This window comes from Rhea pennata, chromosome 1, assembly GCF_028389875.1.
Source record: "Rhea pennata isolate bPtePen1 chromosome 1, bPtePen1.pri, whole genome shotgun sequence".
Taxonomy (NCBI): Eukaryota; Metazoa; Chordata; class Aves; order Rheiformes; family Rheidae; genus Rhea; species Rhea pennata.
The window spans coordinates 723,983-1,236,465 of NC_084663.1; the positions used below are offsets into that span (position 1 = coordinate 723,983).

Genomic DNA, 512,483 nt, shown 5'->3' on the forward strand with positions numbered 1-512,483 from the left:
GCAAAAAGCAGGGAGCAGAGCAGGGAGCAGAGCACGGAGCAGAGCGGGGAGCAGAGCAGGGAGCACAGGAAGGAGCAGAGCGGGGAGCAGAGCAGGGAGCAGAGCAGGGAGCACAGGAAGGAGCAGAGCGGGGAGCAGAGCACTGAGCAGAGCGGGGAGCACAGGAAGGAGCAGAGCGGGGAGCAGAGCACTGAGCAGAGCACGGAGCAGAGCGGGGAGCAGAGCAGGGAGCACAGGAAGGAGCAGAGCGGGGAGCAGAGCGGGGAGCAGAGCGGGGAGCACAGGAAGGAGCAGAGCGGGGAGCAGAGCAGGGAGCAGAGCACGGAGCAGAGCGGGGAGCAGAGCGGGGAGCACAGGAAGGAGCAGAGCGGGGAGCAGAGCGGGGAGCAGAGCGGGGAGCACAGGAAGGAGCAGAGCGGGGAGCAGAGCAGGGAGCAGAGCAGGGAGCACAGGAAGGAGCAGAGCGGGGAGCAGAGCGGGGAGCAGAGCGGGGAGCACAGGAAGGAGCAGAGCGGGGAGCAGAGCGGGGAGCAGAGCGGGGAGCAGAGCAGGGAGCAGAGCACGGAGCAGAGCGGGGAGCAGAGCGGGGAGCACAGGAAGGAGCAGAGCGGGGAGCAGAGCGGGGAGCAGAGCGGGGAGCACAGGAAGGAGCAGAGCGGGGAGCAGAGCAGGGAGCAGAGCAGGGAGCACAGGAAGGAGCAGAGCGGGGAGCAGAGCAGGGAGCAGAGCACGGAGCAGAGCAGGGAGCACAGGAGGGAGCAGAGCGGGGAGCAGAGTGGGAAGCAGAGCGGGGAGCAGAGCGGGGAGCACAGGAAGGAGCAGAGCGGGGAGCAGAGCAGGGAGCAGAGCAGGGAGCTAAGGAGCTCTAAGCTTTCCCATCTGCTCCTGCTGAGAGGTCTCGGCCGGTGCTGGGCTGTACCCGGGTGCTCCATGTCCCCCTCAGCCCAGCTGACGGTGAAGGACGGGAGCTGCGGGGCGGCGGGGACGGGCAGCGAGGCGGCAGGTCCCGCTGTGGGCCGCAGGCTCCCCCCGCGAGCCGAGAGGCTGTGGAGCCGTCCCTGCACGGGTGGCAGAGCCCCGGACGTGGCCGAGCCCCGGTGTGTGGCAGAGGACGCGTCCCCGAGCCGAGCCATTTCCGTGCCTCGGCCGGGAGCTGCGTGGCCCGGCGGCCGGAGGAGCTCTGGGACACCAGCACCAGTGAGCTGCAGGACCAGGAACGGTGCACGGGTGCCAGGCGAGACCTGCCCTACATTATGGGCCCCCAGGAGACCAGGCGACCCATGGCCCCTGCAGACCCCCATAGCCCCCGGGGACCCCCATAGCCCCAGCAGACCCCTATGGACCCAGCAGGCCCCTACTGCCCCAGCAGACTCCCATGGCCCCAGGGACTCCCCACTGCCCCAACAGACCCCCGTGGCTCCAGCAACCCCCTACAGCTTCAGCAGACTCCCATGGCCCCAATGGACCTAGAGGCCTCCCATGGCCTCTGTGGGCTCCCACTGCCGCAGTGGACCCACATAGCCCCAGAATACCCCCATTGCCCCAGCAGAACCCCACAGATCTCATGGGACCCCCATGGCTCCAGCAGACCCTCACTGCCCCATCAGTATCCCCATAGTCTCAGTGGGATCCCATAGCACACATGGGACCTCCATGTCCCAAGGGGCAAGAGCCCCTTTGGCCCTAGCAAAACCCTCCTGGCTCCAGCAGGATCTCCACAGCCCCAGCAGGATCCCATGGGACCCCCATGGACCCCACAGACCTCATAGCCCCAAGGGGACCCCCATGGCCCCAGCATACTCCGTGGGACCCAGAGGACCCACCGAGAGGGTCCTCACAATACGGTGACTATTAACAGTATGAGCATAGGATATAACATGAGTTGCAGCACACTGGTGGCTTTTGGTGACCATCCTTCAAAGATGTGGTACCAATGATGTTCAGTAAGACTGGTTTCTACTTTTGCTAATCAAATTAATTCATTCTTATCATACACCATTTTCACTTCTCTTTCTTCTAAACATTTTTCCGGTTTCCAACAGATGTTGAGTAACTGTGGTGTTTTGTCTGAGAAAGTTGTCTAGTTCATGGAAGGTTACTCCGAGTGTTGCTGATGTATTAAATGGAGCAAAAAAGACATCTTTTGTTCAGCCATGTGAGCACTCAAACACTAAGTCTGCTCAGTTATTTGGTCAAAAACAAGTCACATTACAACAGCAAATGTTGCCAGGTCCAATATTAACATCATCTTCAAGGGGAATAGCATTGAGGGTGGATACACACACACATCCAAAACTGTTGTCCCGTACTCGTGTCTCACGCCCAGAGACACGTTGCCAGACGCAGGAACCAGAGCAGTGTTTCATCCTGCATAATTCTGGAGCTCTCGGTGTGGATGGGCAGGTCCATCCTCCACTGGAGAGCCAGTAGATGCAATGTCGAGTAATTTCGTAAGTGTCATTAGTATTACAATGCAAACGATCTCCTGCTGCCACAGGTACCCTAGCCATGGATGGCACCAGCTGGTACAGCATATGAGTCCACGTAGACACAAGTGGCTCCTTGCTCCAGAACTATTTCCACTGCCAGATTAAAAAAAAATATTAAAAGTAATATTAAAAAGGGGGGGGGGCATGAAAACTATAGTCAAATATTATCTGTGTTCAGGGCTTTTCTCCTCCCACATTCACAATAGTCAAAGCACCTGTTCTGAACAACAGTACTGCAGAGGAAGCCGAAGGCCTTGCAGCAACGCACGCTTTCAGGACCACTTTTTTATTACTGTGTTTCCTGAAAAGACAGTAGGGAATGAAAACTTGCAGGTTCCTGAACTATTTTAATACAACATTTCCTGAAACAAACAGGAATTTCCTGAAAAACAAACAGGAATTTAAAACTTGGTTGAAGGTGGGGGAAAAAAATAGTCCATCCTTCCTAGCAACACAATAGTTAAAGCAGAAAGAAGTGTTGGTAACTGATTTCTTATACTGCAAGACTTTAGAAGGGAGGTAATGAATCTGAAGCCCTTTGCATGCATTTAGCGAAGCTGTTGGCATAAGAGCTCTGAATCATTCAGTATTCCCCACATACGAGTCAATGTGTATTAACCACAACCAAATTCTGAGAATCATAGAATCACAGGATCAGTAAGGTTGGAAGGGACCTCTGGAGATCATCCAGTCCAACCTCCCTGCTCAGCAGGGTCACCTAGAGCATGGTAGACAGGGTTGCATCCAGGTGGGCCTTGAAGATCTCCAGAGAAGGAGACTCCACAACCTCCCTGGACAACCTGGTCCAGTGCTCCGTCACTCTCTCAGTGGAGAAATTCCCCCTCACCTTCAGGTGGAACTTCCTCTGCTTCCACTTCTGCCCATTGCCTCTTGTCCTGTCACATGGGAAAAGCTTAAGTCAAAAGGAAACCTAAAGAATGTTTAATCCTTCCAATTCTTCCGTACCAAGGAAGGGAACCTTAGCCTGTCAGTGGATAATTTTTGGAGCGATTGCTCACTCAGGAGCTGTATTTGCTACCTTCACGAACAGCAGAAGTCGCCATCAGTCCTTCCCAGCCTCTTCCAACCAACTGAAAGCAGCTTTGAGAATCCTATATGCACGCCGCAGACATCTTCGGAAGAGGGACGATACTGCTGTAAAAATGGATCTTTTCAAACTGAAGCCGTTACGTGTTTGGTCGGAACTGTACATGAAGCGGACCAGGAGCTCAGATTGTGGCGTTTCAGCATTGCATGCAAGAAGTCTGTAAGTGGCAGCACCGCTGCATGCAAGGCATTTTTGGGATGACACTGTCATGGCTCATTGCCTTCAGCATTTCATTAGGTTCAGCTACATCAGCAGCCACCTCTTACGTTTTCACATTGCTTATTGAAAGGCCGTGGCTGCTGGGGTGGATGCAGACACCCGCAGAGCTTCTGAAGTTCACTAGATGGCAACATTTCAAAAAAAATCATTCAATGCTTCTTGCCCAGACGCTGCACTACCATACCAGGCTAACGATGTTTTGCCAAAAAAAATCTCTAGTCGAAACCCTTCTTCTTCTGTCCACTGTCTCATAATAAATGTGGACAAACTCTCCAGCAGCTGTACAAGCTTGCTCCCCAGAGGTCTGATGCCCAGGGAAGCAGCCATGCAAGCGAGCGGCAGCAGGGCCCCTCCGGAGCACCGAGGTGGGCAGCAGGCGGGGGTGACCGCACTACCCCACACCCCTCTGACGGTTGCACTTTGTCCCGACCGTGACGCCAGCTCCTGTCACAGTCCAGCACTCTCTGACCCGGTTCTCTTAGATAGTCCTCACATGGAGGGTTAATGTTTAATATTAAAGCTTACTTTGAAGATATGTGATGTAACACAGGATCTTTGATTTAGCAGAGCAGTACAGCAATATACTGAAGTCACAACACAAGTGCAAGTCACACTTAGCAAACCACAGCAATTGCACTCTGCAGTTCCACCTCAATACCAGCGTGGTTTCCATTACCGGGCTCTATAATATGCTCACCGGTACAGTCGCGGCGTGTCCCAGTACCGCAAGCCTGGACAGGGGCATCATAGAATCACAAAATGGTTGAGGCTGGAAGGGACCTCTGGAGATCATCTAGTCCAACCTCCCTGCTCAGCAGGGTCACCTAGAGCATGGTAGAGAGGGTTGCATCCAGGTGGGCCTTGAAGATCTCCAGAGAAGGAGACTCCACAACCTCTCTAGACAACTTGTTCCCATGCTCCGTCACTCTCACAGTGAAGAAATTGCTCCTCACGTTCAGGTGGAACTTCCTGTGCTTCAGTTTCTGCCCATTGCCTCTTGTCCTGTCACATGGGCAACTGGAAAGAGTTTGTCCCCGTCCCCTTGACTCCCTCCCTTCAGGTACTTGTACACATTGATCAGATCCCCCCTCAGTCTTCTCTTCCCCAGGCTGAAGAGGCCCAGCTCTCGCAGCCGTTCCCCACAGGGCAGATGCTCCAGCCCTCTGATCATCTTTGTAGCCCTACGTTGGTCTCTCTCCAGTAGCTCCATGTCTCTCTTGGACTGGGGAGCCCAGAACTGGACACAGGACTCGAGATGAGTCCTCCTCAGGGCTGAGCAGAGGGGCAGGATCACCTCCCTCGACCTGCTGGCAACACTCTTCCTAATGCACCCCAGGACACCATTGGCCTTCTTGGCCACAAGGGCACATTGCTGGCTCATGGTCCCCCAGGACTCCCAAGACCTTCTCTGCAGAACTACTCTCCAGAACGTCAGCCCCCAGCTTGTACTGGTACCTTGGGTTATTTTTCCCTAGGTGCAGGACTCTGCACTTGCCCTTGTTGAACCTCAGGAGGTTCCTCTCTGCCCAACTCTCCAGACTGTACAGGTCTCTCTGAATGGCAGCACAGCCCTCAGGTGTGTCAGCCACTCACTCCTCCCAGCTTCGTATCGTCAACGAACTTGCAGAGGATGCACTCTGTCCCCCCACCCAGGTAGTTGATAAAGAAGCTGAATAAGATTGGACCCAGTACCAGCCCCTGGGGGACACCACTAGTTACAGGCCTCCAGCTAGACTCTGCACCACTGATCACAACCCTCCGATCTCTGCCTTTCAGCCAGTTCTCAATCCACCTCACTGTCCACTCATCTAACCTGCACTTCCTGAGCTAACCTATGGGAGATGTGTTGAAAACCTTCCTGAAGTCAAGGGGGACAACATCCACTTCTCTCCCCTCCTCTACTCAGCCAGTCATAGAAGGCTATCAGATTAGTTAAGTATGATTTCCCCTTGCTGAATCTACACTGGCTACTCCTGATCACCTTCTTTTTTCCTCCACATGCTTAGAGATGACATCCAGAATGAGCTGTTGCATCACTTTCCAGGGATGGAGGTGAGGTTGACTGGCCTATAGTTGCCTGGGTCCTCCTTCTTGCACTTCTTGAAGACTGAAGTGACATTGGCTTTCCTCCAGGCCTCAGGCACCTCTCCTGTTCTCCATGACCTTTCAAAGGTGATGGAGAGCAGCTTGGCGATAACATCCACCAGCTCCCTCAGCCTTTGTGGGTGCACCCCATCAGGGCCCATGGATAAATGGGTGTCAAGTTTGCCTAAATGGTCTTTAACCTGATCTTCCTCGACCAAGGGAAAGTCTTCCTTTCTCCAGACTTTCTCTTTTTTCTCCTGGCTCTGGGATTCCTGAAGGCTGCCCTTAGCAGTGCAGACTGAAGCAAAGGCAGCATTCAGTAATTCTGCCTTCTCTGTATCCTTCATCACAAGGGCACCCACTCTATTCAGCAAGGAGCTGTAACAGCCCTGCGACCACACACGAATCTCTAATTCTTCCTGTTTACTCCCCATGCTGCATGCACTGGTGTACAGGCATTTCGGAGAGGTAATCAAGCATGCATGTTTCCCAGGAGGGGTGCAGGAGGACCTTCTATAGTCATGCCCCACATGCACTTCTTGGCTACATGCACCCACTGGAGGCATCCCAACTTGAGCTACTTTTTGTTGGCTACCCTGTCTCTATAACTCCCCCCTTCTCTCATCCTTCCTCTTTACCAGGCTGGCCAATCTGTTGGCAGAGACAAGCGTGCCCTCCTTAGTGAGGTGGATCCCATCTCTCCCCATCAGTTGTCCATCTTCAAACAGGGTCCCATGGTCATAGAAACCAAAACCTTGCTGCTGACATCAGTGGTGCAGCCAGTTGTTAATTTGGAAAATCCATCCACTCCTCCTCCCATCCTCCCCCCTCACTGGCAGGACTGAGGAGAAAACGACCTGGGCTCCCAAACCCTTGACCACAATCCCCAGAGCTCAGTTTGATGGTTTCTAATTTGTACTTTGTATCATTAGCACCCACACGGAAGAGCAGCAGAGGGTAATAGTCTGACATGCAGACAAGCCTTGGTAGTATTACCATGACATCTTTTATTCGAGCCCCTGGCAGGCAGCAAACCTCTCTAGACAAGAGGTCAGGTTGGCAGATAGGTGCCGTCGTCCCCTGCAGCATGGAGTCACCCACAACAATCACTCACTGCTTCTTTCAGGTGTTCCCACAAGGCACAGGGTCTGTTGGCCCAGTTGCTTTCCTCGAAGCTATGTCCAGCTCCTCCTCAGCCTGGGGGGCACAATACCTGTTCCTCAACTGCAAGCCTTCAGGAGGAGTAAGAGCCTTTCTCCTCCCACCGGAAGCGGCCAGTTTCCAGCCTTCTTCTACAGTGTTGTGATGTACTGTTTCATTTGGCACAGAGCCCTCCACCAACTCCTCTGCTCTGGGGCACTGGGACTCCTGGAGCAGTACGGTCTCGGGGAACACCCTGTCCATCTCCTGCCCATTTTCACAGATGCCACACAGCCTACTGACTTCCTCCCATAACTCCTTTACGTGATGACACAACTCATCAACAGCAGCACACCTGCTGCAGGACTCAGCCCAGGCCCCACAGAGAGGCCCCGAGCACTCCTGTACAGCTGCATCTGCTGTCAGAGGGTCTGTCTGGGTTGAAGCTTCTGACACACCTGATGCAGTGACTCCAACAGCTACAGGCAAATGTGCTTTGTGGAGTGTCATGACCATGTCTGAGGAAGTGCACACTAGTAAGATTGGAAACTGAAGTTGCCTTCTTGCATCCAGCTGTGCAAACTGCTACACAAACTCCTGCTTCTGGTCACTGTTCACTGTGCTCTAGGCCTGGCTCTCATACAGGCCTGTCCCTAGTACTGACTCACAGGGTGCTTGACCCACTCTAATCAAGGGCCAACTGGATCAAAGGCCTCAACTCCCTCTACTCAGGGGCAACCAAGAGGGCTCATTAGGAGCAGCTACACCTGGTTACACCTAGCTTCTCCCAGGCGAAGTTAAGGCCTCCTGCGGTTGTCTTTGCCCAGCTCCCCTTTCCTGTTAGCAGCAACCACCCTCTAGTTCCATGGAGGGGTCCCATGGCACTGCATCCCCACGCATGGCTAGGGGTGTCCTACCACTGCATCCCTGCACATGGCTGCAGAGTGTCCCGGCATTGCGTCCCTGCACATGGCTGGGAGCATCCCACCACTGTGTCCCTGCACATGGCTGGGAGCGTCCCAGCACTGCATCCCTGCACATGGCTGCAGAGTGTCCTGGCATTGCGTCCCTGCACATGGCTGGGAGCATCCCACCACTGCGTCCCTGCACATGGCTGGGAGCGTCCCAGCACTGCATCCCTGCACATGGCTGCAGAGTGTCCCACCACTGCGTCCCTGCACATGGCTGGGAGCGTCCCACCACTGTGTCCCTGCACATGGCTGGGAGCGTCCCAGCACTGCATCCCTGCACACGGCTGGGAGCATCCCACCACTGCGTCCCTGCACATGGCTGGGAGCGTCCCACCACTGCATCCCTGCACACGGCTGGGCGCATCCCACCACTGCGTCCCTGCACATGGCTGGGAGCGTCCCACCACTGCATCCCTGCACACGGCTGGGCGCGTCCCACCACTGCGTCCCTGTATGAGGCTGTGAGCGCCCCAGAGTGCAAGAGCCCTGCCTGGGTTGGAAAGGTTGACAAGGGTTCTGGGTCCCTGCACAGAGGTTGCTCAGGGGGTCCCAGCCAGCAGGGTGCCCCCAGGGGATCACAGCGGGGTCAGGCAGGCAAGGCCCAGCCCTGGGGCCACCATCACCCTGCCCCAAGCCGGGACTGCAAGCCTGGGCTGGAAAGTGCAGCCAGTTTGTTGTCCTTGGTGTCATAGTAACTGACTGGTGAAGGAAGGAGGACAGCTCTCCCGCCGGGCCGGGAAACCTCCCCTAACCCTGGCAGATCCGGTAAGACGCCGTCCTCAGCCCAGCCTGTCTGGGGTCTTTGTCCTTGCGTGCTGGGGGCTGCATCCTGGGGGTGCTGGGGACTTCATCCGAGGAATGTTGAGAGCTGCAGTCCTTTGACTGCCAGAGTTTTCACCCATCAGATGCTGTGGCCTCCTTCCCCAGGGTGTTGGGGCTTCTTCCCTGGGGTTCCAGGGGCTGAATCCATTGGATTCCAGAGGCAGCATCCCTTGGGTGTGGGGGATCTAGTCCAAGAGATGCAGTGGGCTCCGTCCCTAGGGTGCTGAGGGCCACATTCCTGGGATGCTGGGGGTCACATCCCTGGGAAACTGAGGGCCGCATCCCTTGGATGCTGAGGGCCACGTCCCCAGGATGCTGAGGGCCATATCCCTGGGACACTGAGGCCACTTCCCCGGGACACTGAGGGCTGCATCCCTGGGATTCTTGAGGTTTCACCCTTGGGATCCAGAGGACTTTGTCCCCAGGGTGTTGGGGGCTTTGTCCATGGGATGCCAAGGGCTGCATCCCTTGGGTGCGGGGGGCTTAATCCAAGCGATGCTGGGAGCTGCATCCCCGGGGAGTGGGTCCTTCCTCCCCGGGCACGGGGGCTCCGTCCCTGGAGTGCCGGGGGCTGAATTCCTGGGATGCTGGGGGCCGCATGCCCAGGGAGCAGGTCCTTCCTCCCCGGGGCGCGGGGTCTCCGGGCCTCCGTGCCGTCCCGGCGCCGCGCGCCCGCTCCCGCCCCATTGTGACAGCGGCCGAGCGGTGCCGAGCGGTGCCGCGCGCGGCCGCCCCGGGACCCAGATCGCCGGAGCTGCCGGAGCCGCCGCCGCCGAGCCGCCCGGCCGAGGCAGAGCCGCCGGCACCCCGGCCGCGAGCCCCGTCCCGCGCAGCCGAGCGCTCCCGCTCCAGTGCCGCGCTCGGAGGCAGCCCGGCCCCGCTCTCCGCCCGCAGCTCCTGCCCGGAGGTGCTCGCCCGGCATGTCGGCTGAGGCCTGGGTGGGGACCTGGAGGCCCCACCGGCCCCGGGGGCCCATCGCCGCCCTCTACACCAGCCCTGGGCCCAAGTACCAGCTCCCCACCAACGTAGGTGAGCGTGGCATGGTGCTGCCAGCAGCGCGAGGCTGGAGCTGAGGAGCTGCCAGGGCAGCGGGACAGAGCTGGTGGGATGAAGCCATCAGGGTGGTGGGATGGAGCTGTGGGGCCCAGGATGCAGCCATGGGGTGGTGGGATGGAGCTGTAGGGTGGTGAGATGGAGCTGTAGGGTGGTAGAATGGAACTGTGAGGTGGTGAGATGGAGCCATGGGGTGGTGGGATGGAGCCATGGGGTGGTGGGATGGAGCTGTAGGGTGGTAGGATGGAACTGTGTGGTGGTGAGATGGAGCTATAGGGTGGCAAGATGGAGCTGTAGGGTGATGAGAGAGAGGTGTGGGGTGGTGGGATGGAGCTGTAGGGTGGTAGGATGGAACTGTGGGGTGGTGGGATGGAGCCGTGGGGTGGTGGGATGGAGCCATAGGGTGGTGGGATGGAACCATGGGGTGGTGAGATGGAGCTGTAGGGTGGTGGGATGGAGCTGTAGGGTGGTGAGAGAGAGGTGTGCGGTGGTGGGATGGAGCTGTAGGGTGGTGGGATGGAACTGTGGGGTGGTGGGGTGGAGCCATGGGGTGGTGGGATGGAACCATGGGGTGGTGAGATGGAGCTGTGGGCTGCTGGGATGGAGCCATTGCTCTGCGGGTCACGGGATGGAGCAGTGGCGGGGGGGACGGAGCCGTGGGGTGGTGGGATGGAGCTGCGGGGTGGCGGGACGGAGCCGTGGGGTGGTGGGACAGAGCTGCGGGGTCCCGCAGGCTACCGGCTGCACGACCCGAGCCGCCGGCGGGCGCCCGCCTACAGCCTGGGGGTACGCGCGGGGCGGCCGGCGGCCGGCTGCTCGCCGGGGCCGGCGCACCTGGTGCCGGCGGGCTGCACGGCGCGCGGCCGCAGCGCCGGGCCCGCCTGCTCCGTCCTGGGCCGCCCGCGCGACCCGCCGCCCTTCCGCACCCCGGCGCCAGGTGAGCCCCGCGGGCGGGGGGCGGCCCCACGGCGGCGGCGGGGGGGGCCCCGCGGCCGCCCCCCGCCCCCCGGCCCGCTCCCACCGGCCGCCCCCCGCCGCAGGCCGCTACCGCCCGGAGATGGCGGCGAGGTGGACGCTGCCCTCGGCCCCCGCCTGCTCCCTGGGCTCCCGCACCAGGGGCTTCGCCGGCGACCAGACGCCCGGTAGGGCTGCGGGGAGGGGGGAGGCCGGGCCGGGGGGCCGGGCCAGGGGGCGGCCGCGCCCCGCTGAGCCCCCCCGCGCCCCCCAGGCCCCGCCGCCTACGGGCTGCCCCCCATGCTGGGCCCCCGCGTGGTGGGCAAGGCCTCGGCGCCCAACTTCTCCATGCTGGGCCGCAGCGCCGCCGGCAGCTTCTACGCCGACCTCAGCAAGGTGAGCGCCGCGGGCGCCCGTGGGGTGGGCGGGGGCGCCCACGGAGGTGGCCATGGGGCGGCGGGGGATGCCCACGGAGGTGGCCATGGGGCGGGGGGGGATGCCCATGGAGGTGGCCATGGGGTGGTGGGGGATGCCCACGGAGGTGGTCATGGGGTGGCGGAGGATGCCCATGGAGGTGGCCATGGGGCAGGCGGGGATGCCCACGGAGGTGGCCATGGGGCGGCGGGGGATGCTCACAGAGGTGGCCATGGGGCGGGCGGGGATGCCCATGGAGGTGGCCATGGGGTGGTGGGGGATGCTCACGGAGGTGGCCATGGGGCGGGCGGGGATGCCCATGGAGGTGGTCATGGGGTGGCGGAGGATGCCCATGGAGGTGGCCATGGGGTGGTGGGGGATGCTCATGGAGGTGGCCTTGGGGCGGTCAGGGGGAAGCCATGGAGCAGCTATGGGGTAGCCATGGGACAACCAGGGGCTGGCCATGGGGAGGCCATGGGGTGCCATGAAGGGGCCATGGAGTAGCCATGGGGCAACCAGGAGACAGGCATGGGGTGGCCATGGGGCAGCTGTAGGAGGGCCATGGGGCAGCTATAAGGCAGCTGATGGGTGCCATGGGGCAGCCGAGGGGGGCAGCCATGAGGCAACCATGGGGCAGCTGGTGAGTGCCGTTGGGCAGCCAGGGGGCAGCTAAGGGGTGGCTATAGGGCAGCTGGCGGGTGGCCATGGAGCAGCCATGGGGTGGCCATGGGGCAGCTTGGTGCGGGGCAGCAGGGAATGGCCATGGGGTGGCCACTGGGCAGCCAGGGGATAGCCGGGGGGTGGCGGGGGGGTCGCCATAGAGAAGCCATGGGGCAGCTGGGGGGCAGCCACGCGGAGGCCAGGGGGCACCCGCGGGGCGGCGGCTCCTCACCGCGGCGCCCGCAGACGCCGGGACCCTGCAGCTACCGGGTGGTGGAGGCGGACGTGTACAAGCGGCGGGCGCCGCGGTTCAGCATGCTGGCGCGCAACGCGCCCCCGGGCGACGGCACGCGCGAGCCCGGCCCCGGCGCCTACAGCCCGCGGTGGCCGGGGCGGCCGCGCGGCGTCACCTTCGGCGTCCGCCACTCCGACTACCTGGCGCCGCTGCTCGCCGAGCCGCCGGAGTAGGGGCCGCCGCCGCGCAACACGACGCTTCGAAGCAGCACGACTCCGAGCGCTGTGCGCCGCGGTGCGCCGGGCGGGAGCGCGGCGGGGGCGCCCGCCGTGCCGCGCGGAGCGGGGGCCGTGGGGCGCACCCCCGCACGTCCCCGTGCGCCGGGAGCGGGGGCCGTGGGGCGCACCCCCGCACGTGCCCGTGCGCCGGGAGCGGGGGCCGTGGGGCGCATCCCCGCACGTCCCCGTGCGCCGGGAGCGGGGGCCGTGGGGCGCACCCCAGCACGTCCCCGTGCGCCGGGAGCGGGGGCCGTGGGGCGCATCCCCGCACGTCCCCGTGCGCGCGGAGCGGGGGCCGTGGGGCGCATCCCCGCACGTCCCCGTGCGCCGGGAGGGGGGGCCGTGGGGCGCATCCCCGCACGTCCCCGTGCATCGGGAGCGGCGGCCGTGGGGCGCATCCCCACATCCCGCTGCACCGGGAGCGGTGGCCATGGGGCGCATCCCTGCACGTTCCCCTGCACCGGGAGGGGGGGCCGTGGGGCGCATCCCCGCACGTCCCCGTGCGCCGGGAGGGGGGGCCATGGGGCGCACCCCCGCACGTGCCCGTGCGCCGGGAGGGGGGGCCGTGGGGCGCACCCCCGCACGTGCCCGTGCGCCGGGAGGGGGGGCCGTGGGGCGCATCCCCGCACGTCCCCGTGCACCGGGAGCGGGGGCCGTGGGGCGCATCCCCACACGTGCCCGTGCGCCGGGAGGGGGGGCCGTGGGGCACATCCCCGCACATTCCCCTGCACCGGGAGCGGCGGCTGTGGGGCGCATCCCCACACGTCCCCGTGCGCCGGGAGGGGGGGCCGTGGGGCGCATCCTCGCACATTCCCCTGCACCGGGAGCGGCGGCCGTGGGGCGCACCCCCGCACGTCCCCGTGCATCGGGAGCAGGGGCCGTGGGGCGCACCCCCGCACGTCCCCGTGCGCCGGGAGGGGGGGCCGTGGGGCGCACCCCCGCACGTCCCCGTGCATCGGGAGCGGCGGCCGTGGGGCGCACCCCCGCACGTCCCCGTGCGCCGGGAGCAGCAGCCGTGGGGCGCATCCCCACACGTCCCCGTGCGCGCGGAGCGGGGGCCGTGGGGCGCATCCCCGCACGTCCCCGTGCGCGCGGAGGGGGGGGCCGTGGGGCACATCCCCACACGTCCCCGTGCATCGGGAGCGGGGGCCGTGGGGCGCATCCCCGCACGTCCCCGTGCGCCAAGAGGGGGGGCCGTGGGGCACATCCCCGCACATTCCCCTGCACCGGGAGCGGTGGCCATGGGGCACATCCCCACACGTCCCCGTGCATCGGGAGCGGCGGCCGTGGGGCGCATCCCCACATCCCGCTGCACCGGGAGCGGTGGCCATGGGGCACATCCCCCCACATCCCGCTGCACCGGGAGCGGTGGCCATGGGGCGCATCCCCACACGTGCCCGTGCACCGGGAGCGGTGGCCGTGGGGCGTCCCCACATGTCCCCGCACTGGGAGCGGTGGCCCTAGAGCGTCCCCGCACGTCCCTGCATGGGGAGCGGCGGCCGTGGGGCGCACCCCCGCACGCCCCAGGAGCCGCCAGGGAGCCCTCGGCCGGCGGCACCGAGGTCACCAGCCAGGGCAGACGGGCCGAGCGGGGCGGCGGGGCGGGCGCTGGGCACTGGCCGTGGAGGCTGCTCCCCGCCGCGGGGCAGAGTCCGGCCGCCGGCGCCGCCTCCGGGACGGTGCCCGGCGCGAGTGCGGCTGCGGCGGGGCCATGGCCGAGGGCTCCATCCCGGCGCTGATCCGGAAGAAGCGGGACGGCGAGCGGCTGCAGGACGAGGAGATCGAGAGCTTCGTGCGGGGCGTCACCGCCGGCACCGTGCAGGAGGGCCAGATCGGTGCGGGGGGGACGCGGCGTGGGGGGCCGCGGCCGGGACCCGGTGGCACCACAGGGATGTGGGGCACAGCGGGGACCCGGTGGCACCACAGGGATGTGGGGCATGGCGGAGGCAGGGATGTGGGGCACGCGGGGACGTGGCGGGGACGTGGCACGGCAGGACACGGTGGGGCAGGGCTGAGGGACAGGCAAGGGGACGTGCAAGGGGACATGGGGGGCTGGGGCCCGGCCTGGGGGCACAGCTGAGGACTGCGCAGGGGCCGGGGGGGGGCAGAGCCGGGGGTCGGGCTGGCTCGACGTGGGGGTCACAGCCGGGGGTGCAGCGAGAGGGCCCTGCCGGACCCCCAGGCCGGCTGTCCCAGGGCTGCCGGACCGGGGGGCTGCAGGGGGCGCTGTGGGGCATTGGGGCCCCTGCCATGGGGCGTGAGGTGATGGGGACCCCGCCATGGGTTGCAGGGCGATGGGGACCGCTCTGTGGGGCGCGTGGCAATGCGGCCCGCGCTGCGGAGCGCAGGGCGACGGGGACCCTGCGGTGGGGCACGGGGTGATGGGGATCCTGCTGCGGAGCGCGGGGTGCTGGGCGCCTCGCCGTGGGGCGACGGGGACCCCACTGCAGGGCGCACGGTGACGGGCACCCTGCCATGGGGCACGGGGCGCAGGCGGCGCGCCGTGGGGCACGCGGCGGGGCGGGCCCCGCGGCGGGTGCCCCACGGCGCGCGGCCCGCAGGCGCCATGCTGATGGCCATCCGGCTGCGGGGCATGGACGCGGCGGAGACGCTGGCGCTGGCGCGGGCCATGGCGGCCTCGGGGCGGGCGCTGGCGTGGCCGGAGGGCTGGCGCGGGCGCCTCGTGGACAAGCACTCCACGGGCGGCGTGGGCGACAAGGTCAGCCTGGCGCTGGCCCCCGCGCTGGCCGCCTGCGGCTGCAAGGTGGGCGCGACCCCGACGTCCCCGCGCGTCCTGACAGCGCGTGCCCTCCCAGCGGGTCCCCAGGGTCCGGGCGGTCCCCGTGGATTCCGGCAGTCCCGACGGGTCCCAATGGATCCTGTGCGTCCCAGCAGGTCCCAGCGGGTCCCCATGGTCCAGGTGGTCCCTGTGGATCCCAGCAAACCTGGCACGTCCCAATGGATCCTGTGGGTCCCAGCAGGTCCCCAAGGTCCAGGTGGTCCCCATAGATCCTGGCAAACCTGGCAGGTCCCGGTAGATCTTTTGGGTCCCAGCAGGTCCCAGGGGGTCCCTGTGGTCCAGGTGGTCCCAGTGGATCCTGGCAGATCCCAGTGGACCCAGCAGATCCCAGTGGTCCCGGTGGTCCCTGTGGATCCCATCAAGTCGACAGATCCAGCGGATCCCAGAGGGTCCCAGCAAGTCACAGTGGGTCCCAAAGCTCCAGGTGGTCCCAATGGACCCTGGTACATCTCAGCAGACCCAGCGGGTCCCAGCAGTCCCAGAGGATCTCAGCAGATCCAGCAGATTCCAATGGATCTGGTGGGTCCCAGTGGATCCTGGCAGTCCTGTCAGATCCAGCTGGTCCCTCGAGATCCCAGTGGATCCAGTGGGTCTCAGCAGTCCCAGTAGATCCCAGCAGTCCTAGCAGTGTGCCCCAGCACTCCCCAGCGGATCCAGTGGATCGCAGCAGATCCCAGAGGATCCAGCGGGTGCCGCCGACAGCCCCGGCAGCCCGCAGTGCTCTGCCGCAGGTGCCCATGATCAGCGGGCGCGGGCTGGGCCACACGGGCGGCACGTTGGACAAGCTGGAGGCCATCCCGGGCTTCAGCGCCGCCCAGAGCCCCGAGCAGGTGAGCGCGGCGCCCGCCGGCCCGGCCCGGCCCGGCCCGGCACGGCTCGGCTCGGCACGGCCCGGCTCGGCTCGGCACGCGGCGCCCGCCCAATAGCTCGCCCCGCTGCAGATGCGCCGCATCCTGGAGCAAGCGGGCTGCTGCATCGTGGGGCAGAGCGAGGAGCTGGCGCCCGCCGACCGGGTGCTCTACGCCCTGCGGGACGTCACCGCCACCGTGGACAGCCAACCGCTCGTCACGGGTGCGGGGCCGGGCCGGGCCGGGCCGGGCCGCGGGCGCCCGCAGCGCCCCGGCGAGCCCCAGCCCTGCCCGTGCCGCAGCCTCCATCCTGAGCAAGAAGGCGGCGGAGAAGGTCTCGGCGCTGGTGGTGGACGTCAAGTTCGGGAGCGCCGCGCTGTTCCCCACGCTGGAGAGCGCGCGGCAGCTGGCGCAGAGCCTGGTGAGCGGGGCGGGCGCGGGGCCGGGGCCGCGCGTGGCGCCGGGGCCGCGCGTGGGGCCGGGGCCGCGCGCTGCCCGCCCCGCCGTGCCCGCAGGTGGCCGTGGGCGGCCGGCTGGGCATCCGCACGGCGGCCGCGCTGAGCCGCATGGACGCGCCGCTCGGCCGCTGCGTGGGCAGCTCGCTGGAGGTGCTCGAGGCGCTGCAGTGCCTGGAGGGCCGCGGCCCCGCCGACCTGCGCGAGCTCGTCACCGCCCTGGGTCCGCACGGCCCCGCCGCGGCCCCTCCCAGCCCCACGCGCAGCCACGCGCCCCCTCCCAGCCCCGTATGCGGCCGTGGGTCCCCGGCCAGCCCCAGCCCCGTATCGGCCACGATTCCCTCCCAGCCCCATACACGGCCATGGGTCCCCACCCCAGCCCCAGCCGTGGGTCCCCTGCCAGCCCCATACACAGCCATGGGTCCCCTGCCAGCCCCAGATGCGGCCGTGGGTCCCCTGCCAGCCCCATACACAGCCACGGGTCCCCATCCCAGCCCCAGATGCAGCCGTGGGTCCCCTGCCAGCCCCATACACAGCCACGGGTCCCCATCCCAGCCCTAGATGCAGCCGTGGGTCCCTTGCCAGCCCCATACATGGCCATGGGTCCCTTCCCAGCCCCAGATGCGGCCGTGGGTCCCCTGCCAGCCCCATACACAGCCACGGGTCCCCATCCCAGCCCCAGATGCAGCCATGGGTCCCCTGCCAGCCCCATACACAGCCACGGGTCCCCATCCCAGCCCCAGATGCGGCCATGGGTCCCCTGCCAGCCCCATACACAGCCACGGGTCCCCATCCCAGCCCCAGATGCAGCCATGGGTCCCCTGCCAGCCCCATACACAGCCACGGGTCCCCATCCCAGCCCCATACACAGCCATGGGTCCCCTGCCAGCCCCATACATGGCCACGGGTCCCTTCCCAGCCCCAGATGCAGCCATGGGTCCATGCCAGCCCCAGCCCCATACGCAGCTGTGGGTCCCCTGCCAGCTCCAGCTCCAGCCCCAGATGTGGCCGTCGGTTCCCTCCCAGCCCCATACACAGCTGTGGGCCCCCTGCCCACCCCAGACGCTCTCATGGGTCCCCTGCCAGCCCCATACACGGCCACGGGTCCCCATCCCAACCCCAGATGCGGCCGTGGGTCCCCTGCCAGCCCCATACACAGCCATGGGTCCCTGTCCCAGCCCCAGCTGTGGCCGTGGACCCCCTCCCCGCCCCAGCCCCATACGTGGCCATGGGTCCCCAGCCCAGCCCCAGCCCCAGCTGCGGCCGCGGACCCCCTCCCCTCCCCAGCCCCATACGTGGCCATGGGTCCCCAGCCCAGCCCCAGCCCCAGCTGCGGCCGCGGACCCCCTCCCCTCCCCGCCCCAGCCCCAGCCCCACGCGCGGCCGCGGCGCCCCGCCAGCCCCCGCCGCGGGATCGGGCGCGCAGGGCCCGACGGGCGCCCGCAGGCGGGCTGCTGCTGTGGCAGTGCGGGGCGGCGCCGTCGGCGGCGCGGGGCGCGGGGCGCCTGGCGCGGGCGCTGGACGACGGCTCGGCCCTGCGCGCCTTCGAGGCCATGCTGGGGGCGCAGGGGGTGCCCCCCGCCTCCGCCCGCCTCCTCTGCGCCGGCTCCGCCGCCCAGCGCCGCCGCCTCCTCGGCCAGGCCGCCACGCGCCAGGACCTGCCCGCGCCCCGCGCAGGTCAGCCGGGCCGGACCCGGCCCACGTCCCCGGCCCGCGGCCCACATCCGTCCCTGCCCCCCCGTCCCACGTCCCACGGCCCGCGCCCGTCCCTGCCCCCCTGTCCCACCTCCGGACCCCGTCCCGTGTCCCGCGGCCGTCCCTGCCCCCCCCGTCCCACGTCCCGCGCCCGTCCCTGCCCCCCCGTCCCTCCTCCGGACCCCGTCCCGCACCCGTCCCTGCCCCCCGTCCCACCTCCGGACCCCGTCCCGCGTCCTGCACCCGTCCCTGCCCCCCCGTCTCTCCTCCGGACCCCGTCCCGCGTCCCGCACCCGTCCCTGCCCCCCCGTCCCACCTCCAGACCCCGTCCCGCACCCGTCCCTGCCCCCCCGGCCCTCCTCCGGACCCCGTCCCGCGTCCCGCGCCCGTCCCTGCCCCCCCGTCCCTCCTCCGGACCCCGTCCCGCGTCCCGCACCCGTCCCTGCCCGCCCGTCCCTCCTCCGGACCCCGTCCCACGTCCCGCACCCGTCTCTGCCCCCCCCCGTCCCTCCTCCGGACCCCGTCCCACGTCCCGCACCCGTCTCTGCCCGCCCCGTCCCTCCTCCGGACCCCGTCCCACGTCCGTCCCTGCCCCCCCGTCCCACCTCCGGACCCCGTCCCGCGTCCCGCACCCATCTCTGCCCCCCGTCCCACCTCCGGACCCCGTCCTGCGTCCCGCGCCCGTCCCTGCCCCCCTGTCCCTCCTCCGGACCCCGTCCCGTGTCCCGCGCCCGTCCCTGCCCGCCCCGTCCCACCTCCGGACCCCGTCCCACATCCCGCACCCGTCCCTGCCCCCCCGTCCCTCCTCCGGACCCCGTCCCACGTCCCACACCCGTCCCTGCCCCCCGTCCCACCTCCGGACCACGTCCCGCGGCCCGCGCCCGTCCCTGCCCCCCCGTCCCACCTCTGGACCCCGTCCCGCGTCCCGCACCCGTCCCTGCCCCCCGTCTCTCCTCCGGACCCCGTCCCGCGTCCCGCGCCCGTCCCTGCCCGCCCCGTCCCTCCTCCGGACCCCGTCCCGCGTCCCGCACCCATCTCTGCCCCCCCCGTCCCTCCTCCGGACCCCGTCCCGCATCTGGACCCCACCCCACGTCCCACATCTGTCCCTGCCTGCCCCGGCCCTGCTCGCCCGATCCCACCTACAGACCCCACCCGGCTTACGGACCTTGTCCCGCATCCAGATCCTGTCCCGCACCCAGACCCCATCCCACCTCCCAACCCCACCCCACATCCAGACCCCATCCCTGCCCACCCTACCCCACCTACAGACCCCGTCCCACATCCGGCATCCAGACCCCATTCCTGCCCACCCGGACCCTCCTACAGACTCTGCCCCACATCCAGACCCCATCCCACGTCCCGACCCTGTCCCAAGTCCGCGTGCTCGGGTCCCCACCCCAAACACCCCCATGTCCATGTCCTCCCCCCACGCGTGGGGCTGCCCCATCCCCACATGCCCCAGGCCCTGCACTGCCCCTGCCCCACATACACCCCACATACCCCGCCCCGTGCCCAGGGCTGCCCCACACCCGTGTGTCCCAGGCCGTGTGCTCTCAGCCCCGTGCCCGTCCCAGGGCCGGCGGTTGCCCGTTCCCCAGCACCCCGGGGTCCCTCCCCGCCCCATCCCCCCCCGCGCCAGCCCCCCGCGCCAGCCCCCGTGCAAGCGGCAGCGCGCCCCGGGCAGGCACAGTGCAGCAGGTGGAAGCGCTGCCACTGGCCCGGGTGCTGCACGAGCTGGGTGCCGGGCGGACCCGGGTGGGCGACACCATCAACCCCCGTGTGGGCGCCGAGCTGCTGGTGTCTGTGGGGCAGCGTCTGCAGCCAGGTCAGGGGCCTGGCGGAGGGCAGGGGCCAGGTCGGGCTGTCGGGATGCTGTGGGGCCCAGGTGCGGTGCTGGGTGGAGGCCATGGGGGGGCACTGAAGCCCAGCTTGGGGGCTGTCACGGCCCACGCAGGGGGCTGCGAGGGGGGCAAGGGGGGCCGTCAGGGGCTGTGGGACTCAGGCAGGGAGCTGTCAGGTGCCGTCGGGTGCTGCAGGGCCCCGGTGGGGGCCGTGGGGAGGCTGCTGGGTGCCATGGGGTCCACGTAGGGGGCTGTGGCGGGGCTGTGGCAAGCCATGGGGGCTGGGCGGGGGGCTGGGCAGGGGGCTGTGGGGTGCCATGGGGCCTGGGTCAGGGCCGTGGAACCCAGATGGGGGCCACGGGCAGCCCTGGGGCCCCGGTGGGGGCCTGGCCGGACGCCGTGGGGGGCTGTGGGACCTGGGTGGGGGCGTGCGGTGCCGCGGGGCTGCGGCATCAGCCCCGGCCGCCGCAGGCCAGCCCTGGCTGCGGGTGCACCACGATGGCGCGGAGCTGGGCGCCGCGCAGCGCCAGGCCCTGCAGGCCGCCCTGGCGCTCTGCGAGGACGAGCCCTTCGAGCCGGGCCCCCGCGTCGCCGAGCTCGTCCTGCCGCGCTGAGGCGCCCGGCCCGGCCCGGCCCGGCCCGGCCCGGCGGCGGCAGCGGCGGGGCCGCCCCGGGCCTGGCAATAAACCCGCCGCCACCCGCCAGCGCCGCCATCTCGCCTCCTCCGCGGGGTCGCGTCGGGTCGCGACCTCCCGCCGCCGGGGTCGGGGTCGGGGTCGGGGGTCGGGGTCGGGTCGGCGCCCCCCGGCGGCGGCGTTGGGATGCTCCGGGGCGTTGCAGTGCGCATGCGCGAGGCGCCGCCCGCGGGACGGGCGCAGTGCGCAAGCGCGGGAGCGCGGCCGCCGCTGCGGGCGGGGCAGTGCGCGTGCGCGGAGCCGCCGCCGGTGGGGGGGGTGCAAGGCGCATGCGCCTGCCTCGCCGCCGCCGCCGCCGCCGCGCGTGCGCAGAGCGCGCCCCGCCCCCGCGGGGCACTTCCGGGTCGCGGTGCGCGCGGAGCCGCGGCGCGGGGAGCCGCGGCCGGACGTGGGGCGAAGGTCAGCGGGGTCAGAGGGCAGCGGCGGGGCGGGGGGTGAAGGTCGCCACAGGCGCAGGGGCGACGCGAGGGGGTCAGAGGGCACCAGGAGCTACACGGCCGGAGGTCAAAGGGCGCCTGGAGGGGCAGGAGCGAGGGTCAAGGGGCACCAAGCAGGGCGGGGGGCGAAGGGCAGCGGGGTGGGGTCGGACAGGGGTCAAGGGGCGTCGGGAGTTGAGGGCCGGGGTTCAAGGGACAAGGGTCGAGGGGTGAGGGTCGAGGGGGCAGAGGTCAAGGAGCATCAGGAGATGAGAGGATGGGAGCTGAGGGGGCAGGGGTCAAGGGTCACCAGGGGGCGAGGGAGCAGGGGCTGGGGGTGCGGAGGGGGCAGAGAGCAGGGGACACCGGGGTCGAGGTGTCGGGGGTCAAGGGTGACCAGGGGGTGAGGGAGCAGGGGCTGGGGGTGCGGAGGGGGCAGAGAGCAGGGGACACCGGGGTCGAGGTGTCGGGGGTCAAGGGTCACCAGGGGGTGAGGGAGCAGGGGCTGGGGGTGCGGAGGGGGCAGAGAGCAGGGGACACCGGGGTCGAGGTGTCGGGGGTCAAGGGTCACCAGGGGGTGAAGGAGCAGGGGCTGGGGGTGCGGAGGGGGCAGAGAGCAGGGGACACCGGGGTCGAGGTGTCGGGGGTCAAGGGTCACCAGGGGGCGAGGGAGCAGGGGCTGGGGGTGCCGCGGGGGGCAGAGAGCAGGGGACACCGGGGTCGAGGTGTCGGGGGTCAAGGGTGACCAGGGGGTGAGGGAGCAGGGGCTGGGGGTGCCGCGGGGGCAGAGAGCAGGGGACACCGGGGTCGAGGTGTCGGGGGTCGAGGGGCACCAGGGGGCGAGGGAGCAGGGGCTGGGGGTGCCGCGGGGGGCAGAGAGCAGGGGACACCGGGGTCGAGGTGTCGGGGGTCGCGGGGCGGCAGCGGTCGAGGGGCCGGGGCCGGCAGGGCCGCGGGGCGGCCGCGTCGCGCCGTGCCGCAGCCGTCGCCTCTCCGCAGCCTGGCCATGGCCCGGGCCCTGCTGTGCGGGCGCTGCCTGCTGCCTCGCAGCCCCGGCCGGGGGCTCTGGGGCGCCCCGGGGCTGCCACCGGGGCCGCCGCGCCGCGGGGCCGCCCCGCGGGGCCTGTCCGGCGCCGCCGGCGCGGGGCGGCTGCCGCTGGGGCGGCGGCTGCTGGTGGCGGCGGGCGTCGGGGGCGCGGCGCTGGCCGGCTGGCTCTACCTGCGCGCCCAGAAGGAGCAGCAACGGAAGCTGCGGCGGCTGCGGGAGCTGAAGAAGCTGTCGATCGGGCAGGGCGACTTCCAGCTGCTGGACCACACGGGGCGGCCCCGCACCAAGGCCGACTTCCTGGGGCAGTGGGTGCTGCTCTACTTCGGCTTCACCCACTGCCCCGACATCTGCCCCGACGAGCTGGAGAAGCTGAGCCGCGTGGTGGAGCTGTTGGACCAGGACCCGGCCCTGCCCCGCGTCCAGCCCCTCTTCGTCACCGTGGACCCCGAACGGGACGACGTGGCGGCGGTGGCCCGCTACGTGCGGGACTTCCACCCGCGGCTGCTGGGGCTGACGGGCAGCCCCGAGCAGGTGCGGGAGGCAGGCAAGGCCTACCGCGTCTACTACAGCGCCGGCCCCAAGGACGAGGACGACGACTACATCGTGGACCACACCGTCATCATCTACCTGCTCAGCCCCGACGGGCTCTTCATGGACTACTACAACCGCAGCAAGACGGACACCAAGATTGCCCAGAGCGTCCGGCGCCACATGGAGACCTACGAGTCCCTCTTCAGCTGAACGCCGGCTGGCGCGAGGGCAATAAAGGTTCCTGCTGGGCAGTCCTGGCGCCCCTGTGTCCTGCGGGCCGCGATGGGGGCAGCCGGCCCGGGCCAGGTCCAGCGTGGGGCAGCAGGGAGCATCCCTGGGGCAGACTGGAGCTCCCGGCCCTGCTGGGGAAGGAGGGTGGCTGCCCAGCCCCAGGGAAAGGCGCTTTTCCCCCGGGACAGGGCTCCGTGTGGGGACGACTCGTTCAGGCTCCTGCCCGCAGCAGGCTGGGGTGCTTGGAGGGTGCCGGGCGCTGTAACGTTGCGCTGCCCCAGGGACACGGGCGCAGCTCGGGGAGAGGCAGGGATCGTGCCCGCGTACTCAGCTCCGCCGGGAGTAAACCCTCGCTGCAGCCCTCCCGTCCCCGTGACACAAGCAGCTGTACCAAAAGTCACTGGGGTTTTATTGCTGCAGCCGCGCACGGGGCCGAGGGCCGGAGCGAGGGGGGCTGTACAGAACGGGGCGTATGTACAGGGCGAGGCGGGCCGGGCCAGCGCGCTCACTCGGCCACGGAGGGGGCCTTGTAGGTGTGGAACCGCTCGTGCGCGCGCTCCTGCGTGAGGAGCCGGAGCCGCGCGGTGTCCACCGCCTCCTCCAGGCCCGGCTGCTGGGAGATCTCCACCGTGTAGTCGTTGGCCTGGGGGCAGGGAGCAGCGGGTAAGGGTGGGCTGCGCGGGGGCCGCCAGCCCTCGCCGGGGCAGGGCAGGGCTCGGGCGCCCGCCGCCCCCTCTGCACTCACCAGCTGCAGCGAGGCCAGCATGTACCGGCACACCTCGAAGTCGGGCTTGCCGGCCACCAGGCTGGCGAAGGAGCGCCACTCGCCCACGCCGCTGAAGCAGGACACCAGCTGGTCCCCGTAGCGGTGGATATCGAAGGTGGCTCGCTCCTCCTGCGAGGAAGAGTGGGGTCAGGCAGGGCCTCGGGCTTCCCGCGCGCGTCCCGGGTCAGGGAGCGTCCCAGGGCGCGGGAGCGCGGCGGGAGCGCGGCACCCCTGCGGCCGCCGCGCGCGAGGGCACCGGCACGAGCGCAGCACCAGGGCGCAGACGCTGCAGCCCCGTGGCCCGGCCCAGCGGGGTGCAGGGCCCAGTGCTCCCCGCAGTTTCGGTCCCTGTGGGCTCAAGCCCATCTGTCCCCCTGCCCCGCGGCAGCCGCCTGCGCAGAGGACAGGGGAGGCCACGACGTACCTGCTCCTGCAGCAGCGGCCCCATCTTCTCCTCCCACTCCCGGACGTGCCGGGACAGCACCGTCTCCTGCGCGTACTTCTGGGAGTTGGCGATGAACAGCTCCTGCGGGTGGGGAGGGCCACAGGGAACAAGAGCCACCAGCACTCGCAGCGCGCTCGGCTCCCGAGTCCGGCACGCGCGGCCCCGCCAAGCCCCCTCCCCAGAGCGGCACTTCCCAGCCCGAGCACTGCGCCAGCGGCCGCGGCGGCGGCTCCCCGAGCGGGCACGCTGCCGCCCTCCCGCCCCGGCCGGGGGCAGGCCCCGCCGAGGCGCCGGCCCGTGCCGCTGCAGAATGCCCGTGCCAGAGCGAGCTGCGGCATGGCTACGTACCACGTTCCTCCTCACCAGCTCCTCGTAGCTCGGCGAGTCCAAGTCGCAGGGGCCTGCAAGAGGGCAAAGTGTCACCAGGAGTCACCGCGCAGCCTGCCCCATCCCACCCAGCCACTCCAAGGGGGGAAAGGGGGATGCTCCCGCAGGGGTGCTTGTGCCCCGGGCTGGACACCGCTCCGGCAGGGACACAGGGGCCGTCCCGCGGGGCAGGACATGCTGGGGGGCTCACAGCACCCATCAGTTGCTCAGGACGCACCACAGCCTTCGGTTCACACCGTGTCCTGGCTGCGGCACCGAGGCTGCACGGCTTGAGCTGTGAGAAGAGGGCTTGTCCCACGTCCCCCATGAGCACCTTACCCACGGCTCCTTCAACCAGCTCCTCTGGGGCCTCGAGCTGGATATCTTCGTGCTCCCCAAAGTCACCTGCCAAGACGAAGAGACCCTGCTCAGGACCCCCAAAACGCTCCCAGGTTCGCCCCACACCAGCTGGCTCCGGCACAGCCCCAGCTGCGAGCCAGGCAGCACAGTGCACAGGTTCCTGCTGCTGCTCCAGGTCTGGCCCCATCTCAAGAGTCAGCAGTCACAAGGGGTCTGGCAGCCGCAAGCGCTGGGGCAGCAGGGCAGGACAGAGGGCCAGGCCTGCCGGGAAACAGGACAGGAGGGGACCCCTGCAGCTCGCTGGCAAGGATCTGGCCCAGCCGAGTCGATGAGTGCAAATGGCCCAACAGTGCTCACAGATCGACCTCCTCCAGCGGAGCCAGAAGCCACTTCGTGGAGCAGGCGTCACCCGCCCAGGGACGGCAGGGCTGCGAGAAGGGCCCGAAGGCCGGACAGGGTGAGGTGCTGGCCTCGCCCCGCAGTTTCCGGAAATACCTGCTCCTTCATCACAGCTGTCCCCACGTTCCTCTTCCAGCACATTCAGCTCCTCCTCAGCCCCCGCTGCCAGCTTGTGCTGTGCTAGCAGCGGCTCCTGGAAGAAGAGCGTCCCTGAGCACCCCAGCCATCCGCCCCCGTCACCAGGGCTCGCAGCGCGGCTCCCCGCGAGAGGCCTCGCTGGGTTTGCAGCACAACAGTTCCTGGGGAGCAGTGCTGGTGGGGGCAGTGCTGGGGCAGGAGCCCCCCGCTCCTCGGGTGCCCTGTCTGCCCCTGCGCGCAGGCGGGCAGAACTCCAGCTCGGCTAAGCACGCCCATGGCCAGACGAGCTCCCCCCTCGCATCCGCCTCCCCACCGTGCCCCGGCACCGCCGCGTCCTCACCATTCTCTGCTGCAGCTTCCTCTGCGCAGCAAACCGCTCCTTCAGCTGCTTCCAGTACAGCACCTCCAGATCTGCACAGACGCGGGGTTTGCACAGGCCACGCAAGCGCTTCACTGCTTCCCCACACCCCTTCACAAGGTATTGCCTTGCTGTGAGGTTTTCTCCTCCAAATCTGGCAACCCACAGTGAAGTTTCCCACCCTGACTCTCTGAGATTGTCAGTGTGCCTCCCTGGGTTCCCTTCTCACGGCTTTGGTGCTACAGGCCTCTGTGGACCCCTGCCCTTCCTTCTGCGTCACATCACCGCTGTAGAGACAAGCCAGGAGTTCCCCAGCTTCACCCTGTCTTTAAGTACAGGACAGGTTTTGGAGTGAAAACAAGCAAGGCTTAATTTAGTAAGATTTACAGTCTTCTTTTTAAAAGACAAATAGCTGCAAAATTAGCAACCACAGGTTAGGAGAATTAGAACATAAAATGTCATCCTCATCCATCTAGAACAGCAGCATTCTTGGCTAGTGGTTTCTATGCTCTCTGCCTTACTCTCCCCTGGCACAGCCTTGCCGCAGAGGATCTGGGTTTTGCACCCTGTAGGGTGTCCCCTTCCCTCCTGGTCTCCATTTCCCAGTGACACCAACTAAGCTTCCTCCTTCCGTTCAGTGCACCAGGAGGGTGCACAGTACAAGGCACAGGATCAGACACTTTTGCCTTCGCCCAGATACCCATTTCACACTCTCACGGGGGAGGCAATGACAGCCACAGTTTGGAAGGAGAGGGATGAAATGAAATTCTGTTTCTCAGACGCACACCACTACATCCTGCTCACCAGCAAATGTTGGTCCTCTCCTCATGGTTCTTCTGCCATCAGCTACGTTGTTATCTAGGAAAATTAGAGATAACTGCAGTCAGACAGAATCGAAGGTGCCAACCCGATGGCTGCATCTACGAGCTCCTCACTACTGCTTTACAGACAGACACACACATTTTGGCAGCACAGAGATCAGGGCTCAGGCTTGCTCTGGCAATGAGCTTGGCAATGCTGAGCAAACTGCAGGCTCCTGTGTCTTTCCATCTGCACAACAGCAGTAACGGCCTGGCCTCCCTGTGAAGCCCAGCAGGGAGACCACGGAAACATGAGGCTGTGAGCTGCACAAAGGCGAGGGGAGCAGACAGGCACTGTCACCAGTGGGCATCAACCACTTCTGTTACTATAATGCCTGCATAGCATGCAACAGTCCTAAAGAGACTGACAAAGCCACCTCCTTCTCCCCCCAAAAGTTTTCTGTCCATGCCCAAGACAGAAGCCAGTAACTGTTACTAGCAGTGGCCAGGAGCCTAACAGAGCTTGCTTCTGCTGAGAAAAGCACAGCCTCACATTTGGAAAGGGAGCAAGGGACCATAGGATCCTCAGAGAGCCAATGGATCAAGGAGGCCACCTCTGCAATTTGAGAGTGCAGAGCTCCACAGACCTTTCACATTTTCAGTGGAGAAAAGACGCTCAGCTCTCTGCAGTTCTGAGCTTCCCCTCAGAAGGGGACTGATCTTTTCTAGAAGAATAGTTCTTCTAGGCATTGCAAAAGTGCCCAGACCCAAGCCAGGAAGACACAAGCACAACACAGCTGCTGCTATGTGTCTGACAGTAAGAAAGGACATTCAGAACCATGTTCATTTTCCAAAAGCTTCTGTGTCACCAGTTTGAGGAGGAACTCAGAAACATCAGTGTCAGAGGTGCAAAGTCCTATGCTAGAGCCTGCAAGTCAAAACTACAGGTGGGGAGAGGTGACCTGCACATCTTGTGTGCTGGGGCTGACTCAGACAAGAAGATAGCAGTTTAAAAACGTTTGTGCCTGTTAAAATTGCTAAAGATCAGTCAAGTAAGCTCTGCACAACCCAGAGCACCCTAAACCAGCTGCTCAGACCCCTCCTTTTTCCCCTCCAGAAATCTGTCACAGTACAACAAGCAGTACAAAAACCACATTGATTTATATTTAGGCTGCTAAATATTCTCTCAGCTTCCGTTTTAAACATGTTTTGTTATCACAGTAAGTTGGTAGTGGATTTTCCCTGGATTTTCAAAACCTCAGTAACACCCTGGTGACATGCAGAGCTCTGGCCAGGTTATTCTCTTTCAGGTTATTTGCCCCTTTCTCTTAGAAGCAAATACCTTGACTAATGCTAAGTCACAAGCCTGGGTGTAGAGATCTTGAGCTAAGGAAGGTAATTCATACTCCACTCAGCGAATGGGAGAGAACACTCACATCATACGTGTCCTTGAAGGACTCCAGCAAGACCTGAGACCTTGCATCAGAGCAGACACCAGTTGCTGGTGGTAGACTGGGTGTCAGGGTCTAAGGTGAATGCTGAAAAGGGTTCAGCAGGCTCAGAGCAAACATATCGCAGGGTTTGGGCAAGAGCATTTTCTGGCAGAGAAAGATCCTGGGAGAAAACTAGCTGCAGGGTGGCAAAAGCTAAGGCCACTATACTCACAGGTTACAGAGAACCATTTCATGAAGTCCTGAAGCTTTCGTGGTCCTTTCCTTTTCCGCTTGCTACCAGCCACTTCGTCCAGGCCACGTGGCACGACAAAGGGCCTTCCTGAAGCCAGAGAAGGGAGAGATGAGCAGCCCTGAAGGGCTGGGGCTACGCCAGGTCCCAGGAAAGCAGCGCTGGGTGCAGTAGGGTGCTGGGTGCTGCAGGGTGTGGGGAGAATCCCAGGCCTCTGCTCAGACATGAGCAGCTTCAAGGCACAGCGCAGCCATCCCTGAGGGTCCAGAGCGGGGCGATGAGCACAGGCTCTCCCTGCCTCTCCCCAGCCCCTTCTCTGCCAATTACAGGGCTGGGAAAGACTCACTCTGGCTCTGGGGACACTGATGACAAGCTGCTGGGAAACATGGACGAACCCCCCCCCATGTTTCCCCCCCACCTGCCACCCCCCACCCACTGCTCACCCTTCAGCAGAGGGATGTGGGAAGAGCTGTGCTCAGGGGACCAAGGTGGGAAGAACAGAGAAGCTGAACCACGTGGAAGGATCAGCGAAGCACAGCCCCCGGGCTCTGCAACCTGGGCTGTACCTGGTCCCTCTTCTCCTATCCTCTCAGCACTACCACTCCCAGGGGCAGAGGGAAAACAGGGTGGTTACAGGAAGTGCTATGTGCCAGGACAGGGAGACATCTGTGAGTTTTTCAGTCCCAAAACAGGGACTTCCTCTGTCCATCACTGCCCTTCACCAAAGCCTTGTGGCCCCTTACAGCTATATGTCTTCAAGCTGAGCCAAGCCCTCACCATGCAAGCACAGACTAAAGCCCAGGAAGCAGCCACTCTTCCCCAACCCCACCTCAAATACCTTTCTTAAATGGCTTGTCTTCAGAATCACCAAATGGGTCAAGGCTTTGCCAGGGATCCAGCATTTCCTGGTGGAGGAAGGAAACACAGATGAGCACTGTGCCTGGGCAAGCTCCCACCCACCCTGCTCCAGCTGATGATCTCTGCAGCACCCCTGGGTGGGCGCGCAGAAGCAGCTATGTGGCTCAGCAGATCACTCCACGATCTGCACCAGCACAGTGGGGAGGGCAGGGCAATCCTGCAGCAGCTTCCCACAGCATCTGGGTCTTGCTCATGTCCACACAGACTCAGAGGGGTTCCTCCTACCTTAATGTGGGCTTTGGGGTCCTCAGCAGCGGCTCGGTCCCGCAGCACGTACCCTTTTGCCTGGGGTGCACTCTAGCAGGCACAGAACAAGACAGTTAGTTTCCTGCAGCATCTGCCAAGAGCCCAAACAGCAAAGCACAGGGCAGCAAGGCTTTGGTGGCGTGGGGAGCACGGCAGCTGCACTGCCTCCACCGAGCCCCTGCCCAGCCCTACCCTCTGCGGCTCAATGTGTTCGTCAACGGCTGGAGTCATTTCCACGTTGTCCTCTGGGGCCACAGGCAAGTCATCGTCACAGTTGTTGTCATCATCTGGTCCTGCAGCACCTGGCAGGAGAACTAACTGATCGACAGCCATAAAGGCCTCTGGGATCTCCCTCTGGGATCTCCCTCTTCCACCCCATAAGCCAGCCCCACAAGGCACACGCGCGGGAAGGGCGAATGGCCGGATCTCCCTCCAGCCCCTCCGACCAAGTATATCTCACCTCCGTCTTCAGAGAAGTTCAGCACCGGGATGGGTGCCCCACAAGTGCTGAGACGCGTGGGCTCCTTCCCATCACCGAGAGCACCTACCAAAATCAGAGAGACGAGATGCTGCCAACATCCCCAGCCAGGCCCTCACTATTTTCTGCTCACAGGAGTCTCATCTGCCAGCACCAACATGCAACAGCCACCGTTCACAACTGCACCTTCCCACCAAGCCCACAAAGGCTGACTGCCACAGGCAGCCTCCAGTGCACACACAAACCGCAGAAGGGGCGGCTGCAAGCATCAGCCCAGGCACTGCAACAAGGACTGCTCGGCTGCTCTTCCAGGCAGTGCCCTGTCTCGCCCAGTGTCTCGTCTCCCCCATGCCCATGATCTCCTGGTGAGGACTTCCTGCTGTTCTGGCAGCCAGTGCATTTTTGCTGAAGGCAGAGCAGCAGAGGGAGGGCAGAGACATGCCCCTCCTTCACAAGGAGCTCGGCTGTTTCAGAGGTAGGGCCTCCCTCGAAGCAGAAGGCTAGCAAAGCATCCCATTGGTGCCGCAGGCCACTCAGTGTTACTGCCTTTTGGCTGATCCTCAGACCAGCCCTGGCAGCTCCACAGAGCTCACCCCAACTCCATACCTACTGCTCTGTCGGGATTCCCTTCGTGGCGCCTTTCCTGCAAGAAGCACGTGGGAGAAAGGCCTGCCAGCTCCAGCATGAAGGCTCCAGTGGCATGAGGGGTGCATGTGTTCATCCGGAAATCCTTCCTGCTGGCTAAGATCTCCCCCTTCCGGCTAGGAGCAAAGAATCCGTTAGGGGATCCCCCCTCCGACAAGGATCTGCCCTGTCTTGCTGGGAACCCAGGTTCACGGGCAACTGGCCTGCCTCAGGAGCATGCAGGTTTTGCCTGCGAATAGAAGAGGGGCTGCCCGCAAAAGTTGGGAGGAAGTTTGAGAGAGGAATATGGGAGCCCAGCTGAAGTGTCCCCAAAACCAAAGGGCCCTTCCTGCTCCAGCATCAACCACAGCACTCCTGCCAGCTTTTCTCGCGCTTGTCTGGCACAGAGAAGTCCAGACCAGATTTCCCTTCGCAGCCTCTGGGCTCCTCCCTCCCCCTGGGGTTACTCCCCTGCCCTGCCTTCACTAACTGCAGTTCCCCGGAAGAATCACATGTATCCCAGCTCTCTGGAGCTGTTGGGATTATTCTTCCTTCGTGCTTTAGAGTTTGAGTTAGGAAAGTGCTACTTCCTCTGTTATGGCACAGGGAAAGTCAGACCTTACTCTGACAGCATGCAAAATGCAGTGGCCCAGCTAACCCTGGAGGGCTGCCGGAGGGGCACCGTGGGGCTGGCTTTCACCTGAACAGAGGGTTGTTTCTCTTCTCAGCCTCTTCTGGAGGAACCAAAGCCATCGGCGTCAAGGGAACAATGTCCACAGTCTGCAAAGACAAGACAGCAGAATTGCAGCTGCTATGGCACAAGGCAGGAGGAGGAGCTGCGGCTGCTCCAGGAACAGGCACCCAGGACACTTCTCTGCTGTGTTCCACTTCCTAGGGCTCAGGAAGGGCGACAGCTGGGAGGGCTCTGCTGCTGGCCAGCTGACGCCAGGAAGCAACCTCCACTCGTCCTCTGCGAGTCACTAGCACTGCTCCTTGCAAAGCTTTGCTGGGATGGCAGCTGGCCCCAGGCACCTTTTGGATTCAGCAGAATGCTGAGGAAACGTGATAGAGAGGAGGGGCCAGAAGAGGACAAGAACTTCTCTTACATTGGGCTGATAATCCTTCCTCATGTCCACGCTCGCCTGGCTGGTGTCTCTGATGTCATCCAGGGAAAGGAACTGCTGAGAGAGATCCACACCAGTGAACACCCTGGTAGGTAGGGCTTGGTCTGCTGGGCTGCACTGTCACTCAAGGACCCCAAGACCCTAACAGGGATGGGGTGGGCACAGGGCATTCACACGGCTGCCACTACACAAGCGAAACCTTCAGAGCTACAGCTAATGGAGCTGTACCTTTTGCACTTCTGTACTTGGACAGCAACTAGGTCAGCGTGCACAGGACTCTCAGAAGACAGTACCAGACAGGCAAGAAACTGCCACAGGGGAGGAAAGGGGGCAACGGACAAACCAGTGTGCCCAGCACCATGGAGAGGGCCCACTCCCAGCTCTCTGCTTGGTCCAAGCCAGTGAGCCGCCCGCAAACCCAAAGGATGGAAAGTTGAAGGACAGAAGCCGTGAGATACAGCCTGAACTACGGATTAAGAGACAGAAGGTTAAGCCACAGGCTTGATGGAGCTCCCCAGTTGCTGAACTGGGACCGCCACCACCCAGGAACAAGGGAAAAGGGGCTAACTCCCTTCCAGGAGGGCTGCCACATGGCAAATCACCTCTTTTGTAGGCCAGCACAAGAGCTGCGTGAGAGAAGTTCTTAAGTGCTCTGGCCAAGTCTGGTGGCAGAAGGGGGTGATGTGGGGCTAAATGCCCTCTGCAAGGGAACAGTGGCAGAACAAACACAGCAGATGGTGCCCATAGCGCTGGTCAAAAAGGGGGGATATGCTGTGGGCATCTGACCTCAGCCGCCTACAGCCTGCTTCCAACTTTCACAGCCCAACAGCTGGAAGCAGCTCTGCCTGTGCGCAGAAGCCACTGAGCGCTCCCGGGATGAGGCACAGAGGGCCCATACTCCGCAACGACCGTCTCACCTCTTCTTCCTCAGTCCCAAAGCTTGCATCAGCATCTTTGCCATCCTCCCCTACAGAGCTGGGCTGCTTTTCCCGTCTGAGTCAGGGAGCAAAAATACAAGTGGTCACCAGTCAGGATCTGTCCAGGGCACTGGCCTGACACCAACAAAAGCCACAGAAAAAGCAATGGCAAGTTTCTTCCAACACAACTGTGGGCCATACAGCAACTGATGCAAGAATCTCTCAGCAGAGGCATCCCAAAGCACTACAGCAGATAGTACTGAGAGATTAGAGCATAACTATTTGCTGTTCTGTAGTGACACAATCAGTCCATCCTCCTCATGAAAGGTAGTTAACGTGCCAAGGAAAAAGGTGCAGGTGGCTGGGAAGGAATTAGATTGTGACGGAAGAGGGAATCCAGCCTGCCCAACAAATCCCGTCTTTAATAAACAAGTCCTACCAATTCTAGCTCAGAAGCTCAGTTACCAAGACAAGAAAAAATAATTTACTTCAAGGCAATCACAAGGCATGGGAAGTAATTGTTTGCTACATTTAGAAACCTCTGTCGCAGCTTCATCTTGCTCCAGCCCAAGCAGAGCCTCTTCCTGGTCTTGTGACCTGGCCTTCCCCAACAAGCTATTTGCAAGATTTCTTGTAAGTGGGACTTATGGCTGGGCAAAGGAGAAGAAGGATGGTTCATTCAGGAAACTTGTTTGCATGGCTTGAGCCAAGTACCTATTTGAAGCCATGTGCATCCTGAAAACCTCACCTTTTCTGCAAATATCAGTTTGAGTGCAAACATAACTGCCAGTTTTAAAATGATCTCTCATTAATGGAGAGCCTGTTAAAAACATGGGCCAAGTTGACAAAAGACAAGTTACATGAGAGAGTTTGAAAACTGCAACTAGAACAGTAGTGCCTCAGTTCAGCAGCGAGCAGAAAATCAGTCACAAGCTTCTTTGCCACTGTGGTTGATCTGTGTCAGATTGGGATTTGCTGTGTGGGATGCTGGGGCGCTGTCCTTTCCTTACATAACAACAAAGCAACACAACAACAAAAGAAGATGATGCCACTGGTAAAGCTCTGGGGGAAGAGAATCATCTCAAGCTAAAGCCCTGGACTGAAATTAAGTCCTACCAGGGGCCTTTCATGCTACCAAAAAGAGCCCTTCAGCTTCAAGGATCTTTTTATAGGGCTGAAGACCATCACTGTAGCAGGTTTGTTTGTTTGTTTCTGCTTTAGAGGTGATTGCCTGCAGGAGGAGTGCTCACTAATAGCAGAAGCAAGGTTCAGAGCTGGAGCAGAGTCGGGGACTCGGTCTCCACAGGGTCTCTCTGGAGATGGTGGCAAGTCACAGCCTCACCCATAAAACAGCCAGCAGTCAGGACAGGGGCCACCAAACCGCAGCAGGAAAGACAGCAGGGAAAAGATAAAGGCCTTACCATGACAAAGAGATCAAGAGCAGACAGGGAGAAGACTTAAGTGTGCACAGCCAAACCAGTGAAGTCGTGCTGGAAGATCACCCCTTAACAAGGGATGTCTCTCCAAAAAAATGGCTATCTTTACTTACTTTTTGTTGGAAATGAAGTCAAGTGCCTGGTAAACTAGAGAATAGAGATATTCCACCTACAAAATAAAGCCCAGATTCTTAGAGAAAAATAGTTCGCAGAAAGACTACTGCAACACATGCCACAATAAACCACAGCCCTCTTCTTACCTCCACCGCAGATAGCTAAAATTCAGTTACTTGATAATCCCATTATTCTCATTACTATTCACGCCATTTTGAGTCTAGGTTTGGGGAAGCAGTTATTTTTGTTTTCCACTCTCCAGAGAAAAAAGTGCTCAACAGCAAAATTCTTGTTTTTTCCAGACTCTTCTGGGCTGCCAATTCCCACATATATAGAAGGGGTGAATTTGGGAATTACAGATTTACACCCTTTCAGATTGGTGACTCATTTTTATGTTTCTTTCAAAATCAAGGGCAACTTCCCAAAGCAGGCTCTGTACAAGCTTCAACCTCAAAAACAACAGCTGAAGGATCACTGAGTAGACAAAGGGGAAGGTCTAAGACCAAGACAGGGCAGATACTCCCAGGTTTCTCACCTTCTTACTGTAAATGCAGGCAGAGCCCTGGATTAACAGAGCTGCTTCTATGAAATTCATAGTGGTTTTGCCGCCATCAAAGGAAATACAGATTTGGTCCAGCTGCAAAACACACAGAAGGAGGAGAACAAAACGCTGACTTGCAGACTGGTTTAGAGGATAGCACAGCAAGAGGAAAAAGTTAAGAGAGAAAAATCATGGCAATATGCCTAATATAGCATTTGAAGGACCAAATGTAGTAAGTAAATGAGCAGAGAGAGAATATGTTCTTCTGCCCCCACTAGCCTGAGGGGAGCTTTTCTATCAGTGATCTTATTTCTCCAGACAAGGCTTTGCTGTGAGGAGCATGGTCCTGGTGCCCCAGGAAAACAGGGGGCACTCAAAGAGGTGGCTGCAAACGCCGTTGGGTGGTGTCCTCGACCTTCAGCCCATCACAAGCCCAGATCAGGGACAACGCGGCTGTGCCGCCCTGCGGGCTGAGGCAGGTGAGGGCTTCAGTGTCGGCACCGCAGCCACGGGTCTGCTGGGGAGGGGAGGACGGACGGACACTCCAGCTGCGCGGGCTTTGCTGCACAAGCCTCTCCACCCCAGAGAGCCTCCCTTACCTCCTCCAGGTACTCGCCGAGCTGGGCAGCCACGTCCACCTCCCAGTTCTTGGTGAGGTCACGGATGGGCTGCAGAAGGTGCAGGAAGCGCGACTCCACGTCCTCCATGGCCACAGATCCCTGGGAAGGCAGAGGTTACAGCCCACTCGGCGGGTGCGCAGACCCACGGGATCACTGAATAACCCGCTTCTGGACGAATGCTCTTCGTAATTCCCAAGACGACGTTTGACGGGTCACTGTTCACTTAGGGCCAGGCTGTTACAAGAACATGAAGTCAACTGATTGTCTTTCAACTTCAGTAGAAATAAATGTTGTAAGTAAACATATCCCACAAAAGCCAGAATAAAACCAGACTAGCACATAAGAACCCTGAAACAGGAAACGAATGTTTTCTTTTATCTCACTGAACACCTATAGGTGAGCCTGAACACAACATCAGCTAGAAAGGCAAACGTAACTTCCAAGCCATTCTCGGACAAACATCCTCAGCAAACACTATTATCCGCAGAGTTTGTCCAGAGCTGCACCCAGGAGGTGCTCGCTGAGCTCACAGACTCCCTGCACAGGACAGCGGGAGAGACAGCGGGAGGACAGCGGGAGATCCCTGACCGGTTTCTGCCCACCCTGATGCCCAAGTGGAACTTCACACACAGGAGCAGCTGCTCCAAAGGCAGCGGAAGCATTCCTGGGAGCAGTGATTCGTGTGCCAAAGAACCAGCTCCTACAAACTTTTACAGCCCAAACGCAGCAATCCACAGCTAAGGGCAGGCTGCAGCACCTCTCTGGGCCCTCCAGCAGGCCTTGTGTGAGGCGGTGCACGCAAACCCCCCGCGGCTGGGTCCGACCAAGCAGCATCGTCAGGAAACGCGTTCCTTCCAGAGGAACATCCCAGACCTCCGCTCCCGCGTCCACAAGAGCGGACGTAAACTGTACTCCCCAGGTACGACCGCCAGCAACGCACGGGTGACCCCCGCAGCGGCACAGAGAACGGGACCACTCAACGTTTCCTCTTCCGCCGCAGCTAGGCCAAGGAAACGCAGCTGTGAACAGGGCAGTGACAAGCTGTGGGCGCAGGGCCGGGGAGACAGGCCCCCCGCCCCGACACCCCCTGACCCCAGCCCCGAGCCCCCCGTGACCTTGGCCTCAGGGACACTGCTCATGGCCCCCATGACCCCGACCCCCGTGGCCCCGACCCCCGTGGCCCCGACCCCACGACCCCCAGTCTCAGGGATGCCGTTCGTGGCCCCTGTGACCCCTGACCCCAAGACGCCCCTCACGGCCACCCGTGACCCTGACTCCTGACCCCGGGGGGCTGCTGATGCCCCTGTGACCCTCGACCACCCTCACCCGGGGGGGGGGTCCCGGGCAGCACCACCCTCACCTTGGTAGGGGGGGTCCCGGGCAGTACCACCCTCACCCGGGGGGGGGTCCCGGGCAGCCCCACCCTCACCTTGGAGGGGTCCCGGGCAGTACCACTTTCACCCGGGGGGGGTCCCGGGCAGTATCACCTTCACCTTGAGGGGGTCCCGGGCAGCCGCACACTCACCTTGGTGGGGGGGTCCCGGGCAGTACCACTTTCACCCGGGGGGGGTCCCGGGCAGCCCCACCCTCACCTTGGTGGGGGGGGTGTCCTGGGCAGCCGCACACTCACCTTGGGGGGGGTCCTGGGCAGTACCACCTTCACCTTGGTGGGGGGGGGGTTGTCCCGGGCAGCCGCACACTCACCCGGGGGGTCCCGGCCGGCCCCGCGCTCCCCCGGCGGCCGCTCCCCTCAGCGCCGCTCGGCCCCGCTCCCCGCCGCCATTTCGCGCTTCCCGCGCGCAGTGACGCCGCGCGCGCTGACGTCAGCACGCTCGCGCCGTGGCGGCGGGCGCGGACGTGTCGGTGCCGCCGCGCCATGGGGGAGCCGCCGCGGCGGCCCCGGCAGCTCTTCCTGGCCGGGCTGGCCGCCGTCTACCTCGCCGCCTTCGCCTCGCTCTACGTGCAGATCCCCGGTACGGCCGTTGGGGGCCGGGGGGGGCCCGGGCCCGGTGCCGGGCGGGGGCCGGGGGGGGGGGCGGCTCGGCCCGGGCCCGGTACCGCGCGGGGGCCGGGGGGGGGGGGTTCGGCCCGGGCCCGGTACCGCGCGGGGGCCGGGGGTGGGGGGCTCGGCCCGGGCCCGGTACCGCGCGGGGGCCGGGGGGGGGGGGGGGGCTCGGCCCGGGCCCGGTACCGCGCGGGGGCCGGGGGTGGGGGGCTCGGCCCGGGCCCGGTACCGCGCGGGGGCCGGGGGGGGGGGGGGTTCGGCCCGGGCCCGGTACCGCGCGGGGGCCGGGGGGGGGGGGGGCTCGGCCCGGGCCCGGTGCCGCGCGGGGGCCGGGGGGGGGGGCTCGGCCCGGGCCCGGTGCCGCGCGGGGGCCGGGGGGGGGGGGGCTCGGCCCGGGCCCGGTGCCGCGCGGGGGCCGGGGGGGGGGGGGGGGGCTCGGCCCGGGCCCGGTGCCGCGCGGGGGGGGGGGGGTCTCGGCCCGGGCCCGGTACCGCGCGGGGGCCGGGGGGGGGGGGGAGGCTCGGCCCGGGCCCGGTGCCGCGCGGGGGCCGGGGGGGGGGGGAGGCTCGGCCCGGGCCCGGTACCGCGCGGGGGCCGGGGGGGGGGGGAGGCTCGGCCCGGGCCCGGTGCCGCGCGGGGGCCGGGGGGGGGGGGGGGGGGGGCTCGGCCCGGGCCCGGTGCCGCGCGGGGGCCGGGGGGGGGGCTCAGCCCGAGCCCTGCGGCCCCTGCCCGGCCGCCCGGGCTCTCCGTGCGCGCGGGGCCCCGGGGCTCCTCCGCAGCCCCGTTCCCTGCTCTCCTGCCGGCGGGCGCGTTCTCCGCTGCCGCGAGAGCCGCGTCGAGGCCGCTCAGCCCGGGCTGGGCAGGCGGGAGCGGCTGGGGCGCTCGCGGGTGCCCCGCTCCCGCCCGCGGGTCTGCGCCGCCGCGCGGCTCCCTGCCCGCTGCAGCGGCCCCGCGGCCCTCGTCCCGCTTCCTGCCGAGCTCCGCGCGGGCCTTCCCCGCTGCCGGTGCCCCCCGCTCGGGGAGGGGGTGGCGGCAGCCGCCCTGGGCAAAGGGCAGCGCGGCGGGAGCAGGCCCCGTTCGCGCCAGGCCCGGAGACCCTCCGAGGGAGGCAGGCGTGCCCCCGGGGCGCCTCCGCGGGAGCCCCCGCCCGCCGGCGCGGTCGCGCTCGGGTGCCCCGTTCCGCCGGGCGCCGAGGGGAGAGCTGTGGGCAGCAGGCAGCATAGCTCGAGGCAGCCTGAGAGCTTGCTGCGCGCAGGGGCCGAGTCCCGGGGGACGGCGCGGTGCCTCTGAGGAGGTGCAGGAGGGATCCGGTGGGGCTGACGCTCCCTGGAGGGGCCGTGTGCCCTCGCAGGGAGCCGTGACCTCGCTGTGACCGTCCTTCCCTGCCCTCCCCAGGGCTGTACGGGAGAGATGGCATCCTGCCGGCTCGCAAGGTGCTGCACATCACTGGGAAGGGGCTCTGGGAGCAGCTTCGCGACTTCCCTACGCTGCTGTGGCTCAGCCCGAGCCTGGGCCTGGACACAGAGCTGGGCATGGAGCTGCTCTGCCTTGCCGGCGTGCTGGCCTCCTTCGGCGCCATGGTGTTTGAGCCCCTACGGGACAGCCTCGTCTTTGCCCTGCTCTGGGTGCTCTATCTCTCCGTCTATCAGGTACGGGCGCGGTGCAAGTGCAGCGTGCTGGGGACGGGCAGCTTTCTCGCGTTAGCTCTTGCTATGAGCTCCTGACCGCATTTGACTCCCCTTGCCCATGTGCTCTCAAGACTGGGCACGGTGCTGGTTTCTCCCCAGCCCTCAGGCCCTTGCCGGGAGATATGCCTCCATCTCAGACCTTCCCTGGGGTTAGGGCCTGGAGCCAATTCCTGCGACACTGTGACTTGGCAGGACAGCTCAGTCCTCTGGTTGTTTGTGGCCTCACAAGGCAGTCCCTGAGCTTAGGCTGAGCAAGGCTACTGGAGCACCTGGGCCCTTTCCCACTCTTGTGGCAGATTTCACAGCAGCTCAGTGCCACCAGCTGCAAACCCTTCCTCCCTGCAAGCCGTTTGCATTCGCTGCCAGGGCCTGGCTGCCCTGTGCTGAGGAGCTTGAGTGAGTCAGAGAGGCAGGAGGCTGCTGGGGGAGGAGGGTTTCAGTTCCTTCTGAAACCAGGGGAAATAAAAGAGAAAACCAGCTGTGCTTGGAAATCCCTCCTGGGTCAGGCAGCTGTGTTAACCCCAGGAGTGCTGCACAGCAGCAGCTCTCCCAAGGTCCTGCCTGGCAACGCAGCAGGAAAGCAGCCCGGGACAGTGGCTGCAGCTCTTGCTGGTCTTCTGCTTGCTGGGGCTTGGGAACGGTCTCTGTCATAGCCGTGACAGCTGCAGGGAATGGGGCTGGGAAGCAAAGCGGCTGGGCTGAGAGAGGTGGGTTTCTCCCGTGGTCAGGGGCTTCTCTGGAGCGAGCTGCTACTGCAGTGCTGTTACCCTCCCCTGCCCCGTCCCCTCTGCCCAAGCCTCCCTGGCATGGGGCGCCCATGCCCGCAGAGAGCTGATGTGAGCGGTTCCCCATGCTCCCCTCGTGCAGGCAGCCCCACTGCCCTGGCCTGGCCCCTCTGTGTCAGGCCCACGGTGGGGGGCAGGGTGGGAGCCGGGCTCTGGCTATGACTCACTGCTGTCCATCCGCAGAGCCCGGAAGCCCTGGGTAATGGGCGGCCCTGGGGGCTCCTGTCTGCAGGGGCTCCCGTCTCCCCAGTGCTACTCTGCTGGGGCAGGGAGTCCTGCTGGTGTGACCAGGGCCACCCCAAGGGTGCTGCGCTGCTCTGTGCTCGCAGCATTGCCTCCTCCCAGCTCTGGATGTGCCAGGCCCTAACAATTCCCTTTTAAGGTGATGCTGGAGAAGAAAGTTTCTTTTCCTGCCTGGAGCTCCAAGCCTCCCTCTGCTCTGAGAGGCCCTGATCCGTGCCTGTGGTGTTCTGCACTGGGTGTGAGCAGGGTTTGCAGCCTGGTTTGCTGTCAAGTGCTGCTCTGCCAGTGCTTCGCTCTAGGCCTGACTGAAGTGTTGGGGACGGGAGGTGCAGAGCCCCGGGGTTGGGAGCACCCGTGCAGCAAGCCAGTGTGGAATAGGGCTCCTCTGCGACCCTACCAGTCCTGACCTGCTGCCCAGGGCTCCCCAGGCAGCCCCCCATCCTTCTTCCCTCCCGCTTGCCAGGAGATTGCTGGGTGCTGACAAAGTGATATCTCCATGCCTGGAGCACAGCTCCACGCACTGGAACTGAGCCTGTCTCGGTCTGTGGTTCCTGGCACTGGTGCCTTGCTAGCACGTGTCACCTGGGAGCATCCTCCTCTTTCCTCTGCCTTGGGCGGCGGCAGCCTCCTTGGTGTCCTGGTACAGCAACTCTCAGCAGCGTGTTGAGGCCACAGCTCTGCTTGTTGAGTTTGGCTCGTGGCCAGTCATGGGAAAGGAGCTGGCATCGCTGCCAAGAAAGCATTCGGGAGAAAGTCACAGCTGCCCATCGGCTTTCCTAACTCCCTCTCCATGGGGTAGGAGTTGGAAAGGGTCCAGAACAAAAGCGTGTGAGTGTCTCCGCTGCATGGAGCCTCCCAGCCCTGCTAATCCACTCCATGTTCCGTCTCCCCACAGGTGGGACAGGTGTTCCTGTACTTCCAGTGGTAAGTGAGCCTCCAGCGTGGCATTCCCAACAAGCCTGCTCCTCCGGAGCCGAGCATCAGTCCTGGATGGGGCATGGCTGCTTTGGGTGTGTGGCAGGAGGGAACAGCCTGCGTGTCATGGTTCAGAGCGGGGCTTGTTCCATGCTGGGTTGGCAAAACCATCTTACCCCTATTGCGTTGCTGCAGCTGTGCCTGTGCCCCATGAACACGAGGTCTGCGCAAGCCCCAGGTCCTGAGGGGGCTGGGGAGGGCAGGCAGGAGGGCCGTGTCCTGTCGGGGCGCTGGCGTGACCTGGGTTGCTGTCCTGGGGAAGGAGGTAGCAGATTAGCCAGCTTGTTGCCACCCCGTGGCAGCCCCTGGGGTCTTAGTCGCAGCGCAGCCCTGGCGGGGGCTCACTGGCCCCAGGGTGTGGGTGGGGGCTGCAGCAGTGAGGGGCCGCCTGGTGTTCCCGCAGGGACAGCCTCCTGCTGGAAGCGGGTTTCCTGGCCGTGCTCGTGGCCCCCCTGCACCTGCTGAAGTGGCGCTCAACGGCCTGGCGCGCTCACGACAGTGTCACCTTCTGGCTGGTGCGCTGGCTGCTCTTCCGCCTCATGTTCGCCTCCGGCGTCGTGAAGCTCACCAGCCGCTGCCCCACGTGGTGGGGGCTCACAGGTGAGGAGCACGGCGGGCTCAGCGCAGCTGCGGACCCTGGGACGCCCCGCCGCGTGTTTCAGGGCGCTCCAGCAAGGCAGAGGGGGGCAGAGGTATTGGCCCAAATGTCAAGCTATGCTTCCTCTGCCCTGTAAGCAGCTGTGGGGTTTGGCTCTCCAGGCAGTGCCGATGACTGCCCCCATCCTACCCTCAGGGCTGCTCTGGACAGCCGCTACAAGCCCCAGCTCCTCTGCTTGGCACACGCAGCACAGGTCTGTGGGGGGGATCTGCCTGCTCCAAGCTGTGTGCCTGCTGCTGGCCTTCCTACGTGCCTCTTCGCACCCCTGACTGTCCCCTTCCCCCCCCAGCTCTCACCTACCACTACGAGACCCAGTGCATCCCCATGCCAGTCGCCTGGTTTGCCCACCAGCTCCCTGTGTGGGTCCAGAAGTTCAGCGTGGTGGCCACCTACATCATCGAGATTGCCATCCCGCTGCTGTTCTTTGCACCTATCCGCCGCCTCCGGCTCTTTGCCTTCTACAGCCAGGTGTGTGGGCAGAGCTGCTCCTTCTGGCCATGCTAGCAAAAGGATGGTCTGGTTTTCGTCCAGTCCCTGCTGCAGGGAAATGCTATGGGGTACCCCACTGCCCTCCCTGGAGGAAGGGGGAGGCAGCTGGGCGGGCATCTTGCTGTATGGTGCCTTGCAGGCCGGGCCCCTCCTGGGTGTTTCCAGCTGTAGGAGCCCAGCACTGGGATGGCTGTGTTGCTGCTGGTGTCTGGGTCTTCCCTAGGTTACTCACACCCCTGGGTGCCTGAAGGCCTCTGCTCCCAGGTCAGGGCAGTGAGCTCTATGCTGTGACCCCCCAGCCCTGTGTTTGTTCTTTCCCAGGTTCTGCTGCAGGTGCTTATCATCCTCACGGGTAACTACAACTTCTTCAATGCACTCACCATTGTCCTGGCCTTCTCCCTGCTGGACGAGGAGCATGTGGGGCGCTGGCTGGGGCGCAGTAAGAGGAGACACGCCAGCAGTGAGTCCCTGGGCCTCTCGGCTCGCACTCCGTCCAGGGAGGTGGGATCTCCTCTCCGCCATGCATGGGATGGGGCAGACAGGCTGCTGTCACTGATGACAAACACTGTCAGAGACCGAGTGAGGGGTGTTGTTCTGACTGTGTCTGTGTGGGCTCCTTGCAGCTGCCTGTGATTAGGTGTTGTAAGAGCCAGCATAGCCACCTCGTGCAGTCCTGGGGCTGGGGTTTGTGCCCACGGGGCGCTTGAGCTGGGGAAGCCATGAGGCAGTACATTGGCCCCTGGTGATGGGATGTGCTCAGAGCTCTGCCTGGTCGCCTTTGCCATGTGTGGGCACTTGTAGTGAGGTTGTGCATCTCCTTACAGCAGTGGGTCAAGCTCTAAGGCCCTCATAAGCTCCTGGTATTCACTTCACCCCTCTCTGCCCTGTAGCCTGGCCTCCTGGCCTGCGGTCATTCCTTGGCATGCTGCTGGAGCTGACTGTGTACAGCTTACTGATCTACTGGAGCGTTCACTACTTTGGCCTGGAGATCAACTGGGAGAAGAAGCTGCTGGACTCCAAAGTAGGTATGTCACAGCCATGTCTTGGGGTGGGGTGGGGGCCCTGGCAGCCGTCACCCTGCCCTGGCAGCCAAGATGACCTCTAGCAGAAATCACCTTGGCAAAGGAGTTGCCAGTCTGTTGTCTCGTGGCCCTGCAGCAGTGCCTGGCCAGGCCGTGCTCGTTAGCACAGCCATGCACCTTGCAGTGCCACTTGGTGCCTGCATCCCCCACCATGGTTTTGGTGCAGGAATGGGTCCTCTCTCCTCTCCGGGAGCTCTCTGACCACCGTGGGTTTTACTCTCCGCTCTAGCCTTCACGTACCACGAGTTCACTAAGTGGCTGCAGGCAGTGACTCTGCCCCTAGTGGGGCTGGGCTTCCTCTCACTGTCCTGGGAGATCCTGTCTGCCATGTACAGGTGAGCAACCGCGCCAGCAACAGAGAGGGGTGCTGGGTCTCGTACCGGGCAGTTCTGCTGTGTCTGGAGGGGAGCAGGAGTGGGGCAGCCAGCCCCTGCATGGCTGGGGTGGCCTGACGCCGCTTCGGGTGCCGTCCCTGAGGGTGTGATCGGAGCTGGGGTGCACAGCATGCCTGGAGGGACGCTGGGACCTCGCTGGCGCGGTGGGTGCTGCCACAGGACACTTGGCACCAGGTGAATGTGGAGGGCTGGGTCCTGGTGCTCTGTGAGAGTGGGAGCCTCTCGTGAGGGGGCTGCTGGATGAGCTGGGGAGAGTTTTCCCTTGCAGAGTTGGAGTAGGGCTGAGCTCTCTGCAACGTGAGCAACCCTGAACTGTGGCTCGCAGCGGGAGCCCTGGGCTCGCTGGGAATACTGGGATGGGGCTGGGATGTACTGTCCCTCCGCCCTAGAGGTTGCCTCAGGTCTCGTTCCCACAGTGTGGCAGCCAGCTGAGACCTCCACGCAAACACAGAGTTAGGGGTTGTGCAGCCCTGAAGCAATGTGTGCTGACCTGTTTCCTTACTCACAGGTGTGTCTGTGTTCGTGGCTTCTTCTGGAAGCTCTGGGCCACGCTGCAGTGGGCTGTCTTTGCCACAGCAACCATGGGGATGTTCGCTATCAGCTTGGTGAGTGGTGGGAAACGTCTGGAGCAGGGAGGGCAGGGACAACAGCGCAGGGCCGGGGCAGGTGGGGCAGCAGCGTCAGGCCTCCTTGCTTGGCCCAGTGCTAGGGAGGCTGGAGAGATGGCAAAGGCTGTGGGGAGAGCACTGGGCTGTCTGGCCAGGCCGTATGGTGGGACAGCGGTGGCAGTCTGTGAGCTGTAAGTGTTCCTGCGGTCCCCATTCCCTCACCACCTCTGGACACGAGGCAGTGCCCTAACCAAGCCAGGCCACGGGGCCAGGGTGGTTTTGTGCACGAGAGGCAGGGCAGTGGGAGCTGAGCTGTGCGCGCCGACGAGGTGTCCCAGCCTGCCAGGACAGTCGGCTGCAACGGCAGGTCGTGTAGCCTGTCCGAGCCTCACCACGGTGTGTCGCTGCTGGGCCGTGGAGCAGCCCTCCCCTCCGCTCCTGGAGCATGCGCTTGCCTTAGGGTGTCAGAAGTGGGAGACACAGACTGGCTCCCTCCAGCCCTGCCGGGTCTCTCAGATCCCTGCTCGACTCCCTTCTCCATCCGTAGTGATGCAGCCACCCGCTCTCTGCTGCTCCCCAGGTGCCCTTCACCTACATAGACTATGAGTCGAATGGCAAGCTGTGGCCTGGCATCCACCAGATGTTCAACGCAGTCGAGCGCTTCCAGGTGGTGAACTCCTACGGGCTCTTCCGCAGGATGACGGGCGTCGGGGGGCGGCCCGAAGTGGTGCTGGAGGGCAGCTACGACAAGCGGATATGGACGGTGAGCCACCGTTTTCACGCTGAAAGGGAGAGGAGCTGGACTGTGGGCAGTCGTGTGGGGTGCCTGCAGATAGCCGATGGTAGGAGCAGAGAAATCGACTTCAACAGAGCCGAACAGCCTTGTTGTACTGGCTTGGTCTCCACTGGGGCATGTGGCCATCATCCATAGGGTGAGATCCTTCCTCTGGGAAGAGATAGTATCTCTGGAGACGAGGGAGATAGGTCTGGGGAGATGGCCATTCTGCTCCCTCCGAGATCTTGAAGGTAAAGAAGATCCAGACCCAGGAGTGCCTGTCCCTGCTGCTGGAGGCCCCATCTCACTCTACTCCCTGCCCTTCAGGAGATCGAGTTCATGTACAAGCCGGGGAACCTCAGCACAGCTCCCCCCGTGGTTGCCCCGCACCAGCCCCGTCTCGACTGGCAGATGTGGTTCGCGGCCCTGGCGCACCACAGCAGCAGCCCCTGGTTCACCAGCTTCGTCTACCGCCTGCTGCAGGGCAGGAAGGAAGGTGAGTGGGGCTGGGGGCTGCCGGGCAGGTAATGCTGGGAGCTTTCCCAGGCCTGGCACCCTGTCATATGGCAGGGCAGGAGCAGAGGCAGCCATGAGCCTCGGACCAAGCAGTTCTGCTGCACTGGGAACCTCCGTCCTGCTTGGAAGGGGCAGCCTGGGGTGAGCAAGGGTTTGGTGACCCCCTAGGAGCAGGCTGGGCTCTGTTCACCCTGACCGGGGGGCTATCACTGGCCAGTTGCAGTGGGTTTGCCGGCTCCCTTGATGCCTTTCCTTGGGATGTAGGGGCTGCAGGCTCCAGCCCAGCTGCGGGTTGGGGTGTCTCCCTGCGGCAGGGAGTGCAGGGTGGCATCCTGGAGCCCTAACACTGTGTGTCTCCGATAGTGATCCGCCTGGTGCAAGCTGACGAGTCGAAGTACCCGTTCAGCTCGCAGCCGCCTGTCTACATCCGCGCCCAGCTCTACAAGTACTGGTTCACAGACAGCGCGGAGGCAAGGTGAGCAGGGCCAGGACCTGGGACGCGTGGCTCCGTGCCTTGCACCATGCTGCAGCCCGGTGCTGAGAGGAGTTTCATTCCTCTGGTATCTGAAGCTGATGTGACAACGCACCACCGCTCGGGTAGTGCAGTCACTGGCACTGACTGTGCTTAGACAGCTGGAATGTGACACCTGGATTTGGGGGCTGCTTTTCACCTAGCTAATGAGCTCATTAATTCACAGCATGCACCTGCAGATGGGCAGTAGCTCATCAGGCAGCGTGCCCCGAGCCCTCTGCTTTGGGGAGGGTGAACCAGTGCTGCCTGGGCTGCAGCAGGCCTGGAGGGAGGCCGGACACCTGGACTGGCCCTGTGGGCAGAGCTGCCCTGTTCCTGTGTGGGGTGGGAGGGCAGAGCATGTGCAGGGAGGAGGACTCGGGTCTGTGTCTGGGACTCTGCACTGAGGTTGTCTGCCCTGCAGGGAGGGGGCCGCACCATGGTGGCGGCGACAGCACGTGCAGGAGTTCTTCCCCACCGTGTCCCTGGGTGACCCCACGCTGGAGAACCTGCTGAACCAGCACGGGCTGAAGGTAGGGGCCTCGCGCCGTGCCGCGCGTTGCGAGGCTGCCGTGAACGCGCGGTGCCGCGCTCCGAGCCGCGGGTGCGGGGAGCCCTGACTGTGCTCCTGCCCCCACAGGACAAGACGCCTCTGAAGCGCCCCACGGACGCCTTCCTGCCTTGGCTCCTGCAGTCCGTCCGTGAGCACAGCCGGCCCTACTCCGGCCCCACTGTGCTCTGGTCCCTGTACCTCATCGCAGCTACCATTTGCCTCTTGCGGGCTCTGGGCCACCGGCCCCGGGGGGGCGCACCCCCGGGCCGCCACAAAGGCCCCAAGCGGGGGGACCCTGCGGACCGAGGGGGCAGCGAGAAGAACGGGCAGGTGAAGAAGAAGGAAGCCAAAGAGGCAGAAGAGAAAGCCGAGGGCCGTGCCCGGGGGGGTGGCGAGAGCCATGCCGATGGCCTCCGCGGCAAGAAGAAGAAGTAATGCCTGGAGCCCCCGGCCCAGGACCTGTCTTCCAAGCACTGACTGCCATCACTGGCTCTGGGCCCTGCTGCCTCCTCTCTCCCCGGCTGGCTCTTCTCAGCACTGTGCTCGCAGGGCAGCCGGATCCCATCTCTGCCGCAGCCTGCGTCCCTGGGGCAGAGCTCCCTGCCCTCCTGCGTGCTGGCGGGGACGCAGCAGACTGACCCCTGCCGCAGCGGTGACGCTGCCCGCCCCGGGTGAGTTTGCTGTTCTCTCCCCTGCCGGTGCCTTCGTCCACAACATGGTCATTGCTCACGGGTGGCAGTTGCCCTGGGCTGCCTGCTCCAGCCTTGTGGCCGGGCAGGAGAAGGGGGCAGGCTCCATCACAGCCTTGCAGCACGTGGAGAGCGGAGGCTGAGCATCCTTTCCCCTGTGCGTGGGGCTGGAGCTGTGCCTCTGCCTCCCTGCACCTTGCTCGGTCCTGCGGTGGGCTGTGCCGTAGCGCAAGGGGCAGCGAGCGCAGCAGGGCTCTCCTCTTGCGCAGAAGCGGCTTTGGGGAGGCCGCAGCACCACAGCACAAGGTCTCCTGGCTCTACTGCGCACGAGTTCCCCCAGCCCCCTCTGCTGCCTTAGCTGCCCCTGCCTGGCTGCTTCCCGGCCCAGTCCTTGGGGCGGCTCAGAGCTGCTGCCTGTGCCCGTGGCTGCAAGCCATCTCTGCCCACCTCCCCCGGCAGGAGGGCTCTGGCTGTAACGTGCTTCCCATCAGCTCATCAGTGAGCACAAAGGTTTCCTATAATTTTCTAAATAAAGCCTTTGACATTCCAGCCCCAGACCTTTCTCTGGGGCCGTAGAGGCCAGGGTGTTGCACAGGGATCTCTTCCTGCCCCACGGCTGGCTCTGGTACTGGCACACCACATCTCCAGGCTTACAGCTCTCATCCTTTCTGCTCCAGGGATGGCCCAGAGGAGAAGGGGGGAAAGGCCGGCAGTGCCTTTGCAGAGCAGAGGGGGAGCTGGGGGGGGGTCTAGGGGCTGCCCCCAGCGCCCTGGGCCACGCAGTGCGACTTGGGGCGGCTGCGTGTGACAAACAGGTTTATTCGATAGCCCTGGCGCCCCGCTGGGCTGTGGGTGCTCTCGGGGGCCGGGGCCGCGTGTGGGGTGAGCGGGACGGGCGGCAGTGCTGGGCCCTGGCGGGGGCTGCGCAGGGCTCACCAGCACAGCTGCCCGGGGCAGTACTTGTCGATGAGCGCCTGGTAGTAGCTCCGGAGGTGCTGCACGTCGGGCAGCTCTTCCTGCTTGGTGTAGAGGTCGAACTTGCTGTGGGAGTGAGGGTGGGGTTAGTGCTGGGGGCCTCTGCCCTCCCTGGGGCCCTGGCACCCCCGGCAGGGCAGCCCCTGGCCCCAGCCCCCCTGGCTCCATGCACCCCGCCTCCCTGTCGCCTGGCTTGGGTGAGCCTGGGGCCCCTCGCCGCGGTGGCAGAGGAAGACCCTCACGCGCTGCCCCTGCCCGGCGGGCGCACGCACTTGAGCTCCCTGACCCACGGCAGCAGGCGGAGATCCTCGTCGTTGCAGAGGTGCATGTAGTCACCGTGCGTGTGCCAGGGGTAGAAGGAGTGGAAGCGAATCATGTAGAAAGCCTGGAGGGGGGCAAGGCTGTGCCAGCGCAGCCGGGGTGCTCCCGGGCTCCGCAGCCGGACAAGCCAGGGAACGGGGGGAAACAGCCTCCTTGCCCGAGAGCAGGGGCCAGCCCAGCCCCCTTGCCCCGGGTGCAGGCTCAGCGCTGGGTGGTGTGGGGCCCGGCGTCTGCCCCGCGCCCCCCAGCCCCGCTTACCTCCTTGGGCAGGGAGAAGTTGTTGAATTTCATGACTTTGTACATGTACTCTGGGGAGAGAGCGTGGGCGTTAGCCGCGTGGGCACGGCAGCGAGCCGCCGCACACGCACGGCTGTGTTTGGGGGCAGCTCCGTTCAGGACACCCGGAGCTGCTGCAGCAGCAGATGCGTCGGGGCTGGAAGCGCGGAGACTCCAGGGGAAAGTCCGCTCGTGCCGCATCCGAGGCCCCAGTAACGGGGCCGGCAGCGCTAAGGCTGCTGGCACCGCGGGAAAGCACCCGCTGGTGCCCGTTGCCCTGCGGACCCTGGAGCGCTTCCAGCGCGTGCCGGGAAGCGCTGCAGGGCGCGCGTGCGGCTGCAGCCCGCGGCTCCCGGGGGAGAGCCCTCGCCCAGGGGCTGCCGGACCGTCGGAGCCGAGTCCCACGGGTGCCCAACGGGCGGGCGGGCTGCTGAGCACTGCTGCGGCGTCCCCTTCCTGCGCAGGGTCGCCGCGAACAGGCAGCGCCGCCCGCGCCGCGCAGACGGCTTCCGGGCCCCGGCGCCCAGCGCGGCGGGAGCCGCGGCTCGGGGCGGCCCGGGTCCCTTACCGTCGTGGCCCCAGGACATGAGCACCTTCTCCAGGCCGCAGCGAGGCTGGTACATGCCGAACTCGGTGCTGGGGGAAGGAGCCGGTCAGGGGTTGGGGCTGGGCCCCGACCCATGGCCCCAGGGAGCCCGGATGCTGGGCCGGGGCTCACCTGTACAGGGGGTCCCTGGTGTCGGGGTTGGCGTGGAAGGTGGAGTCCCTGAAGACCACGGAGGGCTGCACCTTGCAGCCCACGGGGAAGGTGTCCCCCACGACGGCCCACTGCAGAGGGGTGCGACAGCGTCCCGCGGGGCGGCCGGCGCCGGGGGCCGGTGCCAGGGGAGGTGCCGGCTGCCCGCGGAGCCCTCAGCAGGCGCTGCCTCCCCGCCGCTCACCTGCGGCTCGCCGAAGAGCGCCAGGACCTTCCCCAGGTCGTGCAGCAGCCCCACGAGGTGGAACCAGTCTGGGGGCGAGCGGAGAGCGCGTGGGACGGCGGGCACGCGGGCACGGCCCCGGCGGCCCGGGCGCTGCCCTACCTCTGTCCGGGTGCGCCCGGCGGATGCCCTCGGCCGTCTGGTACGCGTGGAAGGAGTTGGGGAAGTCCACGTCGGGGTCGGACTCGTCCACCAGGTTGTCCAGCAGGTCCAAGGCCTCCATGATGCTCATTTTGCGGAGGGAGCAGGGCCCGTACTCGGCGTGCTGCGGAGGCGGCGGCAGGGCGGTCGGCGGGGCGAGCGCCCGCGGGGGCCCCGGCCCCCTGCCCCGGCAGCGCCCTGGCCGTGTCCCGGCGCCGCGGCGGGACAGGTACCTTCTGCCGGACGAAGTCGACGGTCTGGTGCGTGTGCATCAGCAGGTAGGTGCCGTAGACCCGGTCCAGCAGCTGCCCCTGCTGCAGCACAGCGGAGGCTGCGGGAGACGCCAGAGCGCGGCCGGACCCCCAGGGGTCCCGGCCCCGTGCAGCCGGACCCCCAAGTGTGCCCGGCCCTGTGCGGCTGGACCCTCAGGTGTCCCGGCCCCGTGCAGCCGGACCCCCAAGTGTGCACAGCCCGTGCAGCCGGACCCCCAGGTGTCCCGGCCCCGTGCAGCCGGACCCCCAAGTGTGCACAGCCCGTGCAGCCGGACCCCCAGGTGTCCCGGCCCCGTGCAGCCGGACCCCCAAGTGTGCACAGCCCGTGCGGCCGGACCCCCAGGTGTGCCCACCCCGTGCAGCTGGACCCCCAGATGTGCCCAGCCCCATGCGGTCGGACCCCCAGGTGTCCCAGCCCCATGCAGCCGGACCCCCAGATGTGCCCAGCCCCATGCGGCCAGACCCCCAGGTGTCCCAGCCCCGTGCAGCCGGACCCCCAAGTGTGCCCGGCCCGTGCAGCTGGACCCCCAGATGTGCCCAGCCCCATGCAGCCAGACCCCCAGGTGTGCCCACCCCGTGTGGCTGGACCCCCAGATGTGCCCAGCCCCATGCAGCCAGACCCCCAGGTGTCCCAGCCCCGTGCGGCCGGACCCCCAGGTGTGCCCAGCCCGTGCAGCCGGACCCCCAGGTGTCCCAGCCCCGTGCAGCCGGACCCCCAGGTGTGCCCACCCCGTGCGGCCGGACCCCCCAGCACGCCCGTCCCCGTGCAGCCCGGTCGGAGCAGCCTCAGCGGCGGTCGTGGTCTCACCGTATAGTTCCGGTACCCGGACGCGGCCCCCGGCTCCGGCCGCCGCGCCCCATGGCAGTCGGCTCCCTGCGGCAAGAGCGGCGAGGCCGGATCAGTGGGGCTGGGCGCACTGCGCTGCCGTCCTCGCAGCCCGGCCCAGGGCCGCTTCCAGCGCTCGGCAAGCGAGGAGCCAACTGCCCGGCCGGCGCTGAGCGGGGCTGAGCGGTGCTGAGCAGCGCTGAGCGGGGCTGAGCGGGGCTGAGCGGGGCTGGGGCAGCGGCTGCTCCGCGGTTCCTGCCCCAAAGCAGGTGGAAACGGAGCGCGGGGAGGGACCGGGCGCGGGAGGAGACGGGCCGCGGGACGGGGCATCGCTGTGGGGTCCCCGTGGGGCCGGGCGGCCCGCGGCCCATGGGGCTGTGTGCCCCCTGGGGCTGGGGGTCCCGTGGGGCTGGGTCCCTCTCACCAGGGGTCACATGGCCCGAGCCGGGGGGCAGAGAGGTGGTGATGCTCAGGGCCTGTGCCCCACGGCGCAGGGCGATGCTCGGGGCTGAGCCCCATGGTGTGGTGCAATGCTCAGGGGCCTGGGCCCCACGGTGTGGGGCAATGCTCAGGAGCTTGAGTCCCACAGTGCGGGGAAACGCTTGGGGGCCTCTGCCCCATGGCATGGGGGGATGCTCAGGGCTGAGCCCCACGGTGCAGTGCAATGCTTGGGGCCGAGCCCCACAGCACGGGGCAAAGCTTGGGGCCAAGCCCCACAGCATGGGGTGATGCACATAGGTCCACAGTGTGGGGAGGCGAGCACGATGGCGGGTGCACTCAGGTGCCAGGGGCTGAGCCCTGGTGCTGGATGGGGGGGAGCTGGGCTGTGGGTCCCACCATGGGGCTGGCCCAGCTGTGGAGCAAGTGGTGCAGGTCTCACCATGGGGCACAGGCTGTGGGTCAGAGGGTGGCAGTATGGGTCCCGCGTGGGGCAGGGGGGTTGGGTCCTGCGTGGGGTGAGCAGTGTGGGTCCTGCCATGGGGCAGGGGGTTCAGGTCCTGCATGGGGTGGGCAGTGCAGGTCCCATGTGGGGCGAGGGATTAGGGTGCCGTGTAGGGTGGCAGTGTGGATCCTGCCGTGGGGCAGGGGGTTCAGGTCCCACATGAGGTGGGCAGTGTGGGTCCTGCCGTGGGGGGGGGAGGGTTAAGGTCCAGCATTGGGCAGGAGGGGTGGGTCCTACATGGGGCAGGGGGTGTGGGTCCTGCATGGGGTGAATAGTGTGGGTCTTGCCGTGGGGCGGGGGGGGGGTGGGTCCTGCGTGGGGTGGGTAATGTTGGTCCCCTGTGGGACGGGGGGGGGTTCAGGTGTTGTGTGGGTGTGGGGCGGCAGTGTGGGTCCCGCATGGGGCCAGTCCCGCATGGGGTGGGGGGTTCGGGTGCCATGTGGGGCGGGCAGTGTGGGTCCTGCCAAGGGGCAGGGGGTTCAGGTCCTGCATGGGGTGGACAGTGCAGGTCCCATGTGGGGCGGGGGATTCAGGTGCCGTGTGGGGTGGGCAGTTTGGGTCCTGCATGGGGCAGGGGGTTCAGGTCCCACATGAGGTGGGCGGTGTGGGTCCTGCCGTGGGGGGGGAGGGTTAAGGTCCAGCATTGGGCAGGGGGGTTGGGTCCTACATGGGGTGAACAGTGTGGGTCCTGCATGGGGCAGGGGGTTCAGGTCCCGTGTGGGGTGGGCAGTGTGGGTCCTGCATGGGGTGGGGGGTTCAGGTGCCATGTGGGGCGGCAGTGTGGGTCCCATGTGGGGCGGGGGGTTCGGGTGCCGTGTGGGTGTGGGGCATCAGGGTGGGTCCCGCGTGGGGCCGGTCCCACGTGGGGTGGGAGTTCGGGTGCCATATGGGTGTGGGGTGGCAGTGTGGATCCCACATGGGGCGGGGGGTTCGGGTGCCGTGTGGGGCAGGCAGTGTGGATCCCGCATGGGGCAGGGGGTTCAGGTCCCGTGTGGGGTGGCAGTGTGGGTCCCGCATGGGGCGGGGGATTCGGGTGCCGTGTGGGGCGGGCAGTGTGGGTCCCGTGTGGGGCGGGGGGTTCAGGTCCCGCGTGGGGCGGGCAGTGTGGGTCCCGCGTGGGGCGGGGGGGTTCGGGTGCCATGTGGGGTGGTCCCGTGTGGGGCGGGGGGTTCAGATCCCGCGTGGGGCGGCAGTGTGGGTCCCGTGTGGGGCAGGGAGTCGTGTCCCGCATGGGGCGGGGGGTCAGGTCCCGTGTGGGGCGGCAGTGTGGGTCCCGCGTGGGGCGAGGGGGTTCGGGTGCCATGTGGGGTGGTCCCGAGTGGGGCGGGGGGTTCAGGTCCCGCGTGGGGCGGCAGTGTGGGTCCCGTGTGGGGCGGGGGGTTCAGGTCCCGCGTGGGGCGGCAGTGTGGGTCCCGTGTGGGGCAGGGAGTCGTGTCCCGCATGGGGGGGGGGGATCAGGTCCCGCGTGGGGCAGCAGTGTGGGTCCCGTGTGGGGCAGGGAGTCGTGTCCCGCGTGGGGCGGGGGTTTGGGTGCCGCGTGGGGCGGCAGTGTGGGTCCCGTGTGGGGCAGGGGGTCGGGTCCTGCGTGGGGCGGGGGTTCGGGTGCCGCGTGGGGCGGGGGTTCGGGTGCCGCGTGGGGCGGCAGTGTGGGTCCCGTGTGGGGCAGGGAGTCGTGTCCCGCGTGGGGTGGGGGTTCGGGTGCCGCGTGGGGCGGCAGTGTGGGTCCCGTGTGGGGCAGGGGGTCGTGTCCCGCGTGGGGCGGCAGTGTGGGTCCCGTGTGGGGCAGGGGGTCGGGTCCCGCGTGGGGCGCCCTACTCACCGTGCGGCGGCTGCTCATGGCGGCGCGGGGGGCGCCGGGACCCCCGGCTTTATGCGGCCGCGGTTGCGCAAGGGCCGAGCCCGGGGGCCGCTCCGCCGCGCGGCGGCCGCGGTTAATGTTTGAGCGGCGCCGCCCGCCGCTGGAGCACGCGCCGCTCCGGCACCCGCTCCGGCACCCGCTCCGGCACCCGCTCCGGCACCCGCTCCGGCACCAGCAACTGCACCTGCTCCGGCGCCCCCTCCGGCACCCGCTCCAGCTCCAGCACCAGCACCAGCTCCGGCACCCGCTCCAGCTCCAGCACCTGCTCTGGCACCCGCTCTGGCACCAGCACCGGCTCCGGCACCAGCAACTGCAATGGCACCCGCTCCGGCACCCGCTCCGGCACCAGCAACTGCAACGGCACCAGCACCCGCTCCGGCACCCGCTCTGGCGCCGGCACCCGCTCCAGCACCAGCAACTGCAACGGCACCGGCACCCACTCCGGCACCCGCTCCAGCACCTGCGCCTGCGCTGGCACCTGCATCGGTGCTGCCGCCGGCACCACCAGCCCCTCCAGCAGCTGCAGCGTCGCCCGCAGCCGTGGCCGGCACCGATGGCCGTGGCCAGCGCTGGTAGCCCGTTGCCAGCCCTGCTGGCCGTGGCCGCCCCGGGGCAGCCCGGGGCCGGTGCCGCGTGCAGGGCTCCGGAGCTCCCGCCGCCGGCCGGTGCCCGGCGTTCGGCCCCACCGCAGCGAGCAGCAGCCGGTGCAGGGACAGGTGCCGGGGCCGGAGCCGCGGCGGGGCGCGAGCCGCGCTGCCGGCCGTGCCGTGCCCCGAGCTCCGAGCCACGGCACGCCGCGCTCTGCAGGCCTGAGGCCGCAGGGACGGGCAGCGCAGGGCTGCAGGCCGGCGCACTCCCCCGTGCCTGCACCGAGCCGGAGGCCCGGCCGGGCGCCAAGGCCGCTGCCTCCCGTGCCGGCGTTCCCGTGCCCGCGGCGCCCGGACCAGCCCGGGCTGAGCAAAGCCGAGCCAAACTGAGCTGGGCCAGGCCGAGCCAGACTGAGCTGAGCCAAACTTAACCAGCCCAGGTTGAGCTGAGCCAAGCCAGGCCGAGACGAGCCAAGCCAGGCTGGGCTGAACCAAGTCGAGCCAAGCTGGGCTGAGCCAGGCTGAACTGAACCAAGCCAGGCCAGGCTGGGCTGAGCCAGGCTGAGCTGAGCCGAGCCAGGCTCCGGCCGCCCGGGCTCCCCGCCGCAAGCAGCAAATCAGAGAGACGAACCGGCCCCGAGCTCGTCCCGGGCGCGACGCAGCCCCGGGAAGCCGAACGCCCCCGCGCCACGCCACCGCCCGCGCGGAGAAACCGCTACGCAGCTTTCCAGGGAAACAGGGACCCCCGACACCCAACGCAGCATCTCCACTCGCACTTTATTCTGCGCAGAATCCGAACCTTTAACTTAAACTCGGAGGGAAAGGGCTGGTGTTGGTGCGGCGCTGCCCCGGCGCGGGGCAGGGCGGCCGCCTGCACCGCTGCCGGGACTGCGCTGCTCGGCCCCGCGCGAGCGGCGCCCCGGGCCGGGTGCCGGCACCGCGGAGCCTCCGCGCCGGGGCCCCCGGCCAGGCCGCACCCGAGCTGGGGGGAGAAGGGGCCCCGGGGAGGGAGCAGCCGCTCCGGGAGGGACCCGGGTGCCTGCAAGGCTGGAGCGCGGGCTGAGGGCGCTCCGGGCGGGACGGGGCTGCTCCGGGCAGGGTGGTGGGTGCCCGCCGGCGGTGCCCCCAGGAGAGGAGGGGGGTGCCCGCGGCAGAGCTGTGGCTGGTCCCCACTGCGTGGCTCCAGCTGCAGCGAGCAGCACTCGGCTGCCGGCGCTTTGCCACGGAGAACAGCAGCAGCGGCCCGGGGGCTCGCCCAGCCTGCCTGCGCTGGGGCCGGGAGCGGGGGTGGGAGCCGGCTTCGGTGCCACCCCCATGCTCAGTGCTGGCTCTCGGTCCCCTGGCACCCACCGAGCCCCGGGGGCCACGGCGTGGGGGGGGCAGGGAAGGAGCAGGGCTGCCCCCAGTGCTGCACTGGGGCACACAGCAGTGGGCACCGCGGGGTGCCGGGGGTCTGGAGGGGCTCAGGAAGGGGGCAAGGTGACCGGGAGCAGTGCACGGTGCTCCAGTCCTGCCTGGCACACGGGTGCTGCAGCCATGCCCAGCTTGCAGGGTGCTGCACTCGTGCCTGGTTCACGGGGTGGTGCGGCACCCGCGCCCAGCTCCCGGTGCTGCATCCCCGCCCGGCTCCCGGTGCCGCCGCCAGGGCCGGTGCTGCGGGCGGCGGCAGAGCGGTGCCGGGACACCTTGGAGCGGCGGCGGGCGAGGAAGCTGCCGAGTCAGAGCCGAGGGGGGCCGCGGGCCCGGCGCTGCCGCCGGCAGCCGGCGCCCCTTGGACCCGGGGCCGAGCGGGGCAGGCCGGGCTGCCGCCACGGGCCGCTGGCTGCCGCTGGCCCGTGCCCCAGTTGCGGCGGGAGTGGGGCTCGCCGGGGCGGGCGGGGGCTCAGCCGTAGCTGTGGGGGCTGTTGGGGTTCATGGGGGACGAGTCCTGGCGGCCGGCGCGGCCCACGAGCTGCCACAGGCGGTGGCCGAGGTTCTGCACCTGGCAGGTGCCCAGCGCGCAGCCCACGCGCAGCAGCTGCCCCTGCTGCAGGCGGCCGCGCAGGTGCCGCCGCCGCCGCGGGGGCTGCGCGCCCGGCCGGGGGGCGAGCCGCGGGCTGTGCCGGGGGGCGAGCCGGGGGATAATCCGTGGGACGAGCCGTGGAACGTGCCACGGGACGAGCCGTGGGTCAAGCCGTGGACCGAGCCGTGGACCGTGCCGTGGGACGAGCCGTGGGACGAGCCGTGGCCGGTGCTGCGGTGGGAGCCGCGGGGCGAGCTGCGGGCGCCGCGGGCCGCCGGCGGGCCGGGGCGCCGCACGGGCCCCCAGGAGCAGGGCGGCCGGCGGGCGCTGGTGGGGCGCTGCCGGGGGGCTGCGGTCCGGGGGCTCCCTGCAAGAGAGCAGCGGGGGCTCAGAGCGCGTCCCGAAGGGCGGCAGGAGGCAGCGGGCGGCGCGGGGCTGCCGCAGGGGCAGCGGCAGGAGCAGCGGCGGCGGCAGCGGCTGGCCAGGGAGAGCTGCTACCTGCAGCTGCACACGTACTGCGGCTGCCGCCGCGGGCGGGCGAGCCGGAGGGGCCGGCGGGCGGCGCCGGGCAGCCCCGACGCGAGCGCCCGTGCCGCAGCCCCGCGGCGCGCAGGGCCCGCTCCGCGCGCGCACGGCGCACGGAGGAACCAGCGCTCTGTGCCCCCCGCGCGCATGTCCCGGCACGCGCGCATGACGCACGTCCTCACCCCCACGCACAGGTGCGCACACGTCCCAGCCGGCACGTACGCACACGCACCCCCACGCACAAGTGCACACGTGGCCCGCTGTGCATGCATGTAGGCACGCGCTCCGCCACCCCCACGCACACGCGGTGCGCACACACAGACACACACACACACACAGGCACTCTGTCATCCCCACACATGCAGTGCACAGATGTCCCGGTGTGCACCACACACACACACACACACACACACACACACAGGCGCTCCATCACCCCTCCGCACACGCAGTGCACACACGTCCTGGCATGCACAAATGCACACACATGCACTAGGCAGCCCCTGACATGCACAAGCACCCGACATACACGTCTCCCTGTGCATGCATGTACACATGCATTCTGCCACTCCTGTGCACACATCCCAGTGTGCACAGGCGCACACACACACACTGTGCAACCCCTGACATGCACAAGCACACACGTGTCCCGTTGTGCATGCATGTGCACATGCACTCTATCCCCCCCACACAGTGCACACACATCCCAGCACACACACACACGCACGCTACATCAGCCCTGCGCACATGCAGTGTGCGCACATCCCAGTGTGCACACATGCTCTGTCACGCTCACATGCTCGGGTCACAGTGTGCACACGCAGCCATGCACTGCCCCGTTGCTTGCTGCAGCCACCCGCCGGCCTCTCCCTCCCGCCCGGGGACGAAGGCTCCCAGCCGGAGCCGGGCCGGCGCAGGAAGCCGGATGGGCGCCGGACGGCTCATCCCAGCCAGGGTCGAGGCCGGACACGGCTTGGCCCTGAGCCCCAGGAACAGGAATGGAGGCCAAATTCCTCCGGCCCTGCCGGCGCAGGACGCCTCCGCGGGGCAAGGTCTCTGCACTCGCCGGCCCCTTCCCGGGACTTGTTTACCGGAGGCAGCTGGTGCCCGGAAGCACCGGGAGCCAGAGGCTTCCCGGCCCAGGGGCCGCCGCGCCGGGACTTTCCCAGCGAGCGCTTTTGCCGGCAGCTCCCGTGCAGCCCGCACCTGCCAGCACCGCGGCTGCCTCCCGCCACCGCTGCCAGATTCCCACGGACCCTCCCGGCTGCGGCAGTCCCGTCCTCCGGCCTGGCCTGGCGTCTTCTTCACCCATCCGGCCCACGCGACACTCACGGCACTCGGGCACCCAGCTGAGCTCTCGGCTGCAATGCTGGTGCCACAGCTGTGCCGAGCTCCTGGCCCCGTGGCCCAAGCTCCCGGCCGTGATACTGGCACTCGTGCCTATGGCCCCAGGCGGCCCCCAGCCCGTCCCAGGCCCCATCCCGCCCTGGCACACACACGGACACTCGGTCCAGGCCTTGGACACGCACACACGCCCTGTCCCATCAGTGCACACGTGCAGATCCGCTCCAGTGCCTGCACACCCTCACTGCTGCATGCACACCCCTTCCAGTGCTTGCACGCACGTGCACACACGCTCTGGCCAGCCCTTGCGCTGCAACGCGCAGCGCACACAGGTACGGCGCCGGTTCTCGCGCTCTCCGGAAGCTGCTCACTAAACCCGCTGTCCCTGGCACTTTCCGTCTCAGGCTGCAGGCTGCCGGATGCAGTAATTAGTTCGTTAGCCCTCGCCACAGCCTGGCCCTCAGCCACGCGCCAGTAGCCTGTTTCCCGCCGGGGCCGGCTGCAGCGCGGGAGCCCCGGCAGCGCAGCTCCTCCCGCCTCGCTCGCGCGCCGACTTCCCTCCGGTGAGACCGGAGAGGCGGCCGACCCCGCGGCGCTCAGGGACACGCCACCAGCGGAACATGGGGCTGCGGTGGGACACGGCGCCTCAAGGTGATCTCCGACCCGGCTGCATGGAGGCCGGGCACGGCCCCAGCGTGGGGAGTGACTCGCAGGGCGAGCGGCCAAGGCCGGAGGGACAGACGGACACCAACAGGCACGCAGACGCGGCCCCTTTGGGAGCGAGGCCAGGCGTGGAGCCACGCTCTGCTGGGCCGGGGCTGCAGGGCCCTGCCGGAGCCACTTGCACCCGGCCCCACTGGAGAAGGGCAGCGGGGCTCTGCCCCACGCAGGAGACTGGAGGGGTCCCGCACAGAGGGCGCGGGGCCGGGTCCTCCCGGGACGCAGCGTGCTGCCGGGCTGGGGCACGGAGCTGTGTCCCACGCCCGGGGGGTGCCGGGCGCTGCCCACGCGGGGGGCTCAGGTCGCTCCCCACGGGGGGGTGCCGGGCGCTGCCCCGCCGGGGCGGACGTGCCGCGCTGCAGGCAGGGTGCGGGCTCACCTGCGCTTGGGCGAGCGCCCCGCGGGCAGGGGCTGGCAGCCGGGCAGCTCCAGCAGACACAGCACCAAGCTGATGCAACCAAGTGCAAGCGGCGCTGGGGCTCTCATGACGGCACCGGGGCCGGGGCCGGGGCTGCAGGAGAGGAGAAAGGCTCAGGGCTCGGCTCGGCTCGGCTCGGCTCGGCTCGGCGGGGAGGGCGCTGCACCGAGCGGCTCCCCGGGACCCTTCGCCGGAGCCGACCCGCTCCGCCTGCCCCTCCCGGCTGCTCCCGACCCTCTCTGGCTGCCTCCACCTCCCCCCCCCGAGCTGCCTCCGCCCCCCTCCCCGGCTGCCCGGTGTCCCACCCCCCGTGCTTCCCCCTCCTGGCTGCCCCTGGCCCCCCTGGCCGCCCCCGTCTGCCCCCGCCCCCCCCCCTCCACATGCTTCCCTCTCCTGGCTGCCCCTGCACCCCCCTGTGCTGCTCCCGTCCCCCTCGGGCTGCCCCGGCCCGGCCCGGCCCGGCCCGGCCCGGCGCCGCTCCTGCCCCCGCTGCCCCGGGCGCTCCCCGCCGCCCCAGCGCTCTTCCGCGCCGACGAGCTGCCCCGCTCGCGGCTCCCTGCTCCGCCCGCGCCGCCCGCCTGCGCCGGCGCTCCCGGGAGTCCCGGGTCCGCACCGCTCCGGCCCGGCTGCCCCGAGTGTCCCGCGCCCAGGTGTCCCCAGTGTCCCGAGCGTCCCGGCCCCTCACCGCTCCGGCCCGGCCCAGGCGTCCCAGTCCCGCGTGTCCCGACCCCGCACCGCCCCAGGTGTCTCGGCTGCCCCGACCCCGGCTCTCCCAAGGGTCCCGGCCCCGGGTGTCCCGGCTGCCCCGGCCCCGCACCGCCCCGGGTGTCCCGGCCCCGAGTGTCCCGGCCCCGCCCCGCCCAGGGTGATCCAGGTGTCCCGGCCCCGGGTGTCCCAGCCCGGAGTGTCCCGGCCCCGCACAGTCCCGGGTGTCTCGGCTGCCCCGGCCCCGGGTGTCCCGGCTGCCCCGGCCCCGCACCGCCCCGGGTGTCTCGGCCCCGAGTGTCCCAGCCCCGCACCGCCCCGCGTGTCCCGGGTGTCCCGACACTCCCGGGCTGTACCTGGGCCGGGCCGGGCCGAGGCGCCGCTCGCCGCCTCTCGGGGCCGCCGCGCTCGGGCTGCGGCTCGGGCTCGGGCGCGGGCTCCGGCTCGGTGCCCGCGCGGCTCGGCGCTGCCGGGGGCTCCGGGAGCTGCGGCCGCTCCGCTCCGCTCGGGCTCGGTACCGGCTGCGGCGGCGCTCGGCTCCTCCGGAGCTGAGGCTGGAGCCAGGCTGGACCGGGCCGGGTGCTCGCTCGAAGCTGCCGCTCCCCGCCCCGGCCCAGGTTAAATATCGCTGGGCTCGGCGCGGCGCGGCGCGGCCCGGCGAGGAGGAGCCGAGCGGCCGCGGGAGGAGCCACGGGCGCGGGGCAGCCCGGCCCCGCTCCCCGGGTGCCCCGGCACCTCCGCGCCCGCAGCCCCCCGCGCCCCTGCATCCGCAGCCCCCGGGTGCCCCAGATCCCTGCATCCGCAGTTCCCAGATTCCCCGGATCCCCGGTCCCCAGATCCCCTGATACTCCTGGATCTGCAGCCCCCGGATGCCCTGGCTCCCTGGACCCGCAGCTCCCAGATCCCCTGGATCCCCAGTCCCCGGGTCCCCCTGCACCTCTGGGTCCACAGCCCCCAGATCCCCCTGCACTTCTGCTTCTGCAGTCCCTGGATCCCGCAGATCCCCATAGATCCCCAGCCCCCAGATCCCTCTGTATTCCTGAATCTGCAGCCTCTGGATCCCCCACACCTCCAGATCAGCAGCCCCCAGATCCCCAGTCTCTGGATCCTGTGGATCCCCTGGACTCCCAGTCCCTGGATCCTCTGGCACCCCTGAATCCCCAGCTCCTGGATCCCCAGTCCTCAAGTTGCCCAGCACTCCCAGATCCCCAGCTCCTGGACCCCGCCCCAGCCCTGCGTCCTGGCTGGTCCCCACATACCACCTCCAAGATCCCGCTCTGCGCTGGCCCCAGAGGGGTCGGATGGGGCTGGGGACCCCATTCCTGGGGCCGGGCTGGGGCTGGGGCAGAGCCCCCGGGGGCCTGGGAGGGGGCTGGGCTGGGGGACCCGGTCCCCTTTCCCCACCTCCCATGCCTGGCTCCCGCGCCGGAGCCACAACAGCCCGCGCCGGGTTCGCCAAGCCTCGGGGCCGCGTGGGGCCGTGCCGAGGTGCACCGGGAGCTGCTCTGTGCTGCCGGCACCCGGGGCGACCTGGCCCCAGGGGCTGCCAGCGGCTCCGGCACCTGGAGAGCCCACTCTCCGCTCCCACCTCCGGGGAGAAAACGTGGGCAGCCCTCGGCCGCGGGGCGCCCCGGCCAGCCGACCGCCCTCCCTCCCGCTGGGGCCGCCGGGGCCGTGCCGCTCGTGGGGCCGCTTCCCGGCGCGTCGCCCTTCCGAAGTCCGCGGCCTGACGCGTTCGTGTGCCGAGTGCAGAAATCCCACCAAATGGCAGCAGCGGGCGCTCTCAGGAGTGGGCACTCCCGGCAGTGCACACTCCCAGTGGTGTGCGCTCCCAACATCGCATGACATTGCTACCGGTGATGCACACTCCCAGCAGTCTGCACTCCCAGCAGTCTGCGCTCCTGGCAGTGTACCCTCCCAGCAGTGCACACTCCCAGCAGTGCACACTCCCGGCAGTGTGCGCTCCCACAGGGAACACTCCCAGTGGCGCACACTCCCGGCAGTGCACACTCCTGGCAGTGCACACTCCCGATGGTGCACACTCCCAGTGGTGCATTCTCCCAGTGGTGCACGCTTGCAGTGGTGCATGCTCCCGGCAGTGCACACTCCCGGCAGTGCACACTCCTGGCAGTGAATGCTCTCAGCAGTGCACACTCCCGGTGGTGCACACTCCCAGCAGTGCACACTTCCAGCAGTGCACACTCCCAGTGGTGCACACTTCCAGCAGTGCACACTCCCGGCAGTGCACACTCCCCGCAGCGTGCGCTCCCGGCCCAGCTGCCCACCACTCGGGGCAGCTCGCAGGCTGCCGCCTGCGTCCCATTCCACGGGGGCAGCTGTGACTCGCTCCCAGGTTGGCGGGGCGCTGAGCCGGAGCCCCCGGGGCCGGTGCTGGGGGGAGGCTGGGCTCGGGCACCGGGCTCTGCCCGCGGGGCGGGTGACAGGAGGGTGAATGCGGCGCCTAAGGCTGCAGGACCAAGGGCCCGGTGTCGCCCGGGACCCGCAGCGCTGCCGCCGGCCCGCGCCTTCCCCCGCCAGGGCCTCCGCCCGCCGCGGCGCCGGGGCCTCCGCATGCTCCAAATCGCTCAGATTCTTCTGCATTATCGGGACACAAAGGCTTCAAACGCTCGGCCGGGGGCTTCCGTGCAGCGGGATTTGCAGCAGCACCTGATGGCGAGCCGGTGGGGAGCGGGCGGCGGGGAGCCCCGCGCACGCCGCGGGGGGGGGGTCTGGGGCACCTTCCGCATCGCCTCCCCGGCGGGACCGTGCGTGGCCTGCCAGCTCCCTCCGCTTGCCGGTTGCTGGATCATCCCGGAGACAAAAACACGAAAAGCACGAAAACAACGTTAGGAAACTGCAGCACGTGACGGGGCGGCCCAAACACCCTGCACGGGGCGCGCGGCAGCACTCCCGTCCCTGCGGGCACCCACCGCCCTTCCCGTGCTCCCACGCTCCCGTCCCCGCGGGCACCCACCGCCCTTCCCGTGCTCCCATGCTCCCGTCCCCACGGGCACCCACCGCCCTTCCCGTGCTCCCGTCCCCACGGGCACCCACCGCCCTTCCCGTGCTCCCATGCTCCCGTCCCCACGGGCACCCACCGCCCTTCCCGTGCTCCCGTCCCCACGGGCACCCACCGCCCTTCCCGTGCTCCCGTCCTCACGGGCACCCACCGCCCTTCCCGTGCTCCCACACTCCCGTCCCCGTGCGCACCCACCGCCCTTCACGTGCTCCCATCCCCGAAGGCACCCACCACCCTGCCCGCGCTCCCGTCCCCGCGGGCACCCACTGCCCTTCCCGCGCTCCCGTCCCTGATGGGCACATGCTGCTGCTCCCACACTCCCGTCTCCGTGGGGCGCACGCTGCCGCTCCCAAGACAGACTTGGTGCTCAGGGAGGTGCCACAGCCCTGGCTGTGCCCCATGTCCTGGCTGCGCCCCACATCCCGGCTGTGCCCCACATCCCAGTTCTGCCCCACATCCCAGCTGTGCCCCACATCCCAGCTGTGCCCCGCATCCCAGCTCTGCCCCACATCCCAGTTTGCCCCACACCCTGGCTGTGCCCCACGTCCCGGCTGTGCCCACGTGGCGGGGCCGAGGGGAGCTGTGCCAGGGCTGGCTGGGAAGCGAGGGCCTGTGGAGGCATCTGCCGGGAACAGCTTCCCAGCTGACCTGGAAATTCCCAGTTCACTGGAAACTTGGGGGAATTCTCCTGGAAAAATCTGCCGTGTGGGAAACCGCCGAGCGGACTGCTCCGAGCAGGGACGCGGGGCCGGGCCGGGGGGCAGCGCGCGGTGCCGAGCGGAGCTCCGCGGTGCGGGGAGCCGCGGAGGGCCCGGGCGAGCCGGCAGGGCCGGGAGCAGCGCGGGCGGCAGAGCTGCCCCCGCGCCGGCGCCTTGCCCCGGGAAAGGGCGATCTGCTGCGGCAGCGCGGCTGCTGCGGCGCCGAGCGATACCTCGGCCGGGGCCGGCCAAAGCCCGTCTCGGGCTCCCGCCGAGGGGAGCCGGCGGGGAGGCGCTGCCCGAGGGTGTCGGCATCACGGCACCCTCCGGATGGGCGAGAGCACCCTCTGGATGGGCGACAGCACCCTCCGGCCGGGCGAGCGTGGGAAGCGCCCCGAGGCTGGCCGCAGTGGGGACACCGGCCCCAGGGGAGCAGTGAGATGGGTGAGACCTTGCGAGGACACAAAACACCTCCGTGTCGCAGGCCAGGGGCCAAGCGGCCGAGTGGCGTCCGTGGAGCCCGAGGGGGACGGGGGAGCGCGGGGTGCCGGGCCAGCGGGGGCTGCGGCGCTCGGCTCCCGGCCGCCGTCCCAGGCTGCGGCCGCGCCGAGCCCGCCGGAGCCACCCGGCTGCTGCAGGTCGGCAGCCAAGCGGTGCCGGCAGGACCGGAGCAGCTGGAGGAGCTGCGCGGCAGCGGCTGCCCAGCGCCCACCACGCGCCCGCCGTGACGGCGCAGCGGGCGCCACAGGGCAGGTGTGCCGCCGCGCAGGGAGCTGCGCAACCGTGCAGCCCTGCTGCTGTGCAGGGGAGCAGCCCTGCGGCTGCGCAACCGTGCAGCCCTGCCGCCGTGCAGCCCTGCCGCCGTGCAGCCACGCAGCCCTGCCGCTGTGCAGGGGAGCAGCCCTGCGGCTGTGCAACCGTGCAGCCCTGCCGCCGTGCAGCCCTGCCGCCGTGCAGCCACGCAGCCCTGCCGATGTGCAGCCCTGCCGCCATGCAGCTGTGCAGCCCTGCTGCCATGCAGCCCTGCCACCGTGCAGCTGTGCCGCTGTGCAGCCCTGCCGCCGTGCAGCTGTGCAGCTGTGCAGCCCTGCCGCCGTGCAGCCACGCAGCCCTGCTGCTGTGCAGCCCTGCGGCTGTGCAAACGTGCAGCCCTGCCGCTGTGCAGCCCTGCCGCCATGCAGCTGTGCAGCCCTGCTGCCGTGCAGCCCTGCCGCCGTGCAGCTGTGCTGCCGTGCAGCCCTGCCGCCGCACAGCCCTGCCACGGTGCAGCTGTGCAGACCTGCTGCCGTGCAGCTCTGCCGCCGTGCAGCTGTGCAGCCCTGCTGCTGTGCAGCCCTGCTGCCGCACAGCTGTGCAGCCCTGCTGCCACACAGCCGTGCAGCCCTGCCGCCGTGCATCTGTGCAGCCCGCACAGACGTGTAGCCCTGCATCCACACTTCTGCACAGCTGTGCAGATGGGCAGCCTTGCAGCAGTGGAGCCATGCACTCGCAGAGCTGTGCAGCCACACATCTGCGCAGCCCGACCTCCCCGGGAGAGCAGGGCGGCAGCCAGACCCCGCAGGGAGCAGCAGAGGGGGGGGCAAGGCGCTGCCCCCCACCCTGGTGCTGCCCCCCGCCCCAGCTCAGCAGATGCTACCGAGCAGAGGTGGGGCTGCGTCCCACTCCCCGCTGCTGCAGCTCCTGAGGGAGACCATACACCAGGGGGGCTCTGCACACCCTGGAGGGACCACGCATGGCGGGGGGGGGGGGCACGTACCGGGGGGCTGCGTACACCTTTAGGGCCATGCATGGCAGGGGGGCCTGCACAGGGGAGGCTCTGCACACCCAGGGCACCGTACACAGCGCGAGGGGCACGGACCGCGCGCGGTGGGGGCTGTGCACACGCTGGGGGCCGTGCACGGCGGGGGAGACGATACGCAAGCGGGGCGGGGCGGGGGGGCGTCCACGCACACGGGGGGGCGCTGTGCACACCGGGGCCCTGTGCTCAGGAGCCGTGCGCGGCGGAAGGGGAGAGCCGGCGGTGCCGGGTGGCAGTGCACGTCGGGGGGAGCCGTGGTGCACACCGAGGGGTGGGGGCCATGAGCCCCAGGAGGGACCCTGCACCCCGGGGGGGGGGGGGCGTGCACCCCGCGGAGCACCCTGCAGCCCGGGGAGTCCGTGCTCCCCAAGGTGGGGGCCGTGCACCCCGCGGAGCACCCTGCACCCCGAGGTGGGGGCCGTGCTCCCCGGGGGGTCCGTGCACCCCAGGGATGGCGGCCATGCTCCCCGCGGAGTCCCCTGCACCCCGGGGTGGGGCCCGTGCACCCCACAGGGTTCATGCACCCCAGTGGCGGCTCTGCGCCCCAGAGTCCCCTGCTCCCCACGGAGCCCCTGCACGTCGGGGGGGAGGTCGTGCACCCCGCGGAGCCCATTGCACCCCGAGGGGTCCGTGCACCCCGCGCAGTCCCCGCGTGGCCCCCTGCACCCCGGGGGGGTCCGTGATCCCCGTGCGCCCCCCTGCACGCCGGGGGATCTGTGCACCCTGTGTGGCCCCCTTTACCCCGCGCAGCCCCCCGCACTCCGGGGGTCCGTGCTCCCCACGTGGCCCCCGCCCCCGTGCGCCCCCCTGCACCCCGGAGGGGTCTGTGCACCCCGCGTGGCCCTCTGCACTCCAGGGGGTCCGTGCTCCCCGCGCCCCCCTGCACCTCGGGGGTCCGTGCTCCCCGCGCCCCCCCGTCCCCCGGGGGAGTCCGTGCTCCCCGCGCCCCCTCGTCCCCCGGGGGGGTCCGTGCTCCCCGCGCAGCCCCCCGCCCCCCGGGAGGGTCCGTGCTCCCCGCGGCCCCCCTGCTCCCCGGGGTCCGTGCTCCCCGCGCGCCCCCGCGCCCCCCACGCGCGACAGCTCCGCGCCCGCCGCGCGGCACCGCGCGCCCCCGCGGCCCCGGGGAGGGCGCGCTGACCCCGCCCCCCGCCCCGCCCCCTCCCGGCGCGCCCAATGGGGCGGCGGCGGCGGCGGCGGCGGCGCAGGCGCAGTGCGGGCGCGGCCGGGCCGCGCTGCGCTGCGCGAGGGGGCCAAGATGGCGGCGGGCGGCGCGGCGCGGCGCCGGGCGGGGAGCGGCGCGGGGCTATGAGCGCGGCGGGAGCGGCGGCGCGCGCGGCCTCGCCATGGCCCGCCTCGCCGACTACTTCGTCCTCGTGGGCTACGAGATGGACAAGCGCGGTGAGGGCGCGCGGGGCCGCGCCGGGGCGGGCGGGCGCCCCGCTGTCACCGGCGGCGGGGGGGGAGGGGCGGCGCGGCCGGTGCGGCCGTTGCGGCCGTTGGCGCGGGGGGAGGGTCCGCGCGCGGCGCGCCGCGGCCGGGCCTCGCCGCCGCCGCCGCCGCCGTGGGGAGGAGCGGCCGCTTTCCGCCCGCCGGCCGCGGGGGCCGCGGGGGCCGCGGGGGCCGCGGGGCCGGCGGGGCCGCGGCGCTGACGCCGAGCGCGGCCCGGCGGGCGGGGGACCCGCTGCGGCTGGAGGCCGCTTTCCGCCGTCGCTGCCGAGCTGGCGTCGCCCTCGGAAATGCGCCTCAGAACCTTTCAGCAGGTCTGGTCTGAAGAACTGTCCCCCCTTTTCCTCAGCCTGCATCCTTCTTTTGAGTTTGTTTTTTTTTTCCTGTGATGCTTTCACCTGACCTCTTGCATTTTGTTGTTCCTGGTGGAAATGATCGTTATCAGCCTTATAAACGAGGTTGAGTCTGTACAAAATCCGGGATGTTTTTACAGAATGTGTGTTGAGAGCATCTGTTCTAAACGCGAGGTGCTCACGGAGCGGGGGACTGTAGGCTGAAGGGGCTGAAGGTGCCTGCTCAGACCTGGTAGAGGGAATCCCTTTTCAGGGAAACCGTGATCCTGATTGCTGCGGGAAGTTGTTGAGGCTGAGAGCTTAGGTGAAGTTCTGAGCAGCTGCATCATTCACTGAGTACAAGGATTTGTAAAGTTCAGTGCTGACATACCTCAGGATTTCAACACCAATCATGGTCTTGTATTTCTTTTGTTCCAGAGCAAGCTGATCACTCTTTATGTGAAAAGTGGGAGTGTTTGGGTAGTATAGAGTGATACTACATTGTGCGATAGAGCCGAACTTTACAAAAGTGCGGTTTCAGGAAAGCAGTTCCAGAGTTTGGTCTGGAGAACAAAAAGCTCAATTAAGAATCTCAGTGCATCCTTGTGAGTTGTGTCTCATCACATGGAGTGAGGTTTTTATTATTATTTTATCAGCTGTATTCCTCTGGTATTACAGCATGCTGTAGAATGAGATAGTGGCTTTGTTCTCATGTGGGAGAAGGAACTCCTTTACCCAGAGTGTCCTCATGCCGTCTCCAGGTTGGATGCGTATGCCTTTGAGATCCATCAGATGATGATCAGCCCAGGCCTGCATTACCTGAGAACAGATGCTGCAGTTTCTTTAGAAATTAACAGGAATCTGGGAAGATGGTTTGCAGCAGGACCACCTTTGACTCATTTCTGAGTGTTGTCTCTTGGGCCTCTAAGCATTTTGCTCTGCATCTTTTGCACAGCTCAGCCTCCCTCATGGAATTATAGTTGCTATTCATATATGCAGCATAAAACTGACGATGGTTTCTGGAAGTTAATAACTGATCAGATATGATGGCTTACAGAACAGATGAATGTTTTAATCATGTGTTCTTTGCCTTAAGTTTTGAAAAGCTTGGGTTTCAGAAGGGAAAAATGGATTTGTAAATGCCATGCACCTTTGTATTCACTTAAAAAAGATCAGATTATATAATATAGGACACAGAACTGTCCTGAACTCATTTGTATTTGAGCTAGTACAGATCTTGGTAAAACATCCAGCCTTGGCTTCAAAATCATTAGGGGTTTTTGATATTATAAAAGAGCACCACCAGCTGAGGAACTTGTCTCAGAAGTTAATTATCTCCCCATCAGCGATGTGACTGGAAGTTGCAGGAAACTTCCTAAACTGTTCAGATGAGCAGAACTGTTAGTGAAGTGAGGCTTGAGGCCTGCAAGATCTGAGGTTTGATGCTTGCTTCCCTACCTTGTTGCTGCCACTGCTTCCATTGGCCAAATGCTGGAATTTTCAGCTCGATATTTTAGCACTGCAGTCGGGGACTTGGAGTCCTCAGGGGTCACTTTGCAACCAAGGCTTTGTGGCTGAGGATGACTGTCTGTGATAATACATGACTGTAATCTACTCCATTTTATATAGGTCAGAAGTGCTTTTTGCCTGTGGCTGCTGGTAATTTCTTAGCATCACTCAGTCAGATAGAATTCAGCACCTCCTGTCATGGACTGTCTTGGTGGTGCTCTAGCATCAGTCATGTGCCTTAAGCATGACAGAGCAACCAGACCCAAAGGAGATAGTGTCCAAGATAGCCTGAGAAGCTTCCACTGAAGAACTTGTATTTTCTTGTTGTTCAGATCACTGAGAAAAAGATGACCTCAAAAGTGAAGTATTCAAGAATCAAGGCAGTTGCATATCCTCAGCCAAAGAACAAGAATGAAACTTGCCTGGGAGCTTGCAGATGGCTGTTCTGGCCAGTGACGTCTAAAGCAAAAAGCTTTTGCATTCCAGTTTGCAAGCATCTAAGTGCTTTCCCAACTATATGATGATTAGTTTGAGATGTTCAGAAGCAATGCTTGTGCTTAAACAAATTGCTAAGCTCTCATGAGAACCCGAGAGGATCAATATGCTAATGTCATGAAGATTGGTTGATTTCTTTGGGACAGATTACTTGATTTTAGGGGGGTCAATCTGGCAACATTTATTCCTCACTTACTATTCTGTTTTCTTGTCCCTCCTCTCTAAAGGGAGCTTAGATAATGTTTGAAGGAAGGGCATGCTTCTCTCATCTGTGAATGACTAATTGCCTTACTGGTTGGGTTAGTCTTGACAGAGCTATAACTAGTGTGACAAGCTGCTTCTGTGGCCAGTGCAGGCACCTCCCTGCCAACTATAAACAAAACGGAGTGTATAGTGCTGCTAGGAGGAAGCTATCACTTATCGCAGAAAGGCCTTTGAGGATCTGAGCTATGAAAAAAATGGATGGGACTTCTCAAGCAGGGAGGGAAGGGGCTCTGTTCTGCATCGATTCCAGACCTGTATGCTTAACAGAGATAGAAGAGACGTGTTTGCATGCATGCAGTGAAGTGTTGTGGTTTCTGAGAAGCTCATATACTAATAGGATTATTGGTCAGCCAGGGACAGATTTGTGGTTGGGGACAGTGAAAGCAGAAGGTGTGTTAGGATGGTGGAACTTGAGGGTAGCTCTGTATGATTTCTGAAGGTGTTAAGGTAGCTCAGTACAGTCAGTTTTATGGGAACAAAAATGAAAGCTTGAGAAAGCAGCTCAGAATCCTTGAGAAAGGCAGGAAACAGGGCAGACCCAGCGTGGGCCTAGAGATGCTGCATCAGTGGAGTCTGGCATGTTCAGAATGTTTGTTTAGGTTTACAGTCAGCATCTATTCCTGGTGGAGAACGTTATCTTTCTGCAGAGGCCTGGTCTTCCACTTGACATACAATCTTGTGATGCAAATCATGACGACTTTCAAAAAGACTGAGTCTAATGACATTCTTCTCAGCTGGAAGCGTGAGTGAAATGATTATTAACTATTTCAAGAAACATATCTGAATGCGAAACTAACTTTTCCTTGGTATAGTGTGAGATCCTCGAGTTGGACAATGTGATTATGAACTAGGCCAGCAGGCAAAGATTCAACTGCTTTTCCTCTAGCTCAGTGAAGTCTCTAATTTTGCAAGCCACACGCTAATGTGCTGAGCCGTAGGATTTCTGCCTCTTTGTCAGGCAGGGATTGTGTTCAGTGAAGCAGAATACTGAAGCATTACAATAAACTGAATTGTCTCACCAGAAGCTGTGGCTGCCTGATGCTGACTTCCAAATGCTCCAATCAGTTGTGACTGCAGGCCACTGCCACTCTGTGAGCTGAGCCAGTTTTCAGTACCTCTGCATCTGCATGTTTGATCTGCTTTAGAGTTTTGTATCAGAGGAAACTGTTTGTATGCTTCAGAGACTCCAGATAAATGTATCTGAGCTAATATGCCCCAGCAGAAGGAAAAAAGTCTTTACACATGTGAACGTTTATCATATTGTGTCATGATGGTTCACATTATTCTCTGTAAATGGATGTTTTTAAATCTCTTGGCTCTTACAGTTCTGTTGTTGCTGACAAATGGCTGCATAGCAAAGCCAGGACTTCTGGCTGCTTTTTACCTTCTGGAACAAGGAGATTTTTCTCTGTGTATCTGTAGCGGCCTTTTTGAGAGTCCACAGCTTTGAAAGAATAACTCAGTTTCAAAATGTGCTTAATGTAGATGAAGGGCCAGTCTTAATTTTGCTGTATGGGGCACTGCGTGAGGTATGGCCCCTTCTCTGTGGGAGCTCATGATTTAGAAAACACATTTCAGAATAAATCTTTAAGATCCCACTGCAGTTTCCTTCTGTGTCCCAATTTGCAATTGCCCTTCTAAACCTCCTGCCCTAACACACCTTGTATGTAGTATTTTTCATCAGAGTATTCTGTGCCTTGTTTTTTTGGTGACCTCTTTATCTGTTGGAGTGGGAAGGCAAAATTCAGATTCCGGGGCTTGACGCTGGAGGAAAAAAAATCTTCATTTAAAGGGCTAGTTATAAAACAGAATTGGTAATTTGCATGTATCCATTCTTACCTATCCTAATACTTTTCCAGAACAGTTTTTCAGGTTTTTGCTTAAGCCTCTTGAATTATATTCTTGTTTACTTTTTCACCTAAAATATTTTAATTCACATTCACAAAAGTCATTGCAGAGTAAATCGGTAGGCAGTCTGTGTAAGGAAGATTTGTGATTAGATTAATTATATAGGGGCATTAGGGCTCTGATGGATGGAAACTCTCCTGCCACAGCTATTGTAGACTGATCCAAAAGGTCGGACTGCTGTTGCCATCAAAGGAATGAAAAGTTTGGGAAGGATACAGTGTTTCTGCGTGGGATGAGGGTGGTAGATGGCTGCTATGGAGGATAAGACTGTGTGGTCACTTGAAGACCTCGGTTGGGCTACTAAACTCTTTTTATTTCCTTGCGGTAATCCAGACTGTTAGGTCCTGCTGGATTTAGATTACTCTTACTATACTTAAGTTTTGTTCTTTCAGAATATCTTGCTGCTCCTGCAATTGGGCCTTGTTCAAATTTGGATACGTAATTTTCACTTTTGAGCTTCTGTGGGAGTTATGGGCGGGTGTTGAGAGAAAAACTTCCTCAGTGTTTGTGGCTGTCCTCTTTCTGTGAAACCTTTAAAGCAGCTTCTAGTGATGCAAGAGGTTAAAGTAGATAGCAATACAATTCTGCATTCCTCTGAGAGATGTGCACAGCACTCCTCTCTATCTTTCAAGCTTTCACTGTGTACCCAATGCAAGGAGTAAAGAGCTATGGCTAACATCAGTGCCAGAAAAACTGAAGTAAACCTATACGGGAGCAGGAAGCTCTCACAGCTTTTCTCTTTTGCTGTCTCACCAGAAGACTGTTTTAAGTAGAATTTCAGCTTGTCAGTCTGCTGGTTTCATTTCTGCTGCTGGATGTCCATGTAGCTCTTGCTGGTGGGAGGAATTTGTAACTGGCAACAAAAATATGCTTCATTCTGCTGTACAGGAGCCTGGCCAAGGTGACTCACAGGTTTGACTCAGAGACTGGGTTACTATAATGCACATCTCAAGTTGAAACCTTGTACGTTGAAATAGCTCCAGTTGGTGCTAATGGCAGGCTTTCGTAGCCATATAAATTTTTAGAGAGGAGACTTCAGAAAGAGCATGTAATCCATGTACATGCCACAAGCAAGGCTGCATATCACATTTCTGGTTATGTGTCTGCTTGAAGCAAGAGAATATAATAGTGATTAGTGCAGGTACCTGGTGTAAGTGGAGAGTCATCCTGCTCCTGTTAGCAGTTAATGTTCATGCAGTAGTATCCCAAGTGCAACTCTTACAATCCCTGATGCTGTGTTAGTGGTTGTCTTGCTCTCTTTCATGAAACTTTTGTACAGGAAGAGAGCTCTTTATCTTGCGGATCAAAAACCATTGAGTCAGACACCTGAACGTGATTATTTGCTCCCCTAATCTGCATCAGATTAGGTCTTCTTTCAGGTCTGATGCATAGGATGGAGGATTTAATCCAGGAGTGCCCTGCCTTCAACAGGTCTCAGCACTTCTAGTGTCCCTGAAGTGTTTTAGATCAGAAGTGACAAATTCTTTGGTCTGCAAAAGACTCATGAGAGGGCAGGCTCTCAAAGCCACCTCTTGTGAAGTATGGACTCTGCTGCCCTTTCCTTTTATTGAAAGTCCATCCATCTTGTTAAGTCAGCAGGAAATGCACTGATAGTGCATAGGCGTGAACTGAAAATGAGGCAGCAGTGTATCTTCAGCTGATATCATTGGCATATGAGTGTATACGTGTGTACTCCTGAGTGTTTTTTCATATAGCTTCTGAAATCTTGTGCTTCACAAGATCCAGCAGCCCCCACAGTTAGCCTGCAGCGTTAGCTGTTGGATGTGCCTCTAACTTGCTGGCTAGTGTTAGGCATTGCTCTCTGATGCTTCTTTTGCTTGGTCAGCAGACTGCTATAGGAACTATAAGGTCTCTGTTCTCTCCAAGCCACCACTTCTCTATATCTAATACCTTTTTTTGTGGTTGTTTCCTGTCACCGTTGTAATTTAAGTCAGTTAAAGCAGACATGAAACCTCTTGCAGATTCCTGGCATAACCCTATTAGCTTTGTCTTTGTGCGGTTGGTAGGTTCCATTCCTCCAACAGACATTTTGAGTGGGATGTTGCTTTGAAATAGTCTAAATATGGCACAACAAGCACGTCAGTGTAAAACTTTCCACAGCCTGACCTCCAAAAGTTTTAAACCTACAATATTGTTTAAGACTGGAAAATTCTCTCTAACTCCTGTCTTGGGTAATCCCCCTTTTTCATGGGGGAAATAAATGTATTTTATACCATTGTGGTGAGAGTAGTTTTGGCACTGGAATAATACCTTTGCAGGATAACTTTGCATGAAATCTTTAATACTCTAATCTACTCCTTTCTCCTCTTTTGTGAGGAGAATTTCCCATGGATTGCTAGATTTCATTGCCAGAAACTTGTGTTGTCATGACAGTGACTAAGAGAATAGCTGGTATTCCTATGGTTGTATTCCATACCGTTTCAGAAAAGTGGATGAACATTGGGAGGAAGTATCAATTTAAAACATGTGTTGTAAACAAAATTCTTTAACTGTTACTAATATTTTGTTTACTGCCAATGAGAATTTTGCAAATTTCATTTTTTTCATTTCTGTTACTTTAGTTTGTATTTTTGAGCTTGAGCAGTGAAGCTGAAGACTTTGTTTCCAGTAAATTTTGTTTTCCAGATTCTAGTGCTGCAATGCTACTGTCTGAAATTTTATAGAAGTTAAACAGAAAAAAAACAATAAAGGCTTGGACTACACTTTAAATGAGTTTTTGAGTTTTCCAAGCTGTTCAGTTCTGTGCCTTCATGGGAATTTCAGCTTAAACACACTGTGTGTTTAAAAACTAGTTTACCATAAAACTCTTTGCTGTTTGGATAGCCGGATATGCATGTGGCGTATCAGAGTGCTCATGGCATACGATTGTGCTATATTGGAAGAGCAATAGAGTAGGACTGTTGTGATTTAAGAATTTCTTCATTTCTTCACATTTCATTGTAAATGTGGCATGAGGTGCTCTGGAGCAAGAAATCTTCTCTTTGGTATTTTTTTTTCCTCTGTCTAGGATATGTTTGACCACTAAATAATCTTGTTATGATGAAACTAGGTATTTGAGAGCTTGGAAGGTCCTTGGGACGGAGATCATGGTACTTCTAAGAACGCATCTTTTCAATATCGAAAGCATGTTAGTCCCTTCCAGTTTTGCAACTGGAAAAACTGAGGCACAGGGGCTTTGTAAAGTGGCAGCACTTGAAATTGAGTCCCTGGATTTCAGCCATGTGTTTGGATCTCTTATCCCCATGACAAAATAGGGAAAGGCAGAGAGATCTATAATGCAAAATCCATACTAGTAAGATGGGGCAGACTGTGGAGGTTGGGTGGTGTCTGGATGAGCAATATGAGAGTGCAGTTCATCTCTAAGGAGCAAAGCCTTGTATCTTGCACTGTTTCAAATCATTTTTTTTTGTTTATGGTGTGGCTCAAAAGTGGCCACGTGTCAGTTTGCAGGGAACAGCCTGCATACTTGGCAGCTGCTCATGCCTCATAACTGAGATTTGGATAGTGTTGTACATTATTTGTCTTTTGCTGAATACTGTTAGATCAAAATGGTGTAGCAGGGAATTTGGGGAGGGGAAAAAACTGCTCTATCTCTTTACTCATTAGATATATTTTTGTATTGTGGGTAGCTGTAGGAAGTAGAGTAGAATGCTAGTCGAGCTGCTTACCTCTTCTGTTCGTCATCTTCCTCTCCAAACCAGAGAGCTCCAAAATCTGCTGATTGCCCAGATAAGCATGGTTTGCAGTCTGACTGAGTCACACCCTTTCCAAAGATGAACCACTTTGGCTTTCAAACAGAGAGAGGATGACCAGTGCCCTTATGGTGATGCCATTCACCCTGCTCCGCACTTTGACAGCTTCTAATTTGAGGGATTTTTAACGATGATGTAGCACTGGGTTTCAGGTTTCCAGCCAGGAGGGGAGTGTCTTGTGCAGCGCCTGGAATGAATCTAAGTTGCTCTGGTTGTGTACACTGGCTCTGTGGGGTAGAGTCAGCCTTCCTTTTTACAGCGCTGATCATCTTGTCAGTGTTCAAATAAACTCTACTCCAAGAATGTGACAGCATTTCTTGTACCCGTTGCTCTTTTAGAGTGGAAGAAGGCTTCTGACATTGTTCTAGAGGCTTTACCTAATATTTCTTGATTGGTTTCATTTTGAATATCTGCTGTCAGAGTCTGAATGTTTTGAAAACTTAGTTGTGTATCTGTTAATTGAAATCTGGAAAAGCTTGTAGCAAATTTTATATAAGACTTTGTGTCAGGCAGTTTTTGAAGTGACTTGTAATTGGAAAACTTGCAGTCATTTTACAGGGTGCTGTGTTAGGGCCAGGTGCCTATTTAATAGAGCGTTTTTCTGGTATCTGTAGCACCCTGGCAGTTGTTGCAGCATAAATGTACTCATGTTAAAATCAGTAATATATACTACTTTAGAACAGCTGTGTGTCCCAGCTCAGTGTACGACATGACTGCTATAATGGGTGCTGATAATTCCAGTCTGCATCTATCAGATGCATCTATCTGCATCTATGCAGATAGAAACAACCATTTCTAAGGTGGGTTTGGAACCTGGAAAAACGCAGCCGTATGAAATACTTGCGTTCTCTTCCTGCTGCCAAAAAATGCACCTGCCGCATCCTGTGGCTCCCCCACTGTGGAGGCGCCCGTGCTGTATGCCCCTCCGGCGCATTGGTGTGATTGCTTCTGACAGGCTGCAGCAGTAGGAGGGTGGGAGGGTAGGTCAGTGCAGCTGTGTGCCATTTCTGCTGGGTGCGGGAGCAGAGAGTGGGGATATTATCTTTCCACTCTTCTTCAAACACAACATCTCTGTTTAGCGCTGAATAGAGTGAAGCAGGGAGGACAATTGTTTGCTTCAGTTTCTTCTGGAGTCGTGGTTATGGTGGCAGCAGGGGTATTAGCAAGGGATGCGTCATGAGTTTTATTTAGAAATGAGTAGAAGAGTGGTTCTCATAGATTCACATCACTAGAGCTATGTGGGATAAATATAATATACAGAGAGAATGTTTTGACGGCACTTTGGACTTTTTCAGTAGTTGGACTGGTATAGAAGGGATTCCTTTCTTAAAACAAACAAACAAACAAACAACCCCCCCCACACAAATGCTTAGAAACTGGCAGAGAAAAGCTCTGGATGAGATAGAAGTGAACTTAGCAGACCTCTTTAGGGAGGAGGTTGGACAATATGCATGGTTAAGTATGGTGTAGCAAAGATAGACTGTTCCAATTTACCTTCCTAAAAATAAGAATGGGGCCTGTGACAAAAGGAAATACTGATTTATACAATAATTATCTGCAGGAGTGTCTTCTGTGAGTTTTTTATGAGATGAGGAACTTAAATGCTGCATCTGTTCAAGTGTTAAGATATTTTATGTTGGCAAGAACACCTGCAATGATATTAGGATAATTTAAGAAAGAAAATGCTGCTTCACTGCATATACCAGCTGTTAGCTGATAGATACACCTTAAGAAGAGACTAAGCAGAGAATTTCAGTTAAAATACATACTTCATGTACACATACTTCATCAATGTTAGAGATTAAACTTGGGCATCTAGCCTTAACATGATAGTTCCTGTTCATTAGATCTATTTGAAATGTTAAATTGGATAAGGAAAACTTGGCCTTGTTTCTTGAGAAAAACTACAGTGTGGTTGACAATAAGATTAAAATTAAGATTAGTGAACTGCATGGGATATGTTAACTGGGAGTCAATGGAGTATGCTTCTGATTTTTTTGTGGGCCTATGCAGTATTTTTTTTCCCCTATAAGGGAAGGAGTGATCATGCCCCACACTGTTTGAGGAGTGATTTAAATTCTTAAATAATAGGCAAAACTCATAGCAGATATGTACTAAGCATTAATGTTGTAGTAAAACAGTGGGCTGTTTGCAAATCTAGGGGCTAGGAAGAATGTATCCATCCAGAAAAATGCAGTCTCATTAACAAGGGATACTGCTACCCCATTACGCTTGAAAAAATAATGGTAGTTGGAATGCTTATGTTTTTGTGAGTCGAAAGTTGAAGGACTGCAAACAACTAGTAATGCAAAACTGCACTGAGGAGTGTTGTGTAGTAAGACACAACTGTAGTAAGTTTTGGAATAAATTTTAATTATAGCGTTCTCTAATGAGCTGAGAGAGCATAAACTGTATGTTGTTAATGTTTGCAGTTGATACTAAATTAAGAGAAAGGAATTACCACTATCTTAAAGTACAAAAATAATTTGGAGATCTGCTCAGCTCATGCTGTGACTCTTTCTAGAACAAAATTGAGTTCCCTGTAAGAATACACAGGGGATTTTTGGAGGGAGTAGTGCAGAGCCCAGCTATCCAGTGGGTGACAGCCGCCTGGGAAGTGTCAGTGTTTGGAGCGAGCGAATGGGCATAGCATGCACTCGAGTCAGGTTTCCTTACTGTGCGACTAAGAGGCCATGGCAGTGCTGAGTTGTGCAAACAGACAGTGTTGAACCTGCAGACAAGACTGCTGCATTCTCTGTGAAGTGGCTGTACCTGGCATATCGCATTCAATTCAGGGCCTTCATTTCTTGATGGGTGTTCAGCTCAGTCGGTCCTGTGTGCTTGATCATAGGAAGGCATGATGTGTAAGAAAAGGTTAAAATACAGATAAGCCAGCTAAGCAGTAAGAAGACATACATCTGCCAATACCTGAATAATCTAAATGCCATGCAATTTGATGTAGCCTAGCGTGTTTAACAAAATGGTGGGTTCAAATTCAGAGATTGTCTGACGTGCAGAGGCAGATCTCTATAGCATGTTCATGCTATTGGCATCTTAGACTTCTTTCTTAGGCATGTTTGCTTTGCCAAAGGAGATTGGTTAGAGAAGAACTACTTCAGTAGGCTTCTTCTGTCTCTGACATCTGTAATACTGTTATATCGACCTTGCATTTATTTTATTGTCAAGAAAAGTGTTAACACTGTTGGAGCTGTTAGTCTGGAGGCAAAGCAGAAATGCTGAGCATGATTGCAAAGCAGCTTGTGCCTGCTGTAACGTGGTTCCATTGTAGGGCATAAGGTGTATCTGAGGCTCTTGGCCTTTGTCTTTTGGGGCCATGCACTGTCCGTGTGAGAGCCACCAAAATATTATTCTAGTGCAGTTTGAGCCCGAGATAATGGCTTGGTCCACAAGAAAGGCAGGCAGTTTTTATTTTGTTGCTTCACTGTGCCTGCTTCTCTTTGGGTTCAGCAAACAACCAAATGACAGATACAGTCCTGTCCCAGAGTTTGTGCTGCTGTCAGCATAGATCTTAAGAACTTGGCTTTGAAGTGTCTCCAACCTTGCTTCCTTATCCGTGTCCTTTCTCTGCCTGAGCCCCTTCCTCAGAGCGTATTATCTGTTTGAGTTGGGGCACATGTGTGGAGTGGGAGTCGGCTTCCTGTTGCTGATTGTTGGGGAAATAAATTGATTCAGCAAGACTCTTCTGAAATGTTGATGTTTAAATGGGTCAGATACTGAAACCTGATGTGCACATCACACTTACGGCTACATATCTGGATGAGGGAAGCCTGTACCTTTAAGTCACTGTTATTTGCATGGGTATTGAGATGGTGGGCAGAAAAGAAAGCTCAGAAATGTATGATTGACTAGGTCAGAAAAATGAAGATAGCCATGTGTTGCTTCAGTTGAAATTCCAGGCCAGCTGTGTGAGTCCTTATCATGTACCATTGCATCAGTGGATGTTTTACTACTGACTTAAGTAAAGCCAAGTAAAAGAAGTTTCTTGGAATGTATATCAGAAATGACACACTCATTTTGCAGACACTGCTTGTATCTTCCACTGAATTGTCTGAACTGTGCATTAAAATAACATTGGTTTTGAATCAGAGGAACACCTTTATTTGTGATAGTGTATTTAAAAATGAGATGGGAACAAAAAGTGATTCTGAGGCATTAGGGGTGATCTTTAATGTTTTCATTTTTTCAGTTCTAGGATAAATACTCTCTGATTTTGGTCACTGCATATGTTTTTAATTTTCTGGTCTGTTCTAGTAGTATTTTCCTTGACAGCTCAACGTGACAGATCATGTCTCTGTGAGTGTAAAAGTATTAAGTGCTTTCTGATGATTTTCTCAAAATTTTCTGTGAAGAGGTTGTGCTGAACAATGTGGCCATGTTTTCACAATGTAAAGAATGGCCAGTATTGCCACTAAACACAAGCATTGCCCTTGTACTCTGCTCTGTAGATAGTGTTGATATAGGTGTTTGCGCCGATACAGCTCTGGACAGCTTCTCACAGAAGGAAAAAAGTTAGGAAAAGGTGGAAAACTACATTGCAGATAAACACCTTATATCATGAAGCTGTGACCAATGTCTCCTAAACTGACTCCTTTTTTTTCTAGTGGCCCAATAGCATGCGTATACATTGTGTGTGTGTGTATTTTTCTAGTGGCCCAATAGCATGCGTATACATTGTGTGTGTGTGTATATACATACATACATATATATATATATATATACTTTTTTTGGTGGGGAATTTCTGCTGTGGAGTTAGTAAATAAACTTGCTGCATGTTCTTTTACCTTTGACTTCAGGCTCCCCGTGTTTCTTTTGACTACCTTCACTCTGGTCTGTGTTTTTACTTTTCTTTGCTCTCTGTACTGAGTTTTGTGACTATTTGGATGTTTCTTTGCTTGTTTCATCCCCCTACTGTTTTAACCCTACAATATTCCCCCTCCCCCTTTTTTTACACCATAATTACTTGCAATTGAGATCACTTTAACAGTCTTACTAATGTGGAGAATAGGTATATTAATTCTCCTCTCTTGACCTTAAGTTTTCTTGTCAACCTTCACTTTATAAAACTTCCATTTTTAAATGTTGCATCCTTTCTCAGAAAATTCTCTCCATTGAGCATGTCAAGATTATGCTATACTTCTTAAAAATACTCATTCACATACTCTAGGTTTGTCTTAGATTTTAGACTTGTGTCTTGTTAGAACTAACTATTCCAAAGAACAGCTCAAATTGCTTGCTGCTTGAACTGCTTTTTCCCAGACACTTCCCCCTATGACTTAGTATGATATTACATTCCAAGTGGCTTGCATTGTTCAAACATGTAAAAACTTAATCTCTACCTGCAGTGTCTCCCAGTTTAATGTGATATTTGATAGTAAAGAGCAAGAGAAATAAGTAAAATGTGATCTCTGAGAGTCCCTTAGTTAGCAGTGCGGCCAAGAACAACTACTGGGTTGCTTGGTTCTGGACTGGGTGCACTGTCCTCTTACAGAGGCAGCTCTATTTTAGTGGTGGGTGTTTCCAAGGCACCACTACTTAAGCTTATGTGATCCTTAGCAATAGTATTGCTAGCTTACAATACCAGTTCTGTTTGTATTTTCAAAGTAGTGTATTCTAGCACTATCAGAGAACTTTTTTCCTTCTGTCGCCTCTGCAGCTTATCTAGTAATGGCCATCTCCAGCCCTGGGCTACTCAAGAGGGGCTCTGTTGCTTCTGACTGGTGGCAGCTATTGGTTAAGGGTGATGAAGCATAGGTCCAAGTTTGCAGTCATTGGCAGCAGGAAATTCCTGACAGTTCTTTTCCTGGCTGTCCGTCCCTGCATTAGGGCTTGATTTCTGGAACACTTATTCAGTTGCTGTCTCTGAGGAATAACATTAGGGCAGACTTCAAGGCTATGGAGAGACTAGCCATTTGAAATAGACCTTCTGAGGCAAGATTATGGAGACAAATTTTCAAGAGGGCATTCAGTATCAGTATTATTAACAACATTGATGCTGCTTTCTCCCTTTTTCAGCAGAGTACAGAGCAATGACTTTGCTGGGTTTTTTATTTGCCTTCATAGATTGCAGCACTGGAGATAAGTGTGGAAAAGCTGGCAGACATACTGATTCCTCCAAGGCTTGAAGAGAGGAAAGGTGCACCAGATTACTTAGAGAGCAAATAAAAATAAATCCCAGAGAACTGACTTTTAGGCAAGAATGGACTGAATGTTGTAAAACTGCACTTCAAAACTATGCACCTATCATCATATTTGCTCAAAGATTCAATGAGGAGCTATAAGAGTAAGGATATTCAAATTATATAATCAATATAGAAGTTTAGCAGACCTCCCCAGGGTAACTGTCATAACCTTTCTTCATTATGGCCTTGGCCTTTCTAGAGAAAACTTTGCCGGAGAAAGTGACTGCTTTTTCATAAAGGCCCTTCATAAGCGGCAGGAATATGAGGGCAGAGTCTTGACCCTTTCTTCTGGACATCAAAAATTTCAGGTGGCATCAGGCCAACAAAAATAAATATGATCTATCATTTGACACTGTGTCAGAATGATAGACTGAATAGACAGCACTGCAGGTACCATTCCTCTAGAAACTCAAATACTGCAGGTTTCTTCTTGAGTAAAGTCATCATACAAGTGTTTCATGAAAGTGCAGGAGTTTGCTCCTCTGATTCAGCTGTTTAGAGAAACCTTTTCCCAGCTAAGGTTGCAGTAGGAAATGCTGTGGAAAGCTGAGGCTCTTCAGTCATAGAACAGCTGATGCACATGAAGTCCTGCCAAACAGTGAGAAAGGAGTAACAATCCTCTGTCAGACTGAAGCAGCTTGAACAGCAGTGTTAAGTAATAGCTAGGCCACATGTGGCAACAGTGATGCTTTCTGTTATTAGAACTGTCTGGAGTCCTCCAACCAGCTTTTTCTGGTATTAATCGTGAAAGGCACCTTTTTCTGTCACAGCTGGTGGTATGTAAACGGTTTGTGAGTATTTGTGAAGTGGAAGGTGAGAAGTAAACATCATAGGAATAAAACTCTGCAATGTGTGCAAAAGTAAAAATAAACATATTCTTTTTCTCATATCAATAGTATGATTTTTTTCTAAAGTGTTATGGAGCTGGACTTTTTGACCAGGGAGATGATTTTGGTTGTGTGCACCTAATTTGGGAGATAAAAGGTTATGTGTAGTCATGATCAAGTGAGAGTGCTGGGTGCTGCTGAGGGGAAAAAACCCTTGTGGAGTTAAATTAAAGAAAAAAAAAATCACAGCTTTTGTCCTAGTTCTGTCAGCCCATGAAGAGGAGACATATCCTTGACTTTAAAGGATAGATACAGAATTTAATGCTGTCTGACTTCCAGTTTCAGAATGGGAGTACTATGGACCTGAAGCATTTGCATTTCAAAAGCATTATCTTCAAAGCATTTCCAGTTTTTTCTCTTTGGACAATCTCTATATTTTGGAGATGGATAACAATAGTCTCAATATTCTTTCCCTTCACTGCCCTGCCCCCCATTTTCTTTATCCCTTAATCATACTTTCCCTTTTACAGGCTGTTATTATAGTACTAAGACAGCCAGGGAGACAGTTGCACTTTTTTAAAAGTATTTTGAGTTTATGAAACAGACTCAGGGAACTAGGAATTAGCCATAGTCTGAAGACCAGCACTGTCTCTACAGAATTTTGTTGCAGGAGATGAAAATAGCCACAATGAGAAAAGGAGTAATGCCACAGAAATGTGTTTGTGTCACACCTGGGGAACAGAGCTCATGCACTGGTCCAAGCAGTGTTATACTGTGTCTGATATGTCTGAGTTCATCTTAGGCACCTGTCTGCAAACATATTTTTTCAGCTGTTAGCCCAGTTCTTGATTGGGATTTACATATTTCTATTTGTATGATTGGAGAAGATGGATAATCCAGTTCTGTGAAAATACTCCTGATAGTTTAGGGAATATATACTAGAAAGAGTGTGGTGTCTACCACTTGAAACCTAATAAATGCTCACTTCAGTCAACTTGAGTTCTCGATGCACAGCTGTTTCTGTGGATGACAGATTTGTTCTGGTTGTACTCGCTAGTCTTCTTCACAGAGATTATCAGCATGTGGCAAAGCAGAGCACTGCTCACCAAGAGGGAAATGAAGAGTTGAGAAAGATGGCGTGTAAAACTAAGAGTTACTTCTAGAATGTCAACCCAGTATGTGGAATCCTGCTTAACTCTTCAGGCAGGACTGTGGCTGTGTTATTCCTTATCTTGTGATGATGACCAGTGTCGTTGTCATCCCCCTGTTTCCCAGAACAGTACAAAAGATAATAGCATCACTGAGTTCTTGAATAATTCTTCACCCATAAAAAGCACACAAAGCACATAAAAGGACATAAAAAGAACAAACAGTGTTTGTTCTTCTGAATTCCATTTTCTCCTGGATGTGGTCTCATAATTTGACACCAGTTCTCCATCTGAAACTAAGTAAGCTTAAACCAAATGCTTGGACAAATGTTGATTGCTTGCATGAACCCCCAAACAGTTCAATAATCATCTCAATCCTTGAGTGCTTGAGGAAGGCTTTATTTAGAAATATATACTCATCAAAAAATCACCTCTCTGATAAGTCTCCAGCATGCCCAAGGAAAAGGAAAGAAAGTTTTGTATAAATTCTGATATACCATTCATGGACTATAAAGCACTTAGTCTGACAAGACTGCTGAGCTTTGTTCTGTTCACCTTGATCTCCCCAAGTAGTGGCCATGGGTGCTGTCACATTAGAACTTCTGTTGACCACCTTGTCGGGTAAGACTTTGATACTTGGAGCCTTGTCAAGGAGATTGTGTTGTAGTTTGAGTTTAAAGGAGGAGTCCTCACAAAAGTTATGGTGCTGTGGTGGCAATGCCATTCTAAGCACGAAGAGAAGTAAAATTCTTTGCTTTCCTAGAAAAAAAAAAATTATGTTCCGGGACTACTGATCTCAACTGTTGAGAAAAATGAACTGTCCAGAGAAAAGGTAGAAACTGGCATCCAAATACATTGTTAATTTCTTGTTAGATGAGTGTTGCAGTGTGGTGGGAAGAGTGCTGTCTTTTTTTCTGAAAGTAATACTGTAATGAATATTTTTGAAATCTCTTGAAGACCAAAAATTCTTTTAACTTGCTAATTACAAATGTTTTTTAAAGTCATTTAAAAATGTAAAACTTATTTGAGAAATACCTCCTTAGGGAGTCAACACATTAAGGATGTTAAATTTAGCCACATTAAAATTTCAGAGGTGTAAATATGGGTTAAATATCTATATCTAGTCATATGTAGCTGGACAGAAATCCCAGATAAAGAAAAAGCCTTTGGATGTACATTAGAAAAAGGTAAATGACACATTTATAACTTTATTGTATGTGATAAACTGCCAAATTGCTTTGATACGTATAGCTGTAATTTATATTACTTGTCAGCAAAGTTATTTAAGAGGTGGGTTCTCCCAAATTGCAGATAGCACTGTGTGCTATCCAGCACTCTGTGCAACTTCTTCCCTTTAGGAAAGTAATAAAAGGACAAATATAAATTGCTTAAACAGTTTTAATCTTCTTTACAGTTTTAAATTGATATTGAAATAGGATATTCAAATGGCTTTCATTTCCTTGTGCAGCAGTTCATGTCTTGTACGTGAGTACCTTGCCAGCAGTGGAGCCTGTCTTGTAGGCTTTGTCAGAGCTAGGAGGTGAGAAATCAGCTGTGGATCCTCACTCAGGGAAGAGCACTTTTGGCATAATGAACTGAAAGGCCACTGGGTGAGACAGCAGTGTGCTCTCCAAGGCTATGGGCAGGAAATGCTTTGGATTTTGTTCCAAAAGGTCCTCATTGTTAGTGTTTCACCCTCAGCTGTGTATAAGGGTGGAGATAATACAGGGCCTTGACTTAAGGAAATTCTCCTCCACCAGTTAAATTTACAGGTGTTAGGATACTTCAAGAAAGGGTGGTTTGCCCTGCTCCGTTATAATGCTGAATTGTAATGGACTTTCGCTTTGAGTGAAAATGGACTGTTGTACTTCCTTTTTCACTTCTTCATTAGGGTTGAGCTGAGAGATGTGGATAATGTGTTGCTGATGGCCAGAACTGTAGGGAGACCCTTGGATGTGTTGGGCAAGCCTGTGTCTCCGTTTGCATTGCCCTGGTCTTGGCCTAATGACCTAGTGCATCAAGATCCAGGTAAGGGCGTATGGGGAGCAGTTACCAGCCCTGGGAAGGGCAGCTCCTTGTATTGCTGCTGCCAGATTTGGAGCGCAGAGGGGTAAGCAGTGCTCCTACTCGGCTTAGGTGCTTAAAGCAGGTGGATGAGTTGCATGGTTCTGTCAGGCTGGTGGAGAAACAGAGCACAATGATGGCAAGGCACCCAAAAACTGCAAGAGAATGATGGATAACAAGAAAAGGATAAATCTCACAAGATGGGAAAGGAGGGAAGTGTGTCCTGCTCTGCAGCAACCGAATAGAACCAAGAGCAGGGACGTGCAGTTTCTTTGGGGCAGCAGAGTCTGGCGAACTCACTGTTACTTCCCCAAGTGCAGTGCCTGGTCTGGAATGATAAAAGGAATCTGGAATGATGAAACATGTCTTATCTGCTCCTGCCAGCAGAGCAATATATACTATTAGGGTAAGGTCTGCAGGGCAAGATTTGTTTTGGGATTTGCAAATCTTCTTTCAGATGGGCAGACTACCAGGAGTTAATGTAAATCCTAAGATTTAACAGTATTTTCCAGCAGTAAAGCATAGTGCATTGCTCGACTGTTCCACTTGCCGGTTGAGACTAATGTGCTGTGTGGCTGTACTTACATCACAGGATGTGTGGAAGGGAGCATTAACATGTTCTGTGCCACAGCAACCATATGCTAGAAATGATCAGTCCAGCAACTGTCCTTAGTTGTAGAAACCTGACTCTCAGAGAGAAGGCAAGCTGGACTCCAAGAAGGCCCCACAGTCTGATCTGTAATTGTGCAGTCTCCTCCAGCCTTGACAGAGCAACTTCATTGAGAAGTCCAAAAAAGTCCTTTACAAACTAAGCTCCTGCTGTTAGCAGCTGTGAGCTAACAAAGCTCATTTTCAGAGCTGGTTGGCATGGCTGATGGCAGTTAAAATGGAGTTATCAGTATGAGTTCCTGTTTGGAAACACAGACCTAGTTTGAGGGTAAAGGATAAGTGGACAGAAACTAAATGTCTTGGCTGCACAGTGTGCTCCATCTGGCAATATGCTGATGGGCTCAAGAGACTTTTTAAGAGAACTGGTTCAAATCTCCCTAATCTCCGAAGGGCTTTTGAGTTGGTGTTGTGGAAATAACAGCCTAGGCAAATCATGTTCTTGCATTCTGTAGCAGAAAATGATATCTGTGCCTGTGTTGGCAAGTAACAGCTCAGTAGGAACAGCTTTGTAGAGTGACACAGTTAGAGCTGAGGATCTGATTCCACATCGTACTAGCTGTAGTCTGGATTTTTCAATTGAGCGATGCTTCATGATTGGACTGCGTTTTCCAGCTTCAGTTAATCCAAAAGGAGTCCAGTTCATGTATTGACACTGCTTAATGATGCAAAACAGACTGCAATAAATGTGGACAGTTAGGAGACTGGCTTCAGAAGTCATTCCTCATCCAAACCAATGTAGAAATGCCTAGGGCAAGTGGTTGCATCAGATCAAAGATTACTGTTTAGTCTTCACTGGGGGCTGCTTCAAAAAGCAGTGTGTTTTCTCTGTCAGTACCTTGGACTCTGCAGTAAATTGTTGTATTTATCGAGAACAATGTGTACATGCTAAATGAAGCACAGTTGCTTTCAAATTTCCAAAGGGCTCTGTGACGAAGCTGTCATGATCTTTGCTTCTGTAGATAGAAAGCAGTAGAGTTTTCAGTTTCCTCAGGATCTTATCAGCTGTCAGTCATGTCTCTGAAGATTTCATTCTTCTGTGGCTTTCTGCTTGTTCTGCTAACATACCCTGTAGTAATTTCTCTTGCTCCAGCAGTGTTTTCTTAAGAAAAGAATTACTTTCTAAACAGGATGGAATTAGCATCTCTCCTGAGAGAAGGTAATCAGCAAGTTGAATTATTGTTCAAAAAAAAAAGGAGGGGGGACGAAAATTTTATTCCTTTATTTCTCACTTTGATAAATGTCCATCTTCTCATAAAGTGTTTTGTTCCACCATGCTAATTAATGCATGCCAGCTTTTGAGTAGTAACATGGCCTTAATCCTGTAACCTATCGCCTGTAAAACAGGTGTCAATGCTTTTGTTGAACCACAGGTGTGAGTCTAGATTTGAAAACCCTTTGGACAAGTGACTGATCAGCCTCATCTGTTCTGCCATTTGTAATGAAGTATCAGGGAGCTCAATATTCAGAGAAACGAAAGGGGAGTGCTTCCAGCATGCTGGTCTGGGGCTGCCCATGAAATGGGCAACACAACAGAAGAACATGGACTCTACTCTGCCAGCTAAGCTCATGGGACACATTAACCTTGTATATTCTTTTTCCACTTGTCTCTCTATATTGCTAAGTAAAGTTATGTTTCTGGTATTGTTTGCTTTTGTCATTCAAAAAAAAAAAAAAAAAGCTTTTGTGGGTTGAACAGGACTGAGCAGGAAGCTGGGGTTTTTTTAAGTAGCGTGCAGTCTTTCAGTTGTCTTCCCTTATATAGACACAGTCTTTTTATTTACCTGCTTGGTGTGAACATCATAGCAATATATGAGGAATTTGCTCTAAGCCTGTGAGAAGGGCATATGAAAGGGCAGTTCTGGTACTGTGTGGACAAACCAAAAGGAACTCGCCTCAGTCTGCTTGCTCTTTGTGTTCTTTTTCTTTTTTTTCTGTGTACTATTGATGAGGGGAATGTAGTTTTATTTATGTTACCAGTTTCTGAACCCCAAGGGGCAAGGCTGCTGTAGCTCAGTGTCCAACCCATAGTGAAGCTGAGCGTGTATTCGCAGTAGGCACACTCACACGTATACAACACACGTGCATGCACGTGGCCGGCCACCCAGCTCAGCACAGACAGCACCAGTGGCCTTTTCCTCTTCTCCTTTCTGGCTGATGTCACCTGGGCCCCGTTGGGCTGATGGTCTCCTGGGGGGTTGGGCCAGGGATGCAGTTGCTGGGGCCTCTGTGCTCCTTGTGTAGGTGGAGATGAGCCTCTCCGGGGCTGGGCATAGCTGCAACAGGGCGATATGCAGGTCCCCTCCCTGCCCACGTTCTCCGTGCTCCTGTGTGTGTGTGTGTGTGGAGACTTGCCACATAACCTAACCGTTTACATGCTTTTAATGATCAGTGAGTTGTATGACTCCACCTTTGAGAGAGGATTTGGCATTTAGTACTTTATGTTTCTCCAGGCCTTTTATTCATGGGTCACAAGACAGGTTACAAATGCTAAGTCTCCCACGTGTCCAGAGAAATCTGCATCCTCTTGCATGTTGCCTCAGATTCAACAAAGGTCCAGGGCCTTACATGCACCAAATGCAATATAGGGGAAAATAGAGCTAAGTGCAGTAAACTTGCAGCTGAACTCTGACACTTTTATATGATGCATTCGTGTGATAACCTGAAATAAGCTTTCTAGAACCTGAAATAAGCTTTTTCTAAGACCTGGGTAAGAAAAAACTTCCATAAAGGACAATCTGTATCACTTTTGCCTAAAGGCACAGGAGAATATAGCTATCTAATTTCTCTGCTTGTTATCTTCTTCTTTTTCTTCTGTTGTGCTGGCAGGGGAGATTAGATAATGCTCTATTTTACATGAGGTGACAGAGTATCCCAGATTCCCTGCGTAGGATTCCTCCGTGTTTTGACTTACATTTGTGAGCTCTGGGGGCCTGGCAGTATCTTAGAAATAAGGAAACCGTTGGTGCTTCTTTGGAATAATCAGCCTGTAAGTCAGACCTTGCCTGTATAAGGGCAATCCTAAATCTTTAACCTAGTTCTTTTACTAGTGCTAGATGGCCATACTTAGCTGCTGGAAGAGATGAAATGAATGCATTTGCACTGCCTCGGAGCCGCGTTCAGGAGCTCTGGAGGGTTCCGGTCGCCCGCGGTGCAGAAGACTGTCCTATTGTGTGCAGGGGATGAATGCTCCAAGTAGAAAGCACCCAAAGAGACTGGATGAAAAGCTGTTGCACTTGAATCAACTTATTGTTGAGAAGTGGCTTTGACCTGAACGGCTGCATGTCCCTTATCTCGGGGGAGCAGTGGTGGGCAGCAGCCGCATAGCTACTCCTTGCTCTAACAGACAGCAGTTTCTTTTCTTTTTGGGGAGAACTATCTTTGTGGTGGCTTTGTGCGGCAAGGTTTTTATTTCACTTGCTACACGGATGCACACGCCTTTGCCCGTCTGTTTGCTGAAGGGTTTTCAGCACGATGCTCAGTGCGTCTCCCTCTTCACGGCTGGCAGGAGTCTCTGGCGGGAGCTGCAGGTGCTGGGGCAGCAGGCGTGCAGCCTGGCAGCTAGGCCAGTTGCAGAAGCTGCTGCTCGCACGGCCTGCAGCTTGCCTGCCTCTGCTGCCACACGAAGCGCAGGCACCGAGTGCCTGCCACTACTACAACCTCCTGCAGCAGAAGTGCTGCCAAGGCTGGGTCACTGACTCACCCGAGGCTGTGCCTCTGCGGAGAGCCGAGAGCTCTCCCAGGGTGCTTAGAGCTCGTTCCCTCCTCCCGCGGATTCAGCCCATCTGCGTGCTGCAGCTTTCATGAGGACAAAGCAGTCTAAGCCCCTCATCTATTTCAAATCAATTCCTTTAGCTTATGAGGTTGGGGAAAATTCATGTTCTAGGAGGCTGCAGCTTTTGGAGGGCCGTACGGTTAGAGCTGTTGCTTCTTTAGCTTGGGAAGAACTGGCGCTCTGTGCGAGAGGTAAATGTTGCTATTGACAGGAGACGGGAGCTGGGCAGCACATGGACAAGGCGGCCCGTCGCCCTGACTGCAGCAGCTGTGCTGCCTTCTGCAGTCTGCGTTCCAGCTTCGTGTCCCATGCTGAAATTCAGGGGCTGGTTCCTCTGCAAGAGAAATCACTTAGCAAACAGCATCCAGGATAAATGAAGGTGGATCTCCTGGTCTCATGAAGCTACTGTTTTCTTCTGCTGCTTGGCTTTTGTGAGGTGGATATAAGAGTTTGTGGCCCAGTGTATAGTGCTTGCATCCATTTCACAGTGTTCCTTTATGAAGGATTAACTGTAGGACTATAGGGTGGCTAGTTGTTTTGCATGCATGCTGCTTTTTTTCAGTATTAATATTTTACTCTTATTTTCTTTTCCCTTTGTGGTATTAAGAACAAAAATTATTTTTCCACTTACAGTGTTCTTTTTGTTTAGCCCAGAGGAGTCAATCTGGTTGCTTTTGACTTGGTTTTCTCAGCTCCCACATTATTGTAACATACTCAATGCTGAGATTATTTAATTGAAAACTGAAATGGAGTGGCAGACTGGCTTTTTCCGGACTGGTGTCCAACGTGAGTCTGTGTAACGCATTAAGTCTTTATTTTATATGCAGTGTTGAGCAATAGGCAGTGTGAATTAATATGGAGGTGTTTTTCAAATGCTGAGAATAAAATACTGGTTGTGCTGCAAGGAAGCAGTATCATGCCTCGGTTCATCCTGTTCATTATGAGTTTGTGGCTGCTAGCTGAGGATGAAAGGAAAGTCCAAAATGTATGTGAATAACTCTGGGCCTGTTTGGTTGACTGTGTCTGCATCACTCAGTAGCGTGTGGGTCACAGACCGCTTTCGGGCTGGACAGTTATGCATCTGAGGAAGGCTCTGGGGGATGTCTTTGATTCTGTGGAATTGAATCCCCCATGTTGGGATCAAAGCCCAGACTCTGCCTGGAACAAGTGTTAACAGCCACAGCCAGTATCATGTCCTGGCAATGGCGTGGGGCCAGGGAGGAGCAGGGCAGTGCAGATGCAGTCAGAGCTGTGCAGTCAGACCTGAATTCTCTGACTGAGCATTTCAGATGCTGCCCTGGAAAGAAGGTTCCCAGGGTATGGGGAGAGATCTGCTTGTTGCAGCTCACATCACTGCGAAAACTCAGATTGCTTCAATTACCTGCTCTTGCATCTTCTGCTTGCCATCCTGGTTTTGGGGAAGTACTGGGAGCCTCTGCCAGCACACTGATAGTAGTTATGTGGCTTGCTTCCCTGGAGAGCATACTGTTCTTTCTGTCAGTGGCTGGGGCAAGAGAGTTTTCTATTGCGATCCTCCATTTCTTTTTCAGTTAAATCGTTTGCAACTTGATTATTTTATTTGGCTTTGCTGTTTTGTCTCAGCCCAGTAGGGCTTTGGGGTTAGTGGAATTTTCCAAATGCCGGGGTGGCTCAAAGCGTACTTCCTCTGAACCGGATTCCATCTTGCAATGATGGGGTCGACGCCGAGCAACTCTCAAATCGAGATTGTCATTCTACAACACCTCTGAAAACAAAAATTGAACTCCTAACCTTGTCATTGGGCCTAATCTCTGGCAAAAGGAGGATGAAGATGGGGCTTGGTAGGAGGGGGGAGGGTAGGAAGATTGCTGAGTTGTCTTGGATCACTTCCCAGAAATGCTTGTTGGAAAATGTGGACTCCCTCCCTGGGTCCAGTGGGAGAGATAGGAGAACTTGTAGGGTTGTGCTAACTCATGCTGCAGCTTTGCCTGGATGGGTCTAATCACTGCCGTGGTTTGTTGGGCTGCCTGTAGTGTTTGAGTAATGTCCACATGCGGACAGCAAACTTTGTAGGCTCTTGGATGAACAGCACATGCAGCCCTCAGCCCAAAGTGCTTAATCTAAGTAAGTAAATATAATTAAAGAGAGGGTTATGAGATAGATGAAGTGAATTCTGTCCCATATCACTCCTTGGTGATTTATTAGTCTGTTAACTTATGCTAGGTGCCAAAAAAGAGTTAAGCTGCAGGGATCTAGTGAAGTCATACGACCCCCTGGAGCTAGGTGAGCTTGTCATGCTCCTCAAGTCAGTGGGGAGAAGGATGTGGATTCTAACTGATGGTTAACTGGAGAGATTTGGCAGCTACGGGATACATTAATCTTTCCTGGTCCAAATGGCACTACGTTTTAACCTGTTAGAGAGAGCTGTGCTTCCTGATGATCCAGAAGTTCCTCACGAAAGAGTTTGGACTGTGGTGTCAGTAGTGTCCCTGTGGGGGGCTGGACCCTAACTTCTCCTAAGGTTTTGTTTCTGAAACAGAAGCCTGATTTTGTGTTGGGAGGTAAGCTGCTGGTTGACTTTCCTTGACTAGTAACACTGAAAAAATGTTGAAGATTAAAGGAATTGCCTAGACTATCTCAGTTTTTCTTTATCTATTTCATCTCCTTAAGCTAACCTGGACTTTTTCTCAGTTAGATGCTGGGAAGGAGACTTGTGGAATGCACTCGCTGGCAGATGCAGGGCCTATTGCAGGTAATGTGAGAGTCGGAAAGCTTAGAGGCCAGAGGAGCTTGGTGTGGCCCCATCTGCATGGCCACAGTGTTCACAGTTTCTACCTCCCTCCTTTTCTGTCATGTGAGTCACTGGGCTGCCTGCACTTAGGAGACAGTGCAGATCAGAGCTCAACACGAGCTGGGTACAGAGCGCTGTCAGCTGATGAAGAAGAGGTGGATTTTGAGTAGTCCTGCTGAAGCAATCAGATTAACATGGGGACTGATAGCTGTTACAAAATATGGCAAAATCTTAATCTTGGAGTGAAGATGGTCTTTTTTCTCACGCTGGTACATACGTTGCAGTCATTATTTCTATCTTTAAATATGTAGCTCTATAAGTTCCTATTATCTTGTAAAAACAACAACAAAACAACAAAAAAAACCCCTTCAGACTTGTCAGAGGAAAAGACTGAAATCTACTTGAGAAATGGATATAGCCTTATGTTAGGGAAGGTATTCCCCTGTTGTGGTGGTGACACAGTAAAGTCCTGAGACTTCAGCAGGGGATGGAGTATGAAGTGGTGATGGGTTAGGTGCTATTTGTTTCAAGAATTGCTTTAGCAGTTTTTCCTCCTTGTGAAGTTCCTCTACTTCATCTGTTATTTTAGACAGTATCAGTTTTTATTCTGGCCTCATTTTCTCTCTTCCCCACATGGTGACTTCGTTTACTGACGTATCCTCTATAATGAAAAACTTAGCCCCTTCAGGGGGGACAGTTTCCATATAGATGGGGCAAAGTGTTTGCGTGTGAACTTTGATTCTGTCATGAGCTACATCCCTCTCTCATTTCTTTATTGGAATCATCTTAGGGACATTTTTTTTCAAGTCTCGTGGGATAAATTGTGAAATCTGATTTAGGGGAGCAAATTTGGCAAGAAAGTTACATAACTCCTTAATTGTCCAGTGTATTGCAGACTGCCCTCGGAGTCAGCTGAATGTGTTTGACATTATTTGTTTTTTTTGCATTAAGTTGTCTTGTTTCAAGCAAAATTTTGTATTGTGAAGCTAAACTGTGTGCATAAATGAGAATTTTCCACTACTCTGGCAGGAGGGACATGTCTTTTGTGTGGATTGAAAGGAGAATTAGGGGAGCAGCAGTGTTTGCTTTTTTTTACGCATTAGGTCTACTGCAGTCTGGTCACACGTTGACTGCTGCAGTAGGCAGGCTGGCTGCAAGATTTCTCATCTTCCAGCTCTGTGGGCCCACACACCTCAGCTACACGGATCAGATTAAACCAAGCTTCTGTCTGTGCAGTATAAGTTTAACTTGTTGGTGGAAGTCTGTTGTTTATGCTGTGATAAAGCTTAGGGAAGGGTGCGTGTTTTGGAGGCTTTTTCCTTTAAAATATTGCTGACCGAGTCTCTGCAATCTTTCGCTTTGGAATCAAAATACAAGTTGTCTGGAAGGCAAATATGTGGACCACAATTTGGGTTGTCTGCTGAGAGGAAAGAATAGTGAAATACAACAACTTAGTGCTTCTTTTTGTCATTGTATTTACTGTGCAGACTCATGGCCACCCTAAGAATCTAAATAAAGGGTAATCCCCTTTCCAGGAGGGGAGGCTCAGATGTGTTATCCTGCCTAAGGACAGTCATTGGATGTTGTGCGTTTATGGTTTCTCTCTGTCCAGCTCGTTTATCACAGCAAGGAGCTGAAGCAGCATGAGTATACAAACTTGTGTTGTAAGGAGTTTATAGCTTGGCCCTGGTGCTTTAGCAACCAGTCAGATATTGGTATGGTTTGCAAGATGGTGTTTCATTGCAGCTGTTCATGTACTCTAAGGTACATCATGCAAATAGAATAATGGTGGGAAGTTTGAAATGCAGAGATCGGCCAGCCACTTGGCTCAAGCTGAAGTGTTGCAGCAGGTTGCAGCAGCCTCCAGCAGCTGTGGCAATGTGGCTGGTGTCAGCATTTTACATGATGCCTGTGAATCAGGGCATCCTTTGGACTCCTTGGAAGCTGCTAGCATGAATCTTGAGCACAGTTGGGCAGCCCTGATGATGTAGCATAGCCATTTTTGTTGATAGGGCACTACTAAAAATGGACATTACTGAAACCAGTACCAAGTATTGGTATCTCCCTTCACCCATCTGGGCCATAAGAGTTATAGCAGTGACCTAAAGCCATTGACAGCTCATATAATTGGCATTATGGTATTTGTAGGAGGGACATTGCCAAGTAGTTCAGGCTTGTGTATGAAATTATAGCAAAACTCACGTAACTATAAAATTTAATCATTCGTGTGAATATAGGCATTACATTGTTGAGTCAGATGCTCTGACTGCTTTTCTTCCTTTTTTTTAAAAAAAAATTCAATTTGGGAAGACTAGAAAGACCTAGATAGTCTTTTACAGACAAGCTAAGAAGGCCATAGCTAAAAGCTGATAATATTAATGTAGTTGTTGCTACTCAAGACAGGATAGTAATTTCATGTCCTCAAGTGTTCACAGAAAAAGTACTTTCTAGAGCCTGGATGGAAGGGGAGTATAGCAGATACTACTCGCTTTTTTTTTCACATTTAGTTGTCCTCATGAAAATCTGTGTTTTGGACTTAGTGAAAACAAGCGGATGAAAAACAGTTTTGTGATACGCTTGACAAGGGAAAGCCCAGAGGCAGAGGTGCCCTGCACATGGTATTGGTGGTGTGTAGCAGAGCAGCAGTGGTGGTAAGGACTGGTGCTATGACGGAGGCTGTTGGCCTTAAAGTGAGGGTGTCTGGGGCCTGGGTCTAAAGTGAAAACAGTGATTCAGAAAATGTCTTGTGTAGTCTTCATGGTCACAGCACCTTCTGGCTGTTTTCTATTCTCTGGCTGAAATAACCTTTAGAGCCGTTAAGGCTTCAGTGCTGGCATTAACAATACTTTCATTATAACTAAGAAGCAGGTTACTATAGAGGCTGTAGTAGTTTTTTTTTTCTCTAAAGGGGGTCTTTGCACTTCATTTTTATTCAGATTAGTCTCTGCTGCAAGACACAATAAAATTAATTAGGTCCAAATGAAGTGTATGCCTTACTTTCATCTGGAGCAGCACACATGTTTACCTTCTGGAGAGCAATTTGTACACAGTGCAGACTTAGCAATACAAGGTGAAATACTGCAGGAAAAAAGGATTGAAATAGTAATAAATAGATCTTTGAGATGTTTGGCCTCTGCTGTCAGAGTAAGATTTTCTTGCTTAATTTTTCTGCCAGAACAGAGCAAAATGAACAATTGCCATTTTAAGTTTGAGCAGTTATCACAAGGCTGAAAAATCCACTTTCTGTGACTGTAGGTAGAGATTAGACTCTTCATAGTGCAAATGTATTACTGAAGTGCATTAATAGCTTTCTATCTGTTGAAATTTCTCCTTGATGCTTTTTACAGGAACCTGAATGAACCAGTGAGTTCTTCATCTCAGCAAGAGCAGTCATATGTTAGAGCAGTATTTTATTTCCCTGTTCTTTAAGTTTTGTCATACTTAGCAAATGCAGTTCTTGGCCCTGAGTAAGGGGTGCAGCGGTTCATGGTCATCCTTACATACTGTGTTGAGATTGAGCCAGGTTCTCCTGCCTTAAGAGATGTTGCTGCGTTTTCTGAACTTCCCTAGAACGCGGTGTCTGACAAAGTGGTATGGGCTGTCGCTTCCCATCCTCTTCCAAGTGCTGCTCCGGCCTTCTGTTGCGTAGCTAGCTGTGTCGAGGTATGAAATGGTCGGAGATAAACCCTTCCAACCTTTGTGTGTGTGGAGGGGTACAGAGCTGTGTGGCAGGAGCTCTTGATACTGATTTGACTGCTGGGATTTCTTTTGGAAGAGGCCCAGTTACCCTATTGCAGTCAGTGTTGCTGTTCAGTAGAAGACCCAAGGATGGGGACATGCCCCACCCTATGGGTAATTTGGGCTGGTTTACAAAGCACTACATTGTCTCTTGGCATCAGTTTGACCTTGTTCTTACTAAGGGGCTTTGATATCCCCTCTCTTGATGATGTTTGACTCTGCAGTCATCTCTCCAAACTTCCAGTTGTGATTTCAGCTGCTCAGCAGGCAGTTTTTAATCTGTTAAGACTTTTCTTACTCCTGTTAGGTTTTGCTCTCTTTCCTTGCTTTCAGAATGAATTTCGCGCTTTTTTTGATTATTTCATTTGTATTCTTTCAAATGATGAGGAATTTTTGGCTTGTGGTTAAGGGGGGAGTTCCACAAGCCACAGGGAAACTCTTATAGTGTTTTTCTCTTTCTCCAGGATCTGCTTTTAGGGATTGTAAACCTGGAGGGAGGAGCACAGTTTTGCAAGCCTGGGCAGAGAGAGCAGCAGCCAAACCTAGAATGACATTCTCTGCCTGCCTAGTGCTTCTGGTTTGTTCGTTTTTGCAGGGGGAGGAGAATTTTGTTACCAGCTCACAAGAATTAGACTTCATTTAGCTTCCTTGTTTTTTCAGTCAGATAGTACGTGTCCTACGCTGAGTTGACTGATGTGCTTCAAATTGCCTAAAAGTTTCTCCCTCGGGGCTGCAATTGGTCAGTCTCCATGTCTGTTCAGTCGGCCAAGTACTGTGATGCCAGTGTGCTGTCAAGCACAGAATAGGCCTTTTGATTTCCCCAAGCTGGAAAGCAGTCACCATCTACAGAATTGCTGCTCTGTGGTTAGGGTAAAGTTGAAAAGTGCTGTATGCACTGCTATATTCAAGGAGACTGTCCAAAAATGCTGATTGCTGATTCTGAAGGAGTTGGAACTGAATGGCATTAGCTGCTCTGCTTGGCATCCTGATGTTTGCTGATGTTGGGAACAATTCCTAGGTGCTTGCATTCTTAGGCGTAGGTGCTTGCAGGATGTAGTCTGTGCTTATTATTCAGTGTGGTGCTACTTGTCCTTCCTGCTAAACTCCAGTGACATGAGGAGTCATCTCTGCCTCTTAAAGGCTTTCTAGATTATCTGTTTTGAGTTTAGGATGAGGTTGTTTATGTAACACTGCACTGAGTTTAGGAGGACCCAAGATGAGTCCTACCTGTATATTGCTGGTATCCATAGGAAGCCAGCAGAAGAGCTGCCAGAGACATTTTAATCCAGCTAATCTCTGTGCAGGGATTCTGTGCTGGCTGGCACCTAAGATGCTTTTGATTCAGTCACTTAGTTTGGAGTGACAGTCTCAGTATTTACAGGAGCTTGTCTGCTAATTACAAAGGGATTAAAGGAGGAGAGCAGCTTGCTGGCCTTGCCCCTGCTCCTGAGGTGCAAGGCACAGAGGTCTGAGACTGTGGTTCAGGGTTTGTGCTTTCTCATTGCTCAGCTGTTCTGTCTCGATTCTGGATGGGATGTGTTTAGGGTGGAAGGAAACAGCACTTTATGCAAGAGAAGAGTTAACTTTTCCAGAAATGACACAACTGGCTGTGGGATTAAATTTGTCAGACAAACCCCAGTGCGCAGACTCAGTTTGATTTGGCCAACTCCTAGGTTCTGGGAGGCACCGTGTCCCTCTTTGCTGTGTGGGATAAGCAGTGGTTTGAGTGATTTTTGCCTTTCCCTTAGCCTTAGCCTGCTTATCCATGCAGGCACCCCTTCTCCACTGTCCTGAGACATCTGAGAAGAGCTCTCCTCTGTGTGTGCGTTGGCGTCATTCATCTCAGGAGACTAAAAGGGCCAAACTGTTTTTCCTGGGCCACTTTGAATAGAGCCATGTGCTCTCACTGACCACTGTTACTGCCTCTGCTAAGCTGCATTTCACTGCAGAGTGCCTAGAGATGTGCTTTGTGCTCTGGGTACATCACGTAGCTGTTAGCCATGCAAAGGAGAGTTGTCAACAGGCTCTGCAGCATTTGCTGAACTATGCATGAATTGGGGTAGTTATAACCCATACCATGTATAGTCTGCTGCTTTGGAGGATTTCACCTGCTTCAGAAAACTTGTCCCAATTCGCTGAGGAACTGTCAGTGTGGAGCTCCACAGAAAGAAGCTGAAGGGCCCAAGAGCGAATGTTAGTTCTCTGTTGTAGAGAAATTTGTAATGGATGGTGTTTTCAGTTCGCGTTAGCCTCGGCCCCTTCCTCCTCTGGCGGTGGGTAGCTAGGCTGCCTGGCTCGTTGTAAGAGGCTCCTGCGGGAACCGCTCTGCTTCAGTTCTCTGTAAACACTGCTTGGCCCCGGCTTGCCCCTTCCCTGTGCAAGTCACTTAAGGAGTTACCCATCTGAGACAGGTGCTTTCCTGGGCCAGCTGGGTTCGAGAGGGGCCGGCCGCTATGCAGAACCAGAACCAGGAGATGAGCCTGCCTCCCTGCGCAGCCCCGGGCGAGCTGCCTCGCCTCTGCCTGGCTTCCTGTCCTTGTTTGTGCAGCCTCTTCTCCCACGCCACCCCAGCCAGAGCAAAGGGCCCCTTGGGTAAGGGTTTGCCTCGCATGTAAATTCTGTGGCTGGTAGCTCCGGAGGGGAGCTTTGAAGCGGACCGTTGTGTTGCTGTGGGTCTGTGTTGAAGTAACAGATCTAAATGATTCCTTGGTTTTCCAGCACTGCGGACAGTAAGGAAGTTATGTTTTCTTTCTTTGTGATATTCTGATGATGGTCAGTTTTTACAACTTGTTGGCATTTCCCAGCAGGTTCAGCGCTCTCTGTAGAAAGGGGTGGGAGGAGTAGGGAAGAATGAAACATGATCGTCACTGTCAGGTTGGAGGAGGGTAACTGGACAAATGTGAAATAAATTGTAGCTTAAGAAAGACTGCAGTCTCTGGTTGCTCTCCTTTGGACCTGCTGGAGTTCGGCAGTGGCAAGTAAGACTTGTTCTTCTCACAAGTGGTGCTGTGGAAAGTGTTTTCCCTGCCCTTTTTTCAGGGAGGCTCGTGGGCATCTGGCACTTCTGAGCTTCCTTGTCAGCACTAGGCCTGAGAACTGATTTTGCAGAGTTTGTCTTCACTGGCTGAGTCCTGTGATTTGAAACACAAGTCCTGCTAGCACATGGACATCTTTTCAACTGGTCTGTCCACATTGCAACAGGGAACCCTGTTAGCTTTCCGGAAGGCGGCTGATTGAAGCATGGTACTGCACAAATACTGTGAGCTTTCAAACATCAGAGCAGCCACAACCATAACAGCCCCTGCAGGAGTCCACAAGCAAGTGCTGCTTTATGAGAGTTTTTGACTGCATAAGATGCTGCTTACCTGTAAGCATACATGAAGGCCTTTGTTAGTAGAAGACTATACCTGGCTCGTACAGAGCTGATTGTTTTTGTTTGAGACTTTATCTTCCTACCACATGGCTGAGGTTTTTTTTGCACTACAGTAAGCTGGGCTTTTTCAGGGAATCAGAAAGCCTGTGGAGTGATTCCTGTGAGACCTTCTTGCACAACTGCATCAAAGGGCACTGAGCCAAATAGTCTCTCTGAAAGAGCCTTTCTGATTACCCCATGGCGTTCTGACTTTCTAGTGGCAATTTATGCAGCGTGTGGAGGCCTTTCAGTGTGGTTGATGTGTTCTGGGATGTGTTGTGCCAGAAAAGTATGCACACTAATAGTAATGCTTTCTAGAAAGATTAGTAACATCTTTATAAATGATGTTTCCTCCCATTTCAACACTTAATGCAAGTCACTTCTTAGTACCAGTGCTATTGACTCTAGCTTAGGCACCTGTGAAGGCAGACTTTGATTCTAGTCTTTGTCCTGTATTCTGTCGCTCATAGCACTTTTTTTTTCCTTTTGAACATCCCATATTCCCCAATCTGACAGGCAGCTCCGATTCCATTGTTTCTTCTTGCAGCCACCTCCTGCACAAAGTAGCACAGAACAAAAACTCCTTCTGCAGTTGTGAGAGATGTTGATCCTGGCAAATTCTGTGGATGTAAATGATCTCTCAGGAGGGTCAAGACACTCAGCTAGTGCTTAGATCATTCCTCTTTTTTCCTGGTATGCTTAGAAAGGGCGGGACTTGGGGTATTTAGCTGTAAGCCAATGAAGAACAATCTTATTTTTTTTTCTTTTTTTTTTCCCTCCTGTCCTTGTCTGTTTTACAGTATTGCCCAGTGAAGTGGATGGCATATTGGATGGAGGAGAGGTGCTGGCATTTAGTTATTTTGTCCTGAAATTTAAAGGTAGTTTCATTCTCTGGTGTGCACTGTGACTCTATCTTGTTCCTAACACTCTTTTACTTGTATTTGCTAGATGGAATTCCCATGTATCTATCACTAGAATTTCTAAACACTTTCAGGAGCAGGAAATATAGAAGCAATGACTGGAGAATAAAATGGCGATTTGTGGTTTACAGTGGTTGCTACTTTGCAATATGCCCCACTTCCTTATCTCTGAAATGGATAAAATAGACCTAGCTACTGCGTGGCAATTTGAGATTGGTTTGCAATGGGCTGCTCAGGCAAAGGGAAGTTTAATAAATGCAGAATGTTGTTTTGCCTCACATGGCCTGTTTTGCTGCTTCCCTTTCCACGTATGGTGCACTTGGCCTTCTTTTCCTGGGGCTCAGTTCTGTCCAGTTCCTGTTTGAGCTGTGACTGCAGCTGGACTCCCTGTACATCAGTGTGTTTTAAAAATACACCTTGATCTCTGCCAACTTAGCCCTTTTTTTCCCCCTTCGGTCATGACTTTTTGGCTTTCTGTGTCCCTTTTCACTCTGCCCTACTGCTACAATCTGGGAAAACTGCTGTGATTTTTGCCCATCTGCTGATATGAAGCCAATTAAATTTGAACTGGGATTTTCCATGCCCTCATATCTATTTTCAAAGCTCTTTACTGGGCTATCAGGATTGCAAAGAGGTTATTCTCTTCAAGGTGAAAACTCCTATACATTTTGTATTTTTAATATAATTTTCTAAGTTATCAGTCTATGTAGTTCTTAATAAACTTCGTATGTTACTGAAATGAGTGCCTCTTTCTAGTATGATAATGAGATTAAAAGGAAGTTAAACATAAAACATAACCCCCCCACCCAAAAAAAAGCTCTGAACTGACTAGAGAAGGGATTGAAATGTTTCTGATTGAGAAAGGTAGTAATTAATGAATAGCTTTGGTAGACAATGATGCTTACTTGAAGATTTTGGAATTAAATCTCGCAAGGGATATCAGCGAAAATGAGAAGGGCTTTTTCAAATACGTGAGTAGCAAAAGGAAGACTAGTGAAAATGTGAGCCTGCTGCTGAATAGAGTGGGTGCCCTGGTGACAAAGGATACAGAGAAGACAGAATTACTGAATGCTGCCTTTGCTTCAGTCTTCACTGCTAAGGGCAGCCTTCAGGAATCCCAGAGCCTTGAGAAAAGAGAGAAAGTTTGGAGAAAGGAAGACTTTCCTTTGGTTGAGGAGGACTGGGTTAGAGATTATTTAGGCGAACTTGACACCCGTTTATCCATGGGCTCTGATGGGATGCACCCACAAGGGCTGAGGGAGCTGGCAGGTGTTATCGCCAGTCTGCTCTCCATCATCTTTGAAAGGTCATGGAGAACAGGAAAGGTGCCTGAGGCCTGGAGGAAAGCCAATGTCACTCCAGTCTTCCAAAAGGGCAAGAAGGAGGACCCAGGCGACTATAGGTGAGGCAGGGGGGGTTGGACTAGATGATCTCCAGGGGTCCCTTCCAAACTCAACCATTCTGTGATTCTGTCAGATAACCATAGGTTGAGGTATAAAGATGTGGCAATAAGTTTTCTACAATCCAGAGACTTCTGATCAATGGATTCCTGCAGGTTTATAGGTATCTGGCAAGCTAAGTTTACTTTTCAGCCTTTAGTGCTAAATTGAATCCTCCCCCCCCCCCCCTTTTGAGATTGACATCTGAAAAGTATAAAGTGTCTAAGGAGTGCTGCAGATCAGTGATCTATGTAGATCTATGTAGATCTATACTTCATCACTAATTCTGTGTGTTTCTAAGTAACATAGTTCAAGAGACTGTTAGGAAACCAGTGATGGAATGGAATAAAGCAACAAAAACAGGTTCTTCTTAAAATGCAAGTAGCATGAAGAATTAGTTAATGGAATGAAAGAAGCTGTGCTTATCTCAGAGTTCAGCGAAGTGAATATCCATGAGCGTGCATGATCTTAAATGAGACTTACTTTTAACATCTAAAACATAGCACAAATTAAATGTTTCAGTGGTGTAAAAGCCAAACTGATACAAGCCCACATTCTATTGCTCATCACTTGTGGACTTTCCTTATGGTCTTGCTATAATGAGGAAAGGCTCGTTTCCACTAATTATCCGGGAAGGTAAGAACCTGCGATTTGTCTCCTTTTGTAAGCTCTACGTGTGTGGGGGAGTTCAGATCTTTGATCAGGGGAGAGTCTTGTCTTCTACAGGTACCCTGTTCCCTGAAGACTGAGGACAGCGTGTGCGGTGTCCTAACTAGGTGAGAAATGGAACCAGGAAGGACCTTTCTGCCGGACACGAGTCTGTGCCCATCCCCTCCTGATCGTAATGGTGTATGTGGTAGGTTATCCCTTTCTGAGCAGGGATAGCTGAGGGGTAGGGTAGTGGAAATGACATCCATTTCAAACGTCTGCCTTTGCCTGGCGTGGACTTATTGATTGTTCGCTGCATTTACAGTATAGGCTGGGGGAATGTGGTGACGAGACTGTGCAGCTCAAGCAGGACGTGATCCTAGGATAAGGCTGTTACGTACGAAGAATTTACATTGCTGTTTGCTGTGTCTCCTTGCCTGTAGGGGGTTGTCTTCATTCCAGCTACTCCCCAGTAGCATTATTTATTGAATCTACAGCAGCTAGAAGTCTAGCTAGTCTCAAATACTTCCTTATTCATATGAAATTGGAAGTTGTTAGCTGGAAATATAGGGAGCTGCTGTAGCAGCAGCCTAGTTTCCGTGCTGGTTTTCGTTAGGTTGCCTAGCGAGAGCCACGCGGAGCAGAGGCGGCAGGGCCCTGCCGCCAAGGGGGACTGCAGACCTCTGCTCGGCATGCTGTGATTTACGTGGTGTTCATCCGGTTTCTATGGCGGTTTGGCAGTGTGTGGTGGTTCAGAGATTCACGAATAATTTTGGATGAGGGCTATTTCAGGTTTAGAGTAAAAAAAGTAGACTGAACTAAAGTGAAGCAGAGGAGTGAGAGCATAGACGGCTTCACGCCAGTGTTTCCATAGGTGCTTAGGGATAGCTGAGTGTCGGAGTTTGGCTTTTGAAAGCACTGTGGGCTTGCGAGAGGAATATAGGGCTCAGCTGCCGTGCCCCCCTCCTTTCCGTCAGGCCGCCACTGAAGGTTGGATGGGGCTAGTTCACATGCCTTCCCAGCCAGGCTTTTGGGAAGCTGAAAGGCCAAACATAGCTTTTCCTTCCCAGAATTTTATGGGCCAAGAATGAGACTGAAAACTAGAGCCCTGCAAGAAGCTAGGGTCTGTATCTGGGAAAGAACGTACGGACTCTTTCTTCCAAATACCGGGAAATAAGAGGAGGAGGTGCCCAGCCTGGGGCCGGGCCCTGGCTGCCCGAGCGTGGTGTGGCGGGAGGGCGGACGTGTAAACCCCAGCTGAACACGGGGCTGGCCTCCGTGGTGCGGGGCATGGTTTCAGCTAAAGCATACGGCAGAGGTGTACAAATGTCTTCAGAAAGCAGCTGAAGGAGAAGCTTGAGCCTGCACGGAGTTGAGGCGACAGTTACCCAAGCTGGGACCACGCTATCATGCTAATACCTTCCTGTGAAGAGGACGGCGTGGCTGTGGTCGGGGCCAGTGGTGAGGCACTGCCGTATCTGAGCTTGACAGACTTCCCTAATCTCTGCTCAGTGGCAGCGTGGCAGTTGTCCTCCTCCACATGGCTGAATTCCTGCCCGTGGAAACTGGCTGTGTTGTCTCAGGATGATTCAGCAGCGCTGACTGACTGCGGTGCTCGTGTGGCTGAAGCTCTTCCCGTCCTGCCGGCTGTGATCTCAGCGCTGTTGCTGATTCCCAGGGCCTCCCGAGGAGCCCTCAGCTGCCATCCTGGCCAGCTCGGTTCCAGCACTGCGCTGACTTTTGTTTGGCAGCTGGCAATGGGCAGGCATTACGCGGCTGTTCGCTCTGGTCTGAGCCCCTCTCCCTTAGTGCCTCATGAGCAGCGCTGCCGGTGCTTGCCCTGCAGCCCTCCTGCTGCCCCGCGTGCCGAGGCCGCGGCGGAGCAGCGCTGCCGGTGCTTGCCCTGCAGCCCTGCTGCTGCCCCGCGTGCCGAGGCCGCGGCGGAGCAGCGCTGCCGGTGCTTGCCCTGCAGCCCTGCTGCTGCCCCGCGTGCCGAGGCCATGGCGGAGCAGCGCTGCCGGTGCTTGCCCTGCAGCCCTGCTGCTGCCCCGCGTGCCGAGGCCGCGGCGGAGCAGCGCTGCCGGTGCTTGCCCTGCAGCCCTCCTGCTGCCCCGCGTGCCGAGGCCGCGGCGGAGCAGCGCTGCCGGTGCTTGCCCTGCAGCCCTCCTGCTGCCCCGCGTGCCGAGGCCGCGGCGGAGCAGCGCTGCCGGTGCTTGCCCTGCAGCCCTCCTGCTGCCCCGCGTGCCGAGGCCGCGGCGGAGCAGCGCTGCCGGTGCTTGCCCTGCAGCCCTCCTGCTGCCCCGCGTGCCGAGGCCGCGGCGGAGCAGCGCTGCCGGTGCTTGCCCTGCAGCCCTGCTGCTGCCCCGCGTGCCGAGGCCGCGGCGGAGCAGCGCTGCCGGTGCTTGCCCTGCAGCCCTGCTGCTGCCCCGCGTGCCGAGGCCGCGGCGGGGCAGCGCTGCCGGTGCTTGCCCTGCAGCCCTGCTGCTGCCCCGCGTGCCGAGGCCGCGGCGGGGCAGCGCTGCCGGTGCTTGCCCTGCAGCCCTGCTGCTGCCCCGCGTGCCGAGGCCGCGGCGGGGCAGCGCTGCCGGTGCTTGCCCTGCAGCCCTGCTGCTGCCCCGCGTGCCGAGGCCGCGGCGGGGCAGCGCTGCCGGTGCTTGCCCTGCAGCCCTGCTGCTGCCCCGCGTGCCGAGGCCGCGGCGGAGCTGCGCTGCCGGTGCTTGCCCTGCAGCCCTGCTGCTGCCCCGCGTGCCGAGGCCGCGGCGGAGCTGCGCTGCCGGTGCTTGCCCTGCAGCCCTGCTGCTGCCCCGCGTGCCGAGGCCGCGGCGGGGCAGCGCTGCCGGTGCTTGCCCTGCAGCCCTGCTGCTGCCCCGCGTGCCGAGGCCGCGGCGGGGCAGCGCTGCCGGTGCTTGCCCTGCAGCCCTGCTGCTGCCCCGCGTGCCGAGGCCGCGGCGGGGCAGCGCTGCCGGTGCTTGCCCTGCAGCCCTGCTGCTGCCCCGCGTGCCGAGGCCGCGGCGGGGCAGCGCTGCCGGTGCTTGCCCTGCAGCCCTGCTGCTGCCCCGCGTGCCGAGGCCGCGGCGGGGCAGCGCTGCCGGTGCTTGCCCTGCAGCCCTCCTGCTGCCCCGCGTGCCGAGGCCATGGCGGGGCAGCGCTGCCGGTGCTTGCCCTGCAGCCCTCCTGCTGCCCCGCGTGCCGAGGCCGCGGCGGAGCTGCGCTGCCGGTGCTTGCCCTGCAGCCCTGCTGCTGCCCCGCGTGCCGAGGCCGCGGCGGAGCAGCGCTGCCGGTGCTTGCCCTGCAGCCCTCCTGCTGCCCCGCGTGCCGAGGCCATGGCGGAGCAGCGCTGCCGGTGCTTGCCCTGCAGCCCTGCTGCTGCCCCGCGTGCCGAGGCCGCGGCGGAGCTGCGCTGCCGGTGCTTGCCCTGCAGCCCTGCTGCTGCCCCGCGTGCCGAGGCCGCGGCGGAGCAGCGCTGCCGGTGCTTGCCCTGCAGCCCTCCTGCTGCCCCGCGTGCCGAGGCCGTGGCGGAGCAGCGCTGCCGGTGCTTGCCCTGCAGCCCTGCTGCTGCCCCGCGTGCCGAGGCCGCGGCGGAGCAGCGCTGCCGGTGCTTGCCCTGCAGCCCTCCTGCTGCCCCGCGTGCCGAGGCCGCGGCGGGGCAGCGCTGCCGGTGCTTGCCCTGCAGCCCTCCTGCTGCCCCGCGTGCCGAGGCCGCGGCGGGGCAGCGCTGCCGGTGCTTGCCCTGCAGCCTCCTGCTGCCCCGCGTGCCGAGGCCGCGGCGGAGCTGCGCTGCCGGTGCTTGCCCTGCAGCCCTCCTGCTGCCCCGCGTGCCGAGGCCGCGGCGGAGCAGCGCTGCCGGTGCTTGCCCTGCAGCCCTCCTGCTGCCCCGCGTGCCGAGGCCGCGGCGGAGCAGCGCTGCCGGTGCTTGCCCTGCAGCCCTCCTGCTGCCCCGCGTGCCGAGGCCATGGCGGGGCAGCGCTGCCGGTGCTTGCCCTGCAGCCCTGCTGCTGCCCCGCGTGCCGAGGCCATGGCGGAGCAGCGCTGCCGGTGCTTGCCCTGCAGCCCTGCTGCTGCCCCGCGTGCCGAGGCCGCGGCGGAGCTGCGCTGCCGGTGCTTGCCCTGCAGCCTCCTGCTGCCCCGCGTGCCGAGGCCGCGGCGGAGCTGCGCTGCCGGTGCTTGCCCTGCAGCCCTCCTGCTGCCCCGCGTGCCGAGGCCGCGGCGGGGCAGCGCTGCCGGTGCTTGCCCTGCAGCCCTCCTGCTGCCCCGCGTGCCGAGGCCGCGGCAGAGCTGCGCTGCCGGTGCTTGCCCTGCAGCCCTCCTGCTGCCCCGCGTGCCGAGGCCGCGGCAGAGCTGCGCTGCCGGTGCTTGCCCTGCAGCCCTCCTGCTGCCCCGCGTGCCGAGGCCGCGGCAGAGCTGCGCTGCCGGTGCTTGCCCTGCAGCCCTCCTGCTGCCCCGCGTGCCGAGGCTGCGGCAGAGCTGCGCTGCCGGTGCTTGCCCTGCAGCCCTCCTGCTGCCCCGCGTGCCGAGGCTGCGGCAGAGCTGCGCTGCCGGTGCTTGCCCTGCAGCCCTCCTGCTGCCCCGCGTGCCGAGGCCGCGGCAGAGCAGCGCTGCCGGTGCTTGCCCTGCAGCCCTGCTGCTGCCCCGCGTGCCGAGGCCGCGGCGGAGCAGCGCTGCCGGTGCTTGCCCTGCAGCCCTCCTGCTGCCCCGCGTGCCGAGGCCGCGGCGGAGCAGCGCTGCCGGTGCTTGCCCTGCAGCCCTCCTGCTGCCCCGCGTGCCAAGGCCGCGGTAGAGCTGCGCTGCCGGTGCTTGCCCTGCAGCCCTCCTGCTGCCCTGCATGCCACGGCTGCGGGCCGCCATCTCTTCCCTGGAGGACTGAAGCCTACTCCCTCTGTGTAGAGGTAGTCAGAAGTCCCCTCCTGCTGGCTCTTCCCTGCAAGTGAGATGGCAGCTCCGTTGGCCGGGCCGTTGTTTCTTGCACACAGCCTTCCTGTGGGACGGACGCTGGTGGAGGGAGGCTTAGGCCGGACGGCTAGCTGGAGCTGTATGTGTTGGAGCTGCTGGTGGCTGCTCCCCTGGCATCGGGATAGCCTCACTTCTGGCAGTGGCAGTTCAGCTCCCCAGGCTGCTGTGGCACGGGAAGGGCAGGCAGGAGCCCATCCCCTGCTGGCTGGCTTCCTTCCTCAGCACGCTCTGATGTGCCATCTGTCCTGCTGGCTTTTGTCATTCTGGGTGTCCTTCCTGGGAATGGTGATCTGCTGTTCTGGAGGAGGATGGCCAGGATGGTAATACCTGTCACCCATATTTGAGAGAGAGTCAGTCTTTGTAGAACAGATATCTGGCACTGCAGGGGAGAGGAGAATGAATGGAGGCTGCCTCCCTGCAGTGCTCCAAGATGTGGGTTTGCAGCACTGCTGGCAGCTGGAACGTGCTGCTATGGCATAGATAGTTGTTTGCAATCAGAGAGTAGTTTAGGTTGGAAGAGATGTCTGGAGATCTTTTGGTGCTCCCCTCCACTCACAGCAGGGCCAGCTTCACTGTTTGAGCCAACAGCTGTCTGAGATCTCTCTGGTACCTGTACTCTCATCTGAGAGATTTATCTTTTCCAGCTTTGAGGGAGTGCTAAGTTTAGTTGAATTTCACACATGGAAGAGGTGTGGGAAATGATCTACTTTGTGAGCAGGAATAGGAGGCAGTCTCATAGAGCATCTTACTTGTAATTGTTGTGTTCCCTTGTTCCCCTTTAGCTCCCCTTGGTGTATTTCTAGTAGCTTCCTTCTCTCTTGAGCATATGTATAAAATATTTACAGTGTGAATAAATCTGTCTTTATTTCCCCTGGGTTGTGATGCTCTCTAGTGAGGAATCTGTACTGTCAGTGCTGAGCAGGGTGTGCTCTTTGTGCCTGCAGCAGTTTTGGTGGAGAGGAAGGCTAAGCTGCGTTGGGATGACTGTTGTGCTGACGACTCCTTTTTCACCATTACTGCATGTGCTGCCTACTGTTTTTTGTGGTACGGATGTGAAGAGCAGGAGGAAGATTTTGGGGGCCTGGTTGGCTGAGGATGGTTTATGTTCGAATTGGTAATGCATCTTTATTTGCTGCCTGTCTGGGAGAACATGCTTGTACGATACAGCTAAGGTTCAGCAGAGAGAGGGTGGAAAGTAATGAAGCCTAGTCTGGGGCAAGCAGATGTGAACTGCAGAGCCAATTATGGGAAAATTGCAAAGTTCTGAAACTTATTTTCATCCCAATTTGAATAGGAAACCTGTAATGTCTGAGGTTTAGTGGTGTTAATAAACGTATAAGTAGGAAATGCCTAAAAGAGCTTTGAATTGCACTGAAGCAAGTGGACATTGCTCAGTTGAAACTTTTTATTTGCTCAGACATTCAATTACATCTGCCAGAGCTGTGCTTTGAGGCCCCGGGAGCTGCGTTCCGGGTGAGGCTGAGCACCTGGGGAGGCGGCAGGTTCTGCGATACACCACAAAGCTTAGTTTGGAGGGGATGTTCGAGTGCATTACAGGTTATGCATAGTGGCTGCACTGTTTTTGAGGAGCGTGCACTGTTTTCTCTAATTTGCCTTGAGGCCATATCATGCAGGAGGCTGGTGCACTCAAAGGCACTTAACAGAAAACCAACCATCTCTGTTTATCAGCCTGCACTATGTCAGCAAGGCTGTAAAGTCCTAAAGCTTAAGACTGAAAATGACCATGGGTAGAAGAGGCAGGAGCGTGTCTGAGCAGCTGGATTTTGGGTTTGCCTTAGCAGCCGTGTCCTTGTCTGCATGACTGGAGCTTGTTTTTGGAGGAATCACTGTCTGCTCGCAGGTGGAGGAAGTCTCGGTAGTCCTCCGTTGCTGTCGCTCGTGCTGTCTGGCTTGTGTTGCGTAGCGAGGAGGGGAGAGTTAGTGTAGCAGGTGCTGTTTTTAGGCCTTGGGTAAGTGTTGGTGGCATGGCTCTGTAATTATCGGCACAGGATGCCTTTGGGAGGTGGCTAATAGCTCCCCTGGGAAGTAACTGGAATTTGGCATCAGGCAAAAATAGAATAGGTTCCTCCCCAAAATGCTTTTAGTAACTCTCCTCCATGCCCTGTCCCAAGTGTCTGTGGAGCCATGCGTGGGCTGCACTGTTTGGTTTGCACTCGGTGTTTACTCGTGTGGGACGGATGAGGATTACTGTGGTGTCGCCTGGAAAGGACAGCTTGGTGGCTGCGTCGGACATGCTGGGTGAGAGCTTTGGCCCTGCCTCCACTGTACGCCCGAGTGGCAGAGAGGAAAAGAAGCCGTAACAGGGGCACGGAAGACCAGCTCTGAGACTCTGCATCCAGTCATAGTTGCTTTTTAGCACAAAACTCCTAAGGACTGCTGGTTACCATGCTCTAAAAATGAGTTTAGCAGGAACATGTCCTTTGGGATGGACAAGGAGCTACTTTCTGATTTCTGTAGGCCACAAGATAAAGGCTTCTTGCCACTTTGAGCTTGTAGCTGAAAGAGAATGTCTTGGATGAGCAAACTGGGCATAGTTCTGCTAGTTTTTAATCTGGAAGGATGTCACGGCACCATGCCTTTCTGTTCTGTCACAAGCCTCTACTGCTTAGTGTGGAAAGTTTGGGCTTCCTAAACAGCCTCATTCCTCCAAATTTCCTCTTCTCCTGTCAGATTGCAGTGATGTGAATTCGCTGTAAGACCTGTCCTGCACTCATATCTTGCTCAACAAGGCCTTATTTCTCTTTCTGAACGTGTTAGTTTGGGGCTGATTACTCACCCGTTCTGTGCCGTGGTGTGAGCCTGTCCTCTTGCTGAACGTGGAGACTTGGCTGCAGCCTGCAGGGCTGTGTCTGGCTGTTCAGTTCTGGCTGAGCTCTAGAGGCTCCATCCAAACAAATAATCTGTTTCTCAAAAAGACTTTGGTTAATTGCCTTAGGATCTGCTACCATTGCAGAGCATGGAGTTTTATAACATGTGTCTGCATAAACATGAAATTAGGTTGTTGCCGTGCAGTTTGCCCTCTCGTGATGGCCCAGTGTAGCCTTGAGTGTACGTGTGCTCAGGAGCTGTGCCTATGCTCGCCCTAGCAGTCTAAAAAACTTCTCTTTGCTTGTTCTGTGTTGGAAAACAGATATTCATGTATTGAACCTGTTTCACATAAGTAACCCTACATCTGCTGGGCTTTGCATTCGTTTCAATACTGGACACAGTAGTCTGTCTAACCTAATCTTTTATTTCCTGTTTTGACTCTCACCCTGCTCCTCCATTGCAGCTCACTGCCAACAGTTTCCGTGATAAAGGCATGTGGGCGCAATTACTGATGTGCACTGTGCAAGGGTGCGCTCGGAAGCAACAAGCAGCACCTGTGGGTGGTTAGCCGATGCACAAGCTGGAAGGGCAGAAAATGGGGTGCACAGAATATCCTGTCCCCCCGCCTTAGCATCAGCTGCAGCTCCACTGAATTCATCTAGCTGCTTTGCCTGCAGCTCAAAATTGAACATTGCGCAGCACCTCTGCGGCAATGAGGGGGAGCAGGATAAAAAAGATAGTTAAGGTAATGTTTGCATGTGCTGCAGCTTCCATTTTCTGAGTATCTGCTGCTCTACACTCAGTGACCTGAAAGGGTGAGAGAGAGTGTGAGGGTAAACTTAATTCTGTGTTAACGATATTTGTTAGTGAATTTCTTAATGATTTCTCCTTACAGTGATTATAGTTCTTGAGCAGACTTAGGGTCCAGCTCCTGCTGCACCAGGTAAGACCTAAGTTTCCTGTGAGGCTGAGTGGTCCTTTCCTTCCAGGCATGTGTTGTGGTGGGGCTGTGCTTTAAAATGTATCGTGCAGGGTTTGAAAGGAACAGGGATAAATCAAGTCTAGATTCAACAAATGTGAACTATTGTGCACTGAAAATACTTACTGCAGTAGCTTGGAGAAGACAAATTTGTCCCTTCCAACCGCCTCTCCAACCCATCTCCCTCCACATATGTTTTTCTGAATAGTTCTGGCTGAACCTGTAATCTACTTCTAGTACTTTCTTGCACTCTTTTTCCTGATCTGAAACCGTTCTCCGAGTTTAGTTATTGTAATGCAAAGCTGCAGTACACTAGGATTGTTGGGCTCGGCCTGTGGGAGGCAGCTCTTTGGAGGCCTGCATCCGAAACATGTCCGTTTCCACGGTAATGGTGAAAATGGTCCCTCTAGCTACTCAGTGCTGCTCAGCAATGATGTCCAGTAACTGATGGTCCCAAAGCTTTACAAGCATTAATATGCTCTGCATTCAGTCTGTTTATGGCATCTTTAATGCACTGTTAGAAAACAGTTAGAGCCTGTTGTAGTAGCCTAGATTAGGCAGACATGCTTCCCACAGGTTTGGTGGGGTGGGTTTTTTGGGGGGATCTTTTGGGGATTTTGTTTTTTGTTTTTGTTTTTTTGAAATAGCAGATGGACAGCCCCAAGTCAGATCACTCTTACCTGTCTGCTTTGAGCAGCACCAGAACGAAGGCAGCCTCCGTGCAGCCCAGCAGTGGGAGCATCAGCTGCGGTGCAGCACTAGCCCTTTTAACCTCGCGGAAGATTAAAGTTTTCCTGGTGTATCTCCCTCCAGGAGGCATGTAGCCGTGAGGGCTGCCTGCAGTGCCCCTACATGTGCTTGCTGAGCAGCTGCTCTTTAGTCAAGACATGACTGTTGCTGTGAAGCACTCCGAAAAGCTAGACTCCTTCTGCCAGGATGTTTCTTGGAGGAATCAGTAGTTGAGAGAAACTTCAAGTGCCTGATGTCAGTTTTGGGACATTCGGAATCACTGATCTTTGTTCTGAACAAATGAATCTCAAGTTGTAAAATGTTTTAGGTAGAGTTGTCTCTTAATTTGGAATATTTTGTTTACACTAGGGACCACTGTTTCCGTGCAGCACCTCAGTAAGGTGGCAGGAATTGGAAAGTGTCAGAGTAGAGCAGTCGGTCTCCTGAAGTAGTCACCTTTTCCGAGAAGACTGAGGCAGCTGCTAAGAGAGAGGAGTCTTCCACAGATTTTAGCTGCTGGTATAATTCTGATCCTTGGCTGCTGCTCTCAGCCTTTCCACAGGGAAGGAAAAGAAAAAACCAAGACTGTCAGGATTTGAGGATTTTGTGTTGGGGCAGCACTGGGATACAGTAATTTTGTCTCTTGCTTTTTGGAGAACTACGATCTCCAGTAACTTTTGCTGAAGCAGTGGCTTTCAAGCTGTGGTTTGTGGAAGTCTGAGAGTTCAATTTAAATTCTAAGTAGCCTGCAAAATATAAGATGGGCAAACCTATTTTCAGTAAACATAGCTTCACTGTAGAAGAGCCTCTACATTCACTGGAAAATATTTTAGGAGTATGCAAATCGCAACATTTTAAAAGCCAGTGCACTATCAGACAGCTGGCAATGTTTGCTGAGAACTGAATTCCCCTTCCATTAGCATGTGCTGCAGTGGTCTTTCTGTGTCAGCCTGCGGAGCTTTGAGGGAAAATCGGACGAGGATGCTCATCTCATGCAAACTCCAGGAGGATCTTGCAGTGTTTTCAGGATGGGGAATTTGTGTTTGGTCACTCCATGCCTCGTATGTCTCTAAGTATGAGGCAGTCATTTCTTCACTTTAAGTGAAGTGCATAGGTAGAACAGTGAGGACATATTATTTGGAGTAAATTCTTCCTTCAAGAGAAAATAACAGAGTTTGTGTCACTTCTTCCTGTTCTTGGGATTAGATGGAAAATGCTGCTGTTAGCAGGTTCCATAGCACTGTATCATTCCTGATTGGAGAGTCCAAATTCACCTTCCGTTTAGGGGAAACATCCTCTGGACATACATCATCTTATCTTCATTATCCAAATGGTTGACACCATTCAGATTGCAGCTCTTAATCACATATAAGCGTTACAAAATCAAGCATTTCTTCGACTGTAGTGACTTGGGATGGAGTTTTTGTGAAGGACTCTTACAAAGGGATTTCTGAAGCTAGACCTGCACTGGAATGATTTCATGTTCTCTTCTCAGCAACTTGAGATCAATCAAGGTACGTTGGGTGTGGTGGTGGTTTGTGTGGTGTGTGTAGGGTTTTTACTTATTTTTTTGTTTTCTCTCTGTGTTTGGAAGCTTTAACTGATTATGTTGTTAAGCCTGAGGTATTTGTTAAGGACTTCCTGTTACGTACTTTCAGGGAGCATTTCCAGAAATGGATATAGGTAACAAGTGGTAGGCAGCTGTGAAATGCTTATCTCTCTCTCTTTGCCAGTAACCCTAGGGGCCCTGAACAGCACTCTCTGGGACAAGCTCTCGGAAACAGACGGATATTTTTTTTAATTACTTCCTCTTATGCCTCAGTGTTTCTAAAGATAAATACAACTCTCCTCTTGGCATACGCTCAAGGAACAGCAAAGCTTTACAAAGGAGTAAATCTTTACAAAGGCATAGAGCTTCTTATCAGCGTGTGCCATGGCCTTGTCTCCAAATCTGCGGTTTGTTTCTCAAACTGTTGTAAGATCGTCTTCTCCAACTCCCTGCTTGTGCAAAGTTATTTCATGCTGTATGGAAGGACTTTCTGAGGTGCCTTAGGTAAACCAGTCGTTTCATGACTGATCCCTAACTAGGGAATCTTTCTTAACCCTTCAAGCTCTTGACACATACACAAGAGTAAGGACAGCTAATTGTTATCATAAAAACATCGTGCTTGGACAAGAACAGTGGCTTCCATCTCTTGCTTATCTTTGGAGGTTTTAGTGACCCTTTCTAAATGGAGCTGAGGTGATGAGAGAAGGACTCAGCATTGCCTGGGTACAGGCCAGCCCCAAATGTGGCAGCTTTGCTTGAGGCAGCTGTTCTAGTCCTGCAGCATTTTCCAACTGTGACTCTTGCCGTTTAGAAGCGAAGAGGGCATTCATTTAAAAAGAGTGTATGGGTGCTAGCTGGAATGACTTACTGGAATTTACCAGAGTGTCCGAGCTTGAATTTTGTAGATCCAAGCTTTGCTGCGTTGTCAGTTCCATACAATGCAGTGCTGCCCAAAGGTGGTTTCACAGGGTATCCTAGCAGTAGATGAGGTCTCCTTAGCAGCTACCTTCTGACCTGGTTCCCCAGGCAAATAAGTGGAAATTCACAGAACTGTGCGCCTTAGCTTGTCAAGCTGCAGGAGACCTGGTGCCACATATCCATGGGGCTAGAAGGAGATAGGACGTCTCATGACACTTCTAGGCCTTAATTTGAGAGAGAGTAAAAACAGGTTTGAGTAAGGTAATGACAGCTTTGGGGTGAGAAATGGGGCCCAGAGGAGGAATGGTGTGAAAATAGACTTATGAAAAGGTTTGTAAGGGAGAACAGCACTGTCCAGTTCTTTGGAGGTTTTTAATTTTAGCTCGTCTATAAAAATCTCATTACTAAGCAGCTCTTTAATTTGACATGCTCATTCAAAAGTACTTCTAAGAGTCATGGCTTTTGAATGAAAGTGCTGTAATCTGGAAAAATGTTAATTGGTCCGTACTAGTGTGTACAGGCATACAGAATGAATGTTTCCACTGACGTATTGCAAAAGGGGTCTCATCTGGAAGTGGAGTTTGTCACCCAAGGTTAGAATATTCTCTCTGCATCTGGGAGATGTTTTGTAGTTGTAAGAAAATTGCCCAGCAGTAACATGCTCATATTTTGGCTGGAGTGGCATGTATACAATTCACTTCATCAGTAGCATTTTGTCTCATCCTAAACTATTTTTCCTTCTAATTATTGTCTTCACGAAGAGTTGCCTTCCTCAAACATCGCTAAGGCAATTTTTAAATACAGAACTCATTTATTTATTTATTTTTCCTTAGTTCCTATTTTTTTGTGTGTGTATCTGGGACAGAAATGAGTATTCCAGGTGTAACTGTTCCTTTGTAGAGGACTCTGCTATAAACACCTTCAGAAGCACCTTTGTAAGAGCGGAAAGTCACTTGTCATCCTGCTGTTGTCTGCTGCAGATTTGCTATCAGGCTGCACATTTTGCATCTGTTAATTCAAACCTGCCTTGAATTTGTGGTTGTGTGCAAGGAGTAGTTGGCTCCTGTTGGTGCACATGCATCTGACTTTCTTGCTATTTGGTAAAGGATCAGACTTCATCTTTTCCTGAGTTTCTTGCCCTGTGAAATTGTACTAAACCCTGAAACCAAGGAGAAAGTGCAGATTATTTATTAATGTATTAGCCCCTGTACAAATACAAAGACGGTATCTACCACTTTATACAAGGCAGCAAAGTAGTTTCCCGGATCCCAAGGGAGTTTTGTGCTTTTGAGCTCCCACACGAAGGGAAGGAGTGAGCCTTGCTGCTACTAGCTGTAGTCAGTAGTGTTAAATTGGAGTCAAAGCAAGGACAGGAATGGGAGAGTTCTCCTTCCTTTCTGGGCTGATGTTCCTTATGGCTGAGAAGTTCAGCAGGGGGTGCAATAACTGGGACAGGTCTGCTTGGCTGATTTGTGAAGCAGGTGACCTCTTTTCAGGAGTAGAAATGGGGCATCCGGGAGTGACAGACCTAGAGCTCCCGGTGATGGCAGAGAGGAGCAGTTCCAGCCCCAGCAGCCGTGCACACAGCCCTTTTGTTTTCTCCATAGAAAAGTCATTCTTCTTGCTCATTTCATAAATATGTAATGAGGGAACAGTGCTGTTATTGTCTCCCAAACAGACAGTTGTCATGTTGTTCTGAGGCTGCTGTGCTCTCCAGTGGCGGTGTGTCCATGGGGCTGGAAAGGGACTGTGGTGCTCGTGGCCTGCCATGTTCCTGGCGTCATGGAAGCTGCAGCGGTAAGAGCAGGGCAGGCTCTTGCTAAGCCCTGCTGAGGATTGCGCTGTGCAGAACAAGAGTATTAGGATTCTCAGAGACGCTAGGACATTTGCTGAAGGCCAAGAGGAGTGATAGTCCAGCTGGTTTTGTGATGTTAGAGGATCTAGTATCTTGAAGAGTCCTAGATGAATAGCCATCTGGTCAGGTCTACATAGTTGTTTGCCCTGATCACATTGCAGTAGCTCTCTCTGGACACCGTGCCTTGTATCTCACTCCTGGTTTCTAAAAACTGTTTTTGATCCTCTAAGAGAGAACAAGTTTAAGATTCTTCATCTCCCTTAAGAAGGGCTGAATATACAGACTTAATTGAGGGGTACCAAAGGGGTGAAGGAGTGTTATTGATTCCAGGGAGAGAGCCTGTCTCAGTTTTCAGGTAATGATAACCTATGTGTAGGAGCTACAGAACTAGTTGGTTTGATAACTAGTTTCTGAATGAAGTGTGCTGACTGTGCTGAAGCAGGGAGTTACGTTCCATTCCTGATCTGTATGACATCAGAGCTCATTATATAGTCCAAAAGTAGCAAACACTTCAAGGGCTTGAAGTTCAGAGAAGCTTTACATCTGAAAGGCAGTGCTATACTGCTGCAGATTCTGTTCAGGTTTGCTACCCTCCTCCCGGACCAAAGTGGGGCCTGCTATCTATCTCTATTACAAACAGCATAGAGCGAAAGCCATTGATTTAGATGCCCCTAAAATAAGTGTGAGCAAGGGAGCAAGTGGTGAGGCAGCTTTACCCCTATTATATGCTAGACCAATGCCTGGTGCAAAACCACTTCCACTAAGCAAGGATTATTTCCAGTCCACTGAATTCCCTTTTATTGTGCTACACTCCAGCATATGGTGCACCAAAATGAGGGGAGGAAATTATCTGAAGGTGGCTGTCACAGATATATGTGTCAGCGTGGATCTTGCTGCCTGTATTCTGCTGTTTCCACAGTCTGAATCAGCTGGCCTGTCTCAAGAGAAGGATGAGCCTGGGATCATTCAGATCTGGGATCTCTGAGATTTTGCAGGCTGAGTCTGAAGCTGGTCTCAAAAAATGTCTTGTCTGTGGCCTTGCTACCACAAGTCTCTGTGATTGCCTCTGAGGACTTTCCCTGGTTATCAAGAGATATCGATAATAAAATAAACTGATAGGTCAAATACTGAGGAAATAGTAGGAATTTGGTCAGAATTTGAAGTAGAAGGACTAAATCTTTGACTTCACAATCCCAACTTGTGAATAATTCAAATTTATTTCAGTTTCAAGGTTGAGGAAGGCTCACTAGACTAAATCCTGAATCTCTGATTTCCTCTTTATTCTCTTTACACTGTTTTATAAATCCCCCAAAGCTTCTCCCTACTCTCCTGGAAGGAGGAGTTGATATTCCTGGACTAGAATATCCCCACTCTTCAGCTCCTGTATATGTTCCCAGTAAACAGCAGTATTAAATAATGTTAAATGTTTGAGGAGCTGCTAAGATGATGAAGGAACTGGAGCATGTCATGTGAGGAGAGGCTGAGAGAGCTGGGACTGTTGAGCCTGGAGAAGAGAAGGCTCAGAGGGGATCTTATCAATGTGTGTAAATATCTAAAGAAAGGGTATAGAGAGGATGGGGCCAGACTATTTTCGGTGGTGCCCAGCGATAGAATGAGAGGCAGTGGGTACAAACTGAAACACAAGAGTCAAAAACTTGCCGGGACGGGGTCCTGGGCAATCTGCTCGAGGTGACTCTGAGCAGGGGTGTTGGACTAGATGATCTCTAAAGGTCCCTTCTAACTTCAACCATTCTATAATTCTGAAATGGTCCTTCCTCTCTCTTCAGGTCAGCATTCTAAATCCTTTCCTCTCTTAAGAAACTTTGAGGGACTGAGTCAATGGGATGAACGTAAAAGCCTAGCCAATAAGATCATGTAACTAGGGAAGATCTCAAGAGTGTTCTCTTCTACTGAAAGAAAGAAAGAAAGACAAGGGGTTTTGTCTGGAGCGTTTCTCTGAAGCTGTTCCTCCAAAGTGAGACGTGAATGGGCAAAGTAGGGGGAATAGATCAGTCATCGTTCTTAAAATGTTTATATCTGAAACTGAAGCACTGTGTGTCGATGTTAAAGTGAAAGAGAATATTGTATTTCCTGGCTGAAGTGCTTGAAGTGAGAATTGTGTAGTTTCCAGATGGTTCTGTGGACTTGCTTGGGGTTTAGGTAGATGTCAGTCACTGTGATGCATCTCCTTTGCCTGTTTATATCTCTGGCAAGTACAGAATCCTGCTAAGATGTCCTCCAGAGGCTGTTGTGGCTGCAGCTTGTATCTTCTCTGTGCCTGCTTGGGAGATCTGGAAGCTACTGTCTGAAATTGTCCCCCCCTCCTTTATTTATTTTTTTTAATTAACTGTTGAATTATATTTTTGCCTAAATAGTGGATTTCATCATATGGAGGAAGAAAAGCAGAGATCTGGAGAAAAGAGAGAGCTCCTTGTTATGCTTAGAAGAAATAGAATAGCTTTTTGATTGCAGTTTGATCAGTTTTGTGGTCTTTGGATGCAGGGTATCATCAAGGGGCTGGGGCTAAGCTCTTTTCAGTTGTCCCATGCAAAAGGACTAGGCAATGAGCACAAACTGAACCACAGGAAGTTCCACCTGAATATGAGGAGGAATTTCTTCCCTGTGAGAGTGACAGAGCACAGGAACAGGTTGCCCAGAGAGGTTGTGGAGTCTCTTTCTCTGGAGATCTTCAAGGGCCGCCTGGATGCAACCCTGTCTACCATGCTCTAGGTGACCCTGCTTAAGCAGGGGGGTTGGACTTAGATGACCTCCAGAAGTTCCTTCCAACCTCAACCATTCTGTGATTCTGTAGTATTGGGGGCCCCTGAAGTGCAGCTTGCAGGTCTCATGTGAGCAATGCATGCTGCTGTACATCTGACAAGTCAGGCCATGGTTTGTGCAATGCTCCATCTGAAGGCAAGCTGTCTGCCTGCTGGAGTCTGAAGTGCAGCCTTCAGCAGAGCAGTTCAGCATGTCACGGGGTAGCCATGGATGCCTGTCAAAGCTTTATAGAGATTGCAGCCTTGGCCTGTTCTCTCTCACCCTCTTGGCAAATCTTTCGTGCTTGCCTAGCTAACAGGAATTGGGGGGGGGGGGCTTCCTGTCTTTGCTTTCTTGTCAAGGGAGTCATGCAGCCAGGTGCTGAAGTCTCATCTGGCTTTCATTCAGCTTTGATCAGCTGCAACAGGGATGTGTTCCCTGTAACCCTGGAAAGCTGCAGAGAGGAGTGTAGGGCCTGCCAGAACCTCCTGGACTTCACTCTGCATGTCATGTCATTCCTGCCCCTATCTCATGACACTTTGTCACAGCAGCTGAGTGTGTTGGGTTGTTTTTATTCCAGTCATCCTGAATAGTCAGATGTTAGTATTAAATATAGTGTACATGTTTTACATGAGAATCTCCCACACGGGACTTCTCTAAAGAGAGTGCTCTATTTACTTCAAAGCACTGTGGAATGCCCTGGTTTTTATTGGCAAATACTTGACAGCTGTGCTCCTGCCTCCTTGTGCTAAGAACCACAACCTTGCTTTGCAGGTAGATCTGGACACTGCAAAGAGATACGCTGGCACATCAGTCAAACAGTAACATTAGATAATGCAGTAGCTTGTACTTTTTGTGGTGTAATTGCTCAACCACTGTTTCACGTCACTCCATCCTGCAAGAGTTCTGTGCCTCTTTGCTCAGTCCAAGAGCACTATTAGCAGCCAGATATGTAGTGCAAGGTTTGTGCCTGGCTTGCCTGCAAAATAGCGCATCTGTAGGCATAGTCTGTGTATGTTGCATTGGTAACCACAGTTCTTAACAGTAAATGCTTTTAGTGGAACCTTTAGGTCCCCTTGCAGGTTGAATCTGATGGCTTGGATGTGCTTTGTGGGTTAATAGCGTTCTGCAAGGAGACACCTGAGGTTGATGCTCTTGTAGCATAAAGGACTTTATGATACTTTAAAGTAGCAAAACCTTTTAACGTTATTTCAGCTTTGAGGTACTGAGCAGCTCTTGGAATCCTCTGCTAACACCACGTCAAAGCGATAATCAAATTCCTGATGAACTACCTCTACTGTCAGAATGTTCCATTGTTTGCAGTATTACACCCTGCCCTTTCTTGGCAGGTCTAAACATTCATCTTGCCTTCTTGTTGGAGGAAAGGAATGAAAGAAGACTGAAGCCAGTCTTGTTGGTGTTGATGATTTGCATGAGCTTTGCATTCCCCTGTATTATGTAATACCAAATTTTTGAGGTTCATCTTTTGGAAATCGTGTCTGAGCTTATAGAAGGACTGATTTCTGAGACCAACTTTACAGGCTATGTAGTACTGGTTGCTATAATACCCTCCAGTGCTTTCAATAATCTTAGTTCTTGAGAAAAGACTTAAAGTGCAGGTATTGGAAAAGAATTTAGTTCCAATCAAGATCTTGTGCCTAAAAAGTGCATGACAGTTCACTTCTTTTACCTTCTGTGCTCTGTCATTGCGGCAGACTTCTTCACAGAAAGGTTCCAATTGCAAAAGTCACTGGAAGAGCCATTGTAGGATGATTGCATGGTCAGCTCTCCTGTAGGCCAGACCTTTCTGCTTCCCCTAGAGAGGGAGCCTTTTTGCCTGTGGAGCAGACTACCTCTTCTGCAGTAGGAGGCTGGAGCTGTGATACCTTTAGGCCAGCTGCTGTGGAGCAGCAGTGCGAACTGGTAGCTGTTTTCCAACAAACTATTTTGAGAGACTGGGTTAGTTTGGAATGGCTGATAGATATCTGCAGGGGACTTGAAGCATTTTGAAAGTGTGGTTTGAGGTCCCAGAGGATGGAGTTCTGGTTTAGTCTTTCTCCAGTGTTTTCACTGTGGGTTTCTCTTGTCAGGAGACATATGGCGTCAGGAGACATATAGAGTAAATGGAGTAAGCAGTGGGGAGTTTTCCACTTGGCAATAACTGCAGACAGCCTGAGATCATAGAATCATAGAATCAGTAAGGTTGGAAGGGGCCTCTGGAGATCATCTAGTCCAACCTCCCTGCTTAAGCAGGGTCACCTAGAGCATGTTAGACAGGGTTGCATCCAGGTGGTCTTTGAATGTCTCCAGAGAAGGAGACTCCACAACCAGATCCATCCATTCCGGGAGGAGAGGGTCCCATTGTGCGACTTTTCGCTGCGGTCTGCTTATCTAAGAGTTAAGGTCCTCTTGTCATGGTTTTTCAGCTGAGTATTTAACTTTTTGCTCGTTTGGAATTTTCTATTTATGATAGCATCTCATAAAGTTCCAAATATAGCATAACATTAATTTAGACTATAGCAGGCTGCCCCCAAGAACAGTGACCAGGTGTCACCTTCAGTCTTAATGGCCTTTTTACAACCTTATGGTGGGAGAATGCAGGAAGGAAGAAGCAAAGCAGCTGCTCTAATGCAAGCGTTCACACGCACACACGTGCTTTCTTAGACACATAGATTGGAAACAGCAAAAGAATCAGTGGGCCTGGTCCAGCTCAGCTTGGCAGGAAAGAACATGCTTATAGAACAGGCTGATACATACAGAAAAGCTGTTTAAATGCTGTGCGGTGAATGATGAGAAGTAGGAAGGCAAGGATCAGACTTCTCCAGAAGAAACTGGGGAAAGTGCCTAATAGCTTGGCAGGACAGAACGCACAAGTGAGGCTGACTTACTAATGATAGTAGTTGAAATCAGGATATGTTTAGTTCACATATTCCTCAGTAAAGTGGCAGTAATTGTGTTTGAGAAAACCCAATTCCTCTTCCAATTATACCTCCTCTTGCCCTAAAAAAGACTAGGCTTCAGAAATGTCTTGCACTGGAGTCATCTTTTCATTTGCGTAAAGGTTGAACTAGTATCTGTTTCCATTTTGACCAGTGAAGTGCAAGTGGAAAAGATTTGCATTTCAGTATGAAGTTGCTGATGGGAAAATGTATGAAATACTGTTAGCAAGGGGTGTATGTGTATGTAAATCTGAGAGGACTTGCTAAAGGCAGATGATTAGAGAGATATATTTTGACTGCTTTATGATGTGTTTGTCTGAAAGGATCTTTCTTTGTCTATAAAGCTTGAGTCAAGTCATTTGAGCTTTGAGAAGGCAGATCTTACTCGATGCATTTGGCCATGAGTATCTTGAAGTAGCTGTTACTGTTGATGGTAGCATATGAGACACATCTGAAGAGGAACTAGTGTCTAAGGATGGGGGAGAGGCCAAAGAGCGGGAGATTTGGTTAACATGACACAAGACACTATTTTCTTCATAACTTGGCACTGACCTTTCCATTTTGGTCCTCGGACTATAAGTGGCATCTCTTCTGATTCCTTGTTCTTCTAAATTCAGCTGTGGCTGGGTGGTGGTAAATGGAGTCGTGGAAACAGGTCTAGGTGCTTAAAATAGTCCTTCAGTGGTGCACGCCTTCTGTAGTGAGACTCCTCCTGTTACATGGCCCGACACTGGGCTCAGGTCAGAAAGTCCCTGTGACCAAAATCAGGCTGTGCAGGAGGGAGAGACAGAGGCCATTGCGTTCCTGATGGCAGCAGATGCTGTTTGAAAGGACAGCAGAGGAGGAAGTGTTGAAGCTGGGGGGAACCAGAGTGAGGGAGGGAGGTGTTGAGGGGTTGGGCGAAGGCTTCCTCTTCAAACATTTGCAGTGCAGGAGGTGGAAGTACTGAGGTGTAGTGGATACTTCAGTCCACTCAGCCGACCTCCAGGAGGACTGGGATAGTCCCACTCTGCAGATATTCCCTAGTTTCATGCCAATGCCTAACCTCTGGTAGGAAGAAAATGCTTCTCAGGTGTTCCAATTCACAGACTCTGGGTTAATCCACTAGAAAGATTTTGCTGTAAACGTCTTAATGGCTGAAAGAATAAGGCAGCAAATTTTACAAATCCAATGTAGAATCAGTTCATCGATCTTGCAGAATTTACTATACAGACATAGCAATAGTTGTGTGTCCTGGCCATGGTTTTGCAGTTGCTTCAAGCAGTCCTAAGAGCCCGTAGCCATCAGAAGAGCTGGCCCACTCCCTGTTGTGCTGGTTTCAGTGCTTGCGTGGTGAGCTAGAGCAGGGAATGATCTGGCTGAATGGTTGTGCTGCTGGTGGTTGTTGTTCTTTTGTTTTATCAGGGTTAGTTTTCAGCTGGTGCGAAGGTGTGGGTGGGAGAGCTCATTTCAGCAGTAGTGGACACTTCAATTGATGTAAAACCCTGAGGAAACTGCAAGGTTCAGAGGAACCAGAAAATAAAACTGACCAGCAAAGTGCTGAGTTGTAGATAATGAGCAGTGAATTACAGTTCAAAATCTGTTTTATATAATCTTATGCTAAAGACAGAGGAAAGGAAACCTTAATATTAACTTAAAGCAGAAGTGTGGCAGGTCTCTGCTTGCCTATTTGTTTGTCTTTAGATAATGAGTCTGAATTATTCAACAGCCAGGACATGTGAGATCTGGTACCTGATCTCTACATTTTTTACTGGATTGGTTCATTTTTAGTGAACACTGAAGTATTAGTTTGCTGGTTTTGGTTTGGGAGTCATCACCTTGAAACATAACTTCAAGTGTAGGTCTACAGTTTTCTTTTTTGTCACCTGATTAAAATTGCCTCTTTTTTTGCTGTGATAACATAGGGATAATGCTGTCTTACAGCTGTGCTTGTGGAAGGGATTGTTGCCTGTGTCCATGCAGAGGGTTGTTGTAGTGCTGTAGTTTCCCATGTCGCTGCTTTCTGCCTGGCTGTACTGGGAGGCTGAAGTGACCACCAAAACATGCTGCCTATATTCTAATGTTCCCCTCTTGTTTCTGCAGGGAGTGGAGATGGACAGGGACAGATACTGCAGCGTTTCCCTGAGAAGGACTGGGAGGACAACCCTTTCCCTCAAGGCATTGAACTAGTGAGTATGTTGTCTTTTGGGCCTGGGACCCCAGTGAAGCGTAACCTGTGTGCAGAGCAGGCTGTAACCACAGGGGCAGTGTGCCATGGTACTGTGTGTGCATTTCTTGGCCAGGAGCTCCAGGTCCAACCAAGGGAATCCAGAACAGAGTGGTTCCCTCCTGTCCCCTTTACACAGGTGCACCTCCTTCAGCGTGTTGAGTTCCATCTTGGCAGTTGCAAAGCATTCCAGGAGTTGTCACTGCTGTGGGCTCTGTGTGTGGTTTTGGCTCTCTTCCTGGTTGTTTTGTTCCCCCTCCCTTCTCCTGGATTAACTGCCCTGGGTGCTGGAACACTTCCTAGAGCAGCCACATGGATGTAGTGTCTATATAAATAGCCTTGTCACTAATAGCAGGGCTCTTCCATTGTCAGACCTTTCTCAAACACTCAGCCAAGCAAACCGCTCCCTTCTTTGGATTGGTAATATCAGCTGTGGCTCACCCTCCTGCAGGCCTGGGTGTGTTCTGTTTGCATCTGCTCTGCGAGAAGGATTATTGGGCCTTGGATCCCTTCCCCAGCCCTCTGGACACATTTGCCTGCTGTTGTGCAGTCCTTTGAGGTTGTGATCATTGCTGGGTCATACCCATAAAATGACACACCCAATCTAATTTGGCACTGTGTGGGTTCTTCACAAACCAGCTTTTAACTAATCAAGGATAATATGATTGTTCTTAGGAGTTTCTAAATTTGAGTAGAGGTTCTTTTAAAATCTTCCCTTGCTACATAGGTGGTGCTGTTCATGACTGAAGGAAAGGAGCTTGTACCCTGCTGCCAGTGAGAGCAAATAGATTGGGGGTTAGTGGTCCATACCCTTCTTCACAGACAAACTGTGGTCCCTTTTTAAATTGCCTTCCTCCTCCCCTCTGCAATTTTCCCTGTTTCTAACCAAAGTATAACATAGTATGGAATCTGAAGACAAGTGAGGCTTTAAAAGTTCTTTTGCTGCCTTATAAGTCTCATAGTGCTAGCATTATTCCAACACCTGTGGTCAACCCTTCTTCCCCAAGGCCTCTCTGACATTGCAATTACCTGTGGCCTGCTGATTGTCTTCAGCCAGCTCAGCTGCTGAAGGCTTGCTTCCTTTTCACATCCAGGTGCACCCTGTTGTGCTTTTCAGCCTCTCCATGGCAAATCCCGCTGCTACTTTGGGGCAATGCACCACAGATGCCTGAGGGGCTGTGGGCAACTGTGCAGTGATTCCTGTCAGCTTTGCATCCCTCATCGTCTCCTCCTGGAGAGGAGAAGTTGTAGAGTTGAGGAAAGGCACTTCGAGCCCTTTCTGCTGCCTTTTAGGTGTTGCAAAGCAATTGCAGCTCCCTGTTCTAACAGGGCCCCAACCTGAGTCATCCATGTTCCGGACTTGCCTAAGAGCATTTATTTATCTATGACAAGAGAACTTGTTTTAGTCTAGATAGTCCCAGGTACCTGATGTAGAAATGGACAATCCACTTGGTTATCTTTCCAGTTCTGTGCATTTCCTCAGCGCATCACTGAAATGAAGCCTCACTGGGCCTTGACCATGAGAGCTCATTTCCTTAAGAATAAAGCAGAAGTATCACAGAGATTCAGGACAGTGTACATTAGGAGCTCTGGCTTTGCGTTGTCCATTTGCAGTGCTTTGGGTAAACTGGTAGCTGGTGGCCCAGCTAACATCTCATTTCTTGGTCCTGGCAAGTTCCTGCTGCAGAGCAGCAGCAGTAGAACTCCAAATCCTGCATGTGCTCGCAGTCACATGGTGAAGAGCTGATCAGACTGGAGGAGAGGTGATGGGATTGAGTGTGTTTGTTGAGCTGTTGGGAGAGGGCACCAGTGACTAGAAAGGCAGATTTGGAAGGGAACTTTTGGGTCTCAACCTTCTGCTGTCCAAGGCACGTTGTTCAGGAGTGACCTTCTTAGGTGACAGTTTAATCTCTCCCCTCTTTGCTATTTGTAGTCCTTGTTTTCTGGAATTCTGGTCTGCAACAATTTCCAGTTGCCTGTCTGGGCTGAGTTCTGCCCTCAGCTGCCTTTGCCATTTCTTGGCCTTGTCCAGAGATGGCTGTCATCTCCGTCTTGCGGTGCGAGCTGGAGAACTTTCAGATTGGTTATGGCTGTGCTTAAAGCAAACCAAGATGCCATGACACCCTTCCAAAGCTGTGTGACATACTTAGCAGAAAGCCATGTCCCCTCCCTATGCCCTGCTGATACCGTCAAAGGAAGGCTTACCAGACATACCCTTGGTCAGGATCAACCAGCTTGTGGAGTGAAGCATGTCAGGGCTGGATACACCTTGTGATCCCCATGTTTGGCCCTCTTGCCTTATCGCAGATGCTTTGCTATTTTCAGTTACCTTAATAGCTGTTAAGCTGTGCTACATACCTACCACAAATGTGGTAAGTTCATCAGGCTCAGCCATGATGTTTAACTCTTCCTGCTATCACATGCTCACTGCAATCTCAGTGTAATTTTGGTCTCTTATGTGCTATGTATTTTGTCTGATGCAAAAATGTATATTATTTTTCTGGTTAGTGTTTCCTTGTTGTCTGTAGGGGACTCGGGAACTGTTCCAAAAACAGGAAAGCTTTTTTCCCAAGGGTCAGACTGTCCAGCCAAAAAATCTGTGGAATTTAAACAATTGAATTCTAGTCCCATTGGGAAGCAGTGTGGTGGCTCTAAGGCTTTCCACAAGTTGACAGGAGGCATTTTGAGTGAACAGCACAAAGGGTTGAAAAGAAAAGGAACTTTCAAAAATTAGAAGGACTTCTACCCTGAGAGATTTTTCAGTGCTTTATATTACAGTGTAATCTCTTCTGTGTTGCTTTTTAACAGCTGTTTCTGGAAGAATGTGTTTTTCTGGTTTGTAGAAATTTCTAGCTTCCGCTCTTGCTCACAGTCTGACAGAAAGAATTTCCGACTAGAAATATCTCATTTCTTGAATGGAAGTCTGCTCTAGAGTCATAGGATGTAAACACTTTTTCTTCCTCTGCAGCATCCCTTTTCTCCAAATGGCAGAGGGTGAGGACAGTTGTCCACTCCCACTGCTGCAGCCAAGCCTGTCGTAGACTGCGTTTGCAGCCCTTGCTAGCCTGATGCAGGCAAACTCAGGGTGCAGGATCTCCAGCTCCTAGGGCTAGCATGAGAACCTGTGTAGTATTGCAAACTAAATCACTGCTGCGAGCCCTGCTTCCAGATGTAACTAATAGCTGTTGCTTCAAAGAGTTACAGAATTTCAGTGCCTCTGGTGTGACTGAGTTACATGCGTGTTTTGGGAATGGAGATTCCTTCAAAATCTAGTGGTTGTAAGTCTGTATTGCAGTATGTTATACTTGCTAGTTTCTTTGGCTGTAGCGTGTATTAGTACAATTCCTCCTCTCCATTTAAAATCTATGCCATTCATCTTCATATCCTCTGTAGCAGAAAACCCACAGATTTGCTTAAAGCAGCACAGTGTTTCTCATGTCTTAATTTCACTCAAGGTTTGTCATGTATTGTAGATTGTGTCGTCATGCCTAGTGGGCACAGGTAAGTCTCCATAAACTTTTGGTCTCTGCCAGCATGCACTGGCACCTGAGCCAATCTATGCCATTTTCTATTGGTTTCTGTGCACTGAAGACCATTAACGTTTCTGAAGCTCTCCAAGATAAAACAGTGAAATCCTTTTGTTTTCTAATCACAGCATGCTTGTCTACATGCTTGCAGCTTTCGGTCTCCTTGCTTGCTTAAAGGTGCAACAGATTTGTACAAGATTTGTTCCCTGATTACTGGAGGAACTTGAGCAGAGGTCCATATAGGAGGATGTTCCAATTAGTCTTGGCTCTGGCAGGGAGTGCTTGATGTGGTGGATTTTAGAGGCCTGAGCTAGAGATCTTAGACTTCAAAGGGACTGTAGTGGACTCTATTGCTCGCAGAAAAACTTTATCACTTTGCTTTTGTAAAGTAATTGTAGCTGAGCTGAGCTTCATCTAATACTCTAATCTGGACCAGTAAATCTTCGGTTCATCTCTGGTGCTGAGAGATTCAGGTTGGCTGCCTACAGCGAAGTTTGAGTGTTGGCACAAGCTCACAGAGCCAGCTGTTGTTTCAGCAACACTCAATAGAGAAAAGAGCTGCTGTCACACTTCTGTGTAAGGTTTGGTAAGAAATGGAGCAGACTGCTTCTTATCTAACAGGAAATTTGTGAGTGGTGGCTCCATGTGTCCTCCCAGGCTCAGCACAAGAATGCTGCAGGATTTTGGAGACCCTACCCTTTCCTAACATTCGGTGGATTAAAATAATCAATAGAATGTTTTGGGTCATCATAGGCAGGATGCCCTGAAATTGATTCCTGCAATCTTGGGAAAGATCCATAACAAATGTGACTGATGAAGACTAAAAGATGGTAAAGCAGTGCTAATCAGTGCAGTGTTGTGGAAAACAAGTCTTGCCAGACAGGCATACACACATTGTCATGAGAGGATGGTTTTGTTGCTAAAACTGATTCCTGCTGCTCCAGGCAGTGTCTGCATAGGCTAGTATTCTGCTCTGGCTTCCTCTGCTATTTTTCTAAATAAAAGAGGGGCTGTTGCACCAGAGAGGGTTAGATGCTGCCCAGCTTGGGTATCCAAGAATGTCTGTAGGGAGAGGCAGTAAGTCCATTAAGGTCAGTCACTTCCATTACCACCACCTTCTTCTGGTTTTCGAAAACTCGCTCTTCACATGCATCTGGCACTGTTGAGTTGGATTGCAAGCGGAGCTGACTCTACTGAAGTGCTTGCTATGCAAAGTAGCTCTAGCACATCTAAAGAACTGAGTGGAGCCCCAGAAGTGTGTAATGTTACTGTATGGTTGTCACTGTGTTAACACAGGTTTTGTGTTCATATAGCGCTGAAGGGCAGAATGTTGGAAATGCTGTGTCTGGCTAAATGAATACAGGGTCAGCATTATTCCAGCGTAGATCCAAATTTGGACAAGGCATGGAGTGAACAGCTTGTCTCTTGCATGTGGCAATCCAGAAATCTTGAATTTTACTTGGTGGAGGTCTGTAGTTTTCTCTCCTTTTAATTGTGGCACTTTCAGGGTTGCAGAGCTCCACATTGCCACCACTCAGTCGTGGTCAGGCTGATTCTGGGAGATGCTGTTGTTCTAACCTTCAAATAAGCTCTCACCATTTTTCATGCAGAGTGTTAATTGGTATGTTTGTCCTTTCTAAAGGATCTGGCTTGGAATGAGGCAACAGTTATGGAAGTTAAGCATCTACATGCCTGCTACTTTAAGACTGCATGGCTGCTTTATGTTGATTTCTGTTGGACTAATTAGTTGAGGAATATTGAGTGCACTTGAACTGGGCTGCAAGAGACTCTGGGGCATGGTTGCATACCCCAGTGGCATGACCTGATACAAGGTATAGTCTGCTACTGTTTGAAGTGACTTGTGCTGTCAGAAGGTGCTAGTTTTAGGAAGCTGGCTTCTTATCCTGCTGTTTCCTAGCATTCTTAGGAAGAGCTCCCAAAACAGTTGTTGCTTGGAGTCCAGGTGGGTTCAGGGATCTTGTGCATCTCCCATGGCGGGACTGAGTTGTGGGCTCCTGTGGCCCTTGCTGAGTTTGTGCTTCTGGGGAAGAAGATGGCCAAGCCATAGCTTGGCCTGAGCAGAACTGTAACCTTAAGAGCTGCAGGTGTGTGCATGGGCTCGTGCCCTGCACGCTGTTGTTTCTCTAAGCCTATTTAACAACTGTGCATTCTATGTTATAGAAGTCACCTTTGGAAGGAGGCAGAGGTTCCCTAGCACAGAAGGCAGGTGCAGGGGCGGCAGGCAGCATTACCCCTGGGAATGGAGCAGAGCCCGTGCCTCTCAGGGGGCGAGGATGTGCTCAGAGTTTCCGGCCAGTGGGGTTTCTTTGGCCACTAGATGAGCGCATTTGACACCTGGCATCAGGAAAAGAGCTGGCTTATTCTGCCTCTGCAGAGAAGGGCTTAAACCACTGCAGTTGTCTAGTGTATCCTAGCCTAGTGGGATGCTGTAATGGGGGAAGCACTGAGCGCGACCCGAAAGCAAACTCCTCAAGGGTAGGTAGCCGTGGTATGTTTTGGTCTTGTTGTTTTGGTAGCGTCCAGGAAATGCTTGCTTAGAGCCATGAGCTACAGTGGAAGGTTCATTGTCGAGCCCAATAAGGAATGGCATTCTGCTGGGAGAATGACGCTGTGTACTTAACCCGATAACTGGTGAGCCGTATCTTCCCTGTGCATGCTGATAGGGAAGCTAGGTAAGAGGAAGGTCGCTTTGGAAATGACAGCAGGAAGGAGAGGCTGTAGCATGTAGGTTTATGGGGACGTGGCAGAATCTGGAAAGCAGCCGTGTGAGTCTTTTTTCCTCACCTCCTTATTGCTGTGATATTTGGGCAGCTAGAAAAAACAGAGCTCTTGTACTGGGACTGATTCCTGACTATTACAGTCATGACTACCCTAAAATTACATAAGAAAGGAGAGGGGGATGTATAGCACATAGCACAATGTGTATATATGCTTAGAGACTGACAGGATAGGGCCTGCAGTCTAGCCCTGGTACTCTCTTACTTCTGGCCTCTGTTTTGCTAAAGTTACCATGACTTCAGAATTCATCAGACCAAGGCCCCAGAAGGGTGCTTCTGAGCCACCCTGTTCCATGCTGAGGAACACAGTTTTAATAAGGGCCCTGAAATATTGGTAATTTTCCATAGGATTTAGTAGCCTATGTAGGCTCTCCTATGAGGAGAGCAAGCAGAGAAAAATCCCTTGACATCTGAAGCCCCAGGGGGAGTTCTAAGACTGCTGTCTGGAATTACCCTCTGGGTCTTTAAGGGTGTTTGGAAAGTCCCCCGAAACCAATAAAACTGTGTGTTCAGAGCCTGCTCTGAAGTGAGGTGTTCATGCGGTGCAGGGTGTGTGTTTTCCAGCAGACTGCTGCCCCTGGGGGAGCTTACCTCTGTGCCTAGCAGCTTCCAGACAGGAGAGGCCTGGGAGAGAATTGCCTTTTCTTTCAGCTGTTTGTGCCTGCGTGCAGCTGCCCAGCACCTTGAATAGGTTGCATAGACCTTGTAGGGAAGAGGGAGTCTGCTTCTGTTTGCCCAGGCTGGTTCAGTTAAGGGCAGGCTTCATTGCCTCCAAGAAATAGCCGCACCCCCTGGATCTTGTGCTGCTTCCAAGCCACAGAGCAGCTCTTCGAGGCCCTTGTGGCCAGTTGAGCACTTGCAGTTCTCTGAAGACAAGTGCAGGGATGCAGAATGGTAGCAGGTGCTTCTGCTCAGCCAGGGCGTCCCATCTTCCTTCCTCTGGTTCGGGCTTCTCCAAAGAGTACCTGCTCTCCCTAGCAAGAGGAGGTGAAGCTGCTTGTTCAGGATCCTTTTACAGTGGCAGAAGGGAAATTCTGGCCAGTACTTCCTCCTAGACCGTGGCTGCTGTGGGTGCCGCAGTGTATGCAGGTGAAGATTGCAGAGCTGTATTTCCCTGTGCATCCTGTAATCATTAGGGTGGTGGTGATGTGTTATGACACCGAGCTCCTTGCCCTCATGAATCAGCAGGCTGGTGGTTTATTTGTACATTCGCAAGCCCATCAGAGTTCTTGGCACTTGCCACCTAACTGATAAGGGGGAACTGGGGAACGGGGAATGAAGGGGAGAGACAGGGGGCAGTTAGCAGCTCCTTTGACCACCTCCATCTGACCACAGTCCCTGTTGTCTCTTGCAGTTCTGCCAGCCCAGTGGTTGGCAGCTCTTCACAGAAAGGAATCCCCCCACCTTCTTTGTCGCTGTGCTGACTGACATCAACTCAGAACGGCATTACTGTGCCTGCTTCACTTTCTGGGAGGCCGTCGAGAGCACACAGGTATTGTAGGCTGCCAGATGTAGTGGGGAGTGTCTGTGAAAAGCATATGGGAGAAGGATAGTCAGCAAAACTCATTAAAAAGCATCCGGTTACCTTCTGCTTTGGCCAATTGTTCCTGGTTTCTCCTTATTGGAGGAATCCCAGGCCCTAATGTCAGTCAGAAGTTTGGGAGGAGGGAAAAGTGTATCGTTTTGCTAACCTTGATTTGTGGCTGGACTGTGTCCCTCCCTAGCCTCAGAGTCACTCGAGGAATGGTGAAGGGGAGGAGGAAGAAGAAGAGTCATCATCTCCTATTCAACCCGCACAGCTCTTTGCTCCCAAAAGCTTGGTGCTGGTGTCACGCCTGGACCATGCTGAGGTGTTCCGGGTAAGTCTGAAATGCGCTACTGCTTTGGGAAAAGGGAGGAAGAGAGCCTGTACTTGGGGGAGATAGAGGAGAGTTCCATGAGTGAATACCTTTGGTTCTGGGAACAACCAGGAGCCAGTTATTCCACTTCCAGGAATATGAACTATAAGAGCACACTGACAGCAGCACCTTGTGGGAAAACAGGTCTGTCTCTAGCCTGGTCTTTGTGTTCCAGGCCAGCAGCTGAGGGCTGCATGAGTTGGTATCAACAACTGCACACTAAACATGAACCATCTGGCTGCAGAACGGCAAGCCTAGGACTGACCCACGCCAGGCAGCTGGTGGCCTTGACCTGATTTTGTTCGTACAAAAACTATGAAGAACAGCCTGTTCTTTATCTTTGACATCTTTATATTCTTCAAACTTGCTCCATTATGTGTCTGTAAAAGGTTTGGGAAGGCACAGGCTGCAAGCTGGCTTATTTACAAAACTATGCGTATTGTGTCAGTAGCTCTCCAGCTGGAGCAGGTGTGCGGGCATGGTCCTCAAGCCTGAGGGGACTAGCTGCATTATTGGTGTTCTTGGTTTGAGCTCTTGGTCCTAATGCAGAGTCCATCTGGCATTTACAATGAATCCACAGCCAGGTTGCCCCATGACCCAGATACTGGGCTTGATGGAGACTATTAGCTTCCTACAGGCTACGCTGTGTCGTTCTTTTTTCCCTCCCACTACCAGGATATCGCTTCTGTGTAATTGCCGCAATGTTGACCCTCTTGCGTAGAGACCTACTCTGATTGGGAGCACATGTTATTTTGTCAGTGTTCAGTTGCAGCCCACTCAAGACACTAGTAAATGGCAGGAGGAAAAAAAAACCTCTCCATTCTCTTGCCTAGAGCTGCTTCAGAAAAAAACTTCTGGCTTCAGTGTCATGTGTTGGTCAGCAATGTATTGTTCTGTTCTAACGTAAGCCAAGGAAGTATAAAATTAGAGAGACCCTAACTGAAAAATCTATGAGGCCTTAGGCTAGGCTATCTGTCTTTTCCAACAGCACTGGGACTTGCAGACATTTCAGGGAATTGCAGTGTTTCTACGCTGTTCTCATTAACACATTCTTGGACTCCCCGCTCCTGATGCGATATGTTTAGAAATGTATTGCTTACCTGGGGTAGATGCTTGAGCTCTCTCTTAATGTCTGTAACTCTTGTCCAACCTGAAAATGGAAGACTTACGAACACTGGAAGCAAAGAGTTGTGTTCATACCCTGTAAGGGAAGACCTTAAGTATTTTACTGGGAAAGTTGAGCACAAATCAAGCCCATTTTGACTGATAGGATGAATCAGGTAATTTAAAAACAGCAACCTCTTTACAGCAAGCCAGAGCAACAAGACCAGGATAGAAAGGAGTGTAAGAATGGAAATGAGTCCGGATCATCAAGTCCGTTTCCCTTGTTGCAAACAGTTGCATCATACAGTCTTAAGTGGGGCGAGATTTGCCATATCTTGCCTTCTGTGGTGCTGAAATTCTCTAAAGTGTGGGTTCTCTGGAGCTGTACCTTTTCTGGAGTCTGAGGGGAGGCCAGGCTACAGTGACTACCACTGTCCTGCTGGGCAAAACCATGTGACACTTGGGTATGTCTTTGGATTGAAAGTGGATTTGCTAACATGTTGTAAAAGAAAGACATTTCCTGCAAGGGTTTTCCCGCTGGAGACTTCATTGAAATGGTTCCCAGCATCTTTCAGCCTTTGTGTACCTGACCGCTCTTTTTCATTGGCCGTTTTTGTTAGGAGGCTGAGTAATGTTTGTGTTGCTCATTTGGCTGCATGATTTCATGGCTCAGCTGCTTGAGTTATTCAGCTGAGTGATTTTTTGGGGAGCAGATTAGTGATAAGAGTACTAGACTTGTGTTGGTTTGGGTCTTGCATTATTCCCTCCTTTAGCTGTGATCAGAAGATAAGAAATTACAGTAGGAAGCTTTAAGAAGATCTCTGACTTAAGCAGCTGTGGAAGTTGGATTGTTTATTCCATAGCAATGGGTGTGTCACACCTTTGAACTGCTTGAGGAAAGCAGAAACACCCCTGTTTTCAGGTTCAGATTGCGGCAAGAGATAGGATATTTGTTGCTCAAATTGCGGCAAAAGGGTAGTGGGTGAAAATTCTGCCTCATGGTCTGGAGTGCAGCCTGTTACTTCCCCAGCACAATCCTCATGTTTTATTTCTTTCTCTTTCCTGATTAGGTCTGTATATAGCCCTAGACCTAGGCCTGTTCATCCTCTTGGTCAGCTTGATGCTAGACTGAGAGAATGCCTTTTATTCAAGATGAGATCAGGCTGTACATATGTTAGACCAAGAATATTCACCCCTGGCAACCAGATGTTAGGCTATATATGTCATACATCCTTCTGAAGCTGGAACAGTCTTCAATGCTCAAGAAAGAGAGGCAAGCTACACCAGATCTTCCGTTTGGGACCTGGCTAGAGTTCACCTTTCCTCAAGCCATGATCTCTGCTTCCCTTGTTGAGTGCCTAGACAAAGCAGCATGTGTTCATGGACATGCAGCAGCGGGAGCTTGCTTTTTTCTTGGTTATTCCAGCATACAGTAGCCTGCTTGGCTTGTTTTCTCCAAAGGCTCACTACCTGTGTTGTTTCTATTGTTCACTGGCAGGGGGAGAGGGTTTAGAAAAGATGAAAGGTGCTTTGAATGCAAATTCCTCATTCACTCTGTATTGTAGTGGCTTTTTCACATCCCAGCAAAGGACAGCACCTCCCCATGTTTTTACACTTAAATTTAATTTCTTCTTTGTTGGCCTGATGTTGCCTTCCGAATACACCAGGAGGGCAGACAGCAAGAAGAGCAGGGTATGGCCAGGGTGTCTCAAAAAGCTTTCAAAGTAGAACTGGGACTCCTCCTCATCCATTGTTCAGAGTTTTCAGTGAGACTTGATGTAAATCTGCAGGCGCTGGGAGTACTTACGGGATGCTGGAGAAGTCTAGCTGTGTTCAGTTACCTCTACCAATGGAGCTTTTGAAATCTTTCCAGTTTGTTCATGCTGAGTGTCAGCCTGTTGGATATTGTGCTAGTCTGGATACGTCTGGGAATGTCTCGGGTGATGTCAGTGTTAGGATGGGAAAGTGATGGTGGCTGGTAGCAAATGGAACAAATGCTAAGTATCCTGTCACTGTTGAGAAACTGATTGTGAAAAGTTCAGGAGGGAAAACCTGAAGCACTGCACCCAAGAACTGACTGTCACGGGATGTGTTTCTGTTTGGAGAGAAACACTTACGGCCCCACCATGCAACTGTTTCATATTGACGGGCCTTTCCAGCTGCTCCTACACATATCTGCTTCTTGCTGTGATGCTCAACTGTGCTCTGCTTGCCTCTCCAGAACAGCCTTGGTTTGATTTACACCATTTATGTGGATGGACTGAGTGTGTCCCTGGAGAATGTCATTGGGAATCTCCTGACGTGCACCATCCCCATCACAGGGGGAGCTCAGGTGGGTAGCCTGCCCAGTTCCTCTCTTATCTCTCCTTGCTTCTGCTTCAAACAAGACTTAAGCAGCTCCAACAAACCTGAGTGTGTCAAAGCAGAGTGTTCCTTTCAACTTTATTCTAGTTCTGTGCTGGGATGAACTGAGTAAGGCTGATTTGGCTTGTGGGCAGAATCTGGCTCAGAGCAGTGGCTACTGAGGAGCTGCTGCAGTGCACTGCTACTGGCAAGTGCTTGACTAGTGCAGGCAGTGCCTTCCCGAATACCTAAAAGTAGGAACAGCAAACCTGTGTGATCTGGAGCGGCTCAGCTCTTGGATCAGCTGAGAAGATATTGCTGTTTCGCTTAACTACAACTTGCCTTGATGAGGCAGCCTTCTTTTGTCTCCCTTCAGGAGGGAGTACTGGGTGGCTTGGCCACCAGCTGGCTTGTGTATTCACAGATGTATCTGTGAAAACAATTGCCATGGTCTCTGGACATTCCTGCATCATGGAGGTCTTACTCCTCCATTCAGGCCTATCTAATTGCATGGAGAGCTACTCCAGAGCCAAGTGGTCACAGGCCATCTGTGAGAGCTGGGACAAGTCAGCTCTAAGGAGATAGGCCAGGTAAGGCTAATGTTTGCTAGATGAGCAGCCTGGAATGCTCTACTCAAATCACTGCCTTGTGCATGTGCGTGGCCAACATCTCTGATTGCTGGGCAGGGTTTGAGGAGTAACAGCCTTGCTTGTGCGCAGAACTGAGACCATAAAAAAAACCCCTCCTGTTTTTATCCTGAGTCATGTGTTCCTTGTAGCACTCCTCCTCCTGCTCTAGGAAGGTCAGCTGGGCTGCAGTCCCACTTATGTGAGCAGCAGATGGGTAAAGAGGGACTAGTTGAAGCGGGCTTGGAGATGACAGAAGTGGAAAGAGCTCAGCTGGACCCTTTGGCAGGAAGTATTCAGAGATGGTTTAATCACTGGAGCTCTTATGCCATTCTAACACCTGGAAAATAACTGTTGATAGGGCACTTGTCTCTTGCAGTGGTTTCACTGTGAGCTGAGCTCTGGTTCCCTCAGCTCAAAATACTGCCTAATTTTTTCACACCCAAGCTACACCCAGTGAAAAAGCTTTGCAAGGCTGTGGGCAGCACTATGGTTTCTTGGTACCCAGATACTGAGAAGGATTCTTCTGCCACTGAGGTTCTTAGCACCAAGGGGAAGGCTGCTGTCCTGACCATGTGTATCAGGGCAAGCTGCTTGAAGAAGTGCTTTCTGTGCAGCAGAAATGATACCCCTCAAGCAGGCTTCATGGTCGCTGTAAGTTTGGCACTTCCTTTAATTATGCAAGTCCTGGGAGGGTCCAGCAGTGGGCCTTATTTGCAGGAGAGTGTGTTACACCAGTCAGATGAGTCTTTCAGAGAAGAAAGCAAGATACTATTCAAACCCATGAAGCTGTGACAGTATGCCACGCATCCTAGGTTTGCTCTGACTGAAGGGAGAGGAACAGCTCTCTTGCAGGATCTGCCTAGTTCTGTCTGACTCCATCTGGTCCTTCCTAGGTGGAGCAGCAGTAAACAGCAGTAAAGAAGAGGAGAGGCTGTTCAAACCAGGGAGACTTTTCAAGCTGCTCTGGCTCAGTGACCATTTTTTTGGCATAATCTTTTGTTCTCTCCCAGTTCTTGCAGGATCTGTGCTATGGGAACAAGTAGTATGTTATGGAAAGGACAATTTGTTGGTGGCACTTCCCTTCCTTTGCTTTACCTGTTCTCCTGCTGTGTCCGAAAGCTCTTTTTCAGTGTAGAAATTATTGCTTTTGCTTGTCTATTTGCATCTCTCCTCCTCTGAGAGTGCTGGTCTCTGCTTGTTGTTGGTTTGTGTGTGTGTGTGTATGTTTTTCCCTATTGTCTAGCTGTGTTTGTGTGTTTCTAACTGATTGTGCTATCTCTGTCTGTCTCTATCTCAGCCTGACACGGACGACGAAGCAGTGGTACGCACACCTTTTCTTTCATTGGGTCTCTCTCCTCATTAGTAGCCCCTTTCTTTTGAGAAGGCTCAAGGGTTGCACATGCTGCAGCACCTGCAGCTAGCAGAGCAATGTCATTTCCTCACCCCGGGAATGGGAGGCCACTCAGATGGCCACTGGTCACCTGAGTTAAAGCACCCTTGGGTTTGTGTGTGTGGCTTTGTGTGTTGCATTGCTGTGAACAGGGAACATACATATGGGCTGTGGGAGGGAAAGGGGGCAAGAGGGGAAGACGCTCCTGCCCTGCAGCAAATTGGCCATGCTCCATTTGCTTCAGTGTATGTTCTCCAGAGGACTGTGAAAAAGCAGTCTGCTGGCATTCTCAAAGATCAGGCTGGGGATGTTTTCTTCTTTTCTGATCAGAAGAAGACTTGTAGAGGTAGAGTTCTAGATTGTTGCACTAGCATGAGATGGAGCTTTCCTTGCCTTCAGGAGGCTGAGCAAAGAGGTGGATTGCCTGGCAAAACCTTCTATTCCAATGGAGTGTTTTCCGCAGAGAAGTGTAGAGAGACAAGAATAGGGTCAGTAATCTGAGACTGCCCAGGCCTCTACAACAGACAGAGGAGGAGGACATGAGGCTTTAGAATGAGTTTAGGGTTTTTTCTTAAAAAAAAAAAAAAATGGGGAGAAGGAAATAAGGCTGTGCCCAGTCTGTCTAGCCTCAGCCAGGAGCCAGATGGCATCTCTTCACACTGTACTAGGATAAGGCACTGTCTAACCTGAGACGCTGCAGAGTGTTAATGGCAAAACTGGTGCTGCTCCATTTACCTGGCTCTACTAGCTGTATATGGCACAGGCAAACGGTTCCTCTCTGGTTTTGAGGTCCTAGAGAGTCCTCGTGTGCTATATTACAGTACAAGTAATATACTCACTATTTTCTGTGTTCTTTCTGCCAGTCACCAAGGGGTTGCTCATGCTGCTTGGGAGTACTTTGTTTCAGCAGAATTAATTCCTTCCCTTAGTCTGAACTCCGCACGTGACCCCAAGTCAAGCATGTGATGTGTGTCAGCTTGTTTGCAGGGCACTCTTCCCTCTTCCTGGAGCAATCTTGCTCCAGCCATGTCACTGTGAGACAGTGTGTCATGGTAGGCTGCCTCCTTCCATAGGAGGATTGTGCTGAGGTCATGGTATATTCCTGGTCCTCTGCACCAGAGAGGATTCTGGCTGCTCCTGGCTTGTAGAGGTAGCAGGGGAGTTGCCTCGCTCTCGGTGCTTGCACCCACCCGTTGTTTGGGTGGAATCCCAATGATCGTGTCTGTGTCTTGTCTCTTGCAGAGGACAATCTCTCTAGGAGCAGGGGACAGGCAGGTGATCCAGACACCCATCAATGACTCGCTTCCTGTCAGCAGCTGCAGCGTGGCCCTGCTCTTCCGGCAGCTTGGTGAGACTTTTTCCTCCCATCTCCTTCTCATCAGGTCAAGTGCTAAAACCAGCAGGCCAACTTCTGGGCTAGTGTTTCCTGCGCATAGTTTCCCACCATGCTCCTGAGCTTGGTTTGTCAGTTTAGGGCTTTGTTCCAGCTGCAACCACATGAGACTGAACCTCTCCCCTGGCCTTGCTTTGCCTTCCCTTTCCCAGGAAGGCAGGGGAGACTGACTGGCAGCTCTCCTGTGGCTCCAGAGTAGAGGTGTGGCTAGGTCTTGTGAGAAACAGCTGAGGTGCCTGACAGGCAAGAATGAGCGTGGGGAGGTGTGTTGCAGTTGTCTTCATGCCTTCTGATTAAAGGATATTTGCAGCTTAAGCAAAGCTCTTGAATCTCTCTTTAGAAAGAGAGGCTTCTGTGGGGGAGCAAGTTCTTGGACAACCCAGAAGTTGCTCTCTGGCAAGATACTGAACTCCTTTATTATACAGAATGTGGAGACGGAAAGTCAAAGAGGACTGGGGTTGTTGCTGGAGTCGGATCCAATCATGGGTGGGATTTGGGCAGATCTCTGGTTGGGTGCATGACAGGAACTCTCTTTTTTGAGTGCTCTTCTCTGCCCTTTCTCTCCAGGGATCACCAATGTGCTGTATCTCTTCTGTGCAGCACTTACTGAACACAAGATCCTGTTTCTCTCCAGCAGTTACCAGAGGCTCACTGATGCCTGCCGAGCTCTACTTGCACTTATGTTCCCCCTCAAGTACAGGTGAGGGAACATCACCATTCCCTCAACCCCTTGGATAGCAAACAGCAAAGCTAGGGGTCAGCTAGGGATGCAACTACAAGTCAAGCTTGTGTTGTTTGTTTTGCCTCTTCCTTGCTTCATGCCTTTATGTACTAGCTAGTATGTCTGATAACTACATTTTGGGCACAGCCAGTAAAGGGACAGGTAAGGGAAAGGTGATATTATGGCACCTTGAAGGACACTTTCTCTTGCTGTGCTGAAAGCTCCTTTCCTGAAGCCCTTTGGCTTGTGCAGCAGTGAAATTCTGGAATATATTCACAGCAGCAAAGGAGTATTGAACCTTCCTCTCTTTGCCTCCTTCTTTTCTGAGGTAAAATCTGGGCTCTAGCAATGGGAAGCAGGGCATGAGGCATTATTGGCAGTGTCTTTTTTAGCTCGAGTTGCTACTGGCATGAATTATTCCCAGCTGTTGCAACTCTTTAGGGAGGGAGGGAGGCTGCCATGTCAGGCTGGTGGGGTCTGGTCTTGCAGATCGCTCCATCATGTATATGAAAGAGGCCAGAAATGCTTAGGTCTTCAGAATCTGTCCCCTTTCCCTTCTTTCTCCTCCCCATTGCAGCCTGAGCAGAACACAGAGCCTCAGTACACAGCTTCTGCTGGAAGTCTTCAGTCCCAGCCTCAGGCATGAAGTCTTACTGAATAGGTTACTGGAAACTTGGAGGCTTCCAGAAACCACTGTTGCAAATTCTCTTCTCCCTCAAAAGAGGCCCATGCATACAGGGCTTTTGTTAATGGGTCAGTGGTGGTGGCCAAGCCACCACAGTGACTCCTTCAGGATGACTGGCAGCCTGCTCACCCTGTCCTGTAGGAGATGTTGATACTGTTGACCAGTGGGGCCCAGACAGGGATGGAGGGCTCCAGCATGTATACTGGCCACTACTGGAACTATTTGCACGTCTCCCAAGTAGGACAGTTGAGATGGACATGCTATTGTTGCTGTCAGCTCCTGTCACGCTGGTTCCACACTGGTTCCTCAGGCTGCAGAAAGGCTATTTGTATTCCAAAGAAAGCTTTCTTTTGAAATTAAACTGCTGGAAATCTTTCTGTTGATCAGACTTGCAGTGTAACTCCAGGGCCAGAGAATGATCATAGTTGGTGACTGCAGGTACCCAGAAACCTTGCATGGCTGTGAGATGCATATTGGTTTGAGGGCTGATAGTGACAGCTTGAAAGCCTGCTCTCTTGAGAACATAGTCATCCCCGACCTTCGCCCTTCAGATGAGGGATCGTCAGCTGACCCTTGGAAGGAGCGAAGGCTGGGTTTCAGGGCTGACTTGTTTGCCGTTCCTTCTCCTCCTACCATTTAAAGCTAGTTCTGGAACAATGACTGGTGCTTCTTCCAGCAGAGAGAGCACATTGCATGTTGAGCAGGCTTTGTGGTAGGCTCCATTCAGCAGGAAAGGTTGGGTATAGGAAAGAGCAGCTGGGTAGACCGGGACTCAATTGGCTGCAGTGATGCTATTCTTTGGTTGCAGTTTCACGTACGTGCCCATCTTGCCTGCACAGCTCCTTGAGGTACTGAGCACGCCAACACCCTTCATTATCGGAGTCCACTCCATCTTCCAGTCAGAGACCCAGGAACTGGTGAGGCTCTGTGTACTCCTGTCCTGTGTGCTAGGAGGAAGAATGGTCCAGAGGATGAAGCAGGGGTCATATGCCAACAGTCTCAGAATAGAAATTTACCCCTAAAAAAGGCCTGGGGCACTAAGCTAAACACACCCAGTTTGCACACGGTGTGCTTGTTCAGGCCAGCCACCTCAGGCTACAATCCAGACATGCCACACAAACCAAGCAACGTTGGCTAGGGCTGTGCTTTGTCAAGTTTTAGGTCTACAGTATCTACATAGGAGTGTCTGGGGTTAACCAAGTATTTGATTTTGAAACTCAGCTAGTGATGTTGGTCCAGGAGGCTATGTTTTTGCTTGAATATTAAAACTTCAGTTTAGAAATGGAACTAAATCAAAGCATGATGAGTCTGTTCTAAACTAAAGCAAGCTAATGTGCAGCCTTCTGCCCAAATTGAAAAATGAAATTTTGATTAAGCAGAGTGGTTTAAGTTTTTGGTCTGGCATTGATGTTTGAATTTTCTCCATGAGATTTCTCTCTCAATCTGATGAAGTGCTGTGTGTACTTCTCACCTGAGAGACAAATCTTATTCCAAAAAATTACAATAGGTCTGATGGCCTTCTCCATCTGGATAAACCTGAGAGCATCACTCTTCTGCCAGATTTTCCTTCCCTCTGCTCTCCTTTCAGTCTGATGTACTGGCTTGCCTCTGGATTACTCTGTGGCATTGTAGTGGGCTCTTATACAAGTTGCTGCCTTCACTGCAGATTGATGGATTCTTTCTTTAACTTGTGTATTAACAAATGTTTGGATATGGTAGCAGTCAATAAGAGAAAATAACTATCAAAGACTAGAGAGACTAGAGTGCTCTGAGCTAACAGAAGATGGAGAAGAGCTCCAAATTTGGAGATACTGCTCTCCAAATCTTCCTCTTCTAAATTGGGCTTATCCCTCTTCCTAGTTCTCAGTTGCCCAACCAGGAGATGGTAGGGAGAGTGTTTCAGAAATCCTGGCCTTTTCTCATGCCTGTCCTGCCATTTTCAGCTGGATGTTGTTATCGCAGACCTGGATGGTGGGACAGTGAATGTCCCTGAGTGTGTACATATCTCCCTACTCCCTGAACCTCTGCTCCAACAGACTCGGGAAGCCCTCTCCATGGTAAGTGCTGCAGCTTTTCCCCACATCTGCAGGGTGTGAACACCTCAGGAACTGACCCATGTTTCAGAGGCTAGCTGTGAATAGGACAGCTTGACAGTCACAGTGGAGTCTGGGACTCCCTTAGAGAGCAAAGGTCCATGTCTCAGCATCCTGACTATATCACATGAGACCATGCATGACCCTGATGGCCTTTGGCACACAACAGTGCTAGGGACGAGTGCCACTTCTGCCAAAGGTTTCTGGGAATCAGGTGGCTAGCTCCCAGTCTATGGACAGGAAGCAGCTGCAGCCCTGAAGCTGCTTTTCCGGCTGCTAGTATATTCCCAGAGACTGCTAGCTGTGTGAGTGCATGCCTGGGATGGTAAAACTGAACAAATTGCTCTATGGCTTAGAGAGCTTTTTCCCCATGACTATTGCAAATTGGTGTGTGTTCGAGAGGTGTGGGGGATTCCTGTCACACTTGTGCCCCCTGGGGTCACTACCTTGCTGTGCTTTTGAATACTGAGCTCTTAGCTCTTGCATATGACATATGTTTCCCCAGCTGTGATAGAATGGCATGCAGATAGGGAGATCTTCACTTTCAAGTTGCCCTGCAGCTCACCAAGCTGTTCTTTCTGGGGCTCTCTGTGACACTAGGATTCATGGAGTGAAGTCAAGCCTTAATGATTCCCTTGTATGGCAGAGAGTGTTTTAGGAGCATGGTATCTGGTCTAGCTCAATCCTCTAGGTTTTGTTTCTAAGCCTCTCAGACCTTATCTGTGGGCCTTGTATTTTTGGAGAATGATTCTTCACTTTTTCCTCCTGTGAACATAGAGATTCCCCTGGGCCAAGGTCTGAGCACGCTTTGTGCCTTGTTTGTGCAGGTGTTGGACCCAGAGTTGGAGGTGGCAGATCTCGCATTCCCCCCTTCGACAGTTTCTGCCTCCTCTCTCAAAATGCAGGTGAGTGGAAGCAGGAAAAGGAAGGCAAATAGGAGCATGCTTCTAAGGGAGGGACTGGGGGAACGTCCCCTAAGAGGGCTGCCATTTCTGCTGGACACCCTGTTCTTTGGGCATGGAGTAAACAACCAAGATTTCAGGCTTTTCTCCATCTCAAGTATTTCTGATTCTCCAAGGTTAAGAGGTACAGCACATTACTCCCAAGACAATGAGGCCACAGCTCCATTTATATTCTGACCTGGAAGCCACCATTGCCATTCCGATAATAGGTCTTTGGACAGGGGGTTGCCTGTTCTACTTCTGTGCTGGAACAGGAACTGGAAGTTGATACCTGCCTTTTGGGCCCTTCCGCAAAACTCATGACAGCTCTGGGCCCTGAAAATACCTTTCTCCTCTGTGTGCTGTGTAAGAGAGGCTGTGAAGAGAAAATAGCACAGTGATTCCAGTCTACCATATCCTTTTTCCTCTGCAATCTCTCTGCTGGGTTTTTTGCCCTATTCAGCAGCTGCTGCCACTCTTGTGTGTAATCATGCTGTCCTTCCCTGTTTGCAGGATAAGGAGATCCGAGCTGTCTTCCTCCGCTTGTTTGCACAGCTTCTTCAGGGATATCGTTGGTGTCTGCACATCATCCGCATCCATCCTGAGCCAGTCATCCGATTCCATAAGGTAAGGTTCCTGACACACAGGCATATGTGTGTGTATAGGCTGGCAGGCACTTCTGGACATTCCAGGTCAGCTAGTCTGATTCTGATACTGATACATGCTTGGAGAGGCAGAACATTTAGGGAAAAAAAGAACTGCTGCTAGGAGCAGTGTGATGGAGAAGTAAAAGAAACTTCTGTGGCTTGGCCAACACAGGAGGGCAGGGAAGGTGTTTCCACAGTGACTCTGTTTCTTCTGCTTGTAGGGCCTCATGTCCGTGAAACAGAATTCTTTTCTCAAATTGTTTTATGTGTCTGTGGAATAATCTTTTTCCAATTAGATTAAGTTAAAGCTGGAATGAGGTATGGAATGAGGTAATCTGTGAAAAAGTTTGCATAAATACAGCTGTGTCCAGAAATAAAGTTCTGTGCTGCCAGCAGGAGACCTCTCCTGCGTCACTCCTAGGTTCACCTGCCTCCCTTGTTTGTCTTTGACTGTCCTGAGGGCTTTATTTTCCTGTTTAATGCTAGTTTGCAGTCAGGTGCACTATATTATACATGCCTAATGTCATGTAGCTTTCTTGGTCTAGTGGAAGGTATCCCTCACATAATGGCCTGGAGCTGCGTATTTTCTTAAGCTCTAGAAAGAAGCAGCAGAGTGGTCTGCCTTCACAGGAGCCCCTGGAGCGTTAGCCACACCAGAATGGCTGGCAAGTTCAGGGGCAGGGAGAGGACTATGAAGCCTTGAAATGTTTGGGACTCCATGGAGGAAACCTGAAGCAGGAGAAGATGACAGATGAGGAGAGGGGCTGGAGTGTTACGGCTTAACATGGCCATGTAACAGAGCCCGCAAAACAGCAGTCCTCTCCTTCCTGCTGCAGTCATATCCTCTATATTGCACATTCAAAGTCAGTGAGGACAGGGAGTCTGGAAGTCTTAATGCTCCCTCAAAGATGATCCGAGGGCTGGAGCACCTGCCCTGTGAGGAACGGCTGCGAGAGCTGGGCCTCTTCAGCCTGGGGAAGAGCAGACTGAGGGGGGATCTGATCAATGTGTACAAGTACCTGAAGGAAGGGTGTCATGGGGACGGGGACGAACTCTTTCCAGTTGCCCATGTGACAGGACAAGAGGCAGTGGGCAGAAACTGAAGCACAGGAAGTTCCGCCTGAACATGAGGGGGAATTTCTTCCCTGTGAGAGTGACGGAGCACTGGACCAGGTTGCCCAGAGAGGTTGTGGAGTCTCCTTCTGTGGAGATCTTCAAGACCTGCCTGGATGCAACCCTGTCTAACATGCTCTAGGTGACCCTGCTGAGCAGTGGGGGTTGGACTAGATGATCTCCAGAGGTCCCTTCCAACCTTACTGATTCTATGATTCTGTGGGAGCGTGTGATGGCATCTCTCCCATCCCCCATACCCTCCCTAGTCCACAGGAAACTCAAGGGAGCAAAAGCCTTGTACCTGCAGAAGTATGCCAGAGGAGTGCGTGTGAACATGCATGCACTCTGCACTTTCTGAACATGTGCATCATCAGCTCTGTGGTCCATAGAATGTACACTGTTTTCTGTTTGACATTTAAAATTAGCATTATGTTCATAAAGGCTTTGAACTTTTTTATGCTCGATAAAGGTTATTCCTGATGGAGGTTCAGTAGTTCTGTAAAATTATAGACATTCAGTAAACATAAGAACCCTTTCATAAAATCACTATAAAAAGTATAAAGCATAACAAACTTCTGTTTCATAAAACTCAAGTGCACCGCAGCTGTATGCAGTATGAAATAGTCATTTAATTTCAGAATTTCAGTCATTCAGCTGCTTTCATCACAGCAACATCTTTAGGACATCTATGATCTCATGTTTCTAAAGGGTTGCCCAAATAGCAAAATGGTATTTTTCCAGTTGCTTGTAGCATGCTACATATCTCTGCTCCCTACCTCTCCCCTGCTAATAATATGCTTTCTCTTGATCGCTTATGTGCAGAGGCCACAAATGGTACTGTGCAGAGAGTTACGCACCTTCATATTCTTTTCAGCCTTTAAATGTACCCTATATTGTCACTTGGCAGTTATGCATTAAGTAGCTGATTAGCTCCTCTTCTCCTTGAAATGCCTAAAGAAGAGCTTAATAAACAAGGGAAATGGTAGATGAACTGGACTTTCTTGATTGACTGTGGAAATCAAAGCCCAGGTGGAGTTATTAGGGAAGCTTTGCTTTTGGTGTAGCCCCTTTATCTAAAGATTATGTGTTCCTAAAGACTCTGCTACCATGGAGCATGTGCCACTAGTGCTGCTTGTCAAATTTGGGGAGGCTTCCCTGGTGATCTACCAGGCCTCAGAGCACTATGAAGTAATGCCCCTTTCCCTGAAATGACACAGGGGAGCAGATAGGCATGTGGTTCCCTTCAGAATCACAGCTGTGCATATGTCAATAGATTAGCGAGATTGGTACCCTTTTGTTGGCAGCATGCTCCTTTGCCACAGCAGAATTACAGCCTCAGAACTCAGCGGTCCTTGTTCTCTTGCAGTGACTGTGGCTTCAGCACTAAACTCTTCATCTCCTAGCTTTTTCTTCTGCAAAGGGGAACATCCAGCTCCTCCATACAACTATGAAGAGGGAGAGCATAGCTGGCATAGCAGTCCAGAAGTTGATTTGTGTGGCGTCACCTGGGACTCTATGGATAAGCAGTCTGCCTCAGCATCCTAGTACTTTTTCACGCCTGTAGTGTGTGATGTAGTGTGCAGCAAGCAGACGAAGGAATTTCAGAAGAGCATGCTATCCTTCACCAGCTCCTTGTGAAAGCATGTGATGTGTAGTAGTTGGCAGTGTTCCTGTGGGATGAGTTCTCACACTTGTGTATTAAGAAGGAAGTCCTAAAGGCTGTCTGTAGACAAAAGAAACCTGTTGCTTCAGGCTCTCATTGTGACCAGTGGTGGGAGTCTCCTCCAAAGATATATTTGGAACAAGAGCTTGGGTGAACAAGCATTGTTCTGGATGAGCCTCTCAACAGAGGTGCTAGAAGAAGCCTGCAGCAGTCCTGTCTCATACTTCCCATGGAGTGCACGAGGGGGCTAATGCTGCATAGCTAGTGCACTTTGTTTGCCACACAGCTTATCACAGAGGTTACTGCAAATCTGGATGTCTCATTGCAATAGGCAAGGGCAACGGAGGTTTCTATACAAATCCACATGGGGATAGTGAAGGAGACTGCTTTGTTCCACTGCCATACTGGCTCCTGTCCTCTTCCTTCATTGCGGTGATAGTACATTACCCATGCTACTACATCAGCTGGGACAACTGTTGCCTGGACAGTCATCCTGCTGATAGTGCACACTCTTCTCTATTCCAGGCAGCCTTCCTTGGGCAGAGGGGGCTAACAGAGGATGACTTCCTCACCAAGGTGCTGGAAGGCATGGCATTCGCTGGCTTTGTGACTGAGAGGGGTGCGCCATATCGCTCTATTGACCTATTTGATGAGGTAAGAGGCAGTTTGGGAGCAGCTCCTCCCTTCCCTGACTGCTAGTGCAGCACATCTTTGCCTGGCTGACCCAACCTTTGGCAGCCTGACAGCCCACTGTAAATAACCATGGCTGTGGGATGTATTCCTGTCAACCCTTGCTTTCCCCTCCAAGGGGCTGAGGCAGGGAACAACCTCAACACCCTGGCTGTGATGTTGCATCTGGGCTGGGAGCATCTGGGGACAGAACTGGAGTATTGTTTGGGCTCAGAGTGTGGGCAGTATGGCCAGATGATGCCCAGCAGCAGCAGTCAGATACTCCTCTCACTTGTCCCTTTTTCTTTCAGCTTGTTGCTTATGAAGTAAAGCGAATGCATGCAGAAGAGGGGAACAAGCAGAAAATACTGCGGCACATCAAGGAATTGGCAGAGAAACTTTATAAAAATGTGAGTCCTGAAGGCTGGAGCGCAGGTGGGAGGACCTGGTCTGATGGAGATACGGTGCAGGGAGAACCCTGGGGTCAGGGACCAGATCTGTCTGTCTTCCCTTCATTTCTGTTACAGTAAGCAATTGTTGGAACAACCACTCGTGGTGCTTCAGCCTGGCCCACCTTGCACTCTTAGATGTGGCAGGGGTAACTGCTGATGGACCTAAAAGTGTCTGGTCTGGTGTGAACCTCTCCCACATACCCCAAAGTAGGATTCCTAGTTTTCAGATGGTCTGAGCATCCCATAATTCTTTTCCTTTGTTCTGGAGAACCTGGTCAGCCATTGTGTTTGTCATCTGGTGGAGGACAACCAGCTAAGATCTTTTGAAAGTGGAGTACCAAGCTTTTTATGGCCTATTGAGCACTTAGCCATCTTAGGCCTGAGCTCCTAAATGATGTTTTGCTCACTGCTGTGTTCATCACTAAAGTGTGCTGTTCTTGCAGCTGCTGAGAGTAAAGCAGGATGAGACTGTTAACCCTGCAGTACTGAAAGCAGACTGTGTGGCTTTGGGGGGTTGGTAGCAGACCTGCTGGGGAGGGTGTTTGCTACTGAAGGAGGCCCTACGAGAGAACATGGGACTTCTACTTGTCTGAAAAGGAACTGTCTGCTTTTGCTTTGCCAGGAGAATCCATACCCTGCTGTGGCAATGCACAAGGTGCAGAAACCCACGGAAGGCTGTCATCTGCGTCTCCACCAGAAGCCCTTTCCACGTTTAGATGAGGGGACAGTCCAATGGATCATAGACCAGGCTACTGCCAAGCTGCAGACGGCTCCTCCTGCTGTGAAGGCAGAGAAGAAGTGCATGGTGCCATCGGGACCTCCCATTGGTATGTGTGCACAGAGAGCCTTTCCTTGTGGTGAGAAGTCCAGCTCAGAGGGAGCTTTACATTGCATTGCCAGCTGTAGGGTTGCTGGCTCCGTTCTACACTATGACATGTCTGAGGCCCTATATGAGCAAAATGCAAGTAGAATTGCTGTTTTTGAAAAGAAGCAGTGCTGTGCTCTTTAACTTCTTCCAGCATGGGCTTTTAGAGCCAAGAGCCCTGCCATACAGAGCAGGGGAAGGAGCTCCTGTCTCTTCCCCACTGCATGTGAAATCCCTGCTCTGATCGAAGTAACAGGCAATTCTCTCCCCAGCTGCCATCCTGGAGCGTAATGGCAATGCCTTGGCCAACAGTGCCCGTCGCCTGGAGGTCGTCAGGAACTGCATCTCCTATGTCTTTGAGAACAAGATGTTAGAAGCCAAAAAGGTGAGGGGGGCGTGTCTCGAGCTGTTGATTATGGGGAGAAGGATGGGGGGGGTGTTGCTCTGCCTCTCCTCTGTGATGGGCTGGAGAGAACATTTCCTGCCCCTGTTCAGGTCTCTGCTAACCAACAGTGTTCTTGCAAGTTCATGTGTTCTCCTCTCAGCATTGTTGCTCCTTGTTGCTCCTAGAGCTTGGCTGATTACTCTATTGAGCCAATTCAGTGCTATTTCTGTATCTCCCAGTTACCTGTAGGGACTGTGCTCTGGGTGTAACCAGGTTGGAGACGACCCCAGCATTGCTGAACAGGGAGATCCCAGTGGCTGTGCTTGAACTGACCAGACATTGTGGGATTTTGGTCTGGTTTGCATCTGTGTCTGACTTCAAACGAGCTGTATGCAGACAACCAGCACAGCCAGAACCTGAACTGCTCCTTGTTGTGGGCTGCTCTTGAGTTCACACTTGGTCCCATCTCTCTACTCCATTACTCCCTTTTTCTTCTCTGCAGTTATTCCCTGCTGTGCTGCGCGCTATGAAGGGCCGAGCAGCCAGGCACTGCCTGACCCAGGAGCTGAACCTACATGTGCAGCAGAATCGGGCAGTGCTAGACCACCAGCAGTTTGATTTCGTAATCCGCATGATGAACTGCTGTTTACAGGTAGGAGAGGGCCGGGGAGAGCGTTTCTCTTTGGGGACGGCTTGTGGGGACAGATGGACTGAGGATCTCTGAGGTGCCAGGGAAACTTGTCTGGTCAGAGGAGAATAACTGTTTCCACACAGCTGCTCCCATCTGTATGGTGGGGTTTTGAGGGACATAGTGTGGAAGGAAAATACAGCTCTGCTCCTGTGAGGGCCATACTGCAAGTGGAGAGCAGCATGTTGGAAAGCCACGAGGCAGGAAAGGAGTAAATCTGGGGATCTTGTGATAAATCCTCTTGCAAGCTCTGCTCTTCTCCCCAGGACTGCACTGCCATGGATGAACATGGGATTGCAGCAGCTCTCTTGCCACTGGTCACTGCTTTCTGCCGAGTGAGTATCTACAGCATCTTGATCCCTTGTGTAGCCCATGTGTGTTGTACAGATCTGGTGGGGGAGGGGGCTGCAAGCAGCTCTCCTGTGAAGGGCAGCTTTGGGAAGCCACTTTCTGCCTAGGAAGAAGTTGAAAGAGTGGTTGGTCTTTTGTAGGCAGAGAAACTCAGCTATGTGGCCACTTGGACTCGGAACTCCTTGTAAGCCACAGACACTGGCAGGTTTGAAGGATTGAGAGCCAGTGCTGCAGCCAGCATAAGGGCAGATTGTCCCCTTGGTGGCTGTCTGAGTACAAGGTCTTGTCCAGTAGCTTGTAACCACTCGCAAGCTTGACATGGCTAGCTGTGCCAGTCCTTGAGCCCAAGGTTTTCCAAGATGGCTGGAACACCTATAGAGGAAGGGTCTTCAGGAAGTGAGGATGCTCTGAAGTGCCAGCCTTGATTTATCAGTCAATCTAGGCTGAGAAAAGATTCTGTCCCCCAAAAGCATCTGTAACATGAGACCCTCTTGGACTCTGGGTAGGTGGTGGGCAAATGCTTAGGGGAGGTCTGGTACGAATGTCTCCCCCATGTGCCCAAGGGTGTGTTGCTTTTCCTAGCAACAAGCTAGAGGAAGGATAACCTGGAGAGGAGAAGATAGCACAAAGTGTTTGCGTGAAACTCTCTTCCACTTCTGCTTCTTCAGAAATTGAGCCCAGGCATCACACAGTTTGCCTACAGCTGTGTGCAGGAGCATGTGGTGTGGACCAACATCCAATTCTGGGAGGCCATGTTCTACTGTGATGTGCAAAACCACATCCGAGCCCTGTACCTGGACAACAATGAGGAGAACCACACAGATGAGGTGAGGAAATGGTAAATGTTTGTCAGTGCCCATGGAACGCAGGTGCTCAGAAGCAGCGCTCTCCTTGTTCCACATGCTGGTAAGGATGCTGGAACCAGCCTTGAGGCAATTTTGTATTGGTTTGGGGAGCTTTCTGTAGGCACAGTGGGGCGAAGGCTGACAGGTCTTCTGTTCATGTGGAAGATTGACATGTCCTTCCAACTCCATCAGGAGAGCAAGGCGGAACCGCAGGAATTGAAGTCAGCCCTGGAGATAGCATCAGAACAGCTGAGGCTCTGGCCCACCATGAGCCGAGAGAAACAACAGGAGCTGATCCAAAAGGAGGAGAGCACTGTTTTCAGCCAGGCCATCCACTATGCCAACCGCATGAGCTACTTGCTGTTGCCTCTTGACACCAGCAAGAATCGCCTGCTACGCAGCTCGGGGCTGGGGGATGTGGAGAGCGTCAGTAACAGCTTTGTCACCAACAGGTAGGCTGGATTAGAAACCTTGGGCAACGGGCTGTGCTGCAAGGAGACCTGGGGCAAACTGAGTTGAGGATAAGAGCTCCTTGGTGCAGTACCTGGGGCATCTGGATCATTCAGGTGCAAGTCAAGAGTGGTGCAGGTTGCAATGCCCAACCTGCATTGGCATGGTACCAAGAGTGGAAGCTCTTTTGGACTCCTTGTGGCATGGGGTAGGGGCCTCCTGCTATGGTGGTGGACAGAGGTATTCTGAGTTAACTTCTCCCCTCCTGCATGGCAGCATTGCTGGCAGCGTGGCTGAGAGCTATGACACAGAAAGTGGGTTTGAGGATGCTGAGAGCTCAGATGTGGCCAACTACGTGGTGCGATTCATCAACCGCTTTGTGGACAAAGTCTGCACAGAGAGTGGAGTCACCAATGAGCACCTCAAGGGGCTGCACGTCATGATCCCTGGTAATATTCTTTGCAGCAGTGCTGGGGAGTGGGCAGCCTTGTGGCCTCACTGAGGATCCTTCCAGGTCAACTCAGGGGTCTGCTTGAGAGAAAATTCCGAAATAAGCAAATGGGAAGGCCAGGAAAGGGGCAACCAGTGCAACAAGTGCGTGGGTGGTGTGTAGGACACGACTTGGCTTGTAGTCTCTTAACTTCATGTTTATTCCCAGACATTGTGCAGATGCACATAGAGACACTGGATGCTGTGCACCGGGAGAGCAAGAGGCTTCCTCCTATCCAGAAGGTATGGACCTGGCCTGCTACAGTGTGAGGGGAAATGACTCTGTTCCTGTGTGGGGCTATTAGCATTCCTTCCATAGTCTTCATGCACCTAAACTCCTTATTGTATATCCTGTAGCCAAAGCTGCTGCGCCCCAACCTGCTGGTGGGTGAGGAGTGTGTAATGGAGGGGCTTCGTGTGTACCTTATGCCTGATGGCCGGGAGGAAGCTGCTGGAGGGAATATTGGTGGTCCACCTCTTCTCCCTGCAGAAGGAGCCATCTTCCTCACCACTTACCGCATCATCTTCAAAGGCACTCCCACAGACCCTCTGGGTAAGGATCTTCTGTGTGTCACATCCTCTGTGGTCATGGGTTGGCCGTGCCTGGGGTAGAGGTGGCCAGGAGGTCTGAAACAGTGGCTGTTGTGGCAGGAGTTGCCGGTAAAGGCCTCTACCAATCTGTCTTGGGCAAGTGATCAACCAGTGCTAGGCCTTGCTGGGGACTGCTGGAGAGGCCAAAAGCTTGTTGTTTGCTCCCAGGATTACACAGGAAGTGTTTGCTCTTGGTTACCACCTTTGGTAGATAATGAATACTCAAGTGCTTACCTTAGGCAGCATCTACTGCAACTCCCCATGGCTTGGCTCTAGTATCTCTAACCTGCTTCTGGTTTTCTCATCCCATGGGGCTCTCTGTGATGATAGCAGATGGTCCAGGACAGTCTGGCCATGTGCTGGGCTGAGAAAGTAGGCTGTGGCTAACCTGTTCCCATTTTTGTGCCCAGTGGGGGAGCAGGTGGTGATCCGATCCTTTCCCATTGCCTCGTTAACCAAAGAGAAGAAGATCAATATCCAGGCCCAGGTGGATCAGTTCATCCAGGAAGGTTTGCAGCTGCGCTCGTGCACATTCCAGGTAAGATAGTGTGGGGCTGTGGGCTTCATCTTTGGAGCTGTACTCCCTTGACCAAGGAACATATTGGTGATGGGACCCAGTGGGGCTGTAGCTATTGCTGGCACCGTGCCTTGGGACTAGTCATTCACTAAGCAGGATCATGTGGCTTTGGAGCTACTTTTTGCCTGAGGGGACCAGACAACCTGTGTAGCAGGTGACAGTGCATCTGAGGCTATGGAGCTTGAGGCCCCCTTGCAGGGGAAGGAATAGGCTGTGGTCCCAACCTGTGACCAGCTGCAGTCATGTTTTGCACAGGAGCTGCATCTTGCTCTTTAGCTGAGGGCTGCTTTCTGACTGCCTCAGTGGCTGCCAGAGTCCTGAGAAGGTGTGTGACCTCATCCCCACACATGGCCCTAGGAGGTGGTTCTGCAAAACACTGTAGCAGGTTTTAAAAGGAGAGAAATATAGTAGGGGCAAGATATAAAAATGTGAGTAGTTCTTCAGCATTTTACATCTTGGAGAGATTATGGATACAGTAGAGTGATGCTGGGAGGGAAGCACATTGTAAAATGTGCTGTCTGCTCCTTCCTGTGTGTCTTGTGAGCTCTGGGCTGCAGTAACTGGGCACTGGGAATATCACAGGAGCAGCAGTGCAGAGCAGTCTCCAGGAAGAAGGTATATGGGACAGAGTAACCCTCCGTGCTAGTGGAGGGCAGACTGCCCACTCCTAGCCCACCTTGGCCTGTTGCAGTCCCTGCTCTTGACCAGGATCTGAGCTCTACCCTGTAATGTGGGAAGAGCTAGTGGAAGCTGCTGTCCTTAGTTTCCTGGCCCAGCAGTGTTGAGCACACTGCAATAGTCCCTTGAGCCTGCTCTCTGCTGTCCCTGCAGTTGCTGAAGATTGCCTTTGATGAGGAGGTGGCTTCAGAGAGTGCTGAGGTCTTCAGGAAGCACCTGCACAAACTGCGCTACCCCCAGCATGTACGTGGTACCTTTGCCTTCACCGTGGGCCAGTCACCCAAGCAAGCCATGCAGCCCAAGGCCAAGGAGAAGAATCCCTCACTCAGGTACCTGTGCAGTGGAGTGACTGCCAATGAGGGAGAACAGCATTGGGGATGTGCTTGACCCATTTGGAAACTGTAGGGTCTTTTCCTCCTCCAGTCCACTCAGCAGAGATTAGCTGAGCTGGAGTCACTTGAGAAAATTCAGAGCACAAACTCCTCAGCTGAAGTTGAGACCCTGAGAATGCCTTGCTCAGACTTCTCCTTGCACAGAGTCTCTACTCATTGTCTTTGGGGTTTTACAAGGTACGAGGAGGGGAACACGTTGCATGTTTTGCAACAGCCTCCTAGGCCGAAGCAGAGGACTGGTCAAACCTGCGAAGAAGCACAGCATTTGCTTTTGGTGGTATTCCCTGCCCAGTTGTCCAAGGTGAAGTAGTGCAAACCCTGAGGATGCATCTCTCTAGGGAGAGGTTCCAGTGGGCATGAGAGTGTCCTCTCTGCTTTGCTGGAGGATGGGGAGCACTGTGGGGCAGTGAAAGAGCTCTGTGCGTGGTGTTGACCTGAGTCCAGACTTTGCTCCTGTGCTTGGTGGCTAGGTTAGCAAATGCTGTAGCTGCTGGGATCTGGTTGCTGCTGCATTTGTGCTTGGTGTGCTGTGGAGTCTAAGCCTCTCTCCTGTGTGTTTGTGACTCAGCTCCCAGCAGGTGACCGATATGTTCCAGGGCCTGACAGTGGGGGTCATATCCCTTGGGCACCTTGGCCATTCAACCACGTAAGATGCCTTCACCCTGGGCGGGAGCTTGCAAGGTGGCATTGGCTCAGGCTGTAGCCTTCACTGCTCCCAAGATTTCTTCTCTCCTGCTCTGCATGCTGCCTGGGCTTTGGGCTTGTCACTTCAGGAATTCCCTTTTCCAGGCTACCAATCTGGAGTTTAGGTTTAGAGAGCACTCTCTCACCATTGCAGAACTGCAGCCTCAGGATGCAGGCTGTCCCTCCTGTTGCTCCATGGCAGTGTGGTGGATCCTGAGGGAGCTGTGCTTGTACCCACTGAGCTCTCTTAGGTCTGGGCACAGTCTCAGAAGTCTTGTTTGTCAACTTGTGAGATTTGCTTTATCACCAGCCCACAATTCTACTCCCACTCTCTTCCACAGTGTCTGAAAATCACCTTTCTCTGGTTAGAAAACACTACAGTTCCCATCTTCCATCTGTGATCGTTGTTCTCAGGACAGCATTATCCCTCAGTCCCAAGTCTTTCCATTCCTTGATAAATTTAGGGAGCAGCTTGATCCCCTCATGAATTTCTTTGCAAAGTAAAACAAGCCACCTTCTAGTGTTGTCCTGGTCCCAGTCCTGATAAGGTGATGCATTAGAAATCTCTGTGCTGGCTCAGCTGTTATTCTAGGTTGAATGTGGCCCATTTTCTGGCTGATGCATTTCCCATGTGTCCTTTATTTGTTCTTCTTTGAGCTCGTGGTCTCCCTGAGCTGATGGTCGTGTAATCCTGCATGTGTGCAGACAGTTCTTGCCCTCAGGCTGAGGCTTTCTAGAGCTCAGTCATAAGGAGCTTATTCTGACTACACAGACTAATTCTCTCCCAGTTTTGGAAGGTTTCTCCTTCCTGCTTTCTCTGGACTGCCCTTGACAGGTAGAGAGGTTGCTCTGGAGGAACTGGCACAGAGTAGCTATGCTCAGCTGCTCTCTCACTGTCCCTTTTGTTGCCTCACACAGCTCCCCTTCAGCAAACTGCCTTTTCTCTGTCAAGGGAAAAGCAGCTCTGTATCTAGACTGGGCTAGCGGTGTCCCTGCACAGCCTTTTGTGGATCACCTCACCTCTGCTCCTCACATATGTAATGAGTTGGAGCCCACCTTCTCTTAGGACATGCAAGATAAATGTGTTTGAGAGCTCCAGGATGGAGGTGGTGACGTTTGGGAGAGTCTGGAACAAGGCTCACTTCATATTGGATCTGCATGACTGGGAGGTTGGAGCACAAGTCTGCTCAGCACTGGCTTCCCTTTCCAATCTCTCCCTGTGGAGCCCTAGATCCCCTGCTTAGAGGAATGTGGACTCTTTTTAGGCCTTGTCTCTGGTTTGATGCTGAATTGCTATGGTTGCAGAGCAATTCTACAGCCAAAAAAAACAGCCCACAGCTGGGGCTGAGGTCCCTTGAGGCAGTCCATATAGCTGGGGAGCTAGTAGGTAACATTGACCTTCTGTGGTGGTAGAGTTACTCTTGACTGTGCACCTGTTGAATGGTGTAAGGGTGCTAGTGGTAAGGTGGGATGCTCCTGTTTCTGCTTTGCTCTCGGTGTAACTATGAGTGCTGGTGTTTCTCTAACCCTTTGGAGCCTGCTCTAGAGGCCAAGCTGGACTGTGGCCGTGCACGTGGGTGCCAGCTGGCCACAATCCACTCTCCTCTTGTTCCAGGACACTCTCCAAAAACCTGGTAAAAAACGCCAAGAAAACAATTGGACGCCAGCATATCACACGAAAGAAATACACGCCACCCGCTTGGGAGCATCGGAGCAGCCAGCAGTTCTCAGAGGACAACGAGGATGAGATCTCAGGTTTGGAGCACCTTAAGTAGGGAAAGGAGGCTGTGGAGAGCAGATTGTCTGCTGGAGTGGGGGCATCTTCTAGTTGCAGGAGAGCGAGTGATCTCTCTCGACTGTCACTGTACAAGGGAAGCGGTGTGGGAGTTTCCCTGGAAGCAGAAGATGGCCACTCTAGTCACTTCTCATAATTCTCACCAATCTGCCAGCTCTCATCTACTTGTAGTGGCCACTCAGCAAGTCTGCTGCAGCTTTTTGGCTAAAGAGCCAGATCAGAGTGTTTTAGCCTAGAAAGGGAGCACAGAGGCACGTGACCTGTAGAGGGCTCCACAGCTCTGAGGAGGGATCAAGCCCAGCTCTATGCACTGTTCTGGTCTGTTTTTAAACTGCCACTGAGGAGGATTATGTGAAATGCTGGGTTGGTTGTTTGTTGCTTGCTAGTGTCACAGATTGAGTAATTTAAGAGTAACGAAGAACTGGAAGGGACAGCTACTCTTCAGTATTGAAAAGTGCAACCTTGCTAGGCTGGAAGGCCTTTCAGATGAGCTGTGGTAAATTTGATTTAGGTTTTCAGTGGGGAATAGTGACTGAGATGAGCTGCCCCTTCCTTCCCTGAATGGTGCTGGTCTGTCAGATAGAAAATGATTGATTTCAAATCCTTCTTTCTCTTCACTGAGATACTTTGAATTCTGCTCCTTTTCCCTGACTTGATTGCTGCTCTTTTCAGCTTGAAGTCCTCTACAAATATTATAAGCCTCTACTGTAGCCATCATTCAAGTTATTAGCAAAAACACTGACTATATTCAAACTCGTAACAGATACATTTGAAATCCTTTTGTTCTCAAGTTCTGATAGCAAAGCACTGGGAAAGCTACTTGTACAGTAGTCATTAATGGTTTGCATTTTTCCCAGAGTGATTTTTCCTAGATGGAGATATCATAAATTGAAAGTCTAGCTGGAGCTGAGGTCTTGCCTGTATTCCTTCCCTCATCCAAGAGGCTGATCTCCTCACTGAAAGAGCAGATGAGCTCATTTTCACAGAGCTGGATCTGGACAAATTGTTTTGTACTGTTCCTCATCTCTTAATGTTATCAAGCAATGTGAAAGCACTAAAGTAATCTGTTCCAGGATCTAACTTCACTACACAGAGGGCTGACTTTTCTTGGCCTTTTTAACCTGGCAAGTAGAGGTTCTTGCTCCAAAGTCCAATGTCCAGCCCTTTGATTAGGGTAGCTGAACTCACCCTTTTCAGGTGAAAGTGGTGGGAGGGAACTCTTACCCTGTCCCGTCTCTGCTGGGTTAGATGGATGACTTCAGCCATGGCTTTCTCCTCCAGCTGCAAGCAGGACAGTCCTGAGCTGAGGGCTGACCTGGAGTTGCCTTTTTATTTGCAGTGTCTGAAGAAATGGACAGAAGCACTTTGACCCCCACCACCACCATCAGACCTTCAGACAAGATGACTATCAATCACCTGGTGGAGCGAGCCTGCTGCCGTGACTACCAGAGGATGGGGCTAGGCACCCTCAGCAGCAGCCTCACCCGTTCCAAAAATGAGCCATTTCGCATCTCCACAGTGAACCGCATGTATGCTATTTGTCGAAGGTGAGTTTGAACTGGGTAGAGGTGGGGACAGGAGGAGAATGGCAGGGGCCACTGCTGAGGCAGAGGCCTGGAGCTTTGTAAGAGGGCAGTCAGGATCTTCCCTAATGAGAAGAGCTTGTGGGAGTTGTAGATGGGACATGTGCTGCACCCTACTGGACTCTGTAGAGCCTCTGCTCTCTCCTGCAGTTATCCCGGGCTGCTCATTGTGCCCCAGAGCATCCAGGACAACACAATCCAGCGGATCTCCCGTTGCTATCGCCAGAACCGCTTCCCTGTGGTGTGCTGGCGAAACTCCCGCACCAAGGCGGTGCTGCTGCGCTCAGGCGGGCTGCACGGCAAGGGTGTTGTGGGCCTCTTCAAGTCTCAGAATGCCCCCACTGCAGGTGCCTGCCCTCTTCACCCTCTAGCAGCGCCAGTGCAGGGAGTGTGGTGTATACCCCTCCCCTGGGCTTCATGCCCATGACAGAGCAGTGATGCTCTTGGCTCTCCTCGTAGGCCCCTCACAGACGGACTCCACCAGCTTGGAGCAGGAAAAGTACCTGCAGGCCGTGATCAACTCCATGCCTCACTATGCAGATGCCAGCGGGCGCAACACGCTTAGTGGCTTCACCTCTGCACACATGAGCAGCTCAGGTGAGAGGAGTTCTTTCATCAAGCAGCAGCACAGTGGAGAGGGGATGCAGAAGGGTTGCCCTTAGTCATGTTCAGAGGGCCCCAGTCATGGATCTGTCTTGCTGTCCTTCCCAGAGCCTGGGCAGCTACGTGAGCTACTGTCTCTGGTCTGCCACATCAGAGCCTACCTAAAAGGCTTACCAGAGATCCCAGCTCAGACCAGGCCTCTGTAGCAGCTGGTAGGGACAAGTCTTGGGAAACCCAGTGGCCCTGGACATCATCTGTGAGCATTGGGAGCTCCTGACTGTGCTCGGATTCGGACACTTGCTGAGAACCTGGTGGGGTTGGGCTGGGAGGGGACAGACCCTATTAGCTGAAATCTCGGCACTATTTGCACCCAAGCACAGCAGGCAGCAGTGTTTGGGGTCTGTCACGGGAAGCCTAGGTAAGTCTCTTGCTTCTCTTGCTCTTCCAAGCAACCTGCCCTTCCCTGCCAGGGCAGAGCTGTCCTTGGCGCTACAATGCCATGCTCCATTGTCATTCATGGTCTGTCCCAGCCATTCCACCACGAGCGCAGTCTGTTATTGCTGCAGAGGCATCCAGGGGTCAAAGGATCTCAGGAGAGCCCAACTAGGGACTTCTTGCCACTTGGAGAGGAGAGCATTTGCTGCAGGCCCCTCTGAGGCCTGCTCTCCGGAGTGAAGGGACTTTATTGTAGCTGTTGCTTGGAGCTGTTGCTGAAGGAGTCAGACAATCTGGCGGGAGGGAGACAAGATGCTGTGGTGAGGAGTCTGGAGCAGCACTGCAGAGGTTGATGGAGTTGCCTGGCTCCTGCAGCAACTGGATGATCCCTTCATGGTTCAGAGCACCTGGGGCAGGACCAAGGGGCAGAGCTGTGGTGCTCACTGATGCTGTAGGGTTGACCCCCTGCTTGCACTGCTGCACCAGTTGCCTTTATGCTGTAGTTCAAGCCTGGAGGGCATTTCTTGCACGATGACCTTCTGATTCCAGCCCTGGGGTCTCCTGCTTGCTGTTGCTTTCCTTTTCGGGCCTCTTTCCTTCCCTTCCCTTCCCTTCCTCAAGCAGTTGCAGGGAGGCAAGGAGGGAAGGCCCTCCTGGAGCAGCACAGCAAGGCCAAAAGCTGGTGTTTTGTTGGTGCTACAGATTTCTCCGACAAGAGGCAGCCTAAGCTGGGATCGCTCATGAAGCAGGTGATGGGAGGGAAGGACGATGGGCCCGGTACTATTAGCCGTGGAGGTGAGGACGTGCGAGTGAACACTGCCTTGTGGGGGGCCTTGCGAAGGCCCCCAGGTCATGGCAGCTGTTGTAGAGTAGATGCTTCCCCTTTGCTTCCTCAGGGCTCCCTGACATGGGACAGCTGCAGGGGAGGGGAGGGAGGGAGGGAGGGGCCTGCTGCAGCATCCTGAGGCAGCCGTCCAGAGCCACATCATTCATCTCATTCATTGCTCCAGTTGCTCTATCCCAGTCCCAGGGTGCCTCTTCTCACCCACACCCTCAGTCTGTGTCTGCCCCAGTGAGAGCACTGGTCCATCTCATCCTGCTGCCCTCGCTGAGATTGCTTTCATCCTGTGCTCTCAGGGCTAGGTCACAGAGCTAGGGTCATCACTCTCTCCACCCCCAAGTGCGTGTCGGCGAAGGGCCGTGAGACACCCCGAGGTACTGTACTGCCGTCCACCTAACCACCTCCCGGGTGCTAACCTAATCGACTGACCTCCCCACACACGCACTCCAAACCCTTCACGTGACTAATGCCCCAGTAACACCCCACAATCAGCCTGCTAACTTCTCCACTCAGCTCCACTTAGCATGTCACTGACTGGCTTGGTCCAGCTCGCAGTGCCAGCGGTAAGTACTAGGCCTGGCCTGAGCTGATCCTGGAATGTCCTCTCAGGTTTGCTTTAGGCTCCTGGCACGTCTGCTGGTGCTTGGGTGGTGGTGGCTGAGGAGAGGGTCAAGCTTGCAGGGAAGGGGGCCAGTCCTGGCAGCGTGGCTGTGGATCTGGGGCTGGAGCGCGGTGCGACTGTAGAGGTGTTGGGGCAGCATGTGGAGCTGCTGCTGGCTCAGCGCTCTGAGGCTAAGCCAGCCCCAGGCAGGCAGGGCGGGGCGGGGAACTGGTCTCTGTATCCGCCAGGTTGGAGATCGTAGAGCACCTAGCAAAAAAAAAAAAAAAAAGAGAGCAAAAGCAAACCTGACTCCCAGCATCTTCCCAGCATGTGCTCCAAGAGGTGTTGGTCTGCAGGGTAGGAGCAGCTCAGCCATTGCTTCCTGTGGAAGAGCTGCTTGTCCCCCAGGCCAGGCCCGTCTGGGTCAACACAAACGCCAGTGCAGGCTGCGAGCGAGCCCAGGGACCGTGAGACTGACTGAACCCTGTCTTGCAGGCAAGTGGGGCAGCATCCGAGCCAGCGGGCGTATGAGCAGCTATGGCCTGAACGTGGAGATCGGATCGCGCCTGGCTGGAAAAGATCTTCTCAGTGCCCACCACAATGGTGCCCCCTCTGAGGCCAGTTTCTTGCGCCAGCACCGTGCCTCTCTCTATATCATCGGGGACAAGTCACAGCTGAAGGTAACAGCAAAACCTAGCAGCAGTCTCTTTGGCAGCCTTAGGATTGGATGCATCCTCGGTGGGTCTCTCCATTTGCCTGCTGCAGCCCCAGGCTCCTTCACTGTGGGCCTGCCAGGGCTGGTTTACGTTCAAGACTGGGTTTAGCTTTCTGTGCACGGGAGCTGCTCCCCACAGACCGGGTGACATCTGCCAAGTACCATGCTGGGGTGAGCAGTGCAGCAGCTTGAGGGCATGTAGAGGCAGTGGACAGGAGGCATCATGCAAAGGGAGCAGCAGGCCTGCTCAGGATGTCTCCGTGGAACAGTGCTGATTATCTCCCTTTCCAGGGAGTGAAACCAGACCCACTGCAGCACTGGGAGGTGGTGCCCATCGAAGTGTTCGACGTGCGGCAGGTGAAGGCCAGCTTCAAGAAGCTGATGAAGGCCTGTGTGCCTGGCTGTCCCTCCACTGACCCCAGTGTCGCTTATTTGAGATCATTGGAGGAGTCCGAGTGGCTGTCCCAGGTCAGTTGTTGCTCGAAACCTGGAGGGGCCTTGATCTATCCCCGTGGTAGGAGTCTTTGCTATGGGCTGATGTTCAGGGGCATTTGCTGTGTTACCTCCTAGCGAACCAAAGGCTGAGAATGGGGTCTGGGTGCTCTCTTCAGAGTGTCATCCTGGCGCGGAGTGGGGGACACTCTAGGCGAGCAAGGCTGGTACAAGAGGAACAAGAGTGAAGCAACTTGAAGTACATACTGTCTGGTTGCTCTCAACGTGAGAGCTGGAAGCGTCTGGAGGAGCTGCCAACTGGAGAAGCTGGGCAGGACCTGCAGAATGGCAGAACATGGTCCCTTTATGAAGAGGCTGGGGAAAGGCAGTGCCTGCAGTAATCAGGGTGGGACTAGGTCACCTGGGTGGCTCCTTCTCTGTAGGACTGGATTTGGTTGTTGAGCCGCTCTGGGACTTGACCATCTGGCAGCCAGGGGGGAATAAAGGGCCTATAGCTGTGCTCAGGGTATGGTGGGTCCTGTCCTACTGGCTTTGTTGGAGCGAGAGGGTGCTGCACAGATTGCCGGAGTCATGTACCCAAGCTCCACAAGCCTTATGCTCTGCTTTGTTCAGCTCACTGGTTTCCAGGAAAAGAGGTTGCTTTGCCCTGCATCCAATGGATGAGTTTCCTGCGCCCTAGTAACTCTTGGCCCTTATGTTGGCAGATTCATAAAATCCTGCAGATTTCAGTCCTGGTGGTGGAGCTGCTGGACACAGGCTCCTCTGTGCTAGTCAGCCTGGAGGATGGCTGGGATATCACAACACAGGTAGGAGCCCTGCAGCCACTGCATGCCACCATGGCTGTGGCCATCATCCCATGAGCATCTTGAGCTCTCCTGTCCCTGCAGGTGGTCTCTTTGGTGCAGCTGCTGTCAGATCCCTACTACCGGACGATGGAGGGTTTCCGCCTCCTTGTGGAGAAGGAGTGGCTGTCCTTTGGACACCGCTTCAGTCACCGTGGGGCCCAGACCTTGGCTGGCCAGAGCAGTGGTTTTGCACCTATCTTCCTGCAGTTCCTGGACTGTGTTCATCAGGTGAGCTCCAAACACACAGGCTGTTGATTCTGCAGCAGAGCAGACAACTGGCCTTGGCATCAAGCACAGAACAGACCACTACCCTTGGCCCCAAGTGCCCAAGGCAGGTTGATTTCTTGTTGAGTGGGGAGGTGAGTCCAGAACCTGCCCATGGTTTGTGCAGGAACTGCCCAATTTAGGTGGGCACCAGTGGCTGACAGGAGGTCTCACCTGTGCTGCCTCTTGTAGATCCATCTGCAGTTCCCCATGGAGTTTGAGTTCAGCCAGTACTATCTGAAGTTCCTCAGCTACCACTACATCTCAAATCGTTTCCGAACATTCCTGCTGGATTCTGACTATGAGCGCATTGAGCTGGGTAAGGGATGTGTGCAGGGTCTGCAGCGAATGGCAGCCTGGTGCCTTGCCCCGAACATAATTCCCCTTCTCTGTTCTCTTCTCCACAGGCCTCCTTTATGAGGAGAAAGGTGAGCGGAAGAGCCAGCAGGTCTACAAGTCTATTTGGGATTACATTGACCGACTGAACAAGAAAGCTCCTATCTTTTTCAACTACATGTACGCCCCTGAGGATGGGGAGGTAAGACCTCTGAGCCTGTGCTGGATTGTCCTGCGCCCAGCCCAGCCCAGCTGACAGACCTGCTGTGGTCACTGGGCTCAGACAGGGCTTTCCATGGGCTCGCCAAGGCCTCCTAAGCCATGTGGAGGAGAACAAGCAGCCACTTGTCAGCTGTACCATTGTGTTCATCCGGTTAAGCTCTCTTGCCTGGCTGCTGTTTTGGGGCTATGAGGAGGGGGTCTGCCACCCATGGCCCCTGTGGAGGTATCAGGTGCATGTAGGTGATGCTGCAGAAACTGCTTGTGAGCACAGAGAGGGGAACTCTTGAGCCAGAGTTGTCAGCATCACACTGTAGGTCCTTTACCACCACAAGCTAGTAATTACCTTTGTTTGAGAGAGAAATCAGCGTTGTGGCTTCTCGCCTAGAGCCTCAGTGGGTCAGCAGCACAGGGAGTCACTTCCTGTATGTACAGATGAGGCTCGGTGGTGGCTGAGCTGCTCAGAGCCTTCATTTGGTCTGGGCCCTCCTTGGCCTGAGCTGGGAACTGCTCTGGCTTTCTCTGGCCCAGCATTGCCATCTTTTGACCAGCTTGCAGCTTTCCAGCCTGAACTCACTCTTGTTACTGGCCAGAAAAAAAAAGTATTGCATTTGTGTGAAGGGATTGATTTCTGATCTGGACAGAGAAGACCAGTACATCGCCTGGGTCGTGTGTGTTCCTTCAGTGATTGCCCCTGCAGCACACCCAGGCCTGCCTGGATGCTGATGCCTTTCCTGAGCATGGCACTTGTTCTTCCCTAGGTGCTAAGGCCATACAGTAACATTTCCAACCTGAAGGTGTGGGACTACTATACAGAGGAGACGCTTTCTGAGGGCCCCTCCTATGACTGGGAGCTGGTGCAAGGGCAGCCAGACCACATGGAAGAGGCGGATCGGCAGGACACCAGTGCCCCACAAACAAAGCGCAAGATCATCTGGCCGTGCTATGACAACCGCAGCCGGCTCGAGCCTGATGCCATCTCAAAACTGCTGGAGGTAGGTGCTGCTGGCAGTGGCAATCTACCCATTGGTTCTGGGTTTGTCCCTGGCCTGGACTCCGTGTGGTGTTCCCGTGGGTTGGACATTGCCCTGTGTCCATGATGCTGTGTTGGACAGTTAGACAGGGTTGCAGTTGGGTTGAGCTTCCTGGAACAGGGACAGCAGGGTCCTTCCCTTTCTTGGACTGATGCCTGATTCCCTCCTGCAGGAGCTGCACAACCTGGAGATGGAGCTGGGACAGGTTCCAGAGCGCTGGAAGGACACGTGGGACAAGGTCAAAGCTTCCCAGCGCACAGAGGCCCGGCAGGAGGGCAGCCGGGTAGGTTGGAGCTATATGATGAGTGCCAGGACCTGGAGACCCAAGGGTGGAGTTGGCTTTGCCTGGAGCTGCCCCATGTGAAGCCGATATTTGCTCTTGCAGTTTGGCCTCCGCCTGTGGGGGCAATGGAGGGGTGCTGGTGCTTAGCTGCCAGGTTTGGTGTGTCTTTTGGAGCAGAGTGCAGGGTCTGCCCAGCACTTCACACTGTGCCTTGTGCTCCCTGCAGACCCCGAGCTCCCTGCTGATGTCATCTGGCCTTTCCCACCACCGGCGCTCGCTGGGCGTTTACCTGCAGGAGAGCGGCGTGGGCTCCACGCTCAACCTCAGTCTCGACAGTGACACCAGCAGCACCTCTACCCCATCCAGTGGGAAGCAAGGGGGCCGCAAGAGCACCAGCACGCTCTACAGCCAGTTCCAGATGTCGGAGAGCGAGAACAGGCAGGCGGGCGGATCAGGGCACTGGTGGCTGCCGGTGGGGAGTCTGGAACACACTGGGGAGGGGGCTCCCTTCCCGAGGATGGGAGGTGGTATGCGGGTTCTGCAGAGCGCAGACCCCGATCACATCTCATCTCCAGTGGTGCTATGGAGCCACAAACTGAGCCATAGTTAGCACCCATCTCCTTTCTGCCTGCGTGCTGCAGAGAGATGCTAACGCACTGCCTGGCCCCTGCAGGTCCTATGAGGGGTCGCTGTACAAGAAAGGAGCCTTCATGAAGCCGTGGAAACCTCGCTGGTTTGTGCTGGATAAAACCAAACATCAGGTACTGAGAGGCAGGGCATGGCAAGGGGCTGCTGAACCTGGTGTCTTTCCACCCCTCCCATGAACTCTGACCAGTGTGCGGGACCTTTTCTTGCAGCTGCGGTACTACGACAGCCGAATGGACACGGAGTGCAAGGGGGTCATTGACCTGGCCGAGGTGGAGTCCATCACACCAGGAACCCCCACGATGGGGGCCCCCAAGACAGTGGATGAGAAAGCCTTCTTCGATGTGAGTGTGGCTGCTGCTGCAGGCACTGAGGCTGCACCATGCGCCTTAGGAAAAGGAGCTCAGCACCCTTTGGGGTGGCAGTGCTGGCTTGCAGTGTACGGCTGCCCTGCACATGGGGGCCACGGTGCTGCTGGCTCGCCTGGTGCCCTGCTTACGTCCTCTCTCCTCCACTGCAGCTGAAGACGACAAAACGAGTTTACAACTTCTGCGCCCAGGATGTGCAGCTAGCCCAGCAGTGGATTGACCGCATCCAGAGCTGCTTGTCGGACGCGTGAGACTGGCTCAGAGGAGCCTCTCTTCCAGGCACAGAGTCTCCCGGGCCCCAGCACATGAAGCAGAGGCAGTGTCCAGGCTTGGCATCTGAGCTGGGGCTGCGATTTGACTGAAGAGGAGGAGATGGGCTTCCTTCCCATCTGCCATGGGTGTGCTGTACTGGAAAGCCCATGGCCACCTGCACTCTCACAGGCAGTAGTGAGGGGGTGGAGGTAGGGGACAGGATCAGTCTGTTTCACTGTGGTAGGAACTGTCTAGTGGAGGATTTATTTGCATTGAAGCAGGCTGGGGTACAGGCGGGAGCCTGTCCTGCTCGGTTCATCAGCCCCAATAGGCCTGTCTGAGCCCTGTAATTACTGTGTGTCCTCTGTGCACCTTCTGCCCCAGGCAGCCTCGCTCCAGCTCTCTGCTGCAGCAGTTTTGTTGGGTGGCTGGGAGAGGGTGCACCTCACCTCCGCCATCGCCCCTGTGCTGCTGGAGAAAGCAGGAGCTGCCTGATTCCCTTGTCCTCCCCACAGAGCTTGCATGTCTGTCAGCATTCGCGGGGGGAGCCAAGCCTGCTCTCTCCTGACCTAGTGCCACTGCCCCACAGCAGCATGCCCGGGCTTAGCTCCTCTCTTGCTAGAGCCGAGGATCTGCAGCCCGGGGTGCAGGAGTTTGCTGAGGTACTGGGACCATCCTGCCCCGGCCAGCATCCTCCTGGCAGCAGTGGGCAGATCTTCCCGGCCCTTGAGCCTCAGCTGCCCAGCCTTGCGTGGGGACAGAGGAGTGAAGTTGCTGTCTGCCCGGAGCTGGAGTGTGGGAATGTTCGATGTTGTAGCTGGAGATGCTGGGCTCTTCCTGGATGTCTCTGCCGGGAGGCATCTGGACGTGGTCCCTCTGCTCCCAGGAGCCCAGGGCTGCTCGGCTGCAGCAGCCGGGCTCTGGCCTCTGCCTCCGCAGTCAGGCTCGCTGTTAGAGGGGGCCGTACCGCCCGCGGGAGGTGCCACATGCCGCAGCCGCGCTGTCCCGACGTGGGCTGGGGAGCTCCCCTCTGCCCCGCTCGCGCAGCGGAGGAGCAGCCTGGCCCTGCAGGACCGGGGACCCTGCTCCGCTGCGCCGGGGGCCTCTTCGAGCAGAGCCCCTGCAGGCAGTGACGCTGGGTGGTGACGCCGGGGCAGGACGCGGCCATGCACAGAGCCGTGCGGTGTCTTTGCGCAGGTCTCTGAGTTCTCCTGCAGGAAGGAGGCGGCGGCGCAGCAGAGGGCCCAGTGCGGCGCTGCCGCTTCTCCCCCCGCCCCGCCTCAGGGCTTCCCCGCTCCCCGAGCCGCCCCATCCCTCCTGCTTGTGCTCAGGCCGGGCTCCTGCCCGCGCACCGTTGGGCTGAGCCTGTTTGCACGGGGGGGTTTTTGGCAAGAGGCCTCAGCAACGCCATGGAGCTAGTGGAGGGCTGCACTTCGCACCTCCCCGCTGCTGCCACCTGCTTATTGCTGTAACGGTGTCAGTGCAAAGGGGGAATCTTGGTACAGAAATGAATCCTGCAGCACCTCATCCCCGGCACTGGTTTGACCGTGGGTGGGTTTGACCCAAGGCGTGCTGCGGATCGCGTGCTGAGAGGTCTTACCTTAACCGCGGCCAGGCGCCGTGAGGTCCCTCAGGACAGGCTGCCGCCCGCCCCGGACGGTAAGTGGCCTCCAGAGCCCTGGGCAGCCTGGCGGCGCGGGGGGGCGTCCAGCTCCCTGCCCCTGCACCCGGGCTGCGCTGGGGCCTGGCCCCCCCCCCCCACCCTCCCCGCAAGCCTGGCCAGCCATTCTCCCCATCTTGTTTTTAAAAAGTACAATGTTTTATTTCGGTGCAGAGATCTTTGTACAGTCTTAATCCCCAGATTCCTCTCTTTCTTTGGTTTACTGTATAATAATGGCTGTGGCAGGTAGCTGGTGTAACATGGAGGTTTTTTTGTAACTTACCTGAGCAGTTGTAGATTATTGAAGTTTCTGTACATTGTGTCAAACATACAGAGTCCTTGTATTGTATTGTGCCTAGAGGAAAAAGGTTATTCTATAAAGAGGAAAAACTAACTGAATTTAATAAAAAAATTAATATCACTTGTGCTCTCCTGCACCTCACTGTGCTGCTGGCCAGCGCACCCCAAGCTGCAGGCTCTGCCCTGGCCCCAGGGACCACCCTGGGCCCTGCTCCAGGGGAAGGAGCCTGTGGGGAGCCCAACATGCCTGGGAGCTGAGCGTGGGCACCGCCAGGCCTGGCTCTTCCTGCAGCAGCCAGCTGAGGCTGTGGAGCGTTTCGTTTAACACTCCCCCCCCCCCCCGGATGACAGAGCAGAGACTGGATCCTGCCTCTTCCAGCTGAGCTGCTGTTGACCCCAACTGCCTGTGAAGAGCAGCCCATGCAGCACAGCAGGTGCCTCTGGCATTAATGTGCAGCGCACGCAGCTCTCCTTGGAGCCCTTCCTGCAGCAACGCTGCCGCGACTCTGGGCGGAGGCGCTTGGCGGCATTAAAGGGGTGCTGGGCAAGGAGAAAAATGCAACAACCATTGTACTGCTCTGAGCCCCAACACCCAACACGCTGGGATTTCATTCTTACAAGGCATTTAACCCCCCCCCCCCCCCCCCGGCAGATGCAAATTTCAAACTATTAAAAGCCTCTCTAACATTTTCAGATGACCTGGTGCTGATGTAGAAGGATTTGTCACCATGAATGGAGACGTCTGCGTGCTGCCCGGTTTGTTTCAGCCTGGGGCACGTGCACCCGCGCGAGTGCCAGCGGGGCTCCTCGGAGCACGGGCAGGTCAAGCTGCGGCACGCGTTTCGTGCTCATGTGCTGCTCGGGCTCCCCGAGCAGCTCCTCACTGTAATGAGTTGCTAGTACTTGCTGAAAACTGCCTCAGTCTGCAGCAACTGCTGTAAACATTAAGGGGGAGCTGGCAGAAACACAAACACAGGCGCGTGGGGTGGCAACGCAGAGCTGGGCTTGGGGCACAAGCCGGGGGGGGGGGGGGGTGGGGGGGGGGAAGGGGACGGCCCCCCCCCCCCCTCCCGCTCTGGCACCGCCTTGGACTGAGCACCCAGGGCATCCCCAGGCTCTGGGGCCAGCGCCTGTACCCAGCTGTCTCACATGGCTCCTGGGGGCTCTTGAAAAACCCCAGGAGGTGTCGCACCACCGCCTGAATCACAGAGCCACAAAACAGCAGGAGGGGTGGGGAGCAGCTCAGAATCTTTGAAGAGGTTAGAATCATTTGGCAGTTGTTAAAGCCCCCCCCCCCCCCCCCCATTTTTTTTTTTTTTTTTTTTTTTTTTTTAAGGCCAAGTATGCTGGGCTCAGCCCCTGCCCCACTCCCTCCTGCCCAGCTCTTGCCTCCCTGCAGCGCCGCGGTGCTGGGCCAGGGCGATGTGGCGGCGGCTGCTCACCCGCGGGGCTTGTGCACACGGCCAAGGCAGCCCGCAGGCAGTGACCAAGCCAGGGCCGCTGAACGCGCTCTCTGGGGCAGCAGGGAGAAGCGCACGTGCCCGTGCGGCTGTTCAGGCAGGCAGGTATCCGACACAGCCCATCCTCCTTCGGGATGTTTTCGTCCAGAATCGGAAACCCTGCCAAGCCGCTACTCGTGACAGGGACCAGCTCCCCGAGGGGGCCGGTGCCTCTGCAAGCGCAAAGCCAAGCTCGTCGGAGGGCGGCACTGCTGCTTTGCCAAGCCTCCGCTCAGACAGGCTCTGTGACAGCGATACATGATTTTTAAAACCAGCTCCACAAGCCTCCACCCCGTCTCTGACGAGCTGCAGCAGCAACACAGCGCCTGGGACCGGCCACGCAGGCCCACGGCCCTGCACAGGGCCCTGGCGCAGCTGGCGCAGGAGAACCCGAGTCTCAGTCAGCTCCGGAAACCGCGGAGCGAAGTGCAGCGCTGCACAGTACAAAGCCAACATCCCCCTGCGGTTTGCTCGCCGGGTCTCTGCAGTCCCGGCGCGGTTTGCCTGCCTGGCTGCCCCTGCCCTGCAGCACGGAGAGCCCGGAACCTTTGGGCCGCGGGTCCCGCCGCCGCCGGCAGCGCTGCGGCCTCCTCCGTCCCGGTGCCGCAGGGCCCCGGCCGCCGCTCGTCGCCCGCCCGCGCCGGGCACAGGGTACAGCGTGGCAGAGGCTCCGCTGCTCCTGCACGATACAGAAACCCACCACTGCCACATCCATTTTGAGCTTTTATTGATAGTTGGAATTTACAGCCTAAAACTGACAACATAGAGAGATGCAGACTTTTTTTTTTTTCCACTTTTTCTTTTTCTTTTTTACAAAAAACAAAAACCAAAATAACCAAAAGCCACCAGCATCAGTTTTACAATATAAAAGTTTTGACAGTAGAGAGACTAAAGTACATCTGGAATTACTCAGAAAAATAAACAGGGAAAAAGGCAGTAATTTAAAATTTGTCCCTCATATATACACATAGATACACAGACATTGCTTACAAAGACCCGGTTTCAACATTTAAGGGCAGTAGGCATCATGAGAAAAAAGGCTCCCCTACATCATTGCACTAAATTAATTAACCCAATTCAGCACCCCCCCCCCCCCCGCCTTGCCACCCCTCTTCCCAATTTAGAGGAAAGGCCACTTGAAGCTAAGACTGAATTTCAGGACCCCCCGGACTTGCGTTTCCCCCCGGGGATCCTGCAGGATCACTCACTGGGAGACCCTCCGCGCACCAGCCACCCTCTCATCACTGACCCCACCAGCCTGGCAGCTAGAATAGTCCCGCACACCTTCCTTGCAGGCAACTGTTTCTTATTGCTATACAGAGTGCATCTTACACACCTGCCACCATTTGATTTATTTATTTTATTTATTTTTAAAGCACAGATTCTGCCCATACCTCTGGCTCTCTAGCCAGGCCACCTGGGTGCCTGCAAATAAAACCTGCCATCAAGCCTTCCCTTAGGAAGGCACAACAGCTGGAATTTCCAAAAGTGCTCAACAGGTTATCAGGCAGATTTTCAGGAAAAATTCAGCTGCCACCAGACACCAAAATAAATTGACTGGCTTTTCAGAATAGCAGAGAACTGTGAGCGCAGCGTGAGTCTGAAAATCGGGGCCCACTTTTGGGTACTGAGCGCTGTAGAAACGCGCGTACCCCAAAGGCCGCAGCCAGGCTGCCCCCACGGCTGCAGCGCGATCCTCCCGGCTTGACCGGGACTCGGCGGCTCGCGGACGCCCAGGGACCGGGAGGGTCTCGCCTCCCGGGCCGCCAGGCCGGGAGCGCAGCACTGCGGAGGCTGGTGCAAGGGCTGAGGCGCCGCCGGCTCCGCGGCAGCGGGGCCGGGCGCTGCCCGCAGCCGTGCCCGCGCTCCCGCGCCAGCCCGCCTGCGGCTGCTTCTCCCCGGGAGACGCTGCTAGGAAACTGCCAAATCAGAGGATTCGACCAGCATTTCTGCAGCCATCAGAACATTCCAGTTCTCTCAGAGTTAATTAATTCATTAAAAAATGTTTTAATTTTAGTTTAAAGGAGCATTTCAGGTCCTTTAGCATAAGGTGGCAGCTGGCCTTGCTGGGCAGACAGCCCTCCAGTAAGTGACGGGTGCTAACGGGCCGCAGCCAGGCGTTTCCAGCTCGCTCTCGTCTAGCCTGCAGCCTAGTCCCAAAGGGGAGAGCAGCTGATGGAGGTTACGAGAAAGCCCCACAGCAGCAACTCCAGAAGCTTCATGCAGCAGCATGTTAACCCAAATACGGTGGCAAAGAATATTTAATATTCCAATTGTTTTAAATACGCTAAGTGCAAACTAACTGGTTAAACCAGGACGTCCTTCTGAATTAGTAAAATCAGAGTGTGAAAAGGAAGTTTCTCTGTTTGTCTGAGCAGATACACCCTATAATAAAAAATATCATTAGAAGCATGGATATTTTAACCTGCAATAATACACATTATCCACTCCATATATAAATATATATGTATATATATATACATATATATACATACACACACATACATACATATATATATATGATGACCATCTTGAGCACTGCCAGATTGATCTAGTGCCAATATTTGGGCTGTGTTAAAGAAAAGGTTTACAAAATATCAGATCAAGAAAAAGGTTTCTACAAAACTACATTTCAACTGAAGCTGCTCATCTAAGGTCAAACACTGTCGAAACCCAGTTTGGATACAAAAGGCAAGCACAGACAAGGAACAAAAATGAAAAATCAAGGACCTTATTTTCCACCAGTCCTTTTGAGAAAAATGCCAAAATGAAAAAAAAAAAAAAAAAAAAAAAATTGAACACTTTTTTCCTTTCCTTTTTTCAGTCTGAAAACATTTCTTCAACATGGCTTACCCAACCACAGAAAATGGCAATAAGGTATTTATACTGTAGCAAAATAGTATTTTATCTATAACCTAGAGAAGCAGAACAACCTGAGCCCTGCGGCAGTGGGTTGCAGCTGGATCCTGCCTTCTCAGGAACTTCCTCATGCACCCAGTACCTTTACTTCTTTCATTTGTACCAAGGACTACGTTGCTTTAGAAGGTGCACACTTAGTCATTAAGAAATTTTATGCAAACCCAGCAGCTCTGCGAAAAACAGGTTTGAGGGAGTTTACATTAGCAACCGAACGCACCAAGCTCTGGAGGGAAGGGAAACCCTCAGCCCCGCGACCGCCACGGCTCACATTAAACTGCGCTTTGCATCGGACACAGCTTTCTGCAAGCAGAGTTTTTGCAGAGGAGAACTTACAAAAGCACATGAAAAAGATTTCAGACACAGCAAGCAAAAGGAAGTATTTTTCTCTCTCCTAATCTGCACTTTAATTACTAAGAAAACCAGCAAGAGGAATGATTTTCTCCCTTACAATCACAGCAGCGGTTTCCTGCACGCTCAGCCCTGCCCGAGCCCGGCAAACGGCCGCCGAGCGGGGCGGCGGGGGCTGCTCGAGCCGCCGCGAGCCGTCGCGAGCCGTCGCGAGCCGCCGCGAGCCCGTCCGCTGCGGCCGGCCAGCGCAGCCCCTGCTGCCGCTCGCAGGGCCGCGCCGCGGCCGCGCCGGCGACCCACAGCCAACGCCGCGCCCCAAGCAGCTCAGAACAAAACCCGTGCAACACAACAGCTTAGTTAAACACGTATTTTTCTCTCTCTTAGCACACCTGTTAGTTATCGTGCTAGTACAGGTTTAGAAACTCTGATTTACGGAGAACCCAGTTCAGAAACGGATTCGTATTTCCTGCCGCGCAGATCCAGACTGCACAACTGGCTTTGCAACAACTCCAACGGCCAGAGCAAAGTCTCATTTCCATCCATAGCAGCTGGACACAGGATGCCTCAATGTTTCCATTACTTAGAGCTACACTGATATCTGACTGCTATTAAGTGTATGAATAATTATAAAATGAAAAAGCTTGAAAGCAGCTTCTCAAGTGTTTCTCAATGCTTCACAGAAGGTTTGATTTTCATTAAGAAAAGCAAAATTCAGATGAGGAGTATTTATATTTGATAAGGGGAAAATATTTACATGCCACACCAACAAATTAGTTTTTTAATTTAAATTATATATTAAATAATAATTAAATATTTAAATATTAGTTATATTTAAACACAAAATTATGTATAATCAATTTCTTATTTTTTAAGCATAGTTTATTTTTAACACTTGGAGGGCAAATTTAATGTACATTTTCTATTTGTGTATCAATAAAACATTCTGAATAGATGGTTAGTAGGATGTAGGTTAAATTTATCTTTACTACTCCTTTTTTAAACATTCTGTTGCACTAGCCTCCACCACATTATTTCTATTATCCTTTAAGGAAAGGAGCCAGTTCTCTTTGCATATTTAAAGGCAGTCCACGGTCTTTTTGCATGGACATCATCTTGTGATTCACAAATTGCTTCCTCCATCGCACCCTGACTCCGCAGAAAAACCCACCGCAAGCAGCAAAGGGGCCCGGCCGGGCGCCCGGGGCCCCGCGCTGCCGCAAGGCTCCCCGCGGGGCCCGGCGGCACCGCCGCTGCGGAGCTGGGGGGCATGGAAGGAAGAGCACGAGGAACAGAAACACCTCTGGCTGGAGTCTGCACGGACGTAAGGCACTCGGAACGACGACGGAGTATTTTAAAATCACTGCTGTGGCATGGGGTCCCGCGGGGCACCACACTCTTCTTCCCCCCCTCCAGGGCAACCGGAGACGACAAACGACTTGCTTCCAAAGCCGGAATGAGAAGAAATTACTCCTTCGGAACTAAAATAAAGGCACTGGTGTTTTTATATCTGGAGTTTTTATTGCTGATATTTTTTTTTGCCCTAATCAGACAGCTTATTCCTTAAAGGGCATTAAAGTCATCGACTGGAATGCGCACAGGACAAACCCCGCACTGGAGGGAAGGGGGGCCACGGCGCCCCAGGGGAGCGGGACCGGCCCTTGTAAACAGGCAGGACACAAACCCTGTCGCCATCCAGACGTGCCAAAACCCAGCGCGAGATTTCAGTCAGAGCAACCGCTGCGACCGGCGCGCACGGGCCCGCGCACGGGCCCGCCGCCGCGTCTCCTCCCGCGGCCGCCCGTCCCCAGCCCAGCGCCCCCAGCCCAGCGCCGTGCAGCGGGAGGTGGCGCAGGGAAGCACGGCCTGCTGGATGTGTGCATAAAAGGTAACGCACTGAAGTGTTAGAAATGAGGCAAACTTAAGTTAAAAAGAAGTCTCTATCCCAGCTAGGACTCGGTAAGCGTCTTAGTGAACACAAATGCCTTTCCCTGCTAAAAAGCCCCTGACAGGTATGGGGCTTTTTCTTTTTCCTTCTTTCTTTCGAGGGAGAAGAGTTGTTCAGTGGTTTAAAGGGAAACAGTGCGAATGATGGAGTGCAAAAAATGGAAATTAATTACAAATTAATTATAAAACTTGATATATATCATATCCTGACAAGTTTATGAAAGGAAAAAAGGACACTTTCCCAATACTTTGAACTCCCCCACCTTGGCTCTGGCCAACTTGTTTTAAGGAAAAGGAGAAAAACTTCTGTTCAAAGTCCCAGGCAAAAAGAAAACGCTGCTTTGAAAATGACTGCAAAGATATTCTTTACAAAGGTAATGTTTCTATTTCAAATCATCTATAGTAGGAACTTAACACTTAGCTATTATAATGTACAATGTTATTTACTAAATACTTCCTTTTTTCAGCTTCTGATGTTTTAACATGCATATTCATGTGATACATATGTTACAGCCAAAAATTTACATAAATTTATAATATGAGGTAATTAATGGTTTTATGTTATTTGTTTCTGAAAGAGTAAGAATGCAGAATTTTAAATTACACATATGACCAATGCATTTTAAGGCAAGTTTAGTGCCCTTTGTTATTCTAACTGATACTGCCATGTTTCAGACAAATGACAAACCTCCTAAAAAGGATTTGTCCCTGGTTCATAAGGTGCCACTGAAAACAAAGGCCGTTTTGCATGTTTGCTTATTAAATGGTTTCAATAGATCAAATTGGAAACGTGATATGTACAGAAAGTCAGGACAGAGAAAATACGTTGCTGTGTGCGAGAGAAACTGATGTAATTTAACCTCAGGTAAGAAAAAAAAGTGGTGATTTTCTACATTAAAGTCATTTTTTTCAGATTGTCTTGAGAAGTCAGTCATGGTTTTGTGTTTGAGCCTTAGTCTGAAAAATGAGACGAGCAGTAAGAGAGTTAAATTACAGTGCAAAGTCACTGCCACGCCGTGCCAGTTGTCGAATGCCACGGGTGCCAGCTCAGGGCCTCTAGCAACACAGAAGCACAGCCTTCCCTTTGAATAACCTCAACTGCAAGTAGGTACCACAGACAGCTTTTCCATTCACACTTTGTAAATGAAAGCACGTAGGGATGCAGTGTCCACTGAGTCCTACTTACATGTATCCTAGTAAGTATTCAACCAGGGACACAGCAAGCACTTATTCGGAGCACGTGCACCATGCGCCTCGTCCACCAAGCCGCGCGGGACTGTCAGCCTCTCGCGTTTGCTGGCTCGGATGCTACAGTTAACATTTTGGCAAAGTATTCTGGTGGGCTTACCAATTAGTGAGAAATATTTCCAAGTTGCATACAATGCGTAGTTTTCAATCAATATTTGATGTGCCTAGAGCTAGCTACGTTGCAAGTTTAGTTCCACTTTTAGTTCCATTAATAGAGACATTTTTGCGTTATCTAGCAACAGTGTGTTTTACTGCAAAAAATGTGATTACTGAAAATCTAACAATGGGAAATTCTTTACAGCATTCTTAGAATTTCTAGAAAATTTTGAAAAACTAGTTATGAGCATCAAAATTATATAGTAAAAGATTTTTAACAGTTTATATCTGCCCAAGCAATTTGATAAAATAAAAAACAGATGGGGAAAAACCTGTCTTTTATAAAAGCCCCAACATTTCAGGGAGAGAAAAAGAATCTTCTCTCCTGATCAGCATCAAATATAAAAATACATTTTACATAGAAGCATATTTTACTAACATTTTTATACTTACGTTGTGAAGGGTGACAGGTAAAACAGTCACTAGGAAATAGAGTTAATTTTTGTACAAAAATTAATAGGGAGGTCAGACTGGTCACCACAATGCCCTTCTAGGAATGAGGTAAGTGAGTTTTAGATGATATAAGCTAGCATATTGAGCCAAACTGTTTATTTTCTGCAAATCTGTCAGAAAGTTTACGTGTAATTGTAACGTACATAGAAAACGCCTGATTAAGTTTACCAAAACTTTGTATCAGCTAGCATTTTCTCAGTAGCTACTACTGAGGGAAACCATTATCTAATGAAAATCACTTTCTCACTGAAAACACTTTCTCCCCTCTAAAGATGGAAATGTCAGCCATTATGGAATCAGCAAGAATTGCAGCAAACTCATTTTCCAAAGAATCTTAAATTTTCACTGAACTGAATTTTAAAAATGGTCTAATACATGGTGTACTTCTAAAGTGTTCATTATCTTTAAGTGCTATAAAAAAATGATGCATAATTCTGTAAATAAGCTAAGGCACTGACTGTAATTGGACTAAAAATGCATGGTTCCCCTCACCAGAGGGACTTTCTTTTTGCAAGTTGTCATGCAAAGGTAATAGTATTATGTCAAACTTCATCCTGAATTATTTTAAGATTTAGTAATTGTGGAAATAATGTACTTAAGAGCTCACAATGGCCAGCTGGTACATCCCGGTTTTGACTCAATGAACACCAACCCTATTCTTCAAAAAATTATATATAATACTGTATGGCTGCTCCTAAAATTCAGTGAGCTACAAGTACATTTGGGTTGTTTTAGAGCTTGTAATTCTTTTTCCTTCAAAAAAATTTCTTGTTTTGAAGGAGAAATTAACAGTGTAAATATTTGTAATCTATAAAATAAAAACTGTGCCAAGATGACACATTTATTAAGAAAAGGGAAAAAACACACACAAGTCAGTCTTAGCCTACCTCAAAAAGGTTATACTGACCATTTACAAAACACAGCGCTTTCTCTTCTTCTGTCATGTGTTAGCAGCAAGGTATTCTGCTCAACTAAAGATAATTGTGTCTATTCTAGCTCCAGTTTCTGAATGCATGGGCTCTGAAGGAGTCTGATCTGAAAAAGAAAAGGTACAGATCACACTTGCAAAGGGCCACAAGCATAAATTTAACCTCAGTAAAGAAAAAAAATCCTGTTGCAACCTGATTAGTTGGTTATTGAGTCAAACAGAGAACATTTACAAATAATTGTCTAAGCCCTAGATTTTCTAAAGATATATATTGCTGCACTCAACATCAATACACTTGATAGCCTCCAAAGCCCAAGTTTTAGTTTAATAAGTCATCTGAGAGCCTTCAGCTCTTCACTGCTACGTTGCCCTTGAAAATGAATCTAAACCCTTCCAAGTCTAGCTTCAACCATATCACCCAACCATACTCTGGATTAGATAGTGGTATGAGCAATAAGGCTTAAATAAATCCTTATACATACCGATTAAGGAAACCATGCAAGTTAGGACAAGACCAGAAGAGAAAGGAGTAACAGAGTATTCAGAAAGAAGCCAGGAACTAACAACAAGGTGAAATGTATTCTACAATAAATATTAACAACTTTTCTAAAAACATTCTGAAGGGTGCAGCATCGTTAACTCACAGTTACAAGGCTACTGTGAACTTTGTGTACAGTACTGAATTTAACTTGACCTGGCTTAAGCCAATTAACAGTACACCCTTGAACAACATGACTTCACAAAGATGCACACATGCCTGAGTACACATCTCCATTTTCCTCTCTCCTTCCCTATGTAACACGCATTTTTTAAAAAAAACCTAAAGGCTGCATGCAGTCTGAACAGAAAGCTGTAAAGTTTTCTCCATAAAAGTGAATACTTTTCAACTGCGTGGTTTTTTTTTTTAATGGCCTGTGATACCCAAACCAGAGAAAAACTCCATTACACCACAAGCCCACAAGTACACTTCTGACTCATGAACCTGCACACACAGCAGCTCTCAAGGTCTCCCCTATTGAGTGCTCTCCCATATTAACATTAAGAGACAGGGTTGAGGTTGAGAAATTGAATGTTACTTCATAGAAAACCATGTAAGATGTTTTACTTTAAAGCTGGGACTGGCAAAGAAAAAAAAAAAAAAGTGCATTATGCTTGCCTTGCGAGAGCTTGTAACCAGAGATATAGGTGCTTTCAAAACAACAAAATAAGTAGCAGAATAGGATTTCACAGAGAACTGATGCTGGGTTTTTTTTTTTTTTTTAAAAAAAAAAAAGGTATTGTAAACACCTTATAGACACATTTTGTCTATTTTTTCTGATTGCAACAAAACCTGCTGTAACAGCTAATCAGTTGTTTATAATTTTAAAATATGTTTCAGAGTGAGATCATTGCTTTGGGAAGAGCAAGAACAGAAGAAAACCTATTATTTAAACAACTACCAATTGCAAGATGAGCTGCTATATGGTATCAAAAAAGTCAAATATTATGCTGCAAAACATCAAATTATCTTGTTTATCAAGACTAATTGTTTTTCATCTGGCAGGCAGGATGCTGGACTCTTCTCCCTTTTTAGTCTCCTGGGACATCAAATTGCATGGTCAGGACCAGAGTACTTGCAAGAAGCTGCGGCACCTTTTCCACGGCAACTGGCAAATCACTTTGGTCTTCCACAACTTCTGCAGAAATAAGGGAGTGTCTACTATACAATTGTTCTCCCCACTAGATAAACTGGGTATCTAAAGAAAATGAGGCTCTTTCAGTTTTGATTATCATTGCAATAAGACAGTGCTTAGTACCACAGAAGGTGAAGACTAAAAAACCTTTCTACTAAATACTGACTAAAATACTACTGAAGAGAGTTAAGAATGTCAGAAAAAATGTGCAATCACAGAGGGAAAAAAACTAAAAAAGCCCTGGCACAGGACTGTAGACCCCCAAACTGTATTTCAGGTATAGTTCTAACTGGACAGGAGAAAAATCAAGGTGCCTCTGGTTAGAAGGATTAAGCTGAGAGTGAAACACCACGGTGTAAACCTTCCATAACAGGCAGCAAGGTCTCCTGCTATGTCTAGGCTACGTCACTGATAAATAATGATTTAAATTACAGTTCACTGGCTACTTTTTTGAACAAGGATTTTGTGATATCAGTAGATGACAATGAAACCATTTAAATTTCTTTTCTTTTCGGTATGTATTTAGGAATTCCCCTTAACTTTCATCCACCTGTGCAATGCAGCTGTATCCAAAACCTTCCCACTAGCAAGCTGGGACACCTGAGTCTTTTTGACAAGGTATTGAGCAGAACACTGTTTTTCTTTTTCTTTTTTTCTTTTTTTTTTAATTTGTGCACCAACTGGTCTTTCATTCTGTTAGCCAGCTTAAGTGCTGTAAAAAGTAATAAGGGTGAAAAAACCCTGGGACACTAAAGAAATTTTTTCTTTGCTGGGTTTGCTGAGGACATATTACCGAGATGAATAATCAAGGCTTTATCGGTTTGAACTGTTATAACTCTATTAAGACATTTTGCTAAAAGACTGGTGAAATTGTTGAATAAACTACCTTCACTTGATCACTCTCCTTCAAGGACCATCTCACTTAAACTTTTGAGTTGGTTCACATATTCCTGCATGGACACAATTTTAGAGAGGACCACACCTCTTTGACAGCAAAGGAATTCAAACCCAAGAACTGGCTGAAAACAATCAACTGACTTAATCATGACAGGACTCCAAAAGAGCTGTATTATACCATCGAAAAGAACATATTTTTTTCCACAATCTGAACAGCTAGAGAGAAATGTGTTACAATTTAAGTATTATTTAGTGTCAGCTGATCTGATCACTTTTTAACTGCAAAGTGTGCAGAAAATTCCTCTTCCTCTCCCAGCAGGGGAGCACACAGGCAGTGCTCTACAGCAGCAGCAATGCCAGGAACAGCAACGCGGATCACTGAACAAGCCACCAACCCCTTGTAATCCAATCATGTCAATGCCTAGCTGGGTAAAATCACTGAACTAGGATGTTCTAGAAGAAACATTTACCCTGTAGGCTATGCTATGTTGGTTTTGGTCTTGTACAACAAACGACTTGCTACTGTTCATGTACTTGTACACATATAAAAATCAAGTTGACTGTGCTCTGAGTCTCTGCTTCACCAGATTGCTTACAATACCCAACTGTGTGTGTATAAATATATACAGAATAATACATATTGCAAATATATATCTATATACACACTCATCAGTGTACACAGAACTAACATTATTTATACTATGTAGATATGGACAGATTCAAAATACTGCATATAAATGAGGAAAGATAGGGCTGAATATAACTTCTGTCTAGTCTTCATTGCTTTCTGACCAACTATCCTAACAAGTCTATGATTTTTTAAAGGATACCGGTGGGTCAAGTAAATCCATCTTTGGTAGATAATATGTCTGCTCTAACCTTGAGCAACAGTCCTTACCTAGAGCACAATTCTGATTCAGTGAGAAGACAGCACACTTCTGTTGCCCAAAAAAACCTTCCAGCAGTCAAACTGTGTCATGATTTGCCACTGTGAGCAACAGACCCGAAAAGACACAACTCTGAGACTGGACATGACTTACAGAAAGGGTTCACTCAACTGTTCAATCAACTCATTCAACATTTAAAACAACTATCTTAAGGTCAGCTGAAAGCAGAATAGCAGTCAGAAGCCCAACTGCCATGCAGAGCTCTTGACAGTAGCCTAAAATGGCCAGGAAGAAAGTTCAGACAGAAACGAGGACTGAAAGAGAACTGCAGGCCACAGACTAGAGACAGTGGGTCCATAAAATCTATACATATCCATTGTGACAGCAGAGAGAAGGGGAGTTCAAATGTGCAAACAAGAAGAATTTTACGAACAATTTGCCTGTAAAATCATTTGAGCTAAGCAAGGAAACCATCACCTGACTCTAGGTCTGTTCTGAACTGCAAACTCCCAAGTTACAGGGATGAGAAACCTTCTAGGTCAGTTTGCTGGCTGGTGTGAAGAACAATGCAACGGGGCCATGAGATATAATTTGGAGCTTAAATCCCAAATGTGGAGGAATCATTCACTGATACAAAAGCAAGAAAGCTTGTGCATATCTGTGAATCTATTTAACTGCTGATAAGACATCTTACCACAGAAGTAACTGGACACAAGCAATTAAACTCATGAACTTCAGATAACGAGCCTCTCAGTAACTACACTATGCTTTTAGATCTGCTTACTGGATATGTTTCAAATTTATTATTAAAGCTTTCATTTAGATTTATAGACTCAAAGCCAAAAGCTAACAAACAAGTTTAGAATTTTCAACAAAAGGCATATATAGACATGTCCTTGCATATCTCTCTGAAATGTTCTATGATGTTATTGCTGCCAGCTGTTCCATACTACTTCTCAGGTGGAGGTTACTGGCCTGAAAACCAAGACATCATGAACAGATCACATGGATATAACTAATCAGCATTCTTGCAACATCAGTCAGCACGACCTGAAGCACAGCTCAAAGTGACTTAAGCTAACACAGATGTCTCTTAAACCATTGCAAGCAGATCTAAAAAAAGGACCTTTAAGATGTAATCTAATGCAAAGATCATTTACCTGTTTACCAAGGTTGCTCAAAATGTATCAAGAAAACAGAAAGATCAAACTCTGCCCGTTATGGACATTTTCCCTTAATCTCTCAATCCTAAATAGACTATACTTATTCATAATTGTAGCATGATGGAACTTGCAAGCATTACAGGCAAGAACTGTGAATGAGAATAGACTGGAAAAGAACTATTGTCATCATCTGCTATTTAATGGGACAGAAGCCCAAACATGGTCTTCAATCAACTGCTGGAATCAAGTGCATTGATACTGTATTTGATGAATGATTTTTCAGTTTTCATAGTATCACTTGTGGGCATTTGCAGAACACCCTGAAAAGAACCTGATTTTCAGAAAATATCTAGCACCAATTATCTGAAAGTTAAGACTTAAATGCGTCTCCAATTAGGAACTCAAGACTACTAATCCTTTCTGAAAATCTTGGCTAAGAGTGGGACTGACCTCTAAATAGCAGGCAGTGGGACTGACCTCTAAATAGCAGGCAGAGTGAGATTTTCCTTCCAGCACAATGTAACTTTAAATTATTTATTTTAAATTACAAAGAGGGAGTGAGAAGACTTCCAGAACAACAGTGCTACGCCATGAAAGCACCAGCTTACCAAGTAATTGCAGCTGAGAGAAATCACAGCTATGTCAGCAGCATACAAGTGTCCCACAACCCTAGCACACAAACTTCCAAGATGCACACAGTGATCTCATCCTACTTTCTGCACTGTAATCTCCATATCTGACATTCTAACAAAGGAAATCCTCTGTTTTCCCCAAGATCAAAAACGAAAATATTTTGTCTTTGAGCATATAATGATAGCTTTGTGCTGTGGGTACGACACCGTCGGATACTGATCCAGCAGAACGGACTGACTCTAACAGTGAAAACATTTCGTTCATCTCACTCCCTCACACACACCCCCTCTCAACACAGTTAAGAAAATTTCATATACACTACATACATATCACAGTTAAAAATTACGTATTTTTTTTAAGTGACTGAAGTCTGGCTGGGATGCCTTTGCTCATAACAACAGATCTGTGTGAGGTACTTTTTCATACTCACAGGGTAAAGTCCCTCATTACGCACAAGTGAGAATATACTTGAAAATAAGCTATTTGGCTACCTATGTGTCAAGCTTCATGCTTTTATTCCAAAGTGAATGATTTTCCAGCTTAGATTTTGGACTAATAAAATAAGCGGTATTAACATTTGACAGGTGGATTTCAGCATACAGCTTACACACAAAAGCAGGCCCAGCTCTGTATCTAGACTACAGGGTTATAGAATGAGCACTGTTCATGGCGATCTGCTGTTACCAGTCTGAGCCTGGTTCTGCAAGTGGCCCAACATCTACACCCGTATGACCTATGTGCACAAGTCCAGTCTGGGAACAAGCTCATTGCAGAGGCCAGCACAGATCAGTGCAGACCTGTGTCTGAAACTGATACAGTCTTTACAGGAGTAGGTCCTTCAGCCTATGCAGAAGATCCTGTGTTCCAGGGTCAAGTACACACCTTTAACTGACCTTGCTCCCAGGCAGTTTGAAGCGCAGTCCATTTCTCCATACTGTTTTCTACTATCCCATGGGAGCAGTTAAGTCCCCACCCAAAATCTCTCCATGATCGACTACCTGTGGAGTAACAGCAGGAGTCCTGTGCTGGGGCCATTTCATTCTCCAATGTTGTCACTAGGTACAAAGTGCAAAAGTGTTGCTGTTCCTGCATCCATTAAAAATTTTAAAAACAGAACAAAAAACAAACAGAAACAGATTTCCATACTAATCTGAAAATACATTAGTCAGCAAACACCTGATAACCTGTTTGTGCCATATCTGCTCTTGTTCCTGCATGGCAGCAGTCCAGTGGATCATTATCCTCTTAGCTGGCAAACAACATGCTACCTTCTTTGCATACTCTCCAGCCAACAGAGGACGACATCCGGGAAGTTGAATTTTGATGGCTCGGACAGAAGAGACCAATTGCTAAACCACTCAAGATCCTGCAGTGAATTGCCATGTCTCCAGAGGAGACAGCGCTGAGCAACTCACTGGAACGCAGAGACTTCCCATTTCTTGAGAGAGTTCAGCTTTACAGTAAGTTAACTATCTGGCCTCTGGCTTGGGACAATGTCAATGACTCCCCTCCCACCCCACAGAAACATAAAATAAAATCCCTCCCTGCTCCATCCCATTTAAAGTGTTTGCATCTTTTCCTCCTATGAAATGTTTCTGATAAGGCTTTATTGCTATACAAAAGCGGTGCAAATGCTGCCCAAAGACAGCTCCATCAGGAACTTTGGTCACACGACTGCGGGACGTTTTGTGCACTGTCCAAGTCCCAGCGTTAGACCTGCTACCTTTCTGAAGAGAAGCTGAATACTGTGTGCAATAACACTAAGAAAATAGGACTGAACCCCAAATACAAAACAAAAACAAGGGAAAGAGGGAAGGGGACAAAGAACTAAAATTAGGCAGAAGGCTTGCTTGGGAAGAATCCCATCATTCCTGTGATGACTAACTGATCAATGCTACATTTAGACAATGCAAGTGTCTTTCAGAACAGATTGTTGGTGTTGAAACTGCATGTCTGGTCCTGAATGCCAGCTCTCTCATCAATGCAGCATTTATTAAAAAATAAAATTAAAATGAAAAAAAAAAAACTGACAAATTGCATCACCAGGTAGCAGCCTGGCCTGGATCACACACGTCCCATTGCATTTGTTTCATCAAGCAGGGCCATTTAATGTGGCTTCAGCACAGGGCAAAACTTCTTCTTTCCTACAGACAAACCAAAAGAGTAATATTAGAGAAATACAACTACTAGACCATGCTCACTCCTAAAGCTTACTTTCATCCTGGCAGTAACGCTGGAAACTCTCCTTTTCAGTATCTGAGCCAACCTTCCTATACTTTTGTTTCTTCTACCCACTAGAGCATTATTAGCTTTCTAGTCTGGACCTCTTCGAAATCCGTTACAAAATATTACATTTAGAAACCAAAATGGACATTTAGAATCAACTTTAACCACTGATTACACAACATTAATTAACTCATTGAATAAGAAATTTGAAACATAAGCATCAGGGTTCTGAGTATACAAACAAGCTCTAATTGACCTGACCAGCCTCACTGGGGCCTCCATCAACCATTAGCCTGGGATCTGCATTTAAGCTCAGGCCATTGGGCATGATCTTTGCCTGAGTTATGTCACATGTATGCCGTGCCTAGCTGTGGACCTTCCTGAGACACAGACTCCGATATCTGACTTGTCTGAGGACAAGGATGTGTCTGGCAATCACTGGCTGAGGTCCTGTGGTACTGTGCCCCTTGTCCGTGGGGTGATTGCTTCTACCTGCCATGCTGTACTCCTCAGCTCCCAGTTCACCATCCTTTGCCTATAGCTGTGCTCAGGGGCCTTGACAGTACCTGCAGTGTAGCAGCAGAGAACAGTTACCCAAAGGGATTATCAGCTTGCTGCCAGACGTGTTGAAACTAGCCCTAGAATTTGTGCGATACCAGTTGTAAGCTGTGGACTCAAATGCTACATAGCAGCTGTACAGATGAGCTATAAGAAGTAATATACCTGACACCCAGATCATATTTTACTGAAGTAGACCTTGACGGATCGAATTTTCATGAAGTTCTAAGCACTAGTTATAGATTTTTTTTTCTCACTAGAAGTATATAAATGAAGAAATTTCTCTAGGATGGCCCAGTTGTCTAGCTTCAGCTAAGCACCATCATTTGAGATTCAGTCTAACAGTGGGCTTGTTCCAAGAGGATTCAGTGAGGGAAGAGGCCACAAGGCTGTGGAGATGACAGCACTAAATATGCAGAACAATCAGTCTGCATATTTAAAATGTGCCTAGCAGTCACATTTATAAAAACTGTAAGTGTCATTTCTCCAAATTTCCTCTCATAGTATTTTCACTGTTAATATCTGTAAGTTCATTTGAGCAACAAAACTCATGCTATCTGAATTTTTGACTTCTTTCTGCTGCAGAACAAAGGCCATTATTTTAATGATAAAACAGGTGATTTTATAGAACTTCCTATAAACCAAGCAATGAGTCAGCAATGTGTTCTTGTAGCCAGGAAGGCCAATGGTCTCCTGGGGTGCATTAGGAAGAGCACTGCCAGCAGGTGAGTGGAAGTGATTCTGCCGCTCTACTCAGCCCTGGGGAGACCACATCTAGAGTACTGTTTCCAATTCTGGGCTCCCCAGGACAAGAGAGACATGGAGCTACTGCAGAGAGTCCAGCGTAGGGCTACAAGGATGATCAGAGGGCTGGAGCACCTGCCCTATGAGGAACGGCTGCGAGAGCTGGGCCTCTTCAGCCTGGGGAAGAGAAGACTGAGGAGGGATCTGATCAATGTGTACAAGTATCTGAAGGGAGGGTGTCAAGGGGACGGGGACAAACTCTTTTCAGTGGTGCCAAGCAACAGGACAAGAGGCAACAGGCACAAACTGAAACACAGGAAGTTCCACCTGAATATAAGGAAGAACTTCTTTCCTGTGAGAGTGACAGAGCACTTGAACAGGTCGCCCAGAGAGGCTGTGGAGCCTCCTTCTCTGGAGATATTCAAACCCCATCTGGACATGATCCTGTCTAACATGCACTAGGTGATCCTGCTTGAGCAGGGGGGGGTGGACTAGATGATCTCCAGAGATCCCTTCCAACTTCAACCATTCTGTGATTCTAAACTCAAAAATACGTGTAACATACTGTTGTAATGTAATAGTTCTACACTATCCTCAGTCTAACACACTCCAAGACACTCAAGATGTATTAATCATATAGCAGTTGATCATACGCTACTGCCAGAATAACCACATTCAGTGACATAGTAAAAATCAGTTTTCTGACACAGGGTGGTAAGAAACGTTTCAGCTGCTCACCTGTCTTTTGTTGCCATTTCTGCACCAGCTGTGACAACAGCTGCGGTGTTTGGGTGTTCCTCAGAGTGCTGGGCGGCATTCAGTGGTTTGGATGCTTTTGTCGTTCCGATGTCAGTGATGGTCAGCTTATCAATAACCATGCAGTCTGCATCGCTGTGCGGGAAGAATTCAAGTTCAAGTTAAATGACAATGAATGAGAGTTAAATTCCAATGGAGAAAAAAAACATTCCTCCTCCTCACCTAACACACGCCACAAAATTCCCATAAAGAAATAAGAACTAAAAATAAACTGTAATTTAAAAGCATTATATGCATTCTGGAGGCTACATTTTCTAAAAATCAGCAAGACACCAGAAATGCACAAGAACAGTAATTCCTTAAGAAAGGCATTTTCATTTCCTGCAGCAAAATCAGGCCTATGAATTCTCAGGTACCATCATTGCCTGAAAACAAGACATTTTAATGCTCTCTGCAACTAACTCTGTTGGTGCATTGTCCTGTGAGTGAACACACAGAAAACAAACTGTGAGCCTGCTGGATTAACAGTAGAAAGGATGCAACATTAAGTACATTCAGTGAAGATTTTACAAGTTTAGAGGGTGTAGAAAATCAAGTCGCAAACAGGAGAAATAAACTAGAAACACACTACTTACCTGTAACAGTAACTGGACACTACCAGTACCGTTACAGCTCATCATTCCTGGAATTGTCCTCCCTTACCCAAGAAAGTCTAGAACATTTTCAAGCCCATAGTTCTTTAAACTGTTCATTCTAGTAAAGCGTATTTCTGATCTAGCACAGGTACCTATGCTGCTATAAAACCACAGATTTTTCCCAAGTAACTGATACTTCTGCATCCACTTAGAAAAGAATTAAAATTTAAGTACAGAACCTAAAAACTCTGAGGAAGAAAGAAGTTAACTGGATGTTCACAAATGGTATCTTCTGAAGCCAAATAGCGCTAAAACCAACTTGCTTTCAGTAACATACAACATGACAGATCCACTTGCTTGTGGGACTACATTTCTAATGATGCATCCCTAAAACAAAACAAATGATGAAATCGTGAAAAAAAAAATGTCAGCAAAAAACCTCCAAATCTTCTACATGCATATTTAAAAACCCCATGTTTCTGTGTGAAGTGACTACTGGGAACACTATTTTTTTTGGCCTTCTATATACAGTAAAATAAAATAATGCTAAATGCAAAGAAAATTTATTTGAAATACCCTGAAGATGCACATGTTTAGGATCAACATAATTAAACCATGGATATCCTAGAGTGAGTAGTTCTGCAACACAAAAACAAGGTTTATAAGATGATGAATGCTCTGACTACCAGGGTCCAACTGCATTGTGTATTTATCTGTTTTTTAAATCTCGTATCTATTTCTCTACACACACATGTGTATGTCTGTATTCACTCTAGGGTTTAGATGCTTACTGCTAGAGGTGAGTCCTGCTTAACACAGGACAGCCCGTCATATGATTTTCATACTGTTTACTTCTAGTAGGTTATTACCTACAGGATATAGATAGACAGTATACAGCCATACTTCTTTCTGTGAATAACGACATGTCAAAGAAGGTAGAGCGAAAACAAGAACATGAATTATTTTCCTAACAGTTTTAACCCAGTTTCAAGAATGATTTCTTATCCACCTGGCAGAGAGAATGTTTACAAAAATGGAAGGAAAGCTCACTAGATGGCTGAGCTGCAATTCCGTCAGTAACTTAAAGAGGAGTTTATAACGTATACACACATACATATAATGTATACAATGTATACATATAACCAGAGTCTGATAATTAATATGTGACAAATACTTTAAAAGTATATAAATGTCCTTTAGAGAAACTGTAGGGGATAGATAAGACAACAGAGAATCAAACTGACTCTGTCATTTAAGTTGCCATAAATATCATAAGAAAATGACCTCCCACACAAGAAACTTGAGCTCCTGAGGTTTAAATGGGTCAAAGATAAACTTAAATTCAATCACTCAAATTTCCCTGACACAAGGATTCCAGTATTACGAAGTCCTAGGGGAACTCAATCACTAAGGGAGCACAGAAATTTATCTGTCTTGTGCTGGACACACAAATCTCTGCAGAAGAATACTTAAAAGCCAAACTAACAAGTTAAAAAATAAACTAGCATGTGATGTGGAACACAGAATACTATGATCCAGGTTAGAGGGCACCTAACAGTTATCTAATCAATTCTAGAATAAACACTAGTGTATGTACACATTTTGTACTAGCGTATTCCTCTGGTGAGCTCTCCCTTAGCAGCTAGGTGTCCTTTAAACTCCCGTGCGGCATAGCCCTGCTGCCAGCACAAGCCATCGAACGGCCCGTTCCTCACCCCGCCGGGCTACAGGCCATGGCACATCCCGACAGAGCTGAGGAGGGGGGCGGCGCAGACTGCACGCAACCTGCGAAAGAACAGAACTCTTCTCGCATGAGGTTGGTTAGGACTTGTCAAAGAAGAAACCTTATTAGCCACCCAGCCTATATCTACCGTAGCCTCTTCTAGTTTGCTGTTACAAGCCCCGCACACAGACCTCTAACAGTTCCCATCCCAGAGAGAATTAGTGTGGCTCTAATCCAAGCCCACTTGTAAAAAAAATCTACCAGTAGGCTTAAGTCAGAATTGTCTTTTTTTTTTTTTTTTTCTTTTTCCCCCCCAATACTGTAGCCAAACTGTGCAACTTAATGACCAGCTTTGTAAATACTGCTCTCTGGAAGTCACTTACAACAGGGAGTGCTCTCTTTCTCCAAACATCGCACCCTCAGTGCGCAAGCTGAACATACCAGCTTGTCAGCCTTATCTGAAAACAAGACTAGAAGGTATCACCGGCATTTTTAGGTCCTGTCATATGTGTCACTAGAATCTCAGAACACATAAAATAAAAGTCTATGTAAGTCAGTCAGTCTACATAAAAAAAACTGAAAGAAGTATCCTCTCAACTGCTGGTTTCTGGACTGCCATGGCACAGGGCCGGGTGGTGTTCCCCTTCACTTGGAGGTTGTGCGGGCATCTGGCTTAGCAGAGCTGATCAAGTTCCCCTCCCAATAGGCATGACCCAGCGGAACTCAAAACGCCCTGAAGAGGACGGTGTCCACGTAAACGCAACAAGGTTTTCTGAATGAGTGGGAGCTTCAAGATAACCTTGGGTTCTAGAGACCGAAGAAACTTTGTGGCAGCAATGGGCTATTGCTTAGTCTCTTGCAAAGTGAACAAAGCAGGCGATTAATCGGTTGGGAGTCTCAGCGAGGAGTAAGTATCTAGGTGCTCTTGCAGACACTGGCAAGAAACACTTCCTGCTGGAGCCAACTTTAGAATATGATATTTGGCAAGTTTCTGCCTCACTCACTTGAAGGTGGATGAACTAAGGAATACCATCAAATGGCACAATTCACAAATTGTTTTGAAGCAGATCAGGGAATAGTAGAGTGTGAAAGTGAAATAATTAAGTTTATTGTTTACTCTTCCTGGTTATCTGATGTCTTACATATCTTAAACATTATTCTGGTTTATCTTTTTCAGGCAGTAAGCTCATGAGGCAGGTACAATCAAGTCTCCTCCAGGTTATGTGTACTGCCAAGCACTCAATTTCACTTAGAATAATTACATAACAAATTACAATAATGATCTTAATCAACAGAAGTATTTATAGCATAGCTTCTTCAAAACCTGTTATTTTATGTTGAAGGTTGTATTCATACATCAGACAAGGAACGCTACAGAAACACTACTGGTCAAAGTTGCTAGTGTCTGTGCAAACTGTACACATACACATACAGTCCTTCACCACTGGGAAAAGTGAACAGGTTTACCATTTTCTGCAACAATCAAAAGACAAGCTAGTTGAGGAAAGCCGTAACAATATTTTATTTGTTGTATTTCAAGAAGCCCTTAAGAGCCCTCTCCCAAATGCACACAGATTACTTTACATGAGAGATGAGAAAATGAACTTTGGCTTCTAGCTGCCTTTTAGAGACTTCTTCTGTTAGAAGATGCTAAGGACGATCCCATACAGGATGTATCACTTTCTTATCTGCCCTCATATGAATTCTTCTCAGACATTTGCTTTTCACATGCTACTGAAAACCTGTAGCTCTCTCAACTACTGAGTTTCAACTATGCAAATTTGTTTCTTAGAGGAAAATCTGCCACAAAGATTGCATGCAATATAATACCTGCAATATCAGAAATATTATATATCCTATTCCAGACCTCAGGTACTATAAAACAGTTATTCATTTTTTTGCTATAATGCAAAAATCCCACAAATACAAAGCCTCCTCAAACTAGTAATACAACTATTTTTCTTGAAGAGGAGTTTCTTTCTTGAAAAACAGGATTAAATGAAGACGTTCACACTTTCTAACTACGGCAGTTCTCATAAAACTATTCTGTATCAAAATTGATACACAGTTAAAATAAAGTCATATGCTGCTCCATTTACAAAGATGAAAACTTTAGGTGCTTGCTTAATATTTGAAAACACTTCAGTTCTTTATAGCAATTTCCTACAGCTTTATGGAGAAAATACTTTATATTGCAACTTTTATTCAACACCTCTCTCCTGCCTAGTTTCACCACACAAAATTATTTACAAGACTCATGACTACACCGCTCCTGCAACACACACATCCTCTCTCGCCCTGTCTTTCCATTGATCTGCTTATGGAGAGCCTCTTGGATCTTGCAAGGCAAATTAAACTATTACTGTTTTGATAGGTGTTTCAAATATGCCAGCCTGACTCTGAGCTGTACTACTAGACAGGGATCCACCTGCTTTAGCATCTAATGCAGCTTTTCACAATATGCATTAAGTGCAATCAATTAAGTGCAATATTGTTCTACATCTCATTGTTAAAAGAGCTGTAAGGAATTCGGGCTGTAGTCATGAATGATCCAAGAGCTTTAAGTATTTCAGGAAAGAATGGATTTGATTCTAAAAAAAACAGCCTTAGAGTTCAATTCTACCCACCTCTGAAGCTCACTATTGTGGCTCCTGGGATACACTAGATATCCTCTAGTCTCTTTGGTAAACAATTAATAAGTATCACAGACATTAAAACACTGTAAAGACACGCTAGGAAAAACAGTAGTACTATAAACAAAGAAGCAAGACTTGTATAAAAAGCATACCTAAACACAAGTCTCATGCTAAGCCCATAAGCAAGTCCTTAAAAAACAGACTCTGCAACAATCAACCAAAAGACAGAAAGTAAGAGATGCAATGGCAGCCATGCTAAATATATACTCCTTAATAGACTATTAAAATATTTGTTGGCTAATTATTAGACAAAATCATACAACATGGAAGATCTGACTTCCCAATTACATGCAATCTTACATTATAAGCACCAACACATGTACCAGCATAAAAGATCCAATCTATGTCAATTATTGCACTAAATGTTCATCTTCAGTTGGAAAAAAATAGACTTTTACAGTGAAATGGGGCCTCTATTTAGTCACTTTGCTTTTACTTTTCTTTCTCAATAAAAGTATGCTGATATATAGCTAATTTTTACAAAAATGCTGGAGTCATGCTCCATGCCTCATTTTCCACAGCATGCTTATTTTTCCCTAATAATCTATTTAAAACATTCAGCAACTCTTCCCAATTAGTCTGCAAAACAAGGCACAAGCAAGACAACCGTCTTTGTGCTGATCTTTCATGCTCTTCATGTACAATAGCAAGTTCATAAGTCATGCAAGATGAACAGTCAGCAGGCAGAAAACAGAACTGAAGGAGAAGACAGAAAAGAAAAATGTGTCCCAAAACGGGAGAGCTCGAAACATCCACTGTGACAACGTAACTCCATTCAGTTTGGGAAACTGGAGGATTATTTTCTCTACTGCATGTAAGCGGATGCTGCACTAAAATTCCTTGCTCAATAACAGCAAAAGCAAATTAATTGCTTGGTTGTTCTGTGCAAGGGCTGTGCCTGACACAGACCTTTCTGGATCCTTCATGCAGTGGAGAGAATTCCAGCTCTCACCTTGGAGTCCATGCCTAAAGCAATGGAAAGAACCATTGTCAGCTGTTATTTCAGAGCTATTTCAGCAGAAGGAATTTCAGGTTTTCACTGCTTTTAGAATGAAAGCTAAATATTTTCATCCAAGAACTGTATGCAATCAAAAACAAAAGAGGAGACTTCTAAGGTGATTTCAGAGAAACACAATACTTCCAAATACAGAAATCACTAGTTTTGTCTCATTTGCATTTCAGTTCTTAGCAAATCACTACAGCACTTACAATGCTTACTTCCAAAGCTCAGTAATGTACAAATTGAGATTTGGTATTAAATAGACACAAAAGAAATGCATTTTTTTAAAAAATAGATAGCAAGCACTATTGTTCAGATGGAATTCCAGCCTCCATTCTAAACTTTCTTTTTTCTGTTGCTTATCAAAATATTCATTTTCATGTTTGGTATCTGGTCAAGACTACTCAGGAAAGGAGGCAATAGAGTGAAGCTGACAGTAAATATATTCAACAAATTTCAAAAAAAATAGATTAAAAACAAAAAGCATCAGTAGTTCAGGAAAAGGTAATAAAAGGAGAAAGAAATTAAAAGTTATAAACATCCCAAATCCCTATCACCATGAACAGCAAAAGCTGACTCCTTTTTCTTTAAGCAGCTCATCTTTAAAAGAGCTGCTTAGAAACTTCATTTGAACAGCTCAGCAGTGAAACACTTCAGACTGCTTTTGAAAATAAGGAAGAAGAAATGCAAAAGCTTAGATTAATATTGTACAATTAAAAATTAGGCGCACAGACATGGAAATGGCAAGTCATTTCCCACCAAAAGTACCTATCACATTGCATCCACTTAGCATTCATTATTCTGCTTTCCACATTAAATGCAAATCTTATTACTGTTTATGCTGTTGCCCATATATCAATAAACATAAGAACTGTGAAACATGTCCAAACTAAAACTGCTGAAGGAACCTTCACATTTCACCTCCCTAGTTCATGGATTAATTCTACAACTTTAGCAAAGCCTTCCAGACATTTTTAAGATCTTTACAGAGTTGCTTGCTTTGAATTCAACCTGCCATTATTTCAAATACTGGTATTCTGAATACTCCTGCTTGATCACTGACTAACAGCTTGAGTATTACTGAACTTTTCTAGAACAAAGTACAGCCAAATGGCAAGTAGTTTGAGGTAAATGCCACATAGACTCGATTAATTATGAAAGAGATAAGAAACTTTCAAGTTTGTTAAATGACATTGTCACTTAGTAAAACAGTAAGTAAAATAAGCACATGTTGTAATTAAAAGTATTTTAAAATACGATGCAGCTTACAACTTTGAAAATCTCCAGTCTCTAGAGAATGGAGATACATGCTGAGCCACATTTCCTGAATCTCCTGCCCAGAGAGGTCAGGTAACTTTCTGTTCATCAAGCAGCCATACATGTGTTCCGTAACGTACTCTTCTTCAAATGAAACAGTTAAGAGACGTGTTTATTTCAGTGCATTTATTTCTCTTTTTGTCTCTGGTCTGATAGGAAAATTACAGCAGATTCTTGCTAGTTTGCACAGTGACTGGGAAACATCGCTTAAATAGATGAATTTTAGAAAATAACTAGTAAAGAACCACAATTTAAAATTTTTCAGCAAAATGAAAAAAAGCATTTGACTTGGATAGTGTATCTAGTATTGTATTATAGCTAACACTATAAAAGTAAAATGTTGAGTATTGTTATTATAAGAGGGTCTCAAGAGGCTTTACTTTACCACTTAGTAAGAACAGACAGAAATTCTAATACTGGGTGCATTAGCAAACTGCAGATCACAAGGCTTTGCTATAGTCATTTTGAACAGAACATGAATTTTCCTCTCAAAATAAAACAAATTCCTATTTGCAGAAAGAGCTCAGAAACAGGTAGAATGGCAGAAGCTCAAGGACACATGACATATGAATCTATTAAACAACATATTTGTTTTTAACGCTTCATTAACACGTGTTGCCTGTACACATTCTTTTCACAAAGGACTATACACAACCTCAAGTGCAATTTTTAAAACTATTATTTCTAGGATCTGTTTTAACTGACTGTGAAAATGTGAGCTTTCCCAGTCCAACAGCTCTGTGTCCAACCCAGGATTAAGTAACTAAGGGGAGAAACTGCTTGTCAGGTGGATGTTTGGAACCCTGAAAAAGTCTCCATTATACATACCCTCTGACTGCAGGTCTAAATATTCTGAGCAATACCCACAGCAAGAGAGAAAGGCAGCAAGAGAAGCAGAAATAGAAAGAAAGCAAAGAAAGGAAGAAAAAGAAAACAGTAAAGATTGCTGCAAACATAGACAAAAGAATCATCTTTGCAATCTCATTCTGAAATCGAGATCCCTCTAGTAAAAATATAAAGGAACATATCAAAGGCTATTTCAAAGAGTACAATTGCTGGACACTGGATTTTGGACCTGAAGGACATCTGAGGTAGACATCAAAAATAAAAAACAGTTATTAAGAGCTCAATTCAGACTTGCTCAACCAAACCTACCTTTGGTTTACTTCCTCCTCTTCTATTTTACTTAGTTACGTAATCCAACTTGGTTTTTGAGCCACTGCTTTTTAACTCCCAGTAGCTATCTGCTGGAGTATTTTGGCATGCCAAGCAGCTCATGTTGACTATCCCAAAAAAGTCGCATAACCACATTATAAAACATAAATATCTGTTCCTGAGTTAGATGCATAAAATACAGGCACTCCCAACTAGCAAAATCACAGACCAAATACTTGTAAGGAATATGAGGAAAGATCCAAACACCCTGATTTTGTGTAAAATTTATGGACATTCCAAAATGAACTAGAAGCTTACTGTTTTCAAAAGCAACAGTAGCTCTCAAATGATAAGAGTATGATAGATTAGATATCTGCAATTCTAACCAAATTGCCTGATAACCAAAGGTTAACAAATCTCAGAATTTACCGTATGTTATTCTGGTATTTTGCATCTTTTATAATTTGTTGTGTATAATGTTATACTTTGAGTATACAGAAAAATGATAGTATTAGTCATTTAAATCCTCCTCTTGCAGGACTGCACCCTGATTCCACATCAGACTTTGTATTACCCATCATTTGAGGCTTTGCATGAATTTTGTATGGGATTTAACACTGCATCCCTGCCATGAGTCTAACCTGAGTTGCAGCTAGACAGTCAGATGTGTGATCCTTTTGTGACATGGGGTAGTGGCTAAAATGAACCACACATTTTTCTTATATTAAATCTACTGTAAGTATTTTATCATAACGTGACAAGAAAAGCTAAAAGACATCCTTGCATAGAACACTTTGAGCCATAGTGGAAAAAACAGAAAAAGGAACACATTAATCCCTAGTGACACAGTACTCTAAAAACCAGGATAGAGCTCTACCCCACCCCAAGGTGATTCCTTTCGCACCTGGTGAAAACAGCCTTCTCATTTTTTGCATCCATAGTCAGCTTGATGGTCTCCTGGCCTGAGCCTGTACTGATGGTTTCCGTGACAATATCAGCTTTATCGTCCTCTTCATCACTGTCTGAACCTCCAGACGAGCTACTGTCTGAAGCCACTAGCGGTGCTTTCCTTGTAACACAGACATTCCAAACACAGGGTGAGGCAGCACTGACTGAAAAAAATAAAGAATTCACATTGCAAAATGAACAAAAACATGGGAACAACTCTTCAGGTACAACCTCAAGTAAGTACAATGGTATCAAATGGAATGCTTACAATTACAGCAAATTTCGACATGATGGTTTTTGTGCATATCTCACAACTAAGACAGAATGCTGTATTTTTTTTAAATAAGCAAACAAAAGGAAAAAAAAAAAAAGAGTTCTCTGTCAGGAAAGTCCCAACATGTCATATTTGTGTTCAAGACAAACACTAGAGCACACTATTCCCTTCACTCCTTGCAAAGCTCACAAAAGGTGACTACTCTGAAGGGAGGATTAAGGTAGTCCATGATATCTCTGTTGACTACAACTGCTCTGAGAACTTGTTATGGTAAAACTTGAGTAGCTATTCTTTTTAAACCCTTTGTTGTTTTCATTCCATATGCATGCCTGTCAAGAGCTTTCCTTTCAGGAAAGCAGAAAAGAAGTGTTGCAGTCTTAGAGCCTTTTCTTGAAGTCCTTTCTTCACAATTTTGATAGGTGCTCAGGAAACTTAATTCAACATATAGTGCTTGACTGACAGGCAGATATAAATAATGTGCATCAATAAAGTAGTCATCACACGCTCTTTGAGCTCTGCTGAACTGAATCTTGGAATTTAGTTGAGAGAGTATACTAGAAAATGAATGCAACAGAGAAATGTAGCGCACTGTCCATTTCAGTATTTTTTTTTAATTTTTCTTCTCCTTGCACAGAAAATAAGAAGGAAATAAATCAAACTGAAGTTATCCATCTGGCTAGGCACAATTACCAATAGGATAACTTATCATATCCTTTTAATTTTTGGTAAGAGATTTTATAATCAAGCACATGGCTAAAAGTAGCACTTTCACGTAGTTTACAAATGAATTGTTTCTGTCATATCAACACTTACAAGAATAAATTTAATACTTTTATTGTGGAACAGGATTATCCCCCCAAAACCTTCAGGATTTCTGAGTATTATTTTAATGGAGTGAACTCTGTACAGAAGGGATCCTTTAAGTAAGGTAAGGCAGGCAGCACTGGAAGGAAGTTCTCCCCTGTAGACTTGGTATGCTATGCAATACTTCAAACAGCTTAAATTATATATCTGTTTTGTCTCGTAACATTCTTACTTACAGCTCTTGTCCTGACTCTGTTTTGGGTTTCCATCTGAATCACTGCTTTCTGTGTCCACAGGAGAACTGCATCGCGGACCCGACTCAGAGCTATAGTAGAGTAGGAAAAAAAGAGGGAAAAAAGCCTTGAGAATGAAGTGCAGATACCTTGGTTGTTACTAATTTTTTACACAAATATCTTTACATTATTTGAAATTATTTGTTTACTTATTCTATAGTCACAGTCTAGCAGCAGTGGCAATACATACCATATTGCTGTACATGAATATTAATGTCAGTGAATAGAAGGACAGGAAGACAAAGGCAAGTAGGAAGCCCTGATATAGAATACTCAGATCATATTACAAAATAAAAGAGACAGCAAGGGAAAGGGAAAGAGAAGAAGATAAGATTACAATCAATGAGCTCCATCAAACCATATTTCAAATATTCTTTCATGCAAAAGTTATAAAAAAATAATTGAATTTATGCCATTTTTACCAACAAAAAGGTTGGAAGTCTGTGAATTTTGCCCATCCTTTCTCCTCAGGCATGGTGTTCTCTGGGGCTGCTGAATCCCACACACTTGATCCAACATCCATGGCAACACAGGGTGCTGGGGGCTTTGAGTTCACTGGCTCAAACACAGCTGTCCATCCAGATCCTGAAGACACAGAAAAGCAGACTGGAATTCCTATGAGTCTTCAGAATCTTTGGCTTTCTCAAAAATTTCCCAAAGTGCTCCCAGAGATGAAAAAAGACCAAAAAGAAAAAAGAAAGACCCCCCCCAAAAAAGACTGGGACTGGCACCTCTTTGATATCTATAGGAAGCTGCCTGTCTCAGATTACAATCAACCTGAAAATCCCTTTTTTGACAAGTATTGTTATCCACAAAAGAGAAGCACTGATTAAGAAAAATGTCCTTATGAATTTCATTGAGCCAGTTGTTTTCAACTGAACTCTGTTTAAACACATTATTTTCTTGCCAGAAGTTAAGAGATGCAGTTTTCAACTGTTTCAGACATTAATTGTTTAACCTTGGCAATTACTGGTAGAGAAATTACAGGTAGAGAATTGATACACGGATTAAAATGTTTAAGATTACAGAAATAATCTAGAGCAAAATTTAGAATAGAACTTGGTTTCCAAGGTCCAGCCTATTGTTTATTTATTAGAACATACTTCTATTCCTACAGATCATATTTTTTTAAATAGTGTTTTTCATGACCGTTCCTCAAGAAAGATAATTTACTTGCATTGCATAGGTCTGTTGTGTAAACTGATTTGCATGCAACAAAATTCAGAGTGGAGAGCCAACAAATCCAGACTCATTCAAAAATTGAACCAAAATTTGAGCCAAAATCTCTAAAGAGTAATTACACCAATGCACAGTATCTACAGATTGTCATTTGTATTATATGTACTGGTTCTTCCTAGTAAGAACTGAAAATAATGACACTACTAAATGGCTGCAGAGAGCTGATTACAAAATAAATACACTTTATTTTCATAGTTACCACATAGGAACACCACATATATATATAAAAAAAACTTTTAAAACTGAAAATATTTGTACCAAAAGCAGGCATCATAGAAAAAAAGAGCTGTGGGAAAATATCACCTCTGTTTCACCTGACTGAATTTGTTCTGCTGACAGTGCTGCATGTCTCATGAACTTACACAGTATTACTTGCATCACTGCTCTGGGAAAAGCTTGTCTATCTGGTTTTCTTCTAGGCAGCACAAGAATGGATTTACAACATGCAAACTAAAAATTAGACAAGCAATAAGGCAGAATAATGAAGATATACAGGGTGTGGAGTTACTTGGCAAGGTATATAAGAAGTTAATGCTGTAATCCTCCACTACTGTTTTGTTTTTCAGTTTTTATACTAAAAGAGTTAATAGTATTACTTGTACTTGTGTGGTTGTCTTAGCATAACTGAAGCAACACATTCCTGTGCTGAAGAAGCCGGGCAGGGCTTAGTCTCACTAATATTTCAGAGACAAAAAATAAATACTGAAATTCATGTTCTCATCTGTACAGGTGGCTTTACAGAATAGCCATAGAAGCCAGGCAACTTGCAGATTGTCATTCTACAGCAAGGATTACAGATCTCGTTTGAAATGGGACAGGAAGGTAAAGCCTTTACCTTCAGAGGAGTCAGAGTCTTTCTGCTCAGAAGTATTGTTCCTGTTGGTGTTTGCTGAGGAAGGAGGCAATTGATGCTCTGTTTCCTCCTCTTCTTCTGAGTCCACACTACCGTCATGATCTCCATTCTCAAGATCACTTTTTGATGAACTCTCTGAGGTCTGAGATGCTCCAAACCTGAATTACAGAACTCAGAATTAGAAAGACCTCTTACAGCAGCTAATTTATCCCTCATCTGCTTCCCTCCTACCCCCAAAAGGGGAAAAGAAAGGAACATTCAGGATGTTTTCTTACAGCATATCTTTCAGTGCTTAGGTCACAGTTTAGCTGGATCAAGGTGACAAAGTGCTCCGTATTTTCCACTGAGGCTACTGCACAGTCAATTAATTTTCCATTATAAAGTTCTTCCTAATAGTCATAGTCCAATGATATTCATGAAAATTCATCCCACTAATTCTTTTCATATTCCCCTGCACAATTCTAAAGGATTTCGTTTTAAGAAACTTCCCATCAGCCACTATTTAGTTACTATACAAAAAAAAATTTTTTTTTATAAACCAAGTATTATTTGTAATAGTGTTACATGTTTCTAGTACTTTGTAAGAATCTAAAAAAACAATTTTTCCTTGCAGATCATACAGTTTAATTTAAATAAAAATTTCAATACTACCACCACACTAAAATACAAGGAACAAAAATAGACAGTGAAAGACAGTGAAATAAAAATGACAGTGAAAGAGAATATAACACCCACAAAAAATCAAATGTATATAGGTAGATGCAATTAGATATGACCTTATACATTCCACTTGTTACTGAAGAAAAACATGAATACAGTATACTTATTAAATTATCTGAGAGTACCTTACGTAAAGCAGGGCAGAAAGCAGATAGAACAACTAAATCAATACACATAGCCACACGAAAGATATAACATGCTGCAAATGCAATTTCTCGTATTATAATTTTCATAGAAAATTCCAAATAACTGATGACTGAAAAAATGATTTGCATTTAATCACCAAGTTTAGTTAAACTTATTATCTCCAAGTGAATTATGACTTAACTAGGCATACAATATTCCATCTTAGTAACAAGATATTTGTTTCTGATTCAATTTATGTCAACCTTATACACCAGAAAGGATACACCCAAGGCCCAATTCAATTAACATAGTTACATTTTATAGATTTTTATTAGGAAGTAAACTAGATGAGAGGAAATGTACTTAATCAAAGCAAGTATGGTAAACAAAATTTTTCGCCTTCACACATACCAAATGGAACCTGATTAAGACCTGTAATTGGTCATAAGTTTTCTACATTCAAAGGATGGACACGAGAGATGAAAGATTAGCATCTAATAGTCAATAAAGAAACAGGAAAACAATTTATTTTTAAGAAATTATAATATCTAAATTTTAAAGATTAATCTGTATGGCCAATTGCTTTTAAGTTCTCATTAAAGATCAAAAACCTAAAGTCTGCAAGTTGCCCTTTGTTTTAATTATATATATCATGAACGTTTATGGTTGCTTGTGCTGAAGTCTACACAATTTATTTTAATTGGAGGATACAGCTTCTTCCTTGCACTTGTAAGGGATGTAAACATCTTTTTTTTTTTTTTTTTTTTTTTTTTTTTTTAAGAGTAATTCAGTTCAAGTAGAAGTTGGGAACTAATCAACTGATGCTGAATCCCTTTTATAGAGTTTATTTCCCCAAAACTTACAAAATGCAGAGAAGCAATAGCAAGTTCCTAGGAACTTTGGTTGTCAAAAGACATCTGCAGAGATGTAATGGGAAATAAGTTCCAGTGCCATATTCAGGCCTGGAGGTTGATAAGAGCAGACAAAACAGTGGCAAACGAGATGAATACTACTGTGATATAAATGCTATGTATTAGGGAAAAAAAAAAAGAAAAAAAATCAGCTTAATAATATTAGGCAAATAGAATTTAAGCTCCTGACTATTTTTTTTTTTGCATTATGTATTCATATTTTAGATTTGCAATTATAGAAATAACTTTTTTTAATAGCTGACTATACTAAAAGGTTGAAAAATGCTAAATGATTCACAATGCCAGAGATGCACCATGGGAGATAAGGGAGATCATTAATTGTCAGGCAAAACACATCCTTTTTTTTGTTGGACTTTTTGGAAAAGACTCTTTATCTACTGTCCTCAGCCCTACAATCTTCTCAGTCTCCTCCTCTTCAAACATGAGGAAAGGAGTAAGTTCTAAGTTTATCAAATTAAACTTTTATTTTTTGATCTTTGAAAATATACTCAATAAACTGGTGCTTCCATCATTATTCCATTCTCTCAAACTAATTGTTTCACATTCAAGACAACCATCTTTTTTTGCAGAAGTGTGATATGTAAAACACTATTTTATGCAAGAAATAGGCTTCACACAACATAATTAAGATATAATTAAACAAATAATTAACTGAAATGTAGCTTCACAGCATTTGAAAAGAAAAATGAGTTTTTCTTTTCATCTTACCGTGTTCTTGATTTAACTTGAGTTGCATAGGTTATCTCCTTCTCTTCCCAGATATCTTCCTCCTCCTCATTATCATCGAATTGTTGGATCCGTTCATTGCAACAGGCTTCAAAGAGGGAAGCATTGGGCTAAAAGAGTATCAAAAAGAAATTAAGTTCCATTTGTTCTTTGAAGAAAGAGAAAAGAATTTCGTCGATGAGCAAGTTCATAATACAGCAGTTATACACAACTAATACCATGAAGGTGTTTGCATTTATTTCATTCTTCTTTCCAAGTTAAGTAACAAGTAGTGGTCAGATACGGAAGAGAAAAATAGCACAGAAAAATAAAAGGCTTAGTATGCTCAGAAGCAGCAAACCCACCACAGATCAAGAAAGAAATGCACCCCTATCTCAGCCTACACTGCTTCCAAAACAGCAGGTATTTCTGCACGTTGCTCCATAGTTGCTCTATTACATATATGTTTCTGCATCACTCAGGGTAGTAGGGATATAAAATCACTGGCAGTATGAGGGCTAGAAACAATTACTTTAAAAATATTCGCAGCTGGGAACTTTGAGAACACAGTGATGCCACACACGCAACCAGTCCCACCTGGGCTAACAGCCCACAACACAAGTTCTTTTGCTACTGCATTCTTCTCAACAGAATTACAAGGAGCTTCTAAGCAAAAATACTTGACGCATAACATACTTCCCTCATTTCTCTAAATTACAGTTTTTCAGACATTGGTAAAATGAGTTATCCCTGTAAATGCACTAATAATCTGCCTATCTGGGTGTTCCCAAATCTCTGAGTTAGAAGATTCAGAAAGTTCTGATTTCAAGATGATGCACAGGCCAAATCAACACCTGTCTTAGAATTTCAGTGGACACAAAAATTGTCTAATCAGGAAAAAAGCAAGTTAATATAAGTAAATAAATAGCTATTTGTGGCTGTAGACTTAGCTGGCTATTTCAAAAAAGAAAATTTTTTTGTATCTATAAAGCATTATCTAGAGCAGCCAGGAGGGAGAAGAAAAGCTTTTCATAGCACTGTTTAAGTGAAAAGGAAAGTATTTTAAGACTAAAGAAATCTAAGTCTCAGTACTGACTAAAACAACCTTCAGTCCAGAGATGAGTCTGGAATCACCTCATTTAAACCACTATCCCTCTTCCTCAGTAAGTAGTGACTTAAGTCAGTAAAATAGAAAGGACAAGACACCACATGACAATATACAGACCCATACGAAACCCAATACTCTGTTATTTGTATTTTTCCCTAGTCTGTGCATGACAAGATTATCAAAATGAAAATAAGAGCAACTGATTCACACTGCAGAGAGCTAGAGAAAGATTCCTCCAGTGTAGAGAGTACTACTTCTGAAGACTGTGACCAAAGCAATAAAATGTAGGGAGATTCTATTAGGGTATATTTAATGCTCTGAGTTCCTTAACTGGATTCAGGCATTAGGGCCTCTTTTCATTTGCTAAAATAATATTCCTTTTCTTTCAAAATGACTATAGCTGATTCAAGTATGAACTAACTTGCTAAAATCCATCCTATTAAATAAATATCCCCAAATACCCACTTACACTGTCATCATCTGCATCTATATTGAAGTTTATCTCTGCAATCCTGTCAAAAGGAGCACTGCAAAAAGAAGGGAAAGAAACTTCAGTGATGGCACGGAGTAGCAAACAGCACTTTTGCAGCCTCAATGCAAGACCAGAGGACAGCTAACCACAGAGACACTTTATATGACCACTCAACAGCTTCTATATTTGTTCCCTGAATATTTGCTGCTGTATTAAGTGCAATGTTTTCCTCTCCTTAGGATGAAAGAATGATTATTTCATATTTTTGAATATTTAAAAAGTACGTAGGATTTTCATTCCTACATTCAATATCTTGAGGAAACGTCTTTAGCCTTATCTTGTTGACAAGGTATTTTGACCCTTCAAGGCAACCACAGCCAATGACTGGTTGTTATTTTGCGATTCTTACGGTACTCATGCAATATATGGACTATCACCAAATTTTTCAGTAAGTATCTTCAGCTGAATCAAAGCTTACATAAAAAGAACAATTTGTAATTAATTAAAAATAAAGGGAGTTGCATCTGAAATTCCAGTCCTATGGTCAGCTAACAATTCCACTAAGTTCCTCAGAATGAGACAAGACACAGAAATCTTGCATAGTGAGCATGTATCCAGAAGGAACAGAAATCATCTGGTTTTTTACATAATCACAATATCCTTAGGAAATCTTAGTATGCATAGTAGCTCAACATCCCCTGATACTTTACTGACCTACCATAGTTGCAAAAATCATTAAATAACACAATTCCTCATTTGAATTTAAGATTTTCTGTTCTAACAACAGCAGAGGGTGCTGTAGGCCAAAAAATTTCAACTTACTAGTACCATTTGGGTCAATGCAGCATTTTTTCATAGTATCTAGATACTCCAGACTTTGGAAAGTATTATTTTCCTTTAAGAAGACTGTAGAGTTAGCAAAAAATACTATTATTCAAATCATCAGAACAATGAAGCATGGTTAATACTTCTTATAACATTCAAATTCATATCTTTCAGAGTTTTAATCAGCTGGAAAACAGATGACATAGCACCAGTCTTAAAATGTTCTACACTAGCATAGTTTTGTAATATATTCTTTGTTTCTAGTACAGAGAAGGATGGCACATCTCAGTTACAGATTTTGCTCAGTTTCATCTTCATTTTTAACATGCACAGTAACTACCTTCAGCAGATTCTTAAATAAGGTAACTCTTCTCATACCCCTCACATGCACACAAGTTCAATATCTGGTGCTGTCTCATAAGAATCTAAAATTCTTTTTTCTTTTTTTTTTCTTTTTTTTTTTTATGTTTGAACTAATTCATATTCAGTCAAACTCTCATGCTAGTCTGAAATGTACTGGCCTTATTTAAGTTCCTTACAATCACAACGTTCACAAAACAAAACAAATCAAAAACAGGAAAACTGGACTCCAAAATCTTCCTCCACATAAAAAAATCCATCTTCCAATTATTTGGCAAACACTCTAATGGAGTTCCTAAGACTCTAAGGATCTTAAGAATCAGAGCAATCAAACATGGAATGCCTTCAAGACAAGGTTACTTGGTTCATGCTTGAAAGCATCTCTGAAGCAGCCAAACTATTTCCAAATCGTCATTCATTTAACATACTTCAGAGAGTCCACTAATTGCTAAAATTATGCTCTGAGCAGAACCAGTAAAAGGACCTTCAATAAATAAAATGTGGACCATTTCTGGTGCACAACTAAAGAGTCAGAGCCATTTGGCATGCAGTTTTCTGGGCTAAAAGCTTCCTATCTTTATCAGAATTCCAGGACATGAGGATCCTGTAGCATTTGCACAGTGGACCCCAACATTTGCTGGCTTGTGAGAATCAGGCCTCAGGATGTAATGTACAGCAGGTATCATCACACCGACTCTCTCTGTCACCTTGGATGACAAATACTTCTTTTGACTGTGATAACTGCTGCCATGAGATGAAAGAGAACAGGTAAAATGGTAACCAGAAACAGACTGGGTAACATCCTGGAGCACCTTTATGACAGTAGAAGTCATACAAAATAGTTACAACTTCTGAACTATTACAGACAAGCAGAATATTTACAGAGTCCTAATCCTTTCCTTAGCTACAATTTTTGAGGTGAAAAGATGAGGTTTTAATGAGGTAACAGCAGTTCTTCTATAAAAGCAACACCACTTATGAACACTGAATTCAGCAAGCTACATAGCACTAAATCCACCTATATCTTCCTTCTTTCAACTATTACTTAGTCCTGCCGTATCTATATTTCCTTATTCATAAGAGAGAGAGGTTGAATTTTTCTGTGGACTTCATGAGAATACTATTCTCCACCTTCTACTCCTAATTTAAGTAAGGACTTAAACCCACTGAAGAGTAGCAGTATAATTGCCTCAAGTTAGCATCTCTAATGCTTTGCATTCTGTGCAATTAAATGTATTCTAGAATATAGATTTACATTTGTATTAAAAATGTTTCTTTTCAGAATGAAGAAGTATTTTTCCTTGATTCAACAACTGAAATAGGAGATCAGGTACGGAATCCTGTAAAAAGAATCAATGTGAAAAAAGGTCAGCTGCTTTCCAAGACATTTATCAGTCTTCTATATTTTTCAAGCTAAATAAGATGCACTGAGCTTCATTTTATGACCTGAACCAGAAGAAGAAAGATTAGCTGCAAACAGCCTTAAATGCTAAGTATATAGAGAGCTCTTAAAGCTCTATAAACTTACTTGATATTATCATCCTGGTCTGCAAACTCCTCATCATTAAAGCCAAATTGATCCACAAAGTTAGCTGTCATCTGCTGGATCTGGTACTCTGAGAAGGCCTGAATAATGGAATGCAAAAAGAGCTATCACAAAGATGTCCAAAGGTATCTAGTTAAGCTTTATTGAAAACAGGTATTCTAAGGAGGCATTAAAATCACAGAAAACTGAGAACTTTGAGAAATCATCTACATCTTCAAGGCAGGACACTCAGACTTCTACAAGACTGATTCCTCTGCTTCATTATTCTATTAAAACATCATTTTAGCTTTTTAATTTGTTTGTTTCTACACCTCTAATCACTCTCAATGCTATCCTCTAGCTTGCCTTTTGTTCATACAAATCACTTTTGAAGTTCACTGTCTACACGCATGCTCACCAAACAGAATAGAAGAATTACTCCATGTGTCTTTGAGTAAACACTCATACACATCACAATGTTTGATCTCCCACAACAGCTTGGGTCTACTGACTATTTTTCAGCTGGCACCCACCATTATTGCAAAGGCATTTTTTTGATCACCTTCTTGCCTACCCATCCATGCCTTATTCTCTATTTCTGAAGAAGATTGTTTCTGCCTCTAAGTAGAAAAATGCAAGACTTTACAGCAGGTTATGTTACGTACCTATGTGACCCCGTCTGAAAAGTTCTGTAGGCTCCTGTCAATATTTCTATTGATACTTGTTACAATAAAGGGCAAAACAGAAATTCCTCCTAGGGTCAATACATTTTCCTCTTATTTTTATGAGCTTTGAGCTTTCTACATATCAGCTGAAGAAAAGAAGAATCCTGAGACCTTAGCTACAGTCAAGTGAGCCTGTTTCTTCTTAAGTTGAGGCTTGCAAATAGGTTTCTTCCCTTATAAATGAACATATCTTTACTGCTAACATTTTAGTATGGCTCTTCAGGTTTTTAACAGAAGACTGCACAGCTCAAGAGGAAGCAGAATCCCTCTACCACCTCCAATTCTGCAGCAGGTAGGTGATGCATACTATCTTGTTGGCTGAGAAATACACTAACACACTGTAGCTGGTCTATGACGTCTGTACTACCCAACCCACCATCATGCAGAAAACCAGGACAAAAGAAAGAAATATGGAGTCTCTCATAGGAATGGAAGAAACACCATGTATTTGGGAGCTGGATACAGTCTAAGCAAAATTCCTTCTGAGACTAGACTAGAGTCTGCTATGTAAGTAGGTATACTAGAAAAAAACAAATCAGCCAAGCACGCTAACTAAGAGTAAAATTTAGGAAGCTGATCTGTACTAGGAAGAATTAATCAGAGAAGAATCAGAAAAGTAAGCTCCCCAGGAACAGTAAAGAACACATTGTTAGCTCACTTGTTGGAGAGAAAGTTCATTGGGAAAAGCACTCTCAATGTCTTCATCCTCACTGGAAGAGTGCAGATGGTGAGTGCTCACCTGGAAGTACAAAAAAGTAAGCATAAGGGAAAACTAAGAAAGCTCAAATACTTTCATTCCACACACACACCATGAAAGACCATACTCCCCAGAAGGCAGAAACTGTCCCAGTGAATAAACACAGTAACACAGATTAGAGTTTACCAAAACGTATCAGAACTGCTGCTGCTTCGAGAAACATTATGAAACATGTTCTTTACTAACACTCTGCCCTTGTAAGCCTATTGCATAAAACAAAGCAAAAGAAGAAAAAGACCATCAATACCACTATTTTCTATTAAAGAAAATTCAGAAGATAACAGGCCTGATCAGAAAAGTCTGAAAAACGCAAAATATCAGTATTCTCACCAAATCCACCGTATTTCTCCTGTTTGTTTCCGTCAGTGTCTCTTCTACAAAACTCTCCCATCTCCCCCTGCAATCTTCAGGTAGCTCTGTAACAGAAAGGTCCCCATCAAGATTATTACAACTCAGGAAGAAAGGATCAATGCCAGTCTAGGCAAGCATTTAGCCCCACTGTCACTCCTGTGTTGGGAACAGTATCTTCATCAAGGCATTGTTTTGAGGACTATCCAATCCTTAATAAATAGGGTTGAACTCCTTCTAGGTACACTTAACAGAAAATTAACAAAACATATTGAGCTTGCCTGAATATCTCAGCTGATTGCACTGGTTACTTGGAAGTCTCTGGGCAGGCACATATACCTGCATGAGCATGTGTTTTATCAGTGCTCTGCAAAGTGAATTACATTTTACTTATGACTTTCTAAAAATGGCAAATTCTGCAGAAAAAGGAAAATCTTTCACTAGGCAATGCAGTAAGATACTGTTCGTAACCATTTTGACTCACTTGTGCAATTTTACAGTAGGCTAAGATACAAAACTTCTACCACAACTTTCTGAAAATCAGCATACTGGTGACCTAAAAGTTCTACTTTTTTTTTTTTTTTTCTCCTTTCCTTTCATGGCGATATAATGGAGAGAAATAGCCATGGCTTGTGAAGCTTTCAGTCTTTACTAAAATATTTATTCCTTCTCAATTTGAATGCATATACAACAAGTACCAATCTACTATAGTACTATTTGATCTATTCACTAGGAACCAAAAAAGGAAACTGAGTCACATTTGTGGCCCTGTTTTACATCAATAGATGTCAACAGAAAATCTTATTCCTCTCACACAAAGCTTATGTGAGATAAAACAAGTTCTCAAAATAAAACGCAGTGAAGTCATGATGGACAAAGCCTGACAGTGTGAGTATCTCCAACACAGCAGAGATGTAGGCCCTCAGGAACATTTACTCTTGTGTTTCTCATCCTCTCATATAACTTCTTGTTGTCACACCTGTTTGAGCACCACTTATAAACACCACCCTAGAATGCTACAAATAAACACTACAGATGTGCGTAAAAATCCTGACATAAAAAAGTAATCTTTAGGACAAAAAGGATAAAATCAGTGTCTGTTTGCAAAAACAAAGTTCCGGCAACTTCAACAGGACTATATGTTAACAAAGATCAACAGAATGTGGTCAAAATAGGTCTTTAAGTTAAGGGAATTTACACTATTTAAGCAGTAATCATTTTTGTTATAAAAGGAAGCCTCATGAAATACAAGGCACTAAAAATATTCCTAAAAGGTCTGCAAAATTTGTTAATCAAGAAAAAAAAAATGGAATAGGAAAAGGAGCATATACCTTTAATAAATTCACTAATTTGAGTTTGCATGGGGCCCTTCTCCATGTTCTGTACTACAGCATTGGCTATCCGTGTAAGGTGGCCCATATTGCCTCGCCTCATTCCACCTTCTGCCCTGAAAACAGAAAACAATCAATAGCAATATAACTAGACACCATGAATCACAGAGAATCAGAGAGTCATAACCAATTTCACAGCCTAGAAATACTAACAGTTCCCTGCTGCTGCAACAGTGTTTGACATATGTAAGCAGGACTATAAACAAGGTTAAGAGAAAAATTTTACTCAGCCCTGGGGAGGCCTCATCTCGAGTAGTGTGTCCAGTCCTGGGCTCCCCAGTACAAGAGCGACATGGAGCTACTGGAGAGAGTCCAGTGTAGGGCTACAAAGATGATCCAAGGGCTGGAGCACCTGCCCTACGAGGAACGGCTGCGAGAGCTGGGCCTCTTCAGCCTGGGGAAGAGAAGACTGAGGGGGGATCTTATCAATGTATCTGAAGGGACCCCTGGAAGGGACAAACTCTTTTCAGTTGTCCCATGTGACAGGACAAGAGGCAATGGGCAGAAATTGAAGCACAGCAAGTTCCGCCTGAAGGTGAGGGGGAATTTCTTCCCTGTGAGAGTGACGGAGCACTGGACCAGGTTGTCCAGGGAGGTTGTGGAGTCTCCTTCTGTGGAGATCTTCAAGGGCCGCCTGGGTGCAACCCTCTCTACCATGCTCTAGGTGACCCTGCTGAGCAGGGAGGTTGGCCTAGATGATCTCCAGAGGTCCCTTCTAACCTTACTGATTCTATGATTCAATGAAAATATGTTGCAGCAGGAATCAGCAGGAATGCTCTCTATCCATGCAGGTAGAGCAGAGGATGCGTTTACCTGTAAGAAACGAACCCATCTGCATTTTTCCCTGTATTCAGACGGAAGAAACTGCTCATCCATTTCTGAATGCACTAGGCATTCTTTACAACTGCCTTAAATCTTAAGCTGATCAGGTACAATGCAAGATTAATATAGAAATAAATAATCCCATTATACTTTCCACTAAGGAAAACATACAACAATAAGAAGAATTTAAATCACTTCTGTTGAAAAAGCTTTAGAGTTTTACTTGCAACTGAAATATTTAGCAGGTGAATGAGAGAGGACAAGAGAGATTAATCTACAACCACTGGATTTTCCCCTTACAAGAAAACGTAAGAGGCCAAAACTACATTCAAGCAGTTGCTAAATCACTTTTCTTTGAATCTCCAGTTTGTCTCCTTCACTAGATGGCAAAGAAGCTATCTGAAAATCAGGGGACGAAGAGCCTGAGCTACTTCTGCTTTCCACAGTATGCAAACAAGAACTGATGAGGTTCGGGAATAAAAATATGAACTCTAACAGTAAGAAATTTTGCAGTAAGGTATTTAGACACAGCATTCCTGCTTTTAAACTGGCAGGTGCTGAAAGTAAGACTAGACAAAATTCACATATACAGTGCCATTAGTTATTGTGATATTATATACTTTAAAGTGTCCCAAATATTGAAGTTTAATTCAGAAATGATTATTTCTTTATGTAGCACAAGGAGTATTTAAGATTGACTCAACTACAAATGCAATTGTTGGGTCAGAATCAAAGCAAATGGAAAAAAAATTATCACCAATGAGATGACAAGAAGTTTCCACCTAATGTTACTAAGTCTCCAGCTGTAAAACAAAGTTTTCTTTTGCAGATACTAACAGAGCCAACATAAAATAGAGACTCACTTTTCCTTGTGGGTAGGGGAAGGCAGTAAATTTGAATACACCAGGGTTAATTTTCAGCTGGTATGCTGTGCTCATGTAAATTCTCCCCTATTGCTGCTCTGGGAATTTGTGTGTAATGCTATTACAAAGCAAGCAGGAGAGCAAATAATGTCAGCTCCTCCTAAAAACATGGAGTTACAGCTAAATGTTTAAGATTTTTATGACCTTCCCTTCAAAAGAGCAACAATCTTTTTCTGAATCTTTAAAAAGAGTAAGTTCATACTGAAATGATCTTGTGCTGTCCCCTAATAGTAGAGTAGATCATACGCAGGTGAGGAGACTAGATGGTTTGGGGCTATGGGGTGGACCTCCACCACTCCAAATGTTCCTGTACCAACAAGCAGAATACAAAACAAATGCAGACTGTAACTGTAAATAAAACTGTCCTTTAACAAGGACAGCACTTTAACTAGCAGCCCAAATCTGGGTTTTAAAACTATTCAAATATAATTAACACCTGTAAATGAGTTTCCAATGCTAAGCCACAGCCTTTTGCGTAAAGACTCATGATAGTTCTTTTATACTTCAAACTCAATAGGACAGCAAACACCCAAAATTAATTTCTATTTCAATACTTTCTTAATATTCTTTATCAACCATACCACAAATGGTGGTTACTACATTTACATGAATAAAGAGGCAAACAAAGATGTGCTATAGGTAGCTTTGTAAGCTACTGTTTACTGCAAACTCATACTGATGACCAAACTTTATTTATTTTAAATTCTAATTACATAGGCAGATCAAACGGACTGAAATAAAAAAATATGTTGGTTACTTAGAAGGTAAGCCCTAGTAGTTACAAAGTCCTTTACGAAAAATATACAGAACACCTAAAACCAAGAGAATTCAAAGCGAAAGTCCATGTCCTAACAGGAAACTTTATTTCCAGAATTCTCTCTGCTGCTTTTTTAAATTCACAAGCTCTTGAATCTTTTACCCTGGGGCTCCTACTGTTTCACTCCATCTCCTCATTTAGTGCATACCATAATCTTTATATAACCTCAAACTTCTTAAAGCACACCATCTGAGATACCTCTCTGTTCATTTAAAATACATATTTTTAGACATTAAAATTCTTCTCAATTTGGAAATTGGAGCTGCGTATGGCATAAAATATGTCTGAATTCTTGTTCCTATCTAATTAATGAGAGAAACTTTTACACAGAACTCTTAAATAGGAACCATAATGCTTCTTTGTTACCACAAAATTGTGCACAACTAAAGCTATCAGTAAAATTTGTTATCATCAGCCCAATGGACTGCAGGAGGTAAAATAAATAAATTAATTAATTAATGGCTTGACAGTAAGCCTAAAATAATTACAGTGGGATGATATAGCATTTTGGAGTTATAGAGAACTAGAAACAGTGATGAAGGATAAAAACATTTAGCTGGGTAAAGAAACAGGAGCCCAGATAATACTTTCACTCAAATCTGTTTTTTTTTTTTTAACGATTTAGTTCTTATTATAAGCATGGCATCTAAGTGTTTATAAAGTTAGAATATTAAATGAGCAATCTGAAGCACAAACATTTGCCAGACAGAATCTCCATATTGTTGCTCACTCTAGGGAGAAAATGATTGTGTATTTATGGAAAAAAGTAAAATGTTAATATGCTATGTAAATTTTTTTGAGAAAGCAAGAAATAAACTTATGCAGTTGAGCTGAGACATTATAAACATTACTTTTTTTCCATGCTTGGGAGTATTTTAATTATACATCAATTTGGTAAATTTGTTCTTTAACATACAAATAATCCAAATTTCTCATCGTTTAAGACACCACTAAAATGGAAATTATTCAAATAAATACAAGAATATTTCAAGGGAATATTCAAAATTTGCAGCCCCAGAACAACAGCATTCTGAACCTCAAATCCCTTACTGTATTTTGTCATTAGCTTCCCAGGCATCCAATATCCTTTGCACTAGGCAGCATTTCTGGAACAGCTAGAAAATAACAAGAGATAGAATATTTCAAAAGTTTGCCAAAGAAAGACTCATGCCATAGAAAGCCTGTTCTGAACTACAGTTACTTTTGTTCATTCCTTCACTCCTACTGAACAAAAACTTAAAAGTTCAGCATTCAAGTTTCCCTCTCAAAATTTTTCTCAGAGGATCCACAGAAAACAGCAACACTTTTAAATATCTTCTGTCTGCTTTTGGGGCTTCATACAACATTTTTTTCATTTTACAAACACTACAAAACTTTTCATTATGAGGTCCACAATGCAGGAACTAAAAGCTAGTTATCTAATCACAGTTATTGTGATTTTTCTTTTTTTTTTGTCCTAAGTCTATACGCATCTTTTTTAAAAAAAAGAATAAAAACAGATTCATAAGCTCATTAAATGAGATCCTGTGATGTGTTTCTTGGATGAACAAATCAAATATACAAAAGCAAATATATTTCCATCCAGAACTGGAAGAACTGAGTAATGCCTATAGATAGATAAATTCCATTTTTCTGAACATCTTGTCATATAATTTTCTTGTTAATGCAAATTCAGACTGAATCAATCCATCTAAAGTTCTCAGGTGACAAGACCAGACTTACATGAGTCACCATGATATTTTCAGTATTGTTTTTTTCTGGAGTATCCACGCTCTCTGTGGCCGCATTTCCATTCAGCACTTCTTCTTTGCCTTCTAGGTCATTAGTAGTAGTTTTTCCCTCTTGTACAGAGTGTGAGAGAATAGCTGCTATGGACAATTCCACTTGGAAATGCAAAAAGTTATTCCATGTATATTTAAAAAATAAGTCCTGGAACAAAATGAGAAACAAAAAAAATCCACTCTGTGACACATCTTCCCATTTTTAACAACCAGATGAAATAAAACCACAGCCCCATTAATCGATTAATGATGAACGAATGCACTAAGATAACTTCCCACTTATATGTCACAATATAAGTGCATGTCCTGTACTTGAACGTACTCAAGTTTTCTCAGCTCTGATGCATACTTTCCCATAAACTGAGCACATTGGTAATACTCTGATAGATAACTAGAGCTCACAGCATTGATACCTTCAACAAATATACTACCTATTCTGTGGCTGCATTAGTCATATGAAAAATATTAACTAAATTATTTGTAAGCACAAAAATAATAATTTGCTAGAAGACTATCCTGAGTACAGTAGCAGTTTTCAGGACATGTCCTTGTTCATGGTTTGAAAGATCTGCTCTCAGTATTAGAAGATCCGTCTCCACAACACATCTGAGCTTTCTCAATCACAAGACCACTTCGCATACACATTACTAAACTACCGTAACAATAACTTCGAAGCATGAGCTTCATTTCAACATACTAAGCAACTGAAATCGTACTACAAAAGCTATTTTTGAGAATGGATGTTCTTACTCTCAGCATTTTAGGGAAATAATTAGGTACTGGCACACATGAAACATACTCCTTTGCACTGAAAAGATCAAAGAAAAAGCAAAAAGATTTCAAGTTTAAAGGCATACCCTCTTTCACAGTATGTCATAGTATATTACTCACAAGTAATAAGTTCATGGTACTGAGTCTGCATAGTTCCTGATTAATACTGGGAGTGTTTGTGTGAAGCAGAGCAGCTATTAGTCGAGATCCATGAAGACGAGCATTCCCCAGTGGCTCCTCCAAGACACCAATTGTAGTTAGGATTGCTGTTTTCTACCAGAGAAACAGATATTGAGTGCCCCAACAAGGTCAATGTTTCCTTTAGTGTCTCTGGGCAATGACTTGACTAAACACAACTTGTTAACTTCCTCACATCAACTTTCTCTGCAGGAAACCTGAGTCCTCTCACTACAGGCGGAGATGTCTCATCAGCACTGCTACAATGGCCTGTACTTCCAAATTTTAAGTTTGAAGTCAAAATATCCATTACGCCTAACTGAAAGTTGCTCTCTCTTCCTTCCCCAACCATCTTTACACAAGCCACCAGCCACAGCATATCTCATTTTTCTCATATATGGTGTGCTTGCTCTCAATTCCTCCTGCTTGGTTCCCAAGCACTTGAATCACAAACTTCGAGCATGGCTTTTTTTTCAGGGATATAAGTTACAGCCTGCCTGTTCCAGCACGTAGTGCTTTCAGAAAACACCCAGGAAGCCTCCATATAAAGAAAAGGGAGCCCTGGAAGGCAGGTCAGCAGCCTTTTTGCTCCTAGAAAAGGCAGAAATGCTTTACCTTGGGAGGGCTGAGCAGCAGCTGGTGGAAATCCTTTAGCCTTGGTTCAATACCATATAAAATGCTGCTATTGACAGTGTAAGACCTTTCAAATCCCTGAGTGTATGAGTCCATCAGTCCTTCCACCCTGCAAAGAAGAAAAGCACAACAGCTAAGATTTGACAAAATCTTAAAATGGTTCCCAGTCACACTGTTTCTGTTGGTCTTTTTCTCTTGAAAAATAACTGTGAATATGAAAAATAATCATTTACAGCCACTAAGGATATTTACGTAAGTACTGTATTATTTACAAGATGATATTTACATCATCGAAACTATGAATGAGATAGAGTGGGAAGACAGAGAATAAACTGTTTGCACAGCTGACTGAAAACAGCAAAGACAAATTACTGAAGTTCCTCACGGTTTTTAAAGCTTCACAAATAACTGAGCAGCAAGTTGCATGCGCAAGTGTTAACTATAAACATTTGTTAAGAAAATAACCTTCCCTAAGTGTTCAGAAAGATGTACATGAAAGAAAAAAAAAAAAAAAAAAACAAGGGCAGATGTAGCTACGCTCAAGTCATACCTCCTTCCTTCTTACTGTAAGTAGTAAATTGAAACAATGGTTACTGTTCCCTTCCAACAGAGTCTTACACTGGAATTAAAAAAAAACACCACACAACATCCCCCCTCTCATTCTAGTAACATTCCAGAAAGCCAGAAACGGGCTAGATAGGCAAACTTAAGCCTTTTCCCCTCATAAATCTTCAGAGATCCTGGGGACAAGACACAGTAGAATTTAGTATCTCAACTTTTCAGTTTTAACTCTGTACATTATTTTCTGATTAGCAACTGGTTATGTGCCCAGTGCCACGTTCTGTCTTTTTCTTTCCAGTACCATTTCCTAATCTTCCACTGCCTTCTTCATTCTTCCTTTATTTTCTCCTTTTTTTTCCAGAAAGAGAGGGAGACTTTCAATGTCTCCCTTCCTCCCCACAATTCTCTTTTGCCTTTCCTCTGCTCTATCTCCAAAAAAGAGAAATAAAAAGGGGATATAGTTTAAAGAAATAAATTTTAAACTGTACAGCCATATATACATCATCAAACAGATTATGCATGCTACACTATTTTCTCTCAAATTCTGCATATACTTTGCTGACAAGACAAGAATTCCTACACATGTACAAGAGAACAAGAGGAGCACAACGAAGGGCCAAGCTGCTAATCGACTGTCCTGAAGTACAACCACTGCATCAAAAAATCAAAAAAAGCAAAACAAATTTTCTTGTACTTATTTCCAGACAGCACTTCAAACTAGAGTAAAAATCTTATTTTTTTGCACAAGTAAAATTAGATCTGAGTTCCTAGAATTCTTCTTGCTAGGGAAGAAAGTGCTAACTTACCCAGAGCGCCTTGTTTCCAGCAATGTTAAAAGAACTTGCGTTCCATTCACTATGCAATTTTCAGTCTGTTCTCCATCAAACATGTTCTTCAGGAGTTGCTCTACACATTCCTGCCTGTTGATCAATACAGACATACATTAATAGTATTAAAATTAGAAATATTTTGTAGTTGCTTTAGTCACAAAAAAATCATTTCTGGACTTTCTGAAAAAAGGGCTGCATTTTTTTCTCTGGAAAAAAGAATAAAGACATTCCTCTCGAAAAAGTCTTGTATGATAAGAACGGAGCTATGCTAGGTTTAAGAACTTGCTTACTCATCATACTAAGGCAATACTGGAGTATAAACACATAGATTCCAACCCAAAAAGTGATTCTCTCATATTAACAGTATATGCCTCTTGATTATAAATTGGAAGGCAACTGAAGTGTTAACTCAGTCCATTCATTTTTTAAAGACAATATGAAGCTATTAACTCATAGTCTAAAATTATCCATCAGAGTTCCAGAAAAAAAGTAACAAACGTAAGCTAAACCTTATCTTTGCCATCGGCTTTTTAAGACCCAGAATCTAGAAACAGAAGCCAACAAGTGTGAATTGTAAATAATATGCATGTGTTCCATAGTCTTGGAAAAGTTTTAATCAATTCAGTAGCTCTGTGAGGCCTTAACCAAGACAAGATGCCCTCCAAACACTGACAAATTTGGGGCAGCTGGCTGGATCATCAAGAGAAGTTTTGAAGACTGCTGGCGTCAGAGCAAATAATGATAATGGTCCTTTCTAGCATTAAAAACAGTTTTACACTCAGACCCTTAGAAGTTCTACATAAACAACACAAAGATAACTGCCTACTTTTTTCTGTGCAATCTGCTATGCAAAATGAGTAAAAGATACAAGCAATATGAGGTTTTGGCTGGCACTGCTACTTATCAACAGTTATTTGACTGCAGCAGTGCCTGCTTCCACCTCTATATTCAAATTCTTTTCCCATGTTGATTCTGCAGATGTAATTGAAAGTTCTCCAAAACCCAGTATACAATAAGTGCCTTTCTCACCTTGCAAAGACACATGTTCAACTAAAAAAGCAGTACTATTCAGTTCAGATAGACTAACTTTAACTATTTTCTAGTATTTGAAAAAAATCTCATTTACATTTGTATAAATAAAAATGAGATAAAATGTAAAAACACAGGAATAAAATAGGAGATTGAATCATTTTAATAAAGAACAACTAAATACATTCCATCAGCATAAGAGGTAGCATCGGGAAAATAAAAGAATAGTTACAGTAACTAACTAAACGCATTTTTGTTGCAGACAGTTAATCTGCAGAACAAATTGTTGCAGATGGCTTAGGCAAACTGAAAATCAAGATTTGATATTTACTCTGTAAGTCTGGTCATGGCTCCTTCCTGCAGGACTTAATGATTATTAATTTGCAATTCACAGAAAAAAAAACATCAGCTAAAGATCAAAAAAGTTTACTAATACTACACAGAAGAACTGAGTGAGAAAAGAAATGACATGTAACAGCTACAGATGATCAGCAGAAAGATAAATAGTACAAAAACACTTTTGTTCAAAACAGTTATTCTTATAAACAATGAAGTGATATAACACCTTTCAGAAATGCTTTTGGGAAGTGCAAAAATAAAATGTTTATTTATTCTATGGATGATGCAGGCAGTGTCTAAAAAAGTGAATACAAAGAATACAGTGGAAGTGGGGGAGGTTGGGAGGGGGACAGAAAGAGAAGAGGAAGGAAGAAGCTAAAGAGCATCCCAGTAAAGTGTGAGCCAAACTTCAAATTTCAGTTTTGTAAAGCTCTATCAAGGAAACTTAATTAATAACATCAGGGTCACAGAGGCTCTCATGAAAGACCACATGGGTATGAAAGAAAAACCCATGGTATGAAAAACATATGGGTATGAAAGACACATGGGTAGCAATCTTCTGCCTAAGCGTAGCAGGATTCTGACCCCTCTCTTAAACTACTAGAAAAGTCTTTGCAGGATGAGTTTGCCACGGCCTACCCCACCTCATACTATAGTGAACCACTACACTTGTTAAAGGGTCTGGACTTAGCAGGTGAGATAACCAAGCAGGAGGCTCATCTCCAAATCTTAAAAGGCTCAGATTTTACTTATGCCTGATGAAATGGTGAAGGTTCCCAGGATCAGGGATGCAATCTACACTAAAAACTCAGCGTTGCACTAAACTCTCAATAAGAAAATATTACAGTAGGCTACTGGGTAAAAGGTCAGATCTCTTTTATTTGTGCAGGAGCAGTTAGGGAAATGAAACATTTAAGAAAGAACATTTCCTTAAAAGGCGGAGGCTTGTATGTCAAGCATCTGGAAGATCCTGCACATATCTCCAAAGAATGAAGTTTTTCAGTTTGTGAGCAGCGCAACAGCACTATTTACATCCTGTTTTCACCTGTACACCCTGCTTCTGGCTGATTCCCAGAAGAGGAAGAGGGTGTCCCTAGTACTCATTACTCATGCTTATGAACTGACAGCTCGAAAATGGCAAAAAGTAACAGCAATGTCACACAAATTTAAAATGTTCTGTGTTAAAAACATTTTAAGCCCTATTTAGAGATTGTTATGCACAATTCAACATTCACTTCACCTACTGCAAATCTTTTCTCTTATTCCTTTTCTGTCAAAAGATTTCTTTATGCCTAAAAGAACATTTTTATTTTTAATCTCACATTGAATGTCCAGTCAATATTTTTAGGTTTGAGGCAAATAAATGAAGAGGAAACATGCTAAAGCAAGTAATTTAAAACTGAATTACAAAGAACAAAATAGTGCCAAGGGAATGGAGTAAACTTGAAAAATCAACATTTCTGGTGTGTATTGGGTGTCAGTGGGACAGAGACAAACTCTTTTCAGTTGTCCCATGTGACAGGACAAGAGGCAACGGGCAGAAATTGAACCACAGCAAGTTCCGCCTGAAGGTGAGGGGGAATTTCTTCCCTGTGAGAGTGACGGAGCACTGGACCAGGTTGCCCAGAGAGGCTGTGGAGTCTCCTTCTCTGGAGATCTTCAAGGCCTGCCTGGATGCAACCCTCTCTACCATGCTCTAGGTGACCCTGCTGAGCGGGGAGGTTGGACTAGATGATCTCCAGAGGTCCCTTCTAACCTTACTGATTCTATGATTCTATTCTAACTTTATTTGGGAAGTAAATTCTAACCCCAAAAAAGCATGAGAGTGCAATGTTCTTATCAACATATTCCTTCAAAAATATTGGAGAAGGTAGCTCTAGATTAAAAATAACTTAAAATGAAAGTAATTATTGAGCGTTTCACTGCAAGTTGTCTGAATGTACAAGAGCAAGTTCTGAAAAGAAGTACAGAGCAACAGTAGCTGGGATCACAAGCACAATGTTGTATCTTTTTTCAAGAGAACCCCTTCTATCAAATGTATTTTTAAAAATCCAAGTCCTATAAACGTTACTTTTGCAGACTCCACACTAGTACCACATTGTTACTAGATTAAATCTAGCAATATGCCCATCTCCTTTTCTAGTGGCTATCTCACAAAGTACAGCACCTATCAGACATACCAACATTAGAAGAGAAAGGTCTTCACTGTGTTTATAAAGCTCTGTATGCAGTTCCCAATACAATACACCAACAGTTTGTTTCTCTAGTTTGTGTCTTTAGAGAGCGATGAGCAAATAACAATGTTAGTAGCCAGTTTAGCAACAGTCCTAAGTACTGAAAAGTACTTACGATTCCAGTGCTGTGAGAAGTGGATCAGGCTCAGGTACCTCCTGGAGTTGATTGCTCTGGTCTCTGCTCAGTCTTATGATATCACACAGGGTCTGGGAAGCATTTGATTGCCTCTGTAAACAACAAAATAGAGTATATGTCAGTATTAACTTTTCAGCTGGCTCATCCCGGTTTTGAGAGAAAATGTAACAACTGGGAATGCAAGAAACTGAATAAATGAGCATTTTCAGTACAACTTCTACCATGCTCTAGATTATTCATCCTTATGCTTCTAGTAATTCACGTAAGCATAATAATTAATAGGTTTTTGCATCAAAGAGAAGGTCTTCCTGAACTTCTCAATTAAATACAGCTAAAGATTGCAGAGAGTATTTTCTTTTAACCATCTGACCAAGTGTGTTAACCTGTGAATTTAAAATACAAATATTTCATTCTTGTTTATCACTGCTCGGGAGGTTCCTTTCATGAATAAAAATAATCTGCTTGATAAAACTATTTAAAATTTAATTACAATGTATTAAAAAGCTTTAAAGTAGTATTTTGATAAATAAATTATCTCAGCCTAGCTATTAATCAAAAACTCTCTTTAGCTACTATATCTATAGGATCTAATGCTGTAATTCAGCATTTATCCGCAAGACAGCATTGCTAAAGACCCACAAATCAGCACGCCACTTCCCCTTTTTTTCTCTCAAAAGGACAATTTTTCCTGTGATAAGCCAAGGGAATCATATTATTAGCATTAAGCAAAGAATAATGTCTAATCAAGTTCACTTTGTTTTTAACAATCACAGGAATCTTTTGCTGTTAGCAATCACAGGAATCTTTTAATGAATGCCCCATCTTCATCTAAATCAAAGCAAGCTAGATATGGATATCAGTGCTTTTCCTCCTCTGTGTCAGGGATGGCAGTCGATACCAAAGTAGAGATGATAGTGCAGGAAACTGAATTCCAGAACCAGAGGTCCTGGCTTGGCTGTTTTATGACAATTATCAAAAGGGAAAAAAAAAAAAAAAAGGTAAAAAGAGAGCGCGCTTTTGTATGATTTGAGCATGTCTTTATCATAGGCTCAGAGAATCATATCTTGTAGATTTAACTGAACACTTAATCATTTATGGTCTGAGAAGAATTGAAAGTTACAGTGAACTGGTTAAATTATTAAGTTATTCAATAGTCTGTTTCAAATAGCATGTTCCTTTTTAAAATCAGCTAAATTACCACTGACTGTGATACCTCAACAAATTCATTCAACATCAAAATGAACTTAAGAAATTTGGCAGCAAAATGAGTCAAAAACAAATCAAAAATAAAACAATTTGGTACTACTAGGCTTATCAACCAAAGGACAAAGTGTCCATACAGATCATCCCTCATTACCACCTTCCATAAGTCACTTTGGTATTATTCATAGAGATGGAGACAGATTCTTCCGGACCTTACAAGAGCCACTGTCTACAAACAGAGAACTCAATTTTGTCATACTCACGTCCTCATCCTGGCTTGAATGGATCAGTTCCACAAGTCTCTGAATAATTTTTGCTTCGTTAAGCCACTGAAGGGAAAGGAAAAGAAAGAATAGTGCAAGAAAATCCTTGTTTGATATCACAGAATTCAAAACGAGGATCTCTGGGAAGCTTTACATGATTTAGGCTTTTCAAGAAGGGAAAGTCCTTTCCCTTCACTTCATAACCAAAGTCACAGGCAATATACAATTTCCCCTAGGCATAGAGACAAATGTATTTTAATTTGCATCAGTAAGTGTGCTATGCTCATGAACCTAAAGACTTAAACACCTTCAGAAAACACAGACTAGATAAGTTATGAATATTATCTACCTGAAACAGCATGAGCATAACTATCAACATAGACTCATAGAATCGGTAAGGCTGGAAGCGGCCTCTGGAGATCATCTAGCCCAGCCTCCCTGCTCAGCAGGGTCACCTAGAGCATGGTAGAGAGGGTTGCACCCAGGCGGCCCTTGAAGATCTCCACAGAAGGAGACTCCACAACCTCCCTGGGCAACCTGTGCCAGTGCTCCATCACTCTCACAGGGAAGAAATTCCCCCTCACCTTCAGGTGGAACTTGCTGTGCTTCAATTTCTGCCCACTGCCTCTTGTCCTGTCACATGGGACAACTGAAAAGAGGTCATCCCCAAATGGAGACCTGTGACTTAAAACAGGACAAAAATCCTGTTCACCAGGCATCACTACTTCTAGTGACTTTTGCCATCAACAACACTGCTGTTTTCCTACTAAGACTGAAATTTCTGACTGTCTCCCTTCTGGAGCTCCATATCATTGCAAAAATGCTAATATTGTCCAAAAATCTTTCCAGTATACAGTTTACAGTTGAGTAACCAAGTATTTCATTCAAGACCCTATTTTCAGAATTGACTTCTATAACCTCTTCTTCCTGATATCCAGTTTATCTGAAAGTTCAAAAGACTGAGCTTCTAAGGCAATCTTCCTGACCAGTCTCTCTACCAACCTGTCTCTTCAGGTTCTTCCATTGATTTCTAATTTTCTGGGATCAGAACTAAATTTCTGAATCTTCTTCTCAGGTCCATGCAAGTGCAGTTGATCCCTACTTGATCTATATTTTATCAGTCTTGCCACCTCCATTCCACTAAAAATGCAACAATCTATTGCTTATTTGTTTATTCATTCTACAAGAATCTGTTCTCATTTCACAGAATCACAGAATGGTTGAGGTTGGAAGGGATCTCTGAAGATCATCTAGTCCAACCTCCCTGCTCAAGCAGGGTCACCTAGAGCACGTTAGACAGGATCATGTCCAAACAGGTTTCGAGTATCTCCAGAGAAGGAGAGACTGCAACTTCTCTGGGCAATCTGTTCCAGTTCTCTGTCACTCTCACAGGAAAGAAGTTTTTCCTCGTATTCAGGTGGAACTTCACATGTTCAGTTTGTGCCTGCTGCCTCTTGTCGTTTTGCTGGACACCACTGAATACAGTCTGGCCACGTCCTCTTGACACTCTTCCTTCAGACATTTGTATATATTGATAAGATCCCCTCTCAGGCCTCTCCAAGTTAAACAGGCCCAGCTCTTGCAGCTTTCAACCATTCAGCCTTTCATTTCCACGTTTTGGGGTAAGGATTTGAAAGAAGGATCTGAGTAGTCTAAGATGCAGTCTTTTGATAGTAGATTTTAGTTGGCAATTTACCAAAACAGCTTCATCAAGATTAATTATATCATTTCTATGTTCTAAAGAACAGCTGCTGAAATCCATCACTTATGCCTACTGGCAGTCTCTGTAACAACAAAATTATCCATCTCTCCTTTCCCTTTGTGTATGTTGTATTTGTGTGTTTCATCTTTTTATAATCAGCTATACACCCCATGTTTGCACAGCACTATGACTACAAACCCAGATTTTGACTGCAATTCCTGGATATTCCACAGTATCAATACACTGAATAGTATCAATAACAAAAAATTATATCCATTTTTACCTGCAAGTTTCATTCTTCAAATAATAAGGCCCATAGATATGTTGCAGTGGGTACTTCAGCCTATTTGTTTTTTCAGGCAGAGCTCAACTTGTTAATCACCGTCAACAAATGAACATTTTATCTACAGAAGTTCCATCTACCCTTACAACTTCCACAATCCAGAACCAAACAACATATTGAGTTATATACTTCTGTATTAGATGCAGTTTCTTTCTACTGCAGAGTACAGTAAAGTAAATTCCAAACCTCCATTGTAGTTTCAACTTTATTCTGCTTCAACATTTTTTTTTCCACCCAGAGTGGTTGGATTTATGGGCCTTATTAATTAAAAATGTAAGTTAAATGGCAAGCAGGGCTAAGGAAGTTTTGTTCCTTGTGCCTAGACTGTCATAACAAGGTGTTCCATAGGAAAGTGGATGGCTGCAGAGAATGGGATTAAAGAGAAGAAGCATGATCATCCATATGAACACAGAAATTACTGTTCTTGGAAAGTGAGAGACACAGAAAATGTAACTTAGAAGTGAAAAAGCAACTGAAATAATCTGTTAAGATCAGCAGAGCAATACCAAAATGTACCGAATTAAGAGGCTAATGTCCAAGAGGTGGACTTTAACATTCACAAGAAAAGGAATAATCTTTAACTTACTCCTCAAAGAAAAGCTGTGACAATTGCAAGGCCCTACCTATCTGGACTGAAGTATAATACTGTTACCTCAGCATGTCCCTGAAGAGAAGATTCACATTTGAGGTACAGACTCCACTGACTATATGCAGTTCAGCAGGGTAAGTGACACATTTGCAAGGAACTGACAACTTGTGCCTATGTTCAACATGATTTATTCTGCAGAAAAAGAATGCAGCAAACAGGACCAGCAAGCAGAGGAGAGGAGGTGAGAAGACAATGTATTATCAGCATGGGATGAACAGAATGTTAGCAGTCTTTTTGCAAAGACCATAGAAATCCTCAGGGTTTCCTGGACCCATTTTCCATGGAAGAAGGGATAGCCAGAGACTATACAGGAATGAGAGGAGGATAGATATTCCCAAGTTAAGAGTGGCTGGAAACTGGCAACATGAGAAAAGTTCTTTCACCACTTGCAGATGTGTGCTTACAGAACATGTATAGTGGCATGGTGGTAACAGGTGAGGAGGAGTACGTTTCCCTCAATGGAGTTATCAGAGCTAGGAGCCTAACCCATGCATTAACACCAAGAGGAGGTGGCAGATGAGAGCGGCTGGAGACTCTCTTTTGCAGAGAATGGAAAAACTCATTCTCCAAACGGATTTTTTTAGAAGCATGCTGCTTACTAGGAGCTCAGATTCCCTGATGTGTGGTGAGACTGTCAAGGCTCATCCAGCCCTTGAACTATCACACCTTCCTGTTCATCCATGTGTGGACCAATACTACTGCCAAGGGAGACTTCAGGCATATCCAAAGTGACTACAGGACCCTGCAAACTAGGGTGAAGCTCAGCATGCTGCCTGTCACATCCTTTGCCAGTTTCAACTCTGGCTGAGTTTTCACTTTCCTAGTAACATCCTTGAATGCTTGGGGAATTTCTCATTATTACTCTTGAGTAGTCCCTCCCCACTTCCACATTCTCTGTACTTCCTTTTTGTGCTTGAGCTCAGACAGCCCTGTTTATCCATGCTGAGATTCTCCCATGCCTGCTTGACATTCTCTGCATCAGGATGGACCATTTTGCTTAAATATGCTTTAATTCTTACCTTCCTCTACGATCAGTAATTCTTCATTTTCACAGACTCTGCTACTAGGATCAAGGACTTTGGAGAACCAAGGGCAGACCTTACCAGTAGAAAGCCAAGACAATATCATGGACCAATACTGTTAAGTGTTTTCATTAAAGACCTGGCAAATAGGGAAAAAAGTACCCTTAGTAAGTCCAGGACAATACCAAATTGGATGGCAGAAGTTGATAGGCAGGAGGGCATTGGTGCCATCCAGAGGAATCTAGACAGGCTGGAGAAATGAGTTGAGAAAAACCTCAAGAAGTTCAACAAAGGCAAAATGTAAAGTCTTGGAACTTGGAATGGAATAACTCCATGCAGCAGGACAGGTTGGGAAGCAACTAGCGAGGAAGTAGCTTTGCAAACAAGACCCAAAGGGTCCTGGGGTCCATTCCACTAGGACTCAGCAGTTTGCCCTCGCAACAAAGATGACCAACCACATCCCAGACTGTGATAACACAAGTGCAGCCAGCTGAGTGAGGGAAGGGATGGCTATTTGGCACTGGTGAGACCTCTCTGGGTCCAGTTTGGGACTTACCAGTACAAGACAGACATTACAGTAATGGAGTGGATCCCATGGAGGCCACTAAGATGGTTAGGGGTTAGAGCACAGGACATAAAGGTACCCATCTTGCAGGGTTGGTATTTAAGAATGTATATTATATTAGGACTTCAACAAAACTTCTTTTTCTGAAACCTGCTGAAAATATACCTGATAAGGGTATAACACTGGTGAGTTATTCAGACACAGCAGAAGAAAGAAAGTTCATGGTTCATTATTTAAGATGATAGCCAAACGCAACTCTCAGCAATCAACAGACTAAGCTGTCTGATCTTTTGAGGATCACATCAACAGACAATTCACTGAAGTATTCATATTAAACGTTCCTCATCTGAAAAGAACTAATCTTGCACTAATTTTCTTATAAAAGAATGGTATCTGAAAATCTGTGATAGCGTAATTAGCCTTGAGAGCTAATTTCTCTAACTAAAGGGGCGTAAAGAGTATACCCTTTTTATTCTTATGTTTTGTTACCTGCCAAAGTAGCAAAAAATGTGAGATGATACATAGTAGCATTTTTTGTGCTATGATCACTGTCCACATCAGATTCTAATGCACAAGCTACATGATACACCAGTCGCTATTATACAAAGTGAAGAACTGGAACATCAGCTCACCAAACTGATACAGATCTAGTGAGGTACTTCTGTGAAAGTTACCCAATTTGGAAAGCTGTGGTGCCTTGCTGGTCTTCAATAGAGCAGAGAGAGAAGAAACTGATCCATCCAGGACAAGATTTCTTTTCAGAATACAACTGATCACGTTCTCCCTGTCACTATGGAAACCTTATCAGACCTGCAGACTGGCATAATCAGCTCTGCAATCCGAAGACGGACCTTTGCAATGAGATCCCAATGACTCACTGTATTACAGCGAAGTCGTGCAGCGTCTTCTCTTTCGGACCTGAATCATGAGGACAGACTAACTCTCCTCAGTGAAGATCAAAAAACTGAACCTATACTTTTTGTCACTAAGGAAAGCAGGAGGAGATGAAGTGCAGAAGGTGTACTCAGAAAAACTAGATCTGCTTTGCATAAATACAGGATCACTGTAGCAAAGATCCAATGTGGAATCCTCTCATGTTCTTTTTGTATTTTTCTATGTAAGATATGTAAGATATTGATAACATGCATAAAAAGGACAGGCTTCCTTGATGCCATTTATCTGTCCTGATTTAAAAAATGCTTCAAGAAACAACCTACATTTCAGCTTTCTTGTTGCACAACAAGTAAATTATTTAAGGTCAATATTATTTCTTTCCCAGAGACATTTGGGGATCAGATGACAATGATCAAAGAAAAGAAAATATGCTGTCATCTATCTGTGCAACATAAGACTTGTTTAAATACATCAAAAGGTAGATGTATGAAAGATAAGCCTCCTTGAAGGACCTCCTTAGGTCCTTAGGAGGATGAAGATTCTTCTAGTGTTTCCAATCACGAGAGTCCAGAACAAGGAGGAGATAGGGCTGTAAGGATGCAATCTGAAATAGACGACAGATTACTTCACTTATGTTGCAGCTACCCATGGGCTAATGAATCTGGAGGCATCTTTACATAATGGTACTTCTGCCATGACACCTACAGCAGAAGTGTGTAGAAGCAGCTTGTGCAAGCAAGTTTCTTCTTGATGGCAAGCTCTCCAAGACAACAGAATTTAAACTACATGAACAAAAGCACTCCTCTATCATACATGAGCATAAGGAAGCAGAGAGATGCAAGCAATATCGTATTTTCTTGTTAACTGTAGGCCCTCTTGCTGAGTTCCAGATCAAGGAAGAGAAAGGGAAAAAAGCATGGCCACCTACTCTCAGCTTGTATTCATCCATTTATCTTCCACCCCTTTCTCCTCCATTATCATCAGGCAAGACTATGCAGAAAATCAAAGGAAGGAAGTGATCTTGTAAAAAGTATAAACAGGAGAAAGGTGTTTTCAGTTGGATCAATTCCCCAGTATATTTCACCTTACAACCACACGAACACTTCAGCTGGCAAAGATGCAAGAGGAGCTGGATGAGCAGAACAAGTATTAGGAAAAAAGGGAAAACAGAACTGCCTCTTTTTGTGATAATGCCAACTTAAAGTGCTCGTGAAATTACTGACCCAACTTCACTTAGTACTGGAAGTCAAATACTTGCACTAAGACTATGAGAAACTCTGCCCTCACTAACACTATCTTAGCAAGGAGCAGCCAAGGAAACTTCAAACACACACTTTAGAAGGTCTGTTCAGTAGAAAACACAACAGGGAACTGAACTACCAGTACTGTCTAACTAATACAGTCTTAAGAATCTCTAAAATGGAAGGCTGGCAAATAACAGGCTGCAATGCAATTATTAGGGAGTCTCTGACTTGCTGAGCCAAAGGGGCAATGTGAACATCAAATTGCTGCTGAGAGATGCCCAGACACTTGTTAGGCAGAGTATAATCTTGTTTAACTTAAGATAACATCTTTATAAATCTGCCACTGTAAAACACTACCTTTCAAGGCAGCAAGAATCATAAAACAAACAAACCAATAGCAGTGTCTGGCAGAAAGTGGTCTTTTCACATCCCTAACTGATGTGCCTTCGACAGCAGTATTTCCTAGTGAAGAACAGAGCTTCTCAAACTTTATTTGGACACAGTTTTCAGCTTTCTGCTAAGCCACACAAAGGGAAAGTAGAAAGCATTTAGTTATTCAGATAGCATTCATATTTTAATTAGGAAGAAGCTAGACTGTAACCTGGAAGACCTTGACATAAAAGACCTTGATATAATGTTAGAACTCCTTAGGTAAAATCCAGTAGTGAATATCAATAATATGGAAACCTTGAAATACTAAGTTTAATTGCTATCACTGTATTATACAAGTAACAGGCGAATAGTTGCTTTGAGGCAGCTAATCATTCATATCTATTCTCGCTCCTACCTGACAAACAATATTTTTCCTTACATAATGGAAAGTCCAAAAATACAACTTTTATTTCTAATATCTAGCAAAAATAAAGACCATACATTAATTTTTCTGGGAATTAAAGTTTCTGACTACATCACCAAAATTGCTGGTAAATTATTTCTCTCTACATTTTAATCCCAAATTTGAATATCGTTAGTATCTTTTGGCTTTCCAAGAAAAAAATCCTTAAGCTATTAGATTTTTAAATTTTCAGGGACAATTTTTATATTATCACTACTTGAGAAAAATATTCAGGATCACCTCCAGTGCCTCATGGTGTCTTTGTTTTTAGTTGGTAGGAAATCTTTAACAGATGAACTTAAGATAATAGGATAGGGTTAAAATACTTCCAATTCAGATTTGACCATTTATAGACGGCTGATATAACATGGAAGCCATTCATAAAGCTACTCAGTTAAAATATCGTTTTAACATCACAACGAAAATATTATTGCATTTATCTTGGTAATGATATTAGTTTAAGTCTTAGTCTTGTCTGCCACATAATGAGAAATTTTCTTACTTCACAAAATGGATGCTATAGTAGAAATAAATGGTGGGACAAGAGATCCTTTAATTATCAGATGTTTCTTCCACAGAAGAGTTTATTCATCTGACCCTCCATAACTTATGTGAGAGAAGAAGAAATCTCCGCATTAAGTATAGTATTCCAAAGGCACAATACGTGGTGACAACCTGCCAAATACTCTACTGGTCTCTCAGGTCACAAAACCTTTTTAAAAATCTTCAAAACTCTTCAAAATGAAGAGTACACCGTTATAGTTCATCAAACTAACAAACTAATGAAGCGCAGTTTCACAATGTTTAGTGTACTCTTTCAGGAAATAATCCAAGTTACAATAATAGAGTCATACCATAACGCAATGTTGGAAGGCCCCCCTGAAAATGCCTGGCCCAGTTGCCTGCTCAGAGCAGGCCCCATCAAAGCAGATTGCTCAGGGCCTTATACAGATGATTTCTGAGTATCTCCAAGGACAGAGACCTATCTGGGTCCCTCTTCATGTATGACTACCCTCAGGTGGAAGTTTTTCTGTTATTTAATTGGGATTTCCCTTGTGGCTGCTTATGCCTATTACCTCTCGTGCCATCAGGTGCATGGCTGAGAAGAGTCAGTCTTCTCTCCCTACTCCCACTAGGCAGTTGCAGACCTCAGTAAGGTCTTCCCTTTGCCATTTCTCCTCCAGGCTGAACAAACCCCACTATTTCAGCCTTTCCCTGTATGTTCTGTTTCCTTGTATGTTCAGCCCCTAACTGTCTCAGCGGCCTTCATGAGATCTACACTCCAGCAATGTCTTTCTTGTACTGGTGAGTCCCAAACTGGACTGGTAATCAGATGAGTCTCACCAATGCTGAATGGAGGGCAACCATCCCTTCCCGTACTCGGCTGGCTGCGCTCCTGCCTTCACAGCCTGGGATGTGGTTGGGCCTTTTCTGCAAAGCTCCTTTCAGTGGATCTTCTATCATCATCATCCCCTATCCATCCATCTCTTGGAGGCTTTTTCCTCCCAGTAATTTTCTTGGTATTATTATTTGATTCCTAGCCAATTTCAATTGCCAAACTTCTGTTAAAAAAAACAAAGACTTCTTTTTACGGTGAACGCATACACAAGTCTGAGAGGATCAACTTGTGCCTATATTTTTTTCTTCTCTTCAACAGCATGCACACCGCACTGTGTACCACAGAGCTAAGAGGAAGAACCAAGTACTGGTAATTATCTATCATACTACCTTCTGCAAAGAACTTTTACTTGCTAAGCTATATTTTATTCAATGCTCTGGACACAGAAGACAGGCAACAAAGCTTGTCAGACATTTAATTTCTGCTCTGGGCTTCAGTGACTCAAATGCAATTTTCCATAGAGCACACCGTCCTTCTGGCTCACTGAAAGGGAGCTAAAGTAGCATTTTTTTATCCAGTCCTGCACATCTCTTCTACCCACAAAAGGGGAGATGAGGCAGCCTCATCCAGACTGGGCTATGAAGGGAGAAAGACTTGTCCTACCTGTAGAGCAAACTAAGCATCTCAATGAGATATTTTATGAGGATGCATATTAAAGAGGAAGGAGGAAGAAAGAGGCACAGTGTGTCATCTCCAAAAATCACACACACCCTTGAACATAGCTAGGAACTGAACAAATTTCTGTTTGTTTCACTTCACAAAAGCACTATAGCAAAAACATTTAGGGGAGCTACTAGTTGCTATATAGAAAAAGAAGTTGGCAGGAACTTCAAGAAGCATATCCTCTACCGGCAGTGAATGAACAGGGTTGTTCTGCTGTGCAAGTCACAAAGAGGCTGGAGTACCCAGTGTAACTGATGTGTTCACTCTAGCACCAAGAAAAATGATTTTCAGAAGAGTGGATGCACTCTCATAAGAAATGACAGTTATATTTCTTTAAGAAACAAACAAAAAAATCTTGTTCCGAATCTTTTAAAGAAAAAAAGTAAATTCTCACATTTAGTACTTCCTGCCGTAGAGTTGCTGGCTCCACACAGCTGATTAGACGAAGCAGGAGGTCCATCATTGCTGATGTATCTATATGCTTTAGCACCAGGCTAATAAACTTGTCTTTTTTCCTTAAAAACGCAATCACCTAAACATAAAACATCATCATCAGTTGTTGGTACAACACACAGACATGACAGCAAAGAACTTTCTGCACTTCATGTTCTTGTTTTAACCAATAAATATTTAAGCAAAATGGCTAATAGGTTGATGAATTCTTCTTCAGAGAACAAAAAGAAGAGAATAACATTTCAAGGAAATTCATTTCAAGGAAACACTGTATCAAATCTTTTTAGCTATCTTTTGTTTCCTCTACGCCACAAAGAAATCAAGCCTACAGAAATGAGAATATCAAGGACATTAGTGAAGCAGAAGAAATTTTCATTCAACTAAGGCTCTCTGATAACAATTTTACACTCTTCATTCTAAAAATGAAGTTTACATTGGAATGCATGCATTCCTAAAACACTATATAGCAAATGTTTCAAATCTCTCTTTTATAGGCAAGAGATTGAGGCATTACTTATGTAGTAAAAAGCTTCTAGGAAATGATCAAAGGATGTTATCAATATGCTTTAATACAAACAACACACAATTAGCACAGGAATATCCCAAAGTACTGCAGTTCTGAAACAAGATCTATACAAAGGTGCCAAATGAGCCAGCAATTCACTCCAACTCAGGAATTTTGGAGAGCTTTACAAAGCCTACATTTCATTCTAACCCAAAACAGAATAGCTATTTTTCAAGTCTTACAATATTTTTCAACACTTACAAATTATTACCTTTCAAAACTTACAATGAGATCATCAGGATACCACCAATATTGCCATACCACACAAAAACATTAGTGAATTCTTTTGTGCATCTGTGTCAGGGCAAACTTAATCACTACCTGTTCAGTTTTTCTTGCAATGAGATTCCCAATAGTCTTGCTGAAGAAACTGGCAAGCAAAGGGTTCAAAGGAGGCTCATGATCCAAGAAGTCATAGAGGATATTCAGCAAAGTTTCATCTCCTCCTAACTTGTCATTGATCTGTGGCACATCAGAGGTCAGCAGTTCACAGGCTGTGTTTGGATATCTAGAAGGACAGAATCAGAGCAACTAAAAGTGAAATGAAAACTCTCAAGAAAATCCTCATTTAAATAAATTATAAAATGAAGACTAGGATGATCTTCCTTCCTGGAGAGGAGGGAAAAAAACCCACATGATAAACAAGAGTCAACTACATTAATGGCACATTTTAAGGAAGTGCTCTATCTTTACCACTTTTTTTTTTTTTTTAAATCACTGGAATATATGCTTCAGCTGTCCTCAAACTGCAGTTAGTTCTGATTTTTAAAAATAGTAATTAATCAGTTTCAATACACTTACAAAGGTCTTAAGATAATTTAACTTGTAAAACTAAAATTAATATAAAATTTGGTTGGTTTGAAGAATGCATATTTTAACAGGTTTCTGAAATGTTTCTGAAAAATTTTTCTTCCCACTACCGAAACAGAAATAAATACGAGTATAATAAATTATTACATAACAACGAGAGCTAGAATTTTGAGACAGAACATTTGACCTAACACAAGACTCCTAACACATACAAACATACTCTAGGTACAAGCAAACAATTCATAGACAGACTTTTTGAATTTCAACCTTTCACTAAGGCCTACAATTTTCTGCAAAATTAACTCTTTTTTTCCAGAAAATATTACTGATTCTCATTTAGATGATTTTGTTCACTAAAATCAGAATGTGAAATGAAATTTAGCAGCTAAGGAAATCTTTTTTTTTCCCTTGGCTTTGTTTTTTGCTCTTCTATGTGGTGCTTTGATAAACAGGTCCCATTCATGATCAGAAAAGGTAATAATGTGTTTATCATTATTAATATGTTTATAATTAGATACAGTCTCAAACACAAAAGCATATATGTACAAATCACAAAACATGCTTCTTGAGCACTGTTAGTTTTGCTACAATACTAATTTCTTCACATTGATGTTGTGTATTAAAAGCAGGCCGTAATCTGTAGTTACACTGCGCTGTTTTGCAAATGTTTCATTGATTCAGTCCCTCCATCACTCATGTAATGAATGAATCAAACAAGGAATGGGAGGCTGCCTTACAGGCGTGATACAATACGGACCACTGTCTAGCTATTGTTGACTTTTTTAAAACCTCACTTAGGTGTTTCATTGTTAAATTCAAGTCTTAATTCAACATTCTAGCCACTGTCCATCCTTAAAACAGGCTTCAGAAAAGCCCTTAGGAAAGATCTATTTTCTTAGGACTTCACCATCACACAAAGGTTACTGTAATCAGAAACGGTAGTCCATTAGTGCTGTCAAATTAGACCTAGCACTGAACTATAACACTATTTTCATAGTTTCAGTGTTATATATCACTCTGGAGTCAAAAGACAGCTGGAGCTTATTTTTAAACCATGATTCACTCTTACCCCATTAATTGTTTTAAGACCCTGATAGAGTGTGCTTGAGAAGTTTAGCAATTCTAGAGTACAAAGAAGCAATTCTATCATTTGCCCCTCTGAGTGACATTCTTCATCCATCTGCTTCCTAAAGTAGTTTTGATTTATTATCAATAAACAAAGAGAAAAAATAAAACCTACCCTTTTTGGTTTGAGCCATTTTTTCTCTGCAAGCAGAGCTAGTTATCATTTTTCTCTCAAAATCAAAGTACCACCATATATTTTAGAAAATAGTCAATGAAATTAAATATCATAATTATTAAAAACTCTACAGAATAGTCTTGTGTCAAATGCATGCTCATTCTTTAAGCAGTGCATTCACTTTCCAAATAAAACTTGTGCCACTCCAGGAGAGACACAAACAACAGATTTCCCACTTCCTAGTAATTATTCAAGGCCTACTACCTTTCGTAACCTCAGATACGAGCCAGCTCCACAATCAATATAAAACACTCTTACAATAATATAACTACTTCTACAATGCAAAGGGAGTACTTTAACTTTTGTTGTATTGTCAGGCTAGAACAACCTTTAAATACAACACAAGATTTTCTAACCTTATTCTCAGAGAAAAAGAAAAAAAAATCACTCAGAAAAGAGTAGTGGAAATGACTAAGTAATTCTCACGTCTGCTAACACCTTTGCATGAAGACCTGTGACTGCACAACAGAATCCAGGTTGCAGGGTGTTTATGAATTGTGTTTTTCTCTCTTAGTTGACATTAGTAAGACTTCTGCTCTAAACCTTATTAAGAAATAATTAAGAAGAAATCATAATACCACCTCCTGAACTTGAATTGGGACTTTCTACCCCCACCTTTAATCTCCCCTCCTCCTAGAGCCAGGTATGTTTTCATTCATCTGGCAAGTTTCCGAAGCTAGTGACTGCCATCAGGGAAGGAATTATTATAGATAGGTCTTCAGAAATTTCAGGTCAGTCCTTGGACTGACGTGGACATTACATAGATTTTTGGAAATTATAAGAAAGGAATATCGACGAAAAATGTTACATCACTGTGTGACTTCATGGGATGCTCATATCTCAAGTATGGTATGTTCAGTCATGCCATCCTAAAACAAAACTGCTAGAACCACTGTCAGAAACAGGCGACTAGGAAAGGTAGATCTTTTCATTTGATCCAACGTGGCTGTTCTCAGTGTCTGCACCTCTTTTGTGACCAGACACGTAGCGCTCTCTCCAGGAGACTGCCCAGATACCCTAGCTCTCCCACCGCAGTTGTGTTCCTGGCGCTCTCCTCTCTGCGCGGAGGCATGTGGCATAATGCGGCAAGATGTTCTGCTGCCAGTGACTCCTTTCAATTCTTCGTTCAGGCTTCTCTTCAGACATTGTGATTTCAAATGCATCCCCTTATTCTCACCTTTCTCCAACTCTAATAGCCTTTACTGCTTTGGTTTAGTTATGCTCATTTAACAGAATTTTTCTTTTGGAAGAAATTCTACCATCTAAATCTTCTCACTTTAAGCCTTACTTTATTCTTTATCATTGCACTAGGTTCTTAACAAGGAAAATACTTGTTGTGACAGCAAATAAAGGATGAAGAAATGTGTCAGAGAAGCAGTAATTTTCACACACATGCATTGAACAGCTTTGTTTGCAGCCCCATCTTTTGGATTGTGAACACACAGTTGTGTTCACTGCTGATCAGATATTTTCAGCATACTGCCCACAAGGACTCCAAGGTCTCCTCTGAGATATAAAAACTAACAGGAAGCCCATCAATGCACATGTGTAAATAGGGTTATTGGTCACTACCCTTTATCAGCATTGACTCTACTTGCTATTTTACTTCTTGGCTATTTAATATAATGAAATCTTTCTACTATTTCTTTTAGTTAACTTTAATAATTTTTCCTTACTAACTGTCTTCATTTATAGTTCATCCTCCCTCTTATTTCATGGGTTAATACATCAAACAACACAGGACTTGAAAGAGTTAGTGCAAACCCAGAAAGTTGAAACTGGCCTTTTTTTCCCCTTGCCTTTGCCTTTATTTCTTCTCTTTAAACAGTTTTAATTGATGACAGAATCCTTCCTTTTTATCCCACGGCAGCTTATTCTCAAGAGTCTTTGATATGAGACTTTTTGATAAGCTTTTCAGAAATGTCCTTTCGCCAAATTAGGCATATCACCATTATCCATGTATTCACTGACTCCATCAAACATTTCCTGAAGATCTATGAGTCTTGATTTCCCTCTACAAAAGCTGTACTGTGCAAAGGCAATGAGCCCACATCTAGTAATATCCCTACAAATCATATTTTTATGTCATAAAATCATCAATTTACACAATAGAGAAGTCAGATTTGGTGGTTCACAGATCCTTTGCTCATCCTGGACCACTCCTTAAGAACTAGTGTTACATATGCTGCTTCCTTTTCACTGGTAATGAGGCTGACCAGCTTTTGGAAACAGTTATCAAATACAGGTAACAGCTGAGCAATTTCATATCTGAATTCCTTTAAATCACTTAGGCGAATACCATCCAATCCTGGCAGTTATTGTACTGATTTTGTTCCAAAGGTATTTCCACAAATGGTTGAATCTGAAACAATTCCTCAGACTGCTCCCTTGTAAAGAAAGGCTCCAGTTGGAAATCTCCCAAGAAGTCTCTATAGGGAGCACTGACACAAAGAGTTAATTTAGATTTTCTACTATACTCTTATTTCCCCTTGCACTTTGATTGTTTATCTGCCCTACACATTCTCTGGCAGGCTTCCTTATTTGGATGGGTTTAGAGTATTAGTTTTGTCTTCAGCAAACCGCTTCTCAAAATCACTTTGTCCGGTCTCATAGATTTACTTTTAACCTGCCAGAGCATCCTTTTTTCTTACTTAGATACAACTTCCACTTTGTGAGGGTGTACTTTTATCGGCAATAGGTTATTTCATAGAATCAGTAAGGCTGGAAGAGACCTCTGGAGATCATCTAGTCCAGCTGCCCTGCTCAGCAGGGTCACCTAGAGCATGGTAGAGAGAGTTACATCCAGGCAGGCCTTGAAGATCTCCACAGAAGGAGACTCCACAACCTCCCTGGACAACCTGGTCCAGTGCTCCGTCACTCTCACAGGGAAGAAATTCCCCCTCACCTTCAGGCAGAACTTGCTGTCGTTCAGTTTCTGCCCATTGCCTCTTGTCCTGTCACATGGGACAACTGAAAAGAGTTTGTCCCCGTCCCCTTGACACCCTCCCTTCAGGTACTTGTACACATTGATCAGATCCCCCCTCAGCCTTCTCTTCCCCAGGCTAAACAGGCCCAGCTCTCGCAGCCTTTCCTCATAGGGCAGGTGCTCCAGTCCTCTGGTCATCTTCATAGCCCTGCGCTGGACTCCCTCCAGTAGCTCCATGTCTCTCTCATCCTGGGGAGCCCAGAACTGGAGGCAGTACTCGAGATGAGGCCTGCCCAGGGCTGAGGAGAGGGGCAGGATCACCTCCCTCGACCTGCTGGCAATACTCTTCCCAATGCACCCCAGGACACCATTGGCCTTCTTGGCCGCAAGGGCACATTGCTGGCTCATGGTCAACTTGTCATCCACCAGGACTTCCACCAGGACTCCCAGGTCCTTCTCTGCAGAGCTGCTCTCCAGAAGGTCTGCCCCCAGTTCGTACTGGGGCCTAGGGTTATTTTTCCCTAGGTGCAGGACTCTGCCCTTGCCCTTGTTGAACCTCGGGAGGTTCCTCTCTGCCCAGCTCTCCAGACTGTCCAGGTCTCTCTGAATGGCAGCACAACCCTTGGGTGTCTCAGCCACTCCTCCCAGCTTCGTATCATCAGCAAACTTGCTGAGGAGGCACTCTGTCCCCTCGTCCAGGTCATTGATGAAGAAGTTGAACAGGATGGGACCCAGTACTGAGCCCTGGGGGATGCCACTAGCCATAGGCCTCCAACTAGACTCCATGCCATTGATGACGACCCTCTGAGCTCTGCCTTTCAGCCACTTCTCAACCCACCTCACTGTCCACTCATCTAACCCACATTTCCTGAGCTTACATAGGAGGATGTTATGGAAGACAGTGTCTAAAGCCTTGCCGAAGTCAAGGTACACAATGTCCACCGCTCTCCCTTCATCTGCTCAGCCAATCATTCCATCAGAGAAGGCTATCAGGTTGGTTAAGCAGGATTTCCCCTTGGTGAATGCATGCTGGCTACTCCTGATCACCTTCTTTTCCTCCATATGCCTGGAGATGACATCCAGAATGAGCTGTTCCATCATCTTTCCAGTGATGGAGGTGAGGCTGACTGGCCTATAGTTGCCTGGGTCCTCCTTCTTGCCCTTCTTGAAGACTGGAGTGACACTGGCTTTCTTCCAGTCCTCAGGCACCTCTCCAGTTCTCCAGGACCTTTCAAAGATGATGCAGAGCGGCCTGGCAACAACATCTGCCAGCTCCCTCAGTACCTGTGGGTGCATCCCATCCAGGCCCATGGATTTGTGGATGTCAGGCTTGCCCAGAAGGTCTCTAATCCTATCCTCCTCAACCAAAGGAAAGTCTTCCTTTCTCAAGACTTTCTCCCTTACATCCAGGCTCCGGGATTCCTGAGGGCTGCCCTTAGCAGTGAAGACTGAAGCAAAGAAGGCATTCAGTAATTCTGCCTTCTCTGTATCCCTTGTCACCAGGGCCCCCGCCTCATTCAGTAGTGGGCCCACATTTTCCCTAGTCCTCCTCTTGCTGCTGATGTAGTTGAAGAAGCCCTTCCTGTTGTCCTTCACATCCCTTGCCAGACTCAATTCCAGCTGGGCCTTAGCCTTCCTCACCGCATCTCTATGTACTCTGACTCCATTCCTATAATTCTCCCAAGCAGCCTCCCCCCTCTTCCACAGTCTGTGTACTTTCTTCCATCTGAATTTGGCCAAAAGCTCCTTGCTCACCCATGCAGGTCTCCCGCCCCCTTTGCTGCACTTCTTACTCATAGGGATGCACCGCTCTTGAGCTTGGAGGAAGTGATGTTTGAATACTAGCCAGCTCTCCTGGACCCCCCTTCCTTCTAGGGCCTTAACTCATGAGATTCCTCCAAGTAGGTCTCTGAAGAGCCCAAAGTCTGCTCTCTTGAAGTCCAGGGTTGCAATCCTGCTTGTTGCCTTAGTTCTTTCTTGTTTCTAAAAAAGCCAGTTTTCTACTTTATAATATCTTTGAAACTTTTTATTATGTGCTCTGCATTTACCATAAGCCACTAAAATGTTTCCAGGCCAGCTCAAGCTTCTTTTTACCCTGTTACAATATTATTTTCTTCTCAAATAACCTCCTCATATGTATGTAGTCCTATATAACCCCATGATAATGCTGGTTTTGCCCTTTTTGCTCCTACAGGGATGTTAAATATGAGTACACTGTGGTCACTATCACAAAGTGATTTTACAATAGTTACATTTTTTATAGTCCTCAAGACTGCATGAAGCATTATGCCTCCTCTTCCTGTCTCACTGCTCTATGCAAAACCTCATCACAATTGCATGCATCATGTCCCTCTGTGATGTATATCCTGCCTACAGGAGGCTAAATGAAATCTCTCATTATTATTGTGCATTCTACTCTCACAGTCTTTTCAGTCTCCCTCTGAGTTTCACACAGTCAGAAATGACTCTGCTACCTTTCAATTTAGGCACATCATTGCAGAGCATACGGATGCCACGCTACACTTAATTCAGCTCTCTCGACTCTCAGCTCTCTTTCCCATGTTGTCCACTCAGCACAATCTACTCTGCTTTTCCTATATAAGCCGTACACTGATATTGTACTGTCTCATCAGGTTTATAAGATACTCTAGTATGTCCACATTTTGTTTTAAAAAAACAGGCATTACAGTACAATTAAGTTATACACTTCTTTAATTGTTACCTGTCTTGTTCTGGTTTTGCTGACCACATGTAGATGGGGATTTATTGTTGATTTTTCTTCTTTGCAGTTTCCTTTCTGAATTTTATGAGCTTCTGTCCTACTGACATTTCAGGAATAAAGCATTTTAAAGATTCCAGTTCTAAAGCACACATCATTCTAAGTTGCATGTTTTTCCTACTTGTTGAGTTTCGTCCATGCCCCAGTTTAAAAACTGTTATAATATTTTCTAAGAGCCAAAAATTGGATTTTATTTGGATTTAGACAGAGACCATTCTTCCTCTTTAAATTTAATTTATTTCAAAAGCTTCCCAGATTCTTACGAGCTTAAATCCCTTTTCCCTTTTCCACTGTCTCACCATGCTTTGAAAATGCAGCTCTGCTTGGTCTACGTATGGTACTGGGAGCATTTCCAAAAAGATGCTTCATAAGATCAGTTCTATTTGTCTCAGCAAAAAAGTCACCATATGGTTCTCATTGCCATCAAAGACTCACTTATCTCTCTACGCTGGATAATCACATCTCCCACCGCTATACCTGCTTTTTTAAGAGGCCCCTTAAGGACTCCTCTTAGAAGAAACAGAAGATATGCTGCCATCATTTGATTAAGAGATCCACAAATGCATTTGTTCCTTTTCCTGGCAACTTAAGGTCTTCCCAATACAAGATTTTCCTCCATCTTGCCGACAGAGGTGTCTGCAACACCAGAGGCAGGCCTCTTCTCACCACCGTAACTCTTTCATTACATCTCCTGATGAGCCAGCCTGGCCCCTAGAAACCTTGAGCTGCCTAAACCACACACAGACCTTCAAAACCTGCTGAAAGGGCATATAATCATGCATGTGAAATTCAAGGCTGCCTGCAAGTAAACATTCTCTTTCTTAACTTCCCTCTTCACCTTGGTTTGCATTAAGGATTTTTGTTTCTTGGAAGATTTCTGTTTCTGTCCCTCCCTCCCTCCAACCCTTCTTTATTCCTAATCTATTTGCTTAGACTAAGAGGAGGTTTCTATTTCTACCCTATGGCGCACAGATCAGAGATAAGAATTGTCCTGTGATAGCAACCATGAAAAGCTCAAGAGAACAAGACTTCAAAATACAGTCTGGCTATCTGAAGAAGTAGACAACTCTGCAGTAATACGGATAATGTATGAATTTAATGTACTGAAATCATTCATCCTCTCCTTCTGCAAAATACGCATAGAGTCCAGTAAAGGATCACAAGTCTCATATCTTTCAACACTCCCTCAGCTCATTAAGCCTTAGCACTAAGGAAAGTATTGCCCATCCTTTCCAGTAAGGGATTTTATGCTTCTGTTTGTTTCAGCATATTAGCTGTGAAAACAATATGGATAAAGAGTGGCATTAAGCACACAGCCAATTACTCCCACGAGAAAACAATTATGTTGATATGATACAGGAAAACAATGCAAAAAGTCAAAACACAGCTGCCTGCCATGTCCCTGGTTTAAAAGCACCTGCAAAAAAATTGCATTTGAAAGTCAATAGTACAAAAATAATACTCCTGGTTCTTTCTGATAATTCACCTTTTACAGCAATGTAATATTCCACATTGCTACATAATGCATCTCCTGCCATTCACTTATCTGGAAACAGTCACCAAAAAATATTTCGACCATTTCATCCAGCTATAAACCTAAACAACACGAACAATCATTTCTTCTGTGGATCTTCTGGAGATCTTCAAGGCCTGCCTGGAAGCAACCCTGTCTAACACGCTCTAGGTGACCCTGCCGAGCAGGAAGGTTGGACTAGATGATCTCCAGAGGTCCCTTCCAACCTTACTGATTCTGTGATTCTATGATTTCTAGTAACAACAGCAATAAGAAATACTGGTCAATTCCTACAGTGAAAAACTTGCACATTTTCACTTATTTATTTATACACAGAGCAGCCTTTATTTTTTTAATAAACTTAGCAAAGAAAAACAAATTTCCCAAATCCAAACTGCAAGTTTTTTCAAGTATACACTTAGTTAAAACATATAAACACAACTTGATATGAGAACCAAACATATTTAAAGAGGTCACCATCATAGGAAAAAGGCTCTTTACATAATTCCTCTCACTAACTATATAAACACTAAAGTAAATCAACAGTTTTTGCAAACGTAGCACACCAAAAATACAACATCTTTTATTCACTGTACAGCTCACTTTCTTTCATGGCCTCGACTACTGAAAACTAATCAAGTTCCAAAATAGCTAACTCGCAGAAAATAACTCTCCTTCATATCTTGCAATTTGGTAACAGAATAATCTACTGAAGGTACTTTGAGATACCGATCATACAGCTTACAAAATTTTGAATAAACATCAAGAGATGATTTTTTAGATAAACTAATTAGAAAATCATTTAGAATAAAGAAACAAGCTCCCGAAAATTCACTACAAATAACAAAACGTTGTGAAATATTTCAGAGTATTTGAAAGCCTTTTTCAACGACCTAAAAGATTACATCCATCTTGCACCAGTAAGTTTCCTACCTCAAGATCTCTTACCCAGTTTTCTGCCTACAGAATAGAAAATGAATACCTACTTGAAGCGGACTTTCTCATCCATATCCACAGGGGGCTCATGTGTGATGAGGTTGACCAGCTCCTCCATGCAGTGCTGCTGGCAAAGGAAGTCCAGCAGCTTACGGTTCTGAGCCTTGCACTCCTGTAAGATGTCATCTTCATCCATCAGCTCATGAAGTGTCACATCCTCTTTATCCAGTAGCTTGTCCACATGTGATGTTGTGTTCAAATCAAACTTCCAGAACATGATGATGAGGCACACCTAGCTGTAAGGAAAAAGACTGGGGATTAATTCTCAGTCTTCACAAGGCAATTCTCAGCTATTTCCTCCTCCTTTGTATTGCATAATAGTAGGTATTCTGAACGGAATACCTTATAATACAACTGCTAGTGAGCATGTAAAAATCACTTAAACTCTTTTAAAAAAAACTTTTAACATCAGAAAACTAACACTACTTAGACTACAGCTGTCTTACATCAACAAGGCAGAGGATATATGCATGAAACTGCAAGTAGCTTGAACTGAAATCACTAGAATGGAAATCAAAGAGTACATTCATACATACAAATGCTTTGCTGGATTAGGGTCAAGGCTGTTCACAGACAGGCAAAACATATCCTTTATTAACAGTTTGCATTAAAGGATTTTTTTTTTTTTTGTATCCTTACTAAGGTTCTTCAGAACCCTGCTCATGGGCCAAAATGGCAGCAATCAATGATTTGTGTAAATGGAGAAAGGTCTCCAATCCATATATAAAGACAAGAGACAAATAAAGATAGACCATAACTGCAAAGCATTAGAAAAAACCTACTGGATACTGTGATTGATAATAATGTCAGGAAACCTATAGCTGAACTACATGAGCAGCAGGTTGGACTAGATAATCTCCAGAGGTCCCTTGCAACCTCAACCATTCTGTATACACCTAAAGTGTATACAGCTGGGCAGTAAACATTTGATCTGTAAACTAATGCACAAATTTTATTCCTGACCATCCTAAAAGGGACAATACTTAACAATCTCCAGACATTCACTTGTAAATTAGGATGGATTCGCACGTTTTACTAGGTCCTGGCATTGGGACTAACAGGCACTTACCAATAACAGAAGCAGCAAAAAGATACTATAAATCAAAGTTAGAAATAGAAACTGAAATACAGCTTCATTTTCTTGCACTTTTTGGATCTCAACTCTTCATGAGTATTTGCTGAAAGCAGGAAGTTTCACACAGAAACAGCTAAATATAAAAGATTTTGACGCAGTTCTTTGCAAAAATGATAACAGTGATACACTGCATATATTAAAAAATTACGACTAATAAAAACTCATTTGAGCTGGATTTTAGTCTCACAAAACCACAATAAGGTATCTTTCATAATCAGGGGTCCACACTGCCCCAGCTATACTTTTTGTCCCTGCTAAGTCTACTTGGAAACACTTACAGAACTTCCCTGCTCTAACAGAGCTCTCCCAATGCTTAACCTCTGGTCTACTCTTACATCCCCTCTACGCATCTACTGCGCTTGGCAGCAGTCATCAGTGAGTGACCGCAACTGTACACTGCGTATCAGACCAGGTTTCACTATTGCCATGCAGAACGGTGTGAATATTCCCCATCGACCAATTTTCACTAAGTACGGAGAACTGTGCTTCATATTACTGATTTTCATCCTATTTCTGCCTCTAATCCTTTCCTTCCTTTCCTGTTTCTTCTTTTTATGAACTCTTAACTGCTACTTACGCTTTTTCAGTTAGTTTCCCCAATAAACTTCTACATTTACAACAGACGTTAATTGTATCAGAATAAGATAATGTCCTCACTGATCCTTAAGAAAGTCTTCCAGTGGTCTTCACTCAGCTTAATATTTTCTCTTAGGATTTTTTAACATCTCACCTAAGGAACTGGCTAATCCACTACAATTCTTCAACCAATTATGACTTTCCATAATCTTAAGTTATGACAAGCATACCAAATATCTTTATGATACCCACAAAAAACAAGATTTATGAAACTTCTTTTGTTCAGAATATCAGAAAGAAACAGCTCAGACTAGTTTGGCACAATTTAAATTATTGAACTTTATTTCATTTTTCGTTGCCATATCTTTAATTGTTACTTATAGGGAGCAAGATGGTATAATTTGCCTCTTCCTTCGTTCCTAGTAATAATCTATGAAGACTCTGAAAGCATAAGATAACTTCAATTCCTCATCAACAGATGGCTGTGCTTGAAAAAGCAGCTAAGTCATTTCATTATCTGAGATTTTGTGTATAGCCTTTCATTTCTAACTATTAAGTGCTTCAGACTAAATTCTTCCTCAGACATTATCTCACCCTCACTCAAGATCCATGTCTCCACAACATTCACACAAGTCTAACGAATAGCAAAAACAGCTTCCGAAAGAAAAGGAGCCCTGTGCCAGTGCACAACGAGGCAGTGCATCCTTGGCTTAAGATGATACACAGAAGAGCAGGTGAAATGAGACTCTGAAGCAACAGCATCCTGTTGGAGGCTACAGAGACCAAAAATGCTTTTTGAGAAATAAAGTCATTAATACTTGAGAAAATAAGGGACTAAATGTTATTTCCCATTGAAAAAGAGGATAAGCATAGTTCAAGCAAAATAAAAACAACTTCTGTATACTAACTCTGCTGAGCTAAAACGTATCTTAAAAAAGGAAATAAATGTTTGAGAGAGATGAATCTTCTACATTCCCAAAACATCTAAATGTGTAGTTGTATACAACAGGGTCACAATGCTTTTACCTAACCCACATTACTCTTTCAGCAGCAGCAGGACCACTTGCTTGAACCATTCTTTCTTGTATTCCCTCAGCATCCAAAAATATTTCAACACCAGATCTTCTGCCAGTTGCACTGCTTACATAGCTACATCTGAAGACAAAACTGCAAAATAACCCTTTTTAGAAACAAACAAAAACACTTTTTTTTTCCATGAAGGGTTAGGGAAGGAGGGGGGCAGTTGCTTTTTTTAGCCAAGTAATTTCAAGAGGTCACAACGAGGCCCCACCGAGTGCTGAACCCGCACAATGAAAGGAGTAGGAAAAGTCTGGGGGGCATCTTACCGCATCTGCTGCTAACACAAGAGTAACGTAGACCCACGTCCTTATGCTAAGCTTAGTTTGAACAATAAAGTGTTTTTTATAAAACTAGACAAAACATCAGCATTTAAGTGCCCTGCTTTCCAGTTACAACTGTCATTACTAGGGCAATTTAAAAGGCTAAGTACCCAAATTTTCTAATTACTTATGTTTAAATGTCTGGGTCCATTTCAGTATAACTTTCCCACTAAACCCCCAGAATTTTAGAAAACTGAAGGATAATTATTTTTCAATCTCCTTATTCATCTCAGAGATTTAGAAAAAAATATTTCTAAGTATGTCTTCTCATAGAATGGTTGACATTGGAAGTCTAACTGCCCTGCTCAGCAGGGTCACCTAAAGCATGGTAGAGAGGGTTGCATCCAGGCGGCCCTTGAAGATCTCCACAGAAGGAGACTCCACAACCTCCCTGGACAACCTGGTCCAGTGCTCCGTCACTCTCACAGGGAAGAAATTCCCCCTCACCTTCAGGCAGAACTTGCTGTGGTTCAGTTTCTGCCCGTTGCCTCTTGTCCTGTCACATGGGACAACTGAAAAGAGTTTGTCCCCGTCCCCTTGACACCCTCCCTTCAGGTACTTGTACACATTGATCAGATCCCCCCTCAGTCTTCTCTTCCCCAGGCTGAAGAGGCCCAGCTCTCGCAGCCGTTCCTCGTAGGGCAGGTGCTCCAGCCCTCGGATCATCTTTGTAGCCCTACACTGGACTCTCTCCAGTAGCTCCACGTCTCTCTTGTACTGGGGAGCCCAGGACAGGACACGGTACTCCAGATGAGGCCTCACCATACACAAAAAGTATATGATCCTGACTCCAGTGGAACCAGAGCTAAGATCTTCATCAAATATTACAGCTAGAAAACCACTTCACATTTATGAAGTTCCTTTTATGTATCAGATATCAAACATTCCTAGTCAAACTTCCTGCATCAATTTTATTGTAAAGTCACTTAGGAATATCAAGCTATAGGTTTTATTTATGGTAGGTCCAAGTACAGAAAAATAACATTGAAAAAATATTGTCCAAAAAAAAAGCTTACCAAAATTTCCCACAGGGCCTGACCATTGCCATTTCCTAAAAATTTTCCAAATTGCAGCATTAATTAGTTTAGCCTCATCCTAATGTTTGGCAAACTAGTTTCCCAGCAGAAACTGGCATAAAATGTGGAAGAAAGAGAAGCAGATTCTCATTTGAGTTGTTTAAATCAAAACTATCTTGAAATTTTAAAAACATTAAAAAGGCAGAAGAAGGGAGTTCTTGATGAAACCCAACTACTCAATTTGTGGAAGCAGCAGGATAACACATACACATAATGTACATGCTGATTTCAGTACGTGTACTTTTGCATGAAGCACACTCTTCTACAACCTACTGCTGCAATATAATTCCTCCTACTACAATATAACTGCTGGAGCACATGGAAATGTCTCGAAAATACAGGACAGAGTCTGAAAAAAAATGTTCAGAATGATGAGAAAGCTTTGCCCTGATGAATGTTTGTTTTTGTGTCAGGGAAGAGACTAATATGCCTATAACAAAATAATAAAAGTGTTCATGATTAAATAAATTTGTAACTCTAGTAAAGTAACAGTCCCTGTTCGGCAGTGACTAGCTAATTATTTTTTTAAAAACTTGTTTCACTTTAAGTAAGCTATTATAACTAGCAAGGTGCTTACTCTCTGCAAGGTATGGATATTAAACAGAAGCACCAGTGAGAAATAGGATCTCTGCATAAGAAACCTAAGCTACTGTGAAAAACTTAAGCACCATTAATCACAAACTGCAGGACCTACACTAGGAACCACAGAAGCTAGAGTCATCCACATGCTTAAATGATATTACGGCCTTGCAGAACCAGAAACCAAGAATGAGAGAAAAAGCTATTTTTTCTTCTTTGGCATTAGTAAATAAATTCACCTTCTTTTTGTAATTCAACAAGTGCTTCTTCATCTCCTTCCAAACTGTTGATAAGAAAAAAGGCCTAATGAGTAACAGGAAAAAAGGAGAGAGAAATTGAGATAGCTAGAGAGTTCCTGAGTATTATGAATGCAATAAATTGTAAATACAATTGATTCTGATGATACATGATTTATGAAGTTTCACCACAGCCAACCTTCACCACAGTCCTAAAGATAGCATAAACAGGAAATGTTAACTTAAACTTGAGGAACTCCTAAAACATGAAACATTAAATACTGGAAACCACTAACGGAAAGTCAAGGAATACAAAGCAATTGTACCTAATGAGAAGCAGACAGAGACCAGGCAGGTCTCTGCCCAGAAGCAGGCATATTGCTAGTGAAAGCAGAATGCTTTTTCATATGTGGCAATCAACCCAAATTAGAGGCAACTTTGACATCTGATGCTGAAGAAAAAAAAAACTGCCAAGTTCCAAGACAAAACAGCCCAAAAAGGTTGGATGCTAACTCTCAACTCCAAATGCCTGCTACTGTTAAGCACTATATAAAGTTGTGTTTTCTAGTTTTAGGTTTTGATAGAGAGGTGGTTAAAGCAGTTTCTGAATGATCTAACAACGCATGGCTCTTTCAGGCCCTCTCATCAAGCATGAACGAGAAGTTTCTCTGAAGCTGAGGCATGTTTTATTTTCTACTGCAAAAGCTAGTTTTGGAAATGGTCATATTAAATATATCCGTGTAGGGAAGTCAGTAAATAAGAGCTTAGGAAATGAAGTATACTCTGTTCACCACAAATAACTCAGTTACCACCAAACCTCACGGTGCACAGTAACTGAATGAGGCCAAAAGCAGAAGTGGCTCCCTTCAGAACCCATGCCTCTTGTGCAAAGGCTGGACACTATATGCTGGTCACAGAAGGAGGAAGAATAATTCTGTGGCCAGCATAGCTTCCTCTTATCAAATTACTGAAAATTCTTACAGAACTTGGTTTGCTCTTTGTCTTTTTAGCATAAACTGCTTTGTGCACTCATTCATTCATGCTGAGGAGATCACAGCCCTTATAATAGCAGGGCCTCTATAGCCTCCTGGAACCCCCAGAAATCTATCAACAGGAGAAACATTGTGACCATACTCAACATGCAACATGCTACTATATCCAAACTATACTTACACAGTAGCAAAGAAGAGGGAACCTTATGAAGGAGATATGTACAACTAGTTGTCTATCTACCAGTAGGAATTTGAGGCTGTCGCCATGTTTCTACAGAATTTTTTAGTGAGTTGTGGTAGTCAGAGAGAGTTTTGAAAGTCAGACTTAACCAGGTGTATTTAGTTTAACAGTACATCTGTAGAAAGGCTGATAACATCTCTCTCCTCTAAAGGAATCAAGCTTTTTCACTTCTTTGCCTCTTGGCCTTACAAGAGGGGTTGATGTGGTATCATCTCATGTACAGCTTTAACTATCCAGATCTAAAACAACGAAGAAGCACTCAAGTCTCCTAAGACGACTCAAAATTTACTAACCTTTGATTAGGTCCTCACTCCAGGGAAGCTTGCTGCATATCTCTTATCAGATTCTAACAAGCTTTAAATTAACATTCCTGATCAGAAAAGCAATACAGGTGTATGAGTTCTCCTATCATCTTTCCCAGGATTTCATGGTTATCACCAACATCCCATACACTATCCCAAAATAAGTAACAATAGCGAGAACAGGGGAAAAAAAAAAATCACTTCATCAAGAAAAGGTATTGAAACTCTAATATATCATCTTACTTCTCCTGCTCTTTGCTGAACTATTTGACTGATATCTTTAAGAGAAGACACCTTGGGCTTCTAATCCTGAACAATCACTGGATAACAATTTCCACAGAACCCAGAAAAGCCAAGAGATACAGGCTGAACATTTTAAGTCATGTCAGAAGGCAGTAAGAAGCAACATTATTATCAAGCGGTTTGAGGTACCAACAGACTGCTTACAGAAAACGTACAGATACTCAAAACAATTCAAGCAACACAGCTTCAAGTTTCACTTTCCTTCTCCAGACAAGGAAAAGCTGTATTTGATTCTAACACCTTTATACTTAAAGTTCTCATTCTTGTTGCTCAAGGTAACTCCTGGTATTTTTCTTCTAAAGATGTTTCTAGCCCTTATATTCTAGAAAAAAATGAAATGTATTTATAATTGTTATGATGATGCTTGTCCCATCTGCAGGTTTTTCTTCAGCACTAGAAAGGCAACAAGCAACAACACGCTCTGCTTACATCCTGCAAAGGCAGAAGCTCAAGATCTTTCTGCTCCAACAAGAACCTAGACTGTGCGGAAGGCTTGAAAATGCGGCTGCATTTTGTAAGGATTGTTCTTCATTTGTTGTGGTGATTAAAAGCATTTATAGAAGTATAGATCAGTGTGGTGTGGAAGATGATAAAGGCTATTAAACAATTCTATCTCAGAATCAGTTAGATACGCTGTTTATAACCAAGTTTAAAAGAGACTTGAGGCCTTAGTTTCCCAAGCGCCTTCATCAGCTGTGAAGCAGTTACTGATAATGATCTTAACACCTTTGGAATGTCTCCAGATTAAATCAAATAGGATCAGTGCTGTTCACACACAAATTTTCATTCAAGTTCCTTAAAGTGGTGTAAAATTGAAGATCCAACTTGCTTATTTTTAAGGAGTTAATTCAATCACACTGGCACCCTTGATGCCCAGCCCTCAGGTAATTTTATTTGGACAACAAGCTTACCAAATGCTTTCTTTATAAATTATATTATAATTTACACCCAAAATAATTCAGGTATATTTTCAATCTGTACTCATGAAAAGCATTTTCCCCCTCCAGCCTCTGCATCTTTAATATCGTAAGTATGTAAAATTACTGACACCACAGAGTTCTAGAAAACTTTTATTGAAAGACAGCTATAGAGTAAGAGCAGAGGATGTGACTATCCTGCACTGGTTAGGGGCTAAGTTACAGATTGCAAGACAAGCAATACAGAGAAACAGCCTTGTATATAATCTAAAATGTGCTTTGCAGCCTATCGATGACAATCCGCCTTGATGTCCTTCGATTTGTTAGTTTTCTTCTGCTCTTGCTTGGTGTCCCAAAAATAAAGAATATTTAGTTTAAGTCTTAAGTTGACAGAATAAACGTCACTTCACTGAAGGCTGCCATCAACACAAAGATCTGACATACTATATGATTTTAAAAAAACACAACTCCATGTTACAATTCACAGCAACATATCACATTCAGAACATTTTGTACAGGAAACTGATTTTATACATTTAGGATAATGAACTGCTTTTGAGGAAGGCAGGTGCTTCCCAGACATTTACAAGTTGACTATGAGCCAGCAACGTGCGCTTGTGGCCAAGAAGGCCAATGGTGTCCTGGGGTGCATTGGGAAGGGTGTTGCCAGCAGGTCGAGGGAGGTGATCCTGCCCCTCTCCTCAGCCCTGGGGAGGCCTCACCTCGAGTACTGTGTCCAGTTCTGGGCTCCCCAGTACAAGAGCGACATGGAGCTACTGGAGAGAGTCCAGTGTAGGGCTACAAAGATGATCAGAGGGCTGGAGCACCTGCCCTATGAGGAAAGGCTGCGAGAGCTGGGCCTCTTCAGCCTGGGGAAGAGAAGATTGAGGGGGGATCTGATCAATGTGTACAAGTACCTGAAGGGAGGGTGTCAAGGGGACGGGGACAAACTCTTTTCAGTTGTCCCATGTGACAGGACAAGAGGCAGTGGACAGAAATTGAACCACAGCAAGTTCCACCTGAAGGTGAGGGGGAATTTCTTCCCTGTGAGAGTGATGGAGCACTGGCACAGGTTGCCCAGAGAGGTTGTGGAGTCTCCTTCTGTGGAGATCTTCAAGGGCCGCCTGGATGCAACCCTCTCTACCATGCTCTAGGTGACCCTGCTGAGCGGGGAGGTTGGACTAGATCATCTCCAGAGGTCCCTTCCAACCTTACTGATTCTATGATTCTAAGACTATCTGTACTCTAAGGGGTATTAAAAAAAAGCAGGCTACTAAGCAGATAGGTAATAGGAAAGAACAAAAACTGAACAGAATACAAGTGTTTAACAGTTTTGAATAGTAAAAATATTAGTTGGGGTAACCTTATTTTTCAGGTTCTAGCTTTGAAACTATGCAAGCTTATCTTCAAACCTAGCTTATAGCAGCTTTGTCAAAGCAGTTTTCTCCCTTCAGTGCATTCAAGTCAACCCTACGTTCCCTTCCATGGGGTATGTTTGTTTTAAAGTCACTCTTCACAGAAGTATAATGTCAAAAATCTCCTTGCTCGCCTCCGAGGGCTTTAGTAATTACATTTTTACCTCTTTTGTCTCACTTCACCTTATTTATCAGTGATTTTCACTTTGTGCCCTGGTTTTAGTTAACCATTTTGTTAGGGGTGGGGGCAGGTAGGCAGTTCTTTTACAGAGGCTTCTTCTGAGACCCCTTAGGTTTGGTAGAGAAATACCTACTTTTCCTAGGGAAAAAAAAAATAGAAGTCTGCAAAATTAGAAGGTAGTTAAAATTCACCAAGAAAAAGGTAGTATTTATAGGTATCACAAAACCTACAAAACCTACAAAATCTTGCAACATTTCTTTAACATTTCTTTGGCTGTCAAGAAAATACACACATACACACCTCATCTCCTATTTCCCATAAAAATTCAGGTGAATGTGCCTTATTCAAACTCTGTATTTGCATTATTTTATTAATTTAAGTGCTCTCAGTATTCCAAGATCAGTAAAAAGGAACATAGGAGGCCCAGAATTCACCACAGGCAACTCCCAGAAACCAGGGGAATATTATTTTTATCTATTTATCTTTTTTAAGCAAGCCCATTCCTGATAAAATACTTTAAACTTTCCACTTAGTAAGTTGAAATACATGGGGATGCAGAGAGAGTACATTATTCTACTTCTTTTTAAAAAGAAAGTATTTATTGAATACTTACACTTGCATTATAGAGGAGAAAAAGAAAACTGAAGTAAAGCCACCTCAAGCAAGGGTAGAGGGGAAAAAAAATCTAGATTCTAACAAAATTATCAACACAAAGTTTTACAACATATCAGTAAATCAGAGGGCAACAAGTCACTGGGACAAGATGGTTCTCAACTTAAGAGCTCTGAAATGCAATTGCTGAACAGCCAATTTCAGGGAATAAAGTATCACTCTGATTTGTTCAGCTTGAAATCTAGAACTGGCTTAAGGATACTAGCACAGTAATAAAAACAATGAAGTATCAGGACCAGAGAAAGTTGGGCCTCACAAACTTGAATTTTTGAAGGACTCATATGCACAAGGACAGTAAGATTGATAGTTCATTCTAATTTCCTCAAAAATATTTTGCAGGGGCTTCCCTGAGCAACTTTAAAGAAAATGTAGTGGTCATCACATCTGCTTTACATGCAGAAGGTCCTGGGTTCAAGCCCCAGTGGAACCAACAACAGGAAATCTTTGGGAGGTTGGACTAAATTGATAGATGAACCATCTATCCAGAGGTCCCCTCCAACCTTACTGATTCTGTGATTCTGTAATCCCTCCCTGCTGCCATTGTGGAGGAAAAGTTTAGTTTCTTATGAATTGCAATTGGTTAAAACAAAGAAATAAAAAGAGTACAGAGAAGAGTAGCAAATAAGTTCCCAAAATAACTTGTACTGTTCAACGTATTCATAAGCAATCTCAGAAGAGAGATGAATAGCAAGCTAGCAATATTTACCAGTGATACAAAAATACTTAGCTTAAATCTAACCAAAGATGACATGAACAGCTGCAGAAGGATTTCATGTTAATAAGCAGCTGGGCAATAAAATGTAGTCCAGTACTGAAATGCAGTACTGAAAGTTCAGTACTGAAAAATGCAAGGTACTAATCATGGAAGAAAGCCCACCATGGAACAAAGACCTCTAAATTAGTTAACATCACTCTGGGACCTGCGGGCATCCAGTAGTTTTGGATAGACACACCCAAATCCTTTCTTTACAGTGGGCACCCCCCCCCCCCAAAAAAAAAGCAACACTATCAGGGCTTACAAACACCACCAACAGACGTTATCTGAGCAGCAACTGCATCATATCAAGTGAATTTTCCTTTTGAAAAGGGACACAAGCAGAGGATTCTTTGCCATGTTCTAGCCAGCAAGTCCTTTCCTCTAGAGTCAGGTCAGTCTCACTCGGGAGCTTTCTGGGTTCAGTTAACATCTGCAGTCTCTCCTGCGTCCTCAGGAAGCTTCTCGTTCTCCACCAGTTCCAAAGCCAGGCTGTTCGTCTGCCCCTTGTTCATCTCTGACATCTCCCATGCTCTAGTGCACTGCAAGCTTTTCTTGCTGAACTTCCACACGCTCGTGCTTCTGCTTGCCCGCTCCCCATCCTCAGAGTTTCCCCCTAGCATGTTCAGCCACTCCAGGAAGGAGCCCTCTCCCCTCCTTCCAGAGGGTTTCGCTTAGCCCATGTGCTGCAGCCAGGACGAAGCAAATGAGCAGCCTGCTTCTGTGATGCACAGCAACCCTTCTGAAGGAATGTGACATTTTAACACACAAATAAAACAGACTGTTTGTTACAGCCATTTGGAAAAGATCTGTGAGCCTCTGTTCAAGGATTTCAATATAGAGCAGCAGCCAAAGAGGTAAAAGTAACATCAAAAATTACAAAAAAAGAATAGACAAACAAACAGAAGGGATTACATCATTTTGTGACTATGTGTCCGCATCTTGAGTGTTGGTCTGTTTAGCTTTTAAGAGAGAAGCTACAGCTAGAACAAGTACAGCTGGTCTGAGCTCCTCTTAAAAGAAACTGCAAGAACTAGAACAAATACAGCTTCCTATGATAGATACACTATATAAAACAACTTCAGCTCAGAAAAAGTAGTAGTACTAAAAAAGGGCATTAATGTTATTAAGGAGGTGAATAGTAAATTATTAAGCTTCCTATAAATGCAAGAATGAGGGCATCTAATAGATTTATCAAGCAGCCAATTTAAAAGCATGCAAAAAAGTACTAATTACATTCTGAGTGGAAAAAAAAAAAGGATCCCATGGAAATTAATGCCACAGAAGGTTACAGAAGCCAAAAGCTCAGTAGTTAGACTAGTTCACAGGAAAGATTTTTAAGGGGCATCAAAAGCTTTACAGTGACTGCTGGTTCAGACAAATCAATAACCTGATGACTGTCAGAAAACAGGAGGGCCATCTCTATTCATATTGTCCTAAATTTCCCCCCAAGTATAACTATAGCAGGAGCTAGTAATGGAGAGCACTGAGCTAGTGGATCTTAATTACTAAGATTTTAGATGAGGCTGCATTGCCTTTGCTGACCACTATTTTCCATTTCTACAGGTTTCACTGGCATAAATAACTACAAGCATCTTGGTACCACCCATGTGCTCCGGTTCCTAAATAGTTTCCAGAACAATTTGCATCAGTTTCAAACCATCAGGTTTGACACGTAACAGAACAATAACCAGTTACAGCAGCACAGCACCTCTATTTACAGCTCACCCACACACCTGTGCTTTCTGCAACAAAATGGTTCAGCAGGTTGAGTAAATTTTCAGAGGAAACTGGCCTCACTCATACCCTATTCACTCCAGAAGGCCTTCCTATTTGAGAAATCTCTTGCCTTTGAAGCAAGAAGAAAGCTTTTCAAAATGAATTACCAATAAGAAAAAAGTGACCAAGTCAGTCAGTTCCTCTGCTTTTACTGGCATAACTGTAGCTTTCCTACAAGCAACAAAATGAAATCAAGTCTGGGAAAGGTTTCACAGCTCTTAAAGAAAGCTTGCAACATCAGAATATAGGCCAGACAGATTTTTAGGCTAGATGCATCTTTTGTCTCACATTAGCCAGTCATAGGTACTTAGAAAAGAAAAAAGGTACATTCTGTCCCAGTAGCTCCCCCAACTGCCAGCGAAGTATCAGAGGCTTCTTGAGACAAAGTTTGCACCAAGACCATCTTGTTTAAGTCACAGCAGACCTATACACCCACTATTCTATTCAACCTCTTTTTGAGCATGCTTATACTTCCTGCTTCTAAGTAACCCTAAGGCAGCGAGTCCTCAGATTAATCACACATTGCACGGCAGTGTATTTCCTTTTGTTTGTTTTAAATTGCTTGCCAACTGTTGCATGTTTCCAGTTTCTCATGTTATAAAAAAACAGCAAGTAATCACTGCTTATTCGCTTTCCCTGTACCAATGACAAAACTCATTCTGTGTCATTCCCATGCTGTTACTTCTTGAAATAGGCACAAGCAGTTCCCAAGAAAAAAGTTTAGTCAGTCACTAGAAAAAAAAAAATAAGAATCCTAAATTCCATCATCTTCCCATCAACTGTGTATATTAAATTGGAGTTTAAGTTTGAAGAGGCACTTACTAGTTTAACCTGGTTTTAGAGAATAACCTGATTAACATACCAGGCCTAGACTCTAGGCCCAGTGACAGCAGAGGAATTCAGCTTCTCAGTTGTATGCAACTAGGTCTTAATCTCACCGATAGGACACTTCCCCCCTCAAATGCCTCTATGTATCAAATATCACACAATCACACTAGCAAACACCTGAGCCCATTATATAGCAATGCAAGTCATGATGTGACTACTGAGCTTAAAAGGGAAGGTTAGACGTACATACCTTCAGTAGAAGTTACTTCAAAAGTGAAATATACTCCACAGACAGAGAAACATTTGGGTTATAGTTCCTGGAATATATCCAGCTTCAGAAAATTGTTTTCATCCAGTGTGAATTCTGTCTAAAGCTTCCTATCCTAGAGAAGAAATAAAAGAAGTTTATTAACTAAAGGTCACCGAGAGTCAAAGATTTCTTCCCTAAACAAACTTGCACAAAACTTTTAGCTCAAAAGTTTGAGCAACAAAACAGGTGACTAACACTCTTCGCAAAGTCATCACCACTAGTAAATCAGATATATTCCTTATAATTACCCTAGCCATACTGTAGTATTGGACAAACATGAACCTTTATTTGAAATTGTGGTAGCATGTGGGTTAACAACCCCTCCACTTCATAGCCCTCAGCCTCAGCAGTGAAATTTATACTCCATTCAAGAACACGTTTGTTTTATTGACATCACTTTAAAAGAAAGTTCTAGGTTGTCAAGGAAACCTAAAGGTCATTTTCATTGTTCCAAGAATAATTGCAACAATACACATATTTCACATTGAATCTGGGGCCCTTATCACTTTAAGGAGGCAGCAAGACACTTGAGGCCAGAAATAGATTTACAGTGATTTCAGAAAGTGATTCACATAGAGAAAACAGGTAACAGAATTAAACTTGGCTCTGCTTGCTTAAAATCCTCTTCCAGTTGTGGGCCTAGGTTCTAACAAGACCTCTCTCCTCCTCCAGATCCTCCTTTTGTACACTGGGTTTACAACCAAACAAAAAATAGCAATCAGTCCCCACACTGAATAATAGTGTTCCCAAACTATCTCCTTCTCTCCTTCTCCCCTTGCCCCCAAAATGTATAACTCACACTATTAGGGAAAGTATTCTACATATCCAAACAATCTTGCAAAGTATAATGTCAGAATCCAGAGAGGACTACTAAAAAGAGCAATATATTCTCATTTACTTATCAGTAATTACTTAATCAGAGATATAATAATCACCCAAAACTCAAGCCCATAGTGATTAACAGAGTACATAATAATTAGAAGGCATTGTAGGATAAATCTTGGGAATATGAAAGGCATTAAATCTACACACCTTAAATATACAGTTAATATTATTAATAGACAAAATGAACCAAAAACAGTACAGCCTTAAAGTCATATCTTGAAGTCCAACAATTCAAATTATGCTCTGAAAACAGATCGAATGTTTGTCAAAAAAAGTCATGATGTAAGTCAGATATTTTGAAAAAAGCAAGAATACTTTGAAGCAGAACATGGGAAAAAGCTAGCTTTTTACTCCTACAAATCCCCTTAAACTCTGTTTTGAAAATTAATTTGTAGTTGTGAATATTTGGTATATTTCTACTTAAAAAAAAGTGAGTATAAATTTCACTAGATAATCACAAGTTTAACAGTGTAATTACTATACAGGAATATTGTGGAAATTCTGCGCCACTCATTTTTTGTGGTGCCTGTGGTCGAGATAAACCCTACTCCACTACATGTGAACTACACATATAGAAAAATCTCCTATTACTTCAGCCCTAGTTCTGTTAGGATTTAGGCACGTACTTTGTCTTTAAACACCATGAGCAAACATGTTGCTCAGTGAGCCCCAAAACCAGATTTGTGTTTACAAATGTAAATAATCTATATTAAGATAATTAGCAGAACAGCTAACATATTTTGCATGCAGAACCATCTCCCCAATTCTTTACTTAACACGGAATCTGTATAGCAAGACCTCTGAAAAACAGCAACAAACATCTATCTTGTTATTTCATAAAAGTGTATTTCAAAGCACTATGCCTTAAGGATATGATCAAGACACATCTTACTGAAATAGCCTTCCCAGATAATGGAATAATGGAAGCAAGTTTGTATGAGTCTCTAGTCCAATTGAAACAGAAGTAAAAATTACTTCCAAAATTAAGTGACTGATACTGGCCTCACATTTAGATCTGTCATCTTAACATTTTTATGACCTGGCTGAAGGGACAGAGTGCCTTCTCAGCAAGTTTGCTAATTATACCAAACTGGTAGGAGTAGCTGATACATTAGGGCTTCGTTGCTGTTCAGAGGGACCTCGACAGGCTTGAGACATAGACAGAGAGAAACTTCATGAAGTCCAAAGGGGATTTGTATAGGCCTGCCCCTAGGGAGGAATAATCCCAAGCACCAGGACAGGCTGGGAGCCAACTAGCTACTGGAGAGCAGCTCTGTGGAGAAGGACCTACGAGTTCTGGTGGACAACAAGTTAACCATGAGCCAGCAACATGTCCTTTTGGCCAAGAAGGCCAACGGTCTGGGGGTGCACTAGGAAGTGTGTCGCCAACAGGTCAGGGCAGGATCACCTCCTCCTCTACTCAGCTCTGGTGAGGCCACATCTCAAGTACGGTGTCCAGTTCTGGGCTCCCCAGGACAAGAGAGACATGGAGCTGCTGGAGAGAGTCCAGCATGGGATTACAAAGATGATTTGAGGACTGGAACATCTCTCTTATGAAGAAAGACTGCGAGAGCTGGGCCTGTTTAACCTGGAGAAGAGAAGACTGAGGGGGGATCTGATCAATGTGTGTAAGTATCTGAAGCCAGAGTGTAAAGAAGGTGAGGCCAAACTGTCAGTGGTGCTCAGTGATAGGACAAGAGGTGAAACACAGGAAGTTCTGTCTGAACAAAAGAGGGGGAAAAAAAAAATCTTTATCTGTGAGGATGACTGGAACACGTTGCCTGGAGAGGCTGCAGAGTCTCCATTCTTGGAAATATTCAAAAGCCATCTGGACATGTCATAGGCAACGCACTTTAGGTGACCCTGCTTGAACAGAGGTGTTGGACTAGATGATCTCCAGAGGTCCTTTTCAACCTCAACCATTCTGTGATTCTGTTATTCCATCTTAAGTTTTCTTCCCCCTCCCCCCAATTAATTGGTAATTAAAATAGTTATTGAAAGGATTTCCAGCTAAGAGTTGTAGGACAATGGGATCTACCAAAATTCAACACAATGGAAAAAACAGATTTGGATAATGTGGTTAATTACTTTCTTACATTCTCAGCACTTACACTGCTTACCTTTCTGTCTCATTCTCTTGAGACATAGACTTTTTTTTTAATCTGATCACTAATTTGAAAAAAAAAGCCTGAGATACTGTAGAAAAAGCAGAAAAGGGACAGAGTTTCTACCTTCTCTCCTAGTGATTTTAAGTTTCTTGCTAAACTCACTGCATGCTAATCAGCCCCACAACATGTTTAAAAATTCAGGACAGTATATCTCTAAAGAAGTTCAGTTTTGAAGTTAGAACATGCACAGGATTCTATGCCAAACACAAAATGGCTCAGGCTAACAGAACAATCATCTAACTCCAAATAACTAATTTCTTTGGTTATTTACTGAAACAGGATAGAGAGAATAAAATCAGTTGATCAAACACACTCCAGGTATTCATGGATCTCAGAGCAAATGCAATCTAACTTAGGATATAAATTTCTAAAATACAATCCAAAGTAGACTATACTATTATTTTATCTATACTGTAGTGAATCATAAGATGCATATATATACCTATTAGCAATTATGAGGAGAAAAAAGCACCCAACTCCTATACAGAGACCGAAGTATTCCTAGGTTCCACAAGTGAACTAAGCATGTGCGACTTTCACAGAATGCAGAGCAACCACAAGTCTTACTGATATACCAGGAGCTTTCACCTTTGGGAAAGCCACATCACTTCACATGCCTAATTATGGGTTAGGAATGCAACGGTAATCCAACAGTAAAATACAACTTCTCAATTTATAGGAAAAATAAAAATCAAGATATAGTGTTGAACTGAGTTAAATTTAAGCTGACCACCTTCCTTACTTCAAGAGCACATTCTTGATTTTTTGAAAGCAAATGTTTGCAGACACTACTGTGCTAGACATGCTGTTATTCTTCAGAGCTCCCGTATGTACATACCAAGTAAGTGCACAATGAAAATACGCAATAGTAGGGCAATATACCTAAAAATAATCAATAGGAACCTGAGTATTTGGAAGGACAATCTAATCAGAATCTATTGCATCTACAAGATGTCTGGCTTAAATGGAAAATGAAACTTTGGACAGTTTAAAGAGGCAGACTGAAACACTTTGAAAGAATAAACAAATCCTCAAGACACAGAAAAAGCCATCTGCTCAGGTGCAGTGATAACTGATGGCAAGGAGGGTTGGGGGGTTTGGGGGACTGGTTGCTTTAAGTTAGGCTCTTTAATTTCACAATGAAAAGATGTGCTACATTTCACTACCAGAGAGAAGACACAAACAGCTCTATTCTGATGAACTCTAGCAATTCTTACGCTCTCCCGCACCCTAATTTGCGAACAAGATACAGGATCTGCTTTCAAGTTTTGTCATAGAAAAGCCATAGTACCATTGCAAAAAGCCTCCAAGGAACAATCATCATTAATGTTACACTTAGTTTACAAGGGAGGCAACTTGCAAATTAAGTGTTTTATGCCACCATGTGGTGTTACTACTTTGTCTTCATCACCTATCTTGCAAGCAAGTATCCCTCAAAAATTCAGCACTCCTCATATACAGACCATTAATGAAGTTATTCTACAATCAGCTGATAAATCTAATGTTTATCTGAACTTAATGATTTCCAGCTTCAAAGTAGTAATACATGAGCCAAACTTCTCATGTAGTCATTAGAAAAAACAAGGCAGAAACAGGGAGATACTTTCACTTCAGGAAAAGAATGTTGGCAAAATGCCCAAGTAACTTGCTCAAAGTCTTAGGGTGAGCAAAATCTAAAGGAATTCAAGAGTTTGCCGATTCACAGAATCCATTATAGCACTTCCTTTGACAAGATGGTATTTGTTTTCCAATATCCAAAATAACTAATAGCAGCTACTTGTCTTTCATATGGAATGACACACTTCCAAACATATTAACTCAAAGATGCAAACAATAAAAAAAACAGTCAAGAATCAAAGTACAGTTTGTATAAAGCTTAGTTTTCAAAATTTCATTGCAAAATTAAGGTGTGATGCAACTTTTCTGTAGTTTTCTCTTTAAATTTTCTGTAAATTCAGTATGTCTTCCCACCAGAGACACTGCTTCTCCTTACAGTCTCTTAAGGACAGCAGAATTTCAAGAGATATTGAACAGCCTTTTCACGGAACCCACTCAGATAACTAAGAGAAGCAAGAACACTAACAAGCAGACTAAAATCCACTATATAAAGCCATATACCTTTGAAAGAATGTTTACACTTTAGTAAGTCAAGAAAAACATCAAAAGCAATCCCTGCTCTTTGACTACCTCCTCCCTTCTCATAAAGCTTCCACTTAACGGACTTATTGAAGTGCTGCACAGTGTATTATATCCATCTTCGTATTACTTTGGGCAGCGTACATCAAGATAATCTGTGTAATAATGGAAAAACAGAGACCACAGGTAGCGTATAGGATGGGTTGGAACTACGTATCTGCAACTTAGCACCTCTGATAGGAGCTAACCTTGTTTAAGACAGTATTAAACTTTTGAAAGGGCAAGCCTCTGAATTATCAGACACAATAAATTTAAATAATCAGAAGTTCAATGCAAGAGCATCAACTATTCCCTAACCTTAGTTCTCACAAGACAAAGATGACAAGTACTCAGGGACAAGTCTCATTAACAGTTTTAGCAAACCATCTATTATGCAAAAAAAAAAAAAAAAAAAAAAAAAAAAAAAGGCTTATTTACTGTTTCCAAAAGATGAAAGAGACCCTGGAGGTACTCAGTGTCTTCTAGAACACTGTCCAAGAGTTCACTCTCTACAGAATAGGGTAATTCAGCCAGTTTTTGCCATTGGCTCTAGTATCTGCACTGTTCCAGAGGCATGCTGATGTCAAGACAGTATGACAAAACTGTGGCTTAATATTTAGCATATCCTATTTGCAAATTACTTAGAGCCTCTAAGAGCAATGGACTCCTATTCTGCTAGTCAAAGGTACCACATTAATTCTCAGCTGAGACTGCACAGTCAAGACAAGCTTCAAACGACCAAGATTACCACCCCAGATGTTTGACTAATCCTAGTTCACAAGAGTCCCATCCTGTTGCTGTCCTACAAGCATCCTCGCAATCACTTCATGACGTTTAGTTGTTCCAAACTTTTCCTCCTCACTTCCTCATTTTCCAACGAAACTAAAAAAAAAAAAAAAAAAAAAAAAAAAAAAAACTAGCCATCAATTCTTCTGAGACTCAAACATAATATGGGAAGTTAAATATTCCCATAGACACCAGCTGTAAAAAGTAAATAAACATGACAGCTTACACAAACTAATCATAAGTTAATGGATAATTTGGTATTTATTATTATATATTAAACATTACGCATGGTGCTATCTTTTCAGAAAATACCCTGTGAACATTTATACAGAATCCTCCTCCAACTTTCATTGCCACTTCATGTCATTTTCAGACAAGAATCTCACTTCCTGTACCTTTTTAGAGCACCTAAAACTTTACAGAAATTGAGAAAACCTTTATGGAAATACAGGAAAAAACCTCAGGAAACTGTGAGAACCAGAATTTTATTTGTACACAAAAACCAAACTAATATGTCCTCATTCTTCAAGTATGTTTCAAAACAAAAGATTCATGTCTTTCTGAAGTCTGAATGCTGCAGCTACTGAATTCAAATTAATTGATGCAAGTTTTCAAAAAAGCTTAAACAAGAGCAAAAGCCTCCTTCTGCACTTGCACAGGCAAATTTACAACATAAGAGCCAGTATTTTATTGAAGTGTTCTAATTCACTTCACAGGACTGTCTTCACATTTCTTTCAAAACATGAATGAACATTACTTTGTGTCTTACTGAAACCACACCAGACTTGCGCATACTTCTCACAGACAGTAAAACAGACCATTTTAGATCTTATCTACACTTTGGGGTAATTTTCAGTATTGACAGTATTTCTGCAGCCACAGTATTGTAGAGTCCAACAAAAATTATTTTACCATTGCCCTTTAGTCACACTCAGAATACGAAATACTGTTTAAAGAGTCAGTAACTTCTTTAATCTTAGATCAACATTTTAATATTACAGCACTTCTCCAATTATAATAGTGGAAGAATTCCTCTAAATAATTAGTGTACGCACAGATCTTGATTTTAAGAGACTGAAATGTTTGCTTTTTTCCTGCTCTCCCTGGAATTCATCTTCTATCCTAACCATAGGAGAGCAACCTGCTGTTTTCTACCTGAATGCTGAATTCTCTTCCTAGCTTCTAAATTTAAAGTTCTTAAACATATACAAACAGCAAGAATCAGTTTAAAGCACATTCGTTATTAGTTCAGCTCCAGATATACTGTGCAAAAGTATTTTTCTCTCCATTTGGGTACTTGCAAAATGCTATGCAAATCATGAGATACATGCAATGATACTCAATGATAAAAGTAATCGAGATCAGCTACTATTTTAAACTGTCAGGCAAGCACTGGGGAGTCTTTCAGAGCAGCTCACCCCTATATAAAAATGTCAAATTACAGTGACAGAGCTTGCAAGAAATCTTTTCAAAACTCAAAGTAGTGACTTCATCTTGTGTTGCACTTTTGAATTAGACAATAAAACCCTTAGAAATCACTATCCACACATAGCCATTTGCAAGGTCAGGCATAATCAGAGAACTAAATGCAAGTTGAAGTGGAGGATCAAGTATTTATGGCAATAAGCAGCCAATCGGCCAAAAAAAGCACCAGAACTGCAGTACAGACAAAATCAAGTACAGTATTTTATTGTCAAAAGAGCTGGCTAGGAAGAAGCAAGGGCCAACAACCAACTATTTGTACCAGCCTGGAAGGCCCCAAATATTGTCCACACTTAAAATTCTTAATGCTAGGTAAGAAAGGTATGACAGTAAAATCTAATGATTTATAATGCACAGGACATTCACTTCAACCAATTTTCATCTACTGCCAGTGTAATTTACTGTTTATACTCCCAAAATGATGTTGTATGTCAGCTATAATCCATTTTAAGAATCTGTCAATCCACTCAATAATTAAAAAGGCTGAGAAAAGTTGCCAAATACGTAACACCATACTTACCTCATATAGGCTTACACTATCAGTACTTATCAACATCAAGATTTTCCCAAATATTTGATAATTTGAAGTATCGCAAGTTTTGACCGATAACTTAAGTTGCCTGAAAGAGTCACAACTATCCAAAGAGGCTGGATAAATATCCGCTAAAATTCAGAATGTGCTTTGACATCTCAGATCATCCACAATGAAAAGTCTTCAGCCACATCCAAAAGTGTCGATCCTGAGAATCTGCTAGTTCATTGGTGGTTTGACATACCTGATAAACACTCTCAAGAGTGGAGAAAGCCATCATTCTGGACCCAAGTTTCCTCAGTATAAGCACAAGACATTGAGAATCATGCTTTTTATTCCAGCTTTTATTTTAGAAAAATATGTCTTTATAATGCTTTCTAAATAATAAAAATTAAACTTCATCAAGAAATGATGCAATGAAGCGAGTTATAACTGCACTTCACCAACATAATCCAAGACCAACACTTGTTAAACTGGTGCAAAGTTCCGTGATCAGAATCCACATACTGCTACTTCTATGACCATTAACGTTACAGAATACGGCACCTACTTCCCTCTTTGCTGAGCAGCAGTCCACCCTGTGTTCTTTACAAATGGACCAGAAAAGTTCGGATTAAAAATAGGAACTAATTACTACAAACCTCTATCCAAGGTTAAATGTAGTCACTAGCATTATATCTAGTCTACACATAGGACTATGTTTGGTAACTAAACATCAAGTAGATCAAACTCAGCATGCTCACACAGGATTTAAAATTTAAAATACAAGATCTATAGTGAGCTGAAAAAGCAACATTTCTTCATATTCTGCAATACTAAAAATTAAGCTTGCTGATTTTTTTTTTTTTTTAAGATACATCGCGATAAATAATGCCTGTGTGCAGGTAATGGGGAAAGGATTGGGGATAGCTTGAAAACTGTCAGTACAGCAACTATGAAATTCTTTGCCAAAAGAAGCTGCATGAAATCCAAGGCTGACAACATCTATTACTAGAAAACACACAAAAGAAAAACAAGAATGCCATCTAGAACTTAATATGCCCCTGACTCAAGGCAAAAAAGCAATTGTAATGAAAATATAAGTTACATAAGATAATGTTGAACACCAGCCAATTTGCAAGTAATATTAACAAAACAGAGAAGGTATTGAAGTTTCTGTATGACAGAATCACAGAATAGTTGAGGTTGGCAGGGACCTCCAGAGATTATCTGGTCTAACCTCTCTGCTCAAGTAGGACCAGCTACAGTAGGTTGCCCAGGACCATGTCCCATTGGGCTTTGAATGGAGGATGGAGACGCCACAACCTCTCTGGGTGACTGGCTCCAGGGTTCAACCACTCCTCACAGCAAAGTATTTTCCTGTATACAGTACATTTCATAATCTTCTTGTCATAATCTTTTATACATCTCCCACAATTCAGAATTTACAGCTAGGGAAGGTCAGTTTCTCTTCCTAAATTTTCATCTTTCCAGTCATTAGCAACAACAGGATTGTCAGTGGTTCCCATCTATCTGTTCAACAACACACATACTGCCTTAGCTTTTCCAGTACAAGAGGATGGGACCCTTGTGCCTAGAAACATGTATAAAATAATTTAATTCTGTATTAATTATTTGCCCTGACTAAAACAAGTGCCTTTTAATTACAGTTCTACAACAGCTCAAGCCATTCTAAATTCATATTGCATGTTCTTTCCCTTGCACAAGCACTGCTGCTCCCCTGAGCGTTTAGTGCACCAGCTTAGGGTACTAAACTGGCAGGAAACAAACCCAACAGGAGTAAAAGGTACAGGTGCAGGGTTGTTTTGTTTCGATGAGTTTAATGCCCAAACCACCTCACTACATGTTTGGAAGAGCACCTGTGCCAGAAAGGCTCAAACTGCTATGATACACCACCAAGTCATCAAATGCATGGATGCCAAACTACAGTCACCCAAAGACAATGCAGCCTGAGTATTGTAATTCAGCACTGAATCCACAGACTAAACAACTACTAAGAGTATTCAACTTAACTGCTTGTCTTAACAGATTCATGACTGAAGTTACAAAAATGCATTGCCTCTGCCTTTGTAAATCAGATTTTACATTATTTCAGTGTACTAGTATCACAACTTTTACATCCAGGGAACTCAGAATATTTTCAATTTTCAAGACTTTTCACTTTTTTCCAGAAGTGCATTTACACAATATATATTAATTTAATTATCAAATCTGCAACTGAAAGGAAATAAGCTATGCTAGACACACTGAGGTGCTGAATACTGCTTCAAGCTACCATTCTAATGCACAGCCACAAGCAACATTCCTTCAAAAAATAAAGTCAAAAACTCCTCAGAGCACATAAATAATAATCCTACATTGTTTGCAACTTTAACATATCACCCTTGTTCTTGCTTTTATTTCTACAAAGGGAACAGAAAAATGTGAGTGTTTTACTTGCTTCTACACACGCACTTTAAGATGCCATTTGAACTGATAATCCTATGTAAGATACAGCCATAACACAGGAATTACAGAAATCCCGTAGAGAATACACAGAGAAATCATGTTGGATACAGGGAAGTTTTAAAAAAGCCAATGACACTTTTCAGAAGAAATCCTGCCTTTAAACATACATCATTCGTTTATGTGCGAAGAGGCTTCCTCTTTCTGAAATTAAATGCAAGCAAGACTCCCAATTTAACATCAACTTATTAATAATTTTTAATGTTATCTTTTGGGAAGCTGACAAAAAAGTTTCATGATTATACTATTGACTATTTGCATGCTATTTTCTCTGAAATTCAACTTGCATAACAAGAGCTCAGAGAACATTTTTCTTTGTACTACCAGAGAAACAACTTTGCAGAGTAAATGGAAAAAGTGGTTCCAAATCCTTCATGTAGGCTTTGGCAATCTACAGTTGAGAAGTAGCATACTCTGAGTTGTCAGGTCCATCAGAAGACGAAAGCAGCAGCTCTGCTAAGTTTTTTGATACCTTTTAAAAGAATTTCAGATTAACTGGCTAGGAGAAATACATCTGTCTAGCTCCTACAGTAACAACTTTTGTACAAAAAAAAAGGCTACAGATCTTCTAGATAGTCTAGTCTTCCACATAATTCTAGCTTGGCAGAAAGAACCAGCAACAATAAATAAGTTTACTAAAGAGGTGCTTGGTCTCATTTTTGCTTCCTCGCATTCTTTTATTAATATTTATTAAACAAAAACAAAAAAGCAGCACTTCATAATTTAAGAAGATCACTGCATAAACATCATGCACATGTAATAGCTCTGAAGGGGAAAAACTGTGTGCTGACAAGAAAGTCTCCTTTTCTGAAGGATGTGTTCAGATTGCCAAAAAGATCAGTCAGGGTTTGGCAGGTGGACCAGTAGATAGGGGGGAGGCATTTCTGCTCTGCTTCGTTTGCAAATGAAGCTGAACCATTACCAGCACTAGCAAGAGGAAGACAGTGTTTCATTATGCTCCTCCTCTACAGTCTCCTGAATACTATACCAAGTTTGTACAGGAATTTGACATTTTCCCTTAAGCATTCATAGCCTTCTCTTAAGGCTCTGTTTCACTTGCTTACAGTGGCATTTTAAACCATGTTCTACCACCAGAAGCACGGTCTAGCTAGAAACTTTTTTAACATGTTATAGAACAATTTCAAATTATCCATATCAGCCTGTGCCATCAGATACAGAACGCCATCTACAGCCGCAGATCTACCCGCTTCCACATTGTGCATAGTTGCAGAGCACCGAAAGATGATTTGGAAACATATCAACTCTAGACTTGACCTTGCAAGGTATTTCGCATCACCTCACGTTACAAAGCCTGACACAGAAAGGTCAAATGAAACTACTGCTACTTCTGCATGCAAAAAAAGTGCTTACCATCAACACAGAAAACAGCACTCTGATTAGAGGTTGCTTCTGGGTACACAGTCTATACTGCTTATTCCACTTTTCAACATTGGAATTTTCTTCACTTTCCATTTTATGGTCAGTGCACATTTGGAAAAGTCAATTTCCCCTTTTCTGGGAACAGTTTCCTATCTAGGGTAGCTTACAAGAACATGAACAAGCATATGGATCACCATGAATAAAACAAGCCCACAAATTATTGTCCAGAATTCAAGTTAATACAAATATGAAGTTAACTGGCTAAAGTACAGCTAAAGCTGAATTTGTAAAAGCCAGGAAACATGGAGCAAAAAATACATATCAACCACACCCTTCAAGACTAACTCTGACCTCTGGATTTGGCAAGTACCCACTGGGGATATACCACAAGAATGATTCAGAGTTCCTCCTTAACAAGCAGATCTAAGTAATGACTAAGGCTGTCATTTTATGTGGTATGGTGCATCCCACAGAATTAGATGCTTTTATTCTGATGCTTACATAACACTGGACTTGTGACACCACATTGACCAGTTCACAGATCATTTTCAGCAGGTTGCCAGGGATCACAGTGATGAGAGAAAATATATGTGCATTCAAAAGGATCATGTATTCTTGTGCCAAAAACATGAGTAATGCAAATAAAGGCAACTGCCTCTTCCTGTTGTGAGGACTACACCACAACAGTGCAGTCTTGTGACACACAACAGTCCTTAAGCATTTGCTGCCCTGCAGTGTAATATTTGAGAGAGAGTCCTTAAGACAGAAGTAAAGGCATAGTAACACCATGCAAACTAAGGACATTTGTGCATAGCATTGTCTGGAGTTTAGCAGCTTTTACTTTAACACGGACATGAGCCAACAATTTCCTACGGCAGTCACAGAATCACAGAATGGATGAGACAGAAGTGTGCTTCTGGAGATAACCTTGCCCAACCCTCTGCTCAAAACAAGATCAGCAAAAACAGGTTGCTCAAGATCACATCCAGTCAGGTTTTGAGTATCTCCAAGAACGGAGACTCCACCTCCTCTCTGGGCAACCTGTCCCAGCGTTCTGTCACTCTCACAGTGAAGAAGTGTTTTCTTGTGTTCAGCTGGAATTTAATGTGCTCCAGCTTGGGCCCACTGCCTCTTGTCTTGGCATGAGGCACCACTGAAAAGGGTCTGGCCCTGTCTTCTTTATACCCTCCCATAAGATACTTATTAACATTGCTAAGATCACCCCTGAGCCTTCTCTTCTGCAGGCTGAACAGTCCCAGCTCTCTCAGCCTCTTCTCATGCATGACTTTGCATGGCTCCATCTACCAAGTCTATGTCATTCTGGTCCTAGGGAGTCCAGAACAAGACCCAGTACTCACCAGGGCTGGGAAGAAGGTTCACCTCCCTCAATCTACTGGCAGTGCTCTGCCTGGATGCAGCCCAGGAGGCCACTGGGCTGCATCCAAGAGCGCATTTCTAAAACATGTTCAACTTATTGCCCTACCAAGACCCCCTAGTCCTTCTCTGCAAAGGAGGTCTCCAGCCAGTTGGCCTCCAGGCTGTTTTGGTCTATGGGGCAATCCCTCTCCAGAAGCAGGTCTGCATTTACCTTATTGAACTTCATGAGATTCCTGCTGGCTCATTTCTCCAGCCTGTCAAGGTCTCTGAATGGCAGCACAACTATCTTGTTTATTAACAACTTCTCCCAGTTTTGTGCCATATAGTGTATTCCAAAAACGCTCCATTTCATCCTTTCAGGAGACACACTATATTACTTGCCAAGGAGCAGGCGAGTGCATCAGTCAAAGGAAAGAATTAAGCTTGTCAGGATGCCTGTGATTTTTCAGATATTTCACAACTGCTGTTCTGCATAGCAGATGATCAGAACAGTATTATTTGTTTCAAAGTAGAAATAAGGAAAGAATTCTGTTAGTGAAATCTGTTTAAAATGGCTGACTATACTCCAGAGTAGATGATCTCTCTTTGAAATAATTTTCTCCAGTTCCTACTTTCACTGGAAAGACTGATAGAAATCTTGAGACTTTTTCACCTTTTACAGCATGGAGCACAAAAGACATCAGCATCTCCTGAATATACTTACTGCATCAAATTCTCCCCTGTTGCCAAGGCCCTGAGCACTAACAGCACTCAACTCTCTTTACTTTTGCTGTGGCATACAGTACTTCAGTTTCCTCAGGACTTAGTTATTACCTTTCAAAAGGTAACTGCTTGCAATACACCGCCTAGATGAGCCACTATAGTATTTCCAACCTCTGACACTGCCATGCTACTTCTTCACATCTTTACATTCCAGGTTTATATCCTCACAACTGTCTCCTCTCCTTCAACCACCATTGCAGTTACATACCTATAACTGCCTCTCTAACATCAGTGGGATCCTACACTAATGCCTCCTGTCCCCTCACTTTCTGGCTCTCATTCTCCAGCTCTGTCCCCTGCCACTGTCATTTCAACTTCTCCCACCACTTAGTACGGCCAGAAGCCCAAGACAGGCAGAGATGGCTCAGAACAGTACAAGCACAGATCTAGCAGAGCTTGAATTTGGCATCATGCCCTGCCATTGAAGTATATCCACAATACAAATAAGGGATGTCTTATAGCAGTCTATTGTTCTTCCTTGGGTTTAGACTGCTCAGAGATCTAGATCTGTCTCTCAAGGAAGAATCGTGAGCTAGTCAAATGTTTCTGGAGCTCACTCTCAATCCTATTTTACATTCAACTTTAAGAGTCTGAAGTAGGATCCTAAACAACATGCTCTCAATACTCATTTTCAAGATTAACTGAAGCAGATTAAAAGCTTCTCCATACATTTTATAATTCAAATCCTAAACCTAGGATTTGAATCAGTTCCTCTGGATGTACATTCATACAAGGCATAATGAAAAAAATCCCAATGAAGAAAAGTTTGTTAATTGAGAGGTAAAGCTCAAGAAGAGAAGTTTTTTGTTCAAACTATTATGAGAATATGCCTGAGAGGTTCATGGTTCTCCAGATAAACCAAAGTAATACTGGGGCTGCTGAAGTCCACTACTTCAACAAGCAGAACAAGTAAACCCCAGTCAGGCACTCACCCGTTGCCTTGTTCCCAATGACACTTCTGCACAGTAGCTGTCCATAGTCACAGGGAAAAAAAAAAAAAAAAAGATATGGATGCATCAAGGTAGACAATACAGAATGCCTCTTCACAACCGCTTTACTTCTTTCTAACCCACATAATCTCTAATTTAGAATTTAGGCTTCTTTAATAGACACTGTTCCCAATTCAAATTGGTATCACGTTGTATCTTTGATAGTAATAGGGCCTTTCAACCTTATTATAGAGGAGATTTTTTTTCCTGAAATAATGGTTTACTCTTTAGAGATTTGCAGGCACCCTTTGAAAGCCAAGTGTTGGCAGGCTTTATCTCTGTTGCTTCTCACTGTAAAAGCTCCAAGGTCACATCAAGCCAAAGACAACGAAGATAGATATTTTTTGAAAATAGATATGGAGTGTTATGACAACGAAGATAGATATTTTTTGAAAATAGATATGGAGTGTTATTTAACACACTCCACATACTTGTGAAAGCAATGCTACCATGCGTAAAAATTATTTTAAGTATGGTCTGTCATGAGCAATAAATTTCAAAGCATAAAAGTAAAATAGAAAAATACAATTCTGTCTTATATAGGTATACAGAGTCTTAATCTCCGAAGATCACTTAGGCAAATCTGCTCACAGCTTAATGCTACTCTGAAATCACAGCTTAGTACTACAGTGAAAGATTATTCACAGAGCTATGAGAAAAAGAAAACAAGGTTTTGGTTATAATCTGTGAGACAAACATAGTGCACATAGCCTGAAGTAGGCCTTAGGTATAAGAACATTATTTTATATGCAACAGCTGCAACAAATTAAGGGATCTGGGATAAAGTCAGTAGCTGTCCTTAATAGAGCAACCTGGATGAATCCCAATCAGCCTTATCTGTTTCCAAATTAAGATCCTGCAATCAGCCCAACCTCGCTCAAAACAGCCAGCTATCAGTTCAGTGAAAATAAAATCAAGGGACATTACCTAGAGAGGGTTCTCTGTGAAATCCTGGAAGAGTCATCCCTGTAGTTTCAAGAAACCCTTAGAAGTTTCCAGGACATGAATAAAACATCTATTTTAAAATAATTTTACATAGAATATTTACATAAATACATTTTCCTTCATCACTGTTCTCCTTTTCCTTCTCACCTTCCCTCACTTCTTCGCCCCATAGTGTTTAGAAACTCAGAATTAAGGGTAAAGACGGAGAAACCAGAATCCTTAAAGCCAGTAACAGTTCCAGCAACTGTCCATGTACATGCTATTCAGCACACACATCCTACTGGACACCAAAATCCTATGATCAGCAGTTTCCATCAAGCTCTGCCTACATACCTACACCTCCAAGTCTTAAGAACAAAATGTAGAGACCCATTATAGCTTTTATTCCCTTGCACAACTGATCACACAAAATTATAAATAGCGTCTATTATACTTAGCTAGCTTTGTAGTTAGGTATTATCCTAGTATTGGGAATACTTTAAACAAAACCTGTGAAAATTACTAAGACTGGATACATGATATGAGAAATTTAAAAATAAAGTAAGTCTCTTTTTTATTACCTTATCTTCCCTCCACCCTCTCAAAGTACCACAAACTTCTGCAATGAACAGTCAGAAGCTTCTAAATGACAATGAGATGACAAATTTCCCTACCAATCACATCAACCTGGCTTCCCACAATATCACAGTCACCAGCACATGGTACCAATAAAGCAGAGGCCACAATACACATTAACAGCATTCCTGGGACTTATTCAGTATCTGGGTTTTAATATTTCAGAACTAGTGAATCCAGTGCCTATATCGGAGAATCACAGAATGGTTGAGGTTGGAATGGACCTCTGGAGATCACCTAGTCCCGCTTCCTTGCTTAAGCGAGATCACCTCAGTCACAGTGAAAATTCCCAGTACAAGGAGTCTGCACCTTATGCAGCAATATTGAAATTCATCTTGCTATGCAGCACATCAGCACCATGTAGTTGTTACCCTTCCTTCTACGACTGTGGTACCAGCTCTGCAGTTCCTTCATCCCCTAACCTTTCCCTCGACACTGACACAGGATTCTTCCGCAACATTGCTCAGGGCCTGCCTTGTGACCGTTTCTCCTCCTCTCTATCAGAAGACAGAGGAAAATTTTAGCCCCAAATCCTAATCTGTTTAGAAAATGTACACAGCCTTAGACAGCACATCACTACAGCAGGCACAAGCATCATCCCTTCCTAAATATCCTAGCCGCAGCCACAGTGATCATGTAAGGAAACAGTGCGCTGAACATGGGATTCAGTTAGTGCTTACATGTACTATCACATAAAGATGTTTCAGCTTCCTGACAGATTGCCTAGCATGAGTTACTGATTTGAAAATATTTAGATATATTTATGAGATTAAATTTATTTTAATCAAAATAGTATTTTACCAATTAACTACGAGCCTACTTTTGTTTTCCTCTTCTGAACTAATGTTTCTTCAGTTTTTCTTAACATCTAATCAACAAATGAAAAAGACACCAATGTTCACATTCCTCAAATGGACAAACACTAAGTTCATAAATAAGACAATCTAATATAACGGCTTTTTTTTTTTTTTTTTTTTTTTAAGTAAACTGCTGCAAGGAAAAGCTGACTAAGGCTTGCCCACTGTACAAATATGCACACACACAAAATTGAGAGTTACTTCTAATTATTCTATGCTTCAGAAGTTCTCTAATAAAGAAATAGTATCAAAACATGCTTTGCTTTCATGATCAACTTTAACCCTATCTACTATCTAGTTAATCAGTCTTCTAATTGATGCCCAACTCCATGCCAAGGACAAGATTTGCAGAGTCTTTTTAAAGGTTACATTTTTAATTAAATTCAACACATTGAAGACAACCGCTGAAGAAACCGCAATGCTTTAAAAATGCAAGAAAGAGCTAGTCCTAAGAATATATTAAACTCAGTGTGAATTGTAACATAATAGCAAAAAAAAGGTCAGTTAAAAGCATATTGAGCTAAACAGAAGCCAGAGAAATAAGTCCACAGAATACCAGTTTCATGTCAACTAGGAGAGAATAGTAATCTCAAAATTTTAACCTATTTCACCTAATCACTATTAAGGAGGAACAGTTAAATATTTTCATTTACAATTCTCTTTGTTTGTATGATTCTAGAGCCCGTCTCCTCTATGAAAGCAAGCATCATCATCATTTACAAGCAGCCCCAGAGGGATTTTTGTGTTTTACTTTAAAGATTAACCTTTAAGTGTAAGATTTGCGATTTGCTTTGAGTATTAAAAAGTTTCACTTGGTAACACACAATCATTTAAAAGTCATTGATTTTTGACTTGCATGCTCCAAAACTCTTCAGACATTCCTTTCTTCGTTCACTTGTACTGTTTACATTAGCAAACAAGACTTTGATGCCACTTAAGCTGTTTACTACAAGTTGTTTAAGCAACAAATTAAATCTTCCCAGGGTTATCAGAGTTAAATTCTCCAAAAATAATTATTAACAATTAGGAATTTATCTCAGAAGTGAGATGCTGGTATTTTATGTGGGCACATAAGCAGCATTTTACAGAAAAAAAAACACATTGCCAAAAAAGTCATTCACCAAAGATCTCTGCTTCCTGGATTTTTTTTTTTAATTGCACAACACTGAGTAAGGCACTATCACAAAAGAAGCATCACACCACTCAGACTATTAGACAGTAAAGCAGTAGCATTTGCAAACTAAGATTTCCCGTTGTGCTTTACAAGAAGATCAAGAGCTGTAAGCTTCAGATACACCTACTACACTCCATTAATGGTCTTTTATACAAGTTCAAAGCTTCACAGCTACTTTTGTGCCTACTTCTAAATTTATTAAAACATTTCAGCCTTTTGCATGCTACAATCTTTTCCAGAGTATTCTTATGTTGCACTGTTGTGCCAACCAATTTACATGGGAGCAACAGACAATACCATTTTGCCAAAATGGTAACAAATCAATGCCTTAAAACAGGGTATTAAATAACATGCATTTTAGCTTCCTCAGTATTTCAGGACATTATAGAGTTCTTAGTTCATGTGGACAGTCAATTTAGCTAAAGTTGTTCTAAAGTTATAATAAATACTAAGACACTTTAGAAGAAAAATCTTATATATGACAACAGAGCACCTATTTGTTTTCCCTGCATGGCACCATTTGAATTACATTTATGAGATAAGCTTCATTTGTCATAAAAAACAGCAAGGAAAAAGTCATTTGCAAATTTTAGACATAATCTTTGGTGTTTTACCTGGACAAATAAACCTTGAAGCTCCGTTTGCTCTTAAAATCACAAACAAAAATTATGTATTGATGATTTTAGGCCATAGTTTGCCATGTATGGCAAAACTCCTACCAAAAAAATTTTTTTTGCAAGTCGTCTTTTCCCACGTGGTACTGGCCGAAACATTTTTCGGCTGCATCACTCCCCCAAAGTGGTTCACAATGCAGCTTCACAAACACTTGTGCCAGCAAAGAATGAAGAGAGACAGTGAAAAGTGGTATGAGCAGCAAGGAGGGGACAGCTTTGGGGCAGTAATGCCAACTTAAATGTATGTCAAACTATGGCTTTAGGCACAAATTCTAAGTAGCAGCTCACACCGCAACTAAACAGCCCTAATCGTAACCAAAAATACTAATAAAAGTAGCATAAATTCTGTAATAGAAAAATACAGGGGTTTCAAATTATTGCAAAGGCTGTTATTTCTTTTGTCAAATTTAAAATATTCCAGAGATTGTATGAACTTCGGGAAAAGAAGTTAATGTCAACCTTCCCCATAAGATCACTGATAAGTTCTCTGGGCCTCTACAAACACCTCGTAGAATGCAAAATGTGATAGCTACAGGAATGCAGTATCATCTTAGTAACAATTTTTTTACTATCATAAAACCTTATATTCAAACTTGCTTGGTATTGCAACTAACTGTTGAGTTACAGGAGATATTAATTTGTACGTAACACTAAGTTTATTTAAATAACAATTCCTAAGTCACAAATTCAGTTATGAGCAAAGCCTGCTATAAGCAGCACAAACATGCTTGCCCCAATGTTTGCACAGACAAGCATTCTCTCCAATGCTGGGAGTATTTGCCATCATAAATTTTAGTGATGGGAACACTCAGCACCTCAGCGGACTTTACAAGCATCCCAGCTTGAGAAGTATTTTCAAGTTAATTTAGAATCCAACTTCGCCAACTTCTCCAACTAGAATGGACAAAAAAAACTAACAAGCTCTTCTAAAGAGTGATCATTTTGATCTCTACCGATACAGATAGCCTTCCTATTTTGGAGGCAAAGTTTTATTCTCAGTGAGAAAATCCTACAGTGACATTTTATATTTCTTTATTCCTTCTATGAGAAATCTGAACAGCACAATGAAGTACCATATTAAGAGATACCTCCTCCTCCCCCCGCCCCCGGCAAGCTAGCAAGCCAGTACATTTACATGGTGCAATACAACGCTGCACAGAGATACTAGCTCAAGTTTCAAAAACAGAATAGGCACATTAGCACTGTACTGGGCTGGAGGTGATGTAACAGTACTCCTTCCAGTTTTAGCGCTTGTTCACGGGTCTCTGCATCGTGTTCAACCACACGGTACAGACATAACCTCACAAGCCTAAATGAAATTTCATTCTACTGCTAGAAATAACAGTTGAGGTAAGAACAAAGCAGCAGTGAGGAAAAAGGAGGCATTTTAGGTTTCACATAAATATCATTAAAGAAAAACAGCTTGTGGCATTTAGTGCCTGAAAGCAGGCAGTGTCAGTCATCTCAGAATTAGATACAGAAAAAAAAAAAGTCAATATGGGCCTACAGCAAAATAATCTTTGAGGGATAGGAGATAGTGCAGGAGGAAGGTCCTTTCTCAGTTCCACTAGTTACTTACACACATTTGTACTGTTATCAGTATGTTACCACATTGTTAAACATTATGCACAAACAAATATTTTGACAGGTAAGACACCCACAAGCTTTAAGCCTACTAGCTCTTGGCCTAATCAATATCCATAACATGAAGCTTCAAGCTACACAACACACTAAATCGTGAACCAGAAGTGCATTCAGGTTTGTCATTTGTATCACCAGATTGCCCTCACTTTTTCTTTTTAAGTACTGCAGATAACCCAGTATGGCATTACCATGTCTGCCCTGCCTCACTTTTTTTCTTTTTTTTTAAGCAAACAAAAAAAAGAAAAAAAACAAAATTGTCTCCAACACCAACAACATACTTCCCTTCCACCCCCATCCCAAATTTTCAATCACATCTTCCATTCTATGAATTTATTTTCAATGTTATTTTGGCTTACTACTTCTATACACTGAGTGTGTTCTTTTTTTTGTTTTGTTGTTGTTTTGTTTTTTTAAAACAGGTCTTTCAACAACACCGCCTGGTCTTCCCCCATCTCCTGCCCATAAGGCAGCCAGAGTTTAAACCAGCCAATGTAGACAAACTGTAACGATTTCCTTCCAGCAAAAATTACCTTTCATATATCAAAACTTAAATAATACATGTAGGTTAATGGGAGATTTCTCTTTATCCAGGGTCTTTGAGATACACCTGTTTCTCCAAGCACAACAGTTTTCAGTCAGCTTATTAGTAATTTTTTTTAAAAAAATAATTTCTGCTTTTCCCAGAATATATTTCTGACTGCAGTACAGTCCACTAGCCCTACTAACTTTGACTATACAACGTTTTTCCTCACATGGCAAATTTTTACTTTGAGCACTAATTAATTTCACTTAACAGCTGTAAAAGCAAACAGTTGTAAAAACCCAAGCATATGCTGAAACCCTCAAGTACACATTACTTCTATCTGCTGCTCTATCCTAAAACTAAAGATATTTTAAAAGATTTATTCCTGGGAATTACACTAATTCATTCCAATATTTCCGTTCAGGCATTTTTCAAAGACAACACTTACAAGCTCACTTCAATTTAGTAAAAATTTCATTAATGAAAACAATCTCAAGGACATGAGGTCTCTTCCTGGGAGAGGGAAGAGGCACAACACTCTTTAACAGTGCTTTATTTGAAGTGGAGTGGAAAAAAAGCAGGAGGCCGTGGGCATACTTGGTACAGAATGAAAGCTGACACACTCAAAGGACTTGAGATGTCACCATTAATTATGAGAAACAGTTATTTTATAGGGACTAGACTCAACTAAAAATAAAGACAAGAGAAGCAATATAAAAAACAGGTAATAAAACATACAACTAGTTTCATAAGAGAAAACTGTAGGTACAGTGTAACATCAACGAAAAACATCAAACATGCATTTATTCCTGGCTCTGTATCCCTAAAGTATTGTGCGCCTTTCTGCAAAAATTGGTATACTTAAAATACGGATACCAAAGGATCCTTGTTATTAACTCTGCTACTTCATCCTGGAGTCTAAAAAAAACCACACACCACTCAGATGCCTGTACCAATCAATCCCTACAACTAGGCATAATTAAATAATCTTTAGAGAAAGTACCAGTGATCACAGACTTCGTAAGTCCTTCTTCACACTATGCAATGAAGAAACATATGGAGAACTCTTGTCTTCTGCACCATGGGCCTTACTATTTAATTTTATGTTTCAAACTAGGCAAATGATCACAGTATTGTACAGCTACTCTCTGGCTAACATCTCTATGTTTCAATCAGATCTGGAAAACCAACTGTGTTGGCAAGTATATGATGAAGACTTGTATTTAGCTTATCCCATTGGTCTTGCATTGATAAGCTTAACTTGATGATTCTGAATCATTTAGAGATACTGCTTTCAACCTCAAACTTATCAGTCAGCTATGAAAGAGGAAGAAAGATCCACCAAGCACAGCTAAGGGCACAGCACACTGCAAAGCGTATCCAGTGTCTCATTTACCTTACAAACTGCAAAGGTGAGAACACAATCATAGAATCAGTAAGGTTGGAAGGGACCTCTGGAGATCATCTAGCCCAGCCTCCCTGCTCAGCAGGGTCACCTAGAGCATGGTAGAGAGGGTTGCACCCAGGCGGCCCTTGAAGATCTCCACAGAAGGAGACTCCACAACCTCTCTGGGCAACCTGGTCCAGTGCTCCGTCACTCTCACAGGGAAGAAATTCCCCCTCACCTTCAGGTGGAACTTGCTGTGGTTCAATTTCTGCCCATTGCCTCTTATCCTGTCATGAGAAGGTCCCTCTGAGAACCTTTGCCCAGCAACTCTTCTGGAATAGGATGCACTTTACCTAACTTGTAGACATTTATACTATAGACGTCTAATCTGAATTAGTCACCCAAACCCACTTCGCAGTCAAAGAGAAATGAGCAATCTCTAAAGTAACACGTGTCTCTATTTTGGACTTCTGTATCAGAAGAAAATAAGCACCTGTCTCCACTGACTAAAAAAAAGGAATTCTGAATTGTTACCTCGGATATAGGTATTTACTTCACTGAAGTTTAAATATCTGTGATAGGTTTCCTGCCCCTTGTAAGTGAAGGTAGAGTCTGAAATACAGTATTAGGAAAAGTGACTGGAGTCATAGAAGGAAATCTAAAAAGTTGCTTAAAGAGAAAATGTAGGATCGACCATGGACAATGCAATGTTAACAAAGATATAAAGGTCTGAGAAAAACGCACAAATAGTGAAAAACAGGCGAGCACTCAGGAAAGCAATCTTCTATGCTTTAAAAAAAAATGAAGTAGAATCAAGTTGAAATCTAGCATTTATTATTTTCTAAATTGTTAAACAGAGTTGATCGAGCACCTATTGATCATTAACTGGATACTCCATGGCTCAGGGTTTCAGGTGCTCAGGTCTTTGGGTGGATAACCTGGATATTACATCCATTATGTTTAGTTTGATTTAATCTAACACGAAATCACATCTTCTGTTGCACTGCGGCAGTCTCGCTATTCCCAGTCCCTTTACATTTATACTGCCTGGCAAACACCCTGGCACTGCATGGCATTAGAGCTCATCTGTTCCTACCATGCCTATTCAGTAAACTAAACATGCAGAAAATTAATGACAGGCCAGGGGCAGGCAGGAGCAGTCCTCTGCCAGTTTGCTTCCCTGCAACAACTTCGTGAAGCATGTGACTAGCACTAATGCAAAAGGACAAACTGAGAATATGCAGCACCACAGACTAGGTTAGTTTAAATTAGAACCACACCCTATTTAAATCAGACAGCCAGAGACAGGCTTTTTCTTCCTTTATTTCCTAGGTCATATATTTCTGTAACCTCCCTTATGCCAGCACTATTTAAGCAACTACACATCAAGCTGGTTGAGGGAGCTGATCCAGCTGAAAACTACTCACTTTAAGTAGTGTTAGTATTCAGTCAGATCTGCTCCCCAAGGTGGCACACCACATGGTTACACAAATATTAGTGCCAACACATCGCAACCTGGATTTAGGCCAGCTTATGTTGCTGTGAAACCGCACTCTTAGCTCTCTGACTTGGGAAGACTGTATATAGCTTTCAAGTCTGTTAATCAATAGCCTCAATTATCCTTCTGAAAGCGCGAATCTGTCTTAACACAAGAAAGTGTTGTTAAATTGTGTGCTAGACCATGTTTTGAAGGAACAACAAATGAAAAACTTACAGTCAAAGAAACAACCCCTTCTCATCTCATCCCACCCCACATCCCCATGAAAAATTCTGCATGCAAAAGTAAGAATCTCCTGAAAAAAATCCATAGGTTCTGCAAGACTATAAGGAATTAAGACAAAAAGAAACATAAATATACAGAATAGAATCTAAGTCATTTATCATAATTTATCAGAAAGTGTCAGGATATATGTATCATGCACTTTCCCTGTTAACATAACTAAAACCATCAGAGAAACATCAAAGACAAAATTGGAAATGAAATTTTGTATTCTTTTTCCTACTTCCTTCTGAGAGGCTGCAACACAGAAAAACATTCCCAGGACTGTAATCTTCCCCTTCTTGTAAGTCTTCCTTTTAATAAGTAATGCCAATGCCTTTTTTGCTGCTTTTGCTCCTTGCTCTGCCAAACAGAAATCAGAGTTAAACTGACTTAAATATTTATCAGTCTGACTGCAGGCCACAGTGTTCTCAACAGCAGCAAACTGCAGAACTGAAAAATAAATAAATAAAATTAAGAGACCAGTAGAGGACATTCTAGTAAGAGCAGCAAAGAGTCTTTTGCAAACTGAATGCAAACTTTTAATCAATGAAATCAATATGGCTGGAAAGTTTTCTTTGCAAATACTGTAGATTGTCTAGCATTCCATCTACCAAAACATGAGCTGGTGAAAGTTTCTTATTTTGTATAGGTAAGGAAATAGTTCAAAGCTCTGCCTGTCTGGCTTAAATAACTTCTTGAACTTTGCCATTTTACCATAATGTTATTTTCTCATGCCTTCCGGTTTCCTCCTCTGTAAAGATAAGATTGTGTCCTTAAACACACGACACTGACACAATGGTAAGAAATGCAATGCTTGCAATGCAGTAATATCCAGAGGCCCCAGTTCAGAGACAGGGTTCCACTGCACCAGGCACCATGTAAACATAGCAGACCTGCAAACTCTTCGGGGCAGCAATCAATTCACACAGAATGAGAAAACAGGTAGACAGAGAAACCAAGAAGAAAAAGTAGTAGTCAGCAGTCATACCTCACAGCTGCAAAGCTTCCATACTCAGGCTAATGATTTTAACTTCCTTCTTTTGACATTACGTTCTTCTAAGATAGCTCATCTTGATTTTGCTGACAACCCCCTTTCAAAAGCTCACTGCCACATAGTGTTTAGCTTGAAGTGATCCTTGCCAAAGATGACAGTTTCAGTTATGCTGTAGGTATTGCTACATATTCATTCTATTACTACTTGCACGGTCTTAGGTTTATCTAGGACTAGATGGTATTAATAAGAGAGAATGTCACTCTTTGAATTCAATTAGTGATAGAACTTCCAGCTTGCAGACCTATCTAAACACAACGTATGTTATGTGTACAACATTCAAATTATTATTAACATTCTTAACCCTAGCTATGAAAGTTTTGTTTCCTAAGTTAATTAACATTTATTTGCTTTAACTTCTCCCCACATCCCAGAATTAACATTTGGGCAAAAATAACCCAAACATCCAATGATAATGTCAGTGTTGGTTATTGCACAGAAAACTGTTTCAGTTCCTTGTTTTGATCTGCTGAGAAGTCCATGACAGAAGGAATATATGCAGAAGAAAAGGGGGAAAAAAAAGTATGATTAAAGAAACAAAAGGCCACACAGCAGTGGACAGAAAAGACAACATACTTTTGCTTCTAAAAATAGTGACTCAAAGACAACATTTAAGTTCCTTTTTTTGCTACTGTTGGTCACAAAGAGACCACATTCTTTCCCTGATCCCTGTACAAACCCACTGACATCTGTAGATTTTCTGCAAAAAGGAGGTAATGCACAGTTATAAACTGATTCTTCAACCCACAAAATATAATTAAGAACAGAACTGTGTTACTCTAGAAACATGGTAAAAGACTGTTACTCTAAATTGTGGCTCCATATCAGCTCTCCATCTAAGCAGTCAAATATCATTCATTAATACTAATTGAGGAGAGCAGAGTTAACAAACCATTCTCAATTTTCTCAATTTAAGGTCTAGTAAAACAACAAGAATTCCTACAAACATTCCTCCTTATAAAGTTCTCAAAAGAATCCATCAAATACTTAGCTCTTGATTTACTCTCAACTCATTGACCTCATCTGTTTTTCCTGCATCATTTATAGCCAAGTTTCCCAGTTATTCTTGTCATTCTACTATTGTTTCAGAAGTGTTTACTATAACAAGATACTCTTCTATTTCTTGGCATTCCAGTTCACCCATTTTTTATGACTGCGCTCATTACACTGTTCTAGCTATTGCCCTTCAGGCGCTAACACTTTAGACTCCAGGCCGCTGCATTAAGAAAGCATACTATTTGGTTATGTATGTGAAGTTATTTTCCCTAGCATGCAATCAACAGTTTCTACACTTACACTTCTACAAACCTTATAAGCAGGGAGAGAAAAGAAGAAAGCTCATCTTCCCTGATGCTCCCCCTCCATGAGCTCTGTTCAGACGCATCATCTTTCTTCACTGAAATTCAGTACCACTGATCCCCTAATGCATCTCAGGGAAGAAAAATAGTTTTGGTTTCTCTTTTGACACCTTAGCCGATATCCAATAAAACTCAGGGGAAAAACATGGAAAGAAACGTTCCTTCTACAGAGCATGGAAAAACATGATCAGCTATGCCTCAGATGTCTCCCTAATGAGGAAGGGGAGAAGCAGAGCTAAGAGATTCCTCCTTATTTTAGCTCAGGATCGTATTATCTGGGGAGAGCAAAAATTTAATTCATTCCAGCTGACAGCCCATCCAACCAATGAACCATGAGCCATGGGTGGCAGGGGGAAAAAAAGCACACAGAATTGTCTATCCATAGCAGCTCTCCTGGTAACCCTTTTCAAAGGATGACTTGCAAGGAGTTTGAGCTTTCCTCACAAGACAGCACTACGCGTAACAGATTATGCCACTAGCAATAGCAGCCTGCAGTTTTCTAAAAGTAATTTAAGCCCACAGACCAAAGCAGCTTGAACACTATTAGAACAAAAAACACCGCAATTTTTTTAACATAGTTCTCTCTTTATTACTCACTTTTATTCAATATTCTCCTATTTCTGAACCATGAACTTCCAAATTCAGCCTGTCCCATCTACAGCACGACTATAAATTCATGAAACACTGGGTAAAGAACAAAAATGCTTCAGTGCTCCCTTCCATCCCCAAAACAAGTGTTCAACATTAGTCACTTGTTATTTTCAAGTCTGCATTAATCTCCCAAAACCTCAACACTGTTTTCTGTACTATGCCTCTAATACCATTCTGCTAAAGACAGTGCCCTTCCTGAAAGGCTTCTGCAGTACCTCAAACTTCCAAAAGTTCCTGGACAGGACATTGCCCTAGGTCCCAGAATTTGCAACATAACACAAAGGAAGTATAAAAAGGTCACCAAAAGCATGCACAGATCAAATGCATGAAAACAAAGTAAGTTTTCGATTTCAAGTAATTTTGTTCTTATCCAATCTTCATTTGCCTTCTCCTGAGCAAGTCTTTATTGCTACCACTTAAGTTGATGCAGATCATAACCTGTTCCTATTGCATATTCCAAAATTTAGCTTTGCTTACCATGGTACCACCATTAGTTGCTATGGAAATTGCTATACTACTAGCCACTGGATTTTTTTTTAACCATTATTTTTTAACCATTAGAAGCAAGCAGTTTGCCAAAATACTTTTAAGTGACAGAGTAATTGCTGAAGTCATAAATGTTTACTCCCTCATCATTTCTAAAGCAACGCTCTATTAAAAAAAAAAAAAAAAAGTTTGCTAGGAAGCAATTATATGCTTGGTTTCAAACACATATAGCTCACAAGACTGAGTTCAAAATTTGTTCTATGCTTTTGATGGGGAAAAACTATGCTACGGAAAAAAGCTTCAGCCTTAAAAATACTAATTTTTAAGCAGGAGATCAAGATTTTATATATATATATATATGTATATAAAACAAACCTCAAGTCCTTCCAGCTTCCCTCAATTTCTCTTTTTCACTTCCCAGTTTTTTTTTTTTTTTGTTTTGTTTTTGGTTTTTTTGTTTTTTAAGTTAGTACAAAACAAGGCCTTCAAATTAGGAAAGAAACCTTCATCAGATTGGTCAAGAAAAGGTCTTCCTGCAAGATCATGTGCTGTAGTAATTCGATCCGCAGCTACAGCTCCTGCCGCGGTTCCTGCGCGTCAAGGACCGCTCCGCTGCGCGGGGCAGAGCCCCGGGGACCGAGGCGCGCGCTGCGTGCGCCGGAGCCACCGGGCCTCCCGCAGGGCCCGAGCCCGGCTCTCCGGCGCTGCCAACGCGGGCGCTCGGGGCCGCCTCAGCCGCCGACCGGCGGCTGCGAGCGGGCGGCAGAGGAGCGCCGGCGGCCGCCGCCAGCCGCAGAACCAGAGCGGAGCCGCTCCGAAGCCGACCGCGGCGGCCGCGAGGCCCGCGCGAAGCGCGGCGGAGCCGGCGGCGGCCCCGAGCCGGCCCCAGCGCGCCCGGGGCCGCGCAGCGGCTCGCGACACCGGATTAAGGAAGCGGAGCGCGGGCGCGGCTGCACGGCCGGCGCCCCGCGGCCGACGGGCGCCAGCAGCAGCAGCCAGGCAGCGGGCGGACGAGGCCGGCCGCGGCCCGGGCGGCGCGGGGCGCGGGCCGGGGGCGGCGGCGGCGCCGAGGGGGCGGCAGGCCGCGCGCCGCCTGCGCGCCGCGGGCAGCGGCCGGCGGAGGGGCGCGGGCCGCGCCGAGCGCCCCGGCCCCGGCGGGCGGCGCGGGCCGCGCTGACAGCTCGGCGGCGGCGGCGGGCCGGGCCGCGGTCTCACCTGCTGGCGGTGCGGCCGGTCCGTCCCCGCCGCGGCGAGGCGGCCGCGCGCTGCCTGGGCTGCGGGGGCCGGCGGGCCGCGGGCATGGGCCGCGGGGCGCCGCGGCCGGGCTGCGCTGACAGCGGCGGCGAGGCGGCGAGCTGGCGGGCGCTCCGGCGGCCTCCAAAATGGCGGCGGCCCGGCCTGCCTGCCCAGCGCCGCGAAGGGCGGGGCCGCGCGGGGGGCGGGGCCTGGCGGGGGGCGGGGCCCGGGGGCGGGGCGCGGCCGGCGGGAGGCGCTCGGGGACGGGGCAGGGCCCGGCGGGCCAAGGCCTTGGGGCACATTGAGGGAAGGGACAGGGCCCGGTGGGGCGGGTCACAGCCGGGGGCACGGGGACGGGGCTGGGGCCGGGGCGCGATGGACGGGCCAAGGCCTCGGGGCACATTGAGGGAAGGGACAGGGCCCGGCGGGGCGGGTCACGGCCGGGGGGACGGGGACGGGACCGGGGCCGGGGCGCGATGGACGGGCCAAGGCCTCGGGGCACATTGAGGGAAGGGACAGGGCCCGGCGGGGCGGGTCACGGCTGGGGGGACGGGGACGGGGACGGGGCGCGATGGACGGGCCAAGGCCTCGGGGCACATTGAGGGAAGGGACAGGGCCCGGCGGGGCGGGTCACGGCCAGGGGGACGGGGACGGGGCCGGGGCGCGATGGACGGGCCAAGGCCTCGGGGCACATTGAGGGAAGGGACAGGGCCCGGCGGGGCGGGTCACGGCCAGGGGGACGGGGCTGGGGCCGGGGCGCGATGGACGGGCCAAGGCCTCAGGGCACATTGAGGGAAGGGACAGGGCCCGGCGGGGCGGGTCACAGCCAGGGGGACGGGGACGGGGCCGGGGCGCGATGGACGGGCCAAGGCCTCGGGGCACATTGAGGGAAGGGACAGGGCCCGGCGGGGCGGGTCACGGCCGGGGGGACGGGGACGGGGCCGGGGCGCGATGGACGGGCCAAGGCCTCGGGGCACATTGAGGGAAGGGACAGGGCCCGGCGGGGCGGGTCACGGCCGGGGGGACGGGGCCGGGGCCGGGGCGCGATGGACGGGCCAAGGCCTCGGGGCACATTGAGGGAAGGGACAGGGCCCGGCGGGGCGGGTCACGGCCGGGGGGACGGGGACGGGGCCGGGGCGCGATGGACGGGCCAAGGCCTCGGGGCACATTGAGGGAAGGGACAGGGCCCGGCGGGGCGGGTCACGGCCGGGGGGACGGGGACGGGGACGGGGCGCGATGGACGGGCCAAGGCCTCGGGGCACATTGAGGGAAGGGACAGGGCCCGGCGGGGCGGGTCACGGCCGGGGGGACGGGGACGGGGCCGGGGCGCGATGGACGGGCCAAGGCCTCGGGGCACATTGAGGGAAGGGACAGGGCCCGGCGGGGCGGGTCACGGCCGGGGGGACGGGGACGGGGACGGGGCGCGATGGACGGGCCAAGGCCTCGGGGCACATTGAGGGAAGGGACAGGGCCCGGCGGGGCGGGTCACGGCTGGGGGGACGGGGCCGGGGCGCGATGGACGGGCCAAGGCCTCGGGGCACATTGAGGGAAGGGACAGGGCCCGGCGGGGCAGGTCACGGCCGGGGGGACGGGGCCGGGGCCGGGGTGCGATGGACGGGCCAAGGCCTCGGGGCACATTGAGGGAAGGGACAGGGCCCGGCGGGGCGGGTCACGGCCGGGGGGACGGGGCCGGGGACGGGGCGCGATGGACGGGCCATGGCCTTGGGGCACATTGAGGGAAGGGACAGGGCCCGGCGGGGCGGGTCACGGCTGGGGGGATGGGGCTGGGGACGGGGCGCGATGGACGGGCCAAGGCCTCGGGGCACATTGAGGGAAGGGACAGGGCCCGGCGGGGCGGGTCACGGCTAGGGGGACGGGGACGGGGACGGGGTGCGATGGACGGGCCATGGCCTTGGGGCACATTGAGGGAAGGGACAGGGCCCGGCGGGGCGGGTCACGGCCGGGGGGACGGGGACGGGGCGCGATGGACGGGCCAAGGCCTCGGGGCACATTGAGGGAAGGGACAGGGCCCGGCGGGGCGGGTCACGGCCGGGGGGACGGGGCCGGGGCCGGGGCGCGATGGACGGGCCAAGGCCTCGGGGCACATTGAGGGAAGGGACAGGGCCCGGCGGGGCGGGTCACGGCCGGGGGGACGGGGCCGGGGCGCGATGGACGGGCCAAGGCCTCGGGGCACATTGAGGGAAGGGACAGGGCCCGGCGGGGCGGGTCACGGCCGGGGGGACGGGGACGGGGCCGGGGCCGGGGCCGGGGCGCGATGGACGGGCCAAGGCCTCGGGGCACATTGAGGGAAGGGACAGGGCCCGGCGGGGCGGGTCACGGCCGGGGGAACGGGGACGGGGACGGGGCGCGATGGACGGGCCAAGGCCTCGGGGCACATTGAGGGAAGGGACAGGGCCCGGCGGGGCGGGTCACGGCCGGGGGGACGGGGACGGGGACGGGGACGGGGACAGGGACAGGGCGCGATGGACGGGCCAAGGCCTCGGGGCACATTGAGGGAAGGGACAGGGCCCGGCGGGGCGGGTCACGGCCGGGGGGACACGTTCCGTTCAGGGACGGGGACAGGTCATGGACCTGAGGATGGCATTCAGCAAAGGCGCCAGGGCCCAGTCGGATGAGTCATGGCCCTGGGGACCGGGACATGGCCCAGGGGCCCTGTAGACCTGTGGACAGCATTCAGCTAAGGGAACAGGGCCTGTTGGGATGAGTCGTGGCCTTGGGGATGTGTTCAGGGAAGGGACAAGGCCCAGTGGGATGGGTCACAGCCCTGAGGATGATGGGACGAGTCATGGCCCCCGGGACAGTGTTCAGCAATGAGGACAGGGTCTGGAGGGACAGGACATGGCCTTGGGGATGGTTGGATGGGTCATATACCCAGAGACAGTGCTCAGTGACAAGGCTGGTCACTGGCGCGGACCAGGTCATGGCCTTGGGGACAGTTCTCAGCAACAGGGAGAGGGACAGTGGGGCAGGTCCCGGCTTTGGGGACAACATTCAGGGAAGGGCTCTGTGGGATGTGTCTTGGCCTCCAAACCTGGTAGAATGTGTCGTTGCCTCAGAGACGGCTTAGTGATGAGATCAGGACTCTGGAACAGGTGAGTTGTGGCCTTTGGGGTGGCATTTAGTGAAGGGCAGACAGACCCCTGGGGTCTGTAGCCTTTGTGAGATGTTTAGTGAATGGGGACAGTTGGGAAGGGCAGAACCCAACTTGGCTGGGACAGGTTGTGGCCTTTGGGATAGTGATTAATGGAAGGGGTCAGCAAGAGCCCTTCTGTGGCCCCTAGAAGCAACGTTTGATAATGGGGGTAGAAAGCGCAGGCTGGGGAAGGTTGGTATTTGGTGAAAATACAGAGCAGCTATATACAAATGTAATTTGGACAAAGAGATTGAATGAGGAGGGGGGAGAATTACAAAAGAACCAGCTGAATTTTTAGGGATAGTGGGAGAGATGGGAAAAGGAAGTGAAGAAAGAAAAGGGAATGATCCAAAAGATAGCACAAGGGTGCAAGAGAGAAATACCTCTCCTAGACGTGCATCCTTGGGGGATTAAGTTGCTTCCATTATTGCCTTGGTTAGGTTTTTGTAAGTATGTTAATAAACTGTTTTCTAAGTGCCAGTATTTTACAGGAAAAAAACAGAAACTGAATACATTATTTTTGTAATTCTAAAGTAAATTCTCGACATTAGATTTACCACGATGTCTTGTCTTCTTTCTCAGTCTTATTTAGGCCTCGACCCTGCTAATACAGATGCTTAAAATCTACATGGCTACTTCAGAACCTATGGACAGACGTACAGTAGAAAAGCCTGCTGATACAGTTATGGTAGCAAACATGCCCAGTTGGATGGAAGTAATAACAGAGGGAAATGTGAGGATCACCAACAAGGCTTGTAAAATAAAAAGTTTTATACTTGCTGGGTTTACACTAGAGTTCCTCCCTCCCCCAAAATATAAAAAATCTTACTCATACCTGAGAATGCTAAATTGGCAAATTTTCTGTTCTATGCCTGTGTTTTGACTATAAGGACTTGAAAGCAAGGGCTCCAAGAGAGTATCCAGTGCAGTAATTAACATCGTGTTGGTCATTAACAAGGGAAAAACAATGGTTAGTACAACTTAAGAAGTTTCATTTCTCTGTTTTGCCTATTGGAGAGTAATGAGCTTGTAAAGCATTTTTTGTGGCATGCTGTGGCTTCCGGGGACACAAGAATGAGTACCGAAGCAAATTCTTAAGGATCGTCCGGCCATCTCCCCAGCGTATTCATTTGCCATTCCTCTATTCAGACCTGGAAGGCCAGGATTATGGAGCCCACTCTGGCTGTCTTCTAGAATATCAGTCTTGAAACAGCTTCTTTATTTTTGCCTCTAAATCTGGGGAATGCAGTAAAATACAGCTTAATTAAAGGGGCAGTGAGAATAGAGTCAGGCTGATAGACTGACCTCTCACAAACCATAATGAGTGGAGGTACAAGAACAGTAAGAGTTAAGTACATAAAATAACCCGTGAGCCTGAGACTCAAGGACAGCTATATTCAACTGCAAACAAACTGCTGGTTTCTTCTGTAGCTACTCATGCTGACATGGAGATGCTGAATACAGTTATGACCTCATTTCTGTTCAAATACATACAAAAATCAACACATTTCACATCTTTGCTGTTTTAAAAGTCAATACTGGAATATAAGCAATGAAAAATACCATGCTATTTTCCTTTTACTGGTGTTTCAGCTTTCCTAAACAGGAAGAAGCTGATCATTTAGTGTCTTTGCTCCAAAAATGTTAGCATTTCCAAGGCAATTATTTATTGGGTTCATGCTGTCCATGTTTAGTTCAGTGCATACTTAAGAATGTGTACCTTGAATGGTCTTCTGATTATTTAGTTTCCAACACAGCAAAAAGATATTCAGAAAAGGAATACTTCTTTCACGGTTTTATAGTGAAACTAAGTATTTTTATGATTTGGTTCTAAACTAGTTCAGTGATTTCACCAGGTTACAAAATTTCACCAGGTGTAAATTTACTTTTAAAACCTGAAGTCAGGAAACAACAGCAAAAAAGAAACAGCCTTGCTGCTTAGATAATGTTTTATAACAGCCCAGTTTCACCAGTGAGCATTGCAGAAGTCGCATGAAATGAACATATAGAAGGAGCAAGGAACAGCAGTGCCCGGTCCTATTAAATTAACAGTAACTCAAGCATTTGGATGCAGCCACTGTGCCGGCTAGTGACCTCAGTTCTCCCTTTCTTAGAGAAGGATCAAGACGCCAGATCTGTCTGCCACTGTGCTGTGTCAAAAAGTCTTGTGGAATACTAGCTCAGCTGCAACCTCTTTGAGACAGCGAGTTGTCCTTGTGCCAATTTGTATGTCATTAGCATATTGTTGATGCTAACTTAATAACGAATAAAGATAATTTTTAAGCAACCCAAATTGTGTAAGCACACAGCATGTAAACACACAGCATATAGAACTTACTCTAGCAGGTGACCAAATAGGTGTTCTAAGGGTAAAGTAAGAATTCATCCTACTGGACCTGGCAAGCACAGTTAATCACTGTTATTTCATGATTGTATTGCAGTGCTGTACCTAAAGCCATGGCTTCCAAATCTGTCTGACATTGCGTCCAGTCTTGGGGGCTAGCCTCTGCTTTTGTCAGTCCTGCAATCCCAAGTATCAGCATGCATAATTGTATTTTTGTCATTATGCAAACTTTCAGTCTTGGGACTACAAGTCTGGTGAACACTACCTCACTTTTTTATGAGCATTGAACATATATTTTACACACTGTGCAAAATCAGAGAAAACTAAGTTGTTAACATATATCTCTGAACTTGAAAAGCTGTCTCTGTTTAACTCAAATAACTGATTTACACCCTGAGCACTTGGGATGTAATCAGTTGCATTTTGTTGTGTGACTTGATATACTACAAGATAGGAAGAGGTTGTGGGTTTGTTTTGAGCATTGAATCTTGTTCTAAGGAAGTTTTGTTTCTGATTTTGAAGTTTAATTAAAAAAAAAATTAAAAAACCCAAATATTTGTTGTCAGAAATCCAAAGATCACTGCAATGTACACTTTGGGGGAATATGGATACTTGTGTCCTGCTTCAGACCCACAGCGCAGTGAACCTTACAGATTTCAGATCCTCAGCACGGTCCTCCAGGACTAGGGGAATGAAACTGAGCCGCACTAGGGATTCACACCTAGAATGGGATTAGGCACACATCTTGCTAGCAGGCTGCACGACCAGAAATAGGATGTCGATGATCAAGAATGCTGGGCTCTATTCCTGGCTTAGAAATGAAGTGTGATCTAGTGGAGACATTATAGGAGGAGAGCCAAATTACCGATTTGACATTAAATCTGAGAAACACTGAGAGAAGAGGATAAGTCTTAGTTCTGTTCTATTAGTATTGTAAGTTCTTTTCCTAAATATAATCTGTGTTAGGTTTTGTAAACACAGAGAATTACATTTGGCTGCCTTTTGGGGCAAGTTACAAGGTCTCGTTCAAATAACAAAGCTCTGAAGTGCACAGAATATAAACAGCAATCACTGGAAGTAAAACTGGTGATCTAACATTTCTTGGCTCACAGTATATTGCATGTTCCTCTAGTCTACAGGATATTTATGTCTCTTCTCTTGTCTGGGGAATATTATCCTGACTGGCAATGCAAGAGAAAAGGCAGACAAATTGAGGCAGAATGCAAAATATCCTGCAAAAGCTGGTAGGCCGGTGCTCTTGAGAGCTCTGATGCAAAAGATAATTATAGATGAAAGTGTAGCAACCACTGTGGTTAAGGTTGCGAAATGTTCTATTTACTCAGGTTGCTTAGGAGCCATGCAAAAACTACATGCTGGCCCTGTGCAGTACAACATCTCCAGCAAGGCCAGAGCTTTGGAGAGGATCAGATCTGCAGTGTTCTCAAGTTCTGCAGAACCTTTGTTGCCCAAATATGGTCCAGCAGCATCTGGGCGCTTACAAGGCAAGAAACTGTGGACCTGCGATAAGTTGTTTGGTAGAAAGTGAAAGCTCCGAAGGCCCAGTGCTCTAAGGCTGAACAGTTTAAATTTTTTTCTTGGAGAAAAATACTGCTTTTCAGTTTTCTCTGCAGAATTTCTGAGGATCATGGGACCAGCGCACTCCCTCCTTTTCAAGAGAGCTAGAGAGCCAGATACTGTCAGTGTTTAAAATCTTCGGGTTGTTTCTGTTTCAAAACAAGCTGATGAAATTAATTGTAAAAGGCCTATGTTTAGACAACATTAAACTGAAAATACTCTGGGGCATGTCCTCAGCTTGTGTAGACTGTTGAGAGATTGAAAGTACAGATCAAATGCCAGGCCTTGCCTCAGATATCCTGTGTGTTATGACACAGCAGTTACATATGTGGTTTTAAATTGTTTTCTTTATGCTTAAGCTATATAATCTCCTTGTGTGGTTTGTATTGCACCTTGCTAAATGTGGTTATGGGCCATTAATAGGGTGCACAGGTGCCGCAAAGAATGAATTCTAATGTTAAATGTAAAGTCATATTGATTATTATTTACTATAGGCTCTCAGCATACTGTATCTAAAGGATTTGTGTTATAATATACTATGTTTGTTGTTTGGTATTAATGTTATGTCCAGTCATATAGCTGGACACAATTCATATGCACACAGAGAACAAGCTCTTTAGTCTTCATGTTGTTGAGGACCTTCTTGTTCAGCCGATTTCATTACCACAATCTTACGAAACGTTGGAGAGGTCAGTCTCTAACCAGCGTACGAGCCACATCTACTTAGGTCCTACCCAAAATCTCCTTTAATTCAAATAGGAATCTGTAACAGGCACAAAGCCAGCGCAGATCCAACGCTTCTAGTTTGCTTTTCCTAGAGGCAATTTCCAAGAGTTGTATCACAGAACAGGCAAGTATTGGAGTCAAAAGGCAGAAGGCACTAGTATATTGGACACACAGCTTCTCAACAACATAGAACGTGTGTCCTCTCCTTCGGTACTTTGTCGCTCTCTATCAAATAGTCCTAGTCAATAGCTCAGATTCTCTTCTGAAATCCTGTAAATCTGAAATAATTCTATTGGTTTTGACAGAACTACTCCAAATTTCACCTTTGGGCTATCATGATGCTTATTAGGGAAGCAGAAAGAAATGTGCAGGCGTGTTTTCCCCTAAAACCGAGCAACGCGAGCTCAAGCTCTAGTCCAGCGGAGAGGCTTTACCGCCAAGCCCCCGCGGACAACCTCGGGCCTGAGCTTCCCGCACCAGCTTCTCGGCCCCGCGGCGTCTCCAGAGGCCGGGCGGCGGCTCGGGTGCTCGGGCGGTCCTGGGCAGGGCGGCCCACGCCAGCCAGACGACGGAAGCAGCGAAGGGAAGGGCGGCAGCGTCCTGCCAACCGCCCGGGCCCGCGCCCCGAGAGCGGCGCCTCACGGCCGCGCCGCGCGTCCCGGGCCGCGCCGGCCTCCCGCACGGGGCGCGCACGCCTCAGGGCACCAGCGCGGCGGCGGCGGCGGCGGCGGCTCCCCCGCGCCCGGCCCGCGCGCAGGCCCCGCCGCCGCCGCCGGAGGAGCGGCCCGCGCCCGGCCCCCCCCGCGCCCGGCCCGCCATGACGCCGCCGCCCGCCGCGGGGGCGGGGCGGGGCGCGGCCGCTCTGCGCCGCCGGAGCCGTCTCGGTGGTGCGGGCGGCGGGCGCGGGTCCTCCGGGCCGCCGGGGGGCGCGGCGCTGCCGGGCCGGGCCGGGCCGGGCCAGGCCGGGCCGGGCCGCGGCGGGGCGGGGCGCGGCGCGGCGGGGCGGGGCGGGCGCTGCCATGGACGCGCTGTGCCGGGCCGAGCCCCGGCCCCGCCGGCCCGCCGCCGCCTCGCCGCTGCCCTGGGCCCGCTTCTCCGCCTGGCTCGACTGTGTCTGCGTGGTCACCTTCGACCTGGAGCTGGGCCAGGCCATGGAGGTGCGGGGCCGGGCCGGGCCGGGCCGGGCCGGGGGAGCCGGCAGGCCGGGGGAGAGGGAACAGGCCGGGCAGGGGCCGGGGGCGGCAGGCAGGGCCGGAGCATGTGGGGGGCAGGCCGTGGTGTGGGGGTCAGGCGGGGGGAGCAGGCGGCAGTGGGGAGCAGGGTGTAGGGGGCGGCAGGCAGGGCCGGAGCAGGTGGGGGGCAGGCCGTGGTGTGGGGGTCAGGCGGGGGGAGCAGGCGGCAGTGGGGAGCAGGGTGTAGGGGGCGGCAGGCAGGGCCGGAGCAGGTGGGGGGCAGGCCGTGGTGTGGGGTCAGGCGGGGGGAGCAGGCGGCAGTGGGGAGCAGGGTGTAGGGGGCGGCAGGCAGGGCCGGAGCAGGTGGGGGGCGGGCCGTGGTGTGGGGGGCAGGCGGGGGGAGCAGGCGGCAGTGGGGAGCAGGGTGTAGGGGGCGGCAGGCAGGGCCGGAGCAGGTGGGGGGCAGGCCGTGGTGTGGGGGGCAGGCGGGGGGAGCAGGCGGCAGTGGGGAGCAGGGTGTAGGGGGCGGCAGGCAGGGCCGGAGCAGGTGGGGGGCAGGCCGTGGTGTGGGGGGCAGGCAGGGGGAGCAGGCGGCAGTGGGGAGCAGGGTGTAGGGGGCGGCAGGCAGGGCCGGAGCAGGTGGGGGGCAGGCCGTGGTGTGGGGGGCAGGCAGGGGGAGCAGGCGGCAGTGGGGAGCAGGGTGTAGGGGGCGGCAGGCAGGGCCGGAGCAGGTGGGGGGCAGGCCGTGGTGTGGGGGGCAGGCGGGGGGAGCAGGCGGCAGTGGGGAGCAGGGTGTAGGGGGCGGCAGGCAGGGCCGGAGCAGGTGGGGGGCAGGCCGTGGTGTGGGGGGCAGGCGGGGGGAGCAGGCGGCAGTGGGGAGCAGGGTGTAGGGGGCGGCAGGCAGGGCCGGAGCAGGTGGGGGGCAGGCCGTGGTGTGGGGGGCAGGCAGGGGGAGCAGGCGGCAGTGGGGAGCAGGGTGTAGGGGGCGGCAGGCAGGGCCGGAGCAGGTGGGGGGCAGGCCGTGGTGTGGGGGGCAGGCAGGGGGAGCAGGCGGCAGTGGGGAGCAGGGTGTAGGGGGCGGCAGGCAGGGCTGGAGCAGGTGGGGGGCAGGCCGTGGTGTGGGGTCAGGCGGGGGGAGCAGGCGGCAGTGGGGAGCAGGGTGTAGGGGGCGGCAGGCAGGGCCGGAGCAGGTGGGGGGCAGGCCGTGGTGTGGGGTCAGGCGGGGGGAGCAGGCGGCAGTGGGGAGCAGGGTGTAGGGGGCGGCAGGCAGGGCCGGAGCAGGTGGGGGGCAGGCGGGGGAGTGTATGGGGCAGGGGGAGCAGGCGGCAGTGGGGAGCAGGGTGTAGGGGGCGGCAGGCAGGGCCGGAGCAGGTGGGGGGCAGGCCGTGGTGTGGGGGGCAGGCAGGGGGAGCAGGCGGCAGTGGGGAGCAGGGTGTAGGGGGCGGCAGGCAGGGCCGGAGCAGGTGGGGGGCAGGCCGTGGTGTGGGGGGCAGGCAGGGGGAGCAGGCGGCAGTCGGGAGCAGGGTGTAGGGGGCGGCAGGCAGGGCCGGAGCAGGTGGGGGGCAGGCCGTGGTGTGGGGGGCAGGCAGGGGGAGCAGGCGGCAGTGGGGAGCAGGGTGTAGGGGGCGGCAGGCAGGGCCGGAGCAGGTGGGGGGCAAGCCGTGGTGTGGGGGGCAGGCAGGGGGAGCAGGCGGCAGTGGGGAGCAGGGTGTAGGGGGCGGCAGGCAGGGCCGGAGCAGGTGGGGGGCAGGCGGGGGGAGTGTATGGGGTCTGGGGGAGCAGGCAGTGGTGGGGAGCAGGGGTCAAGGTGAAGGGGGTGGCCGGGGGCGGCAGGCCTTGGGGGGAGATGGGGGCAGGCAGAGAGGGGGTTTAGGGGTTGGGGGAGCAGGGGACAGGGTGTAGGGGTTGGCTAGTGCGGGAGATGGGGCCAGGCCATGGTTTGGGGGTGGGTGGCGAGAGTGCGTGGGGGCAGGGGGAGCAGGTAGCGGTGGGGAGCAGGGTGTAAGGGGTGGTGGGGGGTGGCAGGCAGCGCTGGGGGAGATGGGGGCAGACCATGGTGTGGGGTCTGTGGGTGTGGGGAGAGCAGGGGCAGGGCAGAGGTGGGGGAGGCAGGCTGTGGGGCCTGGGGGGCAGCTGGAGTGCCATGTGGGTAGGGCCATATGGGAGAGCTGGGGGTATGTGGCAAGGGGGCAGGGACGATGGGTGCAGGGGGCTGGGGGCACTGAGCAGGACAGGGCACGGTGGAGGGGGCCTGGGGCGCAGGGGTGCGCGTATGGGGGCCTGGGTGAGGGGCGGGTTGGGGAAGGGGGCAAGTGAGGGGGGTGGGCAGGGGGCTGGAGGGAGCAGTCCGCGGACGAAGGCAGCGCGGAAGGGTGGTGGGAAAGAGTCCGAGGAGGCAGGAGGCCTGAGGAAGGGCCTGGGCGGGTGAGTCTAGCACAGGAACGCTAGACCCACGGTGTGGGGGCCAGCGGGCACTGAGGGGGGCTGAGGAGGGGTTCTCGGTGCAGCGGTGGAGAAGGAGGCAGGATTTGGTGCGGCAAGGGAAGCGGGAAGAGCTGTGGGAAGAGGGGGAGCATGATGGAGAGAGAAAGGGGGGGTGTTGGAGTCTGATGGGGTGCTGACGTGGCTGTGGCAACCTGAGGACCACGTCTGAGGCATCCGAGAAGGTCTGCTAGGCCTGTGGGTGTCACTGGGGTCAGCCGGGGAAGTGGAGGAGATGACAAGAGAGAGAATTGCCTTGCAGGGCTGGAAAGGTAACTGAGAGTGAAAGGGCGGGAATCGTTTTCCCCTTTCCCCTGGAAGAATATAGAGTTCTTGTTTGAAGGAGGATTTGAATGGAGTTAGACATCTAAGGCATGTGATGGGATTTAAGGCAAGGGTTGTTTGATGTTCTCCTAAGAAAACAGAGCGTAAGGTGACCAGATATTTGACTTGATTATGGTAAACCCTAGGTCTTATTTCCAATGCCCTGATATTTGTCATGCAATTGTGTGGATTACTCCTCTCTTTGCATAAGGAGGTTCACTCTGTTTTTCAGAGGGTTGAGAGTTTCTGTATTTAGAGATCAAATTACTCTGTTCTTGCTTTGTCTTTTTTAAAAATATTTGAATTTATTTCTCTTCATAAAGCCTGAAAATAAAAATTTTACTATTGACATTAGTGTCACGTGCTCCACACTCCTTCCTGCAAAGCCAGGCCTAATATACTCTGGAAAGGGTATGAATATGGAGATATTAAATTCTAAATGCTAATTACTATCTCATAGATGTTTTTTAATACCTAGCCACGAGGGTGCTTTCTTACTCATTTTATTACCTGCCTGTCATTACCAGGGGAAGACTTTGATTGGCATACACAGCAATACGATTTGTTAATCCTTGAAAGTGTATTTTTCTTCTTTTCTTCTTTTTTTCCCCTTTTCCTTTGCCTGCATAAATATTGATAGGAACACGCTTCTCTGGTGACATAAATGACCAAGAAGAATGGGAACATCTCAGCATCTGGGCCGAGTGATGATTTCGCGTTTTTTCATTGAGTGGCCCATTGCTGGGTCCTGTTTCTGAGCTGAGGGTTTAGGCAAGGAATGTGGGTCTACGTTGGGTAAGATCTCCATAAAGGAAGTCACGCAGAGTAAGAAGAGCTTTGTGATAAAGATTCCATGTTTGATTTCTGATGGATTTAGGAAAATACAGAAGCTCAGGCTGTCACTATCTTACAGGGAAATTTAGAGTAAAATTATTTCAAAATTTTCAAAAAGTTTAAATGTCAGTACTGTCAATAATCACATGGTATCATTAATCTTTCTATTTAATTCTCGTTTTCATCTGTTGTCTCAGTTTTTTTCAGCTGGGTCCAGATCCTGTGGCTCGTCTCCAAGCAGGCTGATTTCTGCAGCCGCAAAGAGGCAGTTTTATGATTATGGCTCTTGATTGCAATTTCCTGGGTTAAAAATTGTTTCTCTGGCCCCCAGCACTGTGGGACTTCGGTCCCAGCTGAGTCTGCATGGGAAGTTTGCTATAGATATTACCAGATCATGGTGTAGCTGACTGAGGTGGGGCCTTGCCAGAGCTCTCTGTTTGGTGGATGTAGGTATGTCCTTCCAAAGAGTTGTTCGTACACAGAGGCTATTCATGCATCCTAGTACTATATGAAGTGACAAGTTACGAATATTTGCAGTAACTTGTGTGCTCACTGCAAAGTGAGTCAGAAGGAAAGAAAAACTTTCCTTTTTGGAAGTTGCACCATAGTTTTGCATCATCTCTGTAAATCTGTGTGAAGATGCCCTCATTCAGAGTGAAGTCTGTTGTCCAAACTTAGAATGTCCCCTACATTTCTGTGTTAGGAGTAGGCCTATCTCAGTCAGGATTTCTGTGCTGTGACCTCCAGTTTCTATGAGCTGCACCTGTGTATTGACCAGAACTAAGAAGGGCCTCCTTCTGTGTTACTGAAGGTTTCCTGCCAAATATTGCTAATTAGACAAGTTGGAGACTTTTTAATACATGTCTTTGCTTTTCTTCTCCTTGACCTGTCAGAGCCTAAATTGGCATGGACCTTGTTCCCCTCCATAAAATTTTCAGTGTTTCTCACCCTGCATAGAATGTGAGGATTATTCTTTTCAGTACTCTGTGGGCACAGTGCTACCCTGGATATGTTGGCTTTTACATATTGTGCTGAGATTTATTAACTGTGTTTATTGAAATGTAATCATATTTAGTTATTTTGCAAGGAAAGCTTTTGGAAATTCATAAAAATGAATTATTGGAAACCTAACTGAAAGAACCCAAAGCCTATTGAAGCAAACTCTTTTTTTTTTTTCATCTTTTTCTGAAGATTGCTTTTCCCTGAGTATAAGATTCTTTCTAGGTATTTCTTTCCTTCCGTTACTGCCTAAATCTAAGTGGAAACCACTTTGTTGAAGCCTGCTGAGTGTGTGTCTACACTTCAACAATGCTGACTAGAAAGACAAAACTATGCATCCCTGGAACTGGGGTAGGTTCTACGGGTATACCTTTCTGGCCAAGAGCTTAGTTTAGGATTTGCTCGCTTTTGCAACTATTGCTTGACTTGTTCTGAGCAGCAGTCTCTCAGTGTAGGTACACAATCAGCCTGAAATTCGGAGAGCTCTTTGGCAGATTGGCAGCTATTTAGATACACAACAGAAAAGGTGTTACAAGTGAAAATGTTAAGTAACTGCAGAATACAGTTACTGTTTCTGACTCATTGACCAACTTACATTTTTCAAGTTGTCAATTATAGACAACAAAAATATAGAGAAGAAATATTTCTGAGACAGTTCTCTCAAGTTAGGAGCTTGCATCCTGCTGGAACAGGCCTTCCAAGCAGCAGTTTGCCATTTGTCTCTCCACGGGTTCTGAGTGCTCCAGTGCTGCTGCCATAGGAACAGCCTGTGTTGTGCTCAAAACTGGGCCCAGCGATCCTAAAGTACCCCATTTCACAAAAGCACTGTCTCTTCCCTCCCTTCGAACACAGGCGCTTTGTGAAGCTGGGGTTACTTTCGAGTGACCAGATGTCGTTTTCTGGGTTATACTCTTGTTGCTATGACAGCAGCAGAGCACTTGGCACCCTTGCAGATATCAGCAGCAAAGCTTTAGTGGAAGGGTCTGTTCTCAACAGCATGTGTCGTTGCCACACTTGTTAATTCGGCATTGATGGGAGAGCTATGTCACAAAGAATATGACATAATTTAAGCCTGTTTGGGCTACTTATGAGATTTTTTTGGTCTATCAGTGTTTTGTTGCTCAGATTGAAGCACTTGGACCTGACTTATTTTTTTCCATAACGCTGAGCATATAGCTCCAAATGAAATGTATATTTAGCCCATCTTAAACTTGGGCCTATAATATTTTAATAAAGCAGTCAAGAGCCATCAGTATCCCCTTCTGAAGATTTTGATCTGATTTACTTGCAAAAAGACCTACTGAAAAGACAATATCAGAAGTCTGTCTTGACTCTTGAGCTTGACTTTGAATCATAAACAAGCGTTGCAGAAAGCATGACGCTGTAAGATTCCTGCACTTTGATGAATCAGTATCAGATGTGCAGGTCTCGGTTTCTGGTGTATACATTATTATGTGGGAATTAACGAAATAAATGTTTGTATGATCATTAAATTAGTCATAACCACAAGAATTTTTTCAGTTGTTCAGTGCAAAGATACAGCAAGTAGAGAAGTATGTCTTCTCCTGTGGTGAAGTTATAACACATCCCTTCACGCTTCAGTGTCTAAAAGACACTCATTCTCTAGTCTTTCCTTAAATGTGCTGCCTCATTGCTGTAGCTTGTCTGTGATAATTTTGCTCTTGTGTTTTTGTAGCTTTCCTCTTTCAGTGAAGCTTCATCTGAAGGCTAATCAACATAATTTCCAATTGTTAATTTGACTCGCTCTTTGAGGCTGATTAGATGACCTTGCCAGAGAATCAGTGGGGAATTGTTAGAGCCAGGCAAGCTCGTGCTGTGAACTTTCAGCACTCCGGCATGGTGCCCATAGCTGCTATTTATAGACTCCTAAGAAGAATCAAGAATAGGAGAGAGCATCTGATTTGAGCACCAAGTGAATCTTACCCTGACCTGAGGCAGGGTTACTGCCCAGAAGCTGCAGAAGAAGTCTGATTAGCAGATCTCCATTTTCCCAGTTACTCAATTTGAGTTTTTCTCATCTGCCTATCTAAAGCCACCTGCAATTTCAGATTGCCTTGGTATACGGCATCTCCCAATCAGTGAGTGCTATGAAGGCTGTGTAGTTTATTTCTAGAGATTCGTAAGTACTTTAGTTTCCATCCTCTGCCAAGTGAAGTGTGCCACTCAGTATTGCTGTTGCTATGTCGTTTCTCACCTCTCTTGCTTGTGAGTGCAGTTATTCTGGAGTGGATCCTGCTGATGGATGTCAGTTGCTTGCAATTTCTGCACTTGACTCTGACCTGAGAAATCTTGAATTAAGTTCTCTTTTATTGGGTTATAGTAAATGCAGAAACAGTGTTATCAACATTGACATAGTTCAGCTGCAAAACTAGAATTTTGACTAGATTCTTTAAAATTGATGAAGATATTTTTTTCATTTGAAATGCTAGATGATAAATTGTGTTAACACCATTCATCTCTCACTGGTATGCTGATGAGGCACGAATCTGTCAATGTATGCCAGATGTACCTCTTGCTGTATAAAATAAAGCCTTGGATTGTCTTTCTAACAACAAATCTCAAATCACTGAGGCTAAAACAGAGCCCTGAATCTCCTCAAACTTGCCCTGCTGCCCATTTTCTTTTTTTCTGGTCTCTGTAAACAGCATCTCTAGCCAACCAGTCACTCAGATCTGTAATATGAGTGTTCTCACCCCGGAGGGTAGGACATATATCCAAGCCTATGTCTAATAGCAGACTTGGTGTTTGTTTAACGTATGTAGGATATGCTTTTTCTAATTTTTTCACACAGCTGAAACCTTTGTCTAGACTGTCATTATCTCACGCTTGGTTATTACTACATCCTTTCCTCTGCCCTTGAGGAGAGCAATCTTGCCCTGCCTGTATCCTTGCAGAATTTCATTATTGTGAAATCTGTTTTTACCTCTAATCAGTGCACACTGCCCATCTTCCTCTCTCACTTTCATTCTCTCCCTCACTGCCTCTTGGTCATGGAAGGAACTCTGTAAGGATATGTGTGATCTTTTTCAAATCCTTCCTTGAAACAACTTTTTGCTACAATAGCTACCAAAATTTGTTAGTGGATTGTTGACATGCTGAGACTACTGCTTAACTTGATCTTTGTGTCTGTTTTCTTACATTCTTGTGCCTATCTGAATTTTATTGTTGCTGGAACTGCATTTATATAGAAAATTTTAGGGAAAGCGGCCTTTTTTCCTGTGTTTGTGTGGCATATTGCATAATGAAGTCTTGATTCATGACTGAAGTTCTTCTATGCAAGGATAATAGGACTAATTCCTATTGAATGTACATTACAGTTTTGCAGGTATTTAGCATTAAGTTATATTTATGACCATTTCTTTTCTATTGTGATCATGGGATATGCTCTCCTTTGTGAAGCCTTCAGAATATTTTGCATTTTTAATGAGTTGTGACTTTTTAGCAAGGTTCAAAAAATCAAAACAAAAAATGATCATCCCCTGAATAACAGTCAGAAATGCACAAAGCGCAAAGCTTTCTATATAGAATGTTATTTTGGGCAATTTGTGAACTTGTGTTTAGGTGCAAAACTGAATGTGAATATGTTTCAGGCTTGCCGCTTGACGAGGAAACAAATATACTTTAACATAATCTCAAGTAGCAGTAGAACAGCCCTATCCTACCTGCTTTAGAGAATGCAGGTGTTTACACATCGGTAATCTGTGCAGTGAAGTTAGATGGTGGGATTTTTTTGAATAGGTGGTGGGTTTTTTTTGTTCACTGATCTTTCAAGTCCCAAGTTAAAATATAAACTATTTTGTCTGCCTGTCTGCAAGTCTGCTATTTGTGATTGACTCAGTGCAGTGGGATATCAACCGTCAGATTTTAAATGGTTAGGTATACTTGCTCATAGGATACGCTGTTTGGGGAAGAATGAGGCACTTACCGTATGGAAGCAATTTTTATAGACCTATATAGAAGTGCTGGGGAAACGAGATGATTGCAGTCTACAGCTTACCGTCTCTTCTCTCTTTTGCAGTTGGTTTATCCTTATGACTTCAGATTAACAGAAAAAGAGGTAACACCTATTGTGTTTTTTTTTTTAATTTCTCGTATCAGCCTCATAGGGCTACGAGGTTGATCGGAGGGCTGGAGCACCTGCCCTATGAGGAACGGCTGCGAGAGCTGGGCCTCTTCAGCCTGGGGAAGAGAAGACTGAGGGGGGATCTGATCAGTGTGTACAAGTACCTGAAGGGAGGGTGTCAAGGGGACGGGGACAAACTCTTTCCAGTTGCCCCATGTGACAGGACAAGAGGCAGTGGACAGAAATTGAAGCACAGAAAGTTCTGCCTGAAGGTGAGGGGGAATTTCTTCCCTGTGAGAGTGACGGAGCACTGGACCAGGCTGCCCAGAGAGGTTGTGGAGTCTCCTTCTGTGGAGATCTTCAAGGCCCACCTGGATGCAACCCTGTCTACCATGCTCTAGGTGACCCTGCTGAGCAGGGAGGTTGGACTAGATGATCTCCAGAGGTCCCTTCCAACCTTACTGATTCTATGAATCTATTTTTAAAGATACTGCACCGTGGTAATGTAGATTTTTTTTTACTGTGTTTTCTTTTGTTGCAGAAAACTAGTATCTGCTACTTGTCCTTCCCAGACTCCTACTCAGGTAGGTAGCATCTTTTGGCCTTGTCTGCTCTCTGCGGGATGGTTCTTTGCCATTATGAAAGAAATGGATTCGTGATGGAAAGAGTGAGTCATCGTCTCTAATGTAGCAGAGAGTGATGGGCTGTATCTTCTACAATCATGGCACCAAGGAACACCCAGCCCTTAGGTCTGAACAAAGAGGCTTCCTGTCATTCTAATTGCTCTCTGGATACAGAATCTGTGATCTGGTGGGTGATGGGGTAATTTCTCAGTAGACTTGCATGCTCATGCTTCACCTGTACCATTAAAATACAAGAAGTAGTCATAAAGGCAAAGTTTTGTGAGATTCGCAGCTGTCACCTCTGTCAGCATTTTTTTGCATATGGGTTAATGGCTTGGTAAAGAGAAATATATGGGAACAGAGCACTTTCGCAACAGAACTATTTCTGATTTATAAATACAAACTCTGGAAAGGTAGCAATAAGAAGTAACATGCTACTTTATAACTGAAACCTGTTTCTTAAAGACTAGATCCTGACTGTTAGTTTTCTACAGCTTTGCACAGTTTATTTATTTATTTTTTTTTAAGGATGATACTTTTGTAGTTTCTCTGAGCTAGATACACATTCAGGCCAATTGTTTCCCTTTATAAAAATAAATTATTTACGATTAGTAATATTTTCAAAACACACCGAACAATCTTGGGGCATAGCATCTGCAGATAGTGGGAAGCAAATATATCCACTTACCCCTTTGTAGCACCTAAATCTATTTAGGCCTGGTAATTGTTCAGTGAGCTGAGTGTGTTCAATTTTTGCCTCATAACTGGCTTCCTGTGTAAGTAGTGTCTTGTCCTTCTCATCCAACTGATGAAATCTCTTGAGAGTCCTATACTTTTTCTTTTCTGCTGTACAAAGTATTCTTGGTGTGTAGAGGTGAGCAACATAATACGACCTGGGAGTTTTCTAGCTGTGGTGCTCAGCTAGAACAATTGTGCAGGAATCTGTTGTTCAGATCAGCATTTCTGTGGTCTTGGATTAAGATTGTATGTAGGTTTTTCAATATTGTGGATAAGAAGTGGTGTCTGCAGCTACTCAGGGTAGGTGATACTAGCGGATTTCTCTAAGTTTCCTAGCAATGACTTGACAAGATATAAATCAATGATAACAGTTTATTTATGATCTTCTCTGTCTCAGGTGTCCTGGGGGATACTCAGTTTAGCTTCCGCCTTCGTCAGTCTGGGGGACAGAGGACCATTCATTATGAGGATGATGGCGAGTACAATAGAGAAGCACCCCTAACGCTACAGGTGAGTTGCACTTCAGTATGCTACTCATGTACAAAGTAGACAGTAGCATTACTGGGTTTAAAATCCAGATATGCTTTTGGATTTGTGCCTTTTATGCATAGATATGCTTTTTTTTTTTTTTTTTTTTTTTTTAGATATTCTCCCAAGGCTTAGGAATAATCGAAAAGGGGGAAAAGCTTGCAGCCCAGGGACTTATTTCCACATTAATATACATATGGGCTGTGTTGCTGATAATCCCAGTTATTCTGAGAGATGAAACTGAGTCAGGAGGAGACCACATTAGAGTGATAGTTATGTCTAGTTATGGGAAAGGATGAATGTTAGAAACCCAAGGACCTGCAACAAAGTGCACAGCTATCCATGCAAATTACCACAAGGCAAGAAAAGGTGTGAATATCTTTGTCTGTGGTAAATAAGAGGTGTTTAACTTTTTTGTTGGGATATGACAGTGCTTTTCACTTATTGCAGGATGTAGGTTTGGAAAAGCAGCCAGAGTACTTAGTATTTAACAAATCTGCACTTGGCTGGCTGCACACTGCCTGGTTTAGCCATACCCAAGCTCTCATATCGGGAGCGCCCATTTGTTTTTTTCCATCAGTGAACTGACTGTCCACTTCACGCAGAGGAGGGGTATGCTGAGCACAGTTACTTTGCTGACTAGAGCAGGTGGCCATCAGATCAACTTGTCCTCTCTCCTTTCTGTCAGATGAGATAACACTTCCTGTGCCTTTTAACACTTCTGAAATCCATTTGTGATATACTTTAAGAAATGGATTGCTGGTCTGAGGGAAAGTAGGAGGATTTGTTTTCCTAGATACTGTCATGGAGATTTTTCAGTTTGCATGTATATTTGTTGCTTTGTCACAGTTAGTAAGGCTAACTTTAGTAAGTTAGTAAGTAAGTTAGTAGGCTGCCTCGTAGATTCATCTGACTTTAAAGAAATAACACAAGCAAAACTGTCAAACTACTAGATTCTGCTGTGGGGAAAATAGGGTTTAAAAAGGGAAAGGTGCCTTAACCTGTGGGTCCTGTGGTGTCTCAAGAAATGAAATCAAGGATGGTTTTGTTGTTAGGAACTGAAATCTATCCCTCCTCTAGATGTCTGTGTGAATTTAAAGGGCATAGAGTGTTTGCAATAATCATTGGGGATTTGTATTAAAGTCTGTTAGCTTTCATTAATACTCCGAAGATCATCTTTCAGCTTTGTGCTGTGGCATTCATCCTGAGTGATATTTGACTGATATTGCCTTAAATGCCTGACTAAAGAGGACTGTGATTCGTACAGCACAGGACATTTCCTCCTCTCTGATGATGATGTATTGCTTCCTCAACAATACCTTGTCCTCTCTCTGGGGAAAGACACTGGCTGTCGGACTAGCTCAGTATGTGGTAGCGTGGAGTGCCAGAATTAGCCTGCTGGATTGGCTCGGTTGTTTGTGCTAGTGGAAACCTCAGTTAACCATTTAGATGTTTGCCTTGAAGGAGCCACAGAAAGCAGCTAGTGAAAGATGCTACCTTGCGGCTGTTGTTTTTGTAAATTTAGATGGTTGTATCTCCTTTCCATCTCCCCATTTGGTAAACTGTCCGGGTAGGTGAACATTGATAATTTTGAAGAAGGGGGTAGTTCTGCAATTGTATCATAGCAAGAGTTAGGTATCTTGTTTGATCAGTGGCTGGAGGGAGTTTGGGAATAGCAATAATAAGTCTCTCGATAACAGTATTGTTGGCCTCTCTTGCAGCGGGAGACAGCTCATTACTTTGGTTATGTATACTTCAGGCAAGTCAAGGACAGCTCAATGAAGAGAGGTTATTTTCAGAAGGTGAGTACTGAAACCAGATAGCTTGCTGCTCTCAACTGGTATGTAGCTGTAAAAAGGCACCTATCCATAGCCATAAAATAGCACCACTTCCTACGTGACAACCACAGTGTTTCTGCAGGAAACAGCAAGGGTCACGGAGAACAGGAATATGTGGAAAATAAAGTTCCAAGCAACCCTGGGTGTTAATCACATGAGCAGTGACCTGCAGTGTCTGAATCATGGGATCCTCAAGTACTTAAGCACTTCCTTCAGTATGTGTCCTGGTGTCACAAATGGGGTGCATTGGGAAGACTGTTGCCAGCAGGTCGAGGGAGGTGATCCTGCCCCTCTGCTCAGCCCTGAGGAGGCCTCATCTCGAGTACTGTGTCCAGTTCTGGGCTCCCCAGTCCAAGAGAGACATGGAGCTACTGGAGAGAGTCCAGCACAGGGCTACAAAGATGATCAGAGGGCTGGAGCACCTGCCCTATGAGGAACGGCTGCGAGAGCTGGGCCTCTTCAGCCTGGGGAAGAGAAGATTGAGGGGGGATCTGATCAATGTGTACAAGTACCTGAAGGGAGGGTGTCCAGGGGACGGGGACAAACTCTTTTCAGTTGTCCCGTGTGACAGGACAAGAGGCAATGGGCAGAAACTGAACGACAGCAAGTTCTGCCTGAAGGTGAGGGGGGATTTCTTCCCTGTGAGAGTGACGGAGCACTGGACCAGGCTGCCCAGAGAGGCTGTGGAGTCTCCTTCTCTGGAAGGAGAGACCTGCCTGGATGCAACCCTGTCTACCATGCTCTAGGTGACCTTGCTGAGCAGGGAGGTTGGACTAGATGATCTCCAGAGGTCCCTTCTAACATTACTGATTCTATGATGCTGTGAAATAGTGAGATAATATACTTTATCATTACAGTTTCTGCTAGTTATAGCATAACTCTGCCCTTATTGTATTAATCCTTCCTCTTCCCGGTAGCCACTTGGGGATAGATTTCCTGCTGGCCCGATTGCTTTTAACTAGTGGCAGTGACACTGCTGTTACCTCACCAACCTGTCTTTTGTTATAAATTGCTTTGATACAGACATTGGCAAAATTAATATAAATAATGTTTATTTCAGTATAAAAGTACAATGTGATTAATGTTACTCAGACAGATATATATGATCACCGCCTGAACGACAGTAGAACTTCAGTCTTTCTAGAAGAGGAAAATGTTTTACTTTGATCCTAAGATCCATTTTTCTCCATGGATCCATAGACTTTCAGTAGTGATGTTTCATATCAAAAAAATAAAATGCCATCCTACCAAACAAAAGAACTTTGAATACCCGCTGTTCAAAGAACTGTGCTTTATAGTAGGTCAGTCTGGTAACTTGTTGGAAAACAAGGGGAGGCTATTCTATTCCAGCAGTTAGCAGCCTGCTGTGCTTTCTCTCATTCACCTCTGGGCAGTGATGTGGAGTTTCTTTCAAAGAGACATGCTAATAAGAAATTGGTTTTGTCATCTCTCGTAAAGCAGTGGGTCGATCACTCAAAAAGTTAAAGGATAATGGGAAAACTGAACAACATGGGGACCCAATGAACAGATATTTTTCAGACTAATGTATTTGTTCTCTGATAGACTTAAAGTAGTGGGTAATTAAATTCTTAAATAAAGTGTGCTGGGATGTTCTTTTATTTCAAATGTCAAAGTTCTGAATTGGAAAGGAGATGTTTTGTTGAGTATTGCAAAAATATTCACTGGATTCTAATTAATGTATTTGTTAATGATTAGAGGAGGAGAATAATCAGCATAGTAATGAAATCCTCAGTGGGACTGAATTGGAAAAGTTATTAAACTGGTAACATATTCCATAAAGAAACATTAGGAAAAAGCCTCCCAAAAATGTATCACTGGAAACAAATTAATATTATTTCAAGTTATTTTATTTGTGTTTTTCTCAGTAGTATTCATTTATTTTTTTATCTTCCTAATCTCTGATTTAATGGTCTGATCCTTTGCACTTTTCTGTCTGTTAGCATTGTTTTCATTGCTTTGAACCCATCAGCAATTTATTTTTCTTTTTCCTTTAATTGATCTTTTGCTATGTCACAGACTCATCCCTCCTAATTGCAGTGGCTCCCTTGCAGAAGCTGCCAACTGTACCTATTTATTAATCAAAAAACTCCTTTAGATACCCAGTGTCTTCCTAAGCCTGTAGATTCAACTGCTAGATAACTAGCAAGAATTCCCCCAGTGAAGGTGCTGCTTTTTAGCTCCTGAATATTGTTGATGTTTTGGTTGTGTAAGTGTAGCCCTCTAGTAAGCGATATGGGTGTATGGAGTGCTAGGAACGATCATGACAGGGCAGCTCTGACTCCTAAATGTGTGTTTTTCAGTCTTTGGTGCTGGTGTCACGCCTTCCGTATGTAAACTTGTTCCAGTCATTGCTGCAGCTGATTGCTCCGGAATACTTTGATAAGCTGGAGCCATGCTTGGAGGCAGGTGAGCAGTTGGACTTGAGAGGGATGGTTTGCATATTGAAATGTTTCAGTGATTTTTATGAGGAGATTCCTGAAGGCTGAAATGTTCCAAATTAGTTCATTCTGAAACAATTTCCAACAGAGAAAAACTATCATCCAAATGGTTAGCCTGTCAAAACTATGAACAGCTGTAAAGGATGCTTTAATGGGAAGTGTCTGACAATCTAATAGAATATACTGTCAGTTTTGCATACAGTGTATTCCCAAGGAGGAAAAAATTGGTAAGGCTACATCTCGTTCTAGGTCTTCATTAAACTATTCAACTTAATCATGATTTGTCAACAGTGTAGTGCTGCTGATCTGCGCTGGAAGTAGTAGTGCAGATGCAAGTATGATGCTTGACCTAATTGTGCACAGTTATTTGATGTTTTGTTTTTGAAACTAGCCGGGAGATGTGTGAGCAGGGAGTGAGTAACAAGTAAATGGGCAGAATTCCTAGGACCAGCTGGATTATTTTTGGATTAAGATTTTTTTTTTTAACTGTTATCCCTGCAGTGTGCAATGAGATCGATCAGTGGCCTCCTCCTGTGCCAGGGCAGACTTTGAACCTTCCAGTGATGGGAGTTGTAATTCAGGTACTTGCTGGTGGTTATCTATACTTACACGTCAGACTGAGACAAACTGGAAAGTGGCACATTTATTCTGTTTTTTTCTGGATGTTAAAAATGCTGTTGACTCTAGATGCTTTCACTTTACACCTAAGGTCTGCACAATTATAACTGATTATTGAGAAAGTTTTTGTAAGTGGGAGGTTGTTAGGGAAAGCAAAGTATGTATGTATGTTAGCTGAGTCCATCTCCCTGGATAACCTGTCTGTTCTTCTTTGTAATATAGGTGAGAATCCCATCTAGAGTGGATAAACCAGGATCAAGCCCAGTGAAACAATTTAATCAAGAGGTGAGATAGTGTGGGATGAAACAAGCCGATGATGGGCAGAATCTAGATTATTAAGTAAGGAGGATATAGAAGAAAGTTATAGAAGAAATGGAACTCTTTAGACCTCATCACATTTGGAAGCACGCTGGCCTGGGATTGGTGTTGTTTTAAGCTACCCTTCTAGTTCAAACTGCAGCACTCCCACGCCCGTGTTTTTCAAAATAGGAACCTCTGCGTGGAATTTAAACGTGCTTTAAGTTATATATGTATATTTTTTTCACAGTTCCACTGTTTTCTCACTTCATTTAATTTATTTACCTTGCCTTTCCCAGGAATCCATGTATAGGTAGGCCTCCAAGAGATCCTACCTTAGTCTCCTATGTGACTTTGCAGTCTAAACATCTTTTTAGCTTTCACTATCTCAATTCCCATTTACTTAATCTTTTCTTTTCCCCCCTCCCTTTGAATAATATTATCACCTTTCACACATTTCTGAACTTTTGACACCTGCAATACTAAGCCCTTGCTCTCTTTATCTGTATCTTGACTCTGCCTTCAGGGAGAGTAAACTCTAGAAAATAAAGAAACAGATATGGGAAGTCTTTCACATCTTGAAGAAGGGATTCTTGGCTGTCTTCTGAGAAAGAAGTTCATTTGGATCTTGAATATGCCATCCAGATCTGTTTCTGGCTCATATCTCCAAGTGTTAACCTTTTTCTCTTTTTTTTATTTTCATGCTTAGTGTGGAGGGAACTACTTTGCTATTGATGTGGGCAGTTGATGGCATTTCAGTCAGATTGCTTCCGTTTACTAATATTTTTTTTCTTCCTTATTTAGAATCTGTTACCGGCTCCACTGGTTCTCCCTAGTATTCATGAACTGGATCTCTTCAGGTGAGAGCTCAAATCCCTGCAACATTCTTTTCCCTATATGCTTTCCCTCCACCCCACTCTAGATCATTGGGGTAGTGAAGGCATCAGATGAGGGTTCAAAAATTTTTACTTTTTAGAGTGTTATTTGAAATATTGGCTTGCAGGCCTGTGCAGTGTTTAAACTTGTGTGCACTGGCCTTATCAAATCCTCCTGGGTCCTGGTTAGAGGAGTAGTTTTTTTTACTCTTTTTCTTTTCTTGACCTCAGCTGGTGATCAGCTTAAGTCCTGAAGCATACACATGCTCTGAATGAATCTTTTCAGTACTGTAGATGCTATTCTAATAAACATATCTCTTCTAATCCTCATACACTTTATTTTGTTCAAATGAAAAAAAGATAACAGAGAAATGTGGTCCACAGGTTGCTTTATGATGTTTAGAGTGTTTCCTTCAACATGTATAAAAATGATTGGGTAGCAGCATACATAAAGACACATGGTATTCTGTTTGCAGGATACTAAAACTCCGTCCCAAACACCAAAGATCTAGATAGAGGCAAATCTGGATCTGCTTATATGCTTTACTAGAGTCTGGTCTTTTCCGAACTGCACTTTTAACCTTAACTTGTTATTCTTACTTTCACTAACAGATGTTTCCAGCCAGTGTTAATTCATATCCAGATGTTATGGGAACTGATGTTACTAGGAGAGCCAATTGTTGTAATGGCACCATCCCCAACAATGTCTTCAGAAATGGTTCTGGCACTTACGAGGTAATGCCCTTGAATTCTGAGATACAGATAACTATAGTACATTCTGGCAGTTCTCTTTCAGATTCACTCTTCTGCCAAATCAGTTGTGCTAGATTTAGTTTGCCTATGAAAGTATGCAAGGGGAGGGTGTAGCTCTGTGGCAGAACATCTGACTGCAGATGAAGAGATCCACAGTTCAAATTCAGGTGCCCATTTTGGGACCAGATACACCTTCAGCAAGTTTGCAGATGATACAAAACGGGGAGGAGTGGCTGATAACACCAGAGGGTTGTGCTGCCATTTAGAGGGACCTTGACAGGCTGGAGAACTGGGCAGAAAGGAAGCTCATGAAGTTCAACAAAGGAATGTGCAAACTCCTGTCCCTGGGGAGGAATAACCCCATGTACCAGAACAGGCTGGGGACTGACGAGCTGGAGAGCAGCTTTGTAGAGAAGGACAAAATGCAATTTTTTGTTTTTTCCACCTGAGAACCTTCACCCCAGCTTTGAACTCTGCTTTAGGAGCAATCCCAGCCTGGAACTTCTCCACATCATTGTTTCTGGCAGGACAAAACACTGTTCTAGATCATTAACTTGATGCAAAATCATATCCTCCTCTATGAAATTTATAAAGCAGCTATTTTCTAAATCTGTTCTTACAGTTGTCTTGCTCCCCTGAAGTACTGTTGTGACTACCGTCCCTATTTCACTATCCATGACAGTGAATTTAAAGAGTACACCACCAGGACACAAGCTCCGTAAGTAGCCAGTAGAGCCTTGCTACTCACTTGCCACCATCTGTGTGAAGGAAACTGTGAGGTTAGCATTGTTCATCTTTCTGCTTTTTTTCTCTTTCTAGGCCAAACATTGTTGTGGGAGTCACAAATCCTTTTTTCATCAAAACACTCCAGCACTGGCCACACATTCTTCGGGTTGGGGACCTCAGAATGTCAGGTAAGAGTTGAATCCAAAATCCTGGTCCTCCTGGACCTTGTCACAGGTTAGCAATGAATTGACAGTTGCAGTGCTGGCAGTCATTTTACATGTCTCCTTTCTTGTGAGAACTGAGAAACCAAAGAGAGGGTTAGACTGACTTGGTTGATGTGCAGGCTCAGTACGAGCAATGGCGAATGCAAATTGTTGAGAAGACAACTTGTTGTGGTTTTTCCAAAGCACTAAGAAAATGAAATATCCTTCCTGGGCAGGAAAGAGATAATTGCATAGACAAGAAAAGAGCTTGAGAGAAAGATTCTAGTTATTATCTATAAAGCCAAGAAAACTGCCTCACTTTGGGCTGAAGAATGGGTTTTTTGCAGTGACTCTCTAGTGCTTTCCTGATTCATAATTTTAGAGGAGATTTGGCAGATGACAAGACTCATGTGAGGATGAAGTTAAGGGAGGATATGATTTACAGTGTAGAAGTCTATCAGTGGATGTTCTTGGTCATGAAGTCTCTCAAGTGCATGCTGTGGCTATGAGGATAGATTCAGAGTCTGAACTATTTGATTTGGGGTCTTCCCACAGGAGACCTGCCCAAGCAAGTTAAGGTGAAGAAGCTAAACAAACTAAAAACTCTAGACACGAAACCAGGTAATTCCTTTTATCAGATATAGTTTAATTTTGTTTACCCTTTCACCGAGGGAATATTGGATGTCTTGCAGGCGGGTGGACATTGCATACATTATTCTTTGTGTCTAAACAAATGGGCATTTTGATCAGCAGCATAGCCCTTTGTAATGGCTTCCACCACTTGATATAGAAAAACTGTGCATCTCTGTTCTGAAATTGAAAAGCCTATATAAATTAATTTAAGCAAATTATTTTAGTGTTGGGAAAGAGGAATTTTAATTTTCTTTATTTGTTTTGCATATCTATTTTTAGATGCGATGGGAATCAAAGGAACTTGCTAACCTAGATACAACCATCTGTCACTAAACAGCCATGAGCTGACTCTAGTAGTTATCTCTTCATAAGCATAGGATAGGAAGGTCCTTGAGCTAGTTCAGAGTCCTTTAATCTTGCTGTGAGTGCTGGCTGCATTAGCAACTTTATGATCTTGGGAGGCCTTAGTAATTAAACCTCCACACACACCTGGCAATTCTGTTGCACACAATTTCAATTCTGTTATCCCTGAACTATGTAATGGTGCCTCCTCTAGATATATGGGCAAAGATTTGTGTCTAACTTCTGGGATTTTTTTGATTTTTGTATTTTTTTCTTCAATTTAGGAATCTACACTTCTTATAAAACATTTCTTCACAAAGACAAAACCCTGATAAAAAGATTATTAAAGGTAAGCATTTCTAACTCCATCCCATATCCTATATGTCACTATGGGAAAATTGTGCTAACAGCTTGGTTTGAACAACCAAAACACTCCAAAAGGAGTACTTTTCTTTGATATGATATCTTTTGTTTCAGTTAGATCTTAGTGTGTAATTTGATTTTAGTGTATAATGGTTTAGTCCAGTATACTTGAACATATTTATCATACTAATTTTAAAATTTTTTGCTTGATATCATGGGTTAAACCCTGGAACTGTGGTGACCTAAATGAGAACAATCATTGTCAAGAAAGAGTCTGAAAAATCACATTCTAGTAGTGAAATGTCAGTGACATGTTTAATCAGAGAACAAAGTGTATATTTTGAGCAGTATAGTCTCCCTAACTACTATGGACTGGTAGCTTATAGCTGTAGTGTTGCAAGTCCTGCATCCACCTCTGTGAATGTCCTGCTTGTGTGCGCAGGGGATTCAGCGGAAACGCCCATCAGAAGTCCAAAGTGCCCTTTTGAGGCGTCACCTCCTGGAGCTCACCCAAAGTTTCATTATTCCACTGGTAAGTTGAACAGAGACTTGTCAGTGTGGTGTAGGGCTGAGGGGAGGTGAACAGGAGATGCTTTAGTGACAGGTTTGCACTTGCACTCTTTTATTCACCCATAACTGAGCATCTGTAATAGATTCAGGATGTGGCACTCTAGAGATCTTTTACTCCTTGGAAAAGAATAAATGTGTCTCTTGATTGCAAATTTCAATAATTAGCATAAAAACTACAGGTTGAATATTCAGCACTTCATGTATAAAGATACAGCATTGTTTGTTTCCTGCGGTGCAGGAATAGTTTTCCCATGTGATTTGATTCTGATGCTAATTTTTTGGTTCTAATGGCTAATTCTTCCCACAGCATAGTCAAAGCAGATGTATAGGGAAGGGAGAGGCACCCAGGACGTTTCTCTTCTGCTGGAATACTGGAGTCAAACCCACTGCTGGTGTGAAACCCTCTCTTCTGGTTCTGAAAAAGCTCTGCTGTAGAGTGTAAGAGGCCGGTCCATGGAGTGATAGTTATCCTAAGGCAGACTTTAAAAAATGCTTTCTTTCAAGGCCTTCCCTGTCTTGTCCCACTAGAAAGCTGCCAGTACCTTTTGATGATTATCTAGTTGGACTTGTTAGGCTCCTCCACTTTCTTTTCTGTCACCTTATAAGGAAGTAAATAGAAGGACAGAGCATCTTCTTGGATTCTAGTCCGTCCGGTCAACTTCTTCCCACCTGAACTTTTCTCACATGGTCTGCTTAGAGTTCTTGCAGCATGTAGTCTCTTTACCTAACTCCTGGTGGAAAAAAGAGCAAGCTGGAAAACTTAGGCTCGTGTAAAAAGCACACAACTATAAAGGAAAAGTGAGAGAGACTGGGAGGCTGTTCCTGTGATGCATTGGAGAAGATTGTAATACTTGGTGACTGTGCAAGAGGCTTCCTGATTGTTCTAACATCTATTTTTTGGTGTTTCTTCTTAGGAACATTATATTGCAAGTCTCATGCCCCTGCAGAGGGCCATTACTCCATGGAAGGTATGCTCAGTTTTCCAGGCTCTTGTGCTTCCTTTTGACTGCAGGAATTGGGAATAGTTACATCATATACTGATCACATATTCTGACACATTGCACAGACTTCCCTCATTGAAGGAAGAGGGCTATTGCTCTCTCTCTCTCTCTCTCTCTTTTTTTTTTTTTAAGTAAGTTGAAACAAACATTGGGACAGATGCTTCCTGTTTTGCAGTAATTTTTTGCTCACCTCAGCTATTGTGAATCTGTAATTTGAATTTTACTAGCGTGACAGGTTAAGATTTTCATGCATTTTTAATTCTCATAGTTGTTGAATGTGTTAAGCAGCCCCTTCCCTTGTAAATGTAAACCTCATTTTCCTCCAGTTTCTTTTGGGTGCTCTGTAATACACTCTTTGCGTTGTGCAGAATCCCCCACAGATTCGCCCATTCCGACAGGAAGATTTCATGAAGACCCTTGAGCATGCTGGTCCCCAGCTTACCTGTGTACTTAAAGGTGACTGGTTAGGCCTTTACAGGTAAGAGTACAGCAATTACTTGCTTTATTCCCTTAACAGCAGCTCCAGGTTATAATGAACATCAAATCCTAATTTACAGTCAGTAGTAAAAAGGAGATTTCAGGACAGAGATTGATCACCTGAAAAACCCATACCTATGAAGAATTGTTTCAGTAATAATAGCCAGGAAGAGTAAATAAAGGGCAGAATAAATCCTGTGTTTCGTATAATCTCTTAAATGAGTATCTACAGTCAGGTTTAGAAGCTGTAAACTCTCCTGCTTCAAGAATATCAACTAACTTTTCATTGAGGGAGGGGACTCCTCATTGAAGATGGAGATTTTTTTTCTACACCAGCTGTCATTTATTGTCTTCCAGGAAATCTTTGTTTCATTTTTCTGGCCCTTACCAGATGGGGTGTAAGGATATTTAGGTCTTCATCCAGCAATGGTCCTATTTGTTTATAAAGTATTCAGTACAATGGCCATCTCATTCTGGCTGCAAACAAATAGTACTATTAGAACATAAAAAGATGCACTTTTTTCAGGGTGGAATTTAAGAGAGCACGTAGAAGAGTTTGCCCTTTCTCCTAAATGATAATTAGGTACAAAAAGAATAGCACAGATATTCCTTATAGTATGAGTGGGAAAAATCTAGAAAGCAGATGTCTACCCAGAAGGAAAAAGGGAGATGAGCTGATATGGCGAGTTTAAAAAAATCAGAAAGTGAGCAGAGGCGATAATCATGGATGAGCACATTGTGTAGCTGTGATAACATTTGTACTGTTTTGTGCTTTAATGTACTAAGCAGAAAACAAAACAGTTCTGCACTTTATGGCATGGATGTGGCAGAGAGATTTAATTTTGGATATCTAATATTTTAGATATAAATTAGATACAACAAGTTTAGATGCAACAAGTATTTAGATACAACAAGTTTTTTCAATAAGTTGATTGAGGTTTGCAGGGAACTGATGTACATGGAGGGTCAATTCCAGGGTTCTTAACTGTGTGAAATTGTGTATGTTATACTATTTGGTGTTCTATTTCTAAATCAAACCTTAATTGAAAAGAACTCTGTCTGTGTCACAGCAGAATTTTGAGATCTTGGCTGAGAATGGAACTGCATTGTGCTAGTGAGAGAGAGCAAGCAAAAGAGTCCTCATAGTTGCAAAAAGAAACTTTACGAACGCGAATGAAGTTCTGCTGATAAAGAGTTCTCTGCAGATATCCTGAGGAAGAGATACTTGGTGGTCCAGTCTTAATAGCAGAAAATGCTGAAATACAACATCTGAGATATCCCAATGCTAATGAAAGACTTTACAAAGAATATCCAGTTACAGTGCCTATTCCCAAGATCTGTATGGCATCTTAAACCATCTCATCTTTTTCTCTATCTGCTGCCACAATCCTTGTCTTTCAATTAACAACTTGTCAGTCACATTCTGAATTTGGTCTAAGATTCCATAACACTGAAATAGAAACAGGTATTGTTGCTGTCCATTGTTCGCTTTCACACTTGAGTCAATAAAACTAGAGGTTTATTACTGTGTACTGCACTGGAGAGGTGTAAATTACATGTCCTTTGATATAGCCTACCTTATACTTGTTTATGTAGGAGAAATGTAAATTATCAATTATATGCAGCTTAGATCAATGTCAGTAAGTGATTGAAAGATGTAAATAATCAAGAAAACAGAGGAATTAAGCAGCATACTGCAGAGGAATGTGAATTTCTTTCCATGGTTCAACCATCCTAAGTGTTAATAACTCCAAGGTAAAGCTATGTCTAAATAAGGCTGCAGAGGAGCAAAGTGCACCACTTTCGATTGGCTTAGGCTTGAGCTGGTGCAAAGAAAGATGTGAGACTGGCAGGATTGCCCCTCATCAGCGACAAGCTGTTAAAGCTGCTCAGCTGTATCATGTTAGAGCTTGACACAACAGAAGCTTCTGGAGTGGACAAGATACAAAATTAGCTCATTATCAGTCCACATCCCTAATGACACCATGAATCAGATTGTCTTTTCCTCTCATGCCTGCTGTAGTAGGAAGGGAAATCGGTGTGCAATGGAGCCACCACACTTCTCTGGCTCCTTCTCTGTCCCCTTCTCAATATCACCTTGCTTCCTGCAGGCGTTTCTTCAGGTCTCCCAACTTTGATGGCTGGTACCGTCAGAGGCACAAGGAAATGACCCAGAAGCTGGAAGCCCTTCACTTGGAAGCAATCTGTGAAGCGGTATGTTCCAGCTGCAGGTATTCTAACCAATACCAAGCTTTGCAGGCCAGAAACCTGAGAAATGAGGGCACTGCCACTTGGAATGCTGCTTGGTGCATCTTCATTCTGCCTTCATGGAGGGGATGCTTTGTGCCCATGGGAAATACAGTCCTGCTTTGTGACCATCAGTGCATAGGAATAACAGCACATGTGGGGGTCAAGGATATGAACAGTCCATCTCCCTCACTTTGTTAGCCAATGCAAAACCTGCTTTGGCTGCTTTTGGCAATTATTTCTTCATTCATCAGGCCCTTTCAAGCTAACCAAGTCCCAGACTGGAAGCATCCTCTGTTGCTGGGTTCCTTGATGCCTAATGAAAATAGGTGGGAATTTAAGCAGTGACTGTGGTACAATTTCTTAAATTGAGCAGCTGCTGAGATATTCCTAGGAGCTCTGGCATCCTGCCCAGGTGCATTTTCAACTGCAGTGCTTGCTCCACTGTTCAGCAGTTCCACTCCTCAAGCATAGTGCTGGAATGCAAAAGCTGTCTCCTTTTTTAACAGGCCTGGCTCTGGCCCTGGCAGGTAGATGTAAATTCTGAGCACAGCACAAGATTCGTGGTGCTGACTGGAGGAGGGGAACCCTGCATCATCTGCATATTGCTGCATCTTTCCTTGATCCTTCTCTTGCAGGCAAGAGCATGATGCTGTCATGGGCAGAAAACTGGGGAGAGTGCTCTGTCTTGCTCATTTAGGCTTAAGTGCTGCAGGCAGAGTTATGAAAGTTTTTGGTCTCAGATTTTGCTTACATCTATCTCTTTGAGAAAAGTTCTGTAAAGAAGGAAGGTCCCTGAAGAAAACTGTTCTTCTCTTTCTTTAGAACATTGTGGCCTGGATGAAGGACAAGTCTGAGGTGGAGATTGTAGACCTGGTTCTAAAACTTCGTGAGAAGCTGGTAGGTTTTCCTTCCTTTTTCCTGCACTCATTCTTTTCTGTCTATATCTCCGTGGCAGGGAGTGATTAGGGGCATAAATCACATTTGATGCTTAGAAAACTTTGTTCCTGCTCCCTGTTTTTGAGAACTGTCAAATGAGACAGTCGTGAAATTGTAGTGTTTGCCTAAAGGAATATTCAAAGTTCTGTCTCTTCGTTAAGGCTCAGATAACAATTTCCTGTCTGTTGTCTCTTACCCTGAGTAAAGAGCCAACGTGAGGTTTGCTCAGCCAGCGGCAAAGCAGAAAGAGGTATTTAAGGCTGTTTTAAAATTCTTCCCTTTCTCTGTTCTTTCCCCCTGTAGGTAAGAGCCAGGTGCCAGCACCTCCCTGTGAAGGAGGAAACCCTTCAGAGGGTGGGCCTTTATATTGAGACCATCATCGGCTCATTGCCAGAGGATCTCCAGACAGTGCTGCATCACCACTGAGCACAATGAGGGGACTCTGCTGGAGAAGGAGGGGCCCTCCCACCTTGCTCCAGGCTGTGGACAGCCGCAGTTGCATTTGGAAAGGAAACTTCTTCCCTGACATCCAGCCAACATCACCTGATCTGGATTTTGCTCACGTGTGTATGAATTTGAACACATGAGCGCAAGGATCAGAGCTGTAGCAGAAATGGGGAACCGTGTGCACTTTTTCCTGCCCAGTCCTGCTCTGAGGACCTGGGTTTGAGGTCTGTAAATGAAAAACTCTTCCCTGCGTAGCCACACAGGAAGTAGTAGGTCAGGAAGTGGCAGACAGGCTTCCAGCAGCATGTACCAGGCTGTGCAAAATCTCTGTTGCCCATATATACACATCAATCTTTATCTAGTGCTTGGGCTCTCAAAATTTCAATACCTGCATCCTGCCTGCAAGAGGCAAAACCACCCCTGTATTGGGAGAGTTGGTTTTAGGGCAGCTCTTGCTGCTAATGAGAGAGATGCTAGTCCCCAGCATATAAAAGGTGTGACAAAATTGTCATTGGATGATCAGCAGCCTGACTCATGCCAGGGGAGCTTCAGCTGTGTCAGGAGTGGGTGACTGAATCACTAGATTTGGAGTGTTCTTGTTTTTCTCCAAAGCAGAGATGTAAAGGAAGAAGGAGCAGGTGTACCTGCTGGGAAGAGGGCTCTCCAGAGATTGCATGTATGTGCTGTGTGAATGGCAATAGCTACTGAAGCTCCACAGAGGGGATCTGGTCTCCAAAAGCACTTTATTCTGCCTGGAAAAATGTCTGTGTGCTCTGGTAATGTACAAGAGAGCTGAAGCTCTCCCCTGGACCATGAGATATCCAATGCAGTCAGCCCGTGTGCTAGTGCAGCGCAGTGGAGGATCTGTTCTTTACAGTCTGTGTCGCCTTTGCCAAGTGGAAGTCCACACAGTGCCCAGCGTGTGGATGTGCAGGTTCTGCTGCAGAGGTGCAAGCTCACCCTGCCGAGGTCAGGGTGGAGCAGCCTGACAGATCGTTTCAGGCTATGTCTCTGCTTACCACTACCTGGCTTCCAGCTCTGTCATGCTGCTCCCTTTCACCTCTTGGGAAAGGGGTCACTATGTACTTCTGGGCTGAATGTATGAAAGACTTGAGGTTCCACTGCCAGTTTTGGATGCAGTTGCCCTCTGCCTAAAAGAGCAGTGTTTCTGCCAGCTGCCCTGGAGATGGATTTACCATAGCCCCAGGGCAGTCTTGTAACTACTGCAATTGTATTTCACCATCCGCCATTTTGGCCAAGGCCTGAATGTTTGCCTGAAGAAGAATGGTTTTTAGGATGGATCTGGCAGACAGTGCCTATCTGCTGCACTCTTCTGTAAAAAGCCCTAGAATGTACCATTCCACATAGCAGGAGTGTTCAGCGTTTCAGCTGAGACCTGCACAGAGCTGTCCTGGGACCTCTGTAGGCAGTGCCAACTGTTTGTGGAGAGGAAGCTGTGCTCTTACGTTTCACTAGTAATCTCTGCCTGTTGCTGCACTGCCTCTTAATTTATTAGTGGGGTGGGGGAAGGGGTATATCAGTAAGTCACAAGTGTGGCTGAACCCTTCCTACATATTCCTGCTAAAGAGCAAGGCACAGACAGTGCTGGAACAGTGGGAAGTTACTCTGTTTCCCACTGTCTCCAGCCAGGAAGCAACCAAATGGGAACACATGGCCATATCTCCCAATATTAATGAACTCTGTACAATACTCCTTAGTGGCAACTGTGCCTGTACAGTGTATATTCTGTATATAGAGTTTGTGTGTGCATCTGTGCAATAGCTCTGCAGTGACTGTGATGAACTGAAGCACCAATGTATAGTAGAAAATACTAGTTTAAAAAAATTAAACCAGACTGTCTCCTGTTTGGGGGGTCTCAGACAGTAATGAGAAACTTTATTTGTTCAGAAATTGAGATTCTGTTGAGCATGCTTGTTCATCGATGTCAACACAGTGATTTTTTTTTTTTCAGTCTCTTAGCAGTCTCTGCTCGCTCCTTCTCTATGGTACTTCTGTGAGACTGCTCAAAGGGTGTAGGTGTTCAGTGAAATAAGTGAAGCTTTCACCTGTCCCTGATGTCACCACGCTTCTCTGCATGCATTAAAACCCTACTACGTTTGCAAGATTCTGCTGAGGCCAAGCTGTGTTAATACTGACTCAGACCTACCAGTAGTCCTCTCCACTGCTCCTTTTACGTAAAAGGCTGTAGCAGTTCCTTTTCTCATATATGCCAGTACCGCAACAGGGCAGCCTCCCATGCTCAGCCTGCCTTAGGTTTTTCTTGGATCCATAGTGACAATCGGCAGGGCTCTCACCCATCACTGATGCTCTCATCCCCTTTGGGAAACTTTTCCCTAGGGATCCTTTAAGCCTAGCCCTGTAAAGGGCAACTCAAAGCTGCCTGCAGCTGTGCATCCATCTGCCCTATCTACAGCACATTAGAAGCTCTTGCAAAGCAAACATTTAATGAGGATGGAGTGTCGTGCAGTCAGAAACACCAGGAATGGCTACCCATCCCGGCAGCTTTTCCCATTGGATTTTGGTCTCAGCCTCATGCAAGGTCCCAGGCTTTCTAGTTCATCCATTCTCACTCACTCTGGCTCTGTTAACCGCTTCTTTCTATATTTTATCTTCTCAAATTATGTTGTTCTGACTCACTCTCAAATGATTGTCTCCTAGTGCTGTAGTGTTTTCAGTCCTTTGACAGGATAGCTCTTGTGTTCTTTGCAAATTGGAGAGCTGAAAGGATGAAAGCATTGCTGCTCCATCTGCATGCAGACTGGGAGCTCCTGCCTGTTTCTAGAGCCATGTCTCCAGCTCTGCTTTCCTCAGATGTGACTGCTGCTCCTTGTCCCCAGAACAGATGAGATGAACACATTGTCCCTCCTCTGAGGGATGCTTTCATCTTGTTTCTTCGTTTTCCAGCATGCTTGTTCAACCTATAGGAACTGCTTGCACTGACAGATCCTCTTACTGCTGATCTTAGAGTTAGGATTCACTTCAGACTGCCATCTTTTTCCTCTTATTTGTGCCCAACTGAATGCTTTTGGTTCTTCTGTTGTGGTTGCCATGGCTGTATTTTTTTATTTTTCTCTGTCTCTCCTCAATTATGTTGCTGTTCCTTAGAGGACAAGTTTCTCTTTGGCAGTTTTTGGTACTCCAGAGACCTGGGTGCTCCTGGGTGCAGCTGTTCACCTGTTTCTATCTGTTAAGTGATGTGGGCTTTTTTCATCTTGGCTAGTTGTTGTTTACTTTTAGCATCTTCCCATTTCAGTTGGAATTGTTGCAGCCCTACCACCATATGCCCTGATTGTGTCTGAAGTACTGTATCAGCAGGGGGTCTGCCCCAGTATTTCCCAACAGTATTTTTCACAGAAAAGTGGCATTACTGAAGGGCCACACTTGTATTCAGCGTTCTGCGATTTGCTTGACTTCTACTCTTGCAATCACAATACACTTCTCCAGGTCTCCCTTTCCTCTGGGAGACTGATGGAGAGGGATTCAAGGACGATCCAACCTCTGCTTTGTGCCCCCCCCCCCCATTCTACACCTGCCTTTATATTTCCTCCATCTGTTTATGTTCATTTCTGCTTGCATGGCTTTTGCATCCTCTGGAGTCCTAGCAGTGGGTTTGTTTTTATTTCTCCCAGCAAAGCTTGGCCTAATTATTTTCTGTCCCAGACAATTATTGGGATGAGGGCCATGCAGTAAATGCTTCTGGCATGCACCTGGTAGCCACAGGAGGCAGAGTCTTGGCGCTCCTCTCCTCGCACCATCACAGCCTGATGACTTCTATTGTGCCAAAGCGAACACCTGGTTGCACCATCCGACAGTGATTCATCCCTTACATCCGAAGTGTGTGCACTTCCCAGTCCTGCCCTGGCACCAAACAAGTCATTTGCCTTCCTATGTCTTGATCTGTATCAACGCGCCTTTTAGCACGGCCCCGCAGACCAGAGGGTATGCCAGGAGCGGAGCTGGTGCGCGCGTGCACGCCCTTACGTTGTGCAGCAGTCAGCACCTACCGGCTTTTTCAGTCATCTTACGGCTGCTCCTCAACACCCTGATCGTCCTTCTTCAGGTTCACAATTATTCCTCTCGACCCCGAGGCTGCCTCCCAGTGCCCTCGCTGCTTCTCAGCACTCTTTCCTGACTCCTGCTAGCTATGGCCATTCTCAGCACCTTCTCTCCTCCTTCTCCTCCATGGCTTTGACTGATTTCACTCTTGCTGAGGGTACAATACGGGGGTGGAGGATGCCGTCAGTGGAACATTTCCCAGTAAAGCAGTTGTGGCAATATGCACTTTGCTTTTTCTTTTTTTCTCTCTTCCCTCTCTTTCATCTTGCAGAACTATATATTTTTAGCTTTATGTTCCTCCCACAGTGATCATATCACATTTCCTGCATCAACCACCCATTATTATCCTTTCCATGTCCTTAGCTAGGCTTTTATGGTCCATGCATTTTTCTCTCAAGCTCCCTGATCTTCTCCCAGGCCATTCTTCTTCTCACCTCTGTTGGTAAATGCTGGTTCACATGCTTGTATTAAGCATCTGGCACCTTGGTGCTGTCCTACCCCAGCAATGTCTGGATTGAGCGTGCTATCAATTTTTAAATGAGCTGAAATCCTAATCACCTCCTTGCTTCCATTTCTGGTGGTGCAGGAGTCCTGGCAGCCACCAAACAGTGAACTGCAGGGTGATGGATGAGATGCTTTCATAGCTGCACTGATGGGTGACCAGGCCTACAGTAGCCCATGGGGAAACTACAGTGTTGGCACCCGGGGGGGGAGGTCTGTTCCCCACCTCCCTTCATCGCAGCCGTGTGTTAGGTGTGTGCCTTGTGGGCTCTTACACCCTTCTGCTTGTTACTCGGGGTGGTTCTAATTTGATTACAGAGCTGAGAGAGAAGCATGGGCTTGGGCATGGCAGAAGACTGGGATTTGGGGGCAGAATAATCCCTGAGAGAGGTTTGTTCATCCCTTTTGATGTGGCCTTGGCCAAGAACCTTTCCCTTGAGACAGGAAGGAGACATGAGCTGCCTGGATCACTGCCCGTTTCTGTTGCTTATCTAACAGCAGCAAAGCCCTGGGGCACCTGAACCACAATATGGTTATTTATAAGCGTCTTCCCGCGAGCCCTGCTGAGACACTTGGATTGCTTTCTGGCATAAAAAGTAACACTCTAAAACAAGATGAAACAACAGGGAAACAGGTAAACAGGGAGTCGAGTGAGGAGGAAAGTGTTTTGTCAAGTAGGCAGAAGCAGCTTTTGAGGACCCAGAAAGAGCCACCACCTTCCCTGAATGAGTCACAGTCGATGTTCAGTTACTGGAAAGTTTAGGGATTTCCAAACTGCACCCAGGCCACCAGCCTCCTCGCGTCGTCTGGGTGCACGCGAGCCTGAAAGGGGCTCTGCGGCCGCCAGGCCGGGAGCTCGCCGGCGGCTGGAGTCGTTCCTGGTGGAGCAGAGGAGACTCCTCGTTCTAGAGGGAGTCTGCATGAAAGCATAGCGCGGTGCAGCGGTGACAGGCTCTTGGTGCTCTTCCCTCCGCACAGCAGCTTGCTTTGAGACCGTGCTGAGCATCTGAGAGCGCCGTGAGCTGCACATCACCCCCACCCCGGGGCTCCTCCAGAGATGGGGGAAGAGAGCAGCGCCCGCAGGAAGAGCGAGCTGTGGAGTCCTGGCCCCTGCAAAAGCACCACAGTTGGGGACTTAGCTGCGCAGCAAACAGGAAACCGCAGAGTCGCTCTCTCGTGCGGCAGCTGCTGCTGATTTTACTGTCTGTGTTCAGCAGCCCCCCTGGGGTAGTTGGGCTTCAGCAGGGAGCAGCAAACTTGCCACGATGGCAGAGTCATTGCAGCCCCTGCCCCTTTCCATCGCAAAGCTGCACGGCAGGGTCAGCCCAGAGCTGAGGGCTCGTTGCTCAGACATCGCGGGTGTGAGGCGCCCTGTGCTGCCGTAGATGGGCCATGGGGAACTGCCAGATGTGCAAATTCTGCTGCAGCCTGGGGCAAATGAAGTGACCAGGAGCTGGGGGAGCCTAAGGAATTGCCCCCAAGGAGTCATCGCAGAAGGGCTCGAGGCCTCTCTGGTGCCGCAGGGAGGGTCTCTTACCTGCTGCCTCCTGACGGAAGTTTTGTCTCAGCCAACTGTAGACCAGGCTGTGCAGAAACCCCCGGAGGGACGTGGTCAGGGCCTGCAAGTGAGCAGGCTGGCGAGGGTGGTGCTCATGTCTGCAGCCGGACAGCCTCGCAGCACAAGAGCACCACAAACCCAGCGCTGGAGAGGAGCTGCGTTGGACCAGGGCGAAGGCGGGGCGACGAGGGGGAAGGAGCTGCCCTTCCTCTTCTTTTGGAACGGACGACGCCAGGACGCTCGGCCACGAGCGCAAGGGAAGGGGTGGTTGCGAGGCCCGCGCTGCGGGGCTGGCGCCGCGCGCAGACACGCACAAACTCCGGTACAAGCGCCCCCGCCGCAGGGGAGAGGGTGCTGGCGCGAGACCTCGCCGCGCCGGGCTCGCTGGCCCGGGCACCCCGGCCTGAGCCGCCAGGACTTCTCAGGCCCTGCTGAGACCCATCAGGTCTCAGCAATAAATACCATGCCTTAAAACGTCTTACAGTTGGGCGCGCAGGCGAGGATCACCGAACTAGGGAAAATCCAGGCTCAGCCCTGCTCCCGTCTGCTTCTGCTTGAACGTGGAGTCCTCGCTCATCGCAGGACATCACCTAACACCACCCCTGACACGAAGTGGAACATGTCACACACTCTCCCATGGGTGCTGCACACCCATCTCCAGAGACACTCGTTTTCTGAGCAATCCAAAAGAGCGGTCAAATTCACAAGCTGAAACATTTAGTTTTGTGTCTGTTCAAGCACAGCACTAACAGCACCAGAGAGCAAGTAAACACTGGCCAAGCTGTACTTGCCCTCAGTCCGGTCTTTGGGCTCCGCTGGACCCCAGCACCGTGGACGAGGGGCCATCAGCAAGCAAAACTAAGCTGCAAATACTCTAGGTTTATTTAGGAGAGTTTTGGCTAAATGATGAGAGGAAAGAGGGAGGGAGGAATGCAGGATCTGAGGGTCTGAGAGGGTGGAAAGATGGAGGACCAGGGAAAGGAACTGTGCTAGGAGAATTGCACCAAGCTCACAGCAAGGCCAAAGACTTGACTTTGGTGCTGCTGCTGCTGGAGATGTTCCACCTACAGCTTCCAGCCATCTCCTCTCCAACTGCTCCCTTCTTCCACCGCTACGTGAGGATAAGTATTTAAGGAGCATTTACTCTTTAAATGCAGCCGGTCACTGTCCAGCAGCTCTGCCTGCACCGTGTCCCATTCAGCATGGGTGCAGCTGGACCCCATCTGCTCCCTTCCTCGCTACCACTGCTGCTGCTGCAACCTCCCTGCCAGCCCGTCTCTCTCCAGCCTCGCTGGCATTTTTTCTCCCCAGGATCACAGGAGGAACACGGGCCTGCGAGCGGGAAGAGAGATCTCACAGTGGTCTTGGGACAGCAGAGCCAGTCCTCCTGCACTCAACCACCCCAAAATCACCACCACTTGGGGGCTCTGCGGGGTTATTTTATTTTCTAGACATGTTCCTCCAGGAAATTTTTCGGGTGAGGTGAGAGCAGAGACCCCTTCTCTTACCCGCTCAGTGACGGCCAGAGCAGCAGGAAGCTCTTGCAGTAACGCTCATGTTCGATTGCAGCAGGGCAGGATTTTGAACAGTCCCTGCCATTTCAGAGGCACCACCTGGTGCAAGCTTGCCAAAGGGACCCAGAGAACCAGCTGTTCTCAGCAGATCCCTCGGCAGAGCCAAGAGCTGCTTCAAAGCCAAGAGGCCCCAGAGCAAACGCTCCCTGGAACAAGCACTCCAATTTCTATCCAGTTGCAGCATGTGGCTCCCGTGTGTGACAAACGGGCCGATGTTCCCTCTGCCAGCGCTCTCAGCGTCTGCATGGAGACGATTTGAGTGCCAGCCTTCCAGCACGAGGAATTGCTCACCACTTGGCTTCTTCATCCCTTTCCAAGGCCTCCAGCAGGCATCGATTCTGCCTGGGGCATTTTTCCCTGAGTGTTTTTTGAGGCGAAACTGGCACCAGAGGTTGCAGGAGCTGTCAGCGGGAACAGAACGGCAGACAGCTCCTTGCGAGCCGGCATGCTGCCCTCTGGCTTTAGGGAGACGAGATTTATGGAGCAAACTCCATGGAACTTGGCCACTGACAGGACAAGCACTGCCAGCGCAGCATTAAAAGGGTAAAAACTCTGTCGTGTTTAGCTGCTGAAGCTCTCTGCAAGTCCCAGGCACTTGAACCACGCGGGCGCTCGCAGCCCTCCGGCCCCCGCGGCTGAGGTGCTGTGAGACAGGGGAGGGCACAGCCGGCTGGAGAGCCCCGCTCGGCCCCTGCGGCCGGGCTGGAGCCTGCTCCTCCGTGGGAACGGCCAGGCGTGCTGTGCCCATCACCTCACGTGGGCCTGCTGGCAGCAGTGGCTGCGGCAGAGACGACACCAGCACGAGCGGCACGTACTCCCCGCTGAACAAGGAGGCTCACTGGGCTGGAGAGGAGACAGCTAAACCAGCCTGCGCGAGGCAGCATTAGCCTGCGAAGCTCCAGCACCGTGCAGACACGCAGCAGCTCACTGCTGAGAAACCGTCCAGGCTGTGCAGGCTGCCAGGCCTCTCCCCAGAGCACTGCTGGCTCTTCCACCCCACTGGAGAGCTGCAAAATTAATGCATTCGTTAACTCTGTTCCAGGACTTGCAAGAAGACTGAGGATTGTTAAAACAAGATTTAATACCACTGTCTGCGAACACCTTCCCTGTACTCTGGGACTGGGAAGTTGTGCTTTGGAATCTAAGCTTTTATTAAAAACAAAGCAAGTGCATAAAAACAAAACTCAAGTGAGATTTTTGCCTACGTAAATGAGAAAGCTCCAGAAGCTTCAAAAAAAGCACAGTCTCCATTCCCAGGCTGCAGGCAACCACCCAACATCTCTAAAAGTAAAATGTCCCTCTCTGGTTTCAAGAGCAGCGACCATTTAAATACCAGCATAAGCACTTCCTAATGGGCATTCTTCCAGGAGATCCAGCCAGCACAACTCTTCTGGCCTTCCAGAGATGCTCCTTCCCATTTCTGCTAACTTAATCTCAACCGGCTAACTCTGGAAACGCAATACCAAGTATGCTCGTATTTTTGTCTTGACCTTCCTCACGCGAGGTAAAACTGCCCTGCAGTGCCAAGAAGCACAGGCACCCTGCCCTGGATTTCGGATGAGTTAGTTAAGCCCAGCGCTCACCACCCAAGCTGCGGTGAGATGCAGCATTGCCCCTCAGGCCTCGAGTCCCGCCTGGGAACAGACTCTGGCTCACAGCACCAAGCCCTGAGGTTTCACAGCCACTCTCGTTTCAGGTCTCGCTGTTTCAGACACCACGCGGTGCCCCGGGGCAGCAGGCCCAGCGGTGCCGCCAAGCCCGGCGGCCCGGGCAGCGGGAGGGATGCAGCATCCCACGGTCCCAGTCCCGGGAACTGGGCGACCAGCGGGTGCCCTCTAGCGGCCCCACACCCCAGCACCCACGGGCTCAGCCAGCCCGAGAGGGGGGAAGGAAGGCGACGGGATGCCAGCAGAGCTGATCCAATTCGCTGGCTCTTAGCACGCGCTAACACAGGCTTTGCACCACGAAACATCCATCCCCAACGCGTTCTTCTCCAGCCAGGTGGCCGTGGGGCAGCTGCGGCCCTTGAGCCACCTAGGCACAGAGCTCAAACAGAAGTCACATTCCTACCGCGAAGAGGAGGGAAGAGGAGTTTGCACCTGCCAACGCCGGTCCCGCACACAGCCAGCTAGCTGCCTTCCCCGGACAGGGCACAGGAGGAGCCAGCTTCCCCCGCGCTCTCACAACTGCACGGCGCAGGTCCCTGAGGTGAATCTCACTCACTGACCTTTCTCACACAGCACCAATATTCAAAACACGCACTGCGGTTTTCTATCCAGTCTTGCAACACTCATAAAATGCATAGTCTAACCCTTTTTCATTGAGTCAGGGCATTCAACTCAATCGTTCTTGGGTCTAAGAAGTCAGGACCTGGTAGCTCCTGAGCACAGCTGCCAAGAAAAGGAATGCCACTTCTTCCTAATGGTGGGCTTACAGTGGTTCACCAAAACCAGAGGCGTTCCCAGGTGTTCTGGCTTCCTTCCTGCCAAGCTCAGTAATTCCCAAGAAAATTATTCAAGAATCTCAGGGTTTATGCAGCAGCAGGCCACACCTTCATCCATGCACAAGTGCTTATTACAAACCATACTTCACTGGTAGGTTCAGTACACACATGCTCCCAGAGTTACTTTCTGCCCTTTACAACTGCTTTCTTCTTTCAATCTAAGCATGAAAAATGCCTTGTTCTTCCCAAAACCACATTGAAGAGCATCTGAAACATCACTGAAACTCCAAAAGGCTTAGAAAATGACTGTTAAAGGATCAGTTTGTCAATTTTAGCCTTTCCTCAGCTAGCTTTCTGTAATATCCCAGTTCTCACGTCAAAAAGGGTTAGAAAGTTTGGACATCTATTTTAATACAACGGGTACATAGCACCTTTTGGGTTGAAATGGTGTGAAAGAACTGCTTGCTCCTTTACAGTTACAAGGGTTTGAAATGTTAAATACTTAGAATATCTTCCTTCCCTCCTTCTCAGGAAACATATGTAACTGCTCCGAGAGCATCCTTCATCAGTAGTGAGAGTGCACCTTAACACAGAGCGTCACAGGGTGATCCTCAGCGCTATGAGGAACTGCTGTACCCACTCATACAAATTTAGCTCTAGGTAGCAAAACTTCTTTTGAAATTGCTCAAGATTTTCTGCATTTGGAGGATGTTGGTAGTTAAGATTCACCCTTCTTGCAGGTTTTCAGTTCTGCAGGTTATGTAATCTTAGCACTGTATCAAATGCCCCCCCCTTTTTTTTTAATATATTTGGAATCACAAGCCTTTCTGGAGCTTTAAGATACAAGCAAGTTTCACCCTAATAGGGCTCCCCAACCTATGCCTGACACGAAGAGATTTTTTTTTTAAAGTTGATTTAAAAAGCATCACTATCTTCAAAAAAAAATAAATCTTTTTTAAATCAAGTTCTTATTCAGAGCGAACTCTCACACCCAAGAGCACTGTGATTGTACTGGAATAGTTGGAATAACTCTAGATTAGTGCTAATAGCACTATTTTAAGCCCAATTCTTTTTTGAAAGCTCTCTGCTTCATTGCATGTGATTGGAAAGAGCTTACCCACAAATGATTTGGTCTTAGATAATAATCAGAAACATGTTATTATAGAAAAGCAGCTATGAGTAAAAACTACCATCTCATCTCTTCCCAGAAAGCCACCAGCTACTGTAAGCTGACTGTTTTGTAATAGTTTGCTTTTCTTCCGGGCTGAAATGCAGAATAGTTAATATAGCAGTTAAAGTCTGCTGGCGACCAAGAGAATCTGGCAGCGTCAAAAATCTATAGACAATGTTCTTGAGGTATTCTAAGTTGGCTCCCTCTCTGCTCTTATCTCTGAAATTCTTCTGGATTTCGTTCTGAAGCATGGACACCTCTTCCCGGTGCTTCTCCTCTTCAGTCAGGATCTTCTCTTGGAGCTGATGAACTTCCATTTCCAGTTTATGCTTCTGCTTCCTCAGTGCTACAATTTCCACCTCTTTGCGAGCAAGCTGCTCTGCGTACAAGAAGAAGGTGGGCTCGCTGGTGGCAGCGAGATGAAGAGCCTGGGGGAGATTCTCTGAAGAATCATTACCTGGTGAGTCATTGCTGGTATCATGAGTCCCTGATGCTAGATAGTTTTTGGGTCCTTGAAGCCCATAAGGCAATGTGACAGATCTCAGCTGCTCCAGCTCTTGGTCCTTTTCTGCCAGGACAGCCAGTGCTCGGTCTCGCTGTTTGCGCATTTCTTCCTCCAACTTCAGTGTCTGTTCCCTGTAGTCCAGCTGGCATCGCTCTAATTCCTGCCTGTGACTTTGCTGCAGCAGAGACAACTCTTGCTTCTTTGCTTCCATATCTTGCTGGTGCTGCTTTTCCATTTCTTCAGAAGACAGCCGAAGTACAACGTATTTCTCTTTCAGATCAGCCAGCTGCTCTTGAGCTTCCTCCAGTTCTTTAGCCAGATTGCCATCTTTGGCTGACTTGTTCTTGAGAACCACTTGTGCCCTCATCTTATACCTTTCAAATTCTTCTTTCAGCTGCTTTAGCTCCTGCTGATAGTACAAAGCAGTGGCCTTCTCGCCGTCCCCAGTCTCAGTGCCCTTCGGCAGCTCCAGCTCACACAGCTTCTCAATGTCCAGTGCTGGCTGACTCTTCTTAGCTGCTGCCTGAAGTAGCTTCTTCAGCTTCTCCATTTTATCCTTTAGCACATTAATGTCAAGGTTCGTTTCCTCTATGTGAATATCAGCGGGAGATCGGCTGGACGCAGCAATGGCCAGAGTTTTGTTCTCCAGGTCTAACTGCACAATGCGGTCCTTCAGCTTCTGAATGATCGTCTGGTCTTTCTGCTTGGCTTTTTCGTAAGCGCCAAGTAGTTCGGACACTTCGGAGACCTGGCCCTCCAAACCGGCCACTCGCCGCTCCTCCATCTGGGCATGCTGGCGGAGCTGCTCCTCTGCCTGTGCAGTCTGAGAGCAAGGAGACACAGAAGGGTTAGGTTACTTCAATACTCTGTGCAGGAGCTCTGCAGTTTACCCAGAGGCTTAACTCTGCTCTGATGAGTTCCAAGCAAGGGCTGAGCCATCCTTTCCCCCAAAATCCTGTACAAGCAACCATACTGACTTGCCTGTCTTAAAAATAGAAATTCAAGGATAAAAGAAACCAAAGGCATTTTTGTTTTTACTCCCTGTTCTCCGGAATTCCTGTTAGCAGTGTTATCTGTATTTCTACAGGTTGGGGGTGGAAGGAAGTCAGGAAATGCACACTCATGTCACAGCCTGATACTGGATTTTTTAAAAATGCACGCGTGCTTTAAAACTCTCATACATCTAAATGCAATGTATTTAAATGGCATGCTTTGCTGCACTGATATTAACATAATTCAGTGGTTCCTGAGTAACTACAGCAAACACCTACTACCCACAGTTTTTATGGCTATCAAGATCCAATCATCTAACAGAACATTTGAATGGCAGCATTTGACAATCACCATCACAAATTAAAGCATAACTGGAGTCAGATCATCGTCACCTCTGTCAGAGAGAACCTGTTAGAGATAACATCTCAAAAGAGGCAAACTGTGTGAAATCAGCCCAGTCACTAATTAAACACTTCAGATTAGAAGGGAGAAAACTTGTTCCAGACTGGGCGATGACGAGGATACCATTCCAGAGTGCTTCCAGATGCAAATTCAGTTAGTGGTGCCAAACTCCCGAGTGCACTGCCCCACAACCCACAGAGTTACTACAACCCACAGAGGAACTACAGGTTCCTCTTTTACATCACATGCCTTGTTCTAGCTCTTCTCTCCCCCCACATGCATACAGGCAAGAGCCGTTTACTCATATTTACCCTTCTTCTTTCCCCAGAGCTCTTCAAGCTTCACTGAAAAGTAACCCCAGGGCCTTCAATAGCACAGAGCACAAAGCTCCCAAATCAGTTTATGTAGTTCCCATCAGCAAAGATGGGCTGTCACCTTTAGCTGCACAGCATCTTTCACAATGGATCAGACAAGAACCTCTGCAGTTTGATAGCTTTTGTCACAGAAGCTGTGAAATTCACAGAAATCTCTCATCAGCCTGCTGTAGAATAGGAAAGGGAAAGATGGTTTTATGACTTCAACAAGCAAGTAGTGCAGGCCCTGAAGATGAAAGGCCTTATTTGATATTAATCTCAACACCCATAGAAAGTTCTATCGATTTACGTGGCATTATATTAGAAGCTACTTCCTTTCATGAGCTACAGTAATTGTACCCTGCATTGCCCTTAAACACTTTACAAGGGCAAGACCACATGCATTGCCATAGTGGGTCTGAGCAAAGGTCCCTCCTCCCAGTCCCAGCCGCTGTCACGCCAATGACAACGTGTTCAGAACCAAACGATGCTCTAGAGGATAAATACAGCGTAATCACCTCATAAAGGCTGCCCCCTGCTTAGGATGACTTAAACACTGAATCACAAGCAGCCTTTATTTTCCTCAGGGAATACTGTCTCATCAAATAAAGCCATGGCATTCTTATTTATTTCCAACCTTTTAGACTTTGCAAGTCTGGGTCAGGAAAGGGGAATATGTGCTACTCCAGTCTAATTACAAACCCTGCCCCAGTCGCTCCTGATACAGCTCAGAGTAAGCTGTTCTAGCGCACAGCCAGGAAATTACCTTTCTCATCTCTTGCAACAGCTGCACTTGGAAGTGATTCTTGAGATTGGCCATCTCCTCCTGCAGATCCTGTATCCGTGGGTCTGGTTTGTTGTTCTCTTCCTGCACAGCTTGCAGCTCTCTCCTCAGGTCTTCTACCTCCTGGCTCAGCTGCTTGATCTGCAGTTCATAGCCCTCTGCACGGTCAGCCATGCATACCCTCCCAGCCAACAGCTCCCTGGTCTCCTCCAGCTTTAGCTCTACGTCCTGGCGTGAAGTCCTCTCACTCTGGAGCAGCTTCTGCAGCTCTCGTAGCATAACAGCATGGTCACTCTGTTCTTGGGCTCGGTCATGCTGCTGGGTGATCAGACGGGCTTTGGTCTCCGCTAACTGTTCCTGGACAGACCTCAGCTCTGTCTCCAATTTGTCTCTCTCATCCTCTGCTTTCTTAAAGGCATCATCCAGGTCCTGCTTCATCTTCTTCTTGTCTGCTTGATATGAAGCTTCCATGCGGGATTTCTCCTGTGTGACTGTGGACAGAGCACTAGTCAAGGTGGCCAGCTGAGTCTTCAGCTGGAGCACTCTTTTATCAATCTCACCGGCAGATGATGGCACATCCCCACTGCTTGTGCTGATGCCGTTCTCTGAACCACTTGTCTCCTCTGATTTAAGAGAGGAGGGAGCAGCCGCAGCCTTATCATCCTCAGTTCCTGGTTCACCTTTGGTACTGGCCAGACTGGCAGCTGTGTCTGCACTGGTAGCTGTTCCCCCGCTATCCTCGCTGTGAACAGAACTCCTGTCATCAGCAGAATCGGCAAAGGAAGAGCTGGAGCTAGCCACAGATACAGGGTGAGCCCCACTCAAGCCAACATCTGCCTCATGAGACACAGATAATACTTTCAAGCTAGCTTCCAATGCCTCTTTTTCTTTGAGTAAGCTCTTGTAGGCTCTGACAACATCCTTCAGCCGAGCCTGGTACTGAAGAAGCTGCTTTTTCTGCAATTCAATAGTCTCTAGAAGATCTTTTTTACTTGGGCCACCTCCAAAGTTCATGCCAAACTTCTCCATGATGCCTTGTGCAATCTGAAATGAGAAAACCAGTGCAAAAGCTAAACAAACAGCAAAAATCTATTTATGATTAACAGGAGCAGGTTGCTCCCCAGGACCATCACGCCGAGCCCCCCTGAGGACACCATACAGTTAACGGCTCTGTACCAGAACAGAGCAGGAAGTACACCGGGCTGCTGTTAAGACCCACCGAAGGGCTGCAGCTGGCAGGGACCTCTGGGGAGCGCCCGGTCCAGCCCCCGGTCCAGCCCCCGGCTCAGGCAGGGCCACGCAGAGCGGCCTGCGCCGGACGGTGCCCAGCCCGGTTGGGACATCTCCCCCCGCTCCCCTTCGAGCCCGCTGCCTCTCGGCCCACGGCGCGGGGAGCCGCCCGCCCTGCCCGCCAGGGGCTGCGCCTGCAGCCCGCACGGCGCGGGCGGGCGCGGCGGGAGGCGGCGGGGGCCGCGGCCGCCCGGGCCTTACCTGCCGCCGGCGGGCCGCAGCCGCCGCTGCGCAGGCGCGGCGGCCACGCACGCCACTTCCGCCGCACGCCACTTCCGCCGCACGCCACTTCCGCCGCCCGTGAGCGCTCAGCGCGCAGGCGCGCGGCCGGGGCGCTTCCTCTCGACCGCCCGCGGGGAGGGGGGAGGAGGCCGGGACGGCGCAGGCGCGAACCGCACCGGGGAGGGGAGGGGGTGTGGGGAGAGCAGGTGGGCGTGCCCGGCGGCGGCGCCCGTCACAATAGGCCCCGGGGTGTGTGTGTGGGGGGGGGGTCCCACCGCGCATGCGCGGCTGCGGCGGCACGCCGGCACCACCCGCAAGGCGAGTGGACTGAGTGCGCAGGCGCGGCCCCCTCCCCATGTCCTAACCGGGGACCGGGGCGGAAGTGGGGCGGGGCCCAGGGGGCGGGGCGTGTCACAGATAGGGGCGGGGCTAAGCGCGTCGGGGGCGGGGTAAGGCAGGGATGTACCGCGAGGGGCGGGACCGCAGGGGCGGGGCTTATCCGTAGGGGGCGCGGCCTCAAGGCGCAGGGGGCGAGCCCGAGCCGTGCCCTGCCAGGGCGGGAGGAGGGGCCAGGCGGCGCGGGGGCGGGGCCGGCGGCGCGGGGGCGGGGCCGGCGGCGCGGCGGAGCCCGGAGGCGGCGGGGCCGGCGGCGCGGGGCGGGGCCAGGCGGCGCGGGGCGGGGCCAGGCGGCGCGGGGCGGGGCCGGCGGTACGGCGCGGGGGCGGGGCCGGCGGTACGGCGCGGGGGCGGGGCCGGCGGCGCGGGGGCGGGGCCGGCGGCGCGGCGGAGCCCGGAGGCGGCGTGGCCGGCGGCGCGGGGGCGGGGCCAGGCGGTGCGGGGGCGGGGCCAGGCGGCGCGGGGGCGGGGCCGGCGGCTCGGGGCGGGGCCAGGCGGCGCGGGGGCGGGGCCGGGCGGCGCGGGGCGGGGCCAGGCGGCGCGGGGGCGGGGCCGGGCGGCGCGGGGGCGGGGCCGGCGGCGCGGCGGAGCCCGGAGGCGGCGGGGCCGGCGGCGCGGGGCGGGGCCAGGCGGCGCGGGGCGGGGCCAGGCGGTGCGGGGGCGGGGCCGGCGGCGCGGCGGAGCCCGGAGGCGGCGGGGCCGGCGGCGCGGCCGTCCCGGCCCGTCCCGCTGCATCCCGCCGCCGCCGCCGCCATGGGCCTCACGGTCTCCGCCGTCCTGTCCCGCATCTTCGGCAAGAAGCAGATGCGGATCCTCATGGGTGAGCGGCGGCGCCGGGCCGCGGGGCCGGGCCGGGCCCGGGGCGGCCGGTGACCGCCGCCGCCGCGGCCGCTCTGTTGCAGTGGGGCTGGACGCCGCCGGCAAGACCACCATCCTCTACAAGCTGAAGCTGGGCGAGATCGTCACCACCATCCCCACCATCGGTGAGTGCCCGGGGCGCGGCGGGGCGCTGGCGCGAAGGCGCCGTCCTCGGCGGGGCGGCCGCCGCTCTGGGGCCCGGGACGGCGCGCGGGCGGGCGGGAAGCCTCCGCGGAGGCCTTGCCAGGGGTCCGCGCCGGGGACCTCGCGAACGGCCTGGGTGACGGGGCCCAGCGCACCCTCAGCGGGTTGGGGGTGGCCCGGAGCTGGGAGGGGGAGCTGATGCAGCAGGTTGGCGTGCTGCAGTCCAGAGGGACCCGGCAGCCTGGAGACACGGGCAGAGGGGACCTCGTGAAGTCCGACACGGGAAGGGCAGGGTCCCGGGGAAGGGCAGGGTCCCGCGCCTCGGGAGGAGTAACCCCGAGCACCAGGACGGCCTGGCGGCCGGCCGGCTGGAGAGCAGCTCTGCAGAGAGTGACCTGGGGTCCTAGTGAGGCGACAAGTTGGACGTGGGTCAGAAATGGGTTTGTGCAGCAAAGGCAGCCAGTGGCCTCCTGGGCTGCGCTAGGCAGAGCGTTGCCGCCAGGCTGAGGGAGGGGAACCTTCCTCCCAGCCCTGGTCAGTGCTGGGTCCAGTTCTGGGCTCCCCGGTGCGAGAGAGACATGAAGCTACTGGAGCGAATCCAGCAAAGGGTCACAAAGATGATGAAGGAACTGGAGCATCTGTCATGTGAGGAGAGGCTGAGCAAGCTGGGACTGTTCAGACGGCAGAAGAGAAGCCTCAGGTCAGGGTCTTATTCATGTGTCTAAAGAGCTGAAGGGAGGATGTCAGAAGGATGTGCCAGGCTCTTTTCATTGGTGTCCAGTGACAGGACGAGAGGTGGTGGGCGCAAGCTGAAACAGGAATTTCCACTTGAACACAAGAAAACCCTTCTTCATGGTGAGGGTGGTTGAACGTTGGAACAGGTTGCCCGGAGAGGTACTGGAGTCTCCATCCATGGAGATACTCAAAACCCAACTGGACACAGTCCTGAGCAACCTGCTGTAGGTGACCCTGCTTGAGCAGGGTGTTGGACGAGATGATCTCTAGAAGTGCCTCCCAGCCCCAACAGTTCTGTGGTTTTTTGTACGTGAGTGCCAACCAGATCCGGGCTGCTGAGGTTTTCAGGGTGATGTTCCCAGGAGCTGGCTGGTGAAATCATGCAGTGCTGGTCCTGGAGAGCTGGCAGGGCCTGCGCAGACTTGCTGGGCAGTGCTTGAGAGCGTGGGGGTGCTCAGCTTGCGGAGAGAGCAGGATGAGGGCAGGAATCTCTGCAGTGTGTGTTTCCTAGACCCTCTGCACAGCTAAACTGTGTTAACAGTGCAGTGCTGTGGGTGGAGATGCTCCCTGGGGATCGGTGGCAGATGAATGCAGCAGTGAACCTTGATCTCCCTTCCTGTACTCCTGAGACACCAGTGGGTGTTGTATGAGTGATGCTACTGTATGAGTGGTCATCTCCCTGTGCAATTCTCCGTCCTGCAGCTCAGGAACCCAGAGTATGTTCAAACTAAGGCTGCTGCCTCCTGTGTCTCTTGCCTGTGGTGTGAGAGCCCCGAGATTGCCAGCAGGATTGACGGTGCGTGCGCTGTCTCTCCTTGCCCTTCCTACCACCCCTGCAGGGTTCAATGTGGAGACAGTGGAGTACAAGAACATCTGCTTCACGGTCTGGGACGTGGGTGGTCAGGACAAAATCCGACCCCTGTGGAGGCACTACTTCCAGAACACACAGGTATGTGCCACCGCGGGCCAGGGTGGACATGGCTGTTGCGTGGAGACCCGTTCAGGCCCCTGTGCTGCTGGTGGGGGAGAAGGGTGATGGGTTCCCACATCTGGAACAAATGCTGTTCTGGTCAGCGAGATGAACCTGCTCCCCTCTTAGCAAAGGAGGGCATTGCACAGGGACAGGTCAAAGCTGATCATCACCTCTGGTCCTTGAGTGCTTGGTGGCAGGCTTTCCTCCTCCTAGCAAGGAACTGTGCAGGAGTTCAGCTGAAGTCACTCTTGTTCCCTCCTATGCAGGCTTGTGCTCCGGGGTTAGAGGAAATCTGGGATGGGGCTTGGCTGAACTTGAAGAGCTGTAGTGAGGCTGACTGCAAGGGGCCCCAACAGCCCTTGGTCCCGTGGAGCTTCTGGCCTGATCCTGCCTGAAGTGAGCATATGAATGGCTGCAGGGAATAATTCCTGGTCCTCAGGGCAGCGACCCAGATGGGACCACTGAGAACTGTATCTGGGTGTTTCCTTCAACTCCCTAGTAGGAGAGGAAGCATATGAGATAAAGAGTCCTTCAGAGGACTAGGTGTTGGGCTAATTGGGCAAGGTTAACCACCCTTGCCGCTCTGGTTCGTCATGGACTCGGGCTGGGGAGGCCCCTGGCAGGCAGCTGAGTTGTTCTCCCTGTGCCATGGGGAGTCTGTAACCTGCCGTGACATCCGGCTCAGCGTTCCCCAGGCAGGGCACGAACTGCCGGCTCCAACCCTGACTTCTCTTACAGGGCCTCATCTTCGTTGTGGACAGCAATGACCGTGAAAGAGTGCAAGAGTCTGCAGATGAGCTGCAGAAGATGGTAAGTGTTGGGGGGAACTGTGTGGGCCCGGATGAGAGATTCGGCCTTGCGCGGAGGCTGGCCTGCCCCGGCCAAGGTGGTTGTCGTGTTGCCAGCCTGGCTGTCCTGGGGGACAGAAGGTATCTGCCCCGGTCCTGCAGAAGTGCCTTTGTGCCAGCATGGGGCAGGGGCCGGCGCATTCACCAGTTTTTGGTCAAATGACTCATCTCTCCCCAAGAGAAGGAGCAGCAACCGTCTGTCTGCTGCCCCAGAGATTGCTTCCCGGGAGACAAGTTTTAAGGATCAGACAGTAATTCTAATCTACCAGGCAGAGGCTTAAACTGCAGTGATCAGGAGCAACTGCAAGAGGGGGCAAAACAGTCAAGAAGACACAGTTCTGGGTTACACTTAGGGCTTTGTTTAGCTGAGGCGCCGACACGGCCGGTGCAGGAGCCTGCTGCGCTCGGGTTCTTGTGCTCTGGACGTTCCTGAGACCACGAGGAGCCCACACAAAGTGTGGCAGCGGGCGGGCGTTTGGAGCACTCTCCAAAACGCTCCCCTGTCGCCCTTGGCAGCGTTGGCAGGACGGCCAGGAAGGCTGGAGGTCTGGGCGAAGGCGAGCCACCCTCAGCCCCCTCACCCCCCGCGTAGGGGGACGAGAGGGGGCTGCGCATCCCAAACCTGGGAGCTCCGCTTTGGGACGCAAGGTCTCGTGTCCTGAGAGACCCCTCGCCCATCGCCGCGCTGCTCTCGCTGTGCTCTGCCGGCCTCGAGCCGCCCGGGCTGCTAAAGTGCTTCGAGGGCTGAGCTCTCGGGATGCAGAGCAGCGGGCTGCTTGGCGCTGCTCTCGGTGTGATTTCCCTGCCCCGCCGGAGGTGCGTTTAGCCGCCGATTTCCCAAGCCCGTTAGCTGCCACAGAGCCGGTCTGTGTGGGGCATGTGTAGAGAACATCTTTGTATCGGCCTGGCTCCTGTTTTCGCTGCCCGCAGAGACCGGAGTGAGTGAGCGTGCTAAAGCCTTGCGCACCCGAGGAGGGGAGGCAGCTTCCAGAAATGTCATCCAACAGCCAGTTTGCAAGGCAGGGATTGTTTGCTGCTTGGCTTAACAGTCTTGGTGGGATCAGAGCATGCTTGGGGTGGAAAGCTGCCGCAGAACTGAGCATGTAACAGCCTGTGAGCAGGGCAAAAGGATGGGACCGTTCACACTGACCTCGTTCTCCCGTCTGAAGAGCTCCGTTGTACTTAAATGGCAGCTTTTCTTCTGCATGTGTAGGGGAGAGCCTGATAACCTGGTACCTCTGATGTTAGATAACGCGTTTCTGGCAGTGATCTCTGTCCTGGAGGTGCGTTTCTCCTGTCTCCTGTACAGACACAAAGAGCAGCGTCCTCCCAGTTACGGCTCCCCCGGAGCTTGCCCCGCGCCTGCCGCTGTGCCTCCCTTCCCCTCCCGTGGATCTGAGTGCTCCAGAGCCGAGGTCTCCTTTGTGAAGAGCACAGCTGCTCCTGGTGCAAAGGCCCGGAGACGTCTGTTCCCCGGTGGCTCTGGCTCTCACGCGGGGTTTGGAGACCCGCTGCGGAGCCGATAGCTGACCTGTGCAAAAGTGTCGTTGACACGTCGCTCAGGAGCTCCGGCGACGGGAGTCTCTGCTGAGACACCGATGCACCTCACCGAGCTTTCCCACGCTACGGGGATCCCGCGGGGGGTCCCCGGGTGTCTGTCCCACCGATACTGTCCCCTTCCTGTGGGTGCACAGGCTGGAGGGCTTGGAGAGCATCCCACGTCACCGAGACCCGCAGGCAGTGAGGGGGGCGGGAGGGAGGAGCTGAGACGCTGGGAGCGAGCGGAGGATCCGGTGTCCTCCTGGCTCTTCGGGGTCCCTCCAGAGCAGGCCGTCGCCCTGCCCGGACCCCCACGGCAGGGTGCCGGAGCGGCGGAGGCACGAGGGACCGGTTCCCCGCGCGCCTCTGCGGCGGCGCCCGGCTCAGCCCTCCGCGCCCTCTCCCCGCAGCTGCAGGAGGACGAGCTGCGAGACGCCGTGCTGCTGGTGTTCGCCAACAAGCAGGACATGCCCAACGCCATGGCCGTGAGCGAGCTGACCGCCAAGCTGGGCCTGCAGGCGCTGCGCGGCAGGACTGTAAGTGCCGGGGAGACGCTTCGAGCGGCCGCGGGGCGGCTCCGGGGACGCGCTGGCTACGCGGAGCCGGCTCCGTGCCGCCGCCGCAGCGCGCTGCGCCGGCAGGGCCGGGAAGCCCGCTGCCGGCTGTGCCACTCCTCCGGCCTCTGCTTTCCAGTGGTACGTGCAGGCAACCTGTGCGACCCAGGGCACGGGGCTCTACGACGGGCTGGACTGGCTATCGCACGAGCTCTCCAAGCGCTAGACGGGGCCGGCGACGCGGGGACCGGATGAGCTGGGGACATCTCTTCCAACTGCTGTTTCGTTTGGTTTTCTTCCTTATTTTGGCTTTGTTGATTTTTCCCTTTCTCCCCAGAGCGGCCTCGTCTCTGAACGATCTGTGTGTTTATCTGGTAGGACTTGAACCTCAAGGACTCTTGAGGCAGCTCCGCTTTGCAGCGTCCTGCCTGCCCTGCCCGGACCTAGCCGTCCTCCCCAGCTGCGCCTGTCGTCTTCTCGGAAACCCCGCGGTGCCTGCGCGAGCCGGCGCGGCGCTGGGGGCGGCTAGCCGGGAAGGGGGCTGCTCGGACGTGCCGGGGGTGCCGGGTCCCTGGGCGCCGGCGGGTGGGGGGGTCCCGGCTCCTCTCCCGGAGGCGGGCATTGGCGGGCTGAGCGGGGCTCGGAGGCGGCGGCTGCGGCCACGATAACGCTGCAGGACAGGAAGGATTTTCCTTTTTATCCTTCGATAAACTTTATAGTTCTCTTTCCCTTGGGGAGGGGGCGTATGGCTGCGTAATGTGCTGTTGTATATTGAGTAATTAAACGCCACCACTTTGTACCCTGCACCCTGCCTGCTTCCGTCTGGCTCTGGCACCCTGGAGCCCTCCGAAGCACGTCTTCCGTGAGCCCGGCCGAGGGCACGGGGCGGCTGGGCCTTGCTAAAGCCGTGCGTGCCTGTGGGGCAGAGAGGCTGCCCTGCCCTGGATGGCAGAGGAGGGGAGCCCTGGCTCCATGGCTGCGTTTGCAAGCTGTTTCCTAGCCCCACGGTGCCAGGACAGGGCCTGAGCTGAGCTCTATAGCTGCGCTGCTCAGGAGCCGGTGCCCTCCGGAGCGGTCGGGAGGCCGGAGGCGTTTGCGCAAGGCGAGTGTCCGCGCTGCCCCCGCACGGCTGCTGGCCCTCGTGCGCTGGGGAGGTCGCTTGGGGCGAGAGACGCGGTAGACACCGAGCGTCCCCTGGGGACAGACCTGTCCCCGCAGCACTGCCTCGGGGTTGGAGCAGTCCGCTCTGGCTGCGAGAGCGGAGGCTGAGTGTGTGCGTGCGTGCACGTTTGTGCATGCCTGCGTGTGTGCATGCACGCGTGTGCACGCATGCACACGTGTCTCCTAGCACGGTGCTCTGACAAGCTGTATGCCTTGCAAAACACGCTCCCCGCGCCGAGCTGAGCCACCTGCGGGGTGCACCGGCCGTCCCCAGGGGGACGTACTGGCTGTCCCTGGCGCTCCCCGGGGCTGCGGGCTGCACGTCGCGTGTCGCCTGCGGCGCGTGTGCCATGGCCTGCAGCTGCAGTGTTCTCCAGGCACCGAGTACAACGTCCCGCCACGTGGCCCGTGCCTGCCCCCAGGCCTCGGAGGTCCCGCTCCTGCTTCGGGCAGGTTTGGGGCCGGCTCTTTGCACGCCCCTCTCCTGCGCCCGGCACTGGGGCTCGCCCTGCGCCGTGGCTCCAGTGTGGGGAGGCAGCTGGGACACGGGACCTTTCACTGGGCCTGTAGCTGCCAAGCGCACGTGCATCCACCAGTGCCCGGTGCCAGGCTCCCCCCTGGGTGCTCCTGGCTGCATCGCACCTCGGAGGGGCAAGGAGCAAAGCCAGAGCTGCAGCGCGGAGCTGCTGAGCCGGCGGCTCGGCCCCGGGGTTGCTCCGGCCCCGCTGCCGGGCCAGAGCCGCTCTGGCTGTTTGCAAGGGGTCTGGGGGGGGCGAGGGGCCTGCTGCTCTCGCTGGGGCTCCGGCACTTGGCTGGACGAGTCATGCCGAGCCGAATGGCAGGACCGGGGAAGTCACGGTGGGACTAAACAAACAAACCCCCCAAACTTTTTATTTTGAGAAGGGAACCATATTTTCAGACTCTGACCATATTCTTTTGGTCAAAACTATTCTTCAAATCAGTGCAAATTTGCCCATGATTTGGGACTCTTCCTTTGGCCAAAACCCCGTTGCCTGGAGGCATTTCCTGCAGCTTCCCCAGACAGCGGCCAGGAGACACCGGCGGGGTTTGGCACAGCTGGAGCAGGACTCGGGGCACCAGAGTCGATCCTCGGGGATCCCCCAGGGCAGGGATCTTGCTCCTGCAAAGCCGGGGGGGGGAGCGGCGGTGCAGGAACCCCTCCGTGCACGCGTGCCGGGGCTGCAGAGCTGGTGGGAGAGCAGCGCAGGTGCCTCTCCGGCTTGTGTGGTCTGCAGCGCCCTGCCTGGGAGCCCCTGAAAGCCCCTGAACCTTCATGCATCAGCTGCTCATTAATGACTTCTGGAGGTAAAAAAGAAAAAAACTTCCCTGCTTTGAGCTGATCATCCTGGGGCTTGGGGAGGGTGGGGGGATACCAGGGAACAGCAAAACTCCCGCTGGGAGCAGCGTGGGAGCAGCGCGGGAGCACGGCGGTGCAGAGCCAGCTGCTGTCGCGGCCGGCGCTGCGGTCCCTGCGCGGCTGGCGGGGGCCAGGGCAGGCTGCGGCGGGCGAGAGGGGAGCGGGGCTGCGGGTGCAGGGCCCCGGTGGGGCTGGGAAGGCGCCGCGGGAGGTGGGTGACCCCAGGGAAGCAGAGCCGTGGGTGAGGCACGGGGCAGCTCCGGGGCTGGGGACCTTGCAGTGCCCCCAGCACCTCTGGCCCCGTTGTCCCCCTGCTCCCGGTGCTGCACACGGGCCTCGGAAGAAGGGGTGAGCACCATGCAGTCCCCGCACCCGAGGGCCCGACCTGCTGGTCCTTCAGCCCACGCAGCACCTGGGCATGCGGGTGAGCTGCCAGGCAGGGCACAAATTGCTGCAGGAGGGGTTGCACAAACTGGCACGGGACAGATTGCATGAATCTTTGCAGGATTAATTGCACAGATTGGTGCAGGACAGGTTGCACAAACTGGTGCCGATGGGTTGCACAAGCTGGCGGAAGATGAGTTGCACAAGTCAGTGCAGGTTGCACAAACTGCTGCAGGACAAATTGCATGACTCTTTGCAGGACAGGTTGTACGAACTGGTGCAGGATGAGTTGCACAAATCGATGCAGGACAGGTTGCCAAGCTGGTGTAGGATGGGTTGCGTGGATCTTTGCAGGACGAGTTGCACAAATCAGTGCAGGATGAGATGCCACACTGTGGGCTGGGGAGGCAGTGCCAGAGCCAGGAGCAGCCGGGACACCCCCTCACCCAGCCGGGAAGGGGCACAGGCTCATTCCCATGTGCTGGCCCGTGTCTGAGGCCTGCCAACCTGGCGACGGGACGGTCTGCACAGGCACGGCGCCGGCACACTCCTGCAGCAGCGAGCCGGGGCTCTGCGCCGGCGGATCCCGCAGCCTCAGTGCCAGGCGTGTCCGGCGGCGTGGAGCGGGGCGAGGGGCACCGGGGAGCTCGCGGGGGGCTGCAGCGCCGGCTCTTCGGGGCAACGTGGGGCTCCGGGCGGCGGGGACAGCCCCAGGGGGCCTGGCAGGGCGAAGCAGGGGGTGGCCAGGGGGTGCCGGGGCTGCCAGGGTGCCGGCGGGGGGCTGCCGCCGGGGGCCAGGCCTGCGGGGAGGCAGCGGGGGCTCAGGCCCGCGGGACCCCCCCCCCGCGATTCCCCCCGCGAGCTGCCGCGTCCCCTCCCGCCCCCGTTACCGCAGCAGGCGTCGTCCCAGGCGCAGAGGTGCAGCGGGGCCGGGGCGCCGGGGCCGGGGCCGCGCGGGGCGGCGGGCGAGCCGGCGGCGGAGGCCGGGAGATGCTGCGTGGGAGCAGACAGCGGGATGTCGCCGCGGGAGCCGCCGGCGCACGGGGCACCGGCCCCGCCGCGGCGGGGCCTGCTGAGCCCGGGGCGGCTCCGGAAACATCTCCCGGCTCGGCACAGGGCTGCTCCTGGGAGCGCTCGGGGCGGCTGAGCAAAGCGGGGAAACGGGAGCATCCCGGGAGGGCATCCCGGGAAAGCGTCCTGGGAGCACATCCTGGGAGAGCACCCCTGGACGGCATCCCAGGAGTGCATCCTGCCAGAGCATCCCGCGAGAGCGTCCCAAGGGAGCATCCCGGAGCGCATCCCGGCCGGCGGTGGGCAGCAGCGGAGCCCCGAGCGTGGCGGGGCGCCGGGCTCCGTCCTACCTGCGCGGAGCCGCAGGCCGTCGCGGGGGGCGGGTGGACGGCGGTGAAGGCGGGGGGGACGGCGGCCAAGGGCGGCAGCAGCCACTCGCACCAGGAGCCTGCGCGGGGAGAGGGGGGGGACAGTGCGCGGCGGCCCCGGACCGCGCCGGCTGCTCGCCCGGTGCTCAGCCCCCCGGGGAGCGGCGCTCCCGGGACCCGCTCCGGCTCCCCCCCCCCCCGCCCCGGGTGCCGTCCCCCATGGCGGGTCCCGCGGCGCCCGCCGGTCACCTCCAGCCTCCAGCCTCTGCTTGGCCTCCCGGCGCCACTTCGCTCTCCTGTTGGAAAACCAGACCTAGGAGAGGAGGGAGGAGCAGGGCTGAGCCGGCAGCGGCTCTGCGCAGCCCGGCTCGCTCCCGTTTCCTGCTCGGCTGTGGAGGCGAGTTGGGAAACGCGTCCTCGAGGGATGCTGAAAGCCCTGTTCGGGGCGGTTCGGGGTGTTTAAGGCATCGCCCTCCCGGGTGCCGCGCCGCGCCCCACATCCCCATGGGACGAGCCCGCCTGTGCCCCACCTCGTCGCTCGGGGGGCTGCAAGGCCGTGGGCCGGGAGCGGGGCCGGGGCGGCCCCTTACCCTGATGGTAGCATCCGGCAGCTGGGTGGCGGCGGCCAGCCTCTCCCGGGTGACGGTGTCCGGGTACTGCCCTCTCCGAAACTCTGCACGGGGCCGTGCATCAGCGTGCGCCCGGCTCGCGGCTGCGTCCGGGAGCGCCTGCGGAGCGGCCGCCCCCTGCAAAGCCCCTGCGTCCCGGCCCTGCGGCTCGAGGACACGCCGGCCACCGCGCGAGACCATCACCTTTCTCCAGCGCTTCCGCCTGCTGGCTCGAGAAGACGGTCCTGTTCCTGTGCCGCGCGCCCGGCGGGAGCTGCCGGCCGCACTCGGGGCCCCTCGCAGGGTGCTGGCTCCCCGGGGAAACGTCGGCACCGGGTCTGGCAGGTGAGCGGCAGCCTGTGGGCGCCGGGCCGGAGAGAGGGGAAACGGCAGGGGCTGGTGAGTCAGAGGGTGCCTGGGACTCTGCAGAGCTGCAGGCTGGGGGCAGCGGCGGGAGCTGGGCGGCCAGGACAGCCGGGACAGCCAGGACGGGGTTGCAGCTCCTCGGCCCCACGCGGGCATTTGTGGGTCGCTGCAGCAAGCGCAGAGGGGGGAGGAAGTGGGGAGCCACGTCCTCGCCTTGCTCTCTTGCAGCTGGGCTTTCACCTCTGCCCGAAGCACCTCTTTCCCAGCTGGGTGCCCAGGGGCACAGGACCACCCATCCAGGGCTTGGGCATGGGGGCTCGGGCTGCAGACCCCGGCAGGCAGGGCGCTGCCCCACTGCAGGGCGAAGCTGGCTGTAAGAGGGGCGTCAGCCCCGGGCAGTGCGAGGAGTGGGGCCTTTCTGGGGACATCTGGGAGAGGGGGCTGCCAGGGCGGTGCGGGGCGAGGAGGTCGGGGAGGGCCGAAGAGCCCTTTTGCTTTTGGAGGGGGACGGGGTTGGTGCAGGAGTGTGCAGAGGAGCCATGTGCGTGTGCAAGCATGCGTGGGTAGGCATACATGTGCATGTGGCTGTGTGTCCATGCCGGCACACATGCATGCATGCGCAGGTGTGCATGTGCACGCGGATGTGTGCAAGCAGGCACGCCTGTGCATGCATGCAGGTGTGTGCATGCATGTGGGCGTAGTGTGTGCGTGTGCAGCCAGCGGCAACAGCTCTCCGCACCCTCCGAGCGAGCCTCTCCCACTGGGTGCACCCACCAGCCCCCGCGCCCTGAGCCCTCACCCCCCAGCACGTCTCACCCGGCAGCAGCGGGTCCCTGGCAAAGCCCCGGTCAGCCGCGAGCTGCAGGTTGCTCTGCAGATTCCTCAGCACCCGGTTGATGGAGGAGACCTGGGCAGGGAGAGACGGGGCTGTGCCGCGAGCCAGGGCGAGGGCAGCGGGGCTGGCCGAAGCCCCCGCGCGCCAGGGTCGCTGCGGCACGGGGCAGCGGGGAGCCCGGGCCGAGCGCCGGTGGGCCCGGGGCAGGGAGGGGCCGCAGGCGATGCCCCAGCGCTCTGCCCCGAGACGCCCGCCTGCAGCCCGTGCCAGAGACACCGCGTGCTGCCGAGCACGTGCCAGGGACTCTCCAGCCAGGGACATGCCCATCTGCTCCTAATGTTTGCTGATACAGGCAGCCCTTCAATTTTAACGGAATAACAACATTTGATGTGAGGTAATCTGCAAATCAGAGCTGGAGACAGTGAGATTTATAGCAGCGGGTCTGTGATCAGGAAACACGGCTCTCTGCTGCGACATTGCAGACTGCATTTTATTACCCTGCCTATCAGTGGCACTTGTAGCAGACTCATCACTGCAGTGTCCAAATGCCAGTGACACAGGCAGGCTTGCGTGGCAGTGGGCCATCAGGGCCCTCCTCTCTTCCAAGCAGGCTTCAGCTGAAGGCTATTTATTTCCCATCCTCTCCTGCCCCGGGGAAAGAGCCCTCCTCCTACTGCCGGGAAGCTCCAGGGGCAGGGGCCTTCCTTTGGCTGCACCCTGGGCGCCTCGGGAGCTGCTCCCTACGCAAGAGCAGCTTCTCCTCTCCTGCCGCCGCTGCTGCTCTGCCGCGCGGGCGGCCGTGCGGAGCGGCGCATCTCCCCGGGCAAGGCCGGCTGCGCTGCGGCGGGGCGAGGTCTCTGGGGCTGGAGGGCTGCAGCGGGGGGCGGCCCAGAGGCAGTGGGCCCCTACCCCCCGGCTCAGCCTAGCGGCTGCCTCTCCCTCCACCATCTCTCCGGGCATGGAGCCCATCCCTGCGCATCCACCCCTGCCTGCCCCTGGGTGCGCTGCCCGGAAGGAACCACAGGAGCCCGCAGGATCCCGGCGATGGGGGTCCAGGGGCCGGTGGCCAGCGGCCCCCCCACCCCCCGCACGGCGCCTGGCCCCCGCGGCCCTCCCGGGCGGGCACTCACGCTGGGGGTCCTGTTGCTGGCACAGATGCCCTCGGCGTGCAGCTTCCTCCGGATCTCCCAGGCGAAGAGGGTCGGCTGCTCCAGCTTCAGCTGGGCGATCCTGGCCACCACCGCGGGGGTGGCCATGCGGGGCTTGCTGCCCCCCATGGCCTTGGGCTCCACTGCTCCCGTGCGGTAGTAGCGGCCCAGGATCTTGCTGACGCAGCCGTTGGACACCTGCAGCACGGAGCGGCTGGGGCAGGAGCTCAGAGGCAGAAGGACGGGAGGAAAAGGAGACCCCCCCCCCCGCCCCGGGCGCACCTTGAGGCTCCGGGAGATGTCCGAGGTTCGGACACCGCACGACGCCAGCTCAATGATCCGCTTCCTCTTGCAGGCGGGGAGCGGGCGGCCGTTCACGAAGAGCCCCCCGAGCTGGTTCACGCCGCTGGGCCCTGGGGAGACGCCGGGCAGCGGTGGCACCGGGGCTGGCTGCGGAGGGACGCTGCCCCGCGCCGCGGGGAGCACCGGGGCACGGAGGCCGTGCAGGGTGCACGGCCGGGCGCTCGGGCAGCCCTGCCTCCGGCACGCCGAGCGGGGGCTTGGGGGCGGCTGGCGCGGTTAGGGGCAGGGAAGGGCCGGGCAGAGCTCTGCACCTGGCACCGCCGGGGCGGGGGGGGGACAGCCAGGGTCCTGCGGAGCCGCTGCCGTCGCTGCCGGCTGCGGCGGTGGGACCGTGCGCGCAGGACTGCGCTCCCCGCTGCCGGCGCCGCTCACCTCGGTGCTGCATGGCGGGGGCTTCGCGGGGCGGCTGCTCAGCGGCTGCCCCGAAAGCAGGCGGCAGCTTTCATGAGGCTGAAACAGCAGCCAGGGCTCGGCCGCTCCCCCGGGCACCCTCCTGCAAGGAGAAGGGGGAGCAAGGGCAGAAACATCGGGAGCAGGGTGGAAACCTGACGGGTGTCTGACCGCTGCGAGGATCATGGCTCTCCAGGCGCAGGAGGTCGAAGGACCCCGAGCTTTAAGGGGATTAAAGGCCGCTGTGCTGCTCCTGCGCGCGCTCGCCCGGAGCCGCGGCAGGCTGGGGGTCTCCCGAGGCCTGGCCCATGGCCGGAGACGGGAGGGCGTCACGGGGGAGCGGGCGGGCAGGAGGCGCTTGGGCAGGACAGCCCTGAAGAGGGAGCTGGGAGCAGCAAGAAACTCAGGGATGCTCAAGGGACGGAGCTGTCAAGCGCGGCAGAAGAGGGACCCTGGCTCCTTCCTGCCGGGAAGCAGGGAGAGCCACCTGGCCACGGCCAAGGCTGCTCCCACCCCAGCTGCCCCTGCAAATCTGCTTCCCTTGACGGGGTGCAGCTCCGCAGAGCAAATGGCCTGCGTTTCATGCCCGCCACCTCAGCCCCCACCATACGTGCTGGCTTCTCATGTGGAGACTAAAACTCTTCAGCCCCTAAAGAAGATGATGGGAAATATGTTGAAAGACCATAAAGTCGCAGTGGCCAGCAGAGAGGAGGGAAGGGTTGGTCTCAGTCTCCCCGAAAGACCTGACTGATGGTATGAAAGACGGGTAGTAACAAGCAGGTTAGAGGCCAGTGGAGGGTGGCAGTTCTCCAAGCTGCACAGAGCAAAGCTGCGGGGTGTGCTGGCACTGAATAAATGGGCACTAAACACCACCTGGTTTCCAAAAAGAACTGGACAAAGGCATAATTGCAAAACCCCGAAAGGCTATGAACTGGATGGACGCCCCACCTGGCAGAGCGAGCCCCTGAGCTGCAGATTGCTGGGCTAAGGGATCTGGGGAAGTCAGGCTATGCTTGCCTTGACCTTAGACACTTCCCGAGGTTTGCGCATCCCACAGCCGCTGGCAGAGACATGACACTGGCTGTAGGGACACCGGGGCTGTGTCCTTATGAGTCTCCTGCCATCTCCCATGCTCCTGCAGCCTCCTGCTGCACCCTGTGATCCCTCCTGCCAGGAGGCACGAAGAAGGGACCAAAAGGCAGAGGTGCTCCCGGCATCTCCTCCGTCCAAGTCTGCTGGACCTACACCTCCACAGACCGGCTGGTATCAGCTCTCGGTTATACTGAATATCCCCTTACGTGCACGTGCTGCTGGGCCCTCCGGGTGAGCGCACTCAGGTGCTGACTTTCCCTCCCACTGCCCACACTGTTCTCCAGCTGCACTGGCTTCCTCTGCACTTCCCCAGCTTTCCCCCCTGTTGGTTTTAAACCCAGGCCCTGTCCTGATCTTTCCAACACGAGTGTGAATCAGGGCTTCCTTGACTTCCCCTGAATCTCTCCAGGTTTGCACCACTCCAAATGGGATCACAGCCTGCATTCACAACATCCGATTATCTTTGTGCTTGCATGAGAGCAGTTTCGCAGGCCTTGTGCAGCTACTCCTGATTTGCACCAGCCTAAGGAAGAGCAGGATCAGGATCTCTACTTTTATGTGTACAAGCTGTCAGTGCTGATCCATGTATCATCCCCTTTAGCCCTTCTCTCCTGCCTGTCCCACAGCTCCCAGGCGCAGATATCTATGTGTGAGCTCATTGCTTCCACACCAGGCTCCTCGCAGGCAGCTTCACTGTTTTGCAGCATATTTATTTCAGTAGCTTGGGTTGACTCCATGCTCCAACTGCACTGCTATAAATCCCGAGCTGCTCCACTGCAGACATTGGCATGAGACTGGATTTATAGCCTGGAGCGTGTGACCCAGCAAAGGAAAGATTTGCAGGAAATAAACAGCTTAGAAGAAGCTTCTCATCCTTCAGTCAGAGACCCATCGCCATTCTACTGTCAGCTCTGACAACGCGGAAAATCAAGACTAAGTTTTGCCACGCACAAGCACTTCCAGAGTCCTTTTCCAAGCCACTGAGCACTTGTTTGGCTTGCCACACTTTTTCTTTGCTCTAGATCCTGATCCATTTATGGCAAGCACAGGGATGTAGATACCACAGTCTCTTGCCTCTGGCACAAGGCAAACCACTGTGGGACCACTGCCAGTGCTCCAACCCCCCTGGAGCAAATGCTGTCCCACCTGCTTGCTACACAGCTTCACCCTGCCCATGGTGCCTCAGAGCTTTCCAGACACTCTCCATATGGGTCTGCAGGATCAGTGCTGCCTCCTCCCTCCCTGGAGATCTGCTGTGAGCCAGAAATGCAACAAAAGTGGGTCCTGCAGGTCAGCAGCTCTGCAGAAAGACACTTTGCAGAGTCGCTGTGGTGCCTCACGGATCCCCTAGAAGCAGAACGAGGAGTGAGAGCAGTGATTCCTTCTGGAGGAGGTTGCCCCCAGGAACCCAAGGCAGAAGAGGGGCACAAAGAGCCCTCCCTGACTGGGGGTGATCTCTGAGGTTACTGGAGACACCAGAAGTTTTAGCACCATCTCATAGACTTCTACAGAAGTGGGTGGAAAGGTAGCACAGCTCTAATTTGAGGCACTGGCAAGATACGCCGCAGGGGACTGGGGCGGCTTTGCAGGTGAAAGCTCTTTTTTTCTGCTAACTGCAGCTCTCTGGGGAGACAGCACTGAGCACATCTTGCCATCTTGCTGGGCAGAAAAGATGGGATATTTCCATGAAGCACTCTGGTGCCAGCCCTTCGCTCAAGGAAAAACCCCGTTTGAACCCTTGCTGCCCGCGCACTGTGCTTTCTGCCCATGCAGAAATGAATGAGCAGCACGCTGAGCTTCAGAGGTGGTGCACAGCACCTGCGGCTGCTGCAGCTGCTGCCTTGACAAAGCGCCAGCCAGCCCGGCTGCCAGGCCTGGTTCACCTCAAATCCTCCGTGCAATACCCCAGGAAACTCCCTGACCTCCCAAGTGCTGCGCTCTCCCTCCTAGGATCTCCTAATTTCAGTGTTCCTGTGGTACTACCATGCACAGCCTGGGAACGCTGATTGGAGACATTGACTAAGATTATGAAATTCAATAAAAGTAAAATAAATCCGTGTAACTCAACAACAGGAAATTATTCAATATATTTTCCACAGATGAAAAAAAGGAAACTTAGAGTGCACACAGTTTCCCCTCTCTTGTTGGAAGGTGATGGCTGCTCTGGTATAAAGCACCGGAGACTGTACAAACCAGCAAATCCAAGAAACAGAGAAGAAATATTATCCACCAGGACCTGTTTCCCTTTGGGGCCACCTTGGGCTCCACTGGCCACCCCTGGCATTACACCAGGCAAGGGCTCAGCCCAGCCTGTGCCAGGAGAGGACACAGGAACTTCTTTCCCCACAAGAGAAGTGGATGTGCTGGGAAAGCCAAGCAGAGCTCAGGGAAGTGAACCTCATGGTGCTCTCCTGGCTCCTATTGAGGGCTCAGAGATGGCAGCAAAAAGGATGGGGAGTTTGGTCTTTGTGCAGCATACAGAGGAGAGGCAAGGGGTAAATGAGATAGGACTAGCATAGAGGAGATCAGAGCAGATCATTCCCGGAGGACATGCAAAACCTTCTCAGTGTTAAGGCATCTTTGCTGCTTAATTGCTAGCATGAATTGCTTCCTGTGGGTGCACAGGCAAGGCAGGAGAATCTGCCCGGGTCAGCAATAAGCAACCCCACATGCCGCAGAGCAGCCCTCCCAAGGCAGAGCTTGCCCCATGCTAAGCTGTGTGCGAGTGGATGAGTGCAGGTGCAAGTGCGTATCTGTGCATGAGTTGACACGTGTGTGTGCATTTCTCTCAGTATATGTGTGTGTGCATGTGTGCCTGTGCACGGATGTGCACACATCCGTGTGCGTGACTGTGTGTACACATGCCTGTGTGTGCATGTCTGTGTGCACGTCTCCTTGTGCACGCATGTGTGACTGCATATGCATGTGTGTGCACACCTGTATGTGTGCGTGTTGATGCACAGGAGTGTGGGTACCTCCTTGTGCGTGGATCTGTGTGCACGTGCCGGTGTGTGCATGTGCAGGCACCTCTCTGCATGCAGGTGCATGCACACGCGTGGAGCCCTCCCCCGTGTGTGCGTGTGCCCGTGCGGGGGCTCCCGGCACGCCATAGCGGGGACCGGGAGCTGATACCTGTGGAGCGATGCAGGGCGCTGCCGGGGCCGCCGCCCGGGGCCAGAGCCGAGCCGAGCCGGGCCGTCCTGGGTGCGAGCTCGGTGCCTGCTGTGCCGTGTGGGGCGGCTCGGGAGGGAGTGGGGCCGTGATGTCACGGGGCAGGAGGAAGAAGAGGCAGGGGAGGAGGGGGCCGGCCCGCCGGGGCTCGGCGCTGGCCCGCGCAGCCGCGCCCACGCCCACGCCCGACCCGGGGGCTCTGCCCGCCCGGAGCGCCGGGCTGCGGGCCGCGAGCGTGGGTGCGCGGCCGGGGCCGGGGCCGGGGCCGGAGCCGGGACCGGGAGCGCGGCCGGGCCGGGGCCGGGCCCGGGGCCGAGGCCGGGGCCGGGCGGCGGCGGCCGCCGGGATTTCAGCACTAGCGGCCGGTGGACAGCACACGGCGCCGCCGCAGCCGCGGTACCCGCCGCCGCCGAGCATCCCGCGGCGTCGCCGAGCATCCCCGGCCCCTGCCGCGGCCCCGGCCGCGGCCCCGGCCCCGCGGCGGCCCGCAGCCCCTCGGCGGAGCCTCCCCGGGGCTCGGCGTGGAGCACGGCCCTGCGGCGCCGGTTGGGAGCCTGGGGGCTGCGCTCCCGTGCTTTCTGCAAAGCAAACAGGGACAGGCTGTGGTGCAGACACACCTGCCATATGGTGAAGTGCTTCTGATTCAATCATAAATCCAGGCCAGATTCTGTTTTATTACATTCTTTTTCCTGCATTGAACAAATAGAAGGCAGGCCGGGGTGGATGGGCACTCTGGGGCTTGCCCCAGTGTGCAGCCCGAGGCCCGGCACAGATGGCCCCCTCGCCCGGGACGCAGATAAAAACACGTTGTAAACCTTTCAAGTAAAATATTTGAAGAGCAAATATTAGCAAACGAGGAGCCCTGCGAAGCGGCCCTCTTCGCCCAGCCCCGGGAGTAATTGACCATTATTAGCACCCCGCTCCCGGCCCCCAGCACTCCGCACAGAACAGGCCGCCTTTGAAAAATACCATATGCTCCGAATTACACATTAACCACAGCCCTCCGGGGCTCGGGCCCGGGCCCAGCCCCCGGACAGCCGGGGCGCGCTCCCCCTCCCCGCCGGCCCCGACCACCCCCCCAGCACCCCCGGGGCCGCCCTCGGGAGCTGGGGCCGGGCCGGGCCGGGCGGGGAGCACTGCAAGCCGGGGCCGGGCCCCCCGCTCCTCCGCGGCCGCCGGGGCGCCCCGCCGGGTCCGTGGGGCAGGGCGAGCCCCGTGCGTAACGCGGCGGCGGGGAGCGCAGGGCGCTGCGGGACGCGGGGGACGCGGCGGCGGCGGCGATGGCTCGGCTCCGCCGCCCCCCGCCGCCCCCCGCCGCCCCCGCCGCCCCCGCCGCCCCCCGCCGCTCCCCGCCGTCCCGGCCCGCACTCCCCGGGCCGCGGCCGCCCGCAGCCCCGCGCGGCGCAGGGCGCACGGCGCCGCCTCTCCAAGCGCCCTCGGCGGCCGCCGCCGCCCGCCGCCGCCCCGCGCTCCGCCGTCGGGGCCGGCCCAGCGCCGCGCCGCCCGCCGCCGCCCGCCGCCCGGGCCGCCCGGGCCGCCGCCGCCGCCGCCGGGGGCTCTCCAAGCCTCGCGCCCCGCCGGCGGCCCCGCGGCGCACGGGGAAGGGCGGCGGAGCAGGGCGGCACCGCCGGCCGCAGCCCTCGGGCCGGGCCGAGCCGGGCGGGCGGAGCGCCCGCGGCCGCGGGCGCCGGGGCAAAGGCGAACACGGGCCGGCGAGGCGAGGCGGGGAGGTGCCCCGGACCGGCCGTGCTCGGCGCTTTTCCTGCTCGCTTGCACCTTCCTCCCTTGCACCTCCCTCCTCATCCCAGGGAAGCGCTTTTTGCCTTCCTCGGGGGGATCTAGAGTGCAGGCAGCTCCAGCGTGGAGCACACGGGATGGGGCAGGAGCCAGGGGATGCACAGATGCAAGGTGCATCCCCAATCCTGAACCAGCAGGCTGGCAAGCTCCCTGCCCTGAGCCCCCTACCACCCCCAGGGTGGTGTTCAGAGTCGGTCTGCTCCTCCCTTGCACTGCCCCCGGCCTGAGCAAACACCTCCTCAGCTATGGCCCAGCGGTGCGCGGGGGCCCTGGATCACACCCTCTGTGTCCTGCGTGCCGGGACACCATGGGCCTTTACTCCCCAAGCTGTGACCTGAGCTCAGGAAGTGCCACATTAATATTCCTGTAATGTGCCTTGAAAGCCATTCCGGAAAGTCAGAGATGGCTTTTACCTCTTAATGACTTTCATGTTTCCAGAGTGCAGTGGGATAAAGGATTGTTACAGGCAGATTTGGCCATGTCATGGGCTCTGTCACAGCTTTATTACTATCTCTGCAAGTAGGCACTTTGTTCCGAAGCAGAACACAGCTTGCTTCAGCCTGGCTGGGAGCATTTATCCCCAGACGGCGGTTCTCTGGCTCCGTTTGGATCAGATGTGGCTCATTTGTCCTTTGGTCACAAGCAGGTTGCTCACAGGCAGGGAGTGATGCTCAGGTGTGCGCAGTGGCCGTGTGCTTTTCTGCTTGTCCTCTCTTCCCTAGCCCAGCCTAGGTGCAATTCTCCTACGTGTGACCCATCTCTGCAGCGATGTCCCTAGCTGGGGGACTGTGCTCATGGACAGCAAAGGTGGCTGGTGATGCTCTAGCTGTGGAGGAGCCAGGTGCCTTAGCTAGTCCAGGCGGGACAACCTATTTTAACAGCCTTTCCCCAGCATAGACGGTGGCTCCAGCCGTCAGGGACAGGACAGCAGGATCCCAGGGAGAGCTACACATTGACTGTGTCCAGATCCCCCCATTGCCACAGCACTTCCCTGCATGTCTGCGCACTTGCCTGGTCCCAGTTTGGTGCAGATCTCTGTGCTGCTCAGCACCCCCGATGTGACCTGCTGGCACAGTAAGTGCTGTATGGCAGCACGAGGCTTCACCCTATCGCTTCGCTTCAAAGGTGTCTCCTGCCCAAAGGACCAGGCAATGTTTGTTTGGTGAAGAGAAAAATGGAAGACATGTTGAGGAGCACAAGGTGGGAGAAACAGCGGGCGCCTGGGGCTGGAAGTGCCTGGCTGCCGGCTGCCCAAATGGGCTGGTCCCACTGTTCCCACCTATGAGATGAGGCAGGGCTTGGGGCCAGGCAGGCATGCTGTCTCCAGCCAGGGCTTCGTCCAGGAGTCCAAGGGCCAGGTGATTCCCTCAGAGCCATCAGCACTTTCAGGCAGTGTCTATGCACCACAGCGGATAAATGAGAATAACAGCAGGATACAAAGCTTTGTTTTAACACAGTTTTTTAAAGATGACATCTTTACATGTCTGAAAGATGATGTGCTGCTGCCTAGTAACAGGACGGGGATGCAGTGCTGCCCTGAGGACAGCACAGGCATGCAGTGACGCACAGGGAAAGGACGAGGTGCAGTGTTTCATAGGGACAGAATGAAGATGCAGTGCTGCCTTGTGGACAGTGCAGGGATGCAGTGCTGATCAGGGATAGGACAGGGATGGGGATGCAGGATGTGGATGCAGTGCTGCATAGGGAGAGGATGGGGATGCCGGATGGGGATGCAGTGCTGCTTGTGGACAGGATGGGGATGCAGGATGGAGATGCAGTGCTGCTTGTGGACAGGATGGAGATGCAGTGCTGCTTGTGGACAGGATGGGGATGCAGGATGGAGATGCAGTGCTGCTTGTGGACAGGACGGGGATGCAGTGCTGCTTGTGGACAGGATGGGGATGCAGTGCTGCTTGTGGACAGGATGGGGATGTCGGATGGGGATGCAGTGCTGCTTGTGGACAGGATGGGGATGCAGTGCTGCTTGTGGACAGGATGGGGATGTCGGATGGGGATACAGTGCTGCTTGTGGACAGGATGGGGATGCCAGACGGGGATGCAGTGCTGCTTGTGGACAGGATGGGGATGCCGGACGGGGATGCAGTGCTGCTTGTGGACAGGATGGGGATGCTGGACGTGGATGCAGTGCTGCTTGTGGACAGGATGGGGATGCAGGATGGAGATGCAGTGCTGCTTGTGGACAGGATGGGGATGCAGGATAGGGAATGCAGTGCTGCTTGTGGACAAGATGGGGATGCAGTGCTGCTTGTGGACAGGATGGGGATGCAGGATAGGGAATGCAGTGCTGCTTGTGGACAGGATGGGGATGCAGTGCTGCTTGTGGACAGGATCGGGATGTCAGACGTGGATGCAGTGCTGCTTGTGGACAGGATGGGGATGCCGGACGGGGATGCAGTGCTGCTTGTGGACAGGATGGGATGCAGGACGGGGATGCAGTGCTGCTTGTGGACAGGATGGGGATGTAGTGCTGCTTGTGGACAGGATGGGATGCAGGACGGGGATGCAGTGCTGCTTGTGGACGGGATGGGGATGCCGGACAGAGATGCAGTGCTGCATAGGGAGAGGATGGGGATGTCAGACAGGGATGCAGTGTTTCTTGTGGACAGGACGGAGGTGTCGGACAGGGATGCAGTGTGCCTCCTCTCCTGCCACCATGAGCAGCCCCTGCACAGCCCCTGAAGCAGCCTCATGGGGTGTCTGGGGCTCATGGGGCAGGTGGAGCTGCCAGGCTCAATGGAGCATGAAAGGGAAGGGAAGGGAGAGGAAAAGAAGGGGAGAGGAAAAGAAGGAGAGAAGGAAAGAAAAACAAGGAAGGAAGGAAAGAATAGCAAGGAAGAAAGGAAGGAGGGGAAGAAAAGCAATGGAGGAAGGAAGGGAAAAAAGCAAGGAAGGAAGAGACGAAAAGCAAGGAAGGAAGGAAAGGAAGAAAACGAAGGAAGGAAGAAAAGAAAAGCAGGCAAGGAAGGAAAGAAAAGTAAGGAAGGTAAGAAGGAAAGAAAAGCAAGCAAGGAGGGAAGGAGAGAGAGAGAGAAGGAAGGAAGAATGGAAGAAAAGAAGAAAGAAGAGGAAGGAAGGAAGGGAGCAAGGGAGGAAGAAAAGTCTGATGTAGGAAGCCAGTAGAGACGATAGTGTCAGGTATTTTTACATCTCTTGAACAGCAGCATGTTTTTCTGAGCTTTGCAGAGCCTCTGTCTCCCAGTCTGTTCTCAACACCCGGGCAGAGGAGGTATAGAAGCATCTCCGGTCTCGAAAATCCCACGCGGAGCCCCTGCAGCGCCGAGCACAGTCCCAGCTTCCCCGCTGGAGAAATAAATCTGCATTTCCTTGTGCTGGCAAAACCGGGGCACATGCCGGGGGTGAGGGGCTGCAGATGCGGCTGTGACACTTCTGATGTCCCAAGGAGATGGCACGTCCCGGTGAAGTGCCGGCTGAGCAGCCGGGGTGCCCGCAGCTGCTGCCGCACCCGGCGGTCCAAGGGACGGGGTCTGCTCAGGAAGATCGCTCATCTCCGGCTCCTTCCACCTTAACTAGGTGGTGCGTTGGGCTGACAAAGGCAACCCCACGTTGGTGCAGGATAATCGGGTTTCTGCGAGACACTTGACTTGGTGCAAACCGCAGCTGCAGTGAAGCCGCAGGCTCTGGGGTGCTGCTGGCCCTTGCGGCAATTCCCTCACCTCTCTGCAACGCCCGGCCCGGCCGGCACCTCCCCGGCTTTGAGAGCCAGCGCTGCCCGCGTGCTGCAGCCAGCTGCTCTGAGAACCGTCAGGCGAGCAACAGCCTGGTGGCGTCCGGCCCCCTTTGCAAAGCTCTCTCCACACCCGCGGCAGGCAGGTTTTTGTATATGCACTGGAGAAAGCTTGGCAGCCGGAGCAGGGGCCGAGGCTGGGGTCATGCACCATCCTGGGATGGCCTCAGGACAGCTCCTCCCCGCTGCATCTCCTGCTCTGTGCAGCCGGCTCCTTTGCGCCCTTCCCGGAGCCTCTCTGGGAAGCTGCACACCGGCAGCCGAGCCCCTCCTGGTGCTCCTTTGCACCTTTGCCCGCATGATCTCGCCCACCTCTGTGTGTTTTGGGGGGGCACCCAGTGCTGCCGAGCCGTGTTCCCTGGGAAGCCATGCATCCAAACGGGAGAGGGGAGGCTGAGGCCTGGGAAAAGGACCCAGCATAGCCTGTGGAGAGCCCGGCTGGCACCAGTGAGTGAGAGGGAGCCGCATCCTGGTGCCGGATCCAGGCTTCCCTCCCGTCCCTGCAGAGAAGCCCGCTGGGTTATCCCTCCTGTGGGAGCCAGGAAGTTGGAGCATGAGCGAGCCATCAGCACGGATGGGCTGCAGCGGGGAGTGAGGGCCCCCACGGCCCTGCGCCGGTAGCTGCGTGCTGACAGCACGGGAAGTGCTCCTGCACTGCTCCGAGGGCCATTCTACACCTTGATTTTTTGCATTTCCCTCAGATGCATTTCTGCTCGGAGGGGGTTCGACCTTCGGTGCCTCCCTGGGTACCGTGGCGCACAGCGCAGCACGCAGCGTGGCACAGCCCCTGGAGGAACCCTACTTGCCCAGCAAGCACCCAGCGTGCAGCAATCCCTGTGTCCCTGCGAGACGTGATAAATCCTTACAGTGGCTGACGGCTGGGGCTAGAGCCTGGATATGTGAGGGAACAGGCCCAGCTTTCCGAAGGGCTTTTGGGAAACCCTTACCTGCCTCCCATCAAAAAGAGAGGGAGGAGATCCTGACACTCTGCTGATGGATTTTCTCCATCTCCCCACACTGCCAGCAAAGCACTGGCCTTTCTACCCAGGGAGTTTCTGAGGGCAACAGGAATGAATCCAGTTTTCTGCCCTCACTGGAGCTGGGCGATCAGACAGCTGCCAGGCCATCGGGGCCGGGGGACTCCCGCTCTCCAAGGCAGGCTCCCACCTAGCTTGAGAAGTCCAGCTGCAGTCATCTGCCATGCTGCCTTCCTTAATTGCGTTTATGAACCAGGGAAACTCCAGATTCCTCCTCCCGAACAGGTCCAGCTCCTGTAAGGTGGCTGCAGAAGAAGCCACCAGGTGCGTTGGTCCTGGGGAGAGGTGCCAGGGCCAGAACAAGGCATCAGCCACCACCAGCAGATGCTCTGGGGCAAACAAGGGGTTGGCACCAATGCGGTGCCACATGCAGCCCCGGGACCAGGCAGCCGGGGAGGAGTGACTTGGCCATGGGGAATCTGCAAGGGAGAGCAGGAGCCACCGGGCTTTTTGCAGGAGGATGGACAGGGAATCTCCAACAGGAGGAACAACAGGCTGCTCCCAGGGATGCCGCTCCTCAGGGGTCTGTGTCACCGAGCCCCAGGAGCCGCGGCATGTCTGGGGCAATTGGGCTATGCAAGAACAACACCACCAGCACCTGCCGGCAGGGAGGGGAGCTTTTCCCTTCCCCGCTGATGATCTCAGGGCTGCTTTGCATCTCTGTGGGGTGCGTGAGCCCTGTTCCTCCCCAAACACCGGGGAAATAAAAAACCCTTTTTCTCCTACAGAAAGCACCGTGCCAGCTAAGAAGCCCCGAGCCCTCGGCCAAGCAAGGAAGCCCGTTGCAGCCCAGCGCCCGGGAGGATTCGGGTCGTTGGGTGGCACGAGGAGACCCGAGCTCGCGGGGCCCGCCCGGGGGACGGGACGGGACGGGACGGGACGGGACGAGCTGCTGCTGCTGCTGCTGCTGCTGCTGCTGCTGCTGCTGCTGCCGCCGCCGCCGCCGCCTCCCCGCGAGCGCCCGGCGCGGCCGCCGGCAGCGCCGCAGGCGGAAAGGGGGGATTGTGACGTAGAGGATGGTGACGACGCGGATTGTGACGACAAGGATCGTGACGTAAGAGGGGGCGTGGCGCTCCCTGGCCCCGCCCCCGGCCCGGCGGTGAGACACGTGGGAGCCCGGGCAACCTTTTGCCGACGTGTCCCTGGCGCCGCGTGCCCCGGAAGTCCCGCCCCACCCCGCGCCCAGGGGAGGGCGGGGCGCTCCGTGACGTCACCCCCCGCGGCGGCCTCTCGGGCCGGCGCGCGGCGGGGCGGGGCGGGGCCGTCGGCGGGAATCGGCCGGCGATTGGACGCCGGCTGGGGCGGGACGCGCCTGCGCGGCTCGGGCGGCGAGGCGGGGCGGGGCCGGGGGCGGAGGCCCCGCCCCTGGCGAGGCCCCGCCCCCTCCGCGGGTGGCCCCGCCCCTCGGCTCCCTTCCGCGCTCGCGCCGCGCTCGCCGCGCTCCGTCCGCGCCCCCCTCCCGCCGCCGCCGCCGCTCGGCCCCGTCCGCCGCCGCCGCCCCGCCATGGCCTCCGTGGCGGCCCCCGGGCAGGGCGGCTCCGCGCCCCCCCTCGCCGTCCAGCGCGGCATCGTCAAGATGGTGAGAGCCGCGCGCCCGCGGGCACCGCGCCCGCCGCCCTCCCCCCGCCGCCCCGCACCCCGCCGCCCGCCCCGGGAGCGGCCTCCCGGTCCTGTCCCGTGCACCGGGCCTCTTCCCCCCGCCCCGCTCCCGTGCACCGGGCCCACGGCACCCGCTTTTCCGTGCAGCGCTGCGCCCGGGCCCCGTGCAGGCTGCCCGGTGTGCACGGGACCCACCCCCCCCCCGCATGCCCCGTGCGGGCTGCCCGGTGTGCACGGGACCCCCCCCCCCCGCATGCCCCGTGCAGGCTGCCCGGTGTGCACGGGACCCACCCCCCCCCCGCATGCCCCGTGCGGGCTGCCCGGTGTGCACGGGACCCCCCCCCCCCGCATGCCCCGTGCGGGCTGCCCGGTGTGCACGGGACCCCCCCCCCCCGCATGCCCCGTGCGGGCTGCCCGGTGTGCACGGGACCCCCCCCCCCCCGCATGCCCCGTGCGGGCTGCCCGGTGTGCACGGGACCCCCCCCCCCCGCATGCCCCGTGCGGGCTGCCCGGTGTGCACGGGACCCCCCCCCCCCCGCATGCCCCGTGCGGGCTGCCCGGTGTGCACGGGACCCCCCCCCCCCCCGCATGCCCCGTGCGGGCTGCCCGGTGTGCACGGGACCCCCCCCCCCCCCGCATGCCCCGTGCGGGCTGCCCGGTGTGCACGGGACCCCCCCCCCCCCCGCATGCCCCGTGCGGGCTGCCCGGTGTGCACGGGACCCCCCCCCCCCCCCGCATGCCCCGTGCGGGCTGCCCGGTGTGCACGGGACCCCCCCCCCCCCCCGCATGCCCCGTGCAGGCTGCCCGGTGTGCACGGGACCCCCCCCCCCCCCCGCATGCCCCGTGCAGGCTGCCCGGTGTGCACGGGACCCCCCCCCCCCCGCATGCCCCGTGCAGGCTGCCCGGTGTGCACGGGACCCCCCCCCCCCCCGCATGCCCCGTGCAGGCTGCCCGGTGTGCACGGGACCCCCCCCCCCCCCCGCATGCCCCGTGCAGGCTGCCCGGTGTGCACGGGACCCCCCCCCCCCCCCCGCATGCCCCGTGCAGGCTGCCTGGTGTGCACGGGACCCCCCCCCCCCCCCCCGCATGCCGCGTGCAGGCTGCCCGGTGTGCACGGGACCCCCCCCCCCCGCATGCCGCGTGCAGGCTGCCCGGTGTGCACGGGACCCCCCCCCCACATGCCCTGTGTGCACAGGACCTGTTGCCCCATTGATCCCCCCCACTGCACGTGCAGCACCCCGCATGCTCCTTTCCCCCCGGCGCCGGCAGCCTCCCCCGATCCCCTGCACCCCGAGTGTCCTTGCTGCCCGGTGCTCCACATCCTCGGCTCTGCCCCCGTGGCACCCCGCTCCCTGTCCCAGCAGGCGGGCAGACGTCGGTCCGGCGCCGTGCTGGGGGTCTGTCTGTCCGTCTGTGCATTGCCCCCCCCCCCTTCCCCGCCGCCTCCGATCTGGAGCGGAGCTCGGGGCGCCCCGATGCCCGGGCTGGGGTGCGCAGTGCCGAGGAGGTCCGCAGCCCGGGCGGCGCGCCTGCCCTCGCCCGGTGCGGGGGGCCAGGGGGCCCAGCCCCGCGGCAGGCGGCTTCGGCACGTGGCCGCCGGGAAGTCCGGCACCGCTTCCTGCGCCGCCGGGGTCCCGTCCCGGGGGAGGCGGAGAGGACGCGGCGACGTGGGTGCCCCGCCGGCACGGTCCCGGGTCCCACGCGGCGCTCTTCCGGCCGCGGCACGGAAGCGGTGCGAAGCGCCCGCCGCGCAGCTCCGGCGGGAAGCCCCTCGGCCCCGACGGGCTCGCGCTCCCTGCGTTGCACGCTCGGAAGCTGGCCGAGGAGGAAGCGCGGGGGAAGCTCGGAAGAGCTGGTTTTTCTCGGCGTCTCTGCTCGCAGCCTGGCGGCCCGGCGGAGCCGGAGCACCAGACTTCCTGGTTTCTCCGCTGGCGATGACGTCTGGGCTCGGGCTCGCACCTCGGCTGCAGCCAGACCTGCCGCGACGAGGAGGATCGCGCGCTCCCGCCGGGCCGGGAGGCTCCCGGGGAAGGAGCGGAGCAGAAGGGGGCCCGTGACCCGCTCCGCCAGGCCCTGCCTGGGGTGCGGGTTTAAAGGGCAGCGAATTTGGAGCAAATCTCATTGCACCTTCCAAAATCGAGAGTGCAAGCATTCATCCCGGGATATTACTTGATCCCTGCGCGCGCCCCAAAGCCTGTGGAGCGTAGCGGCGTGCTGCCCGCCGCTCTGCACGGGAGCGATGCTGGAGCGCATGGCTCCGCGCCGGCTGGCGGCGCCGGACCCCGGCGTTGGGGTCGTGGTGCTGCTGGATGTTCGCGGACGTGGTTTCTGGCCAGTGTTAGCTTGTTAAGCTGCTGTTTCCCACTGCCCGGCCGCAAAGAACGCTTCCCGTTTCGCGCTGTTTTCTTGTGCCTGTTATACAGAATTTGGGAGCGTTCAGGAGGAGAAAAATAAATCTAGTCTGACTGCTGGTGTCTTGAAGCATCGTTGCACGAGCCCGCTGCTTGCTGTGTGCCAGCCTGACTCGGAGGGAAGCCGGGCTCCGTCCTGGCTGGCGGATCTCTCGGGGGATTTTCGGTAAGGCGGTCGGTATTTGCTGGCTGACGGACAGCCGCGTGCCGGAGGACAGGGATTCCTGAGGAGGGGGAGTCCCGCGGGCCTGCGGTGCGGGGGCAGTCCCTGAGCCTGCAGGGTGCTGGCGAAGTCCCAGGTGTCTGCCTGACGTTTCTCGTGGTGCCCCAGTCGCGTGGCGGCCAGGCAGGACTGGCAGCAACGGCTAGGGCGCGTGCAAAAGCGTTACGCCTGTTTGTGTGCAGACTTTAGCAAACGCTGATTTTCTTTGCCCGGACCTGCAAGCGGGTGCCAGTTTTGCCGCTTGCTCTGGGTGGCAGAGGCGAGGTCTGGTTCGTGAGCCGGCCCACGGCGAGTGACGGGCCACCCTCAGGGCTCCAGCCCGCGATGGCGCTGGGGTGAGCTCAAACCAATTAGCTCTGCCTGGCTGGAAAACGAAAACCTGCTGCTTGTGGTGGTGTAAATCCGCCCGGTGGACTTCACTGCAGCGGATGCCTGGCAGCGTGGGGAGCAGGGGTGCAGGCGCGAGGCTGCTCTCTGCCGCACGGAGGTGATGTTTGATGGATCGCTTCTCTTTAGCAGCTGGTTTTTGAGGTCTTGTTTAGCTGTTGAGTTTCTTCCAGGTCCCCGCCGGGGCCCCGCTCTGTCCTCTTTGCGCCTGTGCAGCCCTTGGCCCCCTCGCTTCGCCCGTTGCCCCGAAGATCGTTTGCTCTCTCGGTTCCCCGTTCTCGTCGTGTCGCTGCTTTCCAGGACGCCCGCTCCGTGCCGCGGCCCCGAGGGACCAGCCCCGCTGCTCCCTCCTCGCCTTTCCGGAGCCCGCGAGAGCTCGCCTGGGAAGGTCTGTGGCTGTGGTTCCCGTTGCAACTTCAGAGCTTGGAGATTTGTTTAATCCTTATGTGTTGCCCCCTCTCTGGCGCGTGTTTTCTCTGAAATCCAAGCCGCGGCTGTGCTGCCAGGGGGAGAGGCTGGGGAGCCGCGAGAGGGGCTCGTCCTCGGCCACGGGTCCGTGGGGCTGAAGCACGGAGGTGGCTGGGGGCTTTGAACCTGGCCGTGCTCTTGTGAGAGCGTGGGTTGGAGAGCCTGCGCCGTGGTGGGACCTGCTGTCACTGTTGCCCCTCACCTTAGGAGAGGGACCGCTTCTTCCAGCACTGGAGCAGGTTGCCCAGGGAGGTGGTGGAGTTTCCTTCCTTGGAGATGTTCAAAAGCTGTCTGGACACAGTCCTGTGCAACGTGCTTTATGTGACCCTGCTTGAGGAGGGGGGTTGGACTGGATGATCTCCAGAGCTCCCTGCCAACCTCAACCATTGTGTGATTTCTGAATGTCCAGTGCCGAGCACAGCGACATCCTGTTGTTCCAGAACGACTCCTGGCTGTTAACGAAATGTGGTGAGTGCAGGAGAAGATGATAACGATGCACATCATCTGACACTAGAATTTATTCCACGCTGCCATTGTGAATTAGTATGGGTACATCTGAGGAGAGGTTGATGTTCTCAGGTGGCCATCAAAGTGCAGCTTTGTGGTCTGTGTTGACTACAGGAGCCTGCTCCCATTCAGCCAGAGAGACCAGCAGGACTTTTATAGGCTGTAAACGTTACCTGTAACGCTGAGCGCTCACTATGAGCAGTGGGGTTAGTAATCTGTCATTTGCAGGCTCAAGGTGCTTTGGAAATCCCCCCCCCTCCATCCAACATCGAGGAGCTTGTTAGATTTCTGGGCATGTTCTCACTGGAGAATGGGTGCGCGTGGAGGAGACAGGAAATGTCCTCCTGAAGAAAGGCAGGGGCTGCATGTCCCCAGAGGCTGCCTCCTTGGAGCAGATGGGGCACAAGACAGAGGAAGGGGTGGCCCAGTCAGTCCCTCGAGGTGGGAACTGACTGTGACCTGGGCTGCGAGTGGATGTTCAGAGGAAGCCCATGGTCGGAGCCCTTGGTGGGGGTAGAGGTGAGTGGGAGGGCTAGAGAGTTGGTCTTCGTGTGTTTTGTGGCTCTTGGGGATGGCTGGCTGCTGCCACGTCTGGTCGTGTCCCCTGTGTGTCCCTGAGGCATGGCCGTGTGTTGGTAGGGAACCGTGTGTGAGGTGTGGGGTGAGGACGTGGCGTGTCACAGCGTCCGGGTGTCCTGCGCTGGGGACAGGCAGTGGCCCCAGTGTCTTGGTGCCCCACATGGGAGGAGGTGGCTGGAGAGGGCAGTGCTGTGTGTGGGGAGCGCCGGCAGGATGGGGAGATGGAGGGCTCTCGGAGACGAGGATCTGACTCCGCTTCCAGGGCCCAGGCTGCTGTCGCAGTGTCCTTCTGGGGGACCTGGGGTGGGGACTGCTGGTGACCACGTTCCCCGCTTGGAGACTCCTGATGTGAGCCAGCGACACTCGCAGGCTGCTGGTTTCTGATGCTCTCGACGCTTCCCTGAGTCTTCGCAATTGCGCTGACTCTTCAGGGGGAAGCCACCTTCTCGCTCTTTCATGGCTTCCAGTTGGACCTGGACCTTCCTACCCGAGACCCTCGTCCGCTGCAACCTCACGGAGACGGGTAGTTAATCAAAAGCGGTCGGAGCCGTTTGGGTGCTTCGTGCCTGCGCAGACCCTTGCGGACAGCTGAGGTGGTGGCTCCTGGAAGGTCTCCGCTGGCGAGGAGCGTTCCCCGTGTCGCCGGTGATGCAGATGATGCCCGAGGGCAGGGGCGCGAGGGTGCCGGTGCCCGACGAACCTGCCCCCTTCCCGGCATCTCGGGTTTTTACCGGTAGTTGGATAAAACAGTTAGCAGCATCTGACTTATTTCCCGGAGCGCTGTAAATGAAAGATTAAGGCTAATTACGACGGTGAAGCCTCCAGGTCCTTGAGCGCTGAGCCTTTGCGGCCGCGTCGCTCTGGGTGCGGCTCGTCTCCGGGTTTAGTTTGGAGCCCGGCTCCCAGCGGCGTGCCGGTCCCGCCGCAGGACGTGCCTCCGGCAGCACCCGCGTGCGCGCCGCGGCTCCGGCGGGATGCTGCGCCGGGCACGGAGCCGCCCCCGAGCGCCGGAGGCGGCGTGCCGGGGGTCGCGGGGGGCCGTTGCGTGTCCGGAGTGCGGGGCTTTTCTGCGAGCGTTTCAGCAGCATCGGCCGCGAGCGCGGAGAGCCAAATTCGCCGCTTCGCTTGGGAACAGAGCGATCCCCGCTGCGCTTGCTCTGCCTGGCGGGAGACCAAACTTGGCGTGCAGGGAAATTACAGCCGGCCTTACCGATGCCGCGGCTGATAACGGGCGGCCTGTGGCCTTGCGAGGAGACGGAGCTGCTGGAAAACCTTGTTTTTCTCTGGGCAGGATCGTGCTGGCTGCCGTAACTGAGGCAGGCGCGAGAGGTCCGGCTTGGGTCTCTGCTGTTCCTGGAGGTTTTCCCAGCGGGTTGCTGCCCGCAGGTTTATCTGCGTGACCCTGGAGCGGTCGCTCTGCAGATAGAGCTGGCCGCGCTCTGCTCTGCTGCTGCTCGGCCCCTGGCTCCCGTGCGCGGAGGCCCCGGCCGTTCCCGGCTGCGGGACTTTGCTCCTTGCAGCGTCGCACAAAATGCCCCCGGGGAGGGACCGTCGGCGGCGGGTGCCGTCGCGGGGCGGCTCTGCGGTGGCCGCGTCGGATGGGGCGGGAGCAGAATCCGCGCCGCGTCCTCGGCTCCGCGGGAATCTCCCTCTCGGGCGCGTGTCGGCGGCTGGAGGCACCGAAGCAGTCAGAGCACGCGGCCACCTCCGTGGTTTGCTGGCTGGCGGCGGCTCGGCCGGTGGATGCCCGAGCGCTGCCGGGCGGGGGTAGCTCGCCCCGAGCCCCTCCGGTGAGCCGGGGCTCGGGGCCGCACGCGAGACCTGCCGGCTCCGGGCTTGTGCCCTCGCCGGGTGGCTCGGCGGGTGGGCTGAAAAGCCCTCGGCTAGAGCTGATCAAGAAGAAAAGGTTGGAACGAGTTCTGCAGAAAAGCCCGCTCGCGTTCCAGCGTGCTCGTCCTTCGCTTCCACTGGAGCTGGGCTTTTAGGGCGACCTGGTGAATCACATCAACTTCCGGACGAGCATTTCGGTGCTTGCCACGGTTGAGGAATTTACTTTACCTTTTCAGGTTGTAGAAATGCTTTGAATGTTTTGGTAATGCATTTTGACTCTCACGTTTTTTGCAGGGAATGATTCCAAAACACACAACTCTGGAAATCCGTCTTTTCCGCCTGCTGTAAAACTTCAGCAAGCGCAATGTGGGATTTGCTTGTCATCAGCTGCTTTGAATCCTTCTGCTCTTAGCAAGACCCAGCAGGTTAAATCCTCTGCTGAGTATCTTAAAGGAAGCGATGATGGTTGCAGTGATCTGGCCCGAGACGGCGCGGTCCTCGTTCAGCACGGCACTTGCCTGAACGCTGCGAGCTCGGGAGGGCCGGAGGACCCCGGCAGCCGCCGGGAAGGTCGTGCCGGCGCTTCTGCGTCCGCCGTCCCAGGCTCTGCCGTCCCCCGCGGCACCCTTCCTCCCCGCGCCGCCTCGCCCTCGGGGCCGGGATGGGAGCCCTTGGCTGTGCGGAGGCGATGCCCGCTGGAGCTTTGGTGTGGCCGAGTCCCGCTGCCCCGTGCTCGCGGCTCGCTCGCGACGGAGCCCCTTGGGAGCAAGAGTGGGGTGGGTGGTGCGGCCGGGCTTGCCTGGCCACCGGCACCGGGGCTGGGAAGGAAGCCCGGATCTCCCGAGTCCTTCGTGTACCTGTTGCACTGAAATTGCCCCTTGCGCGGTCGCAGCTGGGCTTTGAAGGAGGGGCCCGGATGTCTGACTGCAGCGTTTCTTGTAAGCCCGTTGCGTGAGCTAGGGGAGTCCCCAGCAAGCGCTACGGGCAAGGGGAGGCCCCACGTTAGCAGCTGCGAACACGCACAGCCCGGGCTCCGGGCTGGGGGTTAGGAGCTCCTGCTGATCCTTACCTGCACGTGGAAGGTCCTGGCGCCGCCGTCCCGCTGGAGGGCTTTACGGCGGCGGGACGGAGGTGTGAGGCAGGCACCGGCGTTGCGCTGCAGAAAGCGCGCTGCCCTGCCGGAGGGGCCGATGGCTCGCGGGGAGGGAGCCGGAGCTGGGGGAGAGGGTCGAAGCCTCGTCCGCTGCGGAGCTGCTCGGGGTTTGCTCCTGGGAGAGCAGCTGCGGCGGGCACGGGCTGTTGGTTCCCTGAGCAAATCCTGGCTGCGTCTGCTCGGCTCGCCGGGGCAGGCAGCATCTGCCACCACCTTTGTCCGCGCTCGGTTCAGCTGCCTCTTTTCCAGCCTCCCAGCTGCTCGCCTGCGCGGTGGCTGCTGGGGGGACGTGGCTCACCGTGCGGAGCCTTGCTGCCAGCTGGCTCCCCGTACTCGGTTGCGCGACGTTCCTATGAGACCGGAAAACCTGCTTTTGGAGCAAAACTAGCGCTTCGCCTGACCGTTCCCTGCGCCGGTGTGCTCGGGCGCGGAGTGCCCTGGAGGTGGGACCCCGCGGGCGGGCGGGCGGGCGGGTGGCAGGAGGCGTGCGCAGCGGGGAGCCCTCGAGATCATCCCCCAGGCCCCGTGGGGTCTCTCCGCGCCTGCCCCCTCCCGCGCCTCGCCGCTGACGCCCGGCTGCCTCCCCGCAGGTGCTCTCGGGATGCGCCATCATCGTCCGCGGACAGCCCCGGGGCGGGCCGCCGCCCGAGCGGCAGATCAACCTGAGCAACATCCGCGCCGGCAACCTGGCCCGCCGCGCGGCCGCCGGGCAGCCGGATGCCAAGGACACCCCGGATGAGGTAGGTGCCTCCGGGCGGGATCGCGCGCGGCCGAGGCCCGGGTGGTGCAGCGAGATCGGCAGCCCTGCGGCTGGTGCCCGGAGCTCGTTGCTCCGCGCCTCTCGCCGCGCTCGCTTGCAGCCGAGCGGCTCCCTGCTCCCTGGCTGCGCTGCAACGGTCTCGCTTCTCGTGCCTCGAGTAAATCTTCCTCGCTAATTTTCAGCCTCGTGTCTCCAGGGATGGAGGGGCTGAATGAGGGAAATGCATCCGAGGTGTCACTGGAGCAGGCACCTAATTGGCTTTAGATGGAGGAGCATTAATCAGAGGGCGGTTAAAAGCTTGCCTGGTGCTTTATCACGCTGGCCGAGCCGTAGGCTCCGCGCGCGGGAGGAAAGGTTGAAGTCTCGTCACGCCCTCAAGTGCTTAAGGTGCAATTACCAACCCTGGTGCCTCCCTGCGCGCGGGACCCGGGCCGAGCACCGCTTGCGCGTGGGGCTCGCGGCCGACCTCCGCCTCGGGCCGGCTGCGGCCGACGCTGGCGCTAACCGGCCCTTCCGAGGGTGGTGGTCGCGTTGCAACTAGAGGGGCCGGGCAGGAGCGTCGCAGCGGACGCAGCAGCTCCGTGGGGTAAATAGGGCTCCGGTCCCTGGAGCGCGCGTGCGGGCCGTGGCGCTGAGCTGCGCAGGATGCGTCCGGCAGCCCCGCTGACCTCCTCGATGCGATGGGCTGGAGGGTGCCGCTTCCAGCCCTGCGGACCGAGGTGCCTTTGGTGCAGCTTTTGCAAGAGGGGATTAAGTTCCTTAACGCGGGCCTGCTGCTACCTGTTGCAGGAGGCAGCTACGCGGCCCGGCCTGCCGCGGCCCGTTGCGGTCGCTGAGCGCGGCTGCAGTTCGGGGCGCGTCTCGGCGTTTGCAATACGGCCCGCGGCTGGAAGGTGCCGGGCTTGGGGGAAGAGGGGGAAGGAGCCAGTGCCGAAACTGGGGGCACCGTGCTGCAGCGGGTCGTGCCGAGGGGGATGTCGAGGAGGGGAGTTTGCGTGGAGGTGGCTCTGCCCCCTCGGCTGAGCCTCCTCCGCGCGTGCTGCGGGCGGCTCTGCTGCTCCGGGAGGGGTGCCCCAGCCTCATCTCTTTCCACGAGGCAAACCGTTTTCTTCCTGAGCTGACGCGCTGTTTTGGGGAGCGCTGCTTTGCAAAGTGCCTCCCCGCCCGGTCCTGAAGCGAGCGGGACGGTGAGATCCCACGCGGGGCCGCGTGTCCCGGCCGTCTGCACGGCTGCTGGCGTCCGTGCGGCCCGAGCGAGGGCTGCGCTCCGTCTCCTCCGGGAGCCTGCCCGGGCTTCGGCCAGCTATTTTTGGCTGAGCGTGTGCAGATGAGGAAGCAGGGAGGAGGGAGGCTGGAGGATCCTCTCCCACCTGCGCTACGGCCTCTCTTCTCCCTGCCAAGAGCGCTTGGACAGTGTCCTCTGCCGCGTGGACGTGATCCCAGCCGCCCCGGGGCAGAGCCATCTGCCTAGAGGAGCGCGGGGCCTGCTGGAAAGTAAATCTTGACCCTTAGGCAAGGGGGGAGAGGAGGGGGAGAGCAGCGCTACAGGGTCATTGCCCTTGCAAGCGCGTGCGCTCCTGCAGGACCGTGTCGAAGTAGCGCAGCGCGCGGGAGAGCGCGTCGGCTCCCCGCGGCGCCGGCTCCCGGGGCTTCGCAGCCCTCACTGCGTTCGGCCCCCGCCACCTCGTGCCACCCCCCTCTCTCTGTCTCTCTCTGCAGCCCTGGGGCTTTCCTGCTCGCGAGTTCCTGCGCAAGAAGCTCATCGGGAAGGAGGTCTGCTTCACGGTGGAGTACAAGACCCCGCAAGGCCGCGAGTACGGGATGGTGTACCTGGGCAAAGGTGAGCGGCGCGGGGGGCGTCGGGGGCCCCGGGGCCGTTCGGCGCGTCTCGGCACAAAGCTGCGGGCGAGCCCAGCTCGCGGCACCGCGTGGATCCCCGTAGGTTTCCGCTTGCCGTCCTTCTGGTCGTTAAATCTCGCGCTGAACCTGGCGGGGGTCAGTGCGTGGCGTTTGCGGATTCGGAAGGAGAGGAGTGTGCAGGTTGTTTTCTGCAACGCGCAGGCGCTGCTTTGAAGAACTGGCTTAAGATCCGGCTTCTGTGGGATGCTCAAAGCGAGACTTGAGGCCGCTTTGGCGTTAACCTGCGGTGCCGAGGAGAAGAGTGCGGCGGGCGCGGCGGCGAAGCTGGGGCGCTGCTCTCCTGATGCTCGCTCGCCAGGGAGCGTGGGCTGTGCGCTTTCACGTGGGGAAACTCCGTTTCCTCCCGGGCTGACAGGACCTTTACGGAGGGGCCGGTCTGTGGGCCTCTGCGGCGTTCGGCCGCTGCAAAAGAGCGCAGTACGGGATTCGACTTCGCCTGGAATTTATACTGATAGCCAAGCAGAAGAATTATTAAAAAAAAAATATCAAAAAGATTGCAAGGTGGAAGTGCGCAACTTGACGGAAATACGGTCCAAGAGCTCCTGCAGGATCTGCTCCAGAGTCCCCCCAGGGATGCTCCAGGCCGTGCTGCTCCTGAGATTGCACCTTTCAGGGGTGCTTTGTTCCTTGCCTCAGGAGCTGATGGGACCTCGGTTCCTAAAGTCTCTGTTTGGACTTCTGCTCGATGTCCTTATATTTACTCCCGTTAGGCAAAGCGTCCTGATCGCACGTGCTGATGCTGCGGTGTCAGCACACAGCAGTGTAGCAGTTTTATCTCCCTGAGGTTTAGGGAAGTCTCTTGTCTCTGCCTGTCCCCCAACCCTGCAGTGGGGTTTTGTGCTCGGTTTCTCAAGTGGGTCTTGGCTGCGGTGTTTTATGAATCCTGCTCTATGCTTGTAGATTAGCATTTGTGCTCTTGCTTCATTCGGTTAGCTTTAAGCTATCATCCAGTCATGGTAAGAGTAACAGTACGAGAAACTGGCTTAGATATGGGGCTGCTGTTCTCTGCTGGGATTAGCGCCACGTTAAACTTCTCGTGCCCTTGCGCTTCAAGAAGCGGGGCAGGAATTGCTCAAAATGGGTTGTTTTCTGGGAAGTGAGTACCCACCAGCACTTGACTTGTCCTTCTGTGCTATATGACGTTGTATATCTGCTTGGATGCACCAGTCCAGCACTGGGCAGGAGATGCATGGGATGAATATGCAGCTGTGCATTCATCAGAAGTGTTGGTGCCAAAACTGAGACAACCCTGTGACTGATATATTTTGGATTTAACCATGTTCTAGGTCAGATTCAGCCAAGAGCTCGCTTGCAGCCTTCTTTATATTAAGAGACTCAACAGGATAATTTACCCAGGGGTGGAACTGAACTATCGCAATTGAGGGGAGAGAGAGGAAAGGACCAGAACTATATGTGGACCTAGAAAGAAGTTCAAATGCAAAAGCAGTACAGCAACTACCAAGCATTGGGCACCCACCTCTGGGAACAAGTTCCAGTCTGGGCTGGAGTCTCGGCTCTGTGTGCCTGGAGATTTCGCTGCTTGCAGCTCAGCTGTGCAGAGACATCCCCTGGTAAGCCTGAAGCGGATAACCTTGGTTGTCTGGAGGCAGCTCCAAATGTCAGCCTCCAGATATGCATCCTGGTGTCACTCCGGGGCTTGGCACCTTTCCTGCAGAAAAAGCAGCAAGTTTGCTGTGCTAGCAAACAGCCAGGACTTGCTCGCAATTGCAGGCAAGTTTTATCTTGAGGCAGCTCGGCACAAATGGAGTAAGTGTAATTTGGCATCAAGGCTGAAGAACAGCTTCCTAGATTTTCAGTCTGGTTCTGCCTGGATGCGCATCCCTGGTGTCCCCAGGACCAGGTTCTGCAGCCTTCCCCCTTGTCCTGTAGGAACTTGTGCCCCAGCGGCAGGTGATGCCTCAGCCCCACAGCTGCTTTCTGCCTGAGATGGACTGGGGACACCCACTGTCACCTTGAACCCTTTTGTAGGAGGGAGCTTTCTCCTCTCAGAATCACAGAACAGTTGAACTTGACAGGGACCTCTGGAGATCATCTGGTCCAACCCCTCAGCTCCAGCTAAGCCACTTTGCATGGGACTGCATCCAGTTGGGTTTTGAATATCTCCAAGGATGGAGACTCCACAACTTTTCCAGGCAACCTGTTCCAGTGCTATACCAGCCTCATAGTAAATTTTTATGTTTTTCCTGTGTTTCAGTTCATGTCCGCTTACTCGTGTCCTGTCACTGGGCACCACTGAAAACAGTCTGGCCCCATCCTCTGTACACTCTCCCTTTGCATATTTATGCATATGGATAAGGTCCCTCCCAAGCTGCCTCTTCTCCAGCCTCAACAGTCCCAGCTCTCCCAACTCTCCTCATATGAGAGATGCTCCAGTCCCTTCTTCTCCGTTACTCTTTGCTGGACTCGCTCTGGCAGGTCCATGTGTTTCTTGCAGTGGAGAGGCCAGACCTGGACCCAGCAGTCGAGGTGAGGCCTCCCCAGGGCTGAGTAGAGGGGAAGGGCTCCCTTGACCTGCTGGCAACCCTCTTCCTACTGCAGCCCAGGAGACCACTGGCAGCCTTGGCCACAAGAGTGCATTGCTGACTCGTGCTCAGCTTGGTGTCCACCAGGACTCCCAGGTCCTTCTCTGCAGAGTTGCTCTCCAGCAGTTGGTTTGCCCCCAAGGCTGTCCTGGTGCCTGGGGTTCTTCCTCCGCAGGGGCACAACTTGGCCCTTTCCCGTGTTGAACTTCATGAGGTTGCTCTCTGCCCATCTCTGCAGCCTGTGGAGGTTCCTCTGGTGTATCAGCTCTTCCTCCCGGTTTTGTGTCAACTGCAAACTTGCTGGGAATGTGTTCGGTCCCATCAGCCAAGTCATTAATGAAGATGTTAAACAGTATTGACCCCAGTATCGACCCCTGGGGTACACCACTCGTGACCAGCCTCCAGCTGGACTTTGAGCTGCTCACAACCCTCTGAGCCTGGTGGTTCAGCCAGCTTTCAGTCAACCTCACTGACCACTTGTGTGTGTCTGTGAGGGTGTTAGGGGAGAGAGTGTCCAAAGTCTGGTTGGAGTCAAGGTATACAACACCCAGTGCTCTGTCCTCACCTGCCAAGCCCATCGTTTCATCGTAGAAGGCTGTCGGGTCGAAGGGCACCATTTCCCCTTCGTCAATCCACCTTGACTATTCCTGATCACCTTCCTGTGCTTCATGTATGAGGAAGTGGTGTCCAGGGTTGGTTTTTTGTCATTGCCTTCCCAGGGATCAAGTTGAGGCTGACTGGCCTGTTGTTTCCTGGATCTTCTTCCTTTGCCCACTTTAATGTTGAGATGCTGGTAAATACTGTTGTCCCATCAATCATGCAAGGACATGAGCCTGAGCATATCCTTGATCCCCGTCAGCTGGTTCCCCAGAACAGCCTGTGTCTTTCCATCCCCACTGGGCTCTGAGCTGTGAACCCTCTGGGCTTCCGCTGCCAGGTTTTTCTGGGGGATACCAAGATGACAAGCCTGCTCCTTCCCTTCCTACTGCTCCCGGCTCAGGGAGGGCCTTCGGTAGCTGACCTGTGGGTTTTAATTGCCAGGGAAGAAAGGAGGTGATGCACAGGGAGGAGAGGTTGTTTCTGGAAGTGAGGCACAAATTGCTGGTGCCTCTGAGTGCGCGATACGAGGCTCGTTTGCGCGGGGACTGGCAGGCAATCAGCTCTGCTGCACGAACGGAAAGCAAAACATCGCTGTTGACTCCTGCTTCTCCTGCTGCTGCTGATCAGTGCGTGTCTGCTTAAGCCTCTGAACACTTCATGTCCTTCCCCGCTTTCCCCCGATCGATGCCTTCTCTGAGTTTGCCCTCCTTGATCTCTGCTCTGCAATCTGGCTCCCTTTGGTTCTCGCCTTCAGGAAATGAGTGTCGTCTCTGCAGCGGGTCCTAGCTGCCCAACAGATTCAAGCCCTTTCTGTGGATGTTGAAAGCAGCTTGGCTGGGGGTTGGAGACTTATCTCCTGCAGATTTCAGGGGCTTTGGGGCCAGAACTCCTCAGGATGCTTGTCCCCCTTGGAGAGGAGGTCTGCCCGGCAATGCTTCCGAAGGCATGTGCTGCGGTGCTCGGTGACACCAAGGGGGATGGCAGACGGGCAACAGCATCAGCTTCGCAAGTCCTGGTGGCTGCTGGTGCCTTGCAGTGTGATGCCAAAGCTGTTCTGTGGCAGCAGCTTAGGTAAGGTTGCATGAGTGTCCCGGGCGCAGCTCTGCTGCTTCGTGACTCCTCCTGTGCCCGCGTGAGGGTTTGTACCATCGTTTTTCAAGCCAAGCTTTGATAGATAGTCATGTGGGCTGCTTCCTCCTAGGATGGAGAAGCTGGAAGGGTCCCGTGGAGGGTGACCGAGATGGCCAGATGCTCGGGTCTGTGAGCCTCCCGGGGAGGGGAAGGGAGCAGGGCTGGCGCGGTCGGCCCTGGAGGAGGCGATGGGGGGTTTGGCAGCAACCGTGTGAAAGGCAGGTACAAAGATGACAGAGCCAAACCCTTCTTGCTGGTGGCGGGTGGCTTAACCACAGACAGCCACAAACTGTGGCTTGAGGGCTCGGGGTGGCCGGCAGGGAAGGACCCTTCCTGGCGAGGGTGTTGCAGCCCTGCGGAGCTCTGGCCTCCGAGGTTTCGAACGTGGCTGGAGGTGGCCAGGGCCAGCTTGACCCAGTTTGAGCGACAGTCCTGCTTGGAGTGAGAAGTTGGACTAGAGGCATCCAGCGACCCCTTTGCACCAGCGCCGCCGTGAGGGGGCCCCAGCTGACTTCCCGCCCCGCTCCGCGTCCGGCCGTCCTTGCTGCTTTACGGACCTCCTCCCAGCAGCCTCTCTCGCACCCGCGCGTTACCGGCGTGCGTGGCGAGGCGGGGGCTGTGGGTCCTCCGGGCGCGAGAAGGCGGCGAGGGGGTCCTGCCTGCTGCGGCTTGCAGAGCCCCCCAAGGCCCCGCGTATCTGCGGTTTGCTGTTCGGTGGCGCCGCGATCAGCCCGCGGGCTCCGTTCGGTCATCTGCTGCCTTGCCGTGCGCCCCGCTGGAGACCGTGGCGCGTGCCTCCTGCGTGGGTGTCTTCCTTGCTGTTAAACCCCAGCCTGTCATGCCGCTGAGGCGAGAAATGAAGCGTAAAACGCCGAGGCTCCCTCCGCCCCGGCGGAGCGCTGCCGCCGGGACGCCCCGAGCCCCGCGCGGGGCTGGAGGCTTCTCGGGTCGGCGTGTGCCGAGCCGCGCGCCGCGGCCGTGCTCACGTCCCCCGTCCCCCTCCCACGCTGTGGGAGCAGCTCCTCGCCGTCTCTGCGGCCCCCCAGCCCGCGCGCTGCTGGGGACCCAACCGTCCCGCTCCGTTACTGGCTCCTCCGCTGCGGTTACCCCGTGTCTGCTGCCCAAGCGGCAGAGTTCCCAAGCCTTCCTCGCGGCAAACCCAGCCCAGCGGAGCCGCGACCGTGCTTGTCGTCTGTCGTGCCGCTTCGCCCCCCTGCTTGCTGGCTGTCGTTGGGTGAAACGGCCTCGCTCGGGAGCTCTTTCCGGGGACGAGGTCTGCTCCGAGCCTCCCGTTCGCACGGCGCCTCCTTCTTTCGGAGCCGCGCGCACCGTATGCTTTCTGGGTGCTCGTTTCACGGAGTCTCCTCTCCTCTCTCCGCAGACACAAGCGGCGAGAACATTGCCGAGTCTCTCGTGGCAGAAGGACTGGCCTCCCGCAGGGAAGGAATCCGAGCCAATAAGTACGTATGCTGTTGCATTTCTAAACTCCCCCTGCGATGTGAGTGTTCGGGGGTCACGTAGCTCTCTAGCAGTTACTGATCTGCACCAAGAAGCAGGGCTGGTGGGTTCTTCAGCTTTTGTCGGAGACCGGTCCCTCCTGGGCTGCTCCGGGGCTTTCTGCGGTGCTGCAGTTCTGCAAAGCACCAGGGCTTTTGGTCACTGGAAGATGAGCTTAGCGTTGAGTCGAGGCTGGACGGGTGATGTTTGTACTCTCGTCCCACTTCTAGACGGTGCAGTTCTTGCTAGGTACCTGTGCTAGACACGCAGGGCCAAGCCTTGGAGCCGGTGCTGCTCTTTCAGCCAGTCCCCGTCAGGAATCAGTAACCCCGAAGGCTTCGCGAGGAGCTGTGGGGGGAACCCTGCCCTTCCCTGCGGTGCGCTGGCGTCTCCCGGGCATGGCCCAAGGCTTGGGCTATTGCGTTACAGTGGCGTGAATTTTTTCTGTGGCAACTCTATAAATACCAGTGAGACACTATTTCCATCCCTATGTCTGCCGGGCTGGAAGCGTGCCTGTGTCGCTTCCTAAAACTGTTTCTGGCACGCTTGGATGCTTTCCATCCAATGTTTTCAGCAGCGCAGTCTGCGAACAGGTATGTTGAGTAAACAGAGCGTGCGTTGCCAGGGGTGTGGATGGGTTATTTTATTCCCCGACTTGCCAGTGCGGAAGCCCCGTGTGCCGAGCAGTTCCTGATTGCCGGCTGTCTGGGGAAGCGGCTTCTGCATCAGCGTGTTTCTCTCCCCAAGGTGAAACTTTGGGAGAATCAGACTCCGGAGGGCCTGGGAAAGCGTGGCCTCTGGAGCAGGACACGGGAGCGCACGGTCGGAGGGGACGGGCGCCGGGGCAGGCGAGCAGCTCCCCAGGCTGCCCAGGGCATCGAGGAGCCCGGACAGCGGAGCAGGCGCTGCAAAGATGAGAGAGGTCGGCAAGGAAAAATTACGCTTGCGAAGCGCAGTTGAAGCCGGCGCTTGCTTCTGTGTTCTGGTTTTCCACCTCCTGGATCAGTCTCAAATTGCAAAGGCAGGAGTTAATGCAGGAGACGTGCTAGTTTGCTCACATTGGCCTTGTTCTGCTCGCTGCTGGAAAGCCCCTGCCCCTGGCAGGGCCGCCAGGACCCTGCGGAGGCTCTCACCGGGGGCAGGGCGCGCTCGGGCAGAGCTGGCTAACGAGCAGCCCGGGCTAACGAGCAGCCCGGGCCGCGCGTGCTGCCGCGGGGTGGGTCGCTCGCTCGCTCGCAGCGTGTGGCCGTGCAGTTCGAGGCGCGTGGGAGACGGCGCTTCCACGGCGCGGGCGCCGCCGGCGGAAATTGCTGGGGTTGTGCTTGCTGCCCGTGCCTGGAGACGAGGGTCACGCGCAGCACAGGACCGCGGCTCTGACTTGGTCCCTCTGCAGAGCATAGATCCAGCTATAAACCTTTGATGTTGCTGCTCTTTTGCTTCTAAAGGTTTTTCGTTCTGTGAGGTACTGTTTTTAGCTCTGTATGGTGCACTTGGTCGCTAGGGAGCATTTGTTAGTGTAAAGTTTGCTTGCTTGCAGGATTATGTTCTTTAGTCTTTATATTTTTGACAACCAGTCCTGAAAAGAACCAGCAAGATACCCTGCAAACCCCACGTGTGGTAGCTTGTGTTTTCAGTTTGGATTCGGGCAGCCTTGAAAAGCGATTTGAGAGTAGTGAGGGGGCAGCTTTGCGTTGCGGGGTTGGGTTTAGGCGCCCAAATCCCCTGGACTCCAGACTGAGCTCCCCTCGTCCTGGCGGGCGTTAGCTCCCGTTGCTGCCAGTGATTCTGCGGCTTGTCTGACTCCGTCGAAATGGATGCAGGTAACTTGTGCCCTCGCATTCCTTGCTTGGGTGGAGTTGGACACCTGCCTGCTGGAGCTGCCGGACGTGGTGGTCTCGCGAACGTGGGTGGAAGCAACGTGCGGTGATGGCGTTGGGCAGAGGCTGAGCGGTTTGACCGTCCATCAAAGCAGGGTCTGGAACAAATGCCCCACTTGATCCCCAGAGATGAAACGTGCCCTTAGCCCACCTCAAAGGGGGCTGTGACACAGGGACTTTCCTGAGGAACGGAGAAGGCGATTGCATGATGCTCTGCCTTGTCCCTGCTTTCCAGCCAGCCTTCCCTGCCCAAGCAGAGGTTGGCTGTGTCGACCAGTCACCCTGGCTCTACTCCAGACGGTGCAGGGGGACATCTGCTCGACCAGCAGCCCTGCCTCTGCTTGATGCTCATCTGTTCAGGACAGAAAAGTCAGCTGATGAACGCAGAGCAGCCCTGCACTTGCACATCGGAGAGCCTCTGACTTCAACGTGAGAGGGCTCTGCCTGTCTGAAAGGTGAAGCTGGTCTGTCAGTTCTCTGCCCCGGACTTCTCCAGCACATCTGGACTAGCCTGTTTGCCAGAGGGAAGTGAAATTTGTGGTGCAGGTTGGGCTGCAGCCGTCTGTGCTCACGGAGAAATGCAGGTGGGCCCTGTGTTCTGGTGGCTTTGGCTTGTTGGGGTCTGCCCTTCCCAGTCTCCTCAGATGCCTGCGGTGCTGCTGTAAGGCCCGGGGCGTGCTGAGCTGGCCTGCGATGACAGCGTGGTGGCAGGAGCAGGGCACACGGCAGTAACGCCCGTCCGAGCGAGCACGTCTTGGGTTGGTGCGTGGTGGAGGTCATGCTGCTTCCTACAATTCAGAGCGTGTTGCTGCTTCGAGTTTGCTCCCTTAACTCAAAGGGTGTGAGGGGTGTGCGAGCAGCACCGTCGTGGTCAGCTCTTTGGGGCAGGCGCAAGCGGAGCAGGGTGAGAAGAGGCTGAAGCCTGAGCTTGAAGTTGATGGGCTTGGAGGAGCTGGATGGGCTCGAGATGGGCGCAGCGAAACCTGCCGTGCTGGGCTCCTGCAAGGCCATTTTCTGCTGTCAGCATGTCAAGCGGGTATTTAAAGCCAGGCATGTCCATCAGGTGACTGCAGGTCAGCAGAGCATCTTGGCTTGTGTAATGAACTTGGGATTCATCAGGTTGCAGCTCTGCCTTGAGCTGAGCTGAAGGATGCTGAAACAAAAATATCGCTATTTATTTAATGGATTACGACAGCATTTGGCAGAGTCTTCCTTCATCAGGGATTTGGCTGTCTCTCTGGTAGAGAGATGGATACTGCTGCTTTTTACCTTTGAAGATTGACTGCAGTGTGCTCTTGTGCAGGGCTTTGGGAGAAGTCTGCGGCTCTGGTCTTGCCTGGGAGTTAAATACTTGTCTCGCATCCCTGCTCTCCCAAAGCACGCTGTGCCGCTCTGAGAGCGCGGACTGCTGGGATGCCCTGCCTTGGTGAAGGACCTGCAGCCAGTGTGCTGCTCTCGCTGTGCTTCGGTTTCTGTCTCTGGACAAGAGCAGCCTCTTGAAGGGCTGTTGTGCAACTTAGGCCACCTCTAATCTGTCCAAGTGGTGGTTCTCCCAACGATGGGTGTTCAGGCATCGATGGCCCTGTCCGTATGGCCGAGGACCTTGGTGCGTGCCCTCAGCTCTGCTTGTAACCAGCCCTGGTACCGTCTGTGCTGAGGCCCTGGAGAACCTCTCTGCTCGCTTTACTGAACGTTGCTGTAGCAGCATAAACCATCTCACTAACCCACCCGGGCGGTGCCTTGTCTTGAGTGGTTGAGCTGTTAAAAAGCTGTTAAAGGAAAGTGCCTAAAAGCTGTGACTCATGTTCTTGATAAAATTTGCAGGAGCTAGCAGTGTCCTGCCTGCTCGTCTTCAGTGCCCTGCTCTGCTGCCTTGAGTCCCGCGTGCTTTTGTCTGATGTGTGTTCTTCCTTCCGTGCAGTCCTGAGCAGAACAGACTGGCAGAGCTGGAGGAGCAGGCCAAGATTGCAAAGAAAGGGATGTGGAGTGAAGGGACAGGCTCTCACACGATCCGGGATCTCAAATACACGATCGAAAATCCTCGGCACTTTGTGGACTCCATGCACCAGAAGCCAGTCAATGGTAAGTTTATGCGACTGTGGAAGTTGTGCATGTCACTGGTGTGCATAGAAGCAGTCTTCAGTCCTCCTGACGAGCCTTTCTTCTGGCCAGTGGTGCTTGCATCTGCCCTGATTTTGCGGCAGTTTTGTGGCTTGCGTGCCTGTGGCTTCAGTGGACAGCGGGTGGGCTGCAGAGCACCGTGCTGCCTGCTGCTTGGGTGGTGTCCTCAGCTTTGCTGGTTTTGCATGAATGGTGTGATCACCGCGATGCAGTGAGCGTTTGTGGGAGGAGGAGGAGGTCAGCAGCGCCGCTGCAGCTCACGCTGAGCCCCGCTCCGCAGCCAAAACCAACGTCTCTGCTTCCGTCCTGCAGCCATCATAGAGCACGTCCGGGACGGCAGCGTGGTGAGAGCGCTCCTCCTTCCTGATTACTACCTGGTCACAGTCATGCTCTCGGGCATCAAGGTGAGGTTGACTGTTGCTGCCAGGTCTGTGCCTGGCATTTTGAGCCCTTGCACTTTGCAGCCAGTTGCCCCTTCCAGGCTGCCCCCTGAGTTTGCTGTGCTTCCTTTCCCCTCTGCGCTCTCGGTAGTGGGTCTGGTGCGAGCGGGTAAGGGCTTTCACCAGAAACCACCTGCTTTCCCAAGGACAACGCGGGTCTCTGGGACCAGCTCCGTGCTGCCAGGCCCTTCTGCAGCCCAGGTTCTCTGGGATGCGCTTCAAGGACCTCCTTGCACAGCTGTAGCTCAGTGAGAGATGGTCTGTGCTCTGCTGGGAGCTGGTCTCAGTGTGCTGCCAGTGCCTGGGCCAGAGCTTGCCCGGCTTGGCAGTGACACAAGAGCCAGTGCAAAATGGCAGGAAAGCACTGGAAATGCACAGGTCTACCTCCCCAACACGAGCTACAGCCAAAGCGCAAGGGGCTCGAGGAGCTTTCCTCCTCCACTTCCCAGACCCTGAGACAGCCCCAGTCTCGGGCTCATGGCATTTCCTCGCTCTTCCTGGGAAGCCAGCACGTGAGAGAGGTCCTTGAGGGATGTCCACGGAGATGCGAGTGTCACTTCCCATGGCCTTACTGCTGCTGGGACCTGTCCTGGTCCTGCCCCCAGAGTCTGAAAACTGGTCCAAGATGAAAAAGCCGTCTGTAGTAGCTCGGCTGACGTGTCCTTCTCCTGCCCATTCAGCCCTTAGTGAAGATCCCTTTTTAGCCTAGTTTCCTAAGTAAGCGGACAGGTTCCTAGGTATTTCTCGAGGGAGGATGAAGCAGATCAGCAGCCAGACCTTTTCAGAGCCTCCTTGTTAGCTTGGTTCTTGGCCCATGTCTTTGAATCTGGGGTAAGACCTACAATGTTAGGAAAGCTGAATGCAGGGAAGTAATGGTCCACCTCCTGGGCTGCTGGGGCTGAAGGAGCTCTTAGGACAGTCTTACTGCACGGCGCTCTCTGCCTTGGTACCTGTGCTGTGATTGCGACTCAGAACAAAAGAGATTTTTCAACCCCCTTGCTGAAATTGTAGCAGACAGCCTGCCCCATGCAGCCCTCCCTCTGCCTCCCCCTCTACTGTGGGAGTTTGCTCCCGTCTTGACCGTCTCCCCTGCTTCGCAGTGCCCCACGTTCAAGCGGGAGGCAGACGCCCCAGAAGTCCCCGAGCCGTTTGCGGCAGAAGCAAAGTTCTTCACGGAGTCACGGCTGCTGCAGAGGGACGTGCAGATTGTTCTGGAGAGCTGCCACAACCAGAACATCCTGGGCACCATCCTGCACCCGGCAAGTGGGGCTGCTGGTGGCAAGGGGTGGGGCGTGGACCCTGTGGGACCCTGGACTGCTGTTATTCCCTTGTCCAAGTTGCTGATGGTTAATGTAAGGTTAAGCCACTGCTGATGGGGGATCAAAGCAGCCTCGGAGGACTGGGAATCGTGTGCTTCTCAGTGGATGGGGGAGAGCACGCCCACGAGGAGAGCAGAGTGCTGTGGTTATCTTGTGGGGTGGCCTCCTCTTGTACCTCGCTTGGTAACTGGGCCCTGTAGAGCTTAGAGGAGCTGGGGAGCTTCGAGGGGCTGTAGTGTCTGAGGGGTGAACAGGACACGAGAGCTTCCCTGCTGCAGAAATCGGCCCTGCAGCAGGACTGGCACTAGAGAAGGCAAGTTCTCCATGCTTTCTCCTCTGCTGGAGCCCTGCTTAGAGTAGGGGCAGCCTGGGGGTGCAGAAGGCTCCCGTAGGCTCTCAAGCAGCATCTGCAGCCAGGCTGGAAGGTGGGGAGGTTTTGCGGGTTCTTCGCTGGGGCTATGAGTAAGAGAGCACCCCGAGCTGGGTGAAGCCCTGGATTCGGGCGGTGGCGGAGTGGCTATCGGAGGGGTGTGATGTTTGGTGTCAGGAGCTGGCCCCGCAGGCGTGGGGGGGAGGGACGCGGGGGTCGCGCGGCTGAGCGTGGGCCTCCTCCCCTTCTCTGCAGAACGGCAACATCACGGAGCTGCTGCTGAAGGAAGGCTTCGCCCGCTGCGTGGACTGGTCCATCGCTGTGTACACGCGCGGGGCGGACAAGCTGCGCGCTGCCGAGAGGTGAGCGGCTGCCGAGGCTCTGCAAATGGGTCCCCCGGCCTGGGGCGTGCGCCCAGCTGCAGCCCCCGCGCCGGCGTGGGCACCGCCAGTGCGGCTCCCTGGGAGGCAGGTACGGTCTCTTCTCCGTGTGAGTGTGCACAGGCCTGCTGCTGGCTGCCGCCTCTGCCAGGACTCTGCGAAACAACTTAACTGCAAGCTCTCCTCTGCACTCGGCCCGCCAGCGGTGTTCCTGCTGTGACCGGCTGTGCGTGGGGAGGCTCTGAGGCTCCGTGCAGATCTTAGCTTGCCTGGGCTGATATTTTCTGCCTCAGTGTGAGTCTTAGGCCCCAAGCTGAGGCCGGGTGGGTCCAAGATGCACGTTATTGTAGTTTGGGCAGCAGTTTGTATCGGAGGAGCCGGGTGTGGAGGTCCTCAGCTTGGATTCTGGACTGGCAGGGAGGGGCTGTGCCCTCGTGCCGGGAGGTGGTGGCCCCTCTGCGCTGCAGAGGCCGAGGAGAGCTGCTGTTGATGTGCCGAGATGAGGTACAGGCTTTGGCTTAGAGCTGTCCTCAAGTGGCCTTGCTGCCGGGTGAGCCTGTTTACGTGCAGGTAGTATCTCTGTTGGGTTCACCTTGTGACAGCCCGGGCAGTGAAACACTGCACGTCCTGTCTCCTCTCCTGGGGCCACCTGCCCTGGGCACCTGGACATCACGGACGTCTGCCTCTTGCCAGGTACGCCAAGGAGCGCAAGCTGAGGATCTGGAGGGACTACGTGGCTCCCACGGCGAACCTGGATCAGAAGGACAAGCAGTTTGTAGCCAAGGTAGGTGTCCGTGTGAGCTGGGAGAGAGGCTGCCGCGCGGAGCGGAAGGCAGAGTGCTAGGAAGCTTGTACTGCCCTTGCTGGCTTCTGCGTGTGGTTGGAAGATCCCCTAGGGATCCCGCTACGGCTCTGCGTGAGACATCCCTTCCGTGCCACGGGCCGTGTTGTACAGCTGGCCAGGCGCACCCTGGGATTTTGCTGTCTTCTGAAGCATTAAGTGTGGGTCAGCGCCGGAAGCAGGAGACAGGGCTTGATGAACCAGAGGTCTGATCAGCTGTGGCAGGTGCTGCATCTGTGTAACCTGCAGTCGGGGCTTGCTAGCGCAGCTGGCTGTGGTGAGCCGCATCCCAGCGAGGTGCACAGCGTGTCCCGAGCCCTTTTGAATCCGTTGTGATCTGGAGCAGGCCTGGAGTGCACAACGTGCGCTCGTCCCCTGCTGCTCCAGTGTCAGATACAAGAATCCTGCCAGTGAAGTGCAGGTGCCTTTGGAGAGAGCCCTTGGGCTGTCCAGACCTGTGCTTTTCCTGGTACGACATCCATTGCTTGCCCCACATTTTTGGGGCTAATGCAGAATCACCAAATAGTTGGCAGGGACCTCTGGAGATCATGTGGTCCAACCCCTCCAACCCCTCCTGCTCCAGGAGGGTCACCTAGAGCAGACTGCCAGCGAGGTGTTGACCATCTCCAAGCATGGAGACTCCACTACCTCTCTGGACAACCTGTTCCGATGTTTGACCACCCTCACAATGAAGAAATGTTTTCTTAGGTTCAGCTGGTATTTTCCGTGTTTCAACTTGTGCCCACGACCTCTTGCCCTGTCACTGGGCACCACTGAAAAGAGTCTGGCCCCATCCTCTGTACACTCTCCCTTTGCATATTTATGCATATGGATAAGGTCCCTTTCGAGCTGCCTCTTCTCCAGCCTCAACAGTCCCAGCTCTCCCAACTCTCCTCGTATGAGAGATGCTCCAGTCCCTTCTTCTCCGTTACTCTTTGCTGGACTCGCTCTGGCAGGTCCATGTGTTTCTTGCAGTGGAGAGGCCAGACCTGGACCCAGCAGTCGAGGTGAGGCCTCCCCAGGGCTGAGTAGAGGGGAAGGCTCCCTTGACCTGCTGGCAACCCTCTTCTTACTGCAGCCCAGGAGACCACTGGCAGCCTTGGCCACAAGAGTGCATTGCTGGCTCATGCTCAGCTTGGTGTCCACCAGGACTCCCAGGTTCTCCTCTCTGTCCATCTCTGCAGCCTATCAAGGTCTGCTGTATCTGCTCCTCCTCCCAGTTTTGTATCACCTGCAAACTTACTGAAAGTGTGTTCAGTCCCATCAGCCAAGTCATTGATGAAGATGTTAAACAGTATTGACCCCAGTATCGACCCCTGGGGTACACCACTCGTGACCAGCCTCCAGCTGGACTTTGAGCTGCTGATCACAACCCTCTGAGCCTGGTGGTTCAGCCAGGTTCCTCACTGAGCACTTGTGTACTCTGTACTTCATCAGCACATCTGTGAGGGTGTTAGGGGAGAGAGTGTCCAAAGTCTGGTTGGAGTCAAGGTATACAACACCCAGTGCTCTGTCCTCACCCGCCAAGCCCATCGTTTCATCGTAGAAGGCTGTCGGGTTGGTAGGGCACCGTTTCCCCTTCGTCAATCCACCTTGACTATTCCTGATCACCTTCCGGTGCTTCATGTATCAGGAAGCAGTGTCCAGGATCAGTTGCTCCATCGCCTTCCAGGGGCCCAAGGTGAAGACTGACTGGCCTGCTCACCCCTCTCCCTGCTTAACATCTCCACTGAGCACCAGCTGCCCTTGGTCCCAGGCCCAGATCCCCTGGGGGAGTGTGAGCAGATGAAGGAAAGGGGAGTGGAGGGGAAGGGGCCTGGGCGGGCGAGGACACGCTGGGGCCTGGCGGGCGTGTGCTGAGGGCTCTTGCTCTCTGCTTGCGACCAGGTGCCACCGAGCTGCTCCGGGTCTGCCTGAAGCTCTCCGGCCTGACGAGGGCTGTTGGGGCTCGGCAGAGCTTTGCTTTTCCCTCCCCCGTCGTTTCCAGGCGGCTCTCACGCAGGCTGCTCCTGCAGCCGCCGTTCCCCTTCCCCGACGTTCGCGTGATGCGAGTGGGGACCAGAAAGGCAGGTGAGGGCAGGCCGGGAGCACCAGCGCGTCCCGCTGCAGCAGCCAGCAGCGGGCCCCCCCCCGGGGCAGCTTTACCGCGGGCGGGCGGCCCCCATCCTGGCTCGCCGCCTTGCCTCAGAGCCGCGTCTTCCCCGGCGCGTGGCTGGAGCGGCAGCGGTCCCCCGTGCTGCAGAGCCCGGCTGGCCCCCGCGGGGAGAGCGAGCGGGGCGGAGGGGCCGGCCCGGCGCCGGCTCGCCGCAGCCCCCCGACCCTCCCCGGTGGGGCAGCGCCCGCCGGCGGCACCGTCCTGCCCGGAGCCGCTCGGGCGGAGGTCCCGCTAGATGGTGCTGCCGGCTCGCCCGGTGCCACGTCCGCGGCCCCCGGCGCGCTGCCCGGGCTCCGTCCCGCGAGCGTGCGGGGAAGCGCGCCCAGCGCGCTTAGCCCCTGGCTGCCGGCGCTCCTGCCCGGCCGAGCCTCCGGAGGGTCCGTCCGGGAAGCGCCCGCGGCCCCGCGCGGCCCCGGTCGTCCGTGGGGCGCGGGAGCCGCCGGGGAGCCGGCGCGGGGGCGCAGCCGGCGCAGCTCCGGCACCGTCCGAGAGCGCGCCGGCGCAGCGAGCGCCGCGTTGCCGCCACGTTCCCTGGAGAGGGGCCGCAGACCGTCTCCGCCTGTGGACAGAACCTGCTGTTTCTGCAGGAAAGCACGAACGGGCGTTTAGGGAGCGGGCAGGCAGGGCCCTCGGGCGCCGCCGGGTTTTTTTGCGGTGTCGATTTTTGGTCCTTCGCTCTCCCCGAGAATTGCAAGCGACAGGGGAAATCAGGACAAGCGTCTGCGCGCGTCGAAGCGCAGCAGCTTCCGCGAGCGCTGGTCAGCGGCGCGGCACGCGAGCACCCGGCACGGCGCTCCGGGCGCCCGCGAGCGAGGGCGGGCCGGTGCCCGGAGGAGGAGGAGGAGGAGGAGGAAGAGCACAGCCGGTCTATGCACCGCAGGGGCAAGTCGGCTCTGGCTAATTTTGGCTCCCGCTGCCGCGGTGCTCGGCCACCGGCACGGAGACCAAAGCGGAGATTCGGAGGGGAGGGGCTGGCTCGAGGGGAACCCGGGTCTTGGCCTCGGCCGTAGATCCGGTGCCTGTGAGCGGAGGGGCGAGTGGCAAGAAGAAAAGCAGCGGAATAAAAATTTGAAGAGACTAGAGGCTTTCTGCTGAATTTCCCGTGTCAGCTTGTCTTGGCGCGCCCGGAGATTCGGGGCAGCGTCGCCTAGAGCTGAGCACGTTGCACTTAGGGCGATCCCGTGCCAAAAGCTGTTTATAACACGGCGTTTTCTACGGCTTTTGGGCCTGGGGGTGTTGAGAGGTCGCGCGGCCCCGACTCCCGGCTCCCGGGCAGGCTCAGCCCCGCTCGGGCGGCCACGGCCGCCGCGCCGCGAGGGGCCCCGACGGTCCCGGCTGTCCGTGTTGGTTTTAATTCCTAGAATCCCGTTACCCCTCTGACCGAGCGCGGTTGGAGGGGCTGGCGCGCTGCCGGGTATTCCCGTATTTCCCGCGCCGGGCGGGGGACGCCCGGGCGGCCCGTCCGCGCTCGGGGCGGGCTGCGGAGCGGCGCCGAGCCCCGCGGCCCCCTCCGTCTGTCTAGTTAACGCGCTCCCCGGGCGCGCGGAGGGGCCGGGGCGGGCGCGGGGCGGGCGTTGACGGCGGCGCTCCCGGCGGGGCGATGCTCACCCGCGCCCTCTCCCCCCGCAGGTGATGCAGGTGCTGAACGCCGACGCCATCGTGGTGAAGCTGAACTCGGGAGACCACAAGACCGTTCACCTCTCCAGCATCCGGCCGCCCAGGCTGGAGGGCGACGGCGCGCAGGTAACCGCGCCGCGCCGCGGCCGGGGAGGGGGGTTTGCAGCGCGGTGCCGGCTGCCGCGCGGCCAGGCCGGCCGGGCGAGCGTGCCGCGGGGACGCCGGGCTGCCGCGGCGCCGCCTCCTTTGCAAAGTGCCCGCTGCCGCGCGGGTTGTGCCGGCCGCGCTGAGTTACGGGCTGTTACCCGCCCGCGGGAGCTGCTCCGCGCCCGGATAGCTGCAGCGCGGAGCGAGGAGCCGCCGCCGTGCTCGCGCACCGCTTCCGAACGAGCGTCTCCTTCGGGTAACGCCGGAGCCGCTGCTCCGCTGCAAACGGGCTGCAAACTTGGCCAGGCAAATCCGGAGCTGGGATGCGGCGGAGCAGCGGCGGGCTCGGCAAGGCGCCCGCCGGCTGGCCCCGTGCTCTCAGCATCCCGGTCCGGAGGTGGCAGCACCCTTCCTCCTCCTCCTCCTCCTCCTCCTCGTTCCTGCTGTCACGGGGCTGCTTTCCCAGCCGGCTGCTGCAGCGGTGCCGGCTGCCAGGCCCGGTGCAGCCGGGCAGGACTGGGGGGTCTCGGCCCAGGGGGCTGTCGGCGTCTCCGGCCCCCGCCGGCTTTAGGCGGGGGCGAGCCGCGGCGGGCAGCGAGGAGGTCGCCGGGCTCCGCGGGGCCGTCCGCCTGCGCCCTGCGGGACGCAGGTTGCTCCGTCGGCACCCGGTCGAGGAGATGGAGAACGACAAACTGAAAATTCCGGGTAGCGAGACCCTACGGCCTTTCGCCTCGCGCCTTCGTCGCCCAGCGCGGAGCGAGCGCTGAGAGCGGGGGCTGCCAGCGCGTAACGTCCCTGCCGCCCGCCCCGTCGAGGAGCGCGGGTGCAGCCATGCACGCGTGCGTGCGTGCAGCGGCACGGCCCGGGGCCTCGCCGCAGCCGTGGAAAGCGGCGCGTTTGCAGCCGTCCCTCGCCGGGCCGGCGTTGCCGCCGCGGCCGGGCACCCGCTCGCCTCCTGCGAAGCGCCGCGTCCTCGCCCGGCCCCGCTCGGCCGGCGGCGGCGGGAGCCCCGGGAGGCGCCTCCGGCTGCCGATTGCCCCGCGGACTTACTTTTCTGCAGGATCAAATCAAAAAAGAAAAGAAGAAACCTTGGAGGAGGAGGAGAGGTTGGTTGAAAAACGGCTTTCTGGCGTGCCCGGCTCGCTCGGCGCGGCCAGCACGCGCGCGTTTCTGGCTGAGCGGTGGGATCTCCGCTGGTGTCCGCAGGCAGAGGCAGTCCCTTCCTATCTCTGCAGCGTGCAGCGCAGACTCGATTCCAGCTTGGCTCTTTTAATTTTTTTAATCAGAAGTTCATTCCTTTGGACAGCTAAATTGCAGAGTCTCGTTAGCGGTTCTGCATTCTAGGAAGCTCTGTTTGCTCGACTGATGCGGCAGCAGTACAAATCGGGTCCAATCCTGCAGTTTATCTAAATTGATATCTTAATTGGTAATACCCTTGGAGGTGGGGGAGCCAAACGCACGGACCCTGCTCCGAAGGGAAATTACACAGGGAGAAGGGAAAAAAGAGGCCGCCAGCTTGCGGCAGCGGGACGGGGCTGCGGCGGCGAGCTCGGCTCGGGGCCGCAGCCGCGCTGCCGCCGCGCGCTTGCTCGGGGGCCGGAGGAGGCTCCGTCCCTTCTCGGGCTGCACATCGCCAAACGCGTTCAGAGGCTCTCTGCCACGGGCGAGCGGATTTCAGAGCCGGGTTTTTCCCCGGGCCCCGTTAGGCTGCAGCACGGCCCCTCCGCTCCTTCCCCTGCCGCTCCCCGGGCGCCCGGGGCGCGTTTCCGAAACGGCCTGCCCGGCTCGCCGCCGCGCTCGCGGGGCCGAGGAGCGGCTGAAACTCGTTGCAGCTGCGGCCGCCGGGCCGCCCGCGGTGCTGCGGCCCCCGAGGCGCCTCTGTCCCCCCGTAAGATTTAGGCGCAGGCCGCCGGAGCGGCGCGCCGCGCGGCTGCGAGCTGAGCGCTTGCTCTGCTTTGCAGAGCCCCCAGGAGCTGTTTAGGTGACAATACGAATTGCGGTGATTAAGAGGCAGATGGCAAGTCAAATCAGGCTCGTTAGAGCGGGAGCTGAGGAACGCGCCGGTTCCCACGGCTCGCGGGCCGCCGTGCTGCCGGAGCCCCCGGCACGTGCCCGCTCCGCTCCGGGGGCTCCGTTACCTTCGGCAGCCGCCGGCTCTCTGCTGCCTGGTGCTTGGGGTTTTCCCGCAGCGTTTTTCCTTCTTTTTTTCCCCCCACGCTGCACGCTTTTACCGTGCTCAGAGCTGCGGTCCGGGGCAGGCGGAGCGGGAGCCGGGGGCCCTGGGGCTCCCGATCGATGTTTAACGGGGGCTGGACGCGCTTCCAGGGAGCCGGCGCGCGGAGTCCGCGTGTTCTCGCAACCCGCTTTCCGCCCTGCGGGGCAAGCGCGGCTCCTCGCGCAGAAGCGATGAGCTCGCAGCTCTCGCCGCCGCGATCCCTCCTGCCCTCCCGCCCGCGCGGCGGCTCCGCGGGGGCCGGAGCCGGAGCCCCGCCGCTTCCCGAGGACGCCCGCGAGCTTCAGCCGCCGGAGCGCGCCGCCGCGGCTCTGCTGCCCGCCCCGGCCCCCCAGCTCGTCGCTCGCGGTCCGAAGCTGAGCGGGAGAGCGGAGGGGAGGGAGGGGGAGCGCGGGCGCCCCGCGCGCCGCTCCGGGGGGGGCTCCTTCTCCTCCCCGGCCCGGGAGCGCTCGGCTCCAGCAGCCCGTCCGCTCCCCAGGCCGCGCTGCGCGCCTGCCCCCGTGCAAGCAGCACGTTCTTTTTTTCCCCCGTTTTCTCCCTTTTTCGACCCGCCTTGGTGCCGCACAAGCCGTGCCGGCGCCGGGCTGCCCGGCGGCGACGCCTGCGGCCGGAGCGCGGCGCGGGAGGGGGCCGCTCGGGCGCTGCGCTGGCCTCTTCCTGCCTCCAACGAGGGAAATTTGCAGCCTGGAAAAAGCTGGAAGACGCAAATCGAGTTGTCCGTAGGCAGCTGAGGGCTGCCGGCCCCCGTGGCGGCCGTGCCGGGCTCTTTGCCAGCGGGGCCCGAGGACGCGGCGGTTGGGAGCGAGCAGAGCAGGTGCCGCGACGACGAGCTCTGCCCGCGCGGGGCTCCGGCGCCGCCGGTGCCGCCGGGTCCCGGGCGCTGCCGCGGGCGGCCTTTCCCGCTCCGGCCGCCCCTGGAGCGTCTCGCAGTTAAGGGGGGCTGTTGGCGGGCAGCGGAAGCGCCTCTGAGGCGCCCGAAGCTCCTCTCCGCTGGGGTTTGAGGCGAGCACCGGGAGGGCGTGTGTGAGCGCGCCGCGTGAGCCCCGCGAGGGTCCGCGTTGCGGCGAGCACGCGGGTGCTGAACGTCACGAGTGTCGAACAGGGCGAGCACACGAGTGTCCTGACGCCACGTTCGGTAGCATTATCTCTCCGTTTTCAGGGGGGTAAGATCTCGCCTGGGTGAGACGGGCGAGCTGCAGGAGGAGCGGCGTAGCCCCTCCTCGCTCCCCCGGGAGATCCCTGCCGGGGACAAGCTGCCGCGGGGCTTGGTGCCGGCAGGGCCGGGTGGCCCGGGCGGCGCGGGCAGCGTGCGGGAGGCTCTGCGGCCCCGCGCGTCCGTGCCGCCGTGCACACCCGCTGCACACGCCTGTGCACGCACCTGCACAGCCGTGTGTCCGTGCCGCCGTGCACGCCCCCTGCACACGCCTGTGCACGCACCTGCACAGCCGTGTGTCCATGCATCTGTGCACACCCGCTGCACACGCCTGTGCACGTCCCCATGCACCTGTGCAGCCGTGCATCTGTGCACGCCCCCTGCACACACCTGTGCACGTCCCCACGCACCTGCGCAGCCATGCGTCCGTGCATGCCCCCTGAACACGCCTGTGCACACCCCCACGCACCTGCACAGCCATGCACCTGTGCATCCATGCACGCCCCCCTGCACACGCCTGTGCACACACCCATGCACCTGTGCAGCCATGCGTCCGTGCATCCGTGCACGACCGCTGCACACACCTGTGCATCTGTGCACGCACCCACGCATGCACCTGTGCGCGCCCGCAGCGCAGCGCCGGGGCGCGTCGCGGCTGCGGAAGGGCGTTGCTGCGAGGAGCTCGGAGCAGCCTGCGGTGGTCGGGGCTCCGGGCATTCCCTTGCTTTGCTCCAGCTCCCAGAGGAGGCGAGAGCATTTAAAAAAAGATTCAACATTATGATTTCTTAAAATTAAAAAAGAGAAACAACGTCTAAATTTGCTGTGTATTTTTACGCGTCCCGATGTCCTCGGTAAGGGTGACGTTATCTCCAGGTCGGTGCCGTGGGGGCTCTTTGCGCCGGTTCCCGACGTCCCGGCTGATAGGTAGTGTCGTGCTCCAGCGGCTTCGGAGCAGAGTTCTCCCCTCCCCGGCTCGGGAAGCGCCGCTGGATTTCGCCCCGGTGCCCGAGGCGGGGAGAGGCCGGGGCGGGCGGCGGAGCCTCCCCGCGGGGCAGCCGCTCCCGACCCCGTCGCGCTCCTGCGGCGCCGGCGAAGCGGCTGCGAGTGCTCGGCGATGGCTTGGGCGAGCGCGGGGGAGCCCCGCTTTTAGCGGAGGGATTTACGGCGGCGGCAGAGCCGGCCCCGCGCCAGCCGCGGGCTCCCCCCGTGCCCGGAGCCGCGTGCACGCGAGCGAGGTCCGGAGCGCGTCTGCAATTAGCCCGAGCGTTTAATTTAATAAAACGAGTGACTAAAAAACATAAGCGTGCCGTATCGGAAGAGCGTTGCACGTAATTACAAATTATCTGAATTCAGCAGAGGCACCGGCACGCGGGTAATCGCCTCGTAAATAACTTTTATTAGCGGCTCTCAGGCGCGGGGCTGAGAGCCCGTCGGGGTGGTGTGCCGTGCCGTGCCGTGCCGTGCCGCGCCGCGCCGCGCCGCGCCACGCATGGGCAGGACGGCCCGGCTGCACCGTGCCTGCGCGGGAGGGCGCTGGCTTGACGGTGCTCTCCTGCGCTGACCCGCTGGCGGTCTGGGCTGAAACTGCGTTTGCAGCTTTTCTTTCCGTCTCCTGGCCGGGGAAGGGACGAGCGGGGTGTTGGGGACGCTGGTTTTCGGCGCGGCCCGTGGCTGGCCCGCTCGGGCGGCGGTATTTCCGCGCGGTCCGCGGCAGCTCCGCTGCGCTCGCGGCTCCGCGGCAGCGCGGGCGGCTGCGGGGGCGGGCGCGGGGCGAGCGGGCTGCGGGCTCCCAGCTGCCGGAGCGGCGGCCGCCGGAGGTCGGGGCCGGGGGCGGCAGCCTCCTGCCCCGGCGGCAGACGCCTGCCTCGTTGCTGCGCGCAGAACCCCGCTGCTCCAGAGCCGCGGTCCCGGCCCGCCCGCGGCACCGCCGGCCACAAACGGGACGGGCCTTTGCATCGGCCTTTGGGGAACTAGCGCCGCGGAGCCGGGTGCCGGCGGGGGATAAGCTCGGCGCTCTCGCAAACCCGTTAGCAGTGCAGCTGCTTCCGTCTCGGCGGGGCTGGCGCCGAGCGCGAGGCCGCGCTGCCGGCCGCGGTGCGGAGCGGCCCCGGCGCTGCGGCACGCGCCTGCCCGCCTCCGCCGGAGCGGTGCGTCGTGCTGCAGCTGCCGCAGCAAGGGTCGGAGAAGCCCAAGGAGCCTGGGGTCCTGCGCTGCGTGCGGTGTGCGTGGCGTGCAGTCTGCGTGCTGCATGCAGCATGTGCGCTGCAAACAGCGTGTGTTGCGTGCAGTGCACGTTGCGTGCAGCGTGTGCGTTGCATACAGCGCGTGTTGTGTGCAGCATGTGCACTGCATACAGCGCACGTTGCATGCAGCGTGTGCACTGCATACAGTGCACATTGCGTGCAGTGTGCGCACTGCATACAGCACGCGTTGCATGCAGCATGTGCGTTGCGTGCAGTGTGTGCGTTGTGTGCAGCAGGTGCACTGCATGCAGCACGCGTTGCGTGCAGCGTGTGCATTGCGTGCAGCATGTGCGTTGTATGCAGCGGGTGCACTGCATGCAGCACGCGTTGCGTGCAGCGTGTGCGTTGCATGCAGCATGTGCGTTGTATGCAGCGGGTGCACTGCATACAGCACGCGTTGCATGCAGTGTGTGCATTGTGTGCAGCGGGTGCACTGCATACAGTGCACATTGCGTGCAGTGTGCGCACTGCATACAGCACGCGTTGCATGCAGCATGTGCGTTGCGTGCAGCGTGTGCGTTGTGTGCAGCGGGTGCACTGCATGCAGCACGCGTTGCGTGCAGCGTGTGCATTGCGTGCAGCATGTGCGTTGTATGCAGCGGGTGCACTGCATGCAGCACGCGTTGCGTGCAGCGTGTGCGTTGCATGCAGCATGTGCGTTGTATGCAGCGGGTGCACTGCATACAGCACGCGTTGCATGCAGTGTGTGCATTGTGTGCAGCGGGTGCACTGCATGCAGCGCGCGTTGCGTGCAGCGTGTGCGTTGTGTGCAGCGGGTGCACTGCATGCAGCACGCGTTGCGTGCAGCGTGTGCGTTGTGTGCAGCAGGTGCACTGCATACAGCACGCGTTGCATGCAGCGTGTGCGTTGCGTGCAGCATGTGCGTTGTGTGCAGCGGGTGCACTGCATACAGCATGCGTTGCATGCAGCGTGTGCGTTGTGTGCAGCGGGTGCACTGCATGCAGCGCGCGTTGCGTGCGGCACCCCTCGCCTCTGCGCGCCGCAGGGCTCCCCAGGGCTGGTTGCGCTCGTCCTCTTCGGGCTGCGGCTGCGGCCGCTCTCGCTGCGGGAAGAAGAGCCGCTGGCGGCTGTGCTCTGCCGCACGGGTGGGCCGAGCCGAGCCGGGCCGAGCCGAGCCGGCGGGGAGCTCCGCTGGGAGCCCCTGCTCCGGCGGGCCCCTGGCAGGCGGCGGCCGGCTCCGCTCGGAGGCTGCAGCCCCGGGAGCCCGGCAGGGTTGCGACGGGCCGCAAGAGCGGCCGGCTGGAGCCGGGGGAGTGGTGTGGGGCACGGCGCGAGCCCCCGGGGCGCCTGTGCCGCCTCCCGGGGCCGCCGCGCGCCCGGCGGTGGCCCGTCCACCCGCCCGCCCGATGCCCGCGGCAGCGGCGCCCGCCGGGACCCTTCCCCTCGCAGCTGGCGATCCCGCCTCTCCGCTCGGAGCGGCTTTTCCTCCTGTGTCGCTCCGTGTCGATTTGCTCCGCTGAGTACTTAGGAAATAACGAGCTTTCGTAATTAGCTGCTGCCTAACGGGAGAGTGCTGCCTGCCCGGTGCCTGCAGCGGGGCGCGGAGCCGCGGCAGCGCCCGGAGCACGCCCGGCCCTCGCGGCGCTGCCGCGCAGAGCTGGACCCGCCGCCGGGGCCACCGGGGCCGTGGGGCGCCTGCCCGGCCCGGGCACCCGCCACCGCACGCCCGCGGCGATGCCCCGGTGACGGGCTGGGTGGAGGCGGCCTGAAAAAGGATCACCATGCCGTGCCGCACCGCGCCGTGCCACGCCGGAGGAGAACCCCCCGCCCTGCGCCCAGCGGGTCCCCGCGCTGCCCAGCGAGAGCCTGGAGCCGCGGGGGGCAGCTGCGGCTGCTGCTGCAACCTCCCGGCAGCAGGATGCAAAACCGCTCCGGCGGGACGCTGCTCTCGGCCGACGGCGTTCCCGGCACCGAAATCCCGCACCTCGGGCTCTGCGGCCTCGCTCCGCGGGGCTCCGGGGGCGGCTCCGGCTGCCCGGAGCAGTGGGGGGGGGCCGTGCCAGAGGCAGGCATGGCCCGGCACGGCATGGCCCGGCACGGCATGGCGCGGCATGGCCCGGCCCAGCCCGGCGCGGCGCGGCAGCTCACCCTGACACCCGCTTTCTCTGCCGTCTCTCCCGCTGCAGGACAAGAACCGGAAGCTGCGGCCGCTCTACGACATCCCCTACATGTTCGAGGCCCGGGAGTTCCTGCGCAAGAAGCTCATCGGGAAGAAGGTAGGAGGCGGAGGGGGCCGCGGCGCCGGCGCCGCCGCCGGGGAGGCCGGCCCGAGGGGCGAGGGCCGCTCCCGGGGGGCTGTTCCTGCCGGATTCTCTTTTCTCCTTTGTTTCCCCGGCATGTTTTTCTGGGCTGGTTTAGAGCGATTTGGGGGAGCGGAGAATATAACGCGCGCTTAACTGCCCAAGCACGTGCTCAGGGTGCAGTTTTGTACCGCTCGTAAAATGGTCAAAAGAAATCGGTTTCCTTCGTGGCACGGCGGCTCGCTGCCGCTCGTTGAGGACCGTTCCCACGCCTGGCAGCGCCTTGCCGTTTCCGAGCCCCGCGCGAGTATTAAGGAAAAAAGGGAAGCGCACGGAAAACGCAGCTCGCGAGCCCTGTGCAGCGGGAGGCCCGGCCCCGTGGGCTCGCCAGCAGCTGCCGGGGTGTCGCGGCCGCAGGCGAAGCGGGCGCCGCAGCCGCAGCCGCAGCCGCGCCGGCCCCTCCCGCAGCCCGGCGCCCCGCTGCCTCCGCCGTCGCACAGCGTGCTTTATAAATATTTCCTTTGTCAGCTCCACGTTTTTCACTTCAGATTAATCTGATTGAGCAAAGCGATGAAAAACTCCTCTGCGTTAACGATCGGAGCCGTCCCCCGGGGCTGGAAGCGCGCCGCGATTTCGAACGGCAGGCCGGCGCGCGGTGCCGTGCCCTTGCCTTCCCGCGGCTTGCTGTCAGCATCGATCTTTGCGCCGAGCTCCCTCGTTCCCCCCCCGCCCTCGAGCGCGCTTCCGGACCCCGCCACGGCTGCCGCAATCGTCCCGTCCGAGACGGGTGAGCCGAACGTCAGGAGTGACGAGGCCGGGATGCGCTTCTGGTCTCGCTGCCCGAATGTCCCCCGCCGGCTCGCGGTCGGTGGGCGCAGCGCGGCCAGGCAGGCGCGTATCCGTGGGGCTGCCCTCGCGCTGCGGCGCCGAGCCGAGCCGAGCCGAGCCGAGCCGCAGGGCCCTGCACCGCGCTCCCCTCCCGGCACTGTGCCGCTGGCCGTGCCGGGGCCTGGCCGGGGCGTCGGGCTGGGGGGGCCCCCACAGGGTGACCTTGCCTCCTGGGTGCCATCCCTGCATGGGGCGACCTTGTCTCCTGGGTGCCATCCCCAAACAGGGCGACCTTGTCTGCTGGGTGCCGTCCCCATGCAGGGTGACCTTGCCTCCTGGGTGCCGTCTCTGCATGGGGCGACCTTGTCTCCTGGGTGCCATCCCCGAGCAGGGCGACCTTGCCTCCTGGGTGCCATCCCTGCACGGGGTGACCTTGCCTCCTGGGTGTCATCCCCGAGCAGGGCGACCTTGCCTCCTGGGTGCCGTCCCCGAGCAGGGCGACCTTGTCTGCTGGGTGCCATCCCCATGCAGGGTGACCTTGCCTCCTGGGTGCCATCCCTGCACGGGGCGACCTCGCCTCCTGGGTGCCATCCCCATGCAGGGTGACCTTGCCTCCTGGGTGCCATCCCTGCATGGGGCGACCTCGCCTCCTGGGTGCCGTCCCCATGCAGGGTGACCTTGCCTCCTGGGTGCCGTCCCTGCACGGGGCGACCTTGCCTCCTGGGTGCCATCCCCATGCAGGGTGACCTTGCCTCCTGGGTGCCATCCCTGCATGGGGCGACCTCGCCTCCTGGGTGCCGTCCCCATGCAGGGTGACCTTGCCTCCTGGGTGCCGTCCCTGCACGGGGCGACCTTGCCTCCTGGGTGCCATCCCCATGCAGGGTGACCTTGCCTCCTGGGTGCCATCCCTGCATGGGGCGACCTCGCCTCCTGGGTGCCGTCCCCATGCAGGGTGACCTTGCCTCCTGGGTGCCGTCCCTGCACGGGGCGACCTTGCCTCCTGGGTGCCGTCCCCATGCAGGGTGACCTTGCCTCCTGGGTACCATCCCTGCACGGGGCGACCTTGCCTCCTGGGTGCCTGTGGCCGGGATCCGGAGGGTCGGCGGGACCCAGAGGGAGCTGCACTTTAGGAATTGCGGAGCCAGGCGTGGGCCACCCCATCGCACCCGTCCACCCCAGCGGAGCAGCCCGCGGCCCATGCTGCAGGAGGCCGGGGCCGGTCCCAAGAGCGCGGCCGCCTCGGCCCCGGGGTGGGGGCCCCGCTGCTGCCGTAGCTCTGCCCGCGCCGCGCGGGGGGCTGCCGGCGCCCCGGGTGCCCCCCGGGGACGAGGCTCGCTCTGCAGAGCCGTGCGCGTGGTCACGGCGAGCGAAGCGGCCGCCGCTCCCCGGGGCCGTGTCGTCCTCCCGGTGCATTGCCGCAGGCGGCAGCAGCCCGGTGCCGGTGGCGGCACACGGAGGTTTGCTTTCGTGCAGGCCCGCGGCAGCGGGTCCTCGGCAGGGCGAGGGACGGGCCGAGGTTTGCGCGGGCGCCGCCTGCGAACGCCGAGCGCGTCCCAGGCACGGCACGGCAGCTCCGTCCCGCTTTCCCTCTGCCCTCCGGGCCGGAGACGCTTCGCCGCCCCTACCCTGCCCAAGCCGGTGGAACGAACTGCAACTAAACGCATCAGCGTCTTGCTCCTGTTCGCTGCTTTTTCAGTATGTATCGAGCTGCCGGTTGTGCTGCAGCTCGCTGCCGGCGAGGCGCCGCAGCCCTGCCGGCGCTCCCAGCTCCCGGCCCGCTCCAGCCGCCTCCCTGCGCCCCTGCTGCAAGAACAAAACGGGGAGGTTGCTTCCCAAATAATTCCCTCCGTCTCCCTGCTCCCTCCCTCGCGCGGGGCTGGTCCCGCTGGGAAGCGGCTCTTTGCATTTACGCCGCGCGCGGGCAATAGAGCGGAGTGCGAGCGGGCGCTCCGGCCCTTTCCTCTAATTAGCGGGGGGGTTAATCTCTGGGACGCAGGAAGACGGCAGCAGAAAAGCGCCGGCGGCTGCCGGCAGCCTGCAGGCTCTGCGGCGCGGGGCCAGTGCGGGCGCAGCCGGGGCTTGGGGCGTCCCGGCGGCCCTTCCCGCGGAGCGGCGGGCCGGGAGCCGAGCAATCGGACCTGCAGCAGGGCCCCGCTCCGGGAACGGCTTTTATCCCCATTCGGCACCGCGGGGCTGAGCCCAGCGCGGTGCAGGGGGCAGAGGGTGGGAAAGGCGGCGCTCGCTCCCGGCTCCGGGGGGACGGGGAGGGCTTTGCGGAGCGACCGCCGCGTCCCCGAGGCAGCTCCGGCGCGCGGGGGGCTTTGCGGGGAGCCGCGTCCCTCGAAGGAGCCGCGTGCGCGGGTGCTCGCGGGCAGGACGGGAGATGCTGCCGGCGCGCGTAGCTCGCGGTGCTGCAGGAGCCTGGGGCGGCTTGGTGGCGGCGGGGAGGCTGAAGAGCGCGAGTGCGGGGATGTATCCGTTCCCCACGGCACGGCTGGAAAGACAGCGCCGCTTCCTCTGTGCATCTATTTTCTTCCTTTGGCTGCTTTCCCAAGCGGCTCGGCCGGGCGCTTCCGCCTGGGCGCTGGCTGCAGCCCTGATTTTTCTCGGTCCTTGCGGAGGCTCTGGCGAGGCCAGGGCAGCGTGTCCCGGCGCGGCGCTGGGGCCGTGCTGGCACCAGGGCCTGGCTCTGCCCCAGACGGGGAGGAGAGGCCGCAAAGCCCCAAGCTGCTCGTGTGCTCCGTGGCGAGCGGAGGGGGCTGCTCCGCAGAGCAGGGCTGCACGGGGCAGGAGCGGCAGCAGCCCTGCAGCTCTGCAGCCGACACAGCCTTGCAGCCTTGTAGCCTTGCAGCCAGTGCAGCCCTGCAGCTGGTGCAGCCCTGCAGCTCTGCAGCCAGCACAGCCTTGCAGCCGGCACAGCCTTGCAGCCTTGTAGCCTTGCACCTGGTGCAGCCCGGCAGCCCTGCAGCTGGTGCAGCCCTGCAGCTCTGCAGCCAGCACAGCCTTGCAGCCTTGCAGCCAGTGCAGCCTTGCAGCCGGCACAGCCTTGCAGCCTTGCAGCCAGTACAGCCCTGCAGCTGGCACAGCCCTGCAGCCCTGCAGCCGGTGCAGCCTTGCCGCCTGGCAGCCCTGCAGCTGGTGCAGCCCTGCAGCTCTGTAGCCAGCACAGCCTTGCAGCCTTTCAGCCAGTGCAGCCCTGCAGCTGGTGCAGCCCTGCAGCCAGTGCAGCCTGGCAGCTCTGCAGCCTTGCAACTGGTGCAGCCCTGCATCCCTGCAGCCGGTGCAGCCCTGCAGCCTTGCAGCTGGCACGGCCTTGCAGCTCTGCAGCCTTGCGACCTTGCAGCTGGTGCAGCCTTGCAACCTTGCCGCCCTGCAGCACGGCAGCCTTGCAGCTGACGCAGCCTTGCAGCTCTGCAGCCTGGCAGCCAGTGCAGCCCTGCAGCCGGCACAGTGCTCTGCAGCTCGGCCGGGCGCGCAGGCGGCTGTTCGTCTCCGGGCCGTGCCGTGGCAGCTATTTAGTGTGCCGCGGCGCTGCCGGGCCGTGAAGGAAGCGTCGGTCCCTTTGGGCCCTATTAGGGATGGCCCGAGCCGTTGACTAGCCCGTCTCCGGCGGGCCGGCGCGCTGCCGTTCGGGCCCGCGGGAGCGCCGTCGGCACCGAGCCGCCGCGGCTGCAAGGAGCGATGCGCCCCGGCGGTGCCCGCGTGCCCCGGGCTGCGAGAAGGCTCCCGCTTCCGCGCTCGTCGTGGTGCCGGGCCGCCCGAGGGGCGCACGGTGCGCGTGGGCGCTGCCGGGGTGGGTTTGGAGCAGGAAGCTTGGTGTACTAATCTGGCTCGATTAAATTAATCTGCCGGAGGGCCGTAGGCAGCGGGGACGGGGCTCCCGGGGGAGAAGGGGCCAGACGCAGCCCCACCTTCCCCGCGAGACAGGACGCGGCTGCTGGGCGTCTCAGCGCCTCCGCTGGGCGCAGGAGCGGAGCCCGGCGCCGCGCCGAGCGGGCCCTGGCGCTGCCGGCTTGCCCGCGGCACAGGCATCCGGCCCCGGTGCCCTGGGGCTCTCTCGCAGCAGCCGGGCTGGGAGACGACGGGGGCTCAGGTACCCCGGCCCGGGGCCAGGCCGGCTCCGAGCACGGCCCTGCTCGAGGCGGGTGCCTGGCGCGGGGCTCTGCGGGGGCCGCCGGGCTCCGGGGCTCAGCACGGGGACCTCGCTCGGCCGCTTTGCGCAGCGGGAACAGTGTGGTGCCACTGTGCAGTGCGGGGACCTCGCTGTGTCGCTGTGCAGCGTGGGGACCTCGCTGTGCCACTGTGCAGCGTGGGGACCTCGCTGTGCCGCTCTGCAGCGCGGGGACCTCGCTGTGCCACTGTGCAGCGTGGGGACCTCGCTGTGTCGCTTTGCAGCGTGGGGACCTCGCTGTGTCCCTTTGCAGCGTGGGGACTTCGCTGTGCCACTGTGCAGCGTGGGGACCTCGCTGTGTCCCTTTGCAGCATGGGGACCTTGCTGTGTCGCTGTGCAGCGTGGGGACCTCGCTGTGTCCCTTTGCAGCATGGGGACCTCGCTGTGTCGCTGTGCAGCGTGGGGACCTCGCTGTGCCACTCTGCAGCGTGGGGACCTCGCTGTGTCGCTGTGCAGCGTGGGGACCTCGCTGTGCCACTCTGCAGCGTGGGGACCTCGCTGTGTCGCTTTGCAGCGTGGGGACCTCGCTGTGTCACTGTGCAGCGTGGGGACCTCACTGTGTCGCTTTGCAGCGTGGGGACCTCGCTGTGTCACTGTGCAGCGTGGGGACCTCGCTGTGCCGCTCTGCAGCGCGGGGACCTCGCTGTGCCACTGTGCAGCGTGGGGACCTCGCTGTGCCGCTCTGCAGCGCGGGGACCTCGCTGTGCCACTGTGCAGCGCGGGGACCTCGCTGTGTCACTGTGCAGCGCGGGGACCTCGCTGTGCCGCTCTGCAGCGCGGGGACCTCGCTGTGTCGCTGTGCAGCGTGGGGACCTCGCTGTGCCGCTCTGCAGCGCGGGGATCTCGCTGTGTCGCTGTGCAGCGTGGGGACCTCGCTGTGCCGCTCTGCAGCGCGGGGACCTCGCTGTGCCACTGTGCAGCGTGGGGACCTCACTGTGTCCCTTTGCAGCATGGGGACCTTCCCGTGCCATTTTGCAGCGTGGGGACCTCGCTGTGTCGCTGTGCAGCGTGGGGACGTTCCCATGCCATTTTGCAGCGTGGGGACTGTGCTTTGCCAGTTTGCGCCGCGGGGACCGTGCGGTGCTGCTGTGCAGCGTGGGGACCGCGCGGTGCCACTGCCCCAGCAACGTGCCGCGCGGAGCCGGGAGCGTGCTGAAGGCTGGCTTGGCAGAAATGGAGCCTCTGTCCTGAGGCTTGGAGGTGGAGAAAGGCTCAAGCAGGACGCTGTGTTTCTTTCTGTCTCCCGGAGCCTGCGCAGCCCGAGGAGACAGAGCGGGGGGCGTTCGCGAGCGGGAGCGCGGGCGGCCGCGGGCCTCCGCTGCGCGGTCGCTGCAGGGCTGCGGCCGCGGGCGGCAGCGGGACGCCGCGCGGGGCGGCCGGCCCCGGCGGTGCTGCAGATGGCCGGGGCGGGTGGCAGACCAGGCTTGCTCTGCTGTAATTACCGCCGGCGACGCCTGCGGATCTCCAATCCCTTCTCTCTCGCAAGCTCCCGGCGGCTATTTTTACCTCCGCCGCGAGCTCCTGCCGCATGCGAGGGGGCTGCGGGAGAGGGGCGCCCGGCTCCTCGTCGCCTTCGCGCCGGCGCTGGGCGCAGGGCAGACCGTCGCCGCGGCCCCTGCCTGTCTCGGGGGCGCCGGGGAGGGTGACATTGAGCGCGCGGGGCACCGCTCGGCTCGCGGCCGGGTCTCCCGCGGGGAGCGGAGCCGCCGGAGTGATTTAATTCGCCCTGACGGCTGCCGACCTTGGGAAGGCGGCGATCGACGGCGGCGCCGGGCGGCAGCGAGGGCCGGGCGCGCGAGGGTGCCGGTGCCCGCGACGCCGGTGCCGGAGGCGCGCCAGGGCACTGCGCGGCCGGAGCGTCCCGCCGGTGCCCTGCGGCCCCAGTGCAGAGCCCGGGGCCGGCGGAGCAGGATGCGGGCGATGCGGTGCCGAGCCGATTGCGGGCCGTAGCGCCGGTCCCTGCAGAGCTGCGGTGCAAAACACGAGCTGGGGATGAGCTTTGGGGGCGATTTCCCCGTTCAGGTGCCCTGAGCCGGCAGCTCCCCGCGGGGAGGCCGAGGAGGGGGAGTCCCGAGGACGGGTTGCGGGGCGGGCTCCGAGACGCCGATCCCGGGCAGGGTGTAGTTTGGGGGCTGCCGCCGGCTCCCGCTGCCGCGGCTCTGCCGGCCGCTGCGCTCGGAGCCGCCCGCGGGGCTCCCGTCGCCCTCGGCCGCTCGCCGCTTTCGCCGCGGGGCCGCGGCGGCTGCTGGGGCAGCGGCTTGGCCGGGAGGGAGCGCGGAGGGGGCGTCCCGGCGCCGCGGCGCGTTGCAGGCGCTGACCCCGCGCGTGTCTCCCCCGCTCAGGTGAACGTCACGGTGGACTACATCCGCCCCGCGAGCAGCGCCACCGAGACCGTGCCCGCCTTCTCCGAGCGCACCTGCGCCACCGTCGCCATCGGCGGGATGTAAGTGCTGCGGCGGCGGGCGGCGGGCGGCGGGCGCCCGCACGGCACCTCCGACGGTGTCTCCGAGGGCCCTTGTTTTATTTTTCCCCCCGTAGCAGCTATTTTGGAAAGCAGCCGAAGCGCTCCTGCTACGCGGGTTTTTTCCTTGCATTAGTGCAGGGAACAAACCTGCTGGGAGTTCGCAGGGCCGCCGGTCGGGTTGGCTTCGCCGGCGGACCCCCCGTTTCCCCCCGCAGCAGCTGTCAGCGGCGGCGCGGGGCGCATGTGGGGCGCATGTGGGGCGCACGTGGGGCACACGTGGGGCTTTGCAGCAGAGCGCCGCGGCCGCGCTTCCTCCCGGCCGCGCTGCGGCACCCGCCTTGCCCGCGGCCGGGCTCCCGCGGAGGGGCCCCGTCCCACGCTGGCCGGGTGCCGGGAGCACCCAGACGCCCGCGCCGCGCTGCGTGGGCGCACGGGGCCGCTGCGGCCAGCGGCGGTGGTGCCTGCGGGAGCTCGGCGTCGTGGCCCCCGCTGCTGCGCACTCGCGCCGGCCCCGGCTCTTCGGGAAGGCTGCCTGGCACCCCGAGGCATCCCGAGGCATCCTGTGGGCTCCCACGGCATCCCACAGCATCCCGCGGCATCCCACAGCATCCCACGGCATCCCACAGCATTCCCTGGCATCCCACAGCATCCTGCAGCATCCCACAGCATCTCACAGCATTCCCTGGCATCTCACGGCATCCCACAGCATTCCCTGGCATCCCATGGCATTCCCTGGTATCCTGTGGCATCCCACAGCATTCCCTGGCATCACATGGCATCCCGCGGCATCCCACAGCATCCCACAGCATCCCACGGCATCCCACAGCATTCCCTGGCATCCCACAGCATCCCACAGCATCCTGCTGCATCCCACGGCATCCCACAGCATTCCCTGGCATCCCACAGCATCCCACGGCATCCCACAGCATCCCACAGCATCCCACGGCATCCCACAGCATTCCCTGGCATCCCACAGCATCCCACAGCATCCTGCAGCATCCCACAGCATCTCACAGCATTCCCTGGCATCCCACGGCATCCCACAGCATTCCCTGGCATCCCATGGCATTCCCTGGTATCCTGTGGCATCCCACAGCACCCCCTGGCACCTGCGGCGTGCCGCGGCCTCCCAGCCCTCCCGTGGGACACGCAGCGCGCCGCGGCTCCGGGCACCGGCGGGAGGCTGCCGGCTGCCGCTCGCGCCGCCGTGCCCGAGCTGCGGGCGCTGCGCTCGGAGGGGCCGCGTGCTCCCGCCTGTCCGGAGCCCCGGCCGGCACCCGGAGCGGGCCCGGGCTCGGGCGCCCGCCACGGCACCGCGGGAGCCGCGCGTTTCGGGCGGCCGCGGGAGAGGTTTCTGCGGAGGACGTTTCCTTTGGAAAGCGGCTTCCTGCTGGCTTTTCCGGGGAGACCTGCGAGGGGAGCGGCGTGCTGCCGCGGAGCGTGCCGGGGGAAGGCGCTCGCCACTGACCGCTTTTCACTCTGCTGCTCTTTAAGTGGCCAAAAATATATTTCACGGCTTAACAAGATTTCTTCCACAGCAAGCAGCTTTCATCCGCGACTGCATATTCCCGTTCTTTAATCTGGGCTTAACTGGGAGCTGCATCTTCTCGCTCGGCTCTGGCTCCGGCTCCGGCTCCGGCTCCCCTTCCCGAGTGCTTGCCTGGAGGGGGGAGCGCCGGGGGCAGCTGCCCGGGGCGGCCGTGCCCGCCGCAGAGCACACGGCCGGCCTGCCTGGGACGCGGCGGGACCTCGCCCTGCGCGGGGCCGGGGACGCCCGGGCCCCCGCGCCGGTCGGCTCGGCGGCGGCTCTCGGGGAGGGGAGGGGAGGAGGAAGCAGGGATTTAACCCCCCAGAATTTGCTGTCCTTCAAGCCGTGCCGTCCGCCCCGCTTCCTCCTCCCCTTCCCGGCTGGCCCGAGCCTGCAGGCGTTTTCCGTGCGCCGCGCATGCGGGGCTGCGAGCGTCGCCCTTCCCGGCGCGAGAGCGGCGTGAGCGAGGCTGCGGCGTTCAGCTGCAGCCCGTCTGCACCACGCGCACCCAGGCACCCACCACGGCGCACCCATTGCGGTGCGTCGCTGCAGCGCATCCACTGCAAGGCACCAATCACCGTGCACCCATCGCAGTGCACCTGCAGTGGTGCACCCATCGCAGTGCACCCATTGCAGTGCACCCGCTGTGATGCACCTGCAGTGGTGCACCCATCGCAGTGCACCCATTGCAGTGCACCTGCTGTGATGCACCTGCAGTGGTGCACCCATTGCAGTGCACCCATTGCAGTGCACCCACTGTGATGCACCTGCGGTGGTGCATTCGTTGCAGTGCACTCATTGCAGTGCACCCACTGTGATGCAGCTGCTATGGTGCACCTGTTGCAGTGCACCCATCGCAGTGCACCCATTGCAGTGCGCCCGCTGTGATGCACCTGCAGTGGTGCACCCATCGCAGTGCACCCATTGCAGTGCACCTGCTGTGATGCACCTGCAGTGGTGCACCCATTGCAGTGCACCCATTGCAGTGCACCCGCTGTGATGCACCTGCGGTGGTGCATTCGTTGCAGTGCACCCATCGCAGTGCACCCATTGCAGTGCGCCCGCTGTGATGCACCTGCAGTGGTGCACCCATCACAGTGCACCCATTGCAGTGCACCCGCTGGATGCACCTGCAGTGGTGCACCCATTGCAGTGCACCCATCGCAGTGCACCCGCTGTGATGCACCTGCAGTGGTGCACCCACTGCAGTGCACCTGCCATGGGGCACCCATTGCAGCACCCATCGCAGTGCACCCACCGCTCCTGCCTGGGTGCCCAGCAGATGGGATGGAGCAGCCCGGGGCCTGTGCCGGGAGCGGAGGGGAGGGGAGGGCGGCTGCGGGGGGCGAGCTGCGGTGCGGGGCCGGGCGCGGTGGGCCGGGGAAGGCCGGGAGCCTCCAGGTCGGCCCTGCCGACCGCGCTGCTGGGCGCTCGCCGTCCCCGCGGAGCTGGGGCCGAGGGAGGCTGCGAGCGCCCGGGGTCGCCGCGGCCGGGATCCCCGGGGAGGCGAGGAGCAGCCGCGGGGGCCCTGCGGGCCGGGGGCTGGCAGCGGCAGCCAGTGCTGGGTTTCGCGGCGGAGCCGTGCGCGCAGCGAGCTACCGGCGTGGGCCGTGGCGCCAGGGTAAAGCTGGGCTCGCGCCCAAGAGCTGCGTAGGTTTTTGCAGCCCGAGCCCCTGGAAAGGGCCCAGGTTTTGCGGCTGCTCGCGGCGGGAGGTGTCTGCGGTGAGCCTCCCGGGAGGGCGGCGTGGCCGGGAGGATGCGCGCTGCAGAGACGCCGGGGCCCGCCGCGCCGGCCGAGCCGCCTCCCGCGCGCCGCGGGCCGTCGGCGGGGCCGGGGCTGCGGAGCGGAGCAGAGCGGGCAGAGCCGCGAGCGCCTCCGCGCTTGGAGCGCAGCCGCTTGCGTAGCTGACCGGTGCCGCTCTGGGCTCGCTCCGCGCGCTGTGCCGCGGGGCGGTTGCCGGCCCCTCGAGCGCGGCAGGGCGCCGCGCGGCCCCTCGCGGGAGCTGGCCGGGCTGGGGGCTCGCTGGCCCGGTGCCGCTTTGCAGCCCGCTCTGGCCCCGGCGCCGAGGCTGCTGCCCGGGCCGGTCGCTGAGGCTCCGGCGAGCTCGGCGCGGACCGGGCGGTGCGAGGATGGCGCTGCTGTTGCGCGGCTGCCGGGGAGCTGCAGGCAGCGGCAGCCGACCGCGCGGCAAGCCCGGGCGAAGAGGAAAAGCCGCCTCGACTGCCTCGGTGGCTCCAGCTCCTCGTGCCCGGCGGGGAGGAAGCCGGGACGCTGCGGACAGCGGCGCGTGGCGGGCGGCGTGACGCGGGCGGCGGCAGCGTGCCCTCGTGTCGGAAACAGCCGCGCGGCAGCCGGCGCGGCTCGAGGCACGGTCGGTCCCTGGGGACGGGGGGACCCCTGCGGCAGGGGAGACGGATGCGGATGGGGCGAGGGGGCACGGATGCAGCGTGGGCACCCGCGCAGGGATGCCGGGATGCTCTGGGGCACGCCGCCCGTTCCCGTGCGCCCCGTTCCCACGCACCCTGTTCCCCTGTGCCCCGTTCCCGGGTGGCCCCGTTCCCGCGCACCCTGTTCCCACATGCCCTGTTCTCACACAGCCCGGTTCCCACGTGCCCCGTTCCCGGATGGCCCCGTTCCCGCGCAGCCCGGTTCCTGCGCACCCCATTCCCGCGCGCCCCAGCCCAGACGTGCTCCTTCAGGAGGCAGCTCGGTGCAGAGGCAGCGGCGGCGCGAGGGGAGCGAGCTCCCGCAGCGCCGCTTGTCTTGTAGAAACCAATAACCGTGATACAGCTGAATAAATGAAGCCATCAGGGAGAGGTGGCAGCAAGATGACAGCACTTCCCGAGAGCTGGGGGCAGGATAAAATTGCCCGCTCAGCGAGCAGCCCGAGCGCTTGCTCTCCGAGCCGCTGCCTGGCGCGTCCCGGTTGGGTTTCAATCTCCTTGGCTCTTCCCACGTCTCAGCCCGCCGCTCCTTTCCCCGGCGCAGGGCCACGCGCAGCCGGGGGCTGGCGGGACCCCGGAGCCCTCCGGGTGGCCCGGGCGCCCGGCTCCGGAGCGGGGCTCGCCGGCGGCACCGGGGGAGCCGGGCTCGCCCCCTCCCCGCGCCCGGCGCGTTCGGGCGCCCGGCGAGGCCCCGAGGAAGGGCTTCCCCCGGGAGGCGGCGCGGGCTGGCAGCGGCTGCCGCCCTGCCCCGGCCCCTCTTCCCCCCCCGCACCCCTCGGTGCCAGCAAAGCCGTGTGTTTGTGCCCAAAATAGCTCGAGGTGCTTGTTGCTGCTTGCCTGGCGTTTTGAGAGCTACCTTTGCAGCGGCCTCCCGCTGCGGCGTATTTCCGCCCCTGCAAATCCTTGTTTTTCCCACTGCTCCAAAGCGAGACCTATTCTGGGCTCCCCCCGGCCACCCCCAGCCCGTCCCCCAGGCAGGGAGCTCCCCGCGTTTTATTTTAAGGAGTCGGGAAGGAGCAGCCCCTGCCCTGCTCCGGGGGAGCATCGCGGAGGCTCTCGGCGAAGGGCGTTCGGCTAAGGCAGCCCGAGCCGCGGCCGCCCGGGGCCGCGGCCTCCCCGGCGCCGCGGTGTCCCCGGCACCGCGGCCTCCCCGGCGCCGCGGCCCCCGCTGAGCTCCCCCCGCTCTCCTGTCTTGCAGCAACATCGCCGAAGCCCTGGTCAGCAAGGGCCTGGCCACCGTCATCCGCTACCGGCAGGACGACGACCAAAGGTCCTCGCACTACGACGAGCTCCTGGCCGCCGAGGCTCGGTGAGTGCCGCGCTGTGCCATGCCATGCCGCGCCGCGCCGCGCCGGGGCCCGGAGCTCCCGGCAGGCAGGCGCCGGAGCTGCAGCGGCGCGCGCAGGGACGCCCCGCGCTAGCGCCGCGGCCCCGGCACGCCGGTTAAGGAAAGACGACGCGTCGGAGCCGCCCGGAGCCGTGCGGCCCGACGCTGCTGCAGCGGGCGCCGCGCAGCCGGGCTGGGGGTGGAGCTGCTCCGCGGCGAGCGCCTCTGCTGCAGGCTGCTGGGCAGGGCCCTGCTCCGTTTTGCTGCAAGCCGCCTTTTTTTTTTTGAGGAGGAGGAGGAGGAGGAGGAAGGCTGCTGAGGCGGCGCCTCCCCTCCCGCCGCCGGCGCCTCTGCGCGCCGTCGCTGGCCGGCGGATCGCCCGCGGCGTAATCGCGGTGCGCCGGGGCCGTGCCTGCTAACGCGCCGGTGCAGAGGGCACACGCGTCCCGGGCAGGCCTCGCTCCTGCCGTTTCCCCGCGCCCGGAGCCATCAGCTAACATCGCTGCCCCCCCGGGCCAAGGCGAGCCGAGCCGAGCCGAGCCGAGCCGAGCCGCCCCCTCCCACGCTTCTGCCGGAAATCCGAACGGGTTTAACGTCAGGCCTGTGGCACCTGCTAATTTTTCATCCCCTAAATGCCTTGCACGTACAGCATTCGCTCAGGCTACTTGTATATATTTTTTTTTAACCTGGAAGGAACTTATTTCCATTATTCCCACTTATTTTAATTGGAACGTTGGCTGTGCGTGTTCCATTTAAAATGTTTCAGTGATTAAGCGCTGAAAGAAACATCTATGGCTTTTGCCTCTTGCTGGTGCATCCTCATTCCTGTTGATGCCTCCCCTTGTGTGGGGAGCAAAGCAGATTAATTTGGGCGCGGGGACGAGTGCGCTCTCCGAGCAGGTACGTGCTTAGCTGCGGTGAGCGCCTGGGCGCTGCTAATTGGGATTAGCAGGCTAACGAGCCGCCTGGCGTCTCGCGGGGCAGCGCTCGCCCCTCGTTACGCCGGGGGCTCATTGCTCCTGCCGCCTCTCTCCTGCAGAGCCATCAAGAACGGCAAAGGACTGCACAGCAAGAAGGAGGTGCCGATTCACCGGGTGGCGGATATCTCCGGGGTAAGGAGCCTTCCTCGCCGCCCGCGCCGCCGCCGGGGCCGGAGCCGGAGCCGGAGCCGCGCCGGCCGCTTCCCCCGGGGGCCGGTGCCGCGCGGCGCGGCTCGCCCTCGGCCAGCCCAGCGCGCGTGCCCCGCGCTGGCTCTGCTCCGCACCTCGCAGGCCTGGAGAAAGGAACCGGGATTTTCCCTGGGGCTTCCTCGTCTCCGCGGCGCAGCGGGGACGTTTCACCTCGTGCTGGGCTCGCCGCGAGGGAGACGGGGGAGGCAAGCGAGAGAACCGCCGCGGGGCCGCGCGGGCGGGAGCGGCGCGGTGCCGGGCCGCGGGCCGTGGCTCCGGTGTCCGGAGAAGGTCCCTCGCCGGCTCGAGAGGAGGAGCGCCGCCCTGCGTGCCCTCCCTCCGTGCATCTGCCCGCCAGGGTCTCCAGCGGTCCCCGCTGCTCGTAAGAGACGGAGGAGGCTTTTCCTCCGCCCCGGGCCGGGCTGGAGGCTGCAACGTCCCCGCCAGGGACGGGCGCGGGAAGAGGCGCCGCGGCAAAACCTGCGGCACAGCCCGCTGAGGTCCCTGGAGCTGGGCTGGCCCGCGGGCTCTTGAAAAGGACGTGCTGGTTAAATTGCCGGTGGTGGCGGGTGAGCGGGAGGAAGGGGCTGGAGCAAGAGGCAGGGACGAGAGCCGGAGCTGGAGCCACTGTGCCGGAGCCGGGGATGTTCCTGTGCGAGGCGCTGGCAGGGCCGGTGCTGGGGCACGCGGCGGGCACGGGGTACGGGCGTGCGGCACAGGCACGTGGCACGGGCACACGGTGGGCACGCGGCACGGGTGTGTGGCACGGGCACGCGGCACGGGCGTGCAGCACAGGCACGCAGCACGGGCACACGGCGGACGTGCGGCACGGGCGTGCGGCACAGGTGTGCGGCACAGGCACGCGGCGGGCACGCGGCATGGGCGTGCGGCACGGGCACGCGGCACAGGCGTGCGGCACAGGCACGCAGCATGGGCGTGCGGCACGGGCACGCGGCGGGCACGCGGCATGGGTGTGCGGCACAGGCACGCGGCATGGGCGTGCGGCACAGGCACGCGGCATGGGCGTGCGGCACAGGCACGCGGCATGGGCGTGCGGCACGGGCATGCGGCACGGGCGTGCGGCACAGGCACGCAGCATGGGCGTGCGGCACGGGCACGCGGCGGGCACGCGGCATGGGTGTGCGGCACAGGCACGCGGCACGGGCACGCGCACGAGCACACAGCGGGTCCCTGCAGGGACCCCGAGGTGCGCGGCCCTGCCTGGGGCCGGGCTGCCAGCAGGATCGTTAGGAACACACTCTAATTAACAGCGCAAGCGAGCGGAGCAGTTCGCGCTGGGTGAGGAGGGCCGCGCGCAGGGCGACGTACCGCGGCTTTCTCTAAGCTGGCCGCGGCGGTGGTTGGCTGAGTGCGAGCGGCTGTGCGGGCGCCGAACGCCCCGGCGCGTCGCGGCTCGCGGCTCGCCGCCGGCAGGACGCGGCGCCGCGGGAGCCGCGCGCCGGGCTGCGGCCAGGGAGGGAGGCCGGCGCCGGCGGGCGCCGGGGGCGCGCGCGAAGGAGGAGCCCCGTCGGCTCCGCTCCGCGGTTCCCCTGGCGCTCGCGTCCGCTCGCGAGAAACTGCCGGCTCCGCGCTCCGATTTAGGTCACCGAAGCCCTCCCGCTCCTCCTCCTCCTCCTCCTCCTCCTCCTTCTCCTCCTCGCCCGCGTGCAGCTCCCGAGCCGCGCCGGGGCGGCCGTGAGCGCGCGCGCCTCCGCCGTGCACCCTCGCCACGGCGGCTGTAAATACTGCACGCGGTTTCCCCGCCGCCGAGCCCTCGGCTGAGCCGCCGGCGCGCGGCTTCGGGCCCGCTCCCGGCTCGCGGAGCTGCTGGCCCGCGGCTCGGCTCCTCCCGAGCTCGCCGTCCCGCGGCGCGGGCCACTCCGCTCGTCCCCCCCCGGCCCGCGGCCGCCGCCTCCGCTCCAGCACGCGCCGCCGAAGTCGGGACGGGCTGGGACGGAGGCGCGCCGGGCGCGGGGCGAAGGCGCTTGCGCGAGCCCGGCCGCTGGGGAGCTCCTGTCCTTGCGGAAAGTCCTTGAATAACTTTGCATAATCGCCGGAGCTGCACATAAAAGTGGAGCTACGATCATATATATATATATATTTTCCCCCCGCTCTATTTATGCATGATTTTTCCCTCGTAATTAAGCACTGGGAGCGTTAAAACAACAGCAACGAGGGCTGCTGCCGCCCGGCCCGGGGCGGTTTGGGCAGTGGGGAGGTCTCCCCGCGCCGCCTCTGCTCCCACGAGCCGCTCCGGGGCTGCGGCCGCGCCGTGCCGCGGGCCGGGCCGGGCCAGGCGGCTGCAGCCCCGCTCCGGCGCTCCGCTCGCCCCGGCACACCGCGTCCGGGCTGTTAGCCGAGGAGGCGAAGCGCTTGGCTGCAGCGAGCTCCCTCCCTCCCCCTTGCAGCTCATTTTGCTAAATTAAGGACACAGTAAAATAAAAAGCCACCTGGCTGCGGTTTATTTTAGGAGCTGCCTTTTCTTTTTCTTTCCTTTTTTTTAAAAAGAAAAAAAAATCTTTTTTTTTCCCCTTCCCTGGGTAAATAAATCCGGCGCGTGCGACGCTGAGCCCCTCGCTTCCGACGGGGCGGCTTGCAGGCGTGGGCCGAGGCCGCGGCCCCAGCGACTCCCTCGGGGGCCATTGCAGAGCCGGAGGCTGCGGGGAGGGGAAGCGCGCGGGGTTCGGCTTCGCCGCCGTGCAAAACGCAGCGGGGAGCCCAGGCGGGGGGACGCGGCCGTCCCTCCCGCGGGGCGCAGCCCCTGCCCCGCACGGCACCGCTTCCCGCCCGCTAGCGCCCGCTCTGCCCGCCGGGTTTAGCCCGAGCCGGCAGAAGGGCCACTCGCGGCTCGCCCCTTGCAAGGAGCTTGGGGTTAGCTGCGCGAGCCGGTGCCGCGCCGGGAGCGCGGCTCGGACGCCCCGCGTGCCGGGAGCATCGCTCGGGACATCCCGCGTGCCGGGAGCGTGGGTCGGGATGGCTTGCGTGGCTCAGGACGAGCCGTGCACTGGGAGCGTGGTTCGAGACGTGCTGGGAGCACGGCTCGGGATGTCCTGCATGCCTGGAGTGCGGCTCGGGACATCCCGTGCACCAGGAGTGTGACTCGGGACACGCCAGGAGCGTGGCTCGGGATGTCCCGTGCACCAGGATCTCGGCTCGGGACGTGCCAGGAGATGTGCCGCGTGCCGGGAGTGCAGCTCAGGATGTCCCGTGCACCGTGATCTCGGCTCGGGACGTGCCAGGAAACGTGCCGCGTGCCGGGAGCGTGGGTTGGGCCATGCCGCGTGCCGGGAGCGCGGGTCGGGATGTCCCGTGCACCGTGATCTCGGCTTGGGATGCCCCGTGCACCGTGATCTTGGCTCGGGACGCCCCATGCACTGGGATCTCAGCTCGGGACGTGCCAGGAGACGTGCTGCGTGCCGGGAGCGTGGGTCGGGATGTCCCGTGCACCGTGATCTCGGCTCGGGATGCCCCGTGCACTGGGATCTCGGCTCGGGACGCCCCGTGCACTGGGATCTCGGCTCGGGACGTGCCAGGAGACGTGCCGCGTGCCGGGAGCGTGGGTCGGGACGTCCCGTGCACCGTGATCTCGGCTCGGGACGCCCCATGCACTGGGATCTCAGCTCGGGACGTGCCAGGAGACGTGCCGCGTGCCGGGAGCGTGGGTCGGGACGTCCCGTGCACCGTGATCTCGGCTCGGGACGCCCCGTGCACTGGGATCTCGGCTCGGGACGTGCCAGGAGACGTGCCGCGTGCCGGGAGCGTGGGTCGGGACGTCCCGTGCACCGTGATCTCGGCTCGGGACGCCCCGTGCACTGGGATCTCGGCTCGGGACGTGCCAGGAGACGTGCCGCGTGCCGGGAGCGTGGGTCGGGACGTCCCGTGCACCGTGATCTCGGCTCGGGACGCCCCGTGCACTGGGATCTCGGCTCAGGACGTGCCAGGAGACGTGCCGCGTGCCGGGAGCGTGGGTCGGGATGTCCCGTGCACCGTGATCTCGGCTCGGGACGCCCCGTGCACTGGGATCTCGGCTCGGGACGTGCCAGGAGACGTGCCGCGTGCCGGGAGCGTGGGTCGGGACGTCCCGTGCACCGTTATCTCGGCTCGGGACGCCCCGTGCACCGGGATCTCGGCTCAGGACGTGCCAGGAGACGTGCCGCGTGCCGGGAGCGTGGGTCGGGATGTCCCGTGCACCGTGATCTCGGCTCGGGACGCCCCGTGCACCAGGATCTCGGCTCGGGACGTGCCAGGAGACGTGCCGCGTGCCGGGAGCGTGGGTCGGGACGTCCCGTGCACCGTTATCTCGGCTCGGGACGCCCCGTGCACTGGGATCTCGGCTCGGGACGTGCCAGGAGACGTGCCGCGTGCCGGGAGCGTGGGTCGGGACGTCCCGTGCACAGTGATCTCGGCTCGGGACGCCCCGTGCACCAGGATCTCAGCTCGGGATGTGCCAGGAGACGTGCCGCGTGCCGGGAGCGTGGGTCGGGACGTCCCGTGCACAGTGATCTCGGCTCGGGACGCCCCGTGCACCAGGATCTCAGCTCGGGACGTGCCAGGAGACGTGCCGCGTGCCGGGAGCGCGGGTCGGGCCATGCCGCGGGCCGGGCGGGAGCCGGCGCGGGCGCTGACGCCGTCTCTCCCCCGTGCCAGGACACGCAGAAGGCGAAGCAGTTCCTGCCGTTCCTGCAGCGGGCCGGCCGCTCCGAGGCCGTGGTGGAGTACGTCTTCAGCGGCTCCCGCCTCAAGCTCTTCCTGCCCAAGGAGACCTGCCTGATCACCTTCCTGCTCGCAGGTAGGGCGGCACCCGGGCCGGGCCGGGCCGGGCCGGGCTCGCCTGCCCGCCGGGAGCGCGCGGCGCGGCGCGGTGCGGCGCGGCACGGCACGGCACGGCGCCTCCGTCCCTGTTTCTATGGCAATAACCGCGCGTAGAGGATGACCCCGAACGCTGATCGCTCACAACGTGGTTACGAGGAATTCAATCAGGGTATAAATAGACGTGTGGGGACAGGACGCCGAGGCTGCTGCAGGCGGCAGCTCTTGCAGCCGCCGCCAGAGCCGTGTTTGCCTGGAGCAGCCGGGGGGGCGGGAGATCTCAGCGGGAGCCGTAGTCCGTCCCGCTTCTGGCATGCGGGGGCGGTGGACACCTGCGTGGGAGCAGCGGGCACCCACGCGGGAGCAAGCGGGCACCTGCATGGGAGCAGTGGGCACCCACACAGGAGCAAGCGGGCACCTGCGTGGGAGCAAGCTGCACCCACGCAGGAGCAAGTGGGTGCCTGCATGGGAGCAAGTGGGTGCCTGCATGGGAGCAGCCTGCACCCACGCAGGAGCAAGTGGGTGCCTGCATGGGAGCAAGCGGGCACCCATGCGGGAGCAAGTGGGCACCTGCATGGGAGCAGCCTGCACCCACGCAGGAGCAAGTGGGTGCCTGCATGGGAGCAGCCTGCACCCATGCAGGAGCAAGTGGGTGCCTGCATGGGAGCAAGTGGGTGCCTGCATGGGAGCAGCCTGCACCCACGCAGGAGCAAGTGGGCACCTGCATGGGAGCAGCCTGCACCCACGCAGGAGCAAGTGGGCGCCTGAATGGGAGCAGCCTGCACCCCCGCAGGAGCAGCAGCCCGGGCACCGCGGCCCCTCGGACCCGCTGCCTCTCCTTCTTGCGGCCCTTCGGAGGCCCCGGAGCGCTTCGGGAGCCCGGAGCCGGCCGGGGCGGCTCGGAGCGCCGAGCCCCCGCGCCTTTCCCGGCTCGGAGCCGGAGCGGGACCGCCGTCCCCCGCGCGGCGGGCTCGTGCCGCGTGGGAAGCGTGGCCTAAACCTGTCCTTCTCTGCGCACTTGTGCGTATAAATAGGCACGTCGTCTTATTTATAATTAACCATTCTTAAAGTCAGCAGCAAAAGGCAGGGAAATGAGACTCCCCCTTGCCTGAGACGGAGGCATTAAAATTTTAAGAAGCGATAAAACTCCCACGTGCTCAGGAGGAGCAATATGGATGTATTTGAATACTTCTGTTTGGAGAGGCTGCCCCTGGGCTCGGGCAGCGGACGCAGCTCCGGGGCTGCCGGCCGGCTCGCAACGGCTCGGGGCATCTCCCGAGCGGGGCCGGCTTCCGAGCGCTGCCCTGCAGCCCGGGCGTCTCCCGTCCTGGCACGCGTCCCCCATCCTGGCACACCTCTCCCATCCTGTCCTGGCATCTCCCACCACAGCATGCATCTCCTGCCCCCATCCTGGCGTCTCGCATCCCATCCCGCCCCGTCCTGGCGTCTCGCATCTCTTCCAACCTCAACCATCCTTTGATGGGACAGGATAGGATGGGACCTCTGGAGATCATCTAGCCCAGCCTCCCTGCTCAGCAGGGTCACCTAGAGCATGGTAGAGAGGGTTGCACCCAGGCGGCCCTTGAAGATCTCCACAGAAGGAGACTCCACAACCTCCCTGGACAACCTGGTCCAGTGCTCCGTCACTCTCACAGGGAAGAAATTCCCCCTCACCTTCAGGCAGAACTTGCTGTGGTTCAGTTTCTGCCCGTTGCCTCTTGTCCTGTCACATGGGACAACTGGAAAGAGTTTGTCCCCGTCCCCTTGACACCCTCCCTTCAGGTGCTTGTACACATCGATAAGATCCCCCCTCAGCCTTCTCTTCCCCAGGCTGAAGAGGCCCAGCTCTCGCAGCCGTTCCTCGTAGGGCAGGTGCTCCAGCCCTTGGATCATCTTCGCAGCCCTACACTGGACTCTCTCCAGTAGTGCCATGTCTCTGTTGGACTGGGGAGCCCAGAACTGGAGGCAGTACTCGAGATGAGGCTTCCCCAGGGCTGAGGAGAGGGGCAGGATCACCTCCCTCGACCTGCTGGCAACACTCTTCCCATGCACCCCAGGAGACCATTGGCCTTCCTGGTCACAAGGGCACATTGGTGGCTCATGGTCTATCTGTCATCCACCAGCACTGCCAGGTCCTTCCCTGCAGAGCTGCTCTCCAGCAGGTCAGCCCCAGCCTGTACTGGTGCATGGGGTTATTCCTCCCTAGGTGCAGGACTCTGCCCCTGCTCTTGTTGAACCTCAGGAGGTTCCTCTCTGCCCAGCTCTCCAGCCTGTCCAGGTCTCTCTGAATGGCAGCACAGCCCTCAGGTGTCTCAGCCACTCCTCCCAGCTTGGGATCATCGGCAAACTTGCTGAGGAGGCACTCCGTCCCCTCGTCCAGGTCTTTGATGAAGAAGTTGAACAGGATGGGACCCAGTATTGAGCCCTGGGGGACCCCACAGACCACAGGCCTCCAGCTAGACCCCACGCCACTGCTGACGACCCTCTGAGCCCTGCCTTTCAGCCAGTTTCAGTCCCAGCATCTCCCACCCCATCCCAGCATCTCCCACCCTGGCACACCTCTCCCATCCCGTCACGGCATCTCCCGCCTCATCCCGGCGTCTCCCGCCCCGGCACGCGAGCTCGCTCTCCCACAGCGCCCAGCATCGGTGCCATCCCCTTGGCGCCTGGGGAGCATCCGGCTCCTCCGCTCCCTCCTCCCGCTCTTCTCCTGGGAGACCTTCCCCATCCACAGCTTTCTAATCAAGCTGGGTACGCTAATTACGGCACTAAAAAGGTAGCTAACGTGTCAATTAGCCTGGAAGATGATGCGCCACTTCTGCCTCCCCGCGCTGCAGCCCCTGCGCATCTGCTGCCGTCTCAGTTCCTCGCCTGGATTGGGCTGGTCTCTCGCTCCGGTTTCGGACGGCACCGCCGCGTCGGCAGCCCCCGGCCAGCCCTTGCCCGTCCGCTCCGCCGCGCGCCCTTCCGCTCGTTAGCCCTCGTGCTTCTAACGAGGCGGCTGCGGGGCCCCTCCTTTGCAAGGAGGGCGCACGGCGCTGCGCGGGGCCGGCCCCAGCCCCGCGGCGCTGGGAGCGCCCCGGGCCTGGCCGCCGTCGCAGCGGGGTTGCAGGCGGGCCGTTTCCCGCCGGCGCGCGCGGGTGCCGCCGGCGCAGGCAGCGACGATGCGGATGCATCCCAGGCGCGTCCCTCCCGCGGGGTGGGAAAAGCCGCTGCGGCCTCCCGGCAGCTCCGCGGGCGGGAGCGGAGCGGAAATCTCTCTGCGGTAACGCGGCGCGTGCCGGCGAGGGGAGCGCCGGAGCGGGAATGCGCCGGGCGCCCGGGCGCCGGCGACGCTGCCTCCGTGCCTGCCGCGCTTTCCCTTTGCCGCGCTGATTGAAGCGTTGCCGTGCTTGCAACCCGAGTGCTTGCAACCCGAGCCCCTCGGGCCGCGGCGCCGGGGACGCGCCCAGGGAGACTCCGGTCCTCTTTCCAGCTAAAATACATATGTTTGAGCGCTGTAAACACGTGCAAACGCAGAGGCACTAACTGACTCCCGAGCTCCCTTTCCCCGGCGAGGTTGCTGGTGGGGCGGCCCCGAGAGCTGCCGGCGCCCGGCGCTGGGACGGGGGGACCCCAAACGCTGCAGACGCTCCGTGCCGCGGTGGGGCGGCCCCGAGAGCTGCCGGCGCTCGGCGCTGGGACGGGGGGACCCCGAACGCTGCAGACGCTCCGTGCCGCGGTGGGGCGGCCCCGAGAGCTGCCGGCGCTCGGCGCTGGGACGGGGGGACCCCAAACGCTGCAGACGCTCCGTGCCGCGGTGGGGCAGCCCCGAGAGCTGCCGGCGCCCGGCGCTGGGACGGGGGGACCCCGAACGCTGCAGACGCTCCGTGCCGCGGTGGGGCGGCCCCGAGAGCTGCCGGCGCTCGGCGCTGGGACGGGGGGACCCCAAACGCTGCAGACGCTCCGTGCCGCGGTGGGGCAGCCCCGAGAGCTGCCAGCGCCCGGCGCTGGGACGGGGGGACCCCAAACGCTGCAGACGCTCCGTGCCGCGGTGGGGCGGCCCCGAGAGCTGCCGGCGCCCGGCGCTGGGACGGGGGGACCCCGAACGCTGCAGACGCTCCGTGCCGCAGTGGGGCGGCCCCGAGAGCTGCCGGCGCCCGGCGCTGGGACGGGGGGACCCCAAACGCTGCAGACGCTCTGTGCCGCGGTGGGGCGGCCCTGAGAGCTGCCGGCGCTCGGCGCTGGGACGGGGGGACCCCAAACGCTGCAGACGCTCCGTGCCGCGGTGGGGCGGCCCCGAGAGCTGCCGGCGCTCAGCGCTGGGACGGGGGGACCCCAAACGCTGCAGACGCTCTGTGCCGCGGTGGGGCGGCCCCGAGAGCTGCCGGCGCCCGGCGCTGGGACGGGGGGACCCCGAACGCTGCAGATGCTCCGTGCCGCGGTGGGGCGGCCCCGAGAGCTGCCGGCGCCCGGCGCTGGGACGGGGGGACCCCAAACGCTGCAGACGCTCCGTGCCGCGGTGGGGCGGCCCCGAGTGCTGCCGGCGCTCGGCGCTGGGACGGGGGGACTCCGAACGCTGCAGACGCTCCGTGCCGCGGTGGGGCAGCCCCGAGAGCTGCCGGCGCTCGGCGCTGGGACGGGGGGACCCCAAACGCTGCAGACGCTCCGTGCCGCGGTGGGGCGGCCCCGAGAGCTGCCGGCGCTCGGCGCTGGGACGGGGGGACCCCGAACGCTGCAGACGCTCCGTGCCGCGGTGGGGCGGCCCCGAGAGCTGCCGGCGCCCGGCGCTGGGACGGGGGGACCCCAAACACTGCAGACGCTCCGTGCCGCGGTGGGGTGGCCCCGAGAGCTGCCGGCGCTCGGCGCTGGGACGGGGGGACCCCAAACGCTGCAGACGCTCCGTGCCGCGGTGGGGCGGCCCCGAGAGCTGCCGGCGCTCGGCGCTGGGACGGGGGGACTCCGAACGCTGCAGACACTCCGTGCCGCGGTGGGGCGGCCCCGAGTGCTGCCAGCGCTCGGCGCTGGGACGGGGGGACCCCGAACGCTGCAGACGCTCCGTGCCGCGGTGGGGCGGCCCCGAGAGCTGCCGGCACTCGGCGCTGGGACGGGGGGACCCCGAACGCTGCAGACGCTCCGTGCCGCGGTGGCTGAGGCACGAGCAGCGCGTTGGTTCTGGCGGTCCCAGGCTGGAGGAACCCGCTCTGGGCCGCCGGCCCGGCCCGCTCGCGTGCAGCGCCGCGGGAGCGCCCGGAGCCCGGGATCCTCCTGGCTGGAGCGGCGCGGGGCGGCGCGGGTGCCGTGGCCGCGGCGCCAGCCGGGTGGCCCCGGCCGCCTGCTTCCCCCCTCCCGAGCTGCCGGCACGACGCGGGGCCGGAGCAGGCGCCTGCCAGCGCCGGGGCGCCTCCGGCTCCGGCTCCGGCTCCGGCTGCGGGAGCGTGCCGCGGGGCCCGGAGCGCCGGGCGCATCCGCCCGTCCCTCTGCGGCTTCGCGCCCGTCTGAGACGCTCCGGCCGCGCTCCAGCGTGTTGCCCGCAATTCCCAGGCGGCTTCGTTGCGGCGGCGGATGCGGCCGCGTGGCTGCTGCCCAGCCGTCTGCCCCAGGTGGGCACGGGGGCTGCTCCGGGTGGGTGCGGGGGCTGACTCCGATGGGCGCAGGGGCTGCCCCGGGTGGGCGCAGGGGCTGCCCCGGGTGGGCGCAGGGGCTGCCCTGGGTGGGCGCGGGGGCTGCTCCCAGTGGGTGCGGGGTCTGACCCTGGTCGGCACGGGGGCTGCCCTGGGTGGAGACGGGGGCTGCCCCGGGTGGACGTGGGGGCTGCCCCGGGTGGACGTGGGGGCTGCCCCGGGTGGGCGTGGGGGCTGCCCCGGGTGGGCGCGGGGGCTGCCCCGGGTGAGCGCGGGGGCTGCCCCGGGTGGGCACGGGGGCTGCCCCGGGTGAGCACGGGGGCTGCCCCGGGTGGGCGTGGGGGCTGCCCCGGGTGGGCGCGGGGGCTGCCCCGGGTGAGCGCGGGGGCTGCCCCGGGTGGGCACGGGGGCTGCCCCGGGTGAGCACGGGGGCTGCCCCGGGTGGGCATGGGGGCTGCCCCGGGTGGGCGCGGGGGCTGCCCCGGGTGAGCACGGGGGCTTCCCCAGGTGGGCGCGGGGGCTGGCCCGGGTGGGCGCGGGGGCTGCCCCGGGTGAGCACGGGGGCTGCCCCGGGTGGGCGCGGGGGCTGCCCTGGGTGGGCACGGGGGCTGCCCCGGGTGGGCGTGGGGACTGACCCCGACGGGCGCGGGGGCTTCTCCGGGTGGGCACGGGGGCTGCTCCGGGTGGGCGCGGGGGCACTTGCATCCCAGGGGCAGCGCGTTATAAATACCCGGTGCAAACAGGAAAGCACCGGGCCGGCTCGGGCCAGCGCAGGGCTCTGGAGCCGGGGCCGAGCGCTGGGAGAGGCCGGGACCGGCCAGCTCCGGCGCCGCTGCTCCACCCGCGTCGTCCCCGCGGCGCGGCGGTGCCGGCCGGCGGAGGGGCCATGCCGCAGGGCTTGCGCCGTCTCCCCGCGCCGAGGGAACCGCTGAGGGCTGGTTTCCCGCTGGCGCGGGGGCGCTGGGCTCCCGCCCGCCGGGCAGAGCGCCTAGCCGAGGTGATTTGTAGCGGAGTTATTTTGAGACCCCGGGGAGGAGCGGCGGCAGCCGTGCACTGCAGTATTTTAAACTGCATCCCTCATCCGCACAGATTAATACATCGCTGCTTCCCGGGAAGCACATCAGAGACACGTCTCCGGGTTTATTTATTTTTTTAAAGAGCTGGGTAACTTTGATGGGTTTGCTCCGACGTTCGTGGCTGCCGAGCGGCCCCCTCTCCCTCCCGCATGTCAGACGGCATATTTCTGGGGTTGGTCGTGCTCGTTTTGTGCTTTTTAGGGTTTTATTTTTTTTCCAAAAGCAAGCTTGAGTCTTGCGGTTTTGGGAGGCATCAGAGGCAGGGAGAGGATCCAAAGCGGCATCCAGAATTACTGCACAGTCTGTTCAGGATTTGAAGTTTCTGTATGTGCAAATGTGTGCTGGAGCAGCCCTCTCCCGAGCAGCGCAGCCGTCGGGCTGCGTGGGCCTGGAAGCGTCGGCTGGGCCGCGGGACGCTGTGCTTTTAACTCCTCTGATTTGAGAGCTTGGGCGCTTCCTCAGCCACTTCTCCGCATCCCTGTCTCGAAAAAAAAAAATAAATTCCCTCTGATGCGCGCTGTCGCGGGAGCCCCCCGGGGCCGGGGCCCCCCCGGCGGCCGCCGCTCTGCCCCCCGCCCCGTGCCCGGAGCAGCCTCCGTTTCCCGAGGGGGTCACGGCCGGTTTGCACGGCGGGCGGCCGGGGCGCGCGGTGGGCTGCAGGGCTGCGGGGCTGCGGGGCTGCAGGGCTGCGGGGCTGCAGGGCCGGGCGCTGCGGAGCGCCGCAGCCGCAGCCGCAGCCGCGCCGGCGGGAGCAGCGCAGCAGCCGTGCAGCCGGCCCAAACCCTCTTTCCTCCCGCTGATTGAAAAAAATAAAATAAAATAAATAAAGGTGTGGGGGGTGTGGGCCGGGCGCCCCGCGGATCCGGCGCCCGGAGCGCGGCGCCCGGCGGATTTGCAGCGCGGCGGCTCCCTGCAGCGCCTGGGTCCGCGCCAGCCCCCCCGGCCCCCCCGGCTCCTTCCCGGCTGCCGGAGCGCTTCGTTACTAGGCTGCCGCTTTCCAGCTCGTTAGCGGAGAGCGCCGCCGGCTCGCCCACGACCGTCGCTAGGTTTTCCAGAAACCCTCCGTTTTTTGCACCCCGCTTTCGGGCTGCCACTCGCCACGGCGGAGCCCCGGCCCCGCTCCCCGGGAGCGCTTTTCTGCCCTGGGAGAAGGCACCCACGAGCAAAAAAGGATGGGAAAAAGGGAAAAAAAATAATGAAAAGATTTGCATTTTTTGGCCGCCTTGCGGGCCGCCCGCTCCGGCCGTGCCGCCGCCCCCCCCCAGCCCCCCCCCGGCCTCTGACGCCCTCTGCTCCCCTAATTGCCCGCGGCGGAGAGGTTTAATTTCGAGTGCTTCAAATCACCAGCTTTAATCGTGATCTAAATCAGCGAGCAGGAAACCTTGATTTAAATCGCTGCTTTTCATCTTCTGCATTTGCGCTTTTTCCCTGACTTTTTGCCGGGAAAGGTTGCCGCTCGCTCCTCGCCCGGGAATGGTTAAACCCCGTTGATTTGCAATTGAATAGCGCACTTGGGAAAACCTGGCACTTCCTGCGAGCTGGGAGGTTGTGCCGGAGCCGCCTGCCTGGAGCGCGTGCCGCTGCCGGCGTGCGGCAGCGTATGTGTGTTTAAGCAATTAGAGCTTAACAGCCATTTATTCAGATTCCTAATTTTTATGTTTTTGCTATATAGTCGCGAATGATGTATTCCCTTTTTACTAGACGGTTATTAATTCTTTGCTTGTGACTTGTGTCAGGCTGTATTTGAATACAAGTCAGCACTTCACTAATGTGCAAAACCAGCATTTCGAAAAATGACTTTGCTCAGCCTGCCTCAAGTACGGTGCCGGCGCAAGGAGCAGCGAGGCCGGCGGGAGGGGCTGCGCGGGGCCGGGGCAGCCGCTGCGAAGCACCGCGGCGGCACGTGCAGCGGCCCGGCAGGACGGCGCCCTCGCAACCCTCGACGGGCTTAGTGGGGGAAAAAAATATAAATAAATAAAAAAGCATAAGTTTTGAGGGAGAATAGAAATAGGATTAAATAGAAAACATCCTTTCAGCTGCTTAGGTGAAGGCGGTTCCGCCCTCCTGGCTTTGCTGTTTGTTACCATTTATTTATTCTCTCCAAGGACGAAGCAAATTGATGCCGGTTTTAGCTGCGAGCGTCGTGGCTGGCATCTTGCACGCTGTTGCGCTCCGGGGCTCTGCCCGCCGGCGGGAGGCGGTGCGGAGGGGGCCGGCGAGCGGGGCCCGGAGCGGCTGCCCGCGGGACGCTCCCGCCGCGCCGCGCGTAGCCGTGGGGCGCGCGGCCGGGGCCGTTCGGGGGGACGCCGGCCGGTTTTGCCGCTCGCCCTCACTGTGCCCCTGCTCGCCCCGCAGGTATCGAGTGTCCGCGCGGCGCCAGGAACCTGCCGGGGCTGGTGCAGGAGGGAGAGCCCTTCAGCGAGGAGGCCGCGCACTTCACCAAGGAGCTGGTGCTGCAGCGAGAGGTAGGGGGGCGGCGGCGGGGGGACGCTCCGCCGCGGCGCCCGGCTCGCGAGCTGCCCCCGGCCCGCTCCGGCGGCCGCTGCCCCGGGCTTCTCCCGAAGCTGCGGCGCGCCGAGGGCTGCGGCAGCGCAGCCGCCCCGGGAGCGCGCCGGCGCCGCGGAGCGAACGCGCCGAAACGCGCCCCGAACCCGCCGCCAGGCTGGAGCGGCGCCGGCGCCGAGCCCGGTGCAGCGCCCGGCGCCGCGGGGTGCGGCGGTGCGTGCGGCCGGGCCGGTCCTCGCGGCAGCCCCGAGCCGTGGTTGGTGCGGGCCGGCGCTCTCCTGGCGCCTCCGCCGTGCTCCCTGCGCGTTGCTCTGCCCGTACCGCGCGCTCGGGGACGGCGGCGGCCCCCGGCTCTCCCCGCCGCCTTCCCCCATCCCCGGCGGGTGAACGCGCCGCCCGGCCGGCGCTGCCTCGTGCAGAGTCTAACGGGCGCCGGAGCCGGGGCGGCTCCAGCGGGGCGAGGGACGGAGGGCAGCTCGGCTGTGGCGCCGAGCCGTGCCGCCGCGCCGCGCCGCGCCGCGCGGGGGGGAAGCACTGCGGAGCCGGGGGCGTTGCACCGCGCTGTGGGCGGCGGTTGCGGTGCGCGCTGCGCTTGCGTTGAACGTTGCAGTTGCGTTTCCCCGGCCCCGGGAGGATCTGCCTCCCCCCACGCTGTTCCTCAGCCGCGAAGCCCGGGACGGGGGCACCTTTCCCCATGCTGCCGACGTGACCAAGGTGCACAGGGCCGGTGCAGCATAGGCGCCCTCTGAGCAGGTGGCGTGTGCCGTCTGGGGAGAGTTAGGGTGGATTTAGATCTTGTGCAGTCGTTTGTGGGCTCCTCCGTGGAGCTGTCCCGTGCAGTGGTCGCCCAGCAGATGCGGGGTGGGTGTGCGGTGGGTGTGCGGGGGTGCGTGGCGCACACCCGGCGGTTACATGCTGGAGGTGTGATGGATGCCGGTGGGATCATGACCCATGCCCAGCAGATGCGTGGCGGGTGCCTAGGGGATGCATTGCCGTATGCACCGCGGATGCACAGGGGATGCATGGCGCATACCGAGCAGATGCACAGGGGATGCACAGGGGATGCATTGACATATGCCCAGCAGATGCACAGCGGATGTGCAGTGGATGCATAAGGGAGGCATGGCACTTTGCCCAGCAGGTGTTCAGAGGATGCACAGGGGATGTATTGACACATGCCCAGCAGGTGCGTAGCGGATGTGCAGGGGATGCACAGGGGATGTATTGACACATGCCCAGCAGGTGCGTAGCGGATGCGCAGGGGATGCACAGGGGATGTATTGACACAGGCCCAGCAGGTGCGTAGCGGATGCGCAGGGGATGCACAGGGGATGTATTGACACACGCCCAGCAGGTGCATAGCGGATGTGCAGGGGATGCACAGGGGATGTATTGACACATGCCCAGCAGGTGCATAGCGGATGCGCAGGGGATGCACAGGGGATGTATTGACACAGGCCCAGCAGGTGCGTAGCGGATGCGCAGGGGATGCACAGGGGATGTATTGACACATTCCCAGCAGGTGCATAGCGGATGCGCAGGGGATGCACAGGGGATGCATTGACACATGCCCAGCAGGTGCGTAGCGGATGCGCAGGGGATGCACAGGGGATGTATTGACACATTCCCAGCAGGTGCATAGCGGATGTGCAGGGGATGCACAGGGGATGTATTGACACAGGCCCAGCAGGTGCGTAGCGGATGCGCAGGGGATGCACAGGGGATGTATTGACACAGGCCCAGCAGGTGCATAGCGGATGCGCAGGGGATGCACAGGGGATGTATTGACACATTCCCAGCAGGTGCATAGCGGATGTGCAGGGGATGCACAGGGGATGTATTGACACATGCCCAGCAGGTGCATAGCGGATGCGCAGGGGATGCACAGGGGATGCATTGACACATGCCCAGCAGGTGCGTAGCGGATGCGCAGGGGATGCACAGGGGATGTATTGACACATTCCCAGCAGGTGCATAGCGGATGCGCAGGGGATGCACAGGGGATGCATTGACACATGCCCAGCAGGTGCGTAGCGGATGTGCAGGGGATGCACAGGGGATGCATTGACACATGCCCAGCAGGTGCATAGCGGATGTGCAGGGGATGCACAGGGGATGCATTGACACATGCCCAGCAGGTGCATAGCGGATGTGCAGGGGATGCACAGGGGATGTATTGACACATGCCCAGCAGGTGCGTAGCGGATGCGCAGGGGATGCACAGGGGATGTATTGACACAGGCCCAGCAGGTGCATAGCGGATGTGCAGGGGATGCACAGGGGATGTATTGACACATTCCCAGCAGGTGCGTAGCGGATGCACAGGGGATGCACAGGGGATGCATTGACACAGGCCCAGCAGGTGCGTAGCGGATGTGCAGGGGATGCACAGGGGATGCATTGACACATGCCCAGCAGGTGCGTAGCGGATGCGCAGGGGATGCACAGGGGATGTATTGACACAGGCCCAGCAGGTGCATAGCGGATGTGCAGGGGATGCACAGGGGATGTATTGACACATGCCCAGCAGGTGCGTAGCGGATGCGCAGGGGATGCACAGGGGATGTATTGACACAGGCCCAGCAGGTGCATAGCGGATGTGCAGGGGATGCACAGGGGATGTATTGACACATTCCCAGCAGGTGCGTAGCGGATGCACAGGGGATGCACAGGGGATGCATTGACACAGGCCCAGCAGGTGCGTAGCGGATGCGCAGGGGATGCACAGGGGATGTATTGACACACGCCCAGCAGGTGCATAGCGGATGTGCAGGGGATGCACAGGGGATGTATTGACACATGCCCAGCAGGTGCATAGCGGATGCGCAGGGGATGCACAGGGGATGTATTGACACACGCCCAGCAGGTGCGTAGCGGATGCGCAGGGGATGCACAGGGGATGTATTGACACACGCCCAGCAGGTGCATAGCGGATGTGCAGGGGATGCACAGGGGATGTATTGACACACGCCCAGCAGGTGCATAGCGGATGCGCAGGGGATGCACAGGGGATGTATTGACACAGGCCCAGCAGGTGCGTAGCGGATGCGCAGGGGATGCACAGGGGATGTATTGACACACGCCCAGCAGGTGCATAGCGGATGTGCAGGGGATGCACAGGGGATGTATTGACACACGCCCAGCAGGTGCATAGCGGATGTGCAGGGGATGCACAGGGGATGTATTGACACATGCCCAGCAGGTGCATAGCGGATGCGCAGGGGATGCACAGGGGATGTATTGACACAGGCCCAGCAGGTGCGTAGCGGATGCGCAGGGGATGCACAGGGGATGCATTGACACATGCCCAGCAGGTGCATAGCGGATGTGCAGGGGATGCACAGGGGATGTATTGACACATGCCCAGCAGGTGCGTAGCGGATGCGCAGGGGATGCACAGGGGATGTATTGACACATGCCCAGCAGGTGCATAGCGGATGCGCAGGGGATGCACAGGGGATGTATTGACACAGGCCCAGCAGGTGCGTAGCGGATGCGCAGGGGATGCACAGGGGATGCATTGACACATGCCCAGCAGGTGCGTAGTGGATGTGCAGGGGATGCACAGGGGATGTATTGACACACGCCCAGCAGGTGCATAGCGGATGTGCAGGGGATGTACAGGGGATGCATTGACACAGGCCCAGCAGGTGCGTAGCAGATGCGCAGGGGATGCACAGGGGATGTATTGACACACGCCCAGCAGGTGCATAGCGGATGCACAGGTGATGCACAGGGGATGTATTGACACAGGCCCAGCAGGTGCGTAGCGGATGTGCAGGGGATGCACAGGGGATGCATTGACACATGCCCAGCAGGTGCGTAGCGGATGTGCAGGGGATGCACAGGGGATGTATTGACACACGCCCAGCAGGTGCGTAGCGGATGCGCAGGGGATGCACAGGGGATGCATTGACACATGCCCAGCAGGTGCGTAGCGGATGTGCAGGGGATGCACAGGGGATGTATTGACACACGCCCAGCAGGTGCATAGCGGATGTGCAGGGGATGCACAGGGGATGTATTGACACATGCCCAGCAGGTGCATAGCGGATGTGCAGGGGATGCACAGGGGATGTATTGACACACGCCCAGCAGGTGCATAGCGGATGTGCAGGGGATGTACAGGGGATGCATTGACACAGGCCCAGCAGGTGCGTAGCGGATGTGCAGGGGATGTACAGGGGATGCATTGACACAGGCCCAGCAGGTGCGTAGCGGATGCGCAGGGGATGCACAGGGGATGCATTGACACACGCCCAGCAGGTGCATAGCGGATGTGCAGGGGATGTACAGGGGATGTATTGACACATTCCCAGCAGGTGCGTAGCGGATGTGCAGGGGATGCACAGGGGATGCATTGACACAGGCCCAGCAGAGGCGTCGAGGGTGCACGCTGGGTGCACAGGGGGGCGTAGGGGCACGCACAGGGGATGCCTGGTGCGTGCGCAGGGGATGCGAAGGGGGTGCGTGGTGCGTGCCCGGCGGAGGCGCGGCGGATGCCGGAGCTGCCCCGGGAAGCAGGGCCTGCCGCAGCACCTTCCCCGGCTCTGGTGTGGGGCCCGTCCTCACGCTGGCTTCTGGCAGCGCCGGCAGGGCCCTTCCTTGCAGGGAGCAGCAGCTGACCTTGCACGGCCTCAGCTAATGCTAATTACATAAATTGCCCTGCAGGGGAGTAGCTTTGCCTTCTTAGATGAAAGACTGTAAATTACTTTTTTTTGATCTTTGGAAGGAGAAAGTATCCAAACACCCTGAGCAGGGTGCGCTGGGCACCTCTCCGCCCGCGGCCCGGGCGGGGGGATGGGCAGCGGGTGCTGCGAGTGGAGGTGGCCGATCTGGGTGCTGGTTTGCGCCTTCGCTGCTGGCTCGGCGCTGCCGAAGCGCCGGCGGGGCGGAGGCACGGCCGGGAGAGGCGGCCCGGTCCCTCTTCGGGCTTTGCAGCGCTTAAAGGAACTCGTCGGGAACCTGCCTGCTGTCTTCACCTCCCCCTGTTTTTCCTGTGCTCTCATTAAGGTCTCTTGATATTAAAATTCACTAACTCATGCAACTTCTGATTGAAACTTCTATGTCACCGGCGTGCGAGATCCATTTTGTGTAATTACGCCGTGATTCGTAATTTCGGTGTAGGGTAAAATATGCCCTCCGCAGCCTTCAGCCGTCTCCCCGAAGGCCCGTCAAGATCAAGCCGTGCGATCTGTGCGCAGGCGACTGCGCCTTCCCTGCCTTCGCCCCCTCTCCCGCGCGGGCCATGTCTCCGCGCCCTCGGCGTTCCCGATCCGTCCGGGCGTTCGAACCGGCGGCGATGGCCGAGCCCCGCGCCCGGCGTCCCCGCAGCGCCGGGGTTGCTCTCGGCTCCGGCGCGGCGGCGGGAGCCGTGCGCGGGGGAGCTGCCGAGCGCGAGCCGCGAGGGGCTCTGCAGCCGCCGCCGGCCGGCCGCGGCGCTCGGGGCCGTTTCTCCGGGGCCTGCGGGCCCCGCGCGGGGGTTTCGGCTGCAGCTGCCGCGCGGCGACCGTGGGGCCTGCGCCCTCCCGCCCGGCTCCCGCGTGCAACGCCCGGCGCAACGCCCCGCTGCGGGCGCCCGCGCCCCGGCACCGGCTGCGTCCTCCGGGGACGGCAGGGGCTGCAAGGGGGGGCAGAGGGGGCAGAGGGGGCAGGGGCAGCAGGGGCTGAGGCCGCCCTGGGCGACTGGGTGCAGCTGCAGATGCAACTGCGGATTCACATGCACATGTGAATGCAGCTGTGGGTGCAGGTGCTGATGGGGGGGTGGGTGCAGATGGGGATGTGGGTGCAGATGGGGGTGCGGATGCAGATAGGGGTGCAGATGTAGCTGTGGGTACAGGTGCAGATGGGGTGCAGATGCAGCTGTGGGTGCAGATCCTGATGCAGGTGGGGGTGTGGGTGCAGATGCAGCTGTGGGTGCAGATCCTGATGCAGGTGGGGGTGTGGGTGTAGCTGTGGGTGCAGATCCTGATGCAGATGGGGATGTAGACGCAGCTGTGGGTGCAGATGCAGATGAGGGTGTGGGTGCAGATGGGGGTGCGGATGCAGATAGGGGTGCAGATGTAGCTGTGGGTACAGGTGCAGCTGTGGGTGCAGATGCAGCTGTGGGTGCAGATGCAGATGGGGGTGTGGGTGCAGATGGGGATGTGGGTGCAGATCCTGATGCAGATGGGAGTGTGGGTGCGGATGGGGATGTAGATGCAGATGTGGGTGCAGATGCAGCTGTGGATGCAGATGCAGATGGGGATGAGGGTGCAGATCCTGATGCAGATGGGGATGTAGATGCAGCTGTGGGTGCAGATGCAGATGGGGGTGTGGGTGCAGATGGGGATGTGGGTGCAGATCCTGATGCAGATGGGAGTGTGGGTACGGATGGGGATGTAGATGCAGCTGTGGGTGCAGATGCAGCTGTGGATGCAGATGCAGATGGGGATGAGGGTGCAGATCCTGATGCAGATGGGGATGTAGATGCAGCTGTGGGTGCAGATGCAGATGGGGGTGTGGGTCAGATGGGGATGTGGGTGCAGATCCTGATGCAGATGGGGGTGTGGGTGCAGATGGGGATGTGGGTGCAGATCCTGATGCGGATGCGGGTGGGGGTGTGGGTATCGGTGCGGATGTGGCTGCAGCTGCACGGGCAGGGCAGTGTGATCAGCTGTGACGCTCAGGAGCAGGGAGGTCGTTCTGGCCCTTCCTTAGCATCTTGCACCGCGCCGTAGGTTGGCTGCAAACCGCTGAGCCGTGTCTCAGGGGCGTCATTCTGCTTTGCCAGCGTGTCCTCGGGGCTGCTGGTTTGAGCTGAGCTCGCCTCTGCGCGCCAGCCAGGGCTTGTCACATCATTTTCTGCTTGCTCGCCTGTGTCCCTTGCGCCTCGTCTCGCGGGGTCTTGCCTGCCTCCTCCGCGTGCCCTGCGGCGGGCGGCTCGTGGGCTGCCGCCTGCCCGCGCGCCCCTTCGGGCGCTCGGTGGCGGCTGCTGCCGTGGGTGCCTGTGCCTGCCGGCTCCTCGGGCTGCCGGGCCGCGCGGGCCGGCCGCGGTTCCCCGGCGCGCGGACGAGCCGAGCGCCGCGCCGGGGGGCCGGCGGCGGGCGCCCGGGGAGGGCTTCGCCGCAGTGCCGCACCGCGCCGCGCGCTCCCCCCCGCTTGCAGTTCTGCTCGCTGCAGCGGCCCCGCCAGTGTCTTCTCCCATCTGGCCTCTATGCGCGCTGAATTTCGATGGGGCTCCGTGAAAGCCGCAGCTGTCTCGCTCGCGCTCCGCTCCCCCGGCCGAGCGGAGCGGAGCCTCGGCGCCGGCGGAAGCGCCGAAGGTCCCCGCTCGTCCCGCCGGGCGCCGGGCGCCGCTTTGCCCGGCCGCGGCTCCGCTCCGGAGAGCTCCCCGCGCTGCGGGGTCGGGGCGGCGGCGGGGCCCCGAGGCAGCCGCCGTCCTCCCGCCCCGGCCGCGGGGAGGGTGCCCGCCCTGGCCCCCGCCTGCGGCTGCTCTGGGCCCGGGCAGCCTTGGAGAGGGCGAGGCTGCTCCGTGGGCGCCGTGGGGAGAGCCGCGGGCGGGCTGCTCGCGGCGCGGCCCGATCAGCGCCCGGCTGCTGCCGCCGCCGGCCGGGCTCGCAGGCGCTCCCGCCGCTCCCCCGGGCGCCGCGGTCTGGTTTCTCTCATGCTTTAATCAGAGGTACTTAAACCCTACACGGTGCAGCGAGGAGAAGTCAGGAGCCTGGTGTTGCCCCCCTCCATCTGGAGCACGTCCCTGGGCAGCGTGTTTGCACGTGACGGCGGGAGGAGCCGGGTCGGGCGTTCGGTGCCCCCCCGGCTCCAGGCTTGCGACAGAGCCGAGCGCTGGGGCCAGGGCGCAGGGCGCTGGGATGGCGTCGTTGCAGGGACGGGGCGTGGGGGAGGCAGCGCTGCAGGGACGGGGCACCACGCGGACATCTGGGGAGGTGCAGCGGGGGGGTGCTGCATCCCTCCCTGTGTGCAGCGAGGTGGGTGCTGCATCCCTCCGTGGGTGCAGCGGGAGAGGGTGCTGCATCGCTCCGTGGGTGCAGCGGTTTGGGGTGCAGCATCCGCCCCAGATGCAGCGGTTCGGGGCCCTCCCCTCTTCTGCATCCCTGCTGCTGGGGGGGGGGATGGGGGTCGTGGCAATTTTGCAAGGAGCTTCCGTGGTGGGTGATTCCCGCTGATTTCCATGGCAGCCGGATGACGGCGACGTCCCCCCCGGCCAGCCGGCCCGAGTCGCGGGGCGGCGACGCGGTGCGGGGTCACGGGTCCGAGCCCCCCCGGAGACCCCGAGCGCACCGCCGCGGGGGCCCGTCCTGGCTGGGGCCGCGCGACCCCCGCCCGCGCGCGATGCGGCAGCTGCCAGCGAGGCAGCGCAAGCGGGCGCCCGCCCCCGCCGCCGGCGGCACGGTGCGGGGCCGCCTTCGCCGCCGGCTCCTGCCGCGGAGCAGCAATTTCGGGACGGGGTCCGGCCGGTGTTTCCGGACCGCCGGGGCTGGAGCTCGGCTCCGGTGCCGCTCGCGGCTCGTAAGGGTTTCGCGTCCCGATCTCGGCGCTCGGAGCGTGCCAGCTCAGTGAGCTTCCCAGCTCCTCTGCTCAGCGCTCCGGTCCTCCGGGAGCTGAGCAGGGAGCCGCTTTGTGCTCCCCCCTTCGGCGCCGCCGGGCTGGGGGCGGCCGGCGGCGGGGGGAGCGGAGTGCAGCGGCTGCAGCAGGAGCGCCGGGGCGATCGGAAGCAATTCACCTTTTCCCTCGACCGATTAAAGCGACCGAGAGGACAACGCCGGGCAGCGCCGGGCCGTTCGTCGTAAAACGCGTGGTTACCGCGGCCCTCGTCCCGACGCCTCCGCCCCGGGGCCGTGCCGGGCGCGCGGGCCCCTGGGCGCCGGAGCAGCCGCGCTGCCGGCGCTCGCGGCTGCATCAGGGCTTTGCAAACCCCGGGACCCGAGTCCGAGAAAACCAACCCTCGCAGGAGCGCGGCTCGTTCCGCTGTTGAGTGCCTCGTAGCCCACATTTTTTCTTCGTCGTTACGGTTTTAATTAGCGATTCCAGCTGATGCGTCAGCAGTTTGCAGGAGCGCTGGGAGGCGGCTGCTCTCCGGCGGCTGCGCTGGGCCACGGCTGCACCGAGCGGGCGCCGGCGAGCCAGCCCGCTCTGGGCCCCGCAGACGCCCCTCGGGGTCCGTGTGCAGCTACAAGGAGCGATTTATTCCGTGCGGGGGCAAAACGCTGCCTTGCCCAGGTGTGACTCTCCCCCCTCGGATGCATTTTTCCTGCTCTGGCTGGGAAGGGCGGTTCTGCCACTCGGGGCTCGGTCAGACGGCGGGAGCCGCTGCCAAAGCCCCGTCCGACGGCTTGCAGCTGGCTTGCACGCTGGGACGTGCTGGCGTCGCCACCGTGCCCTGCAGCCGAGGGCTGCTGCGCGCCCAGTCACCTCCAACAGCGGGCAAATTCGGCAGCGCTGCCCTGCCAGCAGGTCCTGCTGCTCGGACAGGCTAAAATCAGTGCCAGGGGCTCGGATGCCCTCCGCAGGGAGGTGCTGAGCACTGTCCTGCCCCGGGCCGGTCCATCCTCCGTGCTGCTCCCTTGCCAGCTTTCGGCACCAGGTGCAGTCCGTGCTGCCGGCACAGAGTGGCACCGTCCTCCCCGGGAGAGGGTCTGCACAGGGTCTGCATGGAGTTTGCACAGGGTCTGCACGGGGTTTGCACAGGGTTTGCATGGGGTTTGGAGGAAGAGGAGCAGCCAGGCGGTTTGGTGGAGGATGCCGTATACCTCATGGCATGCACGGCCCCCGAACTGCAGGCTCGGCGCCGTTTCTACCCTCCTCCCGCTCTGCCCTGGCCCTGGAGAGCTCCGGCTTTCCCAGGCATCGGGAATTTCGAGCGGCTGAGCGAAAAACACCTGTGCATCATACGCAGAGGAGAGCAGCAAAGCGTGCCGCCGCGCTCGGCGCAGCAGCCGGCGGAGCTGCCGTTATCTCCCCCGTCGCGGGAAGCCTTTTAGCGCCTCAGCCCAGATAACCTCCTTGGCGAGCTGCGATGACAGCTCGGGAGGGCTGCGGAGCCAGCGCCGCGCCGGGCTCATTTAGCCGCATCAGTGTGGTCTGGAAGCTCCTGGGGACAGGGACCTGTCGGCTCGGAGAAGCTGACTGCACTCACGACACCACGTAAACGGGAGTAAAGGATTTGCTCTGCAGGCTGGCGGGAGGACGGGGCCGGCTGGGCCAGCACCGTGCCGGCTCTGCGGGGCCGCCGGTGCGGCCTCCGGGGCCGGGTGGCACGTCGCAGCGCTCCGGGGGCCGCTCCGGCCGCGGTGGTGCAAATTATGGATGGTGCAGGCAGCCGGCTGGGCTGCAGAGGAGGGGATGAGGTGGGCAGCGGGGTGGAAAGAGGTGTGGGAGGGCAATTCGGGTCGCTGCTGCCGGGCGGGCTGCGTGCCCCAGTGCAGCGCAGGCTGCATGTCCCTGCGCAATGCGGGCTGCTTGTCCTGGTGTAATGTGGGCTGCGTGTCCCTGTGCAGCGAGGGCTGCGTGCCCTGGTGCACTGTGGGCTGCGTACCCCTCTGCAACGTGAGCTGCATGGCCCTGCGCAATGCAGGCTGCCTGTCCTGGTGCAGTGCAGGCTGTGCGTTGCAGTGCAATGCAGGCTGCATGTTCCTCTGCAACGTGGGCTGCGTGCCCTGCTGCAGTTCAGGCTGCGTGACCCTCTGCAACGTGGGCTGCATGCCCCGGTGCAATGCAGGCTGCGTGTCCCTCTGCAACGCAGGCTGTGCGCCCCAATGCAACATGGGCTGTGTGTCCCTCTGCAATGCAGGCTGTGCACCCCAATGCAACATGGGCTGCGTGCCCCGGTGCAATGCAGGCTGTGTGACCCTCTGCAATGCAGGCTGTGCGCCCCAATGCAACGTGGGCTGCATGCCCTGGTGCAATGCAGGCTGCGTGTCCCTCTGCAACGCAGGCTGTGTGCCCCAATGCAACGTGGGCTGCGTGCCCCGGTGCAATGCAGGCTGCGTGTCCCTCTGCAACGCAGGCTGTGCACCCCAATGCAACGTGGGCTGCATGCCCCGGTGCAATGCAGGCTGCGTGTCCCTCTGCAACGCAGGCTGTGCGCCCCAATGCAACGTGGGCTGCGTGCCCCGGTGCAATGCAGGCTGCGTGTCCCTCTGCAACGCAGGCTGTGCGCCCCAATGCAACGTGGGCTGCATGCCCCGGTGCAATGCAGGCTGCGTGTCCCTCTGCAACGCAGGCTGTGCACCCCAATGCAACGTGGGCTGCGTGCCCCGGTGCAATGCAGGCTGCGTGTCCCTCTGCAACGCAGGCTGTGCGCCCCAATGCAACGTGGGCTGCGTGCCCCTCTGCAACGCAGGCTGTACATCCCTCTGCAATGCAGGCTGTGCACCCCAATGCAACGTGGGCTGTGTGTCCCTCTGCAATGTGGGCTGCATGCCCAGGTGCAATGCAGGCTGCACATCCCTCTGCAACGCAGGCTGTGCACCCCAATGCAACGTGGGCTGTGTGTCCCTCTGCAATGTGGGCTGCATGCCCAGGTGCAATGCAGGCTGCGTGTCCCTCTGCAACGCAGGCTGTGCGCCCCAATGCAACATGGGCTGCGTGCCCGTCTGTAACGTGGGCTGCGTGCCCTGGTGCAATGCGGGCTGCGTGCCCCAGTGCTGCTTGCCCTGGTGCAGTGCCAGCTTGCACACCTGCAGCTCGCACTTGTGCTCTGCTCAGCAAACCGATCTCCGGCGCCCATCGAGCTCAAAGGCCCCGTGCGCTGTTGGCTGGGGCCCCGGGTTGGCTGCAGCCCAGATTAAAGATCGCTCTGGATAGTCCCTCGGCCTGGCGCGGATGCAGCTCGCAGGGGCCGGGATGCTTTTCGGTCTGTAACAGGTTCGTTAGCCGTCTCGTTTTCAGCTGGGCCTCTTCATCTCCTCCCCAGGCGCCGGCTGGGGGAGGCAGCTCGCCGCAGCTTCCAGCCGCGTAATTGCACTGCTGCAGCAGGTTCCTGCTCGCATCCTCCCGGGGGCCACGTGCCGGAGCCGACGGGCCTGGGGAGCGGAGGCGGGCGAGCTGCGAGCCATGGCGGCGCTGCTGCTGGGCCGGGCGCGCCTGGGTCCCCCCGCCTGCTGCAGCGGTGCGGGGGGACGAGGTGCGAGGCCAGGTTGAGTGCCTCCTGCGCGGCGCTCGGCAGCCCGGGCAGAGAGCCGCTCGTTCGCGCCGCGCCGCGGTGCAGCGCCGGCCGCCGCTGCCTTATCCCGGGCACGCTCCTCCCCGCTGGGCCGCCGAGCTCTGCGGCGGGCTCAGGAGCAAATTGCTGCTGTCTCCCGGCGTTTCCCGGGCTGTCCGTCAGCGCGCGGCCCCGGCGAGCCGCGCCGCCTCTCCGGCCGGGAACGCCGCAGCGAGCCGGAGCCTCCCGCGCCCGGCGCACGGCTCCCGGCGCCCTTCTCTGCACCGGGCTCGTGTCGCGCCACCCGCGAAGGGGCACGAAGCCGGGGCCGGGCGCTCCGGGAAGCCTCGGCGGCCGCCGTGGCAGCGGCAGCGCCAGGAAGGTGGCTGGAGCCCCCGCGCCTCCCCCGGCTCGCTCGCGTCGTGCAAATGAGCAGCCTCCTTTTGACAAGGTGCCCGGTTTAATTACGTCGGAGGAGCTGCCGGATTTTCCCAAGGTGCGGGATATTTTTGCGTCGCTGCAGCAGCACCGGCGCGGGCCGGCCGCGGCCTCGGGGCTCCTGCCCGCCCGCCGCGGCCGCCCGGCGCGGAGCCCCGTTCGGAGGCAGCGCGGTTGCTAAACTGTTTATGCAAATGGGCCCAGCAGCAGCCCGTGCTGCGGCTGCGGTGACTTGGGGTGGGGGAAAACAGCAAATAAAACCTTCTCCCCTTAAAAGCGAGCTTGCCGCAGTCTGCGTTTCAGGCTTGGCGGAGAAGAAAAGAGAAACGCGCACAGAGAAGGGGACACCCGGGCCGCGGGTGCAGGGGGCCGCGCGCGCCCGCCCGCCGGACGTTGCCCCGCGCAAAGGGCGCTCCGGCTGCCGCCCCGGGGCTGTTCCTAACCTCGGCAAGGACGCGGCTCTGCGCGCGGCGCGGCGCAGCCCTCGCCGCCCCCCGGCTCCTCTGCCCCGCTTCTCCGCGCAGAAGCGCTGTGCTCGTTTTCCTTTTAATCGCGCGGGGGAGCGGGCCGGGCGGCCGCACCGTCTGGGCCAGCTTATAGCTCGCTCTCCTCCACCGGCGTCCCTCTGCCTCCCGCCTGCCAAGCTCCCCGGCCCGCGCGCCGGCGCGTTCCCCGCTGCTGCCCGCCGCCGTCCCCCGGCTCCGCGGCGCTCGCCCAGCTCCGTTACATAATCCCTTCTGCACGGCTGAGCACCCCGGCCGGCCCCGCTGCCGCCGGCCCCGGCCCGCGGCGCCCTGCAGCGCTGCGCCCCAGCCGCTGCCGCTCCGGCAGAGCTGCGCCGGCGCCGCGGGCGCTCGGGCTCCTCCGGCTTTGCAGCGGGCATCACCCACCGGGAAGCTGGCGGAGACCTCCCTGGCCAGGGGGCACGTGGCACGTGGCAAAGCGGGGCTGGCACGGGCCGGGGAGGGGGTCCTCCATCCCCGCAGGGTGCCGGGGAGGGGACCTCCACCCCGTGCTTGCACCTCCGGCCCGTTCCTGCGCGGTGCTGCGGGCCGGGGCAGTGCTGCGGGCTGCAGCGGAGGCTGGCAGGGCTCCGGCGCTGGCTAAGCCCGCGTGGGGCTGAGAGCTTCCTCCCGGCCCCCGGCGCCGCGCAGCTCCCCGGAGCCGAACCGATCCGGCTTCGTTTAAACCGGGGGAAGCGCCGCGCGCGGGGCCGAGACCCGGCACAGCTCGCCGCAGGGCGCACGGTGCGGTGCGAGGCGGGGGGGAGCGGGGGGCGGCTCCGCGCCCGCACGAGCCCCCGCGGGGGCGGCCGGCAAGCTCCTGGCAGCGCGTCTCGCCTGCCGGCAGGCCGGGGGATATTTTTAAAGCCCTGTCTCTAGCTGGCTGCTGACTCACGCGGCAGGTGAGGCGAGCGAGCCGGTTAGTCACCGGCACCGCGCCGGCTCCCCGCGGTGGGGTGGGGGCGCGATCCGCCCGGCTGCCGCCCCGCGGGCTCCCTCTCGCCGAGCCTCCGCGCCGGCCTCTGCCTTCGCTGCCGCGCTTCTCCGGCGGGCACGAGCTGCACGTTTTTCAAGGGTTAACGGAAAATTGCCCCGTCCGCAAAATTCCTCGGGTCAAAAAAACCCCCAAACAAGCACTTTTTGTTTTGGTCTGATGAATTGAGCCTTAAATAGTTGGTCTTTAAATCCCCACTGTGCGTGCACGTCGTTGCAATTCCTGGCTCCCTCTTTCGAAAGTATTAAAACCCCACTGGGTTGCAATCCAAACGCCTTTCCCCGGATGCGTTACAGCAGGCTGCCGCCACCGTAAACTCATGTATCTGCAAAAACATCTGCAGCAACGGAGCCAAAAATATCCGCAGCAATAAGAATAATTAACGTGAACCCCACGTCAGATGCTGTGTTGAGCGGCTCGGAGCCCACACAGTCGCGGCAGCCTCCGAGGTTATCGCCCGGCGCGCGCTCCCGCGGGATCCCGCGCTGCTGCTCCCCTGCGGCACCCGCTGCCCACGGGAACGCCGGCGCCGGGGCCTCCCGGGGCGCGCGTGGCACGGCACGGCACGGCACGGCACGGCACGGCGGGCAGGGAGAGGAGCCCCGGAGCTGCTGATGGGCCCGCTGCTCCCCGCCGCCCCCGCGGGCGCTGGCACCGGCGCGCCGGAAGCCCAGACCTGGCCGCCGCGGTGCTGGCAGGGGTTTCGCAGCGGCTGCTGTGACATTTGCTTTTTTTCCTTAAAGTGCATATTTTTATTTAGTAAATATTTGCTTTTTCCAAGGCATTGCAGCTAATTGCTGAGCTGCTCTCGCTCGCACCCGCCGCTGCGATTTGCAGAGCTGGGAGGTGGCGAGGAAAAGGTCCCGGGCACGCTGCCTCCGGGGATCCCGGAGGAGCCGGGCCCGGCGGGGTCAGCCGGCCGGCACGCTCCCGGTGAGCGGGGAGCGGCGCCGCGCCGGAGCCTGGCTGCGCCGGCGCCCGCCCGCGCGCCGCTGCTTAAAGACAATAGAGGAGGATCCCGCGGCAGCGAGGTTGCCATAGAAATTAGTCTTAACAAGCCTGTGGGTTTTTAATAACAGGATGCTGTAGCTGCTGCGCGGTCCCTGGAGGCCTGCCGTGGCCTCCGCTTCGCCCCGGGGTGGTTCCGAATTAAACCCGCCCCAGCGCGGCGCTGCGGCGGCCGGAGCCCGAGCGGGGACCGTGCCGGGGCGCTCGGCCCCGCGTCCTCCCGGCTCCTGCGCGCCCGCGCGCCGGCCGCCCCAGGTGGCCCCCGCAGCAGCCCCCCGCGCCACGGCAGGGACGGGCGCCTCCGCCGCTGGGGCGCTGCCAGCGGTGTGCTGGCCTCGTGCGGAGCCCACTGCAACCCCTCACACAGAGCCCACTGCAATCCCTTGTGCAGAGCCCGCTGCAACCCCTTGCATGGAGCCTGCTGCAACCGCTCACGCGGAGCCCACTGCAACCCCTCACACAGAGCCAACTGCAATCCCTCGTGCAGAGCCCACTGCAACCCCTCACGCAGAGCCCACTGCAATCCCTCGTGCAGAGCCCACTGCAACCCCTCACGCAGAGCCCACTGCAATCCCTCACACAGAGCCAACTGCAATCCCTCGTGCAGAGCCCACTGCAACCCCTCGTGCAGAGCCTGCTGCAATCCCTCGTGCGGAGCCCACTGCAACCCCTCACGCAGAGCCCACTGCAATCCCTCACACAGAGCCAACTGCAATCCCTCGTGCAGAGCCCACTGCAATCCCTCACACAGAGCCCACTGCAACCCCTCGTGCAGAGCCCACTGCAACCCCTCGTGCAGAGCCTGCTGCAGTCCCTCGTGCGGAGCCCGCTACAATCCCTCGTGCAGAGCCCGCTGCAACCCTTTACACAGAGCCCACTGCAACCCCTCACACGGAGCCCGTTGCAACCCCTTACACGGAGCCCACTGCAACCCCTCATGCAGAGCCCACTGCAACCCCTCACATGGAGCCCGTTGCAACCCCTTACACAGAGCCCACTGCAACCCCTCATGCAGAGCCCACTGCAACCCCTTACACAGAGCCCACTGCAACCCTTCATGCAGAGCCCACTGCAACCCCTCATGCAGAGCCCACTGCAACCCCTCACATGGAGCCCGCTGCAACCCCTCACACGGAGCCCACTGCAACCCCTCACACCGAGCACACTGCAGCCCCTCAATGAGCATGCTACAACCCCTCAGAAATCACACTGCAGTCCCCTGTTCTGATCACACTGCAGACCCTTGCTGAGCACAGTGCAACCCTCCCTGTAAACCTTCCGCTTGGATTCACTGCAGGCCCTCCATCTCTTCTCATCTCATCTCCTCTCCTCTCATCTCCTCTCATCTCATCTCCTCTCATCGCACTGCAACCCCTCGCTCCCGTTACACTGCAGGCCCTCCGCCTGATCACGCTGCAACTCCTCCACCTCATCACGCCGCGACCCCTCGCTCGGATCGCGCTGCGGTCCCGCTCTGACCACGCTGCAACCCCTGGCAGGGCACGCTGCGGCCGCTCCGCCTGCTCCCACTGCAGTGCCGCGCTCCGGTCACGCTGCAGCCCCTCGCCGAGCACGCCGCGGCCCCAGCGCACTGCGTGGCCAGCGCCCGCCCCGGCCAGAGCTCGCCGGCTCTCTGCCTCCCGCTGCGGAGCCAGCTTCGAGCGGCCGCTCTCCCCGTGCACGCTGCCCTGCTCGCGCATGCTCCCCTCAAGTCCTTTTTTATAGCAGCACAAAGATTATTTACTTTGGTATTTTAATTTAAAGCTAAAATTAAAACTAAGTGCTTAAATAAAATCAATACGTCGCTTCAACCCAATCCCCTTCTATCTGCTGCCGTATTAGAGGTTTTAGTGGAATATTTTTCTCCCCTGACCTGGGAGGAGGAGAGATGGAGGAGGGGAGAGGAGGAGTGAGGAAGTGCAGGGATGGAGGAAGAGCCCTGAGCAAAACCCGTGGTTTGTGGTGGAGCTAAAACAAAAATTAGAAATAAACGGAACAGTGTTTTCATTAGCAGATCAGCCGGAGTGATAAAAGCCGGTAATAAAGATAAAACCAGACATATGTTTTGATAGAAACGTTCCCAGATTTCACCAAAAAAAAAAAAAAGAAAAAAAAAGGAAGAAAAAAGCCTAAAAGCCCGGCTGCACGCTCCTGCCGCGTGCGTCGCAGTCCCCGTGCCGGTGCCTGGGCAGACGGCATCTGGCTCGGCGCCGGCCGGCGCAGCTTTGCCGGCTGCAGAGGTGGCACCTTGGGAGCCCCCTGCCCTCGGCACTGGAGGTGCCACGTGGGCACCCCCCGTCCTCACTGCTGGCGCTGGCACCTCAGGGCCCTGCTGTCCTCACTGCGGGAGGGGGCACCGTGGTGACCCCCTGGTCTGGCTACTGGAGGTGGCTCCTTGGGGATGCCCCGTCCTCACTGCTGGAGGTGGCACCGTGGCCACTAGAAGTAGCACCTGAGGGACCTCCCTGTCCTCATTGCCAGTGGTGGCCCCCAGGGACCTCGTTGTCCTCACCACTGGAGGTGGTGCCTCGGAGACCTCCCTGTCCTCATTGCCAATGGTTCCCCTCAAGGACTTCACAGTCCTTGCCTCTGGAGGGGGCACCATGGCCAGTGGAGGTGGCCCCTCGGGGACCTCCCCGTCCTCACTGCCAGCGGTGGCCCCTCGGGGAGCTCGCTGTCCTCACCACTGGAGGTGGCCCCTCGGGGACCTCCCCGTCCTCACTGCCAGCGGTGGCCCCTCGGGGACCTCGCTGTCCTCACCACTGGAGGTGGCCCCTCGGGGACCTCCCCGTCCTCACTGCCAGCGGTGGCCCCTCGGGGACCTCGCTGTCCTCACCACTGGAGGTGGCCCCTCAGGGACCTCCCCGTCCTCACTGCCAGCGGTGGCCCCTCGGGGAGCTCGCTGTCCTCGCCGCCGCAGGTGGCCCCTCGGGGAGCGCTGGCCGGCAGGGCCGCCCGGCGGCCCCTGCGCGGGAGGCAGGGCCGGGCTCGCTGTGCCCGTGCCCAGCACCCCGCAGCACGCGCAGCCGCCCCTGAGACCCGCTCCGGAGTGATTCATTCAGATACTCAGCCGCCCTCCCTCTGCCGCTCGCTCCGTTTTGCTCGTGCGCGCTCTCTCGCTTGTTTAATGGCGAATTAATATTTTACAGCAGGGGAACCGATAAATCAGCGTTAACTGCCTCGGCTCTGGCGGCCGGGGAGCAGCCCCCAGCTCCCGGCAGCGGCCCGCGCGCCCCTCGCCCCGGCTCCCGGCCGGAGCAGGGTGCCAGCCCCGGCGTGCCGCGAGCGGGGGGGGGAGGGCCGCTCGGCACCGGCGCGGGGAGCGCGGCCCGGCCCCCGGCCCCCAGCGCCAGGCTTGGCCAGGGCAGCGCGCCCCTGGGGTGACTCTGCCCCCGCGGCCTCCCTCCCTGCAGTACAGCCCTGGCAGGGGATGGCACGGCACGCTGCCGCACGGCGCACCGTGGTGCACCGTGGCACAGTGCAGCATGGCATTGCACAGCAGAGCGTAGCACGGCATGGCATGGTGCAGCATGGCATGGCACAGTGCAGCACGGCATGGCGTGGTGTAGCACAGCATGGCGTGGTTCGGCACTGCATGGCACAGTGCGACACGGCATGGCGTGGTGTAGCACGGCACAGCATAGTTTAGCATGACCTGACATAGTGCAGCACGGCATGGCATGGTTCATGACATGGCACAGTGCTGCATGGCGTGGTGCAGTATGGCATAGCACGGTGCAGCACGGCATGGCATGGTGCAGCATGGTATGCTGCAATATGGCATGGCACAGTGCAGCATGGCATGGCACAGCGTAGTTTAGCATGGCCTGACATAGTGCAGCACGGCATGGCATGGTTCAGAGGCATGACATGGCACAGTGCAGCATGGCATGGTGCAGCATGGCATGGCATGGCGCAGCACGACATGGCATGGCACAGCACGGCATGGCATGGTGCAGCATGGCATGGCACAGCACGGCATGGCATGGCACAGCACGACATGGCATGGTGCAGCACGGCATGGCATGGTGCAGCATGGCATGGCACAGCACGGCATGGCATAGCATGGCATGGCATGGCACAGCACGACATGGCATGGTGCAGCACGGCATGGCATGGTGCAGCATGGCATGGCACAGCACGGCATGGCATAGCATGGCATGGCATGGCACAGCACGACATGGCATGGCGCAGCACGGCATGGCATGGTGCAGCATAGGATGGTGCAGCACGGCATGGCACAGTGCAGCACGGCCTGGCCTGGTGCAGCACGGCGCGGCCCGGCACAGCATGGCATTGCACGGCCCAGTTCTTCCCCGCTGCCGGGGGCTCCCAGAGGCCGCGGGCTGCAGCCTGCCCTTCCCGCAGGACGACTCTGCCTGCCACCGCCGCTCGGCGCCCGGACCCCAGGCCTGCCCCACTGCCGGGGCGCGGGGCGCGGGGCGCGGGGCGGGGGGGGTCCCGCCGCGGTGCACGGGGGCGGCAGCCCTGCAGCCCCCCGCAGCAGCGCCCGCACCGCCGAGCGCCGCGTCCCCCTGCGGCGCCCCGTGCCCGGGGGTCCCGAGCGCGGGCGCCCGGAGCCCCCCGGAGCCCCCCGGAGCCCCCCGGAGCCCCCCGGAGCCCCCCGGGCCCGGGGCAGGGTCTGCTCGGCGCCCGAGCCCTTCGGCCCCTCCTGCTCCCGCCGCGGCCTCCCCTCTCCTTCCATTTCCCTCTCCCCCGTCCCCCCCTTCCCCGCCGCCGCCGCCGCCGCGGAGATATCGGGAGGCTTTTTAGCGCTGGGAAGACAAAAAGAAAAAGCAGCAGCAACAAAAATCCTTTCAGGCCCTGCGTTGCAGGGGGCTCTGCCGAGGCCCTTCCCTCCCGCTCCCGCTCGGGGCAGCCGGTCAATTTAACCCCTTAGGGACACGGCTTTAAAAATTTTTAACAATATTTATTAAAATACAAAAATACACTTGTTTTTCAGAGTACAGTCAGATTGTTCTGGAGTTTATATAGAGAGATATAGATATATATATAACTTCGCTTTTCCTCCCCTCCTCCCCCCCTTTTTTTTTTAATAAGATCTGACACCCTCGAATAATTTTTTTAAAGCTAAAATAAGAAATGGAAGTAGTTACACGGGTGGGGACGGCGCCGCAGCCCCTGTGCGGAGCCCGGCCGGGAGCCCCCCACCCTCCGGGGGTGCTGAGCCGTGCACCGCGCGTGCCGGGCGCCGAGGAGGCTGCGCCGGGGCGGGGGGGGGGCGGCTGGCCACGGGGGTGGGGGGCGCTTAAAAAAAAAAAAAAAAGAAAGAAAAAAAGGAAGAAAAAATCGTAGCGTTGCGTTGGATGTGGTCTACAATCATACGTCAGGGCTCCCGGGCGGGAGGTGCGCGCGCGCCGGGCGGCCGCGGCCCCCGGGAGCCCGAGCCCTGTGCTGGCGGCGGGGGCCGCGGGGGCCGCGGGGCCGGGCAGCGCCGCGCCGCCCGCTCGCCCCCGGCCCGCCGCGAGGCACCCGAGGAGGCCGGGGCGCGCGCGCGTCCCCGCCGACATACATGTCAAATGTTTGCATTCCTTTTTTTTCTTCTCTTTTTTTTTTTTTTTTTTTTTTTGCTTCAGTACGTTATAGGTATTCCCCCCCCCACCTGCAATCTAAGCCCTCCCTCCTCCCCCCCCCCAAAAAAAAAAAATCTTTTCTTTATTGCATTTGGAACATTTTGGCACAGTACAAATTCTTGGACCGCCTTCTCGCCCTGCTTTTTGCTCTGTTTTCGAGTCAGCTCGGCTGGTAAGCGCGGCCCTGGCTCGGAGAAAGGCCAGCTCTGTGCAGCGGGCTGCTCTGCCTGCGCCCCGCGGAGCGGCGCCGGGAAGGGGCCCTGTCTCCCCCCCGCTCCGCTCCTTCCTCTGCCCTCCCAGCCTCGTTCCGGGAAGCCACTGTGGCATCGCTCCGTCTCCTCGCTCGCTCGCTCCTTCTGGTGGGGTCTGCTCGCCTCTTTTAAAGATCTTAGTTTTCTTTCCCCCTTTTTAAATAGAACTTACAAGTTAGAAAATAGTTCTTTTTTTTTTTAAATTTTAATATAATCTGCTTCTCTTATCAGCCCATAGATTTAATATATAAGCATATACAAGAAAAAGGTCTCTCCCCCGCTCTGTACAAAAGTTGCTGTCTGTTTTTTCTTTTTTTTTTTTTTTTTTTTTGTTCTGGTTTTTGTGCATTCTATTGCATTTATAATTTCTGAAAAAAAGTCATATTTGAGTTTCCTGTACTTTCTCCTTGGTGTGGGTCTGAATTATATAGGGTTCAGAGAGGGTGGTTACGGGGGGGTGCAGCGAGTTCCCCAGGTTGTTCTCTGTCCAGTGGGCCCCGTGTGCCGGTTTGTAGGTGTTGTAGTTAATATGGTCATGAATTGTGGGCAGCACAACTGCCCCCTCACCTGATACGCTGGTCGGAGCCGCGCTGGCGGCGGCCGCGGCGGCGGGGATGTCCTCGTCCACCTGGATGATTTCGACCGTCCGGGCGGCCGTCACGGTGCTGCGCTGCTGGTGCCGCTTGCGGAGCTTGTAGAAGACGATCAGCATGGCTGCGGCCAGCAGCGTCACCGCCACGAAGCAGCCGATGATGATCTTGGTGGTCTTCATCACCTCGTCGAGGCTGGTCTGCATCTTGTCGTTGGAGTCCGCGGTGGGCACCGCCACCTGCTTGGGCGTCCGCGTGGTCTGGATCAGCACGGTGGTGGTGGTGGTGTACGCCGGCTGGTACCCCGTCGACGTCGTGGGCACGGGCTTGGTGAACTTGGGGGAGATGTCCTCCGGGGAGATCTCCGTGGTCTCCACCGTGACGGTGGTGAAGAAGCTGTAGTTGGAGGTGTTGAGCTCGGCCGTGCTCACGTTGAGGTAGGCCGAGGCGTTGGAGTTCCCCGCCACGTTCGTCACCATGCACGTGTAAACCCCGGTGTCCGTCAGCAACACGTGGGAGAAGTTCAAGGTGCCGTCGTTGAGGACGGAGATCCGCGGGTGGCTGGACGCGTGGCTCAGGACCGTCCCGTTAGGCAGCAACCACCTAACGGAGGACATGGAAGGAGTTCGGCACTTGAGCTCGGCCACCCGCCCCTCGGAGATGTTGAGGTCCATCGGGGCGTCCATGATAAAGGGCGCCGAGCACTGGAAGGAGGTCTGGTCCACCTCCACCAGGAACTTCCCTCGCATGTGCAGGGGGGCATGGCAGCGCCCGCAGCAGGTGGAGTTGGTGGGGATATACTCCCGCAGCCACCACGACAGCCAGAGGATGTCGCAGTCGCAATCCCAAGGGTTGTGGTGCAAGTGCAGCTCCACCAGGTACCGCAGCGGGGCAAAGAGGTCGTGGGGCAGGGAGGAGAGGTTGTTGTGGGCCAGGTTGAGCTCCACCAGCGCGGTGAGGTCGTCGAAGGCGTTGCGCTCGATCAGGCTGATCTGCGAGTTCATAATCCAGAGTTTTTTGAGCGACTTTAACCCATGGAAAGAGCCCGGTTTGATCTCGGGGAAATTATTCCCCGACATCTCTAGTTCCTCCAGCCCCACCAAGGGCGTGAGGTTTGGCATGTCTTTAATGTTACACATCCCCAGATTAAGGTATTTCAGGTTGTATAATCCCTCGAAAGCCCCCTCGGAAATGTACTCCAGTTTCTTGAGCTCGCCCAGGTCCAGGCGCATGAGGGAGGGCACCCGGTTGAAGGCGTACGAGGGGATGCTCTCGATGGGGTTGTTCCTCAGCCACAGCTCCCGCAGCTTGGACAGGTACTCGAAGGCCCCGCTGGGGATGACCGTGAGCCAGTTGTCGAACAGCTCCAGGGTGTTGAGGCTGGCCAGCCCGTTGAAAGCCCCTACCTCGATCTGGCGGATGGAGTTCCTGCCCAGCTGCAGGACTTCCAGGTGGTGCAGATGGCGGAAGGTGTCCGCCTGGATCAGCTGGATGTTGTTCTCCATGAGGTTGAGGTACCGGGTGTTGGAGGGGATCCCCTGGGGGACCTCGGACAGGCCACGGCGCGTGCAGACCACTTTGCTGAACTGGTTACTGCACGAGCAGACCGAGGGGCAGCTTTGGGGTCCGGGCGAGGCGGCCGCTGCGCACAGGATCCACGCGTGTACCGTGAGGTAGACAAAAAGGGCAGCTTTCCAGGTGTGGTGCACAGTTACCTGCCACAAGAGCTTCATGATGTGGCACGTTCATAATTCACCATCGTCTGGGATTTGGCGTGAAAAGGAAGAACTGGCGCGGGCCCCCCCTCTCCCAGCTCACACAAGCTGCGCTCGCCGCGTCCCGGCTTCCCGCAGGGGGGTCGGGGCTGGGGGCGGGCAGGAGCCGGGGGGGGGTGTCCGGGGGTCCAGGATGGGGACAGCGAGGTGGTGATGGGGGTGGTGGGGGGGTAAATTAAAAAAAAATAATAATAAAATGGGAGCAGCACGGCGGGGGGGGGGGGGGAGGGAAGGAGAAGCCCTCCCCCCCGGCCGAGCCGCCGCCGTGAGCGGTACCTACCTGGGGAGAAGGGGCTGGGTGCCGCGGTGCCGGGCTCACGGCGGGGCCGCCCGCGCCCGCGCCCGGGCCGCGCCGCGCCGCGCCGCGCGGAGGGGCGGAAAACCGGGAGAGCGGGCGGGGGGGAGGGGGGGAAGGGAAGGGAAAGGAAAGGGAAGGGAAAGGCGGGGAAGGGGGGGAGGAAAAAAAAGAGAGAGGGGAAAAAAAAAAAAAAAAAAGGAAAAACCCGCAAAAGACAAGATGGCTCCTGGCGGCGGCGGAGCGGGGCGCGGGGGGGCCGCGGCGGCGGCTACGCGGGGGCGCGGCTGCCCCCCGCCGCGGCGAGCCCCGCCGCCGCCCGCGCCTCGCGCCGCTGCCCTTGGCCGCCGGCCGCGGCGGGCGGCTGCCGCGGCCGCCGCTCCATCGCGGGCGGGCGAGCGCCGCCCTCCGCCGCTCCCTCCCCGCCCGCTGCGGGAGCCCCGCCGGGGCGGGGGGCGGGAAGGGGGTGGGGGGGGGGAGCGGGGCGGGAAGGGGAAGGGGAGGGGGGGTTAAAAATAACGGGGTGGTGGTGGGGGGGGGGGGTTAAAATGGGGTGCGCGGGTGGAGAGGCGGCGCGGGGGCTCGCGGCCCGGAGCGCGGCGGCCCCGCGGCCCGGAGCCCGGCGGCGGCGGCGGGGCGCGGGGCGCGGCGGCGGGGGGCCCCGCTAGCGGGCGGCGGCCGGGCGGCGGCGGCGGCGGGGCGCGGGGCGCGGCGGCGGGGGGCCCCGCTAGCGGGCGGCGGCGGCCGGGCGGCGGCGGCGGCGGCGGCGGGCGCCCGGCGCGCCGGCGGCTCGCGCATCCTTTTGTCCTTGAGCGGGAGCGCGGACGGGCTGCTGACGCATGGCCGCCGGGGCCCGGCGCCGTGCCGAGCCCCCACGAGCTGCTCCCGGCCCGCTCCGCTTCCCCCCGCCGAGCCCCGCGAGCGCAGGGGCAAGTGGCCGCGGGCCGCGGCTCGCCGGGCGCCGGTGCCGCGCGAGCGGCTATTTTTGGCCCGCGCCGCTTTGAGGAAGATGCGGGATGGCAGCGGGACGGGCTGCGGCGGGCGCCGCGGGTCGCCGGCGCCTTCCTCCTCCTCCTCCTCCTGCCTGGCGTCCCCCCCCACCCCCCCGCCGGCTGCCCCACTCGTGGCCCCCCAGAGGAGGGCAGAGCCCTGGCCGCGGGGCCGGGACGGACGGACGGATGGACAGACGGAGGCGGCGCGGTGCAAACGGAGCGGCTCGGCGGCTGTAAGGTGACGGGGGGCAACGCTCGGCTGGGCAGGGTCCCGCGGCACGGCGCTGCTGCCCCCACCCCCCCACCGCCCGCCCGCGCGCCGCCGGCGGGCCCCCGAGCCGGGCCGGGCCGGGCCGGGCCGGGCCGGGCCGGGCCGAGACGCCCGGGAGAGGCCGGCGCTGCCCGGGGCCCGGGGCCCGGGCCGGCTGCGTGCGCGGGAGCCGGCGCGCTGCTCCAGGCTTTCCCACGCTCTCTATTTTAAGACCCTGCTTCAGTCGCTTGCAGCTTCTCTAAAATTTTAACCGTTGCCGCTGCGATACCCCGGGCCGGGCGCCTGCCGCTGGGCTGCACGCTGGGGAGGTTTCCGCCAGCGTTTTAATTAAAACGGGGAGCGGGAGGCCAGGAGGGGGGAGAGCGCTCCGGGGGAGATGGTGGTTTTCCCTCCGCGGGGAAACGTTGAGCCCTTTCCTCGGCAGAGCTGTTTCCGCTGGGGGAAAAGGGGCTGCTGCTCTCCCGGGAAGAGCTCCTGGCATTTGGCCGAGGGTGGGGGCTCCTGGAAGCAGCCCCTCGGAGCAGGGACACACAGGGCTTCAGCAGCATGGCCGGGGCCGGTCCTGGCACCGGAGCGGGGGGGGGGCTCAGCACCGGGCAGGATGTGTCCCCACGGGCTCCAACGAGGCTCCCCAGGCCGAGAAACGGCCTCAGAACCGGGGCAGTGCCGCGGGAAGGGCTCGGAGCCGCGCTTGGGACATGCGCGGGAGGGAAAAGGCAGGCAGAGGTGGCAAAAGCCCCGAGCTCCGATCCTGAGGAGGGGAAGTTACCCCCCGAATCCCGAATCCCGTGCGGATTCTCCGGCATCCGCTGGAACGGGCCGGGAGCCAGCCGGGTAAGCCGGCCGCGGCCGTGCAGGCACCCTGGCCGGCGCTTTGCCGGCAGCACGAGCCTTCGGGGGGAAGAGGGGTGATGCCAGGCTTTTGGAAGCGGCGGGGAGAGGTTATGAAACGATTGATGAGATTCGGGATGGGAAAACAGATCCGAGTCCTGGGAACGTCGATGGAGCCAAACACAATTAACAAGGCGGAAGGCTACGGTGGCGTAATTAGATTACCGCAGCGTGGCACCTGTAAAGCAGCACGAGGGCCCATCCATCTCCCGCTCTGCGTCAGCCTCTCCGTCCCAAATCCCCCCCGCCGGAGCCGGGGGCCGGCGGAGGCAGCGGTGAGCCTCCGCAGAGCAAGGAGGCAGCTCCCGCGCCGCCGGCCGGGCCGCCCGGCAGGGCTCGCTTTGCCCGAGCCCCTGGAGCCGGAGGGAGCGATGCCGCGCCGGTGGCGTTCCCGGAGGTGGCCCGCTGCGGGGGACAGCGCTGAGCAGCCGCCGGCGAGGGGCCGGCCTGGCCGCGCGCTGCTGCCCTTCTGCCGGGCTGCCGCTAGATGGAAATGCAGCCGCGCGGTGACGGCGGTGGTGGTGGCGGCGCTGCAGCTGCTGCAGGCCATGCGCCGGCCGGGGCACCTGCAGGGCCTGCAGCCCGGCGGCCGGCCCGCTGTGCCGCTGCTGCCGCCGGCTTTTGCATCCCACTGCCGCTTCCCGAGAGCCAGGAGATCCCAGTGGGAATCGCGGTTGGGCCCCCATCGCCGTGCCGCGGGAGGTCTCCCTCCGGCCGCCGCTGTGCCGACCCTCGGAGGTTCTCCCAACCCGGCTCCGTCAGCAAGCGGAAAACCCGGGGCCGAGCCCTCTGGGGCAAGCCTCGGGCCCCGGCGGAGGGGCGCGATGGGGGCTGGAGCGGGGCAGGCAGGCGCCGGGCCGCGCTGCACGCTCAGCGAGCTCCCGGAGCGACTGGGTCCCTTCCCGCGGCGCGCCGCTGCCCGTGCAGACGCCAGCGGCGCGGGGCAGAGCAGAGGCGGGCAGCAGGTCGGGCGGGAGCTGGAGGCGGCGCTGCGGGCGGACGGACCCGGCTGTCCCGCCATGGGGGCTGAGCACAGTGCGCAGCGCGCCCACCGAGCCACAGCGTCCTGCTCGGGGACGTCCTGGGGCCCTACTGGAGTGGGGCAACGGCCAGGCTGGGGGTGCGATGCCCCGGCTGGAGGTGGGTGTGATGCCCTTGTCTGATGGTGGGTGCGGTGCCCAGTCTGGAGGTGGGTGCGATACCCAGTCTGGTGGTGGGTGCAATGCCCAGTCTGGAGGTGGGTGCGATGCCCAGTCTGGTGGTGGGTGCGACGCCCGGTCTGGAGATGGGTGTGATGCCCGGTCTGGAGGTGGATGTGATGCCTGGTCTCGAGGTGGGTGCCTGGTCTCAAGGTGGGTGCGATGCCCAGTCAGGAGGTGGGTGCGATGCCCAGTCTGGTGGTGGGTGCGATGCCCAGTCTGGAGGTGGGTACGATGCCCAGTCTGGAGATGGGTGTGATGCCCGGTCTGGAGGTGGATGTGATGCCTGGTCTCGAGGTGGGTGCGATGCCCAGTCTGGTGGTGGGTGTGATGCCCAGTCAGGAGGTGGGTGCGACGCCCGGCCTGGAGGTGGGTGCGATGCCCAGTCTGGAGGTGGGTATGATGCCCAGTCTGGAGGTGGGTGATGCCCAGTCTGGAGGTGGGTGCGATGCCCTGGTCTGGAGGTGGATGTGATGCCCGGTCTGGAGGTGGATGTGATGCCTGGTCTCGAGGTGGGTGCAATGCCCAGTCAGGAGGTGGATGCGATGCCCAGTCTGGTGGTGGGTGCGATGCCCGGTCTGGAGGTGGGTGCAATGCCCTGGTCTGGAGTTGGGTGCGATGCCCTGTGCTGGAGGTGGGTGCGATGCCTTGGTCTGGAGGTGGGTGTGATGCCTAGTCTGGAGGTGGGTGCGATGCCCGGTCTGGAGGTGGGTGCGATGCCTGGTCTGGAGGTGATCCCCAGCCTGGAGGTGGGTGCAACACCCAGTCTGGTGGTGGGTGCGATGCCCTGGTCTGGTGGTGGGTGCGATGCCCAGTCTGGAGGTGGGTGTGATGCCCTGGTCTGGAGGTGGGTGCGATGCCTGGCCTGGGGGTGCGTGCGACGCCCGGCCTGGGGGAAGTAGGGGCAGTAGGAGCCGTTACTTCATCTTATTAAGAGTCGGACAAATTTATGGCTGCTCCCGGCCCGCGACTCGGGCCCTGGGACCGCTCCGAGCTCGGTCCCTGCCAGCGCTGCCGGCTCCACCTCCTCCCCCCGAGCCGTCTCCTTGCCCGGTGCGGGCAGCCGGCAGCGGTGCGTGGTGCAAAACCGCTTCCCCCGGCTGGACGCCAGTTTTTTGGTGTCTCTCGCACTGCCCGAGCTCCCGCCGTAGCCGGGATTACCCTCTGCACCGAATAACTCCGGGAGCTGCCGAGGCGCCGCGGAGCGAGGTGCCGCCGGGGCCGGGGGTCCCCACAGCCCCGCGCCCCGCTCGCCGGCGCACCCCGGCTCCCCTAGCGCCGGAAGGCGGCCGACGCCTTTCGATTTGCAAGGCGCCTGGTTTGGCAAATCCACTTGTGTGCTGCGGCTGTAACTGCCGGTTGCTGGATTAACGGCGATTGCCCAGCGCCGTCGGTACATTAACGGTGCTGCCGCGCGACGGGGCTGTGCAAGAGCGGCCGGGCCGAGGGATGCACCGCGGGGGCTGCGTCCCGCTGCGTCCTGCTGCGTCCCCCCGTGTCTCACTGCATCCCACCACATCCCGCTGCATCCTACTGCATCTCACCACATCCTGCCACATCCCGCTGCATCCTGCTGCATCTCACCGCATCTTGCTGCATCCCGCCGCATCCTACTGCATCTCGCTGCATCCTGCCACATCCCACTGCATCCCGCTGCATCTCGCTACATCTCGCTGCATCCTACTGCATCTCACTGCATCCCGCTGCATCCTGCTGAATCTCGCTTCATCCTGCTGCATCCCACCACATCCCGCTGCATCCCGCTGCATCCCGCCACATCCCACTGCATCCTACTGCATCCTGCTGCATCCCGCTGCATCCCCACACATCCCGCTGCATCCCACTACATCCCACCGCATCCCGCCGCCAGGGCAGCGACAGCTGCCGGCTCTCAGGGCTGTAACAGGGTCGGTGCCCGGCCCGGGCGGGCACAGGCGGTGCCGGGGCCAGCAGGGACGGGCGGACGGGGGCCACGCTCCTGGCCGAGCTGCTTGGCTCGGCACCGGGGGGGCCGAGGCGGTGGTGGGCCGGCGGCGGGGGGGCCGGCCCGGTGTGCGCCTCCGGCAATGCTCCGGCTGTAAATCACGGCGCCGTTCCTCGCGGCGGCGGTGATTTAGCGCCGGCCCCGCTGGCCCGCGGCCGTGCCGGCTCTCCATCACGCCGTAAATCACTGCGGGAGCGCGGGGGCCGCGGCAGCCCCGGGGCGCCGTTTGCAGCCCCGTGCTGTGCCTGTGCTCCGTCCCATCTGCAGCTCCGCTGGGGCACGCTGGGAGCACTGGGGGGCACTGGGGTGCACTGGGAATACTGGGGACACTGGGAGCGCCGGTGGCAGTGGGAGTGCTGGGGTGCACTGGGGGCACTGGGAGCGCTGGGGTGCACTGGGAGTGCAGGGGAGCACCAGAAGCGCCGGGGGGCACTGGGAGTGCTCAGGTACACTGGGAGCACCAGGGGGCACTGGGAGTGCTGGGGTGCACTGGGAGCACTGGGGTGCACTGGGAGTGCAGGGAGGCACCAGGAGCACTGGGGGACACTGGGAGTGCTCAGGTACACTGGGAGCGCCGGGGGCCACTGGGAGTGCTGGCAGGCACCGGGAGCCCTGGGGTGCACTGGGAGTGCAGGGGGGCCCTGGGAGCCCTGGGGGTGCACTGGGAGTGCCGGGGTGCACTGGGAGTGCAGGGGGGCCCTGGGAGCCCTGGGGGTGCACTGGGAGCGCTGGGGTGCACTGGGAGCCCTGGGGTGCACTGGGAGTGCTGGGGAGGGCACTGGGAGTGCAGGGGGGGCCCTGGGAGCCCTGGGGGTGCACTGGGAGTGCCGGGGTGCACTGGGAGCCCTGGGGTGCACTGGGAGTGCAGGGGGGCCCTGGGAGCCCTGGGGGTGCACTGGGAGCCCTGGGATGCACTGGGAGTGGTGGGGGGGGCACTGGGAGTGCAGGGGGGCCTGGGAGCCCTGGGGGTGCACTGGGAGTGCCGGGGTGCACTGGGAACCCTGGGGTGCACTGGGAGTGCTGGGGTGCACCGGGAGTGCCGGGGCACCAGGCGAGCGCTGGCCCGGCAGAGCAGGGCGCATTTCCGCATCCCGGTGCACCCCGGGGGCTCCGGGCGCCCCCACGCTCACCGCCGCCCCCGGTGCTCCCCGCGGCGCCGAGGCTCCGGGCTTGCTTCAGCGCTGCGTTAGGAAGATGGATACGCGCTGCCGCGGGCGGCCGGGAGGATGGATGGCTGCGAGGCCGGCGCCCGCGCCGCGGTCACGGCACTGCAACTTCCTCCTCCGAGCAGTGATAAATCCCGCGGCAGCGATGGCTGCGAGGCCGGGAGCTGCGCGGGAGCGGGACGGAGGGTGCTGGGCGCCAGGAGCTGCACGGGAGCGGGACGGAGGGTGCTGGGTGCCGGGAGCTGCGCATGGGAGCGGGACGGAGGGTGCTGGGTGCCAAGAGCTGCATTGGGAGCGGGACGGAGGGTGCTGGGTGCCGGGAGCTGCATTGGGAGTGGGATGGAGGGTGCTGGGTGCCGGGAGCTGCGCATGGGAGCGGGACGGAGGGTGCTGGGTGCTGGGAGCTGCATTGGGAGCGGGACGGAGGGTGCTGGGTGCCAGGAGCTGCATTGGGAGTGGGATGGAGGGTGCTGGGTGCCGGGAGCTGCATTGAGAGCGGGACGGAGGGTGCTGGGTGCCAGGAGCTGTGCACGGGAGCAGGACAGAGGGTGCTGGGTGCCAGGAGCTGCATTGAGAGCGGGACGAAGGGTGCTGGGTGCCGGGAGCTGCATTGAGAGCGGGACGGAGGGTGCTGGGTGCCAGGAGCTGTGCATGGGAGCAGGACGGAGGATGCTGGGTGCCAGGAGCTGCATTGGGAGCGGGACGGAGGGTGCTGGGTGCCGGGAGCTGCGCATGGGAGCGGGATGGAGGGTGCTGGGTGCCAGGAGCTGTGCACGGGAGCAGGATGGAGGGTGCTGGGTGCAGGAGCTGCATCGGGAGCGGGACGGAGGGTGCTGGGTGCCGGGAGCTGCGCATGGGAGCAGGACGGAGGGTGCTGGGCACTGGGAGCTGTGCATGGGAGCAGGGCGGAGGGTGCTATGCATGGGGCGGCCCCATGCACGTGGGAGGACGGCACCGTGTGGGGCCGGCGTGCTGGGGGGGGGTGGAAGGGCGGCACTGCGTGGGGCGGGCGTGCCGGGGTGGGGGTTGCACTGCTCACGGAGGGGTTTATCACTGCATGCCGGGGGGCAGCACGTGACCCACGGGGTTAGCACTGCGCGGGTGGGGGTTAGCGCCCTGTGGGAAGGGGGTAGCACCGTGCACGCAGGGGATAGCACTGCGTGGGGGGAGCACTGCACAGGGCACGGGACAGCACTGCGTGGTGGGAGCACTGCACAGGGCACGGGATAGCACTGCATGCAGTGCTATTGCACTGCACAGGGTCATGGCTAGCACTGCACACAGAGGGGCTCACACTGCACGGGGTCACGGCTGGCACTGCATGCAGAGGGGCTCGCACTGCATGGGGTCACGGCTAGCACTGCATGCAGAGGGGCTCGCACTGCATGGGGTCACGGCTAGCGCTGCACGCAGAGGGGCTCGCATTGCACGGGGTCACGGCTAGCACTGCACGCAGAGGGGCCCACACTGCACGGGGTCACGGCTAGCACTGCACGCAGGGGCTCGCACTGCACGGGGTCACGGCTAGCACTGCACGCAGAGGGGCTCACACTGCACAGGGTCATGGCTAGCACTGCACAGGGTCACGGCTAGCGCTGCACGCAGGGGCTCACACTGCACGGGGTCATGGCTAGCACTGCACAGGGTCACGGCTAGCACTGCACGCAGAGGGGCTCACACTGCACGGGGTCACGGCTAGCGCTGCACGCAGAGGGGCTCACACTGCACGGGGTCACGGCTAGCGCTGCACGCAGAGGGGCTCGCACTGCATGGGGTCATCGCTCGCATTGCACAGGGTCACGGCTAGCACTGCGCACAGAGGGGCTCACACTGCACGGGGTCACGGCTAGCACTGCGTGCAGAGGGGCTCACACTGCACGGGGTCACGGCTAGCACTGCGTGCAGAGGGGCTCACACTGCACAGGGTCACGGCTAGCACTGCGCACAGAGGGGCTCACACTGCACGGGGTCACGGCTAGCGCTGCACGCAGAGGGGCTCGCACTGCATGGGGTCATCGCTCGCATTGCACAGGGTCACGGCTAGCACTGCGTGCAGAGGGGCTCACACTGCACGGGGTCACGGCTAGCACTGCGCACAGAGGGGCTCACACTGCACAGGGTCACGGCTAGCACTGCGCACAGAGGGGCTCGCACCCCTGGGGCCGGCAGCCCCCCACGGTGTTTCCCAGCCCCGGGGGCCTCTGTCCCCGTGTCGTGGTCCCGGGCAGCCCCGTGCGCTGCGTTGTTAATGAGCTCGCATTAACGATGATTCCGGAGGAGAGTCGATAAGAGGCCGCCGCCGCCTCGGCAATTTGCTCCTGCTAATATATTAATGCGATGTGTCTCGCTGCATTAGGGGCTTTTCCAGCGGCGGCGGGTGCCGCGGCTTCCGGGCGGGATTAATGAGGCCGAACGCGCTGCGCCGGCGGCCGGGAGCTCCGGGGACGGGCGCCGGTGTCGGGGACCGTCCCGGGGACGGGCGAGCGCTGTCCCCGCGCCCGCTGGGCGCCGCGGCGGGGCCCCCCGCCCGCCCCGGCTCGGCGAGAGGCGGCTCGGAGCAGCCCCGCAGCACCCTGCGGCGCACCGGGGGCGCCGGTTGCTGCGCCGTGCCCCAGCTGCTCCCGTCCGACCTCCGCCAGCCGAGGGGCAAGCAGCGGAAATAACCCCTTGGCCCCAGAAACCCTGCTGAAACGTATGCTCGGTGCACGGGAGCGCAGGGCTGCAGCTTGTCCCTGGCCGCGCAGCGCTGAGGGAAGAGTTCGGGCTGCACCGCCGCCGGCAGCCCTGGCCGGGCCGCGAGCCCTGAGCTGGGGCGCTCGTTTCGGGGGGCAGAGGTGGCTGGTTTGGTGCGCTGGTCTGGGTGCTCTGGCTTGCACACACTGGTCTGGGTGCTCTGGTTTGGATGCTCTGGTTTGCACACACTGGTTTGTGTGTTGTGGTTTGCACACACTGCTTTGGGTGCTCTGATTCGGGTGCTCTGGTTTGCACACACTGGTCTGGGTGCTCTGGCTTGCACACACTGGTCTGGGTGCTCTGGTTTGGATGCTCTGGTTTGCACACACGGGTTTGTGTGTTGTGGTTTGCACACACTGCTTTGGGTGCTCTGATTCGGGTGCTCTGGTTTGCACACACTGGTCTGGGTGCTCTGGTTTGGATGCTCTGGTTTGCACACACTGGTTTGTGTGTTGTGGTTTGCACACACTGGTCTGGGTGCTCTGGTTTGCACGCACTGGTTTGGGTGCTCTGATTTGGGTGCTCTGGTTTGCACCCACGGGTTTGTGTGTTGTGGTTTGCACACACTAGTTTGGGTGCTCTGATTCGGGTGCTCTGGTTTGCACACATGGGTTTGTGTGTTGTGGTTTGCACACACTAGTTTGGGTGCTCTGATTCGGGTGCTCTGGTTTGCACACATGGGTTTGTGTTGTGGTTTGCACACACTGGTTTGGGTGCTCTGATTCGGGTGCTCTGGTTTGCACACACTGGTCTGGGTGCTCTGGTTTGCACACATGGGTTTGTGTGTTGTGGTTTGCACACACTGGTTTGGGTGCTCTGATTCGGGTGCTCTGGTTTGCACACATGGGTTTGTGTGTTGTGGTTTGCACACACTAGTTTGGGTGCTCTGATTCGGGTGCTCTGGTTTGCACACATGGGTTTGTGTGTTGTGGTTTGCACACACTAGTTTGGGTGCTCTGATTCGGGTGCTCTGGTTTGCACACATGGGTTTGTGTTGTGGTTTGCACACACTGGTTTGGGTGCTCTGATTCGGGTGCTCTGGTTTGCACACACTGGTCTGGGTGCTCTGGTTTGCACACATGGGTTTGTGTGTTGTGGTTTGCACACACTGGTTTGGGTGCTCTGATTCGGGTGCTCTGGTTTGCACACATGGGTTTGTGTGTTGTGGTTTGCACACACTAGTTTGGGTGCTCTGATTCGGGTGCTCTGGTTTGCACACATGGGTTTGTGTTGTGGTTTGCACACACTAGTTTGGGTGCTCTGATTCGGGTGCTCTGGTTTGCACACACTGGTCTGGGTGCTCTGGTTTGCACACATGGGTTTGTGTGTTGTGGTTTGCACACACTGGTTTGGGTGCTCTGATTCGGGTGCTCTGGTTTGCACACACTGGTCTGGGTTCTCTGGTTTGCACGCACTGGTTTGGGTGCTCTGCTTTGGGTGCTCTGGTTTGCACGCACTGGTTTGTGTGTTGTGGTTTGCACACACTAGTTTGGGTGCTCTGATTCGGGTGCTCTGGTTTGCACACACTGGTCTGGGTGCTCTGGTTTGCACACATGGGTTTGTGTGTTGTGGTTTGCACACACTAGTTTGGGTGCTCTGATTCGGGTGCTCTGGTTTGCACACACTGGTCTGGGTGCTCTGGTTTGCACACATGGGTTTGTGTGTTGTGGTTTGCACACACTGGTTTGGGTGCTCTGATTCGGGTGCTCTGGTTTGCACACACTGGTCTGGGTGCTCTGGTTTGCACGCACTGGTTTGGGTGCTCTGCTTTGGGTGCTCTGGTTTGCACGCACTGGTTTGTGTGTTGTGGTTTGCACACACTAGTTTGGGTGCTCTGCTTTGGGTGCTCTGGTTTGCACACACTGGTTGGTGTGTTGTGGTTTGCACACACTAGTTTGGGTGCTCTGATTCGGGTGCTCTGGTTTGCACACACTGGTCTGGGTGCTCTGGTTTGCACGCACTGGTTTGGGTGCTCGGGTTTGTATACGCTGGTTTGCACGACCTGTTTTGCTCTCGCTGGTTTGCACACACTGCTTTGGGTGCTCCAGTTTGCTCACGCTGGTTGTGCACTCTGGTTTGCTCTCAGATTTTTCACGCTTTGGCTTGCTCTCGCTGGCTCGCACATGCCATTTTGCTCCCACGGCGCTGATCGCACTGCTTTGCACATGCTGGCTCCCTCTCGCTGCTTTGCATGTGCTGGTTTTCTTGCTCTCTCGGTGGCATTTCAGTGTGCGCAGCAGTGGCATTTCTCAGGCTCGGTTAGGATGGGGATTGAGGATTTGTCCTTTTGCTTGGCAGGCAGAAGCTGTGGGATTGCTCACAGGAACAGCTGCCATCTCGCAGGCAAAGCTCCCCTCCCTGCGGGCCGGCTGCGGCTCCGGGCGGCCGCGTGCCTGGGGGCTGGGCTCCTCGCGCCGTGCGGCGGGTGCCACCCCGTCCTCACGCCCCGTGCTCCTGGGGACGCGAGCTGGGAGCTGCTGCGCCGCAGCCCGCTGCAGCGCCGAGCCGCGCGGAGCCGCCCCGGCTCCCCGGCCGGCCGTGGGAACCGGCGCTGGCGCCGGCACCGCCGGGGCGGCCGCGTGCCACGAGGGGGGTTCTGCGCCTGGGGAGCAGCTCGGCTGCGCGCTGGCATTTTCCGGCTGTGGATCCCGCAGCCAGCTGGTGCCGGCACACGTGGCGTGGAGGCGGGAGGTGCGGCACGCACGTGGCCCACGGCTCGCCTGGGTTTTGCTTTGCGTATCGCGGCCAAACCTTGCACGGTGCCGCCCCGGAGCTGGGTTTATCGCCTCCCTCTCTGGAGCCTCTGATTCGGTCTCCTTCCCTGCCCCGCGCCTCCCTGTGAGGCTCCGTGCACGGCAGCCGGTGCGCTAGGTCAGCACCCGAGCGCTGCAGCGATGCACGTGCTCGCGCTGCAGAGACCCGTGCACACACGCTGCAGCAGCCAGCGCGCGCACGCTGCAAAGGCCGGTGCGCTCGGTCAGCACCCGAGCGCTGCAGTGACCCCGGTGCTTGCACTGCGGGGGCCCTTGTGCTCACGCTGGGGAGGCCAGCAAGCTCGCCCTGCGGACGCCCATCTGCTTGCACTGCAGATGTCCATGGTCTGTGCTGCAGAGGCCCCCGTGCTTGCACCAGGGAGGCCAGCACGCTTGCACTGCAGAGACCAGCACATCTGCACTGCAGAGGCTAGCACGTTTGCACTGCAGAGGCCAGCACATTTGCACTGCAGAGGCCAGCACATCTGCACTGCAGTGGCCCGCACGCTTGCACTGCAGAGGCCAGCACGCTTGCACCGTGGAGGCCCGGATGCTCGTGCTCTGGAGGCCAGCGTGCTCGCACTGCAGCAGCTCACGGGCTCACGCCGTGGAGGCCAGCACGCTCACACCGGGGATGTTCTCCGGCTCACGCTGCGAGGGCTGCTGTGCTTGTGCCATGGCGGGTGCTGAGACCCTTTTCCAGCTGCGCTGCCGAGTGCAGGGCAGGCCCACACTCACCTGGCCTGGGTGCGGGAAGCAGACCTGGCCCAGGAGGGGAGGGGAGCCACAGGATCCTGCTGCCCAGATCCCAGCGAGGGGATCCGCTGGGTTGCTGGACGCTGCAGTCCTGCTCGGCGCCTGGCACAGGGTGCGCGGTGCTCCGCTCCGGGAAAGCTCCGCGTTGCAAACGAGGGGAGCGCCGGGCCCCCGCTGCAGCAGGGCCGGCGAGGTGCCCGAAGTGCCCCCAGTATGGCAGGGAGCCGCGGCGGGGGCACCTGCGCGGCGCTGCGAGGAGCAATTTGCTGCTTCTAAACGGCTTCCTGGGAGCGGCGCCGCGCACGTCAGCGCGCCAGCCCCATCCAGAGCGCGCGAGGCACCATCTGTTCCCGGCCCGCGTGCCTGCTGCCTGCAAACCCCGCGCTGCTCGCAGCGTGCCGCTTCCAAACGCCGTGCCGGGGTGGGGGTGGGGGGCTACTTCTATGCGTAAAAGCAAATTAAAAAGCAGCGAGGCTGGGAGCTGCCAGGAGCAGACAGCGAGGTGCACCGTCGGGGCCGAACATGCGGCAAGTGCCACAGCCTGCCGCAGGCGCTGGTCCCCAGCGGCGCCCGGGAAGGGCCCTCGCAGGGCTCCTGCTCAGCCCGACAGCAGCGTAGGGCGCTGCGGGGCTGCCCCTCGCCCCGCGGCCCTGCGGAGCCACCCGGCAAGGCGGCAGGGTGCCTGGGGACTGTGGCGCTCACTGCCAGCTGTGCGATTGCCCCTTGCATGCTCCTCCTCATGTCCTGTGCACCCTGCCCTTGCCCCTTGCACCCTGCCCTTGCCCCTTGCATGCTCCTCCTTGTGTCCCGTGCACCCTGCCCTTGCCCCTTGCACCCTGCCCTTGCCCCTTGCATGCTCCTCCTCATGTCCCGTGCACCCTGCCCTTGCCCCTTGCACCCTTCCTTGCCCCTTGCATGCTCCTCCTCGTGTCCCGTGCACCCTGCCCTTGCCCCTTGCACCCTGCCCTTGCCCCTTGCATGCTCCTCCTCATGTCCCGTGCACCCTACCCTTGCCCCTTGCATGCTCCTCATGTCCTGTGCACCTTGCCCTTGCCCCTTGCACCCTGCCCTTGCCCCTTGCATGCTCCTCCTCATGTCCCGTGCACCCTGCCCTTGCCCCTTGAACCCTGCCCTTGCCCCTTGCATGCTCCTCCTCGTGTCCCGTGCACCCTGCCCTTGCCCCTTGCACCCTGCCCTTGCCCCTTGCATGCTCCTCCTCATGTCCCGTGCACCCTTGCACCCTGCTTCTCCCCGCCCTGCCCTTGCCCCATGCCAGGTCCCCAGCACGGCCAGCCAGCTCGTGCGTCACCCCAAGGCCACTCTCTCCCACTGCTAATTGCACCCATTAATTAACGCCGCGCGGGAGCTAGGTGGCCGCCCGCCGGCCGTTTGCGGCGGCGTGGTGCCGGGTCTCGGGCCGGTTCCTCCCAGCGGGGAGCGGGGCCAGGCTGAGGGCTCCTCCGCCCCACGCCCGCAGGTGGAGGTGGAAGTGGAGAGCATGGACAAAGCCGGCAACTTCATCGGCTGGCTGCACATCGACGGCGTCAACCTCTCGGTGGCCCTGGTGGAGCACGCCCTCTCCAAGGTGCACTTCACCGCCGAGCGCAGCCCCTACTACAAGTCGCTGCTCGCCGCCGAGGAGGCCGCCAAGCAGAAGAAGGAGAAGGTGAGAGCGGGGGCCGGCGCCGCGACGTGTCCCCGCGCGCCGGCCGGGCACCCGGCTCCGCTGCCTGGGCGCCCGGCCGCGCCGCGAGCCCGCCTCTCCCCCGCCCCGCAGGTCTGGTCCCACTACGAGGAGGCGCCGGTGGAAGAGGTGGTGCCGGTGCTGGAGGAGAAGGAGCGCACGGCCAACTACAAGCCCGTCTTTGTCACGGAGATCACGGATGACCTGCACTTCTACGTGCAGGACGTGGAGACGGGTAAGGGGCCAGGTCGGGCGCACGGCGCTGCACAGCACTGCATGGTGCTGCACAGTGCTGCACGGTGCTACGTGGTGCTGCACAGCACTGCACGGCACTGCACAGTGCTGCACGGTGCTACACGGTGCTGCATGGCACTGCACAGCACTGCATGGCACTGCACAGTGCTGCATGGTGCTACAGTGCTGCACGGCGCGGCATGGCACTGCACAGTGCTGCACGGTGCTACACGGTGCTGCATGGCGCTGCACAGCACTGCACGGCACTGCACAGTGCTGCATGGTGCTACAGTGCTGCACGGCGCGGCATGGCACTGCACAGTGCTGCATGGTGCTACACGGTGCTGCATGGCGCTGCACAGCACTGCATGGTGCTGCACCGTGCTGCTCCCCAGCTCTGCCCCTCGCCTTGCAGCGCGGCTCCCTGACCGCCCCATCGCTGCAACCTGCCCAACCCTGCAGCCTCTCCCTGCCCCCACCAGCACTTTAATTAGGCTGGCTTAATTAAAAGGCAATCTGCAGGGGGGGTGCACAGCTCCCTCCCCGCCGGGGGCTGCGAGCGCTGCCCGTTAAGGGCACGGGCTCCTCCGGGGTGGGCGAGGGGCGCGCGCCGGGTCCCGGGTGCCAGGCACGGGGCGCTTCGCAGGTTCCCAGCTGGAGAAGCTGATGGAGAACATGCGGGGCGAGATCGCGGCGCACCCGCCCGTGGAGGGCTCCTACGTGCCGCGCCGCGGCGACTACTGCATCGCCAAGTTCGTGGACGGAGAATGGTGAGCCGGGCCCCGGGGGCGGGCGGGAGCCGCGGCTCCGGCTCTGCCGGCGGCGCCGCTCGGGGCATCGCTGCGATCGCTGCCGCGCGCCGCTTGCAGGTACCGGGCGCGGGTGGAGAAGGTGGAGTCGTCGGCCAAAGTGCACGTCTTCTACATCGACTACGGCAACGTGAGTGCGGGGCGCCGGGGAGCGCAGCGGCTGGGGGGGGGCCGGGTCGGCACCGCCGGCACCGTGGCACCGCCGGCACCGCGACCCCGCACCGGGTCCCGCGGTGCCACCGCAGCCCCTCCGCGCCCCCGCAGAAGGAGACGCTGCCGTCCGCGCGCCTCGGCGCCCTGCCGCCCGCCTTCAGCACCCGCGTCCTGCCCGCCCAGGCCACCGAGTACAAGTTCGCCTTCATCCAGGTGCCCCAGGACGTAAGTGCGGGGCAGGCACGGGGCCGGGGATGGGGATCAGGACGGGGATGGGGACGGGGATGGGGATCGGGGTCGGGACGGGGACGGGGACGGGCACGGGGTCGGGGATGGGGATCAGGACGGGGACGGGGATGGGGACGGGGACGGGGATGGGGATCAGGACGGGGACGGGGATCGGGATCGGGATCGGGATCGGGATGAGGATGGGGATCGGGACAGGGATGGGGATGGGGACGGGGACGGGGATGGCGCCGGGGATGGGGTCGGGTTTGGGATGGGGATGGGGATCGGGACGGGGATGGGGATGGGGATCAGGACAGGGATGGGGACGGGGACGGGGATGGGGACAGGGATGGGGATGGCGCCGAGGCCGGGGATGGGGATGGCGCCGGGGATGGGGTCGGGGATGGGGATGGGGATGGGGCCGGGGATGGGGATCGGGCCGGGGATGGGGATGGGGATCAGGACAGGGATGGGGACGGGGACGGGGATGGGGCCGGGGATGGGGATGGCGCCGGGGATGGGGTCGGGGATGGGGATGGGGATCAGGACGGGGATGGGGATCAGGACGGGGATGGGGATGGGGCCAGGGATGGAGATCGGGACGGGGATGGGGACGGGGCTGGGGCTGGGGATGGGGCCGGGGATGGGGATGGGGATCGGGACGGGGATCGGGACAGGGACGGGGATGGGGACAGGGCCGGGGCCGGGGATGGGGCCGGGGATGGCGCCGGGGGGACCGTCCTCGAGCCGTGCCGTGCCCGCAGGAGGACGCGCGGGCGGACGCGGTGGACAGCGTGGTGCGCGACATCCAGAACACCCAGTGCCTGCTCAACGTGGAGCACGTGGGGCCCGGCTGCCCCCACGTCACCCTGCAGTTCGCCGACTCCAAGAGCGACGTGGGGCTGGGGCTGGTCAAGGAGGGGCTGGTCATGGTGGAGGTGCGCAAGGAGAAGCAGTTCCAGAAGGTGGTAGGTGCCGCCGGCCGGGACCCCGGCAGGGTCTCCTCGCCCCCCCCCCCCCCGCCCCGGGGACCCCCGGGACCCCAGAGAAGGGCCCCCCCGAGGTGCCCCGAGGGCGCTGCGGAGGGGCCGGGGCGCCTGACGGCCGCTGCCCCGCAGATCACCGAGTACCTGAACGCCCAGGAGACGGCGAAGAGCGCCAGGGTGAGTCCGGCTCGGCGGCGGCCGCCTCGGGGTGCCGGGAGGGGCGGGGGGGGAGCGCGGCCCCCCCCGCGCCCGGGGCGGTGCTGGCTGCAGCCCCATCCCCGATTAGAGACCGCGTGCACAGCCCGTGTTGCAGCCCCCCCATCTCCGGGGGAGGGCGATGCTGGCTGCAGCCCCCCATCTCGGGGGTGGGGGGCCATGCTGGCTGCAGCCTCCCATCTCTGGGGGGGGGCCATGCTGGCTGCAGCCCCCCGTCTCCAGTGGCAATTCTGGCTGCAGCCCCCCATCTCTGGGGGGGGGCCATGCTGGCTGCAGTCCCCCGTCTCCAGTGGCAATGCTGGCTGCAGCCCCCCGTCTCCGGGGGGGGCCATGCTGGCTGCAGCCCCCCGTCTCCAGTGGCAATGCTGGCTGCAGCCCCCCCATCTCCGGGGAGGGGGGCCATGCTGGCTGCAGCCCCCCATCTCCGGGGGTGCGGGGGGCTGGTGCTGGCTGCGGCCCCCCATCTCTGGGGGGGGGGCCATGCTGGCTGCAGCCCCCCGTCTCCAGTGGCAATGCTGGCTGCAGCCCCCCCATCTCCGGGGAGGGGGGCCATGCTGGCTGCAGCCCCCCATCTCCAGGGGGGCGGGGGTCTGGTGCTGGCTGCGGCCCCCCATCTCTGGGGGGGGCAATGCTGGCTGCAGCCCCCTGTCTCCAGTGGCGTTGCTGGCTGCAGCCCCCCGTCTCCGGGGGGGGGGGCCATGCTGGCAGCAGCCCCCCATCTCCGGGGGGCGGGGGGCTGGTGCTGGCTGCGGCCCCCGCCTCGGGGGGGTGACGCCGGCTGCGCCCCCAGCCCGTCTCCTTTCCTGCAGCTGAACCTGTGGCGCTACGGGGACTTCCGCGCCGACGACGCGGACGAGTTCGGATACAGCCGCTAAGGGACGCTTCGGGGCCCGGCCGTGCCCCCCCCCCCCCCCGCCGCCACCGCACTAACGCCCCCCCCCCGCCCGGCCCCCCGCGCCCCTGTCCCCGTCCCCGGGCCCGGATGGGGCGGGGCGGGGGGGCTGGCAGTGGCCCAGCGCCTTCGGGGCCCCCCCAACCCCCGGGCTCGGCTCGGCGGGGGGGCGGGTGGCCCGGGGGGGGGGGGGTCCCGGCCCCCCTCGCCCGCCCCCGCCGCCGCCCTGGCCTGTATTTAAAGCTTTGGAGGCCCAATAAAAGTAGTCAAGCGTGGCGCTGTGCCTGTGCCTGCCGCGGGCGCCGCAGCACCCGGGGGGTCCCCTGCACGGGGGCCGCAGCCCCCCGGCCCCGCAGCGCCGGGGTGGGGGGGCGGTCTTAGGAGGACGGTTCCCCCACAGGATGGCCTAGGGCACCTTGCAGGGTCCCGGCCCCACGCCTCGACCCTGAACCCCATCTGGTCCCCAGCTCGGGTGCCCCCGTGCCCCAGGTCTGACCCCCAACCCCAGCTCTGGTGCCAGCCCCAGCCCTGACCTGCTCCCAGACCCCAACCCCGGAGTTCAGCTCCAGGCTCCAACCCGAACCCCAACGTCTACCCTGGCTCCAACCATCAACCCCAGACCCCAGCCCGGACTCCAGAGCCACATTCCAACCCTGGACCTCAACCTTGGCCCCCAACCCCAGATCCCACCCCTGGACCCCAATCCCAGACCCGACCTCAACACTCAGCCCAGCACCAGACCCCAGCTCCAGACCCCAGCCCTGTCCCCAACCCCAGACTCCAACCCCAGGCCCCAGCCTGGCCTCCAGAGCCACATTCCAACCTTGGCCCCCAACCCCAGATCCCACCCCTGGACCCCAATCCCAGACCCGACCTCAGCTCTGAGCCCAGCCCTGTCCCCAACCCCAGACTCCAACCCCAGGCCCCAGCCTGGACTCCAGAGCCACATTCCAACCTTGGCCCCCAACCCCAGATCCCACCCCTGGACCCCAATCCCAGACCCGACCTCAACACTCAGCCCAGCACCAGACCCCAGCTCCAGACCCCAGCCCTGTCCCCAACCCCAGACTCCAACCCCAGGCCCCAGCCTGGACTCCAGAGCCACATTCCAACCTTGGCCCCCAACCCCAGATCCCACCCCTGGACCCCAATCCCAGACCCAACCTCAGCTCTGAGCCCAGCCCTGTCCCCAACCCCAGACTCCAACCCTGACTCCAGATCCACATTCCAACCCTGGACCTCAAACTTGGCCCCCAACCCTGTCCCCAGTTCCAGACCCAACCCCAACCCCAGATCCCAACCCTTACCCCAACCCAAGCCCAGCCTCAACCCCGAGGCCAGCACCAGACCCCAACCCCCCAGTCCGTCTGCCCCCCTGGACTCCCGTGCTGGAGGCACGTCTCCGTGCCCGCTTCCCCGCGTGCCATGCTGCCACCCGGCTCGGCGGCGGCCCCGGAGCCGCTGCGCTCTTGATTACTTCGATGGCCTTGACGAGGGGCTTGCTGCCGGCGAGGTCCCCGCGCAGCCCGGGGCGGGCGGTGCCGTTCGCGGAGCCCTCACCGCAAGCCGCCTCGCTGTTGGCGAGCTAATTATAGGGCCGTGCTAATTTAATTTGAGCGTAATTACAGTGGAGTGCGCTCTACGGCAAGTTTCGATAATTAATGCCATCGAACAATTGTAATTAAAGGAAGAGCTTGCAGAGGCGCCAACGAATGGCTACGGCGAGGGGAAGGGGGTCGCGGGACACCGTGGGGCCTCAAAGCAGGGGGCTTCTCTGGGTTGCCCCAGTTCTTGTGCCCGTCACCATGGCATCGGGGCTATGTCCAACACATGCATCCTGTCCCAGCCCTGACCCAACGCTCGCTGTCCCCGTGGGCCATCCCCACTGCAGCCCCGGGGATAGAGCCATGGTCCCCCCTGGCCCCCTGCCCCAGCCTGCCCCCCCCCTTATCCACCCCAGCAAGGTGCTGCCAGGCTGCAGGGGGGAGCAGGGTCTCCGGGGGGAGGGGGCTGGAGGTCTTTGAGAGGTGTCTAGGGGGTCTTTGAGGGTCCCTGGGTGTCTCTGCCTGTCCCTGGCTGACTTGGGGCAGGGGATCCCCTATGGTCCCTGGGGATCTTATGATGGGTCCTGGTGGTCTTTAGAGATGTCTGGGGTGGGGGGGCACTGGTGGTCTCTATGGGTCCTTGAAGGTCCGTGGGGAGGCTTTCTGGGGTCTCTGGGGTCATACCCCCCAGGATCTCCAGAGCAGCCCTTGAGGGTCTCTGGGGATCTCGAGGTGTCCTGAGGGTCTCCCGGGAGCCCTGGGAGTCCCTGGAGGTTCTCCAGTGTCCTCTCCGGTCTGGAGGGGGCCACGGGACCATGAAGGGAGCCGCTGACAGGCCCTCAGTGCTGGGGGCTTCCTCCGCCTGCCCCGGCAGCGGGGCCGGGCACGGCCTCCCCGAAGGAGCTGTCCTGGCTCGCGCTGCCGGCAGCAGCGGGCTCCTGCCCTTGGAGCTCGCTGCAGGTCTTCTGGCTTTTGCTCTCGCTCTTCTTTTCTTTCCTTTTGTTTGCTTTTCTTTTTCTTTTTTTCTTGGCACTTAACCTTGAAATTATAATAGCAAATGGCCCTGAGCCCAGCTTCGTCGCCTGCGCTGCTGATTGAAGCCCTGCGCCCGAGCAGAGCCGCGGGGTGCGGCGGGGATGGCAGCTGGGCAGCGGCACAGCGCGGGTGCCGGGGGGCGGCTCCCCAGGGCAGCCCCCACCCCGCTCGCCGAGGCCCCAGCCTCTGTCGCCTCTCATCGTGCTGGGGGCCGCCGGGTCCCTGCCGAACCAGAGGTGCCCAGAGCCACCCCATCACAGGGACCTGGGACTGGGCGAAGTCATGTGGGGGGGTGTGCAATGGCCAGGCAGGTAGGTGTGCAATAGCCAGGCAGGTAGGTGTGCAATGGCCAGGCAAAAGGGGTGTGTGTTTGTGCAATGGCCAGTTGGGGGTGTGTGCAATGGCCATGCAGATGGACATGTGATGGCTGTGCAGGTGGGTGTGCAATGGCCATGCTGGTGGGTGTACAGTGCCATACAGGTGTGTGAGCAATGGTTGTGTATGTGAGTGTGCAATGCTACACAGGTGGGTGGGCAGGCACCCAAAACCAGTAATCCCGAGCACTGCTGCGAGCAGCCGAGCACGCGCAGAGCCCCGCAGTGACACCCGTCCGTGGCGCACATCGGTGGGGGCACGCCAGCCCGAGGCACACGTGTGTGCAGCGACACGATGCACCGCACACGGTGACCCCGGGCAGCTCTGACTGCAAACCAGCTCCGCCTGGAGCGCCTGCGCGCTCGGACGGCGGCCCGAATGCCTGCCCGCCGCCCCCGCCGCGCGCAGCCGCCGCGGTGTCCCCGCGCAGCTGGCTGCCGCGTGGCACAGGCCAGCACGGCCCGGGGGTGGCAATTTTGGCTCCCCTGCGGCGGAGGGGACAGTGGCCACCAGCTGCTGCCGCGCACGGCTGGGCGCCAGGGGAGCTGTGCAGCTGGTGTGGCAGATATGCCGGCACGGGGCCAGATGTGTGCCACAGCTGGTGGGTCGGCGCCAGCCCCGGCGATGCTCTCCTGGGTGCCGGGTGCCCTGCGCCGGGGTGGGCCAGGGCGCAGCGCACCGCTGCGGGGTGCCGAGGACGGGAGCGCTGCCAGAGCGCCTCCCCGCTGGCACTGCCAGCCCACGGCCACGTCCGCGCTGCCGCTCCCTCGGGGCCCTCCGCGTCCCCGGGCTGCCGCTGAGCCGGGAGCACCCGCCTCCCTACCGCCTCCGGCCCCTGCCCGGCGCTCCCGGCTAGCCCCGCGTGACGGGGGAGCTGGGGACAAACGGGGGCCCCTCCTCCTGCCACTGCATGAGGCTGTGTAGGGCCTTCAGTCTGGGTGTGCACGCACGCGCGTGTGTGTGTGTGTGTGTGTGTGTGTGTGTGTGCGCACATGCATCAGTGCATGCAAATGCAATGGGGGGTGTGCATGTGCATGAGTGTGCGTGCACATGTAGGGATGTGAGTGTACATCATGGGGTGCATTTGTGTGCATGCACATGCGTGGATGCAGGCACGTGCAGGGGTGTATGCACATGCGTGGGGGTGTGCGCATCATGGGGTTCATTTACATGCACGCACATGCATGGGTGTGTGCACATGTGGGAGGGTGCACACATGCCTAAGGGTGCGTGAACATGCATAGAGTGTGTGTACATGCATGAGTGTGTGTGCACATGGATATGTGTGTGTGCACGCATCACGGGGTTCATTTACATGCACACACATGCATGGGTACATGCACATGCAGGGGAGTGTGCACATGCATAGAGTGTGCACGCACATGTATGGATGTGTGTGCACATCATGGGGTGCGATTACATGCACGCGCATGCAGGGAGTGCACACACACACGGGGTGTGTGCACACGCAGGGGGTGCGTGCACACGCAGGGGGTGCATGTGCAGCCGGGGGTGTGTGCACACACAGGGGGTGCGTGCACACGCAGGGGTGCGTGTGCAGCCAGGGGTGCGGGCGCAGCATCGGTGCCCGTGGCCCTCGCGCAGGGCCGTGCCCAGCCAGCGCTGACGTCTGGGTTTCGCTCCCTCCCCGGGCAGGTGCCCTCTCAACGGGCAGCTCCGACACCCAGCTGCAGATAGCAGCAGAGTCGTCTAATCCCAGCGCTGCTACGGAGTGGGGAATGACGCCACACCAGGAAGCGGGTGGGCAGAGCTGCGCCCCACAGAGCTGCAGGCTCACCCAAGCCTTGGGGCTGGCGGGGACCCCCGGAGACCACCGGCTGCAGCCCCTGCTCGAGCAGGGTCACCTGGAGCGGTGTGCCTCCTCCGCATGCCCCTCACCTGCCCGTCGGGGCGGCTCCGGCCCGGGATGGCCACCTCCGCTGCAGCAGCTGTGCAGGAGCAGGAAGGGGCCCTGCCCCACGGCGCTCAGTGGGGCTTAGCCAGGCAGGTGCTGCAGTTAAACTGTCCCACCTGTCCCTCTCGTCCCCATACCGGGGGGCTCGGGGCCCTGAGCTCCCCCAGCCACTGTCACCCTGCACTGGCGCGGGGACAGGGCCACCCACCCTCCTCCTGCCCATGCAGCTGGCAGTGGGGCCATCCTGCTGGGCTGCCCCACGGCGCCTCCCCTTTTCCCTGTCACCCTGCTTCCAGGTGTCACTGGCCACCTCTCCGTGGCAGGGGACTGTGTTTCCCCAATGTGCACAGTGTCCCCAGGCAAGGGACATCCTTGGGACTATCCGCATTCCCGTGTGCACAGTGCCACCAGCTGGGGACACCTTTGGGACCATCTGCCCTTCTCATGTACACTGTGCCACCAGCCAGAGGACATCTTTGGTACTGCGTGTCCCCAACATGCATAGTGTCCCCAGCCAGGGGACACCCTTGGGACCATCTGCCCTTCCCATGTGCGCAGTGCCACCAGCCAGGGGACATCTTTGGGACTGAGTGTCCCCAATGCTCACAGTGTCCCCAGGCAAGGGACACCCTTGGGACTGTCTGCCCTTCCCATGTGCCCAGTGCCACCAGCCAAGGGACACCCTTGGGACTGTGTGTCCCCAACATCCACAGTGTCCCCTGGCAGGGGCCATCTGCCCCCCGGGTATCTCCTTTCTGGGTGCTTTCCATGAGGCTGGGTGCCGAGGCAGGTCCCGCGGGAGCGGAGGACCCCGGCACCGTCCCCGCCGCTGCGGCAGCCCGGAGCGCGCAGGAGCGTGGCGGCACCCGGCAGCTCGCGGGGACCCCGCTCGGCAGCACCCACGTGAGCCCCCAGGCCCACAGCCCCCCTGGGCCGCCGTTGGAGCTGGGGCAGTGCTGGGCGGTGCTGGGGCTGCACCAGGCTGGTGCTGGGCAGTGCTGGGGCTGCACCGGGGCACTGCTGGGTGATGCTGGGGCTGCACCGGGGCACTGCTGGGGCTGTGCTGGGTGGAGCTGGAGCTGCACTGGGGCAGTGCTGGGCAGCGCTGGGGCTGCGCTGGGGCTGCTCCAGGCAGCTCTGGCCCCGGCAGGGCTGCGGCAGGGCCTGGGCACAGATTTGGCTCTGCCATGGCTGCAGCTCCCCGCCGCGGCCAGGAGGGAAACGGCTCCAGTGCCGGTACCGGGCCCGGCCCCAGCCCTGGCACGGGACTGCATCGGCGTGGTACGGACCTGGCACGATATGGACCCGGCGCGGGACAACCTCCACCCGGCACACATGCTGCACAGTATGGCCCCGGCACGGTACGGCCCCATCCTTGCGTGATCCAGACCCGGCACGGGGCAGCCGTAGCACGGTACAGCCCCAGCACAGCACGGACCTGGCACAGCAGAGACCCCCGCGATGCAGCCCCGGCACGGCTCAGCCCCGGCGCAGTGCAGGCTCGGCGCCGTACAGCCCCGGCGCGATGCGCCGCATCCCCGCGCAGCCCCGGCCCGGCCCGGCACGGCACGGCACGGCCCCGGCGCGACCCGGCTCCGACCCCGCCCAGCCCGTCTCCGCACGCCGAGCCAGGGCCAGGATAACCCGGCTGGATTTTTACCCGGGAAACGTCTGTAGCTCCCCTAGGGCGCAGCGTCCCGGCCGCGTCCCGGGGACCGTCTCCGGCACAGCCTCCTGCCCCTTCCCGGGAATAAGCCAAGGCAACGCACCAGCAGCCTCAGGCCGGAGCCCAAGGAGTGAGCGGAGAAGACATTAAACTTAAATTAAAATTAAATTGAAATAAATTGGATTAAACCTGCAACTTTCCGGCAGCTCATCTCAGGCCAAACTCTTGCATCCAGAAGAAGCGAGGGCGGATAATTAACACGTCTCATTAGCAACTGATCATTTGCTGCCAGCTGCCAGGGCCAGCCGGGGGAGGGGGGGGGCAGCGGGCAGGCCGGCGGGGACCCCGCCAGGGGCCCGCTCTGCCCCGCGCCCCGCACCGCGCTGCAGCCCGGCGGGGAGCGCGTCCGCGGGCGCCCGGCTCTCCCGAAGCCCCCGCGCCGCTCCGCACGCCGAGCAATTAGCTGCCAGGACAATTAGGCTAATTTTAGCCGGTTTACAGGCAGCAGGCCCCCGGGCTGAGCGGGGCGGGGAAGGCAGGCGCGGGTGCGGTGAGCGAGGCGGCGCGGAGGGGAAACCGAGGCAGGCGGCGCGCGCGGCCGCGGAAGCCCCGGGCGCGCGGGAGGGGGCCTGGAGGCCCGCGGCTTGCAGCCGGCTCCGAGCAGGAGCAGAGGCCGGCGGCAGGAGAGCTGCTGCAGCGAGGAGCAGGCGCGCACCCTCCCTCCCGCGCAGGCCGGGTAGGGATCAGACGCAGTGGTGAGGGGCTCCCTCGGGCAGGACCCCCGGCAGCCCCGCTGGGAAATTGCTGGGAATCGGGTTCAGCGAGTGAAGGCGGCAGGTTTTCCTTCCCGGCCCGCGGGGCTCCTCCTTGCAGCAGATGCAAGCATTTGCGAAGGCTAAAAGGGTAACTGGATGTCTGGAGGGAAGAAAGTCCCCGAGGGCCGGAGGGCAGGCGAGGGCCGCGGCGCTTTCTCGGCACCGGGCAGACGTGCCCTGCCGTGCTGGGGCACGAGGAAAAGCAGGAAGGAGGTGGAGGAGGACCTGGGGACGCGCTCAACGTCGCTCCCCTCCAGCACGTTGCTCCTGGGGTGCCGAGTGCTGCAGATGCTCAGGCAAATGCTGCACGCAGCCCCGGCGATCGCCCGGGGGTGCAGGAGCGGCAGCCCCACGCGCCCTTGCACGGCGGAGCAAGGGGGAAGGAGGCAGTGGGGTGAGAGGTGTCCACGGGCACCCCCCTCGCTGCCAAGCACCTGTCAGGGCAGATTTTGGGGGTGGCATCCGGCTGGGTGCCAGCTCCATGCCGTACCTGGGCCCCGCGAATGAAACGGGCGCAGGGACCGCGGCGGGTGGCAGGGACCGAGGTGGGTGACAGGGCCCGTGGCGGGTCCGAGTGGTGGCTTGGCCCCACCTCAGCCCCTCCTGGGGGGCGGGAGGGACAGGAACATCCCGCTGCAGGTCCGTGCCAGATGCAGGAAGCCTCGGCACATCGTAGGTGTCACTGTGGCGGTGGGTTGGGGACGTGCCCCCGGGCTGGCTGAGCCCCAGGTGGCCTGGCCAGCCCCCGGGGTGCACGGCGCTGGCCTGGGACAGAGCCCGGCACGGGACGCTGCATGGTGGTGGCACCTGGGACGGATACCGGTGAGGGGCACGTGTAAGGGGGGGCACTGGGGACACGCCACGCAGGGAGAGGGTGGCAGTGGGGACAGGCCCCGGGGGCAGCTAGCAGGAGCAGCTGCTGCGCAGGGTGTGGGTGTGTGCGCGGGCAACGCGTGTAAGTGTGTGTGCACGTGCGTGTGCGTGCACGCTCAGCGCGCTGTGGGTGGTGGCTGTGCACATCCACGCACCCGCGTCCTGGAGGACACCCTGGGTGCGCGCGGGGGTGCGCACGCGCACGCGCGACGTGGGAGCTTGTGCCCGCCTCGCCCCGCCCCTCCTCGCCCCCCCCCCCCCCCCCCCGGGCCGCGGCTATTTTTAGCTCGCGCGTGTTTCCAGGGGAACCCTGATGACGCAGTGACGTCAATGCGGGTCAATAGCCGCCGCGAGGGCTCGCGCCGCTCCGCGCCGCGCGCCGGGGCTCCCCCCCCCGCGCCCCCCCCCCCGCCCCCCCCGCGCCGCGGGGGCGCCGGCACCGGGCGCAGCGCAGCGGAGCGGAGCCGGCAGCGCCGAGCGCCGCGGCAGGTAGGACCGAGGGTGGAGGGGGGGACACGACACCGGGATGGGGCTCCGGTATCCTCGAGTGCGCCCCCGCCGCGGCCCCGGGGAGGCTGCTGCAGCGCCGAGTACCCCCCCTCCCCACTCTGACCCCCCCCCCCCCCCCCACCGCGGCGGGCACGGCCGCCGGCGCCGCCCGGGCAGCACCGCGCCCCGGGGCCGCCCGAGCTGCCCGCTCCGCCCTGCCCCGGGGGCTCCTGGCTGCTGCGCCCCGCAGCGCCCGCTGCCCTCTGCACGCTGAGGCCGCCCGTGCACCCCCCGCCCCCCCCCCCCCAAAAAAAAGAAGGTTCCGTGTGCCTCCCCTCCCCAGGGCCCTCTGTACCCCCCCCCCCCGCAGGGTGCACTGTGCATGCACCCCTCCACGGCTCCATGCACCCCCTGTCCGAGAGCCCGTGCACCCCCCACCGGGCCCCATGCACCCCTCTGCAGGGCACCCGTGCGGCAGCTCCCTGTGCCGTGCTCCTGCAGCACTTGGGGTGCCCCTTCCCCGCTCCCGGTGCTGCCCCCGCCAGGCTCTGCACCTGCGCCCCGGGGCCTGGCCACCCCCCAGGGCTGAGCCCCCGCCAGATCTGGGGCTCCCACTGGCCCTGCGCAGCCCTGCCGCCGGGCACGGCCCCAGTGCCTGGGCTTGGCCCAGGCTGCCGCAGTGGGGACACGGCCCTGGGCCCCCCCGGGAGGGAGGGGAGCCGGTGGGAGTCCGCGCTGGGCAGCCAGCCCTCTCCCGCCCGTCTCCGCGTGATGGATGCGCCACGCTCTCCAAAAACGTCCTCCGAGTCGTAGCTGCAAATCTAGAAAGGTCTCTCCCATGCACACTCACGCATCCCTTGCACACTCACCCATGCACGTTCATGGCGGCATGCGCACATGCACGCCTGTGCACGCACGTTTGCACGGTGTGCGTAGCCCCGGCTCACAGCCGGCCCCTCCAGACAGCGGGGTGCCGTGCGTGCCCAGGCCGAATCTCGGGGGCTCCCGGAGCGGCCCCGCGGCGTGCCGGGAGCCGCCAGCGACCTCGGGAAGCGCCCGTCCTCGCGCCGGCCCGGCTCCTGGGAGAGACCCCGAGGGCGCAGCCGACCCTGGCGAGCGCCGCCACGCTGCCTCCGGCTCCCTCTCCTCCCCCTGGCATGGCCCGGCCTGGCCCGAAACCTCGGGAATTTTCCAAGCTGCGGGGAAAATTGGGGACCCCCCGCCGGCTCTCGCAGCCGCCTCGCCCAGCCGCGGACCGCCGAGCCGAGCGGAGAGGGGCGGCGGGTCTGCCTCGTCCGCCGCAGCCTCTGCGGACGTCAAACCCCTCCAGGCACCGCAGCGGATGTTCCTCTTGGCTTTTTGTTCGTCTCAAGGCCCTGGCGCGTGGTTCTGGCGGCTAAGGAGCCCCGCGACCCCCGATGCACGGGGGGGTGGTGGTGCACGGCCTGCGCCGCACGCCCCGGGGCGCAGGGCATCGCGGGACCCTCTGCAGCCGGAGCCGTCCCACCCTCGCCCGGGGCTCGTCCGGCGCAGGCGCCCTCCCGGCGAGGAGAAGCCCCCGGAATCCGCCCCGGCGCGGGCGCTGCGCCCGGCCGCCTCCGTCTCGGTCTCTCTCTCGGATCTTTTTGCGGTCTGGGCTTGCTGTTCCTCCAGCCAGCAGTCAGGAAGCCCTTACCCCAAAAAGTATTCGCGAGGGATGTAGTCGGCGGGGAACCGTGGGGGACCCGCAGCCAAGGTGAGTCTGGGGGGCTGCAGGGAGCTGGGGGCGCACGGGGGGCAGAGGTGGCGGTGCTGGGGGGCTGCAGAGGGGCGACGCACAAACGCCCCTTCCCCGAGGCCGCACTGTGCACGAGGGGCTGACGGGCCCCCCAGTTCCATCCCCATCTGTACCCGGGGACAGGGGGAATAAAGCAGTGGGGCTGGAGGGGCGCCCGGCCCTCCCCACGCTGTGCCGAGCCCCAGCTCAGGGACCCCGCGTTCACGTGGCGGGGACACGGCCCCGAGGTGGGCAGCGGGCGCTTGGGGCTGCAGCACCCACGGTGGGGCCCGCTCCCCTGGCTTGGCCCACGGGTACATGTGGAGCTGCTCCGGCACCAGCTGGAGCCTGGTCCCGGCTGGAGGCGTTTCTGGGTCCAGGCACACACACAGGGACCAGCCCAAGCCCCAGACCCTGCCAGGGGACACTTTCTGCTCCCTGCTCATCCTGATGGGATGTAGGACCTATCCCAGGCTCAGCTGCATCCCTGCTCCCACCAGTGAAAGGCTGGATCCCGGGCTGCACCCCCGACCCTCGCAATGCACAGCCAGGCCCTGGGCTGCTGCTCTGCTGCGTGGGGTGCACGATCCCGGGCTGCACCCCTGATCCCCGTGGTGCACAGCCAGGCCCTGGGCTGCTGCTCTGCTGCGTGGGGTGCACGATCCCGGGCTGCACCCCTGATCCCCGTGGTGCACAGCCAGGCCCTGGGCTGCTGCTCTGCTGCGTGGGGTGCACGATCCCGGGCTGCACCCCTGATCCCCGTGGTGCACAGCCAGGCCCTGGGCTGCTGCTCTGCTGCGTGGGGTGCACGATCCCGGGCTGCACCCCTGATCCCCGTGGTGCACAGCCAGGCCCTGGGCTGCTGTTCTGCTGTGTGGGGTGCACGATCCCGGGCTGCATCCCTGATCCTCGTGGTGCACAGCCAGGCCCTGGGCTGCTGTTCTGCTGTGTGGGGTGCACGATCCCGGGCTGCACCCCTGATCCCCGTGGTGCACAGCCAGGCCCTGGGCTGCTGCTCTGCTGCGTGGGGTGCACGATCCCGGGCTGCACCCCTGATCCTCGTGGTGCACAGCCAGGCCCTGGGCTGCTGCTCTGCTGCGTGGGGTGCACGATCCCGGGCTGCACCCCTGATCCTCGTGGTGCACAGCCAGGCCCTGGGCTGCTGTTCTGCTGTGTGGGGTGCACGATCCCGGGCTGCACCCCTGATCCTCGTGGTGCACAGCCAGGCCCTGGGCTGCTGCTCTGCTGCGTGGGGTGCACGATCCCGGGCTGCACCCCTGATCCTCGTGATGCGCAGCCAGGCCCTGGGCTGCTGCTCTGCTGCGTGGGGTGCACGATCCCGGGCTGCAACCTCGATCCTCGTGATGCGCAGCCAGGCCCTGGGCTGCTGCTCTGCTGCGTGGGGTGCACGATCCCGGGCTGCACCCCTGATCCTCGTGGTGCACAGCCAGGCCCTGGGCTGCTGCTCTGCTGCGTGGGGTGCACGATCCCGGGCTGCACCCCTGATCCTCGTGGTGCACAGCCAGGCCCTGGGCTGCTGCTCTGCTGCGTGGGGTGCACGATCCCGGGCTGCACCCCTGATCCCCGTGGTGCACAGCCAGGCCCTGGGCTGCTGTTCTGCTGTGTGGGGTGCACGATCCCGGGCTGCAACCTCGATCCTCGTGATGCACAGCCAGGCCCTGGGCTGCTGCTCTGCTGCATGGGGTGCACGATCCTGGGCTGCACCCCTGATCCTCGTGGTGCACAGCCAGGCCCTGGGCTGCTGCTCTGCTGCGTGGGGTGCACGATCCCGGGCTGCACCCCTGATCCTCGTGATGCACAGCCAGGCCCTGGGCTGCTGCTCTGCTGCGTGGGGTGCACGATCCCGGGCTGCACCCCTGATCCTCGTGACGCACAGCCAGGCCCTGGGCTGCACCTCTGCTCTGCGGGGTGCACGATCCTGGGCTGCACCCCGATCCCTGCAATGCCCCCAGGCCCTGGGCTGCAGCCCTGCTTCCCAGGATGTAGAGCCCTGGGTGCACCCTGCCGCCCACAGTACACAGCGTGGGGCTGCACCCCTGCTCCCCCGGGTGCATGGGCCCTGCCTGCACCTCTTCCCCTCCTGGGGCGCACGGCCAAGCGCCAGGCTGCTGCCTCCGGTGCGCAGCCAAGTCTCTTCCCCCTGGTGAGCTGCAGGCCCAGCGTGGCCATCTCCTGCGCTCTGCACGGGTGCCAGGCTCAGCACTCTGAGCGCAGGGCTGGGCGAGTGAAATCCCTGCCCAGAAACCTTCCTGCCGTGGGGATGGCCACGCCGGGCCTACAGTGGGGTGCCGGGGTGCGGGGAGCACCCACCTGCTTCTCTACCTGCCGCATGCACGGTCCCCACCGCAGCGCAGCGGCTGGAGCAGCCCGTGCCCCCCACGCCCAGCATGGCACCGGCCTCGCTCTTGGTGGCTGCACCCACCGCGAGCCGGGGCACGGGCTCGGGCGCCCGGGACAGCCGGCAGCACCTCTCCCAGCCCGGTCAGTGTTGCTCCTGCTCGGGAATTTCTACTGACTGCAGGAGTCCAGCACCCGAGGAGCCAGATCCGCGTCGCCTCGACCTGCCCGGGAACGGCCTGGACTCCCACCGCAGCTGGAGACTCGGTGCCCCCAGCAAAGCACCATCCCGGCAGCCTGGCGCTCTGCAGTGAACCGCGTCAGGCCTCCAGCTTGGGAAAACGCTACTTGGGACTGCAAAACCCAGTGGTGGCTCCGAGGGGTCCCCCGCGTTTCTGCCTGAGCGGGGCGGGAGCCGGCAGGGCTCGCCGTGTGCAGCGGCAGAGCCCTGCTCGCGTTGCTCGGGGGCGCGCGCAGCCCCCGGGCCCTTGCGCTTGTTCCCCAGCGCTGCCCCCCCCGCTCCCCAGCCGTGACACCGTGCTGGGCGGCCTCGTGGGCACTGCCTGCTCGGCCACGGGCCAGCCCGAGCACGTCATCCACCCCCGTCTTCCCGGGCACACGTGTATATGCACAACCTGGCTGTGTGCAAACGGGGATGCACGGCCCGTGTGTGTGCACACGGATGCACAACCAAGCACACGGGAATGCACAACCCCATTGTGTGTGCAATGGAATGCACAACCTGCTGTATGCACACAGGAATGCACAAACACTGTGTGTGCACAGGGATGCATGACCTGCTGCTTGCACACAGAGATGCACAAACACTGCGTGTGCAGGGATGCACAACCTGCTGCTTGCACACACGAATGCACAAACACTGTGTGTGCACAGGGATGCATGACCTGCTGTGTGCACACAGAGATGCACAAACACTGTGTGTGCAGGGATGCACAACCTGCTGCATGCACACAGGCATGCACAAACACTGTGCACACAGGGATGCACAAATGCTGTGTGCACACAGGGATGCAGGGCCCCACTGCATGCCCGCAGGCATGCACGGCCCCATTGCGCACACACCCCAGCAGAGGGTTGTGCTTGGAGCAGGCGCACGGTGCTCCTGGGCCCCGCGCCCAGGCCTCATGCCGCCTTGGGCTGTTTGCAGCCACATCCCCAGGCGGAGCCGCTTCTCCCACCATCCCACCGCCCCGTGGCACAAGGTCCGCGCTGGCCGCCCCGTGCCAGCACACGGCTGGACAGCCAGGAGGGGGCCCAGGGGAGACCTGCCCTGCGTGACGTCCCTCTCCCCGCTGCTCCAGGCTCTCCCGGGGCCTCGGCTGCTGGCGCAGACCCTCGGTGGAGCTGTGGGATGGCAGAGCTGTGGGACAGCAGCGCTGGGCCTCCCGCTGCCGTGAGGCTTCCCAGCAGTGTCCTTAACTCTGCCCCAATGCGGCTGCAGTGTGGTGCATCGGCGTGGGGACAGGAACAGCTCCCGCCGCCCCACCAGTGATGCTCCGCGAAAGCTCGCTGCCTCTGCGAGCAGCAGAGCCCGTAACCTTCAGGCTCCGCTGCACACACATTTCCTAAGTGTGGAGTAATGACATTTTAATTACCAAATTACAGGATGTAGGCACTGCACAAAGATTGTTGCTTCATAGCTAATGCAGAGATGTCACCAGGATCTATCTCCCCACAGCTCCCTCTCTCCCGCCTGGGCACGTAATCGCTGAAATGACACACTCTAATTGCAGTATTCATTGCCCTAATCCGGCCGCTCTCCGAGCCGTGGGCCGGCGGCGTGCCAGGCTCCGGCAGGGCCGCGCGGAGTCAGGGTGCCTCGCGCCGCAAAGCCGGAGTCCCGGCACCGGTGCCCTGTCCACCACGGCCATGTGAATCACCCGGCTGCCTTGTGCCCCATGGGGGAGATGTGGGGCTCCAGCGCACATGCGTGTGCATGTGCACATGCCTGCAGGGGGGGGGTGTGTGCGTGTGTGCACATGTATTTGTGCTGATGGATATGCATGTGTGTGCACGCACATGTGCGTATCTAGCTGCGTGCACACATGTGCATGCACTTGTGTGCATGTGTACCTGTGTCTGTGCATGCTTGCTTGTGCCTCTGTTGTACACGTGTGTGCACAGGCCTGCGTGTATATCTGTGCACTTAAGCACATGTACCCACGTTTCTGCCCATCCATACCTGTGTGCATGCCTAAGCATGTGTACGCATGTGTACGTGTGCATGCGTGCATGCCTGCCCATGTGCCTGTGTGCGTGCACGAGCGCTGAGGACGGGGCAGGGACAATCCCGCCGGCTCCCCAGCACCGCCGCAGCCACGGCAGCACTCGGCAGCACGCGGTGAGGCCTGGGGGGTGAAAAGGGGACCGGCCACAGGGAGCACCGGCCACCGCACTGGGGCCATGTCTGAGTGCAGTGTCCACGCTCGGAAAGCGCAGCAGGGTCCCAGTGTTCCCAGTTTGACTGCTGCCCGCCACATCCCCATTACCAGGATGGGCCAGTCCGTGACCACCCCACCAGTGTGCCACAGGGCGCTATCGCACATGCCTGCACACGCATGCATACGTGTGCCCACGGACAGGCGCACAGACATGCATGCACGCACAGATGTGCATGCACATGCACAGACATACAGGCATGCACAGACACGCATGCACACTCATAGACACATGCACACGCACAGCCATGCGTGCACACACATGCATGCACACAGCCATGCATGCTTGTCCACCTGGGGGCTGCCCACCCTTTGCAGCCCATCTGCAGAAAAATAGCCCTCAAAACCCAGCCAAACCAGGGAAGCGCTCCGTTCGTCCAGACTTGGGGGAGAGTTCTCTGCCACGCTGCGGAGCGGAGGAAAGCCGGGCTCGGGAGCGGGCTGAGCTCCGGCTCCATCTCACGGGGTGCGCGGGAAAGGCAGCGCCGCGCGTGCGGTTTCCCTGCCATGGCAGGAAAGGGCACAGCCCGGGCTGGGAGACGGAGCCCCCGGCTCTGCCTCCGCGGTGCTCGGCTGCTGGCCCTGAGCAGCACTGGATTCGCCACAGCACTGGGGAGAAGGGGGGGGGGTCTGCCCCACAGCGGGAGCTGGGTGCCCCCGGGCTGGGGAGCTTTGTCCCGGTGGTTGTTCCCCCCCCAGGGCCCAGCCATGCCGGCAGCTCCTCTCTGGTCCTGCTTGCCGTGGGAGCCGCGTTTCCCAGGTGTGGGGCTGGGACGCAGCTCGTGCAGCCCAGCCCCATGCATGCAGCCCGGCCCCACGCTCGTTCTTTGCCTCTTCTCTGCGTTTTTTGCTCGGCAGGGCCCTGAAGTACCTGGTAGCTGTGGCCAGGAGACCATGGCTGGAGGATGATGCCCACCCCAGGGGCCAGAAGGAGATCAGGGATGCTGAGAGAGGAGTGATGCTCGCCCCAGGGGCCACATGGAGAGCGAGGAACATGAGTGGGGAGCGATGCTTGCTCAAGGGTCAGGACAGAGCCTGGGGACCGTGAGTGGGGAGCAATGCCTGCACCAGGGGCCAGATGGTGCCTGGGGACCTTGAGCAAGGACTAATGCTCACCCCAGGGGCTGGATGGTGCCTGGAGGCCATGAGTGTGGGGCAGTGCTTGCCCCAGGGACAGGCAGATATCAGGGACCATGAGCAGGGAGCGATGCTCACCCCAGGGACCACATGGAGATTGGGTACCATGAGTGAAGAGGGATGTTCTCTCCTGGGACAAGACAGAGGTTTGGGACCATGAGCAGAGATCATTGCTCACCCCAGGGGCTGGATGGAGTTTGGGGACCCTGAGTGAGGAGCAACACTCAATCCATGATCCAGCTGGAGCTTGGGGACTATGAGTGAGGAGCAATGTTCAGTCCAGGGGCTGGATGGAGACTGGGAACCATGAGTGAGGAGCAATGCTCGGTCCAGCGGCCAGATGGAGACCGTGAGTAAGGAGTAAAGCTTGGTTCAAGGCCAGATGGAGCTTGGGGACCAATGCTCACTCCAGGGGCTGAGTGGAGCTTGGGGGGACCATGAGCGAGGAGCAATGCTTGCTCCAGAGGCCAGAAAGACATTAGAGACCACGAGTGCAGGGCAATGCTCACCCCAAGGGCCAAACGGAGCTCGAGGACCGTGAGCAGGCATTGGAAGGAGCTTGGAGACCATGAGAGAGGGGCAATATTCACACGGGCTCCCTGTTTTCGGAGGAGTCCCCGGGAAAGCTGCTGGCCAGGCCCTGCCAGCCGCTGCCAGGCAGCCGGTCGCGCCGCCCTCCCCTTCCTGGAACCGGGCTGCGTCAATGTTTGCAGAGCCCGGCTGTCTTGGGCAATTCGCACTTCAACCGACGGCGACGGCGAGGTGGGAAGCGCCAGGCAGAGCCTTCCCCTTCCCGGCCGGCGGTGGGAAGGGCTCGCGCGGGGCCCAGCGCGGCCGCAGCGCCGGGGTGCCGGGCCACCGGGCACCCCTGCAGCCCGCTGCGCCCGCGCGCAGCCTCAGCCGGGGTCGCACCAGGCCTTTTTTCAGCCGATTGCTGCGTTTTCCACCCCGGAGGGCACCGCCGCTGCCCCGCGACCGCAGGAATGTGCAGGGCCGGCGCTAATCCGCGCTGGCCGCGGGGGGTCCCCCGGGGCCGCTGAGCTCACGCCGGCTGTCGTCAGTCCCTGCACGGGCGCGAGAAATCCCGTAAAACCCATGAATCAACCAGGGCTTTTCTGGACCAAAAATAACAGCGGGGAACACGGCGGGAGCAAAGAGAAGCGCCCGGCGCCTGCCCGGGCTCCTGGCTCCCCCAGCTGCTCCCAGCCCCACGAGGGACCCGGCTCCCAGGGGACCCCCCTGTGCCGAGCCCGGGGCACGGACCGAGGCTGTGCCCCCCCCAAAAAAAAACCCCACTCGTGGGACCCGTTCCCCTCCTGGCTTCCCCGGAGAGGCTGTGGGTGCCCCGGGCTCTGCTCCAGCGCTGCCGCCGCGGCCGCCGGGCCAAGGGCAGCTGAGCTCAGCCGCGGGCCCGGTGCCAGCGCAGGGCTCGTGGGGGGGGATTCGCCGGTGGCCACTCGGCGCGGTCGGGCTCCCCAGGCCGCGTCCTGCCCAGGCAGCGCCGGGAGCATTTGCGTCAGGCCGTGAGTCAGCGGCGAGGGCGCACGCAATCCCAGCCGTGCCGGGGCCGGGCAACGTGCCGGAGCCGGTAGCTGGCCCCCATGCAAAGGCTCCGGCAGCCGCACCGGCGCGGGAGCTCCCGGGGGCATGCGCGGCGCAAACGGGACCATCCCCTCCCGGTGCCGGCGGCTCCAACCCCGCGGCTGGTCAGCGCTTCCCCGCGGGCGTTTTCCAAAGCTGGACCAGCTCCAGAGCAGGACCAAGCCCACTGCTTCCCGCTCCCTGCAGCCACACTCGTGCTCCCACCTGCGCGGAGCCACGCTAGCCACGGCACGGACACGATGCCCCACCGACCACACTGCCAGCGACACCTGGCCCAGAGCAAGCGCGAGGGCGAGCACGCAGCTGCGGCACCCCCGGGCGGGGGGCTGCAAGCCCCGGCGGCGGGCAGTGCCTGCACAGGGTCGGGTAGGACCCGCAAGGCAGGAAGATGCTGAGCATCCCAGGCTGGTGCTCAGGGTGCCCAGGGGGCTTCCGCTGCTGAGAGGGGACATGAGGGGCCTGGCACCGCAGGACCCCCAGCGCGGTGGCTGGAGATGGGGTTATGCAGGGCCCACTTGGGGCACGTGGCAGTCGTGGCCGTGGGCAGAGCCCGGGGGCGCTGCCAGCAGCTCCCTCCCCGTGCACGAGCGGAGCTGCCACGGGAGCGTCGGCGTCCGGCCGCTGCGGGATGGGGCACAGCCGGGGGGGGGGGGACCCTCCAGCCTGCGGCCTTGGTGGGCTTGTCGCCTCCAGAGCAGCAGGTACCCAGGACGGAGAGCCCCGAGGTGCTCGCGGCCCCGGGGAGGGCTCGGGTCCAGCCCGGCCTCTGGGTCCGCGCCGGGCGGACACAGCCACCTCCCTGGGGTGCCACGAAGCGCCCTATGAGCTCACGTGTCCGCCCTTCCCCGGAGCCCCATCCATGTGGGACATCCCCATGAGACGGCCACGTGCGCCCGGAGGAAGCCCCGCTGTGCGAGGGCGTGCGTGTGCACACACACGCATGCAGCAGTGTATGTACGCACGAGCACCCAGGTGCGTGGCCAGCACCTCCGGCTGCGCCGGCCGAGGGTGCCTGCACCCACCGGCGTGTCCAGGTGCCCAGAGGCAGGGTGCACCCCGGTGTGTGTGCACGCCTGCCTGCATGCTGCACCCACAGCGTGCATGGGTGTGCAGGTGTGTGGGCACCCCAGCAACCCTGGTGCGCTCCTGCGCGTGTTCACCCTACCCACGCCGCGCACACCTGCGTCCCGGCCCGCCGCCTGGGGCGTGTGCAGGGTGCTGGGGGGGGTAGGCAGGATGGGAAGCCCCCACCCCACAGCCCCCAGGCCCAGGGCCCTTGGGCGAGCCCGGGGAAGCGCAGGGTGCCCGAGGCCAGCGGCAGCCTCTGTCCCAGGGTGCCCATGCTGTCCTGCCCCCCAGCTCCGCCAGGCTCGAGCAATATGGGGCAGATGGCTGTGCAAAGGCGGGGGGGGGGGGCAAATCCCCCCCCCTTGCCGGGCAGGTGGGGGGGGCAGTGGGCAGGGCCATACTGTGCTCGGGGGGGGGGGGCACGACACCCCAACCACAGGGTGTGCCTGTGTGCGGCTGTATGTACACACTGGCTGTGCGTATGTGTCAGTCCGCACACCGGGGTGGGGGGGTGTTACTGCACCTGAGCACGTATTTCCCCAGGGAGAGGGGGCTAGGATGGGGGGTGGGGTGCTGGGGGGGGGGGGGCAGTGCACTTGTGCAGGGACCGCAGGGGATCCGCACCCGGGTGTCGGAGCCGCTCAGAGCTCTGCTGCCGCACGCCCGGGCTGGCGGGCGCTCCGGCTCCGGCTCCGGCTCCCGCTCCGGGGTGCGTTCCCATCCCGGACACCGGCACCCACTGTGCAAGTCCACCCCTGGACCCCACCCCCCCGTGTGTGTGTCCCGGGATCCCCCCGGGATCTCTGCAACCCGGGATCCCCCCGAGCTCCCTGTATCCTGAGATCCCCCTGTATCCCGTGTGTCCTGGGATCCCTCCATGTTCTATGTGTCCTGGAATCCCCTCGTGTTCCCTGTGTCCAGGGATCCCCCCGAGCTCCCTGTGTCCCGAGATCCCCCCGTGTCCCGTGTGTCCCGGGATCCCCTCGTGTTCCCTGTGTCCCAGGATCCCCCCGAACTCCCTGTGTCCCGAGATCCCCCCGTGTCCCGTGTGTCCCGGGATCCCCCCGTGTTCTCTGTGTCCCGGAATCCCCTCGTGCTCCCTGTGTCCGGGGATCCCCCAGAGCTCCCTGTGTCCCGAGCCCCGTGTATCCCGGGATCTCCCCTGAGCCCCATATATCCCACGATCCCTCCAGAGTCCCTGAGTCCCGAGATCCTTCCCGAGCTCCCTGTGTCCCGAGATCCCCCCGTGCCCCGTGTGTCCTGCGATCCCCCCGGGATTCCCGTGTCCCAGGATCCCCCCGTGCTCCCTGAGTCCCTGGATCCCCCCGTGTCCGGTGTGTCCTGGGATCCCCCCGTGTTCCTTGTGTCCCGGGATCCCCCAGAACTCCCTGTGTCCCGAATCGCCCCCCTCCCCGCGTATCCAGGCATCCCCCCTGAGCCCCGTGTATCCCACGACCCATCCGGAGTCCCTGAGTCCCGAGATCCTCCCGTGTTCCCTGTGTCTCGAAGTCCCCCCTGTGTCCCGGATTCCCCCCGTGTCCCGTGTATCCGGGGATCCTTCTGTGCCCCGTGTGTCCTGGGATTCCCCCCGGGATCCCTGTGTGTCCCAGGATCCCCCCGTGTCCCATGTATCCCGGGATCTCCTCGTCCCCGTGTGTCCCAGGATCCCCCCGTGTTCCACGTGTCCCGGGATCCCCCCCGAGCCCCAAATATCCCACAATCCCTCCGGATTCCCTGAGTCCCGAGATCCTCCCCATGTTCCCTGTGTCTCGAAGTCCCCCCCGTGTCCCGGAATCCCCCCGTGTCCCGTGTATCCCGGAATCCTTTCGTGTCCCGTGTGTCCCATGTATCCCGGGATCCCCCCCTCCCCGTGTGCCCAGAGATCCTCCCCGTGCTGCCTGTGTCCCGAAATCCCCCCGTGTCCCGTGTATCCCGGGATCCTTTCGTGTCCCGTGTGTCCCTGTATCTCGGGATGCCCCCGTGCACCCTGTGTCCCGGGATTCCCCCGTGTCCCATGTATCCCGGGATCCCCCCCGAGCCCCGTGTGTCCCAGGACCCCCCCGTGCTCCATGTGTCCCAAAATCCCCCCGTGCTCCCTATATCCCTGTATCTCGGAATGCCCCCGTGCTCCCTGTGTCCCGAGATTCCCCCGTATCCCATGTATCCCGGGATCCCCCGTGTCCCGAGATCCCCTCGTGCTCCCTGTATCCCACGATCCCGGGATGACCCCGTGCTCCCTGTGTCCCGAGAATCCCCCGTATCCCATGTATCCCGGGATCCCCCCGTGTCCCGTGTGTCCCGAGATCCCCTCGTGCTCCCTGTGTCCCACGATCCCGGGATCCCCCCGAGCCCCGTGTGTCCCAGGATCCCCCCGTGTCCCATGTATCCCGGGATCCCCCCCGAGCCCTGTGCTTCCCGGGATGTCTCCGTGCTCCCTGTGTCCTAGGATCCCCCCGCATCCCATGTATCCCGGGATCCCCCCGTGCTCCCTTTATCCCCGGACCCCCCGCGCCCGTCGGGCCCGGGCAGGCCCGGTGCAGCGGCCCGGTCTGCGCTCCTGGCCGCCCCGTCGGAGCGGGCCGGGGCCGGGGCCGGGACCGGGGCCGGGGCCGGGGCCGGGGCCGGGGCGGGCAGCGGCGGGCGGGGGCGGGCAGCGCCCGTTGTGCAAGGGCCCCGCAGCGCTATATAGGAGGGGCCGCGGGACATGGAGCCACCGGCCGCGACGGGACGGGAGCGGACGGGGCGGCCCCAGGTAAGCCGGGGCGGCAGCGGGGAGGAGGGCCGGGATGCCGGCGGAGCCCCGCGGAGGGGGGTCCGGGCCCCCTCCCGCTCCCGGGGCCGGGATCGCTGGGAAACTCGCGCCTCTGCCCCCCCGCTGCCCCGGCCCCCAGGCCCCGCGAGGGGACGGGCGACCGGGGACACCCGGCGCCCTGGGGTCCCTCCACCGCCGCGGCGAGGGCGGCCGCGTTGTCACCTGCCGCCGCCGAGCGGGGCCGGAGGCCGGTGCGGGGCCCAGCGCCAGCCCGCGCGGTCACGGCTGGGCACAGCCCGGGCCCTGGGGACCTTGGGCCGTGGGGCAGCGCTTGCGAAAGGGCAGCTCCGGGAAGGCTCCCGGCGTGGCACGGCCGCCACGGCACGTGCTGGCGGCCGGGGAGGCGACCGGGGACGGCCGCACGCCGGTGACACCGCCGACACCCCGTGGCCCTGGGCACCTCACTGCACCCACCTCCTCCCGCCGCACCGCGGAGGGGGGCAAGGTGCAGTGACCCCCGCTTTAGCAAGGTGACACCCTGCCCGGGCAGCTGGGTTAGCTGCGCCCCACATCCCCTGGGCCAGGCGGGACGGGGGCCATGCCTGGCCCCAGGGAGGTGGGTTTCGGCTCTGGGTGGGTGCCGAGCCGGGTGGGTGCCCGAGCGTGTTGGCACGTGTCGCCCGGCAGAGCCCGGCAGGATGCGGTGGCCCGGCGTGTCGCTCTGCGGGCTGCTCTGGATGTGGCTGCCGCTGTCCTGCGGCCGCCCCGTGAAGATCGACAAGCTCAAGGCAGACACCAAGAACCTGGCCCGGACCCTCATCGCCCGCATCCAGGAGCTGCAGGCAAGGGCTGCGGGAAGGGGCCCCGGCCGGGGAGGGCAGCAGGCTGCAGTAGGGACCCCGGGTGTCACCCCCGTCCCAAAGTCCCTGTCGTGCAACCCCTCACTCCCGGGGTGCCCTATGGGGTGGTGGTGGACAAACAGGGATGGGGACGGCTCGGGGGAGCCTGGTGGTGCCCTGGCCTCGGAGGGGGTCTGGCTGCTTGCTCTGGAGCCAAGGTGCCGAAGTGCTCCGGAGGGGTCCCAGCTCCAGAAGGGACAGACATCCTGGGCTGAGGTGTGATGAGGTGGCCCTGAACCCCAAAGGGGTCTCAGGGAGGGGCAGCATCCCTGCACTGGCGTGTGATGGGGTGGCCCTTTGCTCCAGGGGTCCCCAAGGAGTGAAACCGATGAGCTCCGGAGAGGTCCACATGGAGGAATGTGCACCTGGGGTTAGAGATGGGGTGTGCTGGGTTGTCCCTGCCCCCCAGAAGGGTCTCCAGGGAGGGAAACCCCAGGCTGGTTTGTGACAGCAAGGCCCTGCACCTTACAGGGGTCCCAGGGAGGCACACTCACTGGGGTGCGCCAGGGTGTCCCTGAGCCCCAGGGAGGTCCCCATGGAGGGACATGCACGCGGGGCTGGGGTTGGGGTGTGCCAGGGTGTCCCTGAGCCCCAGGGAGGTCCCCATGGAGGGACATGCACGCGGGGCTGGGGTTGGGGTGTGCTGGGGTGGTCCTGCACCCTGGGATGTCCCCATGGAGGGACATGCACCTGGGGCTGGGGTTGGGGTGTGCTGGGGTGGCCCTGCACCCTGGGATGTCCCCATGGAGGGACATGCACCTGGGGCTGGGGTTGGGGTGTGCTGGGGTGGCCCTGCACCTCGGAGAGGTCCCCATGGAGGGACGCCCACCAGGGCCTGGGGTCCGCCGAGCTGGCCCCGCGCCCGGGGCAGGGAGCGGGCGCCGTGCCCTGACGGCAGCCCGTGGGTGCAGCTCTTCCCCCTGAACCTGAAGATCAGCGGGCTGGAGTTCATCCCCGGGGAGCGGGCGCCCGAGGGCCTGGCCGCCGTGGACGAGCGGCTGCAGGGCTTCCAGCGGGTGCTGGCGGGGCTGCCGGCGGGCAGCCTGCCGCTGGCGCAGATCGCCAACGACATGGAGAACCTGCGGAGCCTCCTGGCCGCCCTGGGCGCCCACCTGGGCTGCGCCCTGCCCCGCGCCGCCGGCCCCGCCGCCGCCGGCCCCGCCAGCCTCGCCGACGTGCTCGCCGTGTCGCCCTACACCGCCGCCGGGCTGGCCCTGGCGCGCCTCCGCGCCTGCCTCGACGGCATCGCCCGCCACCTCGACGGCCTCCAGAGCTGCTAGCGCCGGCGGCCCTCGGCCCGGCCCGAGAACAAACTCCAGGCTCTTTTTTACCGTCGTTATTGCTATTGTTATTATTGCTATTGTTATTGCTATTATTATTATTGCTATTTTATTGCTATTGTTATTATTGCTATTGTTATTATTGTTGTTGTTATTATTCAACCCTCGTATTTATTTCTCCCACGTTAATTTAAAATAAAGTGAGTTTCCCAGCAGCCCGTCCCAGATGTCTGAGCACCCCGGCCGGGCACCGGCGCGGACCCGCCGGCCCGAACGCGCCTCGAGCCGGGCAGGGAGGGAGGAAACGCTCAGCGGAGCGGCGGCGGCCGCACTGAGCCGGGCCGGGGGCAGCGGGGCCGCGGCGGGGAGGGGGCGCCGGGACCCACTGACTCACGGCTCCGCGGAGCTGTATGAGCCGCCACTTCCCGGCTCGGGCCCAGACACCCGCTGCTGCCCGTCGCCTGGAGTGACCCCGACTGCTCCAGCTGCCGTGGGGATGGGATGGGCCTGGGGACAGGGATGGGACCAGGATGGGGACAGGAATGGGGGAAGGATGGGGCAGGGATGGAACTGAGATAGGGACAGGGACTGGGGACAGGGATGGGACAGGGATGGGGATAGAGATGGGGCAGGGATGGGACCAGGACTGGGACAGGGATTGGGGACAGGGATAGGATCAGAGATGAGGACAAGGATGGGGCAGGGATGGGACCAGGATGGGGACAGGGATAGGGACAGGATGGGGACAGGGATGGGACAAGGATGGGGACAGGGATGGAGATGGCGAGGGGGACAGGGAGGGGGCAGGGATGGGAATAAAGATGGGGACAGGGAGAGGGACAGGGAGGAGGACATGGAAGGGGCAGGGATGGGGATGGGGAGGGGGGCAGGGAAGGGAGCCACGTGCTCCCCAGGAGCAGCAGGAAGGTGACGTGCTTCCCCGGGGAGCCCGTGCACACGTGCGTGCATGCGTGCGCGCGCACACGTAGCTCTGTGCGTGCCTGTGTTTGCACCTTCGCACGTGTCCACACGTGTGACCCCAACCCACCCCGGCCCCGGGCACCGCCTGCCCCCAGCCCCTGCCTTGCTCTCGCTGGTCCCAGCTCTGCCATCCGGTCCCCGGTCCCTTGTCCTTGGTTCCTCGTCCCTACCCCCATCTCCAGCCCCGGTCCCCAGTTCCTGCTCTTATCCCTGGATCCTCGTCCCTGCTCCCTGTCCCCAGTCCCTGCTCGCTGAGCCCGGCTCCACTGTCCCTGCTCCCCAGCACTGCTCCCTGTTCTGCTGTCCCGGTCCCTGATTCCCCCCGCCTGCGGCTCCGCTCGCCCTCCCCGGCGGGGCCGGAGGGGAGTTTTTTTCCCCTGACATCAGCCAGCGGGTGGAAAGTTTCCGTTGGACGGGCCCAGCCCCACGGCGTGGGGCTCCCCGCCTGGAAAATCGCCCGCCGGCTGGCTGGGGTCTGGCCGGCAGCGCCTGCCCGCGGGCCGGGACTCCGGCTGGCTCCGTGGCCCTGGGGCCGCCGGTGCCGGGTGCGCGGTGCTGGGCCCCGCGCCGACCCGTGGCTGGGTGCCCCCGGGGGGACCCAGGGGGCTGCGCGCGGGCTGGCTCAGCTGTGGAGGGGCCGGTGGGTGTCACGAAGGCGCAGGTCTCTGCAGGGGACCCCGCACGCAGCAGCGGGGAGGCGGCGGGGCGCCGTGCGCCCCCCAGCCCCGCGGCACGCAGCCGCCCCACGCCGAGGGCTCGCCCCCTGCACCGCGGCGGGGGCCGGGGTCGGTCCCCCCCCAGCCACCCCGACGCCGGTGCGCACGGGGCAGCACGTCGCTCACGGAGCCGGGCGGCCGCCGGGGCGGGCGCCAGGGGAGGCCGGCCTGGCCCGGAGCCCCGGCCCCCGGGAGGAGGGAGCCGGCTGAGTCAGGCCGGGGAGCCCGGCGGCACCTGGGCCGACCGCAGCCGGGGGCCCCGGCCCCCCCCCGCCGCCGGGGCTCCCCGCCGGCCCGTGTGCCGAACGGCACGGGCACCGGGCACCGAGCCCAGGGATTGCCGTGGGCACAGGGACTCCCGACCCTCGGGCACCGAGCCGGCCCCCGGGTGAGGGGATCCACATCCCTCGGGCACTGGGACCACCGCGGGCACGAGGATCCCAGCTCCTCGGGCGCTGGGCACCGGGACCCCAAGCCCAGGGCTCAGCACAGCGAGGCGCCTGGGGCTCAGAGACCCCCCTCCCCGACGTGGTGTGCACGGGGACCCCCACGGGTCTGACCCCGCAGGCACCAACCTCCCCCTACTCCAATCCCCAGAGCACCTGTGGCACGGGCAGCGAGGGCAGAGGGATCACCCCGGTCCGAGCCCATGGGCACCCTGGGTACAGGGACCCCTGGCCTCACGGAAATGGGAGCAGTGACCCCCCCCAGGGGTCTACCCTTCCCCCCCATAGCTCTGACCCAGACACTTGGGGCACCAACCACCCAGCTCTACCTCCCCGGGCACAGGGACCTCCTGGCTCCGAGCCCACGGGCACGGGGAGCCCCCATGCTCACAGGCTCCCACCCCCAGCTCTGAGCCCACAGCCATAGGGACCTTCTTGACCTACGCGACGTAGCCATGCCCCAGACACTGGGGGCACGGACACAGGACCCTCCTCCACCTCCAACCTCCATCCTCCCTCTCTCAGAGGGATGCTGCTGCCCCAGGGCCTGGTTTGACCGTAGGGCTAGCACCTACCCTCCACCACCACGCTGCGAGACGGGCTCAAGCCCAGCCCCATGAATCCCCACCGAAGGGGATCCAAGGACGTGTCACAGGCAGCCCCCATGCTACTGGCCTCATCCCACCCTTACCAGGGCTGCAGTAGGTCTGGGGCAGCTCCCAGGCGGCCAGCAGAGAGCAGGGCTAAGCAGGATCCTCATTCCAAGAGGCTATTTATTAAAATATATTCCTATTCCTTTACAGTAAAAACCTTTGTCAGTGACGCGGCATCAGGGCCCCAGAGACAGGTGCTGAGGGCTGCTGCAGCCTCCTCCATCATCGGGGAAAGAGGCTATTCCCTCCCAGGGTCCCCAAGGATGCGAGGCCCCTGCACCAGGGCTAAAACCTAGTGCAAGGATGGGCAGGAGAAGGGAGGGGGGCACCCACAGAGCCCGGGTGAGCGAGGGTGACCAGCCAGACGTAGGGGTGCTGGAGGGAGGGAAGCAGTAGCTGGAGAACTTGGCCCTTTTCTCAAAGCAGGACAGAGATGCTGGGGTGCAGGTCATGTCTTGGCACAGATACCGGTCTTGGCAGCCCAGGAGGGGTCTGAGCAGCCCCCAGAAACTCTGTTGGTGCTCAAGGCCTTTGCCCCTGCCTAGCACTCAGCTGGGAGTGCAGTGAGGTGCAAGAGTGCTGCCCCTCCGTTTCCCCAGCCCAGCACAAGGGGAGATGCCTAGTTCTTCCATTACTGAGGGGGAAGTTTCTTGGAAGCAGATACAAAAAGTTATTAAAAGAAGAAGAAATGTCCACTTTGCCCCACACCAGGGGCAGACTGTGTGCCAAGGGCGCAGATCCTGCTCGCCCCACGGTGCGCATCCCCCAGCTGCACCCGAGCAGAGGCCGAGGGCGCGGACCCCACGGGCCGCAGGCCCCCGGCTGTGCCGGGTGAGGTGCTGAGGACACGGCCCCCTCCCGCTGTGCCGGGCAGGATCAGCTCTCAAACCACTTGCTCCTCTTGGCTGTGGGGGCACTGTCGGAGCTGCCCAGGATCTTCCTCTTGTACTGCTCCACGAGCTGGCTGAAACGGGCCTCGGCCTTGCTGCCCGCTGGGCGCTTTGGGGCGGCCTGGGGGCGAGACACGGGGACGAGGGCAGCGCGCGGGGCCCTCCGTCACACTCCTGCTGCTGCCCGCAGGATCGAGGGGGGCAGAGCCCCAGAGCACCACTGGGGTTGGGCAGAGGGTGCAAGAGGGAAAAGGGGGCTCTGGAGCCGCAGTGACGTGGGTCAAAGCAGGTACAGAGGTAGAGCACGCCGGGCCTCGCAGATTTGCCCCACAGCTCTGCTCTGCCTGGACCAGAGCTGGGACAGAGGATCTCCGTAGGGATTCAGGATCCAAGAAAGGGAACTACCACATGCTGGGTCCGCCCAGGCCGAGGGAATGAGGGAACCCACGACCCCCGCTGCACCCCACAGCTGGGGGACTTGTCCGCGAGCAGCTGGGGCTGGGAGCACGTGAGCCCCCTGCTCCGTCCCTACCTGCGTGGGGGCCACGTTGCGCTTCTCCTTCCGCCGCTGTGCTTTGCCCTTGGGCTGCTTGGAGGGAACTGGCTTCACCTTCCCCTTGTCACGCTTCCTGTGCAGACGAGAAAGGACAAGCGTGGGTCCTCTGCCACGGCGTGCTGAGACACCCACGGGTGCCGCACAGTGCTGTGGGAACAGTCTTCCAGCAGCCACAGCGGATGGTGCAGCCCAGCCACAGCCGCGCTGCCGAGGACCCCCCGGGACAGCCCTCGGGAAGCAAGGGAGAAGCCACCCCCGCGATGCAGAGTGCGAAATGGAGGCATCACACCTACCTGATCTTGGGCCCGCGGTGTGATGGCATCACCAGCACCTTCCTCCGCTTGGTGCCATCAGGCAGCTCCATCCGCTCTACCTGTGCCTCCGTGCGGAAGCCAGCCCAGGGCACCGTGGGGAGGCCTCCCGGGGGGGCCGGGGCAGCCTCCTGTCCCCCAGGCTTCTCCTGCCCCTTTTGGCCCTTAGGTCCTGGCTCTGCTTGCTTCCCAGGACCTTGGGAGCCCTTGGGCCCCTTCGAGCTGTTTTTCTTCTTCCCCTGGTACTTCTTCTGTGGTCCTTCCGGCTCAGACGTCCCAGCAGCAGCTGGTCCCTTCTCCACTAGCTTCGGTTTCAGCTTGAGCTGTGCCAAACACTGAGTCAGTGACAGGAGCCCTTGGCACAACACGGTCTGGCTGAGGGCAGCGGGTTGGCCCTACAGAGAGGGGACCCTCCAAACTGAGGCAAGCAGGGGGCAGAGAACCACTCCCCCGGGCCAGCATAGGACAGCGCAGCAGTAGCCCCTGCCCTGCTGCTGGTGGCCACACAAGGGCCTCTAGGCTCTGAGTACGCCTGCAACACGGTGGTCACCAGGGCCAGGGAGATCTCTGATGGTGCTGGACACCAGCACCAGACACGTGCAGGGCCACAGCAGCCAGACAGGGGCAACAGGAGCCAGGCCGAAGGGGGCTGAGGCCAGGCACGCACAGGGCGAGGGGACACGCCACGCACGGCCGTGCTCGGCAGCGTCTCCTACCAGGCTGCGCTGAGCTCGCTGCTCCTTCATCTTCAGCTTCCGGCGGTCCTCCAGCGAGAACTCCACGATGGGTCTCTGGGGGCAGAGCGCAGAGCAGGAGGGTGCGGGCAGGTCAGGGGAAAACTGAGGTAAGAGACCTGCACAGAGCTCCTAGGGTCCAGCCCCCCAGCATCAGGAGCATCTCTGGCTCTAATCTCCCCCCGTGACCCACAGCGCAGGGGGGTGATGAGGGGAGACCGCGTGCTCTCTGCAAAGTGGGAAGATAATGGGGGAGACCCCATGGAGCTGTGCAGAGCAAGGGGGTGATGGACAGGGGAGACCCTGTGGTGTGGGACAGTGATTGCGGAGACCCCCAGCACCCTACAGGGTAGGGGAAGGTGACAGGGAGACCCCAGAGCGCAGGATGACAGGGGGACCCCATGCTGCCCGACAGGGTGCTTTAGGAGGCAAAAGGGGTTGTGAGAATGATACCCAAGTGATTTTTCTAAGCTCTAGATCAGATCCTCGGCTGGGAACCACTCAGGAGAAGGAATGCATTAATTCACCTGGCACTGGTGACTTCCATTTTATGGTCTTTTTTGACTAAGTTTTTCTAGTCAGCATGGTGAATTGAAATGAAGTTAAACTATGACAGCAGCCCAACCACTGTGCACACAGCAGTGTTTGCTATTCCAATAAGAGTATAATTCTACTGCAAATCTTCTGTGCAGAAGGTGACAGGTACATCCTTGAGACCCGGCAGGGCAGGGCGAGGGCGCCCGCCTGCTGTAGGTGCACGTGTAACAGGAAACCCTGCAGGGTCCCACACAGTACGTCTAAGAGGGGAGACCCTGAAGGGTCCCAGCATCAAGGAGAGGGGGGAATGGTGGAGACTGCACGCTGCTCTGCCAGGCCGGGACATCACGGGGAGACTGCAGCACCCCAGCTCCTCCAAGGAAACCCAGGCCCCTGAGATGCCTCCTCTCGCACACCCCAGGGAGGATCCCTCGGGCTGGAGGGGGCCGGAGGGATCCAGAGCCAGGCTCCAAACCTGCTGCTCCTGTGGGATGCACTCACCTTCTGGGGCCCGAAGAGCTGGGGGTTGTTGTTGGTGTGTCGCAGGGCGGCCAGGGCCTGCTCATGCTCCGCGAACTCCACGAAGGCATAGCCCAGCGACTGCCCCTGCCCCTTCAGGTCCCGCATCACCCGGCACTGGGGACACAGCAGGGGCTGTCCAAGCTGCAACCGGGCCTCCTCCCGGCACCCCACCACTAGATCCCCACCGCCCCCACAGCCTGGGGCCCATAGTCCCACCTCACTGAGCGACACCCACCTTGCCTGCACCCCACTGTGCCCGCAGCAACCGCCGCCCCACAGCTCATCCCGGCAGCCTCACAGGGCTGGGACAATAAAGCCACGACGCAGCCGCGGTGGCCTGGCAGCAGCTGCCCGGAGCAGGGCTGTGCACCGACCCCTGCACAGGGCAGGGACACGTGCGGTGTGTGGGACAACACCTACCTCCTTGATGCGCACGTTCTTGCCGCCGCCGGCAGCCTTCAGCAGCAGGCGCCGGAGCTGCGCGCTGTCCACGGCCTTGGGCAGGTTGTGCACGCAGAGCCGCGTGCGGGACACAAAGATGTTCTGGTCCCTCAGCTTCTGGTACTTGAGTTCTTCAAACTGGGAGCAGGAAATTGTTACTGGGGACATCCCCCCTACCGGGGCAGGCTGTCCCTGACCTCGTCAGCCTGCGTTGCCTCCCTCTCAAGTCGGACACTGACACAGCAGCCATCACGTCTGCCTCCCTCCCCAGGACCTGCACACACTCACCCGTGCTCGCTTAGCCATATCTGCATCGCTCACTCCCTCTGCAGCCTTCGTCCCAGCTCGGATCACTGCAGGGGGACAAGATGGGGGTATCAAGGGCACCTCAACATCCCCTGGGCTGGAGATTGCTCCCAAGAGCCAACCCTGCTCCCCCAGCAGCCCTGTGGACCTGGGACGTGCTGCTGCTCTGTTGGAAAAGAGCCACAGTCACCCCGCCCTCAGCAGAGAGCTGCAACGAACCCCCTTGAGGGGGATGCAATCCGCCGAGCTCAAGGCGGGCCCTGCCCTGCTGGCTGCTGTGAGCCTGCTCTGGCCACAGCCTGCTCACAGCACTACCTGCAAAGCCCTGGACACGAAGAGCAGGTCCCACAACATCCCTCTCGCTGAGGGACCAGCCTCTCGGCACACCCCAGTGAGGGAAACTGAGGCACAGCCTTCCCCGAAGGAGCAGGGACACTGCACCAGGGCCCGAGGCACAGACGAGGCCTCAGCTCCTGCTTTCCAAAGCCCTTTGTCCTCAGGGGACAGCAGGGAGCTCGGTGGTGGCAGGAGAAGGTACTCACAGCCTTCGCGGGCCAGGTAGAGGTTGCGGGTGCCCGTGGGCTTCTTCGCCTTCTGCCCACGGAGCTTCTGGGCCTCCTCGCGGCTCACGGCCAGGTCGATACGGAGCAGCCGCCCATCCAGGCGCAGCCCCCCATCCTGAAAGGGGGCAGGGAGGAACAAGGTCAATTAGGACTTTGCAGCCTTGGCAGGGGAGCTCTTGCTCCCCCTCTGCATGCAGCAAAGGGGGCTGAAATAACCCCAAAGAGCAGGGCTGAGCCCTTCCCCACAGCATCCCAGAGATCCCCTGGGTAAGAAACTGGGTGGCTGGTGCTCTTCTCCATGCCCCCGGTGCTACTCCTTGCCACCCCCGCTCACCTCGCTGTCCTCTTCGGCAGCCTGGAGGCATTTCTGGGCTGCTTCCTGCGTCAGGAACTGGGCAAAGGCACAACCTGCGGACAGAGGCCCCACCACTTCGTGACCTCTTGCAGGAGCAGAGGAGCCAGAGCCCTCCTCCAGCAGGAGGGGCAAATGGCAGCCCAGGGGTCCCCCAAGGGCTTGGGGGACCCACTCACAGGGAACACGGCTCCCTCCCAGGGTGGCACGGCTGTTTGCCCCCTTGCAGGGGCCCTGGCAGCAGGACAGGAGGCCCCAGGGACTCCCCTCCTCCCCAGGCAGGGTTACCTTTGGAGTGCTCTGTGTCAGGGTGCAGGACAATGCGGACGTACTTGAGGTCTCCGAACTGCTGCAGCATCTCCCCCAGGGCTTCCTCCTCTGTATCAAAGGACAGATTCCTACCAGGGCAACCAGACACCGTCACGGCCTGCCACAGCGCACAGCTCTTCTCTCCAGCATGCCCCAGAGCCTCTCCAGGCCGTATCCCCCAGGACCATCCCCAGGCACCCTGTCAGTCTTGGGTGAGGGCTTCTGGGGAAGCACAACTGCCCTGCACGCCACAGATGGACTACCTGTGCTGGCAGAGGGTCCCAAACCACTGCAGGGAGGGCGGGCCAGGGTTTCTAGGCACCTAGGGTCATCCTGGAGACATTTCTAACACACACCCAGCAGGAGAGGATCCAGTCCCATCCACCATTGCTGGTGATGGGGGTCCTGCCCGCCCTTGCTGAGAACTCATGGATGGGGTGTTCCTGTTCTGCCCCCCAACAGGGTTTCCCTGGCAGGAGCTGAAACACGAGACCCAGCCACACACCGGCACTAACCCTCACCTTCTCCACCCATCTGGCGATACCCAGCACCCACCTAATAAAGACAGTCTTCCCTTCACCCACGTCCGAGGGAGGCTTTTGTCCCTTCCGCTTCTTCTTGGGTGCCTCTGATTCTGGACCTGGAAAGCATCCAGCACAGTTTAACGCATGTAGGGATGCTGCGTCGCCCTGCAAGGCAGCAGCTGGGCTGCAGGAGTCCCAGTACCCTGGTAAAGCTCTCCCAGTACCTAACTGGTGCAGGCTCTGCACAAGGGCACCCCAGTGCCCTGCCCACAGCAGCTCACCACCAACCCTCACTCACTTGCTCCCAGTCTCATCTACCAAGGCAGAACAGACCTTCCTCCTCCTCATCATCATCCAAGCCCTCCTGGTCACTGTCATTCTTGCTCCCACTGGCTGCTTCATCATCATCTTCTTCCTCTTCTTCCTCATCTTCCTCCTCCTGCTCTTCCTCCTCACTGCTCTCCACAGCCACTGTCATCTTCCCAGCCCTGCAACAGCCGAGGCAGCATGTGAGTCCATTCAGCCCAGCTGGGAGCCCTAAGCCACACAGTCCCCAATCCCATAGCAGCCCCAAAAAATCCCCAGTCCCCACATAGAGGCCAAGCAAGGGGCGATCCCAGTCCTGCCAATCCTGTGCTGGGGACATGGCGCAACCTGGAGTCCCACAGGGAGGACAGACACCCCCAGTTCTGGCAGCGTGGGGGGCAGAGGCTGTAAAGGAAACACTTTCCGGGGAGGACGGGGGCAGGCAGAGGCGAGCAGCGGATTCTGCCACCCCAGGCCTGTGCTGGCAAGGTCCTAAAGCAAGATGGATCCCCCCAGGATGAGCCCCAGCTCTCACTTCTCTCTGTCCCCAGCCAGCACAGCCCTCTCCCCTCACTCACCGGCCTTGCCCCTGGGAAAGGGACGGCTTGTTCTGTCCAGCTGCTTCCTCTTCCTCCTCCTCCTCCTCTTCCTCTTCTTCCTCCTCTTCACTGGCATTCTCCGGATCCTGCTCTTGGATCCCTCCAGATTTCTCCTCCTTGTTCTCTGTGGAGTGGACCAAGACAGGAGACAAGGAAGAGAAAGAAGAGATCATTTCCAACACTGCCACCGCCCCGAGGATGGCAGCAGTCCCTGCTGCCCTGTTTCTGGGAATCCACGAGGAGGGCGGCATGGGGCACAGGGCAGGGCCCAGAACCGGACTTGGAGAACAGGCTGGGACACCTGGGTCCCAGCTGGACAGCGGCAGGCACTCACCGGAAGGCAGGGAGCCCTGCGTCGCGCGGTACTTATCCTTGGCCACAGCCCAGTCCACAGCTACCAGCCGCTCTGGGGAGGCGAAAAGGGGCATCAGAGCCCGCTGCGAGCGTCCCCGTGCCCAGGTGGCCTTCAAGGCCAGCCACAGAGAGTGCTGGGACGTGTTCAGCAGCCCAGGGCAGGCCTCGCCCGAGGAGGAGGGGGAGCAGGCAGGCCCGGACCTTTGATCTTCGTCATGTTCATCCCCTTGAGCGCCTTGGCTGCTTCCAGCATGTTCCTGAACTGCACGAAGGCGAATCCCCGCATCTTCCCATCTGCGAGAACAAGAGCTCAGAGCCCGCCAGGAGCTGCCACGAGGGCACCGCAGCCCAGGAGATCCCCGTCAGGCTTGGCGGGGCCAGGCTACCAGTGCGGAGCACCCAGGCAGAGCCCAGCCCCACCAAGCAGGCCCAGGAAGGCCCACCAGAGGCTGGCCCAGGTGGTTGGCATAAGAACAACTACTACAAGGGAAAGAACAAGGTTGTTTTGACTGAGAAAAAGGCATCAAGGAAATGCAATAAAAGACTGGAAAGCCCCAAGGGTGAGGAGGGTTGAATCCGCTGCTCCTTCTAGCGCAGGATGGAAGGGCTCCTCTGCAGGCGGGGAGCCGCTTTGGAAAAGCAGGAGAAAACATTTTTTTTCCCCAGAGCGCCCAATTCGGCTTGTGAACTCATTCCTGCAGGACGCGTTTAACCGACCCAGCAAGTAGGGGACTAAGGCAGATAGAGAAAACACAATGCTGCTGCTGTTACGTATGGCTCAGCCGCTGAAGCGCAGTGGTCATCATCAAGCAAAACCCATCTTGTTCACCTCGTTTTTCGCACTTCTTGCCAAAGTACCTCTCGCTACCTAAGATAAGAAAGCAGGCCAAAAGGTCTGAAGAGCTTGGCCCACCTCTGAGAATGATTTCCTGCAGAGTCATGCAGCACCAAAACACCTGGTCCCACTAGAAGTGAGGGCTGGAGGCAGCGCTGGGCAGCATAGTCCGGGTGCTGGGGCCCACCTAGACATCAGCAGCAGCTCCGAGCCTGGCCCACAGGGACTGATCCTGCACATCACTCCCCTCTGCAGTCCCTGGAGAAGATATGCTCCACAGGAGCTTCATCAGGGGAATGAGGCTCAGCCTCACCTGGCTTCCTGGGGATGTTCACCTCCAGAACGGTGCCAAAAGGAGAGAACACAGACTTCAGGTCATCTTCAGAGCACTGAGGAGACACAGCAAAGAGCAGCCTGGTGAGGGAAGGGTTGGGAGGGGGAACAGGAGGCAGTCGGAAGCATCTCCCATGACATGTCCCCCAGAAGCAAGCAAGGATGTCGCTTGCGTTCCCTGCTCCTCAGCGCACGGTCACCATCCTATGAACGGGACAGATCAGTGGTCCCAGGGCAGCCCTCAAGTGGTCACTTACAGGTCCTCAGTCACAACCCGTGCCAGGCTAGAAGACAGAAACCGCCAGCCGGGGACGCTTGGTGGGCGGGGGCCGCCCTCCCCGCCCGCTGGGGGTCACATAGTGAAAGCCAAAACGGAGGCGAGGGCGGGACACGGGGCGAGAGCTCCCCATACCTTGAAGCTGAGGTTGCGGATGATCAGCCTGGCCTTCTTGGAGGCACCTTTGGGCTTCCTCAGCTCCTGCTTCGCTGCAGGAGCGGCCTTAGGGGTACCTAGAACGGAGCGACGATAGCGACTCGGGGTCAGCGCCGCCTGGGAACGGACCGAGAGCTGCCTGCCCGTCCCACAGCACCACCTGCCCCCCCAGCTGCTCCCGGAGGGCCTCCTGAACCCTCCTTGAGGGACAGCCACCCACCAGGCCCCAAAGCCCTACACCCCTGCAGGGTCTCCAGCCGGTTCCCAGCTCACACCGCCGCCGCCGCATCCTCCTGCTGCCGCTTCCTCTTGTTCTGCCCTTCCCTCAGCTTCTGCCTGGCCACGGTCACGCTGAGCCTGCGGCCGCCGAAGGTGGTGGCCTCCCCGAGGGCTCGCCGCGCGTCCTCGGGCAGGCAGAAGGTGACGTAGCCGAACCCGCGGCAGGTCTCGCTGCCTGGGGCCAGGGGCCGCAGTGAGGTCCTCGCGCCCCCCCCCCTCCAGCGCACCCTCTCCCAGGGGGGTGGGGGCGCAGCGTCCCACCCCCAAGGGACGCTCGGGCTCACGCTGTCCCTGGGTCCCCTCCCCTGCCCCCAACGTGGCCCAGTCCCCCCACGGCCCACCGCAAGGGTCCTCGTGTTCCCACCCCCCCCCCCCCGGCACGTTTTAGCGTCCTCCCCCAGCCTGCCCCCCAACCTCCCCCAGGCCTCCCCCATCCTGCCCCCCCGACATGGCCCAGAACGTCCCATGTTCCGGCCCCTGCCTCCTGCCCCCCACATCTGCCCCCACATCCTGTCCCCACACACCTGTGCCCCCCCAGTCTGCTTCGCCCACGTGCCCCAAGCGCCCCAGTATAACCCAGGAACCCTCACTGCCACCTCCAGCCCCCCAACACACTTCAGCCCCATTTCCCTGCCCCCCCCAGCACCAGCCCCCATGTCCTGCTCCCCACTTGCCCCAGCCCCTATGTACTACCCCCCACACACCCCAGACCCTACACCCTGCCCCCCAACATGTGCCCCGTCCCATGTCCCTAGCCCCTTCACACCGCCCCAACCCATGTCCTGCCCCATACACCCCAAACCCATGCCCTGCACCCCAACTTCAGCCCCATGCCCTGCCCCACGTGCCCCAGTCCCATGCCCTGCACCCCTACTCCCAGCCCCATGTCCTGCCCCCACATGCCCAGACCCATTCCCTGCACCCCCCACTCTAGCTCCATGTCCTACCCCACGTGCCCTAGCCCCACACGCTGCCCTCCACTCCAGCCCCACGCTCAGACCCCCCACGCCCCAGACCCACAACCCTGCCCCCCCACTCCAGCCCCACGAGCCCCAGACCCATGCCCTGCACCCCCACTCCAGCTCCATGTCCTACCCCCACGCGCCCTGCCCCCCACTCCAGCCCCATGCCCTGCCCCACAGGCCCCAGACCCATGCCCTGCACCTCGCCCAGCCCCACACCCTGCCCCCCCACTCCAGCCCCACTTGCCCAGACCCACGCCCTGCGCCCACTCCAGCCCCATGCCCTGCCCCACATGCCCAGACCCACGCCCTGCCCCACACACCCCAGACCCATGTCCTGCACCCCGCCCCAGCCCACGCCCTGCCCCATTCCAGCCCCACGCGCTTCCCCCCGCGCTGCCCCCCCGCGCTGCCGCCCGCAGCCCGCGGCCCCCGGCGCGCCCACCCCGCTCGGTGACGACGAAGCAGCGGCGGAGCGGCCCCGAAGCGGCCGAAGAGCTGCTCGAGGGCGGCGGAGCGGGCGGCGGGCGGCAGCCCCCGCACCAGCACCGTGCGCGGCGCCGCCGCCGCCGGCCGCCATCGTGGGCCGCGCCGCGCCGCGGGGGCTGCCGGGAGGCGGGGGGGGGGGGGGGGGGAGCGACCCCTGGCGGCGCGGCGGGGCGCAGCAGGGTGTGCGGCGATGGGGTGCGCTATGGGGCGTGTGCTATGGGGGGCGCTACGGGGGTGCTATGGGGGTGTGCGCGATGGGGTGCCCTATGGGATGCGCGCTATGGGGGGTGTGCGATGGGGGGGTGTGCTATGGGGTGCGCTATGGGGTGCACGCTATGGGGGGGTGTACACTATGGGTGCACTACAGGGGGGTGCGCTACGGGGGATGTGCTATGGGGTGTGCGGTGGGATGCGCGCTATGGGGGGTGTGCACTATGGGTGCACTATGGGGTGTGTGTGTTATGGGATGTGCTATGGAGTGCGTGCTATGGGGTGTGTGCGATGGGGGGTGCACTATGGGGTGTGTGCTATGGGGTGTGCACTATGGGGGGGGTGTGCTATGGGGTGCGCTATGGGGCGTGTGCTATGGGGTGTGTGCTATGGAGTGCGCACTATGGGGGGGGTGTGCGATGGGGTGTGCTATGGGGGGTGTGCTATGGGGTGTGTGCTATGGAGTGCGCACTATGGGGGGTGCGATGGGGGGTGTGCTATGGGGTGTGTGCTATGGGAATGTGCGATGGGATGTGCTATGGAGTGTGCACTATGGGGGGGGTGTGCGATGGGGTGCGCTATGGGGTGTGTGCTATGGGGTGTGTGCTATGGGGTGTGCTATGGAGTGCGCAATATGGGGGGGTGTGCTATGGGGTGCACTATGGGGTGTGTGCTATGGAGTGCGCACTATGGGGGGATGTGCGATGGGGTGCGCTATGGGGTGTGTGCTATGGAGTGCGCACTATGGGGGGATGTGCGATGGGGGTGTGCTATGGGGGGTGTGCTATGGGGTGTGTGCTATGGATGTGCTATGGAGTGTGCACTATGGGGGGGGTGCGCGATGGGGTGTGCTATGGGTGTGCACTATGGGTGTGCTGTGGGGTGTGCTATGGGGTGCTCTGGGGCAGAGCGGTGCTCTGGGCCTGTGCTGTCGGAGCGCGCGCTCCGTGGGTGGGTGCTCTGGAGGGGAGGGGTGCACGCCGTGGGGTCCTGTGGGGCCGTGTGACCCTCCTGCCCCAGCTCCGCAGGGCTCCCCCTCCCTGCCGCCGCCCCGAGCGCCCGGCTGTGGGGGCAGCCACCACGGCCCCCGCTGGCGGCACAGTGCGGCCCTGCCCTGCCCGCAGCGTCTCCTGGGGCGCCGTGGGGCAGGCAGCGGGGTCCCATCCTGCTCCGTCCCGTCCCAGTGGCGGTGGGTGCACAGTCCCCCCCCCACCCCCGCAGCCGTGGGGCGGCAGCCCGGGGGCGGCGCCGCTCGCAGTGGGGCCGGCCGGCGTGGGGCGCACAGGGTCCCCATGGGGGTCATGCTGGCAGCCTCGGGCATGGCGCTTTATTGGGTACAGCGGGGGGCACGGGCGAGAGCGGGCCCCGCCGGCAGCACGCGGGGGGCCGGGCGAGCAGCCTGGGGGCAGCCCCAAACGCCCCCTCCTCCAGCGGCTGTGGGGCTCGGGGGCCTTCATCGCTGGGGGGCTCGGGGGCACGGCATAGGGGTGGGGGGCTCGGGGGCATGGTGGGTGGCTATAGGGGGTCTCTGGGGCACGCCAGCAGGTGGCTATGGGGCGTCTGTAGGGCACGGACAGGTGGCTATGGGGGGTCTCTGGGGCACAGCATAGGGGAAGGGGCCTCTGGGGCATGGTGGGTGGTTATAGGGGGGTCTCTGGGGCATGGTAGGGGGCCATAGGGGGTCTCTGGGGCACGGTGGGCAGCTATAGGGGGTCTCTGGGCACGGTAGGGGGCCATAGGGGGGTCTCTGGGGCAACGGCGGGTGGCTATAGGGGGGTCTCCGCAGCACGGTAGGGGGCCATAGGGGGGTGTCTGGGGCACGGCGGGTGGCTATAGGGGGTCTCCGGGGCACGGTGGGGCGGCTATAGGGGCTCTCTGGGGCATGGTGGGCGGCTATAGGGGGGTCTCTGGGGCATGGCAGGTGGCTATAGGGGCTCTCTGGGGCATGGTGGGGCGGCTATAGGGGGTCCTCTGGGGCATGGCAGGTGGCTATAGGGGCTCTCTGGGGCATGGTGGGCGGCTATAGGGGGGTCTCCAGGGGCCTCAGCGGCAGCTGGGGTCCCCAGCACGGCGATGACCGGGGGGGTCATGGTGACCTGGGGGGTGGCTGAGGAGGGTCTCTGGGGCACGGTGGGTGGCTGGGGGTCTGGGGGTCTCTGGGCATCACCTGAGCGGGGGGGGTCCCCCGGCACGTCGGGGGCCGGGGGGTCTCCGGGACGTGCGGGGGCGCCGGGGCGGGGGTCTCTCGGTGGGGCCCACCCCGCGCCCTACAAGTCTATGGTGTCGCTGCCGAGGCTGAGGCGGTCGCCGAGGCTGCCGGGGGCCCCGGGGGGTGGCGGGGCGGTGGGGGCGACCGCGGGGGCTGCCCCCCGCCCAGCTCTGCGAGGCCCGTGCACCGCCCAGCCCCCCCGGGACAGTCCGTGGGGCGAGCCGGCGCTGCCCCGACACCCGCCGCGCCGGGGGGCACGCCGCCGGCACCGCCGCGCACGAGGCGGCGCGCTGCAGGGCCGCCGGCGGCTCCGGGCTGGGATCGCGGCGGCGCTGCCGAGCCCCGACGTGCGCGTGGGGCTGGACCCGGGCGTGCTGGCGGTGCCGAGCCCTGGCGTGCCGGCGGCGTGGGGCCCTGGGTGTGTTGGCGGTGCTGAGCCCCGGTGCATTGGCGGTGCTGAGCCCTGGCGTGCCGGCGGCCGTGGGGCCTGGGTGTGTTGGCGGTGCTGAGCCCCGGTGCATTGGTGGTGCTGAGCCCTGGCGTGCCGGCGGCGTGGGGCCTGGGTGTGTTGGCGGTGCTGAGCCCCGGTGCATTGGCGGTGCTGAGCCCTGGCATGCTGGTGGCTGGGGCCTGGGTGCATCGGCGGCGCTGAGCCCTGGCGTGCCGGCGGCGTGGGGCCTGGGTGCATTGGCGGTGCTGAGCTCCGGTTGCATTGGCGTGCTGAGGCCCCGGTGCATTGGCGGCGCTGAGCCCTGGCGTGCCGGCGGCGTGGGGCCTGGGTGCATTGGCAGTGCTGAGCTCGGTGCATTGGCGGTGCTGAGCCCCGGTGCATTGGCGGTGCTGAGCCCTGGCATGCTGGTGGCGTGGGGCCTGGGTGCATTGGTGGTGCTGAGCTCCGGTGCATTGGCGGCGCTGAGCCCTGGCGTGCCGGCGGCGTGGGGCCTGGGTGTGTTGGCGGTGCCGAGCATGGGTGCATTGGTGGTGCTGAGCCCCGGTGCATTGGTGGTGCTGAGCCCTGGCGTGCTGGTGTCGTGGGGCCTGGGTGCGTTGGTGGTGCCGAGCGCTGGTGCATTGGTGGTGCCGGATCCTGGTGTGCTGGCAGTGCTGAGCCCTGGTGCATTGGTAGTGCTGGGCTCCGGAGCACTCGCGGTGCCGAGTCCAGTGCGTTGGCGGTGCCGAGCCCCCGGTGCGCTGGCGCGATCAAACCCCGGTGCGCCAGCAGTGCCGAGCCCCGCGTGCCGGCGCCGCGGGGCCGGGGGGCCTCGCCGAAGAGCGCCTCGTCGATGCTGCGCCGCAGGTCGATGGGCGAGGGCGGGCGGAAGCCGGCCGTGGGGTCCCCGTCGGCGCCGGGCGCCTCGCCGGGGGTCCCGGCGCCCGGCGGCTCCTCGGGGCGGGCGGGCCGGCGGCGGCGGCGGCGGGCGGGCTTCTCGGTGTCGGGGGCCCGTCGGGCGGCCGCGCAGCCCCCAGCAGCGCCAGCGGCAGCCCGGCGCCGGCCTCGGCGAGCCGGCAGCCCAGCTGCAGCGCCCACCACGGCCAGGGGCGCAGCGGCGGCGGCCCCCAGCCCAGGGCGCGCACCGCCGCCAGGCCCTGCAGCGCCGCGCTCAGCAGCAGCGCCCGCCGCCGCCCCCGCCAACCGCCGCGCCGCCGCCGCCCGCGCCGGCCCCGCCGCGCCGCCGCCGCCGCCAGCGCCCGCCGGCCAGCGCCGCGAAGAGCCCCCGCGGCGCCAGCAGCAGCAGCGGCGGCGCCGGGCGGCCCGGCGGCACCGCCAGCGCCGCGCCGCCCGCCGCCGCCGCCGTGCAGCAGCGCCAGGGCGGCCAGCACGGGCGGGCGGCGCAGCGGGCGCCGCAGCGGGCGCCGGCGGCTGCAGCGCGGCGGCGGCGGAGGCGGCCGCGGCCGGCGGCAGCGCCAGCGCCAGCGCCAGCGCCCAGGCGAGGCAGGGGAAGGGCAGCTCGAAGAGGAGGCGCGCGGCGGCGGGCGGCAGCCGGCCCCGGCGCTCGTAGGCGTCGTAGAAGAGCGGAAGGCGCGGGCGGCCCCGGCGGCGGCCAGCAGCCCCGCCAGCGGCGCCAGCAGCCCGGCGGCGGGCGGGCGGGCGCGCGGCAGCACCGCCAGCGCCGCCAGCGCCAGCAGCGCCAGCAGCCCGAACAGGCAGCCGGCCCCGTAGACGTGGGCGTCCCAGGCGGCGCCCCAGGCGGCCGCCGCCGTCGCCCAGTCGGCGCGCAGGGCCCACCAGGGCCGGCGGCCACGGCGGAGGCACGGCGGGGCCCGGCGGCGCCGGCGTGCCGCACGGCTCCGGCGCCCCGCACGCGGCCGCCGCCGCCGCCGCCGCCGCGGCTCCTCTCCCTCGGCGCCGCGCGCCGGCTCGCGGCCGGGCAGCCGGGCTGCGGAGGGGGAGCGGGCTCAGCGCGGCGGCGAGCGGGACGCACGGGCGGGCACCCATGTGCCCCCGCGCCCCACGCGCAGCCCTGGTCACCCCCCACGGCCCCACCCGCGCGCCCCCCCGCGCCCCACGCACAGCCCTGGTCACCCCCCACGGCCCCACCCGTGCGCCCCCCGCTCCCCACGCACAGCCCTGGTCACCCCCCACTGCCCCCCGCCGTGCCCCCCGCGCCCCGCGCACAGCCCTGGTCACCCCCCCACGGCCCCACCCCGCGCGCCCCCCGCTCCCCACGCACAGCCCTGGTCACCCCCCACTGCCCCCCGCGTGCCCCCGCGCCCCACGCACAGCCCTGGTCACCCCCCCACGGCCCCCACCCGCGCACCCCCGCTCCCCACGCACAGCCCTGGTCACCCCCCACTGCCCCCCGTGTGCCCCCCGCGCCCCACACACAGCCCTGGTCACCCCCCACTGCCCCCCGCGTGCCCCCGCTCCCCGCTCCCACGCACAGCCCTGGTCACCCCCACGCACCCCCCGCGTGCCCCCCGCGCCCCACGCACAGCCTTGGTCACCCCCCACGGCCCCCCCCACGCGCTCCCCCACTCCCCCACGCACAGCCCTGATCACGCCCCCGGCACGCACGCCCCCTCCCCGCCGCGTGCCCCCCGCGCCCCAAGCACAGCCCTGGTCCACGCCCGCCCACAAGCTGGACCCCCCGGCCCCCCGCGTGCCCCCCAGCTCCCACGCACAGCCTGGTCACCCCCCCACGCCACCCCCCGCGTGCACCCCCGCGCCCCACGCACAGCCCTGGTCACCCCCCCACTGCCCCCCTGGCACCCCGCTCACAACAACAACAGCCTTGGTCACCCCCCACGGCCCCCCCCCGCGCGCCCCCACTCCCCACGCACAGCCTGATCACCCCCCATGCACCCTCCCCCTGCGCCCCCCCGCTCCCCACACACAGCCTTGGTCACCCCCCACGGCCCCCCCCCGCGCACCACCCCCACTCCCCACGCACAGCCCTGATCACCCCCCATGCACCCTCCCCTGCGCCCCCCGCTCCCCACACACAGCTGGTCACCCCCCACGGCCCCCCCCCGCGCGCCCCCCCCCCACTCCCCACACACAGTCCTGATCACCCCCCATGCACCCTCCCCTGCGCCCCCCGCTCCCACACACAGCCTTGGTCACCCCCCACGGCCCCCCCCGCGCGCCCCCCACTCCCCACGCACAGCCCTGATCACCCCCCATGCATCCTCCCCTGCGCCCCCGCTCCCCACACACAGCCTTGGTCACCCCCCACGGCCCCCCCCCGCGCGCCCCCCACTCCCCATGCACAGCCTTATCACCCCCCATGCACCCTCCCCTGTGCCCCCCGCTCCCCACACACAGCCCTGTCACCCCACATGGCCCCTGTAAACCCCCACATGCAGCCTTGTGCACCCCACAAACCTTGGCCACCCCCACATCCAGCCTTGTGCCCACTCCCCACACGCCTGTGCACAGCCCCCATCGCCCACAGCACCCTGGGCACCCTGCACACCCCCCCACACCCCTGGGCACAG

General features: G+C 55.2%; 17 protein-coding genes and 1 long non-coding RNA gene across 47 annotated transcripts in view; 10 read left to right on the plus strand and 8 right to left on the minus strand.

Annotated features, from left to right (window-relative positions):
* Positions 1-9,754: 9,754 nt before the first annotated feature.
* On the plus strand, positions 9,755-12,383 carry CIMAP1B (ciliary microtubule associated protein 1B). Its single transcript, XM_062591149.1, has 5 exons — positions 9,755-9,863; positions 10,621-10,824; positions 10,928-11,029; positions 11,116-11,237; positions 12,162-12,383. The coding sequence occupies exons 1-5, from the start codon at positions 9,755-9,757 to the stop codon at positions 12,381-12,383; spliced, it is 759 nt and encodes a 252-aa protein (XP_062447133.1).
* Positions 12,384-14,139: 1,756 nt separating this feature from the next.
* Positions 14,140-20,681, plus strand: TYMP (thymidine phosphorylase). Its single transcript, XM_062578908.1, has 9 exons — positions 14,140-14,263; positions 14,990-15,192; positions 15,960-16,058; positions 16,170-16,299; positions 16,379-16,497; positions 16,592-16,754; positions 17,978-18,208; positions 19,911-20,051; positions 20,539-20,681. Exons 1-9 carry the CDS (start codon positions 14,140-14,142, stop codon positions 20,679-20,681), a joined length of 1,353 nt encoding a protein of 450 aa, XP_062434892.1.
* A 1,629-nt stretch (positions 20,682-22,310) lies between these two features.
* On the plus strand, positions 22,311-23,008 carry LOC134142135 (protein SCO2 homolog, mitochondrial; the record flags this gene model as incomplete). The annotated part of the gene is made up of 1 exon (XM_062578919.1): positions 22,311-23,008. A coding segment is annotated over one exon (657 nt), but the record flags the coding sequence as incomplete, so codon positions are not given.
* A 387-nt stretch (positions 23,009-23,395) lies between these two features.
* NCAPH2 (non-SMC condensin II complex subunit H2) lies at positions 23,396-37,087 on the minus strand. 7 transcript variants are annotated; one of them, XM_062591691.1, is made up of 21 exons: positions 37,026-37,087; positions 35,301-35,555; positions 34,696-34,797; positions 34,160-34,215; positions 32,611-32,686; positions 31,676-31,750; positions 31,270-31,349; positions 30,552-30,706; positions 29,928-30,011; positions 29,660-29,769; positions 29,447-29,518; positions 29,142-29,208; positions 28,286-28,393; positions 26,625-26,678; positions 25,803-25,873; positions 25,421-25,517; positions 24,905-24,970; positions 24,548-24,600; positions 24,179-24,280; positions 23,734-23,883; positions 23,396-23,631 (listed from the first exon to the last, which is right to left on the minus strand). In XM_062591691.1, exons 2-21 carry the CDS (start codon positions 35,406-35,408, stop codon positions 23,494-23,496), a joined length of 1,824 nt encoding a protein of 607 aa, XP_062447675.1. In that variant the 5' UTR covers positions 35,409-35,555; positions 37,026-37,087; the 3' UTR covers positions 23,396-23,493. The 7 variants fall into 7 exon arrangements, with proteins under 7 accessions (XP_062447675.1, XP_062447594.1, XP_062447260.1 ...); XM_062591610.1 differs by having other exon boundaries at positions 23,396-23,883; positions 31,676-31,747; XM_062591276.1 differs by having other exon boundaries at positions 23,396-23,883.
* Positions 37,088-37,159: 72 nt separating this feature from the next.
* Positions 37,160-47,842, plus strand: LMF2 (lipase maturation factor 2). Its single transcript, XM_062579291.1, has 14 exons — positions 37,160-37,294; positions 38,722-38,975; positions 40,938-40,966; positions 41,421-41,617; positions 41,965-42,143; positions 42,486-42,624; positions 43,055-43,189; positions 43,476-43,581; positions 44,150-44,246; positions 44,830-45,012; positions 45,352-45,520; positions 45,904-46,015; positions 46,476-46,584; positions 46,692-47,842. Exons 1-14 carry the CDS (start codon positions 37,198-37,200, stop codon positions 47,037-47,039), a joined length of 2,154 nt encoding a protein of 717 aa, XP_062435275.1. The 5' UTR covers positions 37,160-37,197; the 3' UTR covers positions 47,040-47,842.
* Positions 47,843-48,098: 256 nt separating this feature from the next.
* MIOX (myo-inositol oxygenase) lies at positions 48,099-54,519 on the minus strand. Of its 3 annotated transcripts, none has more exons than XM_062579313.1 (10): positions 54,070-54,519; positions 51,067-51,132; positions 50,220-50,297; positions 49,948-50,110; positions 49,807-49,874; positions 49,584-49,693; positions 49,434-49,501; positions 48,848-48,897; positions 48,541-48,653; positions 48,099-48,334 (listed from the first exon to the last, which is right to left on the minus strand). In XM_062579313.1, the coding sequence occupies exons 1-10, from the start codon at positions 54,367-54,369 to the stop codon at positions 48,226-48,228; spliced, it is 1,125 nt and encodes a 374-aa protein (XP_062435297.1). In that variant the 5' UTR covers positions 54,370-54,519; the 3' UTR covers positions 48,099-48,225. The 3 variants fall into 3 exon arrangements, with proteins under 3 accessions (XP_062435297.1, XP_062435287.1, XP_062435307.1); XM_062579303.1 differs by having other exon boundaries at positions 50,220-50,300; XM_062579323.1 differs by having other exon boundaries at positions 50,220-50,300; positions 53,847-54,161.
* Positions 54,520-55,230: 711 nt separating this feature from the next.
* On the minus strand, positions 55,231-60,586 carry ADM2 (adrenomedullin 2). Its single transcript, XM_062578929.1, has 3 exons — positions 60,540-60,586; positions 59,440-59,571; positions 55,231-56,841 (listed from the first exon to the last, which is right to left on the minus strand). Exons 2-3 carry the CDS (start codon positions 59,544-59,546, stop codon positions 56,355-56,357), a joined length of 594 nt encoding a protein of 197 aa, XP_062434913.1. The 5' UTR covers positions 59,547-59,571; positions 60,540-60,586; the 3' UTR covers positions 55,231-56,354.
* A 6,405-nt stretch (positions 60,587-66,991) lies between these two features.
* On the plus strand, positions 66,992-169,160 carry SBF1 (SET binding factor 1). 8 transcript variants are annotated; one of them, XM_062579334.1, is made up of 43 exons: positions 66,992-67,096; positions 124,623-124,708; positions 132,426-132,563; positions 132,796-132,930; positions 136,295-136,405; positions 139,678-139,783; positions 140,396-140,528; positions 142,043-142,151; positions 143,178-143,291; positions 144,155-144,232; positions 144,782-144,895; positions 148,217-148,345; positions 148,672-148,770; positions 149,435-149,639; positions 149,950-150,062; positions 150,565-150,714; positions 151,017-151,085; positions 151,770-151,928; positions 152,139-152,398; positions 152,673-152,845; positions 153,055-153,128; positions 153,243-153,438; positions 153,887-154,014; positions 154,885-155,060; positions 155,692-155,769; positions 157,423-157,562; positions 158,942-159,149; positions 159,336-159,532; positions 159,645-159,782; positions 160,926-161,018; positions 161,361-161,438; positions 162,161-162,345; positions 162,672-162,848; positions 163,538-163,639; positions 163,721-163,906; positions 164,135-164,261; positions 164,350-164,480; positions 165,259-165,492; positions 165,704-165,814; positions 166,041-166,252; positions 166,488-166,575; positions 166,672-166,803; positions 166,980-169,160. In XM_062579334.1, the coding sequence occupies exons 1-43, from the start codon at positions 67,042-67,044 to the stop codon at positions 167,076-167,078; spliced, it is 5,826 nt and encodes a 1,941-aa protein (XP_062435318.1). In that variant the 5' UTR covers positions 66,992-67,041; the 3' UTR covers positions 167,079-169,160. The 8 variants fall into 8 exon arrangements, with proteins under 8 accessions (XP_062435318.1, XP_062435333.1, XP_062435347.1 ...); XM_062579349.1 differs by lacking the exon at positions 161,361-161,438; XM_062579363.1 differs by lacking the exon at positions 160,926-161,018.
* An 8,228-nt stretch (positions 169,161-177,388) lies between these two features.
* On the minus strand, positions 177,389-287,331 carry PPP6R2 (protein phosphatase 6 regulatory subunit 2). Of its 11 annotated transcripts, XM_062579411.1 has the most exons (26): positions 286,419-286,758; positions 283,486-283,721; positions 282,739-282,947; positions 257,816-257,948; positions 244,170-244,415; positions 234,177-234,363; positions 233,232-233,369; positions 223,522-223,587; positions 222,035-222,147; positions 218,294-218,407; positions 216,909-217,035; positions 216,237-216,389; positions 215,287-215,493; positions 214,615-214,679; positions 210,943-211,058; positions 209,594-209,679; positions 209,165-209,245; positions 207,785-207,882; positions 205,069-205,126; positions 203,495-203,622; positions 200,991-201,166; positions 199,339-199,501; positions 198,860-198,948; positions 197,502-197,709; positions 188,054-188,206; positions 184,284-185,931 (listed from the first exon to the last, which is right to left on the minus strand). In XM_062579411.1, the coding sequence occupies exons 5-26, from the start codon at positions 244,394-244,396 to the stop codon at positions 185,880-185,882; spliced, it is 2,805 nt and encodes a 934-aa protein (XP_062435395.1). In that variant the 5' UTR covers positions 244,397-244,415; positions 257,816-257,948; positions 282,739-282,947; positions 283,486-283,721; positions 286,419-286,758; the 3' UTR covers positions 184,284-185,879. The 11 variants fall into 11 exon arrangements, 9 of the variants coding, with proteins under 9 accessions (XP_062435395.1, XP_062435447.1, XP_062435427.1 ...); XR_009958872.1 differs by lacking the exons at positions 282,739-282,947; positions 283,486-283,721 and adding an exon at positions 177,389-178,641 and having other exon boundaries at positions 185,819-185,931; XR_009958868.1 differs by lacking the exons at positions 282,739-282,947; positions 283,486-283,721 and having other exon boundaries at positions 184,284-184,842; positions 185,819-185,931.
* A 2,424-nt stretch (positions 287,332-289,755) lies between these two features.
* LOC134149065 (uncharacterized) lies at positions 289,756-292,720 on the plus strand. 2 transcript variants are annotated; one of them, XR_009960354.1, is made up of 4 exons: positions 289,756-290,392; positions 291,016-291,188; positions 291,324-291,403; positions 292,548-292,720. It is a non-coding gene; the product is annotated as an uncharacterized LOC134149065 (long non-coding RNA). The 2 variants fall into 2 exon arrangements; XR_009960363.1 differs by having other exon boundaries at positions 291,016-291,166.
* Positions 292,721-296,097: 3,377 nt separating this feature from the next.
* Positions 296,098-323,499, plus strand: DENND6B (DENN domain containing 6B). Its single transcript, XM_062579491.1, has 20 exons — positions 296,098-296,235; positions 304,928-304,966; positions 305,514-305,556; positions 306,731-306,843; positions 308,583-308,663; positions 311,021-311,126; positions 311,660-311,739; positions 311,999-312,061; positions 312,878-312,933; positions 313,561-313,683; positions 314,324-314,419; positions 314,521-314,615; positions 315,186-315,251; positions 315,890-315,954; positions 316,411-316,500; positions 317,453-317,506; positions 317,908-318,017; positions 320,128-320,230; positions 321,089-321,163; positions 321,506-323,499. The coding sequence occupies exons 1-20, from the start codon at positions 296,098-296,100 to the stop codon at positions 321,626-321,628; spliced, it is 1,719 nt and encodes a 572-aa protein (XP_062435475.1). The 3' UTR covers positions 321,629-323,499.
* Positions 323,500-332,929: 9,430 nt separating this feature from the next.
* Positions 332,930-337,550, minus strand: GCC1 (GRIP and coiled-coil domain containing 1). Of its 2 annotated transcripts, none has more exons than XM_062579489.1 (3): positions 337,502-337,550; positions 335,993-337,054; positions 332,930-334,301 (listed from the first exon to the last, which is right to left on the minus strand). In XM_062579489.1, exons 2-3 carry the CDS (start codon positions 337,037-337,039, stop codon positions 332,997-332,999), a joined length of 2,352 nt encoding a protein of 783 aa, XP_062435473.1. In that variant the 5' UTR covers positions 337,040-337,054; positions 337,502-337,550; the 3' UTR covers positions 332,930-332,996. The 2 variants fall into 2 exon arrangements, with proteins under 2 accessions (XP_062435473.1, XP_062435474.1); XM_062579490.1 differs by lacking the exon at positions 337,502-337,550 and adding an exon at positions 337,230-337,354.
* A 1,056-nt stretch (positions 337,551-338,606) lies between these two features.
* ARF5 (ADP ribosylation factor 5) lies at positions 338,607-344,375 on the plus strand. Of its 3 annotated transcripts, XR_009960373.1 has the most exons (7): positions 338,607-338,738; positions 338,821-338,901; positions 340,495-340,604; positions 341,367-341,438; positions 341,993-342,292; positions 342,407-342,495; positions 342,786-342,868. XR_009960373.1 is itself a non-coding variant. In XM_062592137.1 (6 exons), exons 1-6 carry the CDS (start codon positions 338,672-338,674, stop codon positions 343,793-343,795), a joined length of 543 nt encoding a protein of 180 aa, XP_062448121.1. In that variant the 5' UTR covers positions 338,607-338,671; the 3' UTR covers positions 343,796-344,375. The 3 variants fall into 3 exon arrangements, 2 of the variants coding, with proteins under 2 accessions (XP_062448121.1, XP_062448005.1); XM_062592137.1 differs by lacking the exons at positions 341,993-342,292; positions 342,407-342,495; positions 342,786-342,868 and adding exons at positions 343,426-343,551; positions 343,709-344,375; XM_062592021.1 differs by lacking the exon at positions 342,786-342,868 and having other exon boundaries at positions 341,993-342,479.
* Positions 344,376-346,934: 2,559 nt separating this feature from the next.
* Positions 346,935-351,576, minus strand: PAX4 (paired box 4). The gene is made up of 9 exons (XM_062578941.1): positions 351,564-351,576; positions 351,111-351,241; positions 350,811-351,026; positions 349,689-349,752; positions 348,684-348,836; positions 348,462-348,544; positions 348,121-348,184; positions 347,854-347,951; positions 346,935-347,063 (listed from the first exon to the last, which is right to left on the minus strand). The coding sequence occupies exons 1-9, from the start codon at positions 351,574-351,576 to the stop codon at positions 346,935-346,937; spliced, it is 951 nt and encodes a 316-aa protein (XP_062434925.1).
* A 12,334-nt stretch (positions 351,577-363,910) lies between these two features.
* Positions 363,911-468,948, plus strand: SND1 (staphylococcal nuclease and tudor domain containing 1). The gene is made up of 24 exons (XM_062579497.1): positions 363,911-364,023; positions 372,192-372,341; positions 374,081-374,201; positions 379,937-380,015; positions 383,851-384,011; positions 384,363-384,454; positions 385,591-385,749; positions 386,435-386,541; positions 387,253-387,343; positions 391,185-391,298; positions 399,096-399,185; positions 406,551-406,651; positions 411,844-411,954; positions 413,012-413,084; positions 417,789-417,930; positions 426,985-427,094; positions 464,947-465,135; positions 465,247-465,388; positions 466,034-466,157; positions 466,257-466,326; positions 466,461-466,574; positions 467,342-467,545; positions 467,696-467,740; positions 468,589-468,948. The coding sequence occupies exons 1-24, from the start codon at positions 363,949-363,951 to the stop codon at positions 468,652-468,654; spliced, it is 2,730 nt and encodes a 909-aa protein (XP_062435481.1). The 5' UTR covers positions 363,911-363,948; the 3' UTR covers positions 468,655-468,948.
* Positions 447,909-450,500, minus strand: LRRC4 (leucine rich repeat containing 4). Its single transcript, XM_062592255.1, has one exon. The coding sequence runs from the start codon at positions 450,385-450,387 to the stop codon at positions 448,444-448,446; it is 1,944 nt and encodes a 647-aa protein (XP_062448239.1). The 5' UTR covers positions 450,388-450,500; the 3' UTR covers positions 447,909-448,443.
* Positions 468,949-491,213: 22,265 nt separating the features above from the next.
* Positions 491,214-492,694, plus strand: LEP (leptin). The gene is made up of 2 exons (XM_062592387.1): positions 491,214-491,357; positions 492,326-492,694. Exons 1-2 carry the CDS (start codon positions 491,214-491,216, stop codon positions 492,692-492,694), a joined length of 513 nt encoding a protein of 170 aa, XP_062448371.1.
* A 2,898-nt stretch (positions 492,695-495,592) lies between these two features.
* RBM28 (RNA binding motif protein 28) overlaps positions 495,593-512,483 on the minus strand; it is a 24,124-nt gene continuing 7,233 nt past the window's right edge. The window contains 22 exon segments of the mRNA XM_062578952.1: positions 495,593-496,501; positions 496,913-497,009; positions 497,230-497,570; positions 497,964-498,038; positions 499,020-499,154; positions 499,461-499,619; positions 499,770-499,834; positions 500,330-500,465; positions 500,685-500,758; positions 500,991-501,100; positions 501,567-501,651; positions 501,869-502,023; positions 502,420-502,564; positions 502,775-502,846; positions 502,996-503,088; positions 503,943-504,018; positions 504,375-504,472; positions 504,670-504,849; positions 506,082-506,118; positions 506,120-506,208; positions 509,751-509,928; positions 510,531-510,922. Coding sequence (XP_062434936.1) covers positions 496,367-496,501; positions 496,913-497,009; positions 497,230-497,570; positions 497,964-498,038; positions 499,020-499,154; positions 499,461-499,619; positions 499,770-499,834; positions 500,330-500,465; positions 500,685-500,758; positions 500,991-501,100; positions 501,567-501,651; positions 501,869-502,023; positions 502,420-502,564; positions 502,775-502,846; positions 502,996-503,088; positions 503,943-504,018; positions 504,375-504,472; positions 504,670-504,849; positions 506,082-506,118; positions 506,120-506,208; positions 509,751-509,928; positions 510,531-510,922 — 2,927 coding nt within the window. The 3' untranslated portion in view covers positions 495,593-496,366.

Coding starts and splice junctions, on each gene's coding strand:
- CIMAP1B (XM_062591149.1), top strand. CDS start 9,755: ATGTCGGCTGAGGCCTGGGTGGGGACCTGGAGGCCCCACCGGCCCCGG. Junction 9,864..10,620: donor CCAGCTCCCCACCAACGTAG/GTGAGCGTGGCA, acceptor GGGGTCCCGCAG/GCTACCGGCTGCACGACCCG. Junction 10,825..10,927: donor CTTCCGCACCCCGGCGCCAG/GTGAGCCCCGCG, acceptor CCCCCGCCGCAG/GCCGCTACCGCCCGGAGATG.
- TYMP (XM_062578908.1), top strand. CDS start 14,140: ATGGCCGAGGGCTCCATCCCGGCGCTGATCCGGAAGAAGCGGGACGGC. Junction 15,193..15,959: donor TGGCCGCCTGCGGCTGCAAG/GTGGGCGCGACC, acceptor GCTCTGCCGCAG/GTGCCCATGATCAGCGGGCG. Junction 18,209..19,910: donor CCTGCCCGCGCCCCGCGCAG/GTCAGCCGGGCC, acceptor CGCCCCGGGCAG/GCACAGTGCAGCAGGTGGAA.
- NCAPH2 (XM_062591276.1), bottom strand. CDS start 35,408: ATGGAGGACGTGGAGTCGCGCTTCCTGCACCTTCTGCAGCCCATCCGT. Junction 31,350..31,675: donor GGAAGGATTATCAGCCCAAT/GTAAGAGAAGTT, acceptor TTGTCTTTGCAG/ACTGTGGACATTGTTCCCTT. Junction 25,874..26,624: donor GAGAGGACCAACATTTGCTG/GTGAGCAGGATG, acceptor GCGTCTGTGCAG/ATCTGGAGGTGCTGTACTGG.
- LMF2 (XM_062579291.1), top strand. CDS start 37,198: ATGGGGGAGCCGCCGCGGCGGCCCCGGCAGCTCTTCCTGGCCGGGCTG. Junction 37,295..38,721: donor GCTCTACGTGCAGATCCCCG/GTACGGCCGTTG, acceptor TGCCCTCCCCAG/GGCTGTACGGGAGAGATGGC. Junction 45,013..45,351: donor ACGACAAGCGGATATGGACG/GTGAGCCACCGT, acceptor CCTGCCCTTCAG/GAGATCGAGTTCATGTACAA.
- MIOX (XM_062579303.1), bottom strand. CDS start 54,369: ATGCAGGTGCCAGCGCAGGCGCAGGTGCTGGAGCGGGTGCCGGAGTGG. Junction 50,301..51,066: donor CCGGGTACCGGAACTATACG/GTGAGACCACGA, acceptor GCTGTGCTGCAG/CAGGGGCAGCTGCTGGACCG. Junction 48,335..48,540: donor CCGTGGGTCAGGGAGCTCAA/GTGCGTGCGCCC, acceptor TCACTCCCACAG/CAAGTTCGACCTCTACACCA.
- ADM2 (XM_062578929.1), bottom strand. CDS start 59,546: ATGAGAGCCCCAGCGCCGCTTGCACTTGGTTGCATCAGCTTGGTGCTG. Junction 56,842..59,439: donor GGGCGCTCGCCCAAGCGCAG/GTGAGCCCGCAC, acceptor GCTCTCTTGCAG/GGAGCCCCCGGACCGCAGCC.
- SBF1 (XM_062579334.1), top strand. CDS start 67,042: ATGGCCCGCCTCGCCGACTACTTCGTCCTCGTGGGCTACGAGATGGAC. Junction 124,709..132,425: donor TCCCTCAAGGCATTGAACTA/GTGAGTATGTTG, acceptor TGTCTCTTGCAG/TTCTGCCAGCCCAGTGGTTG. Junction 143,292..144,154: donor CTCGGGAAGCCCTCTCCATG/GTAAGTGCTGCA, acceptor TTGTTTGTGCAG/GTGTTGGACCCAGAGTTGGA.
- PPP6R2 (XM_062579432.1), bottom strand. CDS start 244,396: ATGTTCTGGAAGTTTGATTTGAACACAACATCACATGTGGACAAGCTA. Junction 218,408..222,034: donor CTTCTCACAGCACTGGAATC/GTAAGTACTTTT, acceptor ATTGATCAACAG/GCAGGAATGTGTAGAGCAAC. Junction 188,207..197,501: donor GAGAAGGCTGTTTTCACCAG/GTGCGAAAGGAA, acceptor CTTCCCGCACAG/CGATGCAGACTGCATGGTTA.
- DENND6B (XM_062579491.1), top strand. CDS start 296,098: ATGGACGCGCTGTGCCGGGCCGAGCCCCGGCCCCGCCGGCCCGCCGCC. Junction 296,236..304,927: donor AGCTGGGCCAGGCCATGGAG/GTGCGGGGCCGG, acceptor TCTCTTTTGCAG/TTGGTTTATCCTTATGACTT. Junction 312,062..312,877: donor TGAAACAATTTAATCAAGAG/GTGAGATAGTGT, acceptor TTCCTTATTTAG/AATCTGTTACCGGCTCCACT.
- GCC1 (XM_062579489.1), bottom strand. CDS start 337,039: ATGGAGAAGTTTGGCATGAACTTTGGAGGTGGCCCAAGTAAAAAAGAT. Junction 334,302..335,992: donor TGTTGCAAGAGATGAGAAAG/GTAATTTCCTGG, acceptor CCTTGCTCTCAG/ACTGCACAGGCAGAGGAGCA.
- ARF5 (XM_062592021.1), top strand. CDS start 338,672: ATGGGCCTCACGGTCTCCGCCGTCCTGTCCCGCATCTTCGGCAAGAAG. Junction 338,739..338,820: donor GCAGATGCGGATCCTCATGG/GTGAGCGGCGGC, acceptor GCTCTGTTGCAG/TGGGGCTGGACGCCGCCGGC. Junction 341,439..341,992: donor CAGATGAGCTGCAGAAGATG/GTAAGTGTTGGG, acceptor CGCCCTTGGCAG/CGTTGGCAGGACGGCCAGGA.
- PAX4 (XM_062578941.1), bottom strand. Junction 348,545..348,683: donor GGCGGAAGCGCTGGAGAAAG/GTGATGGTCTCG, acceptor GGCCCCGTGCAG/AGTTTCGGAGAGGGCAGTAC. Junction 347,064..347,853: donor CGGCCTGCGGCTCCGCGCAG/GTAGGACGGAGC, acceptor CCGCCGGCGCAG/AGCCCCGGCTCGCTGCTGCA.
- SND1 (XM_062579497.1), top strand. CDS start 363,949: ATGGCCTCCGTGGCGGCCCCCGGGCAGGGCGGCTCCGCGCCCCCCCTC. Junction 384,455..385,590: donor TCATGCTCTCGGGCATCAAG/GTGAGGTTGACT, acceptor CCTGCTTCGCAG/TGCCCCACGTTCAAGCGGGA. Junction 465,136..465,246: donor CCAAGCAGAAGAAGGAGAAG/GTGAGAGCGGGG, acceptor CCCGCCCCGCAG/GTCTGGTCCCACTACGAGGA.
- LRRC4 (XM_062592255.1), bottom strand. CDS start 450,387: ATGAAGCTCTTGTGGCAGGTAACTGTGCACCACACCTGGAAAGCTGCC.
- LEP (XM_062592387.1), top strand. CDS start 491,214: ATGCGGTGGCCCGGCGTGTCGCTCTGCGGGCTGCTCTGGATGTGGCTG. Junction 491,358..492,325: donor CCCGCATCCAGGAGCTGCAG/GCAAGGGCTGCG, acceptor CCGTGGGTGCAG/CTCTTCCCCCTGAACCTGAA.